General features: G+C 45.1%; 4 protein-coding genes, 4 long non-coding RNA genes and 1 pseudogene across 26 annotated transcripts; 3 read left to right on the top strand and 6 right to left on the bottom strand.

Moving 5' to 3' along the window:
* Positions 1-96300: 96300 nt before the first annotated feature.
* FAM43A (family with sequence similarity 43 member A) lies at positions 96301-293345 on the bottom strand. Of its 12 annotated transcripts, XR_012095623.1 has the most exons (7): positions 292937-293238; positions 290522-290640; positions 225477-225622; positions 101079-101133; positions 97971-98671; positions 97587-97786; positions 96301-96486 (listed from the first exon to the last, which is right to left on the bottom strand). XR_012095623.1 is itself a non-coding variant. In XM_008009574.3 (3 exons), exon 3 carries the CDS (start codon positions 279098-279100, stop codon positions 277838-277840), a length of 1263 nt encoding a protein of 420 aa, XP_008007765.2. In that variant the 5' UTR covers positions 279101-280055; positions 290522-290640; positions 292937-293238; the 3' UTR covers positions 276904-277837. The 12 variants fall into 12 exon arrangements, 1 of the variants encoding a protein (XP_008007765.2); XR_012095624.1 differs by lacking the exon at positions 97587-97786 and having other exon boundaries at positions 292937-293342; XR_012095619.1 differs by having other exon boundaries at positions 97587-98671.
* LOC103241949 (protein FAM151A-like) lies at positions 198911-202184 on the bottom strand (annotated as a pseudogene).
* On the top strand, positions 293262-323685 carry LSG1 (large 60S subunit nuclear export GTPase 1). The gene is made up of 14 exons (XM_008009576.3): positions 293262-293644; positions 295569-295695; positions 299123-299243; positions 299406-299492; positions 300045-300131; positions 304795-304855; positions 305797-305973; positions 310290-310703; positions 312223-312324; positions 312415-312558; positions 314640-314763; positions 317196-317275; positions 319806-319979; positions 322231-323685. The coding sequence occupies exons 1-14, from the start codon at positions 293369-293371 to the stop codon at positions 322408-322410; spliced, it is 2154 nt and encodes a 717-aa protein (XP_008007767.3). The 5' UTR covers positions 293262-293368; the 3' UTR covers positions 322411-323685.
* LOC103241952 (uncharacterized) lies at positions 312528-319869 on the bottom strand. Its single transcript, XR_500648.3, has 3 exons — positions 319701-319869; positions 315237-315359; positions 312528-312747 (listed from the first exon to the last, which is right to left on the bottom strand). It is a non-coding gene; the product is annotated as an uncharacterized lncRNA (long non-coding RNA).
* Positions 323686-327154: 3469 nt separating the features above from the next.
* Positions 327155-368732, top strand: TMEM44 (transmembrane protein 44). Its single transcript, XM_073023758.1, is given in 11 exon segments — positions 327155-327641; positions 329364-329490; positions 331935-332028; positions 334396-334562; positions 334776-334862; positions 339753-339944; positions 341514-341660; positions 345513-345617; positions 352065-352223; positions 367760-367836; positions 367838-368732. Coding segments are annotated over 11 exon segments (1323 nt in total). The 5' UTR covers positions 327155-327504; the 3' UTR covers positions 367869-368732.
* Positions 365212-367752, bottom strand: LOC103241948 (uncharacterized). The gene is made up of 2 exons (XR_500646.3): positions 367081-367752; positions 365212-366999 (listed from the first exon to the last, which is right to left on the bottom strand). It is a non-coding gene; the product is annotated as an uncharacterized lncRNA (long non-coding RNA).
* An 11724-nt stretch (positions 368733-380456) lies between the features above and the next one.
* On the bottom strand, positions 380457-383589 carry LOC140713508 (uncharacterized). The gene is made up of 2 exons (XR_012095618.1): positions 380749-383589; positions 380457-380657 (listed from the first exon to the last, which is right to left on the bottom strand). It is a non-coding gene; the product is annotated as an uncharacterized lncRNA (long non-coding RNA).
* An 80041-nt stretch (positions 383590-463630) lies between these two features.
* LOC103241944 (uncharacterized) lies at positions 463631-469979 on the bottom strand. 2 transcript variants are annotated; one of them, XR_012095616.1, is made up of 2 exons: positions 469895-469979; positions 463631-468485 (listed from the first exon to the last, which is right to left on the bottom strand). It is a non-coding gene; the product is annotated as an uncharacterized lncRNA (long non-coding RNA). The 2 variants fall into 2 exon arrangements; XR_012095617.1 differs by having other exon boundaries at positions 469419-469938.
* Positions 469980-470044: 65 nt separating this feature from the next.
* Positions 470045-556253, top strand: ATP13A3 (ATPase 13A3). 7 transcript variants are annotated; one of them, XM_038003080.2, is made up of 35 exons: positions 470045-470494; positions 471198-471239; positions 493931-494030; positions 496444-496541; positions 497823-497996; positions 498675-498857; positions 499105-499175; positions 501465-501545; positions 502625-502694; positions 504226-504360; positions 504839-504911; positions 508392-508523; positions 509991-510170; positions 510620-510777; positions 511812-512000; positions 514481-514542; positions 517808-517958; positions 520287-520403; positions 521675-521692; positions 521784-521937; positions 522033-522153; positions 525297-525421; positions 526999-527174; positions 527649-527771; positions 527855-527934; positions 528572-528614; positions 528706-528815; positions 529112-529208; positions 529954-530026; positions 531606-531783; positions 533359-533546; positions 538833-538921; positions 545161-545241; positions 546703-546792; positions 552813-556253. In XM_038003080.2, the coding sequence occupies exons 4-35, from the start codon at positions 496491-496493 to the stop codon at positions 553008-553010; spliced, it is 3771 nt and encodes a 1256-aa protein (XP_037859008.1). In that variant the 5' UTR covers positions 470045-470494; positions 471198-471239; positions 493931-494030; positions 496444-496490; the 3' UTR covers positions 553011-556253. The 7 variants fall into 7 exon arrangements, 6 of the variants coding, with proteins under 6 accessions (XP_037859008.1, XP_037859005.1, XP_037859009.1 ...); XM_038003077.2 differs by lacking the exon at positions 493931-494030; XM_038003078.2 differs by lacking the exons at positions 470045-470494; positions 493931-494030 and adding an exon at positions 470625-470644.
* The last annotated feature ends 244 nt before the right edge of the window (positions 556254-556497 follow it).

Raw genomic sequence — 556497 nt, 5'->3', positions numbered from 1 at the left:
CTTGCAACTCCAGTCACAACCTTTATTAAAATGCAAGCCAGGTGCCGACGTACGTGGTTCCCTGCCCTGACACGCCGCAGGCCTGGCTGAGTCCTGGTGAAGATGCCCAAATAAACCTGTCTGGATCAGTGGGGACCTACCAACTGCCGTGACATTCAACCCTGAAGTCTCAGGGGCTTCATTCAGTGCACGCTACTGCCTCAGACCCTGTCCAGGGCGGGTTGCGGGAGGGCGCTGCCGTGCACATCCACTCAGGACCCAGGCTCCTTCCCTGGTGTGGCCTGCCTGTCTTCCAGAGCCTCAGGGCCTCATCCTGGATTTTCTGCAGCAGCATGACAGGCAGGGAAGTGGCAACCGTGAAAGGTGTCATGGGTGGTTTGAAAGAGTCCAGGCTGGACGTGGAGTATGTGGCCTACCTAGATGTGAAGGCTGAATTTTGTTCCTTTCAATTCACATGTTAAAAATCCTAGCCCTAAGTACCTCAGAATGTGGCTGCATAGAGAGACAGAGCCATTTGAAGAGGAGATTAAGTTAGAATGAGGCTATTAGGGGCGGGCCCTTATCCATTCTCACTGGTGTTCTCATAAGAAGAGGAAATTTGGCACACGGAGTGGCTCAATGCACTTGCACACAGGAGTCATCTACAAGCCAAGGAGGCGGGGTGTCAGAAGAAACCAAACCTGCTGACACTTTGATCTTGGACTTCCAGCCTCCAGAGCTGTGAGGAAATAAATGCCTATTTTTTAAGGGACCAGTCCGTGGTGTATTTTTATGGCAGCCCTAGAAAACTGATGCACGCGGTAGCAGCATGAACCCGGGGTAGGAGCCTTACTTAGCAGTCTCTGCCACAGCCTGTCATTGGCCCTCCTCCCTGGGGAGGATAAGCAAAGTCCCATCCAGTCCCTGCATCTACCTGTAAATTTAGGAACTTCGGGTGTGTTGGGATGGTCAAAGCCCTTTACATCCAGTCTCCTGGCTTCGTTGGCAACACAGTTCTCTCAACAACTTAGGAGGCTTCTAATCTGTTTGTGTCCTGTCAATTCTCACAGCTCTGGAGGCTGGAAGTCCAAGATCAAGGTCTCAGCAGGTTTGGTTTCTTTTTTGTTGTTTTTGTTGTTTTTGAGACGGAGTTTCACTCTTTGTTGCCCAGGCTGGAGTGCAGTGGCATGATCTCGGCTCACTGTAACCTCCCCCTCCCAGGTTCAAGTGATTCTCCTGTCTCAGCCTCCCGAGTAGCTGGGATTACAGGTGCCCGCCACCACACCTGGCTAATTTTTGTATTTTTAGTAGAGATGGGGTTTCACCCTATTGGTCAGGCTGGTCTTGAACTCCTGACCTCAGGTGATCCACCCAACTCAACCTCCCAAGGTGCTGGGATTACAGGCGTGAGCCACTGTGTCCAGCCTGTTTTGGTTTCTTCTGAGATCCCCCTCCTTGGCCTGTAGAAGGCTGCCTCTGTGTGCAAGTTCATTGAGCCACTCTCTGTGCCAAATTTCCTCTTTTTATAAGGATACCAGTCAGATTGTATAACATGCCATTAATTATACCTCCATTTTTTTCTGAGTCATAATTCTCAATGCTTCCTTCTTTCTGTTTGCTTCCTTATGCCATTCTTTCTTAACATAATGATGGCTATGTTGAGGCTATCAGGCTTGGGTAGAAAGGTACAATCCAGGAGTTGATGTTTGCCTCAGGGGTGATTCACTGTGTTTAGCTGAGAAGAAAGATTCATTGGGTCTTCCTTGTTCAAAACCTTTTAAAATTCAGACACCGAACAGTGTCTGAGAGAGAAACTTTCACTGTACTAAACACAGGAGATTGTTTGTTACCACGGTTAGCAGATCTCCACTAATATAGAGATTAATTTTATCTGGGGAGGTAGAAAAATAAAGCCCAAAGAGGAAAGAGTTTTCTAGAAGAGGTCATGTTTTCCCCATTGCTGCATGTCCCGAATTTCTGATTCTCTCCATTTTATCTCATTCATTCTTGTGAATTGACCAGTTCTTTCCTGAGCTTATTGTTTTTCTTGTAATATATTGCTAAATGCAGCCAACAGCAAGCAACACATAGCGTAACATTCTTGTTTACTCGTTTCCATCTTCCTCTCCTAGAGCATGTGTTTTTGACTTCCAGGTTATCACAGGCAATAGTTTTTACCAAATGTTTTGTCTGAGTATAACATGGATCTCCAGTTACCTAACCCACTACATCTCTTTCCTTTTTGCTCAGCCTTCATATTTTAGTTTTTGTAATGAAGTGCCCCACTTCAAGAAATGATTGTATCAGTCAAAAAATACTAATTGCTGAAACGAACAGCTGCCAAGTCTCAGTGGAACGTAACAATTAATACAAAATAAACGTTTTTTTCCCCTCACGTCACAGTGCAATGTTGATTGACTCAAGTGGAAGTGAGAGAAGTGAGAGCTCTGCTCCATGTTGTCACTCAGGGATCCAGGCTCCTTCCATTGTGTGGCTTGGGTACCTGGTAGGGCACTGAACCTTTTCGCTGGATTCAGATAACTGGTTGGCAAGTGAGGAAAAAGAGATCATGAAGAAGCTCGTGGACATTCTTAGGACAAGCCTGTGAGGGTGTGTCTATGAACAAGAACTATTCACTTAGCACCACTAGATGCAAGAGCTCTTGGAAAGTCAGTCTACTAGTATCCCAACAAGAAAAGGAGACACAGATAATAGTGTACAAGAACATCCTCTGAATATCCCCTCCTTCCTCCATGCTATGGATGCTATGGACACAGTGGTGCATCTCCCAATTCTCCCTTTAATGAAGCACTTATTTCACCAACTGTAGGCAGGGCTCTCTGTTGACAGCCTTCAACTGTCAGCCCCGTTAGGAATCATCTTAACTGCAAAGAGTGACCTTGCCCAAGGCTACATCATCCTTCCTGGAATGGCCCTCATCCAATGACTGATCAAGGTGGGAGTATAAATTTCTAGTCATTTTCACCCCAAAAAGGACAAGTCTGATATGGAGTACTTTAGTTCCAGGCCCTTGTGGGACTGGCCAATTCTGTTGTTGGGTTTGCTTTGCACTGGACTTTCCCCTCTGCCCAATCTGGTTTCCCCCTCCTCTCCAAAGGTATTCCCAAGAGCACTGTCTAAGAAACATTCTGCTGGCTGGGTGTGGTGGCTCATGCTTTTAAACCTAGCACTTTGGAAGGCTGAAGCAGGAGGATCGCTTAAGCCCAGAAGTTCAAGACCAACCTGGGCAACATAGTGAGGCCTTGTCTCTACCCAAAAAATTAATAATAATTTAAAAATAAATTTTAAAAAGAGAAACATCCTGTGCACTAAACCCCAATCTCAGAGTCCATTTCCTTGAAGAATCTAACCTGCAACAATGGGTAAATACTATGAGCCCTATCAATGGGTAAATACTATAAACCCTATCAGGGTTCTGTTCTATTATTGAACTTTTCTGTTGTTTTCTGCTGTGGTCCAACACCTGTAATGATGCCTGACACACAGTATGTACTTGCTAAAATACATTTTAAGGCAGGCATGGTGGCTCATGCCTGTAATCCTAGCACTTTGGGAGGCTGAGGCAGGAGGATCACTTGAGCTCAGGAGTTTGAGACTAACTTGGGCAACATAGACCACGTCTCTTTAAAAAAAGAATAAAAAATAAAATTAAATACCTTTCAAGATGAATGTCTATTTAATTGTATGTGTCATTCTCCTTCTAATTGTATACTTATCATTCTCCTTTGACATTTTCTTCTCAAGGACAAAGTCTATGAAGTCATCTCATCTTCCCCGTCACTAGCTCCTAGCTTAGTGCCTGACAATCATCACTCAAAAAAGAAAGATGATTTTTTTTTCAGCAGAGGCAAATACATAAATAGTGTAAATAGTCAGAGAATGGAGAGAAAGATCTTCCCAGACCAGGGGCCAGTCTCTATGGAGGAAAGAAAGACTCAGGTAGAAAGATGGCGGTAGGAGGTGTAAGAGTCTGGTGATTGTCTCGAGCTGATATTTGCTAGTGAGTGTTCTTTATTCTTAGTGTTTTTTTATTTGGGATGGATGATGGAAGTGACTGAGTGTAAGGCCAACTCAAACCACCCCTGGCTGCGCCACCACCCCCGCCGAAAGCATTCCACTGTGCAGTGAAGGTCAGAAGCCTTCGTGGGGGTGTGAGGAGGCATTAATCTCCCCACACCCATTTCCTGAGCAGCTGCAGGGCCTGGCAGGAGGGCTGAGGATGGGACTCAGTGAGGAGAAGGGGCTCCAGGGGCCATGGGCTTGTTCCTGAAGATGCTTACAGGGAAACTGAGGAGACGACAGAAATGCATGATGAAAAATTAAGCGCCACTGGGACCGTGAGACAAAACAAATAGAGTCGGTACAGGCGCTGCTCTAGGCGGCCGCAGAGGCCAAGGAGCTCAGCAGAAGGATCTGGCCCGAATCGAAGCAATTTGTTATCCGTTCAGTTTTCAGTGGACACACAAATAGAGATGAGTGTCAAGAGAAAAAGGGGGACAAATAAAGGCTTTAGACGGAGTTAAAATAAATGGAATAAGTGATTGATGAGAGAAGGACTGGGAAACCAACATATGAAAAACTGGACGAATGAGAAATTCTAGAAAGCGGGAGAGAGACGGAGGGAACGAAGGAGAGACTTTTCAGCAGGCCCCAAGATGGGTCCTCACCATCCTTTCAGACCCGCCCTGGGGTCCTCATATGCCTTCCCCAGCGGTGTTCGGGGTTCCACAGGTGAATGTGTGGTCTCGTGCGGCTCCTCTAGCTCCAGGAGCTCTCCCGCTCCTCCCAACAGCCCTGGGCCCCCCTCGGGCCAGGAGATGAGGCCCCGCACAGCCCTTTAGCACCTGCTGTCTGCTTTGAAAAGGGCTGCACAGAGCACTGGGGCCGCTCAGAGATGCCTTCCCTCCTCTCTTCTTGATTCTTCGCTTCTGCTTCCTTCCTCCACTTTCCTGCCTACCTCACCCCACCCTGAAACCCTGATATGCCCACTGGGGAATCAAGGGGCTGCTGTTCATCATCTTAATGATTTTAATGATTGGAACAGATCTTCCAGGCCCCAGCCCTCCCCGAGGTAAAAACTAAATGGTGAAATTATAAGGCAAAGTGTATAAGGAAGTTAGAAAAAAAAAAAAAAAAAAGAAACTCTATAAAGACCAACAAAATGTGACCCATTAATGGGATCAGAATTTTGTTCCCTGGTTGCTCTCAAAACAGTAGCACACTTAAATGGGAAAAGTCAAATTAAGTAGGTATATATTTATTTCTTCAGATAGAAATGAGCACAAAGGCCTAAAATAAATTGACCAGAGACCTTGAGTAATGTTAAAACTCAATTTAATGAGAGCTTGGTAAGTGCCTTTCTGGTGGAATGGAAAGAGGACTGAAGTTAGGTCAGGAGACCCCATTCCACTGAGGGGGGGTCACCTTGAGCAGCCCATTCCCCTCCCCAGCTACAATTTCTCAGCCTTCCAAAGGAAAGGATTGGTTAACAACTAATTTCTAGAGTTCTTCCAGTCTTGCTGTTCTAGCCCAGAATGAAGAAAGGGGATAAGAAAATGATTCCAGCTCCCAGTGGGAATCAGCATGGGTATCCTTGTGCCAAGGTTGCCAGTCCATCAGCACAAGGGCTGTACCCAAGCCAGGAGTGTGGACGCACAGAGCTGGATGAACCCAAGTGAGGTGTAGAGAGAGAAATATGTATAAATAGCTGGGTGCGGTGGCTTGCGCCTGTAATGCCAGTGCTTGGGGAGGCCGAGGCGGGTGGATCACTTCAGGCCAGGGGTTTGAGACCAGCCTGGCCAATGAAACTCTGTCTCTACAAAATGGTAAAATCCTGTCTCTACAAAAAAATACAAAAATTAGCTGGGCATGGTGGTGTGCACCTGTAGCCCCAGCTGCTCGGGGGGCTGAGGCAGGAGAATAGTTTGAGCCTGGGAGGCGGATCTTGAGCCAAGATCGCACCACTGCATTGCACTCCAGCCTGGGCAACAGAGTGAGACTCTATCTGGATAAAAAAAAGAAAAGAAAAATCATCATGGGATGGTGAAGCTCCTAAGGGTTAGGAGGGGCAAAGTGTGGAAGGGTGGTCTGGGAATTCTGATAGGCCTGTAGCTGTGGAAGAGTGTGGAAGAGTGTGGGAGAGAGTGGGAGAGTGTGGGAGAGCGTGGGAGAGCGTGGGAGAGAGCGTGGGAGAGAGCGTGGGAGAGCGTGGGAGAGCGTGGGAGAGAGTGTGGGAGAGAGTGGGAGTGTGGGAGAATGTGGGAGAGAGTGGGAGAGTGTAGGAGAGAGTGTGGGAGAGAGTGGGAGAGTGTGCGAGAGAGTGGGAGAGTGGGAGAGAGTGGGAGAGCGTGGGAGAGTGTGGGAGAGAGTGGGAGAGCGTGGGAGAGAGTGTGAGAGTGTGGGAGAGAGTGGGAGAGAGTGGGAGAGCGTGGGAGAGAGTGGGAGAGCGTGGGAGAGAGTGGGAGAGTGTAGGAGAGAGTGTGGGAGAGAGTGGGAGAGTGTGGGAGAGAGTGGGAGAGTGTGGGAGAGAGTGGGAGAGAGTGGGAGAGCGTGGGAGAGAGTGGGAGAGTGTAGGAGAGAGTGCAGGAGAGAGTGGGAGAGTGTGGGAGAGAGTGGGAGAGTGTGGGAGAGTGTGGGAGAGAGTGGGAGAGCGTGGGAGAGTGTGGGAGAGTGGGAGAGTGTGGGAGAGTGTGGGAGAGAGTGTGGGAGAGTGGGAGAGTGTGGGAGAGTGTGGGAGAGTGTGGGAGGGTGTAGGAGAGAGTGTGGGAGAGAGTGGTAGAGTGTGGGAGAGTGTGGGAGAGAGTGGGAGAGAGTGGGAGAGTGTGGGAGAGTGTGGGAGAGTGTGGGAGGGTGGTCTGAGAATTCTGATAGGGCCGTAGCTATAGGAGAGAGAGTGGGAGAGTGTAGGAGAGAGTGTGGGAGAGTGTGGGAGAGTGTGGGAGAGTGTGGGAGAGTGTGGGAGGGTGTAGGAGAGAGTGTGGGAGAGAGTGGGAGAGTGTGGGAGAGTGTGGGAGAGAGTGGGAGAGTGTGGGAGAGTGTGGGAGAGTGTAGGAGAGAGTGTGGGAGAGAGTGAGAGAGTGTGCGAGAGAGTGGGAGAGTGTGGGAGAGTGTGGGAGAGAGTGGGAGAGTGTGGGAGAGAGTGGGAGAGAGTGGGAGAGTGTGGGGGAGTGTGGGAGAGAGTGGGAGAGAGTGGGAGAGTGTGGGAGAGTGTAGGAGAGAGAGTGGGAGAGAGTGGGAGAGTGTGGGAGAGTGTGGGAGAGTGTGGGAGAGTGTGGGAGGGTGGTCTGAGAATTCTGATAGGGCCGTAACTGTAGGAGAGAGTGTGGGAGAGAGTGGGAGAGTGTGGGAGAGTGTAGGAGAGAGTGTGGGAGAGAGTGGGAGAGTGTGGGAAAGAGTGGGACGGTGTGGGAGGGTGGTCTGAGAAGTCTGATAGGGCTGTAGCTGTGGGAGAGAGTGGGAGAGAATGGGAGAGTGTGGTAGAGAGTGGGAGAGTGTGGGAGGTGTGGTCTGGGAATTCTGATAGGGCTGTAGCTGTAGGAGAGAATGTGGGAGAGAGTGGGAGAGTGTAGGAGAGAGTGTGGGAGAGAGTGGGAGAGTGTGGGAGAGTGTGGGAGAGAGTGGGAGAGTGTAGGAGAGAGTGTGGGAGAGAGTGGGAGAGTGTGGGAGAGTGTGGGAGAGTGTGGGAGGGTGGTCTGGGAATTCTGATAGGGCTGTAGCTGTGGGAGAGAGTGTGGGAGAGAGTGGGAGAGTGTGGGAGAGTGTGGGAGAGTGTGGGAGAGAGTGGGAGAGTGTGGGAGAGTGTGGGAGAGTGTGGGAGGGTGGTCTGGGAATTCTGATAGGGCTGTAGCTGTGGGAGAGAGTGTGGGAGAGTGTGGGAGAGAGTGGGAGAGTGTGGGAGGGTGGTCTGGGAATTCTGATAGGGCTGTAGCTGTGGGAGAGAGTGTGGGAGAGTGTGGGAGAGAGTGAGAGAGTGTGGGAGGGTGGTCTGGGAATTCTGATAGGGCTGTAGCTGTGGGAGAGCTACTGGGTAGAAGTCCTGTCTTTAGTACGGAGATACAGTTAATCTTCAGTAACCCAGAGGAGGAAGCTGTGGGAGTTACTTCCCACTTTCCTCCTGCCACTGACCTGCTGCTGGTCCTACCCAATGGCTTGTGTGGTTTTTTCCCCTGAGTTGTGTAATTCTCCAATTCTCTGACACCAACTGGGTGTATAATAGTTCAATTCAATTTTTTTTTTTTTTTTTTTTTTGAAATGGAGCCTCCTTTGTCACCCAGGCTGGAGCGCAGTGGCACGATCTCAGCTCACTGCAACCTCTGCCTGCCAGGTTCAAGCCATTCTCCTGCTCCAGCTTCCTCAGTAGCTGGGACTACAGATGTGCACCACCACACCCAGCTAATTTTTGTGTGTTTAGTAGAGACGGGATTTCACCATGTTGGCCAGGCTAGTCTTAAACTCTTGACCTCAGTTGATCTGCCCATCTCTGCCTCCCAAAGTGCTGGGATTACAGGCATGAGCCACCGCGCCCGGCCATAGTTCAATTCAATTCTGACAGTAATTCCCAGATCCCACGGGTTAAAGGGTCAGTCTGATAAGATGGCCCCTACTTCAGATGAGTTCCAGGTTCTCAGGCTACCCACACTTCTGTCCTCCTTGGCTGAAAATTCAGGGGTTTCCCACTTAGGGTTAACCATTTGCTAGAATGACTGACAGAACTCAGGAAGACACTTCACTTATGTTTACCAGCTTCTGAAGGACAGGCGAATGGGAGAGATGCTCTGGGCAGTGAGCTGGTGGAGGGAGGGGGGTGGCCCAGAGCTCCCAGGCCCTGGCTGGGCACATCGCCTTCCCATCAGTGTGTTCACAACCCGGAAGCTCCCCACACTGCTGTTAAGGAGTGTCATAACCCAATCTCTAACCCCTCTCCCCTCCCCAAAGGTCAGGGGATGGGGCTAAAGGCCCCGCCCTTTAATTACATGTTTGATGTTTTCTGGTGACTAGTCCCGTCCTAAAGCCATCTCGGAGCTCCACCCTGAATCATCTCATTAGCATGAACTCAGGAATGGTTGGAAGGGGCTGTGTTGAGTAACAGAAGACACTCCTGCCATGCAGGAAATGCTGAGGGTTTTAGGAGCTCTGTCCCAGGAACTGAGGACAGAGACCTAATATAGTTTTGATTATACCACATGGCTCAACCCAGTGGAACTCGAAGGCAAGTCAGCCAGGCTGACACAGTCCAAGGAATGGCCTCCCAAAGCCCATGGCCAGGTGGAGAAGGGTGGAGAGGAGGCCTGGAGGGGAGTGGAGGACACCCCGCACACCCTGGCCCTGTGCTCCTGCTGTCCAGGGGTTCCCAGCACCTCGTCTTCCCATAGGCCAAGGAGGGAGCAGGAAATTCACTGCAGCCCAGCCGGACAAGAATTCAGAGGGCAGTGGTGCTCTGGCCCCACTCAGGCTCCACCAGGGACACAGCTAACTGGGGGTAGACTCTTGCCCCCTGCTCCCCATCCCATTCTGGCTGAGGGAAGAACGACGAGCCAGAGCTGTTTCCTTAGCCAAATGCCCATGGCCTCTTTCTCCACTGCTCCTCAGCGTTACCCCTGCAGCCCTCGCCTCCGGTTTCCGCCTGGCCAACTGCCATGGCTTCCGAACTGGTCCTCCCGGGTCCAGCCTCTCTCCAGCCAGCAATGGCCCCACAGAGCCCCCTAACAACACAGCTCCTAGCCTGCCATCCAAGGCTTGTCACCCCATGTCACCTCATTTCTCAGTGTATTCATGTCCCTACGCTCCAGACAAACCAAACTCCTGCCAGTCACCAGGTGCATCCTCTGCTTCCTGACCTCCAAGGTCCTGTGGTCTGCTCTTCCTGTCTTATCCCATCTCTACCTGCCAAAGTCAAGCTTCTCCTCCTCTACCAAGCTCCTCCAGGACACCTTTCTACACTCTCAACCTCAGCTCTTCACATGCTCCCAACTTTCCATCTGCGTAATTCTAGCAGTGACCTCGTCCTAAACGCTTTTTCTCGTGTGTTTTCCCAACACATATTGACGGGGTTCTTCCTAGGCCAGGCACTGTGCCAGGCACTCAACAGAGAGTGGTGAGGGAAATGGGCCCTTGTCCTGTCCTCATGGAGCTTACATCGGCCTAGCTGGGGAGACATGCATTAATGAAAGAATCATACAGGTGACTGTCCAATGCAAGAGGGACAGTGCTGCCAAGGAGTGGGATGTGGGGCCAACCGAGGACAGAACTGGGGATTTGCTTGGGTCGTGGAAGGCTGGGAAAACTTTTCCAAGGAAGTCATACTGAGCTGAAAGCTGGGGGAAGAGCAGGGAGAGTTAATTAGGTGGAAAGATGAGGGAAGGGCAATCCAGACAGAAGAGACGGTGTGGCAGAAGCCTCGTGTCATATCTGCCATGCTCCTGTCTTCCCCCTCAACTATAAATGGTGGCCTTTTTGTGGCTACATCTGCTTCTGGATATGTCTAATCTCAGCACAGGGCCTGGTTCTTATAGGCACTCAACAAATCTTTAAGTTGAATTAAATGGATTGAACTGAATTCCCCCTCCCAAGCAGGCTACCGCAGACCCCAGAACACCCTCCCCTACCCTCCTGAGTTCGAGCGCAGGGCCCAGGGCCATTTCGATGACTGCTGCTGTCTGAGCCACATGCAACTTTCAAGTGGTGCCTGCAGCCCGAGCCCCTCTGAGCCAGCAGCGGGGATTGTTTGTGGGCTGCCAGCAACATGGGCCATGGGGGCTGCCGGCGGGGCCAGGAGCAGTGACCAGAGTGACCAGCACTATCTAGATGCTGCCCTTGCGGACAGTGACCAGAGGATGCCATGTGGAGGGAGAACTGCTGACCCCGCATCAGAGCAGCTTCTGCTCTGAGCAGATCCTCTGACCCCTGACAGGCGGGTGCCTCGCCCCAGACCCTGGGGTCAGACACAGAGCGCCGGAGTCCCAGAGACGCCAGGGAGGCACTGGAGACGGCGCGGCACTGCTGCAGATCAGAACCATCATGGTAACCGTCATTGGAACCTGTGAGCTGACAAGGCCACTGTCTGCTAAAGAGGCCTGCTTAAGCCAGTCTGTCAAGTGGGGCCTCATGTTCAACTGCTTCTTGCAACTCCCTTTAATGTGGGAGAAGGGGGAAAGTTGGGGCTGGGTCTTCCTGTTCTGGCCCTCTGGGGAGCCACCTGGCACAGCTGTCCCTAAAGCCTGTGGTGCCTGGATCAGGTCGGGGGTGGGCAGGGCCCCTCAAGGACATTGGAGGGTCATGCAGCGGGTACACACCCTGCAGGGTCCATCAGGCCTGATGTCCTGGCACCCAGTAACCCAGGCCTGTCACAGAGACAAGGAGGCACATACTTGAACTTATCAGGAGGCAACAGATGGCCTGCACGCCCCAATCCAGGGCCGCCGCAAGCCTTCCAGCCTCTCCCTATTCCCTCCTAGAGAAGCCCGTGCTTAGCTCGGCATTTTAGGAGTTGAGCGCCATTGCACACAAACCCCCTTCAGGCTCCTTCACTCCAGCCCTCCTGGACCGTGCCCTCCTACCCAGCATGTTCCTGCCACATCGCGCATGCTGCCTGGAGTCCTCCCGCTCCATCCCAGCAGATTCCAGCTCTGCCCAGCCCATATTCCTTCCAGCTCCTCTGTACGAACTTCTGAGATCTCTGCAGTTAGAAGCAATGTGTCCCCTTTCTTCGAGCGGCGCTTCTCACTCCCCAGGTTGTCTCATCGCTACTTGTGCCCTTGTCTGATCAGCCCCTTCGGCCTTACCTCTGAGAACAGGAATCCTGTCCCCCAGGCCCTTCCCCCCTCCCTTCCACCTCCCCCGCACCCAGCACCCTGTACCAGCCTGGTTGCCCTGCCCATACTGAACACCAGCTGACCTTGGGGTAGTCACTGGGGGCTCAGCCCTGGGACTCCAGCTGGCCCAGTGAGCCCATCAGCATTCAGGGAGCCTGCCTAGGACAGTTACAGAGGTGCTGTCCCTGTAGTCTCAAAGCCCTTTTCATCTCCCAGAGGAGGTAGAGATCTTCCTGCCCAGAGAAGAGCAGAGCCGAGATGATGCACAATGTTTTCTGGGCTGCCAGCCCTCCCGGCGGTCATTATTAATCCCTAGAAAGGCTGTGCTTAGGTCATTATTCAGGAGAAAATGTACAACCCAGACCAAGGCTGGCTCTCGGCCGAGGCAGCAGCCAGAGGAGCCGAGAACATCTGTCAAGAGGGGAAGCGGCATAGAGAGCCTTGCGCTGCTGCTCCTCCCAGGGGGCCAGTGGCTCCAAGATCCTCTTCAGCTTCTCTCGCCTCTTGCTTGCTTTGGAACGGCCCCATTCTGGGCAGATGCTGGCCTCAAACCACCCTATTGAGGTCTGATGGGGGAGAGGAGAGCAGCCAGTGTGGAAGATGGGTGACTCACAGGAGGGTGAGGCAGGGCTGGCTTTTGAGTGACACCTCCTTTCAGGGACAGGGCGCTTTTACCTTCCCACTTATAAAGCTACTCTTTTCCCTGCCACTGCCAGGCATCTGAATGATGTGGGCACCATGATGGTAGCAGCTACTGTTCCCATGTCTGCCATGCCCAGGTACTGCTCTAAGCACTGTGCATCTTAATACTCACAGAATATTGTGGAATGGTTTCTAGTTTCATCTCCACTTGACAGTTAGAGAATCTGAGGTACAGAGAGGTTAAGTAAGTCATCTAAGATCACACAGAGAGTAGGCAGGATTTAAATCCAGGACCATCTATTTTAAAGGCGGTACAGTTATTTATTCTGCTGTTTCTGATGTTCAAAATTCCACTGCCGTCAGCTGAGGAGATGCCTGTGCAACCCTGACCACATCATCTCGCCATCCTGGGCCTGCTGCCCTGTCAACAGAAAGGAGACGACCTTGGGAAATACTTGCAGTGAGAATTCATTTCATTAAGGGCATTTTGCAAAATGCTTGGAGGCCCTGGAGGACAGAGAGCCAGAAAACATCTGCATAGAAGCAGCGTGGGCATGAACAGGTTCTAGACCCATAGGTGCTGGTACTTTCCCAAAGCCATGTCAACAAAGCAAAATTAGATGGTGGCACCAACCATTGCTCCAGGCAGCCTTGGTGCTGGCACTTTGACCAAGGAGGCTGTGTCTTGTTCTACCTGATTACATCACCTTTGGCAATGGGTCTTCCTGCTTCTCTCCCAGAACTCTGTGTTCCATTCCTTAACAGAAACTAGGCAATAACATAAGGAAGTCCACATGTCATTAACATTCTGAGGAGATGGAGTCACTCTCGTGAATGAAACACCCAGTTCCAGGTAGTTTTTACCTGACATCTCACTGTTTCATTATTTCACTCAGCTTCTCACTACCAATGCGGGTTGCTGGTTCTTTTCCCCAAGGCCCCCATCCTAGGCTTTTAATTCCTTTTGGATTCCTGGGTGAAGAATTCCAGGGTGTACCAGCTAAAGGCGGTAATTCTTTTTTGAGGCAGAGTTTCACTCTTGTCGCCCAGGCTAGAGTGTAACAGCTCATTCTTGGCTCACTGCAACCTTCACCTCCCAGGTTCAAGTGATTCTCCCGCCTCAGCCTCCCAAGTAGCTTGGATTGCAGGCATGCGCCACCACATCCCTCTAATTTTGTATTTTTAGTAAAGGCAGGGTTTCTCCATGTTGGTCAGACTGTTCTCGAACTCCTGACCTCAGGTGATCCACCCGCCTCGGCCTCCCAAAGTGCTGGGATTACAGATGTGAGCCACCGCCCCCGGCCAGTAATTCATTTTGGAAAGTACCTGACCTGTTCCTTTCCAGGGTGTACCAGCCACAGGCAACGATTCACTTGGAAAGCTTCTGACCTGGTCCTTTACTGTCCTCCTGCCTGCAAGACCCAGATTTGGCTTGGGTTTGGCCATATTACCTTTGCCTGGAAGGACCAACAGGCACAGAGTGACTGACTTACAGCTTTTCTAGGTGACTGGTTCTAATGACAAAGACAGACTCTTGGGGAGTTTAGAGCACGTGAATTATAGGAGACTTGGGTTGGAAGCAGCTCCCCACACAATCTGTAGTTTGACCCTTGTTGATGTTTGAATCTTTTCTATTATATTCCCAGCAAGTGGTTGTCAAGCGTTTCCTCGCATGCCTTCATTGATGGAGAGCTCACTACATCCCCAGCCAGCCCAGATGCAAAGGGCAGTCCTTTGGCGTTTTCACAGAAATTCCCCTACCATGGAAACCAGAAGTAGGGAGCGAGGAGCACCTGCTTAGCTAATCCTGCCAGAGGCTCGAACATCCCCTCAGCCATCAGCTCTGAAGGGGCCCTTGGAGGTCACCTGGCCCCACGACCTGATTGGACAGAGATGGAAGCAACTTCTCTAGGCATAAGCCGTCAGCGGCAGGTCTTCCTCTAATTGCACTGGCAGCTGACATTGGCTGAACCCCTGATTACCTTCCAGGAACTTTGATCACCGCTTTATGCTGTATGATCTCATGTAATTCAAGCGGCTGTTGGGCACTTGTAAGATGGTTATTACTCACATAACAGATGAGGTGACCAAGGTTCAAAGAAATAAAATAATTTGTCCAAAGTCACAGCAGCTCGTTAACGGCACGAATGCACGTTCTCAGCTACTCTTCTCGTCTAAGTGTGGTGCCTGGCCTCACAGAAAGTACGAGGGTTGAAGTTTCTTTTGTGGAGGAAATTGATTGGGACTTATGATTAGGAATTTAAAGATTCATAGTATTCTCTGAGTCTGCGTAAAAATCTGAGGTTAGATCTATGCAAATAAGAAAACTTGGGGAAATAAATAAGCAAATGATAGAAATCTGGTTTAGCTGCTTGTCTGGACATCTAGACACTTCATCCCAAACTGGTCTGCATGTGTAGTTACAGTCCGAAGGCCTGGAGGGTACCTGTTATTCTCGTCAGGAGAGTAATTTGTTTCATTTCCTGACTTGTATGATCTCCAGGTGAGATCATGAGAAGCTAGAGATGCCTAATATTTAGTTTATAAGCACAGAGCGCCAAAGAAGATTTTTTTAAAAAATTGCAGTGGAAATTGCAGATTGCTGGAAAAGAAGTTAGCATGATCTTATTTAAAACAACGAAAATAACTTTCTAGCAATTAATGTTGCCTAAGGTGAAACCTTCTGTTAAGTCAAAGCTACAGTTTGAGATTTAGCTGTGAGAAGTGCTCTATTATGGAGACACAGCCTTTGGGTACTTAAATTTTTCAGTGCTGACTTAATTACAGTTTTAGAGCATCCCAAGGCACTTGTTAGAGCTCCTATGTCTCCCGTTCCCTCCCAGCAAAAGTAAGAGGGGAAGCTGGCTGAAGTTTCTGTATTTCCACTCGGTTTCTCCAACAAAACCTGCTAGTTGGAAGGTAAGATTTCTTGTTAGTCTGGAGGTCATTGGGCTAAATAATTCTTCACATTTTCCTGAAGTCAGATTGAACTTTGTTGTTGACTTTTCTGTTGCACGATTGAAACCGCCTTTGTAAAAATTACAACTGAGACAATTATGACAGTGAAAGAGACCCGTCCTGACTGGCTCCATCTTGCTTCTAACCTCCAGGCTGTCCTTGGCCATTCTGAGGGCATGGGCTGAACTAACTTTGGGAGGAACATAGTTTATGGTTTAGCTTTGAAACAAAGATGGTTAACAGCCCTTTCCCAAAACAAACCCCCTTTCTGCCTGGGGACTGGACTGCTTTTGCAGGACTAACAAATTCAACACAAGATGAGAAATTATGGTTTAGGAGTCCTGCAGCTGGAGGCGACAAGATTCTAAACCTCCCCAAATTTCTGTTGGGGATAACATCACTATTGTAAAACCTAAGATCAATGATTGAGATATTTTGCAGATCCTGCACTCAGTGGATCAGCTGTCACCACTGAGACTGATAAACTGGCTCATCTAGTCTTGTGGCCTCCACCCAACAACTGACTCAGCACAAGAGGATAGCTTCAGTTCCCTATGATTTCATCTCCAACTCCACTGACCAGAACTCCCAACTCACTGGCCTTCCCCTACCCACCAAATTATCCTTAGAAACTCTGATCCCCAAGCGCTCGGAAAACTGATTTATCATAGAACTCCAGTCTCCCACGGAGCTGGCTCTGTGTGAATTACTTTTTCTCTATTGCAATCTTCCTGTCTTGATAAATCGGCTCTGTCTAGGCCACAGGCAAAGTGAACCCACTAGGCGATTACACTCTGATGGGGTTACCTTTGAGAAGAAAGCATTTCCAGAATGCAGGAAACAGGATCTTTCTTTTGCCTTTTCCAGCTGTCTTGGAGGGGGACTTTTACCAAAACTCCATGTCACTTTGCACACAGGGCTGGGCTTGGGGCAGAGTGACTCTGACCATGTATTTAGGCCAAACTGGGGCCTTCTATTAATACCACTGGCAATTTGGAAACAGACTCATCAGGTTGGTGCCTGTGATGAATAGCCATGGATATTTCTATATTTAGATATGCATCACTTAACAAGGGGAATGTGTTCTGAGAAATGCATTGTTAGGCAAGTTCATCGAGTGTACTTACACAAACCAGTGTGGTGTAGCCTATTAGACACCTGGACTGTCTGGTATTGCCTATTGCTCCTACACCACAAACCTGTACAGCATGTTACTGTACTGAATATTGTACAATTGTAATGCAATGGTAAGTCTTAGCGCATCTAAACATGCCTAAACATAGAAAAGGAACAGTAAAAATACAGGATTATGATCTCTTTGGACCCCTGTCATGTAGACAGTCTGTTGTTAACTGAAATGTACTTATAGTTGTATGGCGCTTGACTGCATTTCCATGAACTTTTGGACTCTAGCAATGTGCATTTGTTGGATAACTGCAGAGGAGTGAAACAGCACTTTGGTCATTTTGATAGGTGTGAAATTGCCATCTCAAAAGACTACACTAGTTCAAACTCACGCTAAGAGTCTCTGCCTCTGAAGTCTGCTTCCTCATGCCGTTGTCAACACAAAGTGATAGAGTTTTCCATCTTTGCCCATCAGAAAGATGAAAATGGTGTTGGCTTGTTTAGTTTGTAGTTCTTTAGTTAGGAGTGAGCTTGAACATCTTTTCATGTGTTGATTTTTGTCCTTTGTTTGCACTTCTATTCATGTCCTTTGCCCATGTTTTCGTCCATTGTTATTGAACTGTAGACTGACATACTCGTTTGATGTGTTGATGTCAACACCCTCCTCCCAGTTCCTTTCATTGCAGCACCAATGATGTCAGCACCCTCCTCCCAGCTCCTCTCATTGCAGCACCGATGATGTCTGTAGGCCTGAAATTCAAATAGACGGGGGAGCTCTTTAGGGTCCCTGACTCACGCAAGGCCTTTGAGGCTTGGAAGTCTATGACCCAGAGAATTCAGCATTCCCGATCATCTCTGGTTCTGCAGGAAACAGGCCAACAGGAGATTCTGCTTGTTGTTCAGTGCCTCAGCCTGACCAACAGGATGGTGACAAGGACAGGGGTGTGTCCTGGTGTCCGGATTCAGCCTCAGTCTTAGGCAGGCCTTGTTTGTATCTTGATTTGGAGGTTGGAGCTTTCTCAGTAATCCTGCCCCTATTCCTTGTGGCAGCCAAACTGCCATGTATTTTAGGCTGTTCTTGTGCCCAAGAGAGTTTTCTGCCCCCTCCCCACCACCCACCTAACAGAAGACCTCTAATCAGCTGGATCCAGCCAGGGTGGTCTTTGCCCCTCCTCAGAGGTTGAAGGTTTTATCTTTGCTCCTTCTCCTACTCACAGCGAGTGATCTTGGGACAGCAGGGTTCGCCCTTTCCTTACTGGCTTAAGGCCTCAGGGGAGAAGATCCTGGACAAGACCCCATGCAATCCTTCACAATCATCCTTAGCGAGGGGATATTTGGAGCATGCCCTTGGGTGATTTAGCGTGTGAGGTGGGGGAGACTTGGGATGTGAGCAAGAGGATATTGGAGCTGTGGGCTAGGGAGGTTTAGGAGTGTGAGCCGACCATTTCCTACATTTAGGCTGGGGCATAGGCCGAGGCTTACTTTGCCGTATTAAATGCAAATTCTTCCATCTATCACTTAAGGGTCTTCATAATCTTGCCCCAACATACTTTCTTAGCCTTCCCGCACTGCTCCTCTGCTTGTCCCCTGGGCTTGGGGTACATAGTATCCCATCACTCTCCTTGAAGAGCAGATCAAGTTTCATTGACTCACTTACTCATTCATTTATTACAGAGGAGCACAAAAATGAATGAGTTAAGGCCCTACCCTCAGAAGTTCCAGTGCTTGTGTGCAATGACCTTTTCAGAATGTGCCTTTGCTGGGAACTCGAAATGCTGATACCAGAAGGCCTCCTTCCTTGGGGAAATATTCCTTTACTGCTCTGCCTTTCTCTGAGTCAATACTGACTGCAGACACTCTAGGCTGGTTCTGCCGTCTACACAACACAAGAGTCCCTTCCACAGATTTCCCGGCACCTGGGGCATGCTAGAGGGAGCCCAAGGTCAGGGGGTTCACTGCCTCCTGGGGCATCCAGTTAAAATGTTCTTCCTTGTATGGAGCTAAATCCTGTTTCCCTTTTGTTCCTACTTTGGCCCTCTGGGGTTAAGGTACAAATCTGCCTCATTGTCCCCAAGGGAGATCTTCAGAGATTCATTGGGTCTTTTCTTTAGAAAGACCTCCATGAGACATCACCATCTTTCTCTGAGACCCTGCTCACCTTGGTTTTATTGAATACATCACAGAGGTCCTCCAGGTCATTCTTCCCATTCCTGGCACCCTCACTTGCATCTGTGTGGACTCTGCTTCTCAGGTCACCGACCGCATGCCAAGGAATGGCAAAGCGCTCGCTACATTAAAACACCGTCTGCTTTGACATGCTCCAGCCAACACCGTGTGGGAGGAAACCGGGAAGGCTGTCCTGGTAGACAGGCACTTTGTCCTCTCACTCTGGAAAACTTTAAGGAAGATCTTGCATACATTTGGGCATATTCAGAGATGGGCTTGCAAAAGGTTAAACTGAGTTTTTTAGAAGTTATGAATTTGCTTTTCTCCCTTTGGGCATTCTCCAAATGACATTCTTTTTGGAAAAAAATTAAATAGTCTGAAACTCCATGAAATACACTTTAAAGTTGTAGTGGGTAATAAAAATGTGGCATCTGTTTAACTGATCGCAATTTCTACTGGAAGGATCTGTGAGCAGCATTTTTAAAAGCGTTTGCTTTGCCTTTGGTTTCTCTTTGTGTCCCATTTGAGTAATTTCCTCTCACATCCTTCTGTCCCTGGGCCTAGAAGCCTGGTAAATAAGCTGGCCCCAGAGAGATCTAGGAGCCAGCAATATCCTGGAAACCTTAGGCCACGAGGTTAAGCACAAAACCGCTCTCTTTCCAGGAAGGAATGACTGAATCAGAGTAACGACCTTGGCTTTCAATTAGTCCTTGTCCAGCTTTCCCCACTCTTTTCCTCTCTGCTCCCTGCCCACCATGCCCCAAGCTGTGGAGGAGCTGGACCTGCTCCAACTCTCCTGACCCTGAGACGCTGCACAAGTGTATCCTGTCATTGGTGTGTGCCTCAGGACTTCATGGGCCTACAAAGCTGAGCTGAGTCAAGCTTCCTCTCCAGCTCCGAGAAGAATGTCTGTCAGGAAGCTCAAATATTTAGGGAATGTGAAATACAGGATTTTAATGGAAGCCTTTTTCACCTCCTCTAGAAAGAGGCTATAGAGTTAGTGGTTGGTCTGCCTGCAAATTATTCTTACTCACCCTTCCTAAATCACCCAAGGGCACAGTCCAAATATCCCCTCGCTGAGGATGGTTGTGAAGGATTCCGTGGGGTTTTTTCAAGACTTAATCCTTCCTGATTTCAACACAACAAGCTCTTGGTGCTTTTGTCTACCACAAAGAGATTTAGGCCTCAGGATTCTCTCTACAAATGCAGTCCAGTGGCTGTTAAACGCGGGCACGGCTGTTAGTAAAGGGACCTGCCTCTGGATGTTCTTCTGCATTTATGGTGCCAGCCATGCTACAGGAAGACATCAGGCCGGATGTCAAAATGTGTTTCTAGATACTGTTTCTGGACTTGAGACCATGACGTTAGCAGCAGGACAGGAGAAACTCTAGTGCCTCTTTTGCTACTTGGCTCCAACACAAGTGGATCAAGTTTTCAGTAACATTTTACTTTAAATTGCCATCCTTTCCATGGGAAGTGCAAAGCCCTCTCCAGTCAATGCAATAGTGATGTTGACAAAAGCAAAATTACATGATTTTTGCTTTGTGTGGTATGGGCTGTTGGATGAGTTCTCTTCTTTGCTGAAATAGATACATATTTACACATATCATAATGAAGATGCTTGAGGCTGGGCGCACTGGCTCACACATGTATTTCTAGCACTTTGAAAGGCCGAGATGAGAGGATCACTTGAGCCCAGGAGTTCCAGACCAGCTTGGGTAACACAGTGAGGCCTTGTCTCTACAAAAAAATTAAAAAATTATCTGGGTGTGGGGGCACATGGCCATAGTCCCAGCTACTCCTCAGGTTGAGATGGGAGGATTATTTGAGCCTGGGAAGTGAAGGCCTGGGTGACAGAGACTCTGTCTCAAAAGAAAAAAAGTGCTCAAATTAAACATTACAATAATGAAGTTGAGAGCATAATTCACATCTCTGGGCTACTGAGCTCCAACTACTTCACTGCTTTGGAATTAAAAAAAAAAAAATCTTGTGTAGCAGTATTGGCTTTTCCAGATGAATCTGGGCTATACAAACATACTTTGAGATTGTGTGATTTCACTTAAAAGGTGTGTCCCGGCTCAGAGACCTTATACAAAACCCAGTGCATTCAGAGAAACATAATCCTTACTCTTGGATCACTTTAGAAAAAAAGAGTTCAGGCTTATTTGAAGCCAGAACAAAAATTTTTTTTAGAGCCAAAACCTTCTGTGTGGTGATTGAGCCCGACTACTACTTCCTTGAGTGGGAGTAAAGGCAGGGGAAGGGAGAAGCCACGTGACTAAAGCAAAGTTCACGGTGTGACCACTGGGGGATGGATCTGAAAGTTCACGGTGTGACCGCCGGGGAATGGATCTGAATTACACGGCACCAAAGTATGTTCGCAGCAGCGACTCTGTATGGACCTGCAGCAACCTCAATTCTTGCCACCCTGGAAGAAAAATATTGACCAAGGGACATAAGGCAGAGTGAGAGACCGAGGCAAGTTTCAGAGCGGAAGTGAAAGTGTATTCAAAAGCTTTGGAGAGGAGTGAAAGGAAGTACAGTACACTCGGAAGAGAGCCAGGAGGGTGACTCCAGAGATCAAGTGCACAGTTTGACCTTTGACTCGGGATTTTATCTGTTGGCACACTTCCGGGTGGTCGCAACCCAGCTCCCCGGATGCTTCCCTTGGGGCGGGCTGCCCGCAGACACAGTGGCCTGCCAGCACTTGGGAGGGGCCGCAGGCACAGTGTTTACTGAGGTCGTGCGCATGCTCACTTGAGGCGTTTTTCCCTTACCAGTCTAGCATTCCTAGAGGAAGGTCATACGCCACCAGTTAAACTCCGCCATTGTGCCTCTTAGTGCGCATGCTTCAGCCCACTTGCCAAGCTCCTGAGATCTCACTGGGAAGCTGCTGATGGCCAGTTTCAGGTGTTTCTATTGGGAGACTGCCTTTCCCTAGTGCTGGCTGCGACCAATTATTATTAATATTTTAAAGAGACAGTTAACAACCGCCCGACCATCACCTGATGGTCGCCTGACATTCCCCATCAGGGTTGGGGAGCCCTTTCCTGCCCTGCTCATGTCTGACTACCTACAGTAACAAAAGTTCTTTGAGACTCATCCCTCTGCCTCATTCCCTGCTCCCCATCAGCACTGGCTGCTGCCTCTCCACTTGGGAGGAAGAAGGAGTGTGGAGAGACTGAGTAGGCAGGGAGAAGTGGGCAGTGAGAATTTGAACATATCTCCTTCAGTGTGGGGTGTATGATTTGCAGGTGGGGAATAAATTGATAACATTTCTTTGACTTTGAAAATGCCTTTGACCCTTGCAACACAAAAACTTGCTTTGCTAGCTTGGAAGACACATATGACTGCATCTGTTTGTAATGTTCAGACCAATCACTTTAGCCACCCCCACAGCCAAACTCACAGGAAGTTTGTCCCTCTTGAGATGTCCCACCTTGTTTATCTAAGAATTCTTGTGCTCTCTCAGTCTGAAGGTACTTGTTGTGGGCTGAAGAAGGAAAGAACCAAGGCTCCCCCCCAGTGTTTCTCATTAACTGGCTGGGTTAGGGAATTCACCCTTAGGGAAGGATAAGTTTCTTTTGTCCTCTGACTCCACATCCAAACGCTGCTCCTGGCCCATGGGGAGCTTTGGGGGAGGGTCTACTTGGTCTTCTTTCCTGCCAGATCACCCCAGACTCAATCATCTCAGCCCATTAGAGAGCTTCTAATAGTGTGAATCTTCAAAAGGAAGGAGTCAGGATTGCTTGTGAACTCTTCCTCTCAGGAGGCTTCTTGACCTCTGCAAGTTCACTAGTCTCTTCCCAGAAGAGGGCAGTGGGATGGAGGAGGGACATGCTTATACTTGGTTTGGAAAATCTTCAAGCTTGTGAATGAGTGTAGGTTTAACCTTTTCCCCCTCCCAAGGAGAATTCTGTCCACAGTAGGAAGGTCTCACAAGATACAGGAGAGCTGTGATGTTTTGTTGTGCTAGGCACTAGAGAGTTTGAGGCTATGGCAAGTGCTAGAAAGGCATAAAATTTAATCCTAAGAAGTTTACCTTGACCTCAGCTATCTGCTCCAAGTAGAGGAGATACCTGGTAGCGGTGACATTAGTTTTGGAGTCTGCTCGCCTAGGCATGTGTGACTAACTAACAGTGTATAGAACCTAGTCTGTGACCAGTTTTCTTTTCCCCAAAATTTTATTTAAAAAATTTCAATCCTCCAGAAAAATCTCAAGAACAGCTCCATAATGGGCACTTATGACCTGCATACTTTTCTGTAAGTATGTGATACTTCAATAAAAATTAAGAATAGTATGATAAACATTCATATATTCTTTAGCTAGATCCACCAATTTTAATGTTTTGCTACATTCAAATTCTTTTTCCTCTCTCCTCCACCCAGACACACACAGAGAGATACACATGAACATACACATATATTCATTATGTATTAAAATGTGTATATATATGCATATACATGCTAATTTTATTTAACTATTTGAGAGTATGTTGCAGACATCATAATTCTTCATCCTTAAATACTGTTTATTGCCTAAAAATAGGACATTCTCCTATAAAAACATAATCCTAGTATTACTTTGGGAAAGCAGAACATTGATACAAAACTATTATTAGATAGGTAGTCCATGTTAAAGTTTTCCTAAGTCCATTGAAGATGAATTTTTAAAATATCTAGGATACAATCAAGGATCACACGTTGCATTTAGTTGCCAAGTCTCTTTAGTATCTTTTAATCTAGAATAGTCCTCCTGACTTCTTTTTCGGTTTTTTATGACACTGACATTTTTGAGAAGTCTAGAGAATTTGAATATTTCTGATTTACAGAACTTGAATATTTCTGATTATTTCCTCAGGATGTATGTTAAACATTTTTGACAGGAATAGTACCTAGATTATATTGTTTACTTCCCATTTATTGTATTTCATGGTGGTGGGGTGGGGTAAGGGGAACCCAATGTCTGCTAGTCCCATTATAGGTGATGTTAACATTCCATCATTCAATTAAGGTGACGTTGTTTGATTGCTCAGTTAAAGTGATGTCAGCCAGATTTCTCCTCTATGACTAAAATACAACTCACCTTCCAAACGAATCTCATAAACATGACACAAGATTGAACATCATTAAAAACACACAAAAAGGAGTTTCAAAATGAAGGTGAAAGGAGAAAAGAGTCAGTGAACCTGAATAAAGATGAATAAAAACCATCCAATCTGAATATCATAGAAAAAAAAGACTAGACAAAAATGAACAGTCTCAGTAAACTGTAGGATGATATCCAAAAAGACCTAAGATACATGTAATTGTGGTTCCAAAAGGAGAAGACAGAGATAATGAAGCAAAAAAAAAAAAAAAAAAAAAAAAATTGACAAATAGTGACTGGATTTTCTAAAATTTGATGAAACACACAAATCTACATATTCCAGTTCAGAAATTCCCCTTTTTCCCGGCTCCCCTGCTCCATCCAAATACACAAAGAAAGCCCTACCTGAGCACATTAAAGTCAAACTGCTGAAAACTACAAATGAAAAACTTTTGAAAGTAGCCAGAGAAAAATGAATTTACATTTTCTCTGTAAAATTTACATTTACATTACATGCAAATTGAAATTGCATGACTTATCAGAAATAATGGAGGCCAGAAGATAGTGGAATGGTAGTGCAGAAAGGGATTTCTGGTTTCAGCTCCAACATTTAGAGAGCTTGGAAGTCACGATTTTCCTTTTTACAATAAGAAAACGCTGAACAATCTGAAAATCAGCAACTTTTCATGGGCTCCTCAGACAGCAGAGGTATCAAGGCAAACCCCGCCATGAGATCTGGGGAGACAGTTGCATCCACAGTCACAGCTGAGATGTGTTTTCCCAGAGCAGAAGCCCCTGGAGCCATAAACTCCCCGGGGGCTTGAGTTCACTTTGTTCAAACTGGTAGGAACGCGTAAAGGTTGTATAATTTTGATGGATTGCCAGATGCTGAGTGGACGAGTGTGAAAGTGGGAAACTCCTGGGGGGGCAGTCTTTGGCCCTCCTCGCACTGCACCGCTTTTACCTCCAGGAAATCACCAGGTTCTCATGGTGAAGAAAAAACAAAGAGCCAAAAAGACGCCGCTCTCATGGCTCTGGCAGGAGGGGAAGGGTGACCACAGTGAAAAGAGCATTTTACAGAACAAATTCTACTCTCCAAGATTCCCGGAGCTTTACCCCATGTGCAGGAAAGGCATTTCTCCTACTCCAGCTCCTCATCTCACCTGAGGTGGAAGTGGTGGTGGGAAGGCTGAGAAACACCTGCCAAAGTCACAGCCCAGGGACCCAGGCCCACGACAAGACTGATTTGGCCGGGTGCGGTAGCTCACGCCTGTCATCCCAGCACTTTGGGAGGCTGAGGCGGGTGGATCACGAGGTCAGGAGTTCGAGACCAGCCTGACCAACATGGTGAAACCCCATCTCTATTAAAAATACAAAAATCAGCCAGGCATGGTGGCATGCGCCTGTAGTCCCAGCTAGTTAGGAGGCTGAGGCAAGAGAATTGCTTGAACCCAAGAAGCAGAGGTTGCAGTGAGCCAAGATTGCACCACTGCACTCCAGCCTGGGTGAAAGAGTGAGATTCTGTCTCAAAAAAAAAAAAAAAAAAAAGACTATGATTTAATAATGTGATTATAGATGACTTCCTCTCCTCTACACTTTGTCACTGTGGGGAACGAAGAAAAACTTCCTCTTTGCTCTCTGAAGGTTTGCTGACAATCAGCTGACAAAAGGCAGGTGAATAGGAGACAAAGACACCAAATCCACTGTACTGCGTGTAGCATGGGGGACTTGCAGGAGAATGATCACCCAGTAACCCAATGGAATCCAGATGTTTATATAACTTTCTTCATAGGGGAGGGGGCAAATGGGAAATGTAGGTATTCTTTCTTATTTTTTCTAAATCTAATTTGAAAAACCATGGTATCTCTTTTGAGGATCAATAAATTATTATTATGGAGAATGAGTGGACCTGGGGATCAGAAGTTAATCTGTAAATGATTCTCTTTGGAATGTGAATGACCCTGAGAGACAGAAATCTCATGAAAAGGTCCATCCTGGTGTGGTTTCATTCCTCAGCCTTCTTCTCTGTCATAGACATTGAGATTTCAGGGAGGGGATGGGAAGCAATTGTTCTCCTTGGTGGGCCCAGTTTTTATGTAGCTAAGAAAAACCCCTTCCAGCGTCTGCTGGTCTCTGAGCCTTAATTCAAAATACCCATCATACTGGGGCAACATATTTTGGTGTGAAATTCTTCTGGTTTCCTCCACCACCATTCCAAAAGGGCTCCAGTGTAATTCAGAACAGTGTATTACAGCTGAAACAGTTGAAGACACAAATTCTAAGGAGGAGACAAAAATAAGGACAATAGGAATTTGAAGCAAGGCCCTTGGCCCCTTAAAGTCTGGCTGAAAACATCACTGACATGAGGCAGATTGATTAATGGGAGAAAAGGCCTACAGATTTTTGAATGTGTACACGTGGGAGCCTTCAGAATGAGGACCCAACCTCCCAGTGAAGTACAAAAGCTTGTATACCATCTTGAGGTTACCGAAAAATGGGGGCTTGGATCCTGATCAAACAGGCTATGGTAGCAGGCAGAAGAGGAATTCTCTTGAGAGAATTGCTAGGAAGAATGAATGGATTCGGAAGTCTAAGACAGTCATTGTCCTTGTAACATGTCTGTTCAGGTGTGCTTACATTGTTGGACTTATTTTCTACAGTAGACAGGCGGATAAGGAACTTCAATTTAATGTGGCAGACAAAGTGATGAGGGAGGTCAGAGAGCCCTTGAAGCTTCTTCGGCTCAGCATGTCAAAATGCCCTATTTTGGGGTATTGGTTTCTAAACCCCAGCATACAGAAAACGTTAAACATGGCCTAGCTTCCAACCAGATTAGCATAAACCTCACACTAACGGGCTGTTTACATCAGTTTCTATTACTCAATTACGTCATGTTTGGCTTTCGAAAAATGTTATAAGCTATGCTAAAAGTCAAGAAAAAGTCTGAAGAAATGAGCAAGCATCAGAACCAGATCTGGATATGATGCAAATGTTGGAATGATCAGACAGGGAATTTAAAATGACTGTGATTAATACGTGCAGGATTCTACTGCAAGGGTATGGAGTTAATGTAAGCTCAGAGATGGAAACTCAAAGAATCAAAAGAAAACACTAGAAATGGGCTGGGTGCAGTGGCTCGCGCCTGTAATCCCAGCACTTTGGGAGACCGAGGAGGGTGGATCACGAGGTCAGGAGATCGAGACCATCCTGGCTAACATGGTGAAACCCACAAAAAATTAGTTGGTCATGGTGGCACACACCTGTTGTCCCAGCTCCTCGGGAGGCTGAGGCAGGAGAACTCCTTGAACCCGGGAGGCAGAGGTTGCAGTGAGCCGAGACCACACCACTGCACTCCAGCCTGGGTGACAGAGCAAGGCTTTGTCTCAAAAAAAAAAAAAAAAAAAAAAAAAAAAAAAAAAAAAAAAAAAGAAAGAAAGAAAAAGAAAAGAAAACACTAGAAATTAAATAAAAATACAGTAGCATAAATGATGAATGCTTTCTGGGCACAGTGGATCACACCTGTAATCTCAGCACTTTGGGAGGCCGAGGTGGATGGATCACTTGAGTCCAGGAGTCTGAGACCAGCCTGGGCAACATGGCAAGGCTTCATCTCTACAAAAAATACAAAAATTAGCGAAGCATGGTGGTGTGGTCCTGTAGTCCCAAGTACTCGGAGGCTGAGGCAGGATGATTTCTTGAGCCTGGGAGGTCGAGGCTGCAGTGAGCTGTGATTGCACCACTGCACTCCAGCCTGGGCAACAGAGTGAAATTCTGTCTCAAAAAGTAAAAAAATATATATATAATAATAATAATAATAATGCCTTTGATGGGTTTATCAGAACACTGGACATGACTGGGAAAAAGTCGTAAGCTTGAAGATAGATCGATAGAAACATCTCAGACAAAAATGCAAAGAGAGAAAAAATTTAAATAATAAAAGAACAGACTAAGTATGGGATTGTTACAGGAAAGGGGTCTCAGTCCAGACCTCAAGAGAGGGTTCTTGGATGTTGCACAAGGAAGAATTCAGGGCAAGTTCATACAGTAAAGTGAAAGCAAGTTTATTAGGAAAGTAAAGGAACAAAAGAAAGGCTACTCCGTAGACACAGCAGCCCCAGTGGTGGTTGCCCATTTTTATGGTTATTTCTTGATGATGTGCTAAACAAGGAGTGGATTATTCAAGCCTCCCCTTTCTAGATTGTATAGGGTAACTTCCTAATGTTGCCATGACATTTGTAAACTGTCATGGTGCTCGTGGGGATGGGGGTGTGGCAGTCAGGACGACCAGAGCTCACCCTCATGGCCATCTTGGTTTTGGTGGGATTCAGCCGGCTTCTTTTTTTTCTTTGTTTTTGAGACAGAGCCTTGCTCTGTTGCCCAGACTGGAGTGCACTGGTGTGATCTCAGCTCACTGCAACCTCTGCCTCCCAGGTTCAAGCCATTCTCCTGCCTCAGCTTCCCAAGTGACTGAGATTACAGGCATGTGTTACCATGTCTGGCTAATTTTTGTATTTTTAGTAGAGACTGAGTTTCACCACCTTGGCCAGGCTGATCTTGAACTCCTGACCTTGTGATCCACCCACCTCAGCCTCCCAAAGTGCTGGGATTACACGCGTGATCCACCACATCTGGCCTCGGCTGGCTTCTTTCCTGCAACCTGTTTTATCAGCAAGGTCTTTGTGACCTGTATCTTGTGCTGACCTCCTATCTCATTCTGTGACTTAGAATCCTTCACCGTCTGGGAATGCAGTCCAGTAGGTCTCAGCCTCATTTTACCCGGCTCCTATTCAAGTTGGAAGTTGTTCTGGTTCCAATGCCTCTGACAGGATAATTACAAAAGAAGTGACTTAGTGTAATTGGAATACCAGAAGGAGAAGAAAGATAGAATAGAGCTGAAGAGATATTTGAAGTAAAAGTGGCTGAGTACTTTTTCAAATTAATGACAGAACTAAACCACAGTTCCAGACAGCTCAGAATACCAAAGGATAATTACCAAGAATTCTACATCTAGGCATATTATATTCAAACTACAGAAAACCAAAGATAAAGAGACAATCTCTAAAAAAAACCCTAAGAGCTGGGGTGGAGGGGAATCTTACCTACAGAGGAACAAGGATTAGAATTTTAGTGGACTTCTCCTTAGAAACCAAAAAAGCAAAAAGATTGTTGAGTGAAATATTTGAAGTGTTGAAAGAAAAAAAACTACCAGCTTGAAATTCTACAGCCAGTGAAATTATCCTTCAAAAGAGAAGGAAAAATAGAGTTTCTTACACAAATAAAAGCTAAGGGAATTTATCACCCACAACATGTTCTGAAGAAATGTTCAAAGAAATTCATCAGGTCAGAAACTCAGATCAACATAAAGAAAGGACAAGTACTGGAGAAGAAATAAATGAAAGTAAAATAAAATGTTTTATTTTTCTTATTTTTAATTGATGTAATAATGCATTGGGCAATTATACAATGTGAATATAGGAAATTAATGACAGCTATATCATAAGGGATGGGAAAGAAGGGTTGGGAATACTTTATGAAAAGGTATTGGCACTACATGTGAAGTGTTATAGTGTTTTTTGAAGATACACTTAGATTATTTTAAAACGCATGTTGCGAACTCTAGAACAACCACTAAAAATTTAATAAAGATGCATACTTGACATTCTGAGAGAAAGGAAAATACAAAATCACATAAACTGCTCGTTACAACCAGGATAGGCGACAAAAAGAGAGGGAAAATATAACAAAGAACTAAGGCGAAAAATAGAAAACAATATAGTTAGACAAATATAGTAGATATTAATCCAACTATGTAAATAATTAGTTTACATGTGAATTATCTAAATATATCAATTTTTAAAATGTCAGATTGGATTTAAAAAAGATTTAACTACATGTGTTCTATAAGAAAACTTTCCCTTTAAATATAACGACTCAGCTATGTTAAGAGTGAAGGGATGAAGAAAGATGGACCCTGCTAACACTAATCAATAGGAAGTTAAAATAGTTTTATTAATTTTGAACAAAAGAACAGCAAAATATGTGAGGTGAAAAACTGATGTAATTCAAGGAGAAATGGACAAAATCCACTCTTGTAGTTGGAGACTTCAACACACCTGTTTCAGGACTTGATAGATCAAGCAGACAGAAAATCAGTCAGGATATAGTTGCCCTGAATGGCACTATCAATCAACTTGACCTGAATGGCACTATCAATCAGTCACCTTGATCTCATTGACATTTCTAAAATACTCCATCCAAAAACAGTAGACCACACATTTTTCTCCAGCTTAAATGTGATGTTCACAAAGATACACCGTGTCCTGGGCCATAAGACACACCTTAACAAATGTAAGAAAATAGAAATTATGCCAAGTATGTTCTTAGGACACAGTGAAATCAAACTAAAAGTAAATAACAAAAAGATGCTGGAAAATGTCCACATACGTAAAGATTAAACAGTACACTTCTAAATAACACATGGGTCAAAAATTATCAAGAGAAACCTTAAAATATTTTGAATTAAAAAACAAATAAAACACAATTTATCAAAAGTTTGGGAATGCAGTGAAAGCAAGAACATTTATAGCACTGAATTTATTGATTAGAAAAGAAAAAGGATCTAAAATTAATAATCTAACTTTCCACCTTAGGAAACCAGAGAAAGAAGAGCAATTTTAGCCTAAAGCAAGCAGAAGAAAAGAAATAATAGAAATTAGAGCAGAAATCAAAGAAATTGAAAACATGAAAACAATAGAGAAAATCAATGAAATTGTTTTTTAAAAAAAGATTAATAAAACTAATAAAGATTTAGGCAGACTAATCAGAAAAAAAAGAGAAAAGATAAATTACCAATATCAGAATAGAAGCAGGCTCATCTACTGATTCCATGGACATTAAGGGATAATAAAATAATACTATGAACAATTCTATGCTTAAATAAAATCTAACTTTTATCTAAGTTAAATTTGATAACTTAGATGAAATGGATTGATTCTTTGAAAAACACTAATTACCAAAGCTCACAAGGAGAGAGAGATAATCTGAATAAGTCTGTATCGGTTAAGGAAATCGAATAAAAAAGTAACAACCTTCCAAGAAAGAAAGCACCAAAGTGATATGGTTTTACTATTGAATTCTACCAAACTTTTAAAGAAGAAATTCCTTAAATGAAATACCAATTCTGTATACTCTCTACCAGAAAATATTGATTCATTAAGTTTAACAAGTATATAATACTAATAAAAGCTGTAATAATATGGCAAACTGGGTGTAGGGTATATGGGAACTCCTATTATTATTATTATTATTCTGAGACAGAGTCTCTGTCAGCCAGGCTTAAGTGCAGTGGTACAATCACAGCTCACTATGACCTCAATCTTCTGGGCTCAAGTGATCCTCCTACCTCAGCCTGCCAAGTAACTGGGACTATAGGCACATGCCACCATGCCTGGCTAATTTAAAAAATATTTTGTAGATACGAGGTCTTACTATGTTGTCTAAGCTGGCCTTGAACTCCTGGACTCAAGTGAGCCGCCTGTCTTGGCCTCCCAAAGGGCAGGGATTGCAGGTGTGAGTCATCATCCCCAGGCTCTATATAATAATAATAATTATTATTATATAGTATCTGCCAACCCAGAATTTTATATCCAGCAAAAAATAACCTTCAAGAATAAAGAAAAAAAATGAAGCCAATTTCAGATAAAGGAAAACTAGGAGAATTCATCACCAGCAGACCTGCATTCCAATAAATTCTAAAGACAGTTCTTTGAGCAAAACGGATACAGTACTAGTGAAGATCAGATCCTCAGAAAGATATAAAGAGTATCAGAACTGGTAACTATGTAGATAGACATTCTTAAAACTATCAATCCATTCTTAGTTTCTTTAAAATACATCTTAAAGTTTACAGCAAAAGTTATAGCATTGTATTGTGAGCTTTAAAGAGTATGTAAATGTAACACTTGCCAGCATAAAATTAGTGGGGACTTAGAAGGTACTCACATTTCAAGTGAATAATATTAACTCTAAGTAGTAAAAATCTAAGGATACACATTGAAATAGCTAGAGTAACTATTTAAAAATAATGCAAAGATATATAACTTAAAAGCTAATAGAAAAATTAAAGTAGAATTCTAGACAATATTCAATTAACCCCCAAAAAAGGTAGAAAAGAAAATATACAAGAACAAAGACCAGATGCAAAACAAGAAATAAAGAGCAAAATGCTAGGCTGAAATCCGAACATACCACTAATTTCATTGAACAGAAATGAACTAAATACCCCAGTTAAATGGCAGAGGTTGTCAGAATGGATTTTTTTTTTTTTTTTTTTTTTTAAAAGGAAGACTCAATCATATGAAGTTTAGAAAAGGCAAGATTTAAATATAGTGACACAGATAGACACAAAATAGTAAGAAAACATCATACTATGCAACTAGAATGCATGAAAAGTTGAAGTGGCTATATGAATACCAGACAAAATAAAGACAAAGAGTATTGCCATAGATAAACATTTCATAATGATGAAAGGGGCCATTCTGCACGAAGATTTAACAATTATAGATGTGCATGCACTCAATAACAGAGCTTCAAAATAGATGAAGCAAAAATTGGCAGAAAGGAAGAGAAAAATAGACAATTCCACAATCATAGTAGGAGATTCTGACACCCCTCTCAGCAAATAGAAAATTAAGGCAAAATATCAATAGGAGATCTAATCAACTTTTTTTTTTTTTTTTTTTTTTTTGAGTGGAGTCTGGCTTTGCCATTGGGCTGGAGTGCAGTGGCACGATCTCAGCTCACTACAACCTCGATCTCCCAGGTTCAAGTGATTCTCCTGCCTCAGCCTCCCAAGTAGCTGGGACTACAGGCGCCACCACACCCAGCTAATTTCTGTATTTTTAGTAGAGACGAGGTTTCACCTCGTTGGCCAGGATGGTCTCGATCTCTTGACCTTGTGATCCGCCCACCTGGGCCTCCCAAAGTGCTGGGATTATAGGCATGAGCCACCGCGCCCAGCGGAGATCTCAACAACGTCATCAACTACCTTGATCTAATTGACTTTACAAAATAACATCCAACAAGAGCAGAGCCTGCACATTCTTTTCAAGTGCACATGACATGTTCCCTGAGAGAGGCTAAGGCCTGGGCCATAAAACGAGCTTCATAAATTTAAAAAGATCAGCATCACACAAAGTGTACTCTGACCACAATGGAGTAAAATTAAATGTCAAGAACAATAAGATTTTGAGGAAAACTCAGAATATCTGGAAAGTAAACAACATACTTTAAATAATTCATGAGTCGGAAACAAAACACAAGAGAGAGTAGAAAATATTTTGAACTGGATGACAACAAAAATGTAATATAAAAAAATTTGTGAGATACAAAGTGATGCTTAGAAGGAAACTCATAGCTTTATGTACTTTCCTAGTAGAAAAGAGGAAATAAATAAAATCAATCACCTAAGTCTCCACTTTAAGAAGGCAGAAAAAGAAGAGGAATGTAAACTCAAGTAAAGAGGAAGAAGAAAATACATATTTAAAAATCACACCTATAATCCCAGCACTTTGGGAGGCCGAGGCGGGCGGATGACGAGGTCAGGAGATCGAGACCATCCTGGCTAACACGGTGAAACCCCGTCTCTACTAAAAATGCAAAAAACTAGCCGGGTGAGGTGGCGGCGCCTGTGGTCCCATCTATTCAGGAGGCTGAGGCAGGAGAATGGCGTAAACCCGGGAGGCGGAGCTTGCAGTGAGCTGAGATCGGCCACTGCACTCCAGCCTGGGGGAGAGGGAGATTGCCTCTCAAAAAAAAAAATCAATGAAATAAAAACTAATAGACGGAGAAAATTAACAAAGCAAAGAGCTGATGCTTTGAAAGATCGACAAATTTGACAAATTTCTAGCTAGACTGACCAAGGAAAAAATATATATATAATATTCCACCAAATTAGAAATAAAAAGGGGTTATTGTCACAGACTCTACAGACATTAAAAAGTTAACAGAGTACTATAAACGAATTTATGTCAACAAATTTGAAAGTTAGACAAAATGGACAAATTTCTTTTGTTTTGTTTTGTTTTCTTTCTTTTCTTTCTTTTTTTTTTTTTTTTTGAGACAGGATCTTGCTCTGTTGCCCAGGCTGAAATGCAGTGGTGCAGTCAAAGATCGCTGCAACCTCAATCCCCCCTGGGCTCAAGTGATCCTCCACCCTCCCACCTAGCTGGGACTATGGGCATGTGCCACCGTGCCTGGCTAATGAAAAATTTTTTTTTGGTAAAGATGTTGTCTTGCTGTGTTGCCCACGCTGGTCTCAAACTCCTGGACTCAAGAAATTCTCTTGCCTCAGCCTCCCAAAGTGCTGGGATTACAGGCATGAGCCATCATACCTGGCTAAAATAGACAAATTTCTTGGAAAAAAAAAAAACAAACTTACCCGAATTAACTCAAGAAGAAATAGAAAATCTAGTAATTCTATTTCCATTAGCAATGAAATTCGTTGATAAAAATCTTTCCACAAAGAAAACTTTGGCCTAGATGGTTCCCTGTGGAGTTCTATCAAATATTCAAGGTAGAAATACCACCAGTCTTATGCAAACTTTTCAGAATATAGCCGAGGAGGGATCACAGTCCAGCCTATTTGTATAAATCTAGCGTATACCTAATACCAAAATCTGACACTGACATTACAAAAAATAAGAAACCCATCCCATCAAGAATATGATCCGAAAATCCTTAATACAGTAATAGCAAATGGAATCCAACAGTATATGATGTACATAATGACCAAGTAATTTTATCCCAGAAATGCAAGTTTAGTTTAACATTTGAAAACAAATCAATGTAATTAAACATATTAACAGTAAAGGAGAAAAATCATGGGATCATTTTAATAGACACAGAAAAGACATTTGACAAAAATCAATACCCATTCATGATTAAAAAACAAAAAACCTCTCAGAAGCTAGAAACCGTACAGATCTTCCTCAAACTGATAAAGGGTGTTTGTGAAAAACTAAAGCCAACATCATACTTATAATGAAGACTGAATTGTTTCCCCTGAAATGGAGAACAAGACAAGGATTCCCATTTTCATTGCAATTCAACATCCATCCCAATTCAACATTGTCCTGGAGGTTTTAATTACTATACTAAGGCAAGAAAAACAAACAAAAGGTATAAAAATTAGAGAGGAAGACATGAAACTGTCCCTATTTCAGATGATACAGTTGTTCACGTAGAAAACTTTAGAGGATCTACAGAACAACTCTAAGAACTAAGAAGCGGATTTAGCAAAGTTGCAAGATAGAAAGTTAATATACAAAAAATATGATATTCTTATATATGGTATCAGCAGACAATTGGGAAATGAAATTTTAAAACCGTTCCATTTACCATAGTGTCCCCCAAATCATATATCTCTAAGGTATTTATCTGACAAAATATATTCAAGATTTATACACTGAAAATTAAAAATTGATGAGAGAAATTAAACAAGACCTAAATAAATTTAGAGATATACCATGTCCAGGAATTGGAAGACTCAATATTATTAAGATGGCTATTCTCCTCAAAGTGACTTATAGATTTATCATGGCCTCAATATTCTAATGATCTTTTAAAAAATATAAATTGGAAAGCTGATTCAAAAATTTATTTGGAAATGTAAAGGATGTTTTAAAAAAGCAATTTTTCTAAGAAAAAGTTGGAGGACTTAACACTATCTGATTTTAAGACTAACTGGTGAAAAGACAGACATAGAAATCAATGATAAGAACAGAAAATTCGTCTTCTGAAAATGGGAGGTGGAAAAAATAGGGAAATCAGAAATAAAACAACACATATATGATTGTTTGATAGTCTACACAGGAGCTGAGGCAATGCAAGGGGTGAAATAAGTCTTTTCAACAAATACTGCTTCATAACCTGATTCTCTAAGGAAAAAAAGCAGACATTAGTGTTTGTATCACACTATATAAAATAATTAACAAGTGGATCACAGACTTAAATATAAAAATTTAAAATGTAAGATGCCTAGAAGAAAGTATAGGGGGAAATATTCGCAAGCTTGGGAGTAGGCAAAGATTCCTTAGAACAAAGAAAGCACATTTTATGGGAAAAGATATGAATAGACTTCTTCAAAATTACAAACTTTAGCTCTTTGAAAGACACGTTTAAAACACAACAAGGTAAGCCACAGACCGGGAGAACTTTATTTGTGCAAGCTGACTCCCTATATCCTTAGAAAGATCTGGCGGGCTGGAGAAGATCTAAGAAGGCAGGGGAGATTAACAACCCAGGAACGTGACAAAAAGGTGAACTCTGAAGTATACAGAGACAAAATGGGTGTGAAAGGCACAGAAGCTGAGGTGTTGACCAAATCTCACAACAGCTGACTGAGAAATGTCTGTGAAAGGAGACACTGTGGAACAAATACAATCAATGCATTCTTTACCTATGGAGGAGGAAAGATTTTTTTTGTGTGTGTGTGTTTGTTTGTTTTAATAGTTAAAGTTCTGGGATACATGTGCAGAACGTGCAGGTTTGTTACATAGGTATATACGTGCCATGGTGGTTTGCTGCACCCATCAACCCGTCATCTACATTAGGTGTTTCTCCTAATACTATCCCTCCCCCAGCCTCCGATTCCCTGACAGGTCCAGGTGTGTGATGTTCCCCTCCCTGTGCCCAGGTGTTCTCATTGTTCAACTCCTACTTATGAGTGAGAACATGTGGTGTTTGGTTTTCTGTTTTTGTGTTAGTTGGCTGAGAATAATGGCTTCCAGTTTCATTCATGTCCCTGCAAAGGACATAAACTCATCCTTTTTTATGGCTGTATAGTATTCCATGGTGTATACGTACCACATTTTCTTTATCCAGTCTATCATTGATGGGCATTTGGATTGGTTCTAAGTCTTTGCTATTGTGAACAGTGCTGCAATAAACATATGTCAGCATGTGTCTTTATAGTAGAATGATTTATAATCCTTTAGTTATATACCCGGTAATGGGATTGCTGGGTCAAATGGTGTTTCTGGTTCTAGATTCTTGAGGAATCACCACACTGTCTTCCACAATGGTTGAACTAATTTACACTCCCACCAGCAGTGTAGAAGTGTTCTTATTTCTCCACATCTTCTGGAGGAGGAAGGTTTCTGAGTTTTTTCCCTGAGAGGTGGCACATAGACAGGTTCAAGAAGAAGTTAATTCTACAGCATATTAAAGGAATCTGTGAATGTTTGGGAATTCCATTTCCTCCCCATTCTAAGTTTGATAACCATCCTGCCTGGTCCTCTCTGTGCCCACTCCTCCTCCACTCTTAGCCTTTCCAAACCCCTGCTTTCCCTTCCCACGCCTTCTTCCTTTCATGAGACTTGGGGAGGATGCACTGTCTTTAGTCCCAGACCACATCTTCTTGCCAGTGATTGGCCAATAGGTGGGCATGAGACCCAGTCCTGACCATTGAGTCCTCGGCGTAAGGAGTCTGGATATAATCACATGTCTTCCTGTGCAAAATAGCCTTGCTATCACTTCATTCAAATTTAGATTTTAAACTAATTCTAATTTTTACCATGGCTTGAAAAGTCCAGCTAAGAGCCACGGCCCATCCCAGAAGAAGCATGGGATTTTTCTAAGGTTTAACAGGACAGCCCAGCAATCTGTGTGCTCTTGTCTTCTGAACACCTCCAGCGAGCACAAATCCAACTTTGAATCCTTCAGTGGATCCTGTTTTAAGGGACCATATCTCCCCTGACCACCTTGCATGCCTCTTATTAAATAAGCGAGTTCTATGGCTATCTTGCTTCAGACACAATTGCAGTAGGTTCTATTAACCTAGATTTCTAATCATAATTATAGAATCTCCCACTGCCTTCAATCATTTTGCCGTTTTGGTTTGTTGTTGTTATTGTTGTTGTTTTTGAGATGGAGTCTCGCTCTGTCGCCGGACTGGAGTGAAGTGGCATGATCTCGGCTCACTGCAACCTCCACTCCTGGGTTCAAGTGACTCCTGCCTCAGCCTCCCCGAGTAGCTGGGACTATCGGCACACGCCACCATACCCAGCTAATTTTTTTATATTTTTAGTAGAGACAGGGTTTCACCATGTTGGCCAGGATGGTCTCGATCTCCTGACCTCGTGATCCACCTGCCTCAGCCTCCCAAAGTGCTGGGATCACAGACGTGAGCCACCACACCTGGGTGGTATTTTTTCTTTAATTTTTCATATCTGACCCTGTGACAATCCTGTAATAATGGGGACAACTAAATGGGGAGCAATGGGAAGAGCTGTTCAGGGACACTGTGTGTGGACTTTTGTCTTAATTAGCAATGATCACTGTGACCCACTGAGGGGTGCCAAGAAAGAGAATTGGGCAGCCTGTGTGACGACAGCCACAGGCTGTCCAGACTGTGTGTCATATGGGGAAAAAATGAACTCTCTCTGATTCCCTCTGTTCCCCCGACTCAGGAGATGGGGAAGGTGATAGTGAGGGTCTTTGGGGTTAAGAGATTGGTTAGGGGTAAGACCAAAGACCAGGGAGAACTTTCTCTGAAATAATGAGAATTCAAGTCAAAGTAGAGAATTCATGTCAACGTTGGCACAGCTGACAACGTTCTCAAGTTCGAAAACAGATAGTAGAGCCTCCTTTTGTTTGTCAGAATGATGTGTGTCTCTGAGACTTGTCAACCTTTTAAAGTGATACTAAATAACCAATTAATATGGAAATATACGCTCCTATGGAAATATATGCTCCTACCCTCCCATGCAATCCGTACCAGGTTTCCTGGCAGCTCCTGGGAGGGTCTGCTGGGCCGACATGAGGAGCCCTGCAGTCCTGATCTGACCTGAGGGAGCAGATGAGCTTTCTGGGGACTAAGGAGAAGGCACATTTCCAGCTGCCAGCGGGGGAGGAGGACTGCTCCTTAGAATTTCCAATTCAGGCACAGATGGCGAAGGGAAGCACAAGTGTAAAGTTCACACTCTGAAATTACATCCAAGCCGAAAACAAGGCAGCTGGGCAGCTGTTCTGGGAGCCAAAGTCCTAGCGGTTGCCATTCAGAGAGAGAAAAAAGGAAGGAATCTACAGAAATAATTACCAGGTCTCATGGGTTCAGCAGCTCTCAGGTCTCAAACTCTTGTTGCCTCTAGGACCTCATCTGACCCTCACATCTAGGACCTCATCTGACCCTCCTATCTGGACACAGCACTGGTTTGCAAGATGGCAGATACTGTTCTACCAGAAGCAGACTGTGTGGCCTGGGTCAGGCTCCTATGTATAGGATCTAGATCACAATGCCTGCTTTACAAGCTTGCTACAGATGAGCAAACACTTGTCCAGCCATCACATAAGAGGAAGACCAAGACACAATTCCTGTCCTCCAGGAATTCCAGGCTCTGGGGGAAGGTGCTTCCCTATTCTAAGCCGTTGGCACCTTTCCTCTGCCAGAGACTCTCTCCACCTTCTCCTTTAGGTATCAGCTTACGTGTCACTGCCACCAGGAAACCTTCTCTACCACTACTCCTCGCCAATCCCCCCACCAACCAGCTGGATTAGATCTCCTGCTCAATGCTCCTGCTGCATCCCTCATTTCTCCATCATCGTAACCAGCACCCCTGTAACTCAATGTTGGCTTGTATTCCCCCATCGACTGTCAGCATCAAGAAGTCAAGGACGGTCTCAAGTACTGCTGGAGACACTGAACACAGTGCCTGGCACAAAAGAGGTACTTAAGGAAGATCCATTGAACCAAATGAACTAGTTTAGGGGGAGATGATGCTATGGTTTGATTGTGTACCCTTAAAAATTCAGATGTTGAAACTTAATGGCCAGTGTGATGGCATTAAGAAGTGAGGTCTGTAAGAACAATTAGATATGAGGGCTCCTGCCCTTATGAATGGGACTAAGGCCCTTATAAAGAGGCTTCACAGCATTTGACTCTCTTGTCCTTCAGCCTCCTGCCATGTGAGGACACAGCATTCCCTGCTCTGTAGGATGCAGCAATAGGACACCATCCTGGAAGCAGAGAGCAACTGTCACAGACAACTGAACTTGCCAGTACCTTGCTCTTGGACGTCTCAGCCTCCAGACTGTGAGAAGTAAGTTCCTGTTCTTTATAAATCACCCAGTCTCGGATATTTTGCTATAGCAACACACAGTGGACAGATGGATGAAACAGTTGGAGCACGGAGGGTTTTTAGGGAAGTGAAAACACTGTATGGTGTTTACATATCATCACACACTTGTCCAAACCCATAGAATGTACAACACCAAAAGCGAGCCCTAATGTAAACTGTGAGCTTTGGGTGAGGACGTGGCAATGTAGGTTCATCGACTGTAACAACTATACCAGTCGGTGGAGGATGCTGACAATGGGGGAGCAATATACGTGTGGGGGCAGCAGACACGTGGGAAATCTCTGTGCCTCCTGCTGTTTTGCTGTTGATTTGGTTTATCTGTGTCCCCACCCAAATCTCAGGTTGAATTGTAATCCCCAGTGTTGGAGATGGGGCCTGGTGAGAGGTGACTGGATCACTGGGGTGGTTTCTCTTGAATGGTTTAGCACCATGCCCCTGGTACTATTCTCATGACACAGATCTCATGAGACCTGGTTGGTTAAAAGTGTGCAGCATCCCCCGCCCCTGTTGCTCCGGCTCCAGCCATATAAGACATTCAAGACTTTCCTGCTTCCCCTTCGCCTTCCTCCACAATCTGAAATTTCCTGGAGCCTCCCCGGAAGCCGGGCAAAAGCCTCTATGCTTCCGGTACAGCCTGTAGAACCATGAACCAGTCAAACCTCTTTTCTCTATAAAGCACCCAGTTTCAGGGATTTCTTTATAGCAATGTGAGCACAGACTAATACAGCTATGAACCTAAAATTGCTTTAAATAAAGTCTTTAATTTTTTAAAAAAAGTAGCTAGGCATGGCAGTGTGGGCCTGTAACCCCAGCTACTCCAGAGGCTGAGGTGGGAGGATCCCCTGAGCCCAAGAGTTCGAGGCTGCAGTGAGCTGGGTCATACCACCTCACTCCAGCCTGGGTGACAGAGCAAGACTCCAACTCACATTTTTTTAAAAAAGAAAATAAATAAATGAAGTAAAATAGCCTTATCTGTATCTTTACAGACAAGAAACCAGATGTCCAAAGAAGCAATGTTACCAAGGCCACAGCAAGTTGACTGGCAAGGCTGGGACTAGTACACCGCATTCTGACCCCAGCCACTGCTCTCCTGAGAGAGGGAACTACTGCTGTGTGTCTACGACCGTAAAACAGGAGGAGAAACAGGAGAAATGGAAGGAGGGTGCGTAATGGATCCAGCTCCCCTAATGCTCTCCATTTTACTCCCTACCACTGTCTTATCAGAGTGTCCTCCCTAACACCATGAACACTGTTTCTTAGCAAAACTCAGAAGTGTTGCAAGGTTGACGCCAGGCCATGCCACCACCCCCAGGCCCTAGCCGAAGAGCCATCCTGGGATCTGTGAGGCCTGGGTGTCTGTCAGTGAGCTGCAGGAACCACGGACGGTTCAAGGTCTTTGGAGAAGGTATGAAACCCAATGCTTATTCACAGCACACTCGGTAATGACTCCTGATTTTATGTACAATGAATACATATTACAGAATTATCATACGGTAGATTTATGGGAGGTGGGAAGTAACTGAGTTTTACGAAAAATAATTACTGCCATCCAGTTGATATAATTACTTGCACTGGTTTGTTGGGGCTGCTATCCAATTTTATTTATAGGCAATTTTTCTGATATGGTTTAAGCTACACCCAGAGGATAACCAGTCTGTTTTAATTTATTTCCAGGATGCCTCTCTGCCACCTCAGCTGGGCCTGGAGGGGGCCGTGCTGTGCAGCGGCTCTGGATGTCATCAGCAGCCTGGAAGGCAGGACTGGCCTGCGAACCCTTGCACTTCTGCTTGGAGAAGAGAGTAGGTACGGATCATTATTGTCAGATTCCTGCCACAGTTGTTCTTCTCTTGAATAAATTACTGTTCTTGGAGATGCAGGGTCTAAGGGAGAAACTGATTGTAAAGATTTTGCAAGGAAACATAAGGGTAACAATAGAAAGAAAATAAGTCTTAACATTACATAGACCTATGTTCTACTCCTGGTTCTGTCCCTTATTATCTGAGTGACTTTAACTTACTGGGTCTTAATTTCTGTTTCTGTAAAGAGGGGCCCATCTAACTTGGGAAGCCATTGAGAGAATTATGCAGTGTAACATACACCCGCCAGCTTGGAGTCTGGCACTAGCTGGCATGCAATCAAATATCATTAGGAGGTGGAGCATGGGGTTGGGAGAGGGTAACCTCCGTAAGTGCCAGAGCCGGAGGGAGCTCTGGAGAGCAGGATGCCTGGTGTCTTACAGCCCCAAGAGGGAGCAGCTGGGGGAGTCTTGAGCTCACGGTTGCCACCTTCTATCACATGGCCAGTCCTCTCTGGACATAGCTTAGAGAGTTGTGGCAGGCACCTGACCCGAAGACAGCTGATCTGTAGGCTGGGCTAACTGTTCTATGAGATGGCTTAGCCCAAAAGGTTAAGTCCAAACCAGAAAGATGGATGTTTCCAAGCCAATCAGATTTTCTCTCTGTCTCTGAATGGTCCATGAGAGACAGAAGCAAGCAAGCATCCAAGGAGAAGCGTGTGTGCACGTGCGCGCACACACACACACACACACAAGGAACCTAGCTCCATCTACAGTAAGATGAGCACTAGAGCTAAGGACAGCAAGCCCCTGCAGCTGCCACAGGTGTACACTGAACCCGCAAAGGGCACCCTGGACTCTGAATGTCCTTCCAGGTGCAGAACTGTATGTAAGTCTCTGTTTCTTGAGGCAGAAAGCTAACAGAGCACAAAGGTGCCTAGAGCAATGCCCCACTCACCAGAAGATCATGCACCTAGGAAGCTGGACCTCAGAGAAGCCCAGGGTCACTCACTAAACTAGTGATATAGCTGAGGCTGAAAACCAGGCCACCTGGCTCTTAGTTATGGAGAAGAAGAGCCAAATTTGGGTTCCTCCAAGAGCTGATAGTCACGGTTTTGTAGGGAAGGGGTGAAAGGCAGGGTGAGTCGAGGAGTTTCAGACACAATCATTCTTGACACGAGATCCAGTTACTCCAAGGTACCACTTTTTTTTTTTTTTTTTTTCCAGACAGAGTCTTTCTCTGTTGCCCAGGCTGGAGTGCAGTGGTGCAATCTCGGCTCGCTGCAACCTCTGCCTCCCAGGTTCGAGCAATTCTCCTGCCTCAGCCTCCCGAATTGCTGGGACTATAGTCATGAACCACTACGCCCAGCTAATTTTTGTATTTTTAGTAGAGACAGGGTTTCACCATGTTAGCCAGGCTGGTCTCGAACTCCTGACCTCATGATCCGCCCTCCTCAGCCTCCCAAAGTGCTGGGATTACGGGCGTGAGCCACCGCACCCAGCCCAATATGCCACTTTTGCTAGAGTGTATCTTCCTCTCTTCGCCTACTGTTTGCAGTGGCTTCTCTCCTGGCAGACCATCCTGGGTCACACTGACTTCCCCGTTTCATGATAGCTCACACCACAGGCAATGTGGACATTGCATAGCAGTTTGTTAGTGACAGCCGCACACTGTTCCAGGTATGGTTTATGAGAATGTGTGTGTGGCTGTGCTTGTGTGTGCATGCAGGTACCCCTGGGCCTACTCAGAAAATCCATAAAGTTCTGTGGCACTGGGAGCCTGTCATATGCTTCCTTTCTCTACCGTAGTGAGTGCGTAGACTTCAGCTAAGAACTCGGTGGTGCCCACAAGACCTCCCAGGCATTCCATGGCAACTCTCATCTTCCCTCAGGACAATTTCAAACCTTTGTAAGTCTGTTAGGAACCCTCTCTACCAGCCATTTCCTGCCTTCCTCTCAATGAATGACCCTAACTTGTATCATTAGAGGACAGAGGCCTTTCATGGAAACAACTACACTTTCTACCCACAGTCATAGGTTTAGTCACCTACGTATGTAGCTCTTTCCTTCTCTTGTATTTCCACGCGAGAAATACCACAGTGCTGTGGATCCCATCACTTCCTTTACTCTTTCCTTCAATGAACAGTCTTAAAGGCCTAAGGTGCTAGGAACTATTTCCAAATTCTTGACAGACATTCATCTTTTGGATTTTGGCATAAAAAATAGGAATTTCTGGGAATTCTCTGAAATTACCAAAATTATAAGTTATTTTAAAAAGATTATCCAACTTTCTTCATGCTCTTTCTTCATTACTATGGAAATCATCTAAAAATTTTTATTTAACAAATAAGAAATATTAAGTTTGGTAGCCTTTGTAAAATATTTGTACTTGGTAATATTTGTAAAGCATTTATACTTTGGTAGTAGGTGTAAAAAACTAAAGCTTCCTGGAAATATTCAAATGCTGGAAATCACCAGTGAACCTCACTGGGTAGTATTTGACTAAGTAACATCTGATTTCCTCGCAAAGTTAACTGGGCCTTTCGGAATCACCTGTGGAATTGTCAATTCAAAGACTTTCTTTGTTTCCAAAACTTGTTCTTTCTCTGAATACCATTCATAGAATTTGCATAATGTTTACTATAATATAAACATAGTTATTGTATTTGGAGGAGTGACTCACTGTTAGCAGCAGAAAATCCAGGAACACATGTTGATGACAAGACAGTAGCTACAAGCAAGACTGACCAGTGAGACTGTAGCCACTTCTCTTCTACATGCTCCTGTCCCTGTTCCAGGAAATTTTGACCTTAACGTTGAACTTCATGTGTCAATGTTTCTTGCTCTTGCTTTTGACATGACATCAGTGGATGCCTTAGACCAGGAATGTTTCTATGTTAATTGTTGATCTTTGATTCTCAAAGAAGAATTATAATACTTTTTCCCATTTTCTCAATTTCTTGATTGATTTTTCTTACTATTTGGTAAACATACATTTCCTGAGAAATGCAGAGAAGGAATTCCTGCATGGAAGTGGGAAGTGGGTGAGTAATGGATGCCACAGTTGTGACTGAAGGCACAGATTTGGGGATTCTGAATTGGAAGTCTGGTTGTACTTACTAGCTGTGTGACCTTGGGCAAATTACTTAACATCTTTGAGTCTCAATTTTCCTAGTGGTAAACTTACCTCATTGTTGTTTTGTGGTTAAATGTGTGTGGTTTTGAGGTTGAGTTGTTTTGAGGTTAAATATGTTTGTGAAGCTCTTAGCACAATCTCTGGCACAGTATATGTGGTAATATATATTGTAGCTATTCAGACACAAGTCTCAGTGAAGGATGCATACTCTAGTGCTATCCAATAGAATGGGAATATGAGATGCAGATGTGAGTTTAAATTTGCTGGTGGCCACATTAAGAAAACAAAAATAAACATAAGAAATTAATTAATTTTAACAATACACAACTCAATATATCCAAAATATTATCATTCCAGTATGTACTCAATATAAAAATTAATGATGAGATATTTTGCTTTTTTTGAAATGAAGTCAACATCCAGTGTGTATTTTATACTTAGAGCACATCGTAATTTAGGCTCTAAATTTTCACTGGAAATATTTGATCTGTATTTAGATTTCATAAAGTTTACAGAGACTCACATATTCAAGTTGTTTTAAATATACTTAAAAGATCCCCAAATCCCGTTACTGAGTATATACCTAAGGGCATGTAAATTGTTCTATTATAAAGACATATGCACACATATTCATTGCAGCACCATTCACAATAGCAGACATGGAATCAACCTAAATGCTCATCAATTGTAGACTGCATAAAGAAAATGTGGTACATATACACCATGGAGTACTGTGCAGCCACGAAGAACAAGAACATGTTCTTTGCAGAACGTGGATGGAACAGGAGGCCATTATCCTTAGAAAACTAATGCAAGAAGAGAAAACCAAATACCACGTGTTCTTTCTTATAAGTGAGAGCTGAATAATGAGAACACATAGACACGTAGAGGTGAACAACACACACTGGGGTCTATTGGAGGGTGGACAGTGGGAGGAGAGAGAGGATCAGGAAAAATAACAATGAGTATTAGGCTTAATACATGGGTGACAAAATAATCTGTATGACAAACCCCCAGATAAAAGTTTACCTATATAACAAACCTGTACATATACCACTCAACTTAAAATAAAAGTTAAATAAAGAAAAAAGAAAGCGAATTTACCAGTAATGGAATCAAATACCAAAAACTCACTTTTCTTTAATATTCATATTTACATCAACAAACTGCTTCACCTTTTTTTGAAAAATTAATGTAACTTTGAAGCAAAAACATATTAGTTTCAAAATTACTTCTGTCTGAATTAAATGACTCTAACTCCTGGAACAACTTAGTATTATTAGCATAGAATTCAAAGAAATATTGTATATATTGGAAAGTAACTAATTTACCTGCAAAGCACACCAATAGAGCATACTTCAAATTTTCGTGTAGTTTTTGCAGTCAATTTAAATTATGCTATTGCTTTCAATTAAAATCTTCATGTTAGAAACATACACAATCATTATTATTGATATTTGTTATAAAAATTATCAATTTTAGCATAAATTTTTATACCTGACCAGGTAACAAATAAGCTTTTCATTTCCTTTCAAATTTAACTCATTCATATGTAGTGTGATAATGCTATATTTTGTCTTTGATGATTTAATATTTAGCAAGCATTGCTTTTTGTTAAAGAAAATTTTTGAATTGGAGTTGGCACAGCAAATCCTTGTAAAGTTCTTCCACCATCCAACCTATAGACATTGGTAAAGAACACGAGATCATTCAATTCACTGTCTTTTAATGTTTTAGTCGTTTCCATAAACTGGCAATAATTCACACATTTGCACATGTGTACTGAATGGTTAGAACACCTATATGTATGACACTCCCCATAGACTCTTCTTTAGATGGCTAAGGAAAAATATTTTCATAAATGAAAACATTGGTCTCTTGTTTTAGAATTCCAGTAAATCTGGATTTTTAATCTAATGTAGCTGGAGCACCGTCTATTATGCTAGAAATTAAATTTTCATACTTAGCTGAAATTCTTATTTGACAGATACAAAGATACAAAATTCTTATTTGACAGATACAAAAGATGAATTTGGTTTTGTAGGCCATAAATTGACATTTCTTTATACATTTGAGTCTTTTCAGACAAAATGTACACAAAAAAATTAATTGAGCAGTGTATTAGTCTGTTTTCATGCTGCTGATAAAAACATGCCCGAGACTAGGTAATACAGGAAAAAGGGTTTAATGAACTTACAGTTCCATGTGGCTGAAGAGGCCTCACAATCATAGTGGAAGACAAGGAGGAGCAAGTCACATCTTACATGGATGGCAGCAGGCAAAGAAAGAGAGCTTGTGCAGAGAAACTCCCAATTTTAAAACCATCAGATCTCATGAACCCATTCACTATCATCGGATCATCACAGGAAAGACCCACCCCCGTGATTTAATCCTCCACCCGGTCCCTCCCACAACACATGGGAATTATGGGAGTTACAGGATGAGATTTGAGTGGGGACACAGAGCCAAACCATATCAGGCAGTATCTTCTATAATGTATAATTCTACAAAGCTAAAGAAAAGTACTTGTAATTTAACAAATGTTGAATCAGTTGGTTTTTGATATTATTAAAATGTCTTGTATTCTATAAGCAATTATTTGGTGGCTAATGGAAAATGTCTCATAATTAGTAGAATATCTTTTATGTATTCATAATTTTTTAATGAAATTTCCATAACTTAAGTAACAGTTTCTATTTGTTTTAATGACTACTTCATCTAAAATTGCCATATGTATATTTGCAAGAATCGAAACCACTTTATAATTGACCAAAGTTACTAACTCAGATAATGCTAAAAATAGTTTCAATTTTTTTCTGGGATATTTAACTCTGATTTCAGGTGATTAACTTCATTGATTTTTTTGATTGCTGAGAGAAAAGTTATCAAATTCATTATTTATTTGCTGAGAATGTCTTTAACCATGTCTACTATATTATCTTTAAAAATGTTTTACACAATAAACAACCTTGTTTTGTCCTGCAACAGCACATTGCAATAGCGATTCTCTGTCTCTATACCCATCTTTTATTTCTGCTTCTATTTTATGTTGATTTTCTGATTTTAGACCAAATTAGTCCACTTATTAGGAAGCATGGCTGCTGGCAACTCCATTTTAGGGGAAGATTTTTTAAAAAGGACTCTTCTCTACCAGCTTCAGTTAGAAAAATTATAAGTAAGAACCCTGATTGGCTTGCTTGGACCACACACCCATCCTTGCACCAATCACAAGGTGAGGGAGACAGGATGCTTTGATTCTTCTAATTTGTATCATGTGCCTATTCTCGAGGCCAGGTGGGTGGAGTCTTCTACTAGAAGAAGGGATGGAATCCCTGAGGAGTGGCCCCTAATCTGCCCTGGAAGGTGGCAAGAGAGCCAGGAGTGGATTCCTAGAGAATGTGATCCCTTAGTTGAGTCTTAAACAATGATTTCGAGGAAACCAGTCCAAGTAAGAAAAATGGGAAAGGATTAGGAGAAAAGCATTCCAGGGAGAGAGGAAACATGAAGAAAAGTTCAGGGGCAAGAGACAGCATGGGACAACACTTTGAAGTCTAGTGTATAAGCACCCCTATAAGACAGTCCCTGCCCTCAAAAATGCTCACAGTCTAACACCTTGAAGTCTAGTGTATAAGCATCTACACTAGACTTCAAGGTGTTAGACTGTGAGCATTTTTGAGGACAGAGACCATGTCTTATCCATCCTTGTCTCCATCCATCTGCTTGGCCTATTATACAAGGTGCTCCCCACTTGTCTGTTGAATGAATGAATGGATAATAAATAGCAGCATTCCGTAAGTTCACCAGCCCTAGGCAGGGATCTGAACTGATTCTTCCATGTCCTCTGAGAGCACAAAATGCGGCTCAGTTGAATGTCAGAAAATAACTTGCTTTTAATTTTTCAGAAGAAATAAAAATAATTACAAAAACTCCGGCAGGGGGCTTGGCCACCAAAGCTTTCGTCTGCTGTCATCAAACCTTGCTATTCAACTGCACTGTAGGGGATTAGGTCAGGCAATCATTATGTGAATAAATCATGTGAGCTCCCACTCGGATGGACAGAACAGCATGTGGAGATTCACATTGTTAAATTTTTCTCCAGGAACCACCACAGGAAAACCGAAAGACTTCACGGACCCTTTGAAAGAAGTGGCTTGCTGCTGCAAGCTAGGCAAGACAGGAGAAAGCCTGTGAGTTCCCAAAGTGTGAGCGGGGAAAGGCTGCCTCTGAACACACATACCCATTGGAGAACCTGAAAATTCAGATCACAGGAGAATGATTTAACCTTACCTAGAGCTGAAACAGATCTAGGGAGTCAAGCAAAACATAAAAGTAGAAGAAGCAGCAGGAAGAGCCCTGTAGGCACTCCAAGTCCCCATCTGCAGCCCAAGGAAGTCATTCCTGGCTTTATCACACTGGGATCCTTGGGGAAGGTAGCCAGTGAAATTGGAGATAGGCCATGGGGTAAAGAAAGCTTCTAACGAACTCTGAAATAATTTTGACTGAGCATGAATTTTCCTGAGCAGAATCTGGACTGGAGGGTAAATGGGAAGTGCAGATAACAGCACAGAAGCCACAGCTGACAGTGTGGGTAGGCAGGGTGGCACAAGCTCTGAGAGTCTTACTTCCTTACTCAGCAAGGAGGCTTATAGCCTGGGACAAGATCTTAGCCCTATTCTCCGGCTGCTTGGATATAATCCTGGTGGTGTTGGTGGGGCATGGCAGGAGTGAGGCTGGCCTTGCTGGCTGCATGGGAGCTGGGTGAGGCCTGTCATTGCCAGCTTTCCCTTGCTTCACTGGCGACCTGTATAATGCAACAGAGGCAGCCATAATCCCCTAGGGAACATAACTCCATTGGCCTGAGAACCACTCCCCATCCCCCATAGTGGCTGCAGCAAGCCCCACTCAAAGAGAGTCTGAGCTCAGACTTGCCTAACCTTGCCCCCATCTAATGATTTTTCTCTACCTGCCCTGGAAACCGAAGACAAAAGATGTGAACTCTTGGGAGCTCTATGGCTCCTCCCACTGCTTAAGAGATCCATGTACTTATCCTGCCCAAGGTAGGGCAAACCTAAATCCCCCTTCTACTACAGCAGCTGATGATCTCTTGAAAGTGCCATCTCCTGGCTGGAGGCCAACCAACTCAAGACATTACAGCAACTCGTAACAGAAACACCCTCCTCCAAAAATGGAGATAACAATAGCTAATTGCACTACCTAGATGATGATAAATGTCATCATCTAGGCACAAAGTCATCAGGTTATCTAAAGTCAAGACAAAGGAAAGAATCTTAAGAGCTATGAGGCAAAAGCATCAGGTAACCTATAAATGAAAGCCTATCAGATTAACAGCAGATTTCTCAGCAGGAACCCTACAAACCAGAAGGAATTGGGGTCCTATCTGTAGCTTCCTTAAACAAAATAATTATTGGCCAAGAATTCTATATCCAGTGAAACTAGGCTTCATAAATGAAGGAGAGATAAAGTCTTTTTCAGACAATTAAATGCTGAGAGAATTTGTCACTACCAAGCTAACACTACAAGAAATGCTAAACAAAGTTCTAAATTTTGAAACAAAATCTTGAAACACACCAAAATGGAACCTCCTTAAAGCATAAATCTCACAGGGCCTATAAAATAACAACACAAAAAAAAAAAAAAAAAAAAAAAAAAAAAAAACCTAAGGTATTTAGGCAACAATTAGCATAATGAATAGAACAGTACCTCACATCTCAACACTAACATTGAATGTAAATGGCCTAAATGCTCCATTTAAAAGACACAGAATGGCAAATAAGAATCCACCAACCAAGTATCTGCTGTCTTCAAGAGACTCACTGAACACATAAGGACTCACAGAAACTTAAGGTAAAGGGGTGGAAAAAGACATACTGTGCAAATGGAAACCAAAAGAAAGCAGGAGTCACTATTCTAATATCAGACAAAACAGACTTTAAAGCAACAACAGCTAAAAAATGACAAAGAGGGACATTGTATAATGATAAAAGTATTAGTCGAACAGGAAAATATCACAATGCTAAATATATATGCACCTAAACTGGAGATCCCAAATTTATAAAATGATTACTACTAGACCTAAGAAATGAGATAGATGGCAACACAATAATAGTAGGGGACTTCAATACTCCACTGACAGCACTAGACAGATTATCAAGACAGAAAGTCAACAAAGAAATAACGGACTATACCCTAGATAAAATGAACCTAACAGGTATTTACAGAACATTCTACCCAACAACTAAAGAATATACATTCTTTTCATCAGCACATGGAACACTTTCCAAGATAGACCATATGATAGGCCACAAAATGTCTCAATACATTTTTAAAAAATAGAAATTATATTCAGTACTCTCTCAGACCACAGTGGAAAAAAATTGGAAATTAACTCCAAAAGGAACCCTCAAAACTATACAACTACATAGAAAGTAAATAATCTGCTCCTGAATGATCTTTGAGTCAATAATAAAATCAAGATGGAAATTAAAAAATTATTTGAACTGAACAATAATAGTGGCACAACCTATCAAAACCTCTGGGATATGACAAAAGCAGTACTAAGAGGAAAGTTCATAGCATTAAATGCCTACATCAAAAAGTCTGAAAGAGCACAAATAGATAATCTAAGCTCACACTTTAAGGAACTAGAGAAACAAGAACAAACTAAACCCAAACCCAGCAGAATAAAAGAAATAACAAAGATCAGAGCAGAACTAAATGAAATTGAAACAAACAAACAAAAGCGATACAAAAGATAAATGAAACAAAAAGCTGATTTTTGAAAAGATAAAGCTGTTTTTTTGAAAAGATAAACAAAACCAATACACCATTAGTGAGACTAACCGAGAAAAGGAGAGAGACAATCCAAATAAGCTCAGTTAGAAATGAAATGGGAGATATTACAAACAATACTGCAAAAATATAAAAGATCATTCAAGGCCACTATGAACATCTTTATGCACATAAGCTAGAAAATCTAGAGGAGATAGATAATTCCTGGAAATATACAACCCTCCTAGATTAAACCAGGAAGAAATAGAAACTCTGAACAGACCAGTAATAAGTAGTGAGATTAAAACAGGAATAAAAAAAATTGTCAACAAAAAAAAGTCCAAGACAAATGGATTCACAGCTAAATTCTATCAGATACTCAAAGAAGAATTGGTACCAATCATATTGACACTATTCCAACAGATAGAGAAAGAGGGAGTCCTCCCTAAGTCCTTCTATGAAGCCAGTATTACCCTAATACCAAAACCAGGAAAGGACATAACAAAAAAAGAAAACCACAGACAAATACCCATAATGAATATAGATGCAAAAATCCTCAACAAAATACTAGAATTCAGTGATTCAAAATAACTGAATCCAACAGCATATCAAAAAGATAATCCACCATGATCAAGTGGGTTTCACATGAAGGATACAGGGTTGGTTTAACATACGCAAGTCAATAAATGTGATATGCTACATAAACAGAATTAAAAACAAAAATTATATAATCATCTCAATAGATGTAGAAAAAGCATTTGACAAAATCTAGCATCCTTTATGGTTAAAGCCCTCAACCAAATCAGCATAGAAAGGACATACCTTAAGGTAATAAAACCTATCTTTAACAAACCCACAGATAACATTATACTGAATGGGGAGAAGTTTAAAGCATTTCCCATGAGAACTAGAACAAGACAAGGATGCCCACTTTCATCACTTCTATTCAACATAGCACTGGAAGTCCTAGCCAGAGCAATCAGACAAGAGAGAAAAATAAGGGGCATCCAAATTGGTAAAGAGGAAGTAAAACTGTCACTGTTTGCTGGTGATATGATCATATACCTAGAACACCCTAAAGACTCATTCAGAAAGCTCCTAGATCTGATATATGAATTCAGTAAAGCGTCAGGATACAAAATCATTGTACACAAATCAGAAACAGCGATAGTGACCAAGCTGAGAATAAAATCAAGACCTCAACCCGTTTTACAACAGCTGTGAAAATTGAATAAAATGCTTAGGGATATACAAAACCAAGGAGGTGAAAGACCTCTACACGGAAAACTACAAAACACTGCTGAAAGAAATCATAGATGACACAAACAAATAGAAACACATCCCATGCTTATGAATGGGTAGAATCAATATTGTGAAAATGACCATGCTGCCAAAAGCAATCTATCAATTCAATGTGATTCCCATCAAAATACCACCATTATTCTTTGCAGAACTAGAAAAAACAATTCTAAAACTCATATGAAACAAAAAAAAGAGTTTGCATGGCCTAAGCAAGACTAAGCAAAAAGAACAAATCTGAAGGCATCATATAACCCAACTTCAAACTATACTACAAGGTTATAGTTACCAAAACAGCATGGTGCTGGTATAAAAACAGACATGTAAACCAATGGAACAGAATAGACAACCCAGAAATAAAGCCAAATTCAGCCAACTGATCTTTGACAAAGCAAACAAAAACATAAAGTGGGGAAAGGACACCCTATTCAACAAATGGTGCTGGGATAATTGGCAAGCCACATGCAAAATAATGAAACTGGATCCTCATCTCTTAGGTTATACAAAAATCAACTCAAGATGGATCAAAGACTTAAATTTAAGATCTGAAACCATAGAAATTCTAGAAGATAACATCAGAAACACCCTTCTAGACATTGTCTTAGGCAAAGAGTTCATGACTAAGAACCCAAAAGCAAATGCAACAAAAACAAATAGACGGGACTTCATTAAACTAAAAACCTCCTGCACAGCAAAACAAATAATCAGCAGAGTTAACAGACAACCCACAGAGTGGGAGAAAATCTTCTCAAACTCTGCATCCAACAAAGGACTAATACACAGAATCTACAAGGAACTGAAACAAATCAGCAAGAAAAAAACAAATAATCCCACCAAAAAGTGGGCTAAGAACATGAATAGAAAATTCTCTAAAGAAGATATACAAACGACCAACAAACCTATGAAAAATACTCAACATCACTAATTATCAGGGAAATGCAAATCAAAACTACAATGCAATGCCACCTTATTCCTGCAACAATGGCCATAATTAAAAAAAAAACAAAAAATAGTAGATGTTGGCATGGATGTGGTAAAAAGGGAACACTTATATTGCTGGTGGGAATTTAAACTAGTACAGCCACTATGGAAAACAGTATGTAGATTCCTTCAAGAACTAGAGCAGAACTACCATTTGATCCAGCAATCCCACTACTGGGTATCTATTCAGAGGAAAAGAAGTCATTATATAAAAAGGAAACTTGCACATGCATATTTATAGCAACACAATTTGCAATTGCAAAAATATGAAACCAGCCTAAATGCCTGTCAACAAAAGAGTGGAGTAAGAAACTGTAAGATACATATATATACACACACACACATATACACACACACACATATACACACATACATACATATATATGTATACATACACACATACACACATATATATACACACATACATACCATGGAATATGGAATACTACTCAGCCATAAAAAGGAATGAAATAATGGGATTCACAGCAATCTGGATGGAGTTGGAGACTATTATTCTAAGTGAAGTAACTTGGGAATGGAAAACCACTGTATGTTCTCACAAGTGGGAGCTAAGCTATGAGGACTCAAAGGCTAAAGAACGATATGATGAACTCTGGGGACTTGTGGGGCAGTGTAGGAGGTCAGTGAGAGACAAAAGACTACACATTGAGTGCAGTGTACACTGCTGGAGTGATGGGTGCACCAAAATCTCAGAAATTACCACTAAAGGACTTGTCCATGTAACCAAACACCACCTTCTCCCCAAAAACTATTGAAATCATAAAAAATATTTTTAAAATATTTAAAAAGTTAGATGCATTTTTTTTTTTAAAAAAAGAGTCAAATAGCTCTACTTGCCATTGAAAAAAGCAGTTCCCACCCTACACTAGTTCTCACTAATCTAAGGCAACCATTTTCAAATCTTTCAACTGATTCCTTTGGTTTCATAGATGTTTATATTGTTATTTATTGATTTTGCAGCTCAGACATCATCTACTGACTCCCCACTGTGGAAGATGAGGCTCTAGCACATTTCCCTCTTCCTTTAATACCATCATATAGGCACACATCCATGAAGATACATTTCCTGGTCTCCTGCCTTCCTGATATAGTTATATAGTAGTTTGGATTAGATTCATATTCATTGTTTATGTTATCCTGACTTTGTAAATACTATTTATAGGTGAGCCATGATGAGTACTGCAATTCCTTTTCTTTCTCCTCACAACTTTTTGTTTACCCTTGAGTTAATAATTGCCTTCTTTTTTCCCATTTGCTAAGGTTTCCATGTACTAAACACCAGTTTAAACTCTCTTGAACGTGTACATTTTCTCTTAGTATGTTCAAGCACACTAAGTATTCTGTCAATTTAGTTTTCTTAAAGAAGTTGCTCATAGATCTGATCCAATCTGGGAGTTCTTTCACCTCTTTCCAGATTCAGATTGCCACTGTTTTGAATCCCATATTCTTTTCTTTCTCAGCTTTCTCAATCATTTTGGTGAAACAAGTTCTTTCTCTCCTTTTCTAAGAAAGAGTGCATAGAAAGTAATTTTTTTGTTTCTGTCCTGATACACCTGAAGAAGTTTTTAGTTTATTCTCATACTTAATTGATGTGGAATTCTAGGTGGAAAAACATCATGTCTCAATTTGGAAAGCACTGTGCCATTGTCATGTTGTTTCCAACTTAGTCATTGTGAAACTCAATGCATTCTGATTCTGATTCCTGTTTCTTTGAATGAAATCAGTTTTTCTCTGTATTAGTCAGAGTTCTCCAGAAAGACAGAAGCAATAAGATAGATAGATAGATAGATAGATAGATAGATAGATAGATAGATGAGATTTATTAGCAGGATTGGCTCACATGAATACAGAGGCTGAGAAGTCTCATGACAGGCTGCTGTCTGTAAGTTGGAGACCCAGGAAGGCTAGTAGCAGGGCTGAGTTCAAGTCCAAAGACGTCAGAGCCAGGGAAACTGATCGTGTAACTCTCAGTCCTAGGCCAGAGGCCTGAGAACCTGGGGGCTGCTGGTACAAGTCCTGGAGTCCAAAGGCTAGAGAATCTGGAGTTCTAATGTCCAACAGAGGAACTCTGTTTCTTTTGGGTGTCCCAGCTCCAAGAGAAAGCAAAATTCACCTTATCTCTGCCTTCTTGTTGTATCTGGGCCCCCAGCTGACTGGGTGGCACCTGCCTACATTGAGGATGCAACTTTCCCCTCAACCTTTCTCTTGTTTCCATCATTCTGAAATTTCACAATGATGTGCCTGGCGTGAATCCAGTTTTATTCATTGTACTGGGCATTCAGTAGACACTTTTGGTCTAGAAATTTATATATTTCAATTCAAAGAAAATTTCTTAAACTACTCCTTTGATGATTTCTTCTCCTCCATTTTCTTTCTGGAACTCCTATTGTTTGGATATTAGATTTCCACAACTTGACCTCTATTTTCTGAAAAATCTTTTCTTCCCTATTTTCTATCCCTTTGCTTTTTTGCTCTACTTTCTGGAAAATTTTCTCCATCTTTGTTTTCTAATCCTTCTGTTGAGTTTTTCATTTATGCTTTCATGTTTTTAATTTACAAAGACTTTCCCTCTTTTTATAGGATCCTATTTCTATTTCACAGATGTATTATTTTGTCTCTGTGAGACTATTAATGATTATTTCAGTTTTTTAGAAAAAGGTTTTATTCTCCATGTACAGTCTCTTGCATCCAAGTTACTTTTTTCTTTCTGTTTGTTTGTTACGGACTCTTTGACATTAGAGACTTTCCACCAATACCTGGTGATCTTTTGCTGTCTGTATATGTATAAAACAGCAGCCATGGCCAGGCACGATGGCTCACGCCTATAATCCCAATACTTTGGGAGGCCAAAGTGAGAGGATCACTTGAGACCAAGAGTTCAAGACCAGCCTGGGTAACCTAACAAGAACCTGTCTCCACAAAAATTAAAACAAACAAAAAACATTAGCTGGACATGGTGGCATGTGCCTGTAGTCCCAGCTACACAGGAGTCTGAGGTAGGAGGATTGCTTGAGCCTGGGAGGTCAAGGCTGTAGTGAGCCATGATTGAGCCACTGCACTCAAGCCTGGGTGACAAAGCGAGAGACCCTGTCTCATAGAGAAACAGAAGCCTTAATAACTGACTGGAAGTTCAGGAAGCAGGGGGCCTTATCAACTGGTTTTCACTGCAGGATGATCTGGCTGGGGACCTCAAATATCAGTATCTTTTTATCTTCTCTCTCGGGCTGTTCAGCTGACCCAGAGACTAGTCTTTCATCTTGTGCCTGAAGGATATAACCTGGTTTCAAGTATTCAGGGTGTTGGCTGGGCAAAACAAGTTGGTGACCTCGACCTATCGTTTGTGAGCTTCCGCTTAGTTGCCCTGTGTGCTGGATGATACACCTGCCCTGGATTTCCCCTGTGTTCCTTTAATGCAGACCCTCTTTTTCATTCTACTGAGAAACAGCTTCTAGTCTTCTTCAGAGGGCAGCACCCACTACGTAGAGTAGGGGAAGGAATCAGAGGTCCAATCATTTCCTATACAGACATTTAACCAATAGTTTAGCCCTCCACCTACCCTTCCAGAGGTACCTAGAGCTACCAATTCTAGAGCCTTTATAGAGATCTTTAATATAAAATCAGGATATTTCTTGGCTTTCCTGATCACTTAGAATTCAGCTTCCTCAGGGCGTCTAAGTCAGATACTCTTCCCTCTGCTTTCCAGCTTCTGAAATTTTGTTGTCGTTGACTGCTTTCTCACTCTTTGTCATTATGACATTATGCTTTTGTTTAATTTCTCACTACCTATTTTTTTTTTTTTTTTTTTTTTTTTTGAGACAGAGTCTCTCTGTTGCCCAGGCCTGGAGTGTGGTGGTGTGATCACAGTCCATTGCAGCTTCCATCTCCCCAGCTCAAGCAATCCTCCCACTTCTGCCTCCTGAGTAGCTGGGACTACAAGCACCACCAGGCCTAGCTAAATTTTTGTATTTTCTGTAGAGACGGGGATTTTGTCGTGTTGCCCAGGCTGGTCTCAAACACCTGGACTCAAGCAATTCACTCGCCTTGGCCTCCCAAAGTTATGGAGTTACAGGCAGGAGTCACTGCGTCTGGCCAATTTCTCATTACTTTTTAAGTGACATCTAGAGATAGAGCGATTAATGCGTACATTCAAAACATCATTTTAACCTGAAGTTCCTGTCATTTTTTTATGAAAACAAGTTCCACCAAACAGCTCTTCTAAATAGCAAGCTGCTCTATTGCATTAAAAATAATATTTGGGCCTGGTGCGGTGGCTCACGCCTGTAATCCCAGCACTTCAGGACATTGAGGAGGGCGGATCACAAGGTCAGGAGAGCAAGACCATCCTGGCTAGCATGGTGAAATGCCGTCTCTACTAAAAACACAAAAACTTAGCCAGGCGTGGTGGCACATGCCTGTAATCCGAGATACTCAGGAGGCTGAGGCCAGAGAATCACTTAAACCCGGGAGGTGTAGCTTGCAGTGAGCTGAAATCGCACCACTGCACTCCAGCCTGGGTGACAGAGCAAGACTTGGTCTCAAAAAAAAAAAAAAAAAAAAAAAAAAAAAATTGGCCATAGGGACAATTCATTATCAGGAGAAACTGCCTACCTACCCTTAGTATGACATTTCAGGTTCTTGTCTTATTAAAGATTTTTATTTCCATGGGTTATTAAATGTTTGATATCTGGACAAAGAAGGAGCATTGGTTTCAAAAATACAACTTGGAAATGGCTGGTGTCTCTCCGGGGGTCAGAGTGGCTGGCTCTTCAGCAGGGCTGGCCTAAGCCAGCGATTGCTTTAGGAACAAGCAAATGACTCAGGTTCAGCAAAGGGATTGACCAGAAGTCTGTTGGGAGTCTTTTTTTTTTTTTTTTTTTGAGACAGAGTCGCACTCTGTCGCCCAGGCTGGAGTGCAGTGGTGTGATCTCGGCTCACTGCAACCTCCGGCTCCCAGGTTCAAGTAATTCTCTGCCTCAGCCCCCCAAGTAGCTGGGATTACAGGTGCCCACCACCATGCCCGGCTAATTTTTATATTTTTAGTAGAGACAGGGTTTTACCGTCTTGGCCAGGCTGGTCTTGAACTCCTGACCTTGTGAGCCACCTGCCTCGGCTTCCCAAAGTGCTAGGATTACAGGCATGAGCCACCACCCCCGGCCTGCTGGGAGTCTTTTGGAAGAGGTTTTCTTGCTTCTAAAAAAAAAAAAAGACACAGAAAATAGACAGCGTCTGTCATGCCTCTGGGTGTTGTTTCTGGCTGCTACCCCTGGGGCTGCCACAGGCGTCTGGCAGACAGCCTGAGGACTCAGACAAAACGGAGGACCGCAGAGTGGGAACAAAACAGCCCTCGATGACTTTCTTGAGTTGCCGATTGATTCAAGCTTGGGTTTTCACTTCCTCTGGACTTCCAGTTATGGGAAATGATACATGTTCTTATTCTGAAACCAATTTGAGTCGGGGGCCTTCTATGATCAGCAGCTGAAAGCATCCTAACTCCATACACTGCCAATATACAAGCCACATTCTTAGGTAGGAAAGCACTTATTTTTCAAAAATTATGCAGAACTGTTGATTTATAGTCTGTTCAAATCATGGAAACAGGTTCAAGAAGAATGAGTTTTTAATATCTGTGCAGATACGAATAAACCTATTACGTGCACTCAGGTGGGCCTGAAGGTTACTTTTCAAATCAGTTTTTTTCTTTCATTGTTCTGAGCCTCCCTTTCCTTCAAACAAGTCTGTTTCCCCCCAATTTGTTAGAGTTCTAGTAGATATAAAATACAGTAAAAACTGAATTGCAGTGAAGTAAACCTTCACAAGTAATTGGAATATTATTTTAATTGCTTCTTTGAAGAGGGCTTTTTTTGCAGATTACTACAAAAATTATTACTTGAGCTTCAAGGCTATGAATTATTCCTTAAAAGAGAATTTTTTTTTCATCTCTTGTAACAGAATATATCTGGAGTAGGGGTGAAATAAGTTGGGGCAAAAATTAGGTGAGCACATGCTTTAATATTAAACCCAGGCCCTATATTGCACAGCCCTTATGTGCTGGCTTTATTATTCACTAGCTGTGTGGCTGCAGATAAGTTAATTAATATTTCTGTGCCTCCAATTCATGATCTGTAAAATGAGGTTGATAATACTGAATACCTCGCAGGTTGATGAGAAGATTTAATGAAGGGATACATTTAAAAAAGAAAAAAAAAGAGGAAGAACTAGAACGACACCTGGTACTTTGCAAGTACTCAAAAAAAAATTGCCTGTTCTTATCAGGATTATTCTATCAACATTTATTGAGCACGCATGGGAGCATCCTCTGGAAGTGCACTTACCACTTACTATCAGGGCACAGGCACACAGCTGGTTAAGTCAAGGAGAGCCATACCGGGAAGCTGGCTCTCAGGTCCCACTCTCTGCATTCCCCTCTCTTCCCCTGCCCCTGGAGGCTTCTTCCTCCCGGCTATTCTCATCCTCCGGAGCATCCACCATGGTCGTCTCCTCATGGCCCCTAGGCCTTGCCCTGAGCCCTGAGATGGGTTTCCATTTACTTCAGCTTGGATCTGTTTGTTCTTGCTCTGCTGGAAGACACGATTTCCAGCCCAGGACTCTTTCCCCTTTTGAGGCCACCTCCGCATGTTCCAAGAAACCTATCTCTACTTCCTTTCTATTCAAAGGTCTTTTGTTACCAAAGTCACTCAAACAATCTAGACAGAGTGGGTCAGGACAAAACAGGCCTTTTCTTAATATTAGGAGTTGTGGAGAGGGTTTGGGAGTCTTTGGAGAGTAAGACATCCTTAACACTCTCTGCAAGGGGTTCTTTAGGCCCTGGGCACCAGGAGGGCACAGGGAGGTGAGACACATATTGATAACCATCATTCAGCCTAGAAATAAGGGCCTTGTGTGAGTGGAGGTAAGGCCTCTGGGAGGACAGAAGAAAAGGAATTTTTGAGTTGGTGAATCAGAAAAGGCTTCCTAGTAGAGGGCATGGCTTTGTTTTTGTTTGTTTGTTTTTGGTGATAGGTTCTCACTCCTTTACCCAGGCTGGAGGGCAGTGATGTGATCATGGCTCACCGCAGTCTCAACTTCCTGGGCTCAGGCAATCCTCCTGTCTCAGCCTCGTAAGTAGCTAGGTGATATGATTAGGTTGTGTCCCCACCCAAATCTCATCTTGAATTACAGCTCCCAATCCCCACATGTTGTTGGACCCAGCAGCAGGTAACTGAATCATGGGGGCTGGTTTTGCATGTGCTGCTCTTGTGAGAGTGAATAAGTCTTACGAGATCTGATGGTTTTAAAAGGGCAGTTACCCTGCACACACTCTCTTGCCTGCTGCAATGTGGGATGTGGCTTTGTTCCTCCTTCACCTTCTGCCATGATTGAGGCCTCCCCAGCCACGTGGAACTGTGAGTCCATTAAACCTCTTTTTCTTTGTAAGTTGCCAAGTCTTAGGTATGTCTTTATTAGCAGCATGAGAACAGACTAACACAGTAAATTTGTACCAGGTAGTGGAGTGCTGCTGTAAAGATACCCAAAAATGTGGAAGTGACTTTGGAACCGGGTAACAGGCAGAAGTTGTAACAGTTTGGAGGGCTTGGAAGACAGGAAGATGTGGGAAAGTTTGGAACTTCCTAAAGGCTTGTTGAATGGCTTTGACCAAAATGCTGGTATTGGTATGGACAATGTAGTCCAGGCTGAGGTGGTCTTAGATGGAGATGGGGAATTTATTGGGAACTGGAGCAAAGGTGATTCTTGCTACCCTTTAGCAGAGACTGGTGGCATTTTGCCCCTGCCCTAGAGATCTGTGGAACTTTGAACTTGAGAGAGATGATTTAGGGTATCTGGCAGAAGAAATTTCTTAGCAGCAAAGTGTTCAAGAAGTGACTTGGGTGCTCTTAAAAACATTCAGTTTTATTCATTCACAAATATATGGTTTGGAATTGGAAATTATGTTTAAAGGGGAAGCAGTGCATAAAAGTTTGGAAAGTTTGCAGCCTGACGATGCAATAGAAAAGAAAAACCCATTTTCTGAGAAATTCAAGCTGACTGCAGAAATTTGCATAAGTAACAAGGAGCAACATGTTAATTGCAAAGACAATGGGGAAAACGTCTCCAGGGCATGTCAGAGGTCTTCATATCAGGCCTTCCCATCACAAGCCAGAGGCCTAGGAGGAAAAAAATGGTTTTGTGGGCTGGGCCCAGGGCTTTGCTGCTTTGTGCAGTCTTGGAACTTGGTGCACTGCATCCCAGCCATGGCTGAAAGGGGCCAAGGTATAGCTCAGGCCTTTGCTTCAGAGGGTGCAAGCCCCAAGCCTTGGCGGCTTACATATGTTGGGTCTGAAAGTGCACAGAAATCACAAATTGAGTTTTGGGAACCTCCAACTAGATTTCAGAGAATGTATGGAAACGCCTGGATGTCCAGAGAGATGTGTGCTGGAGGGGTGGAGCCCTCATGGAGAACCTCTGGTAGGGCAGTGAGGAAGGGAAATGTGGGGTGGGAGCCCCCACACAGACCCACTGGGGCACTGTCTAGTGGAGCTGTGAGAAGAGCGCCACTGTCCTCCAGACCCCAGCAGTGTAGATCCACTGACAGCTTGCACTGTGCACCTGGAAAAGCCACAGACACTCACTTCCAGCCTATGAAAGCACCCAGGAGGGAGGCTGCCCAACAAGATGGGAACCCACCTCTTGCATCAGCATGACCTGAATGTGAGACGTGGAGTCAAAAGGAGATCATTTTGGAGCTTTAGGATTTGACTGCTCTGCTGGATTCTGGACTTGCATGGGGCCTCTAGCCTCTTCATTTTGGCCAATTTCTTCCATTTGGAACAGGTGTATTTACCCAATGCCCATAGCCCCATTGTATCTAGGAAGTAATTAAGTTGCTTTTATTTTATAGGCTCATAGGTGACAAGAGCTTGCCTGGTCTCAGATGAAACTTTGGACTCTGGACTTTTGAGTTAATGCTGAAATGAGTTAAGACTTTGGGGGACTGTTGGGAAGACATGATTGGTTTTGAAATGTGAGGACATGTGATTTGGGAGGGCCCAGGGGTGGAAAGACACAGTTTGGCTCTGTGTCCCCACCCAAATCTCACCTTGCATTGTAATAATCTCCAAATGTCAAGGGCAGGGCTGGGTGGAGATAATTGAACCATGGGGATGGTTTCCCCGATACAGTTCTCGTGGTAGGGTGTAAGTCTCAGTAGATCTGATGGTTTTATAAAGGGCAGTTGCCCTGCACATACTCTCTCACCTGCCGCCATGTGGGATGTATTTTTGCCCCTCCTTCACCTTCTGCTGTGATTGTGAGACCTCCCCTGCCCTGTGTGACTATAAGTCCATTAAACCTCTTTTCTTTGTAAGTTGCCTGGTCTTGGGTATGTCTTTATTAGCAGCCTGAGAATGGACTAATACACTGGGACTACAGGCATGTGCCACCATGCCTGTTTAATTTTCATGTTTTTTGTAGAGACAGTATTTCACCATGTTGCCCAGGATGGTCTTGAACTCCTGGGCTCAAGCAATCCACCCACCTCCACCTTGGCCTTCAAAAGTGCTGGAACTACAGGTGTGAGCCACCGTGCCTGGCCAGGGCATGACATTTGAGCCACATGGAAGGATGGGGTATTGGACATGTGGCAGTAGAGAGGTGCAGGAAGGGAAGGGGAGACCATGGGCACAGCCACAGTGCTTTTACATCCCAGAGTATAACACAGCCAATAGGTGCTGTGGACATAGCAGGTATTCATTCATTTCTTCATTTCTTCATTTACTCACCCAGGACTCTCCACGTTACAGAGCTATTCACCTCCTTCATGTAACCTGGGATTGCTGTGTTCCTGCTTCTTTTCACTTTTGGTGAATGTCCCTCTTGCGCAGCTATCCACAGTGTGTAGGTTAATCACCAAAAATACAGGATTGGACTCCTGGAGTCCCGGGATCTATCAACATCCCTTCCCCCAGTTCCCTGTTACTGTCTCTGGGACAAAGAAAGAAGACATGGTCAGCTTCAAGGTCCAGCCTGAGGCCCTCCTCCTATAAGAAGAAAAGGAAGAGGCAAGCCTTTATTTATTTGTATTAATTTATTTTCTTTAGAGGTGGAGTCTCTGCCCAGGCTGTGGTGCAGTGACATGATCATTGCTTACTGCAGCCTAAAACTCCTGGGCTCAAGTGATCCTCCTACTTCAGCCTCCAAGTAGCTGGAACTACAGGCATCCTCCACCACCATGCCCAGCTAACATTTCCATTTTCTGTACAGATGAGGTCTTGCTATGTTGACTGGCAGAGGCAAGCCTTTTTTTTTTTTTTTTTTTTTTTTTGAGACAGAGTCTCACTCTGTCGCCAGGCTGGAGTGCAGTGGCATGATTCGGCTCACTGCAAGTGAGGAGAGCCTTTCTTGACTAGCTTCTCTGTGCAGGGCCATGACTGGCCTTTCCTCCACTCTTCCTCCATCACAGTGAGGTCTTCCCACAGGCGATTGTCCTGTATGAACTGCATGATCAGTGATGCCAACACCAGAGGTGGGTTTCTGGTCTCACCTTGATGTCAAGTCCTGCCACTCCTGATGGTGGCAGCCACCAGAGCCTCCAGTTCACAGCCCATTTGCAGTGCTGTGACACTGCTGGGTCCTCAGTTCACTGCAGGATCTGGCCATTTCAGGAGTTCAGCCAGCTTCTTCCTGAGGATGTACTGTGGTGACTCATGGTCAGCCCCCCGGGAGAATAATTCAGAATCTACTTGCCAAAATTTAACAATAGCAGCAACATTTTAATCGTCTCCTAGGAGTGACAGACGTCACTGCCTCCAGGGGAAGAGGAGGTGATCCACCCAGCTGCATCCTATTCATGGCCTCCCTTCCTCTCAGGTGGGTGGCAGTGTTGGCAGGATGGGGCTGAGGTGTGGGTGAAAGGTGGTGTCATTTTTGTCATGATCAGAGCATGTGAAAGGATGCTGCAGTTTTAATGATGTTCTTAGCCTCGGGGCCCTCCCCCATGTATAAACTGAGGGGATTGGACTGTATGATCCCTACATCTCCTTGCAGCTCAGAGGTTCTGTGGTTCTGAACATTGCAAAGCCCCTACACTGCCCTGGAGGTGTTTCTGCCCTGCAGCATGAGTAGAACCTGAAACCCTAAGAAAAGGGCTGATTCGTCCAGGGTTTTTCCCTCATAAATAAGCTGTACTGAAAACAGCCCTTATGTCCTTACCTTACTTAGCCAGTTAAACTTCTTGTATTTGCTAGTCATTTTTAATTATTGGAAATTAAGACCAGGAATTGGGATTTCTGAGAAAGGAGAAGCAAGTCAAATCTTCATCCCGGGCAGGGCCCTTGCCTTCATACCCTGAACTTCTCATAAGACATCACAGTTTGAAGATGATGGAATGCAAGGATGGCTGGAGAAGCCATAGTAACCTAGGGAAAGGTGTTATACAAATGGCTTGTCACCTCTTTGAAGAGGTGACACCTCCAGATCAACATTTCTAATGTCAGTCTCTCTCCACAGCGCCACCAAGATACTTCATTGTCATACCCCATGCAAATTTGCTCTTCCTCCTATACACCCAACTTTAATGTCACCATAGAGATCACTTACTGTCTTTTTTTTTCTTCCTATTATCCGAACCCTTTTCCCATTTGGAAGAAATTCCAGTTTGTGAATCTGAAGGAGGTCCAACATTCCTACTCCTGCCCCCTAGCAAGTGGGGCATGTGCACATGATGTAGGCATGGGCATTCAGACCAAACAAATGGGATTTTGGTTCTTGAGAGTGACATGAAGTCTGAAGGTCATTCACAGCAGTAGTGGAGGTGGGCAGGTGAAGCAAGTGTCCAGTGGTGGGGATGCTTTGGCTGTGACCTGACCAGGCTGTTCTTGTGGCATGACCCTGGTACCAGGCCCTCTTGGTTCCTACCTGTTTTCTGAGTTTGGGTCTCCAGCCTTGCCACCGATTCAGTGAGCTCTAATGAAAATACTTCTAATACATTATTTTCCTTCTTAGAGATCCAGAGTCCGTTTCTATTGTTTGCAACTGAGTCCTGGCTGGTACCCTCACCCTTCCCCTAGTCACTGGGTCCAGAAGCTGGGGATCCTTCTTGACTGTTCCTTTCTGGTTCACACACCACTGTCACTGGGATCCACTAATCCTGCCCCATGATGTCACTTCTGTTGCCCTCTGCCACCCCTAGCCAGGCCTTCATTACATTTACCTGTTGCTGCTGCCCCCTGTCAATGGCTCCTCTGGCTGCTGGGTTCTTCTGGATGATGGTCATCTACTTCTAGTCAAACCTCAAAATCCAGGACCAGACTATGTCCTGCAAAGGAGGTTTTGGCAGAGGAGAAAAAAGATAAAACTGGAAAAAAGAAAGATGTCCAATGACTTTGAGTGAAGAAGGATGAGAAAAGTCAGGTGTACAAAGCCCAGGTAGAACTCAGGTTTACTGTGTCTGCCTGAGGTCTTGAGGCTGCACGAGCTTCTCTCCCTTCGTGCTACTTTTCCTTATTTTCTAAATTCGTATCAATGAAAACATATTAATTACCCTTTAAATTGAAATAAATTAACTCAAGAAGATGCAGTTTTATCTTGCTTTTATAGTAGCTGAGCTCCCTGAGGATGCATTAATTGATTTTAAATCCAAATCAGCCTAATGCACTTGTGCACTTTGCTGGCTAATGGAAATTAGTGATGACTCCTGGAAGGGAAGGGCTGCGTGCCAATTCCCGTTTTTGCACATTTTTATCGCTGTGGGTGAGGTAAGCCCAGTCATGGGTGGAGAAGGCCTGGCAGCATGCAGCTCTTTATTTATTTAGTAAATATTTATTGAGCACCTGTTTTGTGCCAAGGATTATGCAAGTCACTGGAGAGCAAATGATGAATGAGACAACCTTGGTCCTTACCTAATGAAGTTTACAGCTGACCACACTAAAACACCTTTCAGGAGGCTTCCTAGTTTTATTCCTGGACTTCACTGGAGTTGGCTTTCACAGACAGCCAGGCCCATCAGAGAGCCTTGTCCGAAAACTCAGGCGACTTGAAAGTATAGACAGCTATGAAAGGGGGCCAGCTTGGCTGGACTTGCACCGCTCCTGCTCCCCAGGCTGTTTCTCCACGAAGACACAGCTTAGTGTACAGAATTGATTCTAGAATGTCTGTGGAGATGATCTCGTGTTCTGTCTCTGGCACTTCCCCTTAGAGTTACCAAATTTAGCTAATAAAAATATAGGACATCCAGTTAAATGTGAGTTTCAGATAAACAACGAGTAAATTTTTTTAGTGCATGTATGTTCCGTTCTATACTTGGAAGACAATGACATTCAACTAGACTAGGTGTCCATATTTTATCTGGCAACCACTATCACCCACATTCCTAACCCATCGAGTTGCCCTGTGCCCATCGTCCCGCTGAGTCCTGCCCTGAGGCAGTGCCGTCCCCAGAGCAGGAATGCGAAATCAACCTACTCCCTTCCAAAGTACCCCTCTCATGAGGAGTATGCTAAAGCTGAAGTCTACTCTCAGCTAGCTGTCCCCAGGTAAGAAATTCAATTCAGCCTCCTTAAGTGAGCTCTGACTCCAAGCAAGGAAAGATACACACTAAGGAGAACACAATGATGAGCGAGACACAGTTGCTACCCTAAGAACCCAGAGGCTAGCAGGGCAAGGGGAGTAAGCTATTCAAATAGTTGTAATACAAGATGGAAAATGACAAATGACTTAGGTGCCAAGGGAATGCAGGGAGGACAGGAACACAAGTATTGATACTGTGGCGGTGGGAGTCTTGAGGGTTTCCTGGAGGAGATGGCATTCACAAGTGACTAGACTCATGACAAACCTGTGAAACACGTACCTCAAAGTCCCCACAGCTCTAGCGCCCATCCCTGAGAAGACACGTCACAGCTTGGATGTGGTCACCACAAAGCTCCCGGCAGTGCCCACAAGTCAATCCCAGTCAGCACCCCAGATGAAGCCTGCACCATCTTTGACCTAGAAGGGTGCCTCATGCTGCAAAAGGGGCATTTCAGAAAGGGCATGCCAGGTGGGGTAATCAAAACCACCCCAAACCAGGAGAAAGGGCCTGTGCATTTGGAGAACTCCAAGAAGTCTCGCGTAGCCAGAGGCAGGGCCTCCACACTGGTTGTACAGCTGGAAGAGTCCCCTGAGGTACATCTAGGATGGAGCAGTGGAGAGTCCAGGAACCCAGGGAGCTTGCACTTCCATTGGAAAGCCAGGCTGGGGACACCTGCTCTCCCTGGAGGTGGGCCTCCCTGCCCACCGGCCTGCCCGGGCGCTGCTTCTGTTTCTGACACTCCTGGACACGGGCTGTGCTGCCTGAGGGAATGCCGATCACACTCTCAGTAAATATTTAGCCATATGAGTTTGTGAACAGATAACACTTCAGAGTCTGCTTTGTGCTCGTACAGCCTTTAATAAAGGAGAAGAAAGGCTTCTCGCTCACTGCTTCCTGGTTAACATGAGCGAGCATTTTCCAGTCGGGCAAACATTTACTGCAGCGGTAGTGGGGCCCAGCCCTGATAATGCCCTGAAGGTGGCCAGAGAAGAAAGCCAAAGGCTCTGACTGCCTGTACGCCAAGGAAGTAGCAAAGCAAATGTCCCTCAGGGCCGTGGGCACTCAGTATTGGAGGGATTCTTTGGTCTGTGGTGGAACCCTGGGGATAATCCTGCACACTACCCATATTGTCCCCAGACCATCCCAGCACTGAGGTCTCTAGAGACAGAAGAGCCGCCAGCTGGTTAATTAATGCTCACCCGGCAAGCTGGGCAGACAGGCTCCAGCTGCCTCCAAGCTGCTCTATTAGCAGGGCTAGGCTCCCTGTGCTGGGCGCAGCATGGAGCTGTCATGGAACGTCTTTGAGAAATTAAAGCGGCATTGCTAAGTGGGTACACATAACAGGAGTGAGCCCGCCTGCCTCTCTCTCCTCCTTCTGCCTGACAGTGTACCCGCTCTGATGGGTAATGCATGAGAGTGTGTTTGTCCAGCAACTTAATTAAAGCTGGCTGCCAGATGGGACCAGTGTGTGCCAAGATCCAGGCCAAGCAGGGGCAGGCTCCTGAGCCCCTCCTGGGTCCATTGCCCTGGTGGAATCTTGCTGTTAGATGCCCGTGGACTCCAAGAGAAAAGTAGAAAAGATAGCACTGGTGAGGCCAGGTCAGAGCTTTAGGGGTCCATCCTATTCCAACTGGCAGGAACTCTGCCCAGTGGGCTTAGCCCTCTCCTGGCCTAAGTGCTGTCCCCTTTCCTGAGTCCTCCTTGCCTTGATTCTGGTCACCCTGTATATTTTCACCTTCTTTGGGCCTCCATTACTAGGTTGTAGAGGCCTGGACTGTGACTGACATGACCCTGTTTTCACCAAACACTGGGGCCCCATGGGAAGGGCCCAACACGGGCATCCTCCCTTCTCCTCCTCCCTCCCACCAGGAGGGCTGAACTGGAAACCACAGGAAGGGGCCGGGCTGGTTTGGCTGCTGAGGCTGAGCGTTGGAGCTGCGGAAATCAGGAAACCCAGGCCCGATTCCAGCACGAATTGGAAAGATCCCCAGCAGCTAGGGCATTCGATAAATAAGACTGAAAACCTGTGATGGCAAAGGATTTTTAGATGTTCATTAAACTTTAAAACCTTTGTTTTGAAACACAGTCCTTCCCATGAGGAGCAATATGTTTTAAAAGTAATCTTTATAAATACAATGCATGCTCGTGGGCAGGAATCAAAATAACGCAGAAGGCTGTGAAATGAAAATAAAGGTGTCTCTGGCCGGCCCGACACCACATTCCCACTCATTGGAGGTCAACCGTCAACAGCATCAGCGCAATTCCGCTTCAAAGAAACAACGTCAGAATTGAAATTACAAAATTCAACTAGACTCTGAGTGGTACATTTGGGATGGAAAAGGAAAGTGTGTGTGTGTGTGTGCACGCATGTGTGCATGTGTGCGTGTGCATGTGTGTGTGCATCTGTGTGTGCATGTGTGTGCATGTGTGCGTGTGCATGTGTGTGTGCATGTGTGTGCATGTATGTGCATGTGCGTGTGCGCGTGCGTGTGTGTGCATGTGTGCATGTGCGTGTGTGTGCATGTATGTGCGTGTGTGTGTGTGCACACGCATGCATGTGTGTAAGCACAAGCCATGGTTTACTAACACAGGCCCTCCCCCCAACTGCCTGGCTTCAGATTCTAGCTCCTTTATTCTTAACCGTGGTGCAAGTTGGACAGTTTGCTCAGCTTTTTGATTCCTGTTTTTCTGTCATCTGTAAATTGTGAATAATAATAGTACCTACCTACACAATTGTGGAGATCATCGTATTTTTTAGCTCATGGAAATATTGGTGAACCTGCAAAGGCTTATCAGTCTGTCCATGCACGCCTATCAACCCCACCGCCTTCTAAAACCAGCAGGAATTAAAGTAACCCCTCACATGTGTGTACCACTGTAGAGTTTAAAATGCCCTCACTTCCCTGGCAGGCAGCTGTGTTATCTCCTTCAGAGGTGAAGATATGGAGACATAGCGACTTGTTCAAGGTCCCATGGCTACAGAAGGCAGATCTGGGTATAAAACCCAAATGGTGTCCTTTTCTGTGCTCCCAGGGAACCTCAGAGGCCTGTCTGGGCAGTGCACGCTGGGGCAGGTGGCCACCGGGCAGAGAAAGAGCTCCTGCAGTTTCCTTGTCTTCTTCCCCTTGTGATTTGGTGTGGCCACTGGGACACAGCAATCAGGTCTCTCGCCCCCAGCTTAGGGGCAAAAACACACAGACTAGTCAATGTATTTATTTTTAGAGACAGGGTCTTGCTCTGTAACCCACACTGGAGTGCAATGGCATGATCACAGCTCACTGCAGCCTCAAAATCCTGGGCTCAAGCGATCCTCTTGCCTCAGTCTCCCGAGTGGCTGGGACTACCGGTGTGAGCCACCACATCTGGCTAATTTTTAAAGTTTTATTTTTAAAGACAAAGTCTCACTACATTGCGCAGGCTGGTCTCAAACTCCTGACCGCTAGCCATCCTCCTGCCTTGGCCTCCCAAAGTGCTGGGGCTACAGGTATGAGCCACCGTGCTCAGTCAAAAACAACTCCAGTAAAGATTCTGTCTTCTTTCCTTCTGTCTTCTTTCCTTCTGTCTTCCTTATTGAGCTTTTATGGTCTTAATCCATTTCATTGGTCGACGTTTTCTACTTTTAGAAAGTGATTGTTTTTGCTGATTAAAAAAGTGATACCTGAATACTGTTGAAAATACAGATAAGCAAACAGAAAATAAAAATAAATGTCAGAGTAGAAGTGTTTTCTGCCCTCCTGGAGTTGTTTCTGAGGGTCCCACGGTGACCAGCGGCACTCAGAATAGTGCAGAATCTTCAGCCGAGGGTCCCATCAGCCCCCTCCAGCTTCTGCCTACAACCTGATACCATATGAAACTTTCCAAGGTTCACAGGATTCGTGATTACAATGACTTTGATCTGCAAATGGCGAATACAATTATACAACAGCATGACTTAATAGTTTTTAAAGCTGCTTTTTAATTTAAAAATCCAGGTAAGAACTCTACCCTTCATGTGAAATTTGATGAAGTTTTTGGAAAAATTCATTTGGTCAGGGCACTTGAAAATACCTCACTGCATTAGTTCTAATTCTCTTTCATATTATTATCAGTGGGCTGTTTTTTATCGAGACAGCAAACTTACTTGTCGAAATTACTTTCAACAGACTGTTACCATGCGTCACAGACTCAAAGACCAGTAGGGAGAGAGGGGTATGGAAGCCACAGTTACAATGCTGGGCATTGAGCATCGTGATAAAGATGTGTACTGAGCGCAGTGGGAGTGCCCTGAACGGGACACCGATATCACCCGGGTGCCCGGGGAAGGAAGTTCTGAAGAAGCTTTACTGAGGAACTGGACACCGAGCTGGACCTTGAATGAACATTAGGAGTTTGTCAGGCAGAGAAAGGATGGAAGGCGGGGAAAGAAGTGTGGCAAGTAGCTTGATGTGGTCAGAGCAGAGGTGGATGCCTGGGGTTAAGAGGCAGGGAGCGGTCCGCAGAATGAAGAGATGCGGCTGAAGGAGCAGGTAGAAGCCGGTCTAAGAAGGACCTTGTGTGTGCGCTGGGGAATTTGGTCTTCACGGGCTCTGCAGTAGCACTGCTCAGCGCTCTCTGGCCTCTGTGCCCTACCCTAGTTCTGTTTAGGAATTACCGGGTCTGCAGCAGGCAGGTTCGAGATAGAAGGGTGTAGGCTCACAAACCCCTGGGAGGAAGTGTGCTGGGCTTCGGGTAGCATGTAGAGGAGAAAATGGAGTGGGGTCGGCTCTGGAAGAAGGAGGCTGCGTCCCTCTCACTGGCATGTTTACCAGTCTCCTTCAGGGTTCCTCTGGAAAGTTCTCGTGATTCTTACCAAGTATCTGCCTTCAGCCAAGTCGCTCATGAATATTAAAATACACACGCTCACACTCGTGCACACACACACACACACAGAGCAAAGAGAAGCAATTAGTTTACTGGTTTATTCCAAGAGTTTTAATATGGAACTGTAGAAAACACTGCTGAGGAGGCCAGAAGGGAAAATTAACCTGTAAAAAGACAAAAGCAAGGAAGTCAGATCTCGTCTCCTCAGAGGCGTGTTTCAACTTCTGGCTTCTTAGAAGATTTTCTTCTCCCCTCTGACGGAGACAACAGAAACGGAAGGGCAAATGCCGCTGTCACTAGCCATTTGGGTTTTCCTGGGATTTGGGCCATCTGGATTCTGTCAAGGTGAGGCACGTCTTCAGCAGCTGTGAAAGCCCTTGGATTTCCTGAGTTAGTAAGTGGGTCAGAGGGAGACAGCTGAGCTCCGCCACTTCCCACACACCCCAGCTTCCCTGCCTGGGCCCCTCGCATCCCCCAAGCCCCCAGCCAGGAGGGAAGGGAGCCGGAAAGGCATGGAAACAGCTGGTTCTACTCTGCACAGTGCTCCCAGGTTGACCGGCCCTCACTCTCCTAGCTGCTGAACCTGCTGGACCACCGTGGGGCCATCAGGCTAAAGAGTGGAGGAGACAGCTGGGGTCCTGGCAATACCAGCCCCTTTGTCCTGGCCTGCAGCATCTGTGGCTGGTAACAGAGCTCAGGAGGTGAGTCAGTCCATCCTGGCTGCCAGAGGGTGTGGTCATAGGGTGCGGGAGGGACCATGGCAAAGCATTAGGATTCCACCCTTCGGGGGGCTGGCCAGCAGGGGCAGGAGGCCAAGGTCCTTGGCCCGGGGCAGGCCCACTTGTCTCTGGTTATTTCTGAGTTCTCATCTAAAGTCAACTTTATTCCTAGAATGTCTAAAATGAGATGCAGATAGAAGGAAGAAAACGGGTCTGGCCTGGTGTGACCAGATGCCTCCCACATGTCAGTCCCTGGGGATTCAAAGATGAGTAAGACACATCTGTACAAGAGCTCCAAACATTTGTGGACACTGGCTAGTCCCCTCACCACGGCCCGGGGAGGGAGGGGAAGCAGCTCTCTAACCCACGCAAGAGTAGCTGAGGCTGCTCCAATCCCCGCAGCCTGACGTTCCCCATATCTCATCTGTACCCCTCCCTGAACAACCAAAGAACTGAAGATTTCCCATCTCACCGGAGTCCAAGGATAGGATGGAAGAGTTCACCATAATGCTCAGGTTTCCCCAGAACACTCCGCTCTTCTATCAAAACCCAGACAGACGCCAGACGTGTGTTGCCCTGACACACCACCCGCAATGCCTTCGCAAGCCTTCGTGGAAGCCGCCCGCGTGGCGAGTAGATTTGTCATTGTTATGCTATGGAGCTTTCCATTTTCTCTGCACAAGAGCTGGGTCAAGTTCCGCTGTGGGTCATGGTGCCCCAGACCCAGCCAATAAATGAACAAATCCTGTGCCGTGGCCGTGGCAGCTCAGCCAATGAAGGAATAAATCCTGAGCTTAAAGATCATTGGATCTAGTGTGTTTGTTGCCTTAATGAAGGTCTGAGACCCAAGATATTGGTGCTGTACCCTGCTACATGTGTGCAGTGTGGTTCAGGGTGGCACTGAGGATACGCCTGGCACCTCCCGACAGGTTCACGTGTCTCAGCTTGGGCAGTGAGAGTGTTTGGGCTGGAGTCTGGGTTAGTCTCCAACTGAAAACACCACTTAATCAGGTTGGCTTTCCACTTCTTTGAGGAGTTGAGTTTGCTGGGAACTTTCGTCCCTATGCGTACGAGGACAAGATTGGGCCACGTTTTAGGTCTTAGGGAGTAAGTATCATGTAAGCCTTGTCAGTGGCCAATGGTAACCAAAAAGATAATGTGGTTAATGGTTGTATTAATGGAGATATATGGTCCACAGTGAGGGAGGCACTGCCCAGTGTAGGTACCATACACTGTTCTGGAAATCACCTTTTAGAGACACGGACAGAGGGGAGAGCCACAGGAGAGAAACCAGGCTCAGACAGGTCTGAATGAAGAGCTTGTCAAATGAGCAGGAGCTGAGGGATATGGGAAGGTGGGGATTGGAAAGGACTTGGGAAGCAGGAGTAGAGGACGTGCCCTCTTCATATTTCTGATCCTTGGAAAAGTAGTTAGGTATGTTCTACGTGGTCCCAGGGATTAAAACTGAGATCTAGGAGGAAGCAACAGAGAAGCAGCAGTTAGCACCTGGAGTTTACATTAGATGACTGTGAGGTTCTCTCTGCCCCAGATAGCCATTCCCACGTTTCCTGGTCAGTTTCCTGGTGCTGAGTATCCTTTGGCTTTGCCTGCCCGGAGTGGGAGTTGCCAGACAATCTCCATCCAATGTGGCACCTTCGCCCCGTGGGCCTCCAGAGCACTGCCATCTTCACCCGATGCTCCACAGTTGGCATCAGTGCTCAGGGACTGAGTTCAGTTGGAGGAGTTTTGGGACGTCCAAAAGCATGTTCCGGCCCTGTGCCCTGGGTGCCCTGCCTCGGCCTCATGTGTGAGGGGTCCATGGGGTCATGTGTGAGGGGAGTCATGGGGTCATGTGTGAGGGGAGTCATGGGGTCATATGTGAGGGGAGTCAGTCACGGGGTCATGTGTGAGGGGTCCATGGGGTCATGTGTGAGGGGGGTCATGGGGTCATGTGTGAGGGGAGTCATGGGGTCATGTGTGAGGGGAGTCATGGGGTCATGTGTGAGGGGAGTCATGGGGTCATGTGTGAGGGGGGTCATGGGGTCATGTGTGAGGGGGGTCATGGGGTCATGTGTGAGGGGAGTCATGGGGTCATGTGTGAGGGGAGTCATGGGGTCATGTGTGAGGGGAGTCATGGGGTCATGTGTGGGGGGGTCATGGGGTCATGTGTGAGGGGGGTCCATGGGGTCATGTGTGAGGGGAGTCAGTCACGGGGAATAGGGCACTGGAGGAGAGGACAGGAGGAGTTGTGGGTCCTGGGCCGGGCTCCCCACTGCTCATCTTGGGATCTCCAATGAGGCTCATGCTCGTCATGCACACTATGGTCCAGAGAGGGGAGCAGTTCTTGGTTTCTTGGGGCTTCCATCTCTCCCCTCCATGCCAACTGGTCTTAATCAATCAAAAAATATCAGATCCTAGGATACTTATCACCAGCAATAGTAGACAAGAGTTTCACAATGATTTTAGTGTCTTCGATTCAACCTGTTGCGTCTGTGAGAAGCTACAGAACCAGCCTCATGAAATTTGCAGTAGCGACAGCGTGTCAGGGGCTGAGAGTTCCCCATCGAAATACTCTGGGGCTTTTTCCTCTGAAAATGACAATATGATCCCCTCAAGGCCAGATAAATCTGTGCTTAGTGACACCTTCTCCCTGGGAGACCCAGTTGCAAAGCAGGGTCTAGTTCTTTGAAACCAAATGATCTCATCAAGCCCAACTCAGCCCTCCTGAGAACCAGGAGGAGAAGAGTTTTTCGTCCCCAGAGACTGGCCCCCAGAGAGAACTCGAGAACAGTTGCTCTACTGAACACACAGCTTCCTGCAGCAAAACCAGGCCCCAGACTTTGTTAGTCTAAAGAGCTCACTTTCCATGAAAATATGGCCTCAACATATCATATAATTAGAAGCCCTCATCCCCAGGATAGTCTCTGAGATGTGTCCTCATGCTCATGCATGCCTGAAGAACCAGTGAACACATTCAAGTTCTATACATGCAGGTATTTTACAATCTGGGATGTGGTTCTTAAGAAACAATAAAATAGATACAAGGCTTCCAAAGTCCAAATTTTCTTTTTCTTTTTCTTATTTATATATATTTTGAGATGGAGTCTTACTCTGTCACCCAGGCTGGAGTACAGTGGCACAATCTCATCTCACTGCAACCTCTGCCTTCCAAGTTCAAGCAATTCACCTGCCTCAGCCTCCAGAGTAGCTGGGATTACAGGAGCCCACCACCATACCTGGCTAATTTTTACATTTTTAGTAGAGACGGGGTTTCACCATGTTGGCCAGGCTGGTCTCAAACTCCTGACCTCAAGTGATCCCCTGCCTCAGTCTCCCAAAGCGCTGGGATTACAGGCGTAAGCCACCATGCCCAGCCCCAGATGTGATTTTTTTTTTCTTGATACAGGGTCTCTCTTTGTTGCCCAGGCTAGAGTGAAGTGATGCAATCACAGCTCACGGCAGCCTCGACCTCCTGGGCTCAAGCAATCCTCTCACCTCAGCCTCCCAAGTAGCTGGCATTACAGATGCCCACCACCATGCCCAGATAAGTTTTTGTATTTTTAGTAGAGACAGGGTTTCACCATGTTGGCCAGGCAGGTCTTGAACTCCTGACCTCAAGTGACCCACATGGCTTGGCCTCCCAAAGTGTGGGGATTACAGGCATGAGCCACTGCGCCCAGCCAAATTTTCTTTTTAAATATCTGATTTTCATTTACCCTGTCCACTGTCCAAAAAATGACCTTCCTGATTCTCCTCTACTCTTCCTGCTCCTCCCTCCCTCCCCACCAGCTGATTACACCACCCCAGTGTGCCCTTCTGTTGCCCCCTCCCTCAAAGATCCAATATTTGGCATAGGCTAGTCTCTTGCATAGGCACAGAAATATAATTAAAAGTATCCTGAGGCCACCAACGATTATCGAGATGACCTTAGACCGGCAGTGAACAGCTCAGTACCGGAGTTTCCTCGTCTGGAAACTGCATGATCATAGTACCCATCTCTTGGGGGTGTAAGGAGTAAATGGGACAACAGAGTAAGAAGATCGTTCTGGCACATAGTAAATGTTCAATAAAATGCTAACTGAGCTGTGGCTGCTGAGATTTTTCAGACTCCAAGTATCTCTTGACCAGCCCATCAGCAAAGCCCATCAGAGATTCCGTCCTTGGATTGACTGAGGAGTTACTCCTTGTTGAATTAAATACACTAACAACCCTTTTTCGTTTGGCTTATTAGTGTTTTTACCAGAAAACTAATCACACAGGAACGTGGAAAGAGCGCAGAGGGATTCTGGTTTTGCGTCTGTGGAATGGGAACCTCACAGGGCTGTTTCAGGGATCAGTTTATACGCAGCCTGTGACTGTCAGAGGTAAAAGACAGAGCAGACTTGAGGGATGCTGCTGCTTCCCTCCTGGAAGGTGAGTGCCTGCCCTCTCTTCCCTCTGAGCTTCCCCTTCCCTCTTCCCACAGGACTCCAGCAGAAGAGGCAGGGAGCCTGGTATCAGAGTCCACGGTACGGGTGCGTGGGGCCAGGATTATTGGAGAGAACATTCCGGGGTACCTCCTCTTTCTCTGCCCGACTCATCACCAAGGACAGTCAGGCATGACTGGAGAAAGCAGAGCTCACTCTGGGCCCCACCTGGGCCCCACACCCTCTCAGTCTCGCTCCAGCCTTTCTTTCCCTTGCTCACAGCTTGCCCCCACCGTCTCCTGTTTCTCTCTGTCAAGCTCAGAGTGGTGATGCAGAGCACAGGACCTGGACAACGAGAGGCCTGTGTCCTTCCTCTCTGCCACTCCCTCCTTCCCTGCCTGCCTTTCTCCCTCCTACGCACAGCCATCCCACGTAATGGACACCCACTCCCTGTCAGGTGCCAGACGGGTGCCAGGGGCATGACGGTGTCCCGGACAGATGCGATTCCACCCCCACACAGTTCAATCACCCAATATGAGCTGTGTGACCTTGGGTGAGTCCATGGCTCTCTGTGTCTGCTTCCTTCTTTCCAGGCCTTTCTCTGACACTGAGGCCTTCTCTGGTCTGTGATTTGTGGTTAAGCCAACGCCTAAATGCCACAGAGGCGAGGCTGCAATTTTAGCTGCAGCCCAAGGACAATCAGATTCAATGCCCGTTCCTCCCACGTGACTGTAAAACACCCACTTCCCCAAGCCCAATTTATTCATTTTCTATTTTAAAAACCATAACCAAAATCAAGCCCCAAATATGTGCCTAATGGCCATGCAATTGATTGGCCAAAGCATTAAGCTGCCCACCAGTTAGCAGCGGAACCGGCTCCTCCCTCGCTGTGGAAACCAGCCTCACAGCAGAGTCTGACCTGCCCAGGCCCTGCCAGCCACGCCCGGGACTGGAACAGTGAGTGGGGTGGCCCAGGGTTTCTCCCCGGGGCAGTGTCCTCAAGCAGGAGCCCAGCGCGGAAGCTGTCTGTTTTGGCAGAATGAGACTGCCTTCTGCAGACGACATGCTCACACAGGCGGCCTCTCTGGCAGGATCCTGGCTGGTCTCCCATGAGTCAGAACAGCTGTGATCACTCCAGGAGGCCCATCTGGAATGGCTTAGGTGCTGGGAGGGGTCTTCTGGGCTGGTCTGGAACCTGTGTTTGCATAGCAAGCACACTGCTTTCATTTATATTGTGTGTTATAAATCAATACACATAGCAATCTTCCATAAAACGCAGGTATTCATACTTTACACAAGAATGCAAGAACAGAGTGTCCATGTGGAAGATGATTATCCTAACTCTGTGTTGGGTGCCTTGGGGTGGAGATTTGGGTGGTAATTCTAAAGGTTTCCCTCCTGAATGAGCCACCAGAAGCAGCCCCTGGGAGGGACCCTGTGTAGCACCACTCGGAGCTTTAGTTTCTTTATCTGGAAAGCTGCAGTCAAAGTCCCTGTTCGCACACAACTCTTTAGAATCAAATCCAACAAGCAAACAGGTAAACAACTTTTCATGAGGTGTGAAGTTCTCACACACGAGGAGAGTGTCACTGTTGTTTTTATTGCAATCTGGTTACCCAAAGGGAACCAACACGGTAAAGCAGGTTTCCCACAAACTCCGCTTGGAAGCTTCTTCCAGTTTCTCCCGTTCCCCACCCTCTCTTGCGGAGTCTGAGGATGGTACCTGGCAGCCTCTGTGGGTTGACTCAGCAGGACACACCCGCTCAGTTCATGACCTCAGATGTCCCTCAAAATCTGCTGCACTAAATCCAGTTTGTTCCAACTCCTCTCTGGACAAGAATGTGAGTTTGCACTTGTGCCATGAATTAGGTGATAAAAGGGGGCTGGGCAGGACTCAGTCTTATTATAGCTCTGGGCTATGATTCTGGCCACGGAGTTCAAGCTTCATTGTTCCAGCAACCTGGGGACTCAGGACTTCAGAAATCCTCAGCAATGGCTGCAGTGTCTGCAGTGACAGCCAGTGCACGTCCCTCACCTGCAGCAGCATGAAACACACACAGGCCTCGGCCTCCTCAGTCCTGTTCCTGACGCCCAGCTTACCTACCTGAGACCCGGTCCAGGAGTGTCTAAGGACACACAATGCTTCTGGGCTGGGCTGGGACCTAGAGTGACTCCAGTACCCCCCACTTTCATTTTACAGATGGAAACCAGATGCCCAGAATGAGAAGGGACGCACCTAGGTCACGGATGAGTTTGTGGTTGTGAGAATCTTAACCGCCAGGCTCAGCCGGGTTAAATGGTGTCCTCGGAATTACCGGTACCTGTGAATGTAACCTTATTTGGACTTAGGGTCTTTGCAGATGTCATCAGCAAGTCAAGGTCGTACTGGATTACGGTAGGCTCTGAATTCAGTGGCTGGTGTCTTTGTAAGAAGGCCATGTGAAGACAGAGACACACCGAGGGTAGAAGGCTGTGTGACAACAGAGGCGAAGACGGCAGTGATGCAGCCACAAGCCAAGGGATGCAGGGAATCAGTGACAACCAACAGAAGCGAAGGAGAGGCGAGGAAGGGTTCCTCCGTGGAGCCTTCCCAGGGAGCAGGCCCCACCACAACTCCAGACCTCTGGCCTCCAGAAGTGTGAGAGAAGGAATTTCTCTTGTTTTAAGCACGCAGTTTGTGATACTTTGTTACGAGAACCCTGGGAACCGAATACACAGGCCAAGGCCCTCTCTGCTGTTTCCTGGAGCAGCAGTGACAGGGACGCAACCCACCTCACGGAGTGCCACGCTGAGCCTGAGCTAAGCAGCTGACATAGATCATCTCAAGTAATCCTCCTGAGAGGCGCAGGAAACGATTATTATTATCCTCATAGCAGCTCTATAAGGCAGGGTGCTTTATTCAAACTGTAATTTTGAATAGTAATGTAGTCATATATTTATATTTTATAAAAATATAAAAGCTCCCAAAGGTTGAGACACACAATGAAATGTCTCTGTCTCACTCCACCCCATCCCCTGCTACCCAGTTCCCTCCTCTGGGGGAGCCATTGTCACCAGGGTCCTGCAGAGTCTTCCAGAGCTGCTCCATAAGCAAACCTGCAAAGAAGCTAAAATATCCTCCCGCTTCCACACACACACCTTTTGAAAACACAAATGTAATATACTATATAGATGGTTCCTCAACTCGTTTTCACTGTTGGTGAGTGCTGGAGGTTCTGTCCTCGTCTCAGCAACACTGGACCTAGATGGCATCCTGACTTCTTGAAATGCCCCTCTCTGGAGCCACCCCCTCCTTGCTTTCCTTTCACCCTATCGGTTGCTCCTCTGTAGGACCCTGCGCTGACCTCCCCTCCCCTCCCCTCCCCTCCCCTCCTCTTCCCTTCCCTTCCCCTCCCTCAGTGTTGGTGAGCCCTGGGCTTACCTTGCCTTCTCCTCACTCCTCCCTATACTCTTTCTCCCACATCAGCAGCTCACGGCCATCTCCACTCACTGACTCAAACCAGACCCACACACTCCCCCATCTTCAATCTGTCCTGAGTCCTGGGGCTTCTCGCCCCACTGGAGCCATTTGACTCAACTGCCTTCTTCTCCCCATCTCCAGCGCCATCACCGTGACCCACTTGGGTCCTGCAATAGGCTTCTGGCTGGTCTCATGTCCATTCTTAACCTGCACACCACCTGCGGTCCCTCTTTGCCAGCAGCAGCCACGTGATCATCTCAACGCCTTGGTGGCCACCTCCTGTCTGTAGGATAAATCCAGACTCCCTTCCCGGCTTCCCAGCTCTTCAGGACGCATCTCCTGCCTCTCCCTCCAGCCTCACCTGAGACCATTCTCCCTTCATGTCACTGGCCTCTCAGTGTCCTGAGTTCACCGAGCTCTGCTCCCTGTACCTGACAAGCCCTTCCTCTGGTTAGCTCCTCTTCCTTTGAGGCTCAGCTTAAGTGTGTTGCCTTTTGGTGAGATCGCCTTCCTGACTCTCCTGTTATTTTCTATCTCAGTTTATGGTTTGTTTTCCTCATAGCACTATGGCTGTGATTGTGATTATGTGACAGGGTGTTTGCGATTTGACTCTACCCTTCTTCATAACACTATGGCTGTGATTGTGATTGTGTGACAGAGTGTTTGCGGTTTGACTCTACCCTTCATGTAAACTCCGTGACGGCGAGGACCGTGTCCATCTCAGTTGCCATTGTATCCCTAGAGCTCGGCACCCTGCCGGACACCATAGTAGGCCTTTCAATAAAGGTCCATTGAATGAATAAGCAAATCTCCATTTGACAGATGGAGAACCTGAGGGTGACAGTGGTTGAATCACTTACCCAAGGTCACACAGCAAGTAGAGCCAAGACTTGACACCAGGCAGCCTGATTCTAGAGACGGAGTTTATATGAGATAAGTTGTAAGAGAGGGACGAATGGTCATTGTGTACATTTGACCTTTCCCTACCTACAGAGAAGGAACAGAATCCCACGCTCTCACTGCAGTAGGAACCAGACCTCTCCGAAGGCTTATCCTCCCTCTCAGTGCATCCGATATGAAGACCAAGGAACTGGGATGTTGCCCTTGGAGTGATCTGCTGCCTGCTTAAACATTCTGCATCTGCTGTGAATAAGAGAGACTTTTTCAGGACTGTTGGTTCGGAGGCAAAAAGTTCAAATTGTCTTGCAGAAATGTTGAGCCTTTCAGATGTTCAGCTCCTTCCTTCTCACTGAATGAAGTTCAACCTTTATTAAAGAGTGTGACCACGGCAGGGAGCCCTGGAAGGTGAGGAGCGGGGGCTGGGAAAACTGGGCTGTACTTAGAGCAGCCCTTCAGCTGCATCTACAGGAAGCGGTGAGTTGCTGCTGCTGTTTCTCTGGTAGGGGCGGGGGTGGCAGGCCAGGAGGCATTTCTCTCCAGCCCAGCTGACGGGAAGTGCATTGTGTGCTAGGAAGCACATGTTCTTCCTTCCTTTCTTCCTTGTGCTTGTGTAGAGAATTTTCATAACATTATCCCCTTTCCATTAAGATCCCAGAAGCGGGAGGGGACCTAGAGTGGGGGAGGAGGGAGAAGATAGCGGTTCTTACATCTTTTTTGTTTCCTTTGAAAACTTTGAAATATGAAATACACACAGTAAGCCACACCTTTCATAAGTGTCCTGGATTAGATTCTTGCTGAGCAAATGTTTACGTGGGGAGGAGCTTGAGAGGCGCGGATTTCCCCACTCCACGGATATTGGGCTTGGTCCTGCGACTTGCCGTGGCCACTGGAATGTGGCAGCAGTCAGAGCACACCAGCTCCAAGCTGAGACCTGAGGAGGCCTGTGTGTTTCCATTTCCCTGTCTTGGGCTCCTGCCTTTCACCTTGGAGACCATGCCTCGGACGCCTGCCAGTCAAAGGAGACTGAGATATGTGGAGCAGCCTGCCCTCAACCCCCAGCCAAGCCCCACTGAGAACAGCTGAACGACTGAACACAAACCAGTCAGCAAGAAATAAATGCTTATTGTCTGCCACTGGGTTTGGGGATGGTTTGTTATGGCAACAGCTCATTGAAACCGTAAGTGTACAGCTCAGTAAATTTTCATAAACAAATGCAGCTTTGCAGCCAGCACATAGATCACACAGAGCATCACCAGCACCCGAGGAGACCAGCCTCCCTGTACCCTGTTCCAGTTGTTACAACTCCCTAGGTAAGCACTGGCCTGACTTCTGATAGAAGAGTTCTGTCCCTTTTCCTACTTCAAATAAAGGAAACGTACAGAATATCCTCATATGTGTTTCTTCCACTCAACATCACAGCTGTGAGATTTGTCCTTATATTATTCCTCGTAGTTGTAGTTCATATATTCTCACTGTTATTGCATTAATAGATCGCAATTCATTTTCCCATCAATGGTATATTAACACAATAGCAATGAGAATATATGTACTACAACTGGGAATGGGAAATAGAATGGGAAAATTCACTAGGAATGAAATTTTACAAAGGTGTATATATATGTGTGTATGTGTGTATGTGTATATATATACACACACTGTATATATATATAACACATAAATATATAGTATCAGTTTGGGTAGTGAAAATATATATAAGAGGTGTATATTCAGATGTGTAGATACTGAAGAACAGTTTTTGCATCAGTTTATACTCTCGAAACAGCTTGTGGGAGCTTAGGTTGCTCCCCATCATCCTCACCAATACTCGGGATTTCCTGTCTTTTTCGATGTAGTCATTCTGACGGGTGTGTAGTGTGATTGCACTGTGGTCTGTGATTTGCATTCCCCTGATGACTAATAAACTTAAGCAATTCTCCATATGTTTACTGGCCATTTGGACATTTTCTTTGTGAAGTATCTGATCAAGTGTTTTGTCCATTTTTTGAACCTGGTTTTCTGTCTTTTTCTCATTGATTTGTAGAAGTTATTTATGTATTCTTGGTATGAGTCCTGTATGTATTATACATACCTTCTTCCACTCTGTGGGTTGCCTTTCTCTGTTCTCAATAGTATCTTTTGATGAACAGAAGTTCTTCCTGGCAATATAATCTATCAATATCATGGTTAGGGACTTGCTTGTCTTGAGTGAAGAATCATGATCTACTCCAAGATATTCACCTCTTTTCCTATGTTTTGTTCTAAAAAACGTTTTTGATCTGTGACTCAATTGGAATTGATTTATGCGTGTGCTGTGAGATAAGGGTTAAAATACATTATTTTTCTATGATTAGCAAGTTGACCCAGACCACTTAATGGAAAAGGCCACTCTTTCCCCCACAGCACTGCAGTGTCACTGTTTCGTATTTGGAATCGACAAAACTGGTTTTGAGAACACGTTTTCAGGCTAGAGTGACGAGATTCACACCCCAGCTTTCGCAGCACAGCTGTGGATTTGGAGTAAGTTCCTTCCAACTTCTGAGTCTCAGTTTCTTCGTCTGTACTTGACAGTAATAAAACTTTCCATTTCAAAGTTTTTAAAATATCAAATGAGAAACTGTATGCAAAGTACTTAGTACAATGCCTGTGAATGAAAGCTGTAAATGCCTGCTATCATTATGACCATGACCACTGCGATGTTCCTGGTGTTAGCAGACCTGAAGTCAAATGGGATTTTCCTGATCTGGGGAACAATGTGTGGTCTGTGCTTAATTCGGCTTCCACGTCAGACAGATGGAGCACTTCAAGCTGGCTGTGATTTTCTCCTCTGTCCCCTACCTATCCTCAGGCACTTTCACTGCAGGACCCTCACAATTTCCAGCCTTTGTTTTCCTGGCCTTTACATGACGTCGACAACCTCCTCAAATATTTCCCACCTTTTCCCCAACTCGCTACGGCTCTGCTTTTGAAGCTGTAGTCCCAGCTTCCCTCGTGAGCTGGCATTACCAAACATACTTTCCTGGTTTGTTTGTAATACCCAGCCAAGTTGTTGGCCTGTCCAGCAGGGAACCAGAGGATGCTTTTTTAGGACAACATCCTGTCTTTGTGAAATTGCTTTGTAGAGCAACAGCTGAGAAAGAAGCCTGCTTGGCCAGTGTCTTTGGCAGTGAAGTTTCAGCTCAATGCGAAACACAGATAACATAAACAGCAGACATTTCACACATCAGCCTAGTTAGAGATACGTGATCTTGATGATTTAGAATGTCGTTTAGCACTCCCATCAGCAAGGCGAGTTCATATTCCCACTAAAGCTGGAGCAACTCGATTGGAAGTAAGTTCCCTGAGGTCTGGCTTCTGTCTATGGAAATGCCAGTGGTTTATTTGTGTTTTCAGAGGGCTGCAGATGTTACCATTTGTGATTTTCAAGAGCAAGTGAAATGTCTTTCAGGAAGATGGTGCTAGAATGGTCTGATATCCTACACCCTGCATGTGAGGCTTTGTTAACGCCGGGGCCGGCCTCCCGGGCATAGCGCTCATTTGTTCCACCTGCACACATACATGAGGCGTGTGCTGTACAGGGGACACAAAGACAGATGTTCTGCCCTTCACCGTCCTTTCACTTAGACTGTAACACTTAACTCCCAGGATTTTATACGGTAGCCAGACATTTCTAGAACAAATGCTGGTCTTGTTTTTAGGCCTTTCATGTCATTCCTGTTTTTGTACTCTGATTTATCAAGACTTCTACTGCCAGGCTCAGTGGCTCACACCTGTAATCCCAGCACTTTGGGAGGCTGAGGCAGGTGGACCACAAGGTCAGAAGTTCAAGACCAGCCTGACCAACACGGTGAAACCCTGTCTCTACTAAAAATACAAAAATTAGCTGGACAGGGTGGTGCACACCTGTAATCCCAGCTACTCAGGAGGCTAAGGCAGGAGAATCACTTGAACCCAGGAGGTGGTGGTTGAGTGAGCTGAGATCGTGCCATTGCACTGTAGCCTGGGCAACAGAGCGAGGCTCCATCTCAAGAAAACAAAAACAAAGAAACAGACAAACAAAAAACTTCTGTTTGAGCCTTTAGGGCTATTCCCTCTGGGTGAAGATGGTGTAGCAAGCCCCTGCAGAGTAGAGATTCTCAACTCGACTTCATCGCCGAGGTGTTCTACTTTGATTTCCACCAGAAGCATCTCTTTAGTCTCTACAGGTATTTTAAAGCTAAATCAAGTTGGTGTCCCAAGTCTTCTTGATCTTGTTACCCTGTAATCTGTAGCAAGATGTGAACACCTTTTACACTGACCTTGGAGATATTTGGAAATTATGCCTCTTTCAATGGAGTGACAATTTATTGGGAACTTTTCAACAGATGTCAGAGCCAGTCCCTTCTGCTCCCTTCATTTAAAAAAATTATGTATATATTTCCAATTATAAAAATTCTCATGCCATATATTGTCTGTGGCATTAAATCATTGGTGGACTCACAAAAGAAGGTTTTGTGTTTTCAAAAACATTTTTTATTATAGCTGGTTTTCATGTTACAACATGTCTTTCTGCAACTGCTCCCTAGACCAATAGTTTCCAAGTGTTTTTGAATGGAAAATACTTTCATCAGTAAAAATTTCTAAGCATCTCTTTCCGAGCATGTTCTATTTATTTACCAATTTTGTTGTGCAACAGAGAGAAAGCAGAATAAGTGCCCCCACAGTTTTTCTAAAACAGCTGCTAACATGTTCAGGCGGGACTTATTATGACAGCAAGATTCATCCAGAGTTTGCCAAATCCCCTAGCTTAGATAAGTCAAACCCAGAAATGTCTAAGTTCATTGAAGGTGGGGAATTCATAAAAGTATGGAAGTCTTTTGCTTTCGCCTCTGCAAACTGTGGGAAAGGAAATGGGAGGTACTTACCTACCCCAGGCCAGGTGAGGGGATGGGAGGTACTTACCTACCCCAGGCCAGGTGAGGGGATGGGAGGTACTTACCTACCCCAGGCCAGGTGAGGGGATGGGAGGTACTTACCTACCCCAGGCCAGGTGAGGGGATGGGAGGTATTTACCTACTCCAGGCCAGGTGAGGGGATGGGAGGTACTTACCTACCCCAGGCCAGGTGAGGGGATGGGAGGTACTTACCTACCCCAGGCCAGGTGAGGGGATGGGAGGTACTTACCTACCCCAGGCCAGGTGAGGGGATGGGAGGTGCTTACCTACCCCAGGCCAGGTGAGGGGATGGGAGGTACTTACCTACCCCAGGCCAGGTGAGGGGATGGGAGGTATTTACCTACTCCAGGCCAGGTGAGGGGATGGGAGGTACTTACCTACTCCAGGCCAGGTGAGGGGATGGGAGGTACTTACCTACTCCAGGCCAGGTGAGGGGATGGGAGGTGCTTACCTACTCCAGGCCAGGTGAGGGGACTCAAAAAGGTGGGGAGCTTGTGCAAGAAAGGGAGCGACAGACCTGCCCCCAGCCTGAGGCTTGTTGAGCTGCCTGAGATCACCTTGTCTCAGTGGGGTGTGGGGAGAGAAGTGTCTTGAGAGACTGACAAGCATCCCAAAGTATCCGAGAGTAGATTACATGGCAACTGGAGTCTTCCACATATCCAGAGACTGTGAAGATGGGAGGCTTGCTGGAGCTGCCTGGGACTCAGGTCAAACAGGAGAGATGAGCTGGGAGCAGCCTGCATTGGCATGGACTGGCCGAGCAAGGATGCCTGAGCCCCCATGGGCCAAGTGGATGGTCCAGAGGACGGTCAGGTGTGAGCCCTCTGGGGGGGCATCTCCCAGGAGGTAGCCTATAGAGCTGATGAGAATCCAATGACAGCAACAACAACAACAACAAACAGAGATGTACGGGAGCTAAGGAGGGAGTTTCACAAGACAGTGCCCTGCTAGTGACAGGGACAGTGAGTGCCGTGTGTGGGTCTCCCCTGGAGAGGAGGAGGCAGAGGGACATCACCAAATAACACACAGACATGTCCTGTGAAACAGACAGGACTTGGGGGATGCCCACCAGCAGAAGGCACCAGTAAACAGATTAAAAGAGCACAACCAGTCATGTGAGTCTTTGCCCTTTTCCCCTCTGCCCCAACCTGGAGGAGCTGGGGACGGGAGGGGAGAAAGATACGAAGAGCGAGCGGAGGAAGAGTGAAGACCAACCCTCTCTACCATTCCCTGTCACCGGCCCTCAAGCCATGGGTGGGCCTGAGGTCGGGGAGAGAAACAGTGCTCAACTGCATGGGAGTTAGAGGTTTGGATTCGGACTGGCCTAAACTGTTTGATACCTGAACCAGAGACCGTTTCAGATAGTTGGAAGTAACCAGAAAGCTGAGTTATCTTCTAAGATGTCATTGAGGAGGGGAAAAAGATATCCAGAAAAGCATGTCTGAAGGCAGCACTGGGAGAAAAATGAAGCTGTTTCTGGCTTGTTCCCTACCAAGGTAAGTCTACTCAGTAAACAAACGATGCTAGAAAATCTGGAACTAACTCTTTCTTTCTTTCTTTCTTTCTTTCTTTCTTTCTTTCTTTCTTTCTTTCTTTCTTTCTTTCTTTCTTTCTTTCTTTCTTTCTTTCTCTGTCTTTCTTTCTTTCTTTCTTTCTTTCTTTCTTTCTTTCTTTCTTTCTTTCTTTCTCTCTCTCTCTCTCTCTCTTTCTTTCTTTCTTTCTTTCTTTCTTTCTTTCTTTCTTTCTTCTTTCCTCTTTCTTCTCAGGTAAAAATAAACAAAACGGAAGCCCTAATATTATCTACAGTAGCTCAGCACGTGCAGTCCCTGGGGTGAGCTGGGTGAGCTTTCAGTTTGGAGGCCAGAGCTCCAGTGTGGTCTGTTCAGTTGGAACCCAACCCGGAACTCGTGTGCAGACTGAGGCCTTGGAGTCCGAGGCGCTTTACCCAGCTCTGAACAAATGCCAGCCCAGACTGCTCCCCATTCTTCAGTCAGCACCCATTTCCTGCCTGTTCTCAAGCGTCAGGCTCTGTGCTTGGAGGGTCCTTGATAAATAAAGCAGGCAGGATCTCTGCCCTTGAGAAGCTTACAGTCTAAGACTAGAAAACACGGTATAAACACACACAAATACATGTTTATAAATTGTCGTCAGTGTTGTAACAGTGGCAGTTTAAAAAATGGTTACGGTACAGTGATAAAATATAGTGTGTGTACAGTCGGTGGAGGCAACCCATGGCAAGACCCCTATCTAACCACTGCAGCAGCTGAAAGGTACACACACAGAACACCCAGCAATGATTGTGCATGAAATTGGACATTTTTATTTTAGAGGAGTGTATTCCCGAAAGGGAAATGAGAATGGTGTGTGTGTGTGTGTGTGTGTGTGTGTGTGTGTGTGTGTGTGTGAGAGTGTGCTACTCTGAGTAAGGAAACATGCTGGGCAGTGCTGTGGAGAGAGATTTAGTAGGTAAGGCTAAGCCAGGAGCCTCTTGGCCAGTCTATGTGTATGTAGGAATACCTGAGCATCTCTGAACCACTGAGAGTAGCAGGGCAGTGAATGTGCCTATGGGACCCAGCCCTAATGCGTCTGGGCTAGGAGCGGACCAGTGGGGCAGGAAGAAAGGGCCTCAGAGGATGTCACAAGGAATGATATAGATTTCTCCTTGAGACAAGCCAGCACTTGGCACAAAGCTTCTGCTCCAGGCCACTGTCTTAGCTCTTTTGCTGTCCAATTTTTGGTCCAAGGTACGAATGATAATATCACATCTCTACTACGTGCTGCACAACTTTCGAGGTGGCTTTATACATGTAATGTCATTTAATCCCCACCACAACCTCACGATGCAGGCATGAGTATCTTCATTTTGTGAGGAAGGAGCTGGGCTCACACTCGTCACGCCCTTTGGCACGTTGTGTGCAGAGCCAGGCTCCTGCTGCAGACTTGACTCTCTGCAGTGCCTGAGCTTCTTCCTCCAGCCCACAGCGCCTCCGAACACACCCTAGACCTTGAGCACCTTGAGGGCTGAGACCATGTCTCGCTCATCTCTGTAGCTCCCAGAGCCCAGCATTGTGAGGAATGCAGTTGCTCATTTATTTATTCATCCAAAATAAATATTTACTGAGCACTAATTAAGTTCCAGGACCTGTGCTGTAGGGTCATTAAATATTTGACAAATGAAAGAGGGGAGGGAGGCAGAAAAGGGGAAAACAGCCCAGAGGCAGCTGGATGTACAGTGGGGCCCCGGGGCTGTGTGGGAGGCGGGCAGTGCCGTGGGGCGGGAGGAGCCCTTGACTGGCACTGAATCCCTGGCTCTGGCATTAGCTTGCTGCCTGTCATTGCCTCTCTGGGCCTCAGTTTTTACAGAACTTTCCAGTACTCCTCAGGCGATTTTTTGACAGGTGATTTTGAAAGCTCCATCAACTGAGCAAAGCATGCGGCCTGCCCATGCCTTTCACTTGTGTCGCCTCGTCGTGGTTTGGAGGAGTCCTGCTGAGAGGGAATCTCTTCCTGAGGAATGAATATCTTTTGAAGATTAATTCGTGCATGAAGTTCGCTTTTTAGTATCTTTTTATTTTTTATTTTTTGAGGCAGGTTCTCACTCCTGTCACCCAGGCTGGAGTGCAGTGGTGCAATCTCGGCCCACTGCAACCTCATCTTCCCAGGGTCAGGTGATCCTCCCACCTCAGCCTCCTGAGTAGCTGGGATTACAGGTGCACACCACCATGCCCACCTAATTTTTGTCTTTTTTGTAGAGATGGGTTTTGCCATGTTGCCCAGGCTGGTCTCAAGCTCTCGGGCTCAAGTGATTACCTGCCTTGGCCTCCCAAAGTGCTGGGATTACAGGCGTGAGCCACCGTGCCTGGCCGAAGTTTGCTTTTTACATGGAGCACTTACTGTATGCAAGACACGAATCCATTGAAAATTGATTGACTGATTGGTGGGAGTAGTAGAAAGGAACTGGAACTCAAAATGTAAAATTCTGGATGCCAGTCCTTACTCAGCAATAAGTTGCTGTGTGACTCTGAACAAGTTACTTCTTTCTCTGGGTCTTAGAAACGGTGATAATTAAATCAGCTCAGTCGATGTCTGGAAGGGGTCAAGGGCTGTTGGCGCTTTTAAAAAGTTTCTTGTGCGATTCAGATATGCAGCCAGGATTGAGAACCACTCGTTTACACGTTTTTCTTCCCGTGTAACTGTTGAGGCTAGAAACTGGGAGTCCGAGGCTCTAAGGCTCCTAGCACAAATGTCTGAACTATAGAAAATATGAGAAATGGGTTTGTTATTGTTATTATTAATAAAATAATCATGGAAGAAGATAAAAAGCAAACAGAAGGTGATATAGTTTGCATATTCGTCATCTCCAAATCTCATGTTGAAATTTGATCCCCATTGTTGAAGGTGGGGCCTAGTGAGAGGTGTGAGGGGGGTGGATCCCTCATGAAAGGCTTGGTGCCATCCTCCTGGTAATGTGTGGGCTCTTGCTCTATCCGTTTCCAAAAGAAGTGATTATTAGGAAGTGCCTGGAACCTGCCTTCTCTGTCTTTTTCCTCCTCTCTTGCCATCTGGAGCCTGCACCCCTTTGCCTTCCCCCATGAGTAGAAGCAGCCTGAGGCCTCACCAGATGCAGATGCTGGCGCCATGCTTCTTTTACAGCCTGCAGAACCATGGGCCAAATAAACCTTTCTGTTGTAAATGACCCAGCCTCAGGTATTCCTTTATAGCAATACAAATGGACTCATACAGGAGGTTTAGGAGAAGAAAGAGGAGGAAGAGAAAAATCAGCAACCCACATAGAATATTCCAACATCGGAGGAATCATTATTATCTTCATTTAATCTCTCAACTTCAGTTTCCCAACTGTTAAAAAAAAAAGAAAGGAGAATATCTAATTCCTAGTAAACTGGCTCCATAAATAAATAAATAGCCTCGATTTGTAGCGTCTACACATTTCCCTGGTGTAAATACTCCCACCGTGGTTGACTTTCACTTATGAATGGTTTAACAACAGCTAGAAAATAACCCTGGATCCTTAGCAACAGCTCTCCTAAACCTGCACCGGCCAGCTCTAGCAGAGCAGAATAGGGGAATAAGTGAGTTAAACATATATAAAGTGTTTGGGACAGTGCCTGCCTCATAGAAAGCACTCAATAAATACGAGTTGTTACCACTATCATTACTGGTATTAATAATGTTATTTTCATTATGGCTATTGATAATGTTATTAATCGTTATTAGTCATGTGATTTTCTTTCATCTTATTTTGCTAATAGAACTCTTTGTCTCTAACAGGACCCAAAGAAGCTGAAAGATAGGATTTTTTTTCAGTATTTCAAGTAGAAACCGGGTAGCTCCTGACGGCTATGCAGCCTTTTATGCAATCCGCTTTATAACCAGGGCCGTTTAACAGAAAGAGATTACATTTATGATAGTTCAGAGTTTATGAAGCACGGCCATGGTTTTTTCTCCTCTTTTGATACCTACAACATTCAGTGAGATAGGCAGGAATTCCCATGTTACAGACAAAAAAGTTACAGTTCAGAGAAATGGTAACTTACCAGGGTCACAGGATTTCTGCCAGTGGTGGAGCTGGGTCTCAAAAAGGTCCAGTGGGGCTGGGCGTGGTGGCTCACACCTGTAATCCCAGCACTTTGGGAGGCCAAGGAGGGCGGATCACAAGGTCAGGAGATCGAGACCATCCTGGCTAACACAGTGAAACCCCATCTCTACTAAAAATACAAAAAATTAGCTGGGCGTGGTGGCGGGCACCTGTAGTCCCAGCTACTTGGGAGGCTGAGGCAGGAGAATTGCTTGAACCCAGGAGGCGGAGGTCACAGTGAGCCAAGATCATACCATTGCACTCCAGCCTGGGCGACAGAGCGAGGCTCCGTCTCAAAAATAAATAAATAAATAAAGCCCAGTGCTCTCCCATCAATTGTAGCTCCAACTTAATTTCCAAGAGGCATTTATGTGGGACACACGATTCCCCTGACCAGGGACCCCAGCAGACATGGAGAGAGACGGAGAGAAGAAATGAGGCAGGCGGGTGACCTCATCTACTCTAAGCAAAAGCCCTGAACACTCACTGCATGCAGGATCTTAAAATAAACATAGTTAATTCGGCCTAAGTACCTTCCATGAACATTTTCAGGGAAGGGATCTCCTGAGGGAAAACTTACTAATTCATGATAAGGATAAAGTAGACTCATCTCTCGCTTTTAATGTGAGCTTGAGTTACTACGATAATTAGGTTAGGCAGTGAGGGTATTAAGCTGTGTAGTGCAAGAAGTCCTGTTGTTTGTAAAACACCAAGTGCGGTTTAATGGAATGCGTATGTGTGAGTGCACGTTCAGGATGGGCTGGGGAAGACTCCAGCGACACTTTGGAGGTGAGAGTCCGCTAAGTTGGGCAGCTACCGGGGCTCCCCAAACATAGCTCTTGGGCTGAAAGCCTCTCCTTACTGAAGAGGCAATGACCCCATCTCTAAGGAATACAATACGCTCCGTCTTGTGTTCTGCGGATTAGCAAGAAGGGGTGTCTGGAGAAGACGCACACGCGTTATCTTTATGATGTTTTCAACATGCCATTGATCCTGCAGTGTGTCACATGCCTAGAGTGGGCTCACTCGGATGGGAGGGGGGTGGATTCTCCTACCTTTCCTTCCCAGTCCTCTGGTAACTTAGGTTGGGTGCTCGGGAGAGGACTTAGTAAGGACATGCGGCTTTCGGTGGCTGTGAACACCATGTGGTGCAAAGGGCCCACACGGAGAATGGGGACAGGGCCTCTCATTCCTGCCAGACTCATCACTTGAGGGGTTACCCCATATTTTTGTTTCAAGGGAAAACCCCAACAATGTATCGACATTTTTGAATGCATGCTAAGCAACACTGGGAGAGAGCGGTCTACATTAGAGGTCAATTTTGGGATTTGGGTTGTTTTTTTTTTTCACTTTTAGAGTTAAAAAAATTATTAAATCAGTAATCACAAATGACTTGCTTCTAGACCTTTGCTGTTTTATCCAGCTGGCTTAGAAAAAGCCACCTCAGTGCCCAGGGGAAAATGTGAGTTCCAGGAAGCCTTTGGGTACCAGGCAGCTTTGGGAGGAGCTTGGAGGACCCTGTTTCAGAGTTCCAGGGCTTTGGGTTCCAAACGCTTTCCAGGCTGAACATCTCCAGGTGATGCTTTTCCAGGAAGAGGGCTTTGAGATGCTGCCCTGAGGCTCTCGTGTGAACACGGTCCACTTTGGCAAGTCCTTCTGGTGTTTGGAGCCAGAGACAAGGAGAGCAGCATTTGTTGAGCATTTTCTAAGCCCCAGACTCTGTGCTCCTTGCTTTCTCTGCATTACCACACATAATCGTCACAACCTCCGCTATGAGGTAGCTGCCATTATCTTATAGGAGAAGCAAGATACCCAGGCGGCCAGCCCAGGACCTAACTCGGCTCACCCGACTCCTCTGGGTCCCATGGCCCAGGCATGGATGGCTCAGCTTAGACCGGGACAGAACTGGCTCCTTTCTTGCTCCACACGGAATAATTCAGTCCATGGCCTATCACATTATGACACAGAATGAGTAGGACTAAAATTAAATACTCACTGTTTGCCAAGCCCTATGTCAGGCCCCTGAGAGAGGCAGCACAGGGTAACAGAAGGAGCTCCAGCTTTGGGAAGAGAAGGCCCTGGATTCATGTCTTACTCGTTATTCATAGTTGTGCAGTTTGGGGCAACTTAACCTTTCTGAATCTTAGTTCTCTCAGCCATAAAATGAGTACAATAATAGTACAAACTTTTCTTCAGAAAGCTGTTGGAGGATGAAATGAAATAATGTGCGAGCCCTGTAAGTCTTCAGGGCATTAGCATCATCATGCATATTCCTCATGAACCTGTGTTAAATGCTCCTGACACATTCTTTCTTTTGTATGTGTGACAGTCTCCTTCTGTCACCCAGGCTGGAGTGCAGTGGTGTGATCTCAACTCACTGCAACCTCTGCCTCCTGGGTTCAAGCGATTCTCCTGCCTCAGCCTCCCAAGTAGCTGGGGTTACAGGTGCCCACCACCACGCCCAGCTAACTTTTGTATTTTTAGTAGAGATGGAGTTTCCCCATGTTGGTCAGGCTGGTCTCGAACTTCTGACCTCAGGTGATCCACCCGCCTTGGCCTGTCAAAGTGCTGGGATTACATAAAGCATCCTTCTAACAATACAGTCTAAAATTGGGTCCAAAATGGACTTCAGGCTTTTATATCATTGCTTTCAGAGTGTATCTTCTCTCTCTTTTTGAAAATAGAATTGCATTTGCCACTTCTGTATGTCAACTCCTTTCCCTAATTCTCTAAAAATCATCTACAGTGCTTTGGTGACGAGCTTATTCAGTCATTCAGGAACCTGGGAATACATTTCATCCTAATTCATGAGAAGTAATAAAAGGTTCTGAGAGTGGTAGGGAGGGGAAATGTTGTATTTATTTACTTGTCCTATATCATTTCGCACATATTACATAGTATGTATTATTCAGCACCTACAATGCAAGGTACTATGGAAGATACACATGTGAACGGCAGCTTCTGTCCTCAAGGAGGACACAATCTAGGAGACAGCCAGACAACAAAGGCAGAGTGTTACATGCCTGAAAAGTGGTGCCTCCAAGGAAATGTGTCATCCAGGGGAAGGAGAGATGTCATCTGGCCTGGGCACCACGGAGGAAGAGAAATTTGGGCAACTGACTTAACTTTTCAGGAACTGGGAGAACTTTGCTAACCTTTGGACTAGGCTTTGAAGAGTGGGTTTGGTGGCAAGCCAGGAAGAGGAAGGGCAATTAGGGGTTCAGAGGGAAATACACAGGACCTGACAGTGTCTCTCTGTCTGGTTGGAGCTAACAAATTATGTAAGAGAAAAATGAGATCATTTAGCTGGGTGCCAGAGTGTGAGAAACCTTAAACATCGGGCTGGGTTTGACTTCACTGGGGAGTCACTGAGCCAGTATTGTCAACAGAGAAGTGACATAAACCTCACCCTGAGGGGCTCTGTCAACCAGACGGGAGATGGCGACCAGGGGGAGGCATGCTAAAGCCAAGGTCGCTGGCCAGGTGGCAGCGAGAAGGGCAAGAACTAGAGAAGCGTCCAGGACAAACAGCTCAGGGGACGATCCCTCTGAGTTCCTATCCAAGTTCCACCGCAGGGGACCTTGTTTATCCTCTCTGGGCCTCAGGTGCCATAGCTGGGAAGTAAAAAGCTTGGGCCACAAGGTGATTTCTCCAAGTCCTCCCAGCCTGGCCTCTGGCTTTCTGTCTGACATTTTTGTCACTGCTCTTCAAGCTGGTCAAACAGGGGAGGAGTAGCAGTTGTCCACCCACCGTGCCAGGCCACCCTGTAACCCCAACAACCCCTGTCGCATTCTCAACAGCTGATGTTTTTTCTTTTGTACAGCCTTGTAAAGAAACCCAACTAATTAAATCAGTTGTGTTTGCCTTGACTTCGCAAATGTCCCTGAAACAAATGATGCAAAACAAAGAAACACATCAATAAATGCAGCCAAACAATGAAGTGCAAGAACACATAAGAATGTTCTTTTATTACAAAGGTGACATAGCACATCAGTGAAGAAAGGAGAAACTCAACCAGCAGGCCTGGGGCAAACAGCTGTTTAGGAAAAAATAATGCTCCATCTCCATCTCACTCTGTAGACCAATATTAATTCCAGGTGATTTCAGAAGAGAAATATAAACATTTCCTAGAAGAAAACAGAGAGACAGTTAATGTAATCTTGAGACAAGGGGAGCCTTTCTTAGCCTGACACCAAAGCAGTTACAATAAAGGCAAAAGGGTTAATACATTAATTTTTATTATTATTATTTTTTGAGATGGAGTCTCACTCTGTCGCAAAGGCTAGAGTGCAGTGACACAATCTCGGCTCACTGCAACCTCCGCCTCCCATGTTCAAGCGATCCTCCTGCCTCAAACCCCCAAGTAGCTAGGATTATAAGTGTGCACCACCAAGCCTGGTTAATTTTTATATTTTTAGTGGAGATGGAGTTTCACCATGTTTGCCAGGCTGGTTGCGAACTCCTGAGCTCAAGTGATCCACCCGCCTTGACCTCCCAAAGTGCTGGGATTACAGACACGAGCCACTGCTCCCAACCAGGTTTGACCATATAAGTATTTAAAAGTCGGCATACCAAAGACAGTAAAACGATTTCCCAATGTTGTATCAAACATCTTTTTAGGTGTTTCTGGGATGGGTAGGAAAGCCATTTCTTATTATCTCAAACGTGAAAAGGGGGAACCCATTAATGAGAGAAATGAAGAGAACCAGCGTTAGGGGGAACTTCAGGAGGGAAGAAAGCCTTCACCACAGCCACTGAGCAGGGCCAGGAGGACGCTGAGCTCCGGCTCCACCGCCAGGACTGCCCTGGGGAGAAACTGGAAGGCTCCGCTGGCCTCCCCATCCCACTCCTCCACCCCGGGCCAAAGCAAGTGAAGGAAGTCAATGCAGATCCTGCCAGGGTTGCCTTGGCCTTTCTGCAGCTCAGAGGGGTAGGGGTGGAGGCACCTCCCTCCAGGCAGATGGCCTGGGGGATGTCCTTGAGCCCCTCCCCAGGGCTCCGGGAGCTTGTCTTTCCTGTTCTGTCTCCATGGCCTGGATATCACAAGGGAAGGATCTGGTGTCATGCTGCCTTCCACAGCCTGTGACTGCATGCCAGGCCCCAGTGCCCACAAGAAATATGACTCCATCTGCTCCAGGGGACAGGCAGGCCACTCTCGGAGCTCGCTGAGAAGTGGGTGAAGTCTCCAGGCATGGAGTGCCGCTCATCTGAGCCAGCGGATTCCTACCTTGCTGGGCTTCCCTTTGGGGCTGAGAAGGAGCCCCGCGTTCCCGGCGGATTGGAAGCTCCCTCTGTGGCCTCCTCAGCAACCGCAGGCTGCTGCCGTCTCTGAGCGGTGGTCTGGGGCTGAACTGCCAGGTCACCGCACTGTTCCCAGCCCCGCCCGGCTGCAGCAGCAAATTCACAGGCGGCAGTGAATGGTCCAGCCTAAGATGCGGGATCTTAAGGATGAAGGTGGCGTGGGGGCTAACATCGCTTCTGGGAGGGAAATTCACGTGGTATCCACAGGTAGAATTCACACATACCTGGGTTCATCTGGCAAACTAGAAAGCAACGGCCCAAGGAGGGCCTCAGGGCAGTGAAGCAGAGAAGCCGCGCAGAGAGCACTCACCCTAAGGGAAGAAGGAGCTGGAGGACATGAATGCGGGAGAGCCTTGGGGAGGAGGCGGGCACTCCTGAGCAGCAGCCGAGACTCTGATTGGACCCCGCACCGACCCCATTCACTTTATGTCTGGGCTCTGCAGAGGGTGAAGGCCGGAAGGAAGAGCGAGCTCCGGACCAGCCCAAGGCCATGCACAGAGTGCGTCAGTGCAGGCAACAAAAACCGATGGATCGGGCTGATAGGAGCTAAGAAGGAATGCTGTGAAAGGGTGTCACGGAGCTCACAAGGCGGCCGGCCAGCAGGACGGGAAAAGTAAAAGAAACGAAAGGTTACTATGCAGCCAGAACCACAGCCACAGACCCAGCCCAGAGACAAGCCTGCCGCCCTCTCCCTGACAAAGCCCGGAGAGCTCAGCAGGCTCCGCTGATTTTGTCCATCTTGGATGCTGGATGTCGCTGCCACCACCACCAGCATCCCCATCACCACTGTCACCACTGCCACCACACGCCAGAAAGAATCTGCCCCTGCCCCAGCCTCACTGCCGGCACTGGCTCCTGATTGAAAGTTGGAGGTGGGTGAGGCTGACTGGCCCACACTTTGGCCTGGAGGAACATGGGGGAATGATTTGTCCGTCCTCTTCAGCTTCTAGATTTGCACATTAGGAAATTCTCCCAACATAGGAGGCTGGAGAGGGAAGGATCAGTCAGACACTGACGGCAAAGAAGGAGGAAGAGGAGGAGAAGTGAGAAGAAACAAACAGTTCAGCTGGAAAAAAATCTTGAAGACATCACTCCTGCTGTCCGGGCTTCAATCTGTGACCATCCAAATTGCCTGGGGGTCATGGGAGGAAGTGGGCCTGAGAGCCCTGTCACTGGCAGCGTGGGCAAGGGGAACAGTCACCATCCTTCATGGTCATCACCATCATCATCTTACGGACTGTCCCTAACCCGGGGTTCCTCAACCTCTACAACTAACATTTGGGGCCAGATAATGCTGTGTTGTCCAAGCGGTCCTGGGCATTGTAGGATGTTTAGCAGCATCCTTGGTCTCTACCCACTCGCTGCCACCAGCACCTCCTCTCCAATTGTGACAATTAACAGCGTCTCTAGACATTGCCAAATATCCCTGGGGCAGAGTTGCCTCTAGTTGAGACCATCGCTCTAAACACAGCTGCCTCAGTCCTCCTATGGGCACTCTGCAATAAAGGCCTAGACTTTCCCTCTGGAGAGGCTGGGCTCCTGCTAGGACAGGAGCAGCAGAGTCCCAGGGCGCCCTTTTGACTCCTGCTCACGGAGTCAGGAAGGAGGAAAAGGGCAATCTCATGTCACCAAATATTTACTATGCATTGAGCCCTGCACATCCTGCCTTTGCTCATGTAGCATGTTCTCCCTCACCCACCTCTCTTCATGTAGCATGTTCTCCTCACCCACCTCTCTTCATGTAGCATGTTCTCCCTCACCCACCTCTCTTCATGTAGCATGTTCTCCTCACCCCGCCTCTCTTCATGTAGCATGTTCTCCCCACCTCGCCTCTCTTCATGTAGCATGTTCTCCTCACCCCATCTCTCTTCATGTAACATGTTCTCCTCACCCCGCCTCTCTTCATGTAACATGTTCTCCTCACCCCGCCTCTCTTCATGTAGCATGTTCTCCTCACCCCGCCTCTCTTCATGTAGCATGTTCTCCTCACCCACCTCTCTTCATGTAGCATGCTCTCCCCACCCACCTCTCTTCATGTAGCATGCTCTCCCCACCCACCTCTCTTCATGTAGCATGCTCTCCCCACCCTGCCTCTCTTCACTTGCCCAAACCTGACCCCTTCCCTCTTTCTCTGAATTGGCCTGCATCTCTCCCTTTCAAGATGTTCAGTGCCCTGGCCAGACGTGGTGGCTCACACCTGTAATCCCAGCACTTTGGGAGGCCAGGGTAGGTGGATCCCTTGAAGTCAGGAGTTCGAGACCAGCTTGGCCAACATAGCGAAGCCCAGTCTCTACTAAAAATACAAAAAACAGCCAGGTGTGGTGGCGCATGCCTGCAGAGTCCCAGCCACTCCAGAGGCTGAGGCGGGAAAATCGTTTGAACACAGGAGGCGAAGGTTGCAGTGAGCCGAGATTGCACCATTGTACTCCAGCCTGGGTGACAGAGTGAGACTCCGCCTCAAAAAAAAAAAAAAAAAAAAAGTTGGACATGGTGGCACACATCTGTCATTCCAGCTACTCAGGAGGCTGAGGCAGGAGAACCACTTGAACCTGGGAGGCAGAAGTTGCAGTGAGCTAAGATCATGCCACTGCACTCCAGCCTGGGCAACAGAGTGAAACTCTGTCTCAAAAATAAATAAATACATAAATAAATAAATAAGCTCAGAGCCCTAGTCTGAGACCACATTTTACTCTGTGCTCTACCCCTGCAGTGAGGTGGGGTGGGGAGGGGGCAAGCCATACCCTGCACTGAGGGCCATCATAAGACAGCGCCCTGTGAGGACCCTTGTGGAGAGATGTTAGGGGGACGCGGCTCATTTCATCACGCAGCGCTCTCTCAGTTAGGACCCTTGGGAGAGATGCCCAAACTACTCCTGAGCAACTGGTCAGTTTTTGTTTTATGGACACCAGGAACTGGGCCTTTTCCCAGGCTTCCCTTTCCTGGAAGCTGTTAGAAAGCTTGGAGCCAAATTTGGGGTTCATCCTCATCATCTGTATATTTATGGTTCTCGTAGTTTAGTCTCATTCCTGGCGCCATTTTTATGCCCTTACCCTTATTTTGTCCTTTTATTCCTTCTTTTAAATTATGTTCCCTTGTTATGTTTTATGTATTAACAGTTTCTGGCACAAAGCATGGTATAAATGAGAAGATAGATGTAGATAAAGTAGTTCTGTTTCTCTCATATGAGAGCTAGGTATTTTTATGTCTTGTCTGGTTCTAAATTAATATGAATTTACTGAAAGCAGTAGCTGCATCAGATTCATTTCCTGCCCACCGTCCTCACTCCTGCACTCCCTCCCCTGGAATTCAGCCCGCTGCCCGTTACGTGCGGACACTCAGTCAGTGTTTGTTGCTCTGTTGATGACTGGTTCGCTTAGATGCAACAAATTTCTTCCCTCCCTCCTTTCTCCCTTCCTACCTTCTTTTCTCTCCTTCTCCTTCTTTTTCTTTTCTATCTCTTCCTTTTTTTCTTCCTGAAAAATAAAGACAAAAAAGAGGAAACAGATACACTTTGGAAAGAACTCCCAGTGAGGTCCGTCACTATAGTCACATTTTAGAAGAACTGACACTTCAATTCCCTTCTAAAACCTACAACAACAGTCTATCAAGTTCATGCTGAAAAGTGACTTCAGCCAGAAAAAGGAAAGTTCAAGACCAGCCTGACCAACACAGTGAAACCCAGTCTCTACTAAAAATACAGAAATGTGCAAGGTGTGGTGTCATGCGCCTGCAGAGTCCCAGCTACTCCGGAGGCTGAAGCGGGAGAATCGCTTGAACACAGGAGGCGAAGGTTGCAGTGAGCCGAGACTGCGCCACTGCACTCCAGCCTGGGTGACAGAGTGGCAGAGCCCCAAGGCCTTCTTGGTGACACTGGTCTTGTCTGGGGAAGTAACATTCCAGCCTTGTCAGCTCATTATCTTTTCTCTGAAATCACCCTGCCTTTTCATCTGGATCCGGCATTCCTCAGACTTTGCCTTCTCCTGGTGAGGCATGTGTTACATGGAGAAAGTAAAATGCTACCCTCAGAGAGTATTTGCTGAATGAGTGAATCCTATTTAGGCAGTAAAATAGGGTCTGGAGGCAAGAAACACAAGATACCCTCTCCATAGGGCATACACCGAGTAAATGACTTTGTAACTTTACTTCATCCTCTGCATTTACATAGGGTGTACTCCAAGCAGAGGGTATTTAAACTCATAAAAACTCGGTAACGGGGCCTTTGAGCCCCTACACACAGGCCCGCTCCCACACTGTGGGGTGTGCTTTCATTTTCAATAAAACCCTTCATTCTTTCCTTTGTTTGTGCATTTTCTCCAATTCTTTGTTCAGGACTCCAAGAACCTGGACTCCCTCCACGGTTAACATTATTTGAACCTCCCAACACTGCCGTGAGTTAGACAGAGCAGCGGTGATTATCACTATCACCCGTATAGATGAGGAAGATGAGACTTAGACACATGATTCACGGTATAGTCAGGACCAGAGCAGTGGTATAAAGCTCAAGGAATCTGCTGGGGGTGCAGAGCGGGTCTCCATTAAATGTACATCACCCTAAAGCAGAGCCTAGGCCTCAGGCCCTGCAGATGTGCCAAAGACCCCATCACTGCTGTAGAATATCATTCGTTTGTTAGTTTGTTATTGCATTTATGGGCAACACCCATTTATTGAACACGGCATGGTGCTAAGCACAGTGAAGCACATAAAGATGAATGCGTCCACTCCTGAGCAGCTCAAAGTCTAGCCAGGAAAACAGACCTAGGGACAGAAGACCACGAAGCAAATCGTCAGCACTCTCATGGCCCCTCTCCTCACCAGCACTCCTGAAACTGTGCCTGCAACTCCACGGTGGCAATTTTCATATGGATTGCAATTGTTTCGTGCCTCTTTCACCACCAGAGTATAACCTCCTTGAGGAAAAGGGCAGTTTTTTGTTTATTTTATTTTATTTTTTAATTAATTTATTTTTATGGGTTTTTTTGAGACGGAGTCTTGCTCTGTCGCCCAGGCTGGAGTGCAGTGGCACAATCTCCGCTTACCGCAACCTCCGCCTCCTAAGTTCAAGCAATTTTCCTGCCTCAGCCTCCAGAGTAGCTGGGATTACAAGCACCCGCCACCATGCCCGGCTAATTTTTTGTATTTTTAGTAAAGACGGAGTTTCACCATGTTAGCCAGGCTGGTCTGGAACCCCTGACCTTGTGATCCGCCCACCTCTGCCTCCCAAAGTGCTGGGATTACAGGTGTGAGCCACCACACCCGGCCCGACAATTTTTATTTTAGCCTTTTTTCCCCCCACAGCATTTAGCCCAGTCACTGGTATCCAGCTTCTACTCAGTCAACACTTGCTGAAGGGATGACAACAGAGGCCTCTTGGGGCTACAAGAGGAGGACATTTCTGCAGGAGCCATGGAGCGCATCACAAAAGGGAGATTTTGCTTGGAGTCTGAAAGCTGAGGAAGAGTTTGCTGGGAGACAGGGTCAAGGGTTCCAGGCCAGAGGAACCCCATAAACATGACTGGCCTTGGGTAAATGCTTCCTGCTGGCCAGGCTGTGTGTGGCCTGTGGTGTGAAGGGCTTTACAAGGACTATCTCTGAACCCCACCCACCCCATGAGGTTGCTGATATGATCAATACCATCTTATACCTGAGGAACAAAAGGCATGGAAAGTTCGAGTACCTTGCCCAAGGCCACACAGTTACTATGCTGTAGAAGTGGGACTAGAATTCACTCTGGCACACAACTATAGCCCAGGCAGGAGGGGGAGAGGTCACTACCTCTTCCTTCCCTCTTCTCCTTGGAACTCTTGAAAGACTTTGGCTCCATCTGTCACCGAGACCCCAGGGTGTCTGTGATCAATAGGATCTCAGCCATGTGCAACCCCTGGGGGCATGCAGCCATGTGGGGCACCTGGTCCTAAATGTTCCACATGCATGTGGCCACCCTCCTTTGCCATGCCTTGAACAGCCACTCCACAGTCTCCCCAGGTTCTCCTAGGCTGTAGCCAGGGAGCTGAGGTGAATGGCTGCTGTTCAGGGTTATGTTCCTCCCTTCCTTATCCAGAGAGACCCTGCCTTTGCTCCCCAGGCATCTGCACTCCGCAGAGAAGACACCTTGAGATAGGAAAAAACCGAGGCAGCATGAGAGCAGCCAAAAATGCCAGCCACTCTCTCCCGGTACAGGATTCTGTTTTCCAGAGCGCTCCCAGGGCTTAGCAGTGGAAGAGGATGGAGCCCAAGAGCTGCAGAGGAGGCACTGGGTTCCCAGGGCCTCTGACCCAAGTGCCCATGGTGTGTCTACTGGGGCAGTGTGCTCAGTTACCTGCTGTCTTCACACTAGGCCTCGTCCTCAATGTGCACTCTCACAGTGCCACAGGAAAACGAGACATTGTGTATGTTCCTATTAGTGACCATCATTCAACATGCTTGATTGTTGGGTCAACCTTATGCACCAGCCATGATAGAGGGGATTTTATAGTGTGCTCATCTAAGAGAGCTGCCCTGGATGGACCTGGCCCTCAGCTGGGCTGTGCTCTGGGGACGTAGAGCCCAAGAAAGGATTCCAGTTGAGAGGGTCACTCACGTGAAGCAGAGAACATCGTCTGACTGGTCTCCATCTTATGGCAAAAGACATTTTAGCAGATATTAGGGAATTCTACAATGGTAGTCTCTAGTATTTATTGTCCATCAGGTGCCAGGTATGTAGAATATATCTAATCCTTGTAACAAACTTGAATTGGAGATCATTGTCAAATTTTACAAATAAACAATCTTCAGGATGTTAAGCAGATTTCCCAAGGCCAATTTGTAAATGCCACAGCTAGCGTTCAAACCCAAGACTTTCTGATTCCAAATCCCATACACTTTCCACTACACATGTGCGTCTCTGCCCAGGCTATGTTCAAAATACTCACCATCACCATCACTGTCATCATTATCATTATCTCTAGCTCAGGCTGTATTCACAGTACTCATCATCATTATCACCATCACCATCACCATCATCATCATCATCTCCAGCCCAGGCATGTTCACAATACTCACCAGCACCATCACCATCATCATCATCATTATCATTATCTCCAGCCCAGGCATGTTCACAATACTCACCATCACCATCATCATCATCATCATCATCATCATCATCTCCAGCCCAGGCATGTTCACAACACTCACCATCACCATCATCATCATCATTATCTCCAGCCCAGGCATGTTCACAACACTCACCATTGCCATCATCATCATCGTTATCTCCAGCCCAGGCTGTGTTCACAACATTCACCATCACCATCACCATCATCATCATCATTATCTCCAGCCCAGGCATGTTCACAACACTCATCATCACCATCACCATCATCATCATCATTATCATTATCTCCAGCCCAGGCATGTTCATAATACTCATCATCATCATAATCTCCAGCCCGGGCTATGTTCACAATACTCACCACCATCACCATCACCATCATCATCTCCAGCCCAGGCTATGTTCACAGTACTCAACATCACCATCACCATCAACATCATCATTATCTCCAACTCGGGCATGTTCACAATACACACCATCACCATCATCATCATCATCATCATCATCATCTCCAACCCAGGCATGTTCACAATACTCACCATCACCATCACCATCATCATCATCATCTCCAGCCCAGGCATGTTCACAATACTCACCATCACCATCACCACCACCATCATCATCATCTCCAGCCCAGGCATGTTCACAATACTCACCATCACCATCACCATCACCATCACCATCATCATCATCATTATCATTATCTCCAGCCCAGGCATGTTCACAACACTCACCATCACCATCACCATCACCATCACCATCATCATCATCATTATCATTATCTCCAGCCCAGGCATGTTCACAATACTCACCATCACCATCACCATCACCACCACCATCATCATCATCTCCAGCCCAGGCATGTTCACAATACTCACCATCACCATCACCATCACCACCACCATCATCATCATCTCCAGCCCAGGCATGTTCACAATACTCACCATCACCACCACCATCATCATCAATCATCATTGTCTCCAGCCCAGGCTATGTAACATTCACCATCACCATCACCATCATCATCATCATCATTATCTCCAGTGTGTACACCAGGGCATCAGTGGGTGCTAGAAGCCACAGAAATAAATATAAGCCATCTTCTTGAGGGACAATTTGTTTGGTGATTCGTAGGCATTGGTTTTACATTAAAATCAATATTGATATATTAAGGAAGAGAGAACAAGTTAAGCATAATTGTTTAGGGGGAGAACGGAACTCGAATCTATGGGCTGTTTCAGGCTCTGCCCCAGTTTTGGGGTCTTTCTTTGTGCTGTTGAAACACTTGAATGGAAAATGTGGAGAGGTCCCAGGCTCACCCGGGAAACAGTGAGCAGGCCCTGGTGGTGAGGGCTGCAGGTTGCCCTGGACTCCTCCTTCCTGCCTGGGGATTGCCTCCAGATTAGCAGAGGCTGGGGTCTATCTGAGGCAGACTGCTTCAGTGCACATAGGCAAGCTATGGTCGAGAAATGGACTGTAGGATCTTTCAGATCTCTTCTTATCTTGTTTTCAGGTAATTCTGGTATTTAAAGTTTTTATCTTCTTAAAAATTTTAGGAAGATTACATTTCTTAGGAAATTTTAAATCAAATCATGCTTTTATGGAGTCAGAGAATTGAGCCTTCCCTTTCATGACCCCGGTGTACCTCTCCCAAGAGGTGTAGTAAGTTGGTTTTGCGTGGTTGATGGGGGGCGAGGGTTAGCAGTTCTTCTCTCCTTCAGTAGTTCTCAAGCTTGGCTGCACCAGGGATCACCTGGGAGGCTTTTGTTTTTTGTTTTTTTGTGTGGGTTTCTTTTTTGAGATGGAGTATCACTCTGTCGCCCAGGCTGGAGTGCAGTGGCTCAATCTCAGCTCACTGCAACCTCCACATCCTGGGTTCAAGCAATTCTCCTGCCTCAGCCTCCCGAGTAACTGGAATTACAGGCATGCGCCACAATGCCTGGCTAATTTTTGTATTTTTCGTAGAGACGGGGTTTCGCCATGTTGGCCAGGCTGGTCTCAAACTCCTGACCTCAGGTGATCCGCCCGCCTCGGCCTCCGAAAATGCTGGGATTACAGACATGAGCCACCGTGCCAACCCCACCTGGGAGTTTTAACAAACACTGATGCCTGGGCTCAGTCCCCAGAGGCACTCTCTGAAGTGCTTGACCAGGGCTGTGGCCTGCCCACTGAAGGTATTAAAAGCCCTTCAGGTGACCCAGGTACAGCAGGCTTGAGAACCACTGTCGTGTAGTTTTAGGCCAGTGACCAGGATCCCTGGCTCTTTGAAGGAGCAATTTCAAGTAGATCTGAGCTGCAAAATTGCCATCACCTTACCCCTGCTCATTAAGAAAACTCAGAGAAAAATCTTCCTGCTAAAAGCCTGAGGTGAAAAGGTTCCGCTTTTGATGGATGCACTTAAAGGAAAAAGCTTTGATTTGTTTGAAGTCATCCTTAGGGGTTGGTTTTTTTCTTGCATCTATGAGAGAGTTCTCAAACCCTGTGAAATAAATTAGATTCTATCAGCAAAGGTTGATGAAATGCAGATACTGGGAAAGAGCCGTTTCAATGAAAATCCGGAAGGTCCATGGCTGGCTTCCTTCTTGAGTAATTTCTATGGTTTTCACAGATATTTCTGCAATCTGATTGCATTCATTCATCTTCTCCATTCCCACTGTCATAATCCAGGTCTGACATCTTCTCGCTGCAGTCACAGTCTCCTAACTCATCTCCCTGCCACCGGTGCTTCCCTTCTTCAGCCACTCTTTGCATCATGCCCAGAGAGATCTCTCTAGAATGCATATTTGATCATATCACTCTCCTGCTTAAAAATCCTGTGGTATCTGTTTCCTTGTTGCATTTGAAATAAAACCTGAACTTCTTTGTACAACTCATAAAGTCATTCATGATCTAGTACACGCCTACCTCTCTGGCTTTTCATCTCAATTTCTCCATAATCCCGCACACTCTGTGCCAAAGCCAAACAGAATGACTCACGGTTTTCCAAACATGCTGAGCCCTCTCATGTCCCTGAGGCCTGGGTTCTAGAGGGTTCTAGAGGGCTCTCTATATCTGGTACATCCTTCCCACCGCTTTCCGCTTTCTTCTCTCGACTAAGTCCCACTGTTTTATTGTTGTTGTTGTTGTTTGTTTGTTTGTTGAGACAGAGTCTTGCTCTGTAGCCAGGCTGGAGTGAAATGGTGTGATCTTGGCTCACTGTAGCCTCCACCTCCCGGGTTCAAGTGATTCTGCTGCCTCATCCTCCTGAGAAGCTGGGACTACAGGCGTAAGCCACATGTCCAGCTAATTTTTGGATTTTTAGTAGAGACTGGGTTTCACCATGTTGGCCAGGATGGTCTCGATCTCTTGACCTCATGATCCACCCGCCTTGGCCTCCCAAAGTGCTGGGATTACAGGTGTGAGCCACCATGCCCAGCCAGTCCCACTTGTTTTTAAAGAAGCTTCCTTGAAGCCTCACTCCAGGTTAAGCATACTCTTCTTTCCTCCCACAGCACCTCAGGCATTGACCTCAGTCACTACTCTTACCACTGTGTTATGATCATCTCTTTGTCTACCTTAGACTGAGCTCTTTACAACACCACTCCAGAACCTAGCCCATAGCCTGACATGTTATTGGTGCTTACTATGGTTTCGAATATAAAAGAGTCAAAATAATTCCCAAAATATGTTCACTTCTGCCCTACTGACTTCTAGCACAATGGGCAACTGAAGTAGGTAGTTTGCATAGACACCAAGAAAATAAATCTTTGTCTTAGTGGCACCTAATTTCCCCTATGTCAGTAAAATCTCATGGAAAAATATCCAGTGCTTGCTGAATGACCAGCACAATGGGGAATAAGCAAAAAATAAGACGTGGTCAGATGAGATGTTCTTTCTTCCTCTTTGCTTCCACTGCAATAAGTGTTCCTGGCTGAATCCCTTCATTCCCCATGAACTGCTGTCCCCTGGGTGTGTGGCTTTTCCTCCACTATCAGGAGAACCCGCTCCCCATGTTTAACGTGGGTTCTTTTCTATTTCCCAAGTGTCTCGGCTGGGTTGAGAAATAAAGGGAAAGAGCACAAGAGAGAGAAATGTAAAGCTGGGTGCCCGGGGGAGACATCACATGTCGGTAGGATCCGTGATGTTCCCGGAGCCGTAAAACCAGCAAGTTTTTATTAGCGATTTTCAAAAGGGGAGGGAGTGCACGAATAGGGTGTGGGTCATAGAGATCACCTACTTCACAACGTAATATCACAAAGCAAATGGAGGCAGGGCGAGATCACAGGACCACCGGACGGGGAGAAATTAAAATTGCTAATGAAGTTTCGGCATGCATTGTCATTGATAACATCTTATTAGGAAACAGGATTTGAGAGCAGGTAACCTGTCTGACCACAATGTATTAGGTGGGAATTTTCTCCACCTAATTGTAGTAAGCCTGGGAGCGCTATAGGAGACCGGGACTTATTTCATCCCATCAGCTTCGACCATAAAAGACACGATACCTTAAAAAGGGGCCGTCTATAGGCCTACCTTCAGGGCACATTCTCTTTCTCATGAATGTTCCTTGCTGAGAAAAAGAATTCAGCAATATTTCTCCTATTTGCTTATGAAAGAGGAGGAATATAACTCTGTTCCGACCGCCTCACCGGCGGCCAGTTCAAGGTTACCTCTCTTGTTCTCTGAACATCGCTGTTATCCTGTTCTTTATTTAAGATGCCCAGATTTCATATTCAAACACACATGCTCTACAAACAGTTTGTGCAGTTGATACAATCACAGGGTCCTGAGGCGACATTCATCCTCCTCAGCTTACAAAGAAGATGACGGGATTAAGAGATTAAAGTAAAGACAGGCATAGGAAGACACAGGGGTATTGACTGGGGAAGTGACAAGTGTCCATTAAATCTTCACAATTTATGTTCAGAGATTACAGTAAAGACAGGTGTAAGAAATTATAAAAGTATTAATTTTGGGAACTAATAAACGTCCATGAAATCTTCACAATTTATGTTCTTCTGCCATGGCTTCAGCCGATCCCTCCGTGCGGGGTTCCTGACTTCCCACAACACTCTGCTACACCCAAAGCAGCTGGAGGGCATGGTCATGCATTATGGTCCCTCCATGGCCCACCTTGCCTGGGGCACGTGCTCAGGAATGTTGTCCAATTCTGAATTATGATGAGCTAAGATTTAGCAACACATTCTGAAATGTTTTCTTTGGAACCCAAAATTAAAACTCTCACTTATGGTGAAGTTGCCTCAAATCCTTTCTGAAACAAAGCAAGCTATAAAAAAAAATGAATAGAGGAGAATGAAAATACATGAAAATGAATAAATAAGGATATGAAAAATATTTGGTGAAACCCATTATCTCTCACCTATTCGTTTATTTGATCATTTAATCACCAATCCATCCTGTCATCCAACCAACCATCCTTCATTTAACAAATATGGTCTGTGCCTGGGGCTGGGCTCAGAGTGATAAATGAGACAGAAATAGTCCTTGCACTCATGGGCTTATGTTCTAATGGGAAACAGACATTCGACAAAGAATTTCAAGTGTAACTGGAAATGAAAAGGGTGGTGTGGAGGTGCCCCCAAAACAAAGGGTGGTCCTTGCTCATTCATTCACTCACCACTTACTCGCCCCCTCATTCATTCCCGGGTCCTCACACAAAGCCTGGACTAGCAGCACCACTCAATGTTTATTGAAGGAATGGATGAGGCCTGCTGTCTGCACAGCGTGTCATTAACAAAGCAGAATTTACCTGGAAGGTTGACTTGGGGAGCCCCAAATGTAAACTTACATGATTTTTTAAAGCTTCCGTTTTTCTCAAATCTCTGCAGTAGGAAGGAGCATGGGCATGTATAATGCCAGAATTAAGACCTAATGATGAGACACCAGAGGTGTGAGTGTCCTACCGCACAGTAGCAGGGTTACCCCAGGGCTTAGCCAGAGGCAGTTTAACCTCCAATGACAAAGAAACGACATTTCCATCACCTACTTCCCTGAGGAAGAAAAAAGATCAAAGATCTCACAGTGCCATCGTTTAAACAGTAAGATAAAATTCACCTTGTGCAGCAAATGCCCCATTGCGCCTGCATTACCAGTGTTCTGAGTTTTCTCGGTGACAAGCTCTTGTAGAGTCTCTTCTATCCCATGAGTCCCAGCAACCCTAGCCAGCACCAAGAGAGCCCTGAGGGACACTCACCTGTTTGATTTCACAAAAGGACTGGCTTTTGCCTTTTCTGGCTAACCATGAGATGGAGAGAGACAGTGAGGGCGGGCTGTAGGATGTCACTGTGCCTTTGGCCAGGGCTCATTCTGCTGCTAGGATGAGTCACCTCAAAGACAGAGTCTCAGTCATTTGTGAGCTGGGTGTTACCATACTTGGCAGAACTTGGATGCTATGGCAGGAGCGATACGCTTAGGTCTGGATCTGTAAAAGCATCAGCAGGTCCAGACAGCCGAGGCTCTGTGAAAGGGTCCTATGTGCTTCTCCTGCTTCCCAGCTTAAGAACTAACAGGATGTCCAAGTGCTGAAGAAAGGACCCAGGGAAGAGAATGGGAGACCTGCCTCTAGTCCCAGACCTGCTACTGATGCTCTGTGTGGCTTTGGACAAGCTGCTTCTCCCTCTGGGCTCCGCTTTCCTCATCTGCAAAATGCTCGTAGTCAATCTAGTCCAGAAGAGCTAACTTTTGGGCCCTAGTCTACCAGAAATCCTCAAAGATAGCAATGGTTTTTGTGATTCCAAATAGCCTGATGGAAACGTACATTTCACAATGAAGGGGCTGAGTTGACTAAAGAACCCAACTCGATTGCTTTTGACTAGCATTGTGTAGATGCCATAAATTGGGACTCTCGTGCTCGTTAGAAACCCCTATCAGCAGCCATATATTTCTTTAATAAATCACAGGAAAAGAAATTTTTAACATAATTAGTTTTCTTCATACAAAATTGTTCTAAATGTGGGCCAGCATGAAGGATGGCCTTTGAAAGGTTTCTGGTGGTAAGCACATTGGCGGTCCCTTGAAACCCAGTGATCCCTCCGGCTCTAAGATTCTAATATTCTAATATTCTAAGACCAGCTAAGGAGCCCGCCTCACTCCCTTCCTCCTGCTCCACTGCCCCACAGCAAACAGCAGCCGTCTGCACCTAGGACCAGGCTGCAAGCTCACTTCAAACAAGGGCACTGGGCCCTCTGTGTGTTCAGAAAAGGTCTGAGAAGTTGGTGATGAGAGATTATGATCCCTGATGCCCAGAGTATCTCTCAGTAACCATTATCAACTTACTTATCATTGCCTCAGTTTCCTTTTCTGCAAAATAGTTTTCTATCTCAGATAGGCATAAATGGACGTTATTTTGAGTAGTAACAGTAGAATAACCTTTTGACTATTGGATATTCTATAGATAGAGGCAAGTGGAAGGCAGAATATAGACTTTCAGAACCAGAATTGCAATTCATGGAAGTTTACCCACCATATGTGTCAACACACACACACACACACACACACACACACACACACACAAAGTCATCCTCTCCTACAAGACAGAGGTGTGGCCTACCTAGCCCTCTCTCTGAGTCCTTTATTTCTGACTTGAGTAAGAGTACATAGGTAGCTGGGGTGTTAAAAGAATTGTCTAGGTTTTAGCACCTGATACCTTGGAAAGACTTTGAAGGTCACCAGCTGCTCCCTTCTTCCAGGTGAAACCAGAGAGAGCTTGACCTTGATGTGGGTACCGATGCTCTAATTCCCTGATGCTTAGAGGAGGACATGTAAGAGGGACTGCCGGACTCTGCAGAGGGAAAAGGATGCCCTGAGACTTTCCATTCCAACTCTCTCACAAAGCTCCACATGAATCCCTCAGAGCCAGGGTGAGAACCAGGGATGAAGGAAGTGGATACAGTTAGGCCGTTCAAACCAGGAATTCATCTCTTAGTGTGATATTTATAGGAGTTGCACATAAAAAGTAACTCAGCCACCATTACCATCATTGCCACCATCACCACTGCCCTGAGAGAGGAGCATCTGCTCAATGTCCTGTAATGTACAAAAACAGCTTTCACATCCATTATCTTATTTGAGCTTCATAATCACCCTGTAAAGTAGGTACAGCAGGGCTTATTCCCTGCTCCCCTTCCCTTTTGAGGATGAGAAAACTGCAACATCAGGAGCAGTGACTTGCCCACGGCCATCCAGCCGGTAGTAGCAGACGCAGGACTAGAACCCAGGTCTTCTCACTTCAGCCCAGCGTCTTTCAATGACAGCTCGGAAAGCTGTTGCCTTACCAAGAGCACCGAGGGGGATGGGTGCAGTGGGAAGGTGCTCTTCTAGGCGGAGGCTACCTTAGTTCAGGCTGAGGACAGAGGAGCAGAGACCCTGTTCCCTGAAGAAGGCCTGCCAACATTCTGATGCCTTTGGGGTTGCTGATGGTCCTCACTGCACCAAGAGGAGCAAGTGGTTTTCTGATTGGCTTACCCCACTGATTGCAATTGAGCTGAATCTTTAAATTGAGCTTGCCAGAAAAACTGGTACCAATGAAAGAAGAGCCTTCTGCTCTCCATCGCTGGCTGGGGTTCACAGGCCTCAGGGCAGCCCGAAAGAGGCTCTGTCCCCGTGAGGTCAGCCCTTATCCTCCCCTTCCCGAGGCTCCTTCTCTGTAATCTGAGCAGAGAGCCCCCACTCTGGACAACTCTTTTTTCCTCAGCAAAACCTAGTTGTGCATTTCTTCCTCCTACCCGTCTCCTTGAAATCAGCCCAGTCTCGTCTCAGAAACGTGTGCTGGGACACCCACAAGTCCAGCTGCAAACCCAGAAGGGCCAGCGCCATGGGAGCCCAGGCCTTCAGCTGACTTCTCAGGCACGCCCCTCCTGCATCCCCTCCCTGCCACCCCAGCCCTCCCCCAACCACCTACATGCTGGACCAGCTCCCACTCCACGGATTCCCAGGCCCCTGTCCTGGCAGGGCGTGCTCCCATCTTTCTGGTGTGTACCCTTCTCAGTGCTCTCCATCCCACTGGAGGAAACCACCTCCAGTCCTCTGGCTTTTAACCATTTTCTGTCGCATACTTCCATGTGTCCTTGACTGCACGCGATCTCTGTTTTCACGGTTTTGAACAAGTGTCCCAGCTAACTTACGTTGGCTTTTAAGCACAGTTTCTACAGGCCTCTGTGTCATCCTTCCCTTTCACAGAATCATGATGTGTAAGAGGTGGAAGGGGCCTTGCGTAGTTCCATTTTACAATGAGACACACTGAGGTCCTGAGAGGAAATGCAATCTGTCCTGGGTGGAGATGACTTTAGTTTTACTGAAGACAGAGGACCAGTGGCCTGTGCCCTAACTGAGGCTGGCAAAGCTTGGCCTCCGTGTGGCTCCTGAAGCTCCAATCCCCTGATGCTTATAGGAGTGCATGCAGGAGGCACTGCTGGACCCAGCAGGGAGAAAGATGCGCTGCACAGCGACTGGCCTGGACTCCAGCCTCCACCTTCTGGCTTCAGCGCTTAGCGTTTCTTCATCACTCCCTTCTGGTCTTTCCACTATTTAAGTCAATCCCAGAATCCCTTAGTCCAGGTCTGGTGCTGATGCTACTGGTACCCAATACATCGGTGAATGAAAACAGAGGCCTATCACCAAGCAGACTGAGGACTTCTTGTTTGCCAAATAATCATGTCTTTGTTTTGTGCCAGCTTGGATTCACAACTTCGAAAACATGTTTGTGCAGATTACAACTCTGTCCAACCGCTCTGTTGTCCTATCAGTCCGGGCCCTCACTATGTCCTGCCTAGCGTATGGCTCCATACGCTAGCCTGATCACTCTTCCAAAGACCCAACTCTGAGCATGTCCCCTTCTCTAAAACTGTTAGTGGCTCCCCATTATCTACTGATCTCCTTCAGCTGATATTATCCTTCTCTGCACCAGCTGCAAATGTCTTTCTAGCTATGCCTTATCTGGCAATTCTTTCCACTGGGCATCTTATACCCACCATGCAGCCAGCCTGTCACTGCGCCCTCCACACACCTTAAGCTTCCCTGATGGATTGTGTTTGCCTCGACTGTCTCCTTGGCTTAGAATGGCCTCCTCTCTCTCCCAAGCCTGCAGAAATGCTACTGACTTCTCAAGACCTATCACAAATGCCATCTTTCCATGAAGCCTTCTTAGTCACTCACGTGATGCCTCAGACTTCCTTGTTTTCTCTCTCTCACCTCATTCACCTAACTTTGCTTTGCTTTACAACTATGGAGACCCATGTCTCCACTGGGCTGTAAGTTGCAGGGCAGGGACCTGGCCTTTTCCAACCTGGGATTTGCTGCTGCCCAGCACAGCAGCCTGTAGGAGAGGCTGCGTGGCAAGCATGTGTTAAACAAATGAATTCTTTGCAGTGCTGTCATTGCAAGGGTGTCTCTGGGTTGTCAAGGTTAATATAAATAATTAAGGCTAGTTATTCATCTCTGGATTATTAAAATGAACCCAGTCTCTGATTGCATGCCTTCCACAGAGCCTTCCTCTAACAACTCTTTACCCCAGGCAGAATTTCCTTCTGGGAGCTTGAGGCTTTGATTATAGAAAAGCACCCTGGGAGGCAAGACCTAGACACATGTTTATCAGCCTCTCACATTTGCAGTTTGCCTGTAGACGGCTCTGAAAGTGGGTTGCATGGGGGTTAAGCGCTGGAGGTAGGGGCCGGGAGACCACCCCCCTCCAGACTAGCCTGAGTGCTTGTAGATGTTAAAAGCAGCCAGTGTTTCATAAGTGGGCATGGAGTCTGTCCCCATCAATCCCTTCTTTCTCCTGGGCTCTGTGACTGTGGAACAACCCATCAGGCCGCTGCGGATTCCTGTGATGCTTCCTCACAGTGAATGCTGCTGATTCTCACATTGTAGACAGTATTTTATTTTCTCAGACAGAGTCTCATTCTGTCATCCAGGCTAGAGTGCAGTGGCGCCATCTCGGCTCACCACAACCTCCACCTCCTGGGTTCAAGCGATTCTCATACCTCAACCTCCTGAGTAGCTGGGATTACAGGCATCTACCACCAGGCCTGGCTAATTTTTGTATTTTTAGTAGAGACGGGTTTCCCATTGTTGGCCGGGCTGGTCTCAAACTCTTGACCTCAGGTGATCTGCCCACCTTGGCCTCCTGAAGTGCTGGGATTACAGGTGTGAGCCACTGCACCTGGCCACATTTTAGAGTTTAAAAAATGATGTCCACCAGTCCTCTCACTACCACGTAAAACTTTTATCCTTTCCACCACCAGTGGTGCACAGGGCCAGAGCATCCTGGATTTTTTCACCTGAGTCAGTAAAGGCTCTTTGAGCTTCCACTGGTGTGGACCCTATGGAGGGCGCCCACACATGATTCACACCTGCCCACAGCACACAGACTCAGAGGGCCAGACCGTAGGAGCAGAAAGGATCCTGAAGGGCACCGGGCCCCACCTGTTCATTCGCAGACCTGCAAACTGGCTGGAGGAAGACATGGAACCGTCAGGTCCCTCTGCAGGACTGCTTGTGAGCAGGGCATGGATGGGCAGTCACTGCTGGTTTTTGATCAGGAATTGCGGGGGCAGGCCCCTGGACCTGGATCCTTTCCCTTCTGGCCCAGGAGGCACACAGGTGTGCAGCGTGTGCCATTCGTGAGGGCATCTGGCTGAATGCTGAATGGAGCAAGTAGGAACCGAAATCCAGTCCATGCTCCTTTTTTTTCAGACAAAGTCTTGCTCTGTCTCCAGGCTGGGTGCAGTGGCGTGATCTCTGCTCACTGCAACCTCCACTTCCCAGATTCAAGCGATTCTCCTGTCTCAGCCTCCTGAGTAGCTGGGACTATAGGCACCCATTACCACGCTCAGCTAATTTTTTGTATTTTTAGTAGAGACTGGGTTTCACCCTGTTGGCCAGGATGGTCTCGATCTCTTGACCTCATGATCCGCCCGCCTCGGCCTCCCAAAGTGCTGGGATTACAGGCGAGAGCCACCGTGCCCAGCCCCACGCTCCTTTTACCAAGCCCTATTCCACGGCCTGGCACGAGATCTCTCCCTCCACAGTAAGAGGTACCTTTCTCTATTTTCCAGAAAGCCACCTTCTACCTGGCAACACTAGTGCCAGAGTCTGGCCACATCTACCAAAAGGCATGACTTTTTCTAATCGGTCCACTCAGAGGAGGCCCCATTTTCTAAGTCACGCAAAGGTATGTTATAGGCCAGTGGGGGTCCAGGTGACCTTTCCCTACTCTTCAACTGCCTCCCACCTGTCCCTTGTACAGATCCTCCATTCAACCCAGACTTACTGTACGGGAATGTGTAGATCACTCCCTTTTCCACAGTCTCGAGCCCTCGAGCACATTCTCGCCCACGTGTGGCTTGTGTATTATGCTGTCTGTGTACGTCTCCACACACCAGTGAGCTTCCTAAGTACAGAAAATCTGCCTATTGATCTTTGTTTCTACAGCCCCTGGGAATTGCCTTAAATGTATGAATGAAGGAAGGACTCAATCAGACACTGCCGTATAAATTCTACCTCCAGTATCTCGCTGCCACGCCACTTCTCCCGCTCCCACCCCACCTCTTGCTGACTCTCCAAGCCTTGCTCTTCTCTACAACTCCCCTTGGGTTCTGCTTCCTTGTGAGACTTTCCCCAACAAATGGTTCACAAATGTTCCCCTCCTGGTGGCTTGTGACACACAAAGTGCGATGGTGATTCTAACAATAGCCAAAATTACTAAGGCCCTGGTATGTGCCTCCCATGCCAGGGGTTTCATGAGAAGAATCTCACTTAATTTTCCCAACATCTATGCAGCTATATTAAGTATCTATTGCTGCGTTACACATTACTGCCAACGCAACAATACGCACTCATTATCTCACAGTTGCCGTGAGTCAGGAGTCCAGGCACGGCTTGGCTGCGTCCTCGGCTCGGGGTTTCACAGGGCTGTAGTCAAGGCATTGGCCAGGCGGCATGTTCTTCTGGAGGCTCCACTGGGGAACAATCTACTTCCAAGCTCACTCAGTGGGCAGAATTGATTCCCTTGTGTTTTGTAGGAATGAGCTTCCTGACTTCTTGCTGGTTACCCACAGCCTCTGCCCTCAGCCTAAGCTGCCTTATCCCATTAGACACTTCTGAGGGTCAGTCCATCTTCACTCCCTGATTCGTGGATGCCAATCAATTGCTGGCCGAGCCTTGTTACATAGTCGCACTGGAGGGCTGTGTGTAGCTGCTGTCACCCTGGTGCATGCGGCCGTGCATCCCGACATCTGACAGAGTCCCAGCTCATCAGTGTTGTTGATGACGATGATGATGATGATGATGTCAGAGGAGGGAGGCCTTCTAGCCAAAGAGGAGAGAGAAGCCCAGCCTGTGAGGAGAGTTCCCTGGCTGGGCAATCCAACGTAGGGTAGGAGGGGAGAAAAGGGTGAGGGTGGGGAGAGGGCTGCAGAAAGCATGGGACCCCTTCAGCTCCTTTTGGGACTCCAGTGACCAGAGGGTCTCAGTCCTGCCCACCCTGGTGCAGATGGAGGCAGTAGGGCCAGCTGTGGACAGGCGGTGACCTTGGTGCCTTTGACTCATATACCCATTGTCCTTCCACCCCCTGCCTTTCACCCTGAGACAACGGCCTGCCATCTGGTCAGATTTCCCCTTTCCCTTTTGCCACCTGAACTCCTGGTTGGGCCTTTTGGAGCCCAGGCTCTGCTGACTGATATCAGGCCCTTCCTCTTAACTCATTCAAATACCCCATACGCTTTTATATCTGAGATCATCTTTCCATTTTCCTCCCTGTTATGATTTTTTTCTGGTTTGTCTGCCCACTGTGGAAATTTATGTTCCTCGCCTAGCTAATCGAATCTTCTTCCATTACTCCCAAATTTGATCATGCCATGATCTTTTTCCCACAATTTCTGGTAGACAGGAAATCCTAGTTTAAAATAACAACCCATCTCATTTCCTATTCAATCGTTATTCACTCAGTACATGATTTCTTTTCCTGAGGCAGAAGCAATTGCTCACTTTTATTTTCTTTATCAATCTGGTAAACAGAAAGGCAGCGCAATAATCCCAGCAAACTCCAGTAAGCGGGGAAACCTCAGGTCTCGTTTAACCTTTTCTTATCTGTGGCAGAGGTTGACAGGGTGAGCAGCACTCACTTCAGTCATGGTGAAATTCTCTTATTCCTCCTTTTCTCCAAAGTTTAGGTCATGACACTTCTCTTTATGATGTAAACAAATAAATAGTTTTTCCAAATTTGAAATGTAGGAGTCGCTTTTGATATTTCTCTCCCCCAATCCCCATATCGAGCAGCCCGAGTCCTGTCCATTCTGTTAGAACACCTCTCGAGGGCCCTTGCCTGCAGCCCCACTTCCCCCACCCTCTCCACCCTGAGCTGCTGCAACTGTCACTTTGTTCTCACTCCCTCCACCTTTGCCTCTGCCAATCCATACCTCACAGAGCAGCCGGACTGCTTAAAAACCTAAGTCCCCATCCTGGCTAACACAGTGAAACCCCGTCTCTACCAAAAATACAAAAACTAGCCGGGCGTGGTGGCGGGCGCCTGTGCTCCCAGCTACTCAGGAGGCTGAGGCAGGAGAATGGCGCGAACCCGGGAGGCAGAGCTTGCAGTAAGCTGAGATCGCACCACCTCACTCCAGCCTGGGCAACAAAGCCGGACTCTGTATTAAAACAAAACAAAACAAAACAAAACAAAACAAAAAACAAAAAAAACCTAAGCCCCGATTCAAACCCACCAGCAACTTCCCATTGCCCTCAAAATGAAACTCGAGCTCCTCTCTGTGTTCTGAGGCCTATAAGGCCCTAGAGAATCTGGCCCCTCCCATGTCTACTCTTTCCTCTCCTGTCTCTGCCTTCCACCCTCTAGACACTGTCCTCTCCTTTCCATTTCTCCCAGAGACAAGTTCTTCGCTGCCTTCGGCCCTTGCAGGTGTAGCTCCCTCTACCTGGCATGCCTTTCCCCAAGCCCTTCACAGGACGGCATCCTGCTCGTTTTTCAGTCTTCCGCTTAAATGTCACCTTCCTTAGTCCAAAGTGGGCCTCCCCTGTTATGCTTACTTCTGCTTGTTCTTTCTCTTCACAGCACTTGTGGTCTTAATCAGTGGCAGCCTCTCCTCCCCACTAGACTATAAGCTCCATGAGGGCAAGGGCCATACAAGTGTTGTCTCTAGCTGTATGACCAGCTCCCAGCTCAGTACCTGCCACATGGCGGATGCCAAAGTCTATTAAATGGAGTTTTTTAAAGGATTAATTAATAATGAATGAATGAGGTTTCCTTGAATTCTTTCCACCCACCTGTGCCCTTCCAACCAAGATTAGATGTCTTTCAAATATGATATGGACTCCCTCCCTCCTTCCTTGACTCCATTCCCTCCATTTGTGCTTATTTCTTGAGTAATTTCCATGTGCTCACATTATTTCCCCACCGCAGTGACATCTTGTTTATCTGAAGGACATTGTCTCACCCCCTCTTCTACTCAGAATGCAGCTGAGAAGCCAGAAAGAAGCAAAAAGTCCTCCGCAATAAACTCCAAACTGGGAGATTCTGGCCTTTGGGCTCCCACTCAGAGCAAAATTTTCTATTTTCCCACACTCCTAATAGGGACGAAGATCTTCCCAAACCTTCAGTTGATTAATTTATTTGGTTGTTGGGAAAGGGTGCTGCCAAACTCCATTAAATGATGACCACCTTTTTCAACGAAAGGCCTCAAGGAAGGAAATTTAAATAAAACTTCTAATAGACATAGAATCCTTATCTTTGGTATATTTCTTCATCGCAGTCTAAACCCTGCAGATGCTTGTACACACACACACGCATACCCCGCTGCCTCTTGCTCCCTCGCCCACAGCCACAGTCAGACGTGATGGAGCTCCTTCCAGGGAGGTATGTAGTACCCGTTCCCAGGTGTCCTGCTGGAATGCTGAGGGATGCCCAGAGGGACCCATTGCAGGGCATCTTCCTTACAGGATCCAGGAACACAGGAGCCTTGGGATTTCTCTCAGGTTGTCTTGGACCGGTTGGCCCGAACTGCAGCCCTCCAGAAGCTTGGAAGAGTTCCCAGGAGATCACGGATGAATTCCTTCAGCACCAAGGGCTCCGTCCAGCATACCCGGCCCTGTCAGAACACACATCTGTGCCCACCCCTCCAGGAACTCTTCCACAGCTCCCATAGGTCAAAGCCCAGAAATGGAGTATTTACGATCAATTGATTTGTTATTCATTCATCTGCATTTCGCGTCCCCTGTGTGCCTGGGGCAGAATTGATTCCCTTGTGTTTTGTAGCAGTGAGCTTCCTGACTTCTTGCTGGCTGCCCACAGCCTCTGTCCTTAGCCTAAGCTGCCTTATCCCATTAGACACTTCTGAGGGTCAGTCTCTCCGCAGGCAACATGCTAGGACTTACTTGAGTTCTGGCTGTCTTACTTGAGTTCTGGCTGCACCAGGGATTTCCCATTTCTAAGACAACGCTTTCTTTCTTAAATAGCCTATCAGGTGGGTTCCCTTAGGGGTCCCAACCTTGGCTCTGACTTGTTGTTGTCTGTTTACAATTTGTTCACCTATCTCAGAAGAACTTCTGCCCTGATCTGTAAATAGCTTGCTACATTGTGGGTTTCTGCTGGCTCAGCTGGAACTGCCTGCCAGGTTCCTTCTTCTCTGTCTCCGCGTCCCACATCTGATGCAGTGCCGAAGCGCAGATTTAGCTTCGGATTTGTCCTAGAAGCTGCCGCAGCAGTTTTTCAGGATTGGAGGCGGATCGCTGTTAGTCACTCATTCTATAGGGATTGTCCTGTGAAAGGAGAGATATGTATTTCCCTGGAGAAGCTCCCCCAATCCACTGCAATCTCATTACAAGTTATTTCCATAAAGAATTCCTGATGGGTGCCCAGGGAGCTGAACTGGTTACACAAATGTTCAGGCATTGAAGGCCCCAAGGGCCCTAGGCCTGAAGGGAATGGGACAAAGCCCGCAGGTGTGAACAGAGCCACAGCAGTGAGATGGCTTATCCATTTTTCTGTGTTAGGTTTCCAGGTGAACCAATATCTCACTCACTGAAGAAAATTAAACTTCATGGACAAGGAACTATGGAACTTCTCTCATAAGCCTGGACTTCCAATAACTCACAAAAGGCCTTTGACTCAGTTTTCTCCAAAGGCTCTCTGAATTGCAACCACTTCTCCCCAGTCCTCTGCCACCTCTGCCCTTGCCTGGACACCACACAATGTTGTAACCGGAACTCCTGGCTCCCCTCTCAGTTCCCTCTAATTCGGTCTCCACACAGCATCCAGAGCCATCTTCTAAGCCACAACTCCGACCAGGTTTCTCTTGCCCCTCAATGGCCTCCTTAGACCTCAGAGTAATATCCAAGCCCCTTTGCTCTGGTTCACAGAATCCTTCCAGCTTGATCCCTGTTGACCTCTGCTACGTCCTTATTCCTCAGCACTCATTCTGTTGCATGAATGCTCTGACCACACATGCCCCACGTTTGCTCTCGCTTCCAGGTCTTCAAACACGACACACGTCCTTCTGGACCTCCCTGCCCTCCCTCCCCTAACTCCTAGTCAACCTTGAGGATGGTTAGACACCAGCTAAGGGTACCAGGGAAGGACATTTGCCCAGCGCACTCAGCACCCTCTACCACCTCCTCCTTTCCCAGCAGCTGGATTAGGAGGCTCTGTACTGCGTTGAGACATTACCTTAATATGCGCTAATTACCTGATTAGTTGTCTGTTTCCCTTACTAGGACGTAAGACTTTGAGACCTAGATTCTCTCCTATTCATTATTGTATCTCCAGTGGCTAGCACAGTTCCCAGATATAGCAGGGAAAACTCAATAAATGGCCGTTGAATTCATTCATTCATGAATAGAATTGTTGCAATAGGATAAATCCTTGGTGTTAGAGACAATCTCGAAAAAGCAGGTTAGCACAATAAGAAAAGTCCTGGGCAGGAAGGTCATGAGATCTGAGTTCCTCGTAAACTCGGACAAGTCAAATCTCCTCTCTGTACAGAACTTCAGTTTTCCCACATATAAATTCCAGAATCTAAATCTCAGAGGTCCTTTTCAGCCTCTGTGGTTTATGGTGGTGAATCATACATGTTTTCTCGAAGAATTACTGCTATTCTTTTGAGTTGCCTGTGAAGGACATCAGAAGACCATCATGTTCAGAGGAGCGCTCTTAAATTCCATGAATAGCACCAAGGACACAATTAGAAGAAACAGATGCTTTGGTTCCAATAGGACTTAGTCTTCAAAAGCTAATTGTCAATCCCTCCTACTGCCTTCTTCCTGGGGTGGAGGAGTCCCTGTCTTTATTTTCTCCTAACTGGCATCTTGGGGCTTCTCTACAATGGCTTTGCCATCTGTTTCCTACAGAGCTGGTAAGTTAGCTGAATTCCAAAGATTGGGGCTAAAAGTATCAATCAGAATCAGGACCTGAGAAGAACTGGAAAATGTGTCAAATTAAATGAATGACCATAAAGCATCTAGAAATTTATTATAACCCTCCAGAGTCTGAGGCCTGAGGCCCCCAAATCCTGGGCTGGAGTGTAGGGCAGCAGTAAAAGGCTCAAAATTACTGCTAGGGGTCCACAGTTTCCTCATGAGTTTCCAGCATTGTTTCTAGACTAACTGAATATGAAGTCTTGCAACTATACCTTGTTTCTCTAATGGACAACAGAGCTGCCATTGTAACTAACAACATAGAAATTCACTTAAAAGTAGCACTGAATTCATACCAAGCATCAGCACTTTCCTTGTTCAATGGATATAATCGTGGATACAACAACAGGTACCACCACAGATACTACCACAAATACCGCCACACATACTACAATGGCTAGTGCAAGGACTCTTGGGTACTAGAATGCCAGGTCTGGAAAAGATGAAACCACAACTATCTTATTAGTGCTATACTCCTAGCACCTCCTTCAAGACTGGCTATGTGCTAGAGGCTGATCAGATATTTGTCAGGCATCACGGAAAACGTTTTACTTTAAAAAGACAGATGCAGCCGGGCACAGTGGCTCACACCTGTAATCCCAGCACTTTCGGAGGCCGAGGTGGGCAGATCACCTAAGGTCAGGAGTTCGAGACCAGCCTGGCCAACGTGGCTAAACCCCGTCTCTACTAAAAATACAAAACAATAGCCAGACGTGGTGACAGATGTCTATAATCCCAGTTACTCAGGAGGCTGAGGCAGGAGAATCGGTTGAATCTAGGAGGCAGAGGTTGCAGTGAGCCGAGATCATACCGTTGCACTCCAGCCTGTGCAACAAGAGCAAAACTCCATCTCAAAAAATAAACAAACAAACAAATAAATAATAAAATAGAATAAAAAATAAAAACAGCCATATTTGAAAACATTAAGAACCACACTAGGTAGTCAAAATAATTAACAAAATGACAGCTTCATGTTTTATTGCCTGTTGCAATTAAAAAACATTGACTTTCCCATACATGACTGCATTTGGCTCTCAAAAAATGATCTTGCAAGGGAAGTAGAGCTCAAAGTCCAACAGGCTGCCTGGGGTGGCTGCATAAGCAACCAGTAGTGGAACCTGGGCTTCAGCAACATACTACGCAATGACGTTTGCTTGCAGGAGAATGTAGCTCTCCTCTCCCCTCTGCTAGCTGGGATGGCTCGGCTAAGTGACATCCAGGCAAGATACGGCCCTAAAATAAGATTGGAGCTTCGTCAAGCCAGGTGACTTATTGCTAAGAATTGCAAAAAATAGTACAGAGCTTCTTGCATTTAACAAAGTAAAGCAGTTGGGGAGGTTGCCTAAGCGGTGGCAGGCGAGGCTCTCCTTTTGTGTCTCCGTCGTCTCCCTTTTTTCTGTCATTAAATAGAAATAAAACGGTAGGGGCAAAATGAAGGTGAGTCTCTGTTAAGTAATTTAAGATGCATATTTTTGTGTATCTTGATTGAGGCCCAAGCTTTAAGGATCGTGAAAGATGGTTGAAATACAAAACCCAATGCAAATTGCAATCAGAAGCCTACTGAATTCCGTTGTACATTCATACAACGGAATCGGATGCAGTTAAAATGATATAGATTTATGTCTGTTGATATACCATTGACTAAAGTAAGTAAAGGATAGCATATACTGTACAGTGTTTTCCTATTTACCTACATGTTATTCCTCTTGTAAGTGCAAAGACAGATGTCTGGAGCGACAGTCACCAAACATTAACTAGCTCTGCATAGGAGAATTTCATGTGACTTTTACTTTCATACTTTTACAATGTTATGAGTGTGCAGACGGTATGTTCTCTGAGCCCACCTGCAAGGCTCATTCCAGAAAGTATAACCCATTCCCAAAGGGCAGTGGTCTTTATTAACACGTCCTCACTCATCACCCAAAGCTACAGAACACTTTCATTCCTTTGATCACTAAGAAGACTGGGCCTTGATTGGCCATGTGGCCAGCCACCACTGCGGGCTCAACTCACAGTGCTCACCGCTGCCGGCAAGGATCTCCCAGGAGCTACAGAGACAGATACCCAGGCAGCGTATGAGTCCACTGCCCACCTTGACTGGCCATGTGGCCAGCCACCATCACAGGGCTCAAGTCATAGTGCTCACTGCTGCCAGCAAGGATCTCCCAGGAGCCACAGAGACGCCCAGGCAGTGTATGAGTCCATTGCCCACCCTGCCTGCTCACTCTGGGCGTCTTCCTTGTCCCCCAGGAGGCAGTGGTGAGGGAGGACAGATGGGCATCCCTGTTCCCTCCCAACTAGCCAGGTACCAGTGTCTGTGCCCATAGCCTTCTCCCCAGAGGCCGCTGGCCATCCATCTCAGCCACCATGGGGACTGACCCTGGCCAGGTGCTCAAGGAATTTGGAGTCACTTTGTTTTTCTGAGCCTCAGTTTCTTCACTGGGAAAATTGGAATTAAAACACTACCTCCTGTGAGGATCGAATCAGACACAGTTTACTGCAGTGCTTTGTAGACTTGAAAATGGTTTTTTGGTTGAAAAACCGGCAAGACAGCAGAGGTTTTGGAGTTAAACATGGATCTGAATGTGGTCCTGTCACAAACTGACTATGTGACTTGGGGAAGCTAAACATCCTCTCACAGCTTCAGTTTCTGGCCTTTAATACGGGGTTCTCCTTTGTCCTACCACCAGCCCAAAACCCTTCAGGAGGAACTGTGATTTGTTAAGCTCCAGAGAACCAAGGCTCAAATGAAACCTTCTTAAGAGTAATTATGCAGATGTTGTGGGGGTGGGGGATGCCTCATGGCTAGAACCCAACTTCCCCCACTTTGTTTTTATTTTTACACCCCTGAAGTCCAAAACCAGCTGTCTGAATCACTTGCACACAGAGCCAAAACTATTTTCATGCGTCATAGGAGGCTGCAGGCTCCAGCCACACCTCAGGATGGTGCACTAAAAATATCCTCCCAGCGCTATTTTTAAGGCCCTGCAGCCTGCTAACCCCAGGTCATGGGAGCGGAGCCCTCATCACATGCACGCAAAGGCACCAAGTTAGGGCCTGATGTCTAGTGGGCCCTTGGGTCAGTGAGGTGCTGCGCGTAAACCCCACACTCTCCTCCCTGCCCACAGTGATCGCCCGCTGTGTAAAGGCCTCTGCCGCAGGTGCAGGCTCATCCCTCTCTGGATACCTGCCAGGCATCACAAAGCCCACTGCGATGGGACCACTGTGCCCAGCTGTGCCCTCCAGTTCCACACTGGACATTCTCAGAATCAACAGCACACAGCATCTGCCCAGCTGGGACACTGGGTACTCACCCTTCACGTGTGAACAGTCACTTACCATTTCCAAAGCGTGTTCATAGCCGTGACCTTCTCTGACCCCCACTGCACTTCTGCCAAATTGATATTAGCCCCAAGTTACGGATTCAGAAACAAAAGTGGTATATGTGCGTTTCTCACAGCACTGTTATGCAACAGAATGTAAATGAACTTCTCTGGTGTGACGGGAGGTAGGATGACCTCAGATTAGCCAACATTGGCTCAGAATTTCTTCTTGGTGTCCTACATACTGGCCACACCCACCTTCCCTTGTAGTCAAACCAGTCACCATTCATTCATTCATTTGCAAGCATTTTCCCAGCATGCACTCTGGGCCAGGCCTTCTCAGAGATAAATGACATCTTCCCTGCCCAGGGGAGGTCATGGTGCCAGGACAGAACTCCAGGGCATGGTGGGCACAGGGTAGCAGGAGAAGGTAATAAAGGCTCCAGGAAGGGAGCCATCCCTTGGGCATGTGAGGGCCAAGCAGGAAACAGAAATGCTGTCCAGACAGGAGCAGCTTAGGCAGGAGAGCAGGGAGCACGTGGGAGCCTACAGCAGGTCGAGTGGGAGTGGGCAGGAGGCAGGGACCGGGGGCTGGACCAGAGCAGGGCAGAGCGGGAGGTGCAGGGCTGCCTGAAGGCCATGGGGAGCCACTGGGGGGGTTCCAGCCGTGGAGAATGTGACCATCGGTGGGTGTTGGCGCCGTCCCTGTGGTAGCTGTGGGGGGGTTCCAGCTGTGGAGAATGTGACCATCGGTGGGTGTTGGTGCCGTCCCTGTGGTAGCTGTGGGGAGGATGGCGAGAAACAAGGCTGCAGAGCAGGAGGCCAGATGCAGGTCGTACAATAGTTCAGGTGAGACAGGATGGGGCTGAGGCAGGTGGAGTGAGAGAGGATGAAGAAGGAGTCAGTTCTAGAAGTCCTTAGAAGTAATTACAAGGTAGGATGAAAACAAGCGACAGGGCTTAGACCAGTTGGATGCATAGGGCAGGAGAAGACTCCAGGGTAAGCCCAGGGTTGGGTCTGGGTGACTGTGAACAGATGAATGCCATCCACGGAGTGAGGGCACATGGGGCAGGAGCAGGTGCAGGCAAGGACAGGCTTGCTTTGCATCTGTCATAGTGGGGGCGGGGCCCGTGGCTATCTAAGCAGCACTGATAAGCAGCAAGTCAGGTGTACAGTTGTGCGGCTCGGGAAGAAATCAGGCTTGCATCAAACCTTTTGGAAGGTGGTAAGGAGTTGAAGAAGCCTCTAGAACAGTGGGTCTCAACCCTCTCTCATCAAAATCAACTGGACAGCTTTAAAAAAACCCGATATCTGGGTCCCATCCCCAGACATTCTGATGTGATTACTGCATTTCTGTGTAATGGGCCTGGCATTGGTATATTTTTAGTGATCCCAGGTGCTCCTTCTGGTGTGTAGCCAGGGATGGACACACTGCCACAGAGACTCGATGATGGAGCAGAGGTGGCCGGAGGCAGGCCCGTGGTGCACACCAACAGGGAAGGGCCGGGGAGGGAAGAGAGCCCCAGTAGGACTGAGGGCACCAGGAGAGAGCACGATCCCGGAGCGGAGCAGCAGGAGCGGGGTCTCAGGAAGGCAGTCCTGTGCGCAGTATCAGATGCTGCAGGGAGAACCAGGCGGTGGGAAGACTGAGGAGCGTCTCTGGCATTTAGCGTCTAGGAGTCTGTCAAGGTGACCTGGGTCAGGACAGGCTCCAAGCTGGGGGAAGGCAGCAGATGAGGGCTGCAGACCAGACCAGACTTCAAGGAGAGCGGAAGGGGAGTAAATGAAGACACCAAACATGAAGCACTCTTTTAGGAAACTTGGCTGGGAATAGAAGCAGAGGAAAGAAGAGGAGAAGGAGGTATGATTGGACAGATTTGAGGATGCTTCTGTTCCAAGCATAAAGAAGCAAGAGGGGTAAGTGGACAAGGCCTTGAATGATGGGCAAAGTGAAGTTCATAGAGAGTGGTCCTGAGGAAGCTGAGGGACCTGGGTTCAGGGCTCACTGCAGAGATCACCCCTAGGAGGCGGGCTGCTCTCCCCCAGGGGGCTAGGACCTGAGATCGTGTCACCTGCCCTCCATAGAGCCCTGCACCTGCACCGTGGAGTGTGTTGATGCGTGCGCAGGTGCTGCTCTTTCCTCTGCCCTCCAGCCCCACAGCTAGCCCTCTTTCTCATGACTGCCTTCCACGTCCTGGCCCCGCTGCTGGAGCCGCACACGCCAGGCTCTGCCTAAATACGGACGACTCCACCACCTTTTGCTCCACTCCTCAGCCCCAGAACTATTGTTGTTGTTTACCAACTATGAAGGACCCACCACAGGTAGAGAACCACGTACTTTGCACCCTTGGAGCCCCTGCTTTAAGACTTCCACAGTCTACTTATCTAATATTTATTGCATAAATTCATACATAAGTACATGTACAAACATGAAAGCAATGACAAAAATGCATTTCCAATTATACATATGCCTAATTGTGCATGCTCACCACAGGCAGACACAGACGCCTCCAATGGGCGCACCTATGTCACCAAGACCTCCCCGCAGGACCCGGCTTGGCTACTCTGTGAGTGGCTCTCACGGCCTAGAAAGAAGCCCTTGTTGACACAGGCCCAAGACCACCCACATTTCCCAACACATTCACCCGAGTTTAGGAAAGGCCACGACTCACCTCCAGTCACCGAACCCCAAGCCTTTCTGACATGTGGTCAAAGGGGAAAAAATTGGCCACTGCATTTTGGAATTTATGCATCACGGAGCTCAGGTTTTGTTTTCCCAGTAAATGGCTTTTAGAAGATAACAGGAAGAGGTGTCTTCTTGCTCAAGAAACATCTGGCACCATCAGTGACTCAGTTTCAACTTGCAGCTTTAATTTCTTCATTTACAAGAGCTATAAAGAATGGCCAGCAAAGCAGTCACTCCAGTATTTTTAAACTTACACTACTAATGCTTTTGTCTACTAACGAGTGGTATTATTTGCAAAAAAAAAAAAAAAAATCCAAATTTAGTATCTATTTCAATACATTCTTACCTCAGTACATTTCAATACATTCTTAACTCAGTACATTTCAATACATTCTTAAGGAAAAATTTCTGACACGTGAATTGCTCTCTTTAAGTAAAAAAGGTTCTTAGTTCTGAATTCTAGGTAAAAATAAGTATGAGGATGCTAGTAATAGGCTATCCTGAGATGTAGCTTTTTTTCCCACCCTGTGTCAGGCCTTGGTTGAGAAAGACATACTGTCCCTGCTGTCTTCGAAGGACAGTGAGAAGGAGTCGTGTTCATGCCATCAACAGCAAAGCACCCACTCGCACACAGAGACACTGTACTATGGTGGATTAAAATGGTAAACTGGAGTCATCTTAGCTCGAGGCTGGATTTCTTAGAGAGTGAGGGACCCTGGACCCTGTGTGCATCAGCCCTATAAAGGCCATTTGAGTCCCCCACCCCACCCCACCCCATCCTCTGCTTCCCTCAACCACAAACACCATCCCTGATCCTGGTAAGCCTCCTGCATTACATACTGTTCCAGGCCTCCAGGCTGCCTTTTTTTTCTTCCTCTGTGACTCTTCTGACCCTGATTGTTCGGACAATGTAGGGAGGATTCTCTCCCTTAGGATAAAGAATGGGAGCCCAGTGGGGTTACCACTTCCTATCTTAGAAGGGCATCTGGAAACAGATATTTCTAGAACTGTGGGATCTTCTTGGGGGGCAGGCTTGCCTCTTGAGAGCCCAGAAGGAGAGAAGATAGCAGGTTTCAACTCATCACTAGCAAGAATAGTGCTTACAGGCACCTTGGAAGGTGGTGAGCTCCCCGTGTTTGGGAGACTCAGGCAGAAGCGGTAGGGCTGTTTGTCAGGGACGTCCCACAGGGAATGCTCTTCATTAGGACTTTGTGGCCATTCCTGCATGGTGTGAGGTGAAGCCCAGGCCAGCCTCCCCTCTTCTCCATGGTTCTCCTTTGCATTGCACAGACAGGACTCACTCAAGACTGTCCAAGACTCTCAACACTTAGCTGTTCTCCTCCTCCCTGTCCAGCCTGTGACCACAGCTCACAAAAAGTGACCGGAGCCCTCACTGGTGCTGTTACAAACTGAGGTCCTGGCTTTGAGCATATGAAAGGGGTATGAATAGCTTTGTTTTACTAACGAGGAAGCAGGGTTTACAGAGGTGACGTAGCTAGCTGGTCAGTGGGAGTTTGGCCCAGGCTCCTGACCACGAGGCCACAGTGATTTTTTTAACGCATTCTTAGGTAAGGCAAAGACCAATGTATATAATCACTCCACCTAACGTAACCTGTTTGTAAACCAATTTTTTCTTTTTTTATTTTTTTCTTCTTTTGAGACATTGTCTCGCTGTTACCCATGCTAGAGTGCAGTGGTGCAATCACAGGTCACTGCATGAGTCTTCACCTCCCGGGCTCAAGCGATCCTCCCACCTCAGCCTTCGGAGTAGCTGGGACTACAGCACGTGCCACCATGCCCACACCCCACTAATTTTTATGGTTTTTGTAGAGGTAGGGTTTTGCTATGTTGCCCAGGCTGGCCTCGAACTCCTGGGCTTAAGCAGTCTGCCTGCCTCGGCCTCCCAAAGTGCTGGGATTACAGGCGTGAGCCACCACGCCCAGCCTAAACCAAATTTTTGAACACATTTCCCTAAAATGCTATTTAATGACACACGGTTTCATCCCCATTTCCCATCCACAGGATTTTTGGTTTCTTGCATTCTTCACTTCCACTATAGGACACGCCGACGAGGTATTACCAGACTTCTGGGAGTTGTACTACCCGAGAGCTGCCTGTTGGATTCTGTAATCCGTCCTCTCACCCCTTCCTGGGGGCATTCTGTGGAGGACGCGAGGCCCGCGTGTACACCCGCACGCTGAGCAGACGAAAACTTGCCTGTTTCCACACATGGCGTGAGCTCTCCAGGGAATAAGAAACATTCTGGGTGGTGCTGGATCTTACATCTCAGGTCAGAGATCTAGAAGCAATCCGGATTGGACAGGCGGGAGCGGTCAGGTCCGGATTGGACAGGCGGGAGCTGTTGGGCGGGTCTGGATTGGACAGGCGGGAGCGGTCAGGTCCGGATTGGACAGGCGGGAGCTGCCGGGCGGGTCCGGATTGGACAGGCAGGAGCTGTTGGGCGGGTCCGGATCGGACAGGCGGGAGCAGTCGGGTCCGGATTGGACAGGCGGGAGCTGTTGGGCGGGTCCGGATTGGACAGGCGGGAGCGGTCAGGTCCGGATTGGACAGGCGGGAGCTGCCAGGTGGGTCTGGATTGGACAGGTGGGGGCTGTGGGGTCCGGATTGGACAGGCGGGAGCCGCCAGGCAGGTCCGGATTGGACAGGCGGGAGCTGTCAGGCAGGTCCGGATTGGACAGGCGGGAGATGTGGGGTCCGGATTGGACAGGCGGGAGCCGCCAGGCAGGTCCGGATTGGACAGGCGGGAGCTGTGGGGTCCGGATTGGACAGGCGGGAGCCGCCAGGCAGGTCCGGATTGGACAGGCGGGAGCTGTCAGGCGGGTCCGGATTGGACAGGCGGGAGCTGGGGGGTCCGGATTGGACAGGCGGGAGCCGCCAGGCAGGTCCGGATTGGACAGGCGGGAGCTGTCAGGCGGGTCCGGATTGGACAGGCGGAGCTGTCAGGCGGGTCCGGATTGGACAGGCGGGAGCTGTCAGGCGGGTCCGGATTGGACAGGTGGGAGCTGTGGGGTTCGGATTGGACAGGCGGGAGCCGTCAGGCGGGTCCGGATTGGACAGGCGGGAGCCGCCAGGCAGGTCCGGATTGGACAGGCGGGAGCTGCTAGGCGGGTCCGGATTGGACAGGCGGGAGCTGTCAGGCAGGTCGGATTGGACAGGCGGGAGCCGCCAGGCAGGTCCGGATTGGACAGGCGGGAGCTGTCAGGCGGGTCCGGATTGGACAGGCGGGAGCTGGGGGGTCCGGATTGGACAGGCGGGAGCCGCCAGGCAGGTCCGGATTGGACAGGCGGGAGCCGTCAGGCGGGTCCGGATTGGACAGGCGGGAGCTGTCAGGCGGGTCCGGATTGGACAGGCGGGAGCTGTGGGGTCCGGATTGGACAGGCGGGAGCTGTCAGGCGGGTCCGGATTGGACAGGCGGGAGCCGCCAGGCGGGTCCGGATTGGACAGGCGGGAGCTGCTAGGCGGGTCCGGATTGGACAGGCGGGAGCTGTCAGGCGGGTCCGGACTGGACAGGCGGGAGCTGTGGGGTCCGGATTGGACAGGCGGGAGCTGTCAGGCGGGTCCGGATTGGACAGGCGGGAGCCGCCAGGCAGGTCCGGATTGGACAGGCGGGAGCTGTCAGGCAGGTCGGATTGGACAGGCGGGGCCGTCGGGCAGGTCGGATTGGACAGGCGGGGGCCGTCGGGCGGGTCCGGATTGGACAGGCGGGAGCCGTGGAGTCCGGATTGGACAGGCGGGAGTCGTCCGTCGGGTCCGGATTGGACAGGCGGGAGCCGTCGGGCGGGTCCGGATTGGACAGGCGGGAGCCGTCGGGCGGGTCCGGATTGGACAGGCGGGAGTCGTCCATGGGGTCCGGATTGGACAGGCGGGAGCCGTCGGGCGGGTCCGGATTGGACAGGCAGGAGCTGTGGGGTCCGGATTGGACAGGCGGGAGCTGTGGGGTCCGGATTGGACAGGCGGGGGCCGTCGGGAGAGGCTGTGTGGCGTTAGCTCTCAGGTGTCAGTGCTCCCAGAGCTAGTGCAGAACGGAAGAGAGAAACCCAAAGGATCTGGCATGAGAGAGGCAGAACCACCTGCAGGGAAATCTCACGTGTTTTACTTTTATTTTGTTACTATTTTTTTGAGACTGAGTCTCACTCTGTCACCCAGGCTGGAGCGCAATGGTACGATCTCAGCTCACTGCAGCCTCCACTTCCCAGGTTCACGCCATTCTCCTGCCTCAGCCTCCCGAGTAGCTGGGATTACAGATGCCCGCCACCGCACCAGGCTAGTTTTTGTATTTTTAGTAGAGATGGGATTTCACCACGTTCGCCAGGCTGGTCTCAAACTCCTCACCTCAGATGATCCACCCACCTTGGCCTCCCAAAATGCTGGGGTTACGGGCATGAGCCAGGGCACCTGGCTGGGAAATCTTCTTAACTCGAGGAACATGGAATGCTCCAAAAACAACCCTGGGTGATGATGAGCTTACTGTTTAAAAAAACCAAACAACTAGGTAAGGAGATGAACCTCAGTCTTAGAGCATCAGCAGCCACAACACAGGAAGGATAACCTGGAAGAGACTTTACATAAGTAAGCTTAGGAGAGTGAACTTGACGTAAGTAAGCTTAGGAGAGTGAACGGGGGTGAGAAGGGGGCCTGGCGAGTGCAGCCAATGTTTTCGGGAAGTTTTACTGTGAAGAAGAGCACAGCCAGGCAGAAGCTAGTCAGAGATGGGAGAGGATGGGGAACTGTGTGTTACAGGAATGACCAAGACCGAAGACAGGGAGAGAGTGGAGCTGAAACCTAGAGTGGGTGAGGAGAGGGCTTCGAGAGGGAGGTGAGGGGAGCTCTGTGGGCAGGGAGACGGCTGTTTGTCCATCAGAGCCCGAGGGAAGAAGCTGGTGCAGATGGAGGGATGGTTCCAGCACTGGGAGAGGGACGATAAGACTGTTTCTCCCTGATGGCTGCTATTAAAGACATGAGACGAGGTTACCTGGTGAAAGTGACAGGGTTTGAGGAGAAAGGGTAAAGTGTGCAAGTATTCCCTTGCAGAGGGGACAGCAAGCTTTCCAGAAGAACTTCCAAGGGTCTCCGGACAGCATGGAGGTGTGTGATTGTGAATGCAACGGAGGAGACTGGGCGAGAGAATTGAGGGCATTTTCAGGCAAGCAGTGATGACAGCAGCTTATTGCACGGTGAATGCCCAGAGAACAAGCCAGGCACTTTGTCAGAGGACCCCCAGATGCCAGTCGCTCAAGGTCTGTTCCTGTCATCTGTTCAGTTTCTCTAGAGAGGCAGAGCCCAGTCTCCCGGAGGGCACGCGCCTGGCTGCAGCTACTCCTCGGCAGGGTAGGGACAGGGGCAGAGTCTCAATGTCCATTATGTAGATTTCACTGAATCCTCTTGTTTGCAGCCTGTGTGGCACCCCACTACCCTCCATTGATCCTGGTGGCCCTAACGTCAAAGCCCCTTCTGTTAAACTTATTTAGAAAATGAATCTCCATTCTCCTGCTGGCTCTGGCGGGAAAGGGCTGGAGAGAGGAGCACGAGTCTCCGTGTGAGGTGGGGTAAGGAGCATGAACGATCAACCCACAGGCAGACTTGAAAACAGTACCCCCCTCTTCTCCTGTCTGAGACACATCCTGACCTCTGCAAGTTGGGCAAGACGCTAGTTCAGGCCCTAGACGTGGCTCCCAGCCATTTGATCCAGAAACTCTGTCATCCCATGTGTCTGTGTCAGAGTCTGGAAGGGGCTGCAGGGGCTGCTGCTAGCACGGCCCCTCACCCCGTGGATTTCCCCACCTGGAGCTGGAGTAAGGCCTACATTGGAGCCATCTGAAGTGCAGGGTTGAGGTAGAGACTTGGACTGCCCAGCTCTATGGAAGATTCTGCATCTAACTGTCATTTGACTGGAAAATCAAGAACAACTCACTTTCCCTGTTTATTCTGCGCTTATAAAATGGGAACTGCTCATTCACACAGGGAACAGGGATGTAGCTTTGTCCCCTCATCCAGATCACAAAACAGATGAAAACAGTCCTGGAGAGTACCACCTTTCCCAGTATCTGCTGGACTCATAACCCATTGAGAGCAGTGTGCTAAGAGGTTCTTTGCCTTTCCTGGCTGAAAGTTTTATGTCCCAGTAGGCGGAAGAGGCGAGTGCCTTCAGCTCACTGCTGGTTATAAAAGTCAAGCCGATAATGTAAATAATTCTTACGCCGGATTATTTGCTTGGCTTCTGACCACAGTCCCAGGTTCCCACTGGCAATTATATCTAAGTTGCCTTCTCCTACGCATAAAATAACACCTGTCTAGGTTAATAGCTATCCCTCTAAACTATAACCAAATATGCTCGTACACCCAAACTTAGACAACTTTTACACATACTAAATCTTCACCACCTGTGTATAAACTATAAACTAAAATACTAACTTAACACAGTCTAATAAAACTGCTCTAAAAGTCTACCCCCCAGGCAATAGTCAATAAAACATTCAAACAAAACTAACTTTAATTCTTTGAAAGCTTGTTTCTTTCTTTAGTCAACAAAAGGTAATGGAGCCAAGCGATGGTGTGTCTGGACAGATGGAACAGCAGGAAGAGGCAGACCTTTAACCCAGGGGAAAGCAGCGGGCCAGGAGTCAGAATGCTTAGGGTTTGCAATTTCCCTCTTACCAGCTAGTGACCGCAGGCAGATCAAAATCCATAAAGCGGGGCAGCTTTGGAGTAGTCTAAGCTTGGGTTTGAATCCTGGTTCTGCCACTCACTCTATGTGTGACCCTAGACCTTGGAGAGTTAAGCTGTCTAACCCTCGCTTTACCTATTATTAAAATGAGGAATGATAGCACCCTTCAGTTACCGGGTGGCTGTGAGGATGAGATGAGCTCATGCTTGTAAGGGACTTGGCACCATGTACGGCACTTAGGAAATCCTCCAGTAAGGGTTCTGATGACGATGAAAGTGATCCTAACGAATAGAACAGAGACTGAGAGCTCAAAAGAACATCTCACCTCGACTCAGTTTGCTTACCTATAAGATGGGAACACTGCTTTAATCCCTACCCAGTTTTCCTCACATTGTTGTTTTGGGGATCAAATGAACTGAAGCAATGGTCCCAAGTACAGATCTTTGCAGAGTTGTCAGAATATGACACAGTTTTCACCAATCTGAATAATGGGGAAATGAAAAAAAATAACAATGTAGTAAATTTTTTTTTTTTTTTTTTTTTTGGAGATGGAGTCTCACTCTGTCGCCCAGGCTGGAGTGCAATGGCGCGATCTAGGCTCACTGCAACCTCTGTCTCGCAGGTTCAAGCGATTCTCCTGCCTCAGTCTCTCGAGTAGCTGGGATCAGAGGCACCTGCCACCATGCCCAGCTAATTTCTTTGTATTTTTAGTAGACAGGGGGTGTCACCATGTTGTCCAGGCTGGTCTTGAACTCCTGACCTCAGGTGATCCACCTGCCTCAGCCTCCGAAAGTGCTGGGATTACAGACGTGAGCCACTGCGCCTGGCCTGTAGTACATGATTTACAAATTGAATTGTTCCCAACTTTAAAAGGCTGCATTATCCTGATATCATGTCATTTCTAATCTGAGTGTGTGAGTGTGTGTGTGTGTGAAGTTATCCCTTTTTAATGAAAGTATGGTGCTAATGAATGATAGTTTGTTTTAATGGACTTGCTCAGAAAAATAAAAGTTGTCAACCCTGTACCGATCCCTTGTTTTTTGGAAATCTTACTAGTCTGTGAAATTAAAAAAATAAAATAAATAAAATAAAAAACTCTATAAGGAAACCTCCAGGATAAGAAGTTTGAGCTTGCCAGTCATAAGATTCTGTATGGAGATAGCAAAAAGAACAGCACCTCATACTGAGTCCCTACCACATGCCAAGGATGGCTGGGGATGGCTACACATTGCCTGTAATCCTCACGACAGCCTGGCAGGCTCGGTGTGGCTTAGCCCGTTTGACAGGCGGAGAAACTGAGACAGAGAGAGGATAAGCAGCTGAACTCTTCCTCCGGGGGGAGTTCAATGCCAGGTCCTCCTGACTCCTCGCCTCACAGTTTTTCCTGGATTGTGCTGAAGGATTACTGTGGAGGAGGCCCTGACAGGGCCATGGAGACTTCACCACTATAAAAAGTAACCACACCACAGGCTTATGGGCAAATCACTTAACCTCTCTCGGCTTCTAGCGTCCAACTGGGAAATTAGGCAGAAATCGGGGTCATGCTGAAAACAGATGGAAAGGCAAGCTGGGCTAGGAAATAAAATTAGCACAAAGAAGCCATTCTTTCTGATTCGCGATGATTCAATGCCCTTTGACTATTTATGAAATTGGGAAGCGTCCCAGCCCGGGGAATTGACAGAATGCTGCCTGGATACAGGGACGTCATCAGATGGCCTCTTTCTCCCTTTGGCCAACCAGATTCAATCCCTCTGCCTTCTCACAGTTGGCCAGGGCCTCCCTTCCTGCTACCCTAGGTGGTTTTCTGGGTCCCAGAGGCCTCCCAGAGCTGGGTTGGTAGGAGACCCCTCCCACCCTGCTCACTCTCCCTCTCACCCTTCACACTGCAGGTGAGCATGGCACTATGCATTGTTCATTTGTTCTTATGTACCCTCTCAGCAACTCTGAAGGAGGTTTCATTAACATTAATTTACACATGGGGAAACTGAAGCTCACTGAAGCTAAGAAACTGGCTTGGGGTGACACAACCTACAAAGGGCAGGAGAATCCCCACCCAGCCAGGGCTGCCTGATGTGAGTCTGTGCCTCCCATTTTATCACTAAACCCCCATGAAGACTGAGGGAAGAAGATTCTAAAACTCTAACAGCTCCCAGGCTCCCTTTACATAAACTACGCCTTCTCTGGATGCCAAGGTAGTCACTATGTACCCACCATGTATTGGGCCATTCACTCAGAGCCAGGGTCAGCCCAACAGCTCCTTCCTGACTTACGCCCTAGGAATGGACTTACAGCAACATTTATCTGAGATGTGGTAGTTCTGGTGGCAGTGACATTTCAATTCTAAACCTACCCTTTCTTTTTTAATTTAAAGTAAGTGCTTCATAGTTCTCTCTTCAGCCCTTTTTAATTTATTTGTTCTTATTGAAGACAGCTAGTAACAAACTCCACATGATCATTCAATTTTTGTTGAAAGAGGTTACAACATCTTTAAGCAGAGGAGGGGAAGAGCCTTTAACAGGGAGGAGTGACCCCCTTCTCCAGGCCCAGAGGGCTCATGATCCTCAAGTGTATTGGCCCAAATGTCCCTATCCCATTTCAAGGTCTTACTTCTTCCCAACCGTGACAACGGTAGCATTGCAGACTTGCTGTGGTTGAGAACTGAACCTTCTCTGGAGTTCAGCTACCCTCATGATTAAGTCTTGAGCCTGACCCTGAGCTTTTTCTGCCCTCCAGGTGCAGGAAAGGAAAAATCTTTCTATGCTGTCAAGGGGACCCTGAAACTTTCACATCTTACCTTAAATGTGATTAGTCACTCTCGCCCTTTTATTATCTTGCTCCAGTGAGTATGTGGCCCTTCAGGACAGTCATCTGATTGCATAGTCCTTATAATCACAACTTGACCCAACTCCTTAAACACCTGAGATATTGCACCTGCTACTGCGTCCCTTCCACCAGTATTCAATTCCAACTCACCACGACCACCAGTCTTAGCAATTGAACTACCACAGCATACCAAGTGACACCCAAGCTCCACCCACCAGCCAGCCAGTGAGGGACCCAGCTCCCCATCCCCATTGTAGAGGCAGCTTCTGCGGACAACTTCTGGTGCCAGCTGTCTTATGCTGAGATCTCCAGAAAACAAACTCTGAGATGGAGAGTTGTGAGTAGGTTTATTGAGGTGTGCTCTTAGCAAGAGCACTATGGGGAAGTGAGGGAAGCAGGTTGGACAGAGGGGGAAGTTGAACTACAACTTAGTTGCAACAAAGGCCTTAGCCAAGCTCATGGTGAGCTCTGGAGCTAAAGTGGTCTTTCAAAGTTGTCCCAAATATAGGTAAAGTGGCCAGGCCTTTGTCGTCCTACATCAACCAGTCTTCAGATGGGTGTAGTCCTTGAGGAGGTGACATAGCCTTGGGCGAAGCAGCTTCTCTCGGCCGAAGGCAATGCTGGAGTCATGAGCAGTGGGGAAATGAGAGCCTGGTCCTGATGGGAGGAATCTGGGTGGCATACCACAGTATCCACTACAGCCCCAAACAATCTCCACTTAACCCTGTTGTCCTGGAATAATTATGAGTAATGTGTCTTCTCTGTTAAAAGTGTACCAGTGCGGATGATAAGTTTTGCTGCCATTCTATTTATGAGCCACCACCATGCTGCCCACTGCTCTGTACACGAAGGGCACCACACAAATAGCTCCCCCTTCCCTTCCTGTCGCTTGCTGCAATCAGCTCCTTCACTTCCCATGGGAGCATCTTTAAAGGGCCCACATGGTCCTCGGTGCCACTGCGCCATGCTGGCTGCATCCTAGGACCATCATCACCTTGGGTGGGTCAGGAAACTTGGAAAGAAGAAGGAGACACAAGGTTCTGAAGTCATTGCTTCTGCAACCATGAATGTGAGTCAACGGTGGCTCCTGGCTGGGAGGGGGCCCTGCCCCAGCATACCCCGGGTCACCTCCTAAGTTATCAGTAACCTACTGCATACAGTGACCATGCCCTGTTGCTGTTCAGCAGCCTCTAGTGCTCCATCAGGGAAGTTGAAGAGGTGGAACAGTGTTCAGCGATCAGCAAACACAGCCTCCTGCTCCCAGCTGCCTGCAGCTCCCAGCCCCACCACACATCCAGCCTGCACATCCTTTGAGAGCAGATTGATGCCTCCCTCCTCACCAAGGCTGTGGCTTGGTGGCTGAGATGGTGGCTGTGTCCCCACCCAAATCTCATCTTGAATCATATTCCCATAATTCCCACATGTTGTGGGAGGGCCCTGGTGTTGGAGATAATTTGAATCATGGGAGTGGTTTCCCCCATACTGCTCTTGTTGTAATGAATGTCTCACAAGATCTGATAGTTTTATCAGGATTTCTGTTTTTGTATCTTCCTCATTTTCTCTTGCTGCCACCATGTAAGAAGTGCCTTTCGGGCGGAGCAAGATGGCCGAATAGGAACAGCTCCAGTCTCCAACTCCCAGCGCGAGCGACACAGAAGACCAGTGATTTCTGCATTTTCAACTGAGGTACTGGGTTCATCTCACTGGGGAGTGCCAGACGATCGGTGCTGGTCAGCTGCTGCAGCCCGACCAGCGAGAGCTGAAGCAGGGCGAGGCATTGCCTCACCTGGAAAGCGCAAAGGGGAAGGGAATCCCTTTTCCTAGCCAGGGGAACTGAGACACACAACACCTGGAAAATCGGGTAACTCCCACCCCAATACTGCGCTTTAAGCAAACCAGCACACCAGGAGATTATATCCCACACCTGGCCGGGAGGGTCCCACACCCACGGAGCCTCCCTCATTGCTAGCACAGCAGTCTGTGATCTACCGGCAAGGCAGCAGCGAGGCTGGGGGAGGGGCGCCCGCCATTGCTGAGGCTTAAGTAGGTAAACAAAGCTGCTGGGAAGCTCGAACTGGGTGGAGCTCACAGCAGCTCAAGGAAACCTGCCTGTCTCTGTAGACTCCACCTCTGGGGACAGGGCACAGTAAACAATAACAAACGCAGCAGCTCTGCAGACGCAAACGACTCTGTCTGACAGCTTTGAAGAGAGCAGTGGATCTCCCAACACGGAGGTTGAGATCTGAGAAGGGACAGACTCCCTGCTCAAGTGGGTCCCTGACCCCTGAGTAGCCGAACTGGGAGACATCCCCCACTAGGGTCAGTCTGACACCCCACACCTCACAGGGTGGAGTACACCCCTGAGAGGAAGCTTCCAAAGCAAGAATCAGACAGGTACACTCGCTGTTCAGAAATATACTATCTTCTGCAGCCTCTGCTGCTGATACCCAGGCAAACAGGGTCTGGAGTGGACCTCAAGCAATCTCCTACAGCTACAACCTACAGCTGAGGATCCTGACTGTTAGAAGGAAAGCTATCAAACAGGAAGGACACCTACACCAAAACCCCATCAGTACATCACCATCATCAAAGACCAGAGGCAGATAAAACCACAAAGATGGGGAAAAAGCAGGGCAGAAAAGCTGGAAATTCAAAAAATAAGAGTGCATCTCCCCCGGCAAAGGAGCGCAGCTCATCGCCAGCAATGGATCAAAGCTGGACGGAGAATGACTTCGACGAGATGAGAGAAGAAGGCTTCAGTCCATCAAATTTCTCAGAGCTAAAGGAGGAATTATGCACCCAGCGCAAAGAAACTAAAAATCTTGAAAAAAAAGTGGAAGAATTGATGGCTAGAGTAATTAATGCAGAGAAGCTCACAAACGAAATGAAAGAGACGAAAACCATGGCACGAGAAATACGTGACAAATGCACAAGCTTCAGTAACCGACTCGATCAACTGGAAGAAAGAATGTCAGCGATGGAGGATCAAATGAATGAAATGAAGCGAGAAGAGAAACCAAAAGAAAAAAGAAGAAAAAGAAATGAACAAAGCCTGCAAGAAGTATGGGATTATGTAAAAAGACCAAATCTACGTCTGATTGGGGTACCTGAAAGTGAGGGGGAAAATGGAACCAAGTTGGAAAACACTCTTCAGGATATCATCCAGGAGAACTTCCCCAACCTAGTAGGGCAGGCCAACATTCAAATCCAGGAAATACAGAGAACGCCACAAAGATACTCCTCGAGAAGAGCAACTCCAAGACACATAATTGCCAGATTCACCAAAGTTGAAATGAAGGAAAAAATCTTAAGGGCAGCCAGAGAGAAAGGTCGGGTTACCCACAAAGGGAAGCCCATCAGACTAACAGCAGATCTCTCGGCAGAAACTCTTCAAGCCAGAAGAGAGTGGGGGCCAATATTCAACATTCTTAAAGAAAAGAATTTTAAACCCAGAATTTTATATCCAGCCAAACTAAGTTTCATAAGTGAAGGAGAAATAAAATCCTTTACAGATAAGCAAATGCTTAGAGATTTTGTCACCACTAGGCCTGCCTTACAAGAGACCCTGAAGGAAGCACTAAACATGGAAAGGAACAACCGGTACCAGCCATTGCAAAAACATGCCAAAATGTAAAGACCATCAAGGCTAGGAAGAAACTGCATCAACTAACGAGCAAAATAACCAGTTAATATCATCATGGCAGGATTAAGTTCACACATAACAATCTTAACCTTAAATGTAAATGGACTAAATGCTCCAATTAAAAGACACAGACTGGCAAACTGGATAAAGAGTCAAGACCCATCAGTCTGCTGTATTCAGGAGACCCATCTCACACGCAGAGACATACATAGGCTCAAAATAAAGGGATGGAGGAAGATTTACCAAGCAAATGGAGAACACAAAAAAGCGGGGGTTGCAATACTAGTCTCTGATAAAACAGACTTTAAACCATCAAAGATCAAAAGAGACAAAGAAGGCCATTACATAATGGTAAAGGGATCAATTCAACAGGAAGAGCTAACTATCCTAAATATATATGCACCCAATACAGGAGCACCCAGATTCATAAAGCAAGTCCTTAGAGACTTACAAAGAGACTTAGACTCCCATACAATAATAATGGGAGACTTCAACACTCCACTGTCAACATTAGACAGATCAACGAGACAGAAAGTTAACAAGGATATCCAGGAATTGAACTCATCTCTGCAGCAAGCAGACCTAATAGACATCTATAGAACTCTCCACCCCAAATCAACAGAATATACATTCTTCTCAGCACCACATCGTACTTACTCCAAAATTGACCACGTAATTGGAAGTAAAGCACTCCTCAGCAAATGTACAAAAACAGAAATTATAACAAACTGTCTCTCAGACCACAGTGCAATCAAATTAGAACTCAGGACTAAGAAACTCAATCAAAACCGCTCAACTACATGGAAACTGAACAACCTGCTCCTGAATGACTACTGGGTACATAACGAAATGAAGGCAGAAATAAAGATGTTCTTTGAAACCAATGAGAACAAAGATACAACATACCAGAATCTCTGGGACACATTTAAAGCAGTGTGTGAGGGAAATTTATAGCACTAAATGCCCACAAGAGAAAGCAGGAAAGATCTAAAATTGACACTTTAACATCGAAATTAAAAGAACTAGAGAAGCAAGAGCAAACACATTCGAAAGCTAGCAGAAGGCAAGAAATAACTAAGATCAGAGCAGAACTGAAGGAGATAGAGACACAAAAAACCCTCCAAAAAATCAATGAATCCAGGAGTTGGTTTTTTGAAAAGATCAACAAAATTGACAGACCACTAGCAAGACTAATAAAGAAGAAAAGAGAGAAGAATCAAATCGACGCAATTCAAAATGATAAAGGGGATATCACCACCGACCCCACAGAAATACAAACTACCATCAGAGAATACTATAAACACCTCTACGCAAATAAACTGGAAAATCTAGAAGAAATGGATAATTTCCTGGACACTTACACTCTTCCAAGACTAAACCAGGAAGAAGTTGAATCCCTGAATAGACCAATAGTAGGCTCTGAAATTGAGGCAATAATTAATAGCCTACCAACCAAAAAAGGTCCAGGACCAGATGGATTCACAGCTGAATTCTACCAGAGGTACAAGGAGGAGCTGGTACCATTCCTTCTGAAACTATTCCAATCAATAGAAAAAGAGGGAATCCTCCCTAACTCATTTTATGAGGCCAACATCATCCTGATACCAAAGCCTGGCAGAGACACAACAAAAAAAGAGAATTTTAGACCAATATCCCTGATGAACATTGATGCAAAAATCCTCAATAAAATACTGGCAAACCGGATTCAGCAGCACATCAAAAAGCTTATCCACCATGATCAAGTGGGCTTCATCCCTGGGATGCAAGGCTGGTTCAACATTCGCAAATCAATAAACATAATCCAGCATATAAACAGAACCAAAGACAAGAACCACATCATTATCTCAATAGATGCAGAAAAGGCTTTTGACAAAATTCAACAGCCCTTCATGCTAAAAACGCTCAATAAATTCGGTATTGATGGAACGTACCTCAAAATAATAAGAGCTATTTATGACAAACCCACAGCCAATATCATACTGAATGGGCAAAAACTGGAAAAATTCCCTTTGAAAACTGGCACAAGACAGGGATGTCCTCTCTCACCACTCCTATTCAACATAGTGTTGGAAGTTCTGGCTAGGGCAATCAGGCAAGAGAAAGAAATCAAGGGGATTCAATTAGGAAAAGAAGAAGTCAAATTGTCCCTGTTTGCAGACGACATGATTGTATATTTAGAAAACCCCATTGTCTCAGCCCAAAATCTCCTTGAGCTGATAAGCAACTTCAGCAAAGTCTCAGGATACAAAATTAATGTGCAAAAATCACAAGCATTCTTATACACCAGTGACAGTCAAACAGAGAGCCAAATCAGGAATGAACTTCCATTCACAATTGCTTCAAAGAGAATAAAATACCTAGGAATCCAACTTACAAGGGATGTAAAGGACCTCTTCAAGGAGAACTACAAACCACTGCTCAGTGAAATCAAAGAGGACACAAACAAATGGAAGAACATACCATGCTCATGGATAGGAAGAATCAATATCGTGAAAATGGCCATACTGCCCAAGGTAATTTATAGATTCAATGCCATCCCCATCAAGCTACCAATGAGCTTCTTCACAGAATTGGAAAAAACTGCTTTAAAGTTCATATGGAACCAAAAAAGAGCCCGCATCTCCAAGACAATCCTAAGTCAAAAGAACAAAGCTGGAGGCATCACGCTACCTGACTTCAAACTATACTACAAGGCTACAGTAACCAAAACAGCATGGTACTGGTACCAAAACAGAGATATAGACCAATGGAACAGAACAGAGTCCTCAGAAATAATACCACACATCTACAGCCATCTGATCTTTGACAAACCTGAGAGAAACAAGAAATGGGGAAAGGATTCCCTATTTAATAAATGGTGCTGGGAAAATTGGCTAGCCATAAGTAGAAAGCTGAAACTGGATCCTTTCCTCACTCCTTATACGAAAATTAATTCAAGATGGATTAGAGACTTAAATGTTAGACCTAATACCATAAAAATCCTAGAGGAAAACCTAGGTAGTACCATTCAGGACATAGGCATGGGCAAGGACTTCATGTCTAAAACACCAAAAGCAACGGCAGCAAAAGCCAAAATTGACAAATGGGATCTCATTAAACTAAAGAGCTTCTGCACAGCAAAAGAAACTACCATCAGAGTGAACAGGCAACCTACAGAATGGGAGAAAATTTTTGCAATCTACTCATCTGACAAAGGGCTAATATCCAGAACCTACAAAGAACTCAAACAAATTTACAAGAAAAAAACAAACAACCCCATCAAAAAGTGGGCAAAGGATATGAACAGACATTTCTCAAAAGAAGACATTCATACAGCCAACAGACACATGAAAAAATGCTCATCATCACTGGCCATCAGAGAAATGCAAATCAAAACCACAATGAGATACCATCTCACACCAGTTAGAATGGCGATCATTCAAAAGTCAGGAAACAACAGGTGCTGGAGAGGATGTGGAGAAATAGGAACACTTTTACACTGTTGGTGGGATTGTAAACTAGTTCAACCATTATGGAAAACAGTATGGCGATTCCTCAAGGATCTAGAACTAGATGTACCATATGACCCAGCCATCCCATTACTGGGTATATACCCAAAGGATTATAAATTATGCTGCTATAAGGACACATGCACACGTATGTTTATTGCAGCACTATTCACAATAGCAAAGACTTGGAATCAACCCAAATGTCCATCAGTGACAGATTGGATTAAGAAAATGTGGCACATATACATCATGGAATACTATGCAGCCATAAAAAAGGATGAGTTTGTGTCCTTTGTAGGGACATGGATGCAGCTGGAAACCATCATTCTTAGCAAACTATCACAAGAACAGAAAACCAAACACCGCATGTTCTCACTCGTAGGTGGGAACTGAACAATGAGATCACTTGGACTCTGGAAGGGGAACATCACACACCGGGGCCTATCATGGGGAGGGGGGAGGGGGGAGGGATTGCATTGGGAGTTATACCTGATGTAAATGACGAGTTGATGGGTGCAGCACACCAACATGGCACAAGTATACATATGTAGCAAACCTGCACGTTGTGCACATGTACCCTACAACTTGAAGTTTAATAATAATAAATAAATTTAAAAAAAAAAAAAAAAGAAGTGCCTTTCACCTTACATCATCGTGATTCTGAGGCCTCCCCAGCCATGTGGAACTGTAAGTCTAATTAAACCTCCTTTTCTTCCCAGTCTTGGGTATATCTTTATCAGCAACATGAAAACAGATTAATCCAGTGGCCCTCAGCCTTGTCCTAAACTGCCCTGCAGTGGTTGGCAGGAGGTTCACCAGGATAATCATGGGGAACCCTGCACATCAAGAGTGTCCCAGAGGCTTATGCAGGAAGCAGCCATTCCTGGGGCTTTGATGCCTCTCCGCTTCATCTGTGAGGATCCTGCTGCAGTTCTCATGCACAGCCCATAGGCAATCAATGCTGTTGAGACACCACTGCCACCTTCCTCCCCAAGCGGGGGCTCAGCTTTCTGGCTGAGTCTTGGAGTCTTTTGGTGCCTTGAAGCTGGGCTCTGAGGACTGATGTTCGCTCTTCCACACCAGTGAATCATGGAGGACACTCAGAGAGCCTGTGGCCCACCCTCTGCCCTCGCTGAGCTGCCTCTGTGGACCTTCCTTTCCTTTCCAGATGATGGAAAGAGGTTGGCAGACTGTCTAGAAATTTTTCTCAGGGGTCTTACTGTGGCCTACATTTTTTTCCAAGGACAAACAGAGACTCCATTTCTTTGTCACTTCTCGGGCACTATATATTTTTAATAGCCCCTTGTAAAACCGGAGGGATACTGACCCCAGCAGAATGGAGGGGCAGCCAGCCTCTTTCTGCCCTACTTGCCAGTGTCCTCAGACTGACTTAAAGGTTCAGTGGATCTACTTGGTTCTTACATTTCAAACCCCTGGATAAGTAAAAAGGGTCATAATTAGTTTCATTTTTAAATAAAAATGGAAAGTTAGCACTCATATCTTGATGACATCTTGGTTAGTGATTCTCTCAATACTCGAGGAGAGAGAGAAGGTGCTGAGTGCTTTCATGCATGATCCTATCTGCAACTCTATGGAAGACGCTGGGCGTATCCCATGGTTCTCAATTTTCAGATAAAGTGACACACAGGGAGGGGATTATGGCACTTTGGGGGCAGAGGCTGTCTGCACATCTTGGCATCTTCCATGGCATCTAATGGGATCCCTTGCACAGAATGAGGGCCCTCAATGTTTGTTGAAAGGGTGAAATTGCCAAGATCACAGAGCTCGCTAGGTCTCTGAGATCCTAATCAAATGTTCTCTCCACTAATCCGAGCTCCCTTTGTCTGAGTGAGCCAAAGGCTTTGAAAATAATAAACATCGTTTAGCAAGTTCAAAACTACAAAGAAAAACAAGCCAGAAGCATGAAAGAGAGCAAATTTTAAACCAAAATGAGCAGGTTCCAGGCATCTGTGATGCTGCTCATTCTCCGATTACCTTCCCCACTGCATCTTAATCGGAACAGAAGGGCCACGGCAGAGCCAACCAAGTGAAGGGATGGTCCATTTTTACAGAAAAGCCTTCTTGCCTTGTGGTGCTCCGGCCCCAGGTGAACGGCGTCATCACAGTGGCAGCAGGACAGCCATGTCCCCAGCCCTTCCTGTCACCCTGCATCTTTCCTCAGGATCTCTTCCCTGGCCTCAAATGTGCCTGGGGAGAGGCATCCTCATGGCAGTGCAGGCCCATCCGCCGTGTGAAGTGAATTGAGTCCATGCATCACGCTTCATGCGTGGGAGCTAATGCAATAAAGGCCCAGCCCAGAGCCCCGTGGCATATTGCGCACATCAATCACCCACTCCCACGGACTGAACAGCCTCCTTCCAAGCCCCTGGGTGAACGCTGGAGGAGCTTCTGGGACTGATAAATGTTCGCTGAGTTTTAACGACTCTATGTCTCTCCTGCTACAAGATTTGGGTTATTTAAATAGGCTGGTGTCTGTCGCCTTTTCAGCCCCCCGAAGTCATGAAACTGTTTGGAGTCTACCACTAAAATAAAATGGTGCAGACTTTCAGCTCTTGAGTGTGGGCCTGCCTTTTCTCCTCTCCTCTGTTCTCCTGCGGGGGCTGAGCTCCGGCCACCCTTCCACCTACCGCTGTCCAGCATTTCCTAATGGGTGGGGCCCTGAGAAGTGGGCTACAGGCTACAGGGGAGGAGTAACTCATCACCCCCTCACTGAGCAATGGCAACGACCCCTGACGAATCGCATGCTTGCCCCAAGGCTCAGTGTCGCTACTGCAGAATCCCCTGTAATCATCCCGTAGAGGCATCCAATGCATTACATTAACAAAGCCCTGTGGCCTTCACCATATATTCATACATGCATATCTATGCCAGTCTTTTGAGAGTGTACGCTTATGTTCATGTACTCAATTAATATCCTTTTTGTGGTGTGCTTACTGTGTTCTATGTACTGTTTTAGGCACTGCCATTCAATGAATCATTTTATCATCATATCACCCCCAATAAGAGGGTTTTATTAGCCTCATTTTACGAATAAGAAAACTAAACCTCCCAGATGCTGAGTAACTTGGTCAAGGTAAACAGCTTTGAGTCCACAGCCTATGCGACCTTTCTGCTACATCTTAGAGCAATTGCATAGGCTCAGAGGAGAGCCAGAGCTCAAACTGCAGGGGTCATTATCTGTTATCCTGATTTGCCTTGTAAGGGTGCAAATTGTGGGAAAGATTTTTTCATGATATCAAAAGATCAGAAGGGCCTTTCAGATAACAGAAGCCCTTGCCCTCCACAGACTCTCCAGCAAGCTCTCGGGTGCATTTCATGCCTGTGCGGCCCATCCTGGTCTGAGTGACACAGCCCGGCTTCTGGGAGGGAGAAGGCCTGGAGGCAGGAAGACAAGCTTTGAAAGCTGGCAGGCCTGATTTTGAATCCTAGCTTCAGTCTTGAGCTGAAGTCATCCTTTTGGGGTGTTAGTTTCCTCACCTTAAAGGAAATAATAAATTATTTGGCAAGATTCTTGTATGGCTTAGAGATAGTGGCAAAGGCTGGGTGCTGGTTAACTGGAGCTGATGGGGGTTGCAGCAACTATTATTAATCCTCCTCCTGAAGGCCCCAGTTCATTTCCCCTTACATTGTTCTAACTAAAGAAAAAAATCAGATGGAGATTATTTGAAAAACTAAAAAATTATAATGGCAAAAGATTGCCCTTTGCAGTAAAATAATTCTAATTGGTCCCCTAGGTTTGGAGGCCAAACCCCACTATTACAGATATGATAATTAACATTTTGTATGACAAAAATACTTCTAATGTAAATGATGACCCTTCCCTCAGTTTAAGCCAGTCAGGAAACCCACAAGTGTGGGGTGCACTATGGGTTGAAGAAGCAGGTCCCTTCCCTTGTCCTGGTGTCAGTACACGTGGTTTAGATACCCCAGAGACCGGGTGGCAGCAGCAGGTGGAACCCATCTCAAATTTTCAAAATCAAGAAATTCAGATCACACAATCTGATCTGTCTCCTGTGCTCAGTGCAACTAATTCTGGAACCGCCCCCCAAACCCCGCAACTGTATTGTAACAAAACTAGACATATCCCCTCTCTTTCCTCAGTCAGAACAAATAATTCGGGAGTCTCACGAAACGTTTATCCTATGCCTTACTGCTTTAGCTTGTTTGTCCTTTTGACCTCTCTGTTCCATGTGTGTTCAACTAAAATCTAAATTGGCCCACTTTGTACCCAGCTCTGGGCAGGGCAGAGTGGCAGCTGACCTCCTTTAGCGCCCGTCACCTTCTGACTCTGTGCTACGCGCCTCGCACAGCTTCTCTCTCATGACCTCATTCCCTGCCCTTAAGGGACTTAACAAGCAAATGGGAGAGACACAACTGTACACAACCACAACATGGTGCACAGTTTCCATGTCACAAGAAGGGAATGTGCAGACAGAGTACTTAATTCCAATGGGAGAAACAAGGAGGTTCCAAAGAGGAGGCAGTATTTGATTTGCCTTTTAATGATGGAAATTTCAAAGGAAGTTTTTCATGACGCTCTTTCAGCTAGGAGAAGCCCCAGCCCTCCCATAAACTCCACAAAAAAAGGAGCAGAATTTCAAGACGGGACGTTGGGAAGAGGAATCTGGTCATTGTAAACAGACTATGTTGCAAAACTTCAAAGACTCCTTAGAGATCAAGTAAACCCATGCAGCTGGGTCTTATTTACGGAAAGCGAGAAGCGTCAGAGTGGAGGGAATGGTTCTCTACATTTGTAGTCCCCGCAATGACCATGGATCAGGTAACTGACTGGTAATGCAGTTCTGTCTTCTTGAGTGGATGATCTTCCTATTACTGACAAATTGAGATTTTCTGCTGTAAGAAGCTTTGAGTGCCCAGGCCTGGGAGTGGAAACCTGGTGCACACATCCCAGACTGTTCGGAGCTGTCCAGGTCGTGCTGGTATAGCCCTAACTGTGCAGCCAGACCACGGCTAGGAGAGGAGCACAGAGCTGGCTCTCTTGCCCATAATCTGATGCATTAGAGAGTGCCTGGAAAATTATGTGTCCATTAGCTAAGTGACCCTGGGGCTTTATGACTTTGCTCTTTTTGCAAATCAAAAATAATAACAATAACAGCTCACCATCTTCTCATGCTGTTGCAGAGAGTGAGTATTTCATCTACCATTGAACAATGACAGCTGCTCCCCAAGCCAACGCCATTCTGAGCCCCAGGATACAGAAGCTGATGGAAAGTCTGTGCTCCCATCCTGACCCACCTCGCCAGGACCCCATCATAATCAGCAGTTTAGCCCCTTTCTTATCAAAGAGGGTTGGCACCCAAGCCAGTTCAGAAGGGAAGGTGATTGTTTTCGTGCAGGAACCTTGTGGGGAGGGACCAGACGTCCCTGTCTTGAAGCCAAGGTAACTCCACCTAGAAGAGGTCGCTGTTAATTCCACCTGACGACAGGTGTCCCCACTCTAATCTGCTATGCCCTTTCATCCATCATATCCTTCCTGGGCTGCCCTTTCATCCATTATGTCCTTCCTGGGCTGGGGCTGCTGCCAGCCGGCTAGAACCGCAGAGAGGTGACGTGGAGGTGAGTGTGCCTGTTGCAGGGCAAGAACAGGGCTTCTCTCTGGGCAGTTCGCCCAGTTCCAGGTAGCCTCACGCTCAACCCCAGACACCGGTGTGTGGCTATTTGGTGCTGATTCACCCCAACCAACAGGTGCCTCACTCCAAGGCAAGGTAAAAATTTCCAGATGATGTTTTTCCCCATAGGATGAAACACATGAAATGGGAAGAAACCAATCATTCCCAGGCCTTCAGGATGACAGACTCTGACATCATCTATACCCAAGAGAACTGCCGTGGCAAAAGGTCCACGCTGTTTGTTCTGACAAAGCCACCCGGGCTTCTCTCAGGGACGCTGCACTGAATGTGTCAACATCTCCGAAAGTCCCCTGATCCAAACTTGGGAGGCTGACGGTCCTGACTTCCCTTTAGTCAGAAACCTGGTTCCTAGGGCTAAATCTCGTCTTGCATTCCTCGGCCTTCGTTTCTGCTTTCTCTGTCTTGTATAGGCCTTAGGTCCTGACACAGTCTCATGAATGACCCTCTTTTCATTAATTAATTGAATCAATCAATGAATCAATCAATTATGAATCAATGAATGAATCAATCAATTAATTAATGAAAAGAGGGTCATTCATGAGACTATGTCAGGAGCTAAGGCCTATATAAGAAAAAGAAAACAGAAACGAAGGCCAAGGAATATGTGATTTTCATCTAATTATGATATACTTAACACCAACGAACTCCTCCAAAGAACCCGGGCATTGGCAGTATCATGTCTCTGCCTGTGTGTTTCTTCCTCATCAGACCTCTCTGCCTCTCCCACCGGGGCCAACCACTTACTTATCATTACCTTGGTTGTTTTAAAGTTTTATTTTACATATGGTTTTATTTAGATTTAGTTGTTCACTAAATAGTAAATAATAGTAAACAATATTCTTCTTCTGGATCTTTTCGCTCGGTATTTTACGCATGTGTATATAGAATTGTGTTATATACGTTACATAGTGTATGTATATACTATATTGAATATCGTGTAGCTATAGCTCATTCATTTGTACTGCCATTATGTGGCAATGCCACAACTTATATAGTCAATATCCTGTCAACAGGCATTTGTTGTTTCTGGCTTTTTGCTGATATGAACAATTCTACTGGAACTTTGTTGTGTGAGTTTCCTAGCATAAATGTGAGAGCATTTTCACGTACACCTAGTAGCGAAATCGCCAGGTCACAGGTCACAGGATACGTGAAGGTCCAACTTTTTAAGACCATGCTAAATGACTTGCCAAAATGGTTGTGCCAATTTGCACTTCTACTAGGAATGTGGAAGAGACACAGTTAATAGACATCATCTCCCACACGTGGTACCACAACTCCTCAATTTTTGCCATCAAATGAGTGCACACAGCAGTAGGATTTAATTGCTACACAGTTTTGGAAAGTAAGCTGGATATTTCTATTAAAATTTTAAATGGACTTGCTCTTTAACCCAGTAGTATTACTTTTACACATCTATACTACAAAAAAAAAAAAAGGAGAGAGAAAGAAATTGTTAAAGCAAGTACAGAAGAGTACCTTTTAAGGACATTTATTATATTGTCTCTTGTATTAGCAAAAGCTTGAAACAACCTGAATTTCCATCAATAAATAATTGGTTGAATAAATTATGGGAGATCCATACACAGATTAAAATGCAACCATTGAAAACAAAACCAAGTTAGATATGTGTACAGTGACTTGGAAAACGTTTACTGGATGTTGCGAAGTGAAAATAAGCAAGCTATAGAGTTCTGAGCCTTTTCACCAAAAGATGAGTTCTCTTAACTCAGAAACAAAGTGGAGAAGACTTGCTCTACCCACAGAGGGGCAAGGAGAGCTCCTTACGCTCCCAGGCCCCCTGCCGCAGCCCTCTGGACACAGGTTAAGCAACTGTGATGAAGAGCGTGGGGCAATAGGAGGGTCCAGTCACTCATCCGGTAACCTAGGAACAGAGAGGAAGATGTCCTCAGGACTCTGACAGGCCAGCTGAGGGCAAAGCCCACGCTGGGAGCCAGGGGTCCTTTTGCTCCTGCCCCAGTCCCTGAATGGCTCTAAGAGTCCTCTCCCCTTTCTGGGCCTCAGTTTACCAGTCTTGAGGATGACTCAGTGAGAAAAGGTGACTCTTAACTGTCATGAGTATTGCCTCTCTACCCTCCCCCCATCTCAAGGGTCCCTCTGGTAAAAATAAAGAGGTGCCACCTCTCGGCCATCTCTCTCAAAGGGCTAGCTGGCTATGGCGTCACAGTGCTGGCTCTAGTCACGATCCAACAGCCCTGAAGAAATGATTCTCCCCGAAAATGTTCCTGCGATAAGTAATTTCCACGCTTGTGTGAAGCACATTTGTTCTGCTGCCGCTGCAGGAAGGAACCATTTAGTGAATTACGTCTTTCTCTAATCGCTTGGTGCCCTGGGAGAGTTCATTCCCTTCACAGAGGCAAACAATTTACTCCTATAAGTTCACCATGAGCCCTGCCAGGCCTCCAAAGCTTTGGAAAATTACCCAAACCTTCTCCCCTACAACCCCCTCCAAGAGCTGAAATTGCTCAGCACACGAACAGAGTCCTTCAAGGTTCTCTGGATGTTAGGTGTCTGGTGAGCACTTATGAAACACCTTCTGGGTATGAAACTCTGCATGAGGCAGCTGGGAGATACGGAAGACAGATGTGTCCATCCTCCAGTGACTCACAATAAACCTGGGAGACAAAACAAGTCCCAGATTCAGGGTCATGAGATCTTCCCTGAGGCCCTGGACCAGCCCAGTTATTCTCTGTTTCCTCGGCTGAAAGATGAGGGGACTTGGTTCTTCATCTCCAAAAATCCTGCTCTTCAGCTTTCTAAAAGGCTACGCAAAATGCAACGAGCAATTCCAATCCACCAAGGAGAAGAAGGAGGGCCTGCCTGGCTCCCCCAAAGCCAGTGCCTCATCACCCCTCAATACCAACCCTGAGCATTTTTCCTGCTGTGCCTCTGCTCCCTGCACCTGCAATGGCCCGGGCCTCCCCTCTGTTCCTCCCAAGCCCTCCTCCCGGACGTTTTCCTTGACTCTTCTGTGGCTATTTAGTTTGGCAAGATCTCAAGTCTTTGAGCCTTTCAGTTCTGATTAGAGCTTTGTGTCTTCAGAGTCTCTTTATTTGCAGACTGCAAGTAGGGTGGGATTAGTTCATAGATGACAGAGCATCAAAGTAGGATGACCCTTAGCAACTGGTTCCACCTCCTTTGTTTTACAGATGAGGATGCTGAAGAGAGGACGAGTGACCTACCCAGGGAGGTTCAGGGAGCACGGGGATAGGGGATGAGGCTGGACTCCAGTCTACTGTTCACCAGGTTGTGGCTCTTTCTAATTCTTGTGTGTAATTATTTTATTAATTTATGCATTCAACAAATACTAAGTTCCTCTGTGCCAGACCCTGAACTAGGCACTAGACATAGAAAGATGAAAAGTGGCCTTCGAAGAGTTTACACTTGGACAGGAGAGACAGACCTGCATATTCACTGTCCCAGGTGCAGTACTCAATGGTACAGGATGGAAGCTACGCAGAGCATCATGGGAGCTCAGAGGAGGGGCGACTGCTACTGGCTTGGGGAAAGATCCAGAGAGGAGGTGACATGTGACACTGGTCTTAAAAAATGTGTCCTCATCCACTAGGAAGAAGCTGTGAGGAAGCTCATCCCAGAGAGAAAGGCTGCAAGCTGGGCATGATCAGGAGAGCACCTGAGGTCAGCTCGGGCTCTGCACTGGCAGTGGGAGAGCAGAGTACACTGTGGTTCAGGCATCGATGGGAACCAAGTTCTGGGCCACAGCCCACATACTGCAACCTAAGTGAACGCTACTTTCCTCAAGATTATGGCAGCACTCCTGGTTTCCCCTGACAATTGCATATATTTCTGTAGCCTTTCTAAGTGGCTCTCACGAGAGCTGTGAGTCTGTCCACCCAGGCAGCTTTGAGAAGTTAGAAGCTTCATTACATGGTGAGCTCTTGCCCTCTCCCAGCTAGAGGACTGAGACGGTCAGGCCTGTCCCTGTCAGAACTCCAGCTCCCAAGAGGCAGGTGGGATGGATTGCAAGGACAGGGGCCACAGGCAGGGCCAGTCCACAGGGCATGGTGGGTCATCTGGGGTGGTCCCAGCAGAAGATGGCACAAGAAACTGTAAACAAGCATCCGGCCTCAGGGGGCCAGGGTCAGTCCATATGCAGACACCCAAGCCATCAATTTCAGGGGTGATTCAGACAGAGGCCAGCTCTGACCAAGGATTCCAAAACCCAGATCTCTCACCCAGACGTTGCCTTTGATCCTTAGACACACAGTCTGCCCAAGTGTCTTGCATTTCTCACAGATACTTCAAAGTATCATGTCCAAACAGAATTTATTATCTTTCCCCCAAATCCGGTGGTTCTTCCTCTGGATCTGCCTGAGAGAACTTCTAGAGGTCACTCTGACCTTGTCCACAGCCTATCACGAAATGTCTGTCTCCTCCTCCGCGTCCCTACCACACTGTCCTCTGCAGGTCTGCCTCTTCTCTCATGTGGACCACTACAGCAGATCCTAATTGGGTTCACAACATATAACATATTCCCCTTCCATCAATTCTGATTTGGAGTGAGATTTCCAAAATGCAAACCAAGTCACTTAAGCTACTCACTCCTCAGTGCCCCTAGAGTAAACTCCAAATGTCTGAACTTGGCCAGTAGGGTCCTCCATGATCTGGCCTCTGCAGAGCTCAGAACAGCAGAAGGCCAGGTGTCAGACATCCTCCCCGTTCCCCTTTTGGCCTGCGGACTTTCAAGGACCACATCGATGTAGTCATGCCCTAAGTCTGGACTCTGGCTCCTGGACCTCCAGCTCAGGCCACTTACCCCAGGGATACTGAGTTGTCTGCATCCCAGGCAGCCTTTAGGCACCGCAGGGAGCAGAGTGCTCACTCTCAGGTCAGACGAGTCATGCCCAGGAAGAGAAAGGTTCACCCAGACCTGGCGGAGACCCTGCTCCTCCCCAGCTGAAGGGTCAATGCTGGGCTGGCCTTTGTTTGACCAGCACTGCATCATGCTAGGAGAAAGTCACACACCCAGAGTCCCTGGAATTAGCTTAGCGTCCCTAGATGGGAATACCTCTCCTAGACTGCGGAGGGAGAGAGACTAAATGAAAATCTGTAAGCTCTCTTTCTTTCCCAGGCTTCAAAGTGTCTAGGAAATATCAACCATTCTCTTGGCTTCAACTAAGCCATTATTATACTATCACTGCTTGAAATAGCCATTTTATTCCACCTTCCGTCTCTACATTCTGGTTTTTTCTCATCACTTCTGAGAATATCTGGAAAATAGGACAAGCATACGTACCAGAGTTATATTAAGAAACTCAGTCCATAGGGAGAAAACTCTCTGTAATGTACACATTGGATATTATGAGTGTATACTTCTTTAGTCATCAGAGTACTGGGTTTCAAGCAACAGAAATGGACTCAACAAGAAGTTCATTCAAAGAGTACTGGAATTGCCCAGAAGGCCAGAGTAGCAAGCAGAAAAGGAGTAGGGGAGAAAAAAAGAAGAAAAAGAAGAAGAGGGAGAGGAGGATGGAGGAGGATGAGGAAGAGGAGGAGAAGCAGGAGGAGGAAGAGGAGGAGAAGCAGAACCAAACTAAAGCCATGCTACAGAACTAGCCTGGGGGAAGGTACTGCTGTTCTGCCAGTGAACACCAGGCATAACAGCTGCTCCACCGGTCTCAGCTCAACAGGACATTGTACACGGCACACTTGATGCAACCACCTCCAGAGCCACCAGAATTATCCTCAGGCCCTGCTCTTTATATCACTTAGAAGGGCACATCCACTGTGCTGCCCAAGATATCTAAGGGCTGTGACCTGAAAGTCATCCTTGAATTCTTCCTCTGCCTCTCCACGTCCCTGTCTCTCATGCCCCACATCCACTTGGACACCAATTCCAGCTAACTTCGCTTTCTTCAATTGCTCAAATTTCCGAAATCTGTCTACTCTCTCCCTCCCTGGAGAGTTTAAGCTCTCATCGTTTCTTGCCTACACTATCCTAACATACTTCCTCTGTACTGCCTCCCAAGCTATACGCCTAAGACAGAAATACAACTGCTGCTCCCAGGTATGGCAGACAAACTTGTATTAGACCAACCCTTCTACCAATAATAACTACAAAATTGAATACTGTATTTTAAAAATCCATTTGAAGTCGTTGGAAAGTGACCAATATCAAAGATGCGAAGGGCCAAGACTGTGGAAAGAAGGTAAATACAAAGAGGTAAATCCAACATTTAGCTGCTCTTGAGGCATTTGCCCTTTCATAAGGAGCAGTCTAGAGTTTGAGAAACTGAACTGACCATTTGACAGCCTTATGGAGCTAGAGAGACAAAAGTGGGACTGCAGGGTCTATCAGTCTAGAAGAGTTAAAACCTAATTGTTGGTCAAAAATGAGAGTTTCCTCTCTGGAGAAAGATAACATCATCCTGAGCCTCAAATAATCTCTACAGCAGCAATGTCTATTTTCTGCAATGATGGGAATGGTCTGTAATCTGCACTGGCCAAAACAGTAAGTCTGGCTTATAGTCTGGCTCATTTTCAAAGCATTTGAACACTTCAAATGTGGCTAGTGCAACTAAGGAACTGAATTTTATATTTTATTTTATTTTAATTCAAATAGCTACATGTGACTTGTAACCACGGTATTCAATGATGCAGATGTATACAATGCCTGGCTTGCTTTCAATTAAAAATTACCAGGAAAATAAGAAGGTAAAATAAAATGACTGAAAACCAAGAGGAAAAAATTCGCATGCATAGATCCAAAGGAGATCCAGAATATCGGGTATCTGGAGTTTTAGAAGCAGTCAGTGACAAGAGGTGGCTGGTCTAAAACACCAGACATGGTGTTTAAATCAGAGAGGCAATGACTCCCTGTATTCATTAAGTTTGGCTGACTATTACAAATCCCCAAGTGACAATAATTTAAATCACATAAATCCTTGTTTATTTCTCACATAAAATAAAAGAGGACACACAGGGTTGGTGCCTACTCTTTCTACTCTGCGATTTTTAGTTGTGGCTTTCATCCTCAAAGTGACTTTGTAGTACAAAAGAACTGCTGAAACGCCAAGCATGATGTCCAAGTTGCAAACCAAAACAAGAGGAAGTAAGAATGACACGGGGTTCTCTGCTTTATAACTCATCTCCCTTTAAGCATCTTCTTAGGAGTTCCACACAACACTCTGCTTATTTCCCTTTGGTCCAGACTTACTCATTCATTTATATCTTACTCATATGGCTAACTAAATGCATGGGAAGCTGAGGAATGTACTCTTCTGTTCCAGAAATTAATAGGCCTAACTAAACAGCAGAGTTCTGTAAGTAAGAAGGGAAGAGATAATAAATCTTAGAGTAGATAACCAGCCATCTCTGTTATACTTTCATATTTAGAGACCTACAACAACCACCCATTGCTAGGCACATAAGCAATGTGTGCCTAGCAATGGTTTGCCCCTACCTCTCATTCCAGCTCTGTCTCCTATCCCTCCCCCAGATACTCTACACACCAGCCACCTCTTGTCACTGGCTGCTTCTAAAACCCCAGAAACAAGCCTCCATAGCTCAATTCCTGCTCTTTCTATAGCCTGGAATGCTCTTTTTCTGACAAGTCTGGCTCATTTTCAAAGCAGGATCCAAAGGTCATCCCTTTTGTGTTACCTTTTCCAGCTTTCCTAGTCATAGTCAAAGCCTCTCTCTTGGTTCTCACAGCACTTTTGTGCATACCTGTATTGTGTTTGTATTGAATTGGGACAATTGGCTTGGTTTTCATATCATCTCCCTTTCTAAATTATAAGCCTCTCCAAATCAGAAATACAACTTCATCTTCATCTTTATTCCCCTGGAGTTTACTAAGGTCTGGCACATGGTAGGTATTCCATCAAGGTTTGTTGAAAGGATAAGAGAGTAAGGAATACATTTAGTCCGAGAGGGAAAATGCTTTTTCTTTCTAATTCATAAAACTCTAACTCTAGACAAGGTAGCCTTTACACACAAGGTAGATAATTTTGCAAATTCTTTTCTTATACCAGAATTTTATTGTATCACACACTGCACAAAATAAGGGTTCTGAGCTGAAAAGTTATTTTGCTATTTATATACATATTATTTGATACGATGGCATAAAACCAACTTTAGAGCAACACAATTACAGTTAGCTGTCATAAGGAATTAAATTTAATTCAGCAGGGTCAACCAAGCATCACGTTTGTGTTCAGCAGCATGAAAAATATGCATAAAATCCCCACCTCCCTCCCTCCCCACACGTGCTCCAAGAAGAGTTTACAGTCTCTGCCTTCTAGAAGCAGGAGTCTCCTGGCATGGAGCCTCAGAACAGTTAGGTTACAGTAAGTATCATAATAATTGGTACTTTTTACTATAAAATGGTACCTGTTACTATAAATATTTACTATACTGTTAGTATTATACCTGTTACTATACTGTCACTATTATACCTGTTACCATAAATATTTTCTGCAACGATGGGAATGGTCTGTAACCTGCACTGGCCAAGACAGTAGGCACTAATCTTATGTGGCGATTGAACACTTCAAATGTGGCTAGTGCAACTAAGGAACTGAATTTTATACTTTATTTTATTTTAATTCAAATAGCTACACGTGACTTATAACTACTATGTTTGATGATGCAGATGTATATACAACACCTGGCTTTCAGTTAAAAATTACCAGGAAAAGGCCAGGAGCGGTGGTTAGAGAAAGAAGAAAAAGACATAGGCAGAAGTAGTAAGCAAAGACTTCGAAGACTTTTGGAGGCAGTAGAACCTTTTAGCTGGTCTTTAAAAACAAGTCAGGATTTGGGCAGAACTGTGATTGTCAAAGCGTGACATATGGGCCACAGGAGGGAGGAGAAATGACTTGAAGTAGATACAGACACAACATTGAATAGCATTAAATCACAGAGCAAGAAGATTTTTGCCCTTTTCAATTCTCTTTGGTTTCTTTAGTTTACATTAAAAAGGAAGTCTCATTGGTACATCTTTAACAGATGGTGATATTCCATTCAGTAAACACAGGGCAGGCCTCAAGCCTGGATCTCTGGAAGACAACGATACTGAGCTAAAATGATAGTATCTCGTTTTTATTGTATTCCGTTGCTCAGGCATCTTCTATTTACAGCAAGTGGTTCTGGTTTTCACCATTTCGTTTCACTTGTAAAATCAATTAAGTATAAAGAAAGAGTCACTTCAAAGAAAACTAATAAGCAAATAGCAGGACATGTGGTATGCGGATATGAAAACAATGGCAAATGGTCCGTTTTAAGGTCTGGTGCTTGGCAAACACAATGGCAGCGAGTGTGGGGAAGACTTTCCCAGCCCAGTGAAAGCTGTGCATGCTGAGGGCTCCCGGGGAGCAGCGGAGGATCTGGGTGAGGAAGGAGAGTCAGGGAGGCAGGCTAGGGACTCCCGGGAGCTGGATGTGAGGCCTGTGCCCGCCAGGCTCATGTTTCGTCCTGTGGGCAGAGGTGAGCTGTGTCTCTCAACATGACCCACGCTGTTTCCTGATCCCCTGGCTCGGAAGACAGGGCTGTGCATGTGGATGGCAGACACCAAGGAGAGGCCTGGTGGAAGGAAAGAGAGAAGAGAGACCCAGAGGCCAGGCTGGCGATCAGCACTTTTCCATACGTACACCCAGGACCAGAGCTGCCGTCACGAGTCAGAGCTGCAGCCCCTCATATCTAGAATCCTGTCCCCAACATCCTGCGAAGGGACGTGCTGCAGAGGACCAGGGGCTGCCTGGCTCTGCCCTGGCACCTCCACAGAGCCCTGCCTGCGTGGAGAGGGAGCCATCGGTTTTCTGCGTCTCCACTTGGAGACACAGCCCTCCACCCTCCCCTTGCTTCCTGCCTCCATCCATGCCTCTAATTGCATGTGACTGTATCCTCCTTTTTCTATCTCTTTTGCTCTGAGGACAGAAAATCTAAAGCAGCCCCCATGACTAGAGAAGCAGACTAGAAAAACAATAAAAGTGAGGAGAAAAGGGAGGGCGATGTGTTCTGCACAGACCGTCAGCGGGACATTGCCCAGCCCTGCCGTGTTTCTGGCTGAGCTGGCCCAAGTTACCAAGCGAATCGACGCAAGAAGTGGAGAAGGGAGGCTCCACTTCTCAGCATCCGATGCCATCAATCTAGACCCTGCTGCCAGCACCGAGTTCCCTTGAAAAACATTTTAAAAAGAAAAGGTCAGAACCATTTGTTTCTCCATGTGAATGAGTTCACAAAACCCTGGCTGCTGGCCCCCAGAAGCCTCAGCATGAGCCCAGACAGCTGCTTCCAACTTCCCAGAGCAAGATCTCTGGGCAAAATAAAACGCGCGAAGGCAAATCCGACAGATCTGAGTCTGCTCATCAGGGGTTTAGTCCCCCGGGTCACCTGCCTCCAGTCACAGTACAGAGCACCGCATAATGGCATAAGGTCTAAGGTTAGGTTGTTGGGGTTTAATCCTGGCCTTTCCACTCACTTGCTGTGTCACTTGGCTTTATCACTTAACATCTCTGAGCCTTTCCTATATGTAAAGCAGGTGTAATTAGTAATGACAGGTGCTGTCTCACAGAATTCTTGTGAAAAATCAAATGGAGTAATAAATGTAGAATGCTTAGTATGGTGTCTGATATACAATAAATGGACAAGAATGTAGGTCATAAAGACTATTACAGACAAAATGGTCCCGAAACCCACTTGTTTCACTTGGGTTTCTCTGTATCACTGTGAAACAAACCACTTCAAAACCTAGTCACTTAAAACACAAATGTATTATCACTTCTCATTATTCTAAGGATTGACTAGGCTCCGCTGGGCAGGTCTTTCTGGGTGCCTCTTCTGGTTGCCGTCAGAGGGCAGCTGAGGCTGGTGTCATCTGAGGACTGGAGGGGGTGGGAACATCCAACCTGGCTTCCTCACTCACGTGTTTATGCCTTGGCTGGGGGATGGCTGAGCGTCTCTCTCGCTCTGTCCCCCCTCCCCCCCCCATGGAGCCTCTGCATGTGGCAGTTTCGGCCTCCTCACAGCATGGTGGTCTCGGAGACATCTGATTTCTTACATGGCAGCTGGCTTCTTCCAGGGCAAGCATTCTGAGAATCAAGAAGCTGCAAGGCTGCCTATGAGCTGGCTTCAGAAGTCACACAGCATCGCTTCAGCCACATTCCTCCGGCTACACGGGGTCAGCTCAGATTCAGTGTGAGAGGCAACGGTACAAGGGTGTGAATACTAAAACCAGCTCACTGGGGCTGTCTTGGAGACTAGTTACCACACCAACCAGCAGCCTCTTCTAAGCGGTATTGGAAAGAGCTCTGGATTCTGAATTGGACACTTGGGTTCAAGCCGTTAGGTAAGTCACTACCTCCCTCAGGGTCTCTGAGAGTGGCACGTGCCTTGCGGGTTGTGGTGGAGAACAAATGTTATTGAGTATAGAAAACTGTAGCACAGTGCCTGGCACACAGGGGCATGCACAGAAGTTCCCCTCCCCATTCAGAGCAGCGCGAGATTCTCACCTCAACACTCTTAGTCCTCCTCCTTGAAGGAGCCACTTTGAGAGGAGGCTGCCATCGCTCTGCTGTTCCTGAGTTCTGCGTGTGTGTGCCAGCAAGTCTAGTTTAGCTCATCACCTGCCGGGCTCATGGCTGGCACTGAATAAATAATGTACTATTCAGAAGCAGAGTTGTCAACTCACGCTGCTTTGCCAGAATCCTCCCGAATGGAATCTCTGCTAAATCTGGAGTGAGTTATTTAAAAATCTTTTTAAAAAGGTTAAGCCACCTGATCTAAGAAATCCCAGAAAGGCTTTTATTTTCTTTTGACCTCTATTCTTTGAATCCTGCCAGGCACCAGCACACATACTCATTTGGGACTTAACATGAATTACCAAACAGCTGGAGAGAAATCAAGGTGACAAATCACTGACAATGGTTCTTAATGCTGTACTCAGGACACCAGAGAAAGCCACTTAGCCCTTCAGTGAATAGCTCTGTCCCCTCTTTGTGGCTCTGGGCCTGCCTGGGTGGGAAGGGGATCAGAGAAATCTGTAGATGCTTTGCCCGGCCTGGAGTCCCTGGAATGGTGGGAGAGCGAGGTGCCAGCCATGTCGGTACCCTCCTTGTCCAGGTCCTTTCATCAACTCTAAGGAATCATTTTACCAAGACCAGAAAGCATCAGACTCACTGCTCCAAAGAGCTTATGATTGTTAGTGTCAGCAGGGAGGGGCGGCATCATATCTACCAATAGATGCAATGCCAGTCAGAGAAGGAAATGACTGTGAAAACTGGGGGCATAAACCTTCTCTGGGTATTGGTCTCTGATCCTTGTTATCTTCCCTTGGGAATATGGTTTAGTGGAAAGAGCACGGCCCAGGAATCAACTCGGGCTCTGCTTTACCTGGCCGTGAACTCACCCCTGCAAATCCTTCTTCCCACAGGTTCAGCTTCCAGGACATGTTGGCGAAATGCTACATCTCCTGCTCAGTCCTGTGCTCTGAGCTTCAGGCCCTACATCTCACTACCTACCAGCCTCCTCTGGACATCCCATAACACATCCAAAGCTCATCGCTCACCCCTCTGAAATGCTCACCACTTCATTGCTCACCACCTCTTATACTTTCCTGGTCTTGGTTAGCAATAGCCATTCAGCCTGCAACCAAAACAGAAGCCCCAAACTCCAACCTTCCTCCCACTCACACATGTAACCAGTCACTATACCTCATGGATTCTGTCTCACAATTATCTTTGGATACAGTGTGTAACCTTCATCCTCCCCATCCATCCAATAACTGCCTGAGCCCAGACGCCATCACATCTCACCTGGACTATGGGAGTGGCTCCCATAGAGCTTTCCTCTCCACTCATCCTGGGCCTCAGCCAGCCCCAGGTGCCTCCTACCCCTAGGACCAAGGTCCAGATAAAAGAGGAAAACACGAAAAGAGCAAGTGTTTAGCTCTGTTTCCTGAGGCGTATTCTTTTCATACCGTGGGCCCCCTGTGCCTTCATCTGCCATGAAGAAATTGGATACAATTAAGTCTTCTGGAAGTTTCTTTCTGCTCCAAGATTCTGTGATTCTTCTGAGAAACCTTCTGCAGAGATTTTTTTAAAGCTGGCATCTTTTTCTGAACTAAAGCCTCAGGCAGCCTTGTCATATCTGAAGGAGGAAAATCACCAACTTCTCAGTGCAAATTAATGTCATCGATCTCCTCAATCTGGTCTGCTCAACAGAAGGCAATCAATGTGGAGGAAAAGAGTGTGCTGGAAATAAAGGGCTGGAAGGGTTCCTTTCAGGAACAGCTGACCTTTCAGAGACAGGGACAGTGAGCACCCAGAGGCCTCTGCCTACATCAGAGTTCATCTCCTCAGCATTTGGGTGGTGTGAGGGTGGAGCTCCAAACACTCTGAGGCGAGAGAGCAGGGACCCGGTGAAAAGCCCTAGGCTACAGGGTTGGCTCTGCTGTGTGACCTGGGTAAGCGAGGCCCCATCTCTGGGCCTGCTCCCTCATCTCTAGTTGTGCTCACGGATAGCTAAGCTGGTACTAAGTTATCTAAAAGGAGGTGGGTGAGCCTTACAGGGTCCTAGGATCTGTTCTGAGCCCATGGGAAGCTAAAGCTGTTTCTGTTCCTCCCAAAGCCTCAGTTTGAATCCATAAGATTTAACAAAGAAGGAGGGGCCTCAAGATGGCTGAATGGGGACATCTGATACCTGCCTACTCCACAGAGAGGAACCAAAACAGCAAGTAGATAATCATGCTTCCAATAAATCATGTAAGACAGAATACGGGAATTCAACAAGAAGTGACAGAAAACACCTGAGGCAAGGAAGGAGAGGGAAGCAGGATCGGCTGGAAGCTGGGAGAGGATCTGCAATGTGGGGAAAGGGTAAGTGAGGGACCCCCAGTGGTCTGCATTCCCACGGAAGCCAGGACAGGATCTGCTATGTGGGGAAAGGGTAAGTGAGGGACCCCCAGTGGTCTCTGCATTCCCACCTTCGAGTCTTGCAACCGTAGCCACAGGAGAGACTCTCAACTCCTGCAGACCCCAAGACTAACTGAAATGGGTTGCCTGGAGACTGCACAACGATATTGCTCCAGAAAGGGAGTTCACACTGGGTCCCACACCCCCTTAGCTCTCCTAAATAGCTACAGCATGGCACCATAGACTACTGTATATACACAGAATAAAAGCCAAAGTGGCCTACCCAGTCAACACCATAGATGCCTTTTTAGGAAAAAGTCTTCCACTATGAAAGCAAACCCAGAAAACTGGAAGAAGTAACTGTTACATCAAATATGTAGATATCAATGTAAGAACACAAGAAACATGAAAAAGAAAAAAGATATGACATCTCCAAAGTAACATAATAATTCTCCAGCAACAGATTCCAGTGAAAAAAAAAATTGAACTAATGGGAAAAAAATTCAAAATAATGATGCTAAAGAAGCTCAGCAAGATACCAGAGAACACATAAATAACATAAATAAATCAGAAAAAATAATTCAGGAGATAAATGAGAAATTTACTAAAGAGATAGATATAATTTTTTTTAAAAAAAGAACCAGACAGAAACCCTAGAACTGAAGAATTCATTGAATGAATAAGTATATTCAAAAGCTTCAACAATAGACTAGGTCAAGCAGAAGAAAGAATTTTAGAACTTGAAGGCAAGTCTTTTGAAATAACCCAGTCAAACAAAAATAAAGAAAAAAGAATAAGAGAATCAACAAAGCCTATGTGACATATGGAACACCACAAAGTGATCAACTAACTACTTGTCTTCTTTGACCAACTCTTTGTTTGCTGAGACTCTGAAAATTCAGTGTCTCAGAAGAAACTCTATTTAGAAAAATAATAGCTGACATCTTTTCAAGTGTAACAAGAGATTTTAAACATCCCGATAGAGGAAACTCAGAGATCCCCACGTAGATGAAATTCAGAAAGGTCTTCTCCATGGCACATTATAGTCAAACTGTCAAAAGTCAAAGACAAAGAGAGAATTCTAAAACCAGCCAGAGAAAAGCATCTAGTCCCTTAAAAGGGAACACCCCGTCAGACTAACAATGTATTTCTCAGCAGAAACGTTACAGGCCAGGAGATAATGTAATGATATATTCAGAGTGCTGGGGGGAAAAAAATCCTGTCAGGGAGAGATACTATACCCAGCAAAATTATCCTTAATAAATGAAGGAGAAATAAAATATTTCCCAGACAAGCAAAATCTCAGAGAATTCATCACCACTGGACAGATCCTATAAGAAATGCTTAAGGAAGTCCTACACCTAGAAGTAAAAGAATGACACCTACCATATGAAAACACACAAAAGAGGCCGGGCGCAGTGGCTCATGCCTGTAATCCCAGCACTTTGGGAGGCCGAGGCGGGTGGATCACAAGGTCAGGAGATCAAGACTATCCTGGCTAACATGGTGAAATCCCATCTTGTACTAAAAATCAAACAATTAGCCAGGCCTGGTGGCAGGCGCCTGTAGTCCCAGCTACTCAGGAGGCTAAGGCAGGAGAATGGCGTGAACCCAGGAGGCGGAGCTTACAATGAGCCGAGATCGTGCCACTGCACTCCAGCCTGGGCGACAGAGCAAGACTCCATCTCAAAAAAAAAAAAAAGAAAACACACAAAAGTATAAAACCATTGGTAGAGGAAACACACATATAAGAAGACTAAAATGTTACCACAATAAAGTACAATGACAAGCAATAAGAGATAAAGGAAAGAACAAAAGATATATGCAACAAGCAGAAATCAATTAATAAAATGACAGGTACAAGCCCTCACACATCACTATAACTTTGAATGTAAACAAGTTAAACTTTCCACTTAAAAGATACAGACTGGAACAGACGCGGTGGCTCACGCCTGTAATCCCAGCACTTTGGAAGGCCAAGGCAGGTAGATCATGAGATCAGGAGATCAAGACCATCCTGGCTAACATGGTGAAATCCCATCTCTACTAAAAAAAAACACAAAAAATTATCCAGGCATGGTGGCGGGCGCCTGTGGTCCCAGCTACTCGGGAGGCTGAGGCAGGAGAATGGCATGAACCCAGGAGGCGGAGCTTGCAGTGTGCCAAGATCACGCCACTGCACTCCAGCCTAGGGGACAGAGCAAGACCCCATCTCAAAAAAAAAAAAAGATACAGACTGACTAAATGGGTAAAAAACATGTGACCCAACTATATGCTTCCTACAAGGAATTCATCTGCCCTGTAAAGACACATCTAGAGTGAAAGTAAAGGTATACAAGAAGATATCTATTCAAATAGAAACCAAAACCAAGCAGAATTAGCTATACTTATATCAGATAAAACAGTCTTAAAGTCAAAAACAGTAAAAAGAGACAAAGAATGTCAGTATATAATAATAAATGATTCCATTCAGCAAGAGGATGTAATAATTCTAAACGGATGTATACCGAACATCAGAGCACCCAGATATATAAAGCAAATATTATTAGATCTAAAGAAAGAAATATGCTCCAATACAATAATAACTGGAGACTTTAATACTCAATTCTCTGTGTTAGACAGATTATCTAGACAGAACATTTTTTTTAAAAAAACCATTGGATTTAAACTGTACTGTAAAACAAATGAAACCAAAGACATTTACAGAATATTTAATACAGAAGCTACAGAACACACATTCTTCTCATCAGCTCATAGAACATTCTCCAAGGTAGACCATATGTTAGGACACAAAAGAAGTCTCAATTTTTTTTTTTTTTTTTGAGACAGAGTCTCATTCTGTCGTCCAGGCTGGAGTGCAGTGGCGCGATCTCGGCTCATTGCCAGCTCCACTTCCCGGGTTCACGCCATTCTCCTGTCTCAGCCTCCTGAGTAGCTGGAACTACAGGTGTCCACCACCATGCCAGACTAATTTTTTGTACTTTTTGTAGAGACGGAGTTTCACTGTGTTAGCCAGGATGGTCTCGATCTCCTGAGCTTGTGATCCTCCCGCCTCTTCCTCCCAAAGTGCTGGGATTACAGGCATGAGCCACTGTGTCTGGCCCAAAAAATTTTTTTCAATCAAAATCATATCAAGCATTTTCTCAGACCACAATGGAGTAAAACTAGAAACCAATAATGAGGGAAACTTTAGAAACTGTGCAAACACATGGAAATTAAACAGCATACTCCTGAATGATCATTGGATCAAGGAAGAACTTAAGGAGGAAATTCAAATTTTCTTGAAACAAATGAATGTTAAAACACAACATACCAAAACCTATGGAATATAGCAAAAGCAGTGTTAAGAGAGAAGTTTATGCCGAAAAACTCCTACATCAAAAAAGTAGAAAGATTTCAAATAAATAATCTAACAATGTACCTCAAAGAACTAGAAAAGCAAGAACAACCCAAATCCAAAACTAGTAGAAGAAAAAAATAAAGATCAGAGAAAAAACTAAATTAAATAGAGACTAATAAAATAATACAAAGGATCAATAAAACAAAAAATTGTTTTTTAAAAAAGATAAAATTTATAAACTGCTAGCTAGATTAACCAAGAAAAAAAGAAAGAAGGCCTAAATAAATAAAATCACAAATGAAAATGGAGCCATTGCAACAGATACCATTAAAATACAAAAGATCATCAGAAACTATCATGAACAACTACACACTGGCAAACCAGAAAACCCAGGAGAAATTTATAAATTTCTGGACACATACAACCCAACAAGATTGAATTAGAAAGAAATAGAAAATCTGAACAGACTAATAACAAGGAATGAGATTGAATCAGTAATGAAAAATGTCTCCAAAAATAAAAGCCCAGGACCAGATGGCTTCACTGCTGAATTCTACTAAACTTACAAAGAAGAACTAATACCAACTTTTCTCAAATTATTCCCAAAAAAAATTGAAAAGGAGAGATTCCTCCTTAACTCATTCTATAAGGCCAGCATTACCCTGATACCAAATCCAGGAAAGGACACAACACAAAAAGAGAACTACAAGCCAATATCCCTGATGAACATAATGTAAAAATCCTCAGGAAAATATTAGCAAACTGGATCTAACAACACATCAAAAGAAAATACACTATGATCAAGCAAGATTTCCTCCCAGGGATGGAAGTATGGTTCAACATTCACAAATCAATAAATGTGATACATCACATCAACAGAATGAGGAACAAAAAGCATATGATCATCTCAACAGATGCAGAGAAAGCATTTGATAAAATCCATCGTCACTTCATGAAAAAAACTCTCAACAAAGTAGGCATAGAAGGAGCATACCTCAACATAATAAAGGCCATATATGACAAACCCACAGCTAACATCATGCTGAGTGGGGAGAGGATGAAAGCCTTTCCTCTAAGAACTAGAACAAGACAAGGATGCCCACTTTCACCATGCCTATTCAACAAAGTCCTAGCCAACGCAGTCAGTCAAAAGAAAGAAATAAAATGCATCTAATCTGAAAATGAGAAAGTCAAATTGTCCCTCTTTGTGGATGACATTATCTTATATCTAGAAAAACCTAAATACTCCACAAAAAAAGCCCTTAGATCTGATGAATAAATTCAGTAAAGTTGCAGGATACAAAATCAACATACAAAACTCAGCAGCATTTCTATATACCAATAATAAACTGCTGACAATGAAATTAAGATGGCAATCCCATTTACAATAGCTACAAAAAAATAGACCAGCATGGGCTGGGCATGGTGGCTTATGCCTGTAATCCTGGCACTTTGGAAGGACAAGGTAGGTGGATCACTTGAGCCTAGGAGCTCAAGATCAGCCTGGGCAACATAAGAAGACCTCATCTCTACAAAAAATTTAAAATATTAGCTGGATGTGGTGGCAAGCACCTGTAGTCCCAGCTACTCGGGAGGTTGAGGTGGGAGGATCCCATGAGCCCAGGAGGCAGAGGTTGCAATGAACTGAGATCATGCCACTGCACTCCAGCCTGGATGACAGAGCAAGACTCTACCTCAATAAACAAACAAACAACAAAAAAAAAATAAAATAGCTAGCAATAAATTTACCAAGGAAGTAAAAGACTTCTACAAGAAAATATACAAAATACTGAGGAAAGAAATTGAAGAGGACACAAACACATGGAAGGACAGCCCATGCTCATGAACTAGAAAAATTAATATTGTTAAAATGACCATACTACCCAGCCAGGTGCGACAGCTCACGCCTGTCATCCCAGCACTTTGGGAGGCCGAGGCGGGTGGATCTTGAGGTCAGGAGATCAAGACCATCCTGGCTAACATGGTGAAACCCCATCTCTACTAAAAATACAAAAAATTAGCCAGGCGTGGTGGCGGGCGCCTGTAGTCCCAGCTAGTCGGGAGGCTGAGGCAGGAGAATGGTGCCAACCCCATAGGTGGAACTTGCAGTGAGCCAAGATCATGCTGCCACTGCACTCCAGCCCAGGCTACAGAGTGAGACTCTATCTCAAAAAAAAAAAAAAAAAATTGACCATACTACCCAAAGCAATCTACAGATTCAATGCAATCCCTACCAAAATACATCATTTTTCACAGAAATAGACAAAACAATCTTAAAAATCATATGGAATTAAATAAGAAAGCCTGAATAGCAAAAAGAATCCTGAGCAAAAAGAACAAAGCTGGGGCCGGGCATGGTGGCTCATGCCTGTAATCCCAGCATTTTGAGAGGCCAAGGTGGGCAGAGCATTCGAGGTCAGGAATTCGAGACCGGCCTGGCCAACTGGTGAAACTCTATCTCTACTAAAAATACAGAAATTACCTGGGCATGGTGGTGTGTGCCAGCTACTCAGGAGGTTGAGGCACAAAAATTGCTTGAACCTGGGAAGCAGAGGTTTCAGTGAGCCAAGATCGTGCCACTGAACTCCAGTCTGGGTGACAGAGTGAGACTCTGTCTCAAAAAAAAGAACAAAGCTGGAGGCATCACACTACCTGACTTCAAAATATATTACAAGGCTATAGCAACCAAATCAGTATAGTATTGATATAAAAACAGACATGTGGGCCCATGGAACAGAATAGAGAACCCAGAAATAGATTAACATATTTACAGACAACTGATTTTTGACAAAGGCACCAAAAACGTACACTTGGAAAAGGGTACCCTCTTTAATAAGTGGTGCTGGGAAAATTGGATATCCATATGCAGAAGATGAAAACTGGGCCTCTATTTCTTACCATATACAGAAATCAACTCAAAATGGATTAAACGTAAGATATGAAATCCTAAAAGTCAGGAAGAAAACATAGGGAAAACACTTCAGGACATTGATCTAGGCAAAGATTTTATGGCTAAGACCTCAAAAGCACAGGCGACAAAAACCAAAATAGACAAATGGGACTACGTTAAACTAAAAAGCTTCCACACAGCAATGGCAACAAAATGAAGAGATAATCTGTTGAATGGGAGAAAATATTTGCAAACTATTCATCTGACAAGGGACTAAAATTCAGAATATACAAGGAACTCAAGCAACTCAACAGTAAAACAAACAACAAACAAACAAATAATCCCATTAGAAAGTGGGCATGTGATCTGAATAGACATTTCTCAAAGAAGACATACAAATGGCCAACAGGTGTATGAAAAACTGTTCAGCACCACTACTCATTAGAGAAATGCAAATCAAAACCACAATGAGATATCATCTTATCCCAGTTAGAATGGCTATTACTACAAATATAAGAAGTAACAGATACTGGCAAGGATGTGGAGAAAAGGGAACTCATACACTGTCGGGTGGGAATGTAAATTAGTACAGCGACTATGGAAAACAATATGGAGATTTCTCAAAAACTAAAAATAGAACTACCATACAATCCAGAAATCACACCACTAGGTATTTATCCAAAGGAAAAGAAATCAGTACATGAAAGGAATACCTACACCTCATGTTTACTGCATCACTACTCACAATGGCAAATACATGAAATCAACCAAAATGTCCATCAAATGGATGACAGGACAGAGAAAATGTGGTATATATATATAGAGAGATATACATTGTGGAATCCTATTAGGCCATTAAAAAAAGGATGAAATTCTGTCGTTTGCAGCAACATGGATGGAACTGACGGTCATTATGTGAAGTGAAATGAGCCAGGCACAAGAAGACAAATGTCATATGTTCTTACTTACATGTAGGAGCTAAAAAGATTGATCTCATGAAGGGAAGACAGTAGAATGGTAGATCCCAGAGGCTGGGAAAGGAATGTGCATCGGGGAGGGTGGGAGTGAAGAAAGGCTGGCTAATGGATTCAAGCATAGGGTTAGATAGGAGGGATAAGTTCCACTCTTCAGTAGCAGAGTAGGGTGACTATAGTTAGCAACAACGTATCATATATTTCAAAATAGCTAGAAGAGAGGATTTGAAATGTTCCAACACATAGAAATGATAAATACTTGAGGTGATGGAGATACCCTAAATACCCTGGCTTGGCCATTACACATAGTATGCATGTAACAAAATAGCATGTTTACCCCATAAATAGATACAAATACTATGCATCAACTTCAATTTTTTTAATTAAAGAAAAAAAAAGAAGTGTGAGGAAGGAGATATAATAGCTAATTTTATGTGCCAATTTGGCTGGGCCATAGTGCCCGGATATTTGGTCAAATATTCTTCTGGGTGTTTCCATGAAGGTGTTTTTGCAATGAGATTAATATTTAAATCAGTGGACCTTGAGTAAATTACCCTCCGTAACATGGGTGGGCCTCGTCTAATCAGTTGGAGGTTTGAGTAGAACAAAAACTAATCCCCCTTGAGCAAGAAGGAATTCTATCAGCAGACTGTCTTTGGACTCAGACTGCAGCTCTTTCCTGGATCTCCAGCCTGCCAGCCTGCCCCAGCTCTCTCTCTCTCTTTCTCTCTCTCAGATGTATACATACACACGCTGTTGGTTCTGTTTCTCTAGAGAACCCTGGCTAATATCCCTACCACCTACAGGAGGGAAAGGCCTTAGAATCATAAAAGCACCACTGGCTTTGTCAAGGCTACCAGAAGATTCTGAGTTCAGCCTTACCTCTCCAACAACTTTCAGACTGTTCCCTACAGGGACCATGAGATGGCCCCAAAACCCTCTCTGGATTCCAGGAAACTCCTGTACTAAAGGAGCCTCCTCCCCATGGGTAAATGTTACAGATGGGAGTCAGAAGAGACCTGCGATGAGGGAAGAGCCGTCTGGAGCACCTACTTTGATAATAACTAACAATGACTGCCGGGCATTGTTCTATGTGCTTTCCTTACATGATGTGTTTAATCATCAAACTCTAGGAAGTAGCTACTATTAATATCCACATTTCATAGCTGAGGAACCTGAGGCCCCATGAGATTAAGTCACTCCTTAACCTGGAGCCTACACAATGCTATTCTGCCTGCTGTGCACTGGAAGTTCTGCGTAGTAGCTCTCTTGCTGGTGACAACCTGTGAACTAGATGCACTATCCATGTTGTCCAGATGAAGAAATAAGATGCAGAGACATTAAGTAGTTTCGTAAGGTCACGCAGCTCACGGTGGCAGAGTCAAGATTCCATTCCGAGTCCTTCTGACCACCGCCCAAGCTCTTTCTAGCCAGTGGCGCTGTTTCCCACCCGTATTTGTTGCACAGGGAAGACAGTTGCTATGGGGATCTCAGCTATTCCCGCTAGTACAAGCCTGTCGGCCCCTCAGGTGACATTTCATGAAAATTGTTGTCATTAACGGCCATCCTCTCAATCATGAGTATACCTGCGTGTGCAGGTTGCCAAGGACTTCCGTATACTTGTTTCTCTTGGTCCCCAAGGTGAGCCAGGGCAATTCATAATATCCTTCATTCCACAGAGGCTGGTGGAGGCCAAGCACGAAGGATGGGTGCTAAGGTTTACTGAGTCCATGCTGGACTTCGAGGGCTTGGGGTTATGACTTAATTCTCACCACAGTCCTGTGAGATGACGCTGCTGCCTCCGTTTTATAGGTGAGGAAACTCAGCACAGAGAATATCCAGTGCCAGGTTAGATCATAGAAAAAATAGACTTTCCTAGAGGGTTGTTCAAATTCTTTGCACTGTCCCACTCCCTGTCACTCCTGGTATCTCCCATCCACTTCACTTTTCCTTCCTTTTAAGGAAGTGCCCTGAAGTCTCCCCTTTCAAATTCCAATTCCTAATTTTGGCCATCCCAATTCATTCTTGAGAAGAAAACGTTCAGATGAATTAATCCTCAGGAAGAGTGGAGAGACTGCTAGCCCTCCCTGCAGCTTTGCAGAGAGCAGGTGCTTTCAACCTGAAGCGCCTCCAATTTTGGAATCAGGGTCCATGGGACTGTGCAACCTGGACCTGTGACTACGGCAGCATCCTCGTGCCACTGCTCCCCACCTTCACCCCACCCGCACCTCCCATCTCAACATCCTTTGAGACCCCCAAGCTTTAACCCAGAGGTCAATCATCGTCCCTCCCTCTCCATTCCCACAGGTCCAATCCAGGACCAGTTCTGACAGGGTATACTTGTGAGACTCTTCCAGAAGCTGCAGCCCCGCCCTACGGCCACCATCCCTCCCTGGGATTACCCCACAACCTTCCCAAGGCCACCTCACACTGTTTACACCTCGCAAGCACCTACTCCCTCTGCCCTCTTGTTTGCAGTACTGGTCACTCTCTGACCTGCCCAGGCCCCAGACCCTCACCCCCTCTGCCTGGCCTTTCATCTTGGAATTAATTCAGCATCAACCTCCCCCACTAGACTGGAGCCTTCATAAGAGCAGGAGATACAGCTGTCTTATTTACCATTATATTCCCAGGGCCTAGCACAGTGCCTGGCCTACAGAAAGGGCTTAATAGACATTTGTTGGGTAGATGAATGAATGACTGAACTGAATGAATGAGTTAGCAGTATTATGACACAGTCTTTTAACTTCTTTTGCTTTTTGCCCCCTGCTGCTGCTTCTTTTTTTTTTTTTTTTTTCTTCTGAGATGGAGTCTTGCTCTGTTGGCAGGCTGGAGTGCAATGGCGCAATCTCAACTCACTGCAACCTCCGTCTCCCGGGTTCAAGCGATTCTTCTGCCTCAGCTTCCTGAGTAGCTGGGACTACAGGCACATGCTACCATGCCCTGCTAATTTTTGTATTTTTAGTAGAGAGGGAGTTTCACCATGTTGGCCCGGATGATCTCGATCTCTTGACCTCGTGATCTGTCCGCCCCGGCCTCCCAAAGTGTTGGGATTACAGGCGTGAGCCATGGCGCCCAGCCTTGCCCCCTGCTTCTTTAACCCCAATGAGCTTCTCCAGGCCCTTCAAGGATCAAGGCAGGGGCTGGCTGTGTGGCTTGGCCTGCTCTCCACCACGGGCCAGGTTCAGCCAACTGTTCCTCCATCAGTTTCCCTATCTAACCCTCAGAATGCCCTTCATCTAAGGCATGAAGCATGTGGCTGAGAACTTCGGTGGTCAGTGCCCTTGATCTATGTCTCCCTAATGGGCTGCTTCCCCAGAACGGCAGGTAATAAAGTGCTTTTCATTGTTGTTCTCCAACACTTTGTATTTTCTCAGTTTCTCTGCTACAGAGTCCAATTGCAATTGATTAAAACTTTAGACCCACATAACAAGGTAATGTTCATGTTTGTGGGAAGACTAAAGTGCTGAGATCGATATTGTTGTGCTAGGGCCTAATCTCTAGACCTGCATGTCCAGCCCACGGCTCTGTGGGACAGTCAGCACCCTGGTCACAGGCTCTCCTGAAGACGTGCGCCTCACAAATTTGAGTCTTGGGCTAAGGCCAGGATTATGTGTCCTATTTTCTGACAAAGACATAGGTGAGGTCACAGGCAGCAGAGCTCTGCAACTCTTAAACAACACAAAAAACTTCTGCAATTTTCCTCCAGGGGAAAGGGAAACCATAAGAACACAAACAGTTACTTCTCAAAACAGCCCTTAGTTATCTCTGTGAATTGGAAGCCACTGGTGTCAACATCATCAAAAAGCAGGCACGGAGTGCTCTTGGCAAATACTGCCCCCAAAAGACTCTCTCTAGGGGAATTTATGGAGCAAAGAAAGAACACCAATGTGTTAGGTTTTGCATACTTTTGACTTGTTCTAATTTTTACAATAAGAAGCGTGTTTTGTTTATATAATTAAAAACAAAACCATTTCCCTCCAAATGCGTTCTCCTTGAGGCATAGAATCGATGAACTGCAGGATCTTAAGGAGCCATAGAGCCCTCAGAGATTATCTAGCCCAACTCTCTCCTTGACGGAGGAGGAACCTGGGCTCACAAAAAAAAAAAAACAGAGAGAGACTTGTCCAAGATCACACAGCTCAAGGTCACACACCAGACCACCAGACAAAGGGCTTTGGAATCCACTTCCCAGACACATTCGTTTATGAAACTAATTGTTCCACAGCTAATCCACCTGGAGCATGGGCTGCTCCAGAAAGTGTGGCCTAAACTTTCCCCAAGAAAAAGGGAAGAGGCAATTAGTGGTGTACTAACAAACTGAGTTTGACTATCCTGAGCAAGGGCTTGTTCAAGCTCAAGAACTGAGTGGGGAAATACTGAGCCCCCTGGGCTGAAGAAGCAATCTCTGCCTATGTGGCTACCGATACTCCTAAATTCCTTCATCTGTGTATTGGGAGAGAGGAAAAACAAGCATTTGAGTAAAGGAAACGGTATCACAGGAACGAGGGCGGGGAAGGGTGGGAGGGTGGGAGGGTGGTGGGTGGGCAGGTCAGGCAATTCTATGGCTTCTCCTTTCTCCAGCTCCAGGGAGAGAAGTCCAAGTTGCAAGAAGACAAGAGAGCATGAAAGGAGACAGGCCCCTGAAGTCCCCTTGGAAACTGTGGAAGGAAGACACATGGCAAGTCGAAGGGCTGGAGCAAGACAAGCCAGAGTACATGAGGGAGGCGAGGGGCTTTCTTTTCCTGTTGTTTGCTGGTGTCCAACGCTGGCTCCCCCAAAATCACCAAAGCGACCTGTTGATAAGAAGCAACTGTATTTATTCTCACTTCAGCAAGGGAGAGTGCTGCTTCCACTGAGTCTTAGGCGTGTCCAGGAAGCAGTCAGACAAAGTGAAGGTATGAATTGTACTGGGATGTTGAAGGCTGCTTTAAGACGAGTCTTTAAATTGGGTGAGTTCTGTCTCCTTCCCTGCTTGCTGCTTGATGAAAGTGGGTTGCTAGTGTGTCATGTGGATACGTTTCTCAGTCTGAGAACACAGGGAGTGGTGGATTTTCTTGGGTTCCCCTTCATGGTCCAAGATGACAGCAGTGACACTCCCTCATACAAACACACTCAGATACAGGAAAAAGCAAGTAGTTGGTATTTTTTTATATATATATGAATGAAGGAAATATTCCCAGATGTCCTCCCAGGCTCCCCTTTCCATCTCATTGGCTAGGATGAAGTCATATTCCCATGCCTCAGCCAATCCCTACAAAAAGAAAGGAATTCGCATAATTGGCCCAAACTCCCAAGGTAGATCCCAACTCTGATTCCATTTCTAAATTTCTAAGGTTCTTTCCAGTTTGAGAATCCTAAGTTTTATAAGTAGCCACTCCTTTTTTAAAAAGCTGTTTTTCTGACTTATTTATAGCCCAATTTTCCTATCCCACTCCTTGCCTTTGAGGCTGCAGTTGGCCCCTGGTGACAGGTTTACCATGTGAACACCACGAACACAGTCCCGATAAGCTGGGTACAGGCCCAGACAGTAAGGGCAGGCAGCTAATTGCAGTTTTATCCTCTCCCTCAGCTTCTCTACAAAAAAAGAAATAAAAGGATCCTGGGAAGCAAAGTCTGAGCTGAGAAAATGTTGGCTGCAGAGAGTATACAGTTTTGGATTCTCTATGGACCCCAGATCAACATACACTTGATGGGCTGATCTCTCCAATCTGTCTAGGACTTCTGCAATAACCGGAAATAACCAGAGTTATCCTAAACTAACCCAAGCCAGCAGCCTAAAGTCAAATCTGCCTTAGTGCCCAGGCCCTGGATGCCAGCACTTAGAGAAAGGTTTTCACTGTGTAAGACAGAGCCCTGCCTCCCAGTAAGACCCACACAGTGAGGATTCTCACAACATAGGAGAGCACAGGTCAGATCCCGGGCAAGCAAACAATCAAAGGCGAATGTCCACCATGTGGTTTAGGAAGCTCTAGCTCTCCCCTCCCAGCCACCACCCTTCACCCTCTGCCCACCCACTCCCAGCACCACTCCCTGTGTTCTCAGACTGAGAAATGTATCCACATGACACACTAGCAACCCACTTTCACCAAGCAGCAAGCAGGGAAGGAGACAGGCAGAACTCTTGGTTGGCCATAATTTCTCATCCACAGAATAAAGAGGAAGAATCGGGCATCTGAGCACACTACAAGACAAATGTGGAAGCTGGAAAACCAGCGTGGCTGGCTGCACGGAGGGGGCGTGAGGACTGGCATCAAGCAGATTTGCCCTGTGGCCGATGGCATACTGCCAAGGCGTGTTGGGTTGGAGGGCATCCATCCTGCACCCCGTCACTGAAGCCCTGAGTGTTCCAGACCCAAGCTAGGGCCATGGGAGGTGACAGAGAAGACAAACACTGGGATCTGCTCTCAGAGACATCCCTGGGTCCCTGCTGGGGAGGTAAAGCACACACGTAATCCTTCATGAGAAAGGCTGCATGGGCTCCATGAAGGCTGGACAACATCCCACTGAATCATTACTGGTTCTCCAGCCCCTAAAATGAAATTTAATCTTCATTGATTTCTTACTAGAAGCCCAGCTCCATGCTGTTTTCTACATGTGTGATTTCATTTAACCTAACTGTATGAGTCAAGTTCTCCAGAAAAACAGAACCAACAGGGGATATACATAAAGAGATTTAGTATAAGGAATTGACTTATACAATTATGGAGACTGGCAAGTCCAAAATCTGCAGAGATGATGTTCCAGTTCAAGTCAGAAGGATGACAGCTGCCATAGAATCAGGAAGTTCTGATAAAGGCCACCAAACAGGAAGAAATCTCTCTTACTAGGGGGAGGGTCAGACTTTGGTTCCACACAGGCCTTCAACTTATTGGATGAAGCCCATTCACCTTATTATTACTTTTGGATGAGGTCAACATTAAATGTTACAGAAATATCCACAATAATGTATGACCCCATACCTGGGCACCCCATGACCCAGGAAAGTTGACACATAAAATTAACCTTCAAACTCACAAGTCTCCTAGTATTATAGAGGTGAGTTTATTGAGACCCAGCATGAAGTGGAGACCCAGGATTTGGAACAAGAGACTCTGATTCCAGAACTTGAAGCCTCAACCATTATACTGTATAGAACTCACAGCAACTGCCCACAACCAGCTAGAAACTGAGGGCAGCCTCCAGTCAACAGCCAACATTATACTATATAGACTTAATCATTATACTATATACTATATAGAGGTAGTATACCTCTAGCTCCAGGCATATGGTAGATGCTCAATATGTATTTTGTTGAATAAATGAATGAAGTACTAAAGAACGATGTAAGGTAAGCAAAGCCCTGTGATTGAGGTGACTAAGGGAAGTTTTCATGAATTTTATTAGGTTGTTGTTTCTAGAGTGGACAGGGAGGTTGGCAGAAAGAGATGGGTGGAGACAGAGGCTAAAGTGACCCCACGATCCCCACCTCTTGGTGCCCATCCCTTATGTAATCTCCACCCTTTGATTATCAGCAGGAATTGTGACTAGATGCTAAGCAATAAAGTACAACAAAGGTGACAGGTGTTGCTTCTGTGATTACATAATGTGAGCTCATAAAGCCCATCTTATTAGAAGAGCCTCTCTCACTCGCTTTGAAGAAGCAAAGCATTTATATTGAGGAGGTTCATGTGGCAAGGAACTCACGGCAGCTGCCCACAACCAGCTAGAAACTGAGGGCAGCCTCCAGTCAACAACCAACAACAAACTGAGGGCCTTTGTCCAACCACTTGCAAGGGCCTGAATCCTACCAACATACACAAAGCTGGGAAGCAGATCCTTCTCTAGCTGAAGCTTGGATTGAAACCACAGTCCTGGCTGGTATCTTCATTGCAGCCTTTCAGAGGACCCAGCTAAGCCACACCTGAATATCTTGACCCACAGAAATTATGAGATAATAAATGTGTATTGTTTAAAGGTGCTAAGCATATGGTAATATTGTTACTCAGTAATAGACAGCACAGCCTTATTGGCAGAGAAAACAGCAGAAGCCAAGAGCTGGAGTTGGAAAGGTATAGAGAACATCAGTTCATGCTTGTTCCATGTGGCTGAAGTCACAGGAGGTGGAGGTTGGAAAAGTGGGTTGGTGCCAGACCGTGGTGGCTTTCGAAGACAGAATGAGTTGTCTGGGCTCTGTCCTGTGGGAAAGGAGTTTCCGGTGATGGCTGATCCCCAGGGTGCTCCATGTGGGAAGTGGGTAGGTACCTTTGAGCAACCCTCAAATCACACATTGGTGAATGTCTACCTGCAAGTCTGGTCCAGGTCTCTGGGGCTTCCAAATGAAGCTCTGGCCAAGATCCTGGGATAGAAAACCCCAGGTCACACTTTGTGACTTTTTGACTCGTCAGCTTGTGACTGGGTGCAGGTCAGAACCTAGAGCCCCTGGAGAACAAGGACACCTCTGAGTTGTGTTGACTCCCTCAACCTCCCCCTGTCCTCTGTGCACTCAGCTCAGGACTGGACCCACAGTCAGTGCCCAAAAGGACTCCTGGAACCATCAGGGCAGCAAAGTGGCTCAACCTCAACCTGCAGTAACATCAGCTCACTCCACAGTCAGTGAAGAAACAGCCACGGCACTTTAAATATCACTGTAGGGGATACAAGTGTATGGTAAATAACTTATGAGGTTTAAAACTCAAGAGTTTGTAGAAGGATTAAAACAAAAAAACAATGATCTGATCAATTGAAAAGGATATTTAGTGAAGCCCCTTAGTGGGGTCTCTTTCCCTTTCTAATACATTAGTTGAATAATTCAAAATCCCTTACCTTGGTGAGGGCCCTGAGAGGCAGAAGGTCAAGTGCATCTGCCTGGCATTGAGACATCGTGGGGGAGCTTCAGCTCCTGGGAGAAGGAAGCTGCTCAGAGGTGAAGTGGGGTTCAGAAAAGAAAGAGCTGCCATGTACCTCATATTTGGCCAAATGACTATTTGGAGAATGGTCAGGAGTGTGGTTCACTGGTGCCTGATGGTCCTGGACCATGGATCTAGAGGAAAGTTACGGTGTGGAAGAGAGACTAGACCAGGATGGAGAGAAAGGTTATGGGAGACAGTGCAGCAGCTCAGGAACTACAACCCACGGACATTTAAAACAGGAAGTCCTCTAAGACCAGAAATCACCAGAGAGTCCAGTCAATGCTCAGAGGTATAAAACACCCAAAGGCAAACCAAGGCCACATTCCAACCATTCCAGTCACTGCCCCAGCTTCCAGAAAGAAAAAACAACTTGAAAGGGCATCCCAGAGGGAAGAATTTCATTCAGCCTACAGATACCTCCAGACCACTTTGGCACCAAGCTGGGCATAGGCCAAGTGGTGGGGTAAGATAAGGCTCCTGTCCTCCTGGAGCTCCAAGGTCAGTGGGCAGACAGCAGGAAGACAGTGACAGCTCTAACAGGAATCTTTCCAGTGTGTTCAGAGCACAGAGGAGGGAGGAGAGAAGCTGCCCAAGCAGTAGCAATTAGAACGGGGCCAAGTGTCACCAAGCAGACAAGGGTGAGGAGGACAACCCAGGCCAGGCGGCTACATAAGCCAAGTGGACCAAGACAGAACACCATGGAAAGTACACAGTGGAGATGAGGCTGGAAGCATGGCTTGGGGCCAGACTGAATACCAAATCATATTTCTGAACAAGTTAACTGAGGAAGATCGCTGGCTCCTTCCTGAGTTATCATCTACTCTGAGAGAAGAGTTTGGAATAGAGGCACAAATGTCCAAGAAATAACTCTTGACTTCCCCAGGTACACGTTCCTCTTGGGCTCCCTCCATTAAGTTCTGGCACTGATCTTCACTGGGTCTCCCCTTGAATGTTAAAGAGAAGCATTGGTGGCCTTTGATGGGGAGTGGACCCTGTTGTCTTACCCTTGTCACTCAAGGACCTTCTACTTCCTAAGACAATGAGGGTTCCTAAAACCCTCATTCTGGTGTCCCCTGCCCTCCACATGCTGCCCCCAGCTTCCTGTCCAGGGCGGTCTCCACTCCACCACTTCCCTCCCTATGGCGATCTTCTGCTCCAGAGCCTCCAAATCACTACAGCTCTGTCCACGCCTCTCCAGCTCCTGCCCGCAGTTCCTTTCCCTGCCCCAGCTCCACACACCTAAACACCTAAATGTCCACCTATGTTAGTCAGGGTTCTCCAGAGCAAAGAACCAGCAGGATATGTGTATGAGTATATATCTATACAGAGAGAGAGAGAGATTGATTTATTTTGAAGAATTGGCTCATGTGATTTTGGGGAGTGGCAAGTCCAAAACCTACAGGGAAGAACACTAGGCTAAAGACCTAGGAAAGAGTTGGTGTTGCAGTTTGAGTCCAAAGGTGCTCTGGAGGCAAAATTCCTTTTTCATCAGGGAATATCAGACATTTCCCTTAAGGCCCTCAACTGATTGGATGAGGCTCATCCACATTATGGAGGATTATCTTTACTCAACGTCTACTGATTTAATGTTTGACCAAATAACTAGACACCATAACCTAGCTAACTGACACAGGAAATTAGCCATCATACTATCCTCCAGGGTTTAGCTCAAATTTAACCTCCCCCTCCAATTCATTCCTGCTTTCAACTGAAAATGCTTGTCCCCTCCTAAATTGCCACAGTCCTGCATCCAGCTCTTCTCTTGGGACATTTAGAATTTGCTTCCCTACAGTACAGTGATTTATATCTTTGTATTTGTTTTCCGACAAGACTGTGAGCATCTGAGTCAATCAAATCCTATCGCACCACTTAATAAATAGCTATATGACCTTGGGCAGGTTACTTAAACTCACTAAGTCTTGGTTTCTGCAAAACATGGGGATGATATAATACTTACCTTAAAGAATCCTTGAGATTTTCATGAGACAATGGACGCAAATTACTTAGCACAGCACCTGGTACATAATGAGTAATCCATTCACTTATTCATTCATTGAGTGTCTATTACGTGCCAGGAGTGAATGTGACAGACCAAGCCACTGCCCTGATGGGCAGAATTTATAAAAGGCAAATCAATGAATTTTTAAAATCTAACATAAGATACTGACAAGTACTTTGAAGAAAATAAACTAGAGGCTGGATGTGGTGGCTCATGCCTATAACCCCAGCACTTTGGGAGGCTAATTACTGGAAAGCATGACTTTCCAAGTGCCCAAGCCAAAGCAGCATTTGTGGGGCACCCAGAGAAGGAGCCCTTAGAGCAGGAGCTCTGTTTCACTCTTCCTAAACCGGATGTTTCTGTTTACTAAACAGTCTTTAGCTGCTCATTGTGCACAGAACAAAGCAGTTGGTGAAGGTCTTTTCAGGACACAGGTGGCCATGCAAATGGGGTAATGGAGCAGAGACAATGGTGTGGGAGGGTTGAGGAATGTTGAAGAACCCCAGAGCTGGCAGCACCAGGGACCTGAATGGGCAGTGAAACCTCATCTCTACTAAAAATACAAAAATTAGCCGGGCATGGTTGTGGGCGCCTGTGGTCCCAGTTTCTCAAGAGGTTGAGGTGGGAGAATCACTAGAACTTGGGAGGCAGAGGTTGCAGTGAGCCCAGATCATGCCACTGCACTCCAGCCTGGGCAACAGAGCAAAACTCCATCTCAAAAGAAAAGAAACTAGGATAAAGGATAGAGGTCTGAGGATTAAGGAGGAGAGATCCAATTTAGCGAAGACCTGCATTAAGAGAAGGAATTAGCCATGCAAGACCTGGGGGAAGAACATTTCTGGCAGGACCAGCAGGAATCAGTCTGAGTTAATTCTACTTGTAACCCAGGGGCCAGGTCCTTCCTTTCCTCTGCCCCACAGACTGTCTTCTGAGCTAGGGGAAACCGAGGAGATGAACCTCGTCTTCACTCTACCCAGGACTTTACCTTCAGATGGATGATGCTGGCACCCAAGAACCCATGGTAATGGAGGCCACTAGCCATCACTGATCAGGGAGACTTCCCCTATCTCTTCCAAATGCTGCCTTGCCTACTTCACTGCCTCATCTTCTCTAGTTTCCCCTGAAGGTTTAAATATTTCTGTACTCAAGGGTCATTGTTACTGTCATGTGCCACACAGAGTCAAAGAAGGAAGTGAGAGTTCTCAGGAGAGGGTGCCCCCAGGTCTTTGGACACTAGAGATCCAAATTTCCCACATGGATCTCCCTTCTTCCCCAGCTCTCTGCTTTCTTTCTCCCTTCCCGCAGCCCTCTCCCTCCAGTGTTTCTCAACCAGGCACGGTATGTCCTTCCAGTCCATCCTAGGAGTGCTTGGAAGGGGGGGAGGCCATTTCTAATGGTCACAATGACTGGGAGACTCTACTGGCCTTTAGTGGACTGAGATGAGGAACACCATCCACCCTAGAATGTACAAGATGGTCCCACGTCATAAAGAATTGTCCTGCCCAAAAGGTGAACGCAGACATGAACCTCTCAACATCCCCTCAAATGTTACCAAATCCCCTTCTTCCCTACCTGGATTCTGTCCTTTATCTCTTCAGGAAAAAATTCAGTCTCAGTCTCCCAAGTCCCCACAGTGTGTCTTGTCAATTGGATAACCTCACACGTGTAATGTCAGTGCTTTCCATCCTCAAGTGGCTCTAACTGCTCCGCCAAAAGAGGAAGAGCAACTCTGAGTACCTGCAGCCCCCTCAAAGGGAAGGGTCAGCTCTGATACTGTGTCTGGGCCAGTGCAGAAAAATGGTGGAAAGGGCTTCCAAGCTGGGCTGTGTGTGGTTGATTCTCCCCTGAAGTAGCTAGAATCAAACACTTCTCACCACTAAGGAGATAAATGTCCTTCCAAGTGCTACCCTTCTAGATGAGAAACATATATTACTCCTATTAACCCTTCCTCGTGCCAGCTATGACTTCCATTACAAACTTCCCATATGAACTTGACAAAGAGGTCCAAATGCATCTCCATCAAAGGTAACAGCCATGGTGGTGGAAGACCTTCAGTTTGCCTTGTCATTTATCATCATCACCACCACCACCACCACCACCACCACCATTAGTTATTACTACTGTTAACCATATGAGTCCTTGCACAGAGGCAGACACTGGTGGGAGTTCTGTCACTGGAGGGTCCTAACTGAATGGGTGATTGTGTGGAAGAGATGGGTCAAGGCTGTGGTCCTTTGAACAGATGTCCTGGAGCCAAACTGACTTCCTGATTTGCTTAATGTACTGTCTAATGCTTGACTAAAAGTGCTCAAGAAAAATCCTCCCAAGGAGAGGAAGGGTGCCAGGGGCACTGGAAGGGCTCATTTTTTATTCTTTAACTTAGGGGAATTGGCAGGAAAGGCGGTGATGACTACTCCCTGCAGAAAGCAAAATCCAGATGGCTCCTGACAGCCAGCCGGGAAAAGTTGCTCCCTGGCAGCCCTGTTCTCCAGCATGACTTTCCAAATGCCCAAGCCAAGGCAGCATTTGTGGGGCGCCCCCAGCAGGACCCCTTAGAGCAGGAGCTCTCTTTCACTCTTCCTAAACCGTATGTTTCTATTTACTAGACAGTCTTCAGCTGCTCATTGTGCACAGAACAAAGTAGTCAGTGAGGGTGTTTCCAGGACACAGGTGGCCATGCAAATGGGGTAACGGAGCGGAGACAAAGGTGTGGGAGGGTTGAGGAATGTTGAAGAACCCCCAAGCTGGCAGGATCAGGGACCTGAATGGACATGGAAAGGAGTGATTGCTAGCACCCTGAAAGTGAGCTGTGAACAGAGCCATTGACAGAGGCTGTGGCCAAACCATAGTCCAGCAGGATAAGAATCAGGGAAATGAACGCCTTGGTCTCAATATCTTCTTGCTGGCCAAAGGCAAGGAGCATGGGAACTCACCGATGCAGCCCATACAGGATAGGTTCCAGGCTACAGAGCAGGAAGCATGGGTTCTTTTACAAACCACTCCAAAATGTAGTGCTTTAAGACAATAACCATTGATTTAGCCCTTGGTTTTTCAGTCTAGCAATTCGGCAATTAAAGCTGGGCTCAGTTGGACAGTTCTTCTGGTCTGCTGCAGGTTGATCTTGGCTATCCCAGCTGGGCTCACTCATGTGTCTGCAGTTGATTGGCGAGTTATCTAAGACCAGTCACTTTAGAATGGCTTTATTGGAGATGCTTAGAAAGATAGGGGCCTCTCTTGACATGGGTCTCTCACTCTCCAGGGTGCTCGCCTGGACTTGTTTACAAAGCAGTCAAACAGTTTCAAGAACGACAAGCAGGCAAGCACCAAAGTGCAATCACTTTTCATACTTCTGCTTACATACATTTGTTTCTGTCCATTTGGATGAAATAAATCACATGATCATCACCAAATCAGGGGTTAGAAAAATAGATTCTGGCTGGACGTGGTGGCTCACGCCTGTAATCCCAGCATTTCGGGAGGCTGACATGGGGCAATCACCTGAGGTCAGAAGTTTAAGACCAGCCTGGCCAACATGGTGAAATCTGGTCTCTACTACAAACACAAAAATTAGCTGGGTGTGGTGGTGGGTGCCTGTGATCCCAGCTATTTGGGAGGCTAAGGCAGGAGAATTGCTTGAACCCAGGAGGCAGAGGTTGCAGTGAGCTGAGAGCACACCACTGCACTCTAGCCTGGGCAACAGAGCATGACTCCATTGCAAAAAAAAAGAGAGAAGAAAAAGAAAAATACATTCTACTGCTTGAAGAGAGAGGAAGAATATGTGGCTAGTGGCCAGTTTTCAACCTATAGACTGTGCTCCAGCCACAATTGCTTACATTCCTCCCACATGCAAAATATGTTTCACCATATCCCAGGACCTCTAAACCTGGATCCCTTGAATCGGGGATTATACCTCTGGCAGTTGGTTTTTGCCACATAATAAACCACCCCAATATTTAGAATGTTAAAACAACAACCATTTTTTAGCTCGCAATTCTGCAGATTGGCAAGAATTCTCAGATTTGGGCCGAGCTCAACTGGGCAGTTCTGCTGTTCTGGGCCAGGCCCCACTAACCTCTGCTAGTGCTCACTCATGCATCTATGGTTGGCTGAGTGCCAGATGAGGAACTTCAGTGCTTCTCCACCCACATCGCCTCCTCTTAGCCTTCAGCATGCTCATTCATGTGGCAGCGGGATTCCAGGAGCAGCAAGAGAGGACAAACCCCAGCGTGCAATCATTTTTCAAGTCTGCTTATGCAGAGACAATTGCTGACATCCCATTGACCAAGCAAGTTTGACTGCTTTGACCAAGCAGTCAAAGTTACAGCACAAGGGGGCATGGATCCAGGAGGGGAATAATTAAGGCTGGGTTTGTAATCAGACTACCACCGTGGAGTGGAGACCAGACCTAGTGAGACAAACAGAGAACAGGCATCTCGCAGACCTGAATTCCATAACATGACATTCAAGTCTGTTCATAATGGCAGCCAGCTGTCTCTCCAGTGTCAGCTCTCCCTAACCCCAACCACACCCTGTGCACTGTGCATCTGCCAAACTGACCTCTTCACAGTCTCATGTATCTGCCCTGCCTTTTTCATCTTCCCACTCCTGTTCTCTAGATTATTCCACATCTTTGCCTGACCTAATCCTCTACATCCTACTTGATCCAATTCAAAGCCACCTTCTCCCAGACATCTTTTCCAACATCCCACTCCCATCCCCTTCCCTCTCTCCCAACACCACTGAGTTGGGTGGGACTCTGAATTCCCACCTACAATTTCTACAGCCCCCCCGCACCCGTTTCAGGCACCTGGTGCTGTGCACTTATCTGCAGGGGGATGTTCTCCGCTTTCTTGGACTGTGAGCCCCCAGAGTGCTGGGTCCTTGTGTGACGCATCCTTTATCCCTCCTCTGCCCTAGTGCCCAGCACACACTAAATGTCCTATTGACCTGAGGAGGTCAGTACTGGCAAGCCAAAGACTGCAGAGCAGACGATGCAACAGAGCCAAGGAACGCCCTTCAGAGATGACCCAGCCAGGAACTCCAAGAAGTGACGGACAGGAAGTGTCAGAGAAGAGCCCGGAAGAGCAGGATTTGGGAGATGAGAAAGAGCAGGGCTTTGGCCTTGCCACAAGATAACCTGGGCCCTGTGAAGTCAAAGTCACGGGGAGAACTTTGACTCCACCCGAGGAAGAACTTCCTAGGAGAAAAGCCCAGATTTAGAATGGGCTGGCAAGAAAACGGGTGAGCCATCCGCCGACTGGCAGTGCATAAGATTCCGGTTAACTTCTGAGTGTTTTTGTAGGGGCCTTATTCTATTTGCATTTAAGGTGTGCACATTAATAATTCTTTCATTAGACTCATGTTGCACCTTGGCATGCAGGAGTGTGCACTCATGGCTCACAAATGAAGGGGTTTAATGAGCCGGCAGCTCTCCCCACAAGGCAAGCCTGCATGGAGCTTGGCAGCAGGCCCATTCCCTCGGAGTCGGCTGGGCGCAGCACATCATGTACCGCGGGCAAACTGGCTTTGGTTTCATTGGGGGTGGTAGGTGTGGGAGGGGGAAGTAGATGTATGGGGTAAGTGTTACTCTGAAGGAATTATAAAACGTTAGAGTGCCAGTCCAGTGAATTTCCTACCACACACACCTGAACACCCTTGAGCGATGGGACATCCCTGCTCCTGTCAGAAACCACGCTAAGCCCAGCAGTGCCTCTCACTGAGGGTAGGTGGAGGATATAACTGAGACAGTCCTTCCCTAACACAGATACTCTTTGACCAGACTGACTCCCTTGTGTTCTAAGTGGTGGAACAGTGCCCCAGAGAGGGGATGTGGCCTCCCTAAATGCTAAGATGAGCCAGGACTAAAAGAATAGAAGGGGAGCTCACACAGGTGGAAGCTGGCCTTGGGGCAGGCAGCGAGCCAAGGACCCCTTCCCAGGAGCTGGACCTAGAGTCCCTCCCAATAACGTCCCTGGGAATAAAACTCCCCAACTCCCGACATCCACAACCATCTCCATATGTCCAAACCCTGCACATCCTACAAGGCTCACGTCAGATGTCGGCTCTTCCTTTTATCTTCCCGTCAAACACCCCGACTCTAACCAGACATGAGCTCTCTGGCCTCTTGAGGACTCTGCACTTCTTCGGGGCTCAGGTCAGACCACAGCTGGAATGACAGTTAGATGCGCATATACCTTCTTGATCACCCCTGACCATGAATTCCTTGGGCTCATCTTGCTTCTTCTCCCGACTCCCGGCCTCAGTGCCCAGCCTAGGACCTGACTCAAATGTACTCACCAAACACAGGCTAGATTGCTGACATCCCTTTGCTTTTTGCCCACTAGCATTACAAGACCACGTTGCTTACTGTTAGCCAGCACCAGGGCCTTCCCCACAAAGCAGACATACCTCCCTGTCTCCTTTCCACTCCTTTTGGATGAACAGGAACAGCCTCTTGGGCCTCCTTATTGGAAACTTCCTGGACACCCACCACTGTCTCAGATAATCACCAGGGCTGAGGGACATTCTCCAAAGCCCAGGAGGCCCTCAGCAGATAGGATGGTGTTTGATGGACAGCTTTCCCTCCCACAAAGCCCTGGTGAACAGCTCTAATGCCACCAGCAACTGCCATCTGACTCCCTAGCACTAGCTGGAAATCTTTTCCTATTTGCCGCCAGGAATGTCAAACTCAGTGAGCTGGGCTCTTCTTAGAGCTGTCTGACTCCTTTGCATCAAACATTCCTCCTGAGATTGTAAGAACTAGAATGAGTAACTCCAGCCACTCACCTTCTTCTGCCTATGAGGAAGAATCCAATTAGTTCCAAAAGTCTGGCCTTTTCCTAAAACCCTACCTCTTTCCACACAGAAGCTCAAGAAGCTCCAGAAGAAATTCAATGTTCTCCTCAAAAGCAGACAACAACTTGGTGGACCATAGGTGCATCCTGCAGAACCCCTAGCAAGCAGGTGATTCAGAATGGAGGGGCTGAAAAAGCAGCATATAGCCCCAAGAGCCTGAGCCAGAGAAGCTGATGCTTGCAGACCTAGGAAGGAAGTTTTCACCACCCTCATCAGCCCCATGGTTTCCCACTGTCTACAAAAAAGTTAGATTATTTTGTCCAGGATTCAGATACTTCACATCGTGACTACTATCATTCTAGTCTCATCTCCTTCTACACTTCCAAGCCACTAGACCGCTTGGAGCATTCATGCCTTTCAAATACACCCAACCCATCCCATTTACATGTTTTGTTCCAGCTACTGAAACATCTTTTATCTTAGGTTGGACTCTCAGACCCTTAGACAAGGATTCAAGTGCAAGTATATTTGGGACAGTGGTGGGTAAGATAATCCAGGAAAAAATCCAGCAGGATAGTGGGGAACAAAAAGAAGTCAATAAAAGCGTACTTTTTTTAGCAGGTTCCCATTGTAGCAACTAACAATTGATCCTATCTGGGAGACAGTGCAGAGCTCACTTCAGAATTGTCCTCACCCAAGAGTAGAGAGAGGAAGTTGCGGGTATTTTTCCACCACTCCCATCAGTCACAGGTGTGGGTTTCTGCTGGGGTGGGAGGGACATGGACTCTTCAGCATGCAAGTTCAGCCTGCACCAGTGAAAAGCCAAGGGGACACGGGCAGTGGGCCAAGGGGGCTGCTCCCCCTTTACGTCCCTTCTCCTTTCCCCACCACCACTTTTTAGTTTACCCAAACGACCCACTCATCAAGGTTCAATGCTATCTCCTCTCAAAGGCCTTTCTAACCTTTCATCAGAACCGATGACTCTTTCCTTTGGTTTCCACAGACAATCGGAGTACAACTGTGAGAAAAATCCTTTATGTTTTGCCCTTGACTCTGCTTAGGAGTGAAAGTCTTAATTGACAAGCGGGCAGAATGGTGTTGGCCCGGCTGGGGGTGGTGGCTCACGCCTGTAATCCCAGCACTTTGGGAGGCCGAGGCGGGCAGATCACGAGGTCAGGAGGTCACGAGATCAGGCGGATCGTGAGGTCAGGAGATTGAGACCATCCTGGTCAACACAATAAAACCCCCTATTAAAAATACAAAAATTAGCCGGGCATGGTAGCACGCGCCTGTAGCCCCAGCTTCTCGGGAAGCTGAGGCAGGAGAACGTCTTGAATCTGGGAGGCGGAGGTTGCAGTGAGCCGAGATTTCACCACTGCACGCCAGCCTGGGCGACAGAGTGAGACTCTGTCTCCAAAAAAAAAATGGCGTTGGTGCTTGTTCTCATTCCTTGATTTATTTCCTTCCTGCTTTGCATGAGGTGGTGTATGTGACCTGTGTACTCGTAGCAAGTCTTTGACCCCATCAACATTAGAAATTAGAAAATACCTCTCAAAAAGTAGCATTGACGCTGTTGCCGAAATATATTCTTACTGCAAAAATAAAACTGTAAATGATGTCATTTGAAGCAGTGCATGGTTATTGCTCTTATAATACAATAGTAAGTCTTATTTGCATAAAGAGATTATATCTACGGTCATATAAAAGTAAAAATGAATACCTAAATCCAAATTGCTCTCCTCAAGTTACCTGGAACTGTGATATTTGCATACGCTGAACCATCTACTCTTGTTCTGAAGAGGAGAGAATGAAAACTAAAGAAAACAAACAATCAAAGAAGCCCTGAACCAGCGGTGAGTGGAACCCTGAAGTGACCCAAGGACAGACTGGCATGTGGCAACCTTCTGTTCCTTCAAAGCAGCTACTGAGTGTTGCCGTGAGCCTGGGAAGAGGACTGTCCCACCTGCAGTCCTACGGCGGGAAGAGCTGTGGTTAATAAGTTAGAAAGCTGGGGCTTCTACCGAGCCATAAAAGAAGCTGGAGACAGTGTGTGCAGATGTGCAAGCAAATAGACTCGTGTCTAACCCGGGGCTGCCGCGCTTCCCCTGCTTAGAAATCAATCATGCACAAGGGGTGGGGCCTGAGGAGCGCGGCTCTCACTTGTTACTGGTTTTTCACCCAGTAAGTGGGAAGTCCAGAAGGCTGACTCGGTCTCTAAAATGAAGCAGAACCTGTGACGACCACAGCCACCCAACAGCAAAAGAGGTGGCAGAGGCTGGGTGAGCGCAGGACTGAGAATTCATGGAGAAAGTTCTTTTTAAGGACTTTTTAAGGGAGAGGTTAGCCCCTTTAATTGGCCAAAAAGGCCCGACTCTAAGAGCCCACCTGCAAGAGGCCAGCCTGGCAGCTTCTCACATCGCCAGTCCCCGCTACTGGTGGGCTGCCTGCTGTCCTTCCCTCCCAGACAAGGGGGATCATGTCCTCCTTGGAGTCACTGCAGACCAGTGCACACTTCTGTGGCCTGTTTTGCTGTCTGCACTAACCTGCTGTGACACCACTATTGCCAACACAGCCACCTCCGTGCGGAGGGTCCCTGGGTCAGACACCCTGCTGTCTTCATCTTAGGATACCCAGTTCCCAACAGTGCCTGCTGCAAATTATCAGTCATCACAATAAGTCTTTGTCACGTGATGCGTCACCGTTCAGTCTCTCTGCAGTCTCTTTCCTCCCAGTGCCCCTTGGCTGCTCCCGAAGCCCTGACCCTGACCTCCTGCCCTTTCTGTCTCCAGGGCCATTAACTCCCCTGCTGGTCCCTATCCTTGGAGCCCATTGACAGATGAGTTTGGTTCTGTCACCCTACCTGCAGTACAGTGGCTCTATCTAGGCTCCCTGCAACTTCCACCTTCTGGGTTCAAGTGATTCTCGTGCCTCAACCTCCCGAGTACCCGGGATTACAGGTACGCACCACCACTCCAGGCTAATTTTTGTATTTTTAATAGAGACAGGTTTTCACTATGGTGGCCTGGCTGGTCTCAAACTCCTGACCTCAGGTGATCCACCTGCCTTGGCCTCCCAAAGTGCTGGGATTACAGGCGTGAGCCACCGCACCCAGCCAGTCCTGTTTTCATATACATTCAAATTCATTGATTTGCCACAAGAATGCTATCAGGTAGGTGCTGTGATCAACCCCACTTGAAGGGTAAGAAATAGGGGGCACAGAGAGAAGTAGAAAGAATGATTCCAGCTCAAGCCATCTGGCTTCAGAGCTCAGGCTCCTAACTGCTAATCCTAAATGGCCTCTCCCTAAGACACGGCGCTGCCTTGGTGAAAGCAGAGTGAAGCAGCCATTAGAATGCTCTTTGAAAGTATCTGAAAACCACATTCAAATACCAGCACCTCAGTTTCCTTCCTTAGAGGGCCCTTGAAAACATGTGTCTGACCACTTTGCGAGGCAGGATAGTGCACAATGGTGCTGCTTGAATGGCAGTCAGAGTGTCACAGCTTGGAGTGGTGCAAAAGCCGGGGGACAAAGAATTGTGGAGTCTTACACCAAAGCCACACAGGGAACATCACACCCAGAGCCGCCCCCATCCCCCCAGATCTCCTGAAAAGTGAAGGGAGCTGGTATAAATAACAGTTTCCATTCCCATCCATTACCACGCCCTGCTTGCAGCCTCTGGGATCTCTTGATTCACATTTTCCAAATGCTGGGATTCTTAGGGCCTTAGTTAAGGAAGGCAGTGTCAGTCCAAGGCTCTATATCATCCTTTCGAGCAAAAGAATGGTCCGTTAAGTGGGCGTGTGAGCTCCCTCAAACTTATTAAAGAGATTCACAGTATATAAGGCATATTTATAAAAACCACGTAATTTGATGCTGTAAAACAGCCCTGTGAACGAGCTTAGGATAGATGATGTATATTATGTCATTTTGTAAATGAGGAAACCGAGATTCAGAGAAATAAAATGGCTTGACCAAAAGTCACCCAGCTGTTAAATATCAAAGGAACTAAAAATCCCGCTTTTCTGTCTTCAGATCCTGTACTCTCCTCTCTACACCAGAGCATCTCAGTGGAACCATAAGCCTCAAGACCTGAGTTCAAGTTCCTCCTCTGCCACTTACTAATGTGATCTTGGCAAGTCATGTCTTCTCTCTGGGGCTCACTTTCCACATCTGTAAAATGGGGATTAAAAACTCTGTGTCCCGCCTGATTAATTCTCTATCACCTGGGAGTCTTCAGGCCAACCTCACTCTGAAAGCGTCACCAGACCAAAGATACATGGAGTAGTCGGCCTCCTTTATAGGAGGCTGCCCCGCTGGGAGATGGGAGAAAGAGGGGTACAATGCCAACTTGCTGAGGTGGGACTGGAACCGGCTGGGCTGTCTGGCTGACTTATGTGCCAAAGCAGGTCTGCTGGAGTCCAGAGCAATCTTCCCACTCCTTCCAACTCAGTCTGTCTGGTTGACATCTAAGTTCTCTTGTAGCCCTAAAAGTCTCTGAATCTATAGATCTGAGAAGCCAGTTCCCTCCACGACTGTCGCCAATTCACGTTTCCTCTGCAAATGCCATTTCTCCTTCTGCAGAAGCCACATCACACTGCCTTCCCACCTGCTACAGGGTGCTGCTGTGTACTTTGATTGACAGTCATGCGAACATGATGATTTCCTTGAAAGGTGCCTGCCTTGTTCAATCACTCAGTTGTAATGAGGTCATTACTGGAACTGGCACCTCCCACAGCCTCAGGATTCCAGCAAAGCACACACCAGACTTTCCACAAAACTGCTGAAGGCTTGGGTGCCCCGGGGCTGAGTGCCGCCTGGCTGATGTCACCCCCGCCCCCCAGCAGCCTCCCTGAGATGTTTCAATTACAGCTGGGCTTGCTGGCAGCTCTTGAAATTCTCCCCCACAGATAGGACTCAGGCTCCCAGCTACTCTTCCTTACAAGTCATATTTTTATGGACAGTGCTGGCAGAAGAATAGGAAGAAGATTGGGGTTCATGAAATGCCACCACTGGTCCAGCCTTTTTTAGCCTATTAGAAGCAGGGAAACATAGAAAACTCTCAAAATGTGCACTCTGGATCCCTGAGATTCCCAAGAGGACCCTGTGGTGGGGGTTCCATGAAGCCAAGCTTTTCATAATGATATGAAGGTGTTATTTGCCTTTTCTCCCTGTGCTGCCGCTTGTAATAATGGTGCATAAGCAACAGGGAGTAAAATCACTGTCCCCTCAGCGCAGATCAAGATAGTGACACTACACTGTACTGACAGCTGTCATATTCTCCACTACCACACACTCACAGCAAAAGATAAATTTTTTTAAAAGCCACACGTAAGCTTGTCTATGATGAAAGAGTAGAAGTTATTGACGTTATGAAATCTCAACCCTTGCGTAACACCTTGTTTCAACATTCTGTGTGGACTGGTAAGTACCATTAGAAGTACCACTTCCGCCACACATCGATGTACAATGATTGTCTCCAGGAAAAATGACTTGTGTGACTGCTTTGGTTAAGTGAACTAATCACTTTTTTCAGAAGATACATTTTTACTTAAGAAAAAACGACTGCCAGACAAACTAAGGATATTCAGACTGGGGCTTTGGCAGATGTTTTCTCAAAAATGGATCTCCTGAGACTGTTTCTTCAAGGAAAACAACTGATGGTATTTGTTGCCAATAATAAAATCTGAGCTTTCCAGTGAGAATCAGAATTTTGGAAAACGTGTTTACCACTGTGAGCTTGACAGATTCCTAATAATACTTAAGGAGTTTTCCAATGATATTCCAATGGTAATACTAATGAATTGTGCTATCTAAATATTGGAGAGTAAAAATATCAACATTTGGAAAATGTATACAACACAGTGAACCAATATTTTTCAAATGATCAATGTCTGACGTTAGGCAACTACATGCAAGTAAAAGACACGTTCAAAGTACAAGAGAAATGTTTGGATTTTAATGTGGGACAGTACAAGAAGTTTATTGATATAGTTTCAGATTCCATATTGTAATAAACCTTTAAGAAACTATCACTTCTTGAGTTTGGGTATAGTATTAAAAAAAAAAAAAAAAAAAAAAACCACCCAGCCCAGCGAGGTGGCTCACGCCTGTAATCCCAGCACTTTTGGGAGACTGAGACAAGTGGATCACTTAAGGTCAGGAGTTTGAGGCCAGCCTGGTCAACAGAGTGAAACCCCATCGCTATTAAAAATACGAAAATTAGTTGGAAATAGCTTGACCGAGAGGCAGAGGTTGTTGCAGTGAGCCAAGATCGCGCCACTGCACTCCAGCCTGGGCAACACAGCGAGACTCCATCTCAAAACAACAACACACAAAACCCATAATTGTCGAGAAGAATATTAAAATACTCCTCTCCTTTTCAACTACATGTCTGTGTAATGCCAGATTTTTCTCACACACTTTGGCCAAAACAACATGGCACAACCGACTGGATGCAGGAACAGCGAAGAGTCACTGGGTTAATCTATTGATTCAAGCATTAAAGAGATTTGCAAAGATATAAAACGATGTCACTCTTGTAAGCAATTGTTTCTTGTTTTAGGAAATATGATGACTTTTTAGTTAAAACATGTTATTTCTGTTGACATGTAATCAGTTTATTGCTATTTTTAAATGAATTAGTAAGTTAACATTTATTAAATTTCTGTGTTTTAATTTATATAGTAAATAAGGACAGATATAAGTCACATAAACAAAATACCCTTGGAGTTTTCTGTAATTTTTTCTTTTTTGACAGAGTGTTGCTCTGTCGCCCAGGCTGGAATGCAGTGGTGTGATCTCGGCCCACTGCAACCTCCGCCTTCCAGGTTCAAGCGATTCTCCTGCCTGTCTCCTGAGCACCTGGGACTATAGGCACGTGCCACCAATTAGTTCCCAGCTAATTTTTTGTATTTTTGGTAGAGACGGGGTTTCACTGTGTTCACCAGGATGGTCTCGATTTCCTGACCTCGTGATCCGCCCACCTCGTCAGTAATTTTTTATAGCGTGAAAGAATCCTAAGACCAAATCGTTTAAGAACTGCTAACTGGTGATATTCTGTAGTTTTGGGATTGTGGGTCTAGCTACCGTGGAAAGACTGGCTGGGGTCAAAGACGGAAGGAGAGCCTTCTGCTACCGGTTGGCAAGAGCTACTGAAGCCTGGAACTAAGGCAGCAGCAATGGCATGGCCAGGGGGTGTAATGTGAGTTCATCATTACAATTGGGGTCACTACGTCATATTTTGGTTTGGTTGCAATGCTGAACCTTATGCAGCCCTGGCCCTGGAATAGACATGGTCTCCTCTGAAGGGGGTGGTTATATCCAACACCAGCCGTTTGAGAACCAGATGGATGCTCTGACAAGAAGCGGAAATGAAGCAGGGAAGCAGGGAGAGGGCCTTGCTCCAGCTGTTCCGGGTGAAGACCTGTTCTGGGCACACACTCCACTTGGCAAGTGCCAAGACAGTACCCACCATAGGGATGCCAGAGGGAGCTTGGGTGAGGCAGGCCCTTCAGGCTTCGAAGGGAAAGCAGGGGAATGCCAGGTATCCTGTGTCACAGTACGCCCTGTGCTGATCTCCCTTCTCTTATCACTGAGTCTCCAGTGGGACAAATCCAGTCAGGTTTTCCAGCCTCATCTCCGCTGTGCCAGAGGAAACTAAAGGAAGAAGCATGCATGTGTGCAGGGAAATCACAGGCCCCTACCCAAGTTATTATAAGTTATTTACGAGATGGGAGCAATGGTTAGGGAGAAATTCTCAAGAAAAAGGGAAATGGGGTGAATCAGAGAAACAGCTCCTCCATCCAGCGACTAGACCTTGTTTACGAAAGGCAGAATTTTCCTTAGGAGAATTGAGAGATATTTTGGAATGAGGAATAAATAGAATGAATTGAATACAGCAGGTGAGGGACTCCAAAACTTATAGGACATCTACTTGGAGCTTGAGGTGCCTCTTACACATTCCAGGTGGAGGTGCCAAAAAGACAGAAGCAAATGTCTGAAGCTCGGGAGGTCTGGAGTGGAGGCATTGGCTTGAGGTTCATTAACCTACAGAGGTCAGCAGTTCTTAGGCCTCAGAGCAATTCAGAGTCACCTATGGAGGACGACTGAAAGGAAGACGGCTGTCTGAGAATCTCCAGGAGTGACCCTGATGCACACCACCACGGGTTCTCTGAAGGCAGAGGAGATGCTGAGAGCTTCCGGAAAAAAGGGAGAAAGAATGAGTTCCAAATGCAGCCACAAAGCCAAAAGCATCTTGCTCCTGAGCACCAGAAGGCTGTCAGGAAAGAATGTGCTTAATTAAATTCTAATGGGCTGGCAGACTCCAGCACATGGAATACATCAACTGCTCGACTTCAGACAGCGCAAGAGTCCTCTGCTAATATCTGAAACCTGAAATGTAGCCACTTAAGCTCCCCATATATCAGGCATCGTTAGGGATCCCAGAAGCTGCACATGGGCCTGATCATAAACAGTCAGGGGGAGAACCAGAGGGCCATGGGGAGCAACCCTCAGCCTTCCCTGGACACAGCTGTGTAAAGTAGGCTCTTTCTTCTAGAAACAATCCTTTTCCCTGCAGCTGGACTGAACAGAATGAACGTTTCTGAAACATAGCCAGGGGACAGACTGTTCTCTTGGAAACTCCAAGTTGTCTTTTCTAGCAAAGGAGTGACAGGGGTGAGTAAAACATTTTTCATTTATTAAAAAGCTTCTACTGACCACACACAATAAGCTAGATATCCAGACCAGGGTTTCTAACCTTTCCTTTTCTGTTTGTTTTGTTTTGTTTTGTTTTGCCTGGAGAAAGGCAAAGGCCTTTATTTCTTCTTGCCTCCCCGCGGGCAGCCTCCACCCTGGGTCCGCTGGCCACCACCCCTCAGTGCTCAGTTTTTGCCAACATCTGCCAGCAAGCCCTTGTGGTGCCCCTGGGGCAGCCTGTGGTAGATTCGGATCCTGTCCACAGCCCTGGCTCCCAGCAGCACTGTCCTCTCAGAGGCATAGTCGCCCCTAGCTGGGCTGCGCTCCACTGTGACAGTGGCCCAGGGGGAGGATGCCAGCAGCCTGGCTACAGCTCCAGCCGTGCTGTGGCCCGGTGGCCTGGCCTGCATCTGGAAGGGCACAGGTTGCCAGAGCCCCTGGCACAGCTCTAGCATATCTGTGAACAGCTGTTCCTTGTAGCCACTGCCCAGCGCCTCCTCAGGCCAGCCTGGTGCCACAGTCACACGGGGGAAGACCTCAGCTACAGCTCTAAGCAGTTCTCTGCCAGCCATGTGACCAGGGACTGAAAAACTCCTGTGGGAGATTTTGGCCCCCATCCACACAGGCTGATGCAAGAGGCCAAGGCTGGAGAGGCATCCAGCAAGGCCAGGGATGGCCGCAGGGCTGCAGGCTCCACTATTTGCAAATGGACGCCCCAGTGTCCGGGATGTGTGGCCAGCTGCTGCAGGCAGGACTTCAACCTCAGGATGCTGCCACTTGGAGCACAAACAGTGGGCACGGGGTTCTCAGCCACAGTTCCCTGGAGGCCAGTGTTCCGCAGGATCGTGCCTCCTGTGTCTGGGAGGGTGACTGTTGCTCTACCCCTGGGGCAGCATCAAGACCATCACCCCCGAACCGCTGGAGAAGAGGGATCAGGCTGCCTCCCGTTACGTTTGCTTCTGTGTGGCATTCACTGTGGGGCCCCAAATCGCCCAGGTGAGGGGGCTGCCATTCATGGATACCTTCTAGTAGGCCACAGCCATCCTCTCTAAGCTTCCTGACACCCTGCCAAGTAGAGGCCAGCTGCTTGAACTGCAACAGGAAAGGATCAAAGATGTCATAGTAGACTTGATGGATGGCAGTGTTGTCCTAGAGGTAGAGCAGATCCTCTGCCAACATGGGGTCCGAGGCGGCCTGCCACAGCGTCAGGCTGTACCTCTCAGAGTGGCTCAGCAGCCAGCTGGAGTGGGGCCAGGTGGTTCGCACCGTGGAAGACAGCACAGGGAAGGTGACTCTCTGGGGCACCACTCCTACCAGCTCGTGCATCTTCTCCACCATCGCTCGGGTGTACGTCCTGTTTGGGAACATGGGCACGTAGATGGTGGTCCAGCCTGGAGACAGGGTGGCCTTGGGACACTTCTCCTGGACCAGGGCCAGGAACTCTGTGGCACTGACCTCAGTTGAGATGGGCATGTCAGAGCCCTTTAAGATGTCAGTGTTGATCCGCATGGGCCGCTAGACTTTGCCCCCTTCTGTCAGCTGCCGCAGGAGGTCCAGGGAGGGGCCCACCGCCTTGATGTTCTTGTAGTCCACTTTGATGCCCTTCTGGGAAGAGCCTGGCATGCTGTCCAGCCACTGCTCCAGTGTGTTGTCGCTACGGATAGCCAGGGGGTGTGCCATGATGGGAACTCCTGTCTCGTCGGCTGTGCCGAGCCCTTAGACGTTGACGTCAGCCTCCAGGACGGTGATGTTGCCGTTTGGGGCAGCTGTCGTGGCTTCCTTGCTGTTGGCTGCATGGTACCAGGTGACCTCCAGGGCACCTCGGCGGCTGATCTGGGCCTAGGCCCAGCAGGTAATCCAGCATGTCGGCCTCGGGACTGCAGGCCTCCAGCTCACAGCTTGGCCGCCGCAGGGTGATGCCAAGGACTATCACAGCCATGACCACCACAGAAACACAGGTAATGCCAGCCAACCCCCACCTGACCCGATTCTTCGACAACTGCTCCCTGCAGGCCATGACGATGCCTGGCCATGTCTCCCAGGGAGACATCTCAGTAGCATCTGGGAGAACGAGGAGATGCCTGTTTGGTGTGGATTATATGGGCGCCTTAACTGGGCTTCTAGACCAGAGATGAGACTGTGTCGGTACGAGGATATATTCTGGAGCCTGTGTAGTTCTATCTGGCTGTGGGCAAGTCAGGCTAACCTTTCAGTCAAGGGATCCGCAAGTGTGGTCCAGAGACCACATGTATCAGCATCATCCGGAGAATGTGTTTAAACACTGAGGCTTAGGCTCTGTCCCAGACGACTGAACCAGAATCTCAGAGGACAGCCCATCATCTGCATTTTTAAATAAGTTCCCCATGATGCAGGGGATCCCGGTGCATCTCACCCTCAAGAGCTCTGTCCATTACCCTGCACTGCCAGGCATCCAGGGAAGGTTTCTTCCCTGCAACACTCACTCCTCATTCACACTTCAGCCAAACGGACCCTGTGAGACACCCAAATGTAGGGAAGGCCTGTGCCTTCTTCGCTTCTTGCTAGGGCTGTCTTCCCACACCCACCACAGGGCCACATCTTATCCTTCAGGGCACTGATGACATAGCCACTGCCCATACATTGGAGGTGCTCTGACAGGGGTTCAGGCAATGCAGACCTTATCCAGAGATACTGGAGGCGATACTGCAAAACGGTGCTACCTGGGCAGGGGGAGATGCTGAGGTACCACTCAAGCGTGTGTTCAAAGCCGCATGCTCCCTCCCCTTTCCTGATACCTGGACCCTCAACCTTGTGAGCCCAAGTGGCCTGTCTTTTCCCTCCTGCCAGCCTCTGTGTGGATTCCTGAGACAGCTTGGACCTTCTGCCTGAGCCTTCTTAACCCAGAGCCCCCAGGCCTGCATTCCTTTCTTGGGGAGCTCTGAGCTTCCAAAAAGGGGCAGAATGAGTGAGAAGGGGGAGTGAAGGCAGCCTGAAATACCAAGGACCTTTGACAGGCTCTCTGACCCTGTGGAGCCAAGATGGCACCATTTCTCTCCAGTCTGGGCAATAAGAGTGAAACTCCATCTCAAAAAAAAAAATAAAGCCACAGGTGCAAGTCCAGGCACCAGGTAGCCTCTCTGTGGATGCTGCCTGTGTCTAGCCCTCTCTGCTTTAGCCAGAGGAAGGGGGTCAGGAACCCCAGGCACCCCCTCTGCTGTCTGTCCCACTCACATACAGGTCTCAGGCTGCCCAGCAATTCGCCCTGCGCCATCGTTGGTTAGTCTTGACATTGTGCTTTAAGGGGCAGGCATGTTGATGGCAGCAGCCCTGTCACCACAGCCAGAAGCCTGGTCCCTTGCTGGCCCCCTCCACTCCCAGGTAGAAACAGTCTCTTCACTTCCCTCGCCTCCGCCTCCTCATTTGTAAGTGGGGTATAAAGTCCAAGTCCATACCTAACTCTGGGGGCTGCTGTGAGAATTAATCTGATAATCGACATTGAAAACACTGGCTTAGAACACTGTAAAACAGGCTAGAATTTTAAATGTTTCCTTCTTTCATTTTTGATGCTTGAAGTTGTTTCAAAGCCTTGCTTTGCTGCTTTTAAGTCACATGCAGTCACGTGCCACAGAGGAACACCTGGGTCATTGACAGACCTCGTACACAACAGTGGTCCTACAAAATTACAATAGAGTCAAAAAATTCCTATCGTGTAGTCTTTTTATACAACACCTTTTATCATTATTTTAGAGTGTACTTCTTGTATTTTTTTTTTAAGCTAACTGTGAAACAGCCTCAGGTAGGTCCTTCAGCAGGTATTCCAGAGGAAGACACTGTTATTATAGGAGACATGAGCTCCATTCACGTTACCGCCCATGAAGAGCTTCCGGTAGGATGAGGCGTAGAGGTAGAAGGCAGTCATATTCATGATTCTGACCCAGTGCCGGCCTAGGCTAATGTGTGTGTCTGTGTCTTTGTAACAAAATATTTATAAAATAAAAATAAATAAATAGAAAAAGTTTATAGAGTAAGGATATAAAGGGAATATGGGCCAGGCGCAATGGCTCATGCCTGTAGTCCCAGAACTTTGGGAGGCCGAAGTGAGTGGATCATGAGGTCAGGAGTTCAAGACCAGCCTGGACAACATGGTGAAACCCCGTCTCTACTATAAAAAAAAAAAAAAAAAAACTTTGCTGGGCATGGTGGCACGCACCTGTAGTCTCAGCTACTCGGGAGGCTGAGGCAGGAGAATCACTTGAACCCAGGTAGGGGAGGTTGCAGTGAGCCAAGATTGTGCCACTGCACTCCAGCCTTGGTGACAGAGCGAGACTCTGTCTAAAAAAAAAGAAAGAAAGAAAATATTTGTATACAGTTGTGCAATACATTTGTGTTTTAAGCTCAGTCAAAAAGTTTAAAAAATTAAAAATGTATGAAGTAAAAAAGTTACAGTAAGCTAAGGTTAATTTATTTTGAAGAGATAAAATTGTTGAGTAAATGTAGTATGCCCAAAGTGTCTTGTGTTTATAAAGTCTACAGTCATGTACAGCAACTCCTAGGACTTCTCATCCACTCCACACTCACTCATTGACTCGCCCAGAGCAACTTCCAATCCCGCAGGCTCCATTCATGGTAAATGCCCTGTACAGGTATATAGGTTCAGGGCACTGACTATGTACACATTTTAAAATCTATACCTTGCCAAGGTATACGTTTTTTCTTTTATACTGTATTTTTGCTGTACCTTTTCTACGTTTAGAGACACAAATGCTTCCCATTATGCAACAGTTGCCTACAGTACTTAGTACAGTCACATGCTGTACAGGTTTGTACACTAGGAGCCATAAGCCATACCGTAGAGCCTAGGTGTGTAATAGGCTACACCATCTAAGTTCGCATACACTCTACGATGTTCACACAACAATAAAATTGCCTAACCATGCATTTCTCAGAACAAATTCCCATTGTTAAGTGAGGCATGATGGTATATACACTGCAAAACATTTTGAAACAGTAAAAGAATAAAGAAACTATTATTTATAAACCCATCACCTAAGCAACCCTAGATATTGTTTATTTATTTCCTTCTTTTTTTTTTTTTTTTAATTTGAGACAAAGTCTTGCTCTTATAGCCCAGGCTGGAGTACAATGGTGCAATCTCAGCTCACTGCAACCTCCACCTCCCGGTTCAAGCGATTCTCCTGCCTCAGCCTCCCGAGTAGCTGAGATGACAGGCATCCACCCCCATGTCTGGCTAATTTTTGTATTTTTAGTAGAGACAGGGTTTCACCATGTTGGCCAGGCGGGTCTCGAACTCCTGACCTCAGGTGATCCACTCGCCTCGGCCTACCTATGTGCTGGGATTACAGGTGTGAGCCACCGCGCCCGGCCTCCTTCCTCCTTCTTTTTTTTTTTTCCCCCAGCTGGGATCATGCTCTGTTTGTGAGTTTGAATACTGTTTTACAGATTTACTTTTCTTATGTGCACAACGAACATTGTGAGCATAAAGCTTTTTGAGTCACTTTTACAGGAGAATTTCCCAGAAGACAAATCACTGGGTTAAAGGCTATGACAAAGCTCCTGATGCATGTATCATAACTATTGTTAGCCCTTCCCCCCAGAGTTGGAAACTAAAGCTCAAAGATTGAAATACACAGCAAAGCTGGACAGAAACCCAGGGCAAGGTATCCCATGTTCTGTGGTCTACGCTCAACAGCACAGCATGAAAGAGAAGGCGGCCCCTCCTGCAGAGCCCGGGTTATTGTGCACTGATGAGGACAGGCAGCCCTGTCGGGGATGAAACCTGGAACAAAGGCTGGGGCACTGAAAGGACAGCCTGGGGTTCAGGACAGCTGAGTGTGACTGGGGATTCTTCTGCAACTCTGTGACCCTGAGCAAGTCCCTTTGGCCTCAGTCTCAGCTCTACAAAATGAGGGGCATGGACTGAGTCTAACACACCACCCCTCTGCCCAGATGCATCACTCCCAAACCAAAAACAGAAACATTTTGATTTTAGCTTTGCACAGACTGACTAAAGATAATCCATTTGCTCCAGCTTGAGATAGTAACCGATTGCTCTCTTGGCCATAAAACTGAGCCGGCTAGATCTCCCAGCCAGCAGGCTGGGGTTCATGCGACAGCTAGCTCCAGAAAACAGGCCCCAAGCTGGAATCTGCCAGACAGTGGCAGGAGAATGCAGTCCTTTCAAGATCGGGTCAGATGGTCTCAGCACCAGGCTCCGCTGTCGGCCCTGTAAAGAGATTTTCCTGTCCACCCAGCCCTAGGGACAGACGGACAGATGGAGGGCGTCGGTACCAGCCGACCAGGGTGCTGGCCTGCTGCCTGCTCTCTGTGTGCACAAGGGTGCTGACGGACAGCTGCCCAGCGCTGCCTGCACAGGGTCCTGCGGGCGTCGAGGCTGCTGCTCTTTGTTTTTTCAAGTGGCCAGGAACTCAGGAAGCCACATCAGCAGGGCTGAAAATGGGACCAACAAAACCAGATGGGTGGGGACACTTGTTTGTCAGATGCCCCTGAACTTACGTGTTTATCTGGCTGACACACAGACCACCATTTCCCAGCACGCAGAGGTGAGTGCCTGTTTGCGGTGGAGGGTCAAGTTCCTAGAATCCTACACTTACACGTCTCTCTCTGACTTGCTGTGGTATTTTTGAGCCTGGAACAACGGTTGCTCCCCAGACGGAAGAACTGCCTCAGCTCTCTCAGAAAGAGGAATGGTGAGCTCAGGCCACGGTCTTTAAGAAAGATGAACGTATGGAACACCAGGAAGCCAAGTCACTGGCAGGGACCATAGGGCGTGTGGAAGATGAACCTACGGAACACCAGGAAGCCAAGTCACTGGCGGGGACCATAGGGCGTGTGGAAGATGAACCTACGGAACACCAGGAAACCAAGTCACTGGCGGGGACCATAGGGCATGTCATTTCCACACGTAAAAGTCCACATACACAGAAGAACACGCTTTGCAAGAACATGTTCAAACAAAAAGATAAACATGTCAAAATGATGGTCTATGGGTTTAAAAAAAAAAAAACAAAAGAATAGGATTCCGGCCTGGGGATAATCACCTTTAGTACAAGAAAAGAGTGGACGTGCTGTGAGCTGACTGAGGAGGGCCACGAACTTCCAGGGCTTGATAGCCAAAAGCTTTTTAAATAAAGGAAAGAAAAAAAGACAAAAGCCAACCAAACACGCGAGATGTCATTAAGAATGGCTTTTGGCCCCAATGCAGTGGCTCACGCCTGTAATCCCAGCACTTTGGGAGGCCGAGGCAGGTGGATCACTTGAGATCAGAAGTTCAAGACCAGGCTGGCTAGCATGGTGAAACCACGCCTCTACTAAAAATACAAAAATTAGCCGGGCGTGGTGGCACATGCCTGTAATCCCAGCTACTCAGGAGGCTGAAGCAGGAGAATCAACTGAACCCGGGCAGTTGCAGTGAGCCGAGATGGAGCCACTGCACTCCAGCATGGGCGACAGACTGAGACTGTCCAAAAAAAAAAAAAAAAAAAAAAAGGCTTTTGAAGGGCCTTGACTGTTTTTATAAAGGGAGGAGGTTAATCCACATGGGACAGAGGTGTGGGCCACCTTAGTTCTCAGCCCTGGGAGCGCATTCGAATCCCTCGGGGAGCTTTGAAAAGCCACTGGATTCCGCTGGCTTCGGGCGAATCGAGCTTTCAGGGTTAAACAGAGCCTGGGGTGTCTCATGAGTCATTAGAGCTGAGAGGGCTGCACTGAAGTAACATGTGTGGCATCTGTCTGCTCAGGAGAATAGGAGGGAGGGCTTGCCGAGAGCTGGAAGAGGAAGGATTTTTGACGAGCAAGGGCCAGTTGCAGTCAGAGATTTTTTGACGAGCAAGGGCCAGTTGCAGTCAGAGATGGAGAAGGAGTGACTTGCAGTGGGCACCGTTTTGGATGAGGGAGGAGAGGAGAACCCGGAACGGAAGCAGGGGTGAGCATGCGCAGTAAGAACTGATGGGTAGGGAGAGGGGAGCTATAGATGCAAAGGAACAGTGAAGTAGGAAGGGAGCAGGGTCTGTGCGACCACGGGCCGACCTCTCACGTTACAGACACAATGAGAAAGCTGAGCCTCAGAGAAAGCGACTTATCCAGAGATGGGCCTTGAACACAGCCACCTGACTCCACTGGCCTGTCCAGTGCTCTCCCCGCCGCCCCACGGAGCCTGTCTGCTCTGCCTGAGCAGCACGTTCCCATCACCCTCATCGGACCAACGCTCATCACAGGGGCAGGGGAGAAGCCACCTCAGAGGGAGCTGGCAAGTGCTTTGAACCTCCTGAGGAACAAACCACCTGAAGAGGACTTTAGGAAGGAAACCAACTAATTAAGATTGCTTATTCCCTTCCCTCTCTCAGCTCAATGTTCTCATCCACTGCAAACTTTCCATCACCCTCTGAAGTCAGGGCTGTTTTTCTTCCTAATTCCTTAATTCTGGAGGCTCACTCGGTTGTTCTTTCAAGGCAGCCAGCCAGGCTAGGTGATTGTCGTAGCGATTCTCCAATTTCCTGCCGCTCTGATGGTCTGTTAGTCATCCGCTGAGAAAGGGAGGTCTGTGGAGTTAGGGTCTGAGGGGAATGGCTGAGAACACTTGCTCTCAGCCAGAATGCATGGCGTGGCCATGTGTCCACCACGCTAAATGCCTCACAGGTACCAAATTCTCACAGACAGAAAAAGTAAGCCCAAGAGAGGTAATGTAAGTTTCCAAGTGATGAGCAAGCTCGCATGGAGGAGCTGGGTCTTACTTGCGCACTGCTGGGCCCACACCTGTGACAGCATGTGGTAGAGGTTTGCCAGGCAAGGTGGCTCACACCTGCAATCCTAGCACTTTGGGAGGCCAAGGCGGGTGGACCACGAGGTCAGGAGTTCGAGACCAGCCTGACCAACATGGTGAAACCCTGTCTCTACTAAAAATACAAAAATTAGCCAGGCGCAGTGGCATGCACCTGTAGTCCCAGTTATTCGGGAGGGTGAGGCAGGAGAATCGCTAGAACCCGGGAGGCAGAGGTTGCAGTGAGCCGAGATCGTACCACCGCACTCTAGCCTGGGCGACAGAGCAACACTCTGTCTAAAATTTTAAAAAAAAGAAAAAAGAAAAAGAAAAAGAAAAAAGGCTTACTGAGCTGGAGAAAGTGGCCGGCCTGAGATCTGCCCCAGCGTTCTGGTTCCCAGCCCACCTCTGGCTGGGACACAGGCCGGCTCAGCCTCTGTCGATCATCCTAAATACACCGCAGTCACAAGGGTTCTGGCCAGGCCTGCAGACATCCCTGACTTAGCATGGTGCAGACCACACTGCCCGGGCTCCATTTGCCTGCCCTGGGCAGCCCTTCTAGCTCTGTTTCTGGTTACCTTGGCCCTAATTGTCAGATTTCTGTCAGGATGTACTGGCAGAGAGCTGCTACCAGGGTGGGTCATGCAAAACATTCCAGAAGAAAACCCAGACTCTCGGGGTTGCCGAGGGAAATGAAAAGTCACGTCATTTTAACTCAAACTCTCCTCCCTCTCCCCCTGCCCCCAGACACACACGTGAGCACTGCTTCTCTCCCCTTATACATACTCAGATTCTCCAGTTGGTTGTTGGGCCTGCAGATACATTTCTAGTTCATTAGCACTTATCAATTAATGCTCATGTGCACAGACTACGTGGAGAGGCCATTGTATGTGTCTTGGCAACAGCCCAGCTAAAGGACCAGTTGACAGCCAGCACTAATCACTGGATATGTAAGTAGAGATACTTCCATATAATATACTACGGTAAAGTTATGAACAAAGTGTTATTGGAGCTCACGGAGAGGGTGACTGATTGTTAGTGGTGGAGACATCAGGGAAGGCTTTATTGAGGAGGTGGCAGGTGGATGGACCTTAAAAAATGGGTAGGCTCTGGCTTGCCCATGGGTATAATGTCTAGACAAGCTATGACATCACAATATTCATAGTGGACACCAGGATCACTGTAGTCAATCAGAGAAACTCATGTCCCTGCAAGCGGCATGGTGCCCAGCAGTCACTGGATGTCGTTTGCTTGTTTTAGGGAACTTGAACAAGGCACGGAGGTTCTCTGGCCAGAGTTTCCTCATCTGTCAGGGAAGGGCAGGAGACAGGGAGGGTACTAAGGCCAGAGTAATAGGTGGAATTAGATGGTGCTTTGCTGGGTGTGGGAGATGCTGGCTTGGTCCACTCACCCACCATAGGGACTTTAGCTAACCACTTACTCTCACTGAGTCTCAATTTCTTCATTTGTGAAGAAAGATGGCAATCAATCTCTGCACCACCTGCCCCATGTTTATCCATGAAAAGCTTCCAAGAATTACCGTGACTGGAGGAGCAAACGTGACTGCCGTGACTGTCACCGAGGCCGGCCGCTCAGGGTGCCCTGTGCTATGGGTTCCTGGCATGGCTCGGAGTGTGCTCCTCTCCTTAATGCCTCCCACTGAAGTGCGTGTTCCTTCCAGTTTCTCTCCCTGTTTAACACATCACCCCATGAGACAACCATCTGGGGAATGACATCAACCAGCCCTTATCTTGCCAATGCTGAGGGTTAGGCATTTAAACAGGACTCGGCAGGGATGGTTTATTGCCATTCCACCAAACCTGGGGCCTCATGCGGGAGGACATAAGACTGGGGGTGTACTCAACTGCCGGGGGCTGCCAGTAGCTGGTGTTATCTTCACTGACATGTCTCGTGATTAATTCTGGCCTTCAAGTGACTTGCCAGATTACCTATGCCTGGCCTCTGCATGTAATCTCTCAATGTGGGCTAGTTTGGGCCTCTTCAGAGTGTGGAGACCGGGTTCCAAGAGAAAATGTCCCGAGAGAGAAAAAAAGGAAGTGCACAGAATTTGTATGACCTGACCTTGTAATTCACACAATGTCGCTTCCCCCGTATTCTGTTGATCAATGCAGTAGCAAAGTTCTGCCTGTGTTCAAGAGAGAGGCAGATAGACCCCAGCCCTCAGTGGGAGGAGTAGCAGGATCACATTTAAGAGAATGTAGGATGGACATATTGTTGCAGCAATCTTTGAAAAACACGATCTACCACAATGTTCCTTGCCCTGATATTGGAAGCCCTTCTCCACATGCTCCCAGCAGCATCTCCCGCGGTCTCTCGACACAAACCCACTCCAGGCAGGCCAGCCTCCTCACTGCACCCAAAGTGTGCCGTCCTCACCCCAGCCTGAGAGGCTTGGTCCTGTCGCACTCAGACCTCACTCTCTTCTTTCTTATTTCCAAGTCCTATCTCCCAAATGATTCAGGTTCCTGGTGTGTTAGAGTTAGCAGCTAAGACCAAAAGGGAAGTCTTTTAGCAAACATAGTTCCTAGGGCCTTCTTTATTACTGTAGTGTGAGACCTGTTTCTTTCTTAGAAGTAGTAAAAATTCTACTATTCTGAGATTCACTGATTCTGAAAAGTATCCACCAAGCATAGATTCCCTTCAACTGCAATCATTGCATGCATACTTATGAAATTCAGGTTCCTTGTCTCTTCCAGACAGAAATAATGACTATAATAAATTAAGGGCAGCTTGTTTTAAACCAACAATGGTGTGGCTGACAACGAAAGTGTAAATATGGCTATAGTTAATGGATTTTTTTGGCCTTCCTTCATTTCAGCTTATTAGACCCATGACTAATAAAGGGCTGACACTGCTCACTAATTACTCCCCAATTAAATCAAGGGCCAGGCCCCGCCTCTTATGCAGATCCCAGTCCCTAGGAGCTCTGGACATCTAATGGTGCTCAGGAAACACTCAGTTGTTGCTTGGGAAAAAAAAAAAAAACCTGAAATCTACAAGACAGCCGAATTGGGCTGTTCCTCTACATTCTACCTGCAGATGCGTGTTCCCACTGAGTACAACGGAAGCCACTAACAGTGGCATCCATTCCTCACTCACAACCTGGGAAGGCACAGAGGGAAGGTGCTGTTATCCCCATTTTCCTGATGAGGAAGTTGAGGCTTAAAGAGGTTAAGGGGTTTTTGCGAAAACCAGTGGCCCCTGTGTTGATGAAGTGAGGAGGTGAGAACTTTTGTGCCGTCTTTTCATTTCTCAGTCCAGATTGCTTTTTACTGTACCACCTCCAGTTTAGCTGGCTCATTCACTCATCCAAGTATTCGGTCATTGATATAACTGACAAATGCTTGCTAAGCACATCCTTTGTACACAGCACAGTGTAGGCGCTGGGGAAACAACGGTGAACAAGAAAAAGTGGCTGCTTGCATTGAGTGGTCCAAAGGGAAAGGTGGCAGGGAACACCCAAGCAATTATACACATAAGACCATTTGATGTATGACAAATGTCATGAAGAAAACAGAACAGAGTCATGTTCTGTTACGGGATACAGAGTGGCCAGGGTAGCCAGAGCAGCGAGGAAGAAAGGCACCTCTTCAGTGAGGATTACCAGGCAAGGTTTCCTGAGAATGTGAGGCCAGAACTGGAACCTTAATGAAGACAGGGAGCCAGTTATGTAAAGATACGGGGAAGAGGAGTCCCAAGAAGAGGTGACAGCAAGTGCAAAGGCTCTGAGCCAGGAATAGGAATAGCCTGGTCATGTCAGGGAGACAAAAAGGCTACTTAGGTGAGAAATCTTGAGCAATGGAGAGAATAGAGGGAAGGGGAAGGTAGGGGGCCTCAGAGGCCATCCTAGGGAGGGCAAAGGAAAGCCTGTGTCAGCCAGGGAGGACCTGCAAGAGCGGGCCACCCTTCCCATCACCTGAAGGTGTCTGCAAGAATACGGTGGGCTTGGCTTGTTTGTTTCTGAGTTTGATTTCTTTCCAAGGCAATCCTAAAGGCAAAAGTATACCCTTGAGCCCTTAATAGCTTAAATATAGCAACTATATGCATCATTTCATAGTCTTTCACTCGCACCCTCTGTCAATGGGTTTGATTTACTTTAAGGTGCTGCTGTTGTTTGTGTTCATGTGAATTCTGTGTCAGTATTCAAATAGTAAGCTCGTCACAAAATCTTCAAGCCAGCTTTCTGTTTAAAATTCCATTTTATTTTTATGATACATTAATTTATATTCTAACTATGAAAAATTTAAAAATAGTTGGGACTTCCAGAAAGGCACCAAGAATAAACTGTAAATCTCCTGTAAAGAGTGGAATTGATCTAAAAGTGAAGGCTCAAAGTTTGAAGGGCGTCTCTCACTCTCCTCTAAATGCAGCCTGTCCTCTCAGCAGCTTCCCCAGCTGAAAGCGAAGCCATTTACTTTCCTTAAAGCATTTGCCCTTCTAAACTTTAGATTCCTTTTCTGCTAACTGGGGATTTATTTCAAAGGCCTACAATGAGAGTTAAATAAGATAATGCAAGTAGAGCACCTAAAACAATGCCCAGCTCAGAGAAGATGCTCCAAAATACTAGCTCTGGGTCAGGCAGGGTGGCTCACACATGTGATCCCAGCACTTTGGGAAGCTGAGGTGTGAGCAACACTTGAGCTTAAGAGTTCAAGACCAGCCTGGGCAATGTAGCAAGACCCCATCTCTTAAAAAAAAAAAAAAAGTTGCTGGGCATAGTGGTGTGTACCTATATTCCCAGTTGCTCAGGAGGCTGAGATAGGAGGATTACTTGAGCCCAGGAGTTCAAGGCTGTAGCAAGCTAGGATCATGCCACTGCACTCCAGTCTGAATGACAGAGCAAGAACTTGACTCTAAATACACACACACACACACACACACACACACACACACACACACACACACAGAGTATATTGTATATATAGTAGCCCTGAGGCTTCATCCAGAGCAGAACATCCAGCGGGTATTCCATCAAGGAGCGTTTACTTGCTTCTAAAGAAGAACATTCTAGCAATCAAAGCTGCCCACAACTTAAGGGGGCCCTGTCAAAGTGTCATATCAAATAATTTACCAGGAACTTTCAATAATAAAATTGAGAAACTCCTCCTTCAACTCTCTTAATCTCCTTTTCCCTGTAAAGTCAGATTCCTTCTCTGGTCCCTGCCACTTAATTTCAGATATTCCTCAAATTCATATTGACTGTATATTTTATGCTATATGCCAGGCATTGTATTAGATGCTGTGGTCCAGCAGTGAACAGAGTGGGCATGCGCCCCACCCTCGGGGAAGTGCCAGCCCCAGAGCTGCAGGCATCTCTAATGCTGATGTCATTGTTGAAGTAGCTGCATTCCACATGGAGGAAACTGAGGAACGATGCTCATTCTTTTACTGACAGAGTTTTCCAAGAGATGTGACAAGCATGGAAATAATTAATAGAGGTGACGTTCGGATTCCCAGGACCTCTGTTGGATCCAATCTGCAACCTGCCTTGGAGACATCATCTGTGGGTCTTGGAGGTGGAGAGGAAATCCTGGGATCCTGGGACTGCGTCACATCAATGCCCTTTCCCCCGCCTGCCCCTCCGAGCCTTGGCCAGCCTGAAAGGAGCACACTGAGAAGTAAAACCACATCCTTGGCTGCTTGAGTGCCTTTGCAAGACCTTCTTTTTTTATTTATTTATTTTTTTCTTTTGAGACGGAGTCTCCCTCTGCCACCCAGGCTGGAGTGCAGTGGCATGATCTTGGCTCACTGCAACCTCTGCCTCCTGGGTTCAGGCAATTCTCCTGCCTCAGTCTCCTGAGTAGCTGGGATTACAGGTGCCCACCACCATGCCCAGCTAAGTTTTTGTATTTTTAGTTGAGACAGGGTTTCACCATTTGTCCAGGCTGGTCTCGAACTCCTGACCTTATGATCCGCCCGCTTCGGCCTCCCAAAGTGCTGGGATTACAGGCGTGAGCCACCGCGCCCGGCCACAGGACCCCTTTTATGTGCTCAGATGGACGGACGTGCTGTGCAGAGAGTGGAGCTGCTGGGCTCTTTTTGAGAGGGACTGTTTCCCCAAATTGAAGACAAATTCTCCAGAAGTACAGGAAGCATACACAGGAACCAACCCAGTTAAATGAAGAAGAACAGTTTACTCAGTGGCTCTTCAGTTAGAAGCTTCAGTGGGGATCCAGCAGCAGGCTAAGTCATGGCAACGTTGGATGGGTAAAAGAGAGAAAGAAGACGGTCTCATAACCACACCCTGTCCCTATGCCACCTCTACACCCTGCCCTTCTGGACTAGTCACGCTCTCACACACTCTGGCACACACTCATGCTCACACTCACACTTACATGCACATACACGCTTCTTCAGTTCAATGCCATGTCCCCGGATTGCTGTGGGTATGTGCCACCCCTCCCCAGCCCTTTCCCTGCATCAAACCAAAGAGCACGTTTGCTCACAGCCCAACCTTCGGGAACACAGTCCCCCTGGGCTGCTTCCTAAACTTCCTATTATGCATCAAGAACACATTGTCCTTTCAAAGCTAGGACTGAGACAGGACCAAGACCTAATATTTGTCCCATGAGTCACCACATTACGCGTTACCAAGAATGCACACAGCCTGTAAGAAGCCTTGCAGGTCCCTAAAGTACCTGAAGTCACAGCCACTTAACTCCAGCTGGACAGATCCAAGCTGGGCTCACCAGTGTCTCACTGACTGGTGACGCGTCAGCCCTGTCAGGCCACCAGCCTGCCTAAAAGTCAGCTCTCAACATGGCGCTCCTTTGCGAAGGAACCACTCGTGGGCAACATGGATGTCCACCCCTGGGCGTGGACAGGATGTAGTGGATGTACTTCAGTGGTACCACGCAGCACCTACAAGTCATTGCCTGTATGCACACTTGGTAGTATGAATGAATCTTAAAATCCTAGTGCCAAATAAAAAAGCCAGCAGCAGAATAAGGTATACAAAACCCCAAATCATTTACATACTTTAAAACAACATGCATCCTGAAAACTAAGCACCAATATCACTTATATGAGAACATGCACAAACACAAAGAGGGACGGCAAGTGTATTAGAAGCCATCCCCCTATGGATGGGGAAACGAGAATACATAAGCAAATCAAGAGAGGGAATGTGTAGGGACCAATGATGATAATATGTCATGAACTGCAGAGTCTGATTAACTCAGTCCTCGGATTCTCTTCACCAAAGTCAAAAAAAGGGGAGTGGGGGTAGGGAGGACACATAAATCTCTGACCTTGTTTACTGGTTTGTTTTTTTGTTTGTTTTGAGACTGAGTCTCGCTCTGTCACCAGGCTAGAGTGCAGTGGCACGATCTGGATTCACTGCAACCTCCGACTCCCTGGTTCAAGCTATTTTCCTGCCTCAGCCTCCCAAGTAGCTGGGATTACAGGCACCTGCCACCACGCCCAGCTAATTTATTTTTTGTATTTTTAGTAGAGACAGGGTTTCACCGTGTTGGCCAGGATTGTCCCCTGACCTCGTGATCCACCTGCCTCAGCCTCCCAAAGTGCTGGGATTACAGACGTGAGCCACTGTGCCCAGCTGGTTTATTTGTTTATAGAGACAGGTCTTGTCCTGTCATCCAGGATGGAGTGCTGTGGTGTAATCATAGTTCACTGTAACCTCGAATACCTGGGATCATGGGCTCAAGCCATCCTTCTGCCTTAGCCTCCCAAGTAGCTGAGACTATAGGTGTATGCCACTGCACCAGGCTAATTAAAAAAAAATTTTTTTTTTAGAGATGGGGATCTTGCTTTGTTGTGCAGGCTGGTCTCAAACTCCATCTTTAAGTGATTCTCTTGCCTTAGCCTCCCAAAGTGCTGGCATTACAGGTGTGAGCCATAGTGCTCTGCCTGACCTAGGTTTAGATTTCCAACCTCAGCTCCCACTTCCTTGAGCCTCAAGCCAAATGGGATGACCTGTGACTCACACAACACTCCTGATTCTTTGCCTTTGATTATGCTGCCGTTCTATGGCCAAGTCTGCCCCACACTTCAAGGGCCAGCTCTGGTGCCGCCCCCTCTGGAGGCTTCCTCCTGTCTTCCTAAACCATCGTGCTACTTTCTCTGCCCCACACTGCAGGCACTGGTCAGCGTCTTTGGCAGTATATCCTTATTTGTAGGCAGAAATAACCCCATTGGAGCCTCTAGGGTGGGGCTGCTCTGTTCAAGGAGGCTGTGCACAGGGGCTCTTTGTGTCTTTGGCCATCTGCACTCCCAGATTGCAAGGTATGTCTTCTAAGCGCACTCTTCAAAGCACTTACCCTGAAAGGAACACTTTCTCTACACAGAGATGCACTACTTTCCCAGGAGAACCCATCATGGAGAAGAGGCCCATGGATAGATGCTTGGTGAATGGACAAATAACAAGAGGACTTCCACAAGCCCTTCTATAGTTAAGCCCTAGGCTCTCTTCCCACACCCAAGACAGCTCTCTGGAATTCTGTTTCCTACCTTCGTGCAAGCCCCAAGACTCAGCCAGGCTGCCTCTTCCCTTTCAAACTACTTCCACCCTAAGCCTCCTCTAAAATGGCACCTGACTATGGAAGCCATTATCTTGTTATTTGGACAACCACTCCCCAGAGTCCCCCTCAACAATAGATACTTAATCAGAAGCCATCTAGAGTCCTACAAACATAAAGATCTGGGAGCTGGAAACCTTAGAAAGTGGTATAAGCTCCCTTCTCTGTCTTCAGTGTGTAGATATCAGTAACAAACATTTCTGAGCACCTGTTACATGCTAGGCACTGATTTTGACCCTGGAGACATGATGGCGAGTAAAGGAAGGTGAGCCCTCCCCTCATGGGACTGGTTGATAATCTACTACTTCCCAGGGTGCAACTCTCACCCACTCTCCAAAGATAAGCATGTGAATTTTGCCAAATTCAATTTTCATTCCCCTGGGGCCTGCGCCGTGTTGGCAACAAAGGGGAGCAACTGGCTGGAGACCAGCTGCCTCGCAAGGCCCTGCCAGGGCTGGCACAGAGGGCTGGCGTTTCTATTCCCAGGGCCTGGCTCCCAACCAGGATGGCATCTGCTCAGCATCTGGAGCCCGGCACACTCTAATTGTCCTGTGGCCTCGTGGCGCTTCCAGCCTATCAACTCAGTTTTTCTGGAAAAGCAACTCCTGTGTTTATTGGTTTTCTGCCCCAGATTTAGGTCACTAGAATTTTCCTTAAGGATGGAAAAACTCAGGGAACCAGATCTGGATGACTCTCTCATGCTGGGATGTGAGTGGGAGGGACTGGTGACATACTAAAGAGAAGCTGGCTCAATGCCACACCTAGCACTCACTGCCTCACTACTTTTCTGAATAGCACTGGTCCTTCCTGAGCCGTTGGACGAGGAGCTAGGGGCCGTCACCCCAGTGAGGTGGCATTGCCTTGCTGTGTGGGCATAACTGAATCCCTTCCCTCTCTGGGCTGACACCCTCTCAAGTGATTCCTAAGCAGATGAAATCATGGATACAAAGGAACTTGTTAAGCGCTGTAAAACCGTAAGGTCCTGTTGGGACTCTGTGTGCTTTACTCTCAATTTTGCTGTCAACCTATAGCTGCTTCTAAAAAAAATAAAGTCTATTAAAATAACAAATTTTTAAAAAGTAAGGCCCTATGGCAAACCCTGGGAAAAGAGGCTCTAGGTTCTTAAAAAACCTCCACTGATTTCTGTGCAGCCTTGCAAGGTGTGGGAATTTCTCTGAGCCTCAGTTTCCCTGTTCTACTAATAAAATAATGGGTTGGTAAATACCGGGTTAATTGTAGAGTACTGTTCCTTTGTGATGTCTTGTTATTATCTGCCACCTACTAAAAGAGACTGTTCTGAAGGTCAACCAGCAAGTCCCAAGTTGGTGGAAATTTTGAAGCTCTTAAAGAACACTGGAAGCCCTAGAGAAAGTATAAGTAAATGTTTGACAGGCACCTTAAACTTAGCATGTTCAAAACTGAGCAGGAGGAGGAGGAAGACAAGAAGGAGAAGACAAAGGAGGAAGAGAAAAAGAAGACAGGAGGAGGAGAAGACAGAGCAGGACGAGAAGGAAAAGGAGCAGGAAAAGCAGAACCAGAAGCAAAGGCCACAGAAGAGGAGGAAGATGAGAAAGAGGAGGAAGAAAAAAAGAAGGAAGGTGTAGCAACAGCAGCAGCAGCTGAAGCAGAGGCAGAAAAGAGAAGTGGGCATGGAAGCAGCAGAAAAGGCAGAAGGCTAAGTGGCAGAAACATGCAAAGCAGAAGTCGATGCTCAGAAAGCCGAAGCTGCACACACAGACACACGCAGATGCAGAGGAAAAGCGAGAAATTGAGAAAGGAAGAGGAAGAGAAGTAGATGTCGTAGCCCTGGAAGGAGAAACAAGGGCAGTGAGAGAAGCAGCAGAAGGAGTAAAAATAGAAGAAGGGGACCCGAAGAAGAAGGGCAGGGGAGAAGAGGAAGGGGAGAAAGAAGAGGGAAGAGCAAGGCAGGATGCGGAGGGAAGAGGCAGGTGTAGTCATAGTGGAGGAAGGAGAAGCTGCAGCAGAAGGAGAAGCAGCAAAAGCAAAAGTTAGAGCAGAGAAAGTGGAAACAAGCCAAAGTAGAAGTAGCAGAACGAAGAGAAGCAGCAGAGAGGGCAGGAGGAGGAAGAAAAGAGCAAAAGGAGGAGGAAAAGGAAGAAAAAGCAGAAGCAGAAGTAGATGAATATGTTGCACAAGAAGCACCAGCAGGAAAAGCAGAGGCAGAAGCAGCAAGCACTAGTGGAAAGAGAAGCAGAAGGGAGAAGCAACAGCAAAGAAGAAGCACCAGCAGAGGCAGCAGTAGAAGCATGGGAAGTGGAAGAGGGGGGAAGAGAGGGCGGAAGAGCAGGACTGGGTGAGGGGAGTCATAGTAGAGGGAGGATGAGGAGCAGAAACAGAAAAAGCAGCTGAGAAAAAAGCAGAAGCAGAATAGGCAGAAGCCAAAGTACAAAGCAGAAGAAAGCAGAAGCTGAAGCCAACGCAAAGCAGCAGACACAAGAGGAGAGACAGCAGAGCAACAGACCCAACCACTGAAGCATAAGTTGCAATAAAAGGACAGAATCAGCAGAAGCCAAAGCAAAGGAAGTCAAAGCAGAAGGAGCATCCCAAGGCAGAGGCTGTGTGCCCACTGAGGGGTAAGGAAGAGAGGACACAGGCCTGGCCACCTGATTAGACCATTGGCTCTCCGAACCCTAGTGTCCTCCAAGAGACAAAGAGGTGGGTGAACCAGTGAGACGTTCTTGCAATTCTAATCATTTGTGCCAAAAATGAAGATAGGCCAAAGCAGGAAAAGTTCCCAAGACAAAAACAAGGACAAAGGAATACATTTTGATCAAGCACCTTCCATGGGCCAAGCACAAAGGAGACTCAGCCCCTGCTTTCCATGAGCTCACAGTCTAGACAGGGTGATGCCAATGGTCAGAAGAGGGGTAGGAATTGCAAAGACCCATAATTTGGGAAATGAGGAGACATTAGAGAGGCTTTAGAAAGGGGTAGGATTGTTAAAAGACAAAAACATTAAAAATAACTGTATAATAATTTGTTAATGGTTATACAACATGAAAATATGTATATTGCAACATCAAAAACATAAAATGGGAGGAGGACCAAAAGTAGTATTTTTGTACATCATAAAAATTAAGTTGTTACCAGCTTAAAATAGACTGCTATAACCATAAGATGTTTTAGGTAAGCCTCATGGTAACCACAAAGCAAAAACCTACACTAAATACACAAAACAGAAAGAGAAATCAATGCCACTATAGAAATCATCAAATCCCAAAGGAAGAGAGCAACAGAAGAAGAAAGGAACAAAGGATCTACAAATTAGAAAACAACTACCAAAATAGCAACAATAATTCTTACAAATCAATAATCACTTTAAATGTAAATGGATTAAATTTTCCAATCAAAAGACACAGTGGCCAATTGGATTAATAACAAGGCCCAGCTATATGTATATAGCTGGATTTGATGATTTCTATAGTGTTATGGTTATAATATTCTAGAAAAGAAAAGCAGCTTTTGTAAGGCCAGAGCTCTCACAGACAATGACACCTCTGGTAGATCTGGGCAAAGTAAATCGAAAACCTTCTGGAAAGGGTTCACCATTCTAGATGCCATTAAGAACATTGGTGATTCACGGGAGGAGGCTGAAATACTAACATTAACAGGAGTTTTAAAGAAGTTGGTTCCAACCTTCATGGATGACTTTGAGGGCTTCAAGACTTGGGTAGAGGAAGTCCTGCAGATGAGGTACAAATAAATAGCAAGATAACTATAATTATTATAGAAGTGAAGCTCAAAGATGTGACTAAATTGCTGTAATCTCATGACCAAACTTGAATGGATGAGGAGTTGCTTCTTATGGATGAGCAAATAAATGGTTTCTTTTTTGTTTTTTCCTTTTCTTTGTTTTTATTTTTATTTTTATTTTTTATCTTTTATTTTTTGAGATGGAGTCTCGCTCTGTTTCCAGGCTGGAGTGCAGTGGCGTGATCTCGGCTCACTGCAATCTCCACTTCCCGGGTTCAAGTGATTCCCCTGCCTCAGCCTCCTGAGTAGCTGGGACACTACAGGCACGCACCAACACACCTGGTTACGTTTTTGTATTTTAGTAGACACAGGGTTTCATCATGTTGGCCAGGATGGTCCCGATCTCCTGACCTCATGATTCGCCCACCTCGGCCTTCCAAACTGTTGGGACTACAGGCGTGAGCCACTGTGCCCAGCCAAGAAATGGTTTCTTGAGATACAACCTACTCCTGCTAAAGATGCTGTGAGCATTGTTGAAATGACAACAAACAATTTAGAATATTACATAAACTTAGCTGATAAAGCAGTGATAGTGTTTGAGAGGACTGACTCAATTTTGAAAGAAGTTCTAATGTGGGTAAAATGCTACCAATAGCATCACATGCTATAGAGAAATCTTTCATAAAAGGAAGAGTCAATATCAATGTTGCAAACTTCAATGTTATCTTATTTTAAGAAATTGCCACAGACATCTCAACTTCAGCAACTGTCACCTTGATCAGTCAGCAGCCATCAACATCAAGGCAAGAACCCCCACCAGCAAAAAGATTATAACTTGCTGACGGTTCAGATGATCACTATCATTTTTTTAGCAATAAAGGATTTTAAAATTAGTAATGTACATTTTTTAAAGATGTATTGCTATTGCACACATAATAAACTACAGCATAGTGTAAATATAACTTTTTATATGCACTGGAAAACTGAAAAATTCATGACTTGCTTTATTGTGATATTTGTTTTATTACAGTGATCAGAACTGAACCCAAATATCTCCAAGGTATGCCTGGATGTCAGTTAGGTCCATCTGGTCTATAGTGCTGTTCAAGTCCAATGTTTCCTTATTGATTTCATGTCTGGATGATCTATCCATTGTTGAAAGTGTGATGCTGAAGTACCCTACAATTACTGTATTGCTGTCTATTTCTCCCTTCAGATCTGTTAATATTTACTTTTTATATTTGAGTGCTCTGATGTTGGGCATATATATATATTTGCAATGTTACAGCTTCTTGATGAATTAAAGCCTTTATCATTATATAATCATGTTGTTTCTTGTGACAGTTTTTGACATAAAGTCTGTTTTTTCTGGTAACAGTACAGCTACTACTGCTCTCTTTTTGTTTCCATTTGCATGGAATATCTTTTTTATCCCTTCTCTTTCAGCGGTGGCTCCTGCCTGTAATCCCAGCACTTTGGGAGGCCGAGGCAGGCAAATCACGAGGTCAGGAGTTCAAGACCAGCCTGGCCAACATGGTGAAACCCCGTCTCTGCTAAAAATACAAAAATTAGCCGGGCATGGTGGCATATGCCTGTAATCCCAGCTACTCAGGAGGCTGAGGCAGAAGAATTGCTTGAACCCAGGAGGGGGAGGTTGCAGTGAGCCGAGATCATGCCACTACACTCCAGCCTGGGCGACAGTGCGAGACTCTGTCTCAAGTAAATACATAAATAAATAGCAGATGTCCTCCTGTGGTCCAGTTGAGGGCTTCCTCTCCAACTTCCTCTTCTGCCCAGCCCCTGTACTCCAGCCACACATGGCTTTCCTCTGGGTTCTTAAACATACCAAACTCCTCCCAGGTTCGGAGCCTTTGCACAAGTATTCCCTCTGTCTGGAACATTCTCCCTGAGTCTTTCGCCATTCCCCATTCATGCCAGTTCTACGACTTTAAGCAAGTCCCTTTTCCTCTGGGGACTCGGAATCCTTAGCTAGGCACTGAGGAGGCTGGGCTCTTCGGTCTCCCAGTTCCAACAGTTTGTGGTTTTTCTGTTATTGAGTGTTTCATTTCGGAACTGGCAGTGAAATGGCAAAACTGGAGGTGAGAATAAATACCCCTAAAGAAACAAATTCTCCTGCTCCCTTTGTTGTTGCAACATTTGTACTGGAAAGTGACTTCCAAAGCTACAGGCCAAGGGAATATTTTGTCATTTGCAATTTAATTCTTGGTTCTATTACTTAAACTGGTGACTGAAATTTTCCATTCCCTCTCGAAATCACCAGAAAGTGGGCATACCCCACCTCAGGTGTTCCAAGGGCATGATGTATAGTCTATAGGTTAACAAGTTACATCGGTAGTCTCCTAAAATACATCATTTGCGACTGTTAACTGTATTAAAGAATAAATAAGGACATGTTGGACACATTAACTTTGGGGATCTTTTTATCCTAGGATATATTCTTCCCCATTTAACTTGCATTCCTTCTAATTTCCAAACTTAGATCTCTAGAATGAAAACGTCTAGTCTTCTTTTGCTCAGAATACTAAGTAATAATTATCCCACCTTGTTTCCACAGTAGCAGCCCATGTCTCATATTTGCATACTTTTATTTCTAAACACTAAAATGCAAAAGAGAGAAAACAGAGTAATGCAAAAGAACCAGATGGGAATAGGATTTCAGTCACTCTCTGAACAAGACATTTTCTCTTCCCCATACATGATGTTCCATGTGCCAGAGGGACAGTCTCCTTGTTGGGAATTGATTGTATGTATGTTCACTCTTGCAGAAATTAACCTTCAAGAAGCCTGGCAGACTGCCGGGGACCCTAGGCTCTGGGGATGAGAGTCAGGGTCAGGGGCTTCTTTAGGGACTCAATCCAAGAGCCTGACATTCACAGCAGTTTTCCTGCTTGAAAGATCTCTCTGTGTGAGCTCCCCATGAGAGGCCATGGGAGTGCAGAGCAAGGTGCAGAGATGACAAACTCTTCTAATGAAGTCACTCCGCCAGCACTGCAAGGGCATCTTCTTTGCATTCATGCACATCAAATAGGCTTGCAAATAAAAGCATAGCTCTCCTGGAGCTATAGAGTGGGAGTTCTTTGGGGGCAAAATGTAAACCTAGCACCTGCCATGTAATAACCTGTGCTTCAGAGGATCAGCCCCCAATCTAGATGATCCTCAGGCATTTTAAGATAAGTTCCCTCTAACTGAGCTCATAAAAACTCTTTTAGTTTAATTAATTGGATCCAGGTAACTTGTACATAAAGCCTGAACACACACAAAAAATTAAAATATGCCTAAAGTGGTATTGTCTTTAATCCCTGTTGAGCAGGTTAAAGAAATTCGGACTTTGGGTGTTTTCCTCTCGGAAGTCCCCTCTCACTAGAGAAAGAGCTGTTTTCATTTCTCCTTCTTTCTCTTTCCTTTGCCTATTAAACCTCTGCTCCTAAACTCATGTGTGTCTGTGTCCTAAATGTTCCTGGTGCAAGACAACAAACCCCAGGTGTTTACCACAGACAACAGCTGTTTCATATTGGGGACCTCGTCCGGGATCCCAAGGTTCAACATTCATCGAAACGCAACATCTGGTGGAGGCAAACCAGCGTTAGAACCCGTCAGAATGGCTGACAGCAATCAGACTCCAAACGCTGCTGCAGACAGAACCACGCATGGACACGCCTTTCTTCCAAGGACCCTTAGATCAACCCCAGGAGGAGCCCTAGCTGCTGTTCCACACACAATGCCCCTTTTCAGCAAGAAGTAGCCGGACACCCCCTAACAACAGTTTATCCAACACCCCCTAACAACAGTTAGGGTTACCACTCCAGAGGGCGGAATGATACAGGAGTTAAGAAGAAATTACTTAGGCAGATAGTGAGGGTATAGAAGTCTTCGGTAAGATTTTCCTTTGGATGAAAAGCAGCCCCAAATTATTTTTATTTCTGACACAGAGCTGCCTATAAAACCAAGTTGCAGACACAGATGCTGTCAGTTGTGCCAATCACATTCAAGATGGCGGCTCCCTCTTCCCTTCTCTGCCACCACGTGTACAGGAAGGAGCAGACAAGATGGAACTGGTCAAGGGGAAAGTTCATTTGCATAATGAGATTAGGGTGGGGCAGCCAGCCTTCCCTGCACAGTATGTAAACATCACACCTGATGGAACCAATCTGTGAGCCCTATGTAAATCAGACACCACCTCCTCAAGCCAGACGATAAAATCCGGCACATCCCCCACGAGCTTGTCTTTCCTTGCGGAAGTCCTCTCTGGTTCACTAGAGAGAGAGCTGTTTTCCTTTCTCTCTCTTTTTCTTTTGCCTATTAAACCTCCACTCAAAAAAAAAAAAAAAAAAAAAAAAGACAGAAATGTGGACTTTATCATGAAAGTGGTGATAGCCATTTGGATTTTAACCAGAGGAATGACTGAATTCCTACCATACGCTAGGGGAAACCCAAAATAGTGTCTCCTCCAAAAAGGATGCAAATCTCTGTTGCAAACATTTCTACAGGATCATTGTGGGTAGGGGGTAACCATAAATCTACAATATTGCAAGGCCTTCACCTACTCTTCTCTCCACACACACCACTCACTCACCCATCTTAATCCCTCACGTCTGACAGTAGCCACATAGCTTTTACACTATGGGCACTCAGACGCAGATAAGTTAAGTCACTACCCCAAGTCATGCAGTTAATTACTGCCTAAACCAGGACTGTACGGTCTGTGTAACCCAGCCGCTACCTGGGGTAACCTCATTACCAAGCTGACTGATGTCTATGTCCCTTGTGATAAAGTGACACGTTCCAAGTGACAGGCAGCACAAAACAATTTTAAAAACAAAAACACCAAACCCTCAGGTGTTTGTTTCCAGGCTTACTGTCTTTAAACATGACTTTTGAAAATGGTTTGCTTGCTTTTTTTTTTAATTTTCATACCTCTACCATTTCATTTCAGATGCTGGCAAGAATCAGAGGGCATTTGTAAAGCTGAGAAGTTCTTGGCTGTGTGTAATGGACCACCTTGAAACAAAAAACCCCCTGCAGTCTCAATCCCTCTCCCTCTACTTCCCCCTACTCCTCGCCCCTCTCCCCCACCCCACCCCCACCCCATACAGGAGATCCAGAGACCATTCACATAGCTGTGGGAGTTTGGAAGGGAAAAGAGATACGTCAGCTAACTTTTAGGTGCCTTTCACATTTCCCTCTCAATAAATCTAAGTAAAGAAGCTGTCCTTGTAGGCTCACAGCCCACAGGGTGACCTGCTAATGCAGCCAGTCTCACAGACGCTCTTTGGTTAATGCAAAGTGCAAAGACTGGACTTAACAGATACTTTGTGTTCCCACAGAGATGGATCACTTGGTGATACACTGACTTTCCATTTGTAAAGTAGAGGAGAGCAACACTTAACACCTTAGTGGAAGGAAGGTATCAATTAGTAAACAAGCATTTTTGGTGCACCTACCACGTGCTTAGCCTTGTGCACCGGGACAACCAATATGAATAAAGAGAGGAGGGCTGCTGTACAGGCTCTTGGTCAAGCCGCAGCCCATTCACTCACTGTGTGCCCTTGGGCAAGTTGTTTCATCCTTGTAGGTATTGTTTCCTCATCTGTAAAAGAAGGACAATAATATTACCTACTTTAAAGCATTGCTGGGGGAACGGACTGAGAGAATTCATTTAAGAGTGATTTGGGGACTGAGATAATTCATTTAAGAGCAATTTGGGGCTGGGTGTGGTTGCTCACACCTGTAATCCCAGCACTTTGGGAGGCCAAAGTGGGCATCTCACCTGAGTTCAGGACCAGCTCAGCAAACATGGCAAAGCCCCGTCTCTAATAAAAATACAGAAATTATCTGGGCATGATGGTGCGCACCTACAATCCCAGCTACTCGGAGGCTAAGCAGGATGAGCAGGTGAATCACTTGAATTCAGGAGGTGGAGGTTGCAGTGAGCTGGGATCACAGCCACTGTTTTGGGAAGCCAAGGCAGGCAGACCACTTGAGCCCAGGAGTTCAAGACCAGCCTGGGCAACATGGTGAAATCCCATCTCTCTACACACACACACACACACACACACACATTATCCGGGTGTGGTGGCACATGCCTGTAGTCCCAATTACTTGGGAGGGTAAGGTGGGAGGATCACTTAAGCCTGGAAGGCTGAGCTTGCAGTAAGCTGAGAGATTGCAAGATCCTGCCACTGCACTTCAACCTGGGTAATACAGCAAGACCTTGTCTCATAAAAAGCAAAAAAAAAAAAAAAAAGAGTGATTCATCAGTATATGACACAACATAAGTATTACAGAATTAAGTATATAATATACAATTAAGTATATATTGTCAGGAATTACAAGTAATATCTGATACACGTCAATGATTGTCATTTATCTTTTTCTCAGTTTTTTTTTTTAACTCTCATCAAGGATATGGGACAGGGAGGTAAGGTAGCTCTCTATAGAGATTCTCTGAATAATGTGGTTCATGTCGTAGCTCCTCAGATATGGGTGCAATTAGTTTCTGATCACAGCCTCACTGTCCTAAAGGCTTCTGGGGAGAGTTTTTGGGGGCAGATGTTCACAATTTCTGTAGTTTTAGAATAGAAACTGCTATCAATGCAGTGGCTGTAAGCCCGCTTTCTAAATCAGTCCTCACAGAGAAACCTGCAGGTTTATTAAGGGCTTGCCATGTTGAATTGCCTGCTTTTTGTCGCATGGAAAGCTGGGAGTCTCCATTCTTTGGAGGAACCCCAGGGCCTGAGGGGGAGAAAGCTTCTCCTGGGGCCGAAGCAGCCAGGGTCTGATAAAAAGGAGTTCACTCCTCCATCCCCCAAGTAGTCATAAGCAGAGTTCAGATCCAGCTCTGCCACTTCCTAAGGAAACTGGAAAACCTGAACAAGCTAATCATCCCCTCTAACTTATTTTCCCATCTGAAAAATGGGCTTGGTATGACCTGTCTTGAAGGGTGGTTGTAAGAACCAGAGATCATCTATAACGTAAATATATGACACATGTAAACATATGACACAATATGCTTGGCACACTGCACACACTTAATAAACAATGACATTTGGTATCCAGATTGGAATGGTGTGTGATCATTCCTAGAGCAGAAAGGAGAGTTTCCTCATGTGAGTACTAGCAGGTCTTGATCTATACTGGCCTGGAAATGAGGAAACCTGGAGGAAATCCCAGCTCTGCCTCTGACTTGTGTGACTTTTCCCAGGTCGCTTTTCCAGCCTGAGTCTCAGAATCTCAACTGCAAATGAAGTGACTGGACAAATGGCACAGAGGCCATAAAGCTCAGAGGCTGTAATGTGTGTGGTTCTGGTGCCTAGAATTCTGTTCCTGAGCTTCTTGAGTCACAGTAACATGGTCAAAAATATGTAGAGCACTTGAACCCAAGACCCAGCAATTTCACGCTCAGATCCTCACCCAGAAAAGTGTTCCCCAGCTCAACAGTGTGTGTAGCAGCATTCATTGCAGTGCTATTGTAAAAAACGAAAGCCAGAAACCACGGAGATGTGAAGCAACATGAGAGAGCATAAACAGATTGTGCTGTATTTGCACAACAGAATACCACACAGCACTGAGCATGAACGAACGATGCTGTACACTACCTAGTGGATGAATCACAGAAACATAACTGTGGATGAAAGAAGATAGACATAAAAGCATACAGCCTGGGCCATGCGCGGTGGCTCACGCCTGTAATCCCAGCACTTTGGGAGGCCGAGGCGGGTGGATCACGAGGTCAAGAGATGGAGACCATCCTGGCTAACATGGTGAAACCCCGTCTCTACTAAAAATACAAAAATTAGCCGGGCGTGGTGGTGTTCACCTGTAGTCCCAGCTACTTGGGAGGCTGAGGCAGGAGAATTGTTTGAACCCAGGAGGCGGAGCTTGCAATGAGCCGAGATCGCACTCCAGTCTGCCTGTTTCATTCCATTTATGTAAAGTTCAAAACCAGACAAAACTAATCCATGATGTTAGAAGTCAAGACGGGAGGTCTCATCGGGGCTGTTTCTGAAGGAGACAAGGGCACTGGTAAGGTGCTGTTTATTGATGTGGGAATAGGCCTCGCACATGTTTCCTTTGAAAACACAGAGTTATACACTTAAAACTGTATGGTTATATATATATATCAATATGTTATAATTTGATTAAAAAGTTTACGTAAAAAGTATACATAGAACCACTTGTGGTTTCCTGGGTACACAATTTTTATTTCCTTCTATGTGCCAGACACTGTCCTGGGGGAGGGGTTGGCTGTGAATACAGACAAATAAGAAGGCAAACATCTGCCCTCAAGGAGATCGCAGCCTGGAGGGAAGGCTAAGGAGGAAATAAAAATGACAAGTGATCGGGTGCCACAATAAACTGCAGATCTGAGCAGATTATGGTGGGAACCCAGAGGAACAGAGGAGGCGACATTAGGTCTTAAAGACTGGGCAGGACAAAGAGAGCAAGAGTGCTCCACACAACCACATGTGTAAATGCAGACTTGAGATGGGGCAGCAGGGGTTAAGAAAGGGCAAGAGTTGAGGGCAGGGAGATAGAACCTGGAGCTGAGGTCCGTAAACTCTGCCATGCAGGGCACCATGCAGAGCCATGGAGGGGTCTTTGGGCAGCTGTGACCTTCCAAAAGAACCCCCATCACATCAACCTACTTACTTTTATCTCCCAGTCTTATACAGAGTCTCCCTCTCCCAGCAAAGGCCACCTCCTCCACTCCTCTGCTCAATCCCATCCCTCTAGCCATGCTCCCCTCTCTCCTGGACCTCTCCACTGCATATAAACACAGGCAATGGTTTCTCCTGTCCCCCACTCACCTAAAAAGCTTTCAGACTCATTTCCCCCACCAGCTACCACTTCACTTCTCGCTCTTTATGGCAAAACTCCTAAAAACGTTAGGAATTCTGGCCCCTTCTAATTTCCATTCTCCCATTCTCCATTACATTCACTTCAACTGCGTTTTCACCCCTGGAACACCACCGAAACAATGGCCTCTGCTTTGCGAAGGTCATTCTTTGCCACTGGCTAACTGCATTTGTCAGTTCTCCAGTGTACACCTTGCTAGACCTATCAGCAGCCCTTGACCTGGTTAATGACTTCCTCCTCCTCTAAGCACTTCTTTTTTTGGGTCTAGGATACCAGGGCTCTCTGCAAGCTTTCCTCCAACCTTTCCTCCTATTCTTTCCCAGTCTTTGCTGGTCCCTCCTCTCTGGATCTCTTTATTTTGAAGTTACCCCAAGGCTCAGTCTTTGGACATCTTCTCTATCCACCCCTGTTATCTCGGGGATCTCATGCAGTTTCATGCTTTTAAATTCCATCTATAAGCTGTAGAATCCCAAATGTCTATATCTGACACACATAACCCCCGATTTTCAGATACATATGTCCACTGCTCGCCTGACATTTCCACTTGGATCTCTAAAGGCATCTCAGACTTTGCGTGTTCAAACCTGAACTCATTGTGGGCACGGTGGCGCATGCCTGTAATCCCAGTATTACCAGGGTGGCAGTCCTTGCTCCCAGAGCTCCCAAGATGGTGGCCGGCCGCTTCCAAAATGGCCGCAGACCACTTCCAAGATGGTGGCAAGCCTCGCCTTCTCTGATCTGGGGTTCTTGGCCTCACGGATTCCAAGGAATGGAATCTTGGGCCATGCGGTGAGTGTTATAGCTCTGTTAGAAGCCGTGGGTCACGGAAGAGAACCGTGGAATCCAGTGACTAGTGTTCAGCTGGATTAGGACGAACCCAGATACTTAGCCCAGCAGGAACAATGGCGAGCCTTTAGCCTGATCAGGAGCGGCAATGGGCGCGCCTCGCTGGATCAGCAGCACAGCAGACACGCTGCCAGATCCAGAGGGATGGAAGTCAGCAGCGGGTCTGCCACCTCGGCAAACAGCAGTGGTGGACAGCCAGCAAAAGCTCAGCTCGAGGAGTAACAAACACGGACCAGAAGAGAGTGCAGTTGCAAGATTTAATAGAGTGAAAACAGAGCTCCCATACAAAGGGAGGGGAACCCCAAGGGGGTTGCCGTTGCTGGCTCAAATGCCTGGGTTTATATCCCGATCATTGTCCCTTGCACGGTGCTCTCAGGCAATAGATGATTGGCTATTTCTTTACCTCCTGTTTTTGCCTAATTAGCATTTTAGTGAGCTCTCTTTACTATCTGATTGGTCAAGTGTGAGCTAAGTTGCAAGCCCTGTGTTTAAAGGTGGATGTAGTCACCTTCCCAGCTAGGCTTAGGGATTCTTAGTCAGCCTAGGAAATCCAGCTAGTCCTGTCTCTCACCAGCAGTTGGGGAGGCTGAGGCGGGTAGATCACCTGAGGTCAGGAGTCCAAGACAAGCCTGGCGAACATGGTGAAACCCTGTCTCTACTAAAAATACAAAAAATCAACCAGGTGTGGTGGTGCATGCCTGTAATCCCAGCTACTTGGGAGGCTGTGGCAGGAGAATCGCTCGAACCTGGGAGGTAGAGGTCTTAGTGAGCCGAGACTGTGCCACTGAACTCCAGCCTGGGCAACAGAGCAAGACTCCGTCTCAAAAAACAAACAAACAAACAAAAAACTGAACTCATGAGCTGTCCCTAAAACTCATTCCTCCCAGTCTTTGTCATCTCAGGAATTGTAACTTCATCCTTCCAGTTCCTCAGGCCAAAGTGGTCACCCTTGACTCCTCTCATCTGTTTCATTCAGTCAATAAATCCTGTGACCTTTACCTTCAAGTTATCGAAAATCTGACCACATCTCCACCTCCAGGGCCACCACCTCATCCAAATCACTGTCAACTCTCACCTGGATTCCTGCAGTAGCCCTTCCAGTGGTCTGTCTGCTTCCACCTTTACCCCCTACTCCCAATGCAGCAGCCAGAGTGACCTTGTTACGAGATGAGCCAGACCAGGCTACTCTGCTCTCAAAACCTTCCGATCTATTTCCCATTTCACTCAGGTCTGACACTGGCTTCCGAGGCCCTCTGTGACCTTGCTCTCATCACCCCTCTCACCTTGGCTTCCCATCTGCCCTTCTCCAAACATACCAACCTCCTGGCTCATCCTCAAGTGGAGACCAGACAGGCTCTGACCTCAGGGCCTTTGCACTCTTCCTCCTTACATCAGCAAGGCTCACTCTCTGAACTCCTTAAAGACTTTACTCAAATGTCCCTTCTCAGCGAGGCCCTCCTTCACCACCCTATTTAAAACCACAGCCACTCTCCCAACAGAACTCCCTAACCCCCTTCCTTGCTTTATGTTTCTCCATAGCACCGCTCACCCTTCTGACATGCTCTCTATTTTACTGCCTTATCTTGTTTACTGTCTGTCTTCCCTCCCTCCACAACAAGATAAGTTCCATGTGGGCAGGAATCCTGACTGTTTGGGCCATTGCTATACCCTCAGGATCTAGAACAGAGTCTGGTGCATACAAAGGAATGGGAGAGGTACAATCAAACCCTGCATTTGGAAAGATCATCTTGTGACTAAGGAGTGGATAAATTAATATGGGAAAGATTGATAGCAGCTAGAAGGCTGTTTCAATGGTATAGATGATATGCAATGAGATTTGAACTAGAAAGTGGGAGTGGGGATTAAGAGAAAAGAGTCAAGAAATATGCAGGAAGCAATTTTTTGGGGGGGGGCGGGGAAGAAGTCTTGCTCTGTTGCCCAGTCTGGAGTGCAGTGGGGCAATCTTGACTGACTGCAACCTCTACCTCCCGGGTTCAAGCGATTCTCCTGCCTCAGCCTCCTGAGTAACTGGGATTACAGGCATCCTCCACCAGCTAATTTCTGTATTTGTAGGAGAAACGGGGTTTCACTATGTTGGCCAGGCTAGTCTCGAACTCCTGACCTCAGGTGATCCACCCACCTCGGCCTCCCAAAGTGCTGGGATTACAGGCATGAGCCACCGCACCCAGCCGCAAATGTAAGTTATGAGTAATAGATTAAAGTGAGGGAGAGGGAAGCATCTAGCATTACTTCTGAATTTCTGGCTTAGAGGCCTGAGGGAATGATAGAGCCACCATTAACTGGAATTGGGAAGAGATAAGGGAAGAAGGATTAGCCCATGAGTGGGGATAAATGTGGGCTAATTCTATGCCTCTATCACCCAAATCACATGCACACGTGCATGCACATGCACACACACACACCCACGTGCAAACACACACCCACACACATCCATATAATGCACATTAAAATAAATGACCAGTCCCAAAATCTATGTCCCACCTGCCTAAGGCTCCAACCCCAGCAGAGCCATTCCACAGACATCTGAATCCAAAATTCCCTCATTCAGTACTTGCCTATGCAAATTAGAGCTTCATTTCAAAGTAACTGCCACACCCTCCAGATGGCCAGATTCTCTATTACTTTTTCTTTAAAGTAACAGCCTATTCAAACCTGGTTTATTCAGCATCGCTTTGCCAGGCCTTTGCATTCTGCGTGAACAAAGGTTTATGACATTTCCACAGCCCTCTCTGAATTACTCACCAGCCTATTCAGCTCAGCAAACATTTGCTTGTTTCATATGGACTTTAGGCCACTCGACTGTACAGGGTTCAGCTTTGTTCATGACACACAATGAACTTTCCAATCACTCAGTCTCATGATGCCTTGGGACTCCTAAATATCGAAGTCAGGGATTTGTGACCTGTGGTACTTATGGTTTTTAATGGGTGATGATAATGATTGTATATAATTGTGCTTATTCCTAGAGGCTTTTCACAAAGTTATGGTAATTTATTTGGGGACGATGGCTATTGGTCATGAATTAAATTAGATTTCTTAGTATGAAGGCAAGGTGGCCACATGTGGTCTTGACGGTGGTGGCCCACGGCACAAGGGCCCATGTCACGGGGTGAGTGGGAAATGAAAACCAACCCAGGTCTGCTTGCCAAGCTATGCTCCCATGGGGCTATCACCTAGAAGAGGTCTGTTTTTCAAATTCCCACAAAGGTGTGGTGTGTGCTGCTGCTGACCGTGCATCATGCTGCTGAGCGGTGGGATATAAGAGGGGATGGAACAGGCGTGTCATGCGCAGCTTTCCAAGGGCCAATGAGCACAAGCCTGGACATGGATGATGGACATTGACCATTATTCTTTGAAACAGCTTGGCTTCTCGTGCCATGTTCTTAAACACCTCACAAACAGCAAAATTCTTCATGATGAATGAATAAAAATAGAATAAATGGCCATAGAGAGTGATTGTACTAAATTCTTCACCTTCTTTGGGAACCTTTCAATTGGGGCTTTTAGCCATGGGTCACCTGGCTTTGTACCACACACTGAATTTCTTGGTGCACATAGTTGTTTAGAAAATAAGTGGCACTTCCTTTGACTAGGACAAGGCCAATTGGCCAACCAAGAGCTCTTGTCTTCCAACAAAAGGATCTAAGAAGATCATCATAACTAACTGGCGTTCTTGCTTCCATTCTCTCCTCCATGTGCTCGGAGACACTGTTGATCAGTCTTAGTACCCTCTCCCTTTAAACGTGGATTTGGCCTCAGGACTATCTTCAACCCAGGAGCCCAAGTGGTCGCTACCATCAGCTTTGGCAAACACTTTTAACCCTAATTGACTTCCCTTGTCTGGTCCTTACCAAGTATTTGGAGTTGAACATACATACTCAGAAACAAAAAAGATATGCTAGCAGTGATACTATATCACGAAGATTAAGCTCAAAACACAGCCACCTGCTTCAGCGTGGTAGATGTTTCCACTCCACACTCATCCCTTCCTTAACCTATGTCCACATAGCACCTAATAGTTCAGGCAAGAATAGGCAATTCCCACTTTCTTACCAATGGATATTCCTGAAAACCACATAATAAGTGGATTGTATTTTCTTTTCTTTTCTTTTGTTTTTTTTGAGACGGAGTCTCCCTCTATTGCCCAGGCTGGAGCGCAGTGGCACAATCTCTGCTCACTGCAACCTCCGCCTCCTGGGTTCAAACGATCCTCCTGCCTCAGCCTTCCAAGTACCTGGGACTGCAGGTGCATGCTACCATGCCTCGTTAGTTTTGGTTTTGTTTATTTTGTTTTGTTTTGTTTTTTGTATTTTTAGTAGAAACGGGGTTTCACCATATTGGCCAGGGTAGTCTGGAACTCCTGACCTCGTGATCTGCCCACCTCAGCCTCCCAAAGTGCTGGGATTACAGGCTGTATTTTCTTGTAATAACAATAAGATAACTGGATGTTTTGTTTCTGATTAAGAAGTTGGCAGCAAATAAATCACAAAGGTGGTCAGCAGTATGTCACACCAGCACAGTTATCTGCTGACAGCCCCTTAGCGTTAAAATGTGAAACGTTAAAGTACCTTCAACTGGCCTAATCCATATAGACAGTGGCCTGCACTATCTATGTGGCTTAGTCAGTGTAGTGCTCACGTGCCACGTAAGAGTGCCCAACTCTCCCGAATCACCAGTTTAGCCCATCTACAACGAATCCAGGAACTTCAGTAAATGGTCATTAACTATTTAATTTAAAAGAATTCGATTTGCCTTCTTAGGAATTAAGAAAGCTTTGGGGGATACTTTAGATGATCCAGGCTTCTTTGGAGAAGAAAAGAGGTTGCCAAGAAATATCTGAACTATGGCTTTCTCTGTGACTTAAAGAGACAACATTGGCCGATGTTTCTTGAAGACTGCTCTGTGCCAGGCATTGTGTCGAGGGCTCCAACAAAGAAAACCATCCAAACTCACTCCACGGAACTCAGTGCCACATTTGGTGGGACCGTGCTTTCCAAAACAGCTGCTGCATTGTTTAAATACTGGAGGAGCTCACTACAGAGTTTAACTGCATCTTGAATGTCGCCTTTTGTTTATATTTTTCTCTCTCTTTGATATATATTTTAATGTCTTTACTAATTTTCCTTAATTACTTTAGACATTTGAAATATTCTTTCCAAGGACCTGGAATCTAGAGGTACTTCTGTCAGTGCTTCTCAGTCCTGATTGTACATTAGAGTCACCTAGGGGTGCTTCAAAGCTCCTGATGCCAGGTGGCACTCCACACTATTTAAATCGGTGCCTTGGGGGTGGGACCCAGACATTGGTGATTTTTAAAGCTCCCCAGGTACTTCCAATGTGCCAGGTTGAACACCACTGCCACTCTTTTCCCTAAGCAGAGGCCGCTTCCAACGTGCCAGGTTGAACACCACTGCCACTCTCTTCCCTAAGCAGAGGCCGCTTCCAACGTGCCAGGTTGAACACCACTGCCACTCTCTTCCCTAAGCAGAGGCAGGCACATCCCTCCTGGCTGCTCAGTAAACGCTTGTCATGCCAGAAGCAAAGCTCTCAGTGCTATTCTATTGAGTCAGCTCAGATCTCTAGGAAGAGCAGCGTTTTTCCCAACTAAAAGTGATTCTAGTTCCCAGATCAGCTAATATGGAAATCAGGTAACAAAAGAAAAGCCTTCGTGGATGTTGCCTATTCTTGACTTCCAAAAGCCGCCACTCCGTTTGGGCTCTGTTTTCTCAGCACTTGATGAAATGTGAGACTGCCTGGACAACAAGCACATCACCCACATCAAGACCTCACTCTCAAGGTCTCAGAAAGAAAGTCTGGGATAAGTGTGAGTCCAGATTCCACTCCAGATTCCCTTATGTGTTAGTTTCTAGGGCTGCTATAACAAAGTACCACAAACTTGGTGCCTGAAAACAACAGAAATCTGTTCATTTCCGAAATCTATTCGGTTCTGGAGGCTGGAAGTCCAAAATCAAGGTGTCGGCAGGGCCATGCCACCTCTGAAGGCTCTAGGGGAGAATCCTTTCCCTGGCTCTTCCCAGCTTCTGGTGGTGGCCATGGATCCTTGTCTCTCCTGGGCTCCTTGTCTCTCCTGGGCTTTCAGCTGCATCACTCCAGTCTCTGCCTGTGTTGTCACATGGCCTTTTTCCCTGTGTCTCTGTGTCTCTCTCTCCTTATGAGGACACCAAGCTTTGCATTTAGGGTCTACCCTAATCCTATATCACCTCATCTTCACTTGATTGCATATGTAAAGGCCCTATTTCCAAGGAAGGTCACATTCACAGCTTCCAGGAGGATATGGATCTTGTGGGGATATATTCAACCCAGTACACCTCATAAACCACCTGCAGGGATTCTTAACCTCCATCCCTGGGAGGCAGATAATGGAGACATTTATACCTGTCTATCTGCTAATCTATTTAGATACGTAATCCTTGTCTAGAATACCAGAAAGAAAGCCACCTGCCCATAGTCAAAAGAAAATGACATAGCTAATTAGGTTGTCTTTTTTAATGTTTTTAAGACCAAGAGAGATGAAAAAGACCCTATGCTTGTGGGGTTGTTGTGTTTTTTTCAGACTTTATTCCACATTTTTAACATTAAGCTCATTTTATGCCTGTTTAGAAACAGCAAACATAGTATTTAAAGTGTAATCAGCCAGACAGGGTGGCTCACACCTGTAATCCCAGCACTTTGAGAGGCCAAGGCAGGCGGATCCACTTGAGGCCAGGGGTTCAAGACTAGACTAGACAACATGGTGAAACATTGTCTCTACTACAACTACGAAAATCAGCTGGGGATGGTAGTGCGCACCTGTGGTCCCAGCTACTCGGAAGGCTGAGGCAGGAGAATCACTGGAACCCGGGAGGCAGAGGTTGCAGTGAGCTGAGATTGCACCACTGCACTCCAGCCTGGGAGATAGAGCAAGACTCCATCTCTAAATAAATAAATAAATGTAATCAACTAATATTTTTCTCCTAAAGAAGCTTGATAGATTATCACACACACACACACACACACACACACAGAACTGAAAATTCCTTCTTTTATTTTTCCAATTTAGCATTGTAACTTAACATTTGTAACTATTAATTTAGATGGTCCCAGGAAGCACAAAAAGGAGCCCAGGCTGATGGTCCAATTCTGTAGGAATTCCTACGAGATGATCATTTAACACCAGTCACTCTCACTTCTTCACAACTTTCTTGTACAAAATCCGAGACAGGTTTTAGGCAGGTCTATTGCTTGTGTTACTCTTCAGACCCAGGCCCTAGGTGTATTTGCAAAATTAAGCCATGCTAGGCTTTGAGGAATAAGAAGAGGCATTTTTTTAAACTTCCCGAGTCCCTGGGGTCCCTGGGCTGACCTAGAGGTTTGGGTTGGGAAATTCACTATTCCCATTTCCATTTTTTCCTGTCATTTAAGCTGTTTCCTTGGAGATGTCACAGCCCATCCGTGCTTCCTTCTGTGAAATGAGGCCTGTAACTATTGGCTGTGTACCATTAGGGGAGCTAGAGGAGCAGCCAGGAGATGTGAACTCATTCTCACCCTCAAGTTACACTGACTCTGCGCCTAGAAACGCAGCAGGCAGCAGTAGCAGATCAGGCATGGAAGGCAACGAGGAGCTGAAAACAAAGATGTCCCTCTGGAGTTGGACTGCCTAGGTTCAAATCTTAGATTCATTCCGGAGAGACAAGATAGTAACTTCTCTAAGCTGTTTGCTCATCTGTAAAATGAGGTTAACAGTGCCTGCCGCTTAGAGTTACACAGAAGTATTGCGATAGTGAAAGTCGCAAGTGCCTGGCACATAGTAGGCATTTGGTAAGGCTAGGCCTCATTAACAGGAGTTCCAACTCTGCTGAATGTTCATGGTTGCCTGGATCAGACTCTTCAGAAGCCATGTTCAGGCTTAATGGGAAGGAATGTCCTGATAGATTACTGATTATCTGCCCTGGGTGGTTTTACTGCAGTCACATATTTGCCATTTCTGCAGGCACTATATTGAATCATATTTTTCTTCCCAAGACCCCCTTCCAAGCCCCTTGGATGGTAGACACACCTTTGCATGGTAGACATGCCTGACAGCAATAACTTCTTAAGCATACACAGAGAATGGCTCTGTATGGCAGACACACTTAAATATATATTCAGAGTTCTGAGTGTGGCCAACCCAGAGAGTCATTCCTTACCTATGAGGAACGTCTGAGCCCCCGGCCGTCCAGTGGAATGTGGACCACACAGGGGACCGAAGCTCTTTGTTTTGGGTTAAGTGGAGGTTGCCAGGTGGAGGTCAGTAGGGGGAGCATATGAGGTGAAAATGTTGCGTAAACTGCCTGCTTCCTGGAGGCAGTGGCCGTTCTGTTCAGCCTGCCGCCACTGCACCACCCCTGTGTGTAATTCCCCCTGGTAATGTCTCATTCGCTGGTGCTGGGTCTCTTTTTTGACTTGTCAAGCCTGGTGCTGTCCCTGTTGATGTTAACAGGGGTCCAGTATAACAGTATCCCCTTTTGTAAATCCTTGCTCTGAAACTCACCACATCGATGTGCCACCCTGAAGCGAAAACCTAGAGGGTCCAAAGCTGAACAACTGGAGGCAGGATGCTAGAGAGGAGAGAGCCACAGCCAGTCCCAGCTTCTCTGACAATGCGGTCATAACCCTGAGCAGAAGCCAGCCCCTCTCTGACCCTCAGCTCCCTTATCCTTAGAACAGCAGTGATCACCTCAGCTATGGGGTTCTGAAGCTCACATGGTGTAAGACATCAGAACACGCTATATAAAAAGTTGTTTCGCAGGAGTAGGGAAGCAAAGAATGAAATTGTACCAACCTAGCAAAAGTCTAACCAAATATCAAAATATATGTGGTCAGTTATACTCAATTTGTCAGTATCTTCCCCAAATTTCAGCCAAACTTCCTTCGTACTTCTGTTTCCCCTCTCTGTCTAAGATGCCTCTACTCCCATCCTGGGATGAGTATTCAACTGGAAATGAGCCTCTGCTTTACCTTTTATGACCAGTTCTTAGCCAGAGGCTTGTGGAAACTTCCAGGGTGTCACCACCTTATTTAACTAGAAGTGAGACTTTAGCCATGCTGCTCATTGAAAGCTAAATGCTGTTGAAATAAGTGCGGCTCCAGACCCAACCTCCTAACCTAAGCCTCTAGACCAGTGTGAACCAAAGCCAAGAATTCCAAGCACTGCCCTTCCCACCACACCATTTTCAATTGCTGTGACCACAGTTGTATGACTTGGGGTAAGTCTCTTCCACTGTCTAGGCCCCAGATCCTCCATTAGCCTGGAGCCTGTACCTGGAATAGGGAGAAGCAGCCCAAGAGAGTCTGAGCCTCAGAGGATTGCTACGTCATGTACAGCTGGGGCAAAGAGGAGGACATAGCTAAGGTGGAAGATTCCAGAAGGACCCTCAAGCCTACAGTGCCTGCAAGGGCCACAGGCCAGGGGCCACTCAAAATCTTTAGCCACACTCAGCATCAATGTCTTAGGAGACACAAGCCCAAAATAAATGGAAATATCCCTTAAATACAAATTCTTCACAGTCTAAGATGATGGCTTTATGTAGCTGGGTTTAATTTGGGCTGTTTATTTCAGATCTGTGGTAAGAGTGAGCTCTATAGACAGGAGGGCAGCTACGCCCCAGGGAAAGCAGATCAGAAAGACACATCGGCCCTGGGAGGAAAAGCCAGTTCACCCTTTGAGACAGTCTGGAGGTTATTTCTGTTCTGCCTACCACACAAGTTATACAAGGTAAAATTAGGGAAGAACTTTATGAAGAATGTGCAAATTATTAAATGTTTTCTTTTTAAACATTTTCTCTTATTTTTTAATAGGGACAGGTCTCATTATGTTAGCCAGGCTGGTCTTGAACTCCTGGCCTTAAGCAATCCTCCTGTCTGAGCTCTCAAAGTGCTGGGATTACAGGCGTGAGCCACCTCACCAGGTGGTGGCTTGGGAAAGCATTTGAGAAACGGAAACAAAGAAGGTATGATAGCTCCTTCCCATTGTTAGGATGGTGGGGGGAAGCTCCCCAAGAGGGAGGAGCCCAAGAGGAAACTGTGCTGTTTACAGATCAGAGTCTTAGTATAGACAGTAGGCTCACCTAATGCAATAGAAGGTAAAGAAAATACTATGCCTAGACCACCCCAGGCAGATTGAATGAATCACATTTCCTGACTCTGCGGCTTGGAGAAGAGGTGGTGGTGGTGGTGGTAGTGGTGTTTTAAGCTCCTAGGAGATTCTGAGATTCTGCAAGGTTGAGAACCACTCTTGGAGAATCTTATCCAGAGCTGGAGGCTGGTATTCAGGCTTTTCTGCAGGAATCTGAGAGAGGTAACCTGGAAAGAAGGGCTGGGAGTGAAGGAAGGAGGAGGGAAGGTAGCTTGGTGAGAAGAAAGAAACAACCAGAATCTGAAAGGCCTGCAACACTGAGTGCCAAATTTGACCCTAGGAAAAGGTAAATCAGTGCTTTATGTCTGTGCTAGGCAAACTCAGTCTGCCAGTTCTCAGGCAGACAGTGCGCTTGGAACCATGACAAATGATACATTATGCAACCATGACATCATACCGACCCGGTGAGGCAGGTATGGATGCCCCATTTACCAGAGGAAGAGAGGGAGATCTAGAGAGGTGACATGATTTGCCTAAAGTCATCCGGGTACTTGCTGCATGAGCTAAGATTCCAGAGCAGGTCCCCTGGCTCCAGGACTAGACAGGAGCACTGGTGAGGAGGCTCAGTCTGGATTTTCTTGGAATATTGACATAGACCTGAACTGGCCACATTTTTATTAAGAATAAAAAGGACAAGACAGGCAGATTACTAAGTGCATATGACCAGGACAGTGGAGACTTCCATGAACTCTCTGAGCACTTAGTAAAACCTGAGGAAGGTAAAATAAAATCAGGATATCCAGGCCCCAAAGCTTCCTCCATCCCTTCATGGGAGGTGAGCAAGAACTTGTGATGTTCTTCCATCAGCCCTGGAGCACAAAGGCTGGAGCCAACCCAGGAGGTACTTAGGGCAGGCAGCACACCTTGGAACAACGTGGTCCAGCACCAAAGCCTTGCTGCTGAGACTTTCAATTCCCAGCAGCCCGCAGGTCTGAGAAGTACAGCCAGAAAAGGAAGGGAAAGAGGCAGCACATGTTGTGGTTAGCAGGGCTGGGCACGCGCACCCCACAGGTCAGCTCTGGTGCCCAGGTCTCCTCCACGCCCTGTGTCACCACGTCCAGACTCACACCAGGAGGGCCCACCAGCCCACTCCTCCCCTGCGTCTTCTCCACCTGTCGCATGCACTTTCTGACTTGGTGCCCTACTTTCTATTTTTTAACTTTATTTATTTTTTATTATGGAATATTCGAAGAACGCAGAGTCTAGAGAATTACATGTATCCACCACCAGACTTTGTCAAGTCTTAACATTCTTTTCCATATTTGCTTCAGATATTTTTTTAAAGATACAAGCCTCACAGATGCCACTGAAGTCTCCATGGACCGCTCCCTCATTTCATTTCCCTCCCTGTGTGCCCCGAGGAGGCAACTGCTCTCGGGAATTCCACGTTTAGTATTCTCACACATGACTTTTTACTTTTACCACATATGTGGACATCCATAAATAATCAATAGTATTTGAGCACATGTTTAACTTAATAGAATCATTGTAATATTCATATAGTATCAACTAATATAATAAATTATAAACTAATATAATATAAACTAATATATTAATAAATTATAACATATTTTATATAACAAATAGATAACATGAAATATAACAGCAAATAAATATTAATATTAATGGAATCAAACTGTTGTTTGCTGTTTTTTTGCTTAATACTTTTGATGTGGGATTCATCCATGCTAATGGGAGTTCATTTATTTTGGTGTCGTTTCCAATTTTTCACTGTTACAAAAAAAACGCCATAATGAATATTCATACCTATGTGTGGGTTTTCCCAGGTGACATATCTAGGAGTGGAATTTCTGGGTTGTGGGGAATGCCTAGCCTCAGCCTTATGACCCATTTTCTTTTCAGTCTCTTTGCCCATTCTTTGCTATCACAGGGATCTTCCCAGATCTAGGATGGAATCAGAAAATGCTACTCACTTCAGAGGTTTTGCCTTGGGCATGTTAAAAATCAATTTTTTTGAGGAAAAAAAAAAACCACAATGTGACCTGTTGAAATGGGAGTTGATAATCACAGGCACTCAACCCATGCACGGGGGCCCACTCTGAGTTGGGCTCTGTGTCTGCTTGCGAGCATGAGCCAGGGACCCTGGCCCAGATCTGCTCAAGGAGCCAAGGAAATCAAACTGCTGAGCCGAAGACTAGGTGTAATCCCCAGGTGACCCACCAGCTTCGTTTTGGGGCCCAATCTAAAATAGGCAACTGCCCTATCTTTTTTCCCCTTTTTAAAATACTTAACGTCATTTTCCCTGATTTTCAAAGTAATATGTTCTCCTTATACAAATTTTAGGGCCGGACACAGTGGCTCACGCCTGTAATCCCACCGCTTTGGGAGGCTGAGGCAGACTGATTGCTTGAGGTCAGGAGTTCGAGACCAGCCTGACCAACATGGTGAAACCCTGTCTCTACTAAAAACACAAAAATTAGCCAGGCAGGGCAGCGAGTGCCTGTAATCCCAGTTACTCTGGAGGCTGAGGCAGGATAATTGCTTGAACCAGGAGGCAGAGGTTGCAGTGAGCCGTGATCGCACCACTGCACTCCAGCCTGGGCAACAGAGTGAGACTCTGTCTCAAAAAAAAAAAAAAAGAAAAATAGAAAGTTTATACAAATATTTTGAAAATTATGTTAATCATCTTAGACAGCACTACTCAGAGACATTCACTATTAACATTTTAGGCTATTTCTTGCCAGTCTTTTTTCTTAGTGTTTTTTCCTTAAATATGTAATCTACTGTATCCTGATATTTTACCCTAATATGTATATATTTTTCCATACTACTAAAAATACTATAAACATAATTTTAATAAACTGGGATCACTCTTTCACTTAGTTTTCTATTATCTACTTATTTCTATATATTGGACATTCAGGTCATTCCTAATTTTTATTTTATTTATTTATTTATTTTTGAGACAGGGTCTCTTTCTGTCACCCAGGCTGGGGTGCAGTGGCACGATCTCCTCTCACTGCAGCCTTGGCCTCCCTGGGCTCAGGTGATCCTCCCACCTCAGCCTCCCCAGTAGCTGGGACTACAGGTGCACACCACCACACCTGGCTGATTTTTGTATTCCTTGTAAACATGGAGTTTTGCGATGTTGCCCAGGCTGGTCTAATTTTTATTTTTACAGTTAAACTGCAGCGAGTATATCTGGGCGTAAATCTCTGATGGCCTGCCAGGTCCCAGAGAGAGGATTCTGGAAGTGTCATTATCAGAAGGGCAAAAGACATTTTTAAAGCTTTTGATACTATTACTAAACATGTGTTCTAGAAAGAGGACCATGTTACAGGCCCATCGACAAAGTGTACAGAATATGCCTTCCCTGTCTCCCTCTACCTGTCAGCCAAATGTGATGTCTCTACACTGGGCCTCAGATGTGGAAAGGGAAGCTTTATATAGCCAGCGTGCCCAGCCACAGAATGTCACGTTTGGTGGAGAAGAATGTCTGGCATCCTCCCAAGCCGTGGGTATTAAGTTGCTTCCTTCCACGAGAACTAACAAGACAGCAAAACGGATGAATCATACCGTGGGAAAGTCAGACTCTAAATCCGGGTCCCTGATAGTGAAGACAGTCTAAATAGGCCACTGGGCTGGGCGCCGTGGCTCACACCTATAATCCTAGCCCTTTGGGAGGCTGAGGTGGGTGGATTGCCTGAGCCCAGGAGTTCCAGACCAGCCTGGACAACATGGTGAAACCCATCACTACTAAAATACAAAGAAAATTGGCTGGGGATGGCAGTGTGCATCTGTAGTCCCAGCTATTCGGGAGGCTGAGGCAGGAGAATTGCTAGAACCTGTCTCAAAAACAAACAAAAAAGACACAAACCCTAAAGAGCTGTTGGTCATGTTTTCTACAGCCCAGAGAAAGCCATTCTGCCATGAGGTTTAAGAGTACAAGAGGCAGACAGCAAAACATATGGGAAACGGAGAATCCAGAGGTATTTGATGGCCTCATTCTAGTTGTTCTAGGCACCTGATTCCCTCCACACCTTTGTGGAGTTTGGACAATCTATGATTGCTTCTCCAAGTGTGGTCTGTGGACCAGCGCCCTTTCCCGAATGATGAGTTACTAGTTTGTAGTGAGGTCAGTTCAGAAACTGAGTGCTTAGTCACTTTTAGAATAATTGCTGGGACATCAAGTGAAATTTTGTTTTTCAAGTAATTCGTATTTGATTTACCAAAGTCTTGATCTACAACGGATTTGAATAATAACATTGACACTAAAAACCTGGTCCTTCAGCACAGATAGTTTGAGAAACACTTCTGTGAGACGCTGCTGCAGGACTACTGCATGTGGTGTTATAGGCAGTGCACTGCACAACTTTAGGAGATGCAATTCTACATAGATGAAAGAGTGAACAGTTCTCCCACCACCTGAATTGTGCAGTGCACAACCTGCCCAACAGTAGACACAGTATCCTTCCGGCAAATTTCTTTTTGTTTTGCTTAAATCGGCCAGAGGGTTTTTTTTTTTTTTTTTTTTTTTTTTTTTTTTTTTTTCTGTTGTTGTTGCTTTCAACCTAAGGCAATTTAAATAATACATCTTCTACTGTCCCAGTGGCCTACAGAGTCTCGCTCTGTCACCCAGGCTGGAGTGCAGTGGTGCAGTCTTGGCTCACTGCACCCTCCACCTCCCATGTTCAAATGATTCTTCTGCCTCACAGGCTCATATCACCACACCTGGCTAATTTTTGTATTTTTGGCAGAGATGGGGTTTCACCATGTTGGCCAGGCTGGTCTCGAACTCCTGACCTCATGTGATCTGCCTGCATCGGCCTCCCAAAGTGCTGGGATTACAGGCGTGAGCACCGCGCCCAGCCTAGGTTTTGTATCTTACAGCCTCAACCACCAGAAAAAGAATTATTAGTCCCAAATTCAAAATTTCCAGGGAAGGAACTTAGTGGCTGGGAGGTGGATCACTTTGGCCAAGGGATGGCACACAGAAGAAAACACCAGTTTCCTGGGAGACCACAGGAACGGAGCTGGGAGTAGTTCTTGGAAGAGGGGACGGTGCTATCGGAAAAAGTGGATGTGCCAGGCGGACTCGGCGGACTAAACAACAGGTTTCCAGTTATTGGGTCTACACTTTCCTATATCTAGATTCCACTGAATACTTATTCTGAACTATAGTCTTCCAAAAACAGGGTTTGTAGTTAAATAAATGTGGGGGAAACTATAGATTTTATCACTCATAGAGATTCATGAGACATTAGCATATGAAAGGCTCTGATAATTTCTTTTAAAAAGAAACATCTTCAACAATATTTGATCCAGTGTTTCCCAAGCTCATTTGATCACGGAAACCTTTTTTAATGCCATGCCTAGTAACATTCCATGGGATTCGTGTTCTAAGAACATATTTTGGGAAAGCCATTCTAGGTGATAGAGGTTCTCCAGAAAGACGTGAGTCAAATTCTTGAAAATAAGAAAGCAGGCTGGGCATGGTGGCTCGCACCTGTAATCCCAGCACTTTGGGAGGCCAAGACGAGTGGATCACCTGAGGTCAGCAGTTCAAGACGAGGCTGGCCAACATGGTGAAACTCTTATCTCTACTAAAAATACAAAAAAAAAAAAAAAAATTAGCTGGGCATGGTGGCAGGCACCTGTAATCTCAGTTACTTGGGAGGCTGAGACAGGAGAATTGCTTGAACCCAGGAGGCAGAGGTCGCAGTGAGCCGTTGCACTCCAGCCTGGGTGACAGAGAAAGACTCTGTCTCAAAAAAGAAAGAAAGAAAGAAAGAAAGAGAGAGAGAGAGAGAGAGAGGGAGGGAGGGAGGGGGAGAGAGAGAGAGAGGAAGGAAGGAAGGAAGGAAGGAAGGAAGGAAGGAAGGAAGGAAGGAAGGAAGGAAGGAAGGAAGGGAGGGAGGGAGGGAGGGAGGGAGGGAGGGAAACAAAAAGCCTTTACACAAACCAGAGAGCTGGGTATTTATAGAAACTGGTAAATTATTTTCAAAGAGTGTTTCATAGCATAACTTAAATGCCATCAACACTACCAGTTTCTAGGCTCAAGAGTTTTGCGTGCTCAGAGTTATGTGTCTTATTAACATGGGATACATCTCTGCAGCCCCAGACCTTCCCTATCTGGAGTATTCCTCTCCCAGGCACCCTCACAGGTTGTCCAGAAGCCTTTTCAACTGTTTTCCAATACCCTGTCCCCTTCGGGGCAAAGCACATCTTCATGCCATTATGGGGCTGGCCACTGCAGTTTGCAAAATAACTTAATAGCACGGGGACATCTGTTCCACCCTGTGTGCTGGTGTCATAAAATTCCCCACGGGGCTGAGCAATGCACCTGAGAGCAGCGTTAACAGCACCTCACATCTGGGGGAGCCTGGAGGCTGGGCCAGCATTAACACATGTAATGAAGGTCGTCTCCTCTCTCACAGGAGATTAGAATCTTACATCAGATCAACTACCTGGATTAGAGGTACAACTAAAGAGCACAGCAAACTGCATGGACATTCAGGAACAGAGCACTAATATAGGTTGGCTATTATACCTGGAAACATAGGTGAATATATAATAAATGGTTTGTTGGTATTACCTTATGATGCATGATAATATAATGTCTACATGTCCAGACTTCATGGCCACTCTGTAGCAGAAGCTATTATTTATATCAAGCAGTTATTAAGTGTCAGGAGGTCCTCTTCTAAATGCTTCACCTGAATTAGCTAATTTAATTCTCACAATGCTATGAGGAGGGTACTGTCATCATTTCCACAGTAATAGGTCAGGAAACTGAGGCACAAAGGGCTTCAGCATCTGGCCCAAGGTCTGCTGTTGGTAAGAGATGAGGCTGAGCCCAGGGAGCCCCGCTCTGGAACCCATACTCTGACACAGACACTACGGCCGCCTCTCCAGGTGTCATGAAAGTCTCCTATGCTTTGCTGAATAGCAGTCAAAAAAACAAAACAAACAAACAAAAAAACTGGGATTTAGCATTCTGTATCTTGTATTTTTTTTTCCATGGGTGGCATAGGAAAAATCATTGTAATTAACATCTGTACCACTCTTTGTAGCTTGGTTCTCATCACAACCCATTACAGCAAACCAGGCAAGGCCTACAATTCCATTTCCAGATGAGGAAGCTGAGCCTTTAACAGGATCCCTACCTACCAAATGGCAGAGCCATGTCCTCTGACTTCAGGAGCTTCATGATTTTGACTTATTGCTTGTGTTGGGTTCTGTGGTAGCCAATATCCAAGATGGTCCCGAGTGATCTTTGCCTCTTATGTTCTTTCCTCCCATGCTGAACAGGACTCACTTGTAGAACCACTGTGATACTGTGGAAATGATGATGTGTGACTTCTGAAGTGAAGTCATAAAAGGCATTGCAGTTTCTACCTTGATCTCTCCTGGATCATTCACTCAGGAGGACGTTGGCTGCCACGTTGTGAGGACGCAGAAGCAGCCCCATACAGACTCCCTCTTGGTGAGGAACTAAAGCCACTGCCAACAGCCCACGAACAACTAAAGCCTCTGCCCACAACCAGTGCTAATTTGCCAGCCTTGTGAGTGGGGCCCATTGGAAACAGATCCTCCAGCCCCATGCAGGTGACTGCAGCCCAAGCTGACATCTTGACTGCAATTTCATGAAAGACCCCAGGTCAAATTCACCAAGTTAAATCACTCCTGCATCCCTGACTCACAGGAATTGTGAGCTATTTATTATTGTTGTAAGCCACTTAAAATGATTTTTTTAAAGCCAGGCTTGGCGGCACGTGCCTGTAGTCACGGCTACTCAGGAGAATTGAGTCCAGGAGTTCAAGGCCAACCTGGGCAACATAGTTAAAAACAAAACAAGGCCAGGCACAGTGACTCACACCTGTAATCTCAGCACGTTGGGAGGCCGAGGCGTGCGGATCAACTGAGGTCAGGAGTTTGAGACCAGCCTGGCTAACATGGTGAAACCCCATCTGTGCAAAAATACAAAAATTAGCCAGGCATGATAGCAGGTGCCTGTAATCCCAGCTACTCAGGAGGCTGAGGTGGGAGAATCACTTGAACCTCGGAGGTGGAGGTTTCAGTGAGCTGAGATCATGCCATTGCACTCCAGCCTGGGCAATTGAGTGAGACTCTGTCTCAAAAAAAAAACAAAAACCAAAAAACAGTTTTTTATTTTTTCTTTAAGTTTGGGAGAAATTTGTTATGTAGCTGTGGGTAACTAATACAAGTTCTAATTCCAAAGTTCTAATGCTGATGAAGGTTTAACTGACTGTGGTCTTAAGAAAGTCGCGGAAGCACTCTCTGGGATTCGGTTTCCTCCCCTGCTAAATAATAATCTAAGCTGACTTCTGAGTCACCCTTAAGGTGAATAATGAACTATGGCAGCTGGGTGCAGGGAAAGCTCTGTGTGAAGCTGAACTCCTGGCACACATAGGCAGGTTCTTGGCAAACCGGCACCATGTACCTGTCAGGATTTCAGGAACATTTCATTTGTGCATCCAATCTACCAACACATAAAGACCTAATGTAGGTAACAATAGCCCATGATCATCACTGAGTATCACTTAAGTTCCCTGCTCTGTGCCAAGATACCCCTGAAGTAGGGGGACCTCAGCTCATACCGTTAGGTTCACCAGAAATGCCTTCCTTACCCCACAGCTACCACAACTATCCCTACCCAAACCCATCTCACCTGCCTCTGAAGCTTCCTCAGGCAGCTCCAGCTAACACTGCCCTTGGGACCACCCACAGCAGGAGAAGCCTCAGGTATTTTGGCAGAGGCGTGCTGGTCAATGTTTAACAATGTTTAATGTTTTCTCTGCAGAGAAAAGGCCTTTCTTGACTTCTGTGGTGTTAAATACGTCTGCCGTAGCTGGTTTAAAGCTACCAGCATTGCATCCCTAAGAGCAGAATTGGACAAAGATATGCACGATCAGTCTCCCGAGCCAATACCAGCTGCTCCAGCGCAGCCCTGCGCTTCTGACTCTTTCTTTCTCACTGCCCTCGTGATTCCTTTGAAATATCCCTGGAAGCTGCCCTTTCCACATTCCCAGCATCTCTCCCTCAGCCCAGGCCTTCATCCCACCTGGACTATTGCAAGAGCCTCTTTCACCTTCCGTCTGCCTCCAGATCTCCTCACCCCCATCCTTCCTCCACACCCACACAGCAGAAGTTCCTATACCATCGCCTCAGGGCACCAGGCCCTCTGTCCTCAAAATCCTTCAAACCCATGGTTTTCAATGGGAAGGTCAAAGTTGTTGGATATACAAGCTCTTAATGGCAGACCCTTTTTTATATCTCATCGTCACACACACACACTTGACCCCAGGGGACTCATCTGATTCCTGTAGCCTAAATGCCTTCCCCAGTCTCTAATCCCACTCTTCCCTCTGGGCTCATGGGCATTATCCTCTTCCCTGCTAAGCATTCCTCCCCTCTCCCGCCCCTGCCCATCTCCACATTCCACTGGCGTTTTGCCGAGAGTTCACTCCCCATGGGGAAGCACCACCGGTCCTGCGCAGCGTTGACCTTCTCTCCTCTCCCTGAGCCACAGGCTCCTTGAGGACAGGACTGTGTGGCAAGTCGCCCATTCTTCAGTGCCTGGCACAGTGTCCTGGCAGTGGGAGAGCCTTTTGGGATTTAGAGAGGGGGAGGGTAGTAAGGAGGTCAGTGGCGTGAGGCTGTGGGAATGGGGCAGGACCAGAGACTTCTCCCACCCTGAAGCCTAGGATAAGGCTCCTGGCAGAGAGGGGTACAGGCTGTGGAGGCAGGGGTGTGGAAAGAGGAGAGCAGGCAATGGAGCCTTCCAGGACCCTCTGGAGTGGCTGAAGTTCCCGGGACCACCATGAATGCCCCACCTGTTTTCTCTGTCCCTCTCGCAGGACTGAATGTGCCACCCTCAATAGTTTGGTTCTGTGTCTCTTACGTTGCTTTAAATTGGATAATCGTGGGCTCAATACAACCCTGTGGTCACATGTTAAAGGTTCCAGGCCAGGCTCTGACCCCAAGGAACATTCAAACTGAAGCCACTGATCACATGGACAGTGTCTTAGATTTCAGGTGACTTTCTTCAAATAATTGCAAAAAGATGCCCTTGGCATGTCAGCTCTGCTCCAATTATTAGGAGAACTGGGCAAGCCTCTTTGTTCTAGTTGGGTTTTCCATCTGAAAAAGACAGTTTGTAACCAGATGATCAGCTGTATCTTTGACACTATGACTCTAAGCCAATGCCCGCTCTCTGTGGCTTAATTTCATCACCTATGAAAGGGAGGTTATAACATCTGCCCACTTCAAAGGGCTGTTTAAGATCAAATGAGATCATGGACATAAAATTGTTGTTCTAAGCTGTAACTATGAAATATGGGTTATTATTTGTGAAATTCAATTATTGTGTTATAAGTATTTTATAAACATTCCTGGGTGATTTAAGTAGATTGTAACATGATTGTAGGCATCATGGTGAATGCTAATTTAGGAGAAAAGCAAGAATACATTAAAGGCAGGTCCTCCTAAACAGGGACTCTTCCCATGGCTGAGCAAACTCAGAAACCAGACATCTGTGGGGGGAGCTGTGGACAAGCATGGCAGGCCTGGCCTGAATCAATAGTTTCCATGATTGTGTTTAATTCCCCAAGATCGACACAAAGGATTGGACATTTAAATCCAGGCAGGCCTGTCCTACGGCTTGTCCTGAATGTTCAGTCAGCCCTTCAACAGATATGCTGCAGAGAATTAGAGTTACTCACAGCTGTTTGCCTTTCCCAGGTAGAGCATAACTAGGCCACTGTAATACTTAAAAGCCTCTTCTTTCCATCTTTGCTACTATTATTATTATTACTATTCAGCTCTACAAAAATAAGGTCAAGATCCAGAAGTAAGCCAGATCTCACTTTGATCTTTAAGATCATGGCCACACTCTGCCCAGCAGCCTTCATCCTCATGTCTCCAAGCACAATAAATGTCTAATTAGGAAATCTTTATAGCATCCTGGAGAATTGGTATACCTGGAGTGACTGAAGCCACAGGCAGCATGAGGAGTCCAAGTCATGCCATGGCCTTTGCCTGAAAATGATTGCCGACCTTCTCCAAGCTGCCAGTCAAGGAATGGCATCCCCTATAACTTTGCTTCAAAGGTAAGAGTGACATAGAGATAGACCAATCGGCAGAGGCACTTTTGCAGGTTATATAGGACGTGCAGTTTCTATTTGTCATTCTGTTTGATGTTTAGAATCACAAGTTACATCCTGAGCAACTCACTTTTTCATCAATGTACAATGACGTGATCTATACAGGTGAACAGAAACAGACAGCCTATCCACAGGTTACCATCTGTGTTGCAGTAACATCAAAACCCTGGTGACTGAGATAATGAGCAAGAAAGAACCACTTTCTCCTTTTCACCATCCCAAATGCAAGAGTTAGCCTAGGCTTCCTGTCCACTGACCACAGGTCAGGAACATCCTCTTTATATCTAGAAGGGAACCCGCTGGAAAATAGGCATGAAAACAAAGCCCCCGGTGCTTCTGTGAAGGGATTAAATAGTATTATTATTAACAATAATATAGGCTGGGCATGGTGGCTTACACCTGTAATCCCAGCACTTTGGGAGCCTGAGGTGGGTGGATCACGAGGTCAGGAGTTCAAGACCAGCCTGGTCAAGATGGTGAAACCCCATCTCTACTAAAAATACAAAAATTAGCCGAGCACAGTGGCAGGAGCCTGTAGTCCCAGCTACTCAGGAGGCTGAGGCAGGAGAATTGCTTGAACTCAGGGGACGGAGGTTGCAGTGAGCCGAGATGGCGCCACTGAACTCCAGCCTGGGTGACAGAGTAAGACTCTGTCTCAAAAAATAAAAATAATAATAATAATAATAATAATACGTTGTCATTATTATTATTATTACTGTAAAGTCATTGATATTTGTAAATTAATTTATACAAAAAAGTCCTTTTCTAATGATTGATAGATAATCTGCTACTATAGCCACACTAATTGGTAAAACATTGAATTACTTCCATATCTATTAAACAGCCACCTGTTTACCCAAACCTCACTCCAGTACTCCTTCTTGTGTCACCCAGCTACCAAGGGTCTCCTCTGGAAGTGCCCACTACACACACCTGTCCAAGATTCAGCAATCAAAGAGTTAACAGCTGGCTAAGCAGGGGCCCCAGGACCTATTGGCCAGTGCCACCGCTAGTGTCCACTCAGACTGGTGGGTGTCCACGCCACGCTGGCATTCAAGGTTTCACTGCCTCCTCTCCCTGTCTGCACTGACAGGCTGAGGGCAGAACACCCTGCAAAGTTCCTCTGCACCCTGCACGCTGTTTTCTGGCTCTGCAGTGGCCTCAGTGTGTGCACACAAGTCAGACAGCCCCGGAACAGCCACGGGGCAGACGCCGAGTGCCCTTCTTTAGTTGTGAGGGGGGAGTGGGGAACCTCCTCAGTGACTAGCACTTAGATGTGACCTCCTTCCCCTTGGCTGAGCCCCAAAGCCCCATGTTGGGTGCCTCTTAAAAACCAGAAATAATAACACCTAACAGCCATATAGGCAAGTATTTAACCTGCCATCTGTATCAGTTTCCCTCTGTTCAATCCAATGGAGAGGGATAATGACCTATCTTAGGCTTAATTAACATCTGGGCCCTGCTGCTGGGAGATTCCCAAACCCAAGTCTCCCTGTAATTGCAAACCTTTATTTCTTTGGGCACTTTGATGACAGCCACATAATGGGAAGTGTGGCCCCAACCCCACCCACTGCCTCATACTTGCCAACTGCCAACCTCCCTCTCCACCTCCGCTGCCTCTCTCTGTTACTCTCCTATCTACCCGCCCTCCCCCAGGACCGCTTACCCATAATCCCCTCTGCCTTGTGCCATTCTGCAATACGCAGAATCAGGAGACCAGGACTCCAGCACCAATTCTACCTGTTACTCTCCGCCATGGGAAACCCACACCTTTGGCCCAGCACTTTGTTTCCATATGGCAGGTTCTAAACACTTAGTGGTCACTTTCCTTTCTACTCCATTTCACCCGTTAACCCCCAGATCTCTCAAATCTGGAAACTGAGTTACTAATACTGCTCTCTGCCTGCCTCGTTGGGTGATTATGAACATCAGGAAAGAAAGCATCTGAGGGCATCCTTTATAAGTTAAAATGTGCCACATACACAGAAGAGCAACCTCCTCAGAAGAAAGGCTTGGAGGCCAGACTATGTGGCTCATGCCTGTAATCCCAGTACTTTGGGAGGCCAAGGCAGGCAGATCACCTGAGGTCAGGAGTTCAAGACTAGCCTGGCCAACATGGCAAAACCCCATCTCTATTAAAAATACAAAAAATTAGCTGGTTGGTGGTGGGTGCCTGTAGTCCCACCTACTGAGGCAGGAGAATCTCTTGAACCCTGAAGGTGGAGGTTGCAGTGAGCCAAGATTGCACCACTGCACTCCAGCCTGGGCAGCAGAGCGAGACTTCATCCCTCCCCCCAGAAAAGAAGAAGAAAAAGAAGAAGAAAGGCTTGGAGGGCTGGTGGGATCACTGGCTAGACACAGCCTCCCAGGGTGACAGTCCCTTGGCGAGGCTACCAAGTTGAGAGTCTGGCCTTTACTAATGCAGGTCCGAAGGAAATACCTGGTCTCCATCTTCAAGATGTTTTGGGGGAAGCAGGAATCCCAGGAAGCAATTAGAACAGGAAACAGCAGGCTCAGCTGCTGTGTGGTTAGAATCTATCCCTGGCATGCTCCCTAATTCTGCTGAGACCCAACCCAAGCCTGACCTCCAGGCTCCTCCAGGAGGACAGCAATGAAAATTCCTCACATTTGTACACTTTTCCATAAAAGGTGGCTTAGCTGTACGATTTCCTTTGAATTGCACTATGTCGTAAGGTAGTATAATTACCCCTATTTACAGTTGAGAGCATAGGACCTCAGAGAATCACACCACCTTGTGCAGTGTCACAGGAGAGCCTCGCAGGACGGGGGTGAGCCCAGCCTCTGAGTCTGAATCCTGCGCTTCTCCTCCAGCTGCTGGTTAGCCTCCAAGAAAGATGCAGCTTGCTTCCTTTGCTTTCTTTTGTCTTTCCTCCCTTCTTTTTGTTTCTTGATAATGATATCTTTATTTCAACTATTAACAGATTTATTCCTAATGTTATCAGAAAATAATAATTATAATAAAATTACGCTGTATTCCATTAAAATCCATACCTGTAAATTTCCCAGATAATCCTGTTAGGTACCATAAGCCTTTCTAAAAACACCATTTTGAATCGAAATATCTCTAAAAACGCATTATGCAATCCTTTACTTTTTAATCAGGTTAGTTTATTGCAAATGTAACATGCTAATAAAGAAAATAAAAATCCAAGCCAGGTGCAGTGGCTCATACCTGTAATCCCAGCACTTTGGAAGGCCAAGGCAGGTAGATCACCTGAGGTCAGGAGTTCGAGACCAGCCTGCCCAACATGGCGAAACCCCCTCTCTACTAAACATGCAAAAAATTAGCTGGGCATGGTGGCGGGTGCCTGTAATCCCGCTACTCAGGAAGCTGAGGCAGGAGAATCTCTTGAACCTGGGAGGCAGAGCTTGCAGTGAGCCGAGATCGTGCCACTGCACTCCAGCCTGGGCGACAAGAGCGAAACTCCATCTCAAAAAAAAAACAACAAAATTCCAAATATTACCATATATTATAAAGCAGGTAAACTTCTTGAGGATGGAAACCCAGTATTTCCCCAGGACCCTCATAACCAAAGGCCAGACTTTGGACCAGAGTGGCTCCACCAAGCAACTGTAAAGGTCCACCTGCCCTGCCCACCCTCCAGGCCAGCATGAAGCATTAGCTAGTTCATAGAAGTGTTTCTGACAGCGGACAGTGGCTCCTCTGTCACGCATCTCAGCGGGGCCATGGCAGGGGGTGGATTCACTTAGAGGCTTCCTAGAGCGTGCAATGCGCGCTCACACCTCTATGCAGGTCTCCCTGTCATCTGGAAAGCAGGGCTCTAGGCTCCCTGGCAAAAGGCAGCTGAGGCCTCCGGGAAAGAAGAGCACAGGCAGCTTCCCTAGGGCGGCTGGGTCTGACGAGGAAGTGGAGTGGGAGGCCTGTCATGGCAAAGTTTCTGATCTGTCCTGCACACTGGAGGAAACGAGACGACCCACTCTGCAGCTCACAGCGCAGATGGAGGACCGGCGCAACAGCTCACAGGAAGACAAGTCTCAGAAGAACTTTCCAAGAATCAGAGCTGTCCTTCCAGGGGCTGGGCTGTCCCGGGAGAAAGAGAGATCTGCTCCTAAGGGCTGTAAGAACTGAGGGACAGCCCCTCCTCCCAATGAAAGACAGTCCAGCTCCAGCGTTCCTTCTAGTCTGGAGCTCACATGATTTTCAGTGTGTTTCTGAGAAGTGACTTGGGCTCTGGGCTACGATCTGTATTTAAAGCAGCCCCTGGGACCATGTGCAAACTGAATGATGAACACCGACACAAAGCATACATAAATGATTTCCCCATGACCCTTCCAAAGCCTTCGTCCATATAAACCTGAGCCAGTGGTCATAAAATGAAGAGAGGACAGGAGAGTAGGTACTTTTACTGTTTGGGACAATATTTGAATCTCCAGGCCTGGCATTGTGGCTCACAGCTGTAATCTCAGCACTTTGGGAGGCTGAGGCTGAAGGATTGTTGGAGCCAAGGAGTTTGAGACCAGCCTGGGCAACATAGTGAGACTTCCATTTCTACAAAAAATAAAAAATTAGCCAGCCATGATTGCACACACCTGTAGTCCCAGCTACTCAGGAGGCTGAGGCAGGAGGATCACTGGAGCTTAGGAGTTCAAGGCTGCAGTGAGCTATGATCACATCACTGTACTCTAGCCTGAGTGACAGAGCAAGATCCTTTCTAAAAAAAAAAAAATGAATCTCCAGTGTACATGCAGACTTGGATGAGTAGGCCTGCCCCTCCACCTGTGGCAGAGTCTGCACACTTCTTCTCCAAGCCCATTTCTCCATTTCTCTTTCCTTCTGAGCACACAGCTAGACTACATTTCCCAGCTTCCCTTGCAGTGACATAAAGCCAGGAACTGAGTTCTGGCCAATGGAACGTGGGCAGAAGTTGTGTGTATCCCTTCTAGACCTGGCCCATTAAAATGTTCTAAATGATCATACACATTCTTTGTCCACTGGAGGACATTGTTTGGCCAGATGCAGATGTCCCAGAGAGAATTCCAAGACCTTAGAATACAGATAAACACATTTTTTCTGTAAAGGGCCAGACATAAATATTTTAGGCTTCTGAGCTACACAGTCTTTGTTGCAACTGCTGTCAGAGTGCAAAAGCAGCCATAAATACGTAAGTAAATGAGTGTGATTGTGTTCTAGTAAAACTTCATTTACAAACAGCTGGCATGCCCAATTTGGCCCATGACTCTTACCCTAGGAGATGGTGGAGCCACAATGTAGAAGGAGCCTGGGTCTCTGAATGAATGCCTGGCAACCAAGAGTATTCACACTGACTCTTGCATAAGTGAAAACTAATCTTTTATTATGTCAAGCCAGTAAGAGTATGAGATTTATTAAAGCAGCTGGTAATCTCTACCCTAGTTAATTATACTCACCATATTCTATTTTTTTTCTGATGGCCAAGTGTGCAGTTAAAGAAACGGACCAATGAGGAAGAAAACTTGAATGTTTTTCTGAAATGGCCTTTAAAAGTACAGGGCTGGAGAGAGGTTGCAGGTAGGAGATTTTCAAAAACACCTCCCTCCCCACCACCAAAAAAAAAGTTCTGGAGAATGACGCTTCCTCTAGAACCTTAGTCAGGCAGCTTTGTGACTCCAGGCAGAGCCTTTGAGGAGACCCGCTTTGATGGTTAAAGAGAATGAGCATCTCCTCTGTGAAGCCCTTTGTAATCACCCCTCCCTCCCTCCCTTGGGTGGGTTGGCTGCCCCTCCACTAGCTTCCCTCAATACTATACATATAAACTGACCACGCTTTTCTTTATGTTGGATTGGTCTTACACGCTTTGTCCTTTTCTGCTGAATTACAAGCTCCATAAAAGCAAGGACTGCATCTCATCTCCCTGGGTTCATCCTCCAGCCCCCTACCTTATCCCTTAATCTTACCCCTTCCCCACACTCTCCCACCTCCCTCCAGAACCAGCACAGTGCTTGGCACACAGTAGATACCTTGGAAATGTCCCTTCAGTGAAGGAGAGAACAGAAATGAATGAATGAAGACACGCGCAGGTTGACAAAATTGCCTAGGTTACAGAGAGGTGGCTACATCATTTATCATTTATCATCAAACTGGGACACCCTGAGAGTGAAAGGCAGCTCTCCTGTAATTATGTGAGAACATCAGGCATAAACCAGGACTGTGCTGAGCAAAAGAATCCACAGTCATCACAGCAGTAGGCATCTTTGGACCATGGTCTCCAGCAATACAGAGCATTCCCAAAGGGAATCAGTGGTTTCGATTTGTATAATCACATTTAATATTAAAAAGAAACAAAGAAGAAAACTCAGAGCACAATGGAAAGGAAAGGATGATTGATCTGAAGGATGTTTTGGCAGAGATCTGGGAGGATCAGCATAGCCCTCTCATTGCGTTATGAGTTTTCACTGATCATTTCACACCAACGCCAAGCACAACAGGTTGAGTTGACAATACAGCTTATATCCACCCTAGAGCGCAGTCCCAGGCATACCCACAGAAACACACACACCCACACACACACACACACACCGTTCTAGCAGGATGAGAGGATTCCACATGTTCTTGTGTATACTCTCTCTGCATATGTCTCCAAGAAAAACCTCAGAACCTCCACATTTCTAGAAAACAATCAGTCTGAAGAATTACTTTAAGAGGATGTGTGTCCATTTCAGGGCATCTAGGCATCTATTTGAGAGGTAAATGAAATCACAATTGCAAATATTTGTGGAAAGTTTTGGGCAGTTGTGCGTGTGTGTGCTTGAGTATAGAACACTAATCACATCAGTAATACTGATACGGGTTGATAATCAAATGCTGACTAAATGAATCCCATTATATGGAACAAATAAAAATGCAGCCAGAGAGCACAGGGCAGCTGCCGTGCTCTCCTGCCACAGCTGAGGGAGGAGACTGGGCTGGAGATGGCCATGCAGCCCATGTGGATATTGAGCATTTCGGATGGAAAGTTATCCCACAATCTTTCCACATGAAGCCTGCCATTCAAATACCCACCTACTGCTTCCTACTCTTAATAGATTACTTCATTTTTTTCAAGTTTTCCCATCTTGGGCCATGAGATATGTTTCTGAAAGCCTTCCTACCCGTGGGCACACTGGCAACGTGGGCGAGCCTCACTGAAGCTCTCTCAGCCAGACTGTATTCTTTCCGTGTGAATACTCCAGCAGCAGCCACTCCTTTCCTGTACCGCACTTTACGAGGCACCTACTGGCCCAACATTTAGATTTGGAGCCTGAACACCACCTGAGAGAGAGTTTGATTAGGTACTACCATCTCTATTTCACAGAAAGAATTGGTGCCAAAAGGAAGCCTGCCCAAGGTCAAAGAGTTAACATGTGGGAAAACCAGCGCGAGAACTGGATCTTAAATGCCTTTCTCCTTAGCTGTACCTTACAGCCTCATCCACAGGAATATTTTTCCCCAGCTCCTCCGCCATCCAGCCCCCAATTCCACGTTTGTCAGGTAACGTTGGACACTTGCTAAGACCAAGGGCAGAGGAATGGAGTGGCAGATTTATCGTATATGACTGGAATCTGTTTTGATCTCATCAGTGTGGACACCTCCAAAAGGATCTGACCAGCCATGGACTCTGTAAATTTCCTTCATCTGCAACCACTGCTGCAGACATAAGAGAAGGAAAGCCTCATACACCTGGGTGTGTCTGTGCATCTCTTTCAGACAAGCGGCGTGGTTTGGTGCAGACACAAACAGTAGCACCGAATCACATGCTGGTCTTTCGGGAAAAGATGAGCTCCTCTACTGGAAATCAGGTGGTGAGCACCAGTGAGGGTTCCCCGAGGAATCAGAGCCACTGCGGGCAAGTCGACATACAAAGATGAAGGCAGGTTTCTCCACAGGGGAAGCCTTGGGGGAGGACAGACAGAAGCTGTGGGTAAGGAACTGCTGATGGTTTTGTAGATCTGTAAATGGTACCTGGGAATCATTGGCAAGCCCTGAACTGGAACACAGAACTGAGAGAGTGCTGATGTAGGACCCAGCGTCCCTACCCACCCTCCCTCCTTGAACTCATGTGACCTTGGAAACTTCATTTTCTCTTTCTCTGGGCAGGAGTTCAGCTGCAAGATTGGAACCCTTAGGAATGTGGCTTATGTTGTTAGAAGAACATCTACAAAGTGATTAAAAGTACTCCCTGCACTGAAATATTTGCTACTGCCCACTCTGGCCTCCTCCCATCATGGTGCCTAAAAATAGCCTTAATATTTGGCCTTTTAGATCTCAAAGACTTTTAATATTCAGGAGTCCCCTACTAAACTGTCAGGTCCATGGAAAGGTCATTTAGGCGAGTGTCTGGGATATTCACTGTAGACTGAGGAACAATAGCTTGAGGTGGCAAAAGTGGAGACTTTACCAGCGTGAGAACCACACACATACAACTGACTGGTGTCCCCAGGGCAGTGGGGCTCCCTGCATTGTTGCTGAGTGTCTGAAAGAGGGCAGTGTGGCATCTTAGAAAGAGACTGGGGAAAACAAAACCTGGGTTCTAATCCTGGCTCTGTTGTAAGCTTCCTGTGGCACACGCATAAGTCCTTTCCCCTCTCTGAGTCTCAGTTTCCCTATCCGTAAAATGAAAGGATTGGAACCAAGGGGTGATGAGGTTGTGTCTGGCTCTCAGGATGAAAGAGGGTACAAGATTTTGAAGTGAGCTGGTGAGTCATGATTGGCTGATCCTGGAGCAGAGGGTAGGGAGACTCCCTAGTCATCAGCCAAGACCCAACTGTTTTAGAGAAAGAATCCAGGGTGGGGGTGAGTCCTGGAGCAGGAGGAGCCTGCTGCAGGACAGACAGGGAAGCATTCCCAGGCCAACAACTCACTCTTCTTCCCAGACTTCCTCAAGTGGGTCTTGGTCTCCCTTGCCAGAAGCCCCAGACACCCGGCTGCCAGACGCCCTCGTGGCCTTTGATCAGATGCTTAGGCTCTGCCGAGTTTCCTTGGACAGTACCTGGGTTGCCTCCATACTAACTTATCCCCACCTTAAAGGATTCAGGGAAAAGAGTGTAGGACTTAGAGTCAGGGGACTGAGTAATCTTAGGCAAGTCATTGCACTTCTCTGAGCCCTAACTCGGCCCTTGGATTCAGTGCCAGTTCCCATTTCAGAACCCACCATGGCCTCTAAGTTTTGAGGTAATGAAAGGGATATCTACCAGGTGGTTCCTGGCCTGGCCAAGGGAATGTCACTTCCAAACCAGAGTTGGTGAAGGTCCAGGAACGTAGGTCCCGAAGACTAGCTCTGTCCTCAGAGCCCGAGACAGTGTCTAGCCCATAGTCAGAGGCTTCTTCTGTTTTGTCCTGCTAGGGAAAGGGGGGAGGGAGAAACACTCTTGACCTTAACCTTGGCTTCTTTACGTCACAATAGTGAAAGTCTTGCTATTGTCTGACACAGGGCACCCGCTTTACCTGTTAGGATCCAGGGGATGGAGAGTGGAAGTGACTTGAGTGACTCACACACTGAGGAAGTCCAGGGCACTCCAGGCCTGGACCCGTATCTCCCTGGCTTTCTGCCACACCGTCACATTGTTTGAGTCTTCACTGGGCACAATTTAGGGAGATTTGGGCAGTTAATTTGGGGCTGGGATGAGCAGGGATAAGACTCCAATTCCACTCAAAGTCGATTCCAAATAAACCATCCTTCTCCAAACCAGAACCACCCCTCCCTAGAAGGTCAGGGACATTCCAAGGAAATTCTTGGGAATTAAATATACCTCATGGAGAGTTGAGGAATTGAATGATTTCCAATCTTCCCTCCTCACCAAACATATATCCTTGAAACCTTGGTTCCTATTTCTGGACAGTGACCTTGAGCTTGATTAGACCTGTTCTCCTCTCCTGGAGTGGAATCACTCCTTTACCCCTTCCTTTGCATTTCCTGAGTACCTACTAGGTGCCAGACCCTGTGTTAAGTGTGGTAAATCAGAGCTGCCTGAGACATATGCCTGTCCTTGAAGAATTCAGCCAACCAGGAAGGACACAGATGATTCATAACAATGATACAATTGCAAGAGCTTCTCCATGCACAAAATAGACCCACTCTTCTAGGATGGGGTCTCACCACACCAGATCCCAAGGGTGGGGGCAAAAGAAGACGAAGTTCCCCTGGGGGCTGCCACCCCCCTCACCAGCAGCATTCTCCCCAGGAAGACAGACGCCCAGCCTCCTCACCTCCAGCATCATGCACCCAGTACGTATTCATTCACACTTGGTCTGGGGAATGGGGGGGTTGGTGAACAACATCAGAAATAGTTCTCATCAAGCATCTACCGTGTATGAAATGAGGGGATACAAACAAAGGGGAAAGTAAGGGGAAATCCAAATGCCAGTTTCTGCCATCCCAAAGCTAACAATTTATTTATATGCCATAAAAACTTGAGGCCTAGGCTGGGCGCAGTGGCTCACGCCTATAATTCCAGTACTTTGGGAGGCCAAGGTGGGCAGATCACTTGAGATCAGGAGATCGAGACCAGCCTGGCCAACACAGCGAAACCTCACCTCTACTAAAAATTTAAAAACATAGCTGGGCGTGGTGGTACACGCCTGTAATCCCAGCTACTTAGAGGCTGAGGCAGGAGAATCACTTGAACCCTGGAGGCAGAGGTTGCATTGAGTGAAGATCACACCACTGCACTCCAGCCTGGGCAACAGAGAAAGACTCTGTCTCAAAAAATAATAAGATAACTGGAGGCCTATAAAACGCGCATCAGTCTAGGAGTTTGGACCCATGGGTCTTGGTCCCTGAGCATGCCCTGGAATTGCAGGATTGGTGCTGGCTGATGCCTATGTGTTTGGTTTGATTGTTTGATTTTCCCTTAAAGCCTGGGCTATCTTTTCTTTCAGGCAATATAAGATCTCAGCTAGGTTTGTGGAAAGGAGAAATTCAGGTGGGGAGCTGGGCCATAGGGCAATGAGGTGTGAAATGGAGAAACGGGACGGGCTAGAGATGAAGAGGAGGGGAGAAGAAGAGGCCTTCAGAAGTGTCACTCCCCATGGGGGTTAAAAACAAGGTCCTTTTCTGGTACCACCGAGCAGCTCAAGAAAGAGGAAGAAAGGAGTGCCAAGTTCCAGGGCCATCTTCTCACCATTCAAACCACCAAGACGATGGTTAGTCAAGGCTGCTCCAATTGGGTCACAAGAGCTTTGGAGCCAGCAGTGGAGGTTTGGTCTAGGGGACACTGGGCCTATGCACAGGGATGAGCCAGAAGGAACAGAAACGGCCCCGGCTACTGGTAAAGCCAGATCCAGGTGTGGCTGCTGTAGTTTGGACGTGTGTTCCCCCAAATTTCATCTTGAAATTTGATCCCAGTGTTCGAAGTGGGGCCTAATGGGAGATATTGGGTCATGGAGGTGGATCCCTTATGAATAGATTAATGCTCTCCCTATGGGGAGATGGAGGCAATGAGTGAGTTCTCTCTCACTCACATGACAGCAGGTTGTTCAAAAGAGCCTGGCACTGCCCTTCTCCCCTTCTCTTGCTTCCTTCCTCTTGCCATGTGATTTCTGCTCCAGTTCACCTCCTGCCATGAGTGGAAGCAGCCTGAGGCCTCACCAGAGCAGAAGCTGGCACCATGCTTCTTGTACAGCCTAAAGAACCTTAAGCCAAATAAACCTCTTTTCTTTATAAATTACCCAGCCTCGCTGGGCATGGTGGCTCATGCCTGTAATCCCAGCACTTTGGGAGGCCAAGGCGGGTGGATCACCTGAGGTCAGGAGTTCAAGACCGGCCTGACCAACATGGTGAAACCCCATCTCTACTAAAAAAAAATACAAAATTAGCCAGGCGAGGTGGAGGACGCCTGTACTCCCAGCTACTCGGGAGGCTGAGGCAGGAAAATCACTTGAACCTGGGAGGTGGAGGTTGCAGTGAGCCAAGATCATGCTATTGCACTCTAGCCTGGGCAGCAAGAGTGAAACTTTGTCTCTGAATAAATAAATAAATAAATATAAATAAATTGGGGGCACCCAAGATGGCCAAATAGGAACAGCTCCAGCCTCCAGCTCCCAGCCTGAGTGACACAGAAGATGGGTGATTTCTGCATTTTCAACTGAGGTACCGGGTTCATCTCACTGGGGTGTGTCTGACAGTCAGTGCTTGTCAGCGGGTGCAGCCCAACCAGCGAGAGCTGAAGCAGGGCGAGGCATCGCCTCACCTGGGAAGCACAAGGGGGAAGGGAATTCCTTTTCCTAGCCAAGAGAAACTGAGACACACAACACCTGGAAAATCATGTAACTCCCACCCTAATACTGTGCTTTACCAAGGGTCTTAGCAAACGGCACACCAGGAGATTATATCCCACACCTGGCCAGGAGGGTCCCACGCCCACAGAGCCTCCCTCATTGCCAGCACAACAGTCTGAGATCTAACTGCAAGGTGGCAGCCAGGCTCGGGGAGGGGTGCCCGCCATTGCTGAGGCTTAAGTAGGTAAACAAAGCCACCGGGAAGCTCAAATTGGGTGGAGCCCAACGCAGCTCAAAGAGGCCTGCCTGCCTCTGTAGACTCCACCTCTGGGGACAGGGCATAGCTAAACAAAAAGCAGCAGAAACCTCTGCAGATGCAAATGTCCCTGTCTGACAGCTTTGAAGAGAGCAGTGGTTCCCCCAGCATGGAGGTTGAGATCTGAAAATGGACAGACTGCCTGCTCAAGTGGGTCCCTGACCCCTGAGTAGCCTAACTGGGAGACATCCCCCACTAGGTGCAGACCAACACCTCACACCTCACACCTCACACGGCTGGGTACACCTCTGAGACGAAGCTTCCAGAGCAAGAATCAGACAGCAACACTCACTGTTCAGCAATATTCTATCTTCTGCAGCCTCCACTGCTGATACCCAGGCAAACAGGGTCTGGAGTGGACCTCAAGCAAACTCCAACAGACCTGCAGCTGAGGGTCCTGTCTGTTAGAAGGAAAACTAACAAACAGAAAGGACACCCACACCAAAACCCCATCAGTATGTCACCATCATCAAAGACCAAAGGCAGATAAAACCACAAAGATGGGGAAAAAGGAGTGCAGAAAAGCTGGAAATTCAAAAAATCAGAGCGCATCTCCCCCTCCAAAGGAAAGCAGCTCATCACCAGCAATGGAACAAAGCTGGACGGAGAATGACTTTGATGAGTTGAGAGAAGAAGGCTTCAGTCGATCAAACTTCTCAGAGCTAAAGGAGGAACTATGTACCCAGCACAAAGAAACTAAAACCCTTGAAAAAAGAATGGAAGAATGGATAACTAGAATAATCAATGCAGAGAAGACCATAAACGAACTGATAGAGATGAAAACCATGACACGAGAACCACGTGACAAATGCACAAGCTTCAGTAACCGACTCGATCAACTGGAAGAAACAGTATCAGTGATTGAAGATCAAATGAGTGAAATGAAGCAAGAATAGAAGTGTAGAGAAAAAAGAGTAAAAAGAAATGAACAAAGCCTCTAATAAATATGGGATTATGTGAAAAGACCAAATCTACGTCTGACTGGTGTGCCTGAAAGTGACGGGGAAAATGGAACCAAGTTGGAAAACACTCTGCAGGATATCATCCAGGAGAACTTCCCTAATCTAGTAAGGCAGGCCAACATTCAAATTCAAGAAACACAGAGAATGCCACAAAGATACTCCTCAAGAAGAGCAACTCCAAGACACATAATTGTCAGATTCACCAAAGTTGAAATGAAGGAAAAAATGTTAAGGACAGCCAGAGAGAAAGGTCGGGTTACCCACAAAGGGAAGCCCATCAGACTAACAGCGGATCTCTCGGCAGAAACTCTACAAGCCAGAAGAGAGTGGGGGCCAATATTTAACATTCTTAAAGAAAAGAATTTTCAACCCAGAATTTTATATCCAGGCAAATTAAGTTTCATAAGTGAAGGAGAAATAAAATTCTTTACAGACAAGCAAATGCTTAGAGATTTTGTCACCACCAGGCCTGCCCTACAAGAGATCCTGAAGGAAGTACTAAACATGGAAAGGAAAACTGGTACCAGCCATTGCAAAAACATGCCAAAATGTAAAGACCATCAATGCTAGGAAGAAACGGCATCAACTAACGAGCAAAATAACCAGCTAATATCATAATGACAGGATCGAGTTCACATATAACAATATTAACCTTAAATGTAAATGGACTAAATGCTCCAATTAAAAGACACAGACTGGCAAATTGGATAAAGAGTCAGACCCACCAGTTTGCTATATTCAGGAGACCCATCTCACATGCAGAGACACACATAGGCTCAAAATAAAAGGATGGAGGAAGATCTACCAAGCAAATGGAAAACAAAAAAAAAGCAGGGGTTGCAATCCTAGTCTCTGATAAAACAGACTTTAAACCATCAAAGATCAAAAGAGACAAAGAAAGCCATTACATAATGGTAAAGCGATCAATTCATCAGGAAGAGCTAACTATCCTAAATATATATGCACCCAATACAGGAGCACCCAGATTCATAAAGCACATCCTTAGAGACTTATGAAGAGACTTAGACTCCCATACAATAATAATGGGAGACTTTAACACCCCACTGTCAACATTAGATCAACGAGACAGAAAGTTAACAAGGATATCCAGGAATTGAATTCAACTCTGATCTTAATTATTTCTTGCCTTCTGCTAGCTTTCGAATGTGTTTGCTCTTGCTTCTCTAGTTCTTTTAATTGCGATGTTAGAGTGTCAATTTTAGATCTTTCCTGCTTTCTCTTGTGGGCATTTAGTGCTATAAATTTCCCTCTACACACTGCTTTAAATGTGTCCCAGAGATTCTGGTATGTTGTATCTTTGTTCTCATTGGTTTCAAAGAACATCTTTATTTCTGCCTTCATTTCGTTATGTACCCAGTAGTCATTCAGGAGCAGGTTGTTCAGTTTCCATGTAGTTGAGCGGTTTTGATGGAGTTTCTTAGTCCTGAGTTCTAATTTGATTGCACTGTGGTCTGAGAGACAGTTTGTTATAATTTCTGTTCTTGTACATTTGCTGAGGAGTGCTTTACTTCCAATTACGTGGTCAATTTTGGAGTAAGTACGATGTGGTGCTGAGAAGAATGTATATTCTGTTGATTTGGGGTGGAGAGTTCTATAGATGTCTATTAGGTCTGCTTGCTGCAGAGATGAGTTCAATTCCTGGATATCCTTGTTAACTTTCTGTCTCGTTGATCTGTCTAATGTTGACAGTGGAGTGTTGAAGTCTCCCATTATTATTGTATGGGAGTCTAAGTCTCTTTGTAAGTCTCTAAGGACTTGCTTTATGAATCTGGGTGCTCCTGTATTGGGTGCATATATATTTAGGATAGTTAGCTCTTCCTGTTGAATTGATCCCTTTACCATTATGTAATGGCCTTCTTTGTCTCTTTTGATCTTTGATGGTTTAAAGTCTGTTTTATCAGAGACTAGTATTGCAACCCCCGCTTTTTTTGTTCTCCATTTGCTTGGTAAATCTTCCTCCATCCCTTTATTTTGAGCCTATGTATGTCTCTGCGTGTGAGATGGGTCTCCTGAATACAGCAGACTGATGGGTCTTGACTCTTTATCCAGTTTGCCAGTCTGTGTTTTTAATTGGAGCATTTAGTCCATTTACATTTAAGGTTAAGATTGTTATGTGTGAACTTGATCCTGCCATTATGATATTAACTGGTTATTTTGCTCGTTAGTTGATGCAGTTTCTTCCTAGCCTTGATGGTCTTTACATTTTGGCATGTTTTTGCAATGGCTGGTACCGGTTGTTCCTTTCCATGTTTAGTGCTTCCTTCAGGGTCTCTTGTAAGGCAGGCCTAGTGGTGACAAAATCTCTAAGCACTTGCTTATCTGTAAAGGATTTTATTTCTCCTTCACTTATGAAACTTAGTTTGGCTGGATATAAAATTCTGGGTTTAAAATTCTTTTCTTTAAGAATGTTGAATATTGGCCCCAACATGGCACAAGTATACATATGTAGCAAACCTGCACGTTGTGCACATGTACCCTACAACTTGAAGTTTAATAATAATAAATAAATTAAAAAAAAAAAAGAAAATTATAAATTGAACAATATTACTATTATGAGAAGTATCAACAAATTTAACAAAAAAAATAGTTATCATGCTAAGAACTGGAAAAATAGATTTGAAAAACTATGTTTAAATTATTTAAGGCATAACATTAGAAAGATGAATCATATTGCAGCAACACAGCAAAATTTCCTCATCACATCATCAAATAGATTTAAAAAGTTACTACAATATTTCCTGGAATTGCTTTGATGTTATGACTCTTACAATATTGAGTCTTCAGATTCATGAAAATGTTATATATCTTCATTTTAATTTGACTTTTATATAGCATTTTAATAACAAATCAAAATTATGTGTCCTAGGTACATTATTTTCTTCATTGCTAATACAAATGGGAATTTTTAAATCACCCTTTTCAATTGGCTGTTCATTTTGAATCAGATCTGTGTATTAGTTTGCTAGGGCTGCCATAAGTATCACAGATTAGGTGGCTTATACAACATAAATTTATTTTCTCACAGTTCTGGGGCTTAGAAGTCTGAGATTAAGGTGTTGGTAGAGTTGGTTTCTTATAAGATGTCTTTCCTTGGCTTGTAGATGCCATCTTCCTCTGGTTTCTTAATCTGGTGTTTTCCTCTGTGTCTGTCTGTCTGTGTCCTAATCTCCTTTTGTAATCTTTTCACTCATATTAAACTACAGCCTACACTTATGAACTCATTTTACTTTAATTACTTTTTTAAAGGACTTAGCTCCAAATAAATTTACATTCTGAGGTCCTTGGAGTTAGTACTTTAACATATGGATTGGCGGGGCAAGGGGGATGGTCACAATTCAGCTCATAGCAATCTGTATAAAAGGTTTACAAATAATTGATTTGCTGAATTCAATAGAGGTCAATGTTGATAGCATGTCCACTGATCTGCTTTAGTTTTCTATGTATAACAGAATTTACATATTTGTATTCTGCCACATATTGAGGTGCCACAAGTAGATTACAGATTTTTAATACATTGATTTTTAGTTAATACTAAATTGCATGAATTACTATAGCTCTATAATAAGTTCAACATCTGGTAGTACACAAGGCATCCAGACATGTTATTCTCAAGACTGTCTTAGTTTCTCTTGGCCCTTTTCATTTTTCTATAAACTTCAGAGTCTGCTTTGTATACTACACATACCCACACATAAACTACTGAAGTGCTGATTAAAATTTCATTAAATCCATAGACTGATTAAGAAAGCAATTACATCTTTACTATATTGGGTAATCTATCCCATGAATGCTATGTATTTTTTTATTTATTAAAATATTATTTCCTTTATTTAGCATTACATAATTTTCAGTGTATATACCTTGCATACATCTCCTTAGATTTATTCCAGGACATATTTTCATGCTATTATAAATGGTAATTTTAAAATTGTATTTTCTAGTTGCTTGCTTCCGGTGTACAGAAATAAAAGTGATTTGGTTTTTGTTTATTTACTGTTTTATGCAGCTATTCTATTAAATTTATTAATTTATTCTAATATTTATAGATTATTTGGGTTTTCTACATATGCATTCATGTCATTTAGTAATGATTATTTCTTGGGAAACATCATACACACAAACACACACACATATATACACACACACACACACACACACACATTTTTTTCCTTGCCTTATTGTACTGGCACTGACATCCAGCACAGTGTTGAACAGAAGTAGCCATTTTGTTATCCTCTACCTATTTCCAAGTTTAGGAGCCAAACTTAAAAATCTACTATGTACCCTGGTGTTTACTGCAGGATTTTGAGCTACTTATCATACATTTAAGGAAGAGCCTTTGTGTCCTAGATTTGTAAGAGGTTTTAATCATGTGTGGTTGCTAAATTATATAAAATTATGTTTTCACATATATTGAGATGATGATTTGATCTTGATCCCTCTCTCTTTCTCTCTCTCTCCCCCTCCTCTTGCTATTGTGAGGAAATGCACTGACTATGAAATACAAAACATTCTAGCTTTTCTGGAATAATCACCACTTGACCATAATGTACTGCCTTTTTCATATGTCACTGGACTTAATTTGATGGTATTGTACCTATGTACATGAAAGAAAGTGAACTGTAACTTTTGTGAGTTTTTTTTAAAATAAATATACTATCATGGTTATTCTGACCTCAAAAAACAAGTTGGAAAAAAGTTTGAATTTTATACATTTGAAAGAGTTTAATATTGGTGTTATTTGTATTGTATATTAGACAGTTTGCAGCAGGAATGCCATTGGTATCTAGAGCTTTCTTTACAGAAAATAGAATAGTAATAAATGTATGTCCTCTAATAGGTTTAGAACTATTCAGTTTCTCCATTATTTTTCTTGTAACATCTTCGGTTTGTTGTATATTTATGAAATTTGTCAATTTAATATAAAATGTGCCAGGCATAGTGGTTCACACCTGTAATCCTTGCACTTTGGGAGGCCAAGGTGTGTGGACCACTTGAGGGTAGAAGTTCGACACCAGCCTGGCAAACATGGTGAAATTCTCATCTCTACTAAAAGTACAAATTTAGTCTGGAATGGTGGCATGCAACTGTAGTCCCAGATACTTGGGAGGCTGAGGTTGCAGTGAGTCCAGATTTCACTACTGCACTCCAGCCTGGGCTACAGAGTGAGATCCTGTGTCAAAAAATAAAATATATATATATATATATAAAAAAAAAAAAAAAGAATTCAACTCTGCACCAAGCGGACCTAATAGACATCTACAGAACTCTCCACCCCAAATCAACAGAATATACATTCTTCTCAGCACCACATTGCACTTATTCCAAAATTGACCACATAGTTGGAAGTAAAGCACTCCGCAACAAATGTAAAAGAACAGAAGTTATAACAACCTGTCTCTCAGCCTGCAGTGCAATTAAACTACAACTCAGGACTAAGAAACTCAATCAAAACCACTCAACTACATGGAAACTGAACAACCTGCTCCTGAATGACTACTGGGTACATAACAAAATGAAGGCAGAAATAAAGATGTTCTTCGAAACCAATGAGAACCAAGATACAACATACCAGAATCTCTGGGACACATTTAAAGCAGTGTGTAGAGGGAAATTTATAGCACTAAATGCCCACAAGAGAAAGCAGGAAAGATCTAAAATTGACACCCTAACATCACAATTAAAAGAACTAGAGAAGCAAGAGCACACACATTCAAAAGCTAGCAGAAGGCAAGAAATCACTAAGATCAGAGCAGAACTGAAGGAGATAGAGAGACAGAAAAAACCCTCCAAAAAATCAATGAATCCAGGAGCTGGTTTTTTGAAAAGATCAACAAAATTGATAGACTGCTAGCAAGACTAATAAAGAAGAAAAGAGAGAAGAATCAAATAGACACAATAAAAAATGATAAAGGGGATATCACCACCGACCCCACAGAAATACAAACTACCCTCAGAAAATACTATAAACACCTCTACGCAAATAAACTAGAAAATCTAGAAGAAATGGATTATTTCCTGGACACTTACACTCTCCCAAGACTAAACCAGGAAGAAGTTGAATCCCTGAACAGACCAATAGCAGGCTCTGAAATTGAGGCAATACTTAATAGCCTACCAATCAAAAAAAGTCCAGGACCAGACAGATTCACAGCCGAATTCTACCAGAGGTACAAGGAGGAGCTGGTACCATTCCTTCTGAAACTATTCCAATCAACAGAAAAAGAGGGAATCCTCCCTAACTCATTTTATGAGGCCAACATCATCCTGATACCAAAGCCTGGCAGAGACACAACAAAAAAAGAGAATTTTAGACTAATGTACCTGATGAACATCAATGCAAAAATCCTCAATAAAATACTGGCAAACCGAATCCAGCAGCACATCAAAAAGCTTATCCACCATGATCAAGTGGGCTTCATTCCTGGGATGCAAGGCTGGTTCAGCATACGCGAATCAATAAATGTAATCCAGCATATAAACAGAACCAAAGACAAAAACCACATGATTATCTCAATAGATGCAGAAAAGTCCTTTGACAAAATTCAACAGCCCTTCGTGCTAAAAACTCTCAATAGATTCGGTATTGATGGAACATATCTCAAAATAATAAGACCTATTTATGACAAACCCACAGCCAATATCATACTAAATGGGCAAAAACTGGAAGCATTCCCTTTGAAAACTGACCCAAGACAGGGATGCCCTCTCTCACCACTCCTATTCAACATAGTGTTGGAAGTTCTGGCTAGGGCAATCAGGTAAGAGAAAGAAATAAAGGGTATTCAGTTAGGAAAAGAAGAAGTAAAATTGTCCCTGTTTGCAGATGACATGATTGTAAATTTAGAAAACCCCATCGTCTCAGCCCAAAATCTCCTTAAGCTGATAAGCAACTTCAGCAGACTCTCAGGATACAAAATCAATGTGCAAAAATCACAAGCATTCTTATACACCAGTAACAGACAGAGAACCAAATCATGAAGGAACTCCCATTCACAATTGCTTCAAAGAGAATAAAATACCTAGGAATCCAACTTACAAGGGATGTAAAGGACCTCTTCAAGGAGAACTACAAACCACTGCTCAGTGAAATAAAAGAGAACACAAACAAATGGAAGGACATAACATGCTCATGGATAGGAAGAATCAATATCGTGAAAATGGCCATACTGCCCAAGGTAATTTATAGATTCAATGCCATCCCCATTAAGCTACCAATGACTTTCTTCACAGAATTGGGAAAAAAAAAACTGCTCTAAAGTTCACATGGAACCAAAAAAAGACCCTGTATTGCCAAGACAATCCTAAGCAAAAAGAACAAAGCTGGAGGCATCATGCTACCTGACTTCAAACTATACTACAAAGCTACAGTAACCAAAACAGCATGGTACTGGTACCAAAACAGAGATATAGACCAATGGAACAGAACAAAGTCCTCAGAAATAATACTACACATCTACAGCCATCTGATCTTTGACAAACCTGAGAAAAACAAGAAATGGGGAAAGGATTCCCTATTTAATAAATGGTGCTGGGAAAATTGGGTAGCCATAAGTAGAAAGCTGAAGCTGGATCCTTTCCTTACTCCTTATACGAAAATTAATTCAAGATGGATTAGAGACTTAAATGTTAGACCTAAAACCATAAAAACCCTAGAAGAAAACCTAGGCAATACCCTTCAGGACATAGGCATGGGCAAGGACTTCATGTCTAAAACACCAAAAGCAACGGCAACAAAAGTCAAAATTGACAAATGGGATCTAATTAAACTAAAGAGCTTCTGCACAGTAAAAGAAACTACCATCAGAGTGAACAGGCAACCTACAGAATGGGAGAAAATTTTTGCAATCTACTGATCTGACAAAAGGCTAATATCCAGAACCTACAAAGAAGTCAAACAAATTTACAAGAAAAAAACAAACAACCCCATCAAAAAGTGGGCAAAGGATATGAACAAACACTTCTCGAAAGAAGACATTCATACAGTCAACAGACACATGAAAAAATGCTCATCATCACTCACCATCAGAGAAATGCAAATCAAAACCACAATGAGATACCATCTCACACCAGTTAGAATGGCAATCATTAAAAAGTCAGGAAACAACAGGTGCTGGAGAGGATGTGGAGAAATAGGAACACTTTTACACTGTTGGTGGGACTGTAAACTAGTTCAACCATTGTGGAAAACAGTGTGCCAATTCCTCAAGGATCTAAAACTGAAATACCATTTGACCCAGCCATCCCATTACTGGGTATATAACCAAAGGATTATAAATCATGCTGCTATAAAGACACATGCACACATATGTTTATTGCGGCACTATTCACAATAGCAAAGACTTGGAATCAACCCAAATGTCCATCAGTGACGGACTAGATTAAGAAAAAGTGGCACATATACACCGTGGAATACTATGCAGCCATAAAAAAGGATGAGTTTGTGTCCTTTGTAGGGACATGGAGGCAGCTGGAAACCATCATTCTCAGCAAACTATCACAAGAACAGAAAACCAAAAACCACATGTTCTCACTCATAGGTGGGAACTGAACAATGAGATCACTTGGACACAGGAAGGGGAACATCACACACCCGGTCCTATTGGGGGGAGGGAGGAGGGATAGCATTAGGAAATATACTTAATGTAAATGACGAGTTAATGGGTGTAGCACACCAACATGGCATATGTAACAAACCTGCACGTTGTACACATGTACCCTAGAACTTAAAGTATAATAAAAATAATAATAATGTTTGACTAATAATGGTTTAAAAAATAAATAAATAAAAAATAAAAAATAAATAAATAAATAAATAAATAAATAAATAAATAACCCAGCCTCGGGTATTCCTTTATAGCAATACTAAATGGACTAAGACAGTGGCCATGTGCAACAAGCCTGGAGCAGAGAGTGCAGAGCACCCTGGGCCGAGCACCCTCCTGGCTGCCTGGAGCCCTGAGTAGTTTCCCATGTGTCAGCCACAGCTCCTACCCCAGCAGTCCCTGCACATTTCTAGCTCGGTCATACATCACTCGGCAGCAGATGCTGGACTACTGATCATACCACACAGAGGAAAGAGTCTGCTTATTAAATTACTAAATCCTGTTAGAAAAGACAGCGACTTGCTCCTAATAGAATTTGCATGTTTCTCATAATCCTTGGCAACTCCAGTGAGATTTTTAAATCTCCAATGTGGTGCCAGGGGTAGATTCTACCAACCAGTGGTCTCTCTATTCACAGGCAGAACCCTCAAAAACAGTTCTGTCCCCTGGGAGGGCATTGTGCTTTCTTAGTATAACAGAGCCTTTTAAATTTGTTTAGAATCTGTTCTGCTGACTGTGGGGCAGCGAGAGGTGTTTCTTTAGGGAAACCATGTACGTGCACACACACGTGTGTGTGGAGGGGGTTCTCTGAAGCTGTAATAGTTGGGAGGGTATGAAACACTACTGTTTATTTTATGCCATTTTATTCCTCCCACCTTCCTGCTCACATATGCAACAAATGGTAGAAGTGAACCTGGGATGTTTGTGCTGTGAGAAGTGGATGAATGCCTCCTCCCCGACTCACACTGCCTCCCCTGGGTGACTGCACGCTGCCGGAAGCCACTCTGTTTCTCATGCAGTCAACACTGCATTGTTGAACATGGAGCATGACCTAGGCTGGGAAAGAATGTGGAAAGTGTCTCACTGCATTTAAAGTACCATCAGGTTAAGTCATGAAGAAACAAGAGCCTCACTTTGCAAGAAGGAAAAGCTAAATTTGATGAGTAAACCAGACTTCAAGTGTTTTCTGGAAGGTGTATTTTATCTAATGACTTAGCTTTGCTTTTGTTGCTCCATTCTTTTCCCTCTGAGCTCCAGGAGCAAAGTAGTTTTAGGGTCTTTCTTTTATTTTCATTCAAAACATGTCTTCTTACTCTAGTGATATCATCCCTGGAAGACTGAGAAGCAAGAAGAGGTGAATCACGTGTCACCTTTGCATCTCTTCTAGAATTACATCAGTCAGAGCTCCGGGGTGCAGTGGGGATCGATGCCAAAAAGCAGAGGGGAGGAAGGAGAGATGGGGAGGGCACAGACGGAGGAGGAAGGGAGCTGGCTCTTTCCAGCCTGCTTATTTTCTTCTTCCTCCTCCTCAGCCTTCAAGCCCCCCTTCCTATTTATAAATCACGTAAGAGGAAATGTCAGACTTTAAAGAGATGGCTGCTTTATATTTATTGATGGTGTTGGTTTCAATGCCATTTGCCTGAACTTTTGGACCAATCACCACATGCCTATCAGTCACAGATGAAAGCCAACACTGATATTCTCACAGGACACACAGACCCTGCCATGAAGACGCACAGACCCTGCCTGCCTCCCAAGTATTAGCCGTATTATCTTCACTCTGTCTCACCTCTTCATTGGTTTCAAACAGCAGAGGAACTTGGCTATGCATGGGAATAATTTCAAAAGTGAAATAGAGTCACACAGGCTAGTGATGGCCCACACAGCCCTCTGCTTATCAGGTGAGCGCACTGGTGTGGAAGGGCTGGGATGGGTGGGTGGGCTGAGACTGGACTTTCCTGACCTCTCTCTAGCTGGGGTTTTTAATGTCATTCAATGATGTGTATCTGAGTTATCAGGGAGAGGGATCGGGGCTCACAACCAGGCCAAAATACAATAGATTCAAAGGCCTGGACCTTGTCTAATGCCCTTAAGAAGAGACTGAATTTTTTTTTTGTAATGTTTGCAATGTTTTCCACTCAGCCGGGTGCAGTGGCTGACGCCTGTAATCCCAGCACTTTGGGAGGCTGAGGTGGGCAGATCATCTGAGGTCGGGAGTTCAAGACCAGCCTGACCAACATGGGGAAACTCAGTCTCTACTAAAAATACAAGATTAGCCAGGCGTGGTGGCGCATGCCTCTAATCCCAGCTACTTGGGAGGCTGAGGCAGGAGAATTGCTTGAACCCAGGAGGTAGAGGTTGCAGTGAGCTGAGATCGTGCCACCGCACTCCAGCCTGGGTGACAAGAGCGAAACTCCGTCTCAAAAAGAAAAAAAAAAAGATATATAGCTTGCCCCTTTTGCTTTTCTTTCTTAAAGATAGTTCTATGCCTGAACCATTCCCATTAATTAGGAAGAAAATCTTTCATATATATATATATACACAAAAAAAGAAATATTTATATATATTCTATATATATAGAAGAAATATTCTATATATAAAAAAAGATACATATATATCTTTTTTTTAAATAACTCGCCCCCTTTGCTTTTCTTTCTTAAAGACAGTTCTATGCCTGAACCATTCGGTTAATTAGGAAGAAAATCTTTCACCCCCCCCTTTCCTCTGTGGTTCAGTGAATTCCAGACTCCTTAGGATTTCTAGGTCTAGCTGCTTGGAACATATTTATGATGAAAACAAAGCAAAGTGGCCTCAGGACACCAGGGAAGGCCAGGAGTGAGATCCATTTCTGCAACACAGGAAGAGAGGCCCGAAGGGGCAAAAGGAAAATATAATTTGCAGAAGGCACAGTTTTGGCAGCATCTTATTACAACTTCCAGCTGATCGGGTGTAGCCAAACTAGAGACATCTGTTTGGAGTTTACAACAGAAACAAACACACAGAAAGCATGAAAGCGCTGAAACATGCACACCCAGACCGCGCTCTAACAGCTCCTCTCCACCTCGACCTTCGCGCTATCCCCCCACTGGGTCACGCTGGGTTGTAGAAGGGAAGGAAATGGGCTCTGCAGCCTGCGCAGCCACCCGCCCACCTGCACCGTGACTCACTCACACCAGGATCGGGACTTGTCAACTTTTCTCTCTACTTGGTTTTCCTCCCAGGAAAAACAGAGATGGCCTCACTCCTCAGAGAACTCCTCTTTGGGTTTCTAGTTCATCTTTAAAGCTCCCTGAACTGTTTGTAATGGAAAAGATAAGGTAGTCTCCTTACGCTTGATTACTTGCATGGCCCACAGAAGGAGGTGGTAAAATCTCGGCAGACCTGGAAGTCACTCCTCCAAAAATAACCTCACAGGTCTGAGAGTGTGATATGGAGCTCACTCTGGCCTCTCCAAAAGACCAGAAAAAGACCACACTCCCACAACTCAATTAGTGACAAATACAGGATAATACATGAAAAGGCTGGTCCCAGACCCAGCACCTGGAGTTGTGGAGGTCCAGGAAGGCCCCAGATGGCGCATAAAGTGGACCTTCCTTTCCTAATTCTCTCCAAGCACAAGAAAGGCCAAAGACTGTCCTATGACATCATCCCAGGGTTGGACACAGCCTCTCCCACCCCAACGCAGCAGTTCCAGACGCTCACCTGTTCTGTTAAATTTTCCTCTTTATTCTCTCCCCAGTGGCGTGCAAAACAGAACCAGAACAGTGCTACTTTTAAAAAATAACAAAATGTTTTATACACATTTCTGTATATACAACTGAACAACATTTTACGTGTTTCTTTTGCACAGCAAAAGATATAAACATTCAGCTCTGAGAACACAGTTATGTACAGAAAAAAGTCAAAAATACTTCACAACAGTGCAAAAATATTTTACACAGTATCATGGAGTGAGATCGTTTCAGCAAGAGGAAGGGCGTGTGTGTGTTTCTAAAGGAAAACTCCTTTTTAAGATATTAGATGTCTTTAACTGTAAACAAAATGCAACTCTCCTTCATCTCCCCCCCCCCAAACAGTTATGTGAGGAATTTGGCAAAATTTCAGGGGTCTGAGTCTGAGGTAAACAGCCGGAGTTCTTACACCAAAAAGAACCGAGGGCTAAAGGGTTGCATAAAGCCTCAAACACCTTGAGAGCAAATTCTTTTTTTTTTTTTAATGAGATGTCAGTGACAGCGCAGGGCCTCTCCCTGGGGGTAGGAGGAGGAAGTGAACCCCTCCTCCTCAGCCCCAGTGCCCCACAAACAGGAAACTGGCCAGGCACCTACGGCCTGAGACCAGCAACTTCAGCCAGCCTTCCTTCACCCGTACCCCAGAGGGCTGCCTCTCTCTCCCTCCTAGCGGGGCTTTCCCCTCACATCTCCCCGCATCCCCAAGCGCAATAGAGCCAGAAGTGCTGGGGCGGGAGCGGGGGCGGGGAGGTAGGGGGAAGCGGTCACGGGGAACGCTGGGCCTGGGCTCCAAGTGTAGGAAGGGCCCCGAATGCCCCATTTTCCCTTTCCTGGGGCGGGCAAGGGACAGGGAGGTTGTCGGGACCACTGATGGGTAGCCACGTTGGAGCGCCGGCGACGCGCGCAGAAGCTCAGCCCGAGTGGGGCTCGTCTGCACTGGCGCCGTCGGCCTGGCCGGACGAGTCCCCGGCGGTGGCGTCAGGGCCCCCGCCCTCGATGGAGCTCTCGCTGCCTGTGCTGTCGCCCGACAGCAGGCGCGTCACCCGCAAGTCGGCCTGCAGGGTGCGCACGTCGTTGCCGAAGCTGAGCTCGCCCAGGTCGCTAATAAGTTGCGACAGCTCAGCCTTCATGTCGGAGGCGCTGCCCAGCAGCAGAGGTGGCGGCCCGGCCCCCGGGCCCAGGGAGCCCCCGCCGCCCCCTAGCGCCTCCCCACGGCCATTCTCCAGAGTGTCCAACAAGTCCCCGCACTCAAAGTGCATGGCGACCACCACCGCCCGCTGAGCCTCGGCCTCCTCTGCTGGATCTCCCTCTGCCACATGGTTCTCCTCTTCCTCCGGGCAGCCCTCGGGGTGCTCCTCTTCCTCTTCTTCCTCCTGCAGCTCCTGCTCCTGTTGTTCGCCGAGTAGGTCCTCGGTGATGGAGCCGAGCTTGGGCGCACTGCGACTGCGCTCCACTGGCGGTTTATAGCAGCAGGGTCCGTGCAGGAGCAGCTTGCGGAGCGGTACTAGCGGGATGGTGTGTGCACCCACCAGCTCCTGCTGCTGGTGACGCGCGTCGTCCCGCCGCTTGAGGCGTTTAAATTCCGCCAGCGCGTTGGCCGACGTCTGGTAGAGCAGCAGGGCCATAGCCTGCGCCTTTTCGGGCTTGGACACCAGCACGGCGTGGCAGCGCAGCATCACGGCCTTGTGCTTCAGCTCGTGCCGGTACACCCAGGCGAAGACCTTGGGCAGCCGCGCGTCCGCCACACAGTAGGTGACGCGGTGTAGCAGGTAGAGGTGGCCCGGGCGGCGCAGCGCGCGCTCCTCGGCGTGCACCATGCGGATACCCTGCGCACTCACTGTCAGCTTCATCTTGGTGCCCTGACGGCCCGCCTCGCTCTTGCTCCAGATCTTGCCCACAGCAAGGTCGGTGCAGCCGTCGCCGCGCGCCTGGATGGTTGTGGCATTACCCAGGTAGAGCACGGTGTAAGTTGGGTCCTCGCTGGTGATGTGCAGCTTCTTGCGCTTGGAGCGGAACATGCTGCCCACCCGGCTAAGCGCGCCTTCGGGGCACGCCCGCGCAAAAGAGCTGAGCGCCGAGTAGTGCAGGCTCACAGCGTAGCCCTTGGGCTTGGACGCCTGCCGCGGCGGCGCCTCGGCCAGCAGCTCGAACTTGTGCTTCTTCCACGGTAGCATCTCCGGAGGGCGCCCCGGCGCAGCTGGGCGGCGGCGGGGGAGCGCCGGGTGCGAGGCCCGCTGAGCCACCGGCCCCGGCCGGGCTCGGCCCGGGCAAGATCGAAGAATAAAACTACTGGCAGCGGCCCAGTGGTAGGGAGTTGGGGGGAGGGGAGGAGACAGAGTGCTTAGGAACCCCGCAGGGGGTTGGGGTAAATTTTCTAAAAAAGAAAATATTCAGCTTCGAGTGTGCAAAAAAGGTTGGGGGGGGGGGGAGAAAGGGACACGCGCGCACACAGAATTACCCCAGCCTGGGCAAGGGCGAGGGCAAAGAGTCTCAGGCAAGCAACAAAATGCGAGGGAGAGAGAACGAGCGTGGAGTGGAAAATGTCAGGAAAAAAGCTAGAAGCGCGCGTGCAAATAAATAAAGAGAGCCCCGGCAACAGCACCCAGGATGGTGTGAGAATAATGCGGGAACTCCTCGGCGAACGTGAAGAGGATCCCCTAACACACACAACCCCCAGGACTGGGGCCAAAACCCGCGGAAACTCTACAGTGACTGTGCCCAGGGGCCGGTGCTCCCCACCTCCGAGGGGTGCTGGAGACGGAGAGCCCCTCGGCTGGGCTGGTCTCAGAGTCAGCAGCTCGCCCAAAGTGCTGTCGGATGCCGGGTCCGGCTAGCCGCGGCTGGCCCCGCGCAGCAGTCCCGCAGGGGCTCACTGCATCTTCGCTCCGCCGGGGACTCGCGCTCGGCCCGCTCACTGTCCGGGCTGGTTTGGCCGAGACAGCGCTGGGCTCCGAGGGCAGGGGGCGCGCATGGCCGGGTCCGGGGACCGCCGCTACCTCATTTCTTCCCTCGAGGCGGTGTCCAGCTCCGCTCCCGGGCTCTCCACGGTCTGCTGCCCGCCTTTGCAGCGCGCCCTCTCCGGTGCTGCGAGCGGTGGTGGCCGGCTCGCCTGCCTCACATCCTTGCCGTCTGGGAGGAAGATCTCGGGTAAATATAGGCCGGCGCGAACCATTCGCCGCGCGGGGACAGGGGAGGAGCAGAGAAGAGGATCTGTTTGGGGCTCAGACGCCGGACGGATTCCTGGTCTCTTAAAGGGACCGGGTGACAGCCATTGGTCAAGGGAGCGGGGAGACCGGTCCAATCCGGAAATTACATCCCAAATTTACCAGAACCTCTTTTGTCTACGGAAATCACTGGGACCTGGGGTTACCCCGCAGCAAAAAGACTTGAATCCTGACACTCCACCCCCAGGCTGAATTGCAACTCGCTGAATACATGTATGTCTAGATCGAAACTTCTGAGGGAGGTGGCAGAAGATGAGACTACAGATTATAATTTCCTGTGCAAAAAGTTTGGGAAAATAGTGGTTTCTTCCTTGTGTGGCGGCTTTCTGAGAATGACTGGGTGCTGTTTAATATTATTTTCAGAATTGTGTTCCATTAAAGAAAAAAGAGGCACAGAAAACACCAAGGCTTATCTCCCACTATCTTGAGCTCGTATTCACAGGTAAGCAGCAGACAGTGTACAGTGAGGTGAGTGGTAACATGACTGGGGTGACTACTGTAGAATATCATCAATGAATAAGGCGCTTCCCCATCCGAACCCCAGCAAGACCCGCTCCTGCTGTCGGGCCTCAGGGTAGAGCAATTTTCTGAGATACACACAATTTCTAAGTAATGCTCGTGTGTAGTTAGGACTTAGTTTACTTTGGCAAGCCGGTCGTGTGGTGTCATTATATCATGGACATATTTTGGATGAGAATTCCTAGTAAAAATTCAAATGCTATTTTTTATTTGAGTGACAAATAATGCCTGGCCACCCTCCAATGGGAGTGATAATTGCATCAGTATTGCTTTTATCATGTGCCAACTGGACAGTGTAGCTGTTCTCTGACTGGCTTGACCCTTAGCCAGTAACTCATTTCTGGGCCCTTGAAACAGCCCGCTCGCCTCTATAGTATGGTCAAAGCAAAAAGACTTATAGCTGGAGTGGGATAAATGTCCGAATGATCCTGCGTCGAAACTCCCAGCCTGGTCCTGGAGGAGGCCAGCGATCCCTTCCCACCATCCCAGTCCACCGGGGATCTTTGAGGTCTCTGGCTTCCACGCCACGTCTTCATGCCAGAGTCACAGCAACCACTCCTGGAAATTCCCTTGGGATATTCCAACAAAATAAAACTGATCCCTGCCCATCCTCTACCTTTGCCAACTTTTGACCTTCCTTTGAACTCTGAGTTTTCTCAAGAGTCACTGGTGCTGAGTTTCCATTTAAGTTACTTTTCTGACTACCTTTTGGTGCCAGGCCCTGAGCTAGGAGCAGACGGGATTCCTGCCTCCTAGTCCAATGAAGGTTGTAAACTCTACCCAACTCTGGGCTTCCACTGGACTTTGGGTTCTCTGCAAGTACCCTGTATCCCCAGTGTGGTACAAATAGGCACTCAATAACTAGAATTAATGAGCAAGATATGCATGTGGACAAGAAGACAGAGTGGGTTGAACGCTATGAGAAAGACTCAAAGGACTATGAGAAGCTGGAGGAAGAAAGCATTCATTGTGACTAGGAAGATCAGAAAAAGCTTCATGGAGGTGGTGACCTTTGAAAGATGAACAGAATTTATCCAAACAGGAAAAGACTGAAGGACTTTCTGGGTATAGAGGGTAGCAAAAGTACAGAAGCATGAAAATGCATGCATAAGGCCAGGCACGGTGGCTCATGCCTGTAATCCCAGCATTTTGGGAGGCCGAGGTGGGTGGATCACTTGAGGTCAGGAGTTCAAGAGCAGCCTGGCCAACATGGCAAAACGCTATCTCTACTAAAAATACAAAAATTAGCCGGGCATGTTAGTGCATGCCTGTAATTCCAGCTACTTGGGAGGTTGAGGCAGGAGTATCCCTTGAACCTGGGAGGCGGAGGTTGCAATAAGCTGAGATTGCGCCACCGCACTCCAGCCTGGACGACAGAGTGAGAAAGAAAAGAAAAGAAAAAGAGAAAAGAAGAGAAAAGAAAAGAAGGAGCATACACATGTAGTAATTAGGATGGAGCTTGTAACAATGAAAGAAGAAAGCTTCCTGATTGTGTTTTTTGGCTCTCTTAGACTCCAAGGGAAGGAATGGCCTTTTCATGGCTAACTGGCCCCACAGGGTCCTTCAACCAGAGCTATAATGCCTTACTCCTCAGCTGCACTGATGGGTTAATGGAGGGATACCAGACACGCTGTTGGAATGAGGTAGTTAGTACTATAATAAGCCATTTAAGCCAATATTAATTCCTTAAATTTCTGGACTGCCTTGTAGTGGCAATGAAGGAGATAGTACACACTCTAAAGAACAAGAAATTCTGGTAAAAACATATCAAATGAGGCTGTGTTAAGTGACCTTTAGTTGGTCCATAATCTTGATCCACAAAAGCAGACATCACGTTCAAGCAGTGATCATTTCCAAATGGCTCAAAGTTCCAAGGCTCAAGAGGGTTTGGGGAAGAGGAAGAGGGAGCAGTAGCAGGAGCTAAGGCTGGTCTCAGACTCAGTGAGAGGCACCACTTTGCACTTCATGCAGTGGCATGGATACCAGTGGCCCACCGAGGCAGGGAAAAGGAGTCCACTGGTGGGCAGGCTCTTCAGCAGCAGCCAGAGTGCCAGTCCCAGCGGCCCAGGCCCACAGAGCTGCTCCTGTTGACGAGGCTATGTCACGCCTTGACCGCCTTCCTAATAAGCTTGTTTTCAACCTTGGGAGAACAGAAAGGTTCTAGGCCAATGTGAACACCCCGGTGTGAGTCATGCCCTGGAGGAGAACCCGCTGTCCCCTTGTGGCCTGGACCTGTGCCAGCCTCTAGGGCCCGCCTCACCGTATGAAGAAGCTGGCCACCCCACCTGAAACACACATCACAAATAAGGCTGCGTTTCTTCAGCTGGGAGAGCTGGCCCCGCCACGTAGGAGTCTACATCACAGATCTGAGACGGAGCAACTCCAGAACAGACCCTCAGCAAACTGGAGCTGGGAAACAGGTGAGAAACTGCAAAGCGTACTTTTTTAATGACACTGCGCCATCTACTGGTAGCAGGCAGACATGCTGCTTGGTGGATGGTTTCTCATCAAACCGGATAAGCTAGTGGATGAAACTACACACAACCGGGTCACAGCTGGAAGGAAACGCTGCCATCAGGAGTCCCAGCCCTAAACTTGACATCCAGGAGTCAGCCTTTCATCTCACAGAGGATTTGGGCCAGCTTCCTCCCACCTTATATCTTACATAATGCTCCTTCCTCTCGCCCCCTCCTCCAACATCCCACTCAGTGGACATTGACTTCAGAGATAACACAGGACGAATCTGGAATCTTCAATGTCATCTAGTAAACACTTGTGGAGAGTCTCCCGTGAATGTCACATAGTTGCTGGGGATATAGCACTAAAGAGGACAGATAGAGAGGTCTTTGCCTGCATGGGATTTATAGCCTCTGGTGGAGGCGGGCAGGCAGACAGTAAACAAAAATCTAATGAAATAGCAGATAGTGAAAAGTCTCTGGAGAAAAGGGGGCAGTGCTAGGAGTGGAAGATGGCTCTGGGCAGAGACAGGAATGAGATGAACCTGCAAAGAGATGGGGGAGAGCATGGCAGCCTGTGTGGCCCAGTACGCAGTCACCAGCCATGGGTTGCTGCTGACACTTGAACCATAGCTGGCCCACATTTAGATGCACTACAAGTATGAACTACACACTGGATTTTCAGGACTTAGTAAAACAAAAAGAATGCAAAAAATCTTGATAATATTATATTAATTAAATATCGAATGATAGTATTTGGCCATGTTGAGTTAAATAAATTATTAAGATTAATTTTACCTATTTCTCTAGCCTGGTCAACATGGTGAAACCCCGTCTCTACTAAAAATACAAACATTAGCTAGGCATAGTGGTGCATGCCTATAATCCCAGCTATTCAGGAGGCTGAGGCAGGAGAATCGCTTGAACCCGGGAGACAGAGGTTGCAGTGAGCCAAGATTGTGCCACTGCACTCACACCTGAGCGACAGAGTGAGACTCTGTCTCAAAAAAAAAAAAACCCTATTTTTTTTTTGCTTCTTTAAGGTGGCTACCAGACACCTTGGTTTTAGCGCAGTGAGGCCCGTGGTGGGCTTCTAACCTGAAGCGCTGCGAATTTGTGTTGATTGAGGCCACTACGTTCGTGGCAGTTTGTTTCAGCAGCAGTACACCTCCCATCCAGCCTTCTTTTCCCTTGTCCCGACTCTCTTCCCTCTCCCACTCTCTTCAACACGTGCCCTAAATCCTCACTAGTTTCCCAAAGCCACCTGCTCCCCCAGAGCTCAGCAGAACTGACCGGGTGCTTCCCCCGCAAAGATGCAGTTAGAGCAACCTCCAGCCCCTGCCAACCTACAAACAGCACGTCCACACCACAGCCCGCCTTCCTCCTCCAGGCTCCGAAGCCTCTCCTCCCTTCAACCTGCCCCTCCAACGCCACCTTCAGGACTTACCAAACCAAACCAACATCTGACCTTTTCCCTCTTCCCGTTTCAACCTTCACAGTGGCTTCGCATCAGCCACAGGGTACACTCCCTCTCCTCAGTATAATGTGAGAACGTTCAGGTCTGGCACCTGCCTATGTCTCCAGCCTCATTCTTTTCTCCTGGACTCCTAATTTATGAAGCAGCCACAGAGAATAGCCTATGCTTCTCCTCATGCTGGTGAGACTGATTTTTCCTTCCTGCCATGACTTATATGGCTCTATCTACTGATGTGACCTCCTCCTGCCATTTCTCCCGGCCAAGTCTTACTCATTCTTAGACAGCCAGCTTGGATACCATTTTCTCCAGGTAAACCGCCTAGGCCTACTCATCGCCTCTCCACACTCCCTTGTGTGTACCCTTACCTCTGCACTTGCCTTGTTATAATATTGTCTTTTTTTTAATCTTGCTCTGTTGCCCAGGCTGCAGTGCATGATCTTGGCTCACTACAACCTCTACCTATCAGGTTCAAGTGATTCTCCTGCCTCAGCCTCTTGAGTAGCTGGGATTACAAGCACCCACCACCATGCCCGGCTAATTTTTTTTTTTTTTTTTTTTTGGAGACAGAGTCTCTCTCTGTTGCCCAGGCTGGAGTGCAATGGCACAATCTCGGCCCACTGCAACCTCTGCCTCCTAGGTTCAAGTGATTCTCCTGCCTCAGCCTCCTGAGTAGCTGGGATTATAGGCACACACTAGCACATCTGGCTGATTTTTGTATTTTTTTAGTAGAGACGAGGTTTCACCATGCTGGCCAGGCTGGTTTCGAACTCCTGACCTTGTGATCTGCCCACGTTGGCCTCCCAACATGCTGGGATCACAGGCGCGAGCTACTGCGCCCGGCCTGTAATATCGTCTTTAACTCTCTGCCTCCCCCACTAGACTACAGGCTCCTTATGGCTGTTGACTGTATTTTATTCACACTTTGTATCCCCAACTTCTAGCATAATGCCAGTCACCAAACTAGTGTGTGGCAAGTGTCTGTAGAATGAACATTAACCATGTGTTTATTTTCAAAGTCATGGGACCGTCACGAGCACAGACTGTCAGAACTGGAAGAGCCTTGTCTGGAAGGCCCTTTAAGATAATCTAGTCAACCTCCCCTGGCTTTACAAATGAGGAAACTGAGGCCCTGACAGCACAGGTGTATGGCCATGCAGTAATTTAGTGGCCACACCAATATGAGGACCCACATGGCCTGAATCTCAATCCAGGGCCCTTTCCTGTGGCTAAACGTAAAGCCAGAAGCTTCTAAACACATATATATGTAGAACCCACATCCTTCATTTGCTCCCCCTCTAGGAAGAGCTGCTTTGGGGCTCACAGGTTCATTTGATGACCTGAACAGGAGCAGAAAGCCAAACATACTTCCCCCTGTGACTTGACTGAGTGGCCACTCGCTGGACCCCTAATGAAAAGTGCACTATGCTAATGGCTCACACTGCCCCCAAAGACGTTAGAGTCCAGCATGACGGTCCACCAGTGAGACAGCTCTCTGTAGTGGTGGAGATCGCACTTGGGTCTCTGGAAGTCTGGCAGCCCATTTCCCATTGCAGGAGAAATAACTTGTAGTCAAACAGTGCCCAGACCAGGGCCCTCTTTAGGAAGGAAGTGGACTTCAAGCATGGAAGGATGGGCAGACTGCTGTAGACAGAGACAGGAGAGAGTGGTCCAGAGGAAGAAAAGGGCCAATGCAGAAGGTAGTTAGTGTCGAACATCCAACAACCGGGCAAGAGGAGGGAACGCAAAAGGACCGAGCTCCCACCGCATGTCACACACTGTGCTGAGTCAGATCCCTCCAAAGATTTCATGCTCCTAAGAGTGTTGTCAGGTCTGTGCTAGTCTCTTCATTTTTCCGGGGGAAAGGACCACGGCTTGGAGGAGTTAAGAAATTTGCCCAAGATCTCCAAAGCCTATGTTCTTTGTGTTTGGGTCAGGCCAGGGCCTGACTCCTGATGGCCCTGAATGGCAGGCGGAGGCGTCTCATAAGCTGTGGTGAGTCACTGGAGGCACTAGAGCAGGGACATGCCATGATCAGAGCCAAGGCTCAGGTACACAAGATTGGCCAAGAAGGAATCCTGACCCCCACCCTCCAGCCCTGACTCACCGAGGGTCCCGGAGCACGCTGCTGCTCTTCTCTGCCTGTTGGGGAGTTGAGCAAATTCTCGTTCATGTCTAAGATCACAGGAAAGCTACAGGTATTTCCTACAGCTGCCATAACAGATGACCATAAATGAGGGGGCTGAAAACAACAACAACGTATCCTCTCACAGTTTTGGAGGTCGGGAGGAGGCGGCATCCTTCCTTGCATCCTACTGGCTTCTGATGGTTGCCTGTCATCCTTGGCATTCCGTGTTTTTTAGACAGATCGCTCCAGTCTCTGCCTCTGGCCTCTCCTTTGTCCTCTGCATATGCAGCCACATGTTTCTCTTTCTAAAACAGCAGTTACTGGATTAGGGCCCATCTAACCCAGTATGAGTTCATCTTCACTTGGTTACGTCTGCAAACACCCTTTTCCAAACCTGGTACAATGAGCGGCTCATGCCTGTAATCCCAGTATTCAGGAGGCCCAGGCAGCAGGATCATTTGGGCCCAGGAGTTTGAGACCAAGCCTGCACAACACAGTGGAACCTCATCTCAAAAGACCTCTTTCCAAAGAAAGACACATCCACAAGCACTGGAGGTTAGGTCTCGCTCTGTGGCCCAGGCTGGAGTGCAGTGGCGCTATCATAGCTCACCACAACCTCAACCTCCTGGGCTCAAGTGATCCTCCCACCTCAGTCTCCTGAGTAGCTGGAAACACAGGTACACACCACCACACCCAGCTAATTTTTTTTTTTTTTACTTTTCTGTAGAGATGGAGTCTCGCTATGTTGCCCAGGCTTGTCTCAAACTCCTGGGCTCAAGTGATCCTCCCACCTCAGCCTCCCAAAATGCTGGGATTACAGACATGAGCCACCAGGCCTGAACATGTCTTTTTAAGGGACACCATTAACTCAAAACAGAAGCCATGTTTCCAACAAAGCTCTCTGAAAATAAATAAATATAAAAGACAAAAGATCAAAACAGAGCCCATGGCAGGAAATTGCAGGAGTGAGAGAGGACCAATAGACAAGTCAGAGGTCTATGACCTCTGGAGGTCACCCTGTGACCAAAGCTCCCAGAAATGTTCTCACCATGCCCCTTGCCTTGGAGCCTCTCCTTTCATGGGCTGCCTGCTTGGAACGTTGGACAAGGCCCAGGCAGAAATGCAAGGGCACAAGAAGGAAGCCAAGAGTGATGAAACCATGAGCCGTACAAGCGAGCCTTCTCCTCAGTGCCACCAAAGGCAGGGAGCAGTCAATGTTGGTTTGTCCCCTCTGAAGATGGAAGGAGGAGAAATCATTACCCCTACATGACTAACTTTAAAGCAGAAACCATGGATCTTTCCTTCAAACCGATTATTTTTAACATTTCCACTTGTGTGAGTAGTATCTGTGACTAATGATGGCTAAATTTGCTACATGGTGGTTCGCGGTACCCTCAACTCTCTCATGACAGTGAGGGCAAGATGTACTCTGTTTCTCATGTTACATGGTGAAGCCACCACCCTACTTTTGCCAACCTAGGCACCCTTTCTGAGACCATCACTGTTCCCTTGCTATTTCAAATACTGGAATGAGGCAAGAGATAGCATAAAGAGGAAGACAACCTACCAGGGTCAGGAGTCTGTTAAGTACCTTAGCAGTTCTTTATTCCAACACCCACTTTGAGGCTTGAACCTGACTTAGAACATCTGACACCTGATTATCTGGCTTTTGCTTAAATACCTCTGGTGGCAGGGAGCTCACTACCTTACTAAGTTGTCCAATATATCTTTGAGCCCCTCTGATTGTAAGAAGTTTCCAACAAATTGAACCTAAAATTGTATCCCTGTGATTTCTACCCATTTGTTCTGGTTGTTCTTGCCTTGTGTCTTCTCAGAACAGTCTTCTTTCCTTTCCCTATGACAGTCCTCCACATAAATGGAAATGGTTGCCACATACCCCCAGAGTCTCCCTCCTTAGACGAGTCTCATTTCGATCACCTTTTCCTCATACAACATAGTTTTGCATTCCATCACCATCCAGGTTTACATGCATATATTAGTATATTTATTATGGTGATTTAAGGAGACGGACCACTTTTAGAGACAAAATGTAAAATCCTGGTGGTCAGAGGCCCTCTTAATGGAGTAAGGTATGCCTGGTGGTACACCTTCATGGCTGTACCATGACCTGGCTCAAGTCAGGGAGCCGGATTCATGGCTCCCTGACTTAAGCTCTTTAACCCTGGCTGAGTCTATTAGGCTGATCACCAGTAAAGTGTAAGCTCTTCAGGGCAGGGAGTTTGTCCAGTGCTGAATCCTCAGAGTCCTGTGATGAATAAATGAATGATGAGTGAATGAATGAGTGAATGAGTGAATGAATGAATAAATGAATGAGTGAGTGAATGAATGAATGGGAGAAACCTAGGACTTCCCACGTGCAGATTTTAGAGTTGGTGATTATTAATTCTACTTTTAGCCTCCTTTATTTTACTTTGCTTAACTTAACTGTATTGAATCTCAACTTCTACAGCTAAAAGTGCAGTAAAATAACAATACCCTTTTTCACTTGACTGTCAAGAGGGAGAAAGTAACTGCAAAGTCATCTGTGAATAAAAGACACTAGCTATTCCATACATAACACGAGTTGAGAAAAAGTTCATGGGTTCAAATACATAGGATCTTGGGGCCTGTGTCACCAAAGCAAGAGGTCACTTTTCCTTGCACAGGCAAGAAATCAATATTTGAGCACAGGGCCTCAAACTAATCTATATAGTAACCACCAATAAATGTCTGCTGACAGCAACATGACTATGGTTGACAATATTGTGTTGTATATTTCAAAGTAACTACAAGAGAGGGTTTTGAATGTTCTTACCACAAAGAAATGATAAATGAGGTGACGGATATGCTGCATACCCGGATTTGATTATTATACAATGTCTACATGTATCAAAACCACCTCATACATACATACAATTATTATACATCAATTAAAAAGATTTTTAAAAATCTGCTGAATTATGAAACTCATGCGAGAATCCACCCATTTTCAATAGGGATAAACTGAGAATGGCAGATAATCATAGGGAGTTTCCCTACTGATTCAATTACGCTCTATAGAGGCTGCCAGACGTCTGTTTTCACAACTCTCAGCCTTATGCAAACTGTTTCAATGTCCTTGTAGAAGGAGGTGGTGTATCACATGGGAAAGGAGGAGAGACCAGGCTGCAAGCTCGCCTTGGAACAACTTCTCTGCCACCAACTCATTTTTGGCCAAGGTATGAAAGAAAAACAAAACAGAAACCAACCCACTCTTTCCTCTCCTTCCGCAGACAGATGTGGAGCCCAGAGGCACAACAGTGTGGACTTGGAGAGCCGAAAGCAACTCCAACGTTTGTTGCTGGGTGTGGGTTTCAGAGCTTGTAACTACATGTGCTCAGACACGATAGAAATCAAGCATTATGCAACCCCATGAATAGGGAACACTCCCTGTATCACTATTTAGAAGCTGGGTGCCAGGCTCCCCATCCCCAAATCAATGCAGCCTCCTCCAGGAGCCAGCTTGTCAGAGGATCCTGGCTTTAACGGAAGTGTTCAGCTGTGTGGGGAATTGGGAGGATCGGACCCATCTTCCAGTCACCAGCCTGGTGGGTGAGAGTTTCCGCTGGCGTGAGAAAGCAGGGAGAGGGGTTCGGCTAGGTAGTGTTGTTCCTGAAGTGTGTGGGTGAAATGGCTTCTGCATTTGGAGGGCAGGGACCTGGCCTGATTCATCGTGGCAACCCCCTCACTTGGGCAGCAGCCAGCACCTTGCTCCACCCTTCATCACCACCATCATCACTCCCCCACAAGCTTACCTCGTTCCTTTTCATCTGGGTCCCATGATCTTGTCTCATCAACACCCTCAATTCCCTTCCTTCTTGTCCTTCTCACTGAACAATTATCCAGCTGGGCTTTCACTGTCATTGCTTCGTTTCTGGGGAAAGAAAATGTGTTCAGCTGTGCCCAACAGTACTCCCACAAATTACTAGGCAGTGACCTTGCAGCATTATCTCATTTGTTACCTCTTCAGGACAGGAATTGTTATTAGCCTCATTAACCAGATAAGAAGACAGAGACTCAATTGTCTGTCACTGGTAGATTTTCATAACATCCTGGAGAAATACAAGAATTATCTATGCTTTTCTTGTCAGCTAGGAGTAGTTGCTGCTAATTAAATCTTTATGACCTTTTGACTCCTCACCACTCCTGATTATCACTTTGGTTTATTTGGTCAAGATTTATTTTTATTTTTATTGTTATTGGAGATGAAGTTTCACTTTTGTTGCCCAGGCTGGAGTGCAGAGGCACGATCTGAGTTCACTGCAACCTCCACCTCCCGGGTTCAAACAATTCTCCTGCCTTAGCCTCCCGAGTAGCTGGAATTACAGGTGCGTGCCACCACACCAGGCTAATTTTTGTATTTTTAGTAGAGATGGGGTTTCACCATGTTGGCCAGGCTGGTCTCAAACTCCTGACCTCAAGTGACCCACCCGCCTCAGTCTCCCAAAGTGCTGGGATTTCAGGCGTGAGCCACCACACCTGGTCTTATTTGGTCAAGATTTTTTAAGCCCTTAGAAAAGTAACAATGGAAAACCAAAGTGTTTATTTTCTCCAGAGGTGACAAAATCTGAAAAAGGAAACTAGGATGAAGTCCCAAGTTCCTGGCTGAGCTCTAGGAATGCGATGGCAAGTTTCTTTATCTCACCTCCTAGTATTATTATCAAAATGTGAAATCTACCTTATCTTACTTCATCAGTTAGTTTGATCTTTAACCACTTAGCTCTGGAGAGAACGCCAGGAGCTGTCTACTAATTCTATTTCACGGGTTTCTTCATATCTTCCTTCTGGAGATTATGTGTAGGATTTTAAAGATACACTGTTTCTAAATTGGGAAATGGGAGAAATCATGTTCTGATGCATCCCTTTGCTCATCTGTGAGCTCTGTCTTCTCAAAGGCTTGCCAACTACTTCGCAGCTTGTCAGCAGTCCCTTGGGCATTTCCCAAAACTCACTTCAATTCAGTAAGAGGGGTAAGGTGTAGCACACAGAGGGCCTGGCAGGGAATTCAGAATGGGTGGGAGTCTGGACCCAGTTTCGCCTGATACTAACTTGCTATGACCTTTAGCCAGTCCACTTGTGTCTTCATTTGCACCAGAAAAGAGTGGACTACTCTTGCTACTCAAAGTGTAACCCAGGGACCAGTAACATGGGTATCACCTGGAAGCTTGTCAGAGCCACAGGCCCCACCCCAGACCTTATGAATCAGAATCTGCATGTTAACAAGATTCCAGGGGATTTATATGCACATTAAAGTGTGAGAAGCCCTGGGTTAAATGGATTCTTGATCCTATGATTTATTTCTTTTTGGCTGTTGTTTTGACAAGTAAAAATTGCATATTACTTATGTTGTACAGCATAATGTTTTGATAAATGTGTACATTGTGGAATGGCTAAATCAAGCTATGCTAGGTAATAAATGCATTACCTTGATCCTATGATTTAAAAATACATGTTTGGCTGGATGCGGTGGCTCACACCTGTAATCCTAGCACTTTGGGAGGCCAAGGTGGGCATTCACCTGAGGTCAGGAGTTCAAGACCAGCATGGCCAACATGGCCAAACCCTGTCTCTACTAAAAATACAAAAATTAGCCGGGTGCGGTGGCACGCGTCTGTAATTCCTGCTACTTGGGAGACTGAGGCAGGAGAATCACTTGAACCCGGGAGGCAGAGGTTGCAGTGAGCTGAGATCACGCCAGTGCACTCCAGCCTAGGGGAAAGCGAGACTCTGTCTCAAAAAATAAAAATAAACAAATAAATACATAATACATGTTAACAACCCTCATTCCCCGCTCTCCCCAGGAGTGTACAGGCTAGTGACAAGACTTGGGTTTGATTTCTGACACTGCACGCACTCAGTCTATGACTTGCTCAAGCTGCTTCCTCTCTCTAAACACCAAAACAAAGAGATGGTTCTCTGGATCAACGAGAATGTAGTTCACCAGCACACAGCCAATTCTAAGCTGACTTTCTATTATTCCCATCATAGGGAAATGAAACATTCAAGTGAGGAACAGAAGCCCAGGCCTCTAGGAGTGGAGCTGGCTCACTGTTTTCACTTTCATTTTTAATTATTTTTAAAAAGGGTAATGAAATTGTAACTAGAACCGTTAAAACATTTTTAAATTTGAAATAAAGCGCAAGTCAATTCCTGTTAACTTTCCTTACAACCTTGCCAAGCTCTGGAAATACTATTCAGCCTCTCATTCCAAATTCACATCCAGGCGAAGACTTTTCTCCCCACTTCGCAGCTGGGGACGGCCAGGTAGACAAAAAGCCGCCGTGCTGGACCTCGGAGACACCACACCTTGGGACGCCGGCTGAAAACCAGCGCGGGGAACCTCCCCCGTTCCAGCGCCTCCGAAACATTCCTCCTCCGAGTCTCCGCGTCCTTCTGACGGAAGCGGCGGGAGGCGGAGCTAGTGCCGCGCAGAGGAACCGCCATGTTTTCGAGGTACGCTAGTTTCTCGCCGGACGCTAAAGACCCACGCACAAATCAAGAATGGACCACTCTTTTAACTCAGTCATTTATCCAAACTCGAGATGTTCGCCAGGAAATCTATAGAAAAGTTCCCAGAACCATTTTTTCACTTATAGTCTATAATGCTGGCAAGCTCGAGAGGTAGAAAGAGCACTTTAGGACAAGTCATTCTGCTTTGCCCTCTCAAGTTTGAGCCTGAACTACTTGGGCTCGCTTATCGTCACTTCCGGGGATCGAACTGTGAATCCCGGAAACTGCACGCGCGGAGTAGGGAAGCTTCGCCCAGCGGTCGTGTTGCCATGGGCCGCAGGAGAGCCCCGGCCGGTGGGTCGCTGGGACGGGCCCTTATGCGCCATCAGACTCAGCGGAGCCGAAGCCTTCGTCACACTGACTCCTGGGTAAGACAGACCATGTCATCTTTCTTATCTTTTCTGTCTAGCCTGAGTGCTGCAAAATTCGGGGTCAAAAGTCAGGTAAGTTTTGCGGGAGGGACGCCTCAGCCTGGTTTTGAAGGATGAGTTGGAGTTTCTGCCAAGCCAAGTAGCAGGCCCTCCTCCTGGCAAGGCCCAGAACGCAAAGGTAGAAGAAACTTGAAAGAAGGGTTAGTGTGTTGATGAGGCGTGGAGTGAGAATGTGAAGAGTCTTCAGTGCCAGGTCATGAGTACGTTTGTGTTTTGCCCAAGAAGCCACTGAAGTGCTTGGAACTTCCGGAGCAGGAAAGAGACACAACGTATTTTTGTATTGATTTGTTCAAAGAATGGATCCTCCAGAAGCGATTGGTTACTGCCAGAAATACAGAATAATTCAGATCTTTGTTTCACCCTGGCAAAGCACCCCCTAGTGGTTTAGCTCAAAGATAAATCATTCATTTTTCAGGTGTGACAGGACCTAATGTTTTACTAGGCTATAGAAGGATCTTTAAAAAAATGAACGAAGTGACTTGACTTGTGTTAATCATTCTAGTCGTTATTTTCACCATTCATTCCCCCAGGAATGAATGAGAACATTTGAGTTCTAAGATCGTGTGCTAAAGTTAAGGGTGCCCCTGGAGCTAACTAACCGTGTGCCACTGTCATACCAGCTGACTTTCATCCATATAGTCTACAGAGTAAACAGCATAGAGTGCTTATCAGTATTCATCAGGTCAGAGTTACTCTGGAGATTAGATTACTGGTAATTTTTATTAGTTTCGAAGAAACTTGTTATTAATGAAGCCTTTTAGGAAATAGTGGGAAGATTGAATATGAATGGTAAAGAATTGGATCCTAATTCCGTATTTTTGCTGATTCTATGACCACTTAAACCTTTGGCCTTTAATATTTATTTTTTCATCATTCAGTCATTCATTTTCAGAGACAGGGTCATGCCCTGTCACCCAGGCTAGAGTGCCATCGGTGTGATCATAACTCACCAGCTCACTACAGTCTCCACCTTCTGGGCACAGATGATCCCCCGCCTTAATCTCTGACTAACTGGCATTACAGGTGCACAGCATCAGGCCTGGTTGTTTGTTTGTTTGTTTGTTTGTTTGTTTGTTTGTTTGTTTTTTGGAGAGACAGGGTCTTGCTACGTTGCCCAGGCTGATCTCAAACTCCTGGCCTCAAGCAGTCCCCCTCCTTTAGCCTCTTGAGGGGCTGAAGTTACAGGCACAAGCCACCACACCTGGCACTTTTTTTTATTTGTACCTATACTAAGTATATAGCTTAGGGTGATGGTTATCAAACTCTGGATTGTGTCTGGAAATCAATTTAGTGGTTTGCAACTAGCTTTTTTGTTTTTATTTTTTCCCCAGCAAGATAGAGAAATATCAGAATGTGTTACATGTGATAGGGTGTGGCTTCAGTATTCTTTTGTTTCCATTTTACTGTACGGAATGGTACTTGAATGCTTGTATCATTATATGTACATACAGCTTTGGGTCACTATATAAACTGTATTTCTTATTGTGGGACTATATCAGGTAAAGTTTTAACTAATTTTGACTAGCAGAGTCAATCTGGGTTCAAGTTCTACCTCTGTCATTTAGTTTTCGACTATAGGCAAGTTATTTTATTTGTTGAAGCCTTAGTTTCATCATCAGTGAAATGAAAATACAATAAAATTCACCTCAAAAGTTTTTGAAAATTAATGAAATGGTGAAAGAGAACTGCCTATTATGAGGTAAGAGCGTGCTCCTTTAAACGTTAACTGTGAGTAGTATTGATTCTAAAGGGACTACAACCATCCTCAAGACCATAGATTAGTTGCAAGGAAGTTTAGAGCTTATTGGATGCCAAGAGCAGAAGAGAGCAGCTGTATTTACCACCCTGTGTTTTTTCATAGTTGCACACAAGTGAACTCAATGATGGCTATGATTGGGGTCGTCTTAATCTTCAGTCAGTGACTGAAGAGAGCTCCCTTGATGACTTCCTTGCTACTGCAGAACTTGCAGGAACAGAGTTTGTAGCTGGTAAGTTGTTTATTGCTGAGTTCATGTGACACTGTCACATTTCCATCTGGGGCTGAGGTTTTGTTTTTTGTTTTTGTTTCTGAGACAGAGTCTCGCTCTGTTGCCCAGGCTGAAGTGCAATGGTGTGATCTCGGCTCACTGCAGCTCCGCCTCCTGGGTTTAAGCAATTCACCTGCTCAGCCCCCCGAGTAGCTGGGACTACAGGCAGATGCTGCCATGCCCGCTAATTTTTGTATTTTTCGTAGAGACGGAGTTTCACCATGTTGGCTAGAATGGTCTTGATCTCCTGACCTCATGATCCGCCCACCTCAGCCTCCCAAAGTGCTGGGATTACAGGCATGAGCCACCGCACCCAGCCTGAGTCTTGAACAATGAGTAGATGTTAGAAGGACATATGAGATAAGACCTTTTACACAGACAGGCAGAGGACTCGAGCCAAGATGTGAAGCAGCAGCCGACTTTGTTCAGAAAATGGCTAGAAGTTTGACTTTGCTGGTGCAGGAGGCGGGATGTGATGAGCACAGGTGCTAAGCAGGTGGACGAGGGTCAGATTCAGGAGAGAACAAAGGTTTAAGGGAAGCTTTAAACAAGTGTGCAACATGATTTCATATTTCATTTTTCAGTGTTTTTTGGGGGGATGTGTGGGTTCCAGTTTTAATGAGCTATATAATTGGCAACTAAAAATTGTCTATAGTTACAGTACATAGCGTGATGTTTGGTTTTATATTATATATATATGTAGTGAAATGATTACTAAAATCAAGTAATTAACATATCCATCACCTCACATTGTTTTTTGTGTGTGTGTGTGGTGAGAACAAGATATATACTCTCTTAGCAAATTTCATATTATTAACTAGTAAATACGTTATTATCAACTGTGGGCACCAGGCTGTACGTTAGATCTCCAGAACTTATTCATCCGGCCTCAGTAAAACTTCACTGTTAGACCAGTATCCTCCTATTTCCCCCACTCCCTAATCTCTGCTAACCACCATCTTCTCTCTGCTTCTGTGAGCTCGACTTTATTCCACATGTAAGTGAGATCATGCAGTATTTGTCTTTCTGTGTGCCTGGGTTATTTCGCATAGCATAGTGCTTCATTCATATTGTCACAAGTGTCAAGATTTCCTCCTTTTGTAATGCTAAGTAGTATTCCGTTGTAGATATACATATACCACGTTTTCTTTATGCATTCATACATTGATGGACTTTGAGGTTGGCTCCATTTCTTGGCTATTGTGAATAGCACTGCAGGGAACATGGGAGTGCAGAGATGTCTAATAGGTACATGAGATTTCATTTTTTAAAAGATCACTGATGAATTTTAAGGAAGCAAGATGAGTTAGGAGACCGTATCCCTTTAGTCTAGCAAGATAAACAGGCCAGAACTGAAATAGAGGTAGTAGAAGAATGGAGAAGATAAGAGGAACAAGAACACTTAAGGAGCTAGAGTAAACCAGACTAATGGAGAGGGTAGCGTAAGCGAAAACGAGTGAAGGGACAAAAATAAACTGCTGGGTTTCACAATGAAATACCACTTCACCCACTAGGATAGCTAAAATAAAAGAGGCCTATAACAAATGTTGGTGAGGATGTGGAGAAATTGGAACCTCATACGTTGCTGTGGGAGTATAAAATGGTGTTGCTGTTTTATAAAAAATTTTGGCAGTTCCTCAAAAGGTAAAACGTGAAATTACCATCTGATCCAGCAGTCCCACTCCTGGGTGTATGCCCGAAAGAAGTGAAAACACGTCTACAAAAAACATGTACGTGTGTATTCATAGCAGCATTATTCATAATCACCAAAAAATGGAAACACCAAAAAGTCCTAAACAGGCAAATCTACAGAAAGTAGCTGATTTCCACCAGGTACCTGGGGATGGACAGTGACTGCTAATGGGTAAAGGTTTCTTTTTGGGGTGATGAAAATATTCTAAAATGGATTGTGGCGATGGCTGCACAACTCTGTGAATATACTGAAAATCATTGAATTGTATGCTTTAGTGGGTGGATTGTATAGTATGTGAATCATATCTTAGTAAAGCTATTTTCTTTTTTTTTTTTTTTTTTTTTTTTTTGAGATGGAGTCTCTCTCTTGTCACCCAGGCTGGAGTGCACTGGCGTGGTCTCGGCTCACTGCAACCTCTGTCTCCCGGGTTCGAGCGATTCTCCTGCCTCAGCCTCCTGAGTAGCTGGGATTACAGGCATGTGCCACCATACCCGGCTAATTTTTGTATTTTTAGTAGAGACGGGGTTTCACCACGTAGGCCAGGCTGGTCTCAAACTCCTGACCTCATGATCCGCCTACCTCACCCTCCCAAAGTGCTGGGATCCGTGAGCCACCGTCCCGGTGCTATTTTCTTCTTAAAGTCATTAGTAATCTCTGCGAGAACAGTTTTAGTGGAGTGATAGAGCCACAGCTGGAATCTAGAGAAACAGGAAGTGGGAGGTGAGGAAGTCAAGGAATGAGCAACTTGTATTCTTCTGAGATATCTGACTGTGGCAGGGAAAGAGAAGTGTAAGGGTGTGTGTGAGAAGGATCTGGGTTAATGGTAGTGTGTTCTGAGGTTTTGGGGTGAGACGGTAGAGAGGGAAGTTGGGAAGATTTGTTTTGGCAGTATCTGTTAGAAGTTTACAGTTGCAGGCCGGGTGCAGTGGCTCATGCCTGTAACCCCAGCACTTTGGGAGGCCAAGACGGGTGGATCACCTGAGGTCAGTAGTTCGAGACCAGCCTGGCCAACATGGCAAAACCCTGTCGCTACTAAAAACACAAAAATTAGCCAGGCATGGTGGTGTGGGCCTGTAGTCCCAGCTACTCAGGAGGCTGAGATGGGAGAATTGCTTGAGGTTGCGGTGAACCGAGACTGCACCACTTCACTCCAGCCTGGTGACAGAGTGAGACCCTGTCTCAAAAAAAAAAACAAAAACAAAAACAGAAAGCAAGTTTGCAGTTGCATATCCTATGAGCCAGCACCTCTACTTCTCAGCATCTACCCCAGAGCAGCAGAATTGCCCGGAGAGCTCCTGAAGACAGATTCCTGGCCCTATCCTCCAGACTCTAGAGTGTCTGATTCAGTGAGTGGGGGTTAGAGCTGCCGTATTTACATTTCTAACAAGCTCCCAGATGATGCTGTATTTTAATAATGAAAACTTGGAAACTGAATGTTCAGTAGTAGAGAAAATGTGATCTAGCCACAGTATGAAATACTGTGTGGCAGTCAAAAAGAATGTAGTAACTCTGGATAGTTATTTGGTATAAAACTTCATTTGAGAGTAATAATTCATCCAAGGCTAGAAGAATGTAATCAAGAAAGCCTAAGTTCTCTTAGGCTCTGACTTTTAGTTTTCTAAGTTTATCAGTATGACCAAACACAGTATATCTACATTGCCTCTTAAGTAATAGTACTTTTCTTTATTTGAACAGAGAAACTTAATATTAAGTTTGTGCCTGCTGAGGCTAGAACTGGACTACTGTCTTTTGAGGAGAGCCAGAGAATTAAGAAGCTCCATGAAGAAAACAAACAGTTCTTGTGTATACCGAGGAGGTAAGCTGAAGAAGAATTTAAAATGCCACAAAACATACAAGGCCGCTGAGTATTCGTTTTCTAAATTGCTGCTTTTTCTCAGCTACCATTATTAGATCCAAATTCCCTATCTTATTTTGGTTACTTATATGAGGAATTTTTTTCCTTCTATGATTGTTTCAGACCAAACTGGAACAAAAATACTACCCCAGAAGAACTCAAACAAGCAGAGAAAGATAACTTTCTAGAATGGAGACGTCAGCTTGTCCGGTGAGTATCATAGACTCTATGGCAGCTTACCTTGAAATCCCGAGTTCAGACATTTGGTGTGTTTACACCACCGTTTGCATTTTGAAGTTTTGATTCTTTTAAAAAGGAAATGGTAGCATTCTGCTAACAAGTGCAAATGGATGTGTGCAAAAACAAGATTGCTAGGTGCATATGTGTCCTTGCACAGACAGTGAGTTGGTTACTCTGCGCAGCTCCAGGCCTTTTCCTTTCATTCCCCTCTTTGGCCATTGGGCGCCCTGGAGTTGATCGCTGCTCGCCTGCACATTTTTCCAGGAAGAGTGTGGGAAAGAAGTGACTTTGTGTGATAGGGAAACTTTCAGGGCATAAATAGCTTCAGGATAAAATTTCAATCTGGTGGAGTATTGTCTAAATAAATAGTATTTTTATGGTGTCTCAGCAGGAAATATATAAAATAATTTGACTCTGGATATTTGCACACCATACTTATTTTTAATGTAATCGAGCATTTACACTGCTAAAAATTGTCTATTCTAATCTGGCAAAGACATAAACTTCTCATTCAAAAACTAGGCTAGAAGAGGAACAAAAGCTGATATTGACTCCATTTGAACGAAATTTGGACTTTTGGCGCCAGCTCTGGAGAGTCATTGAGAGAAGGTGAATTCATCATTTTCTTTTGTGTAATAAAGACATTGTGGTGAAGTTATATTCGATTTGGATGTTGATATAGGCTTATAGGCTCAGGGTATGAGGAATTAAGCTATGCAGAGGGTTACTAAGAATTATAAAAAACAGTATGATACTACCATATATTTTGTATAGTTTTTTTGTTATTAGATGAATATGTTGATAAGTGTGTGAGAATAATGAACATTTTTTGTAAGATGAATTCTGAAGAACCTATATAGATATTTTAGCAAATGTATATTTAGTTTCTACTGGTAATGTGGAAAATATGAGTACGAAAAAGAGTTAAGTTCCTGCCTGCAAAGAGCATCTATGTTATGGGGAGAGGTGGATGTCACAGCTCACGTCAGCCGACTGTCACCATGTTGAGCTAAACGCTAAGCAAAGCACTGGGAACCAGGGGCACACAAATGAATGAAATGCAGTTCTTGCACTCAGAGAACTTAATACGTGGGAAAATACGGAGGGCAGTAGAGTTCCTGCTTTGCAGCAGATAGAAAGGCAGTGGGGGCTGAGTCATAGCAGAGGAAGGAGAGGTTGACAAGCATTGAGGAAATCACCGGGTGGTTTTTATGTTTTTTAATTGGGCTCTGAAAAGAAGAGAATGATTTTGACAAATTGAGAATGAGAGATTTTTATTCTTTTTCGTGTAACACTAAGGAGAATTCCTGATTGTTGGAAGTTGATGAATCACCTGTCTCTAATCTCACCTCTTTGGTGTAGTTAAGAGGTTTTTGTTTTCCTCAAAGAGTTTCTGAATTACTTTCAAGGATGCCATAAATGAACCTTATATTTGAAATGATGTTTTTCAACAAGGACCCTTCAGGCTGGTTTTTGTTTTCTTTGAAATCTATAAAGTGAACCTAGTAAGAAGACTAGGAAACAGAATGCCTTAATTGGGATTCTCAGAAAAGAATCTTATCACATTTAGCATATTGTTATTAAGAAAACAGGGCCCAGCCCAGTGGCTCACACCTGTAATCCCAGCACTTTGGGAGGTCGAGGCAGGTTGATCACTTGAGGTCAGGAGTTCGATACCAGCCTGAGCAACATGGTGAAACCCCGTCCCTACTAAAAATACAAACATTAGCCAGGCTTGGTTACTACTTGGGAAGCTGAGGCAGGAGAATCGCTTGAACCCAGGAGGTGGAGGTTGCAGTGAGCCGAGATCGCACCACTGCACTCCAGCCTGGGTGACAGCAAGACTCCTTCTCAATAAAAAAGAAAACAGTACTTGGACTAAACTTGTAAAGGTCACTTACATTTCTTATTAGGGTGATGACAATTAAAGTCACTTGAATGCCCCCATCCTCTGCCTCTGGGGGTGTAGAAAGGGCTCTTGGGCTGGGATGTGGGGAGGTCACAGAAGCAAGGCAAATCTCTAAGGCGGAAGAAAGGAAAGGCCTTCTGCAGATGACGGATCCAGGCAGGCTGCTTTTACTCAGGCTTGAGGGGGGGCTTCGGAAGACCCACGGCCATTCTCCTGGGGAACTGGGGAACTGCTGTGAGCAGAGGAACCTTCTCTTTGATGCCTCCTGGGTGGTTGAGGCTGTGTACTCCTGAGAATGCCCGTTTTCTCATTTCCAAAGAGAAACGGTAACAAGCGTGGAAGTACTGCAGCCAGGACCTTGAGGGCAGCACCCTCCATCTTCACACTTAATTACAGTTTTTGTTTTGTTTTCAGATATTGTCCTACTTCCTATGTTATCTGTCTGTCTTCTTTGTTCCTTTTCTTTTTCTTCTGGTTTCTGACTTTTACAGAAGAGGACTTCCTCAGGTGTCTAGTGATGTTCATCTGTCTTTAAGAACAAAGCATTACAAGGCTGGTTGACAGGCCTACCTGTTTAGTGGAATTTGCCAACTGGTGAGCTTCACCGTAAGGTGCCTGGGCAGGGGTCAGTTTTATTTTGTCGGAATACTCCAAGATGTTAGGATCTATAGGTCTTTTCCCCAGAGCCAGTCAGTTTTGTGTGTGTGGTTTTGTTTTGTTTTGTTTTGTTTTTTGAGACGGAGTTTCGCTCTTGTTGCCCAGGCTGGAGTGTAGTGGCGTGATCTCGGCTCACCACAACCTCCGCCTCCCAGGTTCAAGCGATTCTCCTGCCTCAGCCTCCCGAATAACTGGGATTACAGGCCTGTGCCACCATGCCCAGCTAATTTTGTATTTTTAGTAGATATAGGGTTTCTCCACGTTGGTCAGGCTGATCTCGAACTGACCTCAGGTGATCCACCCGCCTCGGGACTCCCAAAATGCTGGGATTACAGGCGTGAGCCACTGTGCCCGGTTCCAGTCAGTTTTTAAAAAGAAGAATGATCTCCTGCCAGGAAGGGGCAGGAGGTGGTATAATACAAGGGCGCTGGGCATCTTCACAGTTCAGTATCTTCATAGGCTTACGCTGAATTCCCCTTTTTGCACTTTGGCAACTCTTTCCCATTTTCCCTGTGCCTGAGGTCCCAGTCCTGGAACTTCTGAAGTTCATTTTCTCCATAATAAACGCTCACCTTCTGCTATTGGGGTGGGGAATGGGGGCTGTGTGGTGAGCTGCAGTTGCCTCACTGAACGGAACAGAGAAGCCAACCTCCGAGCACACTGTTCAGACGGATTACAGGTGCGGGCCGCATTCTTGGCCTTGAGAGAGAGAGAGAGAGAGAGAGAGAGCTGATGCTTCTAATCCTGGGCATTCTTGGAAGTCTAGGGCACAAACAGGTTTGCTTCTTGTTGGTTTGACATTTGGTTGCTGCTGTTCTTTCTCTTTATCCTAATGGGTTTCAGCCTTTGTTTTTGTAGGTTTTGAGAGGGAGCAGAGGTAACCATCTGTGTTCAGTTTAGCAAGAAGCCTCTCTTACACTGTTTCCGTCCCTAATAATTTCCCAAGTGAGCCTGTACATGTTGAAACTTCTAGCTTCAGTTTGGATTACAGTATTATTTGCTGTCTTATTTTTGTTATGTGATTTTCTCCTTTTTTTAAATAAGAGAACATGTTTTCTAACTCAAGGAATATAGGTATATGAAAGTGGATCTGAGTTACATAGAAATATTTACTTAAAAATGACTGCCGCTACATCTTTGAATGGGAAATATTTATTGATGTCTTCTCCACAGCAGATGTCTCCGGTTTGGTAACAGGCTGGCTAAACCATCTGCCTCTTTACTTCTAATAGTAGTTATCAGAAAAGATTAGATGTATAACACGTCATTGAAATGCAGGAAACTGCAGAGGCACTGAGGGCGGAACACTGTCTTCCAGTAAGATAAGGCGCTTCACTGTGCTGTGCAGACCCTCCTGCTACACGGCTGGCGATCCTCGCTCAGCACGTGAAGCAGCTGTCTTGAAATGTCTTTTCTTACTGGTGTTTCTAAACTGATTGTTCCTCCTACATGTTTGGTATGTAGACATAATGTTTGTAGACATTGTGGTTTTAGTTGATTAGGCTTTGTCCATTTTTTTGTAATCATTTTTTCATTTACTATTAAATACCCAGTTTGAAAGTGCATTATTACCTTAAAGAAGGAAATAGTAGAACCAGCTTAACTAGAGAACTTAAAAAACAATTTGTCCAAAATTAGCAAGTCTGTGAGTTCCTTTGTGTCACAGGATTATGCTGACATTTTAACTATTCTAAAAGAAAATGCACTTTTAATTGTCAAAAGAATGTCCTAAATGGTAACCTTCATTCCTTGGAATTTAGCATATTTGCAAAGTTGCCTCAGAAAAGGCTGGTTAAAAGAATAGGGTTGTGGGGAGACTCTGCCGTGAGGCTGTCATGCATCTGTAGCTTATTTCCTTCAGCAGCAGTCGTGGTGGGCCTTTATAACATCTAGCCCAGAGGCTGAAGGGAGGGAGGAGCCTCCCAGAGAAGGGAATCTTTTTTTCTCCTTGCGGTGCCAGACACCTGTAGTCCCCACTATATTTGTGAGGGATTTGAGGGGCTTGCAGCAGCTGCAGTAAGTTGTCTTATTGCTGTACCTTCTTATATGTGATAGAAGAAGTTGGACTTGCCATTCCTGCTTCAGCTGGGCAACCTAAGTTAATACGTTCCTGTTTTGTCTTTTTGCCATTTAAATACATTGTTGGAATTGGTGGATAATTGTTTGCCAAAAATATGCTTTCTTCCTTGTTATTCTTGGGTTTAAATGAGATACTAGCTTCAATAGTGGCAGCTGTGAGCAACTGATTTACTAGTTTGCTTTTGAGGCTTTAACATGAGTGCAGACTAGGGATTGAATATTTAGTAGACTTTCACCTTGGAGTGAAGTGTTTGGAATACTCTTTTATCTCACCAGGAGAGTTGAAGAGAAGTACGGTGGATGTCTTAGCAATGAAACATCATCGGAACCCCTCTAGGCTGTATGAGAGCAATAGCACATTATGATTAAGAGCGCCACCTCTGGTCCAGGCTGCCTGGGTTCCCATTCTAGCTGTGTGACTTATTAGCTGGTGGCCTTGGGCAAGTTACTTAACTGCCCTGAGCCTTAAGTCACTCGTGTATAAACCAGGAATAATCATACCTTAAAAATTAATAGATGTCCAGTGCTTAATATATTGCAGGCGTTTGCTACTCTGGCCATTAGTGTGTGGTTAGGAAAATCCCTTTCACCTCACACTGATTGGTCTATCTCGTGTTTGTGTTTCAGTGATATTGTGGTCCAGATAGTAGATGCTCGAAACCCACTCCTGTTTAGATGTGAGGATTTGGTAAGTCAAGTTTGACAAAATTCAAACATCAGTCCTTTGAGTAGCTGTGAGAGGACCACATCACTCAGCAGTGACTGTAGGCACACATTCTGCCTGCTCTGGCTTTGTTAATGAGGCCTTCCCTCCTTCCAAGGTCAGGAGCTTGCATGATGCCACTGTTGAAACAGATGTTTTCTCAAACAATGATTTCCATCTGCAGGAAGGCAGAGACACTTAAATGAGCTTTCTAGCTTTTAGTTTAGAAGCTACTTAAGGCATTTGCTGGTTTCCCATTTTTCAGGAAACACCAGTGGAAATAGTATTTTATTTATTTTAGCATATTGCTGGTCACTTCACTTTTTCATTCATCCCGTAAAGTTCTCTCTCCTCACACTTTAGTTATGACTCCCTGTGGTATTTTACAAGTGAACTAAGTTTATGAAACACCACAGGGGCTAATAACTAACATGTGAGAATCCCATGAAATGATGTAATATAGCTTTGGGTTAGTTAACAAAATACTGTATAATATGTCAGGTATTCATATTTCTTTTTGAGAACCATAATACATATTATTTATTTATTTATTTATTACTATCTTATATATCTAATTTTTTGTAGAGACAGGATCTTGCCATGTTGCCCAGGCTGGTCTCGAACTCCTGGGCTCAAGCAATCCTCCCCCCTCCACCTTCCAAAGTGCTGGAATTACAGGCATGAGCCCCCATGCCTGGCCCAGATTATTTTTAAATCTGCTGGTGCATAACCAAAATATTAATGGTGGAACTTCTTTTCAAAGCTTACTGAAAGGATTAGTATAATGCGTCGTGATTAAAACTGTTTAAATTAGGAAATGATTTAAAACTGGGGGCAGTAAAAACTTGTGTTGGGATCTTCAATATGATTAGCCTCATTTTTTAGTTGTTTGAAGAGGTCTTTCTAAATCTCTTTGTCTTGCTTAGGAATGTTATGTGAAAGAAATCGATGCCAGTAAGGAGAACGTGATTCTGATCAACAAGGCGGACTTGCTGACTGCTGAGCAGCGGAGTGCCTGGGCCACGTACTTTGAAAAAGAAGATGTGAAGGTTATTTTCTGGTCAGCTTTGGCCGGAGCCATTCACCTGAATGGTGACTCTGAGGTAACCTGAGGGACTTTTACAGGTTGGGTTTCAAAGAGGAGGATTTTGATTTCTCATAATGTGCTTCATTTGTGTTTTGTTTACTCTTACTGGAAATTTGTGGGAATTAGGGTTTTTCCCCTGTGTGCTGGATTCGGATGACCTACAGAAAGTGAATCACAAAGTTACTTTCTCTCTGGTTGTCGGACAGTCTGACATCGCCAGTGTTGTTACACACTGATATTAGCTATATTATTTTTGTATAATTGTATAATTTTTTTTAAAGGTTGTAGACAGGAAGTTGTATAGGAAGTTCCACAATGACCCTGTAACTACTTTTAAGAGAAGTCAGAACACAAGGGTACAACTGAAGGATGTAGTCAGTTCTCAGGACTTGATTAGAATCTCTTTCGACTTTGTTCTGAAAACAGAGAAACTAACCCTAAATTAAGATATACCACATTATCTTTTAGCCCAAATTTTGCAAAAGTAGTTTGGGCTTTATTTTTACTTTTGAATAAAATAATATCTATAAGAGGGCCAGGCGCCATGGCTCACTCCTGTAATCCCAGCACTTTGGGAAGCCGAGGGGTGTGGATCACCTGAAGTTGGGAGTTTGAAACCAGCCTTACCGACATGGAGAAACCCCATCTCTACTAAAAATACAACATTAGCCGGGCATGGTGGCGGGTGCCTGTAATCCCAGCTACTCGGGAGGCTGAGGCAGGAGGATTGCTTGAACCCGGGAGGCGGAGGTTGTAGTGAACCGAGATCACACCATTACACTCCAGCCTGGGCAACAAGAGCGAAACTCTGTCTCAAAAAAAAAAAAAAAAAAATCATCATCATAATACCAACTATGAAAAGAAATTAGTAATTAGGATCGTGGAGATGGAGAGACGTAAGAAGTACTGTCTTTTTCCCTGTGCTTTTCTCCTCTCTCTGTTTATCACGCATCTATTGACTGTGGAGTGTGTGTTGAGCTGGGTTATGAATGCAGCACCCTCCCCTCCGTGAGCTCATTGTATAAACTCTAACTCTAACTGTGGGAAGGAGTTTCTTCCTCCACCTCCATATCAAACAGTTGCATATTTCTCTTTGACTACTGTAAGCGACAGGATGCTCGAGACCAGGTAACTCATTTCTTTTTACCTCTAAATGTAGAAAGTTCTTCCATTCAGTGGAACGCAGTCAGCCACCCTACCCTTTGATCTGAGGACTCTTTGTCCCTTCGGTTCTCTCCTGTAGCTGTATATTTTCAGCTCTCTCAGACACCAGCTCCGGGACGCCCATCCTGGGTGCCTGTCTTCTTGCGTCAGGACCGCAGGCAAAACTGACCACACCTAATTGAATACATTATTCCAGGTGGTGTTTGCCTAGGGCGTATACAGAGCATTCATATTTCTTGTGATCAGGATATTCACATTAATTCAGTTTCTGTTAGTTCATCTCCTTTCAGAAGCTGTTTGCTCTTGGCTCATTGAACCTATGAGCAGCCGAATCCCTCAAATATCAAAAAAATAAAAAAAGACTTACTAAGCAAACCTCATCCCATCTTTACATGGAGAGAAAGATATTTGTTCTGTTTTACTTCAACTTAGGAGAGTACTGTTCCTTTTAAATATGTTAATGGTTTAGTACCAAGGTAGAGTTCATTTTAGAGTGTACAGTTAGCATTTCCTCGCCTTCTAGCTGTGAATTTTCATGTCATTGATAACATTGTTGAACAGGCTAGGACAAGGGATACAGCTCTGTGACCTTTTGTGGACTTACTAGCAGCACTCTGTGCCAGGCGTTTTTATGTGAATATAGATATATTCACAAGAATATACCGATAATAATTATTACTATAATTAATTAAAACTAACCCATAAAATTAATAAGTTAATAAAAACATATTCTTTACCAGACACCACTGTTCTAAACACTTTATGTATTTTACTCATTTAATCTTCTCGGCAGTAAGTATAGATACTTACCATTGTTAGGCAGAAGAATAGTTTGCCCTGTTAAACCATTATTTCTGTTGTTTCCAATCTTTCCTGGAAGTCAATGTCTTGCTGAAGTTTTAAAATAGATAATTACCATTATATTGCTCTGCCCTAATGCAGTAACCCTACCAAAAATGGAAGAGATGAGTTTCTGCATCTGTGGCCTTCTTGATTTACTAACCAAGTGGTAGATAACAAAGGGAAGTGAAATTTTTTGCGTAATCAGTTTTCAGGGAACTCTTACTACCTCCTGTTGATGACTGTCTTATTTTGAGGGCTCACCAGGCCACTTGTGGAATTGTTTTAATGTCAGTGTCTGGCTTAACAGTGTATAGTTTATGGAAGATACTCTTTCCTCCTTTTTAAGACTTAGGTGCCATTTGCTTCTCCCAAGTTTTCTGGACTCTGCTGTTGTCCATGATTTCTCAGGTTGTGAAGTCTTACTTGTAACTTGTTACTAGTATCTGTAATTTGGGTATCAAATTACAGAAGTCCTAGAAGTAGCTTGATACTCACTGTTTTCACTGTTTTCTTGCCTGAAAGTTTGGTTCATCTTCTACAGTTGTTCAACTTCAGTTGTTTGAAAAATGTGAAAGTTCTGAAAAAATGTGACATTTTTCAAAAGGCACAGCCCAATTCTGAGTTGAGTATCTCTGGTTTCCTTTGGTCACCTTGGAATTGCACTATGTTCCCCAAAAGATTGACTTTTTCCTTCTTTCTTTTGATTTTTAACATAATTAGGGCAAAGTCCTTTGATTGTCTTTAGTACTTTTCCTGAAGCCGAACTGCTCCCCGCTGTAGTTTTTGTACTGCACATTCATGTTCAGTTCACATTCTCGTTTTCATGCTATTTTCATGTTTGAAAATGACCCAAAAGAGCCCACAGTGAGGACGCTGACTTCTTTACGTTCACTGCTCATTTACCATAGAAATTGCTTCCGGTTCTGTATTTCTCTCATAAGCCCGGTTTCTTTTTGAGTTGCCAGGCTTGATAGTGAAATCATACCTATTTTTCTTGACATTTTGTTTTCTTTCTGCTTTCTTGAGATTTAAGATACATGTTTGGCTGAGTTCATTGTGTCCCCTTCTGTGACTGTTAATTATTCTAACCAAATTACTTGTTAATGATACAAGATTTCCATTACTTTCAAGTCCCAACAAATTCACCCTTATTTCTGCTTTGTTGTCACGAGGGATTCAGAAGAATTAACACACCCATGAGTAATAAATGATTTTTACCTTTCACTTTCCAAAGGAAATCTTTCATCACTAAATAATTTCCACATGTAGAGTTGAGTTTTGCTACCGCATTTCACACACGGGGATCTGTGTGTGCTTCACGGTGCTTTGACTTCTAAAAGCAATTCTGAGAGAATAGCAGATTTTTTTAAACATGCCAACCACCGTCTTTAAAAATACAAATGTAAAATGAACTGCTTTGTGCAGAGAAGAGTATGTTGAATGTGTTATTGTTCCTGAGACATGCTTCGTTTTATCGTGCAGCCCATTGCAAAATAATGTACTGCCAAAGAGTTCAGTTTAACATAAGCTTTTCCCCTTGCTGCCTTTGAAGAGTTTTGTTGTTGTTTTTCTTGTTTTCTTTTGTTTTTGTAGAGACCCAGTCTTGCTGTAGTGCCCAGACTGGTTTTGAATTCCTGGCCTTGAGCGATCCTCCCACCTCAGCTACCCAAGTGCTGAGATTACAGGTGTGAGTCATCGCACCCAGCCTAAAGAATGATTTTAAATTACAAAAGTAATACATGTTCTTTATACAGAGTTCAAATAGTATAGAAACATATAAAGTAAAAAGTGAAGGGAAGGTCCAATTCTCCTCCCCTCCAAGAAGGCGTCACCCTCGATGGTTGTCTGTCATGGCACTGAAAGGCTTTCATTGTCTCCTCCCTGTATTCACCTTTCCATCTCCATCGAACTTTGCTTGTCCTCTGTTCATCTTTTTTTTTTTTTTTTTGAGACAGAGCCTTGTCTGTCGCCCAGGCTGGAGTGCAATGGCACCATCTCGGCTCATTGCAACCTCTACCTCTCAGATTCAAGCGGTTGTCCTGCTTCAGCCTCCCGAGTAGCTGGGATTACAGGTGTGCACTACCATGCCTGGCTAATGTTTGCATTTTTAGTGGAGCCAGGGTTTTACCACATTGGCCAGGCTGGTCTCAAACTCCTGACCTCAAATTATCTGTGCACCTCAGTCTCCCAAAGTGCTGGGATTATAGGTGTGAGCCACCACGCCCAGCCGTCCTCTGTCCATCTTACATAATCAGCTCATTAAGTATTTTGACTAAAGTAGAAACTGCAGTTATGTATTTCTGAGCGTTTCTATTATTTTATCAGGAAGAGGCAAACAAAGATTATAGACAAAGCAACACAACTGAGTTTGAACACTCCAGTTTTGACGAGGCTGAAATTTCTCACAGTGAGACTGAACATCTCCCAGCCAGGGATTCTCCTTCACTTAGTGAAAATCTCACAACTGATGAAGATGACAGTGAGTATGAGGACTGTCCAGAGGAGGAGGAAGATGACTGGCAGACATGCTCAGAAGAAGATGGTCCCGAGGAAGAGGACTGTGGCCAGGACTGGAAGGAAAGCTCTGCTGCAGATTCTGAGGCTCAGAGCAGGAAAACCCCACAGAAGAGGCAGATACACAATTTTAGCCATCTAGTATCCAAACAGGAGTTACTAGAGCTCTTTAAGGAACTACATACCGGGAGAAAGGTGAAAGATGGGCAACTTACGATCGGACTGGTAAGATGATATATGTCATAACATTGTTGCCACATGATTGTCTTTAATCCCCATTTTTTCAGTAGCTACACGACCCCAGAGACTAACCAGGCTTCCAGCATCATCGGGACCATTGCCCTCTTGTTGCCTACTGGCATCATGGGATTAGGCAGTAGGATAGACAGAGCCCAACTCAAAGGAATCGACTTCCTCAAGGCTTATATTGTAACATACCTATTCACATTAAATGTATTCTCCAGTCTCCTTTCAGTTCAGCTTTTTCTGCCGTGTGAAGTACCGAGGCAGCAGAATGAGAGAGATGTTAAGGTTGTCTTCAGACTTCAGCCCAGTGTTCTTTGGGCACCCTGTGATCCTTGCCAGCTTACACTGTAAATGTTCAGATGCTTAATAGGGAGAACCCCAGCATCTTGGTGCTGGACAAAATATGACAAATGCATTGGTTGCATAAACACTGCATAGTAGATAGGGGAAAGTAGATCACATCCCCAGCTTTATATACCCTAATTCCAGAAGTGGCTGGCTGCGGAAGTGCGCAAACCCCGAGGGGCTACAGCATGGCTCTAGATGGCCCCATCCTTAGCTGAGGAGATGTGAGATGTTAGAGAAGGTATTTATTATACAGATCTATCCAGAATATAACAGTGAGGGAAAGTAGATCGTGGCACGTTTAACGTCTTCTAGCTTTTCAGTTACATGCTCAATATAGCTAATCCTAATTAGTTTTGAGCCCCCTTCTCTCCTGCCCCAACCCCCTGCCCCAAAATGCCTGTTTACAATGACTGAAGTAGATGAGCATCTTATTTCAGTGTAGTTAAAAGAGCTGTCTGTGGAATCAGACAGACCTAGGTGTAATTCCCAATTCAGCACTAGAACTAACTTGTTAGGAACACGGGGAAAGTTGCTTGTAATGCCTCTGAGCTTTAAAGCTTCATTCTCTATATTGTTGCCAAAAATTTGTATCAGAAAGTTCAGCTTCTCTACATGTTTTCTCACATTTATGGAAAAACTGAGCATCCTCCCTCATTTTCTGAATTTCTTACTCTAGAAATTCTGCAAACACTTATTGATCACCTGCCACATGCCAGACATTCTGCTTGGCTTTAACTAAAAATGACTGAAAATTAAAAATAATTGTGTGTTGTGATTATTCAAATGTCCATCCGATCAGCCTCACCCAGTGTGGAAGATGTGATGGAAACCGCTGTCTGTAGATGGGGCAGTGAGGGAAGGCTGGGGACAAGGGGATGAAATTTTCTGTAGCATCTGCTGTTAACAGCAAAACCTATAAAATTAAAATGTACATAGCCTGACCATTTGTCACTGGAGACATGTCTGAATAAATATACCCACACCACAGGAGAAAAAAGATGTCTCAGCAAATATAGAGCGCATGGATTTCAAGTAATTTTCAAAGTAACCAGACGCTTAATGCTAGTCTTGCCATCATCTTATGTCATATCTTTGAGTCTTTTGACAGATGTACTGTTTTACTATTTGGTAACTTCTGAGTCTCTTCTAGGTGGGCTACCCTAATGTTGGTAAGAGTTCAACAATCAATACCATCATGGGCAACAAGAAAGTATCTGTGTCTGCCACACCTGGTCACACGAAGCACTTTCAGGTATTTTTGTGGTTCCTTGCCACTCGCATGCAGCTGTTTCTTCCTTTCATCTGTTGTATACCCAGCTCAAAACTCTTACTTGTCTTCCAGACTCTCTACGTGGAGCCTGGTCTCTGCCTGTGTGACTGTCCTGGCTTGGTGATGCCGTCTTTCGTGTCTACCAAGGCGGAAATGACTTGCAGCGGAATCCTCCCAATTGATCAGATGAGAGATCATGTTCCACCTGTATCATTAATATCCTTTTTGCTTTGGAAACACTCTAGGTATTACGTGCATATTAGGGCTTCAGGTTTATTGTGGGCATTTGAGGGATTCCAATTTGATGAAGAATTTAAAATACTAGTGATCTGCACAAGTTTAGACTGTGAGATAGCATGAGAACTTCCGAATCGGAACCTCATTTCCTGATTTCCGCAGTGTAGCCTTGAAGAAATGGGAGAATCCAGGTTTCAGACACTCGGTTCCAAGTTGCAAACCTATTTAACAATGCCATGTAACCATTTGAGTGACCTTGGAAAACTAGCTTAACCTTCCCAAATACTTCCCTTTTCTCTAAGTAGGGGAAAAGCTGTCTCACGGTTGATTATATTTAATCAGTATAGCTAACATATATTGAATACTTGCTATGTGCTTTTCTAAACCCTAACCAAATATCTTTTAATCCTCAAAAAGCAACCCTTAGGCAGATACTGCTGTTATTCCCATTTCCTCAAACTTGAGGAGACTGAGGCACAGAGAAGTTAAATAATTTATCTAAGCTCTTACAGCTAGTAAGCAGTAAATTAGGAACTCTGCTACTTCTCAGCAGTATAACGAATTAACTTACAGAAAGCATCTAGGACAGCACCCGGCATGAAAAAAGGACTCAAAGATGGATTTGTTAAGAACTATGCAGGGGCTAGGTGTGGTAGTTCATGCCTGTAACCCCAACACTTTGGGAGGTTGTGGTGGGCGGATCACTTGAGGCCAGGTGTTTGAGACCAGCCTGGCCAACATGGCAAAACCCTGTCTACTAAAAATACAAAAATTAGCTGGGTATGGTGGTGCACACCTATAGTCCCAGCTACTCGGGAGGCTGAAGCACGAGAATCTCTTGAGTCTTGGGACTCAAGAATCTCGGGAGGCGGAGGTTGCAGTGAGCTGAGATGGTGCCACTGCTCTCCAGCTTGAGCGCCAAAGCGAGACTCCTGAAGAAAAAAGAAAATGAAAGGAAAAAAAAACTGCGCAAGGTCTGCGATTTTACTGTACTTACAAGCTAACAAGTTAGTCTGTTACTGTTTTGTAGATACTAGCAGAAAACAGGAGACTTCATGAAACTGGCACACTGATCTGCTGGCTTGTAAGTAGGGTAAAATTTCCTTCATAACTACACTTAAGGCCACAGCTTATTCATAGATACATATATATGACAAAGCATATAGCTTTTTTTAATTTTGAGATGGAGTCTCACTCTGTCACCCAGGCTAGAGTGTAGTGGTGCAATCTCGGCTCTCTGCAACCTCCACCTCCTGGGTTCAAGCAATTCTCCTGCCTCAGCCTCCAGAGTAGCTGGGATTACAGGTGTGCACCACCATGCCCAGTTAATTTTGTTGTTGTTGTTCAGTAGAGATGGGGTTTCACCATGTTGACCAGGCTCCTCTCAAACTCTTGACCTCAAATAATCTGCCTGCCTTGACCTCCCAAAGTGCTGGGATTACAGGCATGAGCCCGGCCTTTTAAGTTTCTCAGTAAATTAATAGTGAGACATGAATTATTTATTGCAGGTAGCCTTAGGTTAGGTACTGTGGAAGATAGGGCATAAATAGAGATGGCTACTGCCCTATACAAAGCATCAATCTGTTGGGGACACGTGAGGTATGTACGTGAATAACTGTAGTACAAGTAGAATATTGTTAGTGGCTTAAGGAAAATTCAGACAAACTATGAGAGATTAGACAAAGGAGGAAAAGTAATCCTGCATAATTGTAGACATTAGAAACAGAGACTCCCCTTGCTTTATCTCTACATTAGAATCGCAAATGCATAATCTACTTTTCAGGGTAAAAATGTGTCATCTTTAAAGTCAGTTTCAGAGATATTTTAAATTATTATTTTAAAAGAATTCATATGGAAGAGTCGTGGGAGCTTAAGGCCTTGTTTAAAAGGAAAAAAAAGCAACTGAGTCTTTTAAAATTAATCGATAACTATACTCTTCCTTTGGAGAGGAGAAAGTGTTCGTCATACAAGTGATTAAGTGCCATGCTCTTAGAGGCACGTTTCGTGTGCCTTGGGGAGGAGGGAGTCAGTTCAAGAGAGTGGATTCCCTGACAAGCTACGTTTGCCAGAATATTCCAAGACATGTTTTAGAAGCTACCTATGGCATTAACATCATAAAGCCTAGAGAAGATGAAGATCCCCACCGACCTCCAACATCAGAAGAGCTGTTAACAGCTTATGGATGTAAGTTGGGATTCATTAGAAAACGTGAACAAAAATAACAGTATAGCTAATGAATAGAAATAAGAATAGTAATAGTACTAGAAATGTTATTCTGCAAAGATATAAATTTATCATATTTCTTTAGCATTTTTCAAGTCATCTTCCAGGGTTAACGTTTTTGTCTCTGCGGGCCTTGCCTACAAAGTAACCTACAGTGCAAAAAGCTTTCAGGACATTTGCTGCTTTGATCGTACCCACGTGCAGGCACAGGGGTTCTCATCGGAGGCTGTGTTGGCTCTTTCTGGAGTCTTCTCCCAAACAAGAAGAAAGGGGATGTGTGGAAGAAAATGAATACGCGCACCACAGCGAGGCAGGAGAGTTGGGAGGGGAGCACCAGAAGGGAGACCCCTCAGAGACAGGGACAGAGTGGAGCTTGGTTAGGACAGGGGCACAAAGCACCCTCCTTCCTCTCCCATCAGCCCCTGTAAACTTACTTGACATGAAAATGAGACCACAGCTCTCCCACCTTCATGTTTTATCCCAATTCCACATGAGGACCTATGATTTCTTGCCTTCAATGTAAACTTTAAAGGTGGCCTGGAGAACCTTGTGTCTACCTAAAAAAAAAAAAAAAAAGAATAGCAGCGTGAGAAGCATTTCTGTGCGTGTGTGGCTTGCCTTGAAAGGGATTGCCACTGGCTGGGAAGTTCAGCTTATTCGAGTATTTACTGGCAGAGAAAGGTGGAAGGTGATTTGATAGGAATCACACTTAAATCAAACCTTGAACTTAGAGACTCTAAAGAGGATAAATACTAAACACTTGTGTAAGACTATTCTAATTACAGAGTCATAGAACAAGAAAAGACCTTAAAGATTACCTCACCTCCTAGCCCCTGCTTTTAAGAAGTAGAATCTGAACCCAGAGCCCAAGCTGACCCAAGGTGAGGTGGCTGGTCAGTGGAATAGCCTGGGTGAGATCTCCCTCTAGGATGTTAGCCTGGAAAATGCAGAAAGGTGGACTTCCACCAAACTTTCAGTTTGATTGTACTTCCGATAAAACTGAAAATAATGTGAGTCTTTTAAGATGTTTCATCTAATGCTGCCTGATAAAATCAGAGTAAAGAAAAAGCCAGTCTGTAAAAACAAATGACCACACGTACAATTGCTAAGTTCACTATCTGCAAGTCCATATAAAAGAAAATCTCGACAGTAAATGTTCAAAGATATTGCCAGATTACTCTCATTTGACTTTGTATTTCTTTAAATACTAGTGAAGTTGAGCATCTTTCCAAATGTTTTGTGACTATTTATATTTCTTCTGAGAATCACATTTTCCTATACATGGTTCTGTCTTAATGATTTGTAGAAGTTCTTTGTTATATGTGCTACACATTTTTTTCTAACATTAATTATGGTTTCTTTGGCCCCCAAAGAAGTTGACAATTTTAACAGACTATATTTTTCCTTTTTGGTTTGACTGGGTTTGGTGTTTTACTTGGGAAGGTCTTCTCCATCCCAAAAAGATAAAACTATCTTCCTGTAATTTTTTTTTAACATTTAGATTTTTAATCTGCCTAAATTTATTTTTGTATATTGTGTGAATTAGGATTGTAACTGTTTTCTTCTAAACTGGAAAAGCCAGTCGACAGCTAGTATGTGAGGGGGCTGAGTTTGGAACACAGCCTGTCTGCTGAAGCCATGTTCTTAAAACTGTGTTTTGCTGCCTTCTGACTGAGTTAGTATTAAAGGGATCTTACTGGGGGAAAAATGTGGGTACATCATTCAATAAGAAAACTTCATCTGTTGCTTTCTGTTTTGCAAGTAGTATTGACAGTGTAGCATTCTCCTACAGGTAGCCTCCATGAATAAATGTTTAAAATAAAGAGGCCAGGCGTGGTGGCTCACGCCTGTAATCCCAGCACTTTGGGAGGCCGAGGCGGGCAGATCACCTGAGGTCAGGAAATCAAGACTAGCCTGACCAACATGGTGAAACCCCGTCTCTACCAAAAATACAAAAATTAGCTGGGCATGGTGGCGTGCGCCTGTAATCCCAGCTCCTCAGGAGTCTGAGGCACCAGAATCGCTTGAACCCGGGAGGTGGAGGTTGCAGTGAGCCAAGATTGTGACACTGCACTCCAGCCTGGACAACAGAACGAGGCTCTGTCTCAACAAAAAAATAAAGAGGTAGAAGAAATAACTGGAGTAGAGAGAAATCAAATTTGTCTTTCATAGCATGGTGGTAGGTGATTGTTAATATATCAGATATAAGTAAATATTCTCCTGGATGATCTAGTGTTTTTAATGCTAAACAATATATATTCTACAATGATACCTAATTTTTTTAAAGCTAGGAGTAAGAATGTATAGTTAGTAATAGAAGCTACATCACCTCAGTTGTCTTTGTTGTGATATTCTGTCATCTAAGATTTTGCAAAATTCTTTTCTCTTCACAGATATGCGGGGATTCATGACAGCGCATGGCCAGCCAGACCAGCCTCGATCTGCGCGCTACATCCTGAAGGACTATGTCAATGTAAGTGCACCCCGCCTCTCATGCTCTCCGATACGCACGTCTTTTCCCCAGTCTGTGTTCTTAGAGAATGGCAACCTGTTCGATCATAAAGGAAATACACTGAAACTGGAGTTTGATCTTGATGTAGGGTAGTTAACATTAAATGGATTATAGAGATTACAAAAGATGGAGCTCTCTGAACACCTATTATGAGTGAAAATCACCAATTTATGCATCTGGTTTTTTCGTCTCCTACAGCCCTTTGCTTGTTATGATTGCAACTATTGTCACAGTCTTCTTTGTAGTATAGCTGTTTATATGCCTATCTCTGTATTTGTGTAGTAACGATAATAACAGCTAACATTTTTTCAAAGCTAACCCTGCTAGAAATAGTTCTGTTGTACATGCGTCTTCTCAGTAAAAATACGTAACAAGTCTGAGATTATTATGTCTCCTTTTCAAATGAGAACATGCTATTTGGGGGTTTCCCCATAGTAAAATGGAGATGAACAGGGCCTATCTCATGAGATTATTATGGGAAATAAATGAAAACTCTCTGTGTGTTTGTGTGTGTGTGTGTGTGTGTGTGTGTGTAGCACTAAGCTCAATGCCTGGCACATAATGAGCCCCCGATAATTGTTGTCAAGTTTCTTTCCACAAATAAGCATTACAGGGCCCTGTTAATAACCAGTTGTGAGGATTTGGCTTTATTTCCTCCCCTTCTCAAGACCACATCAGTGGAGCTCTTGGAGCATAGTGGCAACCATATGGGCTTTGCCTTCAGTTCAGGAAGAAAGCAGTTCATACTATTGGTATGGATAAGTCATGTATTCATTTACCACTTACTATGGAGGATGTCAAGATGAGGTAAAAATTGTCACAGGCTTCAGATCATTTATGATGGAAAGAGGCAGACTTGCCCCCAGTGAGCAACCCCACCTACAGGAGTCGAGGAACTCTCCTGACTGTAACAGTCTACCTGGCATTACTGCGAACTCTCCCGACTGCAACAGTCTACCCGGCATTGCCGCGAACTCTCCGGACTCTAACAGTCTACCCGGCATTACCGCGAACTCTCCCGACTGTAACAGTCTACCCGGCATTACCGCGAACTCTCCCGACTGTAACAGTCTACCCGGCATTACCGCGAACTCTCCCGACTGTAACAGTCTACCCGGCATTACCGCGAACTCTCCCGACTGTAACAGTCTACCCGGCATTACCGCAAACTCTCCCGACTGTAACAGTCTACCCGGCATTACCGCGAACTCTCCCGACTGTAACAGTCTACCCGGCATTACCGCGAACTCTCCCGACTGTAACAGTCTACCCGGCATTACCGCGAACTCTCCCGACTGTAACAGTCTACCCGGCATTACCGCGAACTCTCCCGACAGTAACAGTCTACCCGGCATTACCGCGAACTCTCCCGACAGTAACAGTCTACCCGGCATTACCGCGAACTCTCCCGACTCTTAACAGTCTACCCGGCATTACCGCGAACTCTCCCGACTGTAACAGTCTACCCGGCATTACCGCGAACTCTCCCGACTGTAACAGTCTACCCGGCATTACCGCGAACTCTCCCGACTGTAACAGTCTACCCGGCATTACCGCGAACTCTCCCGACTGTAACAGTCTACCCGGCATTACCGCGAACTCTCCCGACTGTAACAGTCTACCCGGCATTACCGCGAACTCTCCCGACTGTAACAGTCTACCCGGCATTACCGCGAACTCTCCCGACTGTAACAGTCTACCCGGCATTACCGCGAACTCTCCCGACTGTAACAGTCTACCCGGCATTACCGCGAACTCTCCCGACTGTAACAGTCTACCCGGCATTACCGCGAACTCTCCCGACTGTAACAGTCTACCCGGCATTACCGCGAACTCTCCCGACTGTAACAGTCTACCCGGCATTACCGCGAACTCTCCCGACTGTAACAGTCTACCCGGCATTACCGCGAACTCTCCCGACTCTAACAGGCTACCCGGCATTACCGTGAACTCTCCGGACTCTTAACAGTCTACCCGGCATTACCGCGAACTCTCCCGACTGTAACAGTCTACCCGGCATTACCGCGAACTCTCCCGACTCTAACAGGCTACCCGGCATTACCGCGAACTCTCCCGACAGTAACCGTCTACGCGGCATTACCGCGAACTCTCCCAACTGTAACAGTCTACCCGGCATTACCATGAGTCATATCAGCCCAGTTGTGTCTTGAGTTTTGTTTTGGAAAATATTCACCGTAAGTATAACCATGTCAGTATGCTGAAGAATACTTAAGTGGGAATGCAAACGAGAAAAGAAGAAAGAAATTTCATCCTAGTCTGGGGCACCATGGGAAGAGGTAGGTCTTTAGAACACTTTGACCATTGATGTGTTAGAAAAAGGACTCTTCAGCTGCAGTAGACCAAAGCTCAACTCAGCTAACGTAACCAGAAGGCGGAGAGCTCCATCGGAGTGTGACTGGGTGGGGATGTCTCCTCTGAGGCCACAGATGGCTCTTAGGATGCACTGTCGTCATTCATGCTGTCTTTGCAGGGTAAGCTGCTGTACTGCCATCCTCCTCCTGGAAGAGATCCTGTAACTTTTCAGCATCAACACCAGCGACTCCTAGAGAACAAAACAAATGGTGATGAAATAAAAATGCAGCCAGGCAGAAATAAAAAAGTAAAGCAGATTGAAAATATCGTTGACAAAACTTTTTTCCATCAAGTAAGTTTTAAAACTTTTCTTAAACTTCTGATCCAACACTCTTTATAACAGCTTTATTGAGTATCACATGCCATAAACACATTTTAATAACCCCAAAAAGGGTTTAATAACCCCCAAAAGAAACCTTATTTATTAGCAGTTACTCCCTGTTCCCCTTTTCCCCCAGCCCATGCCAACCGATAATCAATCTTTATGTATAGATTTGCCCGTTCTAGACGTTTCATGTGACTGGAATCATACGGTGTGCTCTTTGCGACAGGCTTCTTGCACTTAGTGTGGTGTCTTAGAGATCCATCCATGTTGTGCGTGTGTCAGTGTTCCACTCCTTTTTATTACCGAATGGCGTTGTAGTGTATAGCTGCGCCACGTTGTATCTGTTTATCATCTGATGGACGTTTGGGTTGTTTCCACTTTTTGGCTACTGTGAATAATGGTGTAATGAACACTTGGTGCACAAGTTTTTGTGGAGACACGGATTTCATTTCTCCTGAGTATATACCTAGGCGTGGGCTTGCTGGGTCAGACTGTAACTGCGTGTTTAACATTGGAGGTATTGCCAGACTCTCCGAAAGTGGCTGTGCTGTTTTACGTTACACCCGTGATGTGTGAGGTTTCTCATTTTCTCCTCATCCTTGTCAACGTCTATTATTTCCGGTCTTTTTCTATTTTAGCCATCCTAATACCTGGGAAGTGTATTGCATTGTAGTTTTGATTGGTATTTCCCTAATGACCGGTGGTGCTGAGCATCTTCTGTGCTCATTGCCACATGTCTATTTTCTGTAGAGAAATGTCTGTTATTAAGTTGTAAGAGTTCTTTATGTATTCTGGATACCAGTCCCTTATCAGATTTATGATTTACAAATATTTGCACCCATTTAGTCAGTTGTCTTTTCTCTGAGCCAACACACTTGGTCATAGAAAGTGCTAAAGAAACAGACTTCAAAAATGTCTTCTGCACTTTAAAATATTGATAACTTTAGTTGCTTATGTCACAGCTACAATTTGTAGGCAGTATTTTAAAGGTCAAATCTACATGCAAAAGAGGTAAATCATATAGTTGTACCCAATGTAGTTTAAAAATGTTTTTAAGTGACTACTATAGCGAAAACAGGACAGGGGTTAGGAGGGGGTGATCAGCTGTACCCAGAGAATGTTTTTGTATTCATCCCATGCTTTATCTGCTGCCCCACACGATGAGCCTGTGATGCAGGCCACGCAAATATTGTTCCCTGAGGACACTGGCGCTGGAGAGACTGAGTTACCCAAGGGCGCTCGCTTTAAATTGCAAAGCTGGGGCAAAACTTAGATATTTGTAGCTCCTAGTTTGAATTATTTCCTAGTTGGTACGTACCAGTATTTGGAATAAAATTTACCAATATGCAAAAAGATGACAAGTTTCCTCTTGGGCCTACAGCTGTCATACAGAACATTTAATTTGAAATTTTAAATGTTTACAGGTTTCTAAAGGCTGTGTACAAGAAGGCTGAAAACTTGTCATAATTTCAATAAAATTCATATGTCTCAACTGTAGCCTCTAGGGTAATATTTTACTATTATAAGTAACTTGCAAATCATAGTGTACTAATTTTTTTTTTACTAAGTAAACTTAAAACTTGTTTAGAGTCCATTTCTAATGTGGTTGAAGCAGGTTAACTTTTGATATTAAGACGAATTTCCAGGCCGGGCGCGGTGGCTCACGCCTGTAATCCCAGCACTTTGGGAGGCCGAGGCGGGCGGATCACAAGGTCAGGCGATCGAGACCATCCTGGCTAACACAGTGAAACCCCATCTCTACCAAAAATACAAAAAAAAATTAGCCAGGTGCAGTGGCGAGCGCCTGTAGTCCCAGCTACTCGGGAGGCTGAGGCAGGAGAATGGCGTGAACCCGGGAGGCGGAGCTTGCAGTGAGCCGAGATTGCGCCACTGCACTCCAGCCTGGGCGACAGAGCGAGACTCCGTCTCACAAAAAAAAAAGACGAATTTCCAGAAAACAGCTGGTATTGAGTCTAGTTGTAGATGGCATTTGAAAGTATGGGACTAAACAAAGTTGAAGAGGGAATAAGGAGGGAGAAGAGATGAAATGAAGACAGAATGCTGGTGGGAGAAAGAGGACCAGTGAAAGGGAGGGAGGGAGGAATTTACTGAGTGACTGACTCCTTTTTATCTTGAAGTGATCCACTGACAGTACTGTGCATATCCCTTAAAGGACAGCCTGCTGACATCTCAGATAATGTTTTCTCTTATTTCCTAGGAGAATGTGAGGGCTTTGACCAAAGGAGTCCAGGCTGTGATGGGTTACAAGCCTGGGAGTGGTGTAGTGACTGCAGCCACTGTGAGCTCTGAGAATGGGGCGGGGAAGCCCTGGAAAAAACATGGCAACAGAAATAAAAAAGAAAAAAGTCGCAGACTCTACAAGCACCTGGATCTGTGAGGTTGGGCTGCATTGTGCAGATGGAAAAGAGCAGAAACTGCCTGTTGCCTGTGGAACTGTCACAAGACACTGGCACTGTAGAACAGGCCCTGCTCTTGCGGGGCACAGCTGCACCCAGCAGTCTCCGTGTCAAGACTGAGGGCCTCCTGGAAACACCAGCTCTGATGACAAGGAGTCACCTGGGAGCCCTAGAAACCTCCTCCTGGCCAGGCGCAGTGGCTCATGCACCAACACGGTGAAACCCCATCTGTACTACAAATACAAAACAATTAGCCGGGCGAGGTGGGGGACACGTGTAGTCCCATCTACTCAGGAGGCTGAGGCAGGAGAATCGCTCAAACCTGGGAGGCAGAGTTTGCAGTGAATGGAGATCGCGCCACTGCACTCCAGCCTGGGCAACAGAGTGAGACTATATCACAAGAAAAAGAATTGCAAGGGATGGTTCATGAGACACATTTGGGACAAAGGTGAAACAGAAACTCCCCATTGTGGGTGTCCTAGTTGGGTTCCTCCGACTCTAAACCAGGGACTTGGGTTCGGTTAGTGCGCAGCGGGGGCTCACTTCCACTGAGGAACATGTAGAATGTAGTCACCGGGTGACAGGGAAGCTGTGGTATTTACTACCTAGCCCCCATCTTCTCTGGCTATTCCACTTATTTAAAATGTCCAGAATAAGCAAATCTCCATATAGAGAAAGTAGACTCGTGGTTGCTCAGGGATGGGAGGAATGGGAAGATTGAGGCCTTCCTTTTGCAGTGATAAAAATATCCTAAAATTGATTGTAGCAATGGTCACACAACTCTGTGAATATGCTTAAGACCATTGAATTACACACTTTACATTGGTGAATTGTATGGTATGTAAATTAAATAACATAGTTACGAAATATAATCAAAAGCATGAGAGCACTCTTGATATGGTTTGGATCTGTGTCCTCCCCAAGTCTCATGTGGAAATGTAAGCCCCCCGGTGGGAGGTGGGGCCTGGTGGGAGGTGATTGGATTTTGGGGCAGAGTCCTCACAAATAGTTTAGCACCACCCCCTCGGTGCTGTTCTCCGTGATATTGAGTCTTCGTCACATCTGATTGCTTTGAAGTGTGTGGCACCTCCCCTCTGTCTCCCTTCTGCTCTGGCCATATTAGATGTGCCTGCTTCTCCTTCGCCTTCTAATATGATTGTAAGTTTCCTGAGGTCTCCCTAGAAGTAAAAGCTGCTGTGCTTCCTATACAATCTATAGGACAGTGAGCCAATTAAACATCTTTTCTTTATAAATTACCGTCTCTGGTATTTCTGTTTTTCTTTTTTTATGAGATGGAGTCTCACTCTGTCGCCCAGGCTGGAGTGCAGTCGTGTGATCTCGGCTCACTAGAACCTCCCTCTCCCAGATTCAAGCAACGTGCCCTCCCGGAAGAGAAAGCTGTTGAGCTGCTGGCCTGTCTCCCCCAGGTGGCTGGGATTTACGGTCACCATTGGCTGCCCACTCCCGTAGGGCCGCCCAGGCCGCTGCAGCCCTTCCTTCAGAGGGACGGTGCCTGAGGTCCTGCCACCTCTGCCAACAGGAAATGCCTTTGAGCAGTCACATCACTGCCTAGCATCCAGGAGGACAAGTGCTCTGGTCCTCTTATTAGTTTTTCTTTTTGGCTAACTCTGAACCATGGCCAAAAACGTTATCTTTAGCTCCTGGGCAGCTGCTGGACCTCTGAGGAGCCTGGTTAAGGAACTGATGCATTTCCTGAGGGCCGACCATGTGCAGAGCCCTGTGGAAAGTACAGGGAGAACTGGGCAGGGTTCTGATGACCCGGAGTGAGGTGGTTAGAAAATACCGTCCAAAGTGTTCACTGCAGGATGAAGTCCCGACTCCCTCGCGACTGACCGCTGACCGTCTCGCCTCCCTGCTGTGGGTGTGCCCTGCCTCTGCTATTTGCCTTTCTCCCTATACCATCTCTTGCCGCTTCCAAGGGCCTCTGCAGAGCTGCGGCCATGGCCTTGTTGCCAAAAGCAAACATTCTCCAGCGTTATTTATTGAAAACCTTCCCCCACACACGCCCGCCCACAATGCGAGGTGTCGTCAATGTACTTTAAGCATGCCCCTACTGTAGTGCGTGTCATATTTTTATGGCTTGTTTAAAAATCAGCATATCTGGCCAGGCATGGTGGCTTACACCTGTAATCCTAGCACTTTGGGAGGCCGAGGTGGGTGGATCACTTGAGGTCAGGAGTTCAAGACCAGCCTGGCCAACATGATGTAACCCCGTCTCTACTTTTTAATGGCCAAAAAAAGTAGCTTACTTTTAATGGCCAAAACCGCAATTACTTTTGCACCAAAGTACTTTTATTTGTTGTTTTTTGTTTTTTTGAGACAGAGTCTTGCTCTGTTGCCCAGGCTGGAGTGTAGTGACGTGATCTCAGCTCACTGCAACCTCTGCCTCCTAGGTGCAAGAGATTCTCCTGCCTCCGCCTCCCATGTAGCTGGGATTATAGGTGCCTGCCACCACACCTGGCTAATTTTTGTATTTTTAGTAGAGACAGGGTTTCACCATGTTGCCCAGGCTGGTCTGGAACTCCTGACCTCAAGTGATCCACCCGCCTCAGCCTCCCAAAGTGCTGGGATTACAGGCGTCAGCCACTGCTTCTGGCCTGCACCAAAGTACTTTTGATAGCCAAAACCACAATTACTTTTGCACCAATCTAATATCATCAAATTAGTGATTAGGTTTAATTTCTCCTGAGTGGTTACAACTTTGTTTTCTTTTGAGAGACTAGGGTCTCAAAAACATAGGGGTCCCTATGGTTGTCTAGGCTGGTCTCCAACTCCTGGACTCCACGGATCCTCCCACCCTGGCCTCCCAGAGTACTAGGATTACAGGCATGAGCCTCCTTACCAGGCCAGATCTTAACTTTGAAAACACAATGTACCACTAAAATAGTGTAGCCACTTTGGAAAATAGTCTGGCAATTCCTCAAAACGTTAAACATAGTTACCATAGACTCCAGCAAGGACACTCCTAGGTATATACCCAAGAGAACATGAAACCCATGTCCACACAAAAACTGTATACAAATGTTCAGAGCAGCATTATTCATAATAGCCCAAAGGTGAAAGCAACCCAGATGTCCAACTGATGAATGGATAAACGACATGCGGTATAAAAATACTTATACAATGTATTATGAGCCATAAGCAGGACTGAAGTACTGATACATGCAGCAACATGAAGGAACCTTGAAAACATGCTAGTGAAAGTCACAGAAAGGTCACACAGTGGATGATTACACTGATGTGGAATATCCAAAATGGGCAAATCCATAGAGACAGACGGTAGATTTGCGATTGCTGGGCTGGGAATGTTGAGGGGAGTGGAGAGTAACTGCCGGTGGGCAGGGTTTATTTTCGGGTGGGGGTGATGAAAATGTTCTAAAAGTAGATAATGATGTTGGTTGCACAACACTATGCATACACTAAAAACTGCTGAGTTGTACGTTTTATTTTTTGTTTTGTTTTGAGATGGAGTCTTGCTCTGTCGCCCAGGCTGGAGTGCAGTCGCACCATCTCAGCTCACAGCAATCTCCACCTCCCGGGTTCAAGCGATTCTCCTGTAGTAGCTGGGATTACAGGCACATGCCACCACGCCAGGCTAACTTTTGTATTTTTAGTAGAGATGAGGTTTCACCATGTTGGCCAGGCCAGTCTTAAACTCCTGACCTCAAGTGATCCGCCCACCTCAGCCTCCCAAAGTGCAGGGACTACAGGTGTGAGCCACCGTGCCTGGCCAGAATTGTACATTTTAAAAGGACTATGTTGGCTGGACATGGTGACTCATGCCTGTAATCACTTTAAGAGGCTGAGGCAGGTGGATCACGAGGTCAGGAGTTCAAGACCGGCTTGGCCAACATGATTAAACCCCATCTCTACTAAAAACACCAAAAGTAGTCAGGTGTGGTGGCACGTGCCTGTAGTCCCAGCTACTTGGGAGGTTGAGGCAGGAGAATTGCTTGAACCTGGGAGGTGGAGGTTGCAATGAGCCAAGACCAGCCATTGCACTCCAGCCTGGGCAACAGAGTGAGACTCTGTCAAAAAAAAAAAAAAATTATGTTTACGGCATATAAATAATATCTCAATAAAGCTGCAGTTTTGTAGTTTTTTTAAATTAAAAAAACAAATGATTTTTTCTCAAATCTTCACCTTCTGTAGAAATATTTTTTTCAAGTCATGTCTTGCTTTAAACAAAGTAAGATCAATAAGGAGATTTAAAAATTACAACGATAGTTTGCTCTCAAGAAAAACGGCCCTGTGTGCTTGAACTGTGAGGCGTGTGGCTGGACAGGAGGCGGCCGGTTCCAGAGAGAACAAGCTCCTTGGCTGCCAGGGCTGTGGGTTAGGATGGCATCCAGAAGCCGGGCTTGGACGACTGCCTGGGGGCGGAGGGTGAAACTGACAGCTTCAGAAAAGAGAGTGAGACGCAGATGTGGGGGTATTTGTTCTCCGGCACGTTTGTTTCCTCCTTCCTGGCCTTGCACCCCGCCCCTCCTTTTTACTGCGCCCTGTCCGGGATCAGGACCAGGCCCCCTTCACCTTGGGATCCCAGCACCCATGGGCTTCAGCAGCGCAACTAATTGCTGATGGCTCAGGAAATGTGCGGAATATGCAGGAAGGGACGCCGTGCCTTATAGCGACCGGCAGGGACTCGGCCCTCCGCGTGCCCAGCCGCCCGCCCCGCTTCGGCCAGGATGTTGGAGGTGGGTGACCGCGAAGAGATCGGCGGGGAGCGGGCGCCGCCTCGGGCCAGGGGGCGGGGGCCGCAGTCTTTGTGCCCGGGCAGCTCCCGGCTCCCGCCGCTGGGGGGCGGCCTCCGCCCCGCCGACCCCCGACAATAGCGCAAGGGGTGGGGAGCGCGCGGTCCCGGAAACTTTTCTCCGGCGCCTTCGCCGCCGCCGCCCGCGCCCGGGAGCGCGCCTTTCTCTGCCCGCGGTGGGTGCGCTCGGCCGGAGCCGCCGCGGCGGAAGGGAACCCAGAGAAGGCGGCGCTCGGGGCTGCCCGCGGCGAGGGAGGCTGCGCCCAGGTCACCGGCCCCGCGGAGAGCGCCCAGCCGCGCCATGGGGGAGGCGCCCAGCCCCGCGCCCGCGCTCTGGGACTGGGACTACCTGGACCGCTGCTTTGCCCGCCACCGCGTCTGCATCTCCTTCGGCCTGTGGATCTGCGCCTCCTCCTGCTGGATCGCCGCCCACGCGCTGTAATGGGGCCGGGGGTCGGGGGGCTGTCGGGAGGGGAAACGGGCGCCACGCCCCTGCTACTCCCTTTCGGAAACCTAGAGGAGGGGGCGGAAAGGGGGATGAAGGAGATGGCTGAGTGACAGGATCCAATGGAACATTGCTGTGTAGACTGAAGTGGGATACTTCTTTCCAGATCCCACGCACAGGGAAGCTGGGCTGAAAGCCAAAGGAAGGAGGCTGGGTGGTGGAGCGGATGGGGCCCCGAGGACACCGCGAGCATGAGTGCTGTTGTCAGCCCTTCCCCATTGACTCGCCGTGTGACCTGGGCAAGCTCCAGAACCTCTCTGGGCCTCCTATGACTGGTGATAATACCTCATAGCATGATGGGAGGATTCAATGAATCAGTACCGTTAAAGCACTTAGTAAATGCTCATTAAACATCATTTGTATTGCTCCAGCTAGGTCACCAACTCTTAAGGGACCTTGGCAAGTCCCTTGATGTTTCTGGCCTCAGTTTACCCAAAGTCCTCTTAGGCGGGAACGGGCGTGATGATGATCCAGCTGGCCTGTGTTTGCCCTGGTCTGTCCAGCACCTGAACTGGTTTGTCCAGATGCCCACTGTAGCCTAAGTTCTAAGAGTGAATCTCCAGGTCCTCAGCCGCTCTGTCCTAGGCATGGATATCCACTAGCAGTGCCCAGGATGGTGCTGCCCAAGCATTCCCTGGCAGGGGAGAAAGGACCAGCACCCCTGGGAGAGGTTAGAAGTGTCTCCCCGTAGGCGCTCAGTGGATATTCTCCTAAGGCATTTGGTCCTATTGCAGAGACTCTGCAGCCCCACTACCCAGTGACTGGAATACAAATAAAAAGACGCCGAGAACATTTACTATGGGCCCAGTGTTGCATTCATTAACTCTTTCAATGCCTGTCTCAGAATATCAGCACCAGGAGGTAGGTACTGTTACCCCCACTTTCAGTAGTGAACCCTGAGGTTCTGAGAGGTTAAATAACTTGTCTGAGCGAAAAGAAAGAACCAAAACCCCAGATCCCACTGGAAAAGGGTCAGGCTGGTAAAAGAGATTAAACTGTCCAGATCAGAGGCTGGAAACTAACACGGCACTGGACACGCATTAGCCATTTGTTCCTCACAGCCGTCCTCAGACCAGCACTGTTAGGCACTTTGCCAACCTTGCAGGGGTTAAGAGTGAGCCTCTGCTTCTCACCCTGCCTGGGATCTGGACATACCCATTTGTTTTTGTATTTTTAGTAGAGATAGGGTTTCACCATGTTGGCCAGGATGGTCTAGAACTCCTGACCTCAGATGATCATCCCACCTCGGCCTCCCAGAGTGCAGGTGTGAGCCACCGTACCCAGCCTGAGTTACTTTTATAACCCTCCTGTTTCCTTTTCAAAAAATAAAACACGATGGCTACTTTTTCAGTGCTGAGTGGGGGGTCATCAAATGGAGCCGTCCTGATTTGGAGTCAGAAACTAATTCCTTTTCATTCAAAGAGGCGGTGTCTTCACATCTCATGAGGTCTAGCTCCTGCCGTGGGTGTCTGGACAGGCGGTTCTGGAGTCTTCTGATTGTTTCCCATGTGTAAACTGAGTTCAAAAACACCTCCCAAATACCTTGGGGAGAAAGCACCACCTGAGGGTGCAGGGTCACAGTTCCCTTTTCAGATGCACGAGTTTGGGTCCAAACTCACGGTTCCTGTGTTCTGTCCACACCCCTGTCACTCCAGGCTTCTCTATCTGAGATGTGCAAAGAAATCCAGGCAGGACCAGTCGGCGCTGTGTGCTGCGTGCTGCCTCCTGACCAGTCTGTGTGACACTGTCGGGGCTGTTCTCGCCAGACAGCTCACAATCCAGGTATGTGGGGCCTACAGCTGACAGTGGCTTGGGCCAGCACTAGGAGAGGCCCTGGCCTTTCTCTCTGCTGCAGCGTGGTGGCCTCTGTCTTGTTGCTTCAACATGCATAGCACAGTGTCACCTCAGAGCCTATGCCTTGCTGTTCTTTCTGCCCCCCTCAGAGGCTCTTGTTCTGATATCCACTTGGCTCCCTGCTTAGTCCTTCAAGTCTTTGCTCAAAAGTCACTTCTCATAGCCGGGAGCAGTGGCTCACACTGTAATCCCAGCACTTTGGGAGGCTGAGGCGGGCGAATCACTTGAGGTTAGGAGTTTGAGACCAGCCTGGCCAACATGGTGAAACCCTATCTCTACTAAAAATACAAAAATTAGCCAGATGTGGTGCATGCCTATAATCCCAGCTACTTGGGAGGCTGAGGCAGGGAGAATCACTTGAACCTGGGAGGCAGAGGTTGCAGTGAGCCGAGATCACCCCACTGCACTACGGCCTGGGCGACAGAGCGAGACTCTGTCTCGAAAAACAAACAAGCAAAAAAAAGGTCACCTTCTCAATAAGACCTCCCCTGCTTATAATGGTGACCCACCTCTTGTACCAGTGTTCTGGATTCCCTTATTCTAATCTGGTTTTTTTCTATAGCTTAATCCCTAATACACTATATACTTTACCTATGTGTATTCCTTTTTTTTTTTTTTTTTTTTTGAGACAGAATCTTGCTCTGTCACCCAGGCTGGAATGCAATGGTGTGGTCTTGGCTCACTGCCTCCTCCATCTCCTGGGTTCAAGCAATTCTCCTGCCTCAGCCTCCCGAGTAACTGGGATTATAGGCATGCGCCACCACACCCGGCTAATTTTTTGTATTTTTAATAGAGACGGGGTTTCACCATGTTGCCCAGGTTGGTCTCGAACTCCTGGGCTCAGGACAATCTGCCTGCCTTGGCCTCCCAACGTGCTAGGATTACAGGCCTGAGCCACCGCGCCTGACCTGTTTATTACTTCTTGTATGTGAACTCCCATTAGAATGTCAGCTCTACAAGGGCGAGGATTTGTTCACTGCTGTATCCCCATCACTTAAAACAGCACGTGGCACCTAGTAGGTGCTCAATAAATAGTAATTTACAGCTTTAATCCAGGTAGTGGTGTAGGCTTTGGGGCAAGTGAGAAGTAGTTTCAAGTTTCCTAAAAGCCCAGGCCCTCAAACAAGCCTGTGTGGAAGGCTCCTATCCCAAAACACATATCCCCCAGAAAACCTGTTGTGCCCCCTGTGGAGGCACCTCATGGGATTGGTCTTGGCCTTATGCCCGTCCAGGTAGAAATGAAGGAAGGCAGCTCAGTGGGCAGAGCGCAGATTTGGAGCATTCTAGACCCTGCTTCGAGCAGTGTTGTCTCAAAAGCAAATCACCTTTCATTTTGGATGCCCATTCTCATTAGCTAATAGAATACAGTAGGGCCAGCCGGGCGCAGTGGCTCACACCTGCACTCCCAGCGCTTTGGGAGGGTGAGGCGGGCAGATCGCCTGAGGTCAGGAGACCAGCCTGACCAACATGGAGAAACCTAGCTGGGCATAGTGGCACACGCCTGTAATCCCATCTACTCAGGAGGCTGAGGCAGGAGAATCGTTTGAACCCCGGAGGCAGAGGTTGCAGTAAGCCAAGATCATGCCACTGCACTCCAGCCTGGACAACAGCAAGACTTCATCTCAAAAAAAAAAAGAATACGATAGGTCCCAGCTCAAGTCCAATAATAATATTTATTAAAAACTTAACTACATACTTGGCAGTACAGACCTTTTGGTATTGACTCCTGGAATACCAGCATCCTATGACGTGAGTGTCCTCATTATTTCTGTTCTACAGACGTGGAGACTGAAGCATAGAGAGGTTAAGGGTCACCCATCTAGTAAGTAGCAGTGCCAAGATTCCGAGATTCAAACTCCACAATGCAAGTTCTTCACCGCCGACTCTACTGTCAGAGTAGCTGGTGCCTTTAGAGGTGGTTTGCTTTCCCCGGACATTGGTCTAAACACTGCCCGTGTACTGTCTCGAGTAACCCTCCCGACAGTCTTTGACGGAGGCACCGTTAGTATGCTTGTTTTGCAGATGAGGAAACTGAGGGCCAGAGCAGCTCAGTGGGCCAAAGGTACACAGTGGAGACTGCCTCATGCAGTGGGACGTGTGTGGAATAGAGCTGGGGACTGGGCTCTTATCCCAACCCTACTGGTGGGCATCTGCCTACCTTGGGTTGGGTCATATAAACACCTCATCTCCTCATCAGCCAAGTGGAGATGACAATGGACTTTTCCGGGGTTGGCGGGAGGTGTCCCTGGAGGAATACACGTGGAGGCACCACATCAGTGTAACACACGTGATACAGGGTCCCGGATGACAGACGCTGTAGGGGCTGAGAAAAGATGCTTGAATGCCAAGACTCTGTTCCCATTTGCTCCCAGGTTTTCACTGGTGCCTACCTAGCAGCTGTTGACTTAGTGAACTTTATGTTCATTCTCTTCCCAGTCTGTGGATCCAAATTCAAGTCTAATTCAGGTGAGTGTGTGGCTGTCTTTTCCTGTCTCTATTCACCCATTCATGCATCAGCATGCCAAATGCCTACCCCTTATCACTCCCTGAGTGGGTCCCAGCCAGGCACAAAGGAGAAGGGCCAGGTGTGGTGGCTCACGCCTGTAATCCCAGCACTGTGGGAGGCTGAGGCGGGCGGATCACGAGGTCAGGAGATCGAGACCATCCTGGCCAACATGGTGAAACCCCTGTCTCTACTAAAAATAGAAAAATTAGCCGGGCGTGATGGCAGGTGCCTATAGTCCCAGCTACTCAGGAACCTGAGGCAGGAGAATCGCTTCAACCCGGGAGGCAGAGGTTGCAGTGAGCCGAGATCGCACCACTGCACTCCAGCTGGGGTGACAGAGCGAGACTCCATCTCAAAAAAAACAAAAATAACACCCCCCCCCAAAAAAAGAAGGAGAGGATCCTTCTTTTAGGCTGCCAGCTACTTTTTAAAATGTTTGTAGAGATAGGGTCTTGCTATGTCGCCCAGACTGGCCTCAAACTTTTGGCCTCAAGCAGTCTTCCCAACTCAGCCTCCCAAAGTGCTATAGGATTACAGGTGTGAGCCACGGCACCACGTGGTTCATCCTTCTTTTTTTTTTCTGAGGTGGAGTTTTGCTCTTGTCCCCCTGTGTTAGGGCTGCCAGCTTGGGGGTGTGTGCACACTGTGGGCAGCCAGAGGGAGGGAAGGGCTGCCAGTGTCAAGGAAGCACGGGGCACTAGAGCTGGGCACAGGCAGGGCACTCCAGGCACACAGCAGCATGGGCAAAGGCTAGGAGGAGGCGTGGAGCAGGGCTTGGGCATGAATAGTGATAGCTTAGCGTGCAGGTTTGGGGTGGTCAGGCGAAGCTTCACAGCTACTGGAAGTGGGTGGCAGGAATGGGCACGGGCCACCACAGGCACGGCAGGGGTTGGAAATGGCTGGGCCAGGGTGAGTGGCCCCGGGTATCTGCGGCTGGGGCTTCTTGAGAAGGGTCAGCCGTGTGCTTGGGCCCTTGTTCAAAAAGGGGATGAGGGACTGGGTGTGGTGGCTCACCCCTGTAATCCCAGTGCTTTGGGAAGCCAAGACAGGCAGATCATTTTGAGGTCAGGAGTTCAAGACCAGCCTGGCCAACATGATGAAACCCTGTCCCTACTAAAAAAATACAAAAATTAGCTGGACGTGGTGGCATGCACCTGTGATCCCAGCTACTTGGGAGGCTGAGGCAGAAGAATCGTGTAAACCCGGGAACTGGAGCTTGCAGACTGCACCACTGCACTCCAACGTGGGCGACAAGAGCAAAACACCGTCTCAAAAAAAAAAAAAAGAAAAAAGAAGGGGATGAACCACGTGGTGCCGTGGCTCACACCTGTAATCCCAGCACTTTGGGAGGCTGAGTTGGGAAGATTGCTTGAGGCCAAAAGTTTGAGGTGAGCCTGGGCGACATAGCAAGACCCTATCTCTACAAACATTTTAAAAAGCAGCAGGGCGTGATGGTACATGCCTGTGGTCCCAGCTCCTTGGGAAGCTGAGGTGGGAGGATCACTTGAGTCCAGGAGGTGGAGGCTGCAGTGCCCGGTGATTGCACCACTGCACTCCAGCCTGGGTGACAAAGCGAGACCCTGTCTTGAAAATAAATCAGTAAACCCAAGGGGATGCTGCATCAGTGTGTAGTGTAGCACGCCCTCAGCGGCTCACTGCTGCCCAGAAGAGAAACGCTCTTTTTAGAGTTTCTCAGGAGAGAGCTGGGCAGTGGCTTACACCTGGAATCCCAGCCACTCATGAGGCCGACGTGGGAGATCGCTTGAGCCCAGGAGTTCAAGTCCAGCCTGGGCAACCTAGTGAGACCTCATCTCTAAAAGAAAAAATAAACAGAATTGCTCAGAGGAGTGCCTATCTTATATTTCAAGGACAAAGACACTGCTCATTGCTGTTTGTCCTGCACACAGTTCCCGCTGGTGCCATCACTGATTCACTGGTCGATGCTTTTACCACGCTCGTACCAGTTCTGCTCCGTGGAGGTTGGAGAAACCACCAGGGGACGGTGCCTTATCCTTAGGAGCTCTAGTCCAGAAGAGGCACTGGCGTCTACATGCAGATGCATATGAGAGAAGATAATGTCATCTCTGCCTAAGGAAGGAGAACAGCACGTTATGGGGGCGGGGTGTGCAATCGGTGGCGGAGAGGAAAGGCTCCTTGAAGAGGTGGCACAGCTACAGGGCCCTGAAGGGTAGGGAGGAGCTGGCCTGCAGAATAACTTGGGAACCCGTTTTGGCGTTGTGTGGGGAGCTGACACCAGTTCTTCCCACGCAGCTATCTGACAGGGTCTAGGTTCCAGGAGCCCTGTGGGATTTTGCTGTCTATTGCAGATCGGGAAGCCCGAGAGAGGAAGAGGAGGCGGCAGCTCAGGGCCAGTGTGTTTGCCCTGGCCCTGCCGCTGAGCCTGGGCCCATGCTGGGCTCTCTGGGTTGCTGTCCCAAAGGCTTCAGCCACCATCCGGGGGCCACAGCGGAGGCTGCTGGCGAGCCTGCTGCAGGTGAGGCTGGGCCACCCTGGGGAGGACTCGGGGTACTGCATGTCCTGCCAAATGCCTGCGGGGGGATGAGGCGGGGGCTGGGGGAGTGGGGTTAAGCCTGCCTTTGTTGGAAGAAACCTCTGAAAGCAGAAAAGGCATCCTGAGCTTTGTCTGTTTCTTGGGGCAATGGACAGTCTCTGCACAGTGCTAATGGTGGATCACCTGTTCTTGCAGGAAAATACTGAGATCCTCGGCTACCTGCTGGGTAGCATTGCCGCCTTTGGCTCCTGGGCTTCTCGGATCCCCCCTCTCTCCAGAATTGTGAGGCTGGGGTGCGGCTGGGACTGTGGGTCACATGGCAGGTCTCAGGGCATCTGGGAGCATCCTGAGAGGGTCATGGGACGGGGGTGTGGTGTCACCGTGTATTCATGCACGTGGACTCAGCTTTTTCTGAAGAGCGTTGGTGTGTATGGCAGCAAGGAGGGGATGTGTGTGGAGAGGGGCAGCCAGCCCAGGGCGTCCTGAGACGGCGGGAGCCTCTCGGGGAAAACCCGTGGGTTCTTTCCCATTTCCTATAGCACATGAAAAGCAGGCTGTGAGGAACAAGACCCTGAGGCTGGCTAAACCCATGAGAGAATGAGATTGGAGAGACTCCAGGCAGTCAGGTATGAGGTTCTGTGTAGATCAAGAGTGTCTTAGGCCGGGCGCAGTGGCTCATGCCTGTAATCCCAACACTTTGGGAGGCCGAGGCGGGCGGATCACTTGAGGTCAGGAGTTTGAGACCAGCCTGACCAACACGGTGAAACCCTGTCTCTACTAAAGTACAAAAATTAGCCAGGCATGGTGGTGTGTGCTTGTAATCCCAGCTACTCTGGAGGCTGAGGCAAGAGAATCCCTTGAACCCAGGAGGCAGAGGTTGCAATGAGCAGAGATCGTGCCATTGCACTCCAGCCTGGGCAACAAGAGCAAAACTCCATCTCAAAAAAAAAAGAGTGTCTTATTGGCAGGCGTTCCCCAGGCATCCACGTTGAGGGAGGCCCGTGTCAGCCAGTCCTGTGGGGAATAAGGTGTGAGCAGGGGCGAGCGCTTGCCCTCCGGGAGCTCACAGTCCCATGGAAGACACACAGGATTGTGAAGCAGCGTCTCCTAACGCTTCAAGAAAGATAGAAACAAATGTTTGGGGTGTCAGAGAGAGAGAGAAGGCTCCTGTGTTCTTCAAATGAGCAAGGGCGAAAACTGTTTACACTGCCAGACTGTGGGGTCGGGGGAGACGTCACGTGGCCTCAGGAGGGAACGTGAATTTGAGGACACAGGCTAGGGAAAGGCCATCGGCAGAGGAGAGTGCACAGGAAAAGCCCCCATGCGTGAAAACGCCTGAGAAACAGCGAGACACTGGACGCGTGACGGCTGCTCTGCCAAGTCTTCTCTGCAGACGACTCAGACAACCGTTCCTGTCTCACTGACGGAACAGCGGGTAAACCCAGCACCATGACATGTCATAGGCCCATTTAGTCTAAAAAGAATCGGCTGGGTGCGGTGGCTCATGCCTGTAATCCCAGCACTTTGAGAGGCCGAGGCGGGTGGATCACCTGAGGTCAGGAATTCAAGACCAGCCTGACCAGCATGGTGAAACCCCGTCTCTATTAAAAGTACAAAAATTAGCCAGGCGTGGTGGTGGGTGCGTGTAATCCCAGCTACTCTGGAGGCTGAGGCGGGAGAATCACTTGAACCCAGGAGGTGGAGGTTGCAGTGAGCCGAGGTCATGCCATTGCACTCTAGCCTAGGTGACTAAGCAATACTCCATCTCAAAAAAAAAAAAAAAAATTACTTGCCCCAGAGCGTCTTGGTTGAATAGCAGCTCCGGGGTTCAGCCTTCAGGGCTGGAGGGCAGTTCGTGGTGGTTGGTGAAGTCAGTGAAGCTGCATTCTGTGCTGTGACTGCCAGAAGCCTCGCGGGGCCTGGGCCTCATCAGCAGGTGTCCTGTCTTTAGATTAATAGAGGGGAGAGTGACGAGCACTGGGCTCAGCTCAACAGCCCACCGGGGTGGCTCTCCCGGGTGGTGCCAGAGCTGAGAGACCAGGTTGCATGAAGGCCTTTGAAGAAGCTGGCACTGTGCCCTGACCACCGGTAGTAGCACCCTAGGGCTGTCATATAACAAAGTGCCACTAACTTTCAAAAACAGAAATGTATTGTCTCAGTGCCAGAGGTCAGAAGTCTGAGATCAAGGTGCCGGCAGGGCCACGCTCCTGCAGGCGCTGGGGAAGGATCTGTTCCAGGCCTCAATCCTCTCCCAGGTTTGGGTAGCTCCTTGGGTTCAAGTGATTCTTCTGCCTCAGCCTCCCACGTAGCTGGGACTACAGGCGTGCACCACTATGCCCAGCTAATTTTTATATTTTTAGTAGAGACTGGGTTTCTCCATGTTGGCCAGGCTGATCTCAAACTCCTGACCTCAGGTGGTCCACCTGCCTCGGCCTCCCAAGTGCTGGGATTACAGGCGGGAGCCACCATGCCTGGCCCCTTCCTGTTGAGCAAAAGGAAGAACTTCAGGGTAAGACACTGCACAGTGCCTGGCATCTGGAGAGCCGCCAGCATTACCCCTGCCTTAGGAGGTAGTCAGCTCCCCACCACTACAAGGTATTGAAGCCTGAGGGCCCCTGGGCAGGACAGTAGAGTGAAATTGCACTAGGGACTCGGGAAAGGAAACATGCTGTATTTCTAGGTAAGGAGCTGCTGCCGCCTCTCAGTGACTCTGGTTCCAGGAAGAAGAGCCCAGAGCTAGGGTACCCTTCATAGGGAGAAACCCAGCAGGGTTTGGGGTACTCTGGGAAGCCAGGCAGCATGGCTTCAGACCCTGGCTCTCCCAGAAGCTGCTCCTCATTTGGCTATGGTGAGATTGCTGAGGAGAAGATGGCTGGGTTGCTTTGGTGGCAGCGTTCCCATTGCTCCAGGAGTGAGTCCTTGAATGGGCCAAGGGGCACGAAATGCCCACTGATGAGTGAAGCGTTGTGCTGACACCAGGAGTCCTGGCAGCTGCAGAGACCATCTGAGGCCTGTCCTGCCTCCAGCCCTTACATGGATGTGCCAGGCAGCCCAGGCTGGGGCGTGCCGCTGGCCTCTGTCCTGTCTGTAGGCAAGGCCTGCCTAGGCTGGAGAGGGACTGCCACGTCTTGTCCAGTCACAATCCAGTTCCGTTCTTCAAGCAGTGGTTAAGCACCTACTGTATGTCTGGCACTGCAGGTAAATAGAGCTCTCCATTTTTCTCAGGGTCGGCCCCAGGACTGACCCTGGGAAGAGACTGCTTTGGAGGACAGTGGTCACTGCCACTGGCTTAGCACGGGAACGAGGGCAGAGGGCTCCCCAGCGCAGTTCATCCTGAGCAGCAGCGAGAGCAAGGCCCAGCCCCGCTCTGCCCGCCACCTCCCCTCTGGCCGTCAGTGTCCTCTCTAACGTGGTGGTGGGTGCTTAGGTCGGGGCAGGGGGGCCCAGGCCCCTCTAGCCATAGCAGTGCTGCTTCCTGTGTGAGGTAGGAAGGGCCGAAGGGAAAGGGTGTCGTCTCCACCCTCAGCCTCTGGGCGCAGTGGGCCAGGGCTCACCCTCCCAGCCACTGCTCCCCAGCGAAGCGTGGCACTGTGCTCTCTCCGCTACACAGTCTTCTGGGGGCAGGCCAGACACAGAGAGGCCTGGGGACAAACTGGAGGGGACGCAGATTATTTTTGAGAGTTAAATTTAAAATGGGGCAAAATTGGCTGAAACATGCTTTTTCTCCGGAATTTTTCTCATTCCCTAGCCAAGGTCTATATATCTGTAAGTATGGTCATCAAATGAACATAAGTAATGAGTCATGTAATGAGTTTATATATGTATTACATACAAACTAAATTTTATATGTATTATATATAAACTGAATTATATATATATAAACTAAATTATATATAAACTAAACTATATATAGTCTAACTTATATAAAACTAAATTACGTAAAAATTATAATTTATATATGAGCTCATCTAATGAATTATAATATATAATATATGAATTAAAATTGTAAATAGTTTATATATTAGGCTCTTTACTATTTTATATATAGTTTAATATATAAACTATTTACAATTTTAATTCATATATTTAAATATATACGTATATAATCAGAAATATATGGTGTTTGTGTATATACATATTCATATATATAGAGTGACTTTCTGCATATAAAGGCTACTTATAAATAGTCCATATTTCCTTTTGTTGAACCAATATTTTTATTACGTATTCTTCAGAAATATCCTCTTGGCTTTAAAATTTCCAGAATATCATCTCTCATTTTTTGGATCTTCCCCATGTGACCTGGGTCAGAATGAGTGATCCCAGGGAGAGAAGGGCCAGGTCTCAGCTCTTCTGATTGGGTCTCTGTGTTAGGCTGTTCTTGCGTTGCCTCAGGCCGGGTCATTTGTAAAGGTGTAATTGGCTCACGGTTTGGCAGGCACCCAAGCATGACGCCAGCATCTGCCGGGCTTCTGGGGAGGCCTCAGGGAGCTTTTACTCATGGCTGAAGGCAAAGTGTGAGCAGGCAGAGAAAGCGCAAGAGGGTGGAAGGGAAGGGGCCACACACACGTTTTTAAACAGCCAGATCTCAGGAGAACTCAGTCACTCTCGCGAGGCCAGCACCCAGGGGATGGTGCCAAACCGTTCATGAGAAACCCCCCTCAAGATCCAACCTCCTCCCACCAGGCCCCACCTCCAGCACTGGGGATTACGACTCCGCGTGAGATCTGGGGGGACAAATGTCCAAACATCCCAGTGACCCTCACGTTCTCCCAGCGGACATTGGGGAGCCGCTGCCCAGGGTCAGGTGCTGGGGCCCTGGGATGGCGAGGACCCCCACCCAGCCCTCAGGAGCCCTCTGACTGTGTAAAGAGCTGAGTCATGATCAGTCAAAGGTACTCTGCTGGAGGGACGTGTTAGGGCCCAGAAAAGGGAGTTGCTCGCTCCCCTTAGGGTTGAACTGGTAAGGGGAGGTTTCCCAGAGTTAAGTTTAAGCCGGGTTCTGAGGGATGAGTAGGAGTCTGATAGGCAGAAGAAGCAACTCGAGCAAAAGCTGGAAGTCTAACAGAAGCATTGCCCTGGGCGACTGGCTGCAGGCAGAGGGCTTGCCTGGCAACCTGCTGTGCCACTGAGGGCCCTGGGTCTTGTGATCTGCTGCTTCTTCCTGCCCAGCCCCTCCCTCTCTCTGCCCAGTGCCGGGGGAAGACATTTCCTTCCATCCACCTGTGGACTCGGCTCCTGTCGGCCCTGGCTGGCCTCCTCTATGCCTCGGCCATTGTGGCCCACGACCGGCAGCCTGAATACCTGCTGCGGGCCACACCCTGGTTCCTGACCTCCCTCGGCCGCGCGGCGCTGGACCTCGCTGTATCCACCCCAGGCCTGGGGAGTTCCCTGCTTGCAGCCAGAGGAGGCCTGTGTCTCCTCCCCTCATTGCCCCTGCTCCCACTCTCCTTTTCTCTTGCTAGATGGAACTCTCCCAGCAGTCAGGGCAGGCAAACACAAATGCAGTTATTTGTAGCTTTATGTTTCTTTTTTTTTTTTTTTTCTTTTTTTGAGATGGAATCTCGCTGTGTTGCCCAGGCTGGAGTGCAGTGGTGTGATCTTGGCTCACTGCAACCTTCACCTTCCAAGTTCAAGCAATTCTCCTGCCTCAGCCTCCCGAGTAGCTGGGACTGCAGGTGCATGCCACCACATGTGGCTAATTTTTGTATTTTTAGTGGAGACTAAACATTTTTGTATTTTTAGATGCTGACTGTGGATAATGGCTATGGCGTGTTGGTGATGGGGTGTGTGTGAAGGCAAGGCAGGGCCACACCCTCTCTGCAGGCACCAGAGGGATCTTCGCTTGCCTCTTCCAGCTGCTAGTGGAGTTGTAGGAGCTGTAGTGCCTCCTGGTGTCCCTTGGCACATGGCAGCATCGTTTTCATTTCTGCCTCGGCCTTCACATGGCCTTCTTCCCTTGGTGTATCTTTGTGTGTCTCCTTTTCTTATACGGACCCCAGCTGTTGGAGTTAGGGCCCAGTCCAGTCCACTTGACTTCATTGTCTAATTATATCAGCAAGGACCCTACTTCCAAATAAGGTCACAGTCTGGGCCAGGTGCAGCGGCTCACATGTGTAATCCCAGCACTTTGGGAGGCCAAAACCTGAGGTCAGGAGTTTGAGACTAGCCTGGCCAACATGGTGAAACCCCACCTCTACTAAAAATACAAAAATTACCCAGGCATGATGGCAGGTGCCTATAATCCCAGCTACTTGGGACACTGAGGCAAGAGAATCGCTTGAACTGGGGAGGCAGAGGTTGCAGTGAGCCAAGATCATACCACCGCACTCCAGCCTGGGTGACAGAGCAAGACTCTGTCTCAAAAAAAAAAAAAAAAAAGGGTCACATTCAGAGGTGGATCTGAATTTTCAGGGATGCTATCCAACTGACCGCGTATTGTCACTGTAAGCCAGGCCTGTCAAGAAAGATGTTTTCCAAAATGCTTTTGTTTCGCAAATATTTACCAAGTCCTTGTGAGAGACAGGGTCACATTGGATGCTGGGCCCTCGTGGGGACATGGGGACGGAATATCCACCCTAGCCCTGTCTTCTGATGAGCTCCTCTCTGTCCCAGGCAGGATAATACCACGGAGGGAGGAGAGTAGGTGAGTGGGGAGGGAGGAGAATAGGTGAGTGGGGAGGGAGGAGAGTGGGTGAGTGGGGAGGGAGGAGAGTGGGTGAGTGGGGAGGGAGGAGAGTAGGTGAGTGGTGGAGGGAGGAGAGTAGATGAGTGGGGAGGGAGGAGAGTAGGTGAGTGGTGGAGGGAGGAGAGTAGGTGAGTGGGGAGGGAGGAGAGTAGGTGAGTGAGGAGGGAGGTGGCAGCATGGTGTGAAGGGGTGAAGGGCCACGCTAGGCTGCTGGAATATTCCTACCTTAACTTCCACCATCTCAGATTATTTTCCTTTCGTGTGTGATGAAGAGCAAGATGAGACAGGCCTTAGGATTTGCCGCTGAAGCCAGAGAGAGCCCTGACACCCAAGCCCTTTTGACCTGTGCAGAGAAAGAGGAAGAAAACCAGGAGGCGAGGAACGAGGACAAGGTCTCTCTGGCTGGAAAACTCTGGTCCCACAACAGTATCCTGAGAAACGGCAGGATACTGCGGACGTGTGAAAGCTGCCTGCCGAGCGTTCTCTGCAGGCGACTCAGACAGCTGTCCTGTCTCGCTGACGGAACAGTGGCCAAACCTAACACATGACATGTAACGGGCCCATCCTGTGTACTGGCATGGAGTGGACGGGGCAGTGAGCCTCCATGAGGGCCGGGGCTTGGGAATTCCGGAAGTCCTTCCCTGCTTGCCCAGTTGGTCACTTTATTTTTATTTTTTTTAATCTATTGATTGATTGATTGAGGAGTCTTGCTCTGTTGCCCAGGCTGGAGTGCAGTAGTACAATCTCAGCGCACTGCAACCTCTGCCTCCCACGTTCAAGTGATTCTCCCGCCTTAGCCTCTCAAGTTGCTGGGATTACAGGCACGTGCCACCACGCCTAGCTAATTTTTTGTATTTTTAGCAGAGACGAATGAGGTTTCACCATGTTGGCCAGGCTGGTCTCGAACTCCTGACCTCAGGTGATCCGCCCACCTTGGCCTCCCAAAGTGCTGGGATTACAGGCATGAGCCATGGTGCCTGGCCCAGCTGGTCACTTTAAAAACCTACTGTTTATGTTCAAAGCTAAGGGAACCTCGGATGCCACAGCATCCTCCAGTTTCCCAATGACACAAATGTTTTGAAGTGTTTTTGATCACTTAAAGACTCAATAAATATAGCAATGTAGATGAAATAGTCAAATGCCCACTTGGTGCTTTTGAAGAATTTACTTACTGGTGTATAAGTTCACATGCTACATACCCTCATCATTTTTCAATAATGTGATTTTCATCCGGGTGCAGTGGCTCACGCCTGTAATCCCAGCACTTTGGGTGGCCAAGGCAGGTGGATTGCTTGAGCTCAGGAGCTCAAGACCAGCCTGGGCAACAGGGTGAAACCCCGTCTCTACCAAAAATACAAAAAAAAGTTGGCCGGGTGTGGTGGCGTGCACCTGTAGTCCCAGCTACTTAGGAGGCTGCGGCAGGAGGATCTCTTGATCCTGGAGGCAGAGGTTGCAGTGAGCCAAGATGGCGCCGCTGCACTCCAACCTGAGCTACAGAGTGAGACCCCATCTCAAAAACATAAATTATGTGATTTTCTCTCCTATTTCTTCAAACACTGTATTCCCACTTTCACATGCATCTTTAACATCCGCATCATTCCCACCACCTAACACAGGGCTCCAGAGCCTGTCAGCACACCGGCTACGTGATCCCGCCTTTGGGAATCGGCTTGTGATGCTGCCTCTAAAAACTCCTCTCAAGCCACAAGGACCCATTTGCTATTTGTGGTCATTGCAGTGTAACTACTTACTCTATTCCTTGTTTTGTTTTGTTTCGTTTCTGGTTTTTGTTTTGTTTTTTTTAGTTGATAATGCTAGAAAGCTGATCTTTAAAAGTGTTGTTTTGGAGGTCAGATGCGGTGGCTCACGCCTGGAATCCCAGCACTTTGGGAGGCCGAGGCGGGCAGATCACAAGGTCAGGAGTTTGAGATCAGCCTGACCAACGTGGTGAAACCCCATCTCTACTAAAAATACAAAAATGAGCTGGGTGTGGTGGCGGGCACCTGTAATCCCAGCTACTCAGGAGGCTGAGGCAGGAGAATCGCTTAAACCTGGGAGGCAGAGGTTGCAGCGAGCCAAGATCGTGCCATTGCACTCCAGCCTAGGCAACAAGAGCAAAACTCCATCTCAAAAAATAAAGTGTTGCTTAGGCCAGGCACGGTGGCTCACGCCTGTAATCCTAGCACTTTGGGAGGCCGAGGCAGACTGCCTGAGCTCGGGAGTTTGAGACCAGCCTGGGCAACATGGTGAAACCCCATCTCTACTGAAAATACAAAAAATCAGCCAGGTGCGGTGGCGGGCACCTGTAATCCCAGCTACTCAGGAGGCTGAGACACGAGAACTGCTTGAACCCAGGAGGCAGAGGTTGCGGTGAGCCAGGATCGTGCCACTGCACTCCAGCCTGGGCAACAAAGTGAAACTCTGTCTCAAGAAAATAAATAAATAAAAATAAAAAACGAAAGTGCTGTTTGCAGTAATATCAAACCTTTACAATTATGCCACCAGCTAAAGTTAATGTGTCTCCTTTTATTGATTTAAATAGATGACCTCTACAAGTAGCCAGTTGTCCAATTGAGGCCATTTGTCTTCATCAAAAGTTTTTGGTTCCAAATAGTTGAGAAAGTGCCTCAAGGAAAGCTTGTAAGGACTTGAATATGAAGTCACTCCCTCTTTTCTAAGATTTTTTTTTTTTTTTTGGGGGGGAAATAAAAATCTCATCTATTACCTGGGCTCTTCATTACCTTAGACTCCTCCCACGGAGAGTGGGAGTGAGGCTGAGAGTAACTTCCTCCGTGGCCAGGATGGAGAAGTCATGAGGAGTGCATTTGGACTGACAAAAACAAAAACTGCTCCTCCGAATGTTCTCCAAATGGCTTAACAATGTGATCCGACTGAGTCCGTGAAATAGCAGATGATGGATGGTGTATATGACGCAGATGAAAGCATTTTTTTATATAGGTGCTCAGACCAAAGACCCAAGTTCCCATGAAGGCCATAGTGGAAGTTATTTTCATTTCTTTCTAGCAACTGTTAGGAAATTATATTCCTAAAGGGGGCCAAAATATTAACAGAGCTCTGTGTGTCTTGGAATTTTGAAGAGAGATGTAGAAGGCTTTGGATCTCAAAGTGTGGGTCCTAGACCAGGATTACCTGGGAAATTGTGAGAAATGCAAATTTGAGGGCTCCACCCAGATCTCCTGAATCTGACACTGAGGGTGTGGTCCAGCGATCTGCATTTTATTTATTTGTTTGTTTATTTTTGAGACAAAGTCTCACTTTGTTGCCCAGGTTGAAGTGCAGTGGCATGATCTCAGCTCACTGCAACCTCCACCTCCTGGGTTCAAGCGATTCTCCTGCCTCAGCCTCCCAAGTAGCTAGGATTACAGACACATGCCACCTTAACTGGCCAATTTTTGTATTTTTAGTAGAGACAGGGTTTCACCATGTTGACCAGGCTGGTCTCTATCTCCTAACTTCAGGTGATGGCCTGCCTCGGCCTCCCAAAGTGCTGGTATTACAGGCGTTAGCCACCATGCCCGGCCGCAATCTGTATTGTAGCAAGCTCACAGGGTGCTTCTGATGTGCACCAAGATTAGAGGACCACAGCTTTGCAAAAGCACTTATTTGACACCTATTGCAGTGGTTCTCAAACTTTGCCGGGTGTCAGAATCACCTGGGGAGCGTTTAAACTATCCACTTCCCAGTTACATCTCATACCAATGAAATCAGAATGTCTGGAAGTGGGAAGTAAACATTCGTGGTTTTGTTTGTATGATAGGGCCTCACTCTGTCACCTAGGCTGGAATGCAGTGCCTCCATCACAGCTCACTCCAGATCGCTGCTCAGCTGGGGGTCTTCAAAGCAGCATAGGCCAGGTGTGGTGGCTCACGCCTGTCATCCCAGCACTTCGGGAGGCCGAGGTGGGAGGATCACCCCTGGATCCCTTGAGCCCAGGACTTCAAGACCAGCCTGGGCAACACAGTGAAACTGGTCTCTACAAAAAAAAAAAAAAAATAGATTCCTAGTTGATTCTAGTGTGCTGCAAAATTTGGGAAGCACTGAATTACTGTGACCCGAAAGAGAAAGATAAGACACATAGGAAGCCGAAAGTGAGATGTGCTGTAAAAAAAACAGAGAGAGAGAAAATACCTCGGGGACCCTTTTGAATAAAATGTGACCTTGTTTTTAGAAAATGCCTCCTGACTGAGAATTCTCCTTTCTGTCTCCCTGCCTTTACTTGCAAGAATTTGGATTGGGTGCCTCTCACCACACTGTCACACTGCAAGTCACTGAGGACAATGACAGCAATCAGTCGCTACATGGAGCTGACCATTGAGCCTGTGCAGCAGGTGAGTGACCATCAGTCACGGCCAGGTGTCCGAGAGGGTGGGAAGCAGTCATGGAAGGCTTCCTGGAGGAGGTGATGCTTTAGCTGAGGGATGGGCAGGAGAAAACAGACAAGCAAGTAAAAAAGAAGCAGCTCTCCAAGGTTGCAGTGGAGGGGCAGATGTAGGGGAGTGTTGGAGAGAAAAATATTTTCCCTGTACCCTCATAACTGATGAAACACAGTAACAAGAGAGAAAACCAAACAAAAACAGCTTTAATTACTCGTACATGGAAATTTACAAAGAAAAATGTGGCTCAAGGAGGTGGCCAGATGATGGAGGCGTATATACCATATTAGGCTAAATCAAGAAAAAGAGGTTTGGGGTTCTGGGGTGGGAGGTAAGGTGAGGGAGGACCTGTGTGGGAAATAAGGGTTGTCTTGCTATGCAGGTGAGAGTGTCTCGGGTGACAAGAGTTGTCTCTGGAAGTAGCTCTCTTCCTGGTGCAGAAATATCTTTACAAATGGAAATTTCCTTTATGAAGGGAAAATGTATACTCTATTTTCAGGCAGTTAGGGGAGGTTAATAGCTTCTGCTTCTGCTGGTTTTCAGATACCTTTAGGTCTAAGGAATCCATATGCTAAAGAGGCATATTTTGGGGTGGTGTATACTGGTGCCCTTCAGGAGTGAGGGGAGATGAAAGGGCTGGAGGAGGCAGGGGTCGGGTCATTTAGACATGGAGTCTTATCTTTTTTTTTGAGTCAGAGTCTCACTCTGTTGCCAGGTTGGAGTACAGTGGCATAATCTCGGCTCACTGCAACCTCCACCCCGCCAGGTTCAAGTGATTCTTCTACCTCAGCCTCCCGAGAAACTGGGATTACAGGCATGCGCCACCACGTCTGGCTCATTTTTGTGTTTTTAGTAGAAACGGGATTTCACCATGTTGGCCAGGCTGGTCTGGATCTCTTGACCTCGTGATCTGCTGGCCTCGGCCTCCCAAAGTGCCGGGACTACACGTGTCAGCCACCGTGCCCAGCCGTGTCTATCATCTTGAGGGTGATGGGAGTCAGGAGGCTTGAGTACTGGAGACTCAGGGTCAGGTGTGCATTTTAGAGCCATCCCGGGAAGTGGCTGCAGGTGGCCAGGGGGGAAGGAGAGTGGCAGCCAAGCAGTGGGTCAGGGCCAGTCGGAAGCCCGAGGAAGAGGAAGTGTGACCTAAACTGAGGTTGGAGCAGATGGAGAAGCAGAGATGGAGTTGAGCGAGTTGGGAAGTGGAGCGTTGGAGGGGTGAGGAGGTGCAGGTGAGGGAGGGAGGGCTCCGGATGACTCCCTGAGTTCTGGCCTACACGGGGGGTCCTCAGGAGGAGGAGGATTGGTAAAGAGGTGATGAGAAGTTCCTCCCATGTCCCACTTTCCCCCCGAGACTGTCTTGTCGAGGTCACCGATGACTTGCAAGCTACTAAATCCACCATCATTCCATTCTGAGATTCCACGCACCCGGCCACCAGCTGCTCCTGGCGTCTGTGGCCCCCACTCTTCTGTGTTTCCTGCCACCCTCACAGGCTCTTCTTTCCCCTCGGCCTCTGCTGGCTCCTCCGGGTAAACTTGATGGTAGAGAGGGAGTCCAACGCCCTGTCCCAGGCAGGCTCGCTGCTCCTCGTGGGCCCTGCAGTCCCACAGTCCCCTCGCTCTGCTCACCAGTTCTTGCTAACCCCCACCCGGCTCGTGTCTCCATCCTTTCCCCTCCCCTCAGTTCCCATCTCGGCTGCCCAGCTGCCCATTCAGCTGTCACCATATGGCGTCTCACACTTACCTCGTCCAGTGCCCAGACCGGCTCCTCTCCCCATCTTCCTCATCTTAGTAAATGACCCAGTCTATGCAGTGGTTCAAGCCCAAAATTCCTCTTTCCCTGGCCACACCCCCATGCCCATCCATTCCTTTTGAGAGTCCTATAAATGCTTTCTTATTTAAACTAGGTCTTGAGTCCAGCAGCCTCCTGGCCATCATCCTCTCCACTGCTTCTGTGGTCCTGCCCTGCCCATCTCTGATGAGCCCCAGAAAGATCATCACAAATGTAAATTACATCTTGTTCCTTCTGTGTTTAAAACACTCCTCTGGGCCAGGGCTCTTGGTGGCCCACACCTGTAATCCTCATACTTTGGGAACCTGAGGTCGGAGTATCACTTGAGGCCAGGAGTTCGAGGCCAGCCTGGACCACATAGCAAGACCCCATCTCTTGCCTCCTGTTCACTCCTGTCTCCCACACAGAGTTTCTCTCCATTCCTCTGCCCAGAATGCGCTCCCTCCCGATTTTTCACATGGCTGTCTCTTTCTTGTCTTTCCAGCTTCAACGTAAATGTCGTCTTCTCCAAATCTCTTCCCCAACCACCCAGTCCAAAGCAGGACCCCTCTGCCCTACTACTCTATTTTATTACCTATTGAAATTCTCTACGGAGCACTTACCACGATCTTTTGCTTTGGTTTGTCTGTGTCCTGCTGAGATGTAAACTGTATCTCCTGTCTCATTGACTCCTGGTGCCTATAATCTTACAGTCCTGGGCTCTCAGTAAAGGTGTGTTTTGAATACATGGTCCAGTGGTGAGGGCCCCTGTCGGGCCGCCCAGACACACTGGTGCTCGGAGAGAGTCTGGCAAGAAGTTTTGCTTTTTGTTGTTGTTCCTTGTATCCTGGGTGCACAGAACCTTGTGTATGACCTAAGCAAAGTTCGGAGAGATTCAGAGCATGCCTTTGTAGCTAAGAGCCTGCTTCAGCCATTACACTGTCCTTCCAAAGGGAGGGAGGAAGCAGGGTGTGTGGGGAACCCTTGGGAAGACGCGGGAGTCCCTGCAGCATCTGGCTAAAGCTTTGCACTGGAAAGTTCTACCTCATGGGACTTCCAAAGGAGAATAGTGTAAAAGTTGTATTCACTTTAACCCGTCCAGTAGCTCAGTCTTGAAGGGATTCTTGTTGGGGAACAGATTCCATGAAAGAAGAGTGTGTTCCGCCTTCATTCTCTCCCACTGAAGCCCACAAGCACGTCCTTGGGCTTCCACCCAGCTGCTTCCTTCTGTGTCCATCAGAGGGAGCCCCGAGCCCCGCTGTCCAGCCGGGCTGGCAGGTGTCTCCCTCAGTGTTCGGGGCACCCCTCCCATCACAGCCTATCCACTGAGGGTGAAGGACTTGCCAGGCTCCGAGTAAACAATAGCAGCCAACACTTACATGGTACTTACAGGCTAGAGTACTGGTCTAAGTGCTTTACACAGGTTAACTTGCCCCCACAGCCGAGCCCTGAGGACTATACCCATTTTACAGATAAGGAAACTGGGGGTTGGAGCAGTTAAGTGACGCGGTCAAGGTCACACAGCTTGTCGGTGATGGAACCGGATTCAGACCTGTGTCTACCTGAGTTTGTGCCATTGACCTCTATGCTGTAAAGCCTTTTACTTGGCATAATGGCTGACACCAAGTAAACACTTGATAAATGGCGATTTATTATTAACAAAATAATACTATTTACCATGTAAGTGTTAATAAAAATGAGCCTAACAACCATGTGAGGAAGTGTCCTCGTGTGTTTTGCATTGCCATAAAGGAACACCTGAGGCTGATTGCCATAAAGGAACACCTGCCATAAAGGAACACCTGAGGTCATTCAGAAAGAAAAGAGGTTTATGTGGTTTATGGTTCTGCATATTTACATGGCGCCAGCATCTGCATCAGTGAGGCCTCAGGCTGCCTCCACTCATGGGGAAGGCAAAAGGGAGCAGGCTCCACATGGCAGGAGAGAGAGGAAGGGGTGCCAGGCTCTTTCTAACAAGCAGTTCTTACAGAACAGAGTGAGAACTCACCCACCAGAAGGGTTCTTCCGCCAGAATCCAGACGCCTCCCACCAGGTCCCACTTCCAACACTGGGGTCACATTTCAACGTGACAAACCACATCCAAATCATAGCAGAGAGATACTATTATTATTTCTATTTTCTTTTCTTTTTCTTTTCTTTTTTTTGAGGCAGAGTCTTGTTCTGTCACCCAGGCTGGAGTGCAGTGGCATGATCTCAGCTCACTGTGACCCACACCTCCCGTGTTCAAGAGATTCTTGATTCTCATGCCTCAGCCTCCCAAATAACTGAGACTACAGGCACACGCCACCACGCCTGGCTGTTTTGTGTGTGTGTGTTTTTTAGTGGAGAAGGGGTTTTGCCATGTTGCCCAGGCTGTTCTCGAACTCCTGACCTCAACTGATCTGCCTGCCTCGGCCTCCCAAAGTGCTGGGATTACAGGTGTGAGCCACTGTGCCTGGCCTATATCTATTATTATTATTTTATTAACAATTAATAATGTTATTTTCAATTGAGGCACAGAGAGGTTAAGTAACTTGCCCAAGATCCCACAGTTAGAAAAATCACAGAACTAGGATTCAAACTAAGCCTGCCGGATTCAGGGACCTGGGCTTTTATAAAGAGAATATGCTGTCTGTGCTGCCATTTTGTACCTGCTCAGTTAGCAGCTTTAAACATTGTTTTAATGTGAATGTCTGACTGGGCAAGATTCTGGGGAAACAGGCACCCTGTTGGCTCTGTCCACTGATACATACCCATCTGGAAATGGGTAAGGAGAGCTGCAGAGGTGCTCCCTTGTTTTCCCAGCAACCCCCCTGAGCACTGATCCTAAGGAGCGACTTTTCAGGAGAAGCAGGGGGAGCAGCATCGTGGTTCAGGCTGAGCCTCCAGAGGGGCAAAGGGGCCCCATGGGGCCATATGGATCGGCTCCTGCATCCTTGGCTTGGAGCATTTGAAAACTCTGTTTTATCTTTTGATGCAGGTGTGGTCAGGCCCTGGGCGTTTATAAAATGTGTCATTGTTGTTCCTGGGAGGCCTCTGCTTCCCCACTCCCATCCAGAGCCTTCTGTTTCAGCATCCTTCCCAGCTGGGCAGCAGGGTGGGCCCTCACATGTGTTCCTGCTTCCAGAATGCTGCCTTTGTTTCTCTTGTGGATTTTCTCTGCCGGTCCTCCTGACTCTCACAGGAACCTGTGCACTTAACCCATCCAGGGCTGAAGCCCTGCTTGATTTGGGTCGAGTACTCGTAGCCATTCTCCTCATGTGCCCCAGGCATTTACATCTGAACCCCATGACACCCCTCCCTGGGGGCGAAGCAGGGATTATCATCCCCTTTTATAGATTAGGAAACTGAGACTCAGAGAGGACAGCTTTCTTTGTTAGGTGATGTGGTTTGGCTGTGTCCCCACGCACATCTCATCTTGAATTCCCATGTGTTGCAGGAGGGACCCAGGAGGAGGTAATTGAATTATGAGGGCAGGTCTTTCCCCGTGCTGTTCTCATGACAGTGAATTAGTCTCCAGAGATCTGATGGTTTTATAAAAGAGGAGCTCCCCTACACAAGCTCTCTCTTTGCCTGCTGCCATCCATGTAAGACATGACATGCTCCCCCTAGCCTTCCACCGTGATGGTGAGGCCTTCCCAGCCATGTGGAACTGTAAGTCTCATTAAACCTCTTTTTCTTCCCAGTCTCAGGTATGTCTTTATCAGCAGCGTGAAAATGAACCAATACATTAGATCACGTGGTTAATTAGTGGAAGATGCTGGTCCAGAAAGCAGGTTGTTTGCCCTGTCATGTGTCAGTGGAATGACATGAATCCTGTAGGACTTCAAAAGTTCAGCTGGTGGAGCTTTGTAGGTCCCTGAGGGAGCCTCCATGAGCCCATAGGGGAAGCTTTGGTCTGAGATAGATAGATAGATAGATAGATAGATAGATAGATAGATAATAGATAGATACATAGATACATAGAAAATCTCACAAGTTTCTTTCTATCTTAAACCTTCCTAATTCATCCCAACTCACTTTCATGCCCTGCTGGTGGGCATGCGGAAAGCCTCTGTGGGGTGCGTTTTTAGCAGTAGCTATACAGATTTCAAACGTACATACTCTCTTTAATCCAGCAATTCCACCCCTAGGAATGTATCCTTTACTCTGAAATCTTGGATGTACTGCAGTGTAATTTACTGCAGTCAGTACTGATTGCAAAAGCAAGAGCCTGGAAACACATGAAACACCCATTAGTAGGGGATGGGTTAAATAGACTGGGAACACCTAAAATGCTACCAAAAAGCTCCCAAATCTTCTGATACAGAACTATCTCTAAGGCATAGTGTTAGGTGAAAAACAACAGGGTGCTTAAGAGAATGGAATGTGTGCTACCATTTTGGAAATCGGGGGAAATACGGGTCTGCATTCGATTGTGTATGTCTAACGTATCTGGAGGGATACACAAGACACTGGGCACTGGCTGTCCCTGGGGAGAACTGGGTGGCCGGGGCGGGTGAGCACAGGGAGATGCTGCGCTGCACACCCTTTTGTACATTTTGAACACTGAAGTATGTGAATGCTTTGACAATTCAACCATCAAAACTAAACTACGTGTCCTTGCCTGCCCTTTCTCACACACCTTGCAGGCAGGCTGCAGTGCCACCAGGCTGCCAGGTGACGGACAGACGAGCGCTGGAGATACGTTGCTGCAGGAGCCCCCATCGTACCCTCCCGTTCAGGTCATCCGGGCCCGAGTGTCTTCCAGCAGCTCCTCCGAGGTCTCATCCATCAACTCCGACCTGGAGGTACACGGCTGTTGCCTGCTGGGTGGGTGCGTGGATGCCATCATTCACTGACATTTGCTGGGTGCTCCTTGGGGCTTGCACAGCTGTTCTCATCTTATCCACGTTAACCTCACACCTGCTGAATAATGAATGAGGCCGGGCACGGTGGCTCATGCCTGTAATTCCAGCACTTGGGGAGGCTGAGGCAGGTGGATCATCTGAGGTCAGGAGTTCGAGACCAGCCTGGGCAACATGGCGAAAACCCATCTCTACTAAAAATACAAAAATTAGCCAGGCATAGTGGCAGGCACCTGTTATCCCAGCTACCCAGGAGGCTAAGGCAGGAGAATCTCTTGAACCTGGGAGGCAGAGGTTGTAGTGAGCCGAGATCGCACCATTGCACTTCAGTCTGGGCAATAGAACGAGACTCTGTCTCAAAAAAAAAGAAAAAAAAAAGAATGAACTTCCACGGGGCTCCTACAGTGTGTCAGTACTGACAAGAGATTTCCACGGTCACATTAGTCGCAGGGACACCGCATTTTAAGAGTCCGGTCTTCACAGATCACTTGCACGATAAATGAATGAGTAATAAATGTTTAAAAGTCTCGGTGGGCTGGGCGCGGTGGCTCACGCCTGTAATCCCAAGACTTTGGGAGGCCGAGGCGGGCGGATCACGAGGTCAGGAGATCGAGACCATCCTGGCTAACACAGTGAAACCCCATCTCTACTAAAAATGCAAAAAATTAGCCTGGCGTGGTGGTGGATGCCTGTAGTCCCAGCTACTTGGGAGGCTGAGGCAGGAGAATGGCGTGAACCCGGGAGTTGGAGCCGAGATCACGCCACTGCACTCCAGCCTGGGTAACAAAGCAAGATTCTGTCTCAAAAAAAAAAAAAAAAAAAAAGTCTCGGTGTTGGCTGGGCGTGATGGCTCACACCTGTAATCCCGACACTTTGAGAGGCTGAGGCAGGCAGATCACCTGAGGTCAGGAGTTGGAGAACAGCTTGGCCAACATGGCAAAACTCTGTCTCTACTAAAAATGCAAAAATTCGCCAGGCATGGTGGCTCACACCTGTAATCCCAGCTACTCAGGAGGCTGAGGCAGGAGAATCACTTGAACCCGGGAGGCGGAAATTGCTGTGAGCCAAGATCACACCACTGCACTCCAGCTTAGCCAAAAGAGCGAGACTCTGTCTAAAAAAAAAAAAGTCTCAGTGCTTCTCAAACTAATTTGTATGGGAGCTTTTCTCCCTGCTAAGGAGCACCAGCCACATCCTGCTGTGTAGTGGTGCCATACACAAGTGGGCCCTGTGGTGGGCACCGTGGCTGACACTGTATAAACTTTACCTCATTTTGAGTTTTTATGTCTGTGAATAAAACACACGTCACAGCTTGGATCACACACAGGCGTGACTCTCAAGTCTGAGCTGTTCTCTCTCGGTCCACAGCTGTGATTCCCACCCCCATTCAGTGACGAGGCGTCCGTTTGTCGGTGGAAAAATGAGAACCACAAGGACGATGTAGTGGCCGCCTGTGTGTCAGTAGACAGTTGCCAGCTGTCTTTTGGTGGGGGGAGAGGACTGTCTTCCGTTTTGAGTTTGTGTCCTCCCAACTGTTTTGGTGTTAAATGCCGTTTTAGGAAAGAATGGTAATAGTAAGCAGTAGTTGGTGTTGAGTTTCTGGTTTGGGGTTTAATTGGCCTTATTTGTCAAAATAATCAGTTAGCCATTGTAAGTCCCCTAGATTGGTTGAACTTAAACTGGCCCTTGAAATCTGAAACTCAGATCCGCTGACTGGGATAAAGTCTGGATTCCTCAGGGTGGCAGTCCAGGCCTCTCATAGCCTGCCCGGCTTCACACGCCCTCCCTCACCCGGAGCACTGCCTGGCCACGGACTCTTCTCTGGCCCTTTTGCCGGTCAGAGACTAACGGCTCCTTCCTCTGAGTCCCCTGAGCATAGACAGAGTTCTCGCTCTGTCACCCAGGCTGGAGTGCAGTGGCATGGTCTCAGCTCACTGCAACCTCTGCCTCCTGGGTTCAAGAGATTCTTGTGCCTCAGCCTCCCCAGTAGCTGGGATTACAGGTGCCTGCCACCCTGCCCAGCTAATTTTTGTATTTTTAGTAGAGACGGGGTTCCACAATGTTGGCCAGGCTGGTCTTGAACTCCTGACCTCAGGTGATCCCCCCACCTTGGCCTCCCAAAGTGCTGGGATTACAGGCATGAGCCACTGCGCCCGACCTAGAGCACATACCTTTCTGACACCACTTCCACTGCTGGCCGTGTACCCCGGGAGCCACGGTGGCCTGGGTTGCATTTGCATCTCTCTGTCCCCGCATCCTGGAGCACAGCCGGCCCCTGAGGGCTGGGTTTGAGTTAGGGACTCTGCATCCTTTCGGTTCATATTCCTGTGTCATTCTGTGTTGTGTGGTTCTCAGATCTGGTCTCAGAATTGGTAGGACACCCAAAGCACGTGGCTGGCAGCCTGGAGCCAGCAGTCTTGGCAGAGATCTAAGCCTAAAGGGGACCGGAGTGAGCATAATGGCAGAGTGTGTTCAGTGAGCAGGGACAGTGAAGTTGGTGACTCAGGGATGGCGACAGGGAGGGAGAAGTAACATTTGTTCTGTGGAAACAAGGTCCACTCTTGCCACCCACCCTCAGTTGAGGTAAGGACTGCACGGTGAACTTGAAAAATTCAGAAATTTGTCCTTGTGGCTGGTTTGGGCTGTTTTCTTGTTTTGCAGTCTTTGTTCTTTCTCTACTCTCATCTCTCTCTTTTCTAGAAATCTATTGTTAAAAATATGTAAATTCCAGCCGGGCCTGGTGGCTCACGCCTGTAATCCCAGCACTTTTTGTGAGGCCAAGGCAGGTGGATCACCTGAGGTCAGAAGTTCGAGATCAGCCTGGCGAACGTGGCGAAGCTCTGTCTCTACTAAAAATACAAAAATTAGCCGGGCGTGGCTGGGCTGGGTGGCTTACGCCTGTAATCCCAGCGCTTTGGGAGGCCAAGGTGGGTGGATCACCTGAGGTCAGGAGTTCAGGACGAGCCTGACCAACATGGAGAAACCCCACCTTTACCAAAAATACAAAATTAGCCAGGCGTGGTGGCGCATGCCTGTAATCCCAGCTACTCGGGAGGCTGAGGCAGGAGAATCGCTTGAACCCAGGAGACGGAGGTTTTGGTGAGCCAAGATCGTGCCATTGCACTCCAGCCTGGGCAACGATCGAAACTCCGTCTCAAAAAAAAAAAAAAAATTAGCCGGGCATGGTGGCAGGCACCTGTAATCCTAGCTACTCGGGAGGCTGAGGCAGGAGAATCGCTTGAACCTGGGGGGTGGAGGTTGCAGTGAGCTGAGATCACACCACTGCACTCCAGCCTGGGTGAAAGAATGAAACTCCGCCTCAAAAAAAAAAAAAAGTAAATTCCAAGAAGACAGGATCACATACTTAAATTAAGCAAGTGGAAATGAATGCTTTCACCGTGTACAAGGAATATATTTTTAGAAGTTCAGCAGCTGCAGCCTCCCTCCCCGTAACCCCCACCCACTGTCCACCACAGTCTTCCTCCTTCATGCCCTAAAACATACAGATAATACAAATGACAAGGCTGCTGAGGTCCTGTAAAGAGATTGCTTAATACCAAACTAAACATAGATAATAGCAGGTCAAACAGGATTGTAAAGTTTCCAGTATAGACTGAATATAGACTTAGTAATAAATGAGCAAGAAATCTTTTTTCAGGTTTGTGATCCTCTGGGCCTTCTGGTAATCTATATTTTCTGTTCTTCTTCTTTTTTTTTCTTTTTGAGACGGAGTCTTGCTCTGTCACCAGGCTGGAGTGCAGTGGCGCTATCTCGGCTCACTGCAAGCTCTGCCTCCCGGGTTCAAGCAATTCCCCTGCCTCAACTTCCTGAGTATCTGGGACTGTAGGCATGCACCACCATGCCAGGCTAATTTTTTTTTATATTTTAGTAGAGACGGGGTTTCTACTAAACCCCGTCATGTTGGCCAAGATGGTCACGATCTCCTGACCTCATAACCCGCCTACCTCAGCCTCCCAAAGTGCTGGGATTATAGGCGTGAGCCACCACGCCTGGCCTATTTTCTGTTCTTAAAAGTAATAAATGTTTCTTGGCTGGGCATGGTGGCTCACACCTGTAATCCCAGCACTTTAGGAGGCCGAGGCAGGCTGAGATGGGCGGATTGCCTGAGCTCGGGAGTTCAAGATCAGCCTGGACAACATGGTGAAACCCCGTCTCTACTAAAAATACAAACCCTGTCTCTACCAAAAATAAAAATAAAATATTAGCTGGATGTAGTGGTACAAGCCCATAGTCCCAGCTACTTGGGAGACTGAGGTGGGAGGATTGCTTGAGCCCAGAAGGCAGAGGTTGCAGTGAGCCCAGATTGTGCCACTGCACTCCAGCCTGGGCATCAGTGTGAGACCCTGTCTGAAAATAAAACAAAACAAAAATAAATGTTTTGGTAGAAAATTTGGAAAATGGACTGGGCTTGGTGGCTCACACCTGTAATCCCAGTACTTTGGGAGGCTGAGGCGGGTGGATTACCTGAGGTCAGGAGTTCAAGACCAGCCTAGCCAACATGGTGAAACCCTGTTTCGACTAAAAATGCAAAAATTAGCCATGTGCAGTGGCACATGCCCATAATCCCAGCTACTGGGGAGGCTGAGACAGGAGAATCGCTTGAACTCAGGAAGCGGAGGTTGCAGTGAGCCGAGATTGTGCCATTGCACTCCAGCCTGGACAACAAGAGCAAAACTCCATCTCAAAAAAAAGAAAAAAAACAAAAAACAAAACAAAACTTAGCCAGGCACAGTGGCACGCACCTGTAATCCCAGCTACTCAGGAGGCTGAGGCAAGAGAATCTCCTGAACCCGGGAGGTGGAGGTTGCAGTGAGCCAAGATCAAGCCACTGCACCCCAACCTGGACAACAGAACGAGACTCTGTCTCAAAAAAAAAAAAAAAAGAAAGAAAGAAAAAGAAAATTAAAAAAAATTTGGAAAGTGTAAAAAATGTGAAGAAGAAAATTAAAATTAACCCCCACGCCTACCAAACAATGACCGCCTCCCAGGTGGTGGGGCTGTTCCGGTCTGACATGCCCCCTATTTGCTTGAAGCAATATTCCTTGAAGATCCGGGTTTGTTTGCGGCCGAAGGTGGGCGAGGCGGTGTCTTTGAGCAGATGAAGTGTCACACCATACTTCACCTGGTTGTTGGGTCACTCATGCGGCACACATTTTCTCCCAGTGGGAATTTGAAGGAAACATCCGTGAGGGACCGATAGACCGGCCCCAGCCCACCACATAGGGTGACAGGCACTTGGTAAACCAGTCACAGTGGAGAGTCTGGTCCTCTGCCTCACTCTTCCAGACCACACTCTGGAGGGACATAGCACACAGATTGAAGTCAGGGCCTTACATCCTCACTTCCTCTGGTTCGTGACTTCTGCTCCCAAGAGAATTGCGTCATTCAAATATTTCATGGCGTTGGGCTCAGACCACCCAGGGCTTCTGTCTCCACTCTTGGACTGCCCCGGCCTGGCTGCCAAGGTGGGCTGCCGTTCCCTCAGCCACCTCCCGTCGTCTGTCTGTTACTGACCAACTCGGCTTCTGTTTGATCCCTTGGGTTGATGAGTGAATGCTCTCTGACTCCCACTGTCGGGGTCTGTGGGCCTGGGAGCCACTCTGTGTCTTTAAGGTGACGTGTTTCCCTTATCTATGGTCCTTTGTGATTTGGTAATTAACTCTGGGATGGGGTGGTGGTTTCTTGTCCAAGTTCTCGGGGCATAGACTGACTGTTTTGAATACTTCTTGCAGTACGCTAGAGGAAGTGGAGAAATGAGTGGTTTCAACACTCCGTGGTACCCACAGCACTCCAGCTCATAAAGTGTTTTCAATCCATTAACAAGAAAAGCGGTGCTCATTGCGAATAGTGACTGTGCTGGGCATGGTGTGGGCTATCCTTTCCTAGCACCGTTTGCCTTAACAGCCTGAGTCAGGAGACTGGGACTAGGTAAGTTTAAGTCACTTCCCTGAAAAAACAATAATGGTGATAAGAAGAAGTGGCAGAACTGGGGTTTGAACCTAGTTCTGTCTGCTCTGAAGCCTCTCTCATTAACCACCACACTCCACTGCCTTGGCAGAGACGGGTACCCAGGGAGGTGTGCAGGAGCATGTTCATTATCCATTATTCCCATTTTACAGATGAGAAAATGGACCCTCTGCCCAGGTGTCTTTTCACTCAGCTGTGCTCTGACTCTGTTGTCAAGGAGTGTCAGAACAGGAGACAGCTGAGACAGACAGGACCCTGGGCATGTGGGGCTCGCATGGAAGGAGAACTTGGCTGCACTGGTCAGAGTACCAGACGAATCATGTGAGAGCCTTAGTGTGACCAGGAACCGTGTAGAGAGGTCTTTTTCCTGGACTGTGCAGGTTTCTGTACCTCTCCAGAGGAGACGGCATACTCCACGGAGACTGTGAATCCATTCATTCATTCATTCACTAGCCCACCCATTCAGTACGAGGTCAGCCTCACTCCTGGCAAAGCCATCTGAAGGGCACAATGAACCAATGGTGAATAAGGGTTCCTGAGCCCAGAGTCCCGTGCCTGGGGTCTCCATGTAGGTGACAGAGGCCCAGAGAGAGCAGGACTTATGGGAGTGACCATAAGTCACTCTTTCTAGGACAGAGTGACTTTCTAGGACAGCCAGAACCTATATCATAAAAGCAGGCTTGACTTCCCCTAGCATTGAAGCCCCTAAGGGCATCACATTTCACTGTTCTTTTTACCTAAATGGGTCAGGGGTATGTGTGACAGCAGGGAAGGAACCAAACACTTATTCTGTGAAAGGCCTGAAGTTTGCTGCTCCTGTAGATTTAATTTTTTTTTTTTTTTTTTTTTTTTTTGAGAAAGTGTCACCCAGGTTGGAGTGCAATGGCATAATCTCGGCTCAGTGCAACGTCCACCTCCCAGGTCCAAGTCATTCTCCTGCTTTAGCCTCCCGAGTAGCTGGGATTACAGGCGCCCGCCACCACACCCGGCTAATTTTTTGTATTTTTAGTAGAGACGGGGTTTCACCCTGTTGGCCAGGCTGGTCGTGAACTCCTGACCTCAGGTGATCCACCCACCTCGGCCTCCCAGAGTGCTGGGATTACAGGTGTGAGCCACCGTGCCCAGCCTCCTGTACCTTTTAAAGGCTTCCTTTTCTTTCTTTCTTTTTCTTTCGCCTCTAGGATTCAAGAAAAGGTTCAGTCCGCCTTTGTGACAAAAGTACATTTACAGCATCTATAGTCATTTTCCCTTCTGTGCTTCCCAGCATTGCCAGAGACTGGGCATAAGCTTTACAGCAACTCTGCAAGGAGGCGGTTTCTGTCATTGGAACAAAGTCTGCAGAGTGAAGAAGGCCTGTGACTGCAGCCAGTGCAGTCCTGTGTGGGTGTGCGTGTGCATGTGGGTGTGTGCACGCATGCCCAGTGTGGGTGTACCTGTGTGGACCATGAGAACAGTGCCAAATGCCAGATTGCTGTGTCTGAAGAGGGCCAAGTCCCAGGCCCATGTGTCCCTATTGATTCTGCGCCTAAGACCCTTGATAACCCAACTGCTTATTCTCTCTCTCAACTTTCTGGCACCAGCAGATCAGGGTATATTCCCCTGGATGTCTGCCCTTTTTAAAGCCAAATCATTCGTTCTGGAGAAAAAGTATGCATGAGATAGATGCTGCACTGGGCCCCAAAGAGAAACCGGCTGTGCCAGGGAAAGAACCTTGACCCAGGAGGCAGATGCACATAAGGGCTTTTGAGACAGAGTCTTGCAACCTCCGCAACCTCCACCTCCTGGGTTCAAGCGATTTTCCTGCCTCAGCCTCCCAAGTAGCTGAGATTACAGGCATGCACCACCACACCCGGCTAATTTTGTATTTTTAGTAGAGATGGGGTTTCTCCATGTTGGTCAGGCTGGTCTTGAACTCCCGACCTCAGGTGATCTGCCTGCCTCAGCCTCCCAAAGTGCTGGGCGTGAGCCGCTGCGCCCAGCACTGAGTCAGTTCTTACACACAGAAAGGCTTCCATCAGGAAAACAGAAAAGTAAACCACCAGCAGAATGTGTGAATGAATCTTGTAGCACAGCAGTGCAGGCTGCCGTCTGCCCAGATACCACTCTGGAAGACTTCTGTACTCTTAGTCTCTAGATGTATTTCCAATCTGTCTGCCCCAAAAGAGCCTCGTTATTCCACCTGGACTGGTATGGGAGCTCCCGATTCTGGTGCAGGAGTGCTCTGCCTCCTTTCATTTCTGTCCTGCAGGGAATACAGCAGGATTTTCCAACCCTCGCCCCAGCCCAGTGCCTCCCTGCTTGAGGCCTCCTGGGCTCCTTGCTGCTTACAGTTTAAGCCCAGGCTCCTAAGTCTGAGCTCCAGGACACCTCCTGATCTGTGCCATCTTTGCAGGTCCTTCCCCATGCACCCGGCCAGCTTTCTCTCCTCTGGGTTTCTCTGCCTATCTGTCTTCTCCTACCTTTCACTGTCCTGTCTAAATCCCCCTTCTTCCAGGAAGCCTTTCATGATCCTGAGGAGGGCTGTCAGATGTAGCAGGTAAGAAATACAGACCATTGGCCGGGTGCGGTGGCTCACGCCTGTGATCCCAGCACTTTGGGAGGCTGAGGCGGGCGGATCACAAGGTCAGGAGTTTGAGACCAGCCTGACCAATATGGGGAACCCCCATCTCTACTAAAAATACAAAAAATTAGCCAGACCTGGTGGTGTGCGCCTGTAGTCCCAGCTACTCAGGAGGCTGAGGCAGGAGAATCACTTGAACCTGGGAGGCGGAGGTTACAGTGAGCCGAGATCACGCCATTGTACTCGAGCCTGGGTGACACAGTGAGACTCCGTCTCAAAAAAAAAAAAAAAAAGAGAACTGAAGCTGGTAAATGTCTGACCAGTCTTAAAACTTTATAATCCATCCCAAGCCCAGCACCATCTCACCTCCCCAAGACTGCGGAGACATCACTTCTCCCCAAATGTAAGAGTAAAGAGTTGGACAAATGGTTTCTGAGGCCCCATCTGGCTTCCACAGTCTAAAATGTAAGCCTCGAAAGTGACCCTATTTCTTCAGTAACTTAGACACATCCTAAAGTCTTCGGAATGAACGAAACATTACTACATGCTACATAGACAAACGCTATAGGATGCTTCTGGATTTCAGAAGCATAGAAAAGTGTGCTTAGGTATGAGGCAAATTAAAATGCCGTATGCAGTGGTTTGAGGCGGTGATAGAATCATGTTATTGAAGATGATTTTAAGGGCAAGTGGAAATGCTCATTGTATGTTAAAGGAGAAAAGCCATTTGCTTTTATTATATTATACATAATACATACATGTTTCAGAGGGCTGTTGAATCTTTGTAGAGGCCTTCTTCTAAGGATAGAATTATGGTAGGTCTTTGTTTTGTGAAAAATGTTCTATAATGAACACATTTGCTCTTGAAACAGGGAAAAGACTATATAATTTTATTTATTTTTAGTCTGGGGGGGTTGAGGAGAGACCTCAGTTACAAAGATTTGGCTTAATTGTACTCCTTATAGGCACACTATCATTAGCGGTTTATCAAGTAACTTTAAAAATATTGACTATTCCCACTAGAGGGCACTCTTCTCAAATTTTAGATTGCCTGTAGCGCTGAAGATTTAAGCTTTGTAAAGAAGTTTCAAGGTTTCATTTCAACAGAGTTAGGGGACTCGAGCCTATTTATTTGTTTGCTTGTTTGTTTGCTTGGCTTTTAATAAACTTTTTCACTAAGTTAACTTTTTCAACCCTCCTTTATATCATCAACATTTCTGTCTTTTGCAGTGTGTGGAACCATCAATTTAGTAATCTGTATCCCTTCCAATTAATCTTTTTTTTTTTTCAGTTTATGTTCCCTCAGCAGGATATTATTAAAAGATGAATGCTAAGGAATTATCACTAATTTTATTAGGTATAATAATGGCATCATACTTAGTTTTTTGTTTTGTTTTTAAGTTATTATCTATGAGATACATTTTGAAATATTTGTGGATGAAATGATTTATGCCTGGGTGGGTGCAGTGGCTCACGTCTGTAATCCCAGCACTTTGGAGGTGGAGGCAGGCTGATCACTTGAGGTCAGGAGTTTGAGACCAGCCTGGCCAACATGGTGAAACCCCATCTCTACGAAAAATACAAAATTAGCTGGGCATGGTCGTGGGTGCCTGTAATCCCAGCTAGTCTGGAGGCTGAGGCAAGAGAATTGCTTAAACCTGGGAGGCGGAGGTTGCAGTGAGCCGAGACTGTGCCATTGAACTCCAGCCTGCGACAAGAGTGAAACTCCATCATACATAGATAGATAGATAGATAGATAGATAGATAGATAGATAGATAGATAGACGGACAGACAGATAGACAGACAGACAGAAAGAAAGAAAATTAGGCCAGGTGCCGTGGTTCATGCCTATAATCCCAGCACTTTGGGTGGCCACGGTGGGAGGATTCTTTGAGCTCAGGAATTCAAGACCAGCCTGGCCACCATAGGGAGACCTCATCTCTACTAAAAAAACAAAATAAAAATCAGCCAGGCATGGTGGTACATACCTGTAGTCCCAGCTACTCAGGAGGCTGAGGCAGGAGGATCCGTTGAGCCCAGGAGATGGAGGCAGCAGTGAGCTATGACCATGCCACTGCACTCCAGCCTGGGCGACAGAGCAAGCCCCTCTCTTAAAAAATTAAATAATTTTTTTAAATGAAAAATATAAGGAGTTGAACATGCTTTGTTTTAATGTGATAATAACCCTAAATCCTGTGGGCTGTTCAGACTGCCTGCTATTTAATTTAGTAGACTTTCCCACATCAGTGTAACAGATATTCATAGATTCTTAGCTCATGTCAGAAACATACGTTTCCCAGGCGCTGCAGGAGGTGACGGAGTAACAAGGGCAGACGTGATGCCTGCCCTGCAAGAACTTGAGTCAGACATACTTGAGGTTTGGAGTGGAACCAGCCATGCAGTCAGCGCTGACTACACATGAATCTTGGCAAGGCAGGAATTTTATTGGCATCTCAGTTTTATGGGTTTGGGTTGAATCATCTCAGCCGTGTGGGTATAAATGGGAGATTTATTATTATTACTGCTGCTCCTCCTAATAATAATAATTTCTACTAATAGTAATTTTTAAATCTTGATAGATTGTAATTTTTCCCAGGATGTGCAGCCCTTCGTAATTATCATAACTATCTCATTGATCATTTAACTAAAGTGTAACTGCTAGTAGCTGCTGCCTTCCTGCTTGCTGAAGTCACCTGTTCCTTTGCCCCCAACCATCTAAGGGCCTGTCTCCTGACTCTCTGAGCAGACGGGGCTGGCCCTGAGCTCCGCTCTGCTGTGTGATGGTGGCAAAATCTGTCCAATGCTTTTTCTGTCTCTTTTTATTCTGCAGCATAAGTATTGGGAGGCCCTAAACTCGGAGCAGGTGTGGACAATCATGCTCTTTCCCTTCCAGGAGGGACTTCCTATGGCTTGACTTCAGTTCCTGTTCTTGTTAGACCTCCTTAGATGGCTAGACCCATGACGCATTCCTTTAGTAAAAAAAAAAAGAATGTCAGGCCAGGCGCGGTGGCTCACGCCTGTCATCCCAGCACTTTGAGAGGCCGAGGTGGGCGGATCACCTGCAGTCAGGAGTTCAAGACCAGCCTGGCCAACATGGCGAAACCCTGTCTCTACAAAAAATACAAAATTAGCCAGGCGTGGTGTCGCATACCTGTAATCCCAGCTACTCAGGAGGCTGTGGCAACTGAATCGCTTGAACCTGGGAGGTGGAGGGTGCAGTGAGCCGAGATTGCGCCATTACACCCCAGCCTGGGCAACAAGAATGAAACTCCATTTAAAAAAAAAAAAATCAACATGAGAGGCAAGACTGAGAATCAGTGGGATTTTCAGGGCTCTCTCAGTTCAGAGTTCTTTCTGCTTTGGGGGTATCCAGGTAAGCCCAAGTAATAGGGACCAAGAAGATATGTAACCCAGTGAAGAAACATGGTCTGGAACAACAGTAGTAGTGGCAGGCATGGCTGCAGTAGCTGTTGCAATAAACATTTCCAGACATTGTCATTCTGGGACCCTGGGCAGCTGGCTGCTGTCTCCATGCCACCCTTGCCTCCAAGTGACAGGTGGGCATGTTTTATGACAACTACCTGTGCCTGTCATCTCCCAGGATTGTTTCTGATATGAAAATGAATCTTTTGCTCAGATTCTCTTCATGACTGGTTTCCAGCAACAATTTTATTATAAAATGGAAGTTTTAGGCCAGGCACATTGGCTCACGCCTGTAATCCCAGCATTTTGGTAGGCTGAGGGGGGCGGATCACCTGAGGTCAGAAGTTGAAGACCAGTCTGGCCAACATGGTGAGATCCCCATCTCTACTAAAAATACAAAAATTAGCCGGGTGTGGTGGTACGTACCTGTGGTCCCAGCTACTCAGGGTACTAAGGCAGGAGACTCACTTGAACCCAGGAGGTGGAGGTTGCAGTGAGCTGAGATCATGCCTCACTGTGATGGAGTGAGCTGTCTCAAAATAAGTAAATAAATAATGAAATGAAGTTTTAAAACACATTATTCTAGAGATTCAGAAAATATAGATTCTAAATGTTTTCTAAGATTTGTACCACTTTATTTTTACTTATTTATTTTTATTTTATTTTATTTTTGAGACCGAGTTTCACTCTTGTCGCCCAGGCTGGAGTGCAGTGGCATGATCTCAGCTCACTGCAACCTCCACCTCCCAGGTTCAAGCAATTCTCCTGCCTCAGCCTCCCGAGTGGCTAGGATTACATGCACCTGCCACCATGTCTGTGGTAATTTTTTGTATTTTTAGTAGATATGGGGTTTTGCCATGTTGGCCAGGCTGGTCTCGAACTCCTGACCTCAGGTGATCCACCCACCTCGGCTTCCCAAAGTGTTGGGATTACTGGCGTGAGCCACCGCGCCCAGCCTATTTCTTTCTTGAGATGGAGTTTTGCTCTTGTTACCCAGGCTAGAGTGCAATCGCACAATCTCAGCTCACTGCAACCTCTGCCTCCCAGGTCCAAGCAATTCTCTTGCCTCAACCCTCCAAGTAGCTGGGATTAGAGGCACCTGTCATTACACTTGGCTGATTTTTGTATTTTTAGTAGAGATGGGGTTTCGCCATGTTGGCCAGGCTAGTCTCGAACTTCTGACCTGAGGTGATCTGCCCGCCTTGGCCTTCCAAGGTGCTGGGATTACAGGCGTGAGCCTCCGCACCCGGCCTGTACTAGTTTGAAGAGCTCACTTGATCAAAGTGACAGGTTTCTGTTTGCCGGCAGCTGAACTGGTCAGGGTTGGCAAGAAGAATTCTTAGCAGCCATTTAAGAAGCTAGAGCAGTGGTTCTCAATCATCGGGGCATCTAAGAATCACCCTAGGAGCTTGTAAAAATGCCAAACCTTAGGTCTCAACCCCCTACCCAGGGGCTAGGGTGGGCCCCGGCATCCGTGTTTTTAGCCAGCAGCCTTGGTGCTTCTGGTGTGGCTGGTCAAGAACACACTCTGAGAACAATGACCTTGGTCTCAGGCCTCTGCTTAGAAACAGTTTTCATCAAAGAGCACACTGGCCATCCTCAGAAAACAGAACAGGGCCCTACTTCTTTCACTGGGCAGGTGGGTCATGTAGGCTGAGGGGCCTAGTGAGCTCTTTGATTTGGGATCTGATAATGTCAGGACGGAATTTGGTTAAAGGGGTCCAGCCAAGTCTGTGACCGCAAGTTAATGAGATGTTCACACTGGAAGTGGCTGGCACACCCCAAACAGGTACAGGGGATAAGCTGCCCACATGCAATCACTGCAGGGACACTGAGAATCAGGTGGTCTTTTTAACATGATGGCTTTTAAAGTCGCCAAGTATTAGTACTCGATTCAGTGATCAGTAAATCACTAACAAACCGGGCTCTTTATTTCTGTCCAAAACAAAGTCACAGTTTGTGTTTTATCATTGGCATGGCATGGCCATTATGTCGGTGGCTCCGGGAGCCTTCAGGATCTTATCTGGGACCTCTAGGGATTGGAATGTTTGATTCAGCTTCAGTGTGAGCCACTGTTCGAGCATCTTTCTTGGAGGGCATGTCCATGCCTGGGTCTATTATCTCGTCCAGATAGGTCATCTGCCCAGGCAGACACATCTGTGTCACCTTTGCTTCTTGTTTCCTGGGTTTCCTGGTACTGTCAAATGTGACCCTGTGCCTCAGAATCATCATAGACGCTCAGGAATGGGAGCGATCTTCTTATCTAGTTGCTGATCCAATACCACAGCATACACATGGGGAAACTGAGGCCTCCAAAACGAAGGCAAATTAGTGACAGGAGGAAGACTTGAGCCCAATCCCTACTTGCCTCCATGGCTAGAACTTCAAAGGTAACACTAAGGATCCCCTTGGGCTCTTACCCATCCTCTTAGAACAATAGGAGGGCTTCACAGACAGCCTCGTCAAGGCTTCTGTGCCCACTTGTTTTAACCCTTCACTCACTCCTGCAAATTTCAACTTCTCAAATCTGAGTCGGTGATGAAATATTCACTGGCAGTGCCCCCCACTCTGAATTGGGTTTTACGTGATGACAAGTCTGCTGAGCCTCAGGTTTAGAGGAAACACCATGTAGGAGGCAGGAGTGAACCTTTGCTCTGTTCCTGTGGAGCTCGTCACCTACCTGAGACAACAAGGCAGATGTCCACATAAACGCCAGGGCTGTCCGTGCTCAGGGGCAAATCTGTGGACTAGGTGGTACAAAGAGAGGCAAGTGAGTGCCCAATGGGCTAACACAGTCAGGAAGGCTTCCTGGAGGAAGAGGTATTTACCTGGCCCATAAAGAACAGGTTGAAGCTAGGCGTGGTGGCTCAGGCCTGTAAGCTGAGCACGTTGGGAGGCTGAGGCGGGAGGACTGCTTAGGTCCAGGAGTTCGAGATCAGCCTGGGCAACATTGTAAGACTTTACTAAAAATTAAAAACTTAGCCAGGCATTGTGGTACACAACTGTAGTCCCAGGTACTTGGGAGGCTGAAGCAGGAGGATTGCTTGAGTCTAGTAGTTTGAGGCAGCAGTGAGCTATGATTGCACCACTGTACTCCAGCCTGGGCAACACAGCAAGACCTTGTCTTAAAAAAATAAAAAAGGATTAAGTGTGCCTGGTTTTTTTCCCAGGAATGAGTTAGGCATGGAGTCAGGACAAGGAGAACGTGACTCAGTCTCACTAGATAGGGACTTGGTAGAGGCAAAGAATAGTGGAGAAGGAGGGTGGGAAGGAAGGTGGAGCTGTTATGTTTAGGGTAGTTGTTCATTAGTTCCTTGATTTAAAGTTATGCTTGCCTCCTTAGGTCCTAGAAACACAGGCCTGGGTAACTTGTCCTTACCCTTTTGTCCTTGTCTGTGCCTGGATCATGAGAACCAGAATTGGAGCTTTTGTTTGGGTCGGGGGTTATAACAGATGAGAAGCAGCGATCTGTTCCACCCAGGTGCTCTTTGTATCTTTTCTCCACAGTGGGACCCTGAAGATGTGAACCTTGAAGGCAGCAAAGACAAGGTGGAGCTGCTTGGATCCCAGGTGCACCGGGACTCTGAGGACCGCAAACCTGAGTGATGATGATTAATACCTTCAGGAGCCAGCTCTTCAGCTGAGAGCCCAGGGTCAGGAGTTTGTTGAGTAACACAGCAGGAATCAATCCGCACTGACACCGTGGCAGGAACTGAAGCTGCCCTGGAAAGTGAGGAACCAGGAGCCATCACTGAGTGTGGCTGGTCTATATCATAGCTCATTGTGGAGCTACGACTTTGGGAACTGCGGACAGACCTGGATAGGCCCAGTGTTTGTTCTGAAGATTACAAGTTCACAGACAGCTCTTGCTTTGTAAAGATAATCCAAAGGACGTTAGACCCGCTTTTCCTTTTTCCCTTTATTCCCTTGAGAGTCAGCCATAAACTGAATACCTGCTAGGTTCCAGGAATGAGTTTACCTAACAAATAGCGAATGTGTTTGGTTGGATCTCAGCAGAGCTCATTCTGCAAGACCTGGCTGAGCCCGATGAGAGGGGTGGGCCCTGTGCTGGGGAGCCTTGGGTCACACACAGGAACCAAGACCTGGCTTCTGCCCCCGTCACCCACTTGAGTTATCTGCTGAAAGTTATAGATAGGACTGCGTGGCCAGCCAAGTGTTTGTGAGATCACTGACGCTGCCAAAACAAAGCAAACTGCTCCGGGTACCACAACTTCCTCCAACCTAGCGAGGTGTGTGCTGAGGCGCGGTTTGCAGGTGAGGGGTCTGTATGCTCCAGGAACTAAGTAAATGCATGCAGAGGATAAGAGGCATGATGGGAAGTGTTCAAGCACAGCAGTCCCATTTGGGGGTTATTTTGATACTGCGATGAATGAGGGGAAGGGCGCACAGAATGGGGCTAAGGTGGGAGCAAACACGGGTGAATAAATTCTTTTTAAATAAATTCAAGTATGTCACTGTGGAGTGCAGTGGTGAGCATGAATCCTTGCACAGTCACAGATGTCAGCCACGAGAGGAACTGGAGAAATGCCAAGCAACACAGTCTTGCCCCGGGCTGGCCCACAGCTGCCTGTGTAACTTGGCTACAGCAGCCCAGTTTCTCCTGAGGGGTAGGGCAAGTGCCAGCAGCATGAAGGGGGTCCCTTGGGGAAGCAGCTTGACTCTGCAGGTCTCTGCATAGATCCTAATCCCCCGGGTGACCTCTGAACTACAAGTGATCTTAAAGCCACCTTATTTATTTATCCCGTTTATCTAAACTGTGTTGGTCCCTGGTTGTCTTGGAAAGTTTGCTGAAGTCAGCTTTGCTTTGTGAGGTTAACTACAGAAGCTGTACTTCCAGGGAAGAGGAAGATTTGAATGGAGGCCCAGGATGCAGGGAGAAAAGAATGTTCAAAGAGAGAAAACAGTACAGAGGGCTGGATGCAGGGAAAAGTGGGAGCTAGCAAGAAAGAATCGGAGATGGCCAGAATGGATGATGCAGTATGGGCGGTAGGGGTGGCAAAGAGGCTGAAAAGGAACCAGATTGTGGAGGCTGGTGAGTCAGTGCTTGGTTCTGTGGCCAACTGGTAGCCATGGAAGATACCAGAGTAGGAAGGTGACTGACTTGCCTCAGGAAGGCCACAACTGATTGGTGAGTTTTTTATCCCTGTGGCTACAACCTTCCAGGAAGCAGAAATATAGTCATGGGTACAGAATGAACATGGGAACAGGTTTAATCTAGAGTACTGAGTGGTAACAGCAGGGCAGAAGAGCTCATCTTCAGAAAGGCAGAAGGCGTGGGGATAGGATGACCTCTGGAGTTTGCCTTTAGCACATCCTCTGTCTTGAGGGAGCTCTGGATCATGCTCCCTAGGGCAGCAAAAATTGGTTGGATCCAGGTGAAAGTGGCCATTCACCCAAGAACATCAAACGATCTTGGCCAGGTGCAGTGGCTCATGCCTGTAATCCCAGCACTTTGGTAAGCTGAGGCAGGCAGGTTACTTGAGGACAGGACTTCAAGATCAACCTGGCCAACATGGTGAAACCCCATCTCTACTAAAAATACAAAAAATTAGCCAAGCGTGGCGGCTCGCATCTGTAGTCCCAGCTACTCGGGAGGCTGAGGCACAAGAATTGCTTGAACCCAGGGGGTGAAGGTTGCAGTGAGCCGAGATCGCACCACTGCACTCCAGCCTGGGCAACATAACAAGACTGTCTCAAAAAACAACAGAAACCCTGCTGACTTGAGTAACACAAGCTACCTAAGGTCCGGATATTATCTGTCTCCCTAGATCCCATTAGCCCAGCCTCCTCCCTTCACAAACTGGTTCCTATCATCATGGTCCCAGCTTGTCTCAGGGTGTCTCAAGCCTCTTCATCCACAGTGACCTACCAAACTGGGAATTTTGGAAGCAAGGTTTGGCTTCATTGTTCAACGAGAGTCTTCCTGTATGCAAAGCTCTAGAACACTGGAGCCTTTGTGAGGAGGTGCCAATTAAAATGCCTTTCTCCTAGTAGGAGGGGGCCTCTGTTGCAGCTTTGTTTCCAGCCGTTAGAAGAAGAGGGCAGTGGGAGCAACTTGTCCTGATGACCCAGTGAGCAGTGCAAGCACTTACCTACGTGGGGGCAGGGCTCGGGAACAAACGATGTCATCATCAGCTCACTCATCTGGAGACCTGTAATATCGTCTGGTTGTGCTGCCTATCATCTGTGTGGCTTGGGGCATGTTACCTAACCTCTGTGAACTCCTTAGGTAGACTAAGAATAATACCAATCTAGAAAGCCTGTGGTGAAGACTAAGTGAACTAACATGTATGAAAAGGCAAACATAATACCTATTCAATGTAGATTTTGAAGAGGGACTGGTTCCCCAGGCTTCCTGCGCAGATGTACTGAAAGACAGTAACCAAATCATCAGACCTACAGATGAAAGAGATTTCAGAGGCTTGAATTCCCTTAATCACAACCCCAATTAGTGATTATCCCGTCCTTACTTAAGTTCTCTGAAAAAAAAAAAAAGGATTTCAGTTGCCAAAGTCTTTATCATTTAGCAAGAGCTCTGCTAAGATTATTATTTTTTTTAGACAGAGTTTCACTCATTGCCCTGGAGTGCACTGGCACGATCTCAGCTCACTGCAACCTCCGCCTCCCAGGTTCAAGTGATTCTCCTACCTCAGCCTCCCAAGTAACTGGGATTACAGGCTCCCACCACCATGCCCGGCTAATTTTTTTATTTTTAGTAGAGACGGGGTTTTGTCATGTTGGCCAGGCTGGTCTGGAACTTCACCTCAGGTGATGCACCTGCCTCAGCCTCCCAAAGTGCTGGGATTACAGGCATGAGCCACTGCACCTGGCTAAGATTTTCTTAAAAGCCTGTCTAGATCCTAAAGAACTAATCCCCTTATCTCCCTCCCTCAGTATGATGAAGAGGTTTATAAGCATCATTTGAAGACACATTCATATTGTGTTTCCTTCAAAGGGGTATGAGCTCCTAGAATAAGAAGAGGTACTGGGCCAAGGAGCATGGCTGGGCTCCAGTTCCCAGGTCTGTTTCAGTGTGATCTTTGTCATTTCCCTTTCTATGTCAGTTTCCTCATCTGTAAAATGAAAGTTGGGCCTGATTTTTTTCATTTTTTTCTCTTTTATGAATGTGCCAATTTGTTTCCCAGAGTATACTGACATCTTTATAAACTCTCAAGAAAGAAACATTATAAAGACAAATTTCAGGTATATTTTGAAAATAGGCTTCACTATATAACATATACCTCTTTCTGTTTGGATTTTACTATCCACTTAAAAACCTGTATTAATCACTAAGGGAAAGGCTAGAGGAGACTTTTCTATCTCCAGAATAATTTTGCAACAATTCCAAGATTCTCTGCACTTCTTTTTCTGTCCCTTGATTGGCCTCCTCCACATTTTCCAACTCTGCAGGTATTGCTCTCCTCTCTTCGACTTTACATTGTTTTCCATGCTTTTGCAAGGAGACTCTGCCTTGAATGAACCCTAGATATGGTGCAATGTTGAGGAAGATCTCCAAGTTTACACATGCCTGCACGATGGCCCAAAGGTATCATCAGGTGAAAGGGACGACCTTAGAGATGAAAGAAGTTCAAGGAATGGTGCTACATTAAATGACTTAGCATTAGAAAGCATCTACTTTGCTTTTTCTTTCACCAACCCTGAAAGCCAAATAAGGCACTGGCCATTGAGGACTTCTTCTGAGCAGAACACGTGATTACACAGAGTTATTCTTCAAGAGTCTCTCTTAATCTGTCGCCTGGAGAACTCCGCACACTGTCCCAATTCCGTCTGCCTTTTCCATCGGCTGCTAGTGTTCGTAGCAGAGGGCTCGGGTCTTCTCGTCCTCTCCTCAGGGTCTGGCAGCTGTCACTACCGTGGAGTTCGGTCCAGTTCCCAGCGTCGGGGGCGCTGCCTTTCCCATTTCAGTTGCCAGGAGGCTCATCCACGATCGTGCCAGAGGGGCCGCGAGCGGTCTCCTCGAACTACGGGGGAGAGAGGAGCCACTGTTGGCACGGGCCAGACTGAACGCCGGCTCCCACTGCCTACCTCCTCGGAGATGCAGCCGCCGACACCTTGCGCCCTGTTGCCGGCACCGCGGGGAAAGGAAGAGCGGTTCCGCGCGTGCGCACTCCGCAGCCGCCGCTCCCGCGAGGAGCGAGAGTCCCGCGGCCCCGCCCCGCCCCGCCCCGCCCCGCGGAAGCCGCCGCAGCAGCCGCAGGCCGGAGTATCTGCCCGCAGCCCACGGCGACCCAGCCGGGAAAGAACTGCTGAGGGCGTCTCCGTAGTTCAGTTTCGGTTGGTTTGTTTGAGATAGAATCTCTCTCTGTCGCCCAGGCTGGAATGCGGCGGCGCGGTCTCTGCCCCCTGCAGCCTCCGCCTCCCGGATTCAAGCGATTCTCCAGCGACTGAACAGCTGGGACTACAGGCGCGCGCCACGACGCCTGGCTAATTTTTGTATTTTTAGTGGAGACGATGTTTGACCATCTTGGTCAGGCTGGTCTCGAACTCCTGACCTCGTGATCCGCCGCCTCGGCCTCCCAAAGTGCTGGGATTACAGGCATGAGCCACCACTCCCGGCCCACCCCACTGGGTTTTTAAGGATATAATACAAGGTCATTTTACGGTTCGGAGTGTGCTTCAGACCTCCCAACAACCTAACGGTGTATTATAAACCATTCTTTGCTTTGTTTTTAAATACATTAAAAACCTTTTTTGGGTTAAAAATAGTGGAAGTACATGGTTTAAAAAAAGAAAATCAGATTGCACCAAAAGGTTTATGATGAAAAACAATAATGTTCTGTCTCTTTGCCTCCAAGAGACTCCTTTTTAAAAACTTTCGGGCTGGGTGCGGTGGCTCACGCCTATAATCCCAACATTTTGGAAGGGTGAGGCAGGCGGATGATCATCTGAGGTCAGGAGTTTGAGACCAGCCTGGCTAACATGGTGAAACCCCGTCTCTACCAAAAATACAAAAATTAGCCGGGCGTGGTGGTGGGCGCCTGTAGTCTCAGCTACTTCGGAGGCTGAGGCAGGAGAATCGTTTGAACTCGCGAGGCAGAGGTTGCAGTGAACCGAGACAGCACCATTGCACTCCAGCCTAGGCAACAAGAGCAAAACTCTGTCTCAAAAAAAAAACAAAAACAAAAACAAAAAACTTCTATACGTTCTGGTAGTTGTCTCCGTTAGGTTTGATTTGGAACTTGCTTTCCAGCTACAAGGTTCTTAAGATCATACTTGCTTTTCCTGAGCTGCATTATCTTCAGCTGCCATTATACAGGCTGATGAGGCTCAGTAGCAGGGCAGGGCCACCGGCGTATTGAGAAATGGATGGTCCCTGTCTTGGCATCCGAGGGTTGTGTGGCGTGCCTCGCGCCATGACCTCCTTGGCCATTCCGCTGTTCCGAGCTAGAACCCGGCTTCTGAGCCCAGCACCCTCCAACAGCAGCCTGGGCGGTCCACACCTCTGTTCTAGTCAGACTTGACCTTTCCCTTCGGCCTTCCTCCTACAGGGGTCTCCGCACTTGGAATCTCCAGGGGAAATCTGAGGGATGATCTAAACCCACAGGTGGAACAAGGGACGGCATACACGGCGGCCACCACCATCCTCCCCAAGGACAGCCTGGCCATGGATGAAGAGGGCCGTTTCGTGGGCCTTACCTTCTGCTAGCGAGTACAGCCTAAAGCTATGATATTCAAATATAGACTCTTAGGCTCCACCCGGGAGGATTCCCTAGGTCTGGACAGGGCTTGGAAGCTTAACAATCTCCTCAGGTGATTCCGTTACAGATGATCTAGGACCCCTGTTTGAAAAAAGCTGTCCTTGGGATGTTACTTTTATTTATTTATTTTTTCCATCTCTTCCTGCTATTTTGTTACCATTTTTTAATACAGAGACGGAGTGTCCCTATGATGCCCAGGCTGGTCCTGACCTCCTGGGCTCCAGAGATCCTCCTGCCTGAGCCTTCCAAAGTGCTGGGATTACAGGCATAAGCCACCACTCCTGCCGGGAAATTACTTTTAAAACAGATCTATTTGTATGAGAGGTTCTCACAAAACTACTTAGAATAGAAAAAAAAAAGAATAAAAAAAAAGAAAAAAAAAAAGAAGAAAAGAATAGTGACAAAGTTCCCAAACCCCAGTGTTGGGCAGAATTAAAATACTTTTTTAAAAAAATTTTATTTTTTTTTTGAGATGGAGTCTCTGTTGCCCAAGCTGGAATGCAGTGGTGCCATCCTGCCTCATTGCAACCTCTGCCTCCTGGGTTCAGGTGATTCTCCTGCCTCAGCTTCCCGAGTAGCTGGGACAGTGGGCATGCGCACCGCCATGACCGGCTAAATTTTGTATGTTTAGTGGAGACGGGGTTTGTCATATTGGCCAGACTGGTCTTGAACTCTTGAGCCCAAGTGATCTGCCCTCCTCAGCCTCCCAAAGTGCTGGGACTACAGGCATGAGCCACCACACCCGGCCCAAACATTATCCTTTAATGAAGACATGATATTTTGCCATTAAACCTAAAATATCATAGAACCATGGATTGAAGAACAGACATGAATTACCTTGAAATCATCTACTGCAGTGCCTGAGTGGCTTTTGCCTGTTCTCACAGCATGAATTCCCAGTTCTCACACAGTAAAAAAAAAAAAATTATGAAAGATAATATCAGCTAATAGGCCGGGCACAGTGGCTCATGCCTGTAATCCCAGTACTTTGGGAGGCCAAGTGGGGGCAGATTACCTGAGGTCAGGAGTTTGAGACCAGCCCGGCCAACATGATGAAAACCCCATCTCTACTAAAAATACAAAAATTAGCTACACTCCTGTAATCCCAGCTACTCGGGAGGCTAAGGCAGGAGAATTGCTTGAATCTGGAAGGCGGAGGTTGCAGTGATCACTGCATTACAGCCTAGGCGACAGAGCAAAACTCTGTCTCAAAAAAAAAAAAAAAAGTCAACTAATAAAAGTAGAACACAAGAGAGCTTGAGCCACCATTCGCAATTATAAGAAAAATTTCGATAGATCAGAAAAGTCTTAGAAGTCATTAGATTCTATTGTAAAGGGATTATGTGGATTTTTGTAGTAGATGTTTCCTGACTGTGGAAGCACTTAAATACATCTTAAGAGAACAGTTCTAGTTTAAAAGAGTCTGTAGGCCTGGCACGGTGGCTCAAGCCTGTAATCCCAGCACTTTGGGAGGCCGAGACGGGCGGATCACGAGGTCAGGAGATCGAGACCATCCTGGCTAACACGGTGAAACCCCGTCTCTACTAAAAAATACAAAAAACTAGCTGGGCGAGGTGGCGGCGCCTGTAGTCCCAGCTACTCTGCAGGCTGAGGCAGGAGAATGGCGTGAACCCGGGAGGCGGAGCTTGCAGTGAGCCGAGATCGCGCCACTGCTCTCTAGCCTGGGCGACAGAGCCAGACTCCGTCTCAAAAAAAAAAAAAAAAAAAAAGAGTTTGCAGTGGGGATGGGGTGGGAGAGCTATATGGGATTATTGGGACAATTGTGCAAATTTGAGTATCTACAGCGTATTAGCTAACTTTCTTGTACGGCGTATTAGCTAACTAACTTTATCGTTTCCTTTCTTAATAATATTATGGTTGCGCAGAATGCCCCTTTGGATATACGTGCTGAACTATTTGGGAGTGAAGCACCATGATTTGATAACTGACTTTTAAATATTTCAGCAGAAAAAAAACTATAAATTTTTCAGGTAGTTGGAGAGAGAGACAAAGCAAATGGAAAAACGGGAACAATGGATTTATCTAGGCGAAGAGTATAAACATGTTCGTTATTCTTTCATCTTCTCTGTAGGTTGGAAGTTTTTCAAAGCCAGTTGGGGGAGAAAGTACAGGAATAAAGAAAGATGCTCGCCAGGCGTGGTGGCTCCTGCCTGTTATCCCAGCACTCTGGGAGGTCGAGGAGGGCGGATCACCTGAGGTCAGAGTTCGAGACCAGCCTGACTAACATGGAGAAACCCTGTCTCTAGTAAAAATTCAAAATTAGCCAGGTGTGGTGGTGCATGCCTGTAATCTCAGCTACTCAGGAGGCTGAGGCAGGAGAATTGCTTGAAGCCGGGAGGCGGAGGTTGCGGTAAGCCGAGATCACACTATTGCACTCCAGCCTGGGCAACAAGAGTGAAACTTCGTCTCAAAAACAAAAAAGTGGCTCATGCCTGCAATCCCAGCACTTTGGGAGGCCGAGGCAGGAGGATTACCTGAGGTCAGCAGTGCAGTTCGAGACCAGCCTGGCCAACATGGTGAAACCCTGTCTCTACTAAAAATACAAAAATTAGCCAGGTGCGGTGGTGGGCGCCTGTAATCTCAGCTACTTGGGAGACTGAGGTAGGAGAATTTCTTGAACCCAGAAGTCAGAGGCTGCAGTGAGCCGAGATTGCGCCACTGCACCCCAGCCTGGGCAACAGAGTGAGACTCTGTCTCAAAAAAAAAAAAAAAGTCTCACAGTCGCCCCATCACGAGATGGGGTCTCCACACATCACCACTGTGGCCAGCAGAGGACCCTGAAATTCTAGGGCTTTGCAAGGAAAGAGCTGGTTACTAGAGACTGCTCTTCAAGCAGCTTCCCAAATGTGGCTGGATTCTGAGCTGACTAACTGTCGTGTGATTTCAGGCCACAAAGGGTGGATAAATTCCAGTTTGTCTGGTACTGAGAAAAAAATAGGTCCTATATCTTAGACAGCCCCGATAAGGTGCCTCCATGGATGTGAGTAATGGTCAGACCCAGGGGATGACCCAGGACTCAGAAAGCTGGACAATGGAAAGTCTGGGGCACTGTGACAAGGAAATTCTTCCCCCGAATTGCCTTTTCCTATTGAGATAAGATAGTACACAATAACGCGCCAAGCTCAGAAGTGCTGCTGCCAATCCCAGCCAGAGCAGCCAGCACTCGGCCCTGAGCTGAAGCACGTCAGTGCCCGGGGCTGTCCGCACCTGTGTGGGCTCCAGAAGGCCAGCTCTGCTGGGGGCAAGTCCTGACTCCCACCACTCGCCAGCTGTGGGACTCCAATTCTTGTTCGTGAACAAAAGAAAGAAAGAAAAAAGTGTACTCCTCTTCTACCTGCTTTACTCTGTGGTGGCTCCAGAAACTAAAAACCATGCCGGGCACGGTGGCTCACGCCTGTAATCCCAGCACTTTGGGAGGCTGAGGTGGGCGGATCACCTGAGGTGATCAAGACCAGCATGGCCAACATGGTGAAACCCCGTCTCTACTAAAAATACAAAAATTAGCTGGGCATGGTGGCAGGTGCCTGTAATCCCAGCTACTTGGGAGGCTGAGGCAGCAGAATCACTTGAACCCAGGAGGTGGAGGTTGCAGTGAGCTGAGATCGCGCCACTGCACTCCAGCCTGGGCAACAAGAGTAAAACTCCATCCAAAACACACACACACACACAGAAAAAAAAAACTAAAAGCAAACCATGAAAGGGCCTTTCCACTCCCAAATGCTATAAAGGTATCAGGTTATTATTATTGCTTCCTCAGTATGAAGCAGTTAGTTTTGTAGATTCTCCCTCTTTTTTTTCTTTTTTAAGACACAGGGTCTGGCTGTGTTGCCCAGCTGTTCTCAAACTCCTGGCTCAACGATCCTCCCACCTTAGCCGGCCTAGTAGCTGAGACTACAGGCACGTGCCACCCAACCCAGCTAGCATCCCCTGTTTTAGGTCTAGTTCCATATTTCTTTAAAAGTCATCAGGATGTCTTTTAGGTCCTGAGTACATTTTTATTATGAGATTGTATAAGTAAAGTCCTTTGAACTTCTGAGGAGACAGGACTGAGATACCTTAGACGCTCCACTGTCTCCTGAGTGAGCAGAGTAGCAGAGGCTGTTACCCTTTTAATAGCACCTTAACCGGGAAGTAGACCCCTGTAGGCAAGCAGTGAGTCACAGACACTGTCACGAATGAGTCAGCGTCCCAGCCGAGCAGGGGCTGGCAGCCTCCTACTTCAAGGGGTAGGAAGCGAGGCCTAGGCTCAGTGCTGGATATTGGTCTTATCACATTAGGGGCGGTAGCAAAGAGCCCACAGAGTGGAAAGAAGCTGATGCCTTTGGATTGGTCTTCAAGGGGAGAGGATTGAGCTAATGGGCATGTGATACAGAGAAAGGCTGTAGGTTAGGGTAAGGGAGAGTTTCATGTGGCCCTGTCTGAGCTGCAGTGGTTGCAGGAGTAATTATTCCCTGTTACTGGAGTAATTCCAACACAGCCTCACCCCACCTATAAAGATGTTTTGGGCTGGGCATGGTGGCTCACACCTGTAATCCCAGCACTTTGGGAGGCCAAAGTGGGTGGATCATTTCGGTCCAGGAGTTTGAGACTAGCTTGGCCAAGATGATGAAACCCCATCTCTACTAAAAATACAAAATTAGCCGGGTATCGTGGCACACACCTGTAATCCCAACTACTTGGGAGGCTGAGGCAGGAGAATCGATTGAACCCCGGAGGCGGAGGCTGCAGTGAGCCAAGATGACACCACTGCACCCTACCATGGGAGACAGAGCGAAACTCCATCTCAAAAAAGAAAAAAAAAAAGATGGTTTGGGGAAGCTGTTACCATTGACCAGAGAGTTGGATCAGATGGCATATCAGGGCTTTTTCAATGTTAAAAATCTGAGCTATGGGGCCAGTGTGGTGGCTCACGCCTGTAATCCCAGCACTTTGGGAGGCTGAGGCAGGCAGATCATGAGGTCAGGAGATCGAGACCATCCTAGCTACCACGGTAAAACCCTGTCTCTACCAAAAATACATTAAAAAAAATTAGCTGGGTGTGGTGGTGGGTGCCTGTAATCCCAGCTACTTGGGAGGCTGAGGCAGGAGATTTGGCGTGAACCTGGGCGGCGGAGCTTGCAGTGAGCCAAGATCACACCACTGCACTCCAGCCTGGGTGACAGAGCAAGACTCTGTCTCAAAAAAAAAAAAAAAAAAAAAAAAAAAAAAAAAAAAAAAAAAAAATTCTGAGATATTTTTGCCTCACAATGAACTTGCATTAACCCACCTTCTGCCTAGTAGCCACATTCTGAGCTTTTTTTTTTTTTTTTAATTTTTTAGAGAGAGAGGGTCTTGCTCTGTTGCCCAGGCTGGATTACAGTGGTGCAATCATAGCTCACTATAACCTCAAATTGCTGGGCTCAATTGATACTCCTGCCTCAGTCTCCCAAGTAGCTAGGACTATACAGGTGCGTACCACAACACCTGGCTAACTTTTAATGTATATTTTTTTACATGGAGGCTCACTCTGTCACCCAGGCTGGAGTGCAGTGGCGCAATCTCGGCTCACTGCAACTTCCACCTCCGGGGTTCAATCGATTCTCCTGCCTCAGCCTCCTAAGTAGTTGGGACTACAGATGCTCACCACCACGCCTGGCTAATTTTTGTAGTTTTAGTAGAGACGGGATTTCACTATGTTGGCCAGGCTGATCTCGAACTCCTGACCTCAGGTGATCCATCCACCCCGGCCTCCCAAAGTGCTGGGATTACAGGTGTGAGCCACCGTGCCTAGCAACTTTTAATTTTTTATACAGATCGGGGTTTCACTATGTTGCTAAGGCTGGTTTTGAATTCCTGGCCTCAAGGGCTCCTCCTGCCTTGGCCTCCCAAAGTGTTGGGATTACAGGCGTGAGCCATTGCACCTGGCCCTTTTGGAGCTTTAGTCTCCTCAGCTGCAAAATGGGATTATAAATAGCTACCCTAGTTATCTCACAGGGGCGTAATAAGGATCAACAATGATAATAAAAGATTCCTGGTAAAATCATGCACGCTGTTCTCACGTTTCTCTCAGTATCTGTGATCCACAGGTAGAGGGTGACCGGGTGAGTACCTGGACCGGCTGTCCCATGGGTCAGAGTAAAGATCCCATTTACTCATGGGGTTGGCATTAAATCACATTTCACTGGCCATCCCCCAAACATGGTTACTGCTTTACCCTTTGACTTCTCTGTCTCTCTGCCTTCACTCCTCCCATCTTCCTTTCCCTTATGTGCATTGGACTGACAGTTTCTGATGGGTTACTATGTCCAAGGCACCCTGCTGGGGCCAGTAGAGCATGGGAATAACTCCCAGCCCTTGTCTGCAAGGGCATCTCAGCCCTGTAGGGAAAGCGCAGTGCCCAGGAGGAGAGGCCAGGAGGAGGCGGAGGCCGGACAGGGGAAGTATTCACAAGAAGACATGGCTTCATGGGCCTGGCTTTTAAGACCAGGTGATGATTCTCCAAGTAGAGAAGGCAGGGGGAAGGGTAAGAACAGAGTGCCTGGATGTTTGCTTGTCTGCTCTGGGCCTCACCCAGCTCCTTCCTTGGCACATTCTCTTGCCTGTTGAGCAATGTCCGCTGTGTGACAGGAGAGGAGTTCTGCTCAGGTCTTGCATGCAGCTTCTTTCTAAGCAAGAGAATTTGAAAATTAGAAGTTGTTGTTGGAAATGAAACCACCATTGCAAAACTGTGAGACAGTGAAAGAGACTTGAACTAACCAACTCCATCTTGCTTCTGATCTCCAAGCTGTCCTTGCTCATTCCTGGGCAAAGATGAACTAACTTTGGGAGTAACTTGGTTTATACATTAAAACAAAGACGACAGCAGCCCTTTCCCAAAACAAACCTCCTTCTTGCCTGGGAACTAGACTGTCTTCGTAGGACTAACAAATTAGCCAAGAGATTAGAAATCATGGTTTAGGAGTCATGGGGCTGGAGGCTACAAGATTCTGACCCTCCCTAAACTGCTCCTAAGGTCAGTGCTTGAGATATTTTGCAGATTCTGCCCTTGATGGGTCAGCTGGCACCGCCCAGGTGGATAAACTGGCTCATCTGATCTTGTGGCCGGGACCCAGGAACTGACTCAGTGCTAGAGGACAGCTCCGAGTCCTATGATTTCATCCCTGACCAATCAGCACTCCCGGCTCACTGGCTTCCCCCAATCCTGACCAATCAGCACTCCCGGCTCACTGGCTTCCCCCAATCCTGACCAATCAGCACTCCCGGCTCACTGGCTTCCCCAAATCCTGACCAATCAGCACTCCTGGCTCACTGGCTTCCCCCACCCACCAAGTTGTGGTTAAAAACTCTGCTCCCCAAATGCTGGGGCAGACTGATTTGAGCAATAATATAACCTCGGTCTCCCGCACAGCTGGCTCTGCGTGGATTACTCTTTCTCTACTGCAATTCCCCTGGGTTGATAAATAGGCTCTGCCTAGGCAGCGGGCAAGGTGAAACAGTGCTGCCTGCTCACTGGGGCCATGCATATGACTGTGAGATAACGCAGTGATTTTCAACCCCGGTTGTACATCAGAATCACCTGTGGTTTGTTTTTGGTTTTGATTTAGTTCAGATTTCCTGGCCTCACTCTTCATGTATTCCGGTTCAATGGATCTGGGATGAGGCCCCCATAATCGGTATGATTTGCTTTCACAAATTTAGAGGGAGAAGTAATGTCACAGAATCTTTGTTCTTCCAGTTCTGCACTCAGGAGGGCACATGTTTTATTGCAGGATGCCCAGAATCCCCTACTGAAGCTTCCACCTACCCCGAGTTTTCTGAGAACCCCAAAGGCTTATTAAGTTCTAAAAAGTGAAGGAGCTGACCGGGCGCAGTGGCTCACGCCTGTAATCCCAGCACTTTGGGAGGCTGAGGCAGGTGGATCACCTGAGGTCAGGAGTTCATGACCAGCCTGGCCAACATGGTGACCCCCGTCTCTACTAAAAATACAAAAATTAGCCGGACATGGTGGCGGGTACTTGTAATCCCAGCTACTCGAGAGACTGAGGCAGGAGAATCCCTTGAACCTGGGAGGCGGAGGTTGCAGTGAGCCAAGATTGTGCCACTGCCCTCCAGTCTGGGTGACAGAGCGAGACTCTTTCTCAAAAAAAAAAAAGCAAAAGAGCTGCCATGGAATTAGTCTGGCTTCCACTCCCAGAGGGAGAGAATGGATGGTAAGCAGTTGCCTGTTTTTCTTTCCTGTGCCTCATTTTCCTTATCTGTGAAACGAGAAGAAAAGTATTTCCCACCTCATAAGATTGCGGTGAAGGCTGAAAGAGCACAGAGGGCATGACAGGACACAGTAAGTGCTCAGTTAATGACGGCTATTGCCATGAAGGCAGCAAGGCCTCCTGGTTAGAGGTGTGGGCTCCAGAGCCAGACTGCCTGGGTTCGCAGACTGGCACAGACTGGCAGCCACTCTAATTGTGTAGCCTTCATGGCTCCATTTCCTTCTCTCCACAATGGGTATAATAATGACTTCCTCACAGAACTGTCATTAAGTGAATTAATAAGTGTAAGGCATGTTGATCAGTGCTGGGTGAATAACACCAAATAACTAGTAGCAGTTACGGTTACCTGTGCTGTGACCTCTCACTGCCTCATGGTGTCACTGTCGGTCACTGGTCCTGCCCCGTCCTTAGCTTATACCCTCCAGCTGCTCCTAGCAGCCTCGCAGGGCAGCTGTGAGCCTTCAAGCAGAGACCACCTCCCCCTACCTCTTGCTAATCCGGGCCAAGGAATCCCCACTTGGGCTCCTAAATTCACCTATACAGCCTCCGCCTGGGACACCAGCTGGCTCTGGAATGCTGTGTCAGACCCCGTTCCAGCCTCACCAGCACAGACAGCCAGGACCTCCATGCTCTTGCCCACTCCTCCCCAGAGATCCACCCCAGGGTCTGCAGCTTTTCTTTGGCCACCTTGGAGCCTAAGGGTCTGAGAGCACCCCTTTCTCCAAACACTGAAGTGATTCTTCTAAAGGAAACGACCACAGTAAGTCCTGGGATCGCCAGTCCCCAGTCTGTTCAGATGGCTGCCCTCTGTGCCTGCAAGTGACTGGGTTGGGAGATTTCCTGACCAGGTGTTAACATTACACTTCTGGTGATACCACTGCCTGGGATTCCAAAGCCATTCTTTTGCTTCCTTAGAGAAGCAGGGCGGGGAAAGCCCACATGTCTAATCTCTGCTGGGAAGCATATTATGTATAACTTAAAAAACCCCAGGCATGATTCCAACATGCAACCAAGGTAGAGAATCACTGAGGGCCGGGCACGGTGGCTCACGCCTGTAATCTTAGCACTTTGGGAGGCCGAGATGGGTGGATCACGAGGTCAGGAGATCGAGACCATCCTGGCTAACACGGTGAAACCTTGTCTCTACTAAAAATACAAAAAATCAGCAGGGCTTGGTGGCGGCACCTGTAGTCCCAGCTACTCGGGAGTCTGAGGCAGGAGAATGGCGTGAACCTGGGAGGCGGAGCTTGCAGTGAGCCAAGATCCGGCCACTGCACTCCAGCCTGGGCGACAGAGCGAGACTCTGTCTCAAAAAAAAAAAAAAAAAAAAAAAGAGAATCACTGAGGTAGGAAGACTGAGACCTAATGGTTATTGAAACACCTGCACAAGTGGGAGGCTGTGCGTTGATTCCCTCGAGGCTGCCGTCCCTCGGAACATTTTGATTCTAGAACACTGGCGCTAAGTCAGTGGTTAGAGATCGGCTGGCTCAATGATTCTCCGGTTCAGTGGGCAGCAGAATCGCCGGTGTGGTCTGTTTCTCATGCAGCTTCTCAGGTCTCCGCTCCTGATCGGTGACGCTGATTCAGTAGGATGGGGGTGGAGGAGTGGGAGGAATCGCAGATCGCAGTGAGATGCATGGTGAGGAACCCTGGGCAGGGAGGGTGTGGGCAAGGTGGGCGAAGGGCTGCCTGCACAGTCATGCCTAGGCAGGGAGTTATGAGAAGCAAGGGCAGCGTCTCGGAGGGGCTCAGAGGTGAGGGAATTGTCCTCAGAAACTGGAAAAAGTCCGCAGTTGTCAGAGTTAATTGCCAAATCTCTCTCCAAATAATATAACCCCTGTCTGACTATCAGGGCGTATTTTCAGATGGAAGAAAATGTGTGTCCGAAGCAGGAATCCCCAGATCAGAACCCTCTGTGGGAGCGGAGGTGAACACTTGGGAGTGGAAGCTGGGAAGACAATTGCTGCCGATGGTCAGTGAGGAAAGCCTTGGGCTCCAATGACCTCATGCCTCTTTTCTGTCGCCGGTGACAGGACACTCCCTTCCCCTCTGCCCACCTCCACCCACAGGCATATCAGACAGATGACCACATGAGAGCACGGGAAAAGTGTTCCCCGTCGATAACACACATTCTCACGTGCTGCTGCTGCTGCTGCCGCCGCCGTCCGACCTCATCCCCCAAATGTCCCGTGATGCCGGGCTGAGCAAGGCAGGGTGAGGTCACCCCAGAGCTCATGCTCTTTCTCCCTGGAGACTCAGGAATTTTTGAAAAGTTGCATAAGAGCCAATGCCTGGTCATGCCTTGAATTCTTTGTGTGAAACCTTTAGCTCTGGCAGCCAAGTCTCATTTGTCCCCTAATTCACGGTGTGTGACTTTGTTTTCTCAGCGGTGTTCACCAGGAGAGGGAAAAGAATACTCCCTTATCTCCTCAGAGGGTCAGCAAGGCAGCCTGATCAGCCGTGTCGCAGGGAGGAGTGGATCAAACTAGGCTCAAAAGCAACCAGTTCCAGAGCCCACACCTCAGAAGGGATCTTCCCCCACAGGGACAGTGCATTCCGGCAGGGGTGGCCCTGAGGGGTCTGCTTACACCTAAAGTGGTTGTGAGTCCTTCAGAGTTAGTGATAAAGAACCCAGAGCCTGAGCTCACCAAAAACAGCCCTTTTCCCCCCACGATCGTGCTCTCCGGCCTCTGACCCTCCCCAGTCTTCTCAGGCCTCCCACTTGACTAAATATTTGGGAAGTGAAACAATAGCCTCACTAAAGCGGTGGTGGGCAATTACTGGAAAATCACGTGATTGTCCGAATTGAACCAATTTGTCAAAGACCATTTTCCTTTCACTCATCACCTCCCCCACACCCCACGATAAGATAGGGTCCCTGGAGCACAATAATCCTTTCCTGAGATACAATTTAGAGGCTCCTGAGAAAAGAAACAAAAGTGAGGCTAATTTTGGCTTTTCTGAGACTAAAGGAAGGCGCACAGGCAGGCCCTGTCCTGCTCGAGGAAGCCAGGGTGGGCCTCGTTTCGTCCCCCCAGGGTATCTGCTCGGTCACCGGGGGATTTGGAGAACAATGCAAGGGCAGTGAGGGGGAGATGAGAACCAAGTCCTGGCCCTGGCCGTCCTGGCCCTGGCCGCAGTGACCGGAGCCTTGCCTAGGCTCTGAAGAGATCTCTACCATAACAGCCATGGCTTCAGACTTCATTCTCTTAACTGCAAATTTCTCACCACCCTTCCCAGCCGAATTATTTTTTATTTTTTTATTTTTATTTTTTTGAGACGGAGTCTCGCTCTTGTCGCTCAGGCTGGAGTGCAATGGCGCGATCTCAGCTCACTGCCACCTCTGCCTCCCACGTTCAAGCAATTCTCCTGCCTCGGCCTCCCTAGTAGCTGGGATTACAGGTGCCCACCACCATGCCTGGCTAAAAGTTTCACCGGGAACCTTTCACCTACTGGTGTTTTGGAGTTTGATGAATATTTGCTTATTCTTTCTGCACTTAATAACTGCGTCAAGCCCAAAGAGGCAGGTATTATTATCTACAGATGAAACTACAGACTGAAAGGTTGACACCTGTCCAGGTCACACAGTGTGATAATAGTAGAGGCTGCGTCATGGAAACAGAGGTCCTGTTTTCCTGGAAGAAAACATTTTCACTCTGCTTTCCACCATGACTTAGCTGTTGGGAAGCAGCAGGCCTCACTGCTGGTGAACTCCACTGGGCATGGGGGCACACCTGTCCGAGGTGGCGCCTGCCCTCTCATCATCCCGGGAAGGAGAAGAGACAGTATGTTCTAGACAACACTTCCTCTCTCATGGGCCAGCTCTGTCTGTGCTTCGGGCCCTTCAGTCTGCCTCCCATGTCTCCCAAGCCCTTTCGTATCTTGTCCGCTGGTTTTCCCTGCCCTTGTGTTCCGGCTCGAGCTGCCTCAGGCGTCCCCAGCTGCCCTCCTCCATCTAGCTGCCCTCCTCCATCCAGCTCACTCCTCCATCCAGCTCACTCTTCCATCCAGCTGCCCTCCTCCATCCAGCTCACTCCTCCATCCAGCTCACTCCTCCATCCAGCTCACTCCTCCATCCAGCTGTACTCCTCCATCCAGCTCACTCCTCCATCCAGCTGCCCTCCTCCATCCAGCTCACTCCTCCATCCAGCTCACTCCTCCATCCAGCTGCCCTCCTCCATCCAGCTCACTCCTCCATCCAGCTGCCCTCCTCCATCCAGCTCACTCCTCCATCCAGCTCACTCCTCCATCCAGCTGCCCTCCTCCATCCAGCTCACTCCTCCATCCAGCTGCCCTCCTCCATCCAGCTCACTCCTCCATCCAGCTGCCCTCCTCCATCCAGCTCACTCCTCCATCCAGCTGCCCTCCTCCATCCAGCTGCCCTCCTCCGCTCACTCCTCCATCCAGCTCACTCCTCCATCCAGCTCACTCCTCCATCCAGCTGCCCTCCTCCATCCAGCTCACTCCTCCATCCAGCTGCCCTCCTCCATCCAGCTCACTCCTCCATCCAGCTGCCCTCCTCCATCCAGCTGCCCTCCTCCATCCAGCTCACTCCTCCATCCAGCTCACTCCTCCACCCAGCTCACTCCTCCATCCAGCTGTCCTCGTCCATCCAGCTGCACTCCTCCATCCAGCTGTACTCCTCCATCCAGCTGCCCTCCTCCATCCAGCTCACTCCTCCATCCAGCTCACTCCTCCATCCAGCTCACTCCTCCATCCAGCTGACTCCTCCATCCAGCTCACTCCTCCATCCAGCTCACTCCTCCATCCAGCTGCCCTCCTCCATCCAGCTGCCCTCCTCCATCCAGCTCACTCCTCCATCCAGCTCACTCCTCCACCCAGCTCACTCCTCCATCCAGCTGTCCTCGTCCATCCAGCTGCACTCCTCCATCCAGCTGTACTCCTCCATCCAGCTGCCCTCCTCCATCCAGCTCACTCCTCCATCCAGCTCACTCCTCCATCCAGCTCACTCCTCCATCCAGCTGCCCTCCTCCATCCAGCTGCCCTCCTCCATCCAGCTCACTCCTCCATCCAGCTCACTCCTCCACCCAGCTCACTCCTCCATTCAGAAAGTCAGAGGCAGGAGAGCTTTCACCAGAGGGTGGAGGAGGTGATGAGAAGGAAAAATGTTAGGCTTCCAGTTGTCCTGGGGGTCAGTGAGACAGCTGCAGGGATGCTCCGGCATTTCACTGTAGTGTGACAAAGTGGAAACTCCTGGTGGTCATGCCAAGCATTTCACATCACAGCACACGCATGCTTGTGGCTTTCTGTTGACAAAGGGGAGGCAGACTATTTTCATCCAAATCCACGATGTCACGTAGACTTCTTTTTAGCTTTGCTCAGTGGAGAAGCATTTCCGAAGCCCTGCGGTGGTTTCACTACCCCTTCGCAGTCTGCTCGCGATCCGTTTGCGGTCACAGACAATCTGCTTCTGGCAGCCATGTGTCTAGTAGACGGGTGGCAAGTGGAGTGTCCAGTTTAGCCACAGGTCACTGTATGGCCGTGCTTTGAGGGTGCAGCGGATGCTTCTCTCTTGGGAAATGATAAACTCCACCCTGTGGAAGGTTATTTGGGCTGATGGAAAATCTAACAGACCACTTGGCTGGAACAAGCAGGACAGTGAAACCCCTCAGTCAGGCCTGAGCCTTTACCAGTTGCCTGCCCTTCAACTTTCTGTCGGTATCATCCAAATTTCTCTTCCTTCGAAGTTGAATTTGTTGATATGACACAAAATAATATATATATATTTTTTTGAGACAAGATCTTGCTCTGTCGCCCAGGCTGGGGTGCAGTAGCACTACCTCAGCTCATTGCAACCTTCGCTTCCCAGGCTCAAGTGATTCTCCTGCCTCAGCCTCCTGAGTAGCAGGCGTTTGCCACCACGCCCAGCTAATTTTTGTCTTTTTCGTAGAGACAGGTTTTCGCCATGTTGGCCAGGCTGGTCTTGAACTCCTGACTGTGTGTATATATATAATAATATATTATATATTATTTTATATATTGTGTATATATAGAATAATATATTATATATTATTATATATAATATATTATATTTTAATAATTTTTTATGTTGATATATTTTATGTATTATATATACATTATATTTTATATATTTTTATATATTATGTATATTATATTATATTATATTTAATTTTTAAAATAGAGTTTCGCTCTGTCACCCAGGCTGGACTGCAGTGGTGCGACCTTGGCTCACTGCAACCTCTGCCTCCTGGGTTCAACCGATTCTTGTGCCTCAGGCTCCCGAGTAGCTGGGATTACAGGTGTGCATCATGGCTAAATCCACACTAAATCCACCGCGACTACATTTTTGTATTTTTTAATAGAAAAGGGTTTTCGCCATGTTGGTCAGGCTGGTCTCGAACTCCTGACCTCAAGCCATCCACCAGTCTCATCCTCCCAAAGTGCTGGAATTACAGGTGTGAGCCACTGTGCCCGGCCCCATTTTTTTCTTTCCTTTTTTTTTTTTTTTTAAGACAAGTTCTGGTTCTGTCGCCCAGGCTAGAATGCAGTGACACCATCTGGGCTCACTGCAAACTCCGCCCCCCAGGCTCAAGCCATCCTCCCACCTCAGCCTCCTGCGCCACCACACCCAGCTAATTTTTGTATTTTTTGTAGAGTCAGGGTTTCTCATGTTGCTCGGGCTGGTCTCGAACTTATGAGCGCAAGCCATCCACCTGCCTTGGCCTCCCAAAGTGCTGTGATTATAGGCGTGAGCTACCACACCTGGCCTTAACAGTCTTATTTTAACCTAAGCACCTCTAAACTGTATCTCTAAATACAGTCACTCGAGTACAAGGTGTTATTAAATTTCAACAACTGAGTTTTGGAGTACACGATTCAGCTCACAGCACGGCCTGGATTGTCTTTCACCTAGTCTCTCTGCCTTCAGCCTTTCCTTCCTTGAAACCAGCCTCCACAGAGCAATCGATGGGCCTACAGCACATTTGTGATCATGTGCATGCATCCTCTGCTGAAAGGCTTTCCACCTTCTACAGGGGACATTGTGATGGTCAATTTTTTTTTTTTTTTTGAGATGGAGTTTCACTCTTGTTGCCCAGGCTGGAGTGCAATGGCGCAATCTCGGCTCACTGCAACCTCTGCCTCCTGGGTTCAAGCGATTCTCCTGACTCAGCCTCCTGAGTAGCTGGGATTACAGGCATGCACCACCACGCCTGGCTAATTTTGTATTTTTAGTAGAGATGGGGTTTCTCCATGTTGGTCAGACTGGTCTCGAACTCCCGACCTCAGGTGATCTGCCTGCCTCAGCCTCCCAAAGTGCTGGGATTACAGGCATGAGCTCCCGCGCCTGGCGTGATAGTCAATTTTATGTGTCAACTTGGCTAGGCTACAGTCCCATTATTCAATGAAACACAAATCTAGGCATTGTGTGCAGGTGTTTTATAGATATGATCAAAGTCCATAATCAGTTGACTTTAAGGGAGATTATCCTAGATAATCTGAATGGGCTTGGTTCAATCAGACCTTGAAAGGCCTTCAGAGCAGAGCTGAGGATTCTCTGAAGAAATTTCATCTGTGGGCAGTGCGGCATTTGGTAATACCGAAGAAAGTTTTATCTTGCTTTTTCTGGTCTTCCCTACAGACATCAGATTTGCCTACCCAGTCCCCACAATCACACAGGCCAATTCCTTGCAATAAATCTCTTAATATTTATCTCCTAGTCATCTTGGTCTTGGTTATAGTCTGGCTAATATAGGCTTTGGTTCTGAAAGTGGTTCTAGAAGAATAGAATCTTAAAAATGAGTATTTATTTATTTATTTATTTATATTTTAAGACAGGGCAAAACCCCATCTCTACTAAAAATACAAAGATTAGCTGGGTATGGTGGCACACGCCTGTAATCTCAGCTACTCGGGAGACTGAGGCAGAAGAGTCGCTTGAACCTGGGAGGCAGAGGCTGCGGTGAGCTGAGATCACACTGCACTCCATACACCGCACTCCAACCTGGGTGACAGAGCGAGACTCTGTCTCAAAAAAAAAAAAAAAAAAAAAAAAAAAAAAGTGGGGAAAGAAAAGGATGAGTTCAAGGCTTCAAATTCCTAGCTCATGTTTTGTATAAATGATCTGAAACCTTCTCTATCTGCCCTGCGAAAAACTCTTATCTCCTGTGGTTACAGGACTGAGATTTCTGAAAACAAAATCCAGGGTCTCATCCTCCAAGTAGCTAAATTCCAATGTAAGTTCAATTCTCAATCTTGCAGGATCTTTTGTTCAAGCAAGGGCATTGATTGGGAAGGAATGGGATACTGATAATTGGAATTGGGATGTATGGGCAGATCCTGATGAAGCTGGGATCATCGAACCCCTAAATTCTGCCAAGTCTTCTTTGCCAAAAGTAGCCTTTCCTGTCTGAGCAGATTGGCTACACTCTGCTGGAATAAACCGCATAGGCCTCTTCTAAGTGGCCTTGCAAGGTTCTGCTGATTCTCCTCAGGACCTACCCCTGCCACTCCTCTTAGCTTCTCAACCTATAACGAGACTCAAGTCCCAGCAGGCCCCAAAGAGTAAGGTATAAAGTATGATCCATGAGGAGATATATTATATTCCAAAAATCCTGCACGATTTTTCCAATTTCTATAAATAGAAATCTGGGGGAATGTGTGTAGATGGATCTTGAAACTCTAGGATTGCCCGGTGTGATGATGCCTTCAGTCCCAGAAGGTTGAGGCAGGAGGATTTCTCAAGCCTAGTTCACTTGAGGCCAGGAGTTCAAGACCAGCCTGGGAGACATAGTGAGATCCCCAGTTATATAAAAAAACAAAACAAAACAAAAACTGAGCAGCTTTTCTAGTGACTCAGTTAGTGGACCCAAGTGAGAATATGTTGCCTCTATAATCCAAAGAGATAAACTAGGTGTCGTGTCTCGTTTTCGGTTGCAGGAAGGGCCAGATACGACAATTTTTTTTTTTTTTTTGAGATGGAGTCTCGCTCTGTTGCCCAGGCTGGAGTGCAGTGGTGCAATCTCGGCTCACTGCAAGCTCCGCTTCCCGGGTTCAAGTGATTCTCCTGCCTCAGCCTCCCGATTAGCTGCGACTCAGGCACCCACCACCACACCCGGCTAATTTTTTTGTATTTTTAGTAGAGACAGGGTTTCACTATGTTAGCCAGGATGGTCTCAATCTTCTGACCTCGTGATCTGCCCACCTTGGCCTCCCAAAGTGCTGGGATTACAGGGGTGAGCCACTGTACCCAGCCTAGATGCAACGATTTATCTTTCAACTTAAAAGGGATATCTTGACACCATTGGATCCCCTATTTCTCATTGGGGAGTTTCCTATGATCAGTTGGCTGAAAAAGAGAAAAGGGTCCTACATGATATAGATGTAGGGCACTAGGATTTCATCTGTGAATAGCCACTGTACTCCATCTTCAGCGTCATAGTGAGGCCACCATCTCTAAGAAGCAAAAACCAAAAACTAGAATCAAGGGGGAAGGAATGGAATATAAAGTTGAATCAGACAAAACTTATCAATATGGACCCACTAAAGAGAGATTCCAGATTCAATTTTTTCAACTGAGGGGTTAGAAGAGTCTTTAACAGTTTAGTTGGTTGGCTGAAACATGAACCCAAGGGTGGCCTACACCAAATAAAGTTAATGCCAGAACTGCTTCGATATACTGTAGAGGAAGATATCCAAAGACTTAGGGAGATTGGAATGTTAGAATAGATTTATCAAGTAAGACTTGCTGACCAACTCTGGGAGGGTCAACTGCACATCATTTTCACCATGACAAAGAGAATAAAAAATTGTGAAGGGATCCTCAGCATCCTTAAAGAGTTCTGTAGACACTCTTGTCTCTCTCTCTCTCTCTCTCTATGTGTGTGTGTGTGTGTGTTGTGTGTGTGTGTGTGTATATATATATATAAAAGCTGGGTTATATATATTACATATTATAATGTATTTTATATATATATATATATAAGCTGGGACTACAGGCGTGTGCCACTACGTCCGGCTAATTTTTTGTATTTTTTGTAGAGATGGGGTTTCACCATGTTAGCCAGGATGGTCTCAATCTCCTTACTCTCTCTCTATATAGAGAAAGACAGTAGAATCACCAAACTGAGGTCCCTAAAGCAATGGGGATGATGAGATCCTGGAGTGGCAGGAACCAAATGGCAGCACTTAATCACCAAAGAAAAGGTGAGCCTGGTTACCATAATGGACTGGTGAGCCAAAGCAATAATCAGAATAGACTGACTCACAGAGGCCTGTGGCATTAACCAGTTCATCGTGGTCTCTGTCTTAGTACATTTTCTGTTGCTTACAATAGGACGCCTGAAACTGGGTACTTTATAAAGAACTGAAATTTATTTCTTACTATTCTGGAGGCTGGGAAGTCCAGGGATATGACCTGACATCTGCTGAGGGCTTCCTTTCTGGTAGGAATTCTCCGCAGAGTCCTGAGGTGGTACAGAAAATCACAGGGCAAGAGAGCTGAGCACACTAACATGCCAGCTTAGGTCTTTCTTCCCCTTCTTATAAAGCCACCAGTTCCACTCCTAATATAACCCATGACTCTGTTAACCTAAGAATCCATTAATCCATGAATGACTTAATCCATTCATGAGCTCTCATGACCTCATCTTCTCTTAAAGGGCCCCCCCTCTCAATACTGCCATATTGGGGATTAAGTTTCAACGTGAGTTTTGGAGGGGACATTCAAACCAGAGCAGTCCCTTTGGGGAAAACTGTGAGAAGGAACAGCAGTATAAAAGTTCAGTAGTGTAGCAGGGTCCTAACCGAAGGGGACCTGGACTCTACTTCATTCAAGGGATTCTGGGTCTACAAACAGACCCAAGTCTGGGAATTGATGGGGAGGCCACGACTCTGTTTTGGTGATTTGAGATACACTCTGTTCACTTGACCCAGAACTCTTATACAGATCAAGTAGGAAGAGAGTAGACTGCTCACCTATTTCCTTTGTAGGGATACCATGACCAACTCGCCAACACCCTAGGCGTGGGCTGGGAGAGGAAAGCTGAGAAGGTAATGTAGCAGGAAGAGGAGCCATAGGCATTTGGATCATTTCCTTGTGCAACTTATATCTGCAGGGCCTGCTCAAGTCTGATCTTACACATGTCATTTCTATTTGGTAATGGAGTACGGTTGTACATGCTCAAATTTATGGATTGGTGGGTCAGACAACACCCAGTTCATGATGGGCAGTTCGGGTCACATGGTAAATTGGTGGCTCATAGTTAGGTGTTCAATCCTCTATTAAGGCTCAGTAGCAAGCCAAAAGCTGTTTTTCTAGGAGAATAGTTATCTGCAGAGGACGGCAGGACTTTGTTTCAAAATCCTAAGAATCTGTACTATGATTCATGTATAAGGGCTTCCCAAAGGCTCCAAACAGCATCCCTATCTGCCACTTCAAGCACCATTGGATCTGCTAGATCACAGGGCTCAGGGGCCAAAGTAGGTTGCAAGGCAGTGTGGACCTGTTGTAATCTGCTTTTCCAGGCTGTACTCAAAACTAGCAGCTTGTACTGGGTGCAGTGGCTCATGACTGTGATTCTAACATTTTGGGAAGCTGAGGTAGGAGGATCACTTGAGGCCAGGAGTTCAAGACCAGCCTGAGCAATATAGTGAGATCTCCAGCTCTACAGAAAACAAAACAACAACAATAAAAACCCTGGCAGCGTTTCTAGTAACTCAGTTAGTGGACCCAAGTGAGAAATATGTTGCCTCCAAAATACAAATAGATAAACTAGTTGTTGCGTCTATTTTTGGCTGCAGGAGGGGCCAGATACAACAAGTTACCCTTCAACTTAGAAGGGATATCTTGACATCACTGGATCCCCTATGCCTCATTGGGAAGTTTCCTATGGTCAGTTGGCTGAGAAAGAGAAAATGATTCTACATGATATACAGGCCATCACCTGAAAGTGGAGAGCTGCAGAGTTACAGCTCATTTCTGGGATATTCCCAGATGGCAGAGCTTCAAGCGGAGCACCTTGGTCGTACATTTTGCCTGGAAAAAGAAATGGCTGGAGGCAAGTATCTATATTGATTTATGGGCTATCTTAGTTCGCTGTAACAGAAATACCACAGGACAGCAGGCCTGAACAACAAACATTTATTTTTATTTATTTCTGTTTTTTTGAGACAGAGTTTTGCTCTTGTTGTGCAGGCTGGAGTGCAGTGGTACAATCTCGGCTCACCGCAACCTCCGTCTCCCGGGTTCAAGTGATTATCCTGCCTCAGCCTCCTGAGTAGCTGGGACTACAGGTGCACACCATCCTGCCCAGCTAATTTTTGTCTTTCTATTAGAGATGGGGTTTCACCGTGTTGGCCAGGCTGGTCTCAAACTGCTGACCTCAGGTGATCTGCCCTGCTCGGCCTCCTGAAGTGCTGGGATTACAGGCGTGAGCCACCGCACACAGCTGAACAACAATTTACTTCTCACAGTTCTGGAGGCTAGAAAGTCCAAGATCCAGGTGCTGGCAGTTTTGGTACCTGGTGAATGCAGTCTCCTGGTTTGCACATGGCCATCTTTTTGTGGCTTCTCACATGGTGGGAGAGCAGAGACGAAGCAGGGTCTCCGTGTCTCTTTTCCTAAGGAGTACTGATCCTTTCCATGCGGGCTCCGCCCTCACTGCTTCCTAATACCATCACGTCGGGGGTTAGAATCTCAACATATAAATGTTGGGGAGATATAAACACTTAATCCATAACATGGGCTATCACCAGTGGTTTGGCTGGATGGCCAGAGACTTGAGGGAACATAATTGGAAACTTGGTGACAAGGAGGTCAGAAGAAGGAGTAAGCAGATAGACCTCTCTGAATAGGCAAAAAAAAAAAAAAAAAAAGTGAAGATATTTATGTTCCACGTGAGTGTTCGCCAAATGGTAACCTCAGCACAGAGAGAAGTTAATAATAGGTGGATGAGATGGCCCACTTTATGGATACCAGCCAGCCTCTTTCCCCAGCCAGTTCCCTCATTGCCCACTGGGCTCATGAATAAAGTGGATATGGTGGCAGGGGTGGAGGCTATGTGTGGGCTCAGCAGCATGCACTTCCACTCACCAAGGCTGACTTGGCTGCAGCCAGTGCTGAGTGCCCAGCCTGCTGGCCGTGGAGACCAACACTGAGACCCTGATAGGACCCCAGGGTTATCAGACAGCTACCTGGTGGCAAGTTGATTACACTGAACCATTTCCATCATGGAAGGGCCAGCTATTCTTACCAGAATAGCTACTTACTCTGGATACAGGTTTGCCTGCCCTGTACACAATGCTTCTGCTAAAATGACCATCCATGGATTTATAGCACGCCTTATCCACCACCACGACGTTTCACACAATACTTCTGATCACAGAACTCAATTCACAGCAATTGAAGTGTGGCAATGAGCCCCAGCTTACGGAACTCAGTCTTACCTTGTTCCCCGGATCCTCGAGCAACTGGTTTGATAGAGTGGTAGAATGTTTTTGTTTCTTTTTAAATTACAGATAGGGTTTCACTGTGTTGTCCAGGCTGGTCTCAAATTCCTGGGCTCAAAAGAGGAATGACAGCTGGGAGCCACTGTACCTGGCCAGAATGGGCTTTTGAAGACTCAATTACAGTACCAACCAGGTGGCAATACCTCGTGGGGCACTGTCCTCTAGGAGGCTGGGTAGGCTCTAAATGAGTGTCTAATACATGCTATTGTTTCCTCCATAGCCAGAATTCATGAGTCCAGGATTCAAGGGGTGGAAACGGGAGTGACCCCACTCACCGTTGCCCATAATGATCCACTAGCAAATGTCTGTCTGCTTTCCTTGTGACCTTAGGTTCTGCTGGTCTAGAGTCTTAGACTTAAAGGGAGGAATGCTTCCACCAGGAAACACAGCAATGATTCTGCTGAATTGGAATTAAGACTGAACCTCAACCACTTGAGGTTCCTCATCCCTCTGTATGAACAGGCAAAAAGGGGGCTTACTTTCCTAAGCAAAGAATACAGACATTTCTAAAAAGTTCGTTTAGAAGGGCACATTTTCTAGCAGTCCTTATAAGAAACAGAAAGAAGAAATAAGCATGTATGTGGGATGAGTCCCTCCCAAAGTTCCAAGATAAGTATTTGAGGAATGTGGTGGTCTTTTTATGTGTTAACTGGGTTAGGCTGCTTTCCCCAATTATTACTCAAACATGAATCTAGATGTTGCTGTGAAGGTACCGTATTTTACAGATGTGACTAAAGCCCATAATCATTAACTTCAGGTAAGAACAGTTATCCTAAATCATCAGATAATTCAAATAGGTGAAGGGCTTTTTGTTTTTGTTTTACTTTTCAGATAGAGTTTCACTCTGTCACCCAGGCTGGAGTACAGTGGCATAATCACAGCTCACTGCAACCTCCACCTCTCGGGCCCAGGTGATCCCCTGCCTTGGGCTCCCCAGTGACTGGAACTACTGGTGTGTGCCACGCCAGGCTAATTTTTTTTTTTTTTTTTTTTTTTTTTTTTTTTTTTTTTTTTGAGATGGAGTCTTGCTCTGTCACCCAGGCTGGAGTGCAGTGGCATGATCTCAGCTCACCGCAAGCTCCGCCTCCCGGGTTCACGCCATTCTCCTGCCTCAGCCTCCCAAGTAGCTGGGACTACAAGGGCCCGCCACCGTGCCCAGCTAATTTTTTGCATTTTTTTAGTAGAGACGGGGTTTCGCCTTGTTAGCCAGGATGGTCTCGATCTCCTGACCTCATGATCCGACTGCCTCAGCCTCCCAAGGTGCTGGAATTACAGGCGTGAGCCACCGCGCCTGGCCTTTTTTTGGATTTTTTATAGAGATGGTGTTTCACCATGCTGCCCAGGCTGGTCTCGAACTCCTGGGCTCAAGTGATCTGCTCACCTCCAAAGTGCTGGGATTACAGGCGTGAGCCACCGGGTGAAAGATCTTAAGAGCAGGGCTGAGGTTTCCCTGAGGAAAAAGAAATTCCACCTGAGAGCTTGCCTGTCCTTCCTGAGGGCCTGCCCTGGGGCTTTCAGACTTTCCTAGCCATCCCCCCCCATTGCATAAACCAATTCCTTGCATGGAATCTCTTCATATGTCAGCATACATATCCTACTTGCTCTGTTTCTGTAGCTGAACCATGGCTGGTGCAAACATAAAAACCTTTCTCTTTAAAGCCTCTCCCATTTCATACCTTCCCACCCACAGTAGGAACCCAAGAATTAGGCAGGAACATGTGGGCAGAATTTCCCCAAGTTAATGGAAAAGCACATTGTGATGAAGACCTAGGGCTGAGAAGGCAGAGGGACCTCTGTTCTACAAAGGGAAAGATTAAAGCTGTGTTGACAAAAGGAATGTGAAGTACGTGTGCAGCCCCTTTGAAAGTTAACTAATCCTTGAGGTGCAAGATGGGTCTAATTTTTTTCCTAACATATTTGGGGGAGAGCAAACTGCACTCTGAAATGGGAGTCCCTTTTATCCTGAATGTCCTTTTTGTCCACTCTTGGGTCTCAGAGCTGCCTCTTCTCTGTACCCAGTGGTAGAAAGTCAGGACAGCAGTGAGAGATGCTGGAGGCTGCACAATTTGTAGGGACAAGAGAGAACTAGGGCCAGGAGATTTCTGATAAGAGTGTTGGTGACAGAAAAATGCAGTTGGGAGATGCAGGGACCCCACTAGGGCTACAGAAGAAAGGGGGAATACGAGAAGGGAGAAAGGCCAGCGTTAGAAAAGGAAGGGACAGCCACACGGTTGTAGGGGAGCTCAATGTGGTCCAGACTTTTGCTCAGGGCAAAAGGACAAAGTCTCAGACAAGGGACACAACGCCTCACCTTCCACACTTCCAACTCTGTAGGGTTCACGGTCATCATTGGAGCTTGGCGTACATACCTGCTTACTCTTGTTCAGGTGCTGAAGTCTAAAATAGGAAAGGACTTTTCACAGGATGGCACTCAGGGCGAAGAAGGAAGCTCCTGCCCCTCCTCAAACCACAGCCAAAGCCAAAATGAAGGCTTTGAGGGCCAAGAAGGCAGTGCTGAGAGGTGTCCACAGGACAAAGCCTTCCATGCACCTGCCCATTCTCCAGAGACCATGTCATCCACCTCTGGTGGCCCAAGACACTGCGACTCCAGAGGTAGCCCAGATATTCTTGGAAGAGTGCCCCCAGAAGAAACGAGCTTGACCACTATGCCAGCCTCAAGTTTCCACTGACCCTGAGGTGACGGCAGGGCTGAGGTCTCTGGAGAATGGGCAGGTGCGTGGGAAGCTTTGCGGTTCTCCTCCAGGAACAAAGAGTGTAAAGGGACCACTGGTGGCCGGGCACGGTGGCTCATGCCTGTTATCCCAACACTTTGGGAGGCCGAGGAGAGGGGAATCACTTGAGGTCACAAGTTCAAGACCAGCCTGGCCAACATGGTGAAACTCTGTCTTTACTAAAAATACAAAACTAGCCGGGCGTGGTGGCGGGCGCCTGTAGTCCCAGCTATGCAGGAGGCTGAGGCAGGAGAATTGTTTGAATCTGGGAGGCAGAGGTTGCAGTGAGCCGAGATCGTGCCATAGCACCCCAGCCTGGCAACAGAGCAAGACTCCATCTCCAAAAAAAAAAAAAAAAAAGCTGGGGGGCATTGATGCTGCTGGAGAGGCAGCCACGAAGACAGAAGGCAACACACTTGTGTACACTGTGGATTGTTTTTTTTGTTGTTGTTGTTGTTGTTTTGAGACGGAGTCTCGCTCTGTCGCCCAGGCTGGAGTGCAGTGGCCAGATCTCAGCTCACTGCAAGCTCCGCCTCCCGGGTTCATGCCATTCTCCTGCCTCAGCCTCCCGAGCAGTTGGGACTACAGGCGCCCGCCACCTCGCCCAGCTAGTTTTGTTTTGTATTTTTTAGTAGAGACGGGGTTTCGTCGGGTTAGCCAGGATGGTCTCGATCTCCTGACCTCGTGATCCGCCCGCCTCGGCCTCCCAAAGTGCTGGGATTACAGGCTTGAGCCACCGCGCCCGGCCACTGTGGATTGTTAAAGCCAACAAGAACCAGATGGAACAGGCTGTGAAGGAGCCAAGGTCAACACTGAGTCGACCTGATGGAGAGAAGAAGGGAAGGAGCTCCATGACACCGATGTGGCCAAGGCCAACACTGAGTCGACCTGATGGAGAGAAGAAGACATGTGTCCACTGGCTCCTAATGACCATGCTTTGGAAGTTGCCAACAAAATTGGGATCATCTAATCTGAGTCTGGCTGGCTAATTCTAAGGATATATATGTATCTTTTCACCAGAAAAAATACAAATAAAACAAAACAGAAAAGGGAAAACCCCCTTCTCCAAGATCAGGGAATTAGAAACACCTTCTCTGAGGTTGCCAAAGGTGCAGGGAAGGGGACAAAAGAAAAGTGTCCTTTGCAAAGTGATCCAGAGAGCAGACAGTAAATGGAAGTTACGAAGTTACAGATTTCAGCTCTGCCAAGAAACACTTTTGTTTTTTGTTTTGCTTTGTTTTTTGAGATGGAGTCTCTCTCTGTCGCCCAGGCTAGAGTGCAGCGGCGCAATCTTGGCTCACTGCAAGCTCTGCCTCCCGGATTCAAGCGATTCTCCTGCCTCAGCCTCCCTAGTAGTTGGGACTACAGGCGCCCGCCACCACGCCCGGCTAATTTTTTGTATTTTTAGTAGAGATGGGGTTTCACCATTTTAGCCAGGATGGTCTCAATCTCCTGACCTCGTGATCCGCCCACCACAGCCTCCCAAAGTGCTGGAATTACAGGCGTGAGCCACTGCGTCTGGCCAAGAAACACCTTTTGAATGCTCATTACAAATAAAGAGAAATGAGCTACCTCGGGAGGGAGGGAGTTTCTTGTCCCCGTAGGTGTTAGTTGACACAGGGTGACCACCTAGCAAGGGTAGCTTGGGAAGGATTCAAGCATTGGCCTCTAAGGCCCTAGTCAACAATATACTTTTCTATTTATTGAAAGACTTAGATATGGAGATAACTTTAAGAATACTTGGCACTAGGACTATAAAATATGCTATTATAAGCTCAGAATTATAAACTCATCATAGGCAGGCAGAGCTGGACAGGATATATATATTTTTTTTTAGAACGAGGTCTTGCTATATTGTCCAGGCAGGTCTTGAACTCCTGGGTTCAAGCTATCCTCCCGCCTCTGCCTCCCTAAGAGCTGTGATTACAGGTGTGAGCCACCATGCCCGGCCAGGCCAGGATCTTCAAAATAATCTTGTCTAATGTCCCTCTTACCCTCCCCTCCAATTTCATATAAGTGAGAAAATACCCAGAAAGAAATGACTAACTCCAGATGACACAGCTGAAAAGTGGCCTAGAACCTGGAACTGGTGACCATGTTCCATCCATTTCTTAATGTCTTCTTTTCGAGTGTCTTTATCAAAGCTGCCCAGCAATATCTGGAAACTCACCAGGAAAAAAATAATGGAAACAATTAAACCTTGACAAATGACAGCTTCTTCAGATATGGTTTAAACACAAAGAACTATAAGGAACTCAACTGCTCAAACTCCTTGATAACATCAAGGAAAAGGAGTCATTTCACATAAATCTCAGAGATGATGTCATCGAAACATACAAGTAGCTAGTGGAAGTTACAACTCATCCTGAAGGAAATGATTCTTATAAATAGTTTTGATCTGGAGATACCATTTGGCGTCTTAGAATCGTAGACTCTTGAAATGGGAAGGCCTGCCGCAGAGGCTATCGGATCCGGGGTGTGCTGGCCGCGCGGTGTCAGCAGGGTCAATGCCACTCTCACTTGGCTTCTATCAGACTTTGATAAGATAAACATGCTTACTGTGAAACTTCAAACAGTACAGAGAAGTATAAAAAAGACTTACCAGAAATCTCACTGCCCAGAGTTAACCACTGCGAGTATTTTGATGACTGTCATTCCGTTTTCTCCAGGCACGTGTTTACACTCACACATCCATATTTTGGCAAAATTGGGACCAGAGTATAAAAGGCAGTTTGTCATATTCTTCTTTACACTAAACTATTTATTTATTTATTTATTTATTTGTGAGACAGAGTTTCGCTCTTGTTCCCCAGGCTGGAGTGCAATGGCACAATCTTGGCTCACTGCAACCTCCGCCTCCTGGGTTCAAGCGATTCTCCTGCCTCAGCCTCCTGAGCAGCTGGGATTACAGGTGTGCGCCACCCCACCCAGCTAATTTTTGTACTTTTAGTAGAGATGGGGTTTCACCATGTTGGCCATGCTGGTCTCGAACGCCTGACCTCAAGTGATCCACCTGCCTTGGCCTCCCAAAGTGCTGGGATTACAAGCATGAGCTACTGCGCCTGGCCCTACACTAAATCATTTATACAGCTTCACAATTTCATTTGAATGGCTGCATAGCAGACCACTGCATGAAGAGAACTTCATACAGTCAACCACACCCTGATTGATTGATCGATTCGGTGTTCTCAGTTTTTTACTAACTTGGAGGGTTAGTTCCTGCTTTAGGGAAAGAGCTCATCTTGGCCACCCTTGGGAATGTGAATTGTCTTTGGAAACTAAAAGCACTTTGCTTCCTCCAAAGTAGTAAGTGTTTGGGGGTGATTGTGGGGCTAAGGTCTCTGGAGGATGGGCAGGTGGGCGGCAGGCTTTGTGGTTCTCCTCTAGGATAAAAGAGTATAAAGGGGCCATTGGTGCTGCTGGAGAAGCTGCCATACTCCAGGGGAAGGCCTTAAGGATTCGTCAGTGCCTGGAGCCCATCCTGACCCTGGCTGACTTCCAGGTCAGCTTGCAAACCTGCCCCGGCTAACCTACCTCTGGAAAGAGCCAGAACTGAGGACTGGACCAGCTCCTGGTCCAAGGTCCAGCTTACCCAGGCCAGTTGCTGCTCTGCAGGCAGAACTCCACTTGTGCTTCCAGCAAGAGGCATGGCTGCCTCATACTCACTAATGAAGGCCAAAGCTTTACCCACTTCTGGGCTTTGGCAGATTACCAAGCCAACTGCTCCTCCGTCACCAACCCTTCCTCTTCAGGTATAGTGAGAGACAACACCATCAGTGAAGTCCCTCTGGGCTGTGTAACTTGGAGACTGAGGGGCTCTGGCACCCAAACTCTGAGGACACCCTGGGATACCAAAGTACTACCACCAATACCTTCAGCTGAGGTACTGGGGGATTGAGGGGAGGTGACAATGCCACAGTGAATACCTTTTTGACATATGTCTTTACATATGGATCCAATTATCTCCTTCATATAAACTCCTCTAAGTGGCATTGCTGCGTCTGTGGGAAAATGCGGAACAAATCTTGCAGCAATGCTGGCTGGTGCCTGGGAAGGGCCAGCTGGGCCGCTGCTGAGAACCTTCACCGGGCAGCAACTTGTGACAGACGTAGCCACTGTTCAGAGTCTGGCCTTGTAGGTTCAGCACCCCACAGTCAATGGGATTCCAAAGCTGACCCGCTCAGAGGAGACTGGAGGGGACAGAGCAGAATGCCCAGGAGGAGTTTGTAATGAAATGTATCAATGCCGGGGAAGCAGGAGTTTGAGTCAGCCTGACCCGCCTGCTCTCTTTTTTTATGGAAATCAGCACGGGAAGCCAAAATCACAATCAGAAGGCTAATGGGAAGCCTAGAATCCAGGAAGGGGAGTTAGTTTGGTGACCTGAATGATGGCTGGAGGCATGTCCATCCCGCCACTAGAGTAATATACACCCTTCGGCGACAGTGGCGGCAAAGGAAAGTCAGGTGAGTTGTAAGTCAGAAACTGCTCTGTGGCTAAAGGGAACCCCTAGCCATTCTCCTGCAGAGTCCTTCTTCTATCTGGCAATACTCTGTGCACTTGGGGACTCACAGCTTTTCCTGCAGATAGAGAGGGTAAAAAATCACACCATAGGCTGGGCGCGGTGGCTCACACCTGTAGTCCCAGCACTTCGGGAGGCTGAGGTCGGTGGATCATGAGGTCAAGAGATCGAGACCATCCTGGCCAACATGGTGAAACCCCATCTCTGCTAAAAATAAATAAAATAAAATAAAAGCCAGGTGTGGTGGCAGGCGCCTGTATTCCCAGCTACTCGGGAGGCTGAGGCAGGAGAATCACTTGAACCCGGAAGGCAGAAGTTGCAGTGAGCCAAGTTTGCGCCACTGCACTCCAGCCTGGGCAACAGAGCAAGACTCTGTCTCAAAAAGAAAAAAAAAAAAAAAATCACACCATAGGGCCCTATTTTTTTTTAAAAAAGCCCATCCATATCTCACTTTTTTTTTTTTTTTTTGAGACAGAGTCTCACTCTGTCACCCAGGCTGGAGTGCTGTCGCACAATCTTGGCTCACTGCAAGCTCCACCTCCCAGGTTCAAACTATTCTCCTGCCTCAGCCTCCTAAGTAGCTGGAATTACAGGCACCTGCCACCATGCCCGGCTAAATTTTTGTATTTTTAGTGGAGACGGGGTTTCACCATGTTAGCCAGGATGGTCTCGATCTCCTAACCTGGTGATCCGCCTACCTCGGCCTCCCAAAGTGCTGAGATTACAGGCGCGAGCCACCGCACCTGGCCCATATCTACTTTTCTTATTCATTTATTCATTTATTCACTCAACTAATGATGGTTGAGTTCTGTGCAGGTCCTGGGGAGACAGAAGTGAGTAAAATAGATACAATTCCTGCTGTCGTGGAGTTCATATTCTGGTGGGAGAGAAAGACAGTAGACATGTAATTAAATGAATACACAATGATTGTGTATTTATTTGATTACACCATTAATTAAATAGGACAATTTCGAACTGTAAAAATCTATATGTGCCTGGGCACGGTGGCTTACCCCTGTAATCCTAGCACTTTGAGAGGCTGACGTGGGTGGATCATGAGGTCAGGGGTTCAAGACCAGCCTGGCCAACATGGTGAAACCCCGTCTCTACTAAAAATACAAAAATTAGCTAGGCGTGGTGGTGGTGTGCTCCTGTAATCCCAGCTACTTGGGAGGCCGAGGCAGGAGAATCACCTGAACCTGGGGGCGGAGGTTGCAGTGAGCCGAGATCATGCCACTGCACTCCAGTCTGGGCAACAGAGTGAGACTCTGTCTCAAAAACAAACAAACAAAAAAAGTCAGGAGCAAGTCAAGAGCAACATGCATAAAATCCTAGGCCAGTGTCACCGAAAATCTAACTGGAGTACCATAGGTCTCAGCTGCATGATTTCCCTCCTGCGTCTCACCATGAACTGAGATTTGCTGGAAATGCCCAGGATGTTTAGGTGTGGTGCCCCCTGAAATGTTTCTTCCTTCAGGAGGGTGGGAAAGAACGTAAATTTCATTGTCTTCTCAGCCAAAAAGAAAAAAAAATCCTCTATGGCCTGATGCAATTAAAAAAAAAAAAATCCATGTGGTGTACCGCCCCAGGATCTCAGAGATTAGATGTAGAAACCCAGGTCATGTCCCAGAAGGGAAGAGTAAGGGAGGAAGAACTCTTTTCAGGGATTGATAGGGTGAATGACTGGAAGTTTCTACAATGGAAAAAAAAAAAAAAAAGGCTGGGTTATCATTCCTGTCATTGCTATTATTGTTGTTGTTATCAAAAACATGTAAATAGTCCTCTTCAATTATTGTCCCTCTTAAACAATAAAGGTGATAACAGAGACTTCTTCGGGGCGTTTGCAAACCCAAAGAGAATATTGTTATTCACCAGCAGCTTTGCTTCAAGGGATCCAGCAGTGACTGCGGGATCCAGAAGATTCCAGGGGAAGGTCTAGGTGTGTTGTTTGAGTGACTGAAGAGGGTCAGAGGGCCCTTTAGAGAAACGGTTCTGGCAGAGTGGGAAAGGCACTTTCAGGGGGAGAAGGGGCCGTCTGAGCATTGAGGTGGTACACAGTGAGGAGAGATGGTGAGGGAAGAGAGGAGCGGCCAGAGGAGAGGCGCGGTGGCATCAGACACCTATGACAGGGCAGGATGGGAGGAGGGGTGAGAAAGAGGGGGCCGCGAGACGTCTCTGGAAAGAAGACCTGAGTGATGGGTGGGAAGTGGGGTCACCTGGACAGTGACATAACATCTGTGTTAACCAGGACTGTTGGCACCAGCCGCAGCCCGCCCTCCCCACTCCCGATCTCGGTTTCGGACACAACAAAAACTTATTTATTTCTCTTTCATTTCCAGGTAGGATGTGGGGGGAGCTGGTGGGGGCGGCACTGCAACACAGCTGTCTTCCAAACTGGGCATCCTGGCTGTGCCCATGTCTGTCTTCACCATCTTGGAATCCTTTGCTTCCAGCCGGATGGACAGAAGAGAAAGCAAAACTTTTTCTTCACCATCACGAACCGGAAGTGAGCTGTAACTTCTGTTGGCTTCTGTTGGTAAAAGTTCATCACACGGCCATGGCTTGGGAGCGCAGGAGGGGCCCTGCAGCCCAGGCCTTGTGTGGCCATGCAGGCACTGGCCCATCAGCGGGGAGCTGGTCACTGTAGAAGTCGCGAGGTGTTAGTCTCTGTGAGTAGAAGGGAGTTCCCTTGGGTGCCTTCTCACTCCAAATCACACCATACTGTTCTGTCTGGAGAGAGCCTGGCTAGGCTTAGGGTTTGGAGGACACCAGGGGCAGCTGAGGCTCTGGCAGTACCCCCTTGTAGATGGTAAAACCCTGGACTGCAGGCGTCTTGTTGTTTATGGGGGTCAGTGTGCCCTTTCATACTCCTTCCAGCACGAAGATTTGAGGGTGAACGCTCGGGGCTCCGGCTTCTTACCCTCTCTCCCACTACCTCACCCTCCGCCCCCACGGGACTCTCTTCTTCCTGGGTCTTGGCTTCCCCAGCTACAAAGGGAATGGGCTGGCCTGCGTGACCTTTAATGTTTTTCCAGGCGCGAGAGTCTATGTCCCCTTCCGGACAAGCTTGAACCACCTCATTTCTGCATCTCCTGAGCTCTTGGAAAGGAGCGAGGCCTGGAAGACCTTCTGGGGTTACTGCTGTGAGCTTCGGCCCTACCTGATCCTACCTAAAATTGCATCAACAAAATCAGAGACTTCTTCAGCTCGTCAGCTGCTGGCAGCCATTCAAAAAGTGCATGATCACACGTATGTTTATTGCAGCACTATTCACAATAGCAAAGACTTGGAATCAACCCAAATGTCCATCAGTGACAGACTGGATTAAGAAAACGTGGCACATACACACCATGGAATACTATGCAGCCATAAAAAAGGATGAGTTTGTGTCCTTTGTAGGGACACGGACGCAGCTGGAAACCATCATTCTCAGCAAACTATCGCGAGGACAGAAAACCAAAAACCGCATGTTCTCACCCATAGGTGGGAATTGAACAATGAGATCACTTGGACACAGGAAGGGGAACATCACACACTGGGGCCTGTTGTGGGGAGCGGGGAGGAGGGAGGGATGGCATTAGGAGATATAACTAATGTAAATGACGAGTTAATGGGTGCAGCACACCAACATGGCACAAGTATACATATGTAACAAACCTGCACGTTGTGCACATGTACCCTAGAACTTAAAGTATAATAATAATAATAATAATAATAATAAAAAGTGCATGATCTGAGTGGGTAGAGGGAGAGACCCCATGGCCTGTGCCAGGGCTCAGATTTCAAGACAGCAGTGTTCCTGCCTCTGTGAGATCCAGGTGTGAGCAAGGCGTGAACATCCACAGATGTCAGACCGAGTTACATCAGTCAGGGCACCAGCAGGCAACAGAAGCACACCCCGAAGTGTTTGGGGAAGGGGAAAAAAAGCTTGAAGTAGGGACTGTTCACAAATGTGTAGCCGGAGGTAAGGAACCAACAAAGAATGGTGAGGTACCCAGGGCTGGGGACCAGGCCTGAAGGGGCAAAGGAGGAAATGGTGTGAGCAGACTCAGGGGAGACCGACCTTCCCACAGAAGCCAGAGCCATAGAAGAATGTAACAGCAGGAAAGCAGGGTTGAGCCAGCGCGGACGGGGGTGGGATGGAGCAGGGAATAAATGTGTCAACCTCCAGTCTCTTGCCAGCGCCTCCCATTGGCCAAACCCAACAGGAAGCCAGGGAAACAGGCGCCCTGGTGATGCAGTTACAGAAAACACAGAGGGCAGGAGAGGCAGTGGACAGGGGAGGCACATGGAGAATAACCAGCTCAGGAGTCTGGTTTCTCCCATGACGGGGGAGTCTGAACGGCCTGGACCCAGTGGTATACAGGCAGTGAAATTCCCAGCTAGGTTGATGATAACAGCAGTGATAACAAAGAAGGTGACCCTACCTTAGATTTATATAACTGTTTTGTCCTCCAACAATATCTTGTTACCTAGAGCGTCTTTCAGGACATCTGAAGGAGCCTGGTGGAATTCTCTGAATCTTGCCTCGGAGATTTCTTTCAGATACAAATTTAGACCCTGCTCTGACTTTTTCCCGAGTGGTAACACTAGCTGCTCTGTCAGTCCCCAGAGAGTTGAAGAGTGGGATAAATTTAGACCACAGAGTTATTGTGTCTCAGCCAATATTTTAAATACTTGATTTTTAACATGACCCTGACCTCCATGCCCTGCGTAACCATGCATTCCCGGTCGTGTATTTGACCAGCCTCTAGGTCTCTCACCCCCACACCCATGTGTACCTCCCCGCCTCCGCCAGCTATGAATAGTTGGTGTGGACAAAGAGACCGGGTGTTGGGCTGCAATCAGCTCCCACTCCATCAGATACCATCACTGTCAAAACAAAGTCAGCTATGTGGAAACCCTCGCCATGCCTCCTGCCTCCTTTTGGAATGCACTGTTCTGACTGCAAGTACAAAGCAGCAATTTAGAAGCATGAGATGGTGCAGAAAACAAGTCACAAAACCAAGAAAACGAATATGATATGGCATGGCATGAAATTCAGGACTGTCGACAGAGATAGAAAGGAGCCAGGAGAAGAGGATGCTTCAAGATTAACACACATGAGGCCAAGAAACCAGGCCTTGGGTATTTTTTGATTTCTCTGCATCCTTGACTTCACTATAGTTATTACTGTTGATAGATCATTTTACTCTAGCACTTTTCAAATGTTTTTGTGCATTAGCTATGCATTTTAGTACTAAAACAAGATACAGATTTTTTTTTTTTCTTTTTGAGATGGAGTCTTGCTCTGTCGCCCAGGCTGGAGTGCAATGGTGCGATCTCTGCTCACTGCAACCTCCACCTTCCGGGTTCAAGCAATTCTCCCACTTCAGCCTCCCCAGTAGCTGGGACTACAGGCGCCCACCATCATGCCCAGCTAATTTTTGTACTTTTGTAGAGACGGAGTTTCACCACATTGGTCAGGCTGGTCTCGAACTCCTGACCTCAGGTGATCCGTCCACCTTGGCCTCCCCAAATTCTGTGATTACTGGTGTGAGCCACAGCGCCTGGCCAAGATTTTTTTCACTCTGTTATATAGCGTGCTCTTTTCTTTTTTTTTGAGATGGAGTTTTGCTCTTGTCACCCAGGCTGGGTGACAATGACGCAATCTCTGCTCACTGCAATCTCCGCCTCCCAGGTTCAAGAGATTCTCCTGCTTCCATCTCCAAGTAGCTGGGATTATAGGCGCCCGCCAATATGCCCGGCTAATTTTTTTTTTTTTTTTTTTTTTTTTTTTTTTTTTTTTTTCATTTTTAGTAGAGACGGGGTTTCACCATGTTGGTCAGGCTGGTGTCAAACTCCTGACCTCCAGTGATCCACCCGCCTCAGCTGCCCAGAGTGCTGGGATTACTGGCATGAGCGACTGCACCTGGCCTTAGTGTTCTGTTTCCAAACTTTGGGTCACAACCCATTAATAGGACATGAAATTAATTTAATTGAGTGTGGTCAGCATTTTTCAAAAAATGAAATAGATGGACTATAAGCATCAGAGTATATTACAGAGAGAAAGCTAAGTGTTGTATGATACACCTAAATGTGCACGCTGGGTGTCTACTTAAATGCACTCTTCACCTAGGCCTCAGTGTAGCAGAGCTGGCTGGGTGTCAAGGCACTCAGGCACTTGTTCCAGCACCATTGTTAATCTTCCAAGTGGCCCCATCTGGACAGTTGTCCTCTCTGCTCTTGGCATCTTTATCTATAAAGTGACACATTTGTATTGAATGAACCCTAAGGGATTTGTTTGTTCGTTTGTTTTTGAGACAGAGTCTTGCTCTGTTGCCCAGGCTGGAGTGAAGTGGTGTGATCTTGGCTCACTGCAACCTCTGCCTCCCGGCTTCAAGAGATTCTCCTGCCTCAGCCTCTCGAGTAACTGGGACCACAGGCGCACGTCACTGTGCCTACCTAATTTTTGTGTTTTTAGTAGAGATGGGGTTTCATCATATTGGCCAGGCTGGTCTTGAACTCCTGACCTCAGGTGATCTGCCCACCTCGGCCTCCCAAAGTGCTGGGATTACAGGTGTGAGCCACTGCGCCTGGGCCCCTAAGGGCTTTTTAATCCCCCACTTAACACATATTTATTGAGCGTCTACTAGATACCAAGCACTGGGGATTTAGCAGCAGGCAAAATGAAGGTCTTGCCCTCCCTGACTTATATGTTCTAGTAGAGGGATGGCAGGCAATAAACAAACTGGTGAGTAGATAATATGCTGAGCTGTGCTAAATGCAATGGAGAAAAATATGGCGAAATAAGGGGGCAAGAGTGCAGTGGAGGAGGGAAATGCCATTTTAGATCGTTTGAGGTGGCATTTCCACAGAGGCACGAAGAAAGCGAAGGGATAAAGCTACACAAATATCTGTGGGAAGAGTGAGCTCGCTGGAGGCTGAAGAGTGCTCACCTTGTTCAAGGACCAGGAAAGGGCCAGAGTGGCTGCAGCAGAGTGGGCAAGGGACAGTGGGTGGGAGAGCAGCTCAGAGGGAGGGGGCCGGGGCCAGGGAAAAAGAACCCGTGGAGGTTTTGAGTGGCAGAGAGAATCCATCTGACTGTATGGGGCCAGCTAGGAGGCCGCTAGAACACTCCAGAGGTGAGATAATGATGTCTTGCTCTAGGATGGTAAAGAGAAAGGAGATGTGAGGGATTCTGAATATATTTTGATGGTAGGGCAAGTGGGGTTTGCTGATGACATCTATGAAGCGAAGGACCAAGAGGAATACAGGATGGCTTCAAACTTTGAAGCCTAAGCAGCTGGAAGGAGTTTCAGTTTATGGAGATAATGAAGACTGTGGGAGGAGAGGCACTGGGGTGTGTGTGTGTGTGTGTGAAGTGTGAGGTCGGAGATGCTGATTTTTTATTTTTATTTTCTTGAGATGGAGTCTCGCTCTGTCGCCCAGGCTGGAGCACAGTGGTGTGATCTCAGCTCACTGCAACCTCTGCCTCCTGGGTCCAAGCGATTCTCCCGCCTCAGCCTCCCGAGTAGCTGGGATTACAGGTACCTGCCACCACGCCCAGCTAATTTTTGTGTTTTTAGAGATGGGGTTTCAACACGTTGGCCAGGCTGGTCTGGAAGTGCTAGCCGCAAGTGATCCTCCCACCCCAGCCTCCAAAAGCGCTGGGATTCCAGGCGTGAGTCATGTGTCCAGCTGGGGATGCTTGTGGAACATCCACATGGCCGTGTTGATGGCCCTTGGAAATCTGAATCTGAAGAGGCATTTATGAGTAAAAGGATACAGAAGGCCACTGCACTGGACCAGATAACAGAGGGAATGGTAGAGATGAGAAGAGGCTCCAGGACTGATGTCTAGGCCCCTCCAACATATAGAAGCCTGGAAAATGAGAAAGAACCGGCAAACATTATTTGACTCTGTGACTCTTTTCAGAATAAGTTGCTAAACAGAGGAAAATCAGAAAAATATGGTTTTAAACAAAAAAAGAAAATAAATAAAGAAAAAAATGGGGCCGGGCACAGTGGCTCACGCCTGTAATCCCAACACTTTGGGAGGTGGAGGCGGGCGGATCAGGAGGTCAGGAGATTGAGACCATCCTGGCCAACATGGTGAAACCCCGTCTCTACTAAAACCACAAAAAATTAGCTGAGTGTGGTGGTAGGTGCCTGTAATCCCAGGTACTCTGGAGGTTGAGGCAGGAGAATCACTTGAATCTGGGAGGCGGAGATTGCAGTGAGCCGAGATTGCGACACTGCACTCTGCCCTGGTGACAAAGCGAGGTTCCATCTCAAAATAAATAAATAAATAAATAAAAATAAGAATACATTAAAAAAAGAAAAAAAGAGAAAAATATGGTTTTTAGTTTGAAATAATTAGCATAGCTTACCTACCAATCGTTGCTAAGTGTATCATTCTTGAAAACAACTGTAATAGCATCTTGTACAAAGCTTGGTACAAAACTACTGGTGAATTAAATGGAAATGTTTATTGATTGACTTAGGGTTTCTTTCAGTTTCTCGGTGTTGTTAAAAAAAATGGGGGAAATGAGAGCTTTATTCGCTTTCAGCAACTTACTCAGTCTGGAGGAAACTGACCCCCAGGCCTTCCCCAGCAGCCCCCATACTCTGCAGGGAGCCTTCAGACTGGATTTCCCAACTCTGCTCCAGCCAAGCTAACCTTCCTTTCAGAGTATAACTGCAGTGCCAAGTCCTGGGCTCCCTGAGGAACTTCTCCTTCCTTTCTGTGAAGGCAAAGAAAGATGAGCTTTATTTTGATGGTCTTCTAGTGCTTCTCAGCCTTTAAGACTAACTCTCCAACAAGGAGCACACAAAGTTCTGGGTTTAAGAGAATGGAATGCAAGCTTTGGCTTATTAAAACTTGTCCTTTTGAAAAAGGACCACAAACTACAATGTTTGGCAAAATGTGTAGTGTTGCAGGGTGTGTCTTTCTGTTAGTGCTGGATTGCGATGGCAGTTTATGCCAACCATATGGATGCAGTGACAGTCTTCTTGGGAGGCGGTGGTGGCCACGGTGAGATTAGAGGAGAGAGCAGCAGACTGCTATATTAGGAGCAGCCACAAAAGGAACTAGCAATTTTTTTTTTTTTTTTTTTTTTGAGACAGAATCTCTCGCTCTGTCACCCAGGCTGGAGTGCAGTGGTGCCATCTCAGCTCACTGCAACCTCCGCCTCCCGGGTTCAAGCAATTCTCCTGCCTCAGTCTCCCGAATAGCTGGGACTACAGGCATGTGCCACCACACCCAGCTAATTTTTGTATTTTTAGTAGAGATGGGGTTTCACCATGTTGGCCATGCTGGTCTCGATCTCTTGACCTCATGATCCACTCTCCTTGGTCTCCCAAAGTGCTGGGATTACAGGCATGAGCCACTGCGCCAGGCCAGAAATAGCAATTTTTACGCCCCAGGAAAACTTCCTAAACTGCCCCAGCCCAAATTCTCCTCTGTCCATCATCAGGCCTGCTTCATCTCCCTAGCAACAGATTCGCTGATTCTATTGTAACTTCTCTGGGCACGAAAGCCAGGACCCTGTGCATTTCAGTAACTGTACGTTGGGCCTTCAACCTCCCTGTCTTCACTACCGTTGCCTTTTAAAGCACCAAACTCCAAAATGATTAGAACTAGACTGTGAGACAGGTTGAATAGATTTGGAAACACCATTCAATGTGGGTTTAGATATTGCCTGAATCAAAAGTGAAGACTTGGCTGGACACAGTGGCTCATGCCTGTAATCCCAGCACTTTGGGAGGCCGAGGCCAGTGGATCACCTGAGGTCAGGAGTTCGAGACCAGCCTGGCCAACATAGTGAAACCCTGTCACTACTAAAAATACAAAAATTAGCCGGGTATGGTGGTGGGTGCCTGTAATCCAAGCTACTCGGGAGGCTGAGGCAGGAGAATCACTTGAACCTGGGAGGCGGAGGTTGCAGTGAGGTGAGATCACACCACTGCATTCCAGCCTGGGTGACAGAACAAGACTATGTCTCAAAAAAAAAAAAAAAAAAAAAAAAAAAAATGACATGTTGAACATTCTTTTTTTTAAATTTATTTAAAAAAAATTTTTTTTAAAGAATGGAGATGGGGTCTTGCTATGTTGCCCAGGCTGGCCTAGAACTCCTGGGCTCAGGCAATCCTCCTGTCTCAGCCTCCGAAAATGCTAGGATTACAGGTGTGAGCAACTGTGCCTGGCCTGCACATTCTTCAGGCCTCTGAGAGTAAGCTCATCTTCCCCAGCTCTGCTCTCCTAATCACCAGTGGAAAGGAGGGGTGGGGAAGAGAGCAACACTGGCACCAAGCTACAGCCTAATAGACAGTCTGTTTTTGTTGCTGGCTGGACTGCCCTGCTTCAACTATGTATTATTTTTAAAAGTCCTTCTCTAGTTTCCTGTTGCTTATGGTACAGGGACTAGCCTTGTTGGCCTCTCATTCAAAGCTTCACGCCACTTACTCTTTCCACAGTAGTAAACCATATCCTCTTAAACATCCCCTGCACGTAAACACAGCAGTGTGCGCGCGCGCGCGCGCGCGCACACACACACACACACACACACACACACACAGAGACACTCGTTTCACTGTGACCACAAGGTCTTTACCCCCAAAGTCTTCCCACATCTCTAGGCCTTTCTCCAAGTCTTTCCCTGGTCCCTTAGCTCTCAAATCCACCTTCTCAAACCCTAATTTATGCTGTTCTCTGGGCTGTCAGAACCCTTTATAATATGGCTTGGCACCGTCTACACGGCACTCAAGAGAGCTGTGTAAGCTCCTGCTTCCCTCCTCCCTCCCCAGTGCCCATGCACACAGGAGACTAAGTTCTCTGAGTGCAAAATAATAACACCGTGACAGTCACATGGCAGGGGCTCGGGGACCTTCAGAGAATCAAATTAAACAAGACTTTGCTGTTTCAAAATGATACCAGACTAGCAGCTCCCACGGTAGCTTCTCTACATGTCCTGTACGAGGACTCTAAAAGAGACGAAAATTCAAAAACAACAAACTGGCATGTGACCTAGGACTTAGACAGATCAAATGCTTTCCAGCTGTGGTTCCGAGAAGGTGGGTGACCTGACACTTGACCAAGGCAGCCACCTGAGCACAGCTTCAGAAAGGTGCTCCCAGCAATTCATTCTCTTGCTAGAAATTTATTCTAAGAAATAACCAAGTATGCTGATAAAGATTTAACCATGGCCGGGCTCGGTGGCTCATGCCTGTAATCCCAGCATTTTGAGAGGCCGAGGCAGGCCCGATCACTTGAGGTCAGGAGTTCAAGACCAGCCTGATCAACATGGTGAAACCCCGTTTCTACTAAAAATACAAAAATTAGCCGGGCACAGTGGCAGGTGCCTGTAATCCCAGCTGCTCAGGGGGCTGAGGTATGAGAATCACTTGAACCTGGGAGGTGGAGGTTACAGTGAGCTGAGATTGCACCACTGCACTCTGGCCTGGGAGTGAGACTCTGTCTTAAAAAAAAATTATATATATATATATATATATATATATATATATATAGAAAGGCAAAAAACAGAGAGGTAACAGAGATGTAGATAAGAGCCTAAGTTAATCAGAGAATTTAGATTGGATTTCATCTACCAGGTACTTGCTGAGTGTTCCTGGAGAAAGTTCCTTAACTTTTCCTTTTTGTAAAATGTGCTTTAAAACAGTGGCTAAGGGCCAGGCATGGTGGCTCATGCGTGTGATCCCAGCACTTTGGGAAGCCAAGGCTGGAGGATAGCTCGAGCCCACAGACCTCACACCCTTCACAAAATTAACTTAAAATGGATCACAGACCTAAATGTAAAACACTAAACTACAACATTCCTGGAGGATAACTTAGGAGAAAATCTAGGTGACCCTGGGCATGGCAATGATTTTTAGATATACTCAAGGCATGGTCCTGAGGGAAAAAAAATTGATAAGCTGGACTTCACTGAAATTTAAAGCTTCTACTCTGTGAAAGAGAAGATCAAGAGAATAAAAAGACAAACAATAGAAAATATTTGCAAGAGTCACATCCAATAAAGGACTGCTATCCACTATAAATAAAGAACTCCTAAAACTCAACAATGAGAAAAGAAACCACCCAATTTAAAAATGGGCAAAAAATCATGAACAGACACCTTACCAAAGATGATATACAGATGGCAAATAAGCATACAAAAAGATGTTCAACATGATATGCATTAGGGATTATAAATAAAAATAACAATGTCATACTACTACACATCTATTAGAAGGACCAAAATTCAAAACACTGGCAACACCAAATGCTGGCAAGAATGTGGAACAACAGGAACTCTCATTCATTGCTAGTGGGAATGCAAAATGGAACAGCCACTTTGGAAGACGGTTTGGCAGTTTCTTTTTTTCTTTTTTTAGAGATGGAGTTTTGCTCTTGTCATCCAGGCTGGAGTCCAATGGTGTGGTCTCGGCTCACTGCAACCTCCACCTCCTGGGTTTAAGCAATTCTCCTGTTTCAGCCTCCTGAGTAGCTGGGATTACAGACACCCACCACTATACCTGGCTAATTTTTTGTATTTTTAGTAGAGACAGGGTTTCACCATGTTGGCCAGGCTGGTCTCGAACTCCTGACCTCAAGTGATCGGCCTGCCTCGGCCTCCCAAAGTGCTGGGATTACAGGCGTGAGCCACCACGCCAGCCATGGCAGTTTCTTACAAAACTAAATGTACTCTTACCATATGTATTAGTCAGCTCATGCCCCCATAACAAAATATTGTTTCTGGCTTAAACAACAAAAATTCATTAATTTGTTTTGTTTTTGTATTTTTTTGTTTGTTTATTTGACAGAAAATTCAAGAAATTATTTTTTTCACAGTTCTAAAGGCTAGAAGTTTAGGATCAAGAATCTGGGCAATATGGCTTCTGCAGGCTGTCCTCCTGACTTCAGATGGCCACCTTCCAGCTGTGCCCTCACATGGCCTCTCCTGGGGCCTGGGTATGGGCAGGGAGAGAGAAAGAGGGAGAGGGAGTGGGAGGGAGAGAGAGAGAAAAAGAAAGCACTTTTTAGTGCTTTTTTTTTTTTTTAGTGTGTCATAAGAACACTAATCCTACCAGATCAGGGTCCCACCATCATAACCTCATTTAACCTTGATTCATTCCTGTGATGTAATAAGAAATATGTTATGTAGTCTCTGCCCTTGGCTCCTGACACAGAGCTCCTAAATCCCTTGTGATTTCCTGGGTGGTAAGAGCATCTTTTATTCTAATGAGGTGAATCCTGGTGGTCTCTGGGACAGCCTCAGGATGAGGGCTCATCACCAGAAAGACCAGGCCATGATTGGAAGCTTGAAACTTTCAGTCCCATCCCCCATCCTCTGAGGAGTGGGGAGGGGCTGGAGACTGAGTTAATAATTAATCATGCATAGGTGATGAAGTCGCCACAAAAAAAATCTCTAAACTACAGGGTTCAGAGAGCTTCCGAGTAGTTGAATGAGTCCATGTGCTGGGAGGGTGGCGTACTCCAGCCCCATGAGGACAGAAGCTCCTGCACTCAGGACCCTCAGTACCTTGCTCTAATTACCTCTTCACTGGACTGTTCCTCTGAATCTACTGTGGCCTGACTGCGTTTCTCCAAAATTCATATGTTGAAATTCTAACACCCAAGATGATAGTACTAGGAGGTAGGGCCTTTGGGAGGTGATTAGGTCATGAAGGTGGAGCCCTCATGAAAGGGATTAGTGTCTTTATAAAAGAGAGCCTGGCTAGGCACAGTGGCTCACACCTGTAATCCCAGCACTTTGAGAGGCTGAGGCAGGTGGATCACTTGAGGTCAGGAGTTCAAGACCAGCATGGCCAACATGGCGAAACCCCATCTCCACTAAAAATACAAAAATTAGCTGGGTGTGGTGGCATGCGCCTGTAATCCCAGATACTCTGGAGGCTGAAGCAGGAGAATCACTTGAACCCAGGAGGCGGAGGTTGTAGTGAGCTGAGATCACAGCCCACTGCACTCCAGGCTGGGCAACAGAGCAAGACTCTGTTTCAAAAAAAAAAAAAAAGACCCTGGATAGCTCATTTGTCCCTGTGTCACCATGTAAGGACACAGTAAAAGGAGAGCCTCTCTCTATGAGGAATTGGGTCCTCACTAGACACTGACTCTGCTGGTACCCTTATCTTGAACTTCTCAGCATCCAGGACCATAAGAAATCAATTTTTTTTTGTTTATTAGCCACCCAGTTTATGCAGAACAGCCCAAACAGACTGTCAGTATCCTTTTCTTATATAGAGTGAGACAGGATCTCACTATGTTGCCCAGGCTGGTCTTGAACTCCTGGGCTCAAACAATCCTCCCACCTTAGCCTCCAAAAGTGCTGGGATTATAGGCATAAACCACCACTCCCAGTCTGTTCGTATCCTTTTTAACGTCCTTTATAATTAACTGGCAAATGTGAAGCAAAGTGTTTCCCTGAGTTCTATACGCCATTCTAGCAAACTATCCGACCTGTGGGGTAGCGTGTGGGAACGTGCAACTTCATAGCCATGCTACGCAGAAGTATGGGACGCTGGTGTCTTTGTCCATTTGTGTTGCTATCAAGGAATACCTGAGGCTGGTGATTTATAAAGAAAAGAGACTTATTTGGCCCTTGGTTCTGCAGGCTGTACAAGAAGCATGGTGCTAGCAACTGCTCAGCTTCTGGGGAGGGCCTCATGGTGTTTCCACTCATGGTGGAAGATGATGGGGGGCCTGTGTGTGCAGATCAGATGGTAAGAGAGAGAGCAAGCCGGGGTGGGATGAGGGGGTTGGGGGGCAGACACGCCAGACTCTAACAATCAGGTCTTGCAGGAACTAGGGCAAGAGCTCACGCATGACCTCAAGGATGGTGCCAAGCCGTTCATGAGGGATCCTCCCCAATCACCCAAACACCTCCCACTAGGCCCCCTTTTCAATGTTGGGGATCGAATTGCAACATGAGACTTGGAGGGGACAAATATCCAAACTCTATCACCTGCCAACCCATTTTGCGGCTAGCATCTGAAGTAGGGGTGTTCTTGCGGGACTGGCCCTTTCACCTGTGGGTGTGATCCTGACTGGGTCGTTAGTGTGAGAACTGAATGGAGTCATCTGACATTCAGTTGGAGCCTGGAGAATTGGCTCTTGGAGTGGAAAGAACTCACACATTTGGTGTCAGAAGTGCTGCAGGCAGAGAAGCAGTTTTCTTCTACTTCCTTAGACGCCCATCTCCAAAAACAGCCATACTGAGGTTATGGCTTCAACATATGAGTTTTGGAGGGACACAAGCATTCAGTCCAAATATCATATGATCCAGCAATTGTGCTTCTTGGTATTTACCCAAAAGAGTTAAAAACATATGTGCATACAAAAATCTACACATGGACGTTTTATTTGTAAATGACAAAACTTCAAAGCAACCAAGATGTCCTTCAGTAGATGAATGGCTAAATAAACTGTGGTATATCCAGACAATGGAATATTATTGCACTAAAATAAAATGAGCTCTCAAGCCATGAAAGGACATAAAGAAATCTTAAATGCAATTACTAAGTGACAGAAGCCAGTCTGAAAAGGCTACATACTGTACGATTCAACCATTTGATATTCGGCAGAAGGCAAAACCGTGGAGACAGTAAAAAGATTAGTGGTTGCCAGTGCTTAGTGGGGAAGAAGGGATGAAGAGGTGGAGCACAGTGGATTTTCCGGGCAGTGAAACTATTCTGTATGATACTATAATGGCGGATGTGTGTCATTATACGTTTGTCAAAATTCATAGAATGTACAACACCAGGCCGGACGCGGTGGCTCACGCCTGTAATCCCAGCACTTTGGGAGGCCAAGGCGGGCAGATCACAAGGTCAGGAGTTCAAGACCAGCCTGGCCAATATGGTGAAACCCCATCTCTACTAAAAATACACAAATTAGCCGGGCATGGTGGCGGGTGCCTGTGGTCCCAACTACTCGGGAGGCTGAGGCAGGAGAATTGCTTGAACCCGGGAGATGGAGGTTGCAGTGAGCCGAGATTGCACCATTGCACTCTAGCCTGGGCAACAGAGCGAGACTCTGTCTCAAGAAAAAAAAAAAAAGTAAACACCAAGAGTGAATGTTAATGTAAACTATGAACTTTGGGTGACAATGATGTGTCAGTGGAGGCTCCTTGAGCAAATGTACCATTGTGATGGGGGATGCTGACAGCAGCTAAGGTTATGCCTATGTGGGGGGCAGGTGGAACATGGGAACTCTGTACTCTCCACTCAATTTTACTGTGAACCTAAAACTGCTCTAAAAAGTAAAGTGTATTTTTAAAGTGTCTGTCTCCTTGGGTGTCCATGAGAGTTAAGTGATTTTATTCGCCCAGGCTGGGCGAATTACAGGTGTGAGATTACAGGGATTACAGGTGTGAGCCACCGCGCCTGTCCTAAGTGATTTTATTTCCGTAGAATTGTTGGAAGAACACGTGGCACAGAGTGAGCATTCGATACATTTTAGCTAAAATTCAGTGAAATCAGCACATACACATAAACCAGAAGAGATTTTTAAAAACGCAAATGACAGCAGACTCCCCATCTGGCTGGAAGAGGCCAGGCACTTCCTATCCCAAACCCAGAGAACCTGGCTCTGAGTGGAAAAAAACACACATCGTGGTTTCCTTTGCTCTCACACCACAACCAACACAGAAGACTGCCATGACCAAATGTGTGTGGGGGGTTCAGGCAACCAATTCTGCAGCTAATAACAGCTGGGTGTCCTCCAGTTCAATTCTGACACTGTCTTTTTGGAGATCTCATCAGATTTCAGATTGGGGGTTAGTCCCCAATACTGCCCCCACTTCAGACAGTAGTCACAAGTCCAGGCCTCTGGAATTTCTGAGCAACTGGCTTCGAGTTGGGGTTCCCACAACCCTCTCTTTGGGTTTGATTAATACGCTAGAGTGGCTCACAGAACTCAGGGAAACCCTTATGTACATTTACCTGTTTATCGTTTAGAACATTACAAAGGATACAGATGAAAAGATGCATGAGGCCGGGCGCGGTGGCTCATGCCTGTAATCCCAGCACTTTGAGAGGCCAAGGCGGGTGGATTACCTGAGGTCAGGAGTTCGAGACCGGCCTGGCCAACACGGTGAAACCCCATCTCTACTAAAAATACAAAAATTAGCTGGGTGTGGTGGCACACGCCTGTAATCCCAGCTACTCGGGACCTGAGGCAGGAGAATTGCTTGAACCCGGGAGGTGGAGGTTGCAGTGAGCTGAGATCACGCCATTGCACTCCAGCCCAGGCAATGAGAGTAAAACTCTGTCTCAAAAAAAAAAAAAAATGCCTGGGGTGAGGTTGGGTGGGGGCACGGAGATTCCATGCTGTCTCTGAGGGCCACCGTCCAAGAACCTCCATGTGTTCAGCTACCCAGAAGCTCTCTGAGCCCTGTTTTCTTGGCCCTTAAGGGAGGCTTCATTGGATGGGCATGACTGACAACTGTGTAGAAATGTGACTGGGTAAAAAGGGTATGACCTGATATTCATAAGCTGAGTGGGGAAATCCCACAAGGCCTGTCTGTTCAGGTTCCTCATGGCCTCTGCGCAGCACTCCTTCCTCCAAGGTAATGGGCAGGACCCCTTCTGAAAGGGGGGTCTTGTGACCTATATATAGTCAGACAAGAGAGGCCAGAGAATTTATGACCAGCTCTGAGACAGAAATCTGGGGAAAGATTTCTGCCTTGGGGAGAGAAAGGAAGGCAGGAGAAAGTCAGAGAGAGAGGCCAGGCATGGTGGCTCACACCTGCAATCCCAGCACTTTGGGAGGCCGAGACGATAGGACCACTTGAGTCCAGGGGTTCGAGACCAGCCTGGGCAACTCAGCCAAACCACCTCTCTACAAAAAAGACAAAAAAATGTTAGCCAGGCATGGTGGTACACACCTGTAGTCCCAGCTACTCAGGAGGCTACCGCTGAGCCTCGGGAGGGCAAGGGGGCAGTGAGCTATGATTATGCCACTGCACTCCAGCCTGGGGAATAGAGTGAGACCCTGTCTCAAAAAAAAAAAAAAAAAAAAAAAGAGAGATTTTGTTTTCTGAGGCCTGCTTCTGAGGCCTAAAATGCCCCAATGTTATAGCAAAAGACTGCAACAAGGGTTATGGGAGTTATGAGCCAAGAACCTTGGATGAAAACCTCTCTTTCTCTTTCTCCCTCTCAAATAATATCACAAATACTTGGCAACAGGTAAGCAAGGGATGTGATCCCAGACTGAAACCTGGAAATGAGTGACACTGCTGAAGGATAAAGTGGAGAGTGAGAAGAGAAATAGGCCCAGTTCTGGGTCTTACGATCCCCCAAATTTAATAGTCAGCTAGAGAAATAGGCAAAAGAAACTGAAAAGTGGTCAGAGAGGAATTGGAGAGTTCAGCATCTCAAAGTCAAGAAGAGAGTGTTTCAGGAAGGAGGAAGTGGCTGGCTGTGCTTTGTGTTTTGCTGAGAAGTCAGAGTGAGCAGAGCTCCTCACATAGCAGAGGTCCCTGGTCACCTTAACAAATCCAGCTCTGGCAGAGTGGGAGTGGAGGAGCCAGTGGAGGGAGCCAGCTGGAGGTGGCTGAGAAATGACTGAAAGGTCAGGAATGAAGATGAGGAGTGTGAACAGCTCATTCAAGACATTTGGAAAGGGAGCAAAAAGACACATGAGCAACCAGAGGGGAACTTGGGAGCAACAAAGTCTTTAGTTTGTTTTGTGTTTATGATGGAGATGGCTGCAACGTGTTTACTTTAAGCATCGATGAGAAAGTGTGCTCCCTCCATCAACATGAGGTGCGGATGCGGCATAGGAGGTTGAGGCAATTCTCACGGGACATTTCTATTTTTTACTTTTGTAGGAACAGGTCTTGCTATGTTGACCTGGCTGGTCTCAAACTCCTGGCCCTCAAGTGATCCTCCTATCTTGGCCTCCCAAAGTGCTGGGATTGCAGGCATGAGCCAGACAGCAAGAGACTTCTATTTTCTTTTCTTTCTTTCTTTTTTTTTTTTTTTTTTTTTGAGACGGAGTCTTGCTCTGTTGCCCAAGCTAGAGTGCACTGGTGCGATCTTGGCTCATTGCAACCTCTGCCTCCCAGGTTCAAGCAATTCTCTTGCCTCAGCCTTCTGAGTAGCTGGGATTACAGGCGCCCGCCATCACACCTGGCTAATTTTTTATTTTTAGGAGAGATGGGGTTTCACCATGTTGGCCAGGCTGGTCTTGAACTCCTGATGTCAGGTGATTCACTTGCCTTGACCTCCTGAAGTGCTGGGATTACAGGCGTGAGCTACCGCACCCGGCCTGAAACTTCTATTTTCTTTATGAAGTTGGGAACCGGATAGTTTGCTAAGAGAGAGGAGACTCGGGTGGAGATTTGGAGAGCTGTGCAGAGTGGAGAAGGTTTGAAATTGTCTTTATGGAGAGGACAGCCATAGACTAAAACATATAGAGGGATTTCTGGGTCTTTCTACACGCCACGTTCCTTCTGGCAGTTCTTCCTTGCCTCTAATTTCACAGCTAGATACTGAGGATCAGAGACAGGAAGTGATTTGTCCAAAGCCGCATAGCAAGTGAGGGTTGAAGCTCTGACTAGAAGTCAGGAGTTGAGGCCTTTAGGTGAGGGCCCCTCCACCCCAGGGTCGGTGGGCACTTTCTCAGGTGTCTTTTCTTCACCACATGCAAGATATCAGGTGTTTTTCAAAGCATGATCTCCTGGGTCATATTAAATGATCCGCCACCCCCTCACACAAAGCCTTACACAGAGATTTACTCAAGCAATGTTGTTCCAGTGAATAAATGATTAGAAATCAGGTTGTCCTTCTGTCTCCGTTACTATCCTTCTTCCCATCTTACCTCGATTTCAGAATAAGCCAGGGGTAGGACAGAAATGCTGAATCCCCTTGGCATTTAAGGTAACAGACTTCAATTTCTACAATATCTCTTTTCCTAAATCGGCACATGGATAAGAGAGTCATTTGTATACACCCCACCTTGTTCTGAAAAGGCTTTAATGCCTCTGAGGGTATGTCAATTGCTAAAAATAATAAGAATAATGCATTTCTATTTATCGTCGGTGTCCCAATACTCCACAGAATTGGAACTGGCTATTACAGACTCCACTAATTAATTCATGGTATATCCTCAGGGGCTTGGGAGCTCATTATGTAAATAAATGCAAAATAGATGGCAAATTAGAATTTCTAACCCACAAACTTGTCACATTACAAAGATAAAATCAGGAAAGAGTAATCACTATTTATCCACTCAACAAGCCAGTTGAGCTAATAAGGTTGGTTTTGCAGTTACATAGACATAAACCTTATGTGAATGACAATTAGAAGACTCAAAGTTTGCTATGCAGGAGGAAGGCCCTTGACCATGGGATCTGCAACGACCAGAGATGCAGAGACTGTAACAGATAAAATAATACACGTGTGGCATTGGGAGTCCTCCATCCTAGGCCTGCTTCCATCACGGTCTTTCATTCTTTTTTTTTTTTTTTTGTGAGACAGAGTCTCCCTCTGTCACCCAGGCTGGAGTGCAATGGCACAATCTTGACTCACTGCAACCTCCACCTCCTGGGTTCGAGGATTCTCCTGCCTCAGCCTCCCAATTAGCTGGGACTACAGGTGCGTGCCACCACACCAGGCAAATTTTTGTATCTCTCTCTCTCTTTTTTTTTTTTTCTGAGACCAAGTCTCACTCTGTTGCCCAGGCTGGAGTGCAGTGGTGCAATCTTGGCTCACCGCAGCCTCACCTCCCAGGATCAAGCGATTCTCCTGCTCAGCCTCCTGAGTAGCTGGGATTACAGGTATGCACCAGCACACCTGGCTAATTTTGTGTTTTTAGTAGAGACAGGGTTTCTCTATGTTGGTCAGGCTGGTCTCGAACTCCCGACCTCAGGTGATCCGCCCACCTCGACCTCCCAAAGTCCTGGGATTACAGGCGTGAACTACCGTTCCTGACCAATTTTTGTATCTCTAGTAGAGACAAGATTTCATCATACTGGCCAGCCTGGTCTTGGAATCCTGACCTTAAGTGACCTGCCTGCCTCAGCCTCCCAAAGTGCTGGGATTACACCATGCCCGACCCCATCACTGTCTTTCTAAGCCACTTATCTTCTTGATCTGTTTCTTGACGGACTAAACAAGTGCTTTTGCAGCCTTGACTCCGAGCTTTTGGAATCTAAACGATTTCTGGCTGTGGCCCAGGCCTTACACAGCTTTGGTGGCTCCCCAGGCAAAGCAACCACCTGCTTGTCCCGAAGGCAGTCAGCGCATATTTGTGAACAGAAAGACCATGGTCCTAACCGGTCAAATTACTCCCCCGTGACTGGCAGGGGCTTTGGATTTTGTCCTCACTGCTTCCTCCAGTGTTTGAAATTCTGACTGCTGCACTCGAATGCTGGGTAAACTAAGGAGTGTATTTGGCTTGGTGGCCTTAACTTTCTCCATCACTTTCTAAAGGCAGAGCAGAACCTGACTCGGAAAAACATTTCTAAGAAACTTCATCTCTAAGTCTATCTATAGGCTGGGCTAGGGGATCCTATATGTGAAGATAAAGCAAAGACTACAAAGTAGCCTGTCTGGGGGAAAAAAAAGTCGGTCTGTGACTTGGGTTTCTGTATTTCTTCTTCCATTTCCTGAGCCCTTTTTATGAGCAAGGCACCGTGCCAGGGCTGACAGCCAGTCCCGGCCCAGGTAGAGGACAGCTCGAGGAGGCTGGCAGTAAGGTAGCTGTGGTGTATCCTTGGTGGAAGGGTCCTTAACCTCTGGGCTAAGCCTCGGCGTCAAGCCACCAGGCCCCAGGAAGGGAGCCGTGCCTCCAGGGCAGGCATGCATGTTCTGTCTGGCACACACCAGTATGCAAGTTGCCAGAAAGGTGCCTGGACTCTGCTGCTGTCGGTGGGTTCTTTGCTAGGCGCTGGGAACGTGGAGATGGATAAAGCATGCTTTCAGCCCTCAAGGAGCTCACAGTGGCTGATCACTCCCAGGCATTCCCTCCAAGCATGAGGAGTCCCAGTGGAGGGGCGAAAATCAAGTCTCCGGACATATGGAAGTGAGGGCCAAACTCTGAATGCTCTCTGGTCCAGAAAAATGCTGTTGTACCAGCAGGGCCTGAAAAAGGCAGCTGGACTTTACCCCTTCCCAGTGCAATCAGTGGACTTTATTGAGGTAACCAGGATCCTCTCTAACTAGCACAGGTTTATTAGAATGTTAGAAAATCATTATTTCCTTTTATACTTAACTTGCTGTTGACAGTGACTCTGCACGTATTCTTTGGCTGCAGCCCTGAACCAAGAGAGGAAACAGTAGCCATCAGGCACCTCTCCAGGCTTTCAAATTATAAAATGTATCATATTTACAAAACAGTATGTGTACAGTCTAAAGATTAAATAATGAGGACGGGTGCGGCGGCTCACACCTGTAATCTCGGCACTTTGGGAGGCTGAGGTGGAAAGATGGTTTACAAACCAGGAGTTTGAGACCAGCCTGGGCAACTTAATGAGACCCCCAGCTCTACACACACGACACCACCACCACCACCAAACAAAACCATAAAATAAAACTAGCAGAGTATAGTGGCACACACCTGTAGTCCCAGCTACACAGGAGGCTGAGGCGGGAAGAGCTCAAGAGGCAGCAGTGAGCTGTGATCACTCCACTGCACTCCAGCCTGGGCGACAGAACAAGACCCTCTTTCAAAATAAAGAAAAAAAAAATAGGCCGGGCACGGTGGCTCACGCCTGTAATCCCAGGACTTTGGGAGGCCAAGGCGGGCAGATTACCTGAGGTCAGGAGTTTGGGACCAGCCTGGCCAGCATGGTGAAACCCCGTCTCTACCAAAAATACAAAAATCAGCCGGGCGTGGTGGCACACGCCTGTAATCCCAGCTACTTGGGAAGCTGAGGCAGGAGAATTGCTTGAGCCTGGGAGACGGGGGTTGCAGTAAGCCAAGATCGTGCCACTGCACTCCAGCCTGGCTGACAGAGCAAGACTCTGTCTCAAAAATAATAATAATAATAATAATAAAACACCTATCACCAATTAGTACCTTGAAGCTCAGCTGTGTGCCTCCCTGCAATCTCGGCTTTCCCTGACTACCACCTCCTCCCCAGGTAACCACTGTACTACCTTTAATGTTCATCGTTACCGTTTGCTTTATAGTTTTGCCTCCTAAATGACATATCCCTAAACAATCTACTGCTTGGATTTGAACAACGGAGCGGCTAGCACAAACCTGGCTGTGAAAGGAAAGAGCACTATCGCCAGTATTACATGAGACTTCCTGGGAAAACAAGCTGAACAGAGTTGCTGGGTTATAACATAATTTCGACGTTCCTGAGTCTTTAAAAGCCTCTTCTGGAGAAGTCAGAGGACAAAATCATGATCAAAGAGCAAAGCATGGTGGTGTGTGCCTGTAGTCCTAGCTACTCAGGAGGCTGAAATGGGAGGATCACTTGAACCCAGGAGTTCTGGTTCAGTCTGGGCAACAGAGTGAGACCCCATTTCGAAACAAAAACAAGGCTGGGCACTGTGGCTTACGCCTGTAAGCCTTTGAGAGGCTGAGGCAGACGGATCATCTGAGGTCAGGAGTTTGAGACCAGCCTGGCTAACATGGTGAAACCCTGTTTCTACTAAAAATACAAAAAAATTAGCTAGCTGTGGTGGTGTGTGCCTGTAATCCCAGCTACTCGGGAGGCTGAGGCAGGAGAATTGCTTGAACCCAGGAGGCGGAGGTTGGGGTGAGCGGAGATCGTGCCATTGCACTCCAGCTTGAGTAACAAGAACAAAACTCCGTCTCAAAAACAAAACAAAACAAGAAAACAAACCAACAAACAAAACACACATCTATCTTCCTAATTGGAGGGGAGAAAGCCAAAAAAAAAAAGAAAAAGAAAAAAAAAACCATACGCAGGGGCAGAGATCTAGGATTTGTGGGGTCTGAAGATTATATAATTTGGAGGACCCTTTAGTAAGATTATAAGTTCAAAATTACAAATACTAAATTACGTACAGGGCCCTGGGAAGGGCACATATGAATAAAGGCCTCCGTTTCATTAGTTTCCGGTGGATAAGTCTCTAACCATGAGGGTTCACCTGTGTCTGGGCATCTGGCAGATCTGCAGTATGGGCCAGGCACTGAAGACCCTGCAGAAGGAGGGACAGAGGGAGAAGGATGCTTTGTATTTTCTGCTTTTAAGCTCATTAGCCTATGTTCAGTTCTCAAGAGTAGGCCAAAGCACAACGCTTCAGAAACGGGGGCGTTTTATGAAATGAACACGCTCAGCGGATTCTACCAGCAGAGTATAGAGAGGGGAGTGGGAATTTCCATAGTAAGTGATGAAAGTGTGACAAATATGGATAAACTGTCCACAAGTTTGAACAAGGTATTATATCAATGAGCATTTCTGGGTGATGACAGTTCTCAACCTGTTTCCTGAGTCACACTTTTCCACATGGAAATGGTTGTTCTCCACATCTTGTACACAGCGATGATCATGGCATTTCCCTTTACGATCCTCCCAGGGAATCTCCTTGCTTCTCTCCTATTTCAGAGTCTCCTCGGATTTACTTTGTCTTTGGGTGGAGTATCTTCTCCAGTAGCTTATAGAGAAGCGGTGCATGATAGATACAATTTTTCAAATCTTACATACTTGAACATGTTTTTTTCTACTCTCACACTCGATTGATAGTGTGGCTGGGTATAGAATTCCAGATTGCAAGTTACATCTTTCAGAATTTTAAAGGCATTGCCCATTGCTTCATTGTATTTTGGCCTCTAGTGTTGCTGATGAGAAGTACAAATCCATTTTGGTTCCTAAACTTTGGATATAGCTAATTTTTTCATCTCTAGAGGCAATAACATCTTCTCTTCCTCCCTAAAATGATGCTGGCTACTTATTGGCTCTTAAATCTCACAGTTCATTCTATTCTTGAATTATGACATTGATTGCTTTGCCCCTTCTTTTCTCTTTTTTCTTTCTGGAAACACTGATATTCAGATATAAGATCCCCTGAACTAGTATCCTTAACTTCCTAACCTTTTGTCTACTGTTTTATATCCCTTTATCTTTTTGCTATATTTCCTGGGAAATTTCTCTAATGTTGTATTTCAGCTATTATGTATAGTTATTTTTTTTCTGCTTAAGCCGATAATTTTTCCTTATATCCTTATCACTTTTTCCTTTCTATGGAAGTATTGTGTGCACGTTGTTTAAAAATTATACAGCGCTCATTTCAATAGCACATTTGATAAAACTGGAATGAGACAGGCCAGGAGCAGTGGCTCACGCCTGTAATCCCAGAACTTCAGGAGGCAGATCACAAGGTCAGGAGATTGAGACCATCCTGGCTAACATGATGGAACTCTGTCTCTACTAAAAATACAAAAAAAAAAAAAAAGAAAAAAAAGTTAGCTGGGCGTGGTGGCAGGTGCCTGTAGTTCCAGCTACCCGGGAGGCAGAGCTTGTAGTGAGCCAATGTTGTTCACCAATGCAGTTCACCATGTTGACCAGGCTGATCTTGAACTCCTGACCTCAGGTGATCCACCCGCCTCAGCCTCTCAAAATTTTTTATTCTTACAAGTAATGGTATGATGGTTAACCTTTTCATGTATCTTTGTACACTTGAGAAATTGTTTTCATTGAATAGACTTCTAAAAGTGATATTTCTTTGTTTAAGGATATATGTAATTAAAATTTTTGGCCAGGTGTGGTGGCTCAGGCCTGTAATCCCAGCACTCTGGGAGGCTGAGGCAGGTGGATCGCCTGAGGTCAGATGTTCGAGACCAGCCTGTCCAAGATGGTGAAACTCCGTCTCTACAAAAAAAATACAAAAATTAGCCAGGTGTGGTGGTGTGTGCCTGTAATCCCAGCTACGCAGGAGGCTGACACAGAAGAATTGCTTGAACCCGGGAGGCAGAGGTTACAGTGAGCCAAGATTGTGCCACTGCACTCCAGCCTGGGTGACAAAGCAAGACTGTCTCCAACAAATAAATAAATACTTCCTGGGAAGCGCCAAATTGCCTGACAAAATAAGGTTGTGTCAACTTGCACTGTGATCAATGGTGAATGAGTCCTGTGGTTATTTCTAAGGCATTCTTTTTTTTTTTTTTTTTTTTTTTTGAGACGGAGTCTCGCTTTGTCGCCCAGGCTGGAGTGCAGTGGCCCGATCTCAGCTCACTGCAAGCTCCGCCTCCCGGGTTCGTGCCATTCTCCTGCCTCAGCCTCCCGAGTAGCTGGGACTACAGGCGCCCGCCACCACGCCCGGCTAGTTTTTTGTATTTTTTAGTAGAGACGGGGTTTCACCGTGTTAGCCAGGATGGTCTCGATCTCCTGACCTCGTGATCCGCCCGTCTCGGCCTCCCAAAGTGCTGGGATTACAGGCTTGAGCCACCGCGCCCGGCCTTTCTAAGGCATTCTTTCTGACCTTATTTACATGTTCCTTTTCCCACAGCCTTTTCATCCAGTTGATGTTTTTCTTTTCACAACCCTCCATAGGATTTCTGTAGCTCCGAACTTTGACTATTGATACTTTGTTAGGGCCTGTAGAATGACCTCGTTATTTGAGGATGATACGATCAAAAAGGAACATATATGATGGTGGAGAGACAGACATGAAAAGCAATTACTATATAGCACGAAAAATGACAAGAGACTTGTATATTATACATACTTATAATAATGATGAAAGAGAAGATGATGTTGCTGATAATAGCTAAAAATTATTTAGCACTTACTATATGCCAGGAAGAAGTCAAATAACTGTATAGACATTAATTCATTTCATTCCCACAACCCTCGGAGGTAGAATTATTACAATTTTCCCCATTTGGCCGAGCACAGTGGCTCATGCCTGTAATCCTAGCACTTTGGGAGGCCAAGGCGGGCAGATCACTTGAGGTCAGGAGTTCGAGATCAGCCTAGTCAATATGGTGAAATCCTATCTCTACTAAAAATACAAAAAGTTAGCTGTGTGGTGGTGTGCACTTGTAATTCCAGCTGCTTGGGAGGCTGAGGCAGGAGAATTGCTTGAGCCCAGGAGGCAGAGGTTGCAGTGAGCCAAAATCTTACCACTGCACTCCAGCCTGGGTGACAGAACAAGACTCTGTCTCAAAAAACAAACAAACAAACAAAAAAAAATTGCACCATTATACCGACCCCTTGCCTGGGCATTGAAAAATGATTAGGAGTAAATTAGGTGAAGAAAGGGCATGAATTAGGCCGTGCAGTCGCTCACACCTTTAATACCAGCATTGTGGGAGGCCGAGGTGGCTGGATTACTTGAGGCCAGGAATTGAAGACCAGCCTGGCCAACATGGTAAAACCCCATATCTACTAAAAATACAAAAATTAGCCAGACATGGTTGCAGATACTTATAATCCCAGCTACTCAGGTGGCGGAGGCACGAAGATCCCTTGAACCTGGGAAGCAGAGGTTGCAGTGAGCTGTGATCACACTATTGCACTTCAGCCTGGGCAATAGAGTGAGACTCTGTTGAAAGAAAGAGAAGGGCAGGGTGGGGGTGCAGAGACAGAGGGAAGGAAGGAAGGTTGGGGGGGAGAGAGGGACGGAAAGAACAGGAAGGAACGAAAGAAGGAAGGTAGGAGGGAAGGAAAAAAAGAAAGAAAGAGAAAGAACAAAAGACAGAAAGAACAAAAGAAAGAAAAAGAAAGAAGGAAAGAAAAGACAGAAAGAAAGAAAGAAAGAGAAAGGAAAGGAGAGGAGAAGAGAGGAAGAAGGAAAGAAGGGCATGGATTAAATGGAATCCTAGGAAGAATGAAAAAATGAAAAATGTGTAGTGTGTACAGGCTGGGCACAGTGGCTTACATCTATAATCCCAGAACTTTGAGAAGCCGAGGTGGGTGGATCACTGGAGGTCAGGGTTCGAGACCAGCCTGGCCAACATGGTGAAACCCCATCTCTACTAAAAATACAAAAATTAGTCAGGTGTGGTGGCACACACCTGTAGTCCTAGCTACTTGGGAGGCTGAGGCAAGAGAATTGCTTGAACCCAGGAGGCAGAGGTTGCAATGAGCCGAAATGGCACCCGTGTACCACAGCCTGAGTGACAGAGTAAGACCTTGCCTCCAAAAAAAAAAAACAAAAAAAAAAACAGAAAAGAAAAAAAGGAAGAAAAGTGTATACAAAGGCACAGAAGTATGAAAAAGCAAAGTGCATTCAGATGTCCTGTGAGTAATTTCAGATGGCTGACATCCAGAGGGAACTAGGGGACAGGAAAAGAAGAAGCTGGAGCAAGCTCATGAGTAAGTGGATGTGAATGTTTCTCATTTCCTCTTGCTAAATGCTCTCACACATGACGCGTTTTTCAAACTCTTGCTAAATCCTCTCTCAAACACAACGCATTTTGCTGGCCCAACCTTACTGATTTGTACTTGCTAATGAAGTCCAGGGGAAGACTTCTCATTAGAAAGTAATTCCCAGATGGAGACGCAAAGGTTGAGAAGAGTCAACCAGACAGAAGAGGAGATGAGTGTTCTGCCAGAGGAAGCTGCGTGAGGTGTCATGGCTGGAATTTCTTTCTTTCTTTTTTTTTTTGAGACAGTCTCACCCTGTACCCAGGCTAGAGTGCATTGGCGCAGGCTCGGCTCACTGCAACCCCCACCTCCTGGGTTCAAGCGATTCTCTTGCCTCAGCCTCCCGAGTAGCTGGGATTGTGGGTGTGCACCACCACGCTCGGCTAATTTTTGTATTTTAGTAGAGATGGGGTTTCACCGTGTTGGTCAGGCTGGTCTGGAACTACTGACCTCAGGTGATCCGCCCATTTCGGCCTCCTAAAGTGCTGGGATTACAGGCGTGAACCACTGCACCTGGCCCATGGAATTTCTAAGGAACTGGCTGGTATTGAGGATGGCTAGGTATAAAATGTAAAGGGGGAGGAGACACAAATGAGGCCAAAGAGGGTGGCAGAGACCAATCCATGTAGGCCACATTAAGGAATTCAAACATTATGGTGGTTATAAAACCAATCCACGAAAAAGAAATGACCAAATATCCCCTCGAGGCAGGCCTTTGCTTCAGGGGCAAAGAAGATACAATGACATGCAATATGATCCTAGCCTGCGAGAAGCAGACAGACTAGCTGGGAGGGTAAAACGTGAGCAAACATGAAGAAGGCGATCAAGGGTTACCAGCCACATATAACAAGAGATAAATGTGAAATGTTGGAGTTTACAAGAAAGAAAGACAATTGGTTGGGGAGGAGGCAGGGACAGTGGTAGGGAGAAGGCACGGGAGTGGGGTCTTAAAGAATGGGTACACTAGGCCGGGCACAGTGGCTCACGCCCGTAATCCCAGCACTTTGGGAGGCCGACGCAGGCGGATCACCTGAGGTCAGGACTTTGACCAACATGGAGAAACCCCATCTCTACTGAGAATACAAAAGTTAGCCAGGTGTGGTGGTGCATGCCTGTAATCTCAGCTACTCAGGAGGCTGAGGCAGGAGAATCGTTTGAACCCGGGAGGCGGAGGTGGTGGTGAGCTGAGATTGCGCCATTGCACTCCAGCCTGGGCAACAAGAGCAAAATTCCATCTCAAAAAAAAAAAAAAAAAAAAAAAAAAAAAAAAAGGTTCTTGATGAACACTTAGTGTTTCTCATTATTTTGCACCTCTTCTACTGAATGTAGTCTTTCTCCTTTGTTAGGTCAGGAACCCATGATAGCATCTGATTTAAAAATCATAGATCATCACCCTATCCAAAAATGCATATATGGGCCAGGTGTGGTGTCTCATGCCTGTAATCCTAACATTCTGGGAGGCCAAGGCAGGCAGATCACTTGAGGTCAGGAGTTTGAGACCAGCCTGCCAACATGGTGAAACCCCATCTCTACCAAAAATATAAAAAACTAGCTGGGCATGGTGGCACACACCTGTAATCCCAGCTACTCGGGAGGCTGAGGCAGGAGAATTGCTGGAACCTGGGAGGTGGAGGTTGCCGTGAGCTGAGATCGCATCACTGAACTCCAGCCTGGGTGACAGAGCAAGACTCTGTCTCAAAAACAAAAACAAAAACAATGTATATAGGAACACATGTATATGTACCATTTTGCAATATCAGGTATTCATGGGTGGCTGAAACTTGCAGTGTCCAGGTTGAGAATTCCTGTCCCTCCGTGTCCAGCAGACAAGTGCTGCCTGAAGGCCATGGAGAATTGAGACCAAATTCTAACACTTCTACATTATTGAGAGAAAGGATGAGAAGGTATGAAACAAATTTTAATGAGGAATTTTTTGGATTTTTGAAAGGTATAAATGGGATGATTAACCATAACAAAAAAGCTCTGTCTGTATACGTCAGAAAACACACGATAAATCTGCGGGATTCAGTCTCCGCTGGTACGTCGTCTGACCCCGAGCTGAAGGCGGAGGAGAAAGGTTAACCCTCCTCATTCCCTTCCCCACCCCACATAGAGTTGGCCTTTTCTGGTCAGGTTTCCGAGGCAGTAAGCATTTTTTTGAGGGCCTACAATGTGCCAGACACTGCTCTGGGCACCTGGGTAGAAAGAAAGATCTTGAAGACTCTCGCCCTGTAGGGAAGTTTATAGCTTGGGGAGCAGGTGGAGGAAGAACAGAAAAAAATCACACTAATATTTAATTACTTAAAAAAATTGTTTTTTTCAAGGCCGGGCACGGTGGTTCACTCCTGTAATCCCAGCATTTTGGGAGGACAAAGTTGGCAGATCATCTGAGGTCAGGAGTTTGAGACCAGCCTGGCCAACATGGTGAAATCCCGTCTCTACTAAAAATACAAAAATTAGCCAGGCATGGTGGCGAGTACCTGTAATTCCAGCTACTCAGGAGGCTGAGACAGGAGAATCACTTGAACCCAGGAGGTGGAGGTTGCAGTGAGCCAAGATTGCACCACTTCACTCCAGCCTGGGTGACAGAGTAAGACCCTGTGTCCAAAAAAAAAAAAAAAAAGAAAGTCTTTATTTTGTTTGTTTAGCTTTTCTGTGGCTTCGGTCTTTAGTTTCCTTTTTATTTCTTTATTTTTTGTTTTATTTCACTATGGAAAATTTCTAACATAAAAGGAGACAAATGGTATCATAAACTTCCATGATTCTATCACCTAGGTTCAATAATTAAGAATTCGGCCAGGCGTGGTGGCTCACACCTGTAATCCCTGCACTTTGGGAGGCCAAGGTGGGCAGATCACCTGAGGTCAGGAGTTCGAGACCAGCTTGGCCAACATGGTGAAACCCTGTCTCTATTAAAAACAAAAAATTAGCTGTGTGTGGTGGCACATGCCTGTAGTCCCAGCTACTTGGGAGGCTGAGGCAGGAGAATTGCTTGAACCCGGGAGGCAGAGGTTGCAGTGAGCTGAGATCATGTCGCTGCACCCCAGCCTAGGTGACAGAGTGAGACTCTATCTCAAAAAAAAAAAAAAAAGAATTCATAGCTAATCTTATTTTATCACTAATATCTCCCTGGATTATTCTGAAGCAGATCATATCATGGTATCATTTTCATCTATAAAGACTTCAGTATGCCTCTTGGATTCCTTTTACTTGGTAAGTCCCCCCTCCTTGTAATGTATTTGTTGAAGAGGCTGGGTTACCTCATGGAATTTCTCACCATCTGAATTTTGGTGATTGCATCAGCAGTATCATTTAAGATGTTCCCTGTCCTTGGCATTTCCTGTAAACCAGTAGTTGGATTTAGAGTAGTGATCAGTCTTAGGTTAGTGATTTTTAACAAGAACTACTTCATGATTGTTTTTCATCAGGAGGCACAAATGTATTTGTCGTTTGACCGTCATTGATGATCAAAGTCCAGGTCCGTTAATTTACTAAAGATGGAAAAATGGTGATATTTTAATCCTTCTAGTCTTTGTTTGTTTAACAGCTATAATACACCCAAAAAAAAGAAGCTTTCCCTGATCATCTATGCAGTTAACCTAAGATATTTTTATCACTGGAAAGGTAATATAAATGTTTCTCTCTCTTTATTTGCCAATTTTCAAAATAACAAATGGATCCCTAGCACCCACCAAAAGTGACCAATAGATTTAATTTTTTAAAAAAGCATGAATTCATGGTTTTAAACATATTTGATGAGCTTCAATTCATCACAGTTATAATTCTTATTGATGCTCAAATTATCCTATTCTTTGGTTAGTGGGGGCCTCTTCAAGTTGACTGAGTCTGTTTTGTTTTGTTTTATTTTTTTAAGGGATGGGGTTACTATGTTGCCCAGTCTGAACTGGAACTCCTGGGCTCAAGCCATCCTCCAGCCTCATCTTCCTGAGTAGATGGGACTATAGGCACCTAAGTCTTTGTGATAATTTTTTTTTTTTTTTTTGAAACAGGGTATCGTTCTGTCGCACAGGCTGGAGTGCAGTGGCACAATCGTGGCTCAAGGGACCCTCAAACTCCTGGGGTCAAGCGATCCTCCTGCCTCAGTGTGCAGAGTAGCTGGGACCATAGGTGCATGTCACCATGCCTGGTGAATCTTTCAACTTTTTGTAGAGATGGGGGTCTCACTGTATTTCGCAGGCTGGTTTCAGACTCCTGGGCTCAAGCAGTCTGCCCTCCTTGGCCTCTCAAAGTGCTAGGATTATAAGCGTGAGCCACTGCAACAATTTTGGTGATTGCAACCAACAGTATGATTTAACATGTTCTCTGTCCTTGACATTTCCTGTAAACTAGAAGTTGGATTTAGAGTAGCTGATCAAATTTAGGTTAGGGATTTTGGCAAGACTACTTCATGACTAATGCTTTTCATCAGAGGCACATAATATCTGGTATTTGTCTTTTGAAATCACCCTATTGTCCTTGATAAATGCTTAACTATCTGGTGTATAATATGATGTTCCAGGCTCATCTTGTACATTTCTTTCCCAGGAGCCCAGATCTGGAATCAGCCATTTTTCTAAGGAGCCCTGCTTTCTTTTAGTAAATGGCATTTAGAGATCATATACTGTGTGCAAGAAATGCTTGCTCTTGAATTGATGATGGTTTCTAGAAATAATTTTTTACAAGAAAATACTTTATGGGTTCTTACTAATAGTTTTATTTCAAATTTAGGTAAGACTAAAATGTTTCTAGTTAACTTTATTGATCTTATACCCACACCTGGGATATAAAACATCCCACTTTTCAAAACAACATAATTACTCATTGCTTTATCCTATAATACATGCAAACAGTCTTACTAACTGTATTAGTCTGTTTTCATACTACTGATAAAGACATACCTGAGACTGGGAAGAAAAAGAGGTTTAAAAAGAGGTTTCCACATGGCTGGGGAGGCCTCACAATCATGTGGAAAGCAAGGAGGAGTAAGTCACATCTTACATGAATGGCAGCAGGCAAGAGAGACAGCTTGTGCAGGGAAACTCCCACTTTTAAAACAGTTAGATCTTGTGAGACTCATTCACCATCATGAGAACCACACAGGAAAGACCCACCCCCATAATTCAATCACCTCCCACTGGGTTCATCCAATGACACATGGGAATTGTGGGAGTTACGATTCAAAATGAGATTTCGATGGGGACACAGCCAAACCATATTATCCCACCCCTGGTCCCTCCTACTCCTAAATCTCATGTTCTCACTTTTCAGAACCAATTGTGCCTTCCTAAAAACAGTCTCCCAGAGTCCTAACTCATTTCAGCATTAACTCAAACGTCCATGGTCCAAAATCTCATCTGAGACAAGTCACATTCCTTTCACCTAGAAGCCTGTAAAAGCAAGTTACTTCCTAGACACAATGGGGGTACAGGCACTGGGTAAATACAGCCATTCCAAATGGGAGAAATTGGCCAAAACAAAGGTGCTACAGTCCCCATACAAGTCTGAAATCCAGCAGGGCAGTTAAGTCTTAAAACTCCACAACGATCTCCTTTGACTCTATGTCTCGCATCCGGGTCACGCTGATGCAAGAAGTGGGTTCCCATGGTCTTGGGCAGCTCAGCCCCTGTGGCTCTGCAGGGTACAGCCTCCCTCCTGGCTGCTTTCATGGGCTGATGTTGAGTGTCTGCAGCTCTTCCAGGCACATGGTGCAAGCTGTCAGTGGATCTACCATTCTGGGGTCTGGAGGACAGTGGCCCACTTCTCGCAGTTCCACTAGGCAGTGCCCCAGTTGGGACTCTGTGTGGGCACTCCAACTCCACATTTCCCTTCCACACTGCCCTAGCAGAGGCTCTCCATGAGGACCCTGTCCCTGCAGCAAACTTCAGCCTGGATATCCAGGCGTTTCCATATATCCTCTGAAATCTAGGCAGAGGTTCCCAAACCTCAATTCTTGACTTCTGTGAACCCACAGGTTGAATATCACATGGAAGCTTCCAAGGCTTGAGGCTGGCACCCTCTGCAGCCATGGCCTGAGCTGTACCTTGGGCCCTTTCAGTCATGGCTGGAGTAGCTGGGATGCAGGGCACCAAGTCTCTAGACTGCACACAGCACGGAGACCCTGGGCCTGGCCCACGAAACCATTTTTTCCTCCTAGGCCTCTGGGCTTGTGATGGGAGGGGCTGCCATGAAGACCTCTGACATGCCCTGGAGACATTTTCCCCATTGTCTTGGAGATTAATATTCGGGTCCTCATACCTTATGCAAATTTCTACAGCCAGCTTAAATGTCTCCTCAGAAAATAGAATTTTCTTTTCTATTACATTGTCAGGCTACAAAGTTTCTGAACCTTTATGCTCTGCTTCCCTTATAAAACTGGATGCATTTAATAGCACCTAAGTCACCTCTTGAATGCTTTGTTGCTTAGACATTTCTTCCACCAGATACCCTAAATCATCTCTCTCAAGTTCAAAGTTCTGCAAATCTCTAGGGCAGGAGCAAAATGCCACCAGTCTCTTTGCTAAAACATAACAAGGGTCACCTTTGCTCCAGTTCCCAACAGATAGAGAAGTTCCTCATCTCTATCTGAGACCACCTCAGCCTGAACCTTATTGTTCATATCACTATCAGCATTTTTGTCAAAGCCATTCAACAAGTCTCTAGAAAGTTCCAAACTTTCCCACATTTTCCTGTCTTCTTCTGAGCCCTCCAAACTGTTCCAGCCTCTATCTGATAACTCAGTTCCAAAGCTGCTTCCACATTTTTGGGTATCTTTCCAGCAGCACCCCATTCTATTGGTACCAATTTACTGTATTAGTCCATTTTCACGCTGCTGATAAAGACATACCCGAGATTGGGAAGAAAAAGAGGTTTAATGGACTTATACTTCCACATGGCTGGGGAGTCCTCCCAATCACAGTGGAAGGCAAGGAGGAACAAGTCACATCTTACGTAGATGGTGGCAGGCAAGAGAGAGAGCTTGTGCAGGGAAGCCATTTTTAAAATCATCAGATCTTGTCATTTACTATCATGGGAAGAGCGCAGGAAAGACCCACACCCACAGTTCAGTCACCTCCCACGGGGTTCCTCTCACGACATGTGGGAATTGTGGGAGTTCCGATTCAAGATGATGTCGGGGTGGGGACACAGCCAAGCCGTATCACCAACACTGCCACACTTCTCACTTCATTACTCAAAACAGTTTCACATATTTTAGAAGGTTTTTTGAGTTGGTTGGACTGGGTTTGAGTTTGGTCATGAGGGGATCTCCCATTAGGAATATACAGTGGAATTCCTGAGTGTTAAGGTCATTTGCAATAGTTTCTCACTGTGTAGTTACACCACCAACTTAACAGATTGACTTTTACATTTTGTCAAGTCTAATTTTGTTTTATACTTTTCTAAAGTACTATATCCACAGACTTCCAACATAAATCTATAAAACAAGTTACATTTAGAAAAGTCTAGCTTCTATCCCAATCCTCTCACTCTATTCCCTCTCTCCTCCTATGTGATATACCAGTATATTCATATTTCCCCCCAACGATAGCATACTATCAGAATTTTCTTCACCTGACTTTTTACTCATTAGGTTATATACTGGTGATCACAACATAGAACACAGAAATATGCCTCATTTCCTTTCAAAGCTGCATGGCACTCCATTACACATAGGCATCCTAGCTTATTTACTCTGTTCCCTATTGAAGGGCATTGAGTTATTTCCAGTCTTTTGCTACTACCAATGTTTCAGTAATAAATAGCCTTATGTATATTGATTAATTTTTGAATTTTTGACTGTGTCTTTTTATCTTTTTTTTTTTGTAGAGATAGGGTCTTGCTATGCTGCCCAGGCTGGTCTTGAGCTCCTGAGCCCAAGTGATTCTCCTGCTTTAGCCTCCCAAAGTGTTAGGATCACGGGCATGAGCGACCACATCCAGCTGAGAGTGTGCCTTTACCATGAATTCGTAGAAGTGAGATTTCTAGGTCAAAAGGTAAATGTCTATCTAAAATTGCTAGATATTGCTGCTTTGGTCAAGAAACTTACTCTGTTGTGGAAGGAATGATAATGAAGGGGTTGGGAAGTGGAGGAAGCAAACTGAGACCTCCCTGAAGGGCTGACATCATCCTCCTATAGATGAAGGACCCACCTTGACAGGTGGTTTGTTCATACGCAGCTGAGAAGATGAGGGTGCTTTTCACCCTCCCAAATCCTCCCCGAAAGGAGGTGGTGCCACTTCCCCACCCTCAACCTGCTGCCATGCTCTGCCTCACCAGCTCCTTAAAAGGAAGGCAGTAATTAATGTTAAAGCAAAATCAATAAGCCTCATAAACTAAAAAGTGGAAAATAACCTAGCAACTGATTACCATCCAATTTCAGTCAGTTCACTCCCTCAGGAAAGCAAATTGCAATCAGGAGATGGTGCCATGTGACCTGCAGCAGCACGTTTGCAGAGGACGACCCAGGGTTGAATGGGCCACCTCCCTTAGCTGGAAAGATGGCAGGCCACATTTCTTAGCACTGCTTTTTCAGCTTCTGATGACACTGAGGATCTCCTGGAGAGGTCTGTGACAGCAGAGCAAGGAGTTTTGATTTCTGAGTGTTTCCCTGCAGCAAAGGCCTGCCCTGTTGGCCATGGGCACTGTCTGGTAAAGTGCAGATCTGCCAGGCTCCTTGATACGCTTGTTCCAGCGAACTGATGGCACTGTCTCTGATGCCTCCACCAGATTTTGCCATTGTCTACCTTGGATTGTCACCCTGTATGGACAGGCCTGGCTTTGCATACAAAGCTATACATTGTGGGGGATGGGCCAGAGTGGTGGAAAAACTATAGAGAAAGGACGCAAACCTTCTGAAAGGTCAGAAGGTTCTGTAGAGCCTCGGGGAAGAATAGCAGAAGGCAGCTGTTCTATAACCTTGGGGCAGAGGGCAAGGAGTAGTACAAGGCAGTGTGGGGGAATTTATCTTAAACAGGCTTGTTTACTTACGTTGACCATCCATGTGCATCGTGTTCCCTGAAAGGGGAATGATAAATGTTAATTACCTGCAGGTTGTGTTGGCTCCAGGTTTTCATCATTGTGCCTGCACTGAAGAAAAGCAAAGCAGCTCCAGCTCTCAGGCTGCTCTCTGGACACAAGAGCCAGGCAGTCGCCTAGCTGCTCTTATACCGCATACCTCTGTCTGAGTACTCATTTCATCCGTCAGCCATGATCTGTGGGACAGACCCAGCAATACATGTCCTGAAGATGGGATTCCTATCAGCATCACCTCTGGATCCCCAGGAACCCTGGTGCTGATACCAGGGTTTACCACCAGCTGGTAAAACTAGGGCAGCCTAAAAATGGGAATCCCTTCCAAGGCTTTTGTGAGGATTTACAGACGCAGAGCTGTGGTATGGAGCCCTTCGTAAAGTATCAAGTCAAATACAGATGCTCCTTGACTTAAGGTGGGGTTACATCCACCAGACCTCAGGGCATCTGCCCACCTGAGCCTCCCAAAGTGCTGGGATTACAGGTGTGAGCCGCTGGGGCCGGCCAAGTATTCCCAATCTTATTCACTGAGAAGAAAACGGCTTCTGTCCTTCCTGTGGAAGATAGCCATAAAGGGGGAAGAAAAAGGATGAGGGGGCTTCTGATAATACAGGCTCACGCTTGTAATCCTGGCTCTTAGGGAGGAGGAGGTGGGAGGATAGCTTGAGCCCAGGAGTTTGAGACCTGCCTGGGCAATACAGCAAGACCCCGTTCTCCACAGAAAGGAAAAAAAAAAAAAGAAAAAGAAAAAAAATAACCAAGCAAGTGTAAGATGGGGTTACATCCCTGCAAACCCATCGTCAACTGAAAATATCATTAAGTCAATCACCATTAACTCGGGGACTGTCTGTGCAGGTGTTGTTATTATCAGAGTAAGCACTGGATAAATGTTTAACACATGAGCAAATAAATAGTGGCGTGGACAAAAAAGGATGATGAGAATAAATGTCCTCGAGGCCAGGCATGGTGGCTCACGCCTGTAATCTCAGCACTTTGGGAGACTGAGGTGGACAGATCGCTTGAGGTCAGGAGCTTGAGACCAGCCTGGCCAAAATGATGAAACCTCATCTCTACTAAAAATACAAAAATTTAGCTGGGCATGGTGGTGCAAGCCTCTAGTCCCAGCTACTCGGGAGGCTGAGGCAGGAGAATCACTTGAACCAGGGAGGTGGAGGTTGCAGTGAGCTGAGATCGCGCCACTGCACTCCAGCTTAGGTGAAAGAGCAAGACTCTGCCTCAAAAAAAAAGAGTAAGTGTCCCGGGAGTTTCAATTAGTAGAAGCGGGTGGTCGGGGCGGGGGGCGGGGGTACTGAAGTAGAGTGATTGGAGGACGGTTGGGTTTGGAAGGATTTGGAGATGTTGGCATATGGGAGGAGGAACATTTCTAGGAAGGGAAAAATTACATTCGCATTCAGTGTAGCAACAAGCACTGTTTATTTGCGGCAACATTCTGACCAGAGGAGTCCTCTAAGTAAGTTGTGAGAAACAGTACAAAGGTGACTAAATGATCACTAACACCAGTTGTGTCACTTTGTGCTGAGTGACCTCCTTTCATCCTCATGACAGCCTCATAAGACGGTATTATCACAACTCAAATGATAGATGAGGAATCTGAGGCACAACAAAGTTCATTAACTTACCTGCAGGAGAGGGAGAGGCAAACCACAGAAGAGCCGTTAATGCCCAACTAGGAATTTGAGCAACCACAGTCAGAAGGGAGCCATTGAAGAGACTTGAGCACAGGAGTGACATGGTCATATTGGTGCTTCAGAGAAACGCAATATGGTATAGTAGTTGGGAGTTTGGATTTTGGCACCAGACCACTTGGTTCTTCTAAAATCCCAGTTCTGGCCAGGCGCAGTGGCTTACCCCTTTAATCCCAGCACTTTGGGAGGCTGAGGTGGGCAGATCACCTGAGGTCGGGAGTTCGAGGCCAACATGGCAAAACCCCGTCTCTACTAAAAATACAAAAATTAGCCGCACATGGTGGCAGGCACCTGTAATCCCAGCTACTTGGGGGCTGAGGCAGGAGAATTGCTTGAACCTGGGAGGCGGAGGCTGCAGTGAGGTGAGATCGCACCACTGCATTCCAGCCTGGGTGACAGAGCAAGACTCTATCTCAAAAAAATGATAAATAAATAAATAAAATCTCAGTTCTGCTCCTTGCTTGCTGTGAGATCTTACAAATATTATTTAACTGCACTGAGCCTCAGTTTCTTCATCTATAAAATGGGAATAATAAAGGCATCCAGCTTATGGGGTCTTTTAAGGGAATAAAATAACACATGTAGAACACAGTACAGTGATGCCATGTACGTGTATGGCAACTGTAAGTTATCAATGTAAGCTATCTACCAGGTGGCCTGGAGAGAGGTCAAAGGTAGGGGATAGCAGGAGGCATGGACTGAAGGCTAGGGTGGAATAGAGAGTAAGATATTTTAAAGTAAGCCTCAACAGGATTCATTACTTGCACACATGGGAGAAGAAAAACACTTAAGAATGACTCTCAGATTCCCAATCTTTTCTTTTTTCTTTACTTATTTGCCCTTTTCTTTTAGTCTCTCAAGATTCCCAATCTTTTTATTTATTATTATTATTATTATCATTTTGAGACGGAGCTTCACTCTTATGGCCCAGGCTGGAGTGCAGTGGCACAATCTCGGCTCACTGCAACCTCCGCCTCCCAGGTTCAAGCAATTCTCCTGCCTCAGCCTACTGAGTAGTTGGGATTACAGGCATGCGCCACCACGCCCGGCTAGTTTGGTATTTTTAGTAGAGATGAGGTTTCATCATGTTGGCCAGGCTGGTCTCGAACTCCTGACCTCAGGGGATCTGCCCACCTTGGCTCCCAAAGTGTTGGGATTACAGGCGTGAGCCACTGCACCCGGCCAAGATTCCCAATCTTATTCCCTGAGAAGAAAAGGGCTTCTGTCCTTCCTGTAGAATATAGATAGCCATAAAGGGGGAAGAAAAAAAAAAGGATGAGGGTGCTTCTGATAGAAACGCGAAAACTCGGAGAGAAGCTAGTTTTTTGGAGCGAGATCACACTTTGGGAGGGTGTGTGTATGTGGGGTGGGGGGGGGTGTCAAAAGGATCCTGGGTTCTATTGTCAGCTCTGCCACCAGTTGGCTGTGTCCCTTGCCAAAAACCTCTTTCCTTTTCTGGACTTCAGTTTTTAGTCAGTGAAATTAAGCTTTTACACTTGAGATCTTAGAATTCTCTCCCAACTCAGATGTTCTCCAGTTTCACCTGAACACTATATAGCACTTGAAAGGGATGATGGTGCTAACAGCCTGGCTCTTAGGAGCCTTCTTAGTAAAAAAAAAAAAAGAAAAAAAAAAAAGAAAAAGAAAAAAAGATTTAAAAAATTTATTTAATTTTAATTTATTTTCTTTTTTCCCTTTTTGAGACAGAGTCTCACTGTCACTCAGGCTGGAGTGCAGTAATGCGATCTTGGCTCACTGTAATCTTTGCCTTCCAGGCTCAGGTGATCCTCCCACCTCAGCCTCCAAGTAGCTAGGACTACAGGTGTGCACCACCATGCCTGGCTAATTTTTGTATTTTTTGTAGAGATGGGATTTTGCCATGTTGCCCAGGCTGGTCTCGAACTCCTGAGCTCAAGTGAGCTGCCCGCCTTGGCCTCCCAAAGTGTTGGGATTATAGGCGTGAGTCACCGCACCTCGCCTGTAAAAAAAAAAAAAAAAAAAAAAAAAAATTAAAGTAGAAAAGGAGGGTTTCACTACGTTGCCCAGGCTAGTCTTAAACTCCTGGCCTCAAGTGATCCTCCTGCCTCAGCCTCCCAACGCACTGGGATTACAGACACGAGCCATTGTACTCAGGCCTTTTCTTGAGGTTCAGGGGGAGGTGATGTGAAGAGGAAGCAATATGAGAAGAGGAAACCTCCTTCTTCTTTCTTCCTGCTCCCTTAAATGTTGGACCTCAGGCCCTGCAAGAGACCCCTTGGCGAGGCTCTCCAAAACAACCTCTGCATGGATCCTCCCATGGGTGACTCAAGAGATTCTGGGAACTGGTGCCAGAGAAAGTCAAGTGCAATGTTTATTTTATTTAGCCGCACTCTCTTCCACTTGATTGGTTCCTGACTGGGCTTTTGTTTTTCTACCAGATTAGAGAAGAAAGGGAAGGTTGTTTTAAAAAGTTCACTACCCTTAGCAACAGTGAAACCAGACCCCTTGGTGGTGGCTGGGGCCCAGCAGAGCTTGTGTTTACCCAGAGGGTGCACTTGGGGGTAGGCGGTGGAGTGCCACCTGCCCAGGTGTGTGGCCTGCACCTGGCCTCAGGCAGGTGTTTAGCACCTTCCACTTAGCACAGCCTGAAGGAGAATGGGCACACACTCTTCTGGGAAGACCTGCATTTTGAAATAGAGTTTTACATAAAACAGAACAACCCGGGCCGAAGAATGCGCGTGCCGAATGCATACCAACACCTGAACACATTTGATCCGAGGAAATGAACCCCTTGGAGGAGTTTTGGGTTTTTTTTCCAAATAAAATACCAATTATGTAACACAGCTAAACAGTACCACAGAGATGGTGTCCTCTCTCTCTTGTTTTGTTTTTATGTTTATTTATTTTTTAATTTTTGAGGCAAGGTCTCACTCTTGCTCAGGCTGGAGTGCAGTGGTGCATTCATAGCTCACTGCGGCCTCAAACTTCTAGGCTCACATGATCCTCCTGCCTCAGTCTCTCAAATAGCTGGGACTACAGGTGCACACCACCGTGCCTGGCTAATTACTTTTTGGTAGAGATGGGGGTCTCCCTACGTTGCACAGGCTGGTCTCAAACTCTTGGCTTCAAGCGATCTGCTGGCCTCGGCCTCCCAAAATGATGGGATGGCAGGTGTGAGCCATCATGCCTGGCCTTCCCCTTTCTTATGAGCTGGCACCTGGGGCTAGATCATTTCCCTCAGGCATTGACAACATGTAAGAATTAAACTAAGGGATTCAAAATTAATTCTAACATATAGTGACTCATACTCGTTTTAACCTGAATTGGTCCTTAGACTTAATGACAGAGGACACATTGACCTTCAACAGGCTTCTTTCAGCTCACACAGAATCATCATTATCGGTCCTGTTAGCAAACATTTATTGGGCATTTTTGTGTTAAATAAGATCTCGTTTGTCAAAAATGTTTCATATACTTTAAAGCACCATGCAAAGATGATAATGTGCTTGGTGGATTCACAGACTCCAAAAATATCATGCTCTATATTTTACAGGTAGGGAAACTAAGGCCCTGGGAAGGAAAAGACTTACCAATTATCTTTCCCTATTTTATTTGTCTTTGTTTCTTTCTTTTTTCTTTATAAAAAAATTTTTTGAGGCCGGGTGTGGTGGCTAACGCCTGTAGTCCCAGCACTTCGGGAGGCCAAGGCAGGTGGATCACTTGGGGTCCTAAGTTCGAGACCAGTCTGGCCAACATGGTGAAACCCCGTCTCTACTAAAAACACCAAAACTAGACAGGCATGGTGGTGAACACCCGTAATCCCAGCTACTTGGGAGGCTGAGGCAGGAGAATTGCTTGAACTCGGGAGGCAGAGGTTGCAGTGAGCCAAGACTGTGCCACTGCACTCCAGCCTAGGTGGTAAGTGACACTCTATCTCAAAATAATAATAATAATAATAATAATAATAATAATAATAATAAGATTCAACCCAGTTCATAACTTTCCCTATTTTAAATGATAGCACTAGGCGCTGATGATTCAAGGAGATGAGAAATGCAAGTAATAGTCTAGCTCTTGAGAAAGGACACTGAGAAATTAAGCCCAGAGTGTTTAATCGCTCATTTGGACTTTACTTGAAGGGCGTGTCCTGACGCCTCTGAGGGTGACCTGGCGACACAGGAGCTCAAATCTTCAAAGCAAGTTTGAAGACAGCAGCAAAACCTAAAAGGGAAGAGGGCACAGGAGTGACTGGGGACAGAAGAGAATCCTTGGCTGCTTGGATCAGATAGTGGGCTGCTGAAGGCAGCGACTGAGATCCTGAAACAAGGTGTAGCTCCCAGAGCAGGTGGCATCTGAAGGAACCTAAGCAGCAGGTGCTGGAGAACCACAGTGCAAGGGTGCCGGAGGGAGGGCATCATTCTTACTCTTGGTCATTTATTCACATTTATTTATTTATTTATTTATTTATTTATTTAATATTATTTATTTTTATCGATACATAATGATGCACATATTTGGGAGTTACATGCGATAGCTTTATTATTATGAGTTTTTTGAGATGGCGTCTCACTCTGTTGCCCAGGCTACAGAGCAGTGGTGCGGTCTCGGCTCACTGCAACCTCTACCTCCCGGGTTCCAGCAATTCTCCCACCTCAGCTCCTGAGAAGCTGGGATTACAGGTGCCGCCACCACGCCCGGCTAATTTGTTGTATTTTTAGTAGAGATGGGGTTTCACCATGTTTGCCAGGCTGGTCTAGAACTCCTGACGGCAGATGATCCACCCACCTCGGCCTCCCAAAGCTCTGGGATTACAGGTGTGAGCCACTGCGCCCAGCTGTGATAATTTAATACATTCATATAATTTGTAAAGATCAAATCTGTGTAGTTGGGATATCCATTATCTTAAATATTTGTCTTTTCTTTGTGCCAGAAATATTCAAATTGTTCTCTTCTACCTTTTTTTTTTTTTTAGTGACAAGGGCTCACTATGTTGTCCAGGTTGGAGGAGGGCAGTGGCTATCCATAGGTGCTATCCAAGTGCACTACAGCTCCAACTCCTGGGCTCAGGCAATCCTCCTGCCTCAGCCTCCCGAGTAGCTAGGACTCCAGATGCATACCACCACGCCTAGTGTCACTCCCATTTATGAAGCACCTATTCTGTTTCATGTCACAGGATCATGGCACAGGGAGCAGGCAGGAGTCCACGCAGGCAAGCTGTCGCCATGGGGGATAATCAGGGCAAGTGTTAAGCAGGGTCAGGACAGGCTTGGGAGACACATTTACACTTTGTGAGTGGAGCAAGAGTCATTCGTTCAATGATAAACATCTTTCGAGTATATTCTATATGCCGGTAAAGTTCTAGACATAGAGAACGGTGGGCAAAATGCCCTTGTAGACATTACATTCTACTGGGGAGGGGGAGCTAGACAATAAATAAACTACCATCTATAATACGGCAGATGGCGATTCATGCTATGGAAAAAAAAAAACACAGATCAAGACAAGGGGATAACAGTACCAAGGGGAAGGGATTTCAACTGTAGGCCTCAGTGAGGAGGGGATGTTTAAACAAAGACCTGAAAAAGGTAAGGAAGCAAGCCATAGGGCTACTGGTAGAGGCAGAGGGCACAGCAAGTGCAAAGGTGCTGAGGTGGGAGTGTGCCAGGTGCACGCGCGCTTGCAATGCAAAGCCACTAGTGAGGCCAGGTGTGTGGCTTGCACCTGTAATCCCAGCACTTTGGGAGGCCGAGGCAGGCAGACTGCTTGAGCCCAGGAGTTTGAGACCAGCCTGGGCAACATGGCGAAACCCCTTCTCTACAGAAAAAAAGAAAAAAGAAAAAAAAAAATATAAGTATTGTATATATTGTTATATATATTATACATATACTGTGTATATACATATTATATATATACTGTGTATGTGTGTGTGTGTGTATATATATGTACAAAAAATTAGCCAGGTGTGGTGTCGTGCACCTGTAGTCCCAGCTACTCTGGAGGCTCAGGTGGGAGGATTGCTGGAGCCCAGGAGGTCGAGGTTGCAGTGAGCCACGACTGCACCACTGCACTCCAGCCTGGGCAACAGAGCAAGACTCTGTCTCAAGAAAAAAAAAAAGGCTGGGTGAAGTGGCGGCTCATACGTGTAATCGTAGCACTTTGGGTGGCCGAGGTGGGCAGATCTTTGAGTCTAAGAGTTCGACACCAGCCTGGGCAACATGGCAAAACCCTCTTTCTACAAAAAATACAAAAATTAGCTGTGTGTGGTGGCACACGTCTGTAGGCCCAGCTACTCAAGAGGCTGAGGTGGGAGGATCGCTTGAGCCTTGGAGGTGGAGGCTGCAGTGAGCCAAGATTATGCCACTGCACTCCAGCCTGGGCGACAGAGCAAGACCCTGTCTCAGGGGAAAAAAAAAAAAAAAAGAAGAAGAGATAAAGTCTTTACTAGTGAAACACATGGACTGTTTCGCTGCCACAGGCTGACATTTTCTTCCTGGCAGTTTACAGTGAAATTTAGTAATGAATACCCACACCCACACTCGCAGATCAGAATAGACCACCGCCATAAATACTAGGTCAGCGTTCCCTTCCCAAGCTTAAAACTTCAGGGTGACTGTTTGTGGGACCCCCCATCACAGGGTCCCCCACTGTGGGCTTAACGCTGTGGGTTCACCTTAGCTTCACTCCCGCACTCAGAACAAGGTGACACCCACTGGGCCTGCAGCAAAGGTGGGAATCTTAGGAAAACACAGCTGCAGGCTTCAGCTGGCATGTGAATGTTCCGCTGCATCCTGTGCTTCTTGTTTTCTGAGTTGCCTGGCTCGGAAAGCTTAGCTTTGGGGCTTTAAACTTAATCCCAACAGACCTGAATTGATGCCTCTTAATTATGTCTGTGATGTAGTAAATCAACACCCTATTAGGAAGTCATTCAACTTCAACTATTAAATATTCAGAAACTTTTTACAAGAGAATTGCAACATGTAAGCCCTCTGGCAGAAAGAGATGTTACTAATCTGTTTTGTGTGCAGAGAAGTGCTGGCTGACACTTTGCAAAACAGAGCTGAGCTACCAGTTACATGCTCCTTCGTGTATTTTATCAAACCAAGAGTTTAATTCCTGCCACATAAATAACTGTAAAGCATCTAGTATAACCACTACCCCAACCTTTCCCGCCTAATTCTTTTGCCTCTTTGTGGTTCCCTTTATCGAGACTTACATTGGAATCATGTCCTACTTTTCAGAGACAGAACATTCATTCATTCATTCATTCAGCAAGTTTTCAGTACTGTGGCTGGGCGTGGTGCAACCCCAGCACTTTGGGAGGCCAAGGCAGGCTGATCACTTAAGGTCAGGAGTTCAAGACCAGCCTGGCCAACATGGTGAAACCCCATCTCTAGTAAAAATACAAAAAGATTAGCTGGATGTGGCAGCGCACGCCTATGGTTCCAGCTACGCAGGAGGCTGAGGCAGGAGAAACGCTTGAACCTGGGAGACTGAGGTTGCACTGAGCCAAGATTGTGCCACTGCACCCCAGCCTAGGTGACAGAGTGAGACTCTGCCTTAAAAAAAAAAAAAAAGTTTCAGTATTGAGCACCTTCTCTGGGCCAGGCCCTGCTCTAGGCTCCTGGGATATATCGGCAAATGAGAAAGATCTCTGCCCTGGTGGAGCTTATATTCAAATGCAGAAAACCAACAAATTGTATAGGGTATTAGAAGGTGACACATGATATGGGAAAAATAAGCCATGGAACCGAGTGTTGGTGGTGGGGTAGGGGGTGGGGGCGGAGGCAGTTACAGTGTTAAACAGGGCAGCCAGGGTAAATCACATGGAGAAGATGAGATGTGGGCGGCTTGACGAAGATGGGGCAGTAACCAAACAAGTACTGGGAGGAAGAGCAGCAAGGAGAGGGAGCAGCCAGGGTGCAGGCCCTAAGGTGGCACATGCTTGCTGTGTCGGAGCCCCAAGCAGACCACGTGGTGGGTGAGGAGTGAACTACAGCAGGACAGGAGTGGGGGATGTCAGGAGAAGGAGGCAGGGAGGGAAGCAGATCGTAGTGCTTTGTAGCCTGCAGAAGGATGTTCACTGGTGTTTTGGGGTTCATGTAGGAACTCAAGTGACTGGACCAACAGAACTGGTTCTTTGAAGAAGCAGAGGGGAGACCTGGACTTTGCTTTTCCTGTGGCCATTAAGTTAATTGCCTGACCTTTGACAAAGTCTTGAGAACTTCTCTTCAGTGTTGAAAACTAGGTTATTCCTGAGGCTCCTTTCAGTTTTGAGATCCTATGACTTTAGGGAGTCATCTCCAACACGTGATTTGAACAGTAGAGAAATCTCTTGCAGTCCAAAAAATCTCATTATGCATCTGCAGCCACCAGACCGCAAATCTCCAGGCAAGCCTCAAGACTTCAATGTTTCTGGAGTCATGGGACCCCTTTGAAAGAGATTTGCCAAGAACTACAGGACTTCTCTGGAGAGAAATGGAGAGCTACATGTGCACACAGCAGTTGCTGACATCGTAGGGAGTCCACAGCGTCCTCAAAGCACAACCATGGGGCTCCCTGCAAGGTGAGCCACGAGCTGCTCATTCAGAATCCCTGCATTAAGGAGGCTTGGCCATTGCCCCCAACTTTCTTTTCTTTTTTTTTTTTTTGAGACGGAGCCTTGCTCTGTCTCAAAAGGAGACGGAGCTGGAGTACAATGCCATAATCTCGGCTCACTGCAACCTCCATCTCCCAGGTTTAAGCAATTCTCTTGCCTCAGTCTCCCCGAGTAGCTGGGATTACAGGTGCCTGCCACCACGCCTGGCTAATTTTTGTATTTTTCAGTAGAGACAGGGGTTTCACTATGTTGACCAGGCTGGTCTTGAACTCCTGACCTCAGGTGATCCGCTTGCCTTGGCCTCCCAAAGTGCTGGGATTACAGGTGTGAGCCAGCATGCCTGGCTCCCCACAACTTTCTATTATGGAAATGTTTCATACATTCGGAGAAACTGAAGACCAGTACAGCACACTCCCATACATCTTTCATTTAAATTTTTAAAAATGTTAATATTTTCTCTATATATAATACTTTACCTATCATCATTTCATTGTTGTTGACCCATTTGAAAGTTACAGCTATCATGACACTTTATCCCAAAATACTTTCAGCCTGTATCTTTTAAGAATAACAGTTTCCTGTTATACCACAAAACTAACACTAGTTGACCTAAATATCAAATAGAGAGAGGCACTCTAAAAAAAAAATATTCATCTGGGTATGTATCATTGCAAGGGGAATATGCATGCCATAGTGAACTATGTAAAGGTTAAAGCAGACAAAGGTTTTTAAAGGAAAACTGAGGAGTATATAATTGTTTTGAGATAACTGTCCTTGGCAACGAAGATCAGTAACAAGGGTGGCGCCAGTCTGAGGTTGAACAGCCAGTTGTTTTGGCAGATGTCCTGGCAGAAGTATTTTTTGTGTGAGGCCCCGATGACCTGTATGCAAGGTTGCAATTTTTGCAGTCTTTTGCGATAGTTTTTGTTTTTGTTTTCAGGCACTTATGTGTGAGAACTCTCTCTTCATAGCCTTCTCTGGCTCTATTTGTCAGTTTTTCGTTTTGTTTTGTTTTTAAACACAAGTGACTCCATTTTGATTCTTACAACTTTAACAAACTGACTCCATGCTAATATCCAGCCACATTCAAATTCCCTTAATTCTAAGAATTCCTTCAACACAATTCCTTTTACACATTATGAGGATCCAATCAAGGTTCACCAATTACATTTGATTATTACGTTTTGCTAGTCTATTTTATTCTGAAACCATCTCTCCAGGGTTTTGTTTTTGATTGTTTATTTTCATGATAATGACTCCTCAGAAGAGTTCAGACCATTTGTCTTTTTTTTCAATCCTGCTCCTTCTGTAAAGACCATGTCCTGCTTCTGGATTTGACTGGTTGTCCCCTGCTAGTGTTCCCTAACTTGTTCCTCTATCCCCCACATTCCTTGCAAAGGAGAAACTAGATCTAAAAGTAATTTGTGAGTTTTAATTAAGTTACAACATAATCTGGGAAGTAGTAATCCATTTTCTAGATGTTGGCTGGATTAAATGCCAATTTAGGCTGTTGGCTCTTTAGAAGACTGTCCTTGGCTTTCTAGGACTCCATCGCCAGGGAGGATCACCTAGGGAGGGATTTGTGGTTATATAGAGACAGGGACAGGGAGAGAAAGAGACACATTTTCTCTAGCTGTGAAAGGATCAACACTGAATTTGGAATTTAGTGTGGAAGTTGACCATTTTTATTCTCTGGACTTCAGTTTCCTCGTCTAAAAAATGAAATAATAATAATTTAATTTTTGATGGATTATTGGGCTCAAATGAGATAACAGATTATTATTATTATTATTATTATTATTATTATTATTTTGTAGCTCTCCATTTCTCTCAAGAGAAGTTCTGTAGTTCTTGGCAAATCCTTTTTTTTTTTTTTTTTTTTTTTTGAGACAGGGTCTCTCACTCCGTCACCCAGGCTGGAGTACAGCATCACAATCACATCTCACTGCAGCTTCAACCTTCTGCGCTCAGGTGATCCTCCTGCCTCAGCCCCCCGAGTAGCTGGGACTACAGGTGTGCGCCACCATGCTGCTTAATTTTTGTGTTTTTTGTAGAGACAGGGGTTTTCCATGTTGCCCAGGCAGCTCTTGAACTCCTGGGCTCAAGCCATCTGCCTGCCTTGGCTTCCCAAAGTGCTGGGATTACAGGCATGAGCCACCAGCCCATCCCTAGAAAATTCTTTCTATGTAAACTAAGCTAGAAGTGGCTCTGCTTTAGGAATTGATACTAAGTACAGACATACCTTCAATTTATCTCATATAAGTGAACCAAGTGTGAATATCTATCTATGTATCTATCTACCTAGCTATCTATCCATTATCTATCATGATGAACTTCTTCTTCTTCTTTTTTTTTTTTTTTTGAGACAGAATTTTGCTCTGTCGCTCAGGCTGGAGTGCAGTGGCACGATCTCAGCTCACTGCAAACTTCACCTTCTGGATTCAAGCAAATCTCCTGTCTTTGCCTCCCAAGTAGCTGGGATTACAGGCGCCCACCACCATATTTGGCTAATTTTTCTATTTTTAGTTGAGACAGGGTTTCACCGTGTTGTCCAGGTTGGTCTCGAACTCCCAACCTCAGATGATCCACCTGCCTTTGCCTTCCAGAGTGTTAGGATCACAGGTGTGAGCCACCGTACCTGGCCTCATGATGAACTTCCCAAGAGTTACTGAAATAGTGGTGGGGGTCAGTTTTTCAATGACGATTTAATGCAGTAGTTCTTAGCTGGGGGTAATTTGCCCTCCAGGGACGTCGGCACTGTCTGATCACATTTTTGGTCATTATAACTAAGGAGCTGCTACTGCTATCTAGTGGGTAGAAGCCAAGGATGCTGCTAAACACCCTACAGTGCACAGGACAGCCCTAGCCCCACAACAAAGAATCATGTCGCTCAAAATGTCAATGGTGCCTAGTTAGAGAAACCTTGATTTAATGTGAGGCTCAATTAAATACTGAACCTTAGACAAGACTCCTTGACAGATCCTTTGAAAATCAGAGTTTGAGGTAACTTACACCAAAATTCCACGCAATAAAATTGCAAATTATATCCATCCTGGGCCACGTAGTGAGACCCTGTCTCAACAAAACGTCAAAAAATTAGCCAGGCATGGTGGTGTGTGCCTATAGTCCCAGCTACTTGAAAGGCTGAGATGCAAGGATGGCTTGAGCCCAGGAGGTCGAGGCTACTGCACTCCAGCCTGGGCAACAGAGTGAGACTCTGTCTCAAAAAAATTTACAAACTAGGACTTGAAGTAGAAAAACAGAAAGAAAAAAAATGAAGAAATACATATGTTAATTATTTCAATTAACATAATTGCTATGGTTCAAATGAGTTTCCTCTATGGCTAAAAAGAAATCAGAATCAATTGTAGTTTTGATGATCAGAAAAGATAATTCCTAAGGAGAATTGCTTTTCCCAAAATAAATGTAGCTAAATTTTCATAATAAAAGTTTTTTTATAATATGGGGAACAATGAGTGATATGTTGATGGGAGGGACTTTTCAGTATTTGTGCAAAAATGTAGAAGTTCGTTCCATATAGGTATTTACTAAAGTAACTTTGATTAAAGCTATAAGGGAAATATTCAGATGAAATTTTAATAAGGTGATTCAGTGAGGGACTATATTAATAGGATTCCACATGGAGCCTTCTCACGGTCTAATTTGATAATTCTGAATTATGGTACCCTGGGGGAGTATAAAGTTTAAGTAAAGGCACAACTGAATCATGGCCTAGAGCCTTTATTATGTTATTTTGAACACTTTGTAAATATACTGTTTTTAAAATAACGATATTTTTGAGATATTAGTCATGCATCCTAAAAAATAAGCCTTTTAAAGTCAGTTTATGGTATATTCACTGAGTTGTGCAACCATCACCACTATCTAACTTCAGAATATTTTCATTGCTCCCAAAAGAAACCCTGTATCCATTAGCAGTCACTGCCTATTTACCCCTTTCCCGTGTTTCTGGGATCATGTCCATTTTAAGTTCTGTGTATGGTGTGAGGAATGAGTCCAATGCATTCTTTTGCATATGGATATCCAGTTGTTTCAACATCATTTGTTAAAAAGATTATTCTTTTTCCCATTGAATTGTCTTTGCACCCCTGTTGGAAATCAGTTCACCAGAAATGTAAGCGTTTATTTCTGGATCTTCAATTCTATTCCATTGATCTACATGCCAATTTATGCCAGTACCACACTGTCTTGATTACTGCAGTTCTATAGTAAGTTTTAAATTTGGAAGTGAGTCCTGTAAATTTTGTCTTTGTTTAAATAATTGTTTTAGTCTGGGCACGGTGGCTCATGCCTGTAATGCCAGCACTTTGGGAGGCCAAGGTGTGGGCGGGGGGGGTGTGGATGACCTGAGGTCAGGAGTTCGAGACCACCCTGGTCAACATGGTGAAACCCCATTTCTACTAAATATACAAGTTAGCTGGGCATGGTGGCATGTGCCTGTAGTCTCAGCTGCTAGGGAGGTTGAGACAGGAAAATCGCTTGATGCTGGGAGGCAGAGGTTGCAGTGAGCTGAGATTGTGCCACTGCACTCCGCCTGGGTGACAGAGTGAGGCTCTGTCTCAAAAACAAAACGAAACAAAAACAATTGTTTTAGCTGTTTCTGCTCCCTTGTATCTGCAGATGAATTTTAGTTTTCTTTTTTTGCGATGTCTTTTCAAGGCGTTTGGTATCAGGTTAGTTCTGGCCTTATAGAATAAGTTAGGAAGTACTTCCTCCTCTTTTTTTTTGGTAACAGTTTGTGAAGAATTGGTACCAATTTTCCTTAAAATTGTGTACATTCACCAGTGGTCATCTGGTCCTGGGTTTTTCTTTGTGGGAAGTTTTTTGATTACTAATTTCATCACCTTACTTGTTTAGATCAATTTAGATTTTCTATTTCTTCTTGAGTCAGTTTTGATAGTTTGTACCTTTCTAGAAATGTATCCATTTTAGTTATCTAATTTGTTTGCAAACCACTACTTATAATATTTCTTTATCATTCTTTTCTATAAAGTCAATAATTCCTCTCTTTAATTTTTTTTTTTTTTTTAATTAGAGAGAGAATCTCACTATGTTGCTCAGCCTGGTTTTGAACTCCTGGGTTCAAGTAATCCTCCTGCCTTGGCCTTCCAAGTGGCTGGGACTGCCCATATGACCATGCCCACCCTCCCAAGTGGCTGGGACTACAGGCCTGTACCACCAATACCTGTTTTGTTTTGTTTTTTTTGAGATGAAGTCTCGCTCTGTCACCCAGGCTGGATGCAGTGGCATGATCTCGGCTCACTGCAACGTACGCTTCCTGGGTTCAAGTGATTCTCCTTCCTCAGCCTCTTGAGTAGCTGGGATTACACCATGCCTGGCTACTTTTTGTATTTTTAGTAGAGACAGGGTTTCACCATGTTGGTCAGGCTGGTCTCGAACTCCTGACCTTGTGATCCACCAGCCTCGGCCTCCCAAAGTGCTGGGATTACAGGTGTGAGCCACCACGCCCGGTCACCAATACCTTTTTATTTTTTCCCTCCTTCCTCTCCTTCCTTTCTTTGTCACTCAAAAACATCTGAGGTCTCTTTCATTTTTGATGTTAGTAATTTGAGTCTTCTCTCTAATTTTTGGTCAGTTTAGTTAAATGTCTGTCAATTTTGTTGATATTTTCCAAGAATCAAGGTTTGGTTACACTGATTTTCTCTGGTGCTTTTTTTATACTCTAATTTATTTCTATTCTTCTCTTTATTATTTCCTTCCCTCGTAAATATGCTATTAAATGTTTGCATAGTATCCTCATCATTTGGATGTGTTATAAATAATATCCCAGTTTTGCTGAACATTTTAGGTATTTCTGAATATCTGCTGATATTTTAGAGCTTTAGATACCCCCACCTCCATTTTTTCCCCCATTATTAATGATATTGACCAGGCTCATGCCTGTAATCCCAGCACTTTGGGAGGCCAAGGCAGATCGATCACTTGAGCTCAGGAGTTTCAGACCAGCCTGGGCAACCTGGAGAAACCCCATCTCTAAAAAGAAAAGAAACATATATGTGTGAACATCTCCATGTAAGCAGAATTTTCTGTTTTAGATTTTTGTATAGGGTAGTAGTTAGTAGAAATGGCTTTGGAGCAACACCATGTCCTTCAGTTTACCCAGGTATGTGACTTTGGACAAGTTGTTTGTGTTTGGATTTCTTCATCTGTAATGTGGGAATGGCAATTTGTTCCTGGGCATCTAGGTTATGTTATAATTAGGACTGCTTTCTATCACTGAAATATCTAGGGCAGAGGATGTGAACTATTCTAAATAAACTCAATACATAAAGAAATATTTTCTATTAGTTCCTTTCTGTGAAAAATAGGGAAAGAAAATGAATACACATATGTAAGAAGCCACCTCCAAAGTTCCAAAGTAGGTATTTCAGGAATGTGGCGGTCTTTTTTTTTTTCCTTTTTCAAATTGGTAACAATTTGAAAAAACCTGCAGGTGAAGCACATAGACTAGAAATATGGCAAAAATTAAGAAAATGTTAGGTATGGCTTGAATGTGTAAAATATATGTAGATACTAGTCTGTGTTATTTGACTATGTTATTGGTAAAGCTTCTAGTCAACAGTAGACTATTCGTAGTTATGTTTTTGAGGAGTCAACTTTTTTTTTTTTTTGAGACAGGGCCGCCTCACTCTGTGGCCGAGGCCAGTGTAATGGTTTGATCTCTACTCAATGCAACCTTGATCTCCTGGGCTCAAGCACCCTCTCACCTTAGCCTACCGAGTAGTTGGTACCACAGGTGCGCGCCACCACACCCAGCTAATTTTTTTTACATTTTATTTATTATTAATTTATTTATTTTGAGACAGAGTCTCACTCTGTCGTCCAGTGTGGAGTGTAGTGGCACCATCTCGGCTCACTGCAACTTCTGCCTCCCGGGTTCACGCGATTCTCTTGCCTCAGCCTCCAGAGTAGCTGGGATTACAGGTCCCCGGCTAGTTTTTGTATTTTTAGTAGAGATGGGGTTTCATCATGTTGGCCAGGCTAGTCTCAAACTCCTGACCTCAGGTGATCTGTCTGCCTTGGCCTTCAAAAGTGCTGTGATTACAGGTGTGAGCCACCGCGCCAGGTCTGAGTGTTAAAACTTATACTCAGAGTTTTTAATGCATGGGGGCTGCTCCCTCAACACCCACATTGTTTAAGGGTCAACTGTATTTTTTATTGTTTTATTTATTTATTTTTCTTAAATATTTTCGATCCCTGGTTGGTTGAATCCGAGGATGCAGAACTGAGGAGGGAACATGGCTACATGTTGTCGGGGAAAAAAAAGTAAATGTGACTCTGCCTTTTCTCTTGGAGCTTGAAATCAGCCTGTGAATATCTGAGCTGGTAGAGCTGGTAGAGCTGGACGAGGGTAGAGCTGAGCATAATTTTTGTTTCTAAAGGAGAGATAAAACCAAGTATCTCAGGAATCAAAAATAGCTATTAGGTACCCCTTGAAAGGATATCTGAGATCCTTAGGGTTCTCAGTCTTCTTTAAATGTATATATATTTTTAAAAATGAAACCAAAGTCATAAGTGTAACTAAAGGTACCCTAAAGAAATCACATTAGTTTTGAAATGATCGTGAGGAATCTACAGCATTAACGTTAGGAAACTTTTTATAAAGCCCCAAGAGGTTTCACGTTGGTTGTCTCTGCTGGTAATATGAGCTATTTAAGTGTATTTAAGGAGTGTAGTGATAAAGAGACACGTGGAATTAGCAAGATGTTTCTAGTGGGCTCCACCTTAAAGCCTTGTTCACTTTCCTTTCTTTTTTTTTTTTTTTTTTCAGATGGAGTTTTGTTCTTGTTGCCCAGGCTGGAGTGCAATGGCATGATCTCAGCTCACCGCAACCTCTGCCTCCTGGGTTCAAGCGATTCTCCTGGTTCAGCCTCCCGAGTAGCTGCTGGGATTATAGGAATGCGCCACCACGCCTGGCTACTTCTGTATTTTTAGTAGAGATGGGGTTTCTCCATGTTGGTCAGGCTGGTCTCGCGCTCCCGACTTCAGGTGATCCGCCCGCCTCGGCCTCCCAAAGTGCTGGGATTACAGGCATGAGCCACCACACCCAGCCAAAGCCTTGTTCACTTTCATTTTGTGGTTGCTGCTGTTGTGAAATTTGCAGAACTTCAAGCTGTTTGGACTCCATCTTCTAGGTTGAATTAGATTACAGGTAATCTCATGGTGGAGGTGTATTTTGGATCGACTCACTTTTGAAATGTATTTATGAAAGAAATTCCTCGGCCTTGGGACTTCCACACTGGAGCTGGCAATCAGGATCACCTTAATTTACCTATTGCAGTGAGGCATCTCTGCTCTGAGGAAAGTAAAACAAAACAAAACAATACAAAAAAGAAGAGCTAATGGTTCTGTTTTGTTTTGTTGTTTTAGAGACAGGGTCTTGCTCTATCACCGGGCTGGAATGCAGTGACATCATCATAGCTCACCGTAGCCTTGATCTCCTGGGCTCAAGCGATCCTTCTGCCTCAGCCTCCTGAGTAGCTGGGATGGGACTACAGATGCACGCCACCACACCTGGCAATTTTTTTTAGTTTTGTGGAGACGAGGTCCCATGTGAGCCACTGTGCCCCACCTTTTAAAGAAATTACCATAAGGAAGCAACTGTCTTTAGCAAATAGAAGATCATAAACATCCTTCTGGAGATCTTGAGATGTTGACTGCGGTTTATAGGGCAATGAAAATCTGCCTACCTGAGTAGGCAATGAGACGGGAGTGCCACCTGTGATCCTTCCAGGGAGCAATTCTTTCTGGTGCCAGGAGCCCAAAGGAGACTCAGTCAACCAGCTACAGATGGGCTTGCTCCGAGTTTGTTCTAGAAGTCAGAACTGCCAGCTCTGAAAATAGGTCACAAGTGACTGGCCGTCCCCGGGCTGCTCACAGGAAGTAGCTGCAAAGGTCAGGGAAAGTTTTTAACGACTATACAGGCCAGTGAATGACTGGCTTTGAGGAGCTTCTCTTCTTGGCATCTGAAACAGGCACGTGGAGGAGCTGCCTTGGAGACAGAATGACAGCTGTGGTGATGTGAGCCTGATTCCTCAGTCCCATAAAACAGATACCTTTGCAAAGAAACCATTTCTTTCTTTTGTTCTTTTTCTTTTTTTGAGAGGGAGTCTTGCTCTGTTCCCCAGGCTGGAGTGCAGTGGTGTGATCTCAGCTCACTGCAAGCTCTGTCTCCTGGGTTCAAGCGATTCTCCTGCCTCAGCTCCCAAGTAGCTGAGATTACAGGCACCCGCCACCACACCTGGCCAATTTTTGTATTTTAGTAGAGACGGGGTTTTGCCACGTTGGCCAGGATGGCTAAAAGGCCGTTTCTATACAGAGGAATCATCTTGCAGGACTCAAGGAATGATTAAGAGGAATCTACAGCATTAACTTTAGAAATTCGATGCAATATTCCCAAGAGGAGTTAAGGTTGGGATAAGTCATCTCTGAATTAATTTCAACCTTGAGATGTTGCGATCCTATGAAGTCACAGACATATTTCTCTTTTCTTTGTTTGAGATGGAGTCTTGCTCTGTCGCCCAAACTGGAGCGCAGTGATGTGATCTCGGCTTACCACAACCTCTGCCTCCTGGGTTCAAGCAATTCTCAGCTTCAGCCTCCTGAGTAGCTGAGATTACAGGTGCCTGCCACCATGCCTGGCTACATTTTGTATTTTTAACAGAGATGAGGCTTCACTATGTTGGCCAGGCTGGTCTTGAACTCTTGGTCTCAGGTGATCTGCCCACCTTGGCCTCCCAAAATGCTGGGATTACAGGTGTGAGCCACCATGCCCGGCCTCAATCCTTGCTTTACTGCTGGTTTAAGTATCACCAAGGCAGGTGATACTTAAGTCCAGATACATATTTCTATTAATACACATTTGCATGGATCATTTGTTACTGAAGTTTACGCCTTATGCTTGAGAATGCTATTTCACGGGCACAATTGTTATAGTATAAATAAGAGAGTATAGTTACAATGTGGATACTATTTTTTGCTTATCTTATTGGCCCAGCAACCAGCTGGACGCTGGGGACTACCAGGCTCCACATAATAACCAGTCTCACTCCAAACAGACAGGATACTAGGGAGCCAGGGTCAGCAAACATTTTCTGTAAAGGGCCAGATAGTAAATATTTTGGGCCTTGTGGGCCATATGGTCTCTGTCGCAACGATTCAACTCTCTGTTGTAACAAAAAAGCAGCCAGGCAATATGTAAATGAATGAGCAGGGCTGTGTTCCAGGAAAACCACAAAAGCAGGCAGGCGGCTTTGGCTTGGACTTTGAGAGCGTGGACTTTGAAGCCAGGTTCAAATCCTGGCTTTCTCACCTTCCAGCTCCAACCTCAAAGAACTTCATTATCTTCTGTGTATTTTGGTCTTTTCATCTCTAAATTAGTGATAGTACTTATCTAACAGTGCTGTTGTAAAGATTAAATGAGTTAAGTTCGTAAAGTACTTAAACAGTGCCTACCAGGTAGTTAAGTGCTATAGCAGAGTGTGTTACATAATTAAACAACCTCTGCCATGGGCAATATTATTAGATAATTAAACAACCTCTGCCATGGGCAATATTATTCCCATTACGATTTAGATTCAAAGAAAGAAATACATGACTTAGAAGAAGGCTATGACTCAAACTCAGTTTTCCCATCTCTAATATTAATATCAGAGATTGCACTTTTCTCATCAGAGAACAAATCATTACATCAAAATGCAGGGAAATTCCCCATGACAGACTACGAGTCAGGCCTTGGCCGATAAAGCCAAAATCTTTTTTTTGTTTTGAGATGGAGTCTCACTTTCTTGCCCAGGCTGGAGTGCAGTGACATGATCTCGGTTCACTGCAATGTCTGCCTCCGGGGTTCAAGTGATTATTCTGCCTCAGCCTCCCGAGTGGCTGGGATTACAGGTGCCCACCCCTATGCCCAGCTAATTTTTTGTATTTTTAGTAGAGATGGAGTTTCACCACATGGGCCAGGCTGGTCTCGAACTCCTGACCTTGTGATCCCACCTGACTCAGCCTCCCAAAGTGCTGGGAGTACAGGTGTAAGCCACTGTACCCGGCCAAGCCAAAATCTTAAAGGACTACTTGTATTTCTTCTCCTCCCACCCACACAAGGAATTATTATACACAGCGGCGTGCTGGGGCTGGTGTGCATTGGCTTACTAGTGCTGACTGTTAAATTTTCAGGAATTTGGGCCAGGCGTGGTGGCTCACACCTGTAATCCCAGCACTTTGGGAGGCCAAGGTGGGAGGATCTCATGAGGTCAGGAGTTTAAGACCAGCCTGGCCAACATGGTGAAGCCCCATCTCTACTAAAAACACAAAAATTAGTCAGGTGTGGTGCCGGGCACCTGTAATGCCAGTTACTCGGGAGGCTGAGGCAGGAGAATCACTTGAACCCGGGGGGCGGAGGTTGCAGTGAGCCAAGATGGTGCCATTTTACTCCAGCCTGGGCAATGAGAGCGAAACTCCATTTCAAAAACAATAAAACAAATAAATAAATAAATATTTTCAGGAATTTTGTGAAGCAGTAGGGAAACTCTTGGTAGCTTGAAACTGCCTGTGGTGGGAGCATTTACACCATTAAATTGGCAGGTGTCACATAGTCAGGGCTTTCAATCTCTTGCAGAACCAGGTTATCAGCACACTGGCCCTATGCCAGCAGTAAGCACTCCTCCAGGAGGGGCCCCATATCCTAAGTAGCTAGTTGGTAAACAATATTCAGTGTCATGTGAGCCATCACATCCTAGGGCACCATGACCTCAGAAAAATGCCAGGCACATGCTTTCGCCTCATGGCAGAGGCAAAGAGCTTTTACATGCTTTGTTTAGAGACAGAAACAAGTCAGTGATGCCCTGGACTCTGATTTGTAGACATCTGACTAAACAGTCCTGCTCTCTGTTCCCATTCCAGTACACACACACACACACGCATGCGCGCACATACACACACACACTGGCCTGCGTAGCTCAAGCTAAATAGGAACTAAATGGCGTAGGAGGCACTAAAAGAAAGAGAGATAGAGCTTGTTGGGCAAACATCATAATCATAATCAAAGTACTTTATTTTCTTTTTTTGAGACAAAGTCTCCCTCTGTTGCCCAGGCTGGAGTGCAGTGGCACGATTTTGGCCCACTGCAACCTCCACCTCCCAGGTTCAAGCAATTCCCCTGCCTTGGCCTCCCAGGTAGCTGGTATTACAGGCGCATGCCACCACACCTGGCTAATTTTTGTATGTTTAGAAGGGATCGGTTTCGCCATGTTGGCCAGGCGGGTGATCCACCCTCCTCGGCCTCCCAAAGTGCTGAAATTACAGGCAGGAGCCACTATGCCTAGCCTCAAAGTACTTTTAATGGACAGTTTTTCTAGGAAAGGCAATGAGTTCTGTGTTTGTTTTGTTTGCTTGTTTTGCCATTTCTTAAGGTAAGGTCTTCATAATCTAAACATGTGACTTCTACCCTTTCGTGGAAGCAGCAGAGGGAATACAAACAAGGGCTGAACTCAGTCAGAGATTGTTAGACAAGACACTCCCTCGTGTGAAGTTGTGAATCTCATTTTTCTTCTCTATAAAAGGAGAATCAAAACAATTCCATTGCTAGTCTGACATCGTGGCTGTGAAAATCAATGCTATCTTGTTCTCCACGTACTCAGCATACTTTCTGACTACCGCTGTGTGCTGTGAGGGGCTGAGGATCCAGATGTGGCTGAGGAAGGTCCCGGCTCATGAGGAGGTGGAAGCCTGGGTGCTTAAACAGATAATCCAGAGTTTGGATGTGAGGCGGTGAATCACTCTGGCTTCATTTGGTTATACTGGTCAAGAGTTTGGCTCTGGAGCAAAGTGTCTGGGTTCGAATCCTGGCTGTGCTTTTGGGTGAGTTATTGAACATATCTTCCATTCTGTAAAATGGGATTTTTAAGCTTTCCTCAATTTCATCTGTAAGCAGAAATAGTAATAGTACCTCCTTCCTAGAATTGTTACAAAGATTAAATGAGATAATATATGTAAAGTTTCTTCCGTTTCTTCATCTATAAAAATGAAAAGAATAGTAACTACTATTTTTAGTGTTGGCATTGTTGTGATGATTAAATGAGAGAACACATGAAAGTATTTAGAACCTTAGGAAAAAAACACGAATAAGGTAGACTCACGGAAAACACAAACACTAAATAGGTATTTATTCAAGGTTGTAAATGCAGTGAGACAAATATGCGCTAAAGAGGGATTCTTTTTGTTTTATTTTTTGAGATGGAGTCTTGCTCTATTGCCAGGCTGGAGTGCAGTGGCGCGATCTTGGCTCACTGCAAACCTCCACCTCTGCATTCAAGCGATTCTCCCACCTCAGCCTCCGGAGTGGCTGGGCTTATAGGTGCCTGCCACCACGCCTGGCTAATTTTTGTATTTTTGGTAAAGACAGGGTTTCATCATGTTGGTCAGGCTGGTCTAAACTCCTGACCTCAACTGATCCACCTGCCTCGGCCTCCCAAAATGTTGGGATTACAGGGGTGAGCCGCCACACTCAGCTAAAGAGGGATTCTTAGCCTGGGAGTCAGGGAAGGCATTTAGAGATGATATCTGAGATTGTAAATTCATTCAGTCAGCCATCAGGTGCAAACATTCGAGTGTCTGTCACATGCCAGGCTTCATCTAGTGCTGGGTCTATAGTGATAAACCAAACTGACTTATTCCTTACCAGAAGCATCACAAAGAGATGGTTTGGGTGGGGATGGGGGATTTTTTTTTTTCTGAGAGCTGAGATCTCACTATGTTGCCCAGGCTGGAGTGCAGTGCCACAATCATAGCTCACTGTAGACTCAAACTCCTGGGCTTAGGCAATCCTAGAAATCCTCCCACCTCAGCCTCCCAAGTAGCTGGGACTACAGGCACCTGCCACTGTGCCCAGGTGAGAAGGATATTTTTATGCACCCGTTTCCCATAATCCCAAAAGTCCTTCTCATATTTACAAAAACAAACAATCGTTATTTTTTCAATCTTACATATCATGCAAGATACTTACAAAAACAACACAATAAAAATACTATAAATAAAAATGTATTTGCATAGCATTTACATTGTATTATAAGTAATCGAGTGATGATTTAAAGTGTAGATGATGGGTTGTCATGGCTCATGCCAGTAATCCCAGCAGTTTGGGAGGCTGAAACAGGTGGATTACCTGAGGTCAGTAGTTTAAGACCAGCCTGGCCAACATGGTGAAACCCCGTCTCTACTAAAAATACAAAAAATTAGCCAGGCGTGGTGGTGGGCACCTGTAATCCCAGCTACTCAGGAGGCTGAAGCAGGAGAAATGCTTGAACCCGGGAGGCGGAGGTTGCACTGAGCCGAGATCTTGCCATTGCACTCCAGCCTGGGTGACCGAATAAGACTCTGTCTCAAAAAAAAAAAAAAAAAAAAGTACACAGGAGGATGTATATAGGTTATATGCAAATACTATACCCTTTAATCCAAGAAACTTGAGTATTTTTGGATTTTGGTATCCACAGAGGTTTTGAAACCAATTCCCTGTGGATATCGAGGGACAACTGTATGTGGATTTAAGCCCCAAGTTGAACTTATAAGTTAGTCAGGCAAGAAAAAAAATGGAAGGGAAAGAACAGATGGTACAAAGACCCTGAGGCAGGAAAGAAGTTGGTGCGTCTGAGGAATTGAAAGAAGGCCTAGTGGAGGTGGAGTAACTTGGGGAAGGGGTCTGTGGTGAGAAGACAGGGAGGGCAGAGGAGTGCCAGTGAAGGGGGAAGTGGTGGGCAGGTCACATCCTGCACTGGACTTTGTGGACCCAAGAAGTTCATCTAGTATTCTAAGTAAGATGGGAAGCAAGTGAACGCTTTTATTAGTAGCTCTGCTTGAAGTCACATAAACTAATACTCTGGCTGCTGTGCAAGAATGCACTGAAGGTGGGCAAGAGTAAAAGCAGAGAGACCCGCTGGGAGCGAATGCACTAGTGCCAGGTGAGAGATGGAGGGGGCATGCATTATTCTAGTGGCAGTGAAGACGGAGTGATGGGGAAGGATTTGAAATGGACTTGGTGTTGGATTGGATGGGGTGGGGAAGAAGGAGGTGTAAAAAATGACTCCCAGGTTTTGGGCTTCAGCAGTTGTTTGGGAGAGAGCATCTTTGCTAAGGTCAGGAGGCCCAGGAGAGGAGCTGGTTTGGGGAAGAAAGGCAGGAGTTGAGTCTGGGATAAGTGAACTTATCTGGCGCCGGTGAAACACCGTGTGAAAACAATAGGGAGGAATGGCCACGGGACTCTGAGGAGAGGCCTGGGCTGCAGGCATATGGTTGACAATTTTGTTTTTTGTTTTTGTTTTTGTTTTTGAGACAGAGTCTTGCTCTGTCAACAAGGCTGGAGTGCAATGGTGCCATCTCAGCTCACTGTAGCCTCCACCTCCTGGGTTCAAGTGATTCTCCTGCCTCAGCCTCCCAAGTAGCTGGGATTACAGGTGCACAATACCACGTCCAGCTAATTTTTGTATGTTTAGTGGAGATGGGGTTTCACCATGTTGGCCAGGCTGGTCTCAAACTCCTGACCTCAGGTGATCCGCCCGCCTTGGCCTCCCAAGGTGCTGGGATTAAAGGTATGAGCCACCACGCCCAGCCTCAGTTGACAGTTATTAAAGTATATGCAGATGACAGCTATAGCCATGGTAGATGAGGCCACCAGGGGAGAGCATGTGGTTTAGTCCTCTTATCTTTTTTGGGGGACCCAGACACCTCTGGGAAGCTGCTAAAAGCTCCACTTCTTCCTTTAAAAGTATTTGCATCCAAGTTTAAGGAGCTTATAGATCCTTCTGAAGCCCGTCCACAACTCTTGTATGGTCAAGAGATGTCAAATTAAAAACAAACAAACAAAAAAACAACAAACCTTGTGTAGACACAGGAATGGGTCCTAGGTTAAGCCCTGGGGAACAGCAACATTTAGAAGCAGGACACAGGAAGCACCTGGGGAGGTTGAGACAGAGTGGACAGAGAGAAACAGGGAGGAGGAATTCCAAAACAGGTATGTTATCAAAACTAACAGCAGAGTGTCTCAAGAGTAGGAGATGCATGCTGCTGAGAGAACTAGAAAGACAAGGCCTGCAAAGTGTCCTCCGGAGTTGGCAACAGTAATATTCTGGGGAGGCCTAGCCCCGGGAGTTGGCCTAACAGTGGTCATTTCTGTGGAGAGCCAGCACTGTTAGGAGGAGGCTTTGCCCCTCTGGAGTGGGAAAAGAGACCCTGGGGCTGATGTAGGATGATGGGCAGATTTACGGACACGAAGATGAGGATGTTGCCTCTTGATGGTGTAGGTTTTCTTAGTGAAATAGGAGGTAAGGGGATAGTGAGAGGGAAGCGCACTCAAAGATGGGGGTTTTGAGGATGGAGGAGATGCGACATAGCCTTTGTGAGAAGTGAAGTCAGACCTTACTAGCATGACTGTTATCTCCATGCAGCTGCAATCAGGGTTGGCCCTTACAGTGAGTAGGATCAGAGGAAGGAAGCAGTGGACTTGGACCCAGAATCATCATGACTTGAGAACCAGCAAGCCTTCCAGAACTTCCCTAGACTGTTCCACTGCCTTTCTCTCCCCTATCTTGAGTTTCTCCTTTTTTTTTTTTGCACCTTCTTTTCCTTCAACCTGTAAACATGCTCAAGCCTTTCCTGGTGACTCAGCACTTCCTCTAAAGCCAGTGTCCAAATTCTTTTTTCACCATTCTCAGAACATCTGTAACAGAAAAGGTTTTGGAACATCCAACTGCTCTTCTCTTTTTCCTAGAGCTTTCCCTTGCCTGGCTGCACGTTGTCTTACTTTGGCTGCACCTCGAATTCTGGGGCTCTCTGTGATTTTTTAAAAGCCCAAATGAGGTGACAGGTTCATGCTGGGTAGCTTGGAGGTATACACTGCAGCCAGAATTTTAAATGGAGTGCACTGTAGTTCATTCTGAAGGCTGAATTTGTCTAACAGTTCAGGCTGGAAAGGGTGGATGCCAGTGGGAACCACCGTAGGAATGTTTTTTTTTTTTTTAGATGCGGTTTTGCTTGTTAGCCAGGCTGGAGTGCAATGGCGCGATCTCAGCCCACTGCAACCTCCATCTCCCAGGTTCAAGCGATTCTCCTGCCTCAGCCTCCCAAGTAGCTGGGATTACAGGCATGTGCCACCATGCCCAGCTAATTTTGTATTGTTAGTAGAAATGAGGTTTCACCATGTTGGTCGGGCTGGTCTTGAACTCCTAACCTTGTGATCCACCAGCCTCGGCCTCCCAAAGTGCTGGGATTACAGGCATGAGCCACTGTGCCCGGCCCACCGTAGGAATTTGAGGCTTATTAAGGAGGTGAAATAGATAGGACTTGGTGATTTGGTAAGGCAGAAGGCTGAATTAAGAATGACTCACTCATTCCCATCTTTCTAATTCTGATGACTGTGGAGATGGTGTGCCAACAACTGAGGGAGGGGCAGCTATGAAAGCAGAAAATGAGTTCAGTTTTGGAAATGTCCAGTTTGGGGTGTCTCTGTGGTATCTAGCTAGAGCTGCCTGGTAGGCAGTGGGATATTTGGTTCTCAATTTTGTGGAAGGAGTCTGGGTTGGAAATTGCTAATTTGGGAGCTGCATCCATGAGGATGCAGGCTATCCCAGAAGAATGAGTGAAGTGAGAAAAGCTGTTGGCAGAGTGGAATCCTGAATTTAAGGTGCAGATTCACAAGTGGATGCTACCAAGGGAGGCAGAGGCTTTACTTACCTTCATGTGATAATTGAGAGGGTTCACTCTTCTGAAACCAAGGTAATAGAGAGATTCCAGAAGGTGAGAGCCATCACAAGGTGTCATATGTAGCAGAAAGAACCAGAGAGATAAGGCCTGAGGAATGCCTGCAAAGTTTGGCAAAATGAAAGTCATGAGTTACTCTTGCCTGAGCAGGGTGAAGAAGGGTCAGAGTCGGGGAGGAGAAGCCAGAATGCCAAGCGTTGAGAAATGAGGAAGCAGAGGCAGCCAGGGAAGACCACTGTTTGAGGTCCGCATGCAACACTTGGAAGCTAGTTCGAGGGGGCACTACAGGAGGAGGTTGGCTTGATAATTTTGTTTTTAGGACTTGGAGAGGCCAGCCTGTTTAAAGGCTGAAAGGAAACAGCCAGGCAAGGAAGCCAGGGAGGTGGGGGAGGAGGATTTTAGGGCCTGACCCCACCCAGACCGCTTTCTTGCGGTTTGCCCAACACTACCACACCCCTTATCTCATTTAATCATTTCAACACCACGAGGTTTGAAACAAACGGTGAGGTATGAAACAAAACGGTGAGGCCAGGGTTTGGGAAGAGAAAGCTGTGGCTCCATCTCGGTCCAGCGTGCTGTCCACGCCAAGAGGCGCGCAGAAATGCCAGCCTCACACAATCTAGGGGACCAGGGGTGGCTGTGGCGCTTTCCTGCCCCCGGGGGGTGTTATCAGTGTCGCAGACTCGGGGCGGTGTGCTGCCCCAGGTGAGATGTCATCACGTGCGTGGACCAGGGGTGGCGGCCCCGGTAAGTGTCCAGGGCTAAGTGCTCCCTGCTCTGCAGGTGTGGCGGGCAGGGTCCGCGTGCATGCCGTCCCCTACTCTAAGACGCTGAGGCGGCTGAGTTCTGTAAGTAGCGGCAAGAAGAACAGTCACGGAGCGGGCCGGGCACCAAGGGCTCAGGCCAGGTGGCCCCAGGCGGAAAGATGGCCGCAGCCCGAGGCTGCAGGTGGCCGGGCGCGCTCCCTGCGCGCGTCGCGGAGTGGACGCCGCGAAAATCAAACCCGCGATTTGGAAATCCGGCTGCGGCCCTACCCCGAGATAAGTCTTCTGCGGTAGGAAGTATTTAATCCAGGACGGTCGGAAGAGGCGCCTTCCCGTCGGAGGCGAGCCGCGGGCGCGTGGGAGCTTTCTCGTGCGCGCTCCTCCCCGTCCTCCGCCTGCGGCCGGCGCGCAGAGTCCGTGGTCATGTGCGAATGACAGTGTTTTGTTTGTTTTGGCGGGGGCGGGGGTGGCTAAGGGAATGGAAGAGCCTTGCATTGGGAGCTGGGCTCCGGTTTCCTCGCCACCATTCCAGCACAAGCTTCCTCCATGCACGACTCTGGGCAACGTCTGTCTAGTCAGTGAGCCTCAGTTTCCTTCTTTATAAAATGGGAGTTTGGACTATGATGTTGTCATAGCCGAAAGGGGATGAAGTGGGATTTGCCGTCCCGTTTCATCTCACCAGAAAAGCCGCCCTCCATTAGCCACCCTGGCCTGACACCTGGCGTTTTTGGACGGCCTCCCCTTACCTGCCTCTTTCTTTCGCCCGCTGGAGGGTGGCAAAGGCGATGGGTGGGCGGGGCCTAGGAATCGCCCCGCCCCCTCCCCGCCTCCTGACGTCGCCCGCGCCCCTCCGCCCTCCGCCCTCCGCGCGGGGATGAAGCCACCACGTGACCTCACATCCGGCGCGGGAGTCCTGAGCCCGCGCGCGCTCCCCCGCCTGCCCGCCGGCTCTCCCCGCAGCGTGATCGGGCGCCGCCGCGGAGGGGAGGGGGGTTCGCTACGTCGCTGGCGGCGGGGGGCCGTTTCGGAGTGCAGACCGCCCCCCTCCCCTGCCCGCCTCCCGTCGCCCTCCCTTGTTCTCGCCTGCCCGGCTGCACGCCGCCGCCGCGGGCGCGGAGGAGGAGGAGAGCGCGGAGGTCCCAGGGCCGGCCCGGCCCCGCCGCGGCGCCTCCTTCCCTCACCCTGAGCCGCAGCGCGCGGCGCCGGCCGAGGGCGATGGGGCTGGGCTGAGGCGAGGCGGCGGCGGCGACAGCGGCGGCCGGGTCCCCCCGCGGCCCCTGGGACTGGTCCGGTCGCGAGGGAGGCCGCGGAGGAGGCGGCGCGGCGGCGGCCAGTGAGCGGCCCCGGTGAGCGGGGCGAGGGGCGGGTGGGCGGCGGCCACGGGGGAGGTCGAGGAGGCGAATGGTGGTGTCGGGGCGGCGGGTACCGGGCGAGGTAGCGGCCAGCCTTCTTGGGCCGGAGTTGGGCATCGCGGGGACTTGGAGTGTCGGGGACAGGTGAGGCCAGGGCGGGAGCCCACGCGGTGGGCGAAGACCTGGGGGGGGCGAGCGTGGGGGCCGGGCGCGGGGTGGTTGGTCGTCGGCCCTGCGGAAAGTGCTGGGGGAGCTGGAGGTCCTGCGGGCAGAGGCGGTGGGGTGCTGGCAGGGCCCTCGGTGGGTCTGTGCGGGAGCCCAGCTCGTCCTCAGCCGTGGAGTGTGGAGCTGCTTGCCATCTCCGCGTTCACAGATAAAATGAGTGAGTCCCGTGGGGGAAAGTGCCTTCGGACTTGCCTGAGGCCTCCCATTCGGACCCTGTGGCAGTGCGGACTAGAAGAACCCAGGGCCCTTTCCCCTAGCAGTGCTCTGGTGGCCACTCTCGTTATGGCCTGTCTCTCCATTCCCTTGACAAAGTCAGGTTCTGGTGGAAGTATGACCTCTAGCTTTTTTGGGGAGGTGAGGGGTAGGGATGAAGGGGAGGGAATCGGGTTGGGATTGGCAGGAACTCAGCTGGGGGCTTCCCGGTTTGGAAAAAAGCTTTGTGACAGGTGTTTATTGTCCCCTCTTCCCATAGATCTGACAGACATCCCTGAATCTTGGTGTTTGGACATAGAAGGTATGAATCACTCACATAATTAACCGCTTTTAATCATCAGTGTCTTAGAGCTATATTTAGTGGTTATATTAGTTCAAAATGAATGGGTATGGAGTTGTACCCCTAGAAACAGACTTGTGTTCCTCTGCACTATTCTAACTAAATGAGTAGCGCATACCTAGGTATGTCATGGCTATTTTAGATCTATGAGGCAGGAAGTTAGAATTTAAAGAATCTAAGAAATGCAGGGACTTGAAAAATTATTGCAAAATAAAGCCTTTTAAAAGTTTCGTTGCTAAAATGAAAGTGTTTCGATTTGATTCCTTTGAAGGGTGAGTACATCATGAACAGTGCTCTATCTTTGCTTAGAACTCAGCCTCTTTACCAAGGCACGTGTATTAATTTTGTTTCACTGGAATATATGTGGCATTCTTTTCGCTAGAGGTTTGTTGCTTTGCTGAATAGACTACAGTTAGCAAAAATCAGTGTGTATGGGCATCTCATCCTGGTTTGCAACCCCCTTTAAGGCAAATCAGTACTTGGAAGTTGTTTGAAATAGTAAACCTATTATTAATGATTGTTGTAGAACATAACTTACGCTACTATCTTTGATTTGCATTATCCTACCATTAGATCAGGCAGAGAGTGAAATAATTAAGTGAGATTTTTGAGCCTTGTTAGAACAACAATGCCTGGCTTTGGTCAGAGGATTGGGTGGTAAAGGTGACACTATTTGGTTACTTTAAATTTTTTTTTTTTTTTTTTTTTTTTGAGATGGCATCTTGCTCTGTTACCCAGGCTGGAGTGCAGTGGTGTGAACTCAGCTCACTGTAACCTCTGCCTCCTGGGTTCAAGCGATTCTCTTGCCACAGCCTCCCAAGTAGCTGGGATTACAGGTATGTGCCACCACACCCAGCTAATTTTTTGTATTTTTAGTAGAAACAGGATTTCACCATGTTGGCCAGGCTGGTCTCGAACTACTGACTTCCGGTGATCCTCTTGCCTAGGCCTCCCAAAGTGCTGGTATTACAGGCGTGAGCCACAGAGCTTGGCGGTTGCTTTAATTTAAAAGTGGTACAGTTAAATACAAAATATTAAGTAGCAGTTGATCTTGAAAGCAAAATTGACAAGCTTCAAGTTGATGCAGCGTTCAGATTGTTGTAGGAAGGCCCATTTCTCCTTCCTTCCTCCCCTCTTCTTCTCTTTTCTTTTGCTTCCTTTCTTTCCTTTTCGTTTTTTTCTCTCTGTCTCTTTCTTTCCTTTTTTCTGATGGGGTCTCACTCTGTTACCAAGGCTCGAGTGCAGTGGTACGATCCTGGCTCACTGCAGCCTTACCTCTCAGGCTCAAGTGATCCTCCTGCCAGCCTCCCAAGTAGGTGGGACTACAAGCGCAAGCCACCATGCCCAACTCGTTTTTTAAATTTTTTGTGGAGATGGGTTCTCTCTTTGCTGCTGGGGCTGATGTTGAGCTCTTAGTCTCAAGTGATTCTCCCGTCTTGGCCTCCTAAAGTGCTGGGATTATAGGCATGAGCCACCGTACCTGCCCCAGGGGACATTTTGTTCAGGTCACCTAAGTAAGCTTTTTAGAGGGACCTTTGGTAATTAAAATTCTGATTTACAACTGGTTTGAGATAAACAGGATAAATTCCTACATAGGTAGGAAACTAGTTTCATGGAATTTGGAACAAAACTCTGTATACCTGAAGGTCTAAACGGTATCTTATGAGGAGTTTTCTAAACGGTGTCTTATGAGATATTAGAGCTAAAATACTTCTGCTGGTTTCGTTAGATCTTTTTTTTTTTTTCCTGGAGATGGAGTCTTGCTCTGTCACCCAGGCTGTAGTGCAATGGCGTGATCTCAGCTCACAGTACCCCCCGCCTCCCGGGTACAAGCGATTCTTATGCCTCAGCCTCCTGAGTAGCTGGGATTACAGGCACCCGCTATCCTGCCCGGCTAATTTTTGTATTTTTAGTAGAGACAGGGTTTTACCATATTGGCCAGGCTGGCCTTGAACTCCTGACCTCAGGTGATTCACCCACCTCGGCCTCCCAAAGTGCTGGAATTACAGGTGTGAGCCACCGCGCCTGGCCTGGTTTAGTTAGATCTTGATAGTTAACCTCATTTAGGTAATAGCAGTTTCCCATCTATGTCATATGTTAAGTGTGGATTCTTGTGTGGGTAAGAAGTGTGTATTGGCAACTATAGCATGTTGTAGTGGAAAGAGCATGGACTTGGAAATCAGACCGGAGTTTGACTTCTGATTTTCTTAACTAGCAGTTCGAGTTTGACCAATGCTAATAGTTATTGAGTGAGCTTACTATATAGTAGGCTCTGAATTAAACACCTTACATGAATTATTTCACTTCAACTCCATTTTATAGATGAGGAAACTGAGGTTCAGAGATGTTATGTTGCCTAGTCACGTACAACTAACCTCATAAACCCAGAGACAGAAACCTTTATGTTAAGCACATTAACATAGAGCTAGGTTTCTGTCTGTCTTCAAAATTGCTTATACTGTAAGTTGCTTAACTTCTTTCATTTTTTTTTTTTTAATTAACAAAGAAGAATACTGATACCTGAAAGTGTTGAGAATTAGTTGAGACCATATGTAAAGAAAGGAGCACTCTTCCTGGCACATAATGGTTTCTTTCCTTCTTCCGTTCCATATACTGAATCAGACTATGCTTGCATAACGTGGTGGTTTTGTAACTACTGTGAATGTGAGGTTTTAGAATATGAATATGCTTTATTCCTAAGATAAATAGTAATCTTAGGAGATAGGCACTAGATCATATTACTATAGATATACAGCCTACTCAGTGGTCAAACTCATGACAGTGAGCAGTGATGGGGACGTCCTGTGGAACTTTGTCTTTATTCTGTCTTTTTTCTCAGTCTGAGTGATGGTAGAAATAAGAACTTCATACTTGTGAATGACAGCAAAGTGGTTTATAATTTCGAAAATCTTGAAGACAGAAATAGGATTTCAAAATGAGCTTGATAATGTGGTTTATCCAAAGTGGATTCTGTGTGCTGTATATTTGGTGACCTAAACTAACTATGTAAGTATCAAGTGGGAGACCTTATATTTGAATGGATGATAAATGGAATAGGAGTTGGCAGCTTATCACCCATCAAAGAAAACAATTAAAACAGTTCACAGTTGCGTACTAAAAGAACGTGATCTAGTGTCTGATACCTGTTAAGATGTCATTTCTGATATATCACCAGAATCTTAGTGATGAAATGTATTCTGAATATACCATATCTCATCTGGATCCAAGAGGTAGCTGATGGGATTTAGCCTTGGTTTTGGAACATAGTTTTTGTGAAAATGAAGCTAATTTGCCTATGGAGAGAGTAAATCTGTAGTCGTCAAAACCATGCTGAGTTTTTTTGAGATAGGGTCTTACTGTGTCTCCCAGGCTGGAGTGCAGTGATTCTGTCATGGCTCACTGCAGCCTTGACCTTCTGGGCTCAAGCATTCCTCCCGCCTCAGCTTCCAGGGTAGCTGGGACCACAGGTGTGCACCAGCACACCCAGCTTTTTTTTTTTTTTTTTTTTTTTTGTAGAGGTGGGTTTTCACCACATTGCCCAGGCTGGTCTCAAACTCCTCAACTCATGCAGTCCGCCTGCCTTGGCCTCCCAGAGTGTTAGGGTTACAGGCATTAATCACTGCAACCCATCCTTTTTTTTTTTTTTTTTTTTTTTTTCTCTAGAGAAAGAGTCTCGCTCTGTCACTCAGGCTAGAGTGTAGTGGCACGATCATGGCGCACTGCAGCCTCAACTTCCTGGCCTCAGGCGACCCACCTGCTGGGACAACAGGTGTGTGCCATCGTGTCTGGCTAATTTAAAAAAAAATTTTTTTTTTTTTTCCTTAGACTGAGTCTCCTACTGTCGTCCAGGCTGGAGTGCAGTGGCAAGATCTCTGCTCACTGCAACCTCCACCTCCCCGGTTCAAGCGATTCTGCTGCCTCAGCTTCCCGAGTAGCTGGGATTACAGGTGCCCACTGCCATGCCTGGCTAATTTTTTGTATCTTTAGTGGAGACAGGGTTTCACCATGTTGGCCAGTCTGGTCTTGAACTCCTGACCTTGTGATCTGCCCGCCTCAGCCTTCTAGAGTGCTGGGATTACAGGCGTGAGCCACCACGCCCGGCCTTTAAAATTTTTTTGTAGAGATTGTATCTCAGTTTGTTGCCCAAGCTTGTCTCAGAACTCCTGGCCTCAAGCGATCCTCATGCCTCAGCCTCCCAAAGTGTTGGAATTACAGACATGAGGCACCTTGCCCAGCCAAAACCATGTTCTAATTAACCTCTTATGTTCAGATAGCATGCAAGAAGCAAGGAGATTGTTAGGTTCTTGTTTGAGTTTTGTCGATCATCATATTTTGACAGTAGAGAAATAGAGATTCAGATTTCTGGCGCATAATTTTTTTTAAGATTTAGGTTTAAAAAAATGAAAAAGTCCTGGGCTCAAACTAATCTGTAGAAAAGTAGATATTTGTAAAGTAGAAGAAGGTCCTGAAGTTAATCAGTTATCACTAGATAATTAGTGATTGTAAAAGGAGTTAAAACCATTTGTGTTAGTAGGTTATGCACAGTGACTCGTCCCAGTGCTTTGGGAGGCCAAGGCAGGAGGATGGCTTGAGGGCAGGAGTTTGAGACCAGCCTGAGTGACAAAGCGAGACTTTGTCTTAAAACAGAACCAAAAATAATTTGTATTAGTAAGGTAAAAAATAGAGGTAAAATGAGATGACATGAGTAAATGGTAATTGGAAAAAATGATCACTGTTATGATAGTTTAAAAAATTACTTAATGGGCTGGGTGCAGTAGCTCACGCCTGTAATCCCAGCATTTTAGGAGGCTGAGGTGGGCGGATCACAAGGTCAGGAGATCGAGACCACGGTGAAACCCCATCTCTACTAAAAATACAAAAAATTAGCTGGGCGTGGTGGCGGCGCCTGTAGTCCCAGCTACTCAGGAGGCTGAGGCAGGAGAATGGCGTGAACCCGGGAGGCAGAGCTTGCAGTGAGCCTAGATCGCGCCACTGCACTCCAGCCTGGGCGAAAGAGCAAGACTCCGTCTCAAAAAAAAAAAAAAAAAAGGGGGAGAAAAATGGAATAAAGGAGAGAACTGTCCAAATAAATTTCTGACACTGAGGAAAGTTGTTTGAGGATGGGGATTGCTGAAAAGTTTTCATAAAACGATTCTCTAGAGGGAACTATGCCAATACCGTATCTGTTAACATCTTAGACCCACAGGCCCATATTGGAGCCTTTGCTGGAGTCTGAGAGGGTAGAACATTAACTCGAATAGTAAACGTCAAGACCACGAAATTAATCTGTTAATCAGAATTTTGTCTTTTTTGTTGATTCTTACACTTACTCCCTGTGGATCTTGGTTTTAAATGATCAATTGACACTTAGAGACTAGTTAGATAAGAAATTAAATTTCCAGAAAAAGTGAGTTAACTATGTAAAGTAGAATTTCCTAATTACGTGGTCTGGAAATTGCTGATGTCTATAGAATCTTTCTCAAGTTTTAAGTAAAAATACTTGTAACTGATGTTGGATGGTAAGGTGAAAGATGGTTCTAGCTCAGTGAGTTTTTCTTATTTTTTTCACAAAGGAGTTGAACATTGAAATAAAGAGGTGTGAGACTGGAAAATAATGCGGAGAGATCATGGATTATTTAGATTAGTTCCTTTTTATAGAAGAGGAAAGTGAAGTAAGTGACAGTGTAAAGGATGTGGGGTTAGAACCTCAGATCCTTTCTCTACCTTGGGTATTCCTTTCACCCTTGCTTTAATTTTGTACTCTGTAGTAATGGCACATCTCAAAACTCTTGTGTTTTTTTTTTTTCCAGTGAGAGCTAACTTTTAAGGGTTGCCTTTACTTGCTTGACAGACTTCTTAAAACAAACTATATTTAGTTTGTTTAAAATGAGTCATGGAATTGCTCCCACATATGTGTCTAAGGGTGGCTTCTTTATATTCTTTATAGCATCCCTGTTGCTGTTTTTTCCCCCCCTTTTGTGAAAGAGGATGAAATATATTTTAGTTACTTATTTTGATATAAAAGACAAGTGTTTTAGGTCCTGAATTTTTTCTGATTGATCTAAAGAGCTGAATAAAGTGAAACCACCGTTCATGGGGCCTTTGGGCTTAAATTCTCAGATAAAAATCCTATGAAGTCAAAATTACTCTTGGAAAAAGTCTTTTAAAAAGGCACCAGTTTGAAAACTGGTTGGAAACTGAGAGTCTGTCTTTCAATTCCAGCTGTCAGTTTTCCTGTAGTTTTAGAGAGGTCCCTTTTTTGGTGAACTGGAATCCTCATCAGCTGTGTGAGACCTGTTTTGACAGGTGAATGGGTCTTTAGATTGACTGAGCATAGCAGATTTATAGTCTTCATTTCATGCTTACTCTGGGACAGGGATGTAAAGGCAGGCATACTATCATCATTATTTAAATTATTTTTCTCTGTTGCTTCTCCCCAGAGTATAAGTAGTTGAATTGGTTTAATTAAGTGCATATATGATAGGACTCCACAGTGTGAATAATGGAGAAATAACTTAGGTATTTATGAACGTCTGCTATCTCCCTAAGGTTATGCCACAAAAAGATCTAGTATAATTAAAAGGCTAGGTCATAAAGTTGAGAATATTAGGAGATTATTGGTACTTTCTATCATTCTGTGGGGATACTCAACTACTTTGAGTGTTTTTGTTTTGTTTTTTTAAAGAATAAATTTATTCCTTACTGCTAGCAAGATCTGCATTGTTTTAAAAGAGCTATATAAATTATTAATGGATTCCACAAAATTTAAAGTATCTGAACTTAAATATTACTCTGGGGATAGCACAGTAAGAAAATATGAGTGTGTAAAAACATGATGGTGGCTAAAACCTGAACACTCCTATGTCCCGGGAGAGGGCGTGGTGTATGGGATAAAAACGTAGGCTCCAGAGCCGTCGTGATTTTGAATTACAGCTGTGTCACATACCAGTCCTGTAGTCCGGATTAAGTAAGTCACTGAACCTCTGTGAGCTTTTTTATTTGCCAGATAGAGGTGATAAAGGGTACCTTAGAGAATTGTAAGGATACCAGTCTGAGTGAAGGGTAACTTATTATTTGTTAGCTTAGTAACATTGAAGATACCCAAAACAAGTCAGATGTGTGTGCGGGGGATGTGATTGATGATTGCTTTTTGGTTTTTTGTTAACTGGAACGGCAGGCAATAATGTTGTATTCAGGCTTTTTATGTCGAAAACACTCCGTGATTTTGTATCTTTAGTCGCAACATCCTCAAAAGCTCAAGATGTTAACCTCGTGTATCTCCGATACACATTTTATGTATATTTTAGTTTTTCACTTTGTGTCTCTGGTGTGTTTGCAGTCTGCTTTCTCTCCCATCTTCTATGTTACTGTTACCTGATGTCTCTATCTCTGACCACATTATAAAATTTAAATCTATCTGTAATTATGTTTATTTTATAGGACTTTATATGCCTTATTTTCATTTAAAAATTCTGATTAGTCAAATATTTCTACTTTTTTTTTAAAGAAGACTGAATTATATTTCAATTTTGTGACCTTTAGATTTCTTTAAACATGGAATCCTAGTCACTTGTTCCTTATATATTTTTCATTCATATCTAGATCATGCCTTAGCTTCTTAAGCCACCAGTTTTCTAAGCTCATTTACAATTTTCATCTGTAGTTTCTTTGTTTCTCCTTTTTTTAATGTTTATGTTTCTTATTTTCCTAAGCACAAAAGATAGAAACCTATTGAATGCTAATTATAATAAGTAGATTAGTATACTAAGTAAAATGTAAAGTACAACAGGCAAATGACATAATTTTGTCTGTAGCACTTACTTACTTGAAAGACTAGACTAACCTAGCAAACTCTTAGTTGAAATATTTAATGGGTCTTTTTGATATGAAAATGTACTTTTCATAGTTGTCAGCACTGCCTTAGAGTTAGTTGAAGAATAATTTTAAGCTAACCCATGGTTTTCTGTTCAGTGTTTGGTGAAAAGAATAGAATAAGCTCCTTAATTTAGTCAGATTCAGAAGCATCTTAAAGAGTACCCCCTCCCCCAATCCTTTCTCATCTCTGGTGCAGCCCATAGTGAATCACCATTCTTCGTATTCCCTTAATAGTTGTGGCAATGATAAGTTATTGTACTGCATAAGAGTTGTGATTTTATAGGTAGCAAGGAATGGGGCGTGGTTAGGGCCTCTTGGTTACGCCCTTAGGACTGAGTTGGTACATCTAACTATTCAGTAGTGTTGTAGTTCCTGTACATGCCACACACAGGGCTGGATGCTGGGGAGACATCGGTGCATGAGTTCTGCTCTGTCACACATACACACTCCAGCAGGTGAACACTGTGCTGTTGCACTGCACAAGTCCAGAGGATACCATTCATGTTGTATTCTTTAGGAATGTGGCTCCTTGGCCTGGCCTAGGATCTCTTTCATGTGAGAAAAGTTCAGAATCTCCATCACCTACAAGATAATCTCTATTGTTTATCATGTCTAACAAGACCCTTCATTATAATCTGATCCTGTCCTGTCTTTCTAAACTTCCATTTGTAATTATTCCTCAAAGGCCATCACCCTGTGCACCAGTCAGTTTAAATAACTTGTGTTCCTGGCATTTTTTAGGATCTCTCACTATAGTACTTCTGCATATGGCAGTTCCCCTGCTTGGGTTTCATCTCTCTATTTTTTCCCCTCATATTTTTCCTCTTACTGCTTGTTTGCTTGATCAGCTTTACATCCTTCAGGTCTTAGATAAAGGGATAGTTTTTTTCTGAAGTCTTTTCTGTTCTTGGTTCTCCTCTCTTTCTCCCTGCTGCCATTGCTCACCATTTTGTTTGATATTTGTTTGCTTACTTATTTGTCTAGCCTACTAGATGTGATTCCTTAAGGTTGGAAATTTAATCTTGTAACCGCCAGCATTTAGACCACTAGTTGGTACATGGTAGGCAATACCATTCTAACAAGTGACTTTTTATGAAATCAAATTGGCAATAAACCAGAATGATTATTGCTATAAATGCTAATTTAATATTTACAGAGTTATTTGAAATATTGGGATACTTGACAACATCTTGGTTTTCTGATTTCATTTACCATTTTCTAGTCAAGCAGTTGTTGGGGTTTGATTTCAGGGAACTGCTTGGCTAGAGTGAAGACACTGTTTTAAGTTCATTGGTGAACATGTTGGTGAGAACTTTCTGTCTGCTGAGGAATTAACCATAAGTGGTCTCAAACTAAAACAAATACACAGAGGTATTCAACCCAAGAAAATGGATGATCTGTAGGATTGTAGCGCTGGCCCAGCTCTGTCTCTACCTGTGGCGCTCACTGCAGCGAATCTGTAGGAATGAATGAAGTGAAGTGGAAACACTTCTGGGAGGCCCAGTCAGGAAGAGACTCCTAGACTCTTCTGGGCCAGCCTTTCTGTGTGATAGAGTGTCCACTCCCCATATTCTCTGCATACTTCTTTTAAAATTTTGTTTCTTAGCGATCCATCTTAGGTTAACAGCTATGAGAAGCTGTCACTAATTTATGTATTAACTTCTGAACAGAAAGATCCTGGTTAAGAGGGTTGATCTGAAGAACATAGTGCTGTGGTGGAGGTTGTGTAGAGTTCCATGAGATCACTAAGGGACCTGGGAACACAGGATATTGGGAGAACTGGGAAAGGGGAATAGGGATGAGATGTGGGAGCATGCCAAAGACAAAATTACTTTGTTTTCAAATTTTGCCCGGAAAAAGAAGAGGGATTCCACCCCTACTTCGCCCAGTCTTGCCGTGTCTCCTTTATTCAGCTGCACTGCTGGATGCTTGCCTGGTTCCCAGCCTTTGAGGTTTTTAGTCTGTAAGTTCAATATTGTTGGACAAGTGCTCTGATACCTGCAGAGGTGGGAGAAAGGTGGGGGCAGTCCTCTGCTAGGAGGTGGAAGGGACAATCAAAGCTTAGTAGCCTGAGCTGGTCCTGGAAGAGCAAGTAGGAGCTCTTTAGCCAGACTAAGAGAAGGGCGTTCTTGGCAGAAGGAATATTCTATATAAAGAATTGGAGTCAGGGAACAGTAGGGCTCTTTGAAGAATTACAGATTGTGTTCTAAATGAATGACATGTAAGGTTTGTAAGGGGTGAATGATAACCATTGATGAATGGCAGATGGTGTTGACAACTAGGCAGGGCCAGAGTCTGTAGGATCTTACATGTCTTGCAATCAGTTTTGACTTTGACCTTGAAACCCAGTTGGGTCTCCCTTCCACCCCAGTTCCTCATGGTAGGGAAATACATCATGTTGTGTGTTGTAAGACTTCAAAACCTTGCTAGTGAGAGGCCTGCTTAATATTGTTTAATCTAGTTCAACTTAATTTTTTTGAACAAACAAAAAACTTAGTTTAAAGGTACTCTTTTAGCAGTTTAGGAATTGCTACTACAGACGTACTCTTTTAGCAGTTTGGGAATTGCTACTACAGACAATGGGAAGCTACTGAAATTTTACGGAGAGAGAGAAATGGTTGTATCTGGCTGCATACAGACTTGAATGAGGGAGATGAGGGCTCAGGACCTGAATCAAGGCAAAGCCGATGGAGATAGGCATGGTGAGGTGGATTTGAGAAGGGTAGTCATGATAAGATGAGTGGCCGGTTGGATATAGAAGGTGTGAGATAGGAAGAGTTCAAAGGTGACTTCTAAATTCCTGGCTTGACTTTTTAGGCAAATCATGCTTATTAAAGGAGTATGGGGAATTGGTGGTGGCTGGGTGGTGGGGCAGATTTTTTGGAAGAAAGAAAAAATGAACCTATGGAATTTGAGCTGTCTGCAAACATGTAGTTGAATCTGTGGGTCTGAAGCACATGAGAGATCAGTGCTGAAAATGTGAATTGGTAGTTGCCATCGAGATGGTCCAGTAGTGCCGCCTCGATGAGATTGTTACAAAGAGAAGAGCCTGAGGAATATTAATAATTAAGAAGTGGGCAGAGGAAATGGAGGCTTGGTAACCTGGCTACCCGCCCAGCAACCCAGGCTAGTGTAATGTGAACTGCAGCACAGCAGAGTTGTAGGAGGTAAAATGGGCATTTGTGGGCTCTCTTAGGAACCTAGACACTCTTTTCCTTATGGAGAAATGTATTTCAAGTACATTTGGAGCAAGAATTGGTTTTTAAATGAATTTTGTCCTTTGAAAGATGGTGCTGCCTACATGTCATTCCTTGATTTGTTGGTGAGGCTTTTTCATGTAAAGTCACCCCATGCTTGACTTTCTGGGGAAAATGAAAAATACTAATCTTGATTAAGTAAAGATGATTTTTTCCTGGTTTTGAAAGACAGTATTCTGGTAAGTAGATACATAATGCCCATAAAAGTGTTGTGTAAACTAAATATTCCCGTACAGATGTCACTATTATGGTTGTTATAGTACCTAAATACATTGATTGTGGAGTGTGTGTGTGTGTGTGTGTGTGTGTGTGTGTTTTAAATCATGAATAGTGGCATACAGGACGATTATAAGAGGTTAGAAAGTTAACATTTTTCTGATGGTTGTACCATGAATAAGGTAATTAACTTCTTCAATAGTAACTTATATTAGTGTATTTTTGAAATATTTGTTGGATGTAAATGTTATGGGCTTTGTATTGTCTGTGCTGAGTTAGCATGGGTGGGTTTCAGATTAGACAAAGGACTCAAGTAGAAAAACCCAAATTCATGTAACTTAAAGTTGACCCAAGTACCTATGAGTTACAGTTACAGATTTGCAGGATTGTACTCTTTGTACAGAATAACTTCCTAGTGATTTTGTGCTTCTTTGTGGTTGGATTTTCAAATCAGAATCTGGAAGAGTGAAATATGAGTCATTCCGTAGCGTAGATCATGAGGAAAACTAATTTTGCTTTGTTTCAAATTGTAGAGTAATTCTGAAGTGAACCATACTGAAGTAATGAAAAAAATTATTTTTGGGTTTGCTATTAATAAGAAGAAACAAACTTTTCTGAGGTTTATATGTATCTCTTTAACACACTGAAGACTTGGAAGTATAACCTCTGGAAAATTTTCTTCTACTCTTCTTTTTTTCTTCTCTACTCTTCCCTATTCCTATACTATTCCCTAGCCTCCCCTTTTTCTCATCCTATCTTTTCCTCTCCACTGTGCTGCTCTATTTCAGCATCTTTCTATGCAGAATGTTGCTTTTTGTTTTATTATGCAACTACAGTGTAATCTTTTCAAATACTTTCATTAGTAATTTAAACTCAACATAGTCTTAGCAACAGTGCACATTACTTCGCTGAAGTGGTCACAGTCTGAGCAGTGTGGCCAGTTTGAAGCATGAATGTACAGTGAGCGCTGCGTCACAGCAGTCACTCGCCGGCGGCAGCTGTAAGGCTTCATCTCAGCAGTGTCTGGATTTCAGGTATATGGTAAAATGAGAATTCATGAATGTTTAAATTTCAAAGACCATCTTTAAATTGATGACTGAAATGTCAGCAGTTACTTGAGATTTTCATTAGTAGCATTACAGTTTCAAATGAATAGTTGTTAATTTGCATTATAATGGAATACATACATACATTTATGTATTACTCAACAAAACCCTTTACCTTAACTCTGAACTTAAAAGTATAATTTTTAGTTTGGGGGAATTAGGCTCATTTATCCATTTGGTTTGTTTACACAAGCTGTTAATGAAACTCTTGATTTGTCAATTCCTATTATATTAAATACCCATGTCACACAATTTCTTTTCTGCTTATTTTAACATACTCCGATTTCCAGCTGCTTAGGACGCAAAGGTGGGAGGATCCCTTGAGCCCAGGTGTTGGAGACCAGCCTGGCAAGATGAAGAGACCTCATCTTTATGGGGGAATTGGGGGAATTAATTAGGCCCGCAGCCCCTTCCTGCTCAAGGGAACATCCCTTGAGCTCAGGAGTCGAGGTTGTGGTCAGCTGTAACGGTGCCACTGTCTTCCAACCTGGGTGACAGAGTGAGACCCCATCTCTTAAAACCCAAAAAACTCTTTTATTTGTTCTAGTGTTTTTACTTTAAATATGTACTATCACCCCCTAAAGGAAAGAAAGCACAAAACTTTTATACTCTACTTCATAAGTCTAAAGATGCAGAGGAATTTGAAGAAACTGTTAATGGTACCCTCTGCCTTGCAATATGAGATGATGTTAACAATTTGGTGTATATCTTACACCTTTCTCTTTGGTCTTTTAAAAACACATATCCACAGAGTTATTTGGTTGCTATAAAAATAGTGTATTAGACATACTCCTTTTTTCCTGTTTTTATATATTATATAGCTCTATCTTGGTCTCTACACATAGATTTAACTTATTCTCCTTAATTCCATAAATTATTCATCTGTTCTTCTATTCATGGACGTTCAGGTAGATTCTAGGTTTTTTCCCCCTGCTGCAAACAGTGTGCAGTATATATGTTTTGTACCTATGTACCTATATATATATATATGTCATAGATTTTAAAAACTGGGATTGTTGGATCAAAGTATATAGGTTTTAAATTTAAATATCTTCTGAGATCAGATGAGACTGGCACGTTCAGAGTGATATGGCCGTAGACAAAATGTAAATGTCTTGTCAATTAGTTTTTTAAAAAGATAGTACAGATTCACTCCTAAGACCAATATATAAGATTGCTCCTTGTCAGGTTTTTTTTTTCCCCACCAGTTTAATGGGCAAATAATGTCTTACAACTTAATTTTGCACTTTAAATACATTGTCTTGTTCTGTAATAGGTTCATTTGCTCTTTGTTACTGTTCTCTCCCTTGCTTTACAACTTTGTAAGATCCCTAAATTCTAATTTTTTTTAGACTAGAATGTAAAGGGAGTGTTAATATAGCTGCCTCTGTCCTCCCCATTATCATTTGTTTTGTGTTTTTTTGCATATCTTAATTTTTTGTTGAGACACGTGAATGCAGGGCATCTTTTACAAAGGCAATTCCTGCTTTCCATGCCACGATCTCCGCTGGTACTAAAATAAAAAAATTCTCATTAAAATTTCAACTTTCATTTTAGATTCAGGGGATTCCTGTGCAGGTTTGTTACATGGATGATACTGTGTGATGCCAAGGTTTGGGGTATCATTAATCCCATCAACCAGGTAGTGAGTGGAGTACCCAGTAGGCACCCTGGCCCCACCCCTTCCTTCCTCTAGTCGTCCCCAGTGTCCATTCTTCCCCATCTTTATGTCCATGTATATCCGATGTTTAGATCCCACTTATAAGTGAGAACATGTAGTATTTGGTTTTGTGTTTCTGCATTAATTCGAATGCTTAAGATAATGGCCTCCAGCTGCATCCATGTTGCTGCAAAGGACATAATTTTATTTTTTTTATGGCTGCATAGTATTCCATAGTGTATATGTGCCACATTTTCTTTGGGCAGTTCACTGTTGATGAACACCTAGGTTGATTCCATGTTTTTGCTATTGTGAATAGTGCTATGCTGAACATATGAGTGCATGTGTCTTTTGTAGAACGATTTATTTTCCTTTGGATATATACCTAGTAATGGGATTGCTGGGTCGAATAGTAGTTCTATTTTTAGTTCTTTGAGATAATTTATCATCTTTAATCATTCTTGATCACTTTGGATAACTGCAACAGTTCTGTTTATTAAGTCTTGTAACTCAGCCTTTTTTCCTTCCTAATGTTGGAACATCCCCTAGTGGTGAAAGAGTGTACCAGCAGGCCATATACAAAGGCTATGCTTGTGTAGCTCAAAACCTTTTTGGTTGATATTTATTGTAGAAATTATTCCACCTGCCTTGTTTTACTGAAGAAGTTGAGACCAGTGTGAAGGAACTTGCATCATAGTTCATAGTTCATGTTGAGTTAATTGTTATTTAAGGAAAAGTTAAGGATGTGTGGGTTTGTTTTTTTTTTTGTTTTTTGTTGTTGTTGTTTTTTTTTTTTGGCTACTGTGCAACAAAACTTTTATTAACATTTTGAGCAGGTTCAGCTATCACTGAAACTGGTCATTTCTAAATTTAAATTGGGACAAATGGCTACGGTGCAGAGTTAATGCCGTTATTGGACACTGCGAATAGGAGACTGAAGAACTGACAGCCATTCCTCAGGTGGAGTCCAGGTGCAGAGTTAACTCTGGATGTTGTAATCAGAAAGAGTGTGATCTTCCAGCTGGTTGCCTGCAGAAACGCGCCTCTTCTGGTCAGGGGCATACTTTCTGTACCCTGAATCTTGGCCTTTACATTCTCAGTGGTGTCACTGGGCTCCTCCTCCAGGGTGATGGTCAGGGTCTTCACAAAGATTTGCATTTTGACCTGTTAGTGAATTCAGAGATACTGCAAATTGCGAGTCACCGCCACTGTTGCTCGACGAAGCCAGCCACTGAATCTAAAGTTGACCCTTGTTCTGTGCTCTTTTCATTTATTTTTGTTTGTTTTGGGGATGAAGTTGTAAATCCTACTGTTATAATGTAGTAAAGAACCTGGCACAAGATGCACACTTAATTCTTAGGGGAATTAGTTTGATAAAAATAATTGAGGGCTGGGTGTGGTGGCTCACGCCTGTAATCCCAGCACTTTGGGAGGCCGAGGTGGGCAGATTGCTTGAGTCCAGGAGTTTGAGACCATCCTGGGCAACATAGTGAAATCCCATCTCTATAAAAACACAACAAATTGGCTGGGCACGATGGTACACACCTGTGGTCCCAGCTGCTCAGGAGGCTGAGGCAATAGGATTGCTTGAGCCCGGAAGGCGGAGTTGCAGTCAGCTAAGGCTGTGCCACTGCATTCCAGCCTGGGAGACAGAGCAAGATGCTGTCTCAAGGTTTTTTTTTGTTTTTTTTTTTTGTTTTTTTAATTTGCTGTTACTTAAACGCTGTATTATGGGCACATGCTTTTTCAGCTGGGCCAAAATGTAGAGGAGGTAGAACTAAATCTAATTAATAGAAATATACTTGTTAAAGGAGGCTTCAGAATGACAACTTTCTCTTGTCTGGGGTAAGATGCAGTCAAAGAGAATGGTCTGATAGAGCACCATGATGTATTTCAAAGGTTCCTGCAAGTTGAGACCCAGGGTTGGCCTTGCATTGTAGAATTAGAAGTTTAGGCGTATATTCAATCAACTATTCAGTTTTCCTTCTAGAAGGCATTCAAAAGGCACTGATGTCTCTTCCTCACTCCCAGCCAGCCCAGAGGTAGCTATTGTCACCAATTTATTGATGTATTCGCCTTTTTGATTATCTCAGGGGTAGGTGCCAGTTTTCTCTCTAAGCCATTTTGCTTCTGCCAGTTTTGAATATTCAGTCTGGGACTTATCACTGTTTCCTATTGCCTGCTGCAGCATTTTTCATCATAGATAGTAGTAATGTTTTGAAATCTATTTAGCAATCATAAGAGTCTTGTAATTCTTAGCCTTGAATGTGGAATTTTAAAGTTACAGACTTGAGAGCAATTTAGGGGAAAGTATGAAAGTTTTAAGAACACAGTAGTAGCTTGAATAATTGAAATAGAAAATCTCTCAATGATGTAAGTGGACATTTTGAGAATGCAGACTGTTTTATTACATTTCATATAAATGATATTTTGCATATTTTCTTATTTTATAAAGAGAGAGTAAAATGCACGTATCATTTGTCAGTCCAAAGGTAACTTCCCCCTTTTTGCCAAATACTATACAATTAGACAAAACTCTGTGGGATTTCTCTGAATAAAAGGGTTGATTTTGTTTTTTAAATAGTGTATATAAAGAAGTAATAAAGTACCTATCCTGGAATGAATGGTATAGTGTAGGCTAAACTCTTCTTCGTATTGATCCTAGTATAGGTAATTAGGTTATCTTTCCTAATTATAACTTATTTTGTTATAGCTATCACATTGTTTTGTAACATACAAAAAAGTATAATTATACAAAGACTCCACTTTACAAATGTAAATACAGTCTTGGTTTGGTGTATATTGGATACAATGGTCTTCCTTAAGCCTAAACACAGAAACAAAAGCATATTATAAGAGAAAGTCCAAGATGGGAAGTGATAAAGTGGGTATTGAGTAGAGCTTTGTTAAAATTTAGCTGGTATCCTTGTAAAATTTCCACGTATTCATTAAATTAGATTATGTCATTCTTATTTTTAGGAGCTGACTTGAAGTTTTAAGTTTTGCCCTCATAAAGAATTGTCACAATTTGGTTTTATAGTTGGATGTTTCTGATTTTTGAAAAATTCTTTTTATATATATTTGTATAGGTATTAAAATTGAAATTGTTTAGTGAGTAGAGTTAGGGCTTTAAACGTATTGGGGCATATTTTATTTCAACAGCAAAAAATAGAACTGATTTTGAACTGCACAAGGTTATCTTCTCAGTTGCTATAAATTTTACAAGTTTGAAAATAAAATAATATTTAGAATGCTAGCTGTGCTGTTTATATTTCAAGATCATTAAAGCACTCGGCTTCTGTGGTCTTTAAAGATGGGTTTATCATATCTTTATTTAACATTGGTAGGTATGTTTAATTCTCAGAAAAAAAATCTAGGACTACAAAACAAAGCAGGATAATTCCTTCTCTCATTCAGCAGTACAAGGTGTCACAGAAGTCTCAGTGAAGTTTTAATTTTTAAACTCCAGAATTATATATGTTATAAACTTAAACACCATTGAGAAAGTCAGTTACTTGAATTTCTTTTATACTTACTTATTTTTGTGATTTTTTTTTTTTTTTTTTGAGACAGAGTCTCATTCTGTTCCCCAGGCTGGAGTGCAGTGGTGTGATCTCTGCTCATTGCAACCCTCCGCCTCCCAGGTTCAAGCAGTTCTCTTGCCTCAGCCTCCCTAAGAACTAGGATTACAGATGTGCACCACCACACCTGGCTGATTTTTTTTATTTTTAGTAGACATGGGTTTCACTGTGTTGACCAGACTGGTCTCGAACTTCTGGCCTCATGTGATCCTCCTGCCTTGGCCTCTCAAAGTGCTGGGATTATAGGCGTGAGCCACTGCACCCAGCTGTGAATTTTGAATAATGCATTTTTTTGGTGTGTGTGTGTGTGTGTGTGTGTGTGTGTGTGTGTGATGGAGTCTTGCTCTGTCATGCTGGCTGGAGTGCAGTGGTGCAGTCTTGGCTCACTGCAACCTCCACCTTCCGGGTTCAAACAGTTCTCCTGCCTCAGCCTCCTGAGCTACCTTGCCTGGCTCATTTTTGTATTTTTAGTAGAGATGGGGTTTCACCATGTTGGCCACGCTGGTCTCAAACTCCTGACCTCAGGCTTTCCGCCCGCCTTGGTGAATAATGCGTTTTTAATTTTAGTTTTTTACTTCAGTACTGCTGAAGATGGCAAATACTGACTGAAGGAAAAAATTAAGTTAAAAACGTGTTACTCAAAATTGCTTTGCTTGAACTGTTACTTGATTACAGGTCATTCTTTAAATCACTTTGTGAAATTACCTACTTTGGAATTGTAGGCACATACATAGACTATCCTTAAAAAAATTCAACACTGTCCACCCTCACTATTATAATATTGTTACAGCTCATGAGAAACTCAGGTTTGAAGCAAAGATGTCTTTGAGGTTTGGAGATTTCTGTGTCTGAAAACAACTCATCTTGTTTTAAGGAAAGAAATCTGACTAACTTTTGGCATAGTATAGGATAAATATTATACTTTAATAGTTTGTAGTAATTACATAATGTGAAAAAATAAGTAAACTTTCAAAAATTAACGTATTTAATTTAGTGAGATTTTTTTCCAGTAGCTTCACTTTGTCCCATACTGCTTTTTTTTTTTTAAGACTCGCACAGCAAATCAAGTTTATTATAAATTCAAGGAAGGGTTTGGTTAAGCACAATAGCCTATAAGCTCCTTGCTATTCAGATAACATCAAGACTCAGGCATGCACTGTGGAATGGGAACTTCGGTGAGCTAACTAGCTAGGATTCATTCAAATAATAGGAGCTCTACCTGTGACAGATGGCAGAAGGGCACATCTTCTGAAAACTTACTAAAAATTGGTGAATTACAGAATTCTAAATTTTAATATCTTCATCATTCTGAAAGCAGTTCAGACAGAACCAAAACAGAAATATTTGGCATAAAATTGTAAATTTTTGTGCTTAGTTTTATTTTTATTCTTAAGAGCCAGCTTCTGAAAGCCGCCCAATATCAGGAATTGGGAAGAGTGATGACACAGTGCTATTGGTGAGAAAATCCTTCAGTTTTTTTCTCTGACGTAAAATTTTGACTTGATTAAAACCATGGTGCCAGCAGCCGCAGAAGTTCCACTTCTGTGAGTAACGGGTTGATCAGTTGGGTATTCATGCTTCAAATGTCTGATTAGATATATAGTGGAATTGTATTTAATATATATTTTTATCTTGATAAGCAGTGTATTTTAAATATGTTTGTGTGGTTTTTTTTAATCCTCTTGGAGTCATTGAAATAATCAGGGCTCTTACTTATGTAGATTTAAAATTTAAGTATGTTTATAACATACATATGTTATAAATGTAAGAGCTGTTGGAATTGGCACGTTGGAGTTGACTAAAAGTTTATGTGAAAAGTGAATTCTTGGGTAATTTCCTTTGAAGTATATAATGTACTCAAAGTGAATATATTAATTGGAGGTTTTTAGAGCAACTTTTTATTTGAATTATTTATTTTTAGCACTTTGGTAAAATTTGCTAAGACTTAATTTGCTTTAGAAACCAACTACATTTTAGAGAAATTACACTCATAAAAAGAGTAATGGTGTTATATGGTTAAAAAATTGTATTTTTAAAAGTATGAAAATAGGTTGCTATAGGCAGTGAACTATCAATAATAAGCCCATTTAAAACTAATTGGAATAGTTCTTTCTGTGGTCTAACTGTAGAAGATGAAGTGAAAAATATAATTATGCTGAACTAAGGTGAACAAACTCTTTCTATAGATATTTGGAGAAAAAATTTTAAATTTAAGTACATGGGCTTAGTGAAAACGTTGGATTTTAACAGCAGTTCCTTTCTAAAGTTATAAAACATGCTTATTCATCTATTTATGTGTACATTCTACATTGAAAAATTTGGATTTACAGGAGTGGGAAGTCTATAGGTTTGTGGGAAATTGATAGAGAAGGGTGGAGAAGAGTAAGATTCAAAAACCGACAAAAGTTTGGTGAATTGAGTTTATGGTTAATACTTGGTACACAGTAGATTGAGTCAGTGGACTTTGGACCCCTAGAGGCAGAGTCCTCAATATTTGTGGCCCTTTCTGCCAGAAATAAATGTCTTCTGAAAATTTTCTTCTATCTAAAAGCTTCAGATGGGTGGATATTAATTTTTAAATTTTTAATTTTTTTAGCAGTGGAGTCTCACTGTTCTGCCCAGGCTGGACTCAAACTCTTGGGCTCAAGTGGTTCTCTCATTTCAGCCTCCTGAGTAGTTGAGACTATAGGCATGCACCACTGCACCCAGCTGTTTAATTTATTTTTTGAAAAGCTTTTCTATTATCAACAATTTCTATACATTAAAAAGTAGAAAGACTAGTATAATGGACTCCCATGTACCCATTCACTCAGCTTTTAACTTAGCTTTAGCAGTTATCAAACTCATGGCCATCCCCTGGTCAATAAAGATGGGTTTTTAAATTTAACAATTTTTAATTTTGAAGTAACTTTAAACCTACAAAAAAGTTGGTGTATCAGTGTCAGGTTGCTTCTTAAGTTCCTTGATTAGCCTTCTGATACTTCTGATACTTGCAGAGTCTGTTATGGTATATCTGCTTATTACTGATATTGGTAATTTGCACCTCTCCCTCCCCATTTTCTTTCATTTTGATGAGTCTAGGTAGCAGTTAACAATTTTATGGATTTCAGAGAACCAGCCTTTTTGGTTTCAGTGACATTTCCTCTATCTTTCTGTTTTTTTATTTTATTTACTTTTTTCTCTAAATTTTATTTCCCTATAGCAGTTATTCTGGGAGTAATTTGCTATTCTTTCTCTGCTTTTCTTAAGGGGGAAGCTGAGGTCATGACCTTTCTTCTCTCAGATACTGGAATTTAGTGCTGTAAATTTTTTTCTCAGTACTGTTTTTGTGGCATCTTACACATTTCAGTATATCATTTTTATTCAGTTCAGAATACTTTATATTTTCCACTTTGATGACTTTGACCCATTGGTGTTTTAAAAGTTTGTAATTATTTTTTTTGAGACGGAGCGTCACTCTGTTGCCCAGGCTGGAGTGCAGTGGTGCGATCTTGGCTCACTGCAGCCTCTGCCTCTGGGATTCAGGCAATTCTTCTGCCTCACCCTCCCAAGTAGCTGGGACTACAGGCGTGCACCACCATGCCTGGCTAGTTTTTTTTTTTTTTTGTATTTTTAGTAGAGATGAGGTTTCACCATGTTGGCCAGGCTGGTCTCGAACTTTTGGCCTCAGGTGATCTGCCTGCCCCAGCCTCCCAAAGAGATGGGATTACGGATGTGAGCCTGCGCCTAGCCTTATTTACTTGAAAACAGTTGTATTATTTCAGGTCTTAGGTTTAAGCTTTGTTAGGCAGTACCAGAGCAGTTTTTGTTTGAGGCAAATTTTATCCCACTAACTAAAGCAAAAATCTGAATACCCTTCCTGATTCCTTGTGGCTAATGGGGTTTTCCACTGTGGTTGGTAAAAATGGATATGATTCCCAGCCTTTTGTGAGCCCTCGTGGTTTAATCCCCTTCATCATTTTGGGTGGTTCTCTCCCTGGCCTTCGGTAGTTTCTTCACACACAAGTGCTGAGCAGTGCGCAGCTGAAGGCTTGAGGGAGTCCGTCTTGCAGATCAGTTGTCTTCCTAGTGGGCCAGACTCTCTTCTGGTGATCTCATCCGCAAATCTCATTGCTTTGGTGCTGCCCAGACTTCCGGTTTCGTCTCCCAAACTCAGAAACTGCTGGGCTCCCTCGGAGCGACCTGTCCTCCCTCTTTATGTGACCCGTGAAGTGTTTTCCGTCAGTAAAGTGGGATGGTTGTAGGGCTTGCCTAGTTTGTTTTTTTGATCTCTCAGTTATCAGTTTTCTTCATTGCCTGATGTACAATTCCTTGAAAACGATTATATGATTTGTTGTTGCTTTAGGGCAGGAGGGCAAGTATGATCCCTTTTGTTTCAACTTGGTTGGAAGCAGAAGTCTCCATATGAGAATGCGAAGTAATCCCTTCCCTGAGGAAGCATATTTTAGGTGGTGGTGATTGGAACTGGAGATCAGAATTGGTTATCAACAAAGACCCCATGGGATGTGGTGGCTCATTCCTGCAATCTCAGCATTTTAGGAGGCTGAGGTGGGAGGATTGCCTGAGCCCAGGAGTTCTGAACCAGCCTGAGCAACATAGTGAGACCCTGTCTCTATTTAAAGAAAACAAACAAACCCAAACCAAAACTGACCCTGGTGACTGCTGAGTGATGACTACAAGATTCACTTTTGAGCTTAACCTCAGACTAGTATTGTTTAGCCGGGACAGTGTCAAAGCAAAAGGTCTTTGGTTTATCCTTTGATAGTAGGCCTGTACGGTATTATTACTTTACACATTCAGGTGATGATGGTTGATCTTCTCTACAGGGAAAGAGCCTGGGCTTATTCTCACCATAGTCTCTAGTAGCAGGCGCAGCCCTTGAGAATAACTGACACCCAAAAGTGTTTGATTTTATGGAACATTATTATGGTGGACTAACTCTGGTAATATGCTCTAGGACCATTACACTGCCCTAGGTGGAGAAGACCTTGTTACCATGCCCAGAAGATTTTGTATGGTCATACGGCTTGTTTAGAGGAAGTTGGACCCAATAGTGTGTAAGATTTCTCCTTTTCCACAGTGGCACCAAGTTCATTGTCTTGCTGGTTATTTATTATTGTACCAATGTTTATGTATTCACATATTTGATAAGAATGTCATAGTTAGGAGTGAAATTATTAAAACGACATGAGTAACTGTACAGACAGACCCGTCTCTTTTTTGAGATGAAGTCTTTCTCTGTGGCCCAGGCTGGAGTACAGTGATGTGACCTCAGCTCACTACAACCTCTGCCTCCTGGGTTCAAGCAATTCTCCCGCCTCAGCTTCCTGAGTAGCTGGGATTACAGGCACCCACCATTATGCCCGGTTAATTTTTGTATTTTTGTAAAGATGTGGTTTTTCACCATGTTGGCCATTCTGGTCTTGAACTCCTGACCTCAGGTGATCTGCCTGCCTTGGCCTCCCAGAGTGCTGGGATTACAGGCGTGAGCCACCAAGCTCGGCAGCTAGACCCCTCTTTTTGGTTACTTTATGATAGAACATCAGGAAGTTTCAACAATGTTATGTATGGGGTTACTTTAAAGTTCTGCATTTGGTTTTTACTTGGCTGTTAATGTATATCATCTTAAAATAAATAGGTATTGTTACTTAGTGCACATTTTAAAAATCAGGTCATTGGCCGGGTGCGGTGGCTCAAGCCTGTAATCACGGCACTTTGGGAGGCTGAGACGGGCGGATCACGAGGTCAGGAGATCAAGACCATCCTGGCTAACATGGTGAAACCCTGTCTCTACTAAACAATACAAAAAACTAGCCGGGCGAGGTGGCGGGTGCCTGTAGTCCCAGCTACTCGGGAGGCTGAGGCAGGAGAATGGTGTGAGCCCGGGAGGTGGAGCTTGCAGTGAGCTAAGATCCGGCCACCGCACTCCAGCCTGGGCGACAGAGCGAGACTCCGTCTCAAAAAAAAAAAAAAAAAAAAAAATCAGATCATTTATTCAGTAAGCATTTTTGAGTGCGTACTGTGTGTCAAGCCTGCTGTGCACTGGGTAGATGAGTAGAGTATGGGATCTGAAACGAAGGCAGTAATATTCCCATTGTGAGATCAGCCTCATCTAAAGCAGTGGTTATCAAACTCGGGGGGCTGAAACCCATCTACCTTCTTGAAAATTTTTGTGGATGCTAAAGGGCTTTTATTTATGTGGACTATAGCTATTGATACCATATATGAATTAAAACTGATATTTTAAATATTTATTAAAAAATAAAATAATTACATTTTAAGTAACATTTTTAGAAGATATTTTCTGAAAAAACAAAAAGTTAGAAAACTGGCATCGTTTTACATCTTGCAAATTTCTTTAATGTGTAGCTGAATGTTTAATATTTGAAATACAAAAAAAAAAAAAAAAAAAGGAAAAATATGTCAGTGGGCTCAATGAATTTTTTCCCTGGACAAGCTTTCTAGGTAGTCAGAAGCAATCAGAAAGTTGCCCGGTGGACTTGGAATTGAATGCTGGAGTCAGCTGAGTGCTCTCCAGTAGGAGTAACCTGCCATAGCGATTGGCTCTTGGCCAGGGATTGCCATTTATGTAATTGGTGCTCAGTCAATATTTATTGGATGATTAATAATCTCTGAGAAGTTTTTGGGTTGGTTTCACTGCTAGTGTTGTAGCTCTTTACTATGCTACAGGGAATAAATTTGAGTTGTATGAAGTACTTTTAGCTCAAGATGCTTAAACTAGACTACTTCTGAATCTGTGGAATGAAAAACGAAGACTCTGTTAGTAGTTCCTCTCAGAATATAAATTGTTCTGTATCAAAGTTGTTGCTAGTCTGAACAAATTAATGAAATATGCCATGCTTTGTGGTAGTTCAGTAATGCAGGTTCAAGCACTGGTATCCCATTGAAAATGTCATTAGAACCAGCTAGCACTTTAGAAACTACTTATGTGTCATCTAAAGTTTGATACATCCCATGAGCAAGTGATGAATACATCACTGCTTTGGAAGAATTCATATTTAAACAAAATTTTATTAAATATTAAAAGAACACTTCAATGGTATAATAAAACAGCGGTCCCCAACCTTTTTGGCACCAGGGACTGGTTTCATGGAAGACAGTTACGGGTGGGGAGGGATGGTTTCGGGATGAAACTGTTCCGTCTCAGATCCTGAGGCATTAGATTCTCATAAGGAGCGTGCACCCTAGATCCCTTGCCATGCGTGGTTCACAGTAGGGTTCGTGCTCCTATGAGAATCTAATGCCGCTGTTGATCTGATGGCAGGTAGAGCTGGGGCAGTAATGCTTGCTTGCCTGTCACTCACCTCCTACTGTGTGGCCCTGTTCCTAACAGGTCCGTGACCAAGGGGTTGGGGACCCCTTGTATAATAGACAATTGATGGAATGAAGTTGTATCGTCTGCTGAGATATAAAATAATTCACTAACATTTGTTCCCTTTTTTCCCTCAGTGATCTTCCATTGTTTTGAAGCACAAGACCTTTAAACCACTGTAGGTATGGACAAGGAAGAAAGGAAGATCATCAATCAGGGTCAAGAAGATGAAATGGTAACCAGCTGTTCTAATTTACTTGTGAAGTATGAAGACTTTCTCTCTGCAATTTATTATTTTAGGGACTAGAAAAAGACAATTAACAGTAGCAGCAGCAGCTAACTCAATGGGCTTCTTTCTTCATCCTGTGCTTTTGAATTGGGATTGTGTAGTATGTCTATTAGTTGCTTTTAGTATAATTCTTTTTTTACTTGTGGTCTGTTAAAACTTAGAAGTATGTTTTTGCATTTGGTGATTTAAGAGGTAACATTGGCTAATATAATCCTAAATAAAAAATTTAAGTATAATACCAAATAAAGATTTCTCATTTTGACTTACAAAAATTTTCTAAAATCAACTTTCTCTACTTTTTGTTGGTGGGAGCCAGAAAGATGTCAGGTAAAGTATAAGATGCCCTGTTAAATGTAAAAATCATATAATCAAGGGAGAAATTTTTAATATAAATATGTCCAAATGTTGCATGGGACAGACAAAAGGATTATTATTTATTTGAAATTTTAATTTAAGTGGGCCCCCTGCATTTTCATTTGTTAAATCTGGCAACGCTTGTTGGGGGAGCTAACCTGAAACTATAAGATAATTTGTCAGTGGATCAAATTGATCATTCGCAGTGGTATTGGGACAATTAGTAAATCATTTGGGAAACAGTAAATTAAAATCTATTCATCCAGATGTACTGTGATACTCTCAATTATATCGTGCAACAGAAATAACATGTTAGTGGAAAACTAGTGAAATCCTAAAACAGAGTTTAGTTAATAGTAATACAGCAGTGTTAATCTATTGATTTTTAACAAATGTACCAGGAAATGTTAACATTAGTGGAAACTGCACAAAGGATGTCAGGAACTTCATAATATTTTTGCAACTTTTCTATAAATCTAAAATTTATCTCAAAATCAAATGTTAATTTAAAAAAAAAGCCCACCTCATAACAAGATAAATTCAAGAAGAATTAAAAAGATACGTAAAAATGAAATTGCAAACATTCTAGGAAAGTGTACCAAATATGAATTTACTATATCAGTGGAAAAGAATGTATTAGACGTAAATTAAATATAAAAACAAAGTGTAAATACCAACAAATTTACTTAAAATACTTAAAATATAACTGACAGTAAACTGGTCAGAAACAAAATTTAAAGGTAAATTATGGATTGGGAAAATACAGTTTATGTGACAAGACGATAATACCTATCTGGGAAACAAAGAACTTTGGAATGTATTTATCTGCCATATCGTTTGATAATTAATCATGTGATTGCTGTGTCCATGCAGGAGATTTATGGTTACAATTTGAGTCGCTGGAAACTTGCCATAGTTTCTTTAGGAGTGATTTGCACTGGTGGGTTTCTCCTCCTCCTCCTCTATTGGATGCCTGAGTGGCGGGTGAAAGCGACCTGTGTCAGAGCTGCAATTAAAGACTGTGACGTAGTGCTGCTGAGGACTACTGTAAGTTTATGTATTTACTTGTAGCTGGTTATTTAGGGAGTAAAACAATGTCTCTGTGTATACTTTATTCAGAATAATAGATGAAGGGAACATCGCTGCCTGGATAAAATGAGGAATGCTAATTCTAGTATTTCTAGAGGATTTGTATTTGAATTAACTATTATTATAGTGATTAGAGTTTAAAGGAATCTTAAAGGTGATCAAATTCACCCCCTTCCTTTCATATCTCTTATTGCCCTGAGAGATTAGATACTTGTCTGTTAAGGCTACTGGTCCATTAGGACTGTAGTCCAGATCTCAGTCACTAGGCCAGCTGCCTGTCTGCTGTGTGATGCTGATACATCTCAGCCTTTTTTCTTTTTTAAAAATCCTAACTGGAAGCATATTTTAAGAGGTTTTAAATCTAGTCTAAGTATATAGGCTAATTAAGGAATTATTCGTGTTATTTTATGAAGTATTGATGTACTTGTCGGTTAAATATGTCATAAAAACCATGAGCAATGGAAAGCACTTTATGTTTGAATTTAAGCATGAAATGGTATAATATTTAGTGAGCAGGAATGATGTTTCCTCAATTAGAGATGAGGAAATAATGTCTTGTGAAGAATGGAAATTAAATGAAAATACAGGCAGTTTTATATAAAATTGACTCCTTACCCTTATCCCTTTCTTTTTAAGGATGAATTCAAAATGTGGTTTTGTGCAAAAATTCGTGTTCTTTCTTTGGAAACTCACCCAGTTTCAAGTCCAAAATCTATGTCTAATAAGCTTTCAAATGGCCATGCAGTTTGTTTAATTGAGAATCCCACTGGAGAAAATAGGCACGGGATCAGTAAATATTCACAGGCTGAATCACAACAGGTATTGTGATCCTAACGTCAAAGTTTCTTTAAAAATCAGAATTGTTACATTTTATGCTATCACGTATATTCTATAATTTTGTGTTTGCAGTTAATGCTTGAGATAAATTTAAATGCATATAAAATATTACATATTACTATATATAATGCTATATATAATTCTATAAATAGCTTTTAATAGAAGTAACAGATTACTTGTCACAAGTGATAATATGCTTTTTGGTGTAACATTTATTTGTGTTCCACAGATTCGTTATTTCACCCATCATAGTGTAAAATATTTCTGGAATGATACCATTCACAATTTTGATTTCTTAAAGTAAGTATCTTCCTTTTATTTGGATTATACTTTGAATATCCTGAAAACATTCTAGGTAGAAAAGAGGCCATTCTAGTACTCATAAAATTGCTGAGCTTTTACATTTCTATTCACGTATTAATTAACAACACCTTGTTGCTGTTTGAAGGCTCATTAGCCATTTTAAAATAAGTCCCACCGTAGCTTGCACCATGGCAGCGTTTGCATGAAACTTAGAATCAGTATGATGCCAAAGTCGACTGAGTCTGAGTTCTTACCTGTGGCACCTCAAAGTGATTTTGAGTATACCTCATAGCCTGTATCTTAACTTAGAGTATCTGAATCATTACCTGTTTACTGACACTTGGAACCTGTGGTACTTGAGGAGTAGAGTAATAGGCAAATAGAAATTAATTTTACTATGTAGATAAAGAATGGGGCAAGCTGTAGTAATTCCTTTATTTTTAATTGAGGATTCAAGTTATGTAAGTACAAATTAAGATTCTATTTTATTGCTCTTAGAATGATTATTATAAATACTCATTAATATTGTTGCTTTAGAGTGCCAAAGGAATTCTTAATTTTAGCGGTAAAAAGAAAATCATGTTATGAACATCTAAAATATTCATACCTGTAAGTTTCTATTGGAAGTAAAAAATAAAATATTCATGCCTGGATTTTTTACTCAGATGCAGTAAAGAATTGGAACATTCTGGAATGGGCATGGGCATTTTTACACGCCTAGTTCTAAAAACCATTCCTGATTAAGAACTATTGCCTTAAAGAAAATTGGGCCAGAAGCAGTGTCTCATGCCTGTAATTCTAGCACTTTAAGAGGCCAAGGTGGGTGGATCACCTGAGGTGAGAAGTTCAAGACCAGCCTGGCCAACATGGTGAAACCCCATCCCTACTAAAAATACAAAAAATAATTAGCCGGGCCTGGTGACGGATGGCTATAATCCCAATACTTGGGAGGCTGAGGCAGGAGAATCGCTCAAACCTGGGGGGCCGGAGGTTGCAGTGAGCCGATACTGCACCACTCTGCTCCAGCCTGGGCAGAAGAGCGAAACTGCGTTTCAAAAAAACAAAGAAAATTGCCATTGGGCTGTCATTTTGTTTAAAAAAAAAATTTTTTTTTTTTTTACTTGGCACTGGCCCTTGCTGCCTTCTGGAGAAGTCATCAAATTCAGTGGGAAGAAATGTCAAACATATTTACTGTGTGTCTTTTGCCAGCCATAGAAACTTAAAAATTTAAACTTATTCCACTGATTGCAGTGAATTATGAAGCTTAGCTTTCCAATGTGGAAAATGTGAAAAAGGATTGAAATTAAGTATATGTAAGACTCTCTTTGCTTTAGAGTTTTATAGCTGGTATCTCAGTTAAAATAAGCATAATTAAGGCATGGGGTGGTGGCTCACACCTGTGATCCCAGCACTTTGGGAGGCCGAGGCGAGTGGATCACCTGAGATCAAGAGATCGAGACCATTCTGGCCACCATGGTGAAACCCCTTCTCTACTAAAAATACAAAAATTAGCTGGGTGTGGTGGCATGTGCCTGTGGTCCTAGCTACTCAGGAGGCTGAGGCAGGAGAATCGCTTGAACCCAGGAGGCGGAGGTTGCAGTGAGCTGAGATCGTGCCACTGTACTCCAGCCTGGCGGCAAAGCAAGACTCCATCTCAAAAAAAAAAAAAAAAAAAAGCATAATTAAGATATTTTGGGAAAAAGTGGATATGTTAGTTGAATCCCATTTGTAATTACTACAGATTTTAGGCATTGTCTGTGACTCGTAAATTCTGCACTTCAAACCAGGTATGCATTAGGGAAGGGTTTGAATTGATGCTTTTATGGAGATGGAAGACAATTAATAGAAATTCTTAGGTTGACTCTAAAATTGAAAAGGAGAAACTATGTAGCTAAAAAGTAAAATTTTTTCATCTTTGGTTTAGAATTCTCAAGTTATACTTTATCTTAAAATTTTAAAGTTTAATTTTAGTTATTACACCTTTGGCACAGTCTTAAGGATAATGATATTATTATATAAACTTGAGTATTTAGAGCCATCTCATCTATCCTGCAATAAATACATTGAATAGTTTTGAAGTTGGGTTTGAGACTTAGATTTGTCATTGTTTATCTTAAGAATTTGAGATTTAAAAATTCTCATTTGTTATCTTAATTTTTGTTAAGGGTTTCTAAGCATTTGTAAGGAAGTCACACCTTTATAAAATCAGGCATATAGAAAAATGAGGCGTTAAGAAATTTGGATATTTTAAACTTTGTTTAAAGTAAAAACTTTGGATTTATTTAGGGGACTGGATGAAGGTGTTTCTTGTACGTCAATTTATGAAAAGCATAGTGCAGGACTGACAAAGGGGATGCATGCCTACAGGTAATTTTTATCCAACTAAAGTTAGATCTTCTCAAAATTCCTGAAAGCAGTAGTATACATAGTCAACCCTTTACCATATAGTTGTACATATTAACAGATACTTAAATATTACAGACATAGTAGTTGAGAATTTATTGATATTTTATTTGGGTAAGACTATCTTGTGAGTTTAAGAATTATAAAAATGTGAAAGCTGATATTTTGGAGTTGGTATCCCTGAAATTATACCATATTTCATCAGTTCCCAGGTGCACATTTTTCTACCTTTTGACATCTCTGAAATTGGGATGTGTCATAGAGTTGGTGAAGTGTCATTCTTGATCATATAATAATGGTATGCCTTACAATTGATAGTTCAAATTCACCGTAATGAAAAATTGTAAATTGGGAGACGTAATCTTCTTCATAGTGTTATTCCTTGTTAAATCATAAAAATACAACAGTGTATTGCATATTTTAAAGATAAATGCCATTTTGAAATTCAATAAGAAATTTTCTTACAGTTCTGTAGCATGTTCTTTCAAAGGGGTAGAACATAAAATTCACTCATTTAGACTTACACTTCATAAAAGTCAAGAATTACTCTATCATATAGAAAATACTACTGTAACATAAGGAATTAAGTGGAAACATTTAAACTTTAAAAGCATTTTCTTTTAAAGTCAAATGTACAATGTGTTGAACTAAACACTGTTAGTGCAGTATTAAAAAAATAAGATCCCTCCAATTTATTTGGTTTCTTGCAAAAATTAATTGTAATTCAAAATTGTTAAGATCTAGTGTGTTCAGGGGTGCAAAAGAGAACCTTTTGCTCACATGGTATTATAGACTAGTGGGAAAGATACTTGTCACGCATAAAGATGTGAGACAAAATGAAGTTAAATGCTACCAGTATAGGTATCTACTATTGACTTCTTTGTTTTAAATTCTGTAGATAGAGAGTTTGAATTATAGAAGACAAGTGTTTGGAGACATGAATAAGAGCAGTCTGTGGTTTAAGCCTTACCTAATACAATGCCTTTCATAAATTATGCTACTATTATATAATGTAATAGTATTAATGTATTTTCCTGTTATAGAAAACTGCTTTATGGAGTAAATGAAATTGCTGTAAAAGTGCCTTCTGTTTTTAAGCTTCTAATTAAAGAGGTAAGACTATTTATTGTATATAACTCAACAGTCATGATCAATGGATTTGTCAATTTGGAAAGAGTCGTGATTAAGATATTCTTGGTTTTCTTTTTCCTAACCTCTTTTTGTGTATTTTTACTTGGAAGGCAAAGACGAAGAAATTTACTCTCATAGAGAAAGAATCTGGGGCATGTATTCTTAAAATTTTGTCTAGTTTTGCTTTTATTACCTGTTGAATGTCTAGCAGAGTTAGGTTCACCAATCTTCATTCTGGTTTTGGCTAAAGCTCAAGAATTAGTTGTATTAGGTGAACACTTTTAGTAGTAGAAGTAAGATTGTTTTTCATCAGTTCCTGAGAGTGGACATGTAATGTTGCTTATGAACATAGCATAGTGTAGTGATTAGGAATTGGAAAGCCTGATTTGTAATGTGGTTCTATCAGTAACTAGCTCTGATTTTTAGTACATTCTCTCTGTTGCTCCTTTAACTATTAACTTGGGATAAGTGTTTTCTAATTATCTCATTTGGTTTCCAGGTAAAATGAGACTATATCTAACTATATCTATATGAAAGTGCTTTGAAAAGTACAGAAGCATCAATTTTAAGACATTGGTAGGGGGGTGGTTAATGAAATTGATAAAATACCATGACATTTAGGTAGATGAAGTGCATTGCCAAGGGCTCCCTTTATCTCTTTTTCATTCAGGAATTAATACTTACTTATTATCTTAGAGAAAGCAAAGTTACATAACTCATTAACTCACATTTGTCTTTCCTTTGGCCTCCAGTGAACTTTTGACATATAAGTAAATTTGTGTTTTGAGTTTATAATAAGCAAATGTTTGTTCAGTTTCATTAAAAGTTTTGTATTCTATTAGCCCAGAGCACAGTAGTTAGAAATAAATGTACTTTATTGCCAAAGCAGATTGCAGAATAGCTAAAATCATACACTTACTAGCCTTTTCTAGCCGAGTCTATATTTGGATGGTATGAACCTAAATGGATGCCAGTAATTTAAATTAACCTTATTTAGCCAAATTATAGTAGTTTAATAATAATAATTGTGTATGATAGCACATTGCCCTACTTTTTTTTTTTTTTTTTTTTTGAGATGGAGTCTCACTCTGTCCCCCAGGGTGGAGTGCAGTGGCGCGATCTAGGCTCACTGCAAGCTCCACCTCCCGGGTTCATGCCATTCTCCTGCCTCAGCCTCCTGAGTAGCTGGGACTACAGGTGCCCGCCTCCATGCCCGGCTAATTTTTTTGTATTTTTTTAGTAGAGACAGGGTTTCACCATGTTAGCCAGGATGGTTCCATCTCCCGACCTCATGATCCGCCCGCCTCGGCCGCCCAAAGTGCTGGGATTACAGGCGTGAGCCACTGCACCCAGCCTGCCCTACTTTTTAGGGAAGTACATTTTGCTGTAGAATACTATGGAACTTATCCTGTACGTATTTGTATCTTTTTGGTTAATTGTCACATGAAAAAGTGGACAATCTGTATGGTCATTAATATCTCATTCAGTTTGACTTTAAAATCTTGTTTTTTAGGTTCTCAACCCATTTTACATTTTCCAGCTGTTCAGTGTTATACTGTGGAGCACTGATGAATACTATTACTATGCTCTAGCTATTGTGGTTATGTCCATAGTATCAATCGTAAGCTCACTGTATTCCATTAGAAAGGTAAGTTCAAGTTTATTATGGGTTTCACAATTCTATTTGTATTTTGTAATAACATCTGAAGTGTGTAGAATAGTACTCGGCACAATGTAAATTCTCAATGCAGTCATTATTTTAGTTGCATGAATATGTGCTCCTTCTCCCCCTCCCTTTTTTGTTTGTTTTGCGGGGTAGGAGGTTGGGGATGGCAGGTGCTTTTTAGAGTCACGACTCTACCACTTGATTGTCTAGAGGCCATAGGGATCTGTGGTTGCTGATCACAGACTGGAATACTGCAAGGTGCTGTTTTCAGGGCTATCCTATTAAAGGTGCTTCTTGTTTTGTCTTGAACTAAAACAATGAATAATTTGAATTTCTGACTCGACATTTTATAATGATGGAGTGGTATACATTTATTGAATTAACTTATTTTTTAGCACTCTAGCTTTTTTCTTGAATGGGTTCATATTGGCTAGTTTTTAACTTCTTTTTCCTCTTTCAGCAATATGTTATGTTGCATGACATGGTGGCAACTCATAGCACCGTAAGAGTTTCAGTTTGTAGAGGAAATGAAGGTAAGTAATTGAAGTGAATGTTGGAAGAATAAATCAAAAAAGATACCTGTTAGGCATAATGTGTGAAGTAAGCCCAAAGTTTAATACATATATATTCTTTGATTGATCAGTCGCTTGAGTCAGTGTCTCTGTCACTCAGGCTGCAGTGCAAAGGCGCAATCTCAGCTTACGGCAGCCTTGACCTCCCAGACTCAAGTAATCTTCCCACTTTAGTCTCCCGAGTAGCTGGGACTACGGGTGCATGCCACCATGCCCAGCTAATTTTTGTATTTTTTTTTTTTTTTTTTTTTAGAGACAGAGTTTTACCATGTTGCCCAGGCTGGTCTCAAAACTTCTGGGCTGAGTGATCTGCCCAGCTGGGCCTCCCAGAGTTTTGGGATTACAGGTTTGAGCCACTGCACACTGCAGCCGGCCTTTTTTTTGTTTAAGTCAATGGGGTTTCACTGTTGCCCAGGCCTGAGTGCAGTGGCTCAACTTACCCTCCTGTCTCAGCTTCCCAAGTAGTTGGGACTGCAGGCTTGTGCCACCATGCCTGGCTAAATTTTTTTTTTTTTTTTTTTTAGAGAGGCAAGGTCTCACTGTGTTGCCCATACTCGCCTTGAATTCATGGGCTCAAGAGATCCTCCTGCCTCAGACTCCCAAAGTCTTGAGATTACAGTCTTGAGCCACTCTGCCTTGCACATACATTCATTTTTTTAAGAACTAAAAGTATATATTTCAGTTCCTGAGTTTGTATCAAATTCATTTATTTATATAAAATTGTATTTTTCTTCTATATAACAGGCACTGTGCTGGGCTCTGGGGATTTGGTGTAGAGATAACAATAGTAACAGTAACAGTGAAGTGTGATAAATGCTATGATAAGGAGAAGTCAGCCAACTTATATATTAGGAGGAGCTCATTTACTGTAGGTATCAGGGATGACATCTTTGATTAAGTGCTTTTAAGTGGTGATTATTTGAATTAGCCAAATAAGAGGTAGGTGAGAAGTTGATAAGGGGAGGCTGAGAGAAGGAGAGAAGAGTGTTCTAAATACCCAAAGGCCTAGAAATTAGAGATTGTGTGGACATTGTGAGAACTGAAAGAAGAAATTTAGTATGACAAATATAGCAACTATAAATGATGGCTAGCTCTCTGAGACATGTTAGGGATTTGGGCTCAGTCCAAAAGACAGTGGAAAGCCATTGAGTGGTATTATTATTTTTTTATTTTATTTTATTTTATATTTTATTTTATTTTTATTTTTATTTTATTTTTTAGATAGAGTCTCCCTCCCAGGCTGGAGTGCAGTGGCAGTCTTGGCTCACTGCAACCTCCGCCTCCCAGGTTCAAGGAATTCTTGTGCCTCAGCCTCCTGAGTAGCTGGGATTACAGGCATGTGCCACCACGCCCAGCCAGTATTTATATTTTTAGTAAAAATAGGGTGTCACCATGTTGGCCAGGCTGGTCTCGAACTCCTGGTCTCGAGTGATCCACCCGCCTCGGCCTTCCAAAGTGCTGGGATTATAGGCATGCACACCATCACACCCAGCTAATTTTTGTGTTTTTAGTGGAAACGGTGTTACCATGTTGGCCAGACTGGTCTGGTACTCCTGGCCTCAAGTGATCTGCCCGCCTTGGCCTCCCAGAGTGCTGGGATTACAGGCATGAGCCACTATGCATAGCTGCCATCGAAGGGTTTTACGCAGAGGAGTGATCAAGTACGTGCCCTTTGGAAAAAAATCATTCTGGTGTCCACATTCAGACTGGTTTAAAGGAGAGTAATACTGAAGGCATGACCCCCCCCACCCCCCCCGAATCAAGGTAGGGATTGTGGAGATTAGAAAAAATGAGTTCGAAAGATACTGAAATGTGACCGTTGAACAGGATTTACCTCATTGTATATGAGGCCATGGAGCGGTGTCTGGCTAAGTGGATGGATGTTGGTGCTATTTAGTTAAATAGGAAACTCTGGAAGAGAAGTAGACTTGTAAGAGGGTAATGTTTTGGACATGTAACTTGTCTGGCAAGATGTCGAAGAGGTAAAGGACGCAGCACAGCATCATGGGCCTTGGAGGCAGAAGCCGCTTTGATTTACTCAGAACACCAAATCAGTCTCCATTTTCTTGACTCAAACTACACCCAAGAGATTGCTTCCTTCCCTGTGCTTCCCGGCCACCTGCTACTCTAGCTGGGAAGATCTGCCTCCCTTAGTTGAAGTCTAAGATGTGTGGCTTACTGATGCCTCTCCTCTTCTTATTCTGCTGTTGCTGAAGATACTGGGGACGCTAGGGCACATACCGTTCAACTTGAATCTTCCTTACCCACTCTGTATAGTCTTACATATCATCGCTACCTTATTTTCTGTTACACCTAAAAGGAGTAGAACTTCCAAGTGGCATTTAAAGGCTTTAAGAAAAGTCAAATTTTTACTTTTTTCTTCCCGTCTGAGGAATGGTTTATTTTCTTTTTAAAGAAAAACCAAATTTTTAAAAGAAGGGATCTTAGTTTTTAAATGAAGATCAATATATCTACTATGTACTAAATGTCATTCTTTAAAAGTTTTTCCCTCATAATTTAGTAAATTACTTCCTTTTTTAAAAGAAGGAAAGAGAGTATTTGTCTTCCAGGCTAACATCACAAACAATAGATTTCTTCTCATCCATCTCCATTTATAAACTAGTGTGACTGTCTTCTGAGCACAGTATTAAACTTGGGCAGGGAGAGGGAGGGTGTTAGAGAATGAGAGGAAAAGAGAGAGAATACCTACCTACATATAAGGTGACTCTAAAGAAAACCTTTTTACCCTTTGGAAGATCTTTTCATTTTCATTTTTCTTTTTTTCAAACACCAACTCAACCAGAGGGAAGAGCTTTTAAAAAAGTGTTTCACTAACTTAAATTTGTAAGGAAATAATGAACTAGATAAAATATACAGTGTTTAATTTATTTAATGAATTTACTCATATTTAAAATAATATCTAAAAAGAGTAATTTAGGAATATTGAGGAGGCAGTGGGACTTGAAGGTTATAAATAGTGGCAGTGAGGAAAGGAATATAGATACGCTGTTGAAAAGAAAATATGCCAAGTTTTCTAGTGCTTCCTTCTGTTTTCAGGGGATTATAGAAATCTGAGTGAGTTTGACCTGTTTCACAGGAATCTCCTTTGTGTACTCATTGTGTCTCTTCCTTAGGCTAATAGTCAACATTTATCATGGACAGTTATCATGAATGTTGAAACACACTTACTCGCTTCGTCAGAGGGTACTTGGCATCACCTGTGCACAGTTGGTATCCTAGCAGGAGACTAGCTGACATACCATGCTTTTGTTAGCCCAATAATCTTATTTGTTAAAACTTGCCATTTATTGGATTTTTCTATTTTGCCCCGTTACATTATTAACTTCTTATTGAGATCAGATGACTTCTGAATAGTATTTGCTGTATTTTTCCAAAGTAAAGAATACTTTTTCAGATTTTTCTTTCTTTCTTTAAATTCAGAAATAGAAGAAATCTTTTCTACCGACCTTGTGCCAGGAGATGTCATGGTCATTCCATTAAATGGGACAATAATGCCTTGCGATGCTGTACTTATTAATGGTACCTGCATTGTAAATGAAAGCATGTTAACAGGTAAACTAAATGAGTAAATATCAACATGAGTTGTTTATGATATATCATGACTAAGTAGTTACTGATTAAGCCTTTTCAAAATTAGCTATGTCATTTGTGTCTTTACTCATGAGTATGTTGGATATTAGAGATTTAAAATTCTGAGTAGACCAAATTCTGCATTATACTCAGCTGCAATACTAGATACTGTGCTATAGTGTTGGTCATATCTCTTGGCCTGACTCTGGCTACTCTTTGGGCCCTAGGAAATGGTTTATGGTTAGGGAAGTGGAAAGAAGGCCTCTTCCCACAGAGAATGTGGCATACAGCATTTGGTTCCCCATTTGAAATGTAAAAAGTGGGAATAAAGAAAGATTTTTATATTTTTCTTGAACTGGGGAGATACAGACTTTAAAATGACTTCCCTTTGGAAATGCATGGTCTTGAGATAGAGCTTGATTTTTTTTTTTTTTTTTTTTGAGACAGAGCCTTTTTCTGTCACCCAGGATGGAGAGCAGTGGTGCGATCTTGGCTCACTGCAGCCTTCGCTACCAGGTTCAAGCAAATCTTATGCCTCAGCCTCCCGGGTAGCTGAGACTAACAGGTGTGTGCCACCATGTGTGGCTAATTTTTGCATTTTAGTAGAGACAGGGCTTTACCATGTTGGCCAGGCTGGTTGCAAACTCCTGGCCTCAAGTGATCCATCCACCTTGGCCTCCCAAAGTGTTGGGGTTACAGGCGTGAGCCACTGTGCCTGTCCAATATCTTATTTTAATCGTGTGAGTTTTTTTTTTAATTGTCACAGTCAGTCTGGTTAGAAAATGATTTATATGTAATACATTTTGAGACTGTTAAGTCATGTCTTAAAACACAAACACATACATATCTCACACATAAACTTTTACATATCTGACACACATGCCTTCTTTGAAGCAAGAAATGTGAATGCTACAGAGAATTAATTTTAAAAAGAATTTGACTGTTTGTGGTGGTTTGAGAGAACCACCATGTTACTCATTTTCACATCTCTTTTTTGCCTGTCTTTTCTGTTCTCTGTGTGTGTGTGTGTGTGTATGTGTGTGTAGGGGTGGGTCAGGGGTAGGCCCTCACATCTCTTTTGTACAGTGCTCTCCACTGTTACCATTAGTTCTTAGAGATAAGAAAACAGGTGCATGGACTGTAGCAACTACTTAATCTTTTTTGAAATTATTTGAAACTGAACAACACAACTGTTTCTAAATATAAGCAAATACTACCTTTGAGCCACAAATCACTTTCTGGAATTATTGTGGAAGATAGTATTTGATACTTCTCTGTGAGGAAATTGGTAGACAAAAAATTAAGTCATGTTATCCACATATACAACTCTTAGTGATTATTGTAAACAGTATAGTAGCATTTAAAATATTTAACAATATTTTTTGGTGTTTGATACTGATTCCTGTGCTTTCGTTTGATAATCTGTAAACTGTTTTTTTTTTTTTAAAGGAGAAAGTGTTCCAGTGACAAAGACTAACTTGCCAAATCCTTCGGTGGCTGTGAAAGGAATAGGAGATGAATTATATAATCCAGAAACACATAAACGACATACTTTGTTTTGTGGGACAACTGTTATTCAGACTCGTTTCTACACCGGAGAACTCGTCAAAGCCATAGTTGTTAGAACAGGTAGGAAACCTCTTAATCTCTTTTTGCATGTTTCAGCATATTTGATACCTACTGAATGTTTAAAAAGAGATTCTGGGCCGGGCGCAGTGGCTCACACCTGTAATCCCAGCACTTTGGAAGGCCGAGACGGGCGGATCATGAGGTCAGGAGATTGAGACCATCCTGGCTAATATGGTGAAACCCCGTCTCTACTAAAAAATACAAAAAACAAGCCGGGCGAGGTGGCGGGTGCCTGTAGTCCCAGCTACTCAGGAGGCTGAGGCAGGAGAATGGCGTGAACCCAGGAGGCGGAGCTTGCAGTGAGTCGAGATTGCCGAGATTGCACCACTGCCTGGGCGACAGAGCAAGACTCCGTCTCAAAAAAATAAATAAATAAATAAAAGAGATTCTGTTATGGGAGATAATTCTCATTTTCTTATGAAAATATAAATCTCTTCTTTTCTTGATAGGATTTAGTACTTCCAAAGGACAGCTTGTTCGTTCCATATTGTATCCCAAACCAACTGATTTTAAACTCTACAGAGATGCCTACTTGTTTCTACTATGTCTTGTGGCAGTTGCTGGCATTGGATTTATCTATACTATTATTAATAGCATTTTAAATGAGGTATGTATGTGGGACTCTTAATAGGGTTTGAACCTCAATTATTTATCACATGCGGCTATTGAGGATTTGAAATGTGGCTAGTGAGAATGAGGAACTGAAATGTTAAACTAATTTAATTTTAATTAATTTAATGCTAACACAGTCATGAGACTAGTAGCTATGATATTAGAAAGTCCAGGCCGGGCGCGGTGGCTCAAGCCTGTAATCCCAGCACTTTGGGAGGCCGAGATGGGCGGATCACGAGGTCAGGAGATCGAGACTATCCTGGCTAACATGGTGAAACCCCGTCTCTACTAAAAAATAAAAAAAAAAAAAAACTAGCCAGGCCAGGTGGCGGGCGCCTGTAGTCCCAGCTACTCGGGAGGCTGAGGCAGGAGAATGGCGTTAACCCGGGAGGCGGAGCTTGCAGTGAGCTGAGATCCGGCCACTGCACTCCAGCCTGGGCGACAGAGCGAGACTCCGTCTCAAAAAAAAAAAAAAAAAAAAAAGAAAGTCCAGCTATAGAACATTTCCATTGTAAAGGACACTTCTTTTGGATGGCTCTGGTTTAGATGATCTTTTACTTGGTCTTGTGACTTTAAAAAAAAACCCACATACTCACCAAAAGCTTTATTTTCTCTTTTTTACCTCTGAGATGTAATATACAGTGTTAAAATGATTTTTGATTATTTAATTGAAGGCGCCGCTTGTCACAAGTGGAGACTGGCACAGTGAGGTGTGTGCATGCTGAGTCAACATCTGATAAAGCTTGTTGACCGGCTTTGAAGTGTGTCATGTGTGAAGTATGTAGCGCTATGAAAATGAGATAAATTTCTTTTGAAAGTAGCTGTCATTCTATAATTCATTGAGCTTTTTTATTTCGCAGAAATATCTGAAGAAAAAATTGTAAATGGTTAATAGATATGTATATATACACATACATAAAATTGAAATACACAATTGAAAATGACTTACAGATTTTCACTAAAGAAATACCCATATTAAATCAGCAAATAATATTGGGGGTTTGACATTTATTTTTGTGTTAATTGTAGGTACAAGTTGGGGTCATAATTATTGAGTCTCTTGATATTATCACAATCACTGTGCCCCCCGCACTTCCCGCTGCAATGACTGCTGGTATTGTGTATGCTCAGAGAAGACTGAAAAAGATCGGTATTTTCTGTATCAGTCCCCAAAGAATAAATATTTGTGGACAGCTGAATCTTGTTTGCTTTGACAAGGTTGGTTCAGTTTAATAGTTACTTTCAAAGATTACTTTATAGCATTTAACTATTTAGATCAATGTTTTTTATTTTCTTTGTCAACAAATTTGCACACATTCTGTCATGTTCCTCTAATTTTCCGTTTCCTCAACTTACTTGGTATATGCATCATGTTTCTATACCATAAGTTGTCACTTAACATTACTGATAGGTTCTTGGAAACTGCAACTTTCAATGAAATGAAACCAGTTTTACCATAGGCTACTTGATACAAATGAGATTTCAGTTCCTATGCCATATTTTGGTAACAGAAAATCACCAAACTTCTAAATAAGGATCTAAAACACTTGTGATACTAATCATTGAAATAAATATGAGCTATACGTTCATTTAAGAAAGAAATAAAAATAAGTAAGGTAATTATTTACCCAGTTGTTTTATTTGAGGCTCATGGTAGTGGGAGCCTGTCTCAGCAACTGGTGGAACAAGGCAGGAATCAGCCCTAGACAGGATGCCATCGTATCGCAGAGTGTACCACACTCGCTCAGACTGGGAGCGTTCAAATATGCTGGTTCACTCAACTTGAATAGCTTTGAATGTGGGAGGAAACCGAAGTACCTGGAGTGAAACCCATGTAAACAGGGAGAGAACATGCAAACTCCATGTACATAGTGGTCGCGGCTGGGCCTCAGCTCTCCCCACCACTGGCCCCCATCATGTTATAAAAAACGAACAAAACAGTAGTATTTGAGGACATGCTGTATTTCTTATTTTCTCAATTTTTAATACTTTGGATATTGCTTATTTGCTCAGAGCTGCAGTTAACTTGATTATATCCAGAATTAGGCCCAGTAGTAGTAGTAGTAGTAGTAGTAGTAGTAGTAGTAGTAGTAAAGATTATGTGATCTTTAATTTTTTGGATAGTAATTCTTATTTAACACAATAGGCTCCATACACATACATTTATTATGATTTTATTAGCTTGTAAGTGTGTATGTTTAGTGTTTGCTGTATGATTTTATTGAATATGTTTCAGAATTATGAAGGTCACTGATTTTATGTGAAAATGACAAATTATGTACCTGTGTGAAGTATATCTTGCCTCTTAGAAAGGTTTCTCCTTTCGGCTGGGCGCGGTGGCTCAAGCCTGTAATTCCAGCACTTTGGGAAGCCGAGACAGGCGGATCACGAGGTCAGGAGATTGAGACCATCCTGGCTAACATGGTGAAACCCCGTCTCTACTAAAAAATACAAAAAAATAGCCGGGTGAGGTGGCGGGCGCCTGTAGTCCCAGCTACTCGGGAGGCTGAGGCAGGAGAATGGTGTAAACCCGGGAGGCGGAGCTTGCAGTGAGCCGATATCGCGCCACTGCACTCCAGCCTGGGCGACAGAGCGAGACTCCATCTCAAAAAAAAAAAAAGAAAAGAAAGGTTTCTCCTTTCCTGAGCTGGAATTTTCTTTAAAGTTTTCTGAGAATTAAACTTTGACCAAAAAAATCTTCTATCAAACTTTCTGGGTAACTGATGTGATAGGAGTTTGATTTTTGTGCATTTCATTATTACAGAAAAAATGGGAAACATGCTCTGTTAGAAAAAAATATGTCACATACTGCCATGATTATTTCATATTTATCTGTTGGCAAAAAATTTCACTTATGCTTGTCTTTTTTGGAAACTTCACTAAAATTTTTAAACAGACAAAAGTGGAGAAAAGATGCATGTATAATAAACCCTCATTTACTCATTACCCAGCTTTATCAGTTATCAACACATTGTCCATCTTATTTTATCTATCTGCTCATTTTGAAGGGGACATCAGACAAATTATTTCACCCATAACTCCCTCAATATGTGTCTAGAGGATAAGATATTTAAAATACCACTATCACATTGAACAGAATTAGTAGTTCTTTAGTTTTTCTAATATCCAGTTGAGATTTCCTCAAATCTCAAATTTTTACTAATTGATTTTTCAGTCAGAATCCAAATAGGGATTGCATTGCTTACAATTAACATGTAACATTTGCCTTTACTTGCCCCTTATCTCCAATTATTTTGTTGAAGAAACCAGGTCATTTACCTTGTGGATTTGGCCAGTTGCTTCCTCCTGATAGACTTTAACCTATTCCTCTTGGCTCTCCCTGTACAGTAATCCTTCTTTCCTTTATGGGCATCCTTTATTGATTGATAAGATAGGTTAATTGATGCATCCTTCCATTGATTTTTGTTGATAGTATAAGCACATAAATATATACCCCTCTCCCCTTATGTAGAAGACTTGTGAGCATTGTTTGCACCCCCTTTCCCACTTTAGCCATATGTCCTGGAAGCCATTCTCTATCAGGTATCTCACCTGTTTCTTTTTTTAACTCTGTAGAACTCCATCATGTTATGTGTAGCATAGTTTCTAATGCTGTGTGGTGGTTTTTTATTTTTCTGTTTTGGGTTTTTTTGAGGCATCATCCATACTTTGTGCATGTGTGCTTTTTTGTTTTTTAGACTGGAACTCTAACTGAAGATGGTTTAGATCTTTGGGGGATTCAACGAGTGGAAAATGCACGGTAAATGTTAGTTAGACTTGATAGTTTATTAGTTAATTTTTAATATTGTATCATATGCAACATTCAAACATAAAGGAAGTAATGTAACAGACAACTGGGTACCCACACCAGGATTGAACTGTGGACATGTTGCCATATTTGCTTCAGATCTCTTCCTTTAAAAGATTAAAATATTACAGAAATTGCCAAAGTCCCACTCTATCCCTTCCCCAATTCTTACTGCAATTCTGAAATTATTTTTGTGTATTTTATATTTTTTCTAAGTATAAATCTATAAATAAGTATCCATGAATGATATACTGTACTTATGTTTTGCTGCTTTTTTCCCCTCTCTAAACGTTGTTTTCAGGATTTATCCATGTTGATATGTGCAGATCTAGTTTATCAATTTTAACTGCTCTGTCTTATTCCATTGTATGATTAAACCTTGTCTGACCTTCTACTAAGGGACAATTCTGTTTTTTCTTCTTTTTTGTCTGCACTGTTACAAATGGTGCTGCAATTAAAGTTCTTACACACAACTGGAAGGCATGTGGCTGAGTTTCAGTATGCTAGATCCCTGTAAATGGAAATGCTGGGCCATAGCATGGGCACAGCTTCAGCTTACTTCTACTTTCTCTTTCAGTGGATAAAGATCTTTTTGCTCCACGTTCTTGCCAAACTTCAGACTTGTAATTTTTGCCAGATGGATGGATATGAGTATTACATTGTGGTTTTGCTTACATTCGTCTCGTTTCTTATAAAATTGAGCATCTTTTCACATTTTTGGAGGGAGGGTTACTTAGCATTCTTCTGTGTATTGTGTGTTTATATCCTCATGTGAAGTCTATCTTATTTATTTGTTAGTGGTCTTTTTTATTTTCTGAATAGTAATCTTTTTCAATAGTGTGTATTGAAAATTATCCCACTAGTCTCTGGCTCATCTCTTTACTTTTGTTTCTGTTGGTTTTTGAAGCTCAAAAGTTTTACTCCAGTAGTTTTGTTTATGTCTTCCCTCCGCCCCAAAAGTCTGCTAAATTTTGGTTTATATAGCTTGAGAGACAGTATTGTTTGGCTAATGTAATTTCAAGAGTTGTTATGTCTTGGAAAATAGTATGTCACATTGCGACCTTTCTTATCCCTAGTAGTGCATGTTGCCTTCAATTCTCTTTTGTCTTATAATTATGTAGCTCTATACCAGCTTTCTTTTGCCTGATGTTTGCTTAGTATGTGTTTTGTCACCTGTTTACTTTTCAATCTTTCTGTGCCATGACGTGCACATTTATTCAGATATATTTGAAATTATTTCTACCATTGCTCCCCCAATTTACATACACATTTTCATATTCTCATTTTTTCTCTCCTTTTCTCATTTTATGCATCCTAATCTTACACTGCTTGTTCTTACATTATCAATATTTATACTTAAAGTTCATGGGTGTCAGTACTGCCTTTTAACCAACCCCCTGTCCCCCAAAACAAACCTATGGACTGTAAAATACTTTTGGTTATTCTCCTCCTTTCCTATATGTATTTGTTGCATAATATATTTTCTGATTATGATTTTGGTCTTACACATTCTGCATGCTTAGATTTACCTAGGTATACAAATATCTTAACCATTGCATCTTGTATAAATTGCCATCTTCTGTAACTACATTCATTTGCTTTGTTTCACTGTCACTTTTTTTTTTTTTTTTTTTTTTTGGTGAAAGTGAGTTTATTAAGAAAGTGAAGGAATAAAGAATGGCTCCTCCATAGGCAGAGCAGCCCACTGTCACTCTTGGGTGATCATGTAACTGTACAGATTTCTAGGTTTGACACTTGTGTTCTCTCAGTACTTTGAACGTGTGATTTCATTTCTCTTAATACCTTTTGTTAATTGGTACTGATAAATCCTAGTCTCTTTAGTAATCTTTTTTCTCTCTGATTGCTTGAAGAATATTTCTTCACCCTTAATTTCTGCAGATTCACCATGATCTTTTTATTTGTGTGTACAGGATTCATGAAGCTTCTTGATTTCATGCATTCATGTTTTTCATAAATTCTGGAAAATTTTCAGGCCTTTTTTACTTCCATTATGGCCTTTTCCTTGTGTTTTGTTTTCTCTCCTTCTGGGAATCCTAACCATGTGTTGGACGAGACAGTTTACTTGGTTCTTTCCAAGTCTGCTCCTACCCCTACTCTCGCATTTAAAGTGTCTTACTCTTTTTCTAAGTCTAATTTTTAAATGCCCTTTTTGCATTCTTTCAGATTTGCCATTCTGTTATCTTAAACTTATGGGATTCTTTATTTTTTTTATTTTAAAAATAGGGATGGGTGTCTCAATATATTTCCCAGACTGGTTTTGAACTCCTGGCCTCAAATGATCCTCCTGCCTCAGCCTCCCAAAACGCTGGGATGACGGGCATCAGCCACTATGCCTGGCCAAATTTATAGGATTCTAATTCTGTCTTTGTTATGTCTGTTGACACTCCTGGTGAATTGCTTGCTAGCACATCTTTTAAATTATGGACTCATTCTTAACAGAATTTTTCTTTGAGCTCCCCTCTGGAGAAGTTCTGACTTTGCTTGGCTAAGAGCCCCAGTGGTAATCAACGGTGTCATACCGGCTTTAACTGGCCTCCTGTGTTTCAATCCTTGCTCTGCTACTTATGGGCTGTGTAACCTGGGACAAGTCACTTCAACACCCTGCTTCAGTTTTCTCATCTATAATGAGGGTAATAAAACACCTTTGTATAGTGTGAGGATAATGGGTCAATAAATTTAAAGTTCTTAGAATAATGCCTGGTTCGTAGTAAATTTTATGCAGATACTAGCTATTTTCTTGGACTTTGGGTGAGGAAATAGACAAGCTTATTCATAATTAATGCCTTTAAGTCTATGGGTGAATTTTTTCTCGTCAACCCTTTTCCCAAGAGTGTGTAGCTCTTCAAGAGTAGACTTTCCTGAGTCGGAGGGATCATTTCAGTACCAGCTTCCCACTTTGCATGGGGCTAAACGTGGTTTCCTGTCCTTTTGTGGGTATTAAATCCCAAGTTCTTAGTTTACTGAGATGGCTTCCTGCCTTCATCTCCTCAGCAGCCATAGCATCAGCTCAAGTTCGTTACCCCTCTGGTTTTCTTTTCCCACTATTTCTGGCACTTGGCAGTTTCTCTTTCTTAGAAGCTGAGTTTGGGATTTAAAATATATATATTTTTAAAATTACAAAACCAGAAAAGCCCTATTAGAATATTATCTTGAATCTTAGGATTTATGAAACTAATTCAGTGTATCTTCTGCTTAGATTTCTTTCACCAGAAGAAAATGTGTGCAATGAGATGTTGGTAAAATCCCAGTTTGTTGCTTGTTTGGCTACTTGTCATTCACTGACAAAAATTGAAGGAGTGCTTTCTGGTGATCCACTTGATTTGAAAATGTTTGAGGCCATTGGATGGGTAAGTCAAATATTTTAAAATACAAATAACTTTAGGAAAATAATAATTAAAAATTAAATTACCTCATGGAAGGATTATTTCTGCTTTTTGTTTTAATGACAGTCTATCTTGTACCCTAAAAGGAACTATGTAATTTCTAAAGCTATATCACTAGAGAAATATTTTTAAAATCGTGCAAAAGTAACTTTTCGTTAACCCATTTAGTACTCCTTTAATAGAGGTTGACCAGCTGAGGCCCCTGCCTTGTGTTTGAGATAAACCGGGGTCAGCAACTTGGGGCGGTGGAGCAGAGCCAGTAAGATGATCTTAACTGACACAATTTCTTGGCCACAGGCGAAGGAGTATAAACTCCTATGTCTTCATTGTTCTTTTTTACCTGTCTTTTGTTTACTGTGTCCACACACATGCACATGTGTTTGTTTGTTTATAACTTCCTTCTATTTTTGCCGTTGGTGCTTTTAATTTCTGAGCGCCTGCTTATGTTCTCTGGTTGTTACCATTTTACAGCATTCGGTTCTTCTTTTATAGATAACAAAGACAGTTCATTTTTAGAGTTCCGTTCTGGCTTCTTAATTATTTATTTATTTTCTCTGGGGTTACGGTCTCCTCTGGCCCCCACCCCATGCTTGGTGTCTCTCCTTCATGCTTTTGGTTTTCGTTGTACGTCTGGATGGCACTTTTTTACTATAAAAATGAAGATCTGACTTGGTAATTCTGCATAGCTGCAGTGAGCTACTTATACTTTTACCCTTGCCCATATGTATGTTAGTGTTTCTGAGAAGTGTCTCTCTGATCGGGAAGGCTTGTTGGGGGGTGGGGGATGGTGCTTGCTGTGTGTCTAGTGGGGTCTTATCGACAGGGGTTCTTAAAGTTTCAAAGGAATAGTTTCAGAGTTAGCCTTTCCGATGCTTTCCTCACCCATTCTCACCATGCTGGCACATGTGGAGCTTTGTCCTCTGGAATCCTCACCCTCATGTTAGAAGCCTTTGCTCCTGTCAGACATTCAGTTTATGTCTCTGGAGGAGGACTCCCTAGTTTTTTGTTTGGCTTTCTTTAGCTCAGCTATTCTGGCTGATAAATGTTCCTGCCTCACCTGGTATCTTGTGTTTTTTCTGGTCTACTGTTTTGTTCCCCTTTGTATCCATCCATAGGTTTCAGTTTGCCCTTTGTTTCCATATTTGAAATCCCTTCCTTCAGGTTTGTTTTCTGTTTACATTTACCCGATCCTCTCTCCCTCTTCCCTGCCTCCTCACCCCCCTCCCTCCCTCCCCACATTTTGAAAGGGAGGGAGGGAGAGGGTGACTGGATAAGTGCTCCATCTGCCAACTACTGAAAGTCCACGGTAAACACTCTTGACATTTAATTCCAAAAAGGAGGCCTCACTTCATTTGTAGAGAGAATAACAAAAATGGGCTGATTTATCTTTCTTCTCTAAACTTTTCTCCAACTGAATAGATTTTCAGTAGATTTAGTGTTCAGTATTGGTGGATCTTCAAAGAAATTGATTAAGAAGATTTGTATAATGGCATATTTCATTGGCCTTGAGTTGCTTTGATGCTTGATCCTCCCAGAGCTTACTTATCAATGAAATGGTTTCACATAGCCAGTCACAACTGTGACTTGATGTGATTGATGTCATATGATACAAGATGCATCCCAATTTTAGAGATGTTAAGATACAAAAAAAGTGTCTTAGAATTGTCCAAAATTGACTAATTTTTCACAGTTCCCTATCATTTTTTCATTTATTGATCCCACTAGTTATAGTGTGTGTTTAATATAGGTTTTTCTTTGAACATTTTTCACCAAAAAAAGGTTCTTCAAAGTAGTAGCTTAACTAGAAGTATTCAAGCTGAAAAACTCTAAACTCGTATCTTTGTACTTTAGCCCATTCTTGGCCCAGCGGTTCTGCTAACCATATCTGAGCTCTATGTACTTTTGAATCCTTTCTTGGTAGCAGAAAGGAATCACTGGATGAGACTGAAAATTCTGGGGACTGCAAGACCTTTTGTCTTTTGCAGAGCTAGTCTCTAAACTCAACAAGTTGTAAGAGCGAAGCGAGATAAGTTTCTGTTTCTTTATTCTGCTTCTAACCCTGAATGAAGCAACCCTTCTCCCATGGGTTGCTAGCTATCTAACTCAACATCTTTGTTCATATTTTCTTTTACTTATGTTAGTGATCCAGTAGTGCTCATTTGTTCCTTGGACATACATTTTTTTTTAATTATTGAAAATGGCCATAATGTTCCATTTAAAAATGGAACCATGAATTCAGTTTTATAAAGCAGTGCTTGAATGGTTGGTTGTTTTTTTTTTTTTTTGTTCCAGATTCTGGAAGAAGCAACTGAAGAAGAAACAGCACTTCATAATCGAATTATGCCCACAGTGGTTCGTCCTCCCAAACAACTGCTTCCTGAATCTACCCCTGCAGGAAACCAAGAAATGGTGAGAAATCACTTAAAGCTGAATAAAACTGTTGGTGGTTACTTATATTTATTTTTAAATTTTTAAATTTTCATTTTTTATAAAGACAAGGTCTTGCTATGTTGCCCAAGCTGGTCTCAAACTCCTGGGCTCAAGTGATCCCCCCACCTTGACCTCCCCAGGTGCTGGGATTACAGGTGTGAGCCACCGCTCCCAGCCTGCTTACTTACATTTAATTCTCATTTTGAAATGTTGCTAGAAGAGGAAGTCACACAAGTCCTTTATTTAACTCTTATGCAGAGATAGGAATATTTTAACTGCGTTTCTCAGAAACTACACCTCTATGTTGAGATTTAATTTTCAGTCCTATCACTTTTCCTTCCTATTTACTGAGCAGCTTAGTGCCTTGTGATTTATACAGCTGGTGGTTAATCCTCTTAAATTGCATCTGTATTCCTAGAATTTAATAAAAAGTATGTATGAAAGGCTTTACTTTCAGTGAATTTTCAAATATATTCCCCTTAGTTTATTATTGTTTTTTAAGTTACCTGAAAATTTTTTTACATGTATAACTATTACATATCCAAGAAATTTACCAAGATTCTAATAAACACCACTTTATCTTATTTGTTAACTGGTTGGCAAGATTCTGGGTAATTCATTTTCCTTCCTGTTTATATTTGTTCTTTCCAGAGTTTATTACTATTTTTTGAGACAGAGTCTAGCTCTGTCACCCGGGCTGGAGTGCAGTGGTGAGATCTCAGCTCACTGCAACCTCCACCTCCTGGGTTCAAGCGATTCTCCCACCTCAGCCTCCTGAGTAGCTGGGATTACAGGCACGCGCCACTGCACCTGGCTGATTTTTGTATTTTTAGTAAAGAGAGGGTTTCGTCATGTTGATAAGTCTTGTCTCGAACTCCTGCCCTCGAGTGATCCACTCGCCTTGGCCTCCCGAGGTGCTGGGATTACAGGCATGAGCCACTGTGCCTGGCCAGTTTATTATTTTTTTAATTTTTATTTTTTGTTTTTTGGTATGTACACTTGCTTGCACCCTTTATTTTCGTACTTGAATGTTAATATTTTCAGGATAGCAGAACATTTGAAAATATTTAAGAACATACTTTTTAAAAATCGGAAGTAGTATAGAAGGAATCTTGAATCCTGACTTTGAAAAACAGTCGCTTGTTTCTTTTCCAAATAATGTTTTGTGGATGCTTAGTAAACTTTTTCTAACTTCAGTATGTTAATAGAGTTAATCTGTACTATTTCTTCTTGTTTTGTTTCGTTTTTAGGAGCTGTTTGAACTTCCAGTAAGTGAAGAATGTTTACTTGTTACCTAAGTATATTTGTTTTGATTTTTTAAGAATAATAAGTGCTTGTGCGTCTTTTGAAATTATATAGGCTATTTATGAGATAGGAATTGTTCGCCAGTTTCCATTTTCTTCTGCTTTACAACGTATGAGTGTGGTTGCAAGGGTGCTAGGGGATAAGAAAATGGATGCCTACATGAAAGGAGCACCCGAGGTCATTGCCAGTCTTTGTAAACCTGAAACAGGTAAGGAAATAGCTATGCTTTGGGTAAAATTCTGGTATTTGTGTAAACTTGTATTAGCAACTCTAACAATGACATTTACTCTTTCTTTTAAAAAGTTCCTGTAGATTTTCAAAACGTTTTGGAAGACTTCACTAAACAGGGCTTCCGTGTGATTGCTCTTGCACACAGAAAATTAGAGTCAAAACTGACATGGCATAAAGTACAGAATATTAGCAGGTGAGGTTGAATGGCTTTCCTAGTTTCCCAGTCATCGTCATTTATGTTTATATCATTCATGCACAGTAATTTGCATGTAATTGAGTATTTGTTGAATGTATGAAAAGATATCTAATACAGTATTGTTTTAGGTGAGTGAAGTAAAAGTACATTTTCCCCACTGCCTGATTTCCTTTCATTCTGGGTTTTTTTTTTTTTTTTTTGAGAGACAGTCTCACCCTGTACCCAGGCTAGAGTACATTGGCACAGTCTCAGGTCACTGCAACCTCTGCCTCCCAGGTTCAAGCAATTCTTGTGCCTCATCCTCCCAAGTAGCTGGGATTATAGGCATGTGCCACTACACCTGACTAATTTTTATATTTTTAATAGAGACAGGGTTTTTGCCATGTTGGCCAGGCTGGCCTCGAACTCCTGGCCTTAAGTGATCATTCAGTATTGACTATTGACCTATGTTTCCTTACGTTATTGTAACATCATATGTTTTTTCTTAAAGCTCTTTGAAACTATTTTCAATTTGTTAATTATTGTGTGCCCACTGTGTGTCAGGCACATTCCAAGAACAGTAAATGTAATTTTATAGAAGTTTATTTTCTCCAATTGATCTTCTCACTTTTGCCCAGGGGTTAGATCTAACTACTAATTCAGTCAGAATATAATGAGTCATAGTGACCAAGCTCCTTCTACTCCACTTCTTTCCTAATCCCCAGTGCTCTCCATTCCCCCCATCAAATGACAGTGTCATATTCAAGTATTGTCACTTTGACTGTAACTGATCCAGACCTAGCTTTGAGGATAGCATTTTTGTTTAGGAACACTTCACGATGTACCTAGTTTTTTGTAAGCAGAAAGGAGTGTCACTTGGCTGTCCTGCTAAATTGCCTATTTGGGGGAGATGGTCTAAGCATGAGTTTAAAAAAAAAAGAAACACCTCTACCCAAATTATGTGATACATATGCATGTCGGGAACCACAAACATATACAATATTATATCCTAATTCCTACTAAGGACACGTTAGTCTCTTCTTAGTTTATAGCTTCACACTAGCAAGGGTGCTAGGGGATAAGAAAATGGATGCCTTTGCCATTTTCCCCCATAAACACTACTTATTGAATTGCCTACAGTTTTTTTTTTTTCTTTTGAGACGAAATCTCACTCTGTTACCCAGGCTGGAGTGCAGTGGCACGATGTCAGTTCACCACAACCTCCGCCTGCCGGGTTCAAGTGATTCTCCTTCCTGAGCCTCCTGAGTAGCTGGAACTACAGGTGCACACCACCATGCCTGGCTAATTTTTGTATTTTAGGTAGAGACGGGGCTTCACTATGTTGGCCAGGCTGGTCTCGAACTCCTGACCTCGTGATCTGCCCGCCTTGGCCTCTCAAAGTGCTGGGATTACAGGTGTGAGCCACTGCGTCCAGCCGCCTATAGTTCTTGAGCGTGTCATCTTGAGACATCCGTCCATGCCATTGGATGGACTGTTTCTTGTGCTGAGGACACTCTGTCCCTCCTTGTTAACTTTCCTCTCTTCCTCTACTCCCTTTCTTCTTTACCCTTCCACTAAGACCTCTGTGTTTCCACTTTACCTTGTAGGAATGGGTTTTAGTGTTTCCCTTATAGCTTAAGCCTTTATATCTTGAATATTGGACTGTTCACTAACTAGAGGGTCAGATTTCCATGACCTGTATCATTCATACGATATGAGAGAGTTAGGAGACGAGCTGAAGCCAGAAACTAGTGCCTGAAGGAAAATGGCTAGTGCTTTTGACGCAGTCTCTTCACATTGATACAGCTTTGCACTTTGAAATACAGTTTCAGGTTTCAAGGCGTTTTCCTGCTGTTACCACCAGCAGTTTCATTTATATTAATTTTCTCAACTATTCTCTAATGTCTTTACCAGCCATTGTTAGAAATTAGGTGTTTCAAAGATTTTAGATTTCATAGATACATACTTCAAGCAACTTTTATTGGAATTTTGTTAGAAAAATCGTTTGGTTATTCCAAGTCTGAAAATCTAGTCTTTGACCACAGACCCTCCTCCTTCCCCATTGAGAAAAAAATTTCTATGGTATAATTTAGGTCAGTTGAGGTGTTTTTTGTTTGTTTTCCTTTTTTGTTTGTTTCTTTTGAGATAGGCTCTCTCTCTGTTGCTCAGGCTAGAGTGCAGTGGAACCAACCCGTCTCACTGCAGACTTGACCACCTGGGCCTTAAATGACCCTCGCTCCTCAAGCCCTTCCTCGTAGTGGGACTGCAGGCACAGGCCACCATGCCCAGCTAATTGTTTTTTCATTTTTTGTAGAGATGGGGTCTCACTATGCTGCCCAGGCTGTCCTCAAACTCCAGGGTTCAAGCAGTCCTCCTATTTCAGCTTCCCAAAGTACTGGGATTACAGGCATGAAGTACCATGCCTGACCTGAGATTTCTTAAGAACGTGACTATTACTGAACAGACTTCATCTCTTTTATAGTGCTGAAGCACATACTATTTTTGTGTGCATCTCTTTGGTTGCATTTCTGTTTCCCCACCCAAGTTTCTTGTGAGTAGAGATCATCCCTTTTTGTCTTTAACCTCCCAGTGACTAGCATAGTGCCTGGTGCATTCTTGATACTCAGTTATTTAAAGAATAGCATCTTGATAACTATATTAGTAGTATTTTCAAAGACCTATCTCTGAGTCCCAAGTAGATTTCATTGTTGGATTGCTAATGGTTCTTGTGCCACATTTTCAGGATCAGTAATTGTTTTATAGAATTGATCTCAGACTTGATAACGAATCCATGAAAACTATTGAATGTGCTTGTGGCACAGTTTTTTCTTTTTCACTTAACATTTAAATTAGGATATGTTGTAGAGGGCAGTAAAGAATATATTTATGCTTATACATTTTTGGATAATATACAAGATGAGTATTCCTTAGTACTAGAATTGTTTAGTGTACAGTGACGTACATTTCCAAATGATTATTATATTGAGATATTGAACTCCTGAACACGTGGTTTATTCAGCATATAAAATGTTTTAATTTATAGATATTTTAAACTGTGTTATAACTTACATTTTTAATTGCTAAGATATTTTAAGTTTGTGTACATAAGTTGCTTACTCACTTGACTAAACCATTATGTGTTAAAACTTCTTTTTCTGCAGAGATGCAATTGAGAACAACATGGATTTTATGGGATTAATTATAATGCAGAACAAATTAAAGCAAGAAACCCCTGCAGTACTTGAAGATTTGCATAAAGCCAACATTCGCACCGTCATGGTCACAGGTTAGACTTTATCAAAGAACACAGAACAAAATGGAGTGTGACAGAGTTGAAGTTACATAATACTGAGGGATAATCAGTTATAAAATAATATTATATATTCTATAGTGGTTTCAACCTAAGTTCTCTTTTAGCTCTGAATATTTTCCCAAGTGCAAGATAACTTTGTCATATTCTTTTTGAGGTCTACCAAATCCTATTTATAGAAAATATAGTAGAATAGTAAAAGTACATTGTAAAAATTTAAACTTGACTCCTTTTTGTTTTCTCTGTTTATTCATGTATTTCTTATAGCACTTATTATACCTTGTGTTATTTGTAGATTTGTTTTCTGTACTAGAATATAAGATTCTTGAGGGTTAGGATTCTGTTTTACTCATGCTGGGGTCCTTTGCAATTTTTAGAACTGTCAAGTACATAGAAAATGATTAATAGATATTTGATAGCGTGAAATTTTTATATGTGAGATATTGTTTATTACCCTAGCTTGAATTCTAGTGAAGTAGCCTTCTTTTTGTTTTTTGTTTTTTTTCTAGTACATCTAAGGGATTCTCCTGTTGTTACTGTACTGTTAATAGTATTAGATAACTCTCACTCCTTAGCTGTGTAAAATTGTGAGAGCTGGTTTTTGTTTTTTTCCTTAGCAGATAATCAGATTTAAGATACTTAATGGCACTTATGTGTTCAGTAAGACTAATATGGAGAAAGTCTGTATACATTTTTGTGTTTTAGACTCTTGAGATCTATCTAATAACATAATTTTACCGTATAACTCAAGATAACTAAGTCTGTTAACATCCCAGCAATTCTTAGTTCTTGTGTCTTCTCTGTCAAGGCATTTTTCACCCATTCCTCGTCCTCCTCTTTTATTTATTTATTTATTTATTTTTAAATTTTTTTTCCCTTGCCAGAATATGGCTTTGTATACCAAAAGTCATAGGAAGATATTCTTGGAAATAATGTGTGGAAATTGAGGAAAGAAATATCTTGCTCTTCTGTTTTGGTAGCAGTGGGATCCACAAACCTTTGCCTGCTTCTCCTTTAAGATCCTGTTCTTGCTGCTCTTCTGTTCTTCCTTCTCATGACTGAGAAGTTGTCTCTCTTGTTTCTCATTTACATCTGTTCTTATTACCTTTGTTAACTCTTTGTTTTGTATGATCTTGCTTTTGTAATTCATCCTTTCCTATGGCATAGTGCTGGTGTTCTTGCACAGACCACTAGTCACTGCAAAGTTATTTCGGTAAATACTTATTGAGCCACCTGATCTGTGTGTAGCGCTGTGCCAGGTATTGTGTAGATACAAATAGTACGTGACTGGAAAAGACTGAGAATTGTATTTGGCTTTAAAAATTGTGGGTGAGATGTTGTCTTTAGCATATACATGCTTGCATTATTTGAGACTTCTTTTGATAAGTATGCTCCAATTTTGTGATTTTTAAACTCTAAGGGGAAGAACCATACATTATCGTTATTCCGCCAGCCCAGTCGTGGAGACTGTAGTAGATTCTCAGCAAGTACTTGTTTGATACATTCACGTTTCCATTTTAATTTTAATGCATTTAAAATACTTTGAAAATTAGGTGACAATATGTTGACTGCTGTCTCTGTGGCCAGAGACTGTGGAATGATTCTACCTCAGGATAAAGTGATTATTGCTGAAGCATTACCTCCAAAGGATGGGAAAGTTGCCAAAATAAATTGGCATTATGCAGACTCCCTCACACAGTGCAGTCATCCATCAGCAATTGCCTCAGAGGTAAGGTCAAAATTGATTGTCCCTTTTAAAGTTTGTTGGTTTAAATTTAGTCTGGAAAAAAAAAAAAAGTGGTGCATTAAAACACAGTAAAGCAAAAACTAAATGAAAACAGAAGTCTGGGCTATTTTTTCAGAGATTATATTTCATTAGGACTGGGGCAGACCCAGGAATCTCAATGTTCAAATTTTGATATTTAGCTGAGATGAGAAGCATAGTTTTAATGTATAAGAATTCCAGATGTTTATCGTATTCTTCAAATAACTAGTGGTAAATGATGCAGGTGGTCCATCATATTCAGTTCATGCATCGTTTCAAATTGAAACTGATATTTAATTGAGTTTCTTTTTACTTTCTTTCAGTATGTTGTGGAACATATCAAATGAAAGAATTCAAGTTTAGAACAAATATGTTTAAAATAGAATTGTTTTACTTGGTTTGTCTGCCTAAATATTGTTCCCAATGTCTCATACACAGGCTATTCCAGTTAAATTGGTCCATGATAGCTTAGAGGATCTTCAAATGACTCGTTATCATTTTGCAATGAATGGAAAATCATTTTCAGTGATACTGGAGCATTTTCAAGACCTTGTTCCTAAGGTAAGTAGTTTGGGTATATGTATGTGTTCACATGACTACATCGTGAACAATATTTTTAAGAAATTTATTTGATTTTTTTCCAGTTGATGTTGCATGGCACCGTGTTTGCTCGTATGGCACCTGATCAGAAGACACAGTTGATAGAAGCATTGCAAAATGTTGAGTAAGTATTGGTGTCTTTTTTGTTTTTGGTTTTTGATGAATTATGGTTTCATTTCAGCATCAGAAAAATAATTTTTATATATGTTTCTTATATTAATATTTCATATTTATATAATTGTGATCTGTAAGGTAGACGAGAACTTTAAGTGCCTCTTTAAAAAGTCTTATATGCTTTTTATTTAGCTAAAGTACAATATCCACAGTTTTTTCTCCAGGTGCTACCTATGACTTCATTCTTTCAGGTGCTCTATCTTGATAGAAGTGGCTAATCATTTTAGTAAACAGTTATGTTTCAGGTTATTAAGGGATAAATTTTTACTGATAACTTTAAAAGTAGCCATACCGAAGACTGTAGGCACAAGCACTTTGCTCTAAAGATGAGGAAATTGAGACACCAAAATGATTTGCCAATAATGTGACAGAAATAGGACAATAACCTAGCTCATTTCACTTGCGGTCTGGTGCTATTTGCAAAACAGCACACCTGTGTTCATTATAATAAAAAGATTCAGTAGTTCCACTGGGGGAAATCCTGGTGTGTTAGCTCTTTATAATACTGTAATAGAAAAATCTTAATAAGTTAAATGTTTTGTAGTTTAAGAAATTAATTAAAATCTTAACATTGTTTTGTCTCTTAGTTATTTTGTTGGGATGTGTGGTGATGGCGCAAATGATTGTGGCGTAAGTATAGTTTTTGTGATTTACTTTTGTAGTTCTTACTGTAGCCTAAATCATATTCACAAAACTTAACCAGTTGTCTTAAAATTATTAGGCTTTGAAGAGGGCACACGGAGGCATTTCCTTATCAGAGCTCGAAGCTTCAGTGGCATCTCCCTTTACCTCTAAAACTCCTAGTATTTCCTGTGTGCCAAACCTTATCAGGTAGTACAAATTAAAATTTTTCTCATCCCTTTTTCTCTTGCTCTAATAATGCAGAAGAGAAAATTACAAAAAGTAATGTGAATTTGTTTAATATTAGCAGATTAGCACATTTGAGCTATAACTTACTAGTAACCAATTGATTGCTACTCCTCATTTGGTTTAGTTCTTTTGGTGGATATAAGCGCTTTGTTGTAGCCATTGAATGTTGATGTTCATGTGTCAAGATAAAGTTGTGGTTTGGAAAAGAAGTTTAAAATGCTTTTATTCACATGCCAGTATTTGATTTCTTTTCACAGGGAAGGCCGTGCTGCTTTAATAACTTCCTTCTGTGTGTTTAAATTTATGGCATTGTACAGCATTATCCAGTACTTCAGTGTGACTCTCCTGTATTCTGTGAGTATTAATATTGTGTGCAGAGATAACACTAAATGTGCACAGTAAATTAAGATGTTGAGTATATATGTTTGATTTTGAGTGCATCCATTATTAATTGTTTATGTGAGTAGTACCTATAAATTTACCTTCAATTTACTGTAGTTTGAGTAGCAGATTGAAAAAGTTAAAATGAGAAAAGATGTTTCAACAGTGCTTTGTTGAATTTGGGGAATGGTTTGCATTTGGAGAAAAAGTATAAACAGCAATGGCCACAGGTTACCCTGTCAGATTTTATAACCAAAGTGTTCTGACATCCTAAAGACTCATGGTGACACTATCCCATTTTACCATTTGTAGAAAGTATCAGAAGGGATGGTATTAGATGAGGATACTAATTTACAACGTTGAATATTTTGAGTAAATGTTAGTGTTTTCTTTTTGCCAAAAAACCATGTTGGCCAGGATGGTCTCGTCTCTTGACCTCGTGATGCGCCTGCCTCGGCCTCCCAAAGTGCTGGGATTACAGGTGTGAGTCACCGTGCCCGGCCTATTGAATGAATTTTAAGGAGATGCCTTTTATACTAATATACTAAATCAAATATTTGTAAATACATATTATAGTTAATTTCAGAGACACATATATTTCAATTTTGAAGCAAGTCCAAGTGTCATTTTTGGGAAAATCCAAACTATTAATAAAACCTGGGGACACTATAAAAATAATTCCAAAAACCTAATAATGTTTTTAAAATTACTTCTATAGATCTTAAGTAACCTAGGAGACTTCCAGTTTCTCTTCATTGATCTGGCAATCATTTTGGTAGTGGTATTCACAAGTGAGTATTTTGCTTTGCTATTGATTTTTAAAGTGTATGAAATTCTGATGTGACTTATTAAATTTTTGTAAATTTACATCAACAATTGTAACATAGCTCACACCTTTCCAGATTCCTTCTAAATATATTATTTTATTACCAATTGTTTATATCTTGCCCCAATTTTTTTATTGTTCTGTCTCTACTGTTTTTTTCCCTGAAATATTTGAAAATAAGTTTTTGACCAGTATACTCTTTTGCCTCTGACAATTTTAGTGTATATTTTCTAAAAGCAAAACCATTATTTTATATAACTAAATACAGTTGTAAAGATCAGGAAATTTAACATTGATATAATATTATCTGGTCCAAAACCCATATTCAGGTTTTGTCATTTGTCTCAACAATGTCCTTTATGCCTATTTTCCCGTAGTCTCCTAGATTAGAACAAAAAATATCTTCAGACATTGCCAGATACTCCTTTGGGGTGCAAAATCCTCTGGTTGAGAACCACTTATCTTTAGTAGGTGATAAAAGTAGTGAAAGTTTGATAGGGAGCAGGATTTTCACAATCTCAAAGTATCTTTTCACAAGGTGCTGGTTACAAAGGGAAAAATAGAAATTTCTTTTTTTTTTTTTTCTTTTGAGACAAAGTCTGGCTCTGTCACCCAGGCTGGAGTGCAGTGGCACGATCTCGGCTCACTGCAACCTCCGCCTCCCGAGTCCAAGTGATTCTCCTGCCTCAGCCTCCCAAGTAGCTGGGATTACAGGTGCGCACCACCATGCCCAGCTAATTTTTATATTTTTAGTAGAATTGGGGTTCCACCATGTTGGCCAGGCCAGTCTCTAACTCCTGACCTCAAGTGATCCGCCCGCCTCGGCCTCCCAAATTGCTGGGATTACAGGCGTGAGCCACTGTGCCCAGCTGAAAAATAGAAACTTTATAGTGGAAAACTTGTGTTGTATACCACCTTAATAAGTAATGAAAGCCTTTTTAAAAACTGTTTCTGCTATGTTTATATTGCTTCAAACATTGGTAATATCGTAAGAGGAAGAAGTATGTATCATTTTAACTGTAGTTTTGCAGTTAAAGATTCAGAAAATAATGGTCTCTTAAATATATGAGATGATCAACTTTGTAGTTATTGTGTTTATATTTAGTTTTACTATTTTTTTAATTTAAAATTTCTTATTTATTTATTTATTTATTTGTAGAAATGGGGTTTCACTATGTTGCCCATGCTAGTCTCAAACTCCTGGGCTCAAGTGATCCTCCCACTATGGCCTCCCAAATTGCTGGGATTACAAGCATGAGCCACCATGCCTGGCCTAGTTTCACTTTTATTTGTTAATATTACTGTTGAATTTCAATAGAAATGTAAAAATTATTCCTGAGGCATTTTTCAAAAAGCCTACACTGTTTACTTTTACAGATTATGCAAATGTTTACGACATGTGACTTGGTTTTTGGAGATTTTTTATATTAAAGAATTGCTAGGCAAAAACAAATGTTTAAAGTTCCTAGATGAATCTAGTTGTGCCTTATGCAGTGACAGATGAATGTAGATACAAACCTTTCCTCTTTTTCTTTTCAACATAGTGAGTTTAAATCCTGCCTGGAAGGAGCTTGTGGCACAGAGACCACCTTCGGGTCTTATATCTGGGGCCCTTCTCTTCTCCGTTTTGTCTCAGATTATCATCTGCATTGGATTTCAATCTTTGGGGTTTTTTTGGGTCAAGCAGCAACCTTGGTATGAAGTGTGGCATCCAAAATCAGAGTAAGTTGGTCAATCTGTGTAAAAATCTATATAAAATATGTGCGACATGTATGATATGAAAATGAGTTTACAAGTTTATATAAAAGTTTGTGCCAGGTGCGGTGGCTCACACCTACAGTCCCAGTACTTTGGGGAGGCCAAGGCAGGTAGATCACTTGAGACCAGGAGTTTGATCAGTTGAGACCAGGAGTTCGAGACCAGCCTGGTTAACATGACAAAACCCCGTCTCTACTAAAAATACAAAAATTAGCCGGGCATGGTGGTGCCTGTCTGTAATCCCAGCAACTTGGGAGACTTGAAGCAGGAGAATCACTTGAACCTGGGAGGCAGAGGTTGCAGTGAGCCAAGAGATTGTTCTTTGAGACAAAGTTTGCATGCTGACTGCTTTAAACACTTGCATAATTTGGCCTGTATTTGCCTGTATATCACGGTCACTCCTGTCTTTGGGAAGATGTTCAGGCAAAAACCTAATAATCACTACCAAGATGGGGATCTTAGATCAGTTTCTTAATTTGCTATTGAGCCTTACTTATCTGTAAAATAAGAAAGTTGGAATTAATCTCTGGGGCCTCTTCTAAACCCAGAGTGTTTTGTACTTCTAATTTCTCTTCCCCCAGTTTAGGAAATGGCATTTTGAAACTTATGGGGAAAAATAAATTAGGTGCATTTGCTATTTGTAGAGTGTAGAGTGCTCTGTAGATCACAAATTATAACATCATTTTAATTAAACGTGTTAATTTTGTAGAATTAAATTTTCAGATGTAAACATTTATTTTTAGTTTGCTTGATTGAAGGGTGTTATCTTTAAACATTTTAGAAGATTTTAAGAGATTTAACGTTACGTTTTTTATGTGTGCATAAAAACACTGCACATGAAAAAAAGAAAAGAGGTGGAATTTTCTTGAGAATCTTTCCGTAGTTCACTTGCAGCATCATCTGTTAATGTTAATCACATTTTGTGAGCACTTACTTGTGTTTATAGTTAATGCTTCAGTAATGATCGTTGGGGACTTCTCATAATTAGTTGTTTGTGTGCCTCATGGTCCTGCCTACCTGAAATTAGAAATGAGAGAGAGCCACAGCTGGAGAATACTGAGGGCCATCAAGCACTGGGGGCTTGCTGGGCATTTGCACAAGTCATCCTGCTAGTCCCCATGTCAACTTGTGATGTAGGTACCAACACTGACCAGCGAGGAGGTAGGCTCAGAGAGAGTAAATGCCGTTTCCTCAGTTCGCACTGAAAAGTGATAGAGCTTGGGTCAAGCCCATTTTCTGTCTGCTTTTACTCTGCTAAAATTCCTGCCAAAATTAAAAAACTGAGGGGGGCTTATTAAATATTTCTTACTTGATTCTAATTTTTTAAGTGATTGAGATGTCTGACTGAAGAGAAAACCCTTCATACTCTTTGTACCTGTTTTATATATCTTATTTTGATATTGTTGGACCTTTTGCTATAAATATCATCGTATTTCTGTTTGGTATGATAGTGATTCAGGGCAATTAAGGTAAGATTGGTTTCTTTTGGGAAATGAGTATTATGTTTACTAATGCAAGCATTTTTTGCATGTGTTCTAGTGCTTGTAATACAACAGGAAGCCTGCTTTGGAATTCTTCACACTTAGACAATGAAACCGAACTTGATGAACATAATATACAAAATTATGAAAATACCACAGTGTTTTTTATTTCCAGTTTTCAGTACCTCATAGTGGCAATTGCCTTTTCAAAAGGAAAACCCTTCAGGCAACCTTGCTACAAAAATTGTAAGTTTGGCATTTATTGTGATTTCCACCCTGCCTTGCCCCTTTAAAACTAATGTAGAAGAGAATAATCATAACTGTCTTTTCCACAGTAAACCAGATCTTCACAGATGGAATGAACTTAGTGATTTAGATGTTTACTGTTTTGTTTTACTTTCATTGGTAGTTGCCACCCTAAATTTAAAGTTAAAGTCACCAGTGTTAAACACTGTTGTTTTTCACATCCTGCTGCCTCTGGCTGCAGCTTTTATTTCTGCATCCCATTGCGGAGGGAGTTAGGATTGGAAACAGAGACAGAGGTTCCTCAGCCCATTGTGGAGGGAGTTAGGATTGGAAACAGAGACAGAGGTTCCTCAGTTGGAACAGTAGGTATTACACTTTCCTCCGGGGCGGTCTGCACAGCATCGGCCATCTTCTTCATTTCTGACACTGGTATGGCCTGTGTTCACCTCTGGGATTCTTCATTTCTAGTATCTTTGCATGCTATTGAAGAAAGGGCCATTCAGCATAGGCTGAATGGGGGCCTGTGCCCTTGTGGACTTGTCTATGGCAGTAGAATATACCATTTTGATTGATCAAAATTAGAGTTTATGGAAAAAATCAGTTACTACATATAAATTGCCAATTAAAAAAATTGAGAATACACTAATATATGGAACAACTTTTAGACTTCTGCAGTGTCTTGGAGCGAATAGCAATTATTCTTTTGCTGTAGTTATGACGAGGTGGCAGTGTTCTAGCTGGCAAGATGCCAGGTCACAGGTATCAGTATGTCATAGGAGTCATAACTGTTAGCGTCTCTGTCTCATATTAGCATTTATAAGGCATTTTCTCATACGTTATCTTATTTGTCACTTCTACCCTGTTGGTTTGTAGGGCAAGTTTTATTACTTTATATTTTGGACGGGTAAGATTAAAATCGGATCTCACTGGTAATTTTTCCTTTATTGGCCCCATTTTTGGAACTTATGTTTCTTATTTTAAAAATTACTATATTATTACTTATTTATTAGTTATATATTGCTATATAACTATACTAATGACTGTTACTAAGAACTGTAAAAAATAACTATTTAAAAAATAACTTATTATTTGTTAGTTATATATTGCTGTATAACCATACTAATAACTATGTTACTAAGAACTGTATTACAACCATGCTGTGGGATGAAAAACCTTCCATAGAAGATTTGCCATGGTATTTCTAAAAGATTTTTTACTACAGATAACTTATTATAAGGTGAATTTAATCATTAACATTGGTATGTGTTTTATTTTTAGTTCAACATTTTTAAATTTCAAGGAAATATTGAACACATTTAAGGGTAGCTAAAAACATCTATGAAAAAACATTGCTTTTTTTTTTTTTATTTGAAGAAAACTGGTATTCAGACTGGTTTGCAAGCAAGATAGCTCTATCAAGAAAGTTAATTTTAGAGATCTACCCTATCCACACTGTTACAATTAAAAAAGAGAAAGGCAGAATATTAGTTGCCTGTTTCTAAGAATGCGTCTTCTATATGTTTGGAAAACTTTTTTAAAAAGGGTTAAGAAATTTTGTATTTTCGTTTAATTTCCAATTTACTAGAATAAATAATAAACACTGTTGTTGGCCACTGGATGATTTAAAAATGTATTATTATATTTAGCAGAAATACAAGCATAAAACTTGATTGCCTTTCCTGTTATCAGCTTGTGTACTTCTCTCAGTGGGTAAACAGAAGCACTTTCTGTTATAAAACTTGCCTTCTGAAAAGCACAAAAGGAGCAGTACAGTTGATGCAGACGTTCTGCTAGTTTTCACATCTTGTCTGTTTGTCACTGGAGTCCGTGCAGAGTCCTTTCTAGGACCTGCCAGTTAGTTTTCACCTCTTGTCTGTTTGTCACGGGAGTCCATGCAGAGTCCTTTGCTAGGACCTGCCAGTTGTTGCTCTCTATAAATGGTGTGTAATGTATTAAATGTATTTTGAAATTATATTTTTAAGAATTAATCTCATCCTTAGGTGTTTAAGGAACTCTCTTTTGAGTTTTTTCCTTGCTTGTACTGGTTCACTTTCAATCTAAATTAAACTTAACTTCAGTCTGTATGGTTCCCTATTTTCAACTTGAGCTTCACAGTTAACGTTTTCTCATTCAGCTGCTTTCATTTCAAGGGTCGTGATATGCACTTAATTCTTAACAGTCTCCTTTAGACATGATTTCTTGGATTTGGCTTCAATTTTTAATGCAGTTTCTTGTTGGATCAGCCCTACAGTTTATTGCTTGTGCTACCTAATCCCTTTGTCTGTCTATGAAGGCATTACTACTGAATTGCCAGTATCTTTCCTATTCAGGGCTTGTGTATCTTTTTCCTATTCATCTAGCATGCCTAAATTGGTTGAAGCAGTTCAGATACCTAGAGGCCCTACAGAATAAGGTGACCTTTTAAAGACATAACTGGATAAGGGAGAGGGATAGGAATAAAAAGGCTTAAGATTTGTGGCTGTAGGTTAGTTAGTCCTAGTTATTGTTTGGGGAAGGAACAAAGAGATATATGTATCTCTTTGATGAATATTGTATGTGTGTCTACCTGATTTCAGAGTCGCTAAGGAGAATATGAAGGAAATCCTTTCTGGTACCTTATTTTGATACCATAGTCCCTTGGTGGATCTGCAATCATGAACAGCACATCATATGTTGCCACAAGCTGAAAAATATTTCATAATAACTTCAATTTAATGTTGCTATGTACTTTGAATACTTAAATATCTACTATTTTCTACAGAATCCTTATATCCCTGTTTTATAGATAAAATAATTTGACTGTAAATGACTTGTTCAGATTCACATAGCTTTGTGGAAGAGTCATCTAAAACAATCTAAATCCCTGGCCTGCAATCACCAGTGACACAATTTGTTTTGATAACTGTCTTCTGGTGAAGAATGTTTATTTTACACTTTAGTATAATTACTAAACCATTGTTTATAATGCTAGGAGAATCTAGGAGCTGAGAGCATAGTCTACAAGAAATTCATACCTCTCTAAAGTGAATACCTAATTCTTCTATTCTTGGTTGAAATCCTTATTGATTTTAAAATGTGGTATGATTATATGTCTACCAGCCATCCTTCTCCCCTGTCACTTAGTGTCTTTTTTGAATAGTGCCTTTTTTTTTTCCTCCAGGCTAAACAAAGATAGATTCAGTTACTTATTTTCTCTTTCACATGGAAATCTTGGCAGATTTTTAGAGGTGGGATCCAAGAGGTGGCTGTGGGAGAGACATGAAAATTTGAGAAACAAACATTGTTTAGGTAGATGTAAAGACGCTTCTGTGCTTGAGTAAGTTATTTTATTTTATTTTTTTGCCAACAACGCACATGTCAAGAACCAGGTGCAAATCTGTTTGCTGTGGTTTGAAAACTGCAATTGGATTTGAAAAACATGCAATATGGGTATTACTTCATTGAAATTCTTTTGTAGTCTCTGTGTTTCTCTCTGCCATTTATATTCTGACCATTGCTTTTTGTACTTTTTCTGATTTTGTCTTTTTTCTTTTCTGTTTTTGTATACTTCCAACCACCACTTTCTAAACACTTTTTCCTTACCCTAACTACTTAAGTGACCATAGAACTTATATGATACTTTAGTTGCTGCATTTGTGAAACAGGATGTCACATTTCCTGTTTACAGTGTAGTAGAATTGCTTTTTACACAATATGAGTCCCACCTTTTTTTTTTTTTTTTTTTGAGATGGAGTCTCGCCCTGTCGCCCAGGCTAGATAGAGTACAGTGGTGTGATCTCGGCTCACTGCCAGCTCTACCTCCCATGTTCATGCCATTCTCCTCCCTCAGCCTCCCAAGTAGCTGGGACTACAGGCACCCGCCACCATGCCCAGCTAATTTTTTATATTTTTAGTAGAGACAGGGTTTCACCGTGTTAGCCAGGATGGTCTCGATATCCTGACCTCATGATCCGCCCGCCTCGGCCTCCCAAAGTGCTGGGATTACAGGCGTGAGCCATCGCACCGGCCCCATGTTTTTTTTAATCCTTTTGGCTCATAGTAAATCCAGTGGCTCATAGTAAAAAAAGTGTCTCCACTTGTGATATAAGTGTTCGTGTAAGTTTCAGCTTAAGCTACTAAAACTATGTATATATACCCCTACACACTGGTATATATAAACATAAAAATGATTAATATATCATATAGTTTCTGTAGAATGATAAATATATACCTGTAGTTTTGAATTGATATTAACGAAGTTTATATTTACAAATAACTTCCACGTTTAAACCTAGCACTGAGACCCTTCATTTCCAGTCAGTAGAAGGAGAGTGACTTCTTTACCCAGTCTGGAGGCTTCGTGGTAAAGTTTTTTATGTGGTCTTAGGAAAGTTTGAGTCTGAAATGGAGTTCAAATAGGAACTTGTAAATAAATGTCCAGATCAAAGGAAAATGGGAAAAAGTTTGGGCTATCAATATAATTAGGACATTTTGGAGCCACTTTTATGGCTTATTATTATATAAGTGTATGCTTATATACATGCATGTATATGTGTGTATGTACACACTTAAGAAAATGGCCATGAGCAAGCAGTTTGGTTTTCGAGTTAGAAAAGTGAGACAAAGTACTACTGGGTGGATTTGCTGTTCCCAGCTCCCGTAGCAAGCCATAAGGTCAGCCCGCTTTGAAAAACAGTAGATCAACTCAGTCTCTTGGCTTTTGGCTTTTTCTGTGAAAACATTTTCACAGTGTAAATCAGTGAAAAAATGGGATTCACTTAACTAGAAATATATTCACATTTAGGTTAGAATGCCTCTATTTAGGATTAAGACATACCTAATACTGAAAATAAGTGTTATTCAGCATTTTTACAATCAATAGTAATTGTCATTGAATACATGTTTTAAATGATAATCTCATTTTGCCACACATAGTTTAGTCTCTTATTTGTACATTATATATTGACTTTATTATCTTACAAAGTAGCTATCCATTTGGGCAACATGCAAATGTCCATGAAGGTCTGAGTCTTATTTTTTTAAGTCCTGATTATTTTCTGAAGTACTTTTACGGTTAAAGCTAATGGAGTTTAAATATAACATCACATCGTGTATATGAATCTTTTGGGTGCCCTGAACAATGTCTCGTACTCTAGGAAATAACAGAGCACATACTTTATTTCATCAACTGAAGTGAAAGTATTCAAAACCAGATTTAGAAATGATAGTATACCAGTTGTTATTGGATACCTTTTTATATAAAGGAATTTCCTAATTTACTTGTTTTACTTTTACTTTCTTTTCCAGATTTTTTTGTTTTTTCTGTAATTTTTTTATATGTTTTTATATTATTCATCATGTTGTATCCAGTTGCCTCTGTTGACCAGGTTCTTCAGGTAAGACTTAAGCACATCATTTGTTTGGGGAAAAAGACTAACCTGTATACATTTCTTTTTTTCCAGGATCTCTTCTTTTTATATATTCTATTCTAAGATGCTGTTATATTAACTCAAAGATACTCTACAAAGAATAAAGAACCTAATTAAAATAGCAGCTTTTATTAGCTATACCTGTTTAATCTCTGCTTCTGGTTCCATTTTCATTTATCTGCAAACAAATTAAATAGCCCTTGGTCTTTAAAAACAAAAAAGCGTTAATCCTGGTACCTGTTACTCCTCTCTTCTCTACCAGTCTGCTTCTTGAGTAGTCTGCACATGCTCCCTTTTGTTCTTTGGCCATTTAGTTCTTCATTCTTTTCATTAAAAACTTTCGGCGTGGCCAGGCGCGGTGGCTCAAGCCTGTAATCCCAGCACTTTGGGAGGCCGAGATGGGTGGATCACGAGGTCAGGAGATCGAGACCATCCTGGCTAACACGGTGAAACCCCGTCTCTACTAAAAAAAATACAAAAAACTAGCCGGGCGAGGTGGCGGGCGCCTGTAGTCCCACCTACTCAGGAGGCTGAGGCAGGAGAATGGCATGAACCCGGGAGGCGGAGCTTGCAGTGAGCTGAGATCCGGCCACTGCACTCCAGCCTGGGCGACAGAGCGAGACTCCGTCTCAAAAAAAAAAAAAAAAAAAAAAAAAAAAAACTTTCTGAGTAATGAAATACTTGTTTTTTATACAAAAGAATATGCGCACATATTTAAGTTGTTAACTGTAATTTAAAAAATGATAAAGTCATAACACCCTGAGTGTATCATCTAGCCTAAAAAAGTGAACATTACCTGAGCACAAGTCAGTGACAAAAGAAAACAAAAAAAGGTATCATCGCCAATCAATAAGGCACTCTCATGTACCTGTTTTGATGATTTTCCCTGTCATTCACTGTTTTCATTATATACTTACCATGTATGTTTGCAGTCCTAAAAGATAGTTTTGTGTGCTCTTGAACTTTATGAAAATGTTAACTTGTTCCCTTTTTTCTGTGACTTGCATTCTCCCTCAACATTGTTTGTTGATACATGTATTTTATTTTCACTGCATTATAGTATACAATTGTAGGAATATATTAAATTCATTTCTTCATCCTCTGTTGGTAAATATTTACTGAACATATTGCTGCTATGAACATATTTTTACATGTCTTTCGGTGTATGGGGGTAAGTAATAGTGTACCAGAGTGGAGTAGGAGTGGTTTATCCCAGGTACAAGCAGTGAGACAATGGTGCGATGCTGTAGAGAATTTGAAAAAGTAATTAAGCCCAGTAGAAGTCCATCTACTTTTTAAATATTGCCATGTGCTGGTAATTCCAAACACTTCCAGTGGTAGTATACTCCTTCCACTAGTACCCCTGGCAAACCACTAGGGACAGAAGTTTCCTCTGGTGAATCTGGTATCATGATGAGCATGTACTGCTCTTCAGCTACCATGTGGCAAGTTGTTTTCCAAAGTGATTGTATCAGTCGTCCATCAGGGTTTGACATCCTGTTGTTTCACATCACTGCCAACACTTCGTCTTGTCTAGTGGGTGTAAAATGTTATATCATGATGGTTTTACTTTGCCAATTAACTTTACTAATGGAGTTGAACATTTTTTCATATGTTTAATGGCCATTTTTATTTTCTCTGTGGAGTGCCTATTCATGCCTTTGGCCAATATTTTCTACTAGGATGTTGCCTTTTTTTAAAACTTAGTTTTCAGAGTTCTTAATGTATTATATTTGACTGTATAGTGATAAATATCTTCTCCCAGTTTGTCGTTTGTGTTTTTACTTTGTTTATAATACCTGTTTTTAAGAAACAAATTTATAATCTGACAAGGCAAATTTATTAATTTCTTTATTTGTTCCTTGTGTCTTAGTTTGGCAGACTTGTCCATCTCAGAGTTATAAAGATACTCTCACATTTGGTCTTTAATCCATCTGGAATTAATTTTATGTATAGCTTTTGAATAGGGATCATATTTCTTTTTCTTTTTTCTCTTACGCATACCCATTTGTTTCAGCAATTGCTTATTGAAGTTTGTCTTTTCCCACTGATATTCAGTGATACCTTTGTCCTATATCAGTTTCCTTCGTTCCTTCCTCCCTCCCTCCCTCCCTCCCTCCTTCCTTCTCTCCCTCCCTCTCTCCCTCCCTCCCTCCCTGCCATCCTTCCTTCCGCCCTCCCTCCCTGCCTCCCTCCCATCCTGCCCTTCCTTCCTTCCTTCCTTCCTTCCTTCCTTCCTTCCTTCCTTCCTTCCTTCCCTCCCTCCCCCCCCCCCCCAGGCTAGAGTGCAGTGGTACGATCTCAGCTCACTGTGGCCTCAACCTCCTGGGCTCAAGTGGTCCTCCCACTGCAGCCTCCTGGGTAGCTAGGACCACAGGTGTGTGCCACCACACCCAGCAAATTTTAAAAGTTTTTGTAATAAAAATTATAAATGGGGTTTGTAATGGGGTTTCACGGTGTTGCCCAGTCTGGCCCCCAGCTCCTGGACTCAAGTGATCCTCCTGCCTCGGCCTCTGAAAGTGTTAAGATTATAGGCATGAGCCATGGCGTCTGGCCGCAGTTTTGCATATATATAACTAATAGTGTTTTAGGGACTCCATATTTTGTTCTTTAGTTCTCTTTATTTGTGCCAGTACTATATTGTCCATGTTGACCATGACTTTATAAGAAATCTTGATATATGGTTGGGTGGGATTCCTACCCCCATATACATTGTTGTTCATCATGACCTTTTTGGCTGTGCTTGAGCTTTTCTTCTTCTTCTTCCTTTTTTATTTTTATTTTGTGTGTGTGTATGTGACAGAATCTGGCTCTGGTGCCCAGGCTGGAGTGCAGCCCACTACAACCTTCGTTTCTCGGATTCAAGTGATTCTCCTGCCTCAGCCTCCCGAGTAACTGGCACCTGCCACCATGCCTGGCTCTAATTTTTTCTATTTTTAGTAGAGACAGGGTTTTACCATGTTGGCCAGGCTTGTCTCGAACTCCTGTCCTCAGGTGATCTCCCTGCCTTGGTGAGCCACTGTGCCCAGTCAAGCTTTTCTTCTTAACTTTTAAGTTTAGTTTGTCAAATACCAGGAAAATCCCTCTCAGAACTATTAGAATTACACTGAGTTGAATAAATTTTGAGGGTGAATTGATTAGTTTCCTTCCCACAAACAGTATCTCTTTCTGTTTCTGTCTACTTGACCTAATGTCTTTCAGTAAGTCAGATAGTTTTCTCCCTAATGGTTTTTGCACATTTTTTGTTAGATTCCTGGAGTAATACAGTTTTTGATCCCTTGATAAATTATAATTAAAATGACATTTTCTAATTTTTTATGTTGTTGAATTCAATGCAATTGTTTTAGATATTCCTGTTGTTCCCAGAAGCCTTGTCAGACTTTATTCAGACACATTTTAGATTGTCTAGGATTTTCTGTTTAGAGAGGCATCATATATAAGTAATTACAAGCTGTTTGTTTCTGACATTTCACAGTCCTTATATGCTTTCTCTGTATTTTTCATGTGTTAATATATTGGTTACAGTGATAGTGATATCCTTGTCTTAGTCTTGTCTCTAAAGGAAATGATCCTAATAGTTCACCGTTAGATGTACTGTTTGCTGTATATTTCTAGTACATAGTCTTTATCAGGTTAAGGAAACTTCCTTGGTTGTACAGTGTTGTTAACATAAATGGTTTTAAATTTTTATCTAATGCTTTTTTTTTTTTTTTTGAGATAGAGTCTTGCTGTGTCGCCTAGGCTGGAGTCCAGTGGCATGATCTTGGCTCACTGCAACCTCCACCTCCCAGGTTCAAGCAATTCTCCTGCCTCAGCCTCCCAAGTAGCTGGGATTACAGGCATGTACCACCATGCCTGGCTAATTTTTTGTATTCTTAGTGGAGATGGGATTTAACCATCTGGCCAGACTGGCATCGAACTCCTGACTTTGTGATCCACCCGCCTTGGCCTCCCAAAGTGCTGGGATTGCCGGTGTGAGCCACCATGCCCAGCCAATCTAATGCTTCTTCTGCAGCTATTGAAATGGTCACACAGTTTTTCTCCCTGAAGAATGTGATGAATTATAGCTGATCAGTATTCAAATATTGAACTAACTTTGCAATTCTAGAATAAATTCAGTTTGGTCATGATGCACACTCTTTGAAATTTGGATTTTGGTTGCTATGATTTTGTTTTGGATTTTTGCCTCTGCATAAATGAGATCAGATTTAATTTTCCTTTCTTGTGTGTTATGGACAGGTTTGATCTTAAAGTTATATAACTTAAACTTACAAAGTTTGTGAAGTGAGTATTCCATTGCATGGACTGTTTCGTAATTTGTTTAGTCCTGTTTTGCTGGATATTTAGGTTGGTTCCAGTGTTTTGCTGTTAGAAACGATGTGGTATTGTAAATCCTTGCACACTTCAGTTACAGACAAATACATGTTTATAGGCTAAATATGCAAAAGTGGAATTGCTTGGTCTGAGGGTATTTATAAATTTAATTGTCATAAATTTTGCATTATTGAACTTTGAGGTGTTCCAGGTTGTAGTCTTACCATCAGTGTGTGTCTGTTTCCCTGCATATTTCATTGAGGGAGTTAGGTAAGCACTTACAGTAAAAGAAGAAAACAAAATGCATTCTGTTTCTCTTCTGCTGCACATGTCTTCGGTTTTACAACCAACTTTTTCTTGAAATAGTACCGCATTCAGCTTACCTCCCACACGTTTGTCAGCTAGTCCGGCGTCTTCCCCTGCCAGTCTGCTGAAACTGCCCTTAGCAAGGCCAGTAGCCTCTTACTGGTTATGTCCAGTGGACTTTTCTCCTTAATTTATTTTTCTCCAGTCTTACTTGACTCCCCAGCAGTATTTGATGAGTTAGCCATGTCATCATTCTTAAGATACTCTCTTCTGAAATGTGATGCTTTGCTGTCTTTTCGCCTTTTCTTACCTCTGTGACTCTTCAGTCTCATTTTCTACTGTGGTTCCACTCCTGCCCGTTCCTTAAATGTTAGAGTTCCTTACATTTCTGTTCTTATCCCTCTGGTCACTCAGTACATTCTGGTGGTGTCCCCTAGAGTCATGGCTTCGCCTGTAATCACCATCTATATGCCAAAGTCTCCCAACCTTTATGCCCTGCGCCTAACTCACTGCTAAGCTGTAGACCTGCATGTACACTGATGCATTGACTATTACTCGGGTGTTCCATCCAACAGATCCCTCAATTTCAGCATTTTAAGAACTAAGCTCATCATGTTCTCCTTCAACCCTATTTCTTCTCTGTTTTTTGGTACCACTATTTATCCAAGTCAGAAGTGTGCATGCGTGTGTGCTCGTGTGTGTGTCTGTTTATCCGTGCCTTTTCTTCCTCCTTCCGTAGCCAGCCATTTGTTAGATTCTTTCAGTTTTCTTATTCTAAACCTCTTTCTGTCTTTACTACTATCCCATTTATTTAGGCCTTAGAAATTAATCAGATTTTAAAGTGAACAGTTAGATTGTTTTTTCTTAACTTTATCTGTGTAGTTTTTATGAATTTGTCTGTATAATTGAGTTTTGACCAGTACTTCATTATTAGATTGGTACCTCTTTTTTTTTTTTTTTAAGGCAGAGTCTTCTGTCACCCACGCTGGAATACAGTGGCAGGATCTCGGCTCACTGCAGCCTCCACTTCCCAGGCTCAAGTGATTCTCATGCCTCAGCCTTCTCAGTAGCTGGGATTATAGGCGCACAACCACCTCACCTGGCTAATTTTTGTATTTTTAGTAGAGGCGAGGTTTTGCCATATTACCCAGGCTGGTCTGAAACTCCTAGCCTCAAGTGATCTGCCCGCCTCTGCCTCCCAAGATGTTGGGATCACAGGCGTGAGCCACTGTGCCCGGCTGGTACCTCATTGTTTAAAGATGGACTTTTATTTTAAAAATAGAAACTGTTAGACATTCATGATCTAGTAGAGCATGGGCTTTTGAATGTCAGTGAACAGGATTTGACTCTAACCTCAGTCACTTAATATTTGCTTTAACCTTGAGTTACTTACACTTTAAGTTTTATCATCTGAAAGTGAATATTATATATACCCTGGGGCAGTGTTGAGGATTAAGTAGATATATTAAGATATATGAAGGTGTTTGGTACATCATAGGAATTCAATAAATTTAGAAATTATGATATAGTGCTATAATATTGACGACATACAGCAATTTTAACTTTAAAATGTTTTTGCATTACAGATAGTGTGTGTACCATATCAGTGGCGTGTAACTATGCTCATCATTGTTCTTGTCAATGCCTTTGTATCTATCACAGTGGAGGTAAGCACTTCCATAGTCAAATGGCTACCATGTTGCTTTGGAATTCTTGGGTGATTTAATGGTAAATGGGAGAAGAGGACAGGTAATATAATGGAAAGCCACAGAGTCTCAGTTTCATCTTAGGCAAATTCATTTAGCATTCTCTTGTGAAACTTCTCCATGAATTCATAGTGATCATATTAAGGGATGTGACTTAGTTGCACTCACACAGATAGGAGAAAATAAGCAATGTGATAATAAAAAGTAATGATGAGTAGAAAGGAGAGAAGTTCGGGGCCTTGGTGGCCCATGAACTGATGAATCAGTGATTGTGAAATCAGAGTTGGCATGTGCCACCTGTGTTTTGTGATGTACAGTAAAATCTCCCATTTAAGGAAGGAAAGAATGGGGTGGGGGGCCATGCTCCAGGAAACACAGTGAATATTAATAGCAAGAGAGTTTAATGAAAGTATAAAATAATTATCGTTATGGACTTACCTAATTTCAGCATTGATTACTGGAACGTCCTCCTTGATATTTGCTTTTGAGTGACCTCTAGAGGTCTTAAGTACCCTTTGATTCATTGTATATTGTGTAGTTAGCCTCCTGTTAGGATTGCCTTTAGGTTAGTCTATAAAAGGAGGTAGCAAGTTCTCATTGGTGGCTTTTGTCTGCTCTCAGAACTACTATCGTAATTGACGGTTACAGTAACTATAAGAAATGGAAGAGGGAGATACAGTTGTGATTTTTAAGTTAAGAGTTCTGTAGCACAGGCTTTGGGTTAAAATAAAGGTAATTTTTTTGAGAAATATATATCCATATATTTTAGTGATAATAGTTCTGGACTTAGAAATTATGCTTAATTTCATTACCCCCTAAAAGATGACTTGGTATTTAAATTTGAGATATGATGGGCAGCATGGATATTATGGTACTGACCTTTGGAAGTTGCGCAGTGCAATGTGATTTTTTTTTTTTTCTATTTTGTGGGTGCTGGGAAGCACATGTAAGATATTATATTCTTAAAATGTTTCTTTTTCTACAGTATAAGTTCATCTTTTCACAGAAATGTTACTTATTCTTACTATCTAAAGAATGGTTTGTGTTGGATGCTGATGAAATTATATATAGATATGGATATAGAATTAATACTAGATATTCAGTGAACATAAGCATTGTGAAGAAAGACTTCAAATTATATAAGCATCATTTTTAATATGGGAAAGACCTTTTTATACAAAGCCATATTTCATGGAAAATTTAGAAGTCTCATTTTATCAAGAATGTTATGATGATTTATATTTGTTACAAAAGTCCTGTCATTCGTGATCCTTTGGCAGTGTTAACTGAAATTCCATATATGAAAATCAAAATAATGTTTTTCATCAATTATGCAGCATTGTGTGATTCTTTAAAAAGGTGCACATTAATAAAAAATGACTTAGTCATTGTTAATTCTTAACTCGCTGGACTGTCTCTCAGAACTTCTTCCTTGACATGGTCCTTTGGAAAGTTGTATTCAATCGAGACAAACAAGGAGAGTATCGGTTCAGCACCACACAGCCACCACAGGTTGGAACTCAGCACTTCAATTCTCAGTTCTTCCTGTCTGTCTAGGCTCTTTGCTTGCATACGCTGTATTTTCTAGCATGTTCTTGTTCTGTTACATGTTATTCTCTGGCGTGTTCTTGTTCTATTATGTGTTACTTCAGCCTTTTTCACTGTGCTTGGCATTTCATTTCTTATAACAAGTCCTAGAAGATTCATGGCAAACATTTGTTAGAGGCTTTTCAAGATCAGAAATTTCATAAGTCTCCTTTCCATTCCAATCCTGATCTTCTATTTGTGTAAAAGTCTTGTCCTCAAAGGTGAGTTAATTTTTCCATTTCAGTCTACTATAAATTTTATGTTTTTGTTTTTCATGAGTCCCCTTAGAAGCTAAATGAGATTTATATAAACAAAATTTGCAGTGAAAATTGTTTCTTCTTGGATCAGAGTCCAAAGGCCAGAATTTTGAAGAATTATTCCTGATTTCTTGTCAGTTACTGTCCCTTAATTTGGAGTGCCTTTTTGGCTTTCTCCAGCATTATATACCATTTCATTCAGAAGATGATTTGCCTTTTTTCATACAAACCATGGTTTAGGACATTTGACTTTTTGGGTCTGTTAAATAGCCTATCATTTGAAAGGTATCGCAAGTTCTGTGGTAAAGAGAGAAGAGACACAGAAGAATAAAACGCATTTCCTAGTGTTAGGATGTTAAAGTAGAGCTCTTGATACAGATACAGATTGGCCTTATTTTTTAAACCCATGCTGTGAGTCAGAGCTCTTTGAGGTAGCTTTTTGGTCATAGAGAATTTGATAAAATCTCACCCCTTCATTACCTTACCCATTTTTCTTTAGAGATGGGTGATATGCTTTACAGATAAGAGCTCTGAGTCTTTCACTCAGCCTTGAGCCACAGGAAGCTGGTGGTGTTGAAGAGGACTCCCTGGCATTTTTGAGTTGGGTTACGCACTTCGTTTTAGCCAACTTTTACCTAAGTGGTAACTTCCTGAGCTTTATTTTGGTAATCCAGCAGGCCTGATGTCCCGGTGTAATGCCACAGGATTGCTTTCAAAGAGGGCCTGCAGAGCACTGTTTCCATTTTCTAATGCTTTATGGTGGATAATGATGGAATGCAGCAGCATCTGGAGTCAGCCTCAATTTTTTTTTTTTCCCCTGAAAGCAGTGTAATACCAGTTGTCCCTAGTAGTGGGTATGACTAGGGTTGTACAAGGGGCTCAAGTCCTTTAGCAAAATCTCGTCTGTGTATACACACACACACACACACCCCCCAACACCCCAACCCTCCCACCCCCGTATATATAGTTACCTCACTGCATTACTTCAGAAGGTTATTTTTGCCTTATATCATCAATTCTCGTGAAATATTTGTATTGTATTCCTAGGCCTAGGAAAACATTTAGATTTTTATATTCTCCAAAGAGATCTCTGACTATTGATCTGAACGAGAAATTGCATGTTTTGAAGGGGAGTAATACCCTGGTTTAGTTGAAAGTAGGTATCATAAGACCCCTTAAAAATATTTGGATTGGGAGTCTCTCCTTGCTTTTCAACCAAAATTAAATGACAGAAAATTCTTTTATTTGTCTCTGTTTTCTAAAAAAATTATTAATAAATATCTGCCCTTCTCTTTTTGTGAGACCTGGGTCTCACTCTGTCACCCAGGCTGCAGTGCAGTGGCGTGATCATGGCTCACTGTAGCCTCGAGCTCCTCAGGCTCAGATCATCCTCCCATCTCAGCCTCCTGAGTAGCTGGCATTACAGTTGCAAGCCACTGTGCCCGGCAATTTTTGTTCGTTTGTTTTGTAGAGATAGGGTTTCACCATGTTGCTGGGTAGATGGAGCTACAGGTGCATGCCATCCCAGGCCCAGCAATTTTTTTTTTTTTTTCCAGAGAGTAGGTTTTGCCGTGTTGCCCAGGCTGGTCTCAAACTCCTGGGCTCAAGCCATCTGCCTGCCTCGGCCTCCCAAAGTGCTGGGATTACAGGCGTGAGCCACCACACTCGGCCCGCCCTTCTAATTTTTAGGAGTTTGCGTTTCTACCTCTAAAGTGTTCATGGGACAGTGAAGGTAGAGCGTGGTCCAGAGCAGGTGGGCCCCAGCATACCCTATGCGTCAGCTGATTCTGAAAATCATCAAATAGACGAGAATTGAAGTCTTCCGTTTCTATCGTCATGATTAAGGTGCATTTTTAAAAAACGTACTGGCTTTAGGAAAGAGAGTTCTTATAACCTCCCAGCACAAAGTGGCATGCTTTCACTCTCTACTGCTTCTGTGTGTAGTGTTGCTTCACTGTTGATGTTTGTGGCCCTTCGAGAGCCAGTCATTAGTTCATCGTATTACCGTAAGGCCGAGGTTCTCAGTCAGAGATGATTTCCCCCAGGGGACATTTGCCAGTGTCTGGAGACACTTTTGGTTGTCACAGTTGGCAGCCCCAGTTGTTCATACTTATTCTCTGACCCCCCCCCCAAAAAAAAAATTTATACCGGTGATTTTCAAGCAAGATTATTCATCAGAAATGCTTTGAACTCCACCCTTGGCCTACTGGATGGAAATCTTCAGTGGAGACCCCCGTCATCTCTGGTTTTCTATAAAGCTTTACCCTGTTTGAGGAGATCTGTGTCACATCTTCTCTTTAGGAGCATTTGTGCCCACCTTGTGTCTGTAAACTGAGGGTACTTGGTAGTGGAACGACATCCTACCACCTGTGATCTGATCGTGCCTGGGGATTTGTGCCCAATTCATGTTTTCTTATTTGGTGAAAAATCCAAAAAAGTAGTTTTTATGGTGTAGTGGTAGTCTTTATGCCATTTAAAATATTATTTGAGCTACATAGCTAGAATGTTTATTCTGATTTTCTGTTTTGTTTTATATTCAGAATTGGTATGGAAGAAGACTTATGAAAACCACAGCACCGTTGTAACATTTTTTCCTTCAAGCTTGGCATTCTGTTTTATATACTACCCGTGAAAACATTTACTGAAAGACATTGCTAAGCGTAAACTTGACATTTTTGAAAGTTCTTTTTAGTTTCTCTGCTAAACTATGCATGATAGCCTCTTTCCTTCTCTGAGGGGATAAATTTGGTCACTTAAGCATTCCTTTCAGAAACAAACCGAAAGATCCAGTGGCTACAGCTACCGTGTCCTGCTTTAGGGACTTGTGCCGTAGGTGTTTTGGAGAGACCCACGTGCTCACTCTGTGCCCGAAGCCCTGTTTCATGGCCTTTGTGTTACACAGTGCTTGCCTTTCTCCCTGCACCGTCATCATCTCCCCGCTGGCTGATTTCTCATTCCAGCATGCCTGTAGCACCTTTTATTTTCCCTTCTACTGAACTATATTGTGTTTGAGAATGTGTGGTATGTTTGTGTTTGTAAACTAACAAACCTATGCTTGCATATAGTGTACTTTCTGTGTATGATACTTGGGGAAGGCAAGGGTACAGGAACAAAATGTTTTCAATTACGGTACAGTAGGGGGATTCTTAGTGTTTGTTCCTCATGACTTTTTAAAAATTGTGATAAGTGTACATTGTTTGTGATAGGGTTGTGAGGATTTTTTTTCAATGCATAAAAAGAATCCTATTCGGTTGTTCTATTTGCAATTAAATTAATTTTAATTGTATTGGTTGACTTACTTTCCACAAGTAGGAAGCAATGAATTGAAATATGTGTGTTTGGCTTTCCTTAACTCAGCTTGCTACACATTGCCCTTCAACCTGGCAGATTCTTTGGACGGACAAGTCCTATTATATTTCTGCTTTTTTTTAAAAAAGTCAACAGTCAACATTAGCTTATTTTCTGTGATAATCTAACAGTGCTACTTAAAAGTGACAGCTTTCAGCTGAGCACGGTGGCCCATACTTGTAATCCCAGCACTTTGGGAGGCTGAGGCAGGCAGGTCACAAGGTCAGGAGATCGAGACCATCTTGGCCAACATGGTGAAACCCTGTCTCTACTAAAATACAAAAAATTAGCTGCACGCGGTGGCGCACGCCTGTAATCCCAGCTATTTGGAAGGCTGAGGCAGGAGAATCGCTTGAACTCGGGAGGCAGTGGTTGCAGTGAGCTTAGATCGCGCCACTGCACTCCAACCTGGTGACAGAGCAAGACTCCATCTGAAAAAAAAAACAACAAAGTGACAGCTTTCAAATTGATTTAGGAACAATGATTTTTTCCACAATTAGATTGACAAATGACACCTTGGGAAAAAGTAAGATCTAAGTAGTAAATTATCATCTCAGATGAAATATTATGTTTGTTGTGTGCCTGTACTGGAAAGGTATTATCTGTTATTTTGGATCACCTGAAGAATCCTATAAATAGTGACTTCTGTACCTTAATGCTAAATATTTTCCTGTGGACTTTTTTTTAAGGTGATACTAATATAACTCTCTTTAGTTATGACAGTGAAAAGGCTACTAGGCGAGTAATCTTCAAACTTCCCCTGCCGCTACCCCAGATGTAGCTTGCTTTTGTCCACCGTTTTTGCCTTTAAATTCTTGATAGCAGTGTAGCTTATTGTGTTTTGTTGACAAACTTAAGCTAGTGGACCTTTAACACTGAGAGCGGTGAGTTACTGTTTACCATGCTCTCAGCGGGTCGGGGAGAAGAGGGGAAGAGTAGTAGGTTCCTGATGGTGGTTTCAATTGGATGAGAAAGAGCTATCAAGTGACTTATGTACAAACTTTGAGCTTTAATTTTAAAGTATTTTTGCTCTTCTCCATTGGCTAATTTAGAAACATGTTTCAAAATACATCTCTAGCTAACTTGCCTTTTTAAATCATGAGGCATTTTAGATAACATTAGAATATGTATCTCAGTTATGTTATACTTTACTTTGTGAGATTACTTCATTTAGAGCTAGTTGTAGCCTGGGTTATATGTTGATGGGCAAAACAGAATGACCTGGAATTTAAATTTCATTTTGGAGAAGCAGCAGCCAAAATAATTAAGAAGTGGCTGTTCTTTAGAGATAAATGCAACTACTTCATTGAGTCCCGGTATAGTCATTGATATTTATTTCAAATTTCAATTGAGACAAATTCTGAGGGCCCTTTTCAGCCCTCTGTTGAGTTTACATTTCTATGCATTAACCAGGGACTCTGCTTTCTTGTTCTCCAAGGATCATTGATCTAAGGCCACATTCACTAAAAACATCAGGATTGATCAGAAGGATTTCAGTGACAGCAGAGCTTTTTGCAATGAAATAACACGAAGCAATAGTACTTGTTTTATACAAACCCTTCCCAGTCATGGAGCACCAACAGAAACCATCATTATAAGACAGTATTATTTTTATATTAGTAAGGATGAGGTTTTAAAAGACGTAATTGACATTAAACATGATTGAAGCCCTAATTTTGACCAAAGGATATTTACTTCATGTTTTGAGAGATGACATTAACAGTAACGAGGCTACTTGTACACAGCTTTCTTCCAAAAACGATCATGCGGCTAAGTTGCCAGGAGCAATAGTATGGAAAGGTAGTTTGGGACAGAATGTGAAGATTTTCAAATTAAAAATTAAAAATGTTTTCTCTTTCTGAATGGCTTAAAGTTCTTCTTAATACACTAGATATTCTGTTAAAGAATCCATATCTGCAAGTTATTTAAAATGTATTAGTATACAAGAGTATAGGTATATAAAACTAAATGAAGTAAATCATATTGATAACCCCTGAAAAAAATCTAAAGAATAATCAGTTCCTAAATAATTGAAAGCTACCTTTAAAAAATAAAACAAAAGAACACGCATTTCGTTGTGTTGCCCAGGTTAGTCTTGAGCTCCTGGGCCCAGGCAATCCTCCCACCTCAGCCTCCCAAAATGCTGGGATTTCGGGCATGAGCCACCACACCCAGCCAAAGCTGCCTTTTTTTTAACATGAATTTTTTCCCCCCATTTGTTGTGCTCAGAAGTCATCTCCTCTTATTTTCCTCTGCTAATGTGTGCTCTAACAAACCTGTTTAAAACAACAAGCCTTTAATCAACTGGGGTGTTTTTTTTTTTTTTTCTTATTTCCTTAGGAGTCAGTGGATCGGTGGGGAAAATGCTGCTTACCCTGGGCCCTAAGCTGTGGAAAGAAGATACCAAAGGCAAAGTACATGTATCTGGCGCAGGAGCTCTTGGTTGATCCAGAATGGCCACCAAAACCTCAGACAACCACAGAAGCTAAAGGTTTAGTTAAGGAGAATGGATCATGTCAAATCATCACCATAACATAGCAGTGAATCAGTCTCAGTGGTATCGCTGATAACAGTATTCAGGAATACATGATATTAGGAGTTTCTGATCCTGTGTGTCAGAATGGCACTATTTCAGTTTATGTCCCTTCTGATATAGTAGCTTATTTGAGAGCTTTGCTCTTTCTTAAACATGAAAACAGAAAAGGATATCGTCCTAATAGTTAAATTAACAGTCAATCCATAAAGTCCTGTATCTTCATTCAGTAACCAAAATATTACATACATTTCCAGAATTTTCTTGGTTGTTACTCTCAGTGATATTCTTTATATTGGGTACAGGAGAAGTTTGGTAGGTTTTTCAACAATAGTTTTTGAGACCAGTTTACCTCTTCACATTTATGCTCACAACCCCCTTATTAGAAAAGTCTGTATTTATATACAGGCTCTAAATTTGTGATTGATTAAAAGAAAGTGAGTGTTAATTAGCCTCCAGTGAAAATATATTGAAAGCCTATTTTCATTTGATTCCAATATTTCTTCCAAAGAATTCTGTATAAACATATGCCAATTCCCTAAGATGGTTTAGAGTTAGGAATGAGTTTTTATGGTGTTTCTTATAGAACAACTCAGGTAATTTCCATTTCTGGTTTTATATTTTCTGTACAAACTGCCTGGGTTTTATTTTTCTAATCAGCAAGGTGCTTCACTGCCTTCTTGAGACGCCTCTCAAAGCTATTAAATGGCTCCTGTGCTATGTGTGGTGTCAGTAGTCTAATTTGCTTCTGTTAAATGTTGTAGAACCTTTTTCACTAGGAAATAAGATTCATTTCTTTTGGCAGTAGATGAAGATTCATATTTTACTGTTTCTTCAAATGTGTTTCTGTCAGGCTTTGTGTTATTTTAAATGGTTTTTTAAATTTTCTTCTATGTTTTCAATTACCTAAAGACATAGGATAATAGTTTTTTTAAGTTAGAATTTTACCTCATAAGATTTTTTTGAGGTTTGATGTATGTCTCTGTCTTATCAATAATGAGGCTTAAAAAATATTGGATTTGAATGGCTGCCATTTTTTCAAAGCAATATGAATTTGATGAGTTTGTTTTATGCCATTAGGTGGCGCCAGAGGTCAGAACATGTCTGTTTTGAATTGGATTGTTACAAATAAGCATATTTGATGCGGAAATTTCTGGGAGACAAAAAAATTGTGGAAATAAAGTTAAAAAATTGACATTCATTGAGCCAAAAGAAATGTGGAGAAGCATTTTTCACCTTTCTGTTTGGCCTGATTAACATTTAAATTCTTGCCAAAATTAAGGTAACTTTAAAAAAATGCCTTTTGTAGGTAGGATCCAGCAGTTTGGCAATGCCCACAGTTATCGTAACACAGAAAACTGATAGTGCTGTAAAATGGACACTAAACTATTAAAACAGTGTGACGTTGTTCTCTGTTCTTCCATAGCCAGTAACATGCTTGCTCGTGCTTTCTACTTCTAGCGATCATTCTTTTCCTAACATATATTTACAAATTTACCAAATTTTACCTAGAATTTTAGGACCAAATGGTTCTCACTCTTTATGCTGCAAAGACCTGGATGATGTTTGGTAACTATAGAAAAATAGAAGTTACACTCAGGATCACTGTTACTGCTATTGCCACTGATGATTCCTGCAAAAATATAATCGAAGTTTTCCATCAAATGTATAATATGCTATTAATACACATTAGATGATGACAGTTGTTCCATGAATGATTCTATGAAGCTATGCATCTTAGACCTCTTGAGCTGTGAATTAGCACTATTTTCTATAGTTACTTATTTTCTGGATCATTTTATAATTTCCATATTAATTTCAAATATGCTCGTGTTATTCTTCAGTGATTTCCACAATTGTGCATTTTATTCTTTGGTTTAAGTACTGAAGCATATAATGAAAGTAATTGCTAAGTAGCAGCTTAAAAATTCAATTATCAGATTGTATTTAACATCTTTAGGAGCATGATCATAAAGAGCTATTTTTGACACCCCCCTCCCCACTTTTTTAACATTTAGAGTTAATAAGGGTTTTATATTTCATCTGTCCATATTGTTTTCAAAGGAATTAGGTGTTTAGGTAGGTGGAAAAGCATTTGTAGGAAGTTAGATTTGAATGTAGACAAGGTGGGTTATTCATGTTGAGAATGTTATTTGAAGAACGCCTGTGAAGCCAGGTGTGGGTTCTACTCAGTGCCATAGATAGACTGAGGCTTCTCTTGTAGGTCACCATTACATAGTAATTTTGATTCTGAATTTCACATTAAATTATTTGAGTTTATACAGACCTAAATTTTAAAATCTGTACATATATTATTTTGATGTATTAAGATGAATAAATATTGCTGATTTAAATTTTATTTATGCACATACTTAAAGGACAGAAATGTCTGGGAAAGTAATTGTTAAATAATGATATGTAACTTTTTAACTTTTTAAATAAATAACAAGATTTTTAATGTGTGTCTCCCTCAGGGTTGTTTAAAGTTTTTTTTCTCCCTCAAGTTTAAATAGTGGTAACTATATGTTTTGTATCTTCTAGCACCAACTGCTGTAAAGCAATGCTGCAAATAATGCTTGAATAAAAGTGGCTAAGCCAACAACAAAATACTTTTTATAGTAGTTTTGTAATCCTTAAATTCGAAAGCTTTCCAAATTGCACTTGCATCTAAACAAAACTGTTGCAGTTTTTACTCTATTTATTTTGTTCCCCATGTTTGTGAAAGTCCTGCACAGTTTCAAAGGCATGGTAAATAGTATATCAATGTTTATGTAGTCTGTTACAAAAACAGCTATAGATAACATTATCCAGTGAAAAGCAAAATTCAAGCTTTAGAAAATACTCATGCATGCAATTTTGACATATCTAAAAATAGATTTTTGTATATTTATGGTGGGAGGTGGTTGAGAACTTTTAACAAAATGGGGTGTTAATTTTTGTACAGTCTGTGGGCATTTACACATTTTTAATGTATTAAAATTTGGTAATTATGTGTACATTAAATTAATAAAATAGCTACTTCTGGTTATGATTTGTGAATTCCCTAAGACCTTGGATTTTTTTAAGTAACTTTATATCAGAAATGATACTGCATCTTTATATTTTTAAAATTGTATTGCTGCTCAAGAATGGTACCCTCTTGTCAAAAAGGCATACATTCATAATTGTACATTCAGCATTGTAAATAATCTTATGAAACCTTTTTTGATTGAAGCTATTCAAAATAAAAATTTTAATGAATGAAATAACACTTTTTTTCTGTGTCTTTATACATTTGTTTGCTTTTTAGTCACATGAATACTGCCCTTTGCGGATTTATTTTCATGCCTGTTAGTACTTCCCATGTCCCTTTTTTTTTTTTTTTTTTTTTTAAAAAAGGAAATAACATTCCGCATATCATACCGTGTGTGTGACCATCCTGGGGAAACCGCTCAGTCAGATGTAGTGTAGAGCCAAATGTTAAACGCGAGGAGGTCTGAGGGAAACGGTGAA

This window comes from Chlorocebus sabaeus, chromosome 15, assembly GCF_047675955.1.
Source record: "Chlorocebus sabaeus isolate Y175 chromosome 15, mChlSab1.0.hap1, whole genome shotgun sequence".
Classification (NCBI taxonomy): Eukaryota; Metazoa; Chordata; class Mammalia; order Primates; family Cercopithecidae; genus Chlorocebus; species Chlorocebus sabaeus.
The sequence above is the reverse complement of the archived record's forward strand: the minus strand, read 5'-3'. Positions and strand labels throughout refer to the sequence as shown.

Excerpts from the sequence above, each read along its gene's own strand:
- FAM43A (XM_008009574.3), bottom strand. The coding sequence starts at position 279,100 with ATGCTACCGTGGAAGAAGCACAAGTTCGAGCTGCTGGCCGAGGCGCCG.
- LSG1 (XM_008009576.3), top strand. The coding sequence starts at position 293,369 with ATGCTGGCAAGCTCGAGAGGTAGAAAGAGCACTTTAGGACAAGTCATT. Across the intron at positions 312,325-312,414 it reads GTCACACGAAGCACTTTCAG|ACTCTCTACGTGGAGCCTGG; the intron begins GTATTTTTGTGG and ends CTTGTCTTCCAG. Across the intron at positions 312,559-314,639 it reads ATGTTCCACCTGTATCATTA|GTTTGCCAGAATATTCCAAG; the intron begins ATATCCTTTTTG and ends CTGACAAGCTAC.
- ATP13A3 (XM_038003077.2), top strand. The coding sequence starts at position 496,491 with ATGGACAAGGAAGAAAGGAAGATCATCAATCAGGGTCAAGAAGATGAA. Across the intron at positions 498,858-499,104 it reads CACAGGCTGAATCACAACAG|ATTCGTTATTTCACCCATCA; the intron begins GTATTGTGATCC and ends TGTGTTCCACAG. Across the intron at positions 499,176-501,464 it reads CACAATTTTGATTTCTTAAA|GGGACTGGATGAAGGTGTTT; the intron begins GTAAGTATCTTC and ends GGATTTATTTAG.